This window comes from Pleurodeles waltl, chromosome 3_1 (genome assembly GCF_031143425.1).
Source record: "Pleurodeles waltl isolate 20211129_DDA chromosome 3_1, aPleWal1.hap1.20221129, whole genome shotgun sequence".
NCBI lineage: Eukaryota > Metazoa > Chordata > Amphibia > Caudata > Salamandridae > Pleurodeles > Pleurodeles waltl.
Window position 1 is genome coordinate 89787221 of NC_090440.1, and position 546151 is coordinate 90333371.

General features: G+C 44.9%; 3 protein-coding genes across 6 annotated transcripts; 2 read left to right on the forward strand and 1 right to left on the reverse strand.

Annotated features, from left to right (window-relative positions):
* Positions 1–14187: 14187 nt before the first annotated feature.
* On the forward strand, positions 14188–27512 carry FGF19 (fibroblast growth factor 19). Its single transcript, XM_069226472.1, has 3 exons — positions 14188–14506; positions 17839–17942; positions 24733–27512. Exons 1-3 carry the CDS (start codon positions 14269–14271, stop codon positions 25033–25035), a joined length of 645 nt encoding a protein of 214 aa, XP_069082573.1. The 5' UTR covers positions 14188–14268; the 3' UTR covers positions 25036–27512.
* A 169625-nt stretch (positions 27513–197137) lies between these two features.
* On the forward strand, positions 197138–447802 carry LTO1 (LTO1 maturation factor of ABCE1). 3 transcript variants are annotated; one of them, XM_069221906.1, is made up of 5 exons: positions 197138–197278; positions 202726–202831; positions 222332–222408; positions 233475–233592; positions 447165–447802. In XM_069221906.1, exons 1-5 carry the CDS (start codon positions 197223–197225, stop codon positions 447201–447203), a joined length of 396 nt encoding a protein of 131 aa, XP_069078007.1. In that variant the 5' UTR covers positions 197138–197222; the 3' UTR covers positions 447204–447802. The 3 variants fall into 3 exon arrangements, with proteins under 3 accessions (XP_069078007.1, XP_069078005.1, XP_069078004.1); XM_069221904.1 differs by lacking the exon at positions 447165–447802 and adding an exon at positions 240037–240656; XM_069221903.1 differs by lacking the exon at positions 447165–447802 and adding an exon at positions 240232–240656.
* Positions 447803–518267: 70465 nt separating this feature from the next.
* CCND1 (cyclin D1) lies at positions 518268–541063 on the reverse strand. 2 transcript variants are annotated; one of them, XR_011201305.1, is made up of 5 exons: positions 540490–540822; positions 539000–539215; positions 537212–537694; positions 529207–529355; positions 518268–522561 (listed from the first exon to the last, which is right to left on the reverse strand). XR_011201305.1 is itself a non-coding variant. In XM_069221907.1 (5 exons), the coding sequence occupies exons 1-5, from the start codon at positions 540685–540687 to the stop codon at positions 522409–522411; spliced, it is 876 nt and encodes a 291-aa protein (XP_069078008.1). In that variant the 5' UTR covers positions 540688–541063; the 3' UTR covers positions 518268–522408. The 2 variants fall into 2 exon arrangements, 1 of the variants encoding a protein (XP_069078008.1); XM_069221907.1 differs by having other exon boundaries at positions 537535–537694; positions 540490–541063.
* Between the last annotated feature and the right edge of the window lie 5088 nt (positions 541064–546151).

A 546151-nucleotide genomic window follows, 5' to 3' on the forward strand; every position in this document is an offset into this window, starting at 1 on the left:
TAAAGAGGTCCTCTTGCCCAATCAGACTCCTCTGTTATTTAAAGGTATGTACCCACCGGACTCCTACAGGAGTCCTGCATTCTAAACAACCAGATGCACATCCATACTGCACCTTAATTTCTCAAAAAATATTGAACAGATTTACACCAAATCACAAAAAGCATGCTTTCTCTGTAAAGATGTAGCTTTCCTCCAAATTTGGCGTAATGTCATTCAGCCATTTGGGCTGTAGCATTGTTCAAAAATCCCTATCGAACTTGCATGGGGAAATTGTGCCTTTTTGGACCCTCAAACTCAACTTTGATCTTGCCGAGGCAGGAGTAGTGGAAAAAGCTGTTGTTGCCTGCAAGAGCAATGTAACGGAGCTGGCTCCCACCAGCACCCAGTATGGTGCAGCAGGGACTGTAGGTGCATTGAGACTCCCCTTGTGGTCCCAAACAAAAGTGGCATTGTGGGTGCCTGCTTCACTTTAAAAAAAAAAGACAGCTCCTGCATTGGAGGTGGCTGGGGAACCAGACGGGGCTATGGGGTCCTGGGGTCTCCCTCTTTGGCCCCTAAGTTTAAAACAATAGGTGTGGGTGCGCACTGGAACTACCAGATATATAATATAAAAAACTGAATAATAAGTGAGTACCATAATACCCTGCAAGGGTGTTTTTGTTATTTTTTTTAATCCTGGTGGTGTCCGTAGAGGTGTATATCAGCACCACTAACCATTTTTTTTAATGTTGAAGGGGATACCAGGAAGTGCAGCTGTCCCCACAACATTAAAGAAACAGTAAGGCCCTTAATTATACTTTTTGGTACAAAACTGCACTAACGCAGTTTTGCACCAAAAAGTTTAGCACCCGCTTGTACCATTTCTGTGCACCAGCCAGACACCATATTTATGGAACGGTGCAAGCAGGTGCAAAGGGTGGGCTAGCAGTACAAAGAAATGATGTTAGTCGGGTGGGGCTGGCGGTATGGAAGAAGGGTAGTTTGCACCAAAAAATGACGGTAGGCAGGTTAGAGTAAAAACAAATTACTCTAACCTGCCTAGAGTCATTTTCTGACGCAAAACCATCCATACCACATGACTCCTGTCTTAGAAAAGACAAGAGTCATGCCCACCACCCCAATGGCCAGCACAGGGGACCAGGGACCTGCACATAAACAATCATTTGAAAATCACGCTTTGGCACTTCTGTGTGTGCTGCATCATGCAGCACACACAGAAGTGCCAAAGTGCCATTAGTGATTGTTTATGTGCGGGAAGGGACACCTTCCCACACATAAACAATCACACCCCTCAACACAGACATCCTTGCATGATGGTGCAAGGATGCCTGCGTTGGCCCAGGAAGCTAAATTTAGCGCCAGCACAGGCGGAAATGCAGGGGTGCACCGTATTCCCTTAAATATGGCGCATTCCTGCATTTCTAAAGTGACGCAGCATGGCGCTGCCAATTTTGGTGCAGCACCACACTGCGCCACTTTTCTTTAAATCTGGCCCCAAGTCTGCCTTACTTAACATAACTCCTTTGATATTGTAAATCACATAGCCAAAATAGGGTGATTGTTGGGGGCCATACATAATGTGGGGGTTGGGCACCAGTGAAGAATTGGGCTCTCGAGGGGGACTGGGTGCAGGGTGCAACCCCACACAACTCACATTAATCAACAACTTACTTTATCTTTAAAAAAATGAACTTAGAAACTCACTGAAGAAAACCAAAGGTTAAAGGGACATTATATTTAGGTGAAAATGTCAGTGAAAACATACCATTTTAAGTTAACAAAACCACCTAAATACTGAAATTCACCAGTTATTGTTATCTCAAGTAACTATAACTCATGCCGTAAAGTAACTATAGCTTTCCCCCTCGCCTTACATCAATTACCTCACATATTCAATCACTCATGACATGTTCTATAGCATCATTGATAACACCACTGCAACATCTGAAATTACATTGTTGATGTCAACACTGTGGATGGCGAAAGCACATTTATAGTTACTTGAGACAACTATCACTGGTGAATTTCAGTGGTTTTGTTTCTTTAATATGGTACGTTTTAATTGACAATTTCTCGTAACTATAATGTACTTTTAACCTTTGTTTTTTTCATTGAATATTTACAATGAATATGTTTTTGTGTGTATATTTTCTTGTATTTTCTTTGTATAACTTCTTGTTAGGGAAGTTTCTTTTTGCTTTTCCTCCGATAATCCTAATCTTGTTGGTCATCATCACCATGACATACTCCAGAGCGAGACTGAAACTTACAACGCTGGAGTGCCCATACCAGTAATGGTGCCTCAATCTTCTTCATTTGTCAGAATGACCAGACAGACGGCTTCTCTGGAGACCAGATCTATTTCACAAGTTTAAGGGACAGATCGTGATCTCCAGCATTTCATCCTTGGGTTTGACGACATGGCTCCCAAACTCATACAATATGGTCACCTGAACCTTCCACAAGAGTGTATGGACATCTTAAAGGATTCCAACCACGCTTCTACAAAGGGTTGCCATGCCTTGAAATGGAAGAAATTCTGCATAGTCTGGCTTGCACTTATTTTATGTAAAGGTACCATTACAGCTTATAGAAAGGGCTGCTGTTACAGCTTACAAAATATGTCCCTCACAAACCTCTTTCTTTAAAGTCTCTGTTATCAAAGATTATCTAGAAGACACTTTGAACGTGTTTCCTCCAGTTATGAGACCATGTCCTCCTCAAGCACATAACATGGCCCCTGCAAAACTCCCAGAACTCACTTTTTAACTTATACATAGTGCCCCCTTTCAGAATACTTCAAGGAAAACCTCTTTCTTAGTGGCTATCACATCTGCATGTAGAGTAAGCAAGATGTAAGTCTTATGTTCTCATGAACCCTCCACAGTGTTCCATAAGAATAAATTGGTCACAAGGACACATACACATCATCTATCCAATGCAGTCTCTGACTTCCATGCTAATAAGTCTCTTTTATGACCCACATTCTTTCAGAATTCTTCTAAAATTCTAAAGTTCTAAAATATTTTTACACACTCAGTGTGATGTGAGTTTTCCAATTCTGCTCAAAATAATACAATATATTTGTAAATCTAATTTGCTATTTGTTAACAGTAGGCCTGTTTGTGACGTTTTGGCCACTTTGAATCATTTATATAGCACGGCATTTCACCCATGAGGGCCTCTAAGCACTGGAGCTGTATGCTGCTGCATGGAGGTATGAACATTTGAACATTAAGGTCCCTAGTTCCCTTCTGAATCGCTGGAGTGATGGTGCTGTCCTGAGGTCCAGGGGAAGGTTGTTCCAAGCCTTGGCTGCCAGGTGGCTTGTTGGCTCGACAGATCTGTGGGGTGTCTGAAAGGGAGAGGGAAGCTGATCGGAGGTGTCTGGTCAGTTCATGGAAGGTCAGGTGTTTGTTGAGGTATGCTTGTCCTTCGTTTGTGCAGGTCCTTATAGGCGTGGGTCCAGATATTGAACTGGGATCACTTCTGAATTTGTAGACAGTGTAGTTTCTTGAGATGGGTTGTGATGTTGCTGCTGAGTTCTTTTTTGTCTGGAGTCTCTCCAGGAGGCATGCTGTGATTCCTACGTAGAGTGTGTTTCTGTTGTCCAGTCTGCTGGTGATGAGGGCTTGCATAACGGTCCTTCTGGTATTTGCTGGGAACCACTTGAAGATCTTGAGGCGCATGAACAGAGTGTGGAAGCAGGCGGATGAGACTGCGTCAGCTTGTTTATTCATGGATAGCTTGCTATCCAGGATGATGCAGAGGATGAGGTTACAGGCGTGGTCTGTTGGGGATGGAGCCGTGCCAAGCTCTGCAGGCCACCAGGAGTCGGACCATGACAAGGTGTTGTTTCCAAAGATGAGGATTTCCATTTTTTCGGTGTTGAGCTTGAGACAGTTGCCCTTCATCCTGTCCGCTACGTTCATCATGCATCTGTGGAAGTTAGCTTTTGTGGTGGAGGGATTTTCAGACACTGAGAGCATGAGCTGGATGCCGTTCGCGTAAGAGATGATATTGAGTCTGTGTGATATGACGTGATGGCCAGGGGGGTCATGTAGGTGTTGAAGAGCATTGGGCTGAGGGATAATCCTTGAAGGACTCCACAGATGATTTTCTTCGGCTCTTAGGTGAACGGTGGGAGACGGATCCTTTGGGTTCTGTCAGAGAGGTGCGAGGCGATCCATTTGAGGGCGTTTCCTTGAATCCCGATGTGGTAGAGTCTGTTGATCAGGATGTGATGGAAGACAGTCAAACGCAGCAGACAGGTCCAGGAGGAGGAGGTCTGCAGTTTCACCATGGTCCAGGAGGGCTCTGATGTCATCTGTGGCAGCATCAGTACTGTGGTTAGCTCGAAATCCAGATTGGGAGGGTCCAGGAGGTTGTGGTCTTCTAGGTTTTGGGTGAGTTTCTGGTGGATCACTTTCTCGAGGACTTTTGCTGGATAGGGGAGCAGAGAGATGGGCCAATAGTTCTTCAATTTGGCTGGGTTGGCAGATTTGTTTTTCAGAGCGGGCCTCGCTTCAGCATGTTTCCAGGCCTCCAGGAAGGAGGCTGCAATAATGGAGGTATACAGGACCTTTCTGAGCTTGTCGCCGATTGTCTTGTATTGCACTCCCTTATAAAAAAGCAAACACATCTTTGCAATTTAAACTTAAAGCACATCTCACTATCAGTAAAAAAAAATGTAATGCCCTATTATGGAGTATTCCCAATGTGGAGATCTATATGGCTGCTACATAACAGTCAATCCATATGCTCACAAGACACTACTGTTACTATCTTGATTCAGATTCTACAGCGGGTGCTCAGTTATTGCAAGCCTCTTTAAGGAATCTTTTCAGTTACGCCAGCATATTCAGTTTTTCCCTTTGCCTGCCTATTCTATTCTGTGTTTATGTTTCATTAATGAGGATCTAATGAAGGAAAATGAAAAGTTGCATACCTGTAATCATCGTTGTCCTGCAGAAGACTCTCCATGGAAATCATAAGCAAATCTTCCTCCTCCCCAGTGGTGGAAGCAAAAACAGAAAGGAGGCTATTCACAAATTGCAATTTGTTGCACATGAATTAGTACTGTAGTAGCACTACTTATGTACTACAAAGTGTTATTCACAAACCTACTGGCGGAGATCTATGAGCGGAATATTTGTATGCAGCATTTTTGACCTGGTAGTATTATTTCCATTCCATGACCATTGACCTCCTTCTTTCAGACCAATTTCAGAAGACACATGAAACTAAAACCCGCATGTACTATCAAAGGAGGGAACTTTGATCTATCTGGCCCCACTGTCAATCAACATATGTTTATTGGGGAAAACTCTTTGTTAGTTCAGAGGTATAAAAAATGCAGCTTGTTTCCAGCACAAGTTACAGTTGCTTTTGCACATCTTGAATTCCAGGGCACTCCAACAATCTGACGCGTCCCTCACGAAGACCAACCATGAGCTAACTAAAAAGTGAGTTGGCATCAGCATGCAAGAAGCATCTATTCTCTAACTATTCCTCAACACATCATGCTTATGTGTAGTGATGCATCTGAACAATATTTACAGCACCTTCCCAACCCTCACAGACCTCATCCATGCAACCAGAAGGGGAGGATATGTGGCTAAGTGCTACCGAGCCTCGGCCCAACATCTTGTTATTGTGGGAAAATCCCTTAATCTCCCTTTCACTAAAACTTTGTAACATCTGGTTCACTTTTAAAGCACCCAGCTGCCCTCAGGCCAAGTTTCTGGCACACAAAACTTCAAAAAACTTGTTTCAACCATACACTTCTGCAAGGGTGCACAGAATTCAATTGAAATGAGAATTGCTTTGCAGCAGTGTTAGGCGCACTGTATGAGTGCATACAGTACGATATACACAAGAGAATAGGAAGCAGGGGCACCATGTGAGACTTCATAAGGACCTTGAGATCGATTTAAGAGATGGTGACCAAGTTTGCTCTTTAGCAAAGAATCCTTGAGCTGGTCCTTTTGTGGCATCTTAGATGTTGACTGCAGGATGGCTGCTTTTCCTTAGGACAGAATGGTTGTTTTTAAAACTACCAAGGGTCACAGGGTCAATAAAGTGATGAAGTGATGTATTTTCCCATCTTCAGCCATGTCCTTCCAGATTTTTTAAAATGTAAGTTTCTCAGATACACATTTGATCACAAATGGTCTTCTACCTCCAGTTTTCTAAGTGCTGTTGAAGTTGAAAGGACGGGCACTTTTCTGAAATACTGAACCATAAATTGACGATGGGACACTAATTCAGACCAAATCTGAGTGATTTAGCAGTGGGAAGATTGGGTCAGCTGGCAGCACTTGAGATATAATTGATATAACATTATATACCAACAGAGCAGACAGACTCCCTCCGCTCCCAACATACCTGACTGGTCAGCAGGAGTCTGAAACTGACAAAAATATTTGTTCCACTAGAATAAGATCCGTCCTAGTTCCATCAAATGAGGACTGACTATCTGGTCATGCCGAAGGACCTATAGAGAAACAACCGGCAGACATCACGCTTTTCTATCATGACAGCTTCTATGTCGTAGAAGCGAAACGATCTCTAATAAATATCCATGATTCTAGTTTTATTGGACCAAAATGAAGGGGCATATTTACTAACATTTCACTCAATGCAGGCAGAAAGCAAACTTGCTGCACTGTGTTGCATGAAAGGGAGGTAGCAGAAAAACCCCATATCTACTAAGAAATGGGTCATTTCTGCTGTCTCCTAGCAATGGCACACTGTGTGCCAACACAGTCACCCCTTACACTATAATGCAAGGGAATCTATATTACAGAGAGGAATTTTGTGTGCAGGCAGGAGTATCTTGCTGCATAAAACAATCTTTAGAAGCAATTTCTTCTTAGAGGAAGTAATGAGGAGACATGAAGACATTTCTCCTCGTTGCGCCTGCTTCATGGAAGCGCAGCTTTTGGGCTGAATCCAAGGTAAATGTGGGATTGCATCACAATATATGGGTGGATGCATGGAAACGCTCATGGAATGCATCCCTGGTCCTAAATAATGAAAGGCTGCACATCTTTGGATTACTTTGGGCCAGATTTAAGAAAAGTGGCACTGCACCCAGCACAGAGCAACTTTTCTTGCACCCGTTAGTGCCCTCCTAACGCCACTATGTGTGTGTCGTATCTGCCATGGCTGTAGTTAGGGAACTAGCATCAGAATTTTTGAAGCTAGTCCGCAGCTGTGCAGGATTAGTGTAAAAAATGTTGATGCTAATTCTACGAAGCCCATTATGAATTATGGCGTGCCTTCTTTTAACGCCTGCTCTGAGCAGGTGTTAAAAGTGCAGAAATAAGTGATGCAGAGAAATTTAAGAGTTTTCCTTGTACCATTTTTCCGGTCCCCCAAAAGGGGTAATGCCCCCTTTGCATACATTATGCATGGCTCATGCATGATGTAGTGCAAAGTGTTACAAAGTGGCGCAGTGCATGCATTGTGCCACTTTGTAAATCTGGCGTGGCGTTTTTGGCCATCTAACGCCACATTAATGTCTAAAGACTGACGCTAATGTGTTGTTAGAGGGCGCAGGGGGCTCTTAAATCTGCCCTTTTGTATTTACTAAACCACACAAAGTGCCTTTGTGTGGCTTCATAAATGTCAAAAAGGATTTCGAGTAGGGTCTGCGCCATAAAAGTGTCACAACCTTGACCCAAAACCATAGTAAATCGGGACTTGGCCGTCGCTGAAATAGAATCGAGTACCTGAATGAAAACGTTCGAATTGAACTGCTTAGTAGACTCTTTATATGTCAGTCGTCTGGCGCCACTTACTGGCCAATCTTAGGACCGCAATTTTTGTGTGCAGAACTCCTAAAATAAATGAATGAACAAACAGCACAAGGTGGCAGATTGAATGAGATGAAATTAGCTTCTGCCATCTATTTTCTTTATCAGAACTGTATCAGCAATGTTTTTTAATAGGAATATCTATCGTTAGCGCGTTGACCTAAGCTTCACTCCGACGTTCCTTCCAGTATATTTCTCTGCAGAGTTCAGGTCACTGCCACCCGCTCTGAATTGCCCGGCTGAATTGGTATTGATTTTAGGGGCTTGTCTATTTACAAACCCCTAGGTGTCCTGGAGTTTGGAAATTATCCTCTGGGTCATTGGCCTGTAGTGGTCACGCACTCACTGTGGGGCTACCGAGAGCAGAGGGTGTGACTATGTCGCAACCCGGGTATTACACCTTTTTCACCTGTCATTGCGGCTGCATTAGTAACAGGAGGAGAATGCACAGCTAATGACTTAAACATGACCCAGTGTTCACCGGTTTAGTAGATGAAAGGTCAACTTCTTTCATAAGCAACACTCGCCCTTTTTTTCATTTTCTCGAATCTTTGAACTTTCTGGACCTGTTATTGAAGGTTGTGCCATTAGTGGTTTTACAAGCGGTCTAGAAATCCCACGCCTATCTTTGTGATGTTTTAAGAAAAATTATGGGGCCCATTCTCAAATGTATTTTGGAGTACCTGAAGTAGTACTCTATTACGTACTCCTGTACGCCTTTGTGACGTGGCTCCAACACAACTTACATTAGAATACAATGGCAATTTTCAGGGAATATTCATTTACAATTAGTACGAATAGGAAGGAGTGAGCCACTGTCACACTTTTACTAACGAGGCGTTGTGATGGAGGCAGCAAGAGCCAGCTTACCAAGACATTGAGGGAAAAGTGAGAATTCCCTCCAGCCCCCCTCTCCTTCCAGGCCATCCTCCAGTCTGGCCCTACCCTGCTGTTCTACAACTGTTTCAAGCCTCTCCCAGTTCTTTGGAGATGTGCAGAACACCCTAGGTATGTTGGTTTTTAGCCAGAGATGCTTGTGCACAGATTATTGCTGGTTTCTACCAGATCCCACAGGTTTTGAAAATGGTACAGGCTTGGATGGGTTGCCAATGCAGACCATTCATGGGGGAGTGATGTGGCCATGTTATTCAATCAATGATGAGTTGGGTGCTCTTATCAGGGGCCAGTAAAGAGGACCGGTTTGGAGGATGAGTTTTGACAATTATCTGGAAGGCTCCTTCAGGGCACAAGAGACTACTGGTGACAGACTGACTGGGTTTTCTTGGCAAAATGGAAGGCTGGTCTATATGTATGAAGGTTTGGAATTGTGAGTTCCTAATTGCGATGTCCTGTGAATCGCAATTAGGAAATCACAACTTTAAATGTATGCAACTCTTGAGTTTCATATGTGATTCCCAGTTGGTCGCAAATAGACCTACCTCCTGAATATTAATGAGATAAGTCTTGCTTTGCAACCCATTGGGAATCACACAAATCACAGGGATAGTACCTGCTGTGGTCAGTAGACCACCATTTCTGTGATTGCTTTATAAAGAAAGCAATCTTTTTTTTTAATGCACCCCATTTTCCTTAATGGAAACGTTTTCTTTTCATTTTTTAAAAGTAGGCAGTGGACTGTGGGACCACTGCCTGCTCTTAAAAAATGCTTTTAGGAACATTCGCAAAAGGGAAGAGGTCCCCTGGGTTATCGCCAATTTAAAGTTGGTGGTAAAATGCAAATGTTTTGCGACTGCATTTTGGTCTCAAAACATTCACAGATACCACTGAGATTTGGGGTATTAGGAACCCAACACGCCCCTTTTTAACACCAAATCGCAAACCCAAACTGCGATTCGGTAACAGGTTACCAATTCGATATTTGGGTTTGGTAAATGTCAGAAAGTCTTTTTGCGTTTCCAAGCAGGCCAATTCTGGGAATCGGCTCATTTGCAAAAAGTAAAAAGGTTAGTACATCTGGCCCTCAGTGTTTGTAGCAAGGTGAGATGTGCACCTATCCACATTATTATTATCATTATCGTATTTATTTAATACTCATAATGCTCATCGTCACTCAAGAGCATCGTAGTTCTACAAAATCTGTTGTATAACAAGGAAACAAAACGAAAGGAAAATAAGCAGAACAAATAGGTTTTAAGAGAGCTTCTGAAAATCAGTTAGTTACTTTTACTGCAGAAATCTAATAGGGAACTTTTTCACAATTTGTCACCAAGACACCAAAGATAATGTTTTAAAATATTTTATAGCAATCCTTGGGTCTGCTTTGAGTTGGTTTCTGAGATGCTATTCGGTTTTTGTTTGGTGCAGTTTTAGGGGAATTCTTGAGATCCATTTCCATATAAGAGAGGGGCAGGGTCCTCACAGATAATTGATCAATAGGAGACTTTCAGATACACTTGGCTTTTGCCAGTGCTCTAATGTATTGTGGTAGCTAAGAGGCTCCCTGTAGAATTCAAGATAAACCAACAAAGAATGGGTCCCTGGGTGCACCACCAGCATTTGGTAGGAACTGACATCATAAAGTGCACATATTGCTCAGTCACCTGGATAGGTAACGTAAGGTGAGCAAATTAAAAACTGTGTCAAAGAATCTCATTCTCATATGCTAGTCTTTCACCAATGACATTTGGGCATTGGAGACTGTTGTAACCCTGACGTTCAAAGAGCTAAGTCTCTGGGAATGAAACTCCATCTTTAGTGTGAATTTCTGGTGTCTGTTGGGGTCTTGGAGTCAATGGATTGGGGTTCTTATTCAAGTGTCTCCTTCTCGCTTTGAATCTAGCATTAGGTCAAGTGATGCACATCATATGGCCCTAGTTGAGAGAGATGGAGCCTACTCCACTCCTAACCTATAAGGTCTAAGTTTTTCTCTGACAAGGAGACTTTGGCCCATATTTATACTTTTTTAGTGCCGCATTTGCGTAATTTTTTATGCAAAAGTGGTGAAAACGTACAAAATACAATTGGATTTTGTAAGTTTGCGCCGCATTTGCGTTAAACAAATGACGCAAATGCAGAGCTAGAAAAGTATAAATATGGGCCTTTGTGTTTTTAGAATGAATTTCTGAGAATAGCCAAAGTTCACTATGGCACTATGGCACTTCAGTTGGGTTTTTAATTCAGCCTTTTTGATGTTAACGCTTTGAGGCATTGAAAAATGTCAGTGTTATACAATATCAGGTTCTTCATGAGTCTACAGAATACTATCCAATTAGTTATTATTCTTTCGAGTATAGAATCCTTCCTAAGGGACTTGTCTCCAAAAACGTGTTTAAAAGTGCCTGTCAGTTCACCATGTGCCAATAGATTGGCAGACGGCTGTCATTTTTTATACCAAAGCAGCTCCCTATTGGCATATCGATGTCCAACTTTAGATTGGCAGACTGGCCATCGGTGGGCTGGAAAAGAATGAAAATAAAAATAATTGTTTTTCGTAAAGATCCAGGCTATCATTTAGTGCTCAATACAAATACAAAGTATCACACTGATTGGGACTTATTAGGTAATGTTTAAAATTATTAACTACAGGCAAAAAGCAATGTTGACATAGCAAGAGAATTGACTCACATCCTGTTCCAGACTGCCTACGTACTATTACAGCTAAACTGGAAAGCTAGAGATGATTACAAAATGCTCAATTTAGTAATTTCACCAAAGGTTTGTTAATCTATAACTTTAAATTCAAATGTGTGAGACATAATTACAGATAAACACCCAAAGTACGTCTCTAAAGTTTACACTGATTGTAGATCAGAGGAGAGGAGATTTCTACTGCTTTGAACTCCACATACCCAAAGTACATCTGTAAAGTTCACACTGATTGTGCTGCGGAGGAGAAAAGAGTGCTAGTGCTTTGAACTTCTCCAGTCCACACCTGTAAAGCTCACACTGATTGTGCTTTAAAGTTTACACTTATTGTGATGCAGAGGAGGGTAGTTTGCTGGAGCTTTGAACTCCTACAATCTGCACCTGTAAAGGTCACACTGATTGTGCTGTAAAGTTTACACTGATTGTGATGCAGAGGAGAGTAGTTTGCTAGTGCTTTGAACTCCTCCAATCTGTACCTGTAAAGCTCACACTGATTGTGCTGTAAAGTTCACACTGATTGTGATGCAGAGGAGAGTAGTTTGCTAGTGCTTTGAACTTCTCCAATCTGCACATGTAAAGCTCACACCTATTGTGCTGTAAAGTTCACTGATTGTGATGCAGAGAATAGTAGTTTGCTAGTGCTCTGAACTCTAATCTACACCTGTAAAGCTCACACTTATTGTGATGCAGAGGAGAGAAGTCTGCTAGTGCTTTGAAGTTCTCCAGTCTCCATCTGTAAAGTTCACACTGTTTGTGCTGCAGAGAAGAGTACTAGTGGTTTCAGCTCCTCCAATCCACGCTTGTAAAGTTCACACTGATTGTACTGCGGTGAAGAAAAGAGTGCTAGTGCTTTGAACTCCTCCAATCTGCACCTGTAAAGTTCACAGTGATTGTGATGCAGAGGAGAGTAGTGTGCTAGTCCTTTGAACTCCTCCAATCTGCACATGCAAAGCCCACACTGATTGTGCTGTAAAGTTCACACTGATTTTGATGCAGAGAAGAGTAGCTTTGAACTCCTCCAATCTGCACCTGTAAAGCTCACACTGATTGTGCTGTAAAGTTCACACAGATTGCGATGCAGAGGAGAGTAGTTTGCTAGTGTTTTGAACTCCTCCAATCTACACCTGTAAAGTTGACACTGATTGTGATGCAGAGGAGAGTAGTTTGCTGGTGCTTTGAACTCCTCCAATCTTCAGCTGTAAAGCTCACACTGATTGTGCTGTAAAGTTCACACTGATTGTGATGCAGGGGAGGATTGTTTGCTAGTGCCTTGAACTCCTCCAATCTGCACCTGTAAAGTTCACACTGACTGTGATGCAGAAGAGAGTAGTTTGCTAGTGCTTTGAACTCCTCCAATCTGCACCTTTAAAGTTCACACTGATTGTACTTTAAAGTTCACACTGATTGTGATGTGGAGGAGTGTGGCTTGCTATTGCTTTGAAGTCCTCCAATCTGCACATGTAAAGCTGACACTTATTGTGCTGTACAATTCACACTTATTGTGATGCAGAGAATAGTAGTTTGCTAGTGCTCTGAACTCTAATCTACACCTGTTAAGCTCACACTTATTGTGATGCAGAGGAGAGAAGTCTGATAGGTCTTTGAAGTCCTCCAATCTCCACCTGTAAAGTTCACACTGGTTGTGCTGCAGAGAAGATGAGAGTACTAGTGCTTTCAGCTCCTCCAATCCACGCTTGTAAAGTTCACACTGATTGTACTGCGGAGGAGAAAAGAGTGCTAGTGCTTTGAACTCCTTCAATTTGCACATGTAAAGCTCACACTGATTGTGCTGTAAAGTTCACTCTGATTGTGATGCAGAGGAGAGAAGTGTGCTAGTGATTTGAACTCCTCCAATCTACACCTGTAAAGTTGACACTGATTGCGATGCAGAGGAGAGTAGTTTGCTAGTGCTTTGAACTCCTCCAATCTGCACCTGTAAAGCTCACACTGATTGTGCTCTAAAGTTCACGCTGATTGTGATGCCAAGGGGAGTAGTTTGCTAGTGCTTAGAACTCCTCCAATCTACACCTGTAAAGTTGACACTGATTGTGATGCAGAGGAGAGTAGTTTGCTAGTGCTTCGAACTCCTCCACTCTGCACCTGTAAAGCCCACGCTGATTGTGCTGTAAAGTTCACACTGATTGTGATGCAGAGGAGAGTAGTTTGCTGGTGCTTTGAGCTCTTCCAATCTGCACCTGTAAAGCCCACACTGATTGTGATGCAGAGGAGAGTAGTTTGCTAGTGCTTTGAATTGCTCCAATCTGCACCTGTAAAGTTCACACTGATTGTGCTGCAGAGGAGATGATAGTCCTAGTGCTTTCAGCTCCTCCAAATCACGTTTGTAAAGTTCACACTGATTTTGATGCCAGTGAGAGGAGATTGCTAATGCTTTGAACTCCTTAAAATGTACATTTCCCCACTTACAAAAAAACCCAGAAAATGTATCTTTTTCCACGTCATACAGATGAACTGTGGCCTCTGACCAATGTATCGACTATTTGAAGTAAAAAAAAAAAAAAGCCTGTCAGGAGAAGAACAAACACGTGCCTCGTACTGTTTTTGAGTTGAGAAATGCTGCATGCGAGCGATGTCTCCCTGGGTGATGTAACGGTGATTACAATCCCGCTGGGTTGGTTGCTCCTGAGGTAAGAAGTGTACAGAGCAGCCGGAATCAGCCTTATCAATGCTGCTGATAAGAGACCTATAAAAGCCCGGTGGGGACCGGCTTCTATTTACTACAGCCCTCGAGCTCAGACGGCTTATCCTCGCTTTCCACAGCAGACTTCTGAGAGAGTGCGTGCCTGTCAGAAAGGCAGCCTGACTACCACAGCGCCCCGGGAAGATGTGTTGGAGGCGACTGCTCGAGCGCAGCTCATCCCTGGCCCTGGCACAGCTCTGGCTGGTACTTCTGGCCCAGGCCCTGCCTCTCTTCGACGCCGGGCCGCACGTGAGCTATGAGTGGGACGAGACCATCCGGTTGCGCCACCTGCACACGTCCAGGAGGCACGGGCAGAACAGCTACTTCCTGCGCATCAGTGACGAAGGGGAAGTGGAGAGGGCCAGGAGCCGCAGCTCTCACAGTAAGTGGGCGGGGCCCAAGGATAGTGGGGGACTAGATCCACTTTATCAACACTTTGGGTAGGCGATATTTGTGGCTAGGTGGGCTGATTTTAGGTTAAAATGTCGGGATACTGGTGTTACCAAATTTTATGCAAATTAAACGTGCTTTGGTACCTATCATGAACCAGGTCATCCTTGTAAAAGGAATGAATGGGTGATGGGCTGAGATGATTATAGCAAAAAATGAGGGAAGAATTCAAGGGGCTGATTTAAGAGCCCCTAGCGCCTCCTTACGTCACATTAGCGTCATTTTTTTTACACTAATGTCACCCAAGGCCAAAATCGCAGCGCCAAATTTACAAAGTGCGCAATGCATGAATTGCACCACTTTGTAACCCTGGTGGTATATTATGCCTGTGCCAGGCATAATGTATGCAAGGGGGTGTTCCCTCATTAGAGGGGGGGGGCAAAAAAATGGCACAAAGAAATCTAAAAGATTTATTTGCGTCATTTTTTTAGGCACTTTTAACACCTGCTCAGCGCAGACGTTAAAAGGAGGCACACCATTGTTTTTAATGGGCCTCAATGGGCTTTGCAGAATTAGAGTCTAAATGTTAGAAGCTAATCCGGCAAAGCTTCGAACTAGCGTAAAAAAATTTCCCGCTAGTTCCCTTAACTACCGCCATGCTGCGCTCTATCTTAGATACGCCGCACACATGATGGCATTAGGTGGGTGCTAAGGGGCGCCAAAATAGTGGCGGTGCACTAGGTGCAACGCCACTTTTCTTAAATTAGGGCCTAAAATGGGCGCCAATATACTGGATCTCTGATAATGCGGTAGCAGTACCCCAAGACATTGCTGATGATCTTAACTAAGAAACATATTTATAGATCCATTTGAATAAGTCTCATAGAGGCTGAGGAATAATACAAAGAAATGTATTGATATTTTTATAAAAGCGAGGGAAAAAACATATGCCAACAATTGTTTTGCCAAAATTAAATAATTAAGTTGCTTCTTCAGAGCTAGCATGATTGTAAAAATCTGCACAATTGAAAGTTACTAAACCCTCTTTCAAAAACCATAAAATTATAGCAAGTCAGACAAGAAAAGGAAAAGCGCCTTGAGACCCGCACGGGTGAGTAGCGCGCTTTATAAATGTTAATGATTTGATTTTGATTTTAAAAGGGGAAAAGGAACCAAAGAAAAATCATAAATAATAATTCAGATTCTACCAATTTTTTGACATATAAGGATAACCCAGTGCTAATTTTATAGATAATAGTCATATTCTGATGTTACTCCCTGACCACTTCTAAAATTTAAAACGGTAATAAACTGCAACAAAACCTGAAAACAGACAAACTTCTAGAATATCACACCTACAAAATCAAAAGGATCCCTTTCCCTTTTCTCTTTTCCTTTTTTTTGCGAGATATAACTTTATTTTTTAATGTGGGATTGGTAACTTTCAGTTGTAGCACTTTCTTATAATCGTTCTTGCACTGATGAAGTAAATTTATGTATTTAATTGTTGCATAGCATCTGTTGGCGTGTGGTTGCTCCTTTCCTTTATAAAAATATCAACACTTATCAATAAATATCTTACAATTTTCCTTCAACCTCATTGCAATTATTTTAAATGCATCTCTAAATATGAATGTGATTATATTTATTAAAGGGGCTAGGGTGGGCCTAATAAGTATCACTTTCATACAGATGTGTGCTCAAATTCGCAATGAACCCATCATTATACACTATGGGCCAGATGTAGGAAGCACTTTGCGAGTCGCAAACGGCAAAATTTGCCGTTTGCGACTCGCAAATGCGTGTTTCCTATGCAGAAATGCATTTTGCGAGTCGTTACCGACTCGCAAAATGCATTTCCGAATCGCAAATAGGAAGGGGTGTTCCCTTCCTATTTGCGATTCGCAATGGTATGCAATTCCATTTGTGACCGCTTATGCGGTCGCAAATGGAGTCGCAGTTACCATCCACTTGAAGTGGATGGTAACCCATTCGCAAACGGGAAGGGGTCCCCATGGGACCCCTTCCCCTTTGTGAATGGACCCCAAAATATTTTTTCAGGGCAGGGAGTGGTCCAAGGGACCACTCCCTGCCCTGAAAAAACCGAAACAAAAGGTTTCGGATTTTTTGAAATGCAGCTCGTTTTCCCTTAGGGAAAACGGGCTACATTACAAAAAAAAAAAAACTGCTTTATTGAAAAGCAGGTCGCTAACATGGAGGCCTGCTGACTACAGCAGGCCTCCATGTTAGCGAGTGCCTATACTCGCTATGGGGCCGCAATTTGCGACCCACCTCATTAATATTAATGAGGTGGGTCATTGCGACCCCATAGCGAGTTGCAGTCGGTGTCTGAGACACCGTACTGCATAGCAATTTGCGAGTTGCAAATTGCGAGTCGGAAGGACTCGCAATTTGCAACTCGCAAATTGCCACCTACCTACATCTGGCCCTTCACTCCTTGGAAAATATGTATGTATATTGCACAGAAACAGCTTGAACTTGCAGGACAGAAGTAAAAAAAAAACATTTTGGCATGGACAGGGCTCAATGTATTGGTGCCTAACTCATATTAAACTTGTTGACTAGTAAAAGGGTACACTACAGCACTGCTAGAGGGGATGCTCAGAAGAAGGGTCCTTGGTTCACATACTAAGGGGATGTAGCAATTATAAGACTTCTGGGATGATCAAGTTTCATGTTTCAAGTCAAACTACCCAGGGATCCTGAAGTGATACTGCTGGGTGCCCCATATACTGGATGGAGATCTCTCAAGATGTTGAGGGGTAAGCAAGTAGTGATGTCCCTGGCAGCGGCACAATTGATGATTCTGTCACTGGGGGTGGCTAAAGGTGGGGGAGGGAGAGTGAAAAATTTGCAACTGGGCATGACTGTATTTACTTAATATGGAAACTGCTAGCTATAGGGAAAAGCACCCTTACCATAGAAACTGGAGAAAGTGCATGCAGCACATTTTGGAGTCTATTCCTGAGGTACTAGGCTAATGAATTCTGAGAATTCCTAAAGTGTTACACCTAAAGTAGGCTAACTTATCACCCATGTAATAGGCCTTGTTGTGCAAGAATCATTCAGAAGAATTAAAGACTAACCCTCCTGGAGACAACTTGAGCAGACCTATTTGGGGGGAGGGCTAGAGGTGAGGAAGGGCCTTCTGTTTATGGAGATTGTTAGACCATGACTCTGTTTCTGTAGTTTGCTCCTCACCAACAGTCAGATGCAGGCAATTGTATGTGTAAGCTGCAATATAAAACCAAATAAAGATTGTTACATCTATTTTGTGCTAAGACGTGCCTGATTTTTTTGCAGCTTTGCTAGAAATCAAAGCAGTGGCCGCAAACTCTGTTGTTCTGAAGAGTTACCACAACTCCCGGTACCTCTGCATGGACAGTGATGGGAAGCTTCGGGGGCAGGTGAGTTGCATTTCTCAGACTTCAACGCACTGCTGTATCTGTTGGGTTTAAGAGTTTATTAGAAGGAATAAGCCATGTTTCAGATAGGTAGCAAGCAACTGATTTTAATGGAAAAAAGCATGTGGGGCCAAATATCCGGACCTAATTATCCCGAAACAAAATATTGTGAAGGTAAATGCATTTAGGTGATAACAGATTTAGCGGCATATTCAAGAAAAGTGGTGCTGCACACAGTGCAGCGCCACTTTTCTTGCGCCCTCTAGCGCCCCCTAATGCCACCATGTGTACACCGTATGTAAAATATGGTGCACCATGGCAGTAGTTAGGGTACTAACGTCAGAATTTTTGACGCTAGTCCGACGCTTTGCAGGATTAGCATACAAAAATTCTGACGCTAATCCCGCAAAGCACCCAGAGGCTCACTGTAACCAATGGAAGCCTCCGATTAACGCCTGCTCTGAGCAGGCGTTAAAAGTGCCGAAAGAAATGGCGCAAGGAAATCTCTTAGATTTCCTTGTGCAATTTTTTTGCCCCCCTTCTAATGGGGGATCGCCCCTTTTGCATACATTATGCCTGGCACAGGCATAATGTAGTGCAAAGGGTTACAAAGTGGTTCTATGCATGCACTGCTCCACTTTGTAAATAAGGTGCCGCGTTTTTGGCCTTCTAACGGCACATTAGCGTAAAAACTGATACTAATGTGGAGTTCAAATAGCGCTAGCGGCTCTTAAATATGCCCCTTACGGTTCTAGCTCCACATCTACGTACCCTGAACATTATATATATATATATATATATATATATATATATATATATATTTGCCAAAAAAAAAAAAAAAAAAAAAAATGAAAAATAGCACGCTCAGGATTTAGGTAAAGTGAAAGCCGTATTTAATCAAAAGCACAACGCGTTTCGGCTGGCACTGCAGCCTTGGCGTGCTATTTTTCATTTTTTTTTTTTTTTTTTGGGCAAATTCATAATTACCGGCTTGCTCGTAGCCACATGAGTTCATTTCGAGCGTTTGGAGTTTCGTCTATATATATATATATATATAATTAATGGACATATATGTGAAGTATAGTAAACCGATATTTATCTGCGTATCTGTAACTTGATGAAATTTATGTTCTTGGAATGTAGGCCTCGATATTGTGGCCCCACAATATTTTTCCACTGGTATTCTGGTGGCTCAACTTAGGTACACTTTTATTTTGACAGAGGGTGGCAACATTGTTGAGTTGGGCTGCTTACTTTTAATGAGACGAGGGGAAATTTTAATAAGGAAAATGCGACTGCAGGAAATAATATGTATGGTTAGATTCTACCTCAAACCATAGTAACTACAATTGCTAGGGAACTCTAAGACATATTAATTGGGAAAGACAATGGTAGTGACCTTGCTACGAGTGAAAATCTGGAAACTAAACACATTTCTAATATTTTCCAATGAATGAATGGTTATCAATGAATGTCCCTTCAGGACATAAAAGTGAGCAAACATGTAGGCGTCTATTTTAAAATAGAGTGGTTTCCAAACTGAAAGAAAAAATAGCAGATCAATGTTTTTTTTTTTCAATTTCAGAATTTGAGGTTAACTATGGTAAATTTCATAATATGTTTTGGAAAAACATCAAATTTGAAATCAAAATCAGCCTTGCTGCTGGGCTCTTTGGCACCATAAATGCCCAATTTCATGTAGCGAAATGACTGAATGGTCATATCACGGTGGCTGCTGGGGCAGGTTTTATTCACATTCAGTGGCATAGCAAACGTGCCACGGGCCTTAATGTAAGCAAAGAAAATAGGCTTGCTTTCCCCTAGCATGGGTACCAAATGACAGACATAATAGGTGCAGTGGGCCCCTCACACCTCTGGGCATCGGTGACACTGCACCTGCTTCACCAGTGATGGCTGTGGCCCTGACTCTCCTGCTACTGCTGAGATAACTTCTAACATGTAGTTATCCTTGCAGCTGAAAAGTGTCAGGGAGTGTGGCCTGTATAAGCAGGTTTTGGTAGGATGGGTTATTTGGGGTGGGAACTCTGCACACCAACAACAAACCAGTGTTTCTGGCAGGTAAACACTTATTGCAGAGCGGCACTTGCTGTGGGGATTTCCTTTAACCGACTAAAGCTTTTCATAAAAGAAACCAGAGAGGGGCATATTCAAAGCCCCAGCCCCCTGTTTTACTTAAGTGGGGGGATTAAGGTTGCCCCTGATGTGAGGAGCTCCTTTTAACTTGCTCATGGCATGTGACACGGGCACTTTAAAAAAGACACGGCGAGCTGGACCTGTTGTTATCCAGAGGTGGAGTTTCCTGGGCAGGTTTTCCTTTTATCATCAAAGGCCCTCGCTAGACATAATCAGCATTTCGCCTGCACTAACCCGGAGTTCATTCACCTCCCGTGGCTGAGCCAAAAATAACACCGCAGCTGGAAGGGCGATTAAACAGCAGGTAAGGGGGTGTCACAAAGCAATTATGCGGCAGTCACAGTTCACTGCCTTGCACAGAGGACCGAAGAGGTGTGTGGTTATTTCTTTTTCTGATGGATGACTGCCTCGTGTTAGCGGTGCTGGGGAGACGGGTGAAAAGCAGGACAGACACTCATTCTCGGTCACATCCTAGCTCAGCCGCACACTGCACATGTGATTCTGGGCACCTGCTTCTGCTGACCCGTCCTTTAGACCTTCTATTTCTGTTCATATCTTATTTTTATAAGGGGACACGTTGGGGGAGGTTGCATGGACCTTTGGACTTTGACAGTGAGAAAGGGTATGTTCTCAGAAAAACTAATCAATAAACATTTCAATCAATAATATCACAAATTTTGATAGGAAGTCAGTAACTTGTCAGTAACCACACTAGTTTAATAAAGTTTAAACATTTAGGCTCTACTTTTTTAGCGCCGCATTTGCATCATTTTTTGACGCAAAAGTGGTGCCAACTTACAAAATATAATGTATTTTTTTACGCAAAGCAGTGCAAAATTACAAAATACATTATATTTTGCAAGTTTGCACCGCTTTTGCATCAAAAAATGACACAAAGGCAGCGCTAAAAAAGTATAAATATGGGCCTTATTTCTCTAGATTAACAATGCTAAAATCACGTAAATCCAGTGCACAACAATATGATAAAGATACCCAAATAACACTGGCTGTCCAAATCTCCTACAGAAATTCTGCTTCAGCAAAACATGTATTGTTAAACACCCAAGAATAATCCTACAGAATAGCAACAATATCAAATGCATAATTGAAACAGAATACATTGAGTTATGGCAGATGAATCAATAACAATCAGTTTCAAACAACAGTCAAATTTGGGAATGTTTGGCACCCTAATCTATTAATCTAATCAGACTGTGCACGTTTGGGCTTCATGCAAAAAGAAAAATCAGGCCAAAATATAATTTGGAAAACATCTACATATGGTGCTAACAAAAATCAGCAGTTTGCTTCTAGATGTGAAAACATAAAAACCTGCAAGAAAAACAGATACACAATTTTATACCTGTCCTTAATTGGGTTGAGCAGGAGGCAAGTATTTTCCTCAGCAGACCATCTTCAGCAGACCATCTTCACGGTCAGCTTCAGATGGGCAGTGACATAAGGGAAATGGTTCAGTAAAAGTGGGCTTAAAGTACCTGAAGCATCAATGGCAGTAAGCTAAAGAATAAACATCAGGTAAAGTAGGGAGAAAAAGATTTAAACACAGTCAAGGAAAGAAAAGCCACTGAACATCAGAAAGGCTGAAAAACAGCAGTAAGTAACTGCAGGGTTTTAAAAGATAGAAAGACAACTGGAACAACTGAAAAGCAATTGAACAGGAAGCTGAGCAGGAGCTAGAGAGACTGAGGCTGCGAGGGACTGAGAGTGGGGGAGACTGACCTGTCTCCTCATCACTCGAGGTTTATTATTAAAGTCTTAGAAAATATCTAAATTGTCTGCCATTGGACAATTACTAAGGTGACTAGGAAAGAACCAATAAAATCAAATAAGTTTCATAATGTAACAGATTTCTTCAGTGGCATCTTCTAAGGCTCTTGTTCTCAAGCAGAGGTTTTCACCAACTGCTTCTCACAGTGTTCACAGTGTGCTGACTGTATGCCACTGTGCTAACTGTACACCAATGTTCTCTACCAGCACACTATCAGCTAAGAAAGTTACAAATATGTTGCAGCTAAGGAACATTTCTCATGTGCTGTGTGATGCTCTGGGAACAAACGAGATATCATCTTCCCTTCACATCATAAATTCTAAACCTTTTCTACGTGTTGAGTTAAAGGTGGGTTTCAGCTGAAAGAAAACATGCATTTAAAATGAGCAACATAAACATTTCATAAACGCTAAAACATTTTGATTTCATAAATCATTAGTTATGATTATCATTGTGCAGAGTTAGTAAAAAATGAAATACATTTCATAGTGTGTTTGTTTCAGTAATACCGTCATGTAACAGTGCATTCATGAATAAAGTGTAGGTCACATTTAAACATGTGCTCATGTTATTTAATTTGTGCACCGTTTAAACATATGCAAACTATATAATTAGTCACACAAGTGGCTAACACTAAATTACGCTCTCTCACTTCCATTCATCTCCCGGAATTAAGACAATCACAAAGTAACCCAAAACCTATGGTGTAGTGTAGCTCATTTCATTGATCCAAGTGCCTCTAGGTGCTGGAAACAGGAACCAGTGTGCAGAGAGCTAGATAGGTGAAGGTGTTTTTAAAAGTATTCAGTACAGGTGCTGACCATCCTTTCCAAGGGTGAAATCTACACCAAAGTGATGCACCACAGCGCAGCACCAAAGTTACTGCTCTGGGTTGCATCAAAACTAGAGAGGAGAAGAGTGTCATATCTACTAAGATATAGCATTGTTTCTGTCTCCCCTGCACTGGTGCACTTTGGTCTGTCTTGAGCCACACATGCGTGCACCACAGTGCAAGCGTGTGCGGGTGAGGTCTAGCATATGTTTTGTACCCTTCCAGTACAGAAAGCTGTTATCAACCACAGAAAAGTACTTCTCTCTTAGGTAGTATGCGTGCTGTAGAATACAGCACACATGCAAATTTGGAAACGACTGGAGAAAAGAAAAATGTTGCCCAATGTTGCGCGCACCTCAATGTCGTATTTGTTTATTTTTATGCAAATCCCTGCCTACCAATATTAGTAGGTAGGCATTTGCATCAAGGTGAATGGTTTGTTCCACGGGAAAGCCCGTGATTCACCCATGATATACCCCCTTGAAGCAAAGTAAAGTCTAGTGCTACTTTTTGTTACTTTAGGGCTACTTTCGAGTGCTAAATAAGTTTTGTGCAGGAAAGTAAATCCCAATATAATACATTGCGCCTTTTGTTATGTAAACCTAGCACAAAGTGTTAGTAAACCTGGGCCAAAGTGTTTTAGAAAGGCACTTCAAAGACCCTTTATGCACCAACAACCATTTCCAGGGCCCATGGTATTTCTCATGAGCCCATCAGCACCACCGTGAATGTTGGTGGTCTCTACTACAGAAGTTTTCTTGTCTAGATTCCATCTCATATTACGTTTTCCACCACCATTCACTCACTGAACCGTTATCTCACCCTTGCATGTTCTTTCCCATCCTGGCCTTCTACTTATGCCATTGTTTTCTGTCTTCTTTTTCCCTCTTTCTGCCTTTCCCTCTCTAGTTCTGGGTCTAAGTCTGATGATGAAAAATAAGGCCCAGTCCTAAAAAAGAGTGCCAGTGGGCCCTGCCTGCAACCATCAGCTCAATTTAGGTACTGTCAACAACTTTATTTGGTTGAATCAATGTAGGCAACTACTGAACCTTAAATCGGGGTGAAAAAATAAAGTGAAGGATGAAATATTACAGAGTACAGTAAGTTTTGATATTCTCTCATCTGTATTACAGTTTCACAAAGGTTAAATGTTATATCTACTACTGATTGCATTTTGTAATGCCTGGTAGAATAATGGTAGGAAAGTAGGATATAATCAATAGTCAGTATTGGATGTCCTCCCGGTGCAAAGAAGGGTGAATACAGTTCAGGACTTTAGGTTGATAAACAATGACATTTACCTGATGTTCAAAGAAGAGAGTATAATCAAATCAACTGAACTCTAGAATTTTTACCTCCGTCCTTTTTAGGGCAGTTACTCATACTTGGGGTTCAGAATGTAGCATCCGATGCTCAACACCAGCCTCCACAACCACCATCTCAGTCTTCTCATAGTCAAGCTTAAATTAGTTCTGTCCCATCCTGTTCCACATGGCTGACATGCATTTTTTTGGGAAAACAATTCCATAGCCCCCAGGTCACTTCAAGGAGTCAGATGAATCTAGGTGGTACTAGGTGGCACCAGCAGACATGGTAAATTAGCAACCACTGCATATAATCAGATGGGCATAAAAGGCAAAGTGCCATTGAAGAGTCTGCTAAATTTGAAACATCCCTGGGTAATGCTGCATTCAATAGCTCAAAACCTGAAACAATACCAAAGAAAGAAGCCTTTCAACTTTAACCCGACAAATATCAACAGAACCTGCCCAAATAGTTACATTGCCGGAGGGTAGACGACTAAGATTTCAAGTTTGACATTGTTAAATGCTTTCCATTTGGACCAAGGTACTGAAATTGTAGCCCCGCAATGACTTAGTACTTTTATTTCACCCAGTATCTTAGGAATACACCTGAGTGATATACCAACTTTGCTCAAACTTAGAGATGAGTGTCTAAGTATACACCAGAGTGTTGAGGATGGTCTCATCTACAGTAACATTGTCTTCTTTTTTCAGGACAGCTACTCAGCAGATGACTGCTCCTTCGAAGAGAAGATACAGCCTGATGGATACAATGTCTACACGTCCAAAAAGCATGGCATGGCCGTGTCACTGGCCAAGGACAGAGAGAGGTGGTTCTGCGCAGGAAAGTGCTTCCTCCCACTGTCACACTTCCTACTTCTACCAAACAACGAGCCATTGGAAATGCTAGACTCCGTGGATGAAAAATACATTTCTCACATTTTTCCAGAAGAAAACCCCCTGAAAGATCTTCAAAGTATGGACATTGTGTTTGGATTTAGGCATCCCAGTTCCTGAAAGAAATACAAATTCTAACCTTTTACAGTTCAGTATCAACATTGAACAACAAAGGATTTACGTTCAGTTCTACTGAACACAGTGCTTTTTTTTTTTTTTTTTACCAAGAAAAGAAAACTTTGATTGATAGTCCATATTTGTGACTACTGCAGAAAACAAACACAATGTAGCAGATACTACTGCCAGAAAAAAAAATGTGTCGTAAAGAAGAATATGATCTTCCCACAGTGTTAACAAAAAACGCAAATGCTTAAAATTTAGGGAGCCTTTCAAAAAATGTCTTTGCTAGATTGAGACAATTCTTACTTTTGCTCAGAGAATTCAGTCCACCTGAGTTTTCATAGCATAAAACTTAATGAGGTCACCAGAAACGGGGCAGCTTTTATTTTTTCAGGATGACACCTGAATTTGTATTGCATATAGAAGGGTAGTGACTAAAGCGATATATAGATTCAAGTACACTCCAACGAAGATTGCGTCTTACTGCATCTTTATTAAGGCACATATTTGCAGATTTGTAAGGTCCTTTTAATTGATCCATTCAGAAATGTTAATTACACAGTTCTCTTGCTGGTTTACTTATCCTCTAGAAAGGTAGGTATGAAATCGAAGGGCCATCATTGTCAAAGCATCCCAAGATTTCCTTTTATCTTTGAAAATGTAAAAGGGGTATGGACAACTGACAAACTCATATCCCTTTGTCTCTTATTTGGAGTGATGTCAAGTGTTATGTCCCTACCGTCATCTTTCCTCCCAGAGTACTCAACACATCTCGGATGGGCTCATCTTATCTGTGGTATTCATAATCCTGAGGTATTCGGAAGTACTTGCATCTCTTTCCAAATACTTTGTTAGGCAAACTGTGCACCTTTGGGTAACACAGGCCTCTTTTCAAGTGTTTCTCATCTATCTGCATCCTTCTAGAGATGTGACCTACGAAACTGAACACAAGGCTCCGGGTGAGATGGCACTAGCACTGACTTGTTTCTTAATCCCATGGCCATTCTCACTGATTTTTTTGCAGTTTTTTGGAAACCTTGATCTAAAATAACTCAAGGTTCATCAGTGAGGAGCCCATTTATGAGAATCCATCCACCATAGGATGGCAACCTACATTTGGACAAGCATCTTGCAGAGACTCGTTTGCTTACGCAAGTAATTGAGCTGGAATCTCAACAAGACTTTAAAGAAATGAAACCATTAATGGTTCAAAAAATAGTCAATGTGTTGTTGGCACAAATCTGTGATGACACATGCCAGTCACTGCATTAACCTAAAGCGGTTTGGGGGACAACAAACAAACATACTACCTGTGAACTGCAATCAGAACAGTTGCTGTAAATGCCTTCCTTTGGGAGGCAACAAGTGATCTGCAATCCAATGGCTTCTTTTTCCCTCTTACAGCACTTTATGTGCAAAATCTTCCATCCCACACAGTGTGGCCGATCCTCACGTAAACAATGTGTTGATCCTTATTTGGTTAGGTCTAACCCTGAAAATGACATTGCCACGTACTCTGTGCAGACTCTGACCAAGAGAATCAATACTGTTATGAACTAGGTGATCTCTGACATGGAACACAGAGCGTTCACCCGAAGAAAGTGATCTTTCACCTACAAATCCTGTTGCTGAGCTCAAGCAGACTTACAGGAGTCAGCAACCTACTGCTTAACCGAGTGACTTATACAACCGTTGAGCACACAAAGAAGGAAAATAAAACACAACAGGTGTTATAACAGGAGCTACCATGGGCATTTAAATCACGCTGTTCATCAGCAAAGCTGACCCACGATCAGCAATGCAATCATAATAACCAAAATGAATCAATTTCAGATTACTTTCAATAGAGTTGAGAACTTTTTGTCTAGGTCTAACACTTGCTTGTGAATGCATTATATTTATGTTTAAATTATTGAATGTAAAATTTATTTTGATATGGTATTTATATGTGCATTTATATTTATATGTACTTGTATGAGTACTTGTTGCAAGGATTTATGGGAAAGACCTCCTGGCACAGGCCTCCTGACAAGCAAATACCGACTACGCACCGACATTAGATCAAATGCTCTCGTCGAAGAAGAGGGTCTCTTTGGTCAAAGTTTCACTGTGTAAAAGTGGAGGAAACTTATTTCTGTGCAAAGTAAAAGGACTTGGAGGAAACAAAGTCAATCTCATTTTTATCTGGAAAATGATTATGTTAAAATGAGACGACTGTTCAATCCTTATCTTGTGACGAAACAAATGCAATTTGCTTCATTTTTACTAAGTTCAGCGTTTTACAAAATATACCCTTTGAGAGGTTATATGAAAAATATCTGATTTAAGACAAGAACAGTAAAAGTTTTAACACATTTGTTTGTATGCTCTTTCTGGAGCAGATGAGGTGATGTTGGATGAGGTCCATTAAATGGGCCTTCTTGGGCCTCTAATTTGAGGTCAAAGGTAATGTAAGACTGAAAGACAATTTGTCAGTGGTATTATTTTGTGTGCAGTATTTTGATATAAGCATTTTGTACACAACTTTGTAAATAAACACTACAAAACAAAAAGCGCAGTGTAATCCACTTTTTGCCTGGTTAAGAAACCTATTTCAACATGGCCCTTGATTACAAGTAGGGCATTCATCAAGTCGGAAATGACTGATTCAATGAAGTCCAATATCTGCTCCATTGATGAAGAGTTTCAGTCCCAGGAAAGAGCAACAGACATGGATGTCACTTAGGGGTTGCCAGGGGTCACAGCTGCGACCCCTGGCTTGCCATTTGCGACCCCTGGCACTGCCTTTGTGACCGCTGACAGCAGTGGTAAATTCAGTGCCTGGAACACAGTTGCAGCTCGTCCTTATGGACGTCAGCTGAGATTCCACTCTTTGTTTTCTGTCAATTTTTTATTACACTAATAGCGAGTAGTAATACATTATACACTATTGGTGTAATAAAATGGAGTACAATTAGCTGGAGTATGCCTTTCCATGGCGGCAGATGTAAGTAAAAAATGGTTTAAAATGTATGGCGTGCTTGTGGGTGAGTGTTTATGTGAGAGTGAGTGCGTGTAAGTGTGAATATGTGTAAATATGTGTGTGTGAGGGAAGGTGGAGGTCAAAGGGATGTAATGTAACTTCCGCAACCCCTGGCATTTCGGTGAATTGACTCCCATGGCAACAGACTCAGAAATCAGTGTCTGTGCGGCATCTGCCACAGTTTTTCCGTCATCTAGATACTTTACTAGTTCGCACTTGGCCAGTGTCGCATATCTGTAGGGGGAACATATTAAGGGCTATATTTATCAAAACTTCATGCAACACAATGCAGCAAGCCACCTTGTTGTGCTGCATTAAAGGTCAGGAATGCACCAAATTTACCATTATGTGGTGCATTCCTGTCCTTTCCTATTGCTAGCACACCTTTGGCTCACCAATGCAGACACCCTTGTGTCATGTTGCAATGGTGCCTGGTTGCAGACAGGGTTGATATTGTGTAGTAAGGGGCACCTTCCTGCATAAAAACTATCCTCAGAGGTATTTTCTTCTTTCTAAGTGTGCTGCATAACACAGTACACTAAGAAAGAGAAAACAACAAGGAGAAATAAAGATATTTCCCCCCATTGCTCCTCTGGTGGTAAAGTGTGAAATCCTGATGCTTCCCCAGGTCTACCAATGTTGGTAAATCTGGGAATGTGTCAGAAATCATGGGTGGGAACACCCATGCTCCACCCATGGCACACCTCCCTGCTGCAGATTAACGCAAGGCAGCAATTTGCACTGCCTTGCATTACTCTAGCTATATCAAGCTACTCAGGGCCACCCTAAACGTGTGCGGTTCCGACTAATCTTTTAGTCTTGATTTGGCAGCAAACGCCATAGATGGAAATCTTCGTTCAACTTGTGAAGTGGTCTGTAGTGGCTAAAACCTTGTTGGTGCTTTGTTTCTCTATGTCGCTCCATTGCAGATAGATATGGTAATAAACTGTTGTATTTCCTAATAGGCTGGTTAGAATGCAAGGGGAAAATACTGTAACATAAAGTAGTCCAATGAATTCTCGTTAATTAAGGTCCTTATGTTACTTCATCAGTTTCCTTTGAACCAAGGAACAAAATCATATCAGAAAGAGGCAAGTGGAGCCTGAAGCATAAAGTGTGAGTCTCACACCTTGAAACACATTCTCACTGATTGAGGATGAATCTCACATCTTTTTGCAAAGTCCTATTGTACTTGTCACTTCTTGGGGTACAATCTGACTCATTTGGTGCAAGTCCCACACCTTAATGCACAGTCTAAAAACTAGAAATGAGTCTACCTTGTGTGTGAATTCGATGCCTCAGAGCATTTGCTCAGTAACTATATATTAACGTTTTATTCTTAAACTGCCCTCACTTACTTGGATTAAATCATCTTCCTCACTGGATGTGGGTATCATGTTTTGTGCATATTTTGTTTAATTGAGTTACATCTCATTCCTTGGAGGACAGTCTCACTCACTGAGATTAGGGGGCAGATTTACCAATATTTCACACAATGCAGTGCAGCAAAATACCTAGCGGTGCTGCATTGCGTTAAATGAAGAGAGCAAAAATATGCCAGATTTATTAAGACATGGTGCATTTCTGCTCCCACCTTACACTGGCTCACTGTTTTCTGCCAACACAGGCATCCTTTTGCCATGGGTCATTGGTGCCTGCATTACAAGTAGGATTGTCTTCATGAAGGAAGGGATGACTTCTTTTACAAAAATAATCTTATTTCTACGTGTGCTGCAGAATGCATTACGCATAGAAATGGGAAGCAATGAGAATAAAGACAGTCCTCCTTGTAACACCTGGGTCTAGAAGATGTAGCATGTTGACACATTCCCAGGTTTACAACACTTTGTAAATTTGGTAATGTGCCAAAATCTATATGTGGTTGCAAGGAAACATCCACTATTCACCCATAGAATGCCTACCTGCCACAAGGTAATGCACAGGAGTGAAATGTGCTGCCTTGCATTACTTTGGATTTACTGACCCACACAGAGCCAAGCAAGGTGGCTATGCGAGGCTTGGTAAATCCCATTAAAGCTTGTGTGACACAGTGGCAACGCAAGTTCTTTGTAAATCTGCCCCTGTTTGTCTCTTTTTGGAGAAAAATGTTGCTTGTTACACCTTGAAGCAAAATCTCAGTCATTGGGTGTGAATCTCAATCACTGGATGTGAATGTGTTGTATGCACCTGCTTGTGATCATCACATCTTGTGTGTTTCATTGTGCCCCCTGGCTGCCTCTTGTTTATCTGTGCCTTGTGTTTATGTGTCTCACGTGTGCCATTGCTTTGTTAGTACCTAACTTAAATTTTTTCGACAATCCCTGTACTCTTCCTTACTTAGTACCGAAAATGTTTTAAAATTTACTTAAAATTTGGTCAATGGAAGAGTTAATAGACAAACACAAAATGGGTTCATAACTTCCTTGTCTCAAGGTCATGCCCAAATAACCTTGATGCCTCTACCCTAACAAATGTTGAACTTGGCGTGCCACATAAATTTTTCCTAAACAACAGTTTTTTAATTAAATGAAATGTCAGCAACAAAAAATCTTAACATAGCTATGTTGCACCCACAATAAGACAGGCAATACCTAAAAAGCCATGTATGTTAATGACTGCGTTCCTTCCATCTGTGCTGCTGCCAGAAACAAGCACCATAAATTATCTAGTTATCTAAGACACTTTAATACCATTGCAGGGGCAGTTGTGTACCCCTAAAATTTCAAGCTCGGGTAGCTGGATATATAAACTAAGCGAAGCACTTTTTTTGTGAAAGTACACAACTTCTGTCCAATCAAAACATGTATTCCTGGCTCCCAACATGTGGACAGAACCAAAGCCCCTCCCCTGGTGATACTCACATAATTGTCTGGGAACAGATGTGCAGTTAAGCCAGACCATAGAAATGACTTAACAACAAGTTTGAGCACAGACAATTTTGCCCATTTTCCTATAAAAAACAAATCTGAGATCAGAGTATAAGGAGACCCCGAATCTGCCAACGTTGTGGTCTCTGTATCATTGGTCTTGCTCATTTAAGGTCTGATTTAGATATTAGTGGATGGTTACTCCGTCACAGCGTTGATGGATATCCCATTCCCCAAAATCTAAATCCCAATATTTCCTATGGGATTTAGAATTCTGTGGAAAGGATATCTGTCACCCTTGAGACGGAGTAACCCATCCACCAGCATCTAAATAAGGCCCGTAGGGCCAGATTTATGGAAAAATGGTGCAGCGTGGTGCTGCGCCAAAATTGGCAGCACCACACTGAGTCACTTTAGAAATGCAGGGATGCACCGCATACGGCGCCCCCCTGTGTTGGTCACTACGCTGGCACTAAATTTATCTGCAAACGCAGGTATCCTTGCACCATCGAGCAAGGATGTCTGTGTTAGGGAGGGTTTGATTATTTATATGCGGGAAGTTGTCCCTTCCCACACATAAACAATCACTAATGGCACTTTGGCACTTCTGTGTGTGCTGCACAATGCAGCACACACAGAAGTGCCAAAGCGTCATTTTCAAAAGATTGTTTATGTGCAGGAAGGAATACCTTCCTGCACATAAGCAATAATTTCTGGCATTTTGCTCTTTCTATGCATGCCGCAGAATGCAACATGCATAGAAAAGCATAAAACAAGTAGAAATAAAAGTATTTCTCATCGTTGCGCCCTGCTAACGCCACCCCTGGGGCTGGCGTTAGATGTTGATGCTGCCTCATGTTTCTGAAATTTCATACATGTGAGGCAGCGTCAAAATGCAATGCGTGTTGCTGTGGCATGCCCACAGCAACACCCATTGCATGCTCCTTCCACGTACAGTGCTGCGTGGGAAGGGGCCGTATTTATAAGGTGACGTTAAGCCACAAAATGTGGTGTAACGCCACCTTGTGAATACGGCACAGTGCTTAGCGCCACAGGAACGTCACAAAAAGTGACACTCCTGTGGTCCTAGGGGCCTATAAATATGCCCCTCAGTTTTCATATTATGGTGCCCAGTGTAAGTCATTGGAGGTGACCTCCATGTCCCAGAGTTCATCCTCACAGACTGGGTGTAAATCACACTCATTGACACATAATCTCATTCATTGTTTGTTAGTATCACTTCTTGGACCATTTCTTCCCTCGTTAGTTAAAAGTGTCATAAATTGGTGGACCATATCACTTATTTGCTGTGAGTCCCACTCCTTAGAGCACAGTCTTGCTCGTTGGGCAGGAGTAACACAGCTTCACACTTTGGGTGTCAGTTTCACTTCTTGAAGCGCAATATCAGTTACTAAATGTTATATCCCAGTTTTTTGGTTTGTGTCTCAAGCAGTGGTCTCAATTATTTGAGGTCTCAATTATTTGATGGAAGTACCACACCACAGGGTACATCCTCAATCAAATAGTGGGAAACTCATACCATGGAGTGCATTCTTACGCAATGGGTGTGAGCCATACTTCTTAGTTTATCATACTTAAATTTCAAAGAACTACTCTGCTTTAACAGTTTTGAGCAATAGGCATACTGGCCAAAAAACCCTTGTCTTTCTACTGTGGACACATGCCATGGGGCGGTGGCACTATTGTTGAAGTAGGTGCAGTGCACTGGAGTCCAGAGGGACCCGTTGAACCCTGACACTATTGCACATGGCCTTGAAATCTGTTAACCTCTTGGGTGCCTTGAACATAACGGTTACGTCCTGCACCCAGCCCACCACCCCCGGGCAGGGATGGCACGGTAAGCGCTCCGCCTGCCACCCCGACCCCCTCAGTGATGTTTGATGATGTCAGCTCGCAATCGCGCGCCGACCTCATCAGAGGTTGCCCCCATTGCACTGGAAGCACTGAAAAGTTTCTCCTCAGCCGGGGGAAGGGGGCAGGTCAGAGAGGCATCAGAGGAAAGGAAAGGATTTTCCTTTCCTTCAATGTCTTTCTGAGAATTCCTGCAGCACAATCGCAGCGCCAACGCAGAGCGATCGTGAATCAGGAATGCCCATTAGGCACCAGGGATTTTGTTTACCTTAGCTAAACAAATAAGGGGAGGGTCCCCTTGAGCAAGGGTCGATCACCAAGGGGGGCATTTTTTCTAGGCCATTTCTGCCCCGCTTGTGGGCAAATCACCCTATGTTAATTAGGCCCATCTGTTCCCAAGGAAGCAGAAACCACTAGACACCAGGGATATCTATTTATTTTTACAGGGGGAGCAGCCCCTTAGGGAAGGGTAGCTGTTCTGGGGACCAATATTATTTTAGGCCATTTCTGAGCCCCTTTGGGGCAGATTAGCCTATTTGTTTTAGGTAATCTGCCCCCAAGGGGGGCAGAAACCACTAGACACCAGGGATTTTTTTTTACATTTTACATAAGGGGAGTGACTCCTTAGGCAATGGTCACTCCCCAGGGGGGCATATCATATTAGGCCATTTTTGTACCCCTTGGGGGCAGATCGGCCTACTTTTATTAGGCAAATCTGCCCACAAGGGGGACAGAAACCACTAGACACCAGAGATTTTATTTTTAATTTATATAAGGGGAGCGACCTCTTAGCCAAGGGTCGCTCCCCAAGGGGGGCATATTATATTAAGCTATTTCTGGCCCCCTTGGGGGCAGTTCAGCTTATTTCTATTAGGCCCATCTTTCTCCAAGGGGGGCAAAAAGCACTTTGGCACTAGGGATTGTTGCGTGTGTGTGTTTTGTTTAGGGGTCCAGTCCCTTGGGCAAGGGTCACTCCCCCTGAGTGCACATTACTGTTGGCCATTTCTGCCCCCTTTTTTTTAAAAAAATATTTTTTTATTAGTTTTTACAATACAGATACATATTGCAAACCTTTAGCATGTTTGTTACAGAATAAACATTTTCTGATTAAATTACGTTTAAACTTCTAAACCCCCCCTAATTGCACACGTACGTTCCTACATATGTCCTTCAGTATTACTTCTTGCTGTATTGGCTAGTTACTTAAGAGTGTGTCGCCGCGCTGTGGGGCCCTTCTTGCACTTACTGGGGAGCTCCTGCTGTTGCTGTATCAAATCACCGCACCGGCTGGTCGTGCTCTACCATGGGTTTGGTGGTGTTTAGTTACCAATGTTTCCCAGGCGTCGCTCCCTGTGCGCTGTTGACCGTTACGTGCCAGTTTTTTCAGTACCTGATGTTCTGTGCGGGCCCAGCGCAGTGTAAGGGTGTGCCAGGTTTTCAGGTCGGGGGCGTTAGGAGCTTTCCAATGCATTGCTATCAATCTTTTGTACATCACGCAGGCTAGGTCCGCAAATTTATGTAAGTGCCTGTGATTTTTTTCTCTTGTCTTCAACCCCAGTAAGCAGGACCTGGGATCCACTGCCAAAGCGAGGCCCGTCAGCTCCGACACCTCCTCCACCACCCTGTTCCATACTATTTGTACCTGAGGGCATTCCCAAACCATATGATAAAAGTGTGCCAGTGGCGCTTTACATCTGGTGCATGTCTGCTCCGTTACAGGGAACATTCACTTTATCCTGGCTGGGGACAAGTACGTTTGGTGTATATAATTAAACTGGGTGTATCGAAATCTGGGGTTTCTCGACACTCCCCGGGCATGCTATAGAACTTTCGGCCAGTCCACTGGAGGGATCGGGTCAGGGAGCACAGTGTTCCACCTTTCCCTGGCCCTCTCCAAGTAAGGCTCTGGGGGCTTGCTAAGGATCTTATATAAGGATGAAGTTACTTTTGTTTGGGCGTCGTCCTGTAGTATGTGATGAATTATGGGAGAAATCTCTGGTTCTGATGCACCTGCCCCCCATGTTTGTTTGATTGTGTAGCATATAGCGTGATACGCCAAGAATTGTCCGGGGCTCACTGCGGTGAGAGCTTGCACGGCCTCAAACGACATTAGTTTTCCGTCTTTGAAACAATCACCTACCAACTGTTTGCCCGCCCCCGACCACACAGACGGCGGGTGCGACGCGGCCTCGTGCCACCCCGGGAGACGGTCCAGCGGTATGTGCGGGGAGTACGGGAGTGTCCTGCATCCCCTCTTAACATATTTCCCCCAGCAAGCATGTGCTACTGCGAGCAGTGGATTGGCGAATCCACTTTTGGGGTGCTTGTTTGACAGCCATGTTAACAGTGGGATTCCTTTTAGCCGGGAGTGTAGCCATATAGCCTCAGCCGACTCTGGCCTATGGAACCAGAGCTGTAGCCACTGCAGCTGTGCTGCCGTGTAGTACAGTTCAAGGTTGGGAGCTCCCAATCCTCCCGCGTCCACCGGTCGTTGTAGTGTAGCCAGTGCCACTCGCGCTCTTCCCCCGCCCCATATAAGCTGTATTAACATTGCATTCAGGTCCCTGAAAAAACTTCTGGGTATGTTAATTGGCAAGGCCGCAAAGTAATATAACAGTCTAGGCAATATCAGAATGTTTGCGATCGCCACCCTACCGGGCGGTGACAATAGCCATTTGGTCCAAAAGCGCAGTGAGCCCTTCATGGAGGCCAGCGCTCTCCCCAGATTGCCATCTCTGAGGTCCTCTGTGTTATGATATATGTGTACCCTGAGGTATTTAAATGTATTGAAGCACCATTTTAGGCGTCCCGGCGGAGCCGTTTCCTGTCTTCCCGCCGGCCACTTGACCAATGGGAACACGCACGACTTTTCCCAATTTACCACTAGGCCGGATATTCTTCCGTACTCAGCCAGTAGTGAAATTACTGAAGGTATCACCTCAATCCCTTTACGGGTGTATATTAAAGCTTCATGAGCGTACAGTGAAATTGCATGATGGACCCCGTTCCTAATTATTCCCCATCTGCTTTAGATGGAGCGTACTTTAGTTGCTAAGGGTTCCATTGCTATAGCAAATAATAATGGGGAGAGGGGGCAGCCCTGTCTTGTGCCCCTGGAGATTGGGAAGCTGTCAGATATGACTCCCCCGTTTTCACTCTAGCTTGTGGATTAGAGTATAGTGTCCCAACCCAACGCGTATATTTGGGGCCTATTCCCATCCGCCGCATTGTGGCCAGAAGGAAGTCCCACTCTAGCGTGTCGAACGCCTTTTCAATGTCAAGTGATAACACCATTTCATCATGTGCGTCCGGTGGGGTGTCTCCTATTATACTCAGGAGTCTACGGATGTTTAAGAAAGTGCTACGCTTCGGGATGAATCCATTTTGGTCCTGGTGTATTAGAGTATTCATAATGGGGGCTAGTCTGTTTGCCAATATTTTACCAAATATTTTGCAGTCTGAGTTTAAGAGCGAGAGAGGTCTGTAAGATTTGACATCTGTGGGGTCCCGGCCTTGTTTGGGAAGTACCACTATCATGGCCTCTCTCTGAGATGGGGGCAGCAGTTCGTTGGTCCACGCCTCCTCGAACACCTTTAGCAGTTGGGGCTTCAAGCGGGACGAGTAAGCGGTGTAATACTCTGTCGAGAGGCCGTCTATACCCGGCGCTTTATTCTTGGGTATCTGCGCTAGAGCTAAGTCTATTTCGCTAGCTGTGACAGGAGCTTCTAGGGTGTCCCTGTCTGCTTGAGATAATTGCGGTAAAGGTGAGCCCCCCAGGAAGGACCCAAGCTGTGCAAATGTACACGAGGTGCGTTTGGTATATAAATTCGCGTAGTATTCTCTAAACGTTTCGTTGATCTCGACTTGCGTAGAGACCGTAGTATGTATATCGACCCGGATAGTCCCAATGGGGGACCGTTGCCGATCTTCCCGCAGTAGCCATGCCAGCATTTTCCCCGACCTATCGCCTTCTGTTTGCAGTCTCATTAAGTGATAATTGTAGTCGTGGCGACGAAGTCTACTGTCTGCCTCATTATATTTTATGCGCACTGCCTTTAGTACTGTGTAGGGGCCATCCCCCGCGCGACTGTTGTTTCTGCTGCTCTTCTCTAGTTTAGTAATTTCCGTGTGCAGGGTGCTTCTCACTCCCCAGCTGGTGGAAATACACTGGCCTCGTATCACCGCTTTGTGAGCTCCCCACTCCACCGCTCGTGAGTTTGCGGTTAAGTCGTTTGTTTCCCAGTACTGTTGCAGTGTGGTGTTCAGTGTTTCTGCGAATGGCTGGTCTTGAAGAGCGTCTACCTGCAATCGCCAGGTGGGGATGCGCTGCCGTCTCCTGCCCCAAACCAATGTTACCCTCAGTGGTGAATGATCTTCGAGTGTTTTCTCTAGGTATTCTGTTCCATTGACCAGAGCCCCTATGTCCTGAGTTCCCCATATTATATCTATTCTAGTGTGTGTTTTGTGTGGGGCAGAGTAAAATGAGTATTCCCTCTGTTGCGGGTGTCTCATGCGCCATATATCGTGGAGTCTCATATCCCCTGCCCATTTCTGTAGTGGGCTTGTGGTGTGCCTTCTCGTCGACAAGCCCCCTTGAGCGTAAGACCTATCCAATATGACATTCCGTGTGCTGTTGAAATCGCCGCCCCAGATGGCCGGGGCTGATGGGTTCGACAGCAGTGTCGGCGTGAGTGTATCCAGGAACCCCGATATACCGCTGTTTGGGGCGTATATCCCAACTATAGAGAGTTGTCTACCGTCCAGCTGGCCTTCCACCACCACAAGTCTACCCCTGTGGTCTATTCTGTGTGCCGTTTGAAGGAATAGGACCCCGCCTGCGATCCATATCAGTACTCCCCTTGCAAATGCTGAGTATGTTGTACCTATCAACTGTCCTCCCCACTTCACTCGCAGCTCCCGCAGATCTGGCTCCAGCAGATGTGTCTCTTGCAGAATGGCAATGTGTATGCCCAGTCGCCTCAGGCGTGTATAAACACGAGATCTTTTACTCACTGCTACCATGCCCCTCACATTCCATGTCACTATGTCATATTGATCACTGTTATGCTTGATGTGGGGAGCCATGTGAGATCATTAAGTATGCCTGTACGTAGTCTTCCATCTTGCAGCATAACCTTCCAGCCTGCAGACCCCCCGCTGGTGGTTAATTATTATAAATGCCTGCTGCAGCGGTGTTCCATGTTTTAGGATTGGAACTGTAGTGTGAGTTTTAACTAATTTGCTACTCCCTCCCACCCCAACTAGTTCCCCTACCCAACTAATAACTTGTGTGAAACTACTTAACTTGTTAGTGTGTGCAAAAACCTGTATCTGTCTGGATATCCGTGGTGGTATTATCATGTCGATCAGATGTGGCTCTTTTACAGGGCTCACATCTGTCCGCAGACTTAGTCTGCAAATACTTTTTGGGTGCCTCCAGAGTGTGCAATCCCCCTCACCGGACCCCCCAACCCCGTCGGTTCCCAGTATGCACCCTCCACAGGCAAATGTGTGTTCGAATAAAAGATACTCGTTGTTGGGGGAGGGCGCCCTCTCCAGTGTACTCCGTTGCCCAGGGGGCCCCCCACGTCATCCGGCCACACTTTTGTAGATGCTGGTGTGGAGGAAGTGCGGCTGTGCGCTGTTAGAGTTCGTCTGTGGTTCTGGGGGTGACCCTCGGGCCCCTCAACTCTTCTGTTATGGCCGTGTCCGAGTCCAAGTTGATCTCAGGGGTCACCCTAATTACTTAAAAATTATTTTGTGTTAGTAGGGGGGTCTCTTTTAACACTTTAGCTCTTTCTTCTGCTACTTGTTGGGCCGACGGTAACCCCCTGGCGCGTCTCTTGGAGCGTTTCCTTGACGCGGAGGCTGACCATTCCTCTCCACCCTCCGTGCTCTAGCGGGGATGTGCCAGGCCCTTAGCGTGCAACCATGTCCAGGCGTCCTCCGGGGAAGTAAATATATGGGTTTGATCTTCCGATACCACTCTTAGTTTAGCTGGGAACAGTAAGGTGTATTTAATGTCATGTTCGCGCAGGCGCTGCTTGATTTTAAAATAAGAGTTGCGTTGTTTTTGCACCTCCTGTGTGAAGTCTGGGTATGCGTTAATAACTGATTCCTCAAAATTAAATGGGCCTTTGCTGCGGAACTGCTGTAAGATTGCATCTCGGTCCCTGTAATTCAGGAATCTAGCAATCAATGGTCTGGGTGGTTGTCCTGGGGGCAGAGGTCTGCCCGGTATTCTGTGCACCCTTTCCACCGAGAAGAACCTGGAAGGGTCCCCGTTTAATACTTCTTTAATTAGCCATTGTTCTAGAAATATTTCCATGCTGAGTTGCTGCATTTTTTCAGGGAACCCCAGAAAGCGGATGTTATTACGGCGCGATCTACTCTCCGCCTCTTCCGTCCGTCTCCATAGCATCTTCAGCTCCGCGTCCAGGCATTGGATTTGTTTTTGGGTATCCTGGGTCGTGGGGGTCAGATCGGCCAGCCCTTCCTCTGTCGTTTTCACTCTTTCCGACAACTTGCGATGGTCCACCCGTAGTAAGTTCAGGTCTTGCGAGACCGCATCTATTCTACTTTCCAGGGAGGTTTTAGTGTCCATAATCGGCTGCAGTACTTTCTCGAGTTGTGCGGATTGCGACGCAAGTGTGCACTCTAATGTTTGTAGGGACGGGTTTGCCTGTTGATCACTAGTTGCCGCGTTGTGCGTGTTTCGGTCTTGATTCTTGGTTGATTTGAGCCTGCCCGCCATTTTGCCAGTCTGGTAGGTGCCTTGTAGGGTGCAACGGAGTACTACTCGGCGCAGTCCTCTCAACCGATTACCCTTATGCCGCCATTTATTGGTTCAGTGTGTGCTCCTCTGCATTCCAGGTTCCGCTCAGGGGAGTGGGATCCGAACCAGGCCCGCACACTATCTTGGATGCCTACAGCGTGCCCCTGCTGGCACACAAGGTCATGCGGGGGGGCCGTCACCCGACTCAGTGACCCCGGCGTTGAGTTATCCGTAGGAATGTGTCACATGCCCCTTGGGGTGACAGAGTCTTTGTCTCTTAATGTGGTTGCAGCGCAGCCCGGAGACAACGGTGTTGGCGGGTGTTGTTGCCCAATGGTGGGGGGCAGCAGGTGTCAGATCAGGAAGGGCAGGGCAACTTGAGTGGGGCATTGGTGTCCACCCCCCAGTGGGAGCCACGTCCACCTCTTCAGCTATTTGCGCGTCTTCCAGGGGCTCACGGGGCGGGTGGGGAGCAGCCGGTTAATTCCGCCCAAGGGCAGCACATTTATCGCTGCGTTGTGTTCTCCGCACGCTCAACCCAGGTTCATTTCTTCACCCATTGGCCCCTGGAACCGGGGCCAGGGGGCTCACTTTTGGTACTCTGTTGGTGGCCAGCGCGGGGGGGCGAAGTCCCGTGTGTGGGGCGCAATTGTGCAAGCTTCCCCTTTATCGGCTGCAGGATGGAGGGGGGAGGGGGGGCAGTCCCGGCCGCCGCATATCTCCTGCAGCCGGGAGCTAAGCCTCCTGTTCGATTCCCCTCCTTACCTCGGAGTGGATTGCTTGCTGCCTCCGTCCACAATATTCAACAGCTCGGTCCTGGAGCCGCTATCTCCCAGGCGCCGTCCTCGCCTTCGTGCAGGGCCGCTCCGCTGTAATGCCGCAGGCGGGCGTCCCCTCTCGTCTGGGGACAGACCAGCCCCCGCCGCCGGGGGCCCAATGAGTAATCCGGCTCCCGCCGGAGGGTGTCACACGCACCAACCTCCGGCGCCGCCTCGCACCGCGGATACGCCGGGAGCGGTTCCGGCACTTCCTGTCACACCAAGGGGCTCCAGTCGGGGGTCCACGAGGAGGGGCCCCACTCGATCCGGGCAAGCCAGTCAATCCGCTCGTCCGCCGATGATTTCCGTTCCCGCGGTGGGGCTACATCCAACTCCCCCCAGGGGGGCTCCCGGTCGGGTCTGCCAGTCTCCCACCGCTCCTGTCCAGGCACCGCCGGGCCGAATGCCTCGTGTGTCGTCCCCCGGCCGCGGGTCGCGAGGCCGCGGCGCTGATTTCGCCGGCGCTGGGCTTCACCGGCTCGCTCTGGTTCTGCAGATACAGTTCACTTGATCTCGGGCGCCAATAAAGCTCCGGAGGCGCCCTACAGGATTGTTTAGCGAGTCCGGGACGGAGCTTACTCACTAGGCATCCATCCCGGTCGCCATCTTGGCTCCTCCTCCTTCTGCCCCCCTTGTAGCAATTATCCCTGAGCCACTGTCCGGGGGGGGGGGCAGAAAGCCTACTAGATGCCAGGGAATTAAAAAAAACGAAGGGTGGGGGCTGCCAACCAGTATGGGCATGGTTATGCCCCCCACCTCACCTGAAAGGGTAACAGGCTTTCAGCTCTCCCCCTGCAAGCTAAAAGATCTTAGCCCAACGGCAAGCAAAAGGACATTTGATTATTTTGGATTTTGATTTTACATTTGGGCCAAGAGAGCTTGGCTAACTCTCAATATCGTCCCACTTGGAATGGTGAGCAGCTGCACTTTTTGGACTTTGGGACGCTGCCACCTAGAAAAATCTACCAGACCTACACACATCTGAAAACTAAACATCTGGTTGAGTCCAGGGTGGTGTGCTTCACATGCACTCCACACCATTTTCTTACCCACAATGCCCTGCAAACCTCCAACTTTGCTTGAAATCACACCTTTGCCCTATATTTTTGTGATGGAACCTTCCGGAATCTGCAGGAATCCATAAAATTCCTACCACCCTGCATAGTCGCATATATACCAATAATAATTCTGCCACATTTGTCAGCCTAAAAACGTTTTTTTTGCAAACTGCCCTTTTGGACTCGCTCTGGTTCCCCCTCAATTTCGACATGTTTTTGGCCCTTCCCTGTCACAGGCACTTGGCCCACCTATTTAAGTGAGGTATCATTTTTATCTGGAGACTGAGGGGAACGTTGGGTAGTAGGAAATTTGTGCTAGTGCGGTGATCCCACACAGAAATGTGAGGAAAAGGTGATTATTTTTAGCTAAATTTGAGGTTTGCTGAGGAATTTGGGTAAGAAAACACTGGAAGATCCTCGCAAGTCACACCTCCCTGGATTCCCTTGTAGTTTCTAGTTTTCAGAAATGTCTGGGTTTGGTAGGTTTCCCTCGATGGCTGCTAAGCCCAGAACCAAAAACGCAGGTCCCCCCCTTGCAAAAACAGGTCATTTTGTAATAGATCATTTTGATGTGTCCATGTTGTGTTTTGGGGCATTTCCTGTTGCGGGCACTAGGCCTACCCATACAAGTAAGGTACCATTTTTATCGAGAGTCTTAGGGGAATGTTGGGTGGAAGGAAATTTGTGGCTCCTCTCAGATTCCAGAACTTTCCATCACCGAAATGTGAGGAAAAGGTGTTTTTTGCCAAATTTTCAGGTTACCAAAGGATTCTGGGTAACAAAAACTGGCGAGAGCCCCACAAGTCACCTCATCCTGGATTTTTCTAAGTATCTAGTTTTCAAAAATGCACAGGTTTGCTAGGTTTCCGTAGGTGCCAGCTGACCTACAGGCCAATATCCACAGCTAGGCACTTTCCAAAAAACCCATCAGATTTCAATGTAAAAATGTGAATTTTCCACGTTGCGTTTCCTGTCATGGGCACTAGGCCTACCCACACAAGTGAGATACCAATTTTTTTGGGAGACTTGGGGGAACACAGAATAGAAGAACAAGAGTTATTGCCCCTTGCCTTTTTCTGTATTTTTTCCTTCCAAATGTAAGACAGAATGTAAGAAAGAAGTCCATTTGAGAAACGCTCTGTAATTTACATGCTAGTATGGGGACCCCCATATTCAGAGATGTGAAAATAACCACTGTTTTTCAACACCTTATCTTGTTCCCATTTCGTAAATACAAAGGTTTCCTTGATGACTATTTTTCACTCTTTATATTTTACCAAATGAATTACTGTATATCCGGTATACAATGAAAATCCACTGCAAGTTGCAGCTCACTTTTTGGCTCTGGGTACCTAGGGTTCTTGATGATCCTACAAGCCCTACATATTCCGGCAACCAGAAGAGTCCAGCAGACATAACAGTATATTGTTTGCGAAAAGCTGCCATAGGTGGAAAAAGTGACAGAAGAAAACATGGACAGAAATGGCTGTTTTTTTCAACTCAATTTCATTTATTTTTTTTATTTCAGCTGTTACTTTCTGTAGGAAACCTTGAAGCATCTCCATAAATGACCCCTTGCTGAATTCAAAATTGTTTCTACTTTTCAGAAATGTTTAGCTGTCCACTATTGGTTTAGCATCCATTTCTGTCACTAAGTGGAAGGAGGCTGAAAGCACAAAAAATAGTAAAAACGTGCTAAAATTGTGTTGAAAAATGTCTGATTCAAGTCTGCCTGTTCCTAAAAGCTGGGAAGATTATGATTTTAGCACCACAAACCCTTTGTTGATGCCATTTGCAGGGAAAAAAACACATGCTTTCTTCTGCAGCACTTTTTTCCAATTTTTCCCTAAAAAAACACTTTTTAGCTGTATTTTGGCTAGTTTCTTGGTCTCCTCCAGGGGAACCCACTAACTCTGGGTACCTTTAGAATCCCAAGGGTGTTGGAAAAAAAGGATGAAAATGTGGTATGGATAGCTTATGTGGACAAGATGTTATGAGGGCATAAGTCCGAACTACCCAAAATAGCCAAAAAAGACACAGGAGTGGGGAAGGCTTGGCCGCGAAGGGGTTGAGGGTTGGACCCAAACCGGAAAGCTGTGTATTTACATTTTGAGTAGGAAGGAGGTAAGAAGCTGAAGAGAAAAGAGCAGGAACTTAACAGACACTTCTGCTTATAGTGATCAATGCAAAAGGTGGAGCTTCTGCTGCGAAAATGTGTGTAACCACATCTGTCTGTATCTTGTGTTAGTGGTGAGAAGTCTTGATCACAGTAAAAGAAATGGAGGAAGAATGAGGAGAGCCAGTGAGGGAATATAGGGGGCATATTTATACCCTGTTTGCGCTGAATTAGCATCATTTTTTTCCACTAATTCAGCGCAAACCTAACTTCATATTTATACTTTGGCGCTGGACCCATCTAGCACCAAATGTATGGAGTTAACGTCATTTTCTGCACGTGAAAACCTACCTTGCGTCAATGAGATTCAAGGTAGGTGTTCCCGTCCCAAAAAATAACGATATGGCCTTAACGCCATATTTATCCACTGTGCTAAATTCGAGCACATGGGGATGGGGGCCTTAAATATTGGCGCTAAGCTTGCTTGGAAATGGCGTTACACTGCTTAGAGGCATTTTTTTTGCCTCTAAACAGTGTAGCGCCATAATTCGGTGCACAAGCTCCGGTTTCCCCTACGCCTCCCCAACCTGGTTAGCGTCCTTTACAAAGATACTAACAGGGCTAACGCAGTTTTGTATGTAAAAGTATAAATATGGCCGATATAAAGGATAAAAGTGATTGTCGGGGGCTGGGGGGAATAGAAATTGATGATAGGGGCACACAGAAAGGAGAAGAATAAAATGAGACATTGGTGAAAAACTGGCAGGAGAAAATTAAAAGTGACAGAAAGGAAACAGAGAGATGGGAAAATGAAGAGACAGTCGGGGAATACAAAAGAAGGGAATCACCTTCATTATAATCATGTTACTGTTTCCAGAAAAAGCAGAAAGATTGGAGTCTGTTATCTAGGCAGCTGACAGACTGGATCATGGTCAGAAAATCAGCAGCGATCCAGACACCAGAAAAAAAGTACAAAAAATAAGGTAAGCATGAAGAGTGTGGTGTGGCAGAGAAGGAGAGACAGAGGGAAATATGAGTGCCCCTCTAAAAAAACAACCACAACAATAGAGACAGCATAGTAGCCACAGTTTATTAGGAAAGTGTAGGGCCAGTCTGTGCAAAGGATATCCTAAACCCATACACCAGAATGGCGAGAGTTATGAAATTGAGGGCACAGTGGGCCATGGAGATGGAAGACCAGCACCAGCCCCTTTGTTCTGGCCCACTACCATAGTTTCGGTACACGAGCCGCATTTTGGGTCTTGCAGGGGCAAGGAGGGCAGCTAGGGTGACCACCTGGCATGGAGGCACATTCAGGGTAGGACTGTAAAAATTCAGGACAAAAGGTCAAAATTCAAGACAAAAACTTAAGTCAAAAGGTCAATTTCATGGACATTTTTTTCATCCAAGAATATGCCATACCCCACTGCTTTATCAGCGCATTTCTTTTGACTCATTTTCATATTGCTCTAGTTATTCACTTTACTTTGTATGTGATTGCTTCTAGTTATGCTACATTCAGGTGGTTGGCGCATTATGTTCTTGCTCAAAGGCATATTAATGCGCTTAACCATGGTGTCAAGGGCAGCACCCCTACTCAAATGTACCAAATCTTGTGAGGGGTATCAACAGCAAAATGTTGATTATGTCTCTAAACATTTTAAAAACCACAGAACACAGTTTGGGAAACATTAAGGTAGATGACTTTTTCATCTTCTGCTAATTTAGACATATTGAACTAAAACTTCTGGCTCACTCGCTCTCCATTAAATGTCAAACCGACAAAAATTGATGAGGCAGAGTAGGTGTTGGGGCAACAGTTTCACACCTAATATCAGGATCTGAGGTACCTAGAGCTTGTCTGTAGTCTCACAGCACCAAGAAGGCCCGGCTACTGCATTTGATTGTGTGTCAGGGACTCTAAGTTTATCTCTGAACTGGGAGAGCTAACCACCAGACAAAGAGAATTAAAGAGTGGGATGAAGTTGAGATTGGGAGATCCGCAGCAATTGATTTAAATAGTTGTTGCTAAGAAATGGACAAATAAAGAAGAGAAGAACAAGGTGGGACAATTCCTAAAGTCACACAAGATGGGCCTGCCATGAATATGGAAATTATTGCACACGTGGAGTGTAGTCCCAGCAGAAAGGCCTAAAACAGAAGAGGCACTGTCAAGTGGTTGAACAAGCATCACCCCCTAAACCGAGCAAACTTTCCTGGTGCAATAATCCATTGGTCATGCTTGTTGAGGCCGGCAGTGGCTGTGCCCCTTGGAAGGTTGGGCCCCTGGCAATCAACAACTCTGTCCATGTCTCAAAATGGTTCTGCAGTCGACCCATGCCAACCAAGTAGTCAGCTTATCCATAAGTGTCAAAGAACATGAAGAATCTTCAAAGTATTTAGAATGAAAATTATACAACAAACAAAATGTAAGAACTTGATAAAGACCTTAAATTGTGGAAAGTGTTTCTTCAATATACGAAACGTTTCTGCGCTTCTGCGATCTCTATTGCGGGACTCAACCCAAGTACTGCCTGATGAGGAGCACTATCCCTTTAAAGTATTCAATATTTTGGATTTGGGAGAAGATGTATATTGAGGCAATACTTGTGGGTGCTACTATCTTTGGTTATCCCAATGGAGGAAACCCCTTGTGAAGTATTGCTGTGTGACACAGGAGTGGATGTCATCTCTATGCTTCCCGGTACCATAGAGCACTTATTAGTGACTGAATCCTCTCTTCTCCCTTTTAAGTGGATGTTCCATCAGAAGTGATGCTTTGGTTCCCTCACCTACTCCTACAAATACCTAGTGGGGCTTCTATTAGAGCTATATAGTATCTCTCTGGTGACACTATGTATGTGTCTGTTACGATACTCCAGTTTTCTTTTGCTGGCCCCCAGCCTTATGGCCATAACTATTCCCATTCTTCAAGTTTGTTACATACTGCCCTGAACAAAGTGGTTCCATATCTGGGTTTTCACCAAAACGCATGTCGGTGCCACTGGAAACGGAAGTTAAACCAGAAGACCATATTATGTTCATATTAGGAAAGGAGAATTTACCTCATGACTTCCAACTAAAAGAAACTCTTTTCTTTATGCAATGTATGTAGGTCTTAGAGGATGCTAGTGAGCTAGAGCTATGGTTACCAAACTGATTGTATTATTTAAAGCTATATTTGGCTCTGTTACGATGCATATATATAAGCACACAGTGTAAATAAATAGTTTGTCACATGGTTTGGTCCGGTTCACTGTGTCAAACTTTTTTAATAGTATTTAGTTTGAATGTGTTTGAACAAATAAAGTGCGATTGACGCATGGATGAGTGTGCATGTAGTGTTTTAGTATGAGTGGGTTGTAGTGTGGCTTTGCCAAAAGACAATTTGTTTGTTTTATATATATGATGTACTATATGCTTTCGGTTAAATTGAATGGATCTATGACCTTTTATTTGTTGTTTGTAGAATACTGGGGTACATCCAACAGTTTTTCAAATATTGTCTATCTAATAAACGTTGTAACTTTTATATGTTTGGGCTCAAGATTGTGATATGCATGTTATGTGAGGAGTCGGACCAATGTTAATGTGTTGAGTTGGCTGAATTGTGTACATTTGTAGTTGTTTTCCCCTGATCCTTCCACTCTTTTTCTTTTTTCAGGGGCCCTTTTTTGTTTAGTAGTGAATGTTTCCATGTAGTACATTACATCAAAACATTACATTGATATTTATTGGAAGTGAAAGTTTCTAAACATGAACTTTATAACATTTATTAACCTGCAAACACCATAAGTTAGAAAAGTGAACCAATTGTCTGGCATCTCTTGCATCACAGCTAATATTTTTTCTGGTCACACCCAATAGATTCTTTTTTAATCTCCTTTAACACCAGAGGGCAGTTTTATGTATAAGTATGTGAGATGAATAATACAGATCACAGCATAATCTGACACAATTTGAAAATAAAGGTATGTCGTAAAGGTAATGGAAGATAGGACACTATAGGCCTCATTATGAGGCTGGTGGTCTCCAGACTGCCAGAGTTCCGCCATCACTGCCGGGATTGGTGATCCTGATGGCCTGGCGGTGGCGTAGATCGTAATCCGCCAGGGTCTGGCAGTGCGGCGGTCCTAATCCCCCAGGGCAGCGCTGTCCTGGGGATTGCAACCTCATTCTCCAGCAGACTTTTCATGGAGGTATTTCCGCCATGAAAAGGTTGGCAGAGATCAGATGCAGTGGGCCACAGGGGGGCCCCTGCACTGCCCATGCACTTGGCCTTGGAAGTGCAGGGTTCCCCCTGCTCAGCACTATCGCAATGCCTTGCAGACAGTGAACACTGCGATGGTGTGGGTGCACCCTGTGGGCTACAGCACTGCCTCTGGTTCGATTGCCAGAGCCGGAGACAATGCTGTAGCCTGTTTCCCGCTAGGCCAATGGGCGGAAACTGAGGTTTCCGACTACTGACCTAGGGGGAAACTCTTAATATGTCCGGAGGGGTGGTCGCCATAAATGCAGTCTGCCAAACTCATAATGAGGCGCAAAATGTATGTTAATATCACTGGCTTTCTCAGACTTTACATAGCTATTCAATGCAGAAGTCTAAGTCCATTAAAAAAGTATGGATATTGTGATCCTGAGTGCAATGGGGATGGGGTCAGTGAGTGTGGAGGCAGAGTCAAAAGCATGGCTAAAAAGAACAAAATGTTCTGTAGCTGTTTTATTGCTTTTTTACAGTGAAGTAACTGCATATAAGATAACGCACACTTTAAAGGAAAAATAAATGCAAGTTAAACTCATCAGTGGAAAATGCACTACTTATGTTGCGAAACCACTGCACATAGAATTACATTTTCTCTGGTGTAACAGGTAATGATGACTTGTGTATTTTTAGTGCTAGGAGCTTCCTGCCTGTCACAGAAAGCACTTTGAATGTGTAAGACATTATTTTAATTTTGCATTACAAATAATGTAAGAAAGACTGCCACAAAATGGCAAATACATTTAGTTTAAAGAAAAAAGTGTTTTCCACAGCTCAGCTTGGAACACTCTTACAACACCTCTCAAAAACAATGCATCTTTTTTATCAGGAAGCTTAAAGTGACTCCATCAGTTAATGCCTACATGTGCTTTCAAGCAGCTTTTACATTTGCAAATTAACCAATTGTACGCATTTACATTTCTTTCAGGCAGCTGACACCCTAAATTCTTGTTCAGCTGTCTGCCCCTCCCTCTGCTTCAAGGACCAGGAGACTCCCTTCCATCAACTACAACTGAAACATCTCAACCGGTGGAACTTATCTTTATATTTTAGTTCAAAGGCTAAAATTAAGGACAAATGCTGTCTGTTGAAACTTTGACAACTGACATTAGGTTAATTTGTGGACAGCTGTGCAAATTATGGATGGATGGTCACCAGTCGCTGCTCACTGCGCTAACAAGGGGCAGGGTGTGTGCGACACGAGGAGGAGCAGAGGGTACATTTAATAAAAAAAATAAAAAACATACCTGATCCACCAACACGCAATGCCCAGCCCTCCTTTCCATCGTTGCTGCAGGCACAGGCTCACAGCCTGCCCTGCGGCCAATCTTGACGCTGCTCAGAGCAGCGTCAGGATTGCCTGGGAGCGCCCAGCCAGGGCACTCCCAAACAGACTGGGAGCCAGTGCATGCTCTCTCCAGCCCTGTAACTGTGTTGCTGGGCTGGAGAGAGCCTACTGCGCATGTGGGTTTGGCCAGCCCAAGACGGCCGGCCAAACACATGTGCTCTGAGAGGGAGTGCTGCTAGTCACCCCCATAGCCCCGCCCCTTTGATCACAAAAGGATAATAAACATAGTTTATTGTCCTTTCATTCTGAAAGGTTTATTAGCACCCGCTCATCGGACGAAGTATTAAACAGGGGTCAAATCTCGTGTGGCTGCCAACTGGATCTCAGGTTGCAACACCCAATGCCGTAGTTGTGTGTAGTGGTAGAATTCTGAGTGTGAAAGACTGAAATTTCAAGGTTTTAACTTGAGACTCTGAAATGGAAGTGGGGTGATGTTGCAGGCTGTTTCCAAGGACGTCCTCTCAAAGACCAATAGCTGTTGGACAAGATTTGGTGCAACCCTTTGATTTTGGCGGGGACAGCTTTGAGTGCGAAAAGTAAAACTTTGCACCAAGGGAAGTTCGCTTGTTGTCTGGTCACAATTTATTCATTGGGGCTTATGGCCTGATTTAGTTTGACAGAAAGGATTACCCTGTCACAAATTTGATGGATATCCCGTCTGCTTTATTAGAATTCAATTATATCTTGTGGAACTTGTTATAAGGGAGACGGGATATCCGTCACATTTGTGACGAAGTAACCCGACCGTCAAACTCCTCTAAATCAGGCCCTGAGTCTCTTTTTGGGAGGTAAGAATCCTTTAGTGGAATAAGGCTGCAACCAGTATCCTACCATGGGTTCCATGATGCCGGATACCTTCTGGTCGAGGGTCTGCTGAAATGGATTTCCTGCTGCGTTGACACTCTAAGAGGGAGAATCCTGTTTCTCTAACGCTGTGAAGTTGCACCGTGGCTGGATCAGCACAGGTGGCTGGCTCCAGTATTCCAGTGACAGAATTTTTCAAAGGGATCAAGGCTGATTCTAACAGATCAGAGGCCACCAGCAGGGTCCAGTCCAGGTCCAGTTGCAGCTTGTCAGGTATGGATTTCAGGGCAAAGGCCTCTCGCAGCCTGCTGTGTCCCAGAAGCCACACTGAAAGTCAGCCGTCTGACCCTTGGAATCTACGCCTGTCATGGTTCTCATGTGATTTGCCTCCACGGAGTATCATGGAAAAATGTAAATGGGAGGAGCCAAGATGGCCACCGAGTCGGACGCCTAATGAGGAGCTCCGACTCGGACCTGGGAAAAGAATCCTGCAGGGCTCCCACAGAGACAGTTCCCTGGTGGTGTGCGCCCGATCCCCGGGAGGCACACGAACCTGCTGGGCTGTTCGAGCCCGCGCGGAGAGACTGAGCAGGTGAAGGAGCCGGAATAGAGGCACGGCCACTGAGCCGCGAAATGGCGGCGCCCTGGAGCCCTGAACCTCCGACGGGAGGTACGAGCAATCGGGAGCGGCGGAGGTAGGGGTCCGGGGGCCTTTGGAGCAGGGGAGCATCTGGGGTCACGACCCAGACACCGGGGCGACCCCCCCCCCCTCACAGCTGCATCCCTTTTTCTTTCCCCCCCCTCGCCTCCCTCGGACCGGCTGCACGGAGCGGCGAGCACCGGCAGACCTCGCCGCAGGGGGCGAGCCGCCCCGTCACATCAAGCGGTGCGGGGGGCACAGCAGGAAAACGTAGTTGTGTCTGGGCAAGGCGGCCGCCCCGGACACGAAGAAATCTCAAGGGAGCTACATTCAGGGAGCAGTCAGAGCCTCATGGACGCTCACTTGACTTGAGGGTGAGGCGCCCAAGCGTAACGGGGGACTGGCCCCCCCTCCGTCATTTGGAAGCTGACAAACAGCTGCTCCTCCCCCTTCCCCCCTCCCTCCAGGGACGGGGAGACAACGTGGAGTAAAGAAGGCAAAGGGGGCAACACAGCAAGCAGACGAAAAACAGCAGAGAGGGGCAGCCCAACTAGAAGGCTCCCCCGCTCCCCTTTCCCCCCTTTTCCCCCCTGTGCCCTCGTCAGATTTTCCTGCGTCGCACGAGCTGGGGCCTGCGGACACGGGTGGAGGGGATATTGGTGGAAGAATATTGCGCTCACCAGGACTGCCCTACCTCCCCCCCCTCCGGGGGCTCAACACAGGGCTGACACTCTGCAGAGGCACCTGCGCTCACCCGGGAACCGGAGCGCCCAACTAGCAGCACCAAGATCCCCCGACAGCTGCACTCGACCCAGCATAATCCTTTACAGATAGAATAGAAAAGGAGGAACCAGGAACAGGGAACCGTTGCCTCAACAAGGTATACTACGCTGAAAGGTAGATTGGAGCTCCCGGGGCGCTTCGTCGCTCTAGAAACGCACAATTTAACTGACCCCTGGCAACGGGAAATATAGAAGAAGAATAACAATGGCTGGGAAATCCAAGTCAGCGAAAAACCAAGAACGAACCGCGCCCGGCCCGTCATCACCCACTGACCATCAGCAACTCCTAACACTGCAATCACTGGAAAGTACACTTCAATACCACTCTGTGCAGTTCAAAAAAGTGCTACAGGCAATCATGGACACTAAATCCACACTAGAACTAAAAATAGACACAGTGTCACAAGCTCTAAACCTACTCAGAGTGGACCATCGGAACTTGACAGAGAGGGTGAAAACTACTGAGGACACCCTGCACAAGACGAGCCCCATGGCCTCGGACAACCGGAAACAAATCCAGCGCCTGGACGCAGAGGTGAAGATCCTATGGAGGCGTGGAGAGGAAGCGGAAAGCAGATCCCGTCGCAACAACATTCGCTTTGTGGGGTTCCCTGAGCACCCACCAGAATAGAACTCGGAACTAACCATAGAGCAGTGGCTAATTAAAGAAGTACTGAGCGGGGCCCCTTCGAAGTTCTTCTCTGTCGAGCGAGCGTACAGAATCCCGGGCAGACCGCCTCTACCGGGTCAACCTCCCAGACCAATAATAGTGAGGCTACTAAATTACAGAGACCGTGATTAGATACTGCAGCAATTTCGCAGCAAAGGCCCATTTCGGCTGGAGGGCTCAGTGGTCCATGCTTATCCAGAGTTCACCCAAGAAGTACAGAAACAGCAAAACTCCTATATAAAAGTCAAACAATGGCTCCGGGAACACAATATCAAATATGCTCTTCTTTTCCCTGCCAAATTGAGGGTGATCTCTGAAGAACGCACCCATGTGTTCACATCTCCCGAAGATTCTTGGACCTGGATGCATGCTAAAGGCATAGCACTGCCCAGTGAAGGAGCGAATGAAGAGGAGGAATGGACGCCCTCCACATCGAGAAAACGCAATAAGAAGCGCCACAAGGGACAGCCCACGGAGAAGCAAGCAGCAGAGGAAAGACCAAAAGTACTAAAAGAAACTCCGTTATTAACGCAGAACTCCTTCGAGACACTCAGGGCACACCACCCGGCGGGCTCGGACTCGGAATTGGCCAGCTCGGACTCCATGATTACAGAGACGCTCCGGGGCCCGGAGGTTACCCCTAGAACAGCAGATGAACTGTAAACGGAAATAGCACACCGGATTCCTCGGCCCCGACAAGACAGCGAGCGACTGGGATACAGAAGAAACAGCAACAAGAACTGAATCGCCAGCCCGTTGGCTACAAAGAGTATCTTTTGAACAATTAAATCATCGACCGCTGTGTTTGCTGATAAATACCTGCGGGCAAGCAAAAGGGGGTGATCAACACTACACAACACAGTACAACGGGAGTGCCCACACTCATATATACACACGCCCTCAGACCAGGTCTGAGAAAGGATGCGTGCTCCACACAAGGGCCACATCTGATATTAAAACGGCTCCCCCACAGGTATCCGAACGGATACAGCTCTTACCACATAGTAGTACATGGGGTGTTTCACTAAGGGTTAGTAGTTGGTTCAGGGAAATAGTTAGAACGAGGGGAGGGATTTGGGGAGTTAAAGGGTTTGTTACAGGTCAACTCAGAGAGCAGAATACACCATGGTGGATGTCATTCTTAAATACGCACCCAGTGGAACGGGGGGGGGAGTGCAAGACGAAGCTGCACACTGGGATGTGCAGGATGCAGTCGCACCATACAGTGACACATGTCTGGGCACACGACTTCACACGCACACCAATACGAAATAATTAAGTGGAACATGAGGGGCATGGGCACACCGGGCAAAAGGGCGCAGGTGCACGCGCATCTCAGACACCAGAGAGTTCACGTAGCTATCCTACAAGAAACACACTTACTGGAACCTGAGCTGCAGGAAATCCGTGGGAAATGGGGCGGGCAGATAACAGGCACAGCCTACTCAGCGTTTGCTAGGGGGGGTTTAATTTGGATAGCAGGAGGCATCCTGTTTATACGAACCTCACATAAAGTAGACCCAGGTGGCAGATACGTAATAGTGGAAGGACAATTAGACGGGAGGCACTTGGCGCTCATAGGGATTTACGCCCCCAACAATGCACTGGCGGGTTTTCTGGAAACACTCACCCTGGCACTACTAGTAAACCCTGCGTCCCCGGTCATATGGGGAGGTGATTTTAATGGCTTACCGAATGCAGCGCTGGATAGATCAACCCCACCCAAGAAAGGTACAACAAATAGAAGCGCTAAGAGTCCCCTACAGACTTGGGCAGCAGATATGAGACTCTATGATGTATGGCGCATGCAACACCCCCAACAAAGAGAATACTCATTCTACTCAATACCCCATGGAGTGTATACTAGAATAGACATAATCTGGGGCTCCGCAGATATATGCACAATGTCGAGCGAGTCAGAGTACCTGGCTAAGACACTATCAGACCACTCGCCGCTCAAAACGATATTAAAATGGGGCGGAATTCGATCAGCGATCCCCACATGGCGGTTACAACCAGAGGCACTCCAAGATCAGGCATATGCAGAGGGACTGGGCACGACACTGAGGCAATATTGGGAAACCAACATAAACTCCGCGAGCAGAAGGGCAGCAGAGTGGGAGGCACATAAGGTGGTGGTCAGGGGTTACTGTATGTCATCCACTTGGGGAGTTAGGCGCACTCTACACACGGAGATCAGTAACCTAGAGAAGGAATTGAGAGCGCTGGAAACAGCGGTGGCAAGACAGGAAGCACCCTACACCGTATTGCAAGAGGCGCGCTCAAAATATAAAGAAGCAGATGCTCGCCTCCATAGGCATGACCACAAATATTACTTGATGCGACAGCAGTCGGAAGGAGACAGGTCAGGCAGGCTACTGGCATGGCTCCTGAAGGGAGACCGACAACAACCTCCAATAGGGGCCATACGACTAGACAACGGAGAGATGGCCTCCACACAACAGGAGATAAATGGGGCATTCAGGGAATACTATACTAACCTTTACACCAAGAGAACGGCATGTACTCCCACACAGCTCACCGCATTCCTGGCAGGATCCCAATTGGCACAATTGTCCCAGGGAGACGCTGAGAAACTTTTGCCCCATTGAGTTTCGCAGAGCTAAATGTAGCAATAGCACAGATGCCCAGGAATAAGGCACCGGGAATAGATGGCCTCCCATTAGAATACTACACAAAATACTCAAATTATTTAAAGCCTCACTTACTGAAAGTGTTCGAACAAGCCTGGAACCACAAGGCCCTGCCCCCCTCACAAAGAGAAGCAATGATAGCGGTCCTACCCAAACAGGGACGGGACCCTATGGACGATAAATCCTATAGACCACTATCATTATTAAACACTGACTGTAAAATCCTGGGTAAAGTATTGGCTAATAGGCTAGCGCCCGTTATTCACACCTCAATACATGACGATCAAAATGGCTTCATCCCCAGGTGCAACACCTTTCTAAATATCCGCAGACTATTGGGAGTGATGAGGGGCACTTCACCGGGGGCGCTTGAAGAAATGGTGCTCGCACTAGACATTGAGAAGGCATTTGACACGCTGGGGTGGGACTTTCTGTTCGACACCATGCGGAAAATGGGAATAGGCCCTAAATATATACAATGGGTGCAGACACTATACTCCAGACCACAAGCACATGTGAAGACGGGGAGAGTTGTATCTGACAGTATCCCGATCGCCAGAGGCACTAGACAGGGGTGCCCCCTGTCCCCTTTGCTGTTCGCAATAGCGATGGAACCACTGGCGACCCGCCTGCGGATGATGGAGGACAGCTGGGACATACTCAGGAATGGGGCAAAACATATAATATCCCTATATGCTGATGACATCTTAATATACCTGCAGAAGGGAACTGAGACGATTCCGCTGGTAATTTAACTTTTGACTGAATTCGGAGGGTTATCTGGCCTGGTGGTGAACTGGGGTAAATTGTGCGTGTTCCCCCTGCCTCCACGGCCGCTGATAAATAGAGCTACATCCCAGACCGGGCAATTGAAATGGTGTTTTGACTCATTCAAATACCTGGGGGTACAAATATATCACAGCTCAGAGGACCTCAGAGATGGAAACTTGGGGAGAGCTCTAGCTTCCATAAAAGGGTCGCTGCGTTTCTGGTGCAAACTTCCGCTATCACCGATGGGTAGAGTGGCGCTAGCAAACATGCTGATACTACCTAGGCTACTGTATTATTTTGCGGCACTGCCGCTTTTGATCCCTGGGAGTTTCTTCCGGGACCTGAATGGAGCCCTGTTGCAACTCATATGGGTGGGAGGCAGAGCGCGCGTTGCACTGACTACACTACAGCGCCCAGTGCCTGAGGGCAGCCTGGGCGCCCCTAACTTTGAACGCTACTACATGGCTGCGCAGCTGCAGTGGATACTGAGCTGGATACATAGGCCCACACTGGCTGAATCGGAACGGGTACTGATGCACTTGTGCGGCACAACCTTGGTGGCTTGGCTGGTTACCAGGACTCCGAGGGATGTGTCCGATAAACCACTCATGCTAGTGGCGCATGCGTGCTGGAAGAGATATGTTCAAAATGGCCGTAGCGCGCTCCCCTACTCACCCCTCATACAGCTGGGCGTAATTCCTGGCTGGGAAAGAGGAGAAAGAAAACGTTCACTATCGGTCTGGACGGAGGCGGGCATAGAGACGATAGGTGACTGCTTTGAAGAAGGGAAATTAATGTCCTTCCAACAGATACGGGATCTCTCTTCTGTAAATCCTGGTCAGTTCATGACATATTATGCTATATGCCACTCCATCAAGAAGTTGTGGCTAGCAGGGAACTAAGAACCTGCGACCTCCTCAGCATTACAACACATGCTACAATATGACAGCCAGTCGAAAGTCGTGTCTAACCTATACAAAACTCTGAACAAATACCCTGCACCCAACTTAGAAAATACTCGGAGAAGGTGGAACGCAGTCCTCCCAACCCCGATTTCGCAAGAGGAATGGCCGAATGCATTGCACCACACGCAATGGGTATTGAGAAACCCCAGGTTCCGCTATACGCAATTTAATTATGCACATCAAGCGTATCTCTCACCGGCCAGGGTTAAACATATGCTTCCCAGCTTGGACCCAACCTGCCCAAGATGCCAGGCTCCGCTGGCGCACTTCTATCATATGGTCTGGGAATGCGCACAGGTGCACAGGGAATGGAGTGGGATAGCGGAGAGGGTATCGGAGATAACGGGGTTGGTGTTAACAGCGGACCCTATATCTTGCTTGCTGGGACTGAGGCAGAGAGGCAAGAAGCATAAGCATTTACATAAATTTACAGACCTAGCATACGTAATGTATAAAAGTCTGATAGCAATGAACTGGAAATCTGCCTCTGCTCCAGACCTGAAAACTTGACACAACATGACAATGAAATGGGCTAGCGCAGAATTGATGGTGCTGCGGAAATCGGCCAAGGAGGGCCAACAGCACACAGGCAGTGAGGTCTGGGAAACCCTAATAAATAGATTGGAAGCCAAAAGCGATGAAAAACCACCATGAACCGGAACAACGGTGACCCTAAGACAAACACTCACTCACAAACTCGTTGACCAAGGGTCACCGCTTTGCCCACCTCCTACACCAGCAAATATCCGCAGCGATACCCAATGCGGGAATAGGGCCCCACACAGGAACACAAGATCTCGGAACGTACACACCACTGGTAGCCACTTAAATGGGCCTCCTCCCTCCCCCCCACAGTAATCCACTAGACACGACAACATCACTGATCCGGGACACATAAGCTCCTTACACACACATGGTAAGAATGAACATGCAGGAACTACACTTGAAATTCCTTAAAAGTAATATGATGAGACCTCAGTTAAGCTTCGATTGTTAATTTGTGTGATAATGGTGCAATAAGATTTATTATATCCTGGCATTGTACACGCTGGAAATGTACCTAAAGTTAAAATGCAATAAAAATATTTAAAAAAACAAATGGAAAAATTTAAATGCCCTCACTCTCCTACCTGAGTCTCCTGCAGTTCGCTCAGAATACACAAATGAACTAAAGGACAGCCCAGGGGGAAAAGGGTAGGGATAAAGAGAACTGTGCTGTCAGAGAAACAGATTCTGATCTGCTTCTTATTTGGCTCATACAGGGCACTTCACTGACTACTATCTTGGAAGCTGTAACATATACACAAAAGAATGTAGCTTTCTAATAAGAATCAGATTAAGTACTCAAATGAAAGTATATAGAACTTTAATCTTATTTGAATGTCTGTCAGAATATCTTATCAAGCTCAGCATAGGTTTCTCCGATATCAGATGTCTTTTAAATAATACTTCTAAAAGGTAAATAATAAATGTAAGTTTGGTTACTTTCAATTTAAAAAGCAGTTTGTAACATGACAAGCACAAACCTAGAAGACCAGGAGTGGAAGCAGGAACAAACCAAGGGCCAGATGTATCAAACTTTTTTGCATTCGCAAACAGTGCATATTGCAAAATTCGGCCGTTTGCGAATGCAAAAATGCCTTTCACAATGTATGAAAGGCATTTGCAGTGCACATATAAGGAATCGCTAAAATAGCGATTCCTTGCAACTGTGGCATGAATTTGCGTGTCGCAATCTGTGTATCGCCAATAGCGACATGATTTAGCGAATCGCAATGTGCGTAACTCAAATTGCGACCCAGATTTGCGAATCACAGATGGCGATCTGCAAAATCATGTCGCTATTTGCGATACGCAGATTGCGACACGCAGATTCCGCCTCGCAATGCTATGCATCAAAAATTCGCAGATAGCGATTATTCGCAAAATGACCTTTTGCACATGCAATGTACCACAAAGTAAAATCAGGTGGTAACCAGGTGCAACCTATATAAAGAGGCCCAGAATGACTCAGCCCCTTTTCCACAATGGCCGCACTCTATGTGATGGCGAGGAGGATAAGGATCCTGGCAGGTTTGAGCAGAGGGAGGAGGAGACAGGAGCACATTTTCAGAGTGCGCATAACCCTTTGACCAGACAGAGGAGGAGATTTATGAGAAGTACAGGTTACGCTCAGCCATGATACTTGACCTGATAGCTGATCTACAACCGATATTGCAGCGCATCACACACAGGACAAATAGTATACCCACCCATGTGCAGGTATTATGCAGCTGGAGGGGTCACACAGAGTGCCCTCTCACAATTGTTCAATGCATTTCTCAATGCCATGCTGAGCATAATTCGACAGCACATTAGATTCCCCAACACCCCACAGTAATTACTACAGAAAAATGTGATTTCTACCAGATTGCCTGATTCCCACATGTAATATGCGCCATCGATGGGACACATGTAGCTATCTGTCCATCATCAGCCACAGAGTATGTTTATCGGAACCGTAAAAATTCACAATCCATGAACATACAAGAGATTAGCAATGCCTCCAACATTATAACCGATCTCGTGGCCAGATATCCAGGTAGCACACATGACTCATACATCTTTCGGCACAGTGGAATTTACACAAGACTACTAGCTGGGGAGTTTGGCAAAGGATATCTACTGGATAATGTAATAGTTGACAATGTCGCATTGATGTAAATATGACGTAATGTATAAAAAGTACTCATTTTACTCTCCAGTCATTCCAGGAGACAGTGCCTACGCCGTGCGGTCATTCATACTGACGCCCTACCTGAGTCCTGCAACGGCAGCCAAAAGGAGGTATAATGCTGCTCACAGGACAACCCGCAGTGTTGTGGAGAGGACCTTTGGCCTGCTGAAGAGCCGCTTCAGATGCATCCACAAGAGTTGTGGTGCACTACAATACAGCCCTAAAACAACATGCAAAATCGTGGCTATATGTGCTATGTTGCACAACATTGCTACAACGAGGAGCATACCTGTGGAACCCACCGAGCCGGACTCAGATGAGGATGGTGATCCCTTGCCACCCCTTCACCCAATAGACAGAAGCAGTGCAGCAGAGGGCAGACAAAGACGTGCTGACATCACGTGCAACTATTTCTGATGTAAGTAATGACAATACCACATATATTATATGTATTGCTGTAGGTAGCATCTTTATTGCCTTGACTTTAGGTTATATATGTGTGATTAGGACATAGCTATGAACTATACACAAGCAAGTGCGAGTAACAGTGTCACACTATTAGCATGATAGTATAACTGTTTTGCTACATGTTAAACTAGTCCCCTACACCCCTCATACTCACTTCCTACATCCATGCACTCCACTTGAGTGCTCATTGGCCTCGGTGACACCTCTTGTACCGGGTTCAAAGACAGTACTGTGTCTGATACTGCAACGCCTAGGATCCATCACAGGGGCTGTGAGACTGCTGAGGCTAGAGAGCTCCTCACTATCCCCACCACCCAGTTTGCTATTTGTAGCACTCCGTGCTGTCTAAATTGTCTCAAAACATTGGTTATTTACACCAATCCTTCTCCAATGTCCCGACTGCAATGTGCCATCTCCACTTGTATGCCCACAGCACGTTGTGATATCAAGGCAGTGGAGGTAGCGAGCCGATTGACAGAACTGCAGAACCCATCCAACCTGCCCATCAATTGGTGATGGCACCTACGGTGGCTGACACGCTCCTGCTGAATCACAGTGCAGAGTTTGTCAGGGAGACCAGATCCTCGGGGCCTGCGCATGTTCCCAACATGTACACCACTAGACAGCTCCAAAACTCCAATAGATATACCACAGAGCCTGAGAGAGTCCAAGTGGGGGACAAGGGGATTAGGTAGGGAACAGCTGGGAAGGAGACCTATAGGAAGCAAGAGGTTAAACAACACAATGTCAAGATATAATCACATTGAATTTCAATAGACTATGATTCCAAGAATTCTTATACTGTAATCATGGATAACTTAGGACATGACTATAACTAGGCCTCAAGAAATCTAGGTACCTGGAAAAAACAAGAATGGGTTAATACAATGTTTCCTTTGAGATTTTTAGAAAATATCATATAGTATCTAAAATACAAGAACCTTCTTCAAAATTATTTCAGAATAAACATTGCATTTTTACAGGAGGACAAAGGCTATCTGAACATTCCATGAAAAAGCAACAGGAAATGTACTAGGAGCTTAATTAGCACAAAGAATGTTGCATTTTGAATTAAGCGTTTCGAGAAAACCAAAAGCTCAGGACAAATGTGTGAACCTCAACAAATATTGTACACCAAAGTATTCAATGCCATGAAAAGATCGCGTGCACAGCCGATCTGAAAATCAAGAGTTTTTATGTCAGGAAATGAATCGCGCACCTTGCCGATTTGAAATACACAATGCAAATATCATGAAATGATCGCGCACACTGTTGCCAATCTGAATGTCAAAGTTAAATGCCAGGGAATGAATTGCGCACCTTGCCGATTCGAAATACACAATGCAAATATTATGAAATGATCGCGCACACTGTTGCCAATCTGAATGTCAAAGTTAAATGCCAGGAAATGAATCGCGCACATTGCTGATTCAAACAAGAATATGTAAATGTCATGAAAACACAATCACTCACACAAGGAGTTTCACAACTAGGCCCAAAAACTCGAATGTCTTTGAAAATGGGGGTCAGGGGCCCAGCCCGACTTCAGCCTTACCGCCCTGCTAAAGGATCGTCAATATAATGAGGGCAGGCCTGGAAATATCATTGTAGGCCTCCGGGACCGGAGCTCAGGAAGTTGCTGCTGCTCTGCACCGGGACCTCTGAATAGTGAACACGTGGAGCTGGGCTGACTCCCTTATATAGAGTCAAGCCCAGCCCACAGACCACACCCAGTCATGGGGCAGGGAAAGCTTCTAGAAGGTCCTAGAACGGGATCACACCCTGACACACTTGGTAAGCCTGCAGCAATACCTTGCAAATGAAAAGTTATTACAAACATCATTAATAGTGGTTTTCAAGGTTAAAATCTGCAATGCAAATGGTTGACAAACTGCATATAAACATAATGCATGAATTAAGCCTTTGCATAAAGACTGGGTTTTTGCATTTTAGTTGCCCCTAGAGCGCGCACTGTCCTGATGTTGACAGAGTTCCCTAATGGCGTTTGTCATCTCCTTTGTGTTTTCGGCTGCTGTTTGCTGTCCCTCATGCAGCTTGCACATGTTTTCATTAAGAGACTCCAACTGCTTGTGCATTACTCCCATGTTGACATTGTGAGACACCAACTGCCTGTGCATTGACCTCATGTGTTTACATTGCAGGTGCTGCACTTTCAGAATGGAAGCTTCAAGGCCGCCAAAGAGTGATGGGCTCTCTCCTTCATCAGTGCACTGTCTGCCTGCATTATGACGCCTCCTGAGGGGAGTGGACTGACGCTGGGGCAGGGACTGCTGTCTTACTGTGATTCTAGCCTCTGCGGGTGGTATGGGTACTTCATCCGGCATTTCATCAGATTCCAGGTTATACTCTGGAGGAGGTAACACTCTTGCCCTGCGTCTAGTTGGCGCAATAATGAAGGATTCACTGGTGTATGAGTCCAACGATGGCTGTGTTTTGCTATCCCCCACATTTCCACCTTCTGCTGCGTCAAGGCCCAGAACATCTACATGAACAATGTGCAGCATGTCATTTTGGATTATTTAAAAAATAGTTGCATAATGGTATTAAATGTACACTGACAGAGTCTTTTGTGTTGTTTCTCTATTTGGCTGAACACTATCTTGCTAGTTATGTGGTAGTTTCACTTTAGGGGTGTGGACTACCACTCCCATAAGGCATTGTTGAGTTGTATGTAAGATGTGGAAATGGACTACTTTTCACACTGCATTGTGATAATAGCTATTTCATAGGGGGCATTTGTACATGCACATATGGGGAAACACATCATTACTGCCCTTACCTTTACTGGTGCTGGGTGTCCCTGAGGTGTCAATGTCAGCAACACCACTGACAGCTTCAGGAAGAAGTGTGGACTTCACCATGTCTTCCATTGGTGTGGACGGTGTCTGGGTGGGTGGTCTTCCTCCGGTGCTCCTTGCCTCCTTTAGCCTGCTGGCTACCCTCTCTTTGGCATGGGAATGCAAGTCGTACCATCGCTTGCATATCTCCTCAACGGAGCGCTGCACAACACCCACTGCGCATATTTTGGTCTGGATGTCTGACCACAGTGTCCTCTTCTCACTTTCAGGTACCTGGAGTGAGTTCTTCCCAAAAAGTTTGTTGTGGTACCTGACCACCTCCTCAGTGAGCACTTCCAATTCCTGCTCACTGAATTTGATCTTGTGCTTCCTGTCACCTTTCTCCTTCACATTCCCATCAGTCGCCATGTTGCTGTTTGGTCCTGGCTGCCTCCCTGGTGCTGGGCTGTGTCTCTCTGCCTGCTCCTGTGGGTGTGGCTCCTGGAAACAGCATGGGGTGACTCACTTCCTGGTTGTGATGTCATCAGGCTGTTCCGGTTTGCCGTTTTCGAGACCGATTTGCTATTTTTTTGCGATTCGGTATTTGCAACTCGCAAATTGCATTTGCGTATTTTAAGAAATCGCTATTACCGACTCACAACTTTGATACATCCCATTTTGCATTTCTGAAATAGCGATTTCTTAAAATTTGCTATTTAAGAAATGCAAACCGTGAGCTTGATACATCTGGCCCCAAATATAGTGTGAAGATTTGAACTCTGACTTCATTTAGCTGAACAAATTAAGGTTTGAAACTTAAATTATTATTTTGGATCATACCTTGTGCCACAATCTGTATGCTGGTGTGTATATGTGTTAAATGCTATAATGCCTCCTCTATTAATATACTTAACACTATTTTGCCATTTCTGCCTAATGCTCCTTTCTAACCTCTCCCAGTGTCTAACAGAGCAGTGGTGTAAATGAGTACTCTGTTCTTGGTATATGTGAGAGCAGGTCCCTTCACAGGTCTAAAACAGCAAGTGCACTCCCATCTTCTCTTGGACCATGCAAAAAGAGGATCATTCTTGCATGCTGCATTAACTATATATTAGACTGTAAACTATGATGCCTCCTGCATCAATGGAAGCATTGCTAAAATATATGGAGGCAGGTAGCAATTTGTCATGGGGCTGGCACTGAGTCTACATAAGTCAACACATATTCTGCATGTTCCCCTGGGCTTTCATGCAAGCCATCATGAGCTAACCATTCAAAACTTTCAATTTCCACAATTCCTCCCTTATACAATTTTGTAAGGTCCTCTCTAACTTCCTTTCTAAACCCACAGGACAACTAAACAACAAAGCAGGTCATAGTTACTCTGCTCTATAGAAGCCTACAGCATTTAAAAGTGGAGGCAGGTATTTGCCATGTGTCACCCATGACTTAACCCACACTGCATGAGAAGTCATACTTGCTCCTTTCTGTAACAAGGATGTTTGCTATGGGCTGGCTAAGGTAGTCTTTGACTTAATTTCCACTCAATTCAAAACAAAAGATGTGAGTACCAGTACATGAAGAAATCTGCTAGAATTATTAGAGCACCAGCATCTAAGTCCACTTGCTTTCCTAGTTTGAAAGCAATTGCCATCCATAGAACCTGCCCTTCACAGAATTCCAAACTTGATAAAGAATCCACCATAACCTTAACCTTAACAAAACCCAACAGAACAGTAGGGCACTGTAACCTTAACACAACCAAACAGAACAGTGGCGTTTAGAAAGAGCTCTGGTGGAGTGAGCCGAAGGAAGAAAGAAGGAAGATGAGCACATGGGGTTCCCTTGTACACAAAATAAATTCAAACTGTATTATGGAAGGAGGTAGAAGAGACTACTGGATGGACAAAGTAGAGTAAATTGCAGAGAAAGAGTAAAAGGGAGGGATCTCCCTGCTATGCAGTATCTTATAGTACCCAATACAATTCAGAGTGGATGAAGAGGCAGAACCGTCAGGTGCTCAAGATAGATGTAAAAGGAGGTGTCACACCCCAAAGATGGCAGGCAGGAAGAAGATGTGAGGTGCTCACTGAGGTAGAAGAACACCAGAGAGGATTTGTCATGGACACCAGAAAAGGGAGGATTGACATCATCAGGGAGAAGATTGGCAAGGACAGCGAACGGCAGAAAATGTAGGAGAAGGAAGCAAAGGAAAGCAAGCCCCCAATGAGGACTGGAAAAGCTTTGCCGATAGTGCTTTATCTTAGACCAATCAGGACCACAAGGCACCATCGAGCCCATCCCATCATCTGCGGGAGGCCCTTGGCTAGGCAAGTGGAAGAAGTAAAAGATTTGAGGAAAAAATAATATGTAACTGGGAAACTAAACAAAGCCAGCTTGGGGTAGCAGAAAAGAAAAGGAGTACTCGGATGAGGCCTCATATAAAACATATTAACTGTTCAGCTTTAGTTTTGTTGGGTGCAGCTCATAGTGGTTGAGACTGATAATAAGGTTAAATGAAGAACCACACAGGGTGACCAAGATGGCAGAGTGACCAGATGTGTTCTGCTGCAGCCCTCGGCCCAATGGGGATTTGATATCCAGTTCTGGGGGCGGGCGGCTCCTGAACAGTCATACTGTTCCTGTGGCAGTGCATCATCCTTGGGGAGTGCCTCGGGCTCAGGGGCAATGGCGGAAGGAAAGTGCAGGAGAGGTGGGTCTAGCCAGGATGGATTAATTTTATTTGCTGCAGCCTGGGGATAGATACTACTCGTGCCCAATGATGACCCTGTCTGCAGTTCATGGCACCTTGTGTGGAGCCTGTATGGTGGTGAGACTTGGAGGAGGATGCCCCAGAGCAGCAATGACATAGTCTGGGGGCTATGATAGTCCTGGTGTGCTTGTGAGGCATGCTGCCCAGAGGCCTCAGGCACAGGATGTCACAATGGTTCTCGAGGCCTGGTGGTGATTCCCAGAGGACATCCTGAGCCTGGAAGGGGGTCTCCCTCCTAACACCGAACACCTGCTGAGGGTATTTTTTAATACTAGAATTGCCAGGGCAGCACCTTCGGCAGCATTGGATCTGTCACATGGGGGAGTCCCCTGGTGGTGACAGTAGGGAAACACCCAGAAACAATGACTCTGAAACCACGAAGTTGTGAAAAACGAAAGCGAAACAACGCTTTCATCTTCCACGACTTCCTGGTTTTGGTACCTTAACCACACTTGTCTGAACAACGTACATGCGTGGTTAAGGTACAGAAGAAGGGAGTCGGAGTTGACGCGGTGAAGGAGGAGGTAAGTTGGGCTGGGACTGGGGCAGTTTTTTTGGGGGGTGGAGGGCTTGGGGTGAATAGGGTTTAGGGGGCAGGTGTTTAGGTTTAAGGGGTGGGTTGGGGTGTTTAGGTTTTAGGGTCGGGGTTGGGACTTAGTGTATTTTTTGTTTTTGGGGTGGGGGTGATTAGGGTTTAGGAGGGAGGAGGGGTCAGGGTTTAGGTTTAAGGGGTGGGTTGGGGGTTGGGGTGGTTTAGGTTTTAGGGGAGGGGTGTTGGGGTTCTGGTAATTTTGGGGGGGGGGTTGGGGTAGTTGTGGGGATGGGGGGGTTGTGGTCATTTTTGGGAGTGGTGGGGCTAGGGGGGAAGCATGCTGGAACCGTGAATGCTGATCGATAATGCCTTTACCAGGAATGCGTTTACAACGGTAAAATCATTGTAAACGCATTTGTGGTAAAGGCATTAGTGGTTAGAACAAGGTCATTGTTCCGACCCTGTTGTTGAGCCACAGGTGCTTGAAGCACCCGTGGTTCCGACATATAACTGTGACAGTAGCCTGGGTCTTTAAAGAGTTGGCACCTGACGGGGCACCAAGGTGGGACAGACTACGGGTATGCAGGAAATATCCTGTCCCCTTTTTTCTTTTGCTGAGAAGGAACCGAGCTGAGCCAATGGAAGAGATATTTAACCTCCTGTTGTGGACCCACCTTTTTGGGCTTCCAAGCCTTTAATGGCCATTCTAAGTTGGTGCTGTCTATGCTTTTGGATGGCCCCCTAAGACTGCAGATATCTAAATGTATTTTAAAGGGGTAGTGAGAGATTGAGCAACTGGATTTTGACCTGATTGAATAACCAGGGTGTCCTGTTGTGCTCCCCAAATGGCCTTAAGAAGAACATTTCCTGAAGCGACCTCCTGCCTGGCTGGATGAATCAAACCAAATCGTCAGAGGTGCATAGACACAAGGTTACTGTGTACAACTCAGTGACACAGTCTTCCGCTATATCCATGACAAAGTCCAAACTCCTGGAGGGTCTGCACGCTTTCAAAACGGAACTTAGAGATGACCTGAAGGGTGGCATCAAAAAGAACATGGCTAAAGTGGGAAAAGACCTTATCATCAGCCTTAGAACCTTTGATCTATCTGATGTGGATTCAGTGGGCCACAGGTCACTGGGCATGAAATCTAAAGTGGATTCATTAGAAAATGTGCAAGTAAAGTAAGTAGGGTGGCCATGAATCAACATCTACGGGAATCTTAGGCTGAACTAGGAGACGAGTGAAGCTCCTACAGTACCACTAGTGTCATATGCACAATATCATAAGAAAACACAATACACAGATATACTAAAAATAAAGGTACTTTAATTTTATGACAATATGCCAAAAGTATCTCAGTGAGTACCCTCAGTATGAGGATAGCAAATATACACAAGATATATGTACACAATACCAAAAATATGCAGTATAGTATTAGAAAACAGTGCAAACAATGTATAGTTACAATAGGATGCAAAGGGGTCACATAGGGATAGGGGCAACACAAACCATATACTCCAAAAGTGGAATGCGAACCACAAATGGACCCCAAACCTATGTGACCTTGTAGAGGGTCGCTGGGACTGTAAGAAAACAGTGAGGGTTTGAAAAATAGCCCACCCCAAGACCCTGAAAAGTGAGTGCAAAGTGCACTAAAGTTCCCCAAAGAGCACAGAAGTCGTGATAGGGGAATTCTGCAGGAAAGACACAAACCAGCAATACAACAACAATGGATTTCCAAACGAGGGTACCTGTGGAACAAGGGGACCAAGTCCAAAAGTCACAAGCAAGTCGGAGATGGGCAGACGCCCAGGAAATGCCAGCTGTGGGTGCAAAGCAGCTGCTACTGGACAGTAGAAGCTTGGGATTCTGCGGGAACGACAAGGGCTAGAAACTTCCCCTTTGGAGGATGGATGCCCCACGCCGTGGAAAGTCGTGCAAAAGTGTTTTCCTGAAAAAAGACCGCAAATAAGCCTTGCTAGCTGCAAGTCGTGTGGTTAGGGTTTTTGGATGCTGCTGTGGCCCAGGATGGACCAGGATGTCGCCAATTGTGTCAGGGGACAGAGGGGGCGCCCAGCAGGACGAGGAGCCCTTTCAGAAGCAGGCAGCACCCGCAGAAGTGCCGGAACAGGCACTACAAAGAGGAGTGAAACGGTGCTCACCCGAAGTTACACAAAGGAGTCCCACGTCGCCGGAGGACAACTCAGGAGGTCGTGCAATGCAGGTTAGAGTGCCGTGGACCCAGGCTTGGCTGTGCACAAAGGATTTCTGCCGGAAGTGCACAGAGGCCGGAGTAGCTGCAAAAGACGCGGTTCCCAGCAATGCAGTCTGGCGTGGGGAGGCAAGGACTTACCTCAACCAAACTTGGACTGAAGAGTCACTGGACTGTGGGAGTCACTTGGACAGAGTTGCTGGATTCAAGGGACCTCGCTTGTTATGCTGAGAGGAGACCCAGGGGACCGGTGATGCAGTTCTTTGGTGCCTGTGGTTGCAGGGGGAAGATTCCGTCGACCCACGGGAGATTTCTTCGGAGCTTCTAGTGCAGAGAGGAGGCAGACTACCCCCACAGCATGCACCACCAGGAAAACAGTCGAGAAGGCGGCAGGATCAGCGTTACAGAGTTGCAGTAGTCGTCTTCGCTACTTTGTTGCAGTTTTGCAGGCTTCCAGCGCGGTCAGCAGTCGATTCCTTGGAAGAAGGTGAAGAGAGAGATGCAGAGGAACTCTGATGAGCTCTTGCATTCGTTATCTAAGGAATTCCCCAAAGCAGAGACCCTAAATAGCCAGAAAAGAGGGTTTGGCTACTTAGGAGAGAAGATAGGCTAGCAACACCTGAAGGAGCCTATCAGAAAGAGTCTCTGACGTCACCTGCTGGCACTGGCCACTCAGAGCAGTCCAGTGTGCCAGCAGCACCTCTGTTTCCAAGATGGCAGAGGTCTGGAGCACACTGGAGGAGCTCTGGCACCTCCCAGGGGAGGAGCAGGTCAGGGGAGTGGTCACTCCCCTTTCCTTTGTCCAGTTTCGCGCCAGAGCAGGGCTGAGGGGTCCCTGAACCGGTGTATACTGGCTTATGCAGAAATGGGCACCATGTGTGCCCATGAAAGCATTTCCAGAGGCTGGGGGAGGCTACTCCTCCCCTGCCTTCACACCATTTTCCAAAGGGAGAGGGTGTAACACCCTCTCTCTGAGGAAGTCCTTTGTTCTGCCTTCCTGGGCCAAGCCTGGCTGGACCCCAGGAGGGCAGAAACCTGTCTGAGGGGTTGGCAGCAGCAGCAGCTGCAGTGAAACCCCTGAAAAGGCAGTTTGGCAGTACCCGGGTCTGTGCTACAGACCCGTGGGATCATGGGATTGTACCAACAATGCCAGAATGGCATAGAGGGGGCAATTCCATGATCTTAGACATGTTACATGGCCATATTAGGAGTTACCATTGTGAAGCTACACATAGGTAGTGACCTATATGTAGTGCACGCGTGTAATGGTGTCCCCGCATTCACAAAGTCGGGGGAATTGGCCCTGAACAATGTGGGGGCACCTTGGCTAGTGCCAGGGTGCCCACACACTAAGTAACTTAGCACCCAACCTTTGCCAGGTAAAGGTTAGACATATAGGTGACTTATAAGTTACTTAGGTGCAGTGTAAAATGGCTGTGAAATAACGTGGACGTTATTTCACTCAGGCTGCAGTGGCAGGCCTGTGTAAGAATTGTCAGAGCTCCCTATGGGTGGCAAAAGAAATGCTGCAGCCCATATGGATCTCCTGGAACCCCAATACCCTGGGTACCTCAGTACCATATACTAGGGAATTATAAGGGTGTTCCAGTATGCCAATGTAAATTGGTAAAATTGGTCACTAGCCTGTTAGTGACAATTTGAAAGAAATGAGAGAGCATAACCACTGAGGTTCTGATTAGCAGAGCCTCAGTGAGACAGTTAGTCATAACACAGGTAACACATACAGGGCACACTTATGAGCACTGGGGCCCTGGCTGGCAGGGTCCCAGTGACACATACAACTAAAACAACATATATACAGTGAAATATGGGGGTAACATGCCAGGCAAGATGGTACTTTCCTACAGGGATGTCCTGGCCAAGTTGCACTACTATACGGAGAAGGAGGCTGTATCGAAGAAGGTATGTGAAAGCGTGAAATTTGTTTCCAAGAATGCACCTGTGTTATTTATCTAGTTATATCTCAAATTGCTCACCTGTGTTCACTAGACTTCTCGGCCATCACCAAAAAGTTCAGGAGATGTTGAAAGAAGATACATCTGATATAGATGATTTATCCATTCAGCTCAACCTTTGAGAGAGAGAAAAGGTGATTTCAACTTATGAATAAGTTACAAGTGGCTTAGACTTTAGAACTTTCACCCTTCAAAGTGTAGTCCAATAATATAGAATGAAAAGGAAATTTGAGCTCACCAGACCAGAAGACAGCTGTGAGCAAACTGAGCCATATGATGAGATGTGCCACCTCCCAACATGGCTCAGGGAATCAAGAAGGAGCTGAACACTAATGGGCTTTTTTGGGAACATAGCTCCTGGTTCAGAGTTCTCTCAGAGCAGGAGAGAGGGAGGAACATGGGCGGAGGCTACAGATCTCAGGAGCTGTTGGAACAACATTAGCTGTTCTCAGTTGGATTTAGATCAGAGAGATGTTGAAGCATATTTTACTTAGAGTTATGCTTTACTACGAGGTCAATAAATCTTTTCACCCAGCATGAAGGAGTGGAGAAATAGTTAAATCAGGATCGATTCAAACAAGACAACTTAAAATGACAGTAAGCCCATGTGGCACACAAGGAAATTCCAGTCTAAAATAGAGTTAAGGAATTTTATTACAAGCTCCGACTCAAGGTCATGCAGACAATTCTTAAATCAAAGTTACAAAGATACAGAATCACCATGGGGTGACCAAGGTGATAGAAAATATTCAAACAAACTAACACCAATAAGACTAAGCATTCAACAAAAACAATACAAAACATCTGAAGGCCAATTTGATATACAGAAAACAAATGCTTCTGGCATCAAGGCAATTTAAGTCATCTGAGCTTAGCTAGCTAGGGTAAAGGAAAACTCTACAGATTAGCAAGTCAAAACTTAATATGTCTTGGGCTAAACACATGTGGACAAAAAGTCAAACGAAAAAGGACAAAAACAATTTAGAAAAGCAACATCTGGGGCAAAAGCTTACTAACCAAAAATGTCAAAAAGTAAGTAGAAAGGGAAGGCATCAGTATTTCAGAAGCTCAGTCAACAGTCTTCTTTTTGGTGTTGGGGAGAAATCTGTAAGTCTCAGCAAAGCATAGGAAAAATAAGACTGGAGAGATCTGTACCTCTCAGAGTCCAAGGGGATCCATCCAGAAGAGAAGAGCGGGGAAACAACTAATCAAAGTCAAACTGGGTAATGATATATTAAAGTCCATAGTGCAAGATGATTTGCTCATTTATCACTCAATACGACTAGCAAGGTGTAATTGTCCAATCATAGTCAATCAAGCAATATAGAACTGCAACATCAGTGAAGTTTACAAGTGCTGACATGAGAAAGGCATTCATCTTAGCTCATCCGTACGGGTTGAAACAAATGTAGACCTTTTACTTCCACACTTCCTCCATGTACTGAGCTCAAGGTTAGTTTCTCAGGCTCAATATGTGTAAAACAATAGAGCATCTGTAACCAAGCTGGCACTTGATGGGAAAGAAATCTGGAAAGAGTGTTGCGTTAGCAAGATGACTAAACATTTTTCTAGAAAGTCAGGAAACAGGAGTCAGGCCTCACTTCCGGTAAATAAAGTAAATTAAAACGGCACATTCATCTATGCAAACTAAGGCACATGTTACTTTCAAAATTATGAGTTCAACATTAATACGTTTTGTCAGTGCACATGTTACAGTAGTTTTAAAATGAAATAACTCTGTTAATATTTTGCTTTAATTATAGTGCAGAACTGCAAGCTTTGACGTTTGCATCTAACATTTAAAACATTACTTTTCTGAAAATCATTGTTGCTTTAGTGCAAACCATTCATTAACATCAGACTGAATTACATAGAGTTGTTTTAGAGCTATACCACCACGCGTTAGACCTCTATTCTACAGTAAGTGCACAATAATATAGGCTTTCAGTTCAACACTTTACATCAAATCTATTAGTACTTCCATTAACCAAATGCAAAGAAAATTCTCCCATAAATTTATCAATGTAATTTATGCTACATCAGAGGCATGTGATCTACTTTATTTGGCTTTGATGCCTGGCCTTGTCCAGAGATTGAGTCAGTTTAAGGAAAGGGAGAAACGTGCTCCAAATTCTCAATGACTACAGGCCATATTTTGCTTGGTGTTGCCTTTAGATCAGTAAGACTTACATCATTCCTAGTTAGTTCTAGGTGCTTTGCTTGTTTGACTACAAGGTAGTTAGTGGACACGACTGCCCAAGGACCTCATCACGAGTTTGGCGGTCCTACCACGAGACCGCCAAAATCACAGGGAGGACACCACTGCCATAGCAGTGACGTTCCCCCTGAGCGTATTACAATGTTCCCACTGGGCTGACCGGCAGTCACATTGTAATACATGTTCCCCGCCGGGCTAACCAGCGAGAACAGTGTTAAGATATTGGCCTCGGGCGCAAAGCAGACAGTGCGCATTCCGACGGTGCTGTGCAAGGTGCCCCTTCACTGACCACGACAAGAAAACTTATGTTACATTACGTGCAAGTTGATCAATGACAACTATCACTACTCTAAATGGTAAAGGCGCAATAAAGAGAGGGACAATGTGTAAAAGCCCCCAAAATAGCCTGCCTGAGGTCTTGTGCTTGCAGGAGGCTCATTTATTGATGAAAGACCCAGCCAAGCTGAGGCAACGAGCGTATTCAACCGCATATTTCTCCTCAGCTTATACTAAACAATAAGTAGAGGCCATCCTTATTAAGTACCGTTTTCCTTTGAACATTTCAGAAATCAGAACAGGAAGGAAAGTCGCTATCTAATCATAGTAGGCACCTTGCATACAGCCCAAACCAGCTCAAGATACTTTTTTACATACAACTTCTGGATGTGCTAGCTGTGATAGTGAGGGATAGCACTGTACTCACAGAATGTTCAGTCTGGATCCAGAAAGGGACGGAGAAGTTGGTAGGCTGGGTTGACGAGGAGCATTCTTGAAAAATCTGTATAAGGCTCTGAATGATTTAGGCATGAGTGATGCATTCCATGAGTTACATAAAAAAGTCATGGGATACATTTGCATGTTTACCATACACACTTCTGAATAGATTATATTATGGCTAAAATCCCATGCCTAGCATAGCCATTGGTGCTATTGCAGTGCCAGACCATGCCCTTTCTACAGCAGTATTACCTCTGGGCATCACGAAGGGGGGTACGGTGTGGTGCCTTCACTCCTGATTGCTGAGATCACATTGTAAAGGAAGAGGTTAGCCTACAGATATATGTCTACTTTACCTTGAATGAAGAGAGCTAGGTCCCATTAGAAGGAGTCTGGGCCAATTATCAATGTCTCTGTAATTTGGAGGTGTAAAAACTAGAGTAGAAAGTACAACAGCTAGAATGTGAAAGATTCCACTGTGCCTCCTAACAGATCAGAGCAGATCAGTACAGTACGCAGACTAATGACAACATCAGAGCAGTGATCCATCTGGTTATATAAAGCCTCACTCAAGAATGTTATTTAATAGGCTGCGTTGGAAAGGAGTTTGATTTGTTTTTTAATATCAATGGTAAATGCTATTTAGTGTGCAGTATATATTTCAAATATATTAATTTGATTGTTTTACTGTGAATTATTTTCTATGTATGTATATTTATTACAACATTTGTTTGTTTCAGTTTGAATTATGTCCATTTTCCAGTGTTTAATATTTTGGTTTTCCGATTGTTGTCATATTTACTTAGTTTTAAAGTATTAATGATATTTAGTACACATCTGTTAGACCTGGCAGCTTTTGGCGTGTCTCCCCTGTCATGTCGTTTCAGGGCCTTGTAGATATGGTGGAAGGCAACACTGTGCAAGTCACTGCATTGCCCTACACTGCATCAGGGTTGCAAACCATGGGCATTGCAGTGGGCGTTCCCACGCAACAGCCATGGGTTTTGACGCTTTCCCAGATTTATAAGAACTGTAAACATGGGAATGAGTCAAAATTGTACACCTCCCAGGGCAGGCACAACGAGAAGAGATATATTTATTTCTCCTCATTGTTTCCTCTTTCATTGTATGCTGCATAAAGAGGAAAATGCCTCTCTGGATTGTTTTCATGCAGGTAGGTGTGGTGTCCCTTACAGCACAAAATCAATTCTGCTGGCAGCACAGACACCCTTGAACCATGGTGCGAGGGTGCCATTGTTGGTGCTAGGCAGCAATTTGTGCACCAGTGCAAGGGAAGAGGACAGAAATGCACTAACTTGTGAATACGGTGCAGTTCTGTCCTGCACCATGGGGCTTGTACCTATGCCCCTCTGTCTTTTCTTTTCCTTTGCCATCTTGGCAATTCTTCTGTATATACGAACCAACCTTTTGATAAGGATACCGTACATTTTGGGCCTGATATAGAGTTTGGTGGAGGGGTTACTCTTTCACCTCGGTGTCGGATTTTCCGTCTGCCAAAATATAAATCCCATTATATCCTATGGGATTTATATTTCGGTAGACTGGATCTCCAAGGCCCTTGCAATGGAGTAACCCCTCTGTCAAACTCTAAATCAGGCCCTTTGTTGGATGCAGCTCCTCCTTTTTTCCTTAGTCCTGTAGCTCACAGCTGCTGTCCACCTGAGAGTCCAGGGGTGTGCTGAGACTTGCGTTGCAGCTGAGTAGCCTCCTGAGTGGATGTTGCCAGGGGCCTCTTCTTGGCCTGTGGCCAGGCTGATTTTCCCCATATGCCTGCTACCTTCTCCTTCTTATAGGTATGCCCCATCTTACAGAATGCAAGTGCATTTTTGCAGATGCAACCATATCGTGCCCTTCTCAAGGCTACAGTTTTAGCCATATCTTCTGCCATGTGAGTTAGGGAGAAAATCATACTTCATGCCAGGTCACATTTAGTACGTACATCACGTATTACAAAATCTAACTGACATTGTTATGAAATTATAAGCACCAGTCCATACATACACCTAATGTTGGTATACAGAATTATTCAATATACCTCTATTACATGACATGCCACTTACAATATGTCAATCTAACCAGATTATCAGTGTAACTGTACAAAATTCTCTTTAGTCACAATTTACAACCATGCATTTCACTCATACCAGTGATCTGCACACATACTGATGTTTCAATGGAAAAATAATACCAATAGGCCTGATATGTAACTTTTTGATGATGGGCCTGCATCATGCAAGGGGGATCAAGGTCAAGACATGCGATGCGCTAAGGTAAGCAAGGACAGTTTTTGTGGCTCTGCGTGTCCTGAGTAATCTGGAGTTATGCATAGCAGTGCAAATTGCTGACTTACCTTACTCTGCGGCAGGGGGCCATTCCACAGATGGAGTGTGGGTGTCTTACTGCATCAATACATTTATTTTGATGACTTCCCAAATGCACCATCAGTGCTAGACCTGGAAGCGTGTCAAAATGCATCAAGTCCACAGGTAAACCTAAACCAGGAGAAAGAATCTAACTTTGATATGTTATTACCTCATTCTCCCTGTGCTGCATTCTGCAGCATGCAAAGAGAGAGGAAAAAGGCTCTCAGGACTGTGTTTGTGCTGGCAGGTGTCCGTTCCTACCCAAACAATATCTTGCCTACAATGGAGGCCCCCTTGCACCATGATGCAAGGGTGCCTGCATCGGCGGTAGGCAGGCAAAAGTACACCACCACTAGGCGAAGACAGGAATGCACTGTATGTATAATGGAATTACTGTGCATTCCTGCTCATCCACGCAATGAGCAAAGTGGCTTACCGCATAGCACTGCATGAAAGATCGAGATAAATGCCCCTTAGGTTAGATAATTAGAAACTGCCCACGAGCCTGCATTGATTTGCCAATAAATGGGAAATCTAGTGAGTATGTCCTGCTGGCCAAAGTTAGGCAAATGCTGTGAGGCCTACTGGAGCTGCATACGTTTTTCAAAAATGATATTGCTACTCTGTGCTCTATCAGATACATGAATAACTGAGATTTGCACACTGCTATCCACAGTACATCCGCAAGGCCATTGCACAAGTTTCCTGCCATGTGGACATCTACCCTCACAATGTGCATAAGACTGTCTGAGAGCTATTGTTTTGAAGTAATCTTTGGATCAATACATTAGCTGCCCTACATTCACGCAGCCTCCAAGGCATCAGTGTAATGGGGCCACTGTCACTCTATTCTCCAAAAGTCTGACATGGACACTGATGGTGAGTCAGACACCTCTGAGACTGGATTACAACTGCTATACCTCAGGTAAGTGGTAACACTAAGGGAATATTTGGATGACATAGCAATGTCTCACACCCCTGTTGCAACACATGGTGAGATGTCAATTATACTTTTTATAGGTTGTAATCAAGGTACACCTAAAGCTGGGATGTTACTGGCACATTTCCAGCATCTATCTGTTGTGCAATGATGACAATGTGATGGCTAACCTGGTGACACTATAAGAAATGACTATGCAAAGTGTAGTTAGGTATGACACAGAGGTACTGCTACAGGTATAACATCCCCATATTTCAAGTGGAGTATATTAGAAATACTAACCAACACCTATACTAACACTGCATTCACATTGAGATGGCTCTGTGTTTGTTTGACATTATGTTGAAACGTGATGTTCTGTTTGCTCAATAAATCAGGTGAAGAGTACCTTGCTGTACATATTACACTGTTACTACTGTAATGGATCACACACACTTGTTACAACCATGTTGTCATGACACTTATTTTCCGCATCAGTATCCCTGAAGCTATCAATTTCACCTGGCGAAAAAAGGCAATGTCCACCTGCAAAACAAGTATGGTAAAATGTAATTAAAAATAGAGCAACTACACACAATTCTGAATCTAATCTAAGCACTTTGATATACCAGTGCAATGGCACATTTAGACACCCTTAGACACATATGTACACATTTTTAGATCATGGAATGCAGCAAGGCACCTTTCAAGGCAGATCTGTCTGAAGGTAAAGGCCAGAAATGTCTAACATCACATGCCAAAACCATACCCCATGCATGTGCATGTGCTGATGTAAGAACTGCTGCCCAGCTTCATCACAGACCCCCTTGCAACATGACGCAAAGATGGCAGCATTGGCACTAGGGAGACAAAAATTGTGTAAGTGCTAGGAAAGGACAGGAATGCACCGCATCACGTTAAATGCAGTACTTTCCTGTCCTTTCACTCAGCACAGCACTGCCACGGTGGCTTGCCACATTGTGCTGTGTGAAACATGAATACATCTGCCCCATATGTCCAATATTATCTACTTATGCACACATATTTCTATACACAGGAACCTATATGCCTTCTTGGATGTACAGTGAGTAGTATATAATAAAAATGTGTCATGCACCAGTGTCACGCAAGGTAACACAGTTAAATACTTGGTACAAAAATACTTGGCCTCGCCACACAGATATACCTTGTGCGGTGTGGATAATGTTATGTATTGTGAATCTAGCTATGAGCCACATCGGCCTCCCGTGTGATAACATCCACCCATCGATGTTTCAGCTCTGACACCAAGCACTCTTCATCTGCCACCTTTGACATGTGCCACCTCACATGCTCCCATCAGTCCTTCTGATCCTTAACTCGGTAGTCTTGGCTGAACCTTCTTCTAGCAGCAATTATCATTGCAAGCAGTGCACAATCAGCCAAATCAGCGCACCAACTTCCCCCTCTGTAAAGTTATGTCCTTTTCCCTTCCCGGACATGGCTACAATGGCACAAGCCCTATCAATACTTATCTACCAAAAAGCGCCCTTTAAACAGCTAACTATAACTAAGTAAATTCTACCCAAAAATAGATAATCACTCAACAATACTGAGACAATAACAACAAAGCACAACACTTAGGCACAAAAACTATACAAACAAAACCTTTACAGGGACAGAACAGACACAGACTCCACCAGAAACAGCTAAAACTACACTAAATACTATCAGAACTCCCGATATCAGCGGAACCAACCAACAGACACTAACAGAAAGTGAAAGTAAGATTTACACTTCCTGGTATGCAGCCACACCTATTGCATCATTTCCTGGGTGTGACAGGCACATTTTGGCATTTTGCATCCTGGTGTATTGCTACACAAATGTACATCGTATGACGCACTACTCTCTCTCTAACAACGCAAGAGTGACGCTATGTTATGGTATGTTACTCTAACTTATAGATCGCTCAGCCACCAAAAGCTAGGTAACTGTCTCATCACAGCTCAGGATATGAAATAATAAGCTTGCTAAAAGAGCCAAGTTTTCAATATCTGACTGAACTTTCCATAGTTCGAGGTGTTCCTGAATTCCAGAAACAATAAGTTCCAGACACTTGGAGCAGTAACTGAAAACCAGACTCCACCAGACCTACTCCTTCTAAATTGAGGAACCACTAGATAGTGTAGATGAGATGATCTGGGGTCACTAGTGGGGGAGTACTTGTAGATCTGAGATTTTATAAAAGGTGGACTATTAGTGTGCCAAGCTTTAAAAATAGTGCAACAAGCTTTGTACATGTATCTCAGTGCAATGGAAAGCCAGTGAAGCTCTCTTGTCACATAGGAGATATGGCAGTGTTTGATAAAACAACCGAGCAGCCTGATTTTGAACTAGTTGAAGCCCCCGTGTAAGATGTTTAGGAAGACTCAGATAAAGAGAGTTGGCAAAGGCTATTCTTGACATGACTAAGGCAATAACAACTTGAATGAAGACATCAGTGGTAAGGAATTTCTTTAACTTCTCAATTCTGCATTGTTGGAAAAAGCAGGAAGATGTCACTAAGCCGATCTGCTGTTTGAGAGAAAGTTCTGCATCAATAATGCTATACTGCTACACCGCTGTACCTATGCAGTGGGCTATATAGTGCGATGCAAATAGCCAAGCAATGCCTATGATTCCTATGCAGTGGCATATGTAGCACAATGCACATAACTATGCAGTAGCACTTATGAATCAAAGCAAAGAGCCACGCAATGCCATATATGGTGCTATCAAATAGCCACACAATGCAAATGTTCCCTATGCAGTGGCCCAAATAGCATAACACACGTAGCCTCTCAGTAGCACTTCTGCCACAACGCAAAGGGCCATGTAGTGGCCCTACTGCAGCAACACAAAGGATCACACAGCGGCTCGACTAAAGCAACGCAAAAGGCTATGCAGTGGCCCAACTGCAGCAATGCGAAGGGCCACTTAGTGGCCTAACTACAGCAATGCAAAGTGCCACACAGTGGCCCGACTACAGCAACACAGACACATATTGCAGATATACATGTGAGTCTGAACAGTAATGCACACAAAGAGCCATGGGCCCGATGTATAAAAAAAAACGATTTGTGTTTCTTAAATAGAGAATTTTAAGAAATCGCTATTTAAGAAATGCAAAATGGTATGTATGATTTTTGTGACTCGGTAATAGCAATTTCTTAAAATTTGCAAATGCTATTACCAAATCGCAAATAGAGAATCCGACCCCATTCGCACCTATGGGCCTGTTGTGAATGTTTTTGCATTTCCCAAATTGCAAATTCCAGTTAGGAATTCGCAAATTAGGAAATGCAAATCCCAGGGTGCTGGGGGCCTAAGGCCCCCTCTGCTACACCCCAAAAATATTTTTACAGACATGTGAAGCACACACATGCCTTAAGGGCATGTGTGCGCTACATGTAAATTTAAAAAATGCATTTATAATGCATTTTTTTAATTTGCACATGGTTACCACCAAACTTTAGTCTGTGTTAATTGCATTTCCAAAAATGCCCGATTCGCATTTAGGAAATGCTTGATACATGTGCTTTGGAAATCACAAATAGGAATTCTCTATTTGCGATTTCCAATTTAGAGAATCGCAATTTGCGATCCTCTAAATGAGGTCGCAATTTTAAGGAATCACTATTTCAGCAATTCCTTAAAATTGCACTGCCAATGCCTTTCATACATTGTGAAAGGCATTTCTGCATTCGCAAACGGCCAAATTTTGCAATTCGCAACGTTTGCGAATGCAAAAAGCTTGATACATCTGGCCCTGTATGTTTGATCCATACATGCAACACAAGACGGGAAAGCACCTTGCTAGCATGCGGTGTGTGAAAAGGAAGGAGCAGGAATGCTCCATAATCCTCCTTATAGGTAGCATTCCTGTCCTTTCCTAGGGCTGGTGCAGTTTTGATTATGTTGCACCAACACAGCCACCCTTCCATCATGTTGCAAGGATGCCTGCCTTGCAGGGAGGTTGTTTTTGGGGCAGGAAGGTATGCCTTCCAGCACATCCACAACCCTCTGAGGCATGATCCCGTTTGTGACCCAGGGGCTAAAGATATTTCAAAATGCGGGTTTACCTTTCACTATCCTTGTTCACTCACACATGGGTGTATTTGGTGGATGTTTCTTGATCACTGTAAGGTTAACATCAGCCTCCATCACCTCGTACAGCACGAGTGGACCTCAAAACATTCACAAAGACCAGCTTTTCGATGTTGAGGGCTCACAAATGAGTCCCTTGTATTATGTATATTGTTCAGGTATTACTTGAAACTGAACATCATAAATTGTGTGACATTAACGTGTTTCATTGGATAGTTCAAACAAGGCACATGGCATGACACAGCATAGACTGATGTGAACTTCTACAAGCCATTTAATAGGATAAGGATGTGTGAAGATTATCATAATTGATTTAGATAGCTACATCCATTAGACATCATACTACTTTATAATTCAGGACTGTTTGTGATTAGCGGTCATACTGCTGATGATGTACCTGTATGGTGGTATATGTAAGTACTACAAACATGACTTGTTGCGAGACCAAAGACCAAGGGTCTGATTTCGATCTTGGGGGGAGGGGAATACTCTGTCATAAATGTGACGGATATCCTGTCCGCCATATTTACGATCCCATTACATCTTATGGAGATCAAAATATGGTGGATGGGATATCCGTCACATTTGTGACAGAGTATTCCATCCACCGAGATATAAATCAGGCCCTAAGATATTTTTGGTTTGATCTTCTGAGTTCCCAAGCATTCTCATCACTCAGATTACATGCCCACTGCTTGTGTCTTAACTTTTTTAGTTCAGTGTGATTACCAGTATAAAAGTGCCATTGATAGTGTCAGGTGGTATGGACAAAATGGTATGTATATCTTTGTACATGTACCTGTTTGTCCACTTTTGACTTCACTGATTATTAGTGCCTTTGCATGATACAGCTTTAGTGGTACTTTGTGCCTTTAAGTAAATGTGATGAGTACTCCTCCACTAGTGTAAAATTTGCACTATACCTTGCCCTCATAACTTAGTGTGGTATCCACTACATTATGACCTTCAACATGGATTATATACACTTGGATGCACCCACACCTACACTACTCATTGGGTGATAAGCCTCATCTAGCATCTTTGTGACAGTTGCTACAGTGCACACCTAATTGTTGCATATCTCAATCTGAGTGAGGTATTATTTTCTATGAGTGGCATATGTTTGAAGGGCCATATGGGGGCTTATTTCAGAGACATGTCACCATTTCACAAAGTTTCAGTCATTTTACATTGTAAAGTTAAGTGATGTACATGGTACTTATATGTTGAAGCTTTGACAGCTGAGCAGTCATGGTGATGTGATGGGATTATATTTTTTAAAATCCATACATTGAGATTCATGTATTTATGTTGGCTCCTAAATATGGTCATTACAATCAGTATTTGTTGATAGTGTATCTAACGTCACACATACCTAATTTATTACTTCAAAATATTGGTTGTGCAAATTAACCTGTTATGTTACATTTCTGTCTGATACGTCTTAACACCTTTTTGATGACTGTGACAGTGAATAGGTCAACATGTATAAACACAATTAAATGGTGCAAACGTGAGGTTTTTTGATGTGGAAGAAATTATTTATTTTTACTACTCATAAATCATAGGGTGACTGGTGTTTTTACAAAGATTATGAAAACAAATTGACAACAATGTGGTACCATTTCACAAGACCTGCCATTGTGTGCTCTATGTCTATGTCTGCATCAGAGTCATCATCCTCTTCATGTTCAGGTGGGATGCTGTCTCATAGTCTCATTTTACATTTGTCTTAAAACATATGTTATGCAATATTCCAAAGTCTAATCTTGCAGACCACTGGAAGTGTGTACAGAAGTCTACAGTCTGATTTGTCGAGGCATCCGCTCCACAACATATTGAGTTTTTCTCCAAAACAAATGATATTTTTCTGCCCATCCTGCAAACCAAATCCTTGGTCTCCAAAAAAGAGGAAAAACCAACATTCAATGAATCGTTTCATTGTTACTTAGATATAACTAGCTATGTGTATTATGTATGCAGGCAAAATCATACACATTTCTTTTACTTTTAACTGATAGGTCTTAAGTCTTGTCGACCATTGCTTTACACATGTATGTTTAACATGCATGGGTCACTGCACATATTGTACATAGTATAAGACATACATCACGTCATCATGGTAACTTTCATGTTTAGCCAGAAGATTACTATGATCAGTTAGAATATTTGCACCAGCTATATGAGAATTTCACTTAATATATATGCAATATATCCAACTTAGGATCAGATAATTCTGCATACATTTTGAGCTATATAAGTAGTGGCAGTGGCAACAAGCTTCTCACAAACATTTGTCTTATTTTCATCTATGATGTCCTTGCTTGACCACATGCATGGCCTTAGAATAGTTTACATAATTGTGCATGGCTATTTGCTTAGTAAACATAACCATTATTCAACATGTAAATTGGGTTTATTCACACATCAGCTAATGATTTCTGCATGGCAAGTTGTCCTTTTTCGTATGAGACAAAATTATGTTCTAATAAGTGACTTTGTACTACAGACCTGTACACAGCACTTTCTGTATTAACATGAATGTATGTGATTTTGCCTTGTGTGTGAATCTGTACTTATATGCCTTGATTCTTACACCATTTCTTTACCATGAGATGGCTCAAATTTTGATTGTAAGTACACTGTGATACCTTATCTTGGTTACATCTTCACTTTAGTTATTTTCTAGTGTATAATATCTATCACAGTCTATGTATTCCATTGATGGACTGAGATGCAGGGAATGTAGCCAATTTGAAGCATTCAATTATTCATCTATCACATTAATGAAGTATGTCAATGTGGCTTATCATCTATGTGTATATTTGAACTTTGAATGTTATAATGCCTGGGAATTAACTGCACTTTGATATTTTGGTATCACAGATTTGATACTACGCTTTCAGTGCATGGCAAACAAAAAGTTATGATGTTCTTTTTCCATTTGTGCTCCTAATACTTTGATCAGTCTACAGATATACTGACATGTGTGACACATACTGTATGCTTAGGATCACTAGATTTGTTCAACGGTTATTTTAGCAGGAAATTTACAATTAATCCAGACTCGCCACACCATTGGACATAACACAGCTCATCATGTTTCAGGATTTATCCTTTGCTCTTAGACTGAATATAATTGTGGACCACGTGATTTGCCAGTTGATATCTTCGACATTACAGAAATTATGGTTCTGTCCACTCACACAGTGTAACATGGCACAATAATTAGCACTGTGGGATTTTTTCCTACTTCCTTTGCAGAATCAGTGAGGGAATCACACAATGGGATATCGTTGGCTACATGTTAGAGTAAGATACTACCACTTTGTGCACATGACACAAGACCCAGACACAAACACAGAAATTGCTATTATGTCTTGCCTTACAACTCATTGGTTGGAATATTTAATAGTTCTGATTTTCTTTTCAATGAGCAGGCCATTGCCATATCTGCCATTCTCAAACCCCTCATTGATGGTACTGTTGATGTATGCATCATTTGTGCTTCCTGGAAATTTTGCAAGAATATTGATGAACATTCCATGATGGTCCACTACTGTTTGGGCATTTATCGAATAATTGTGCTCGCGATTTCTGTACAAGCGTAATGTGGCTGCAGCTGGCCCAAATTGCACATGTGTGCAATCACTGACACCAAGCACATGAGGGAATCCAGCAATGTTGTCAAAGCCTTGCTTGGTATCCAATTGTTGCTGGGTAGTTTTTGGGAAGAGAAGGTACCGAGGTGTGAGTTTTATTATGGCATCCTATACAAATGGGAGAAAGGCAGAAATGATCCCTGTGAAATACCAGCCAATCTGGCGATGTGATTTGGAAGGATCCTGATATCAACATGTGTAGCACAGGCATCAATTTGACATGTGCTGGGATGACACTAGTCCTTGCGGTTGCATGGCTAGAGACTTGGCACTATCTTCTCCTACAATTCCTTGATAGAGTTCCTCTTTAGTCTGTAAAAATGTATGACCTCCTCCTTCCTGAACTCAATGAGAGACATGGGCTATTGAAAAACAGATTCCTTCCTCCCTCAACGCCTATGTGGTCTCCTACTTACTCCCTGTTGCAATATAACAACCTCCAAGGCATAGTTAAGCTTGCCACAGTCTACTGTGATACTGAGAATTTTAACTATAGCCACTGTATCATTTCCTGTGCCTGCGTTGCCGATGCTCAGCAATCTGATGCATGTCTATTGTTACGTTGCACTACACTTCAATGTGTGATGCAGATATATGATGTTGCATACCACTACATTATGTTTGCATTGGATTTTACAGGGGAATGCCTACATTGCTTAAATAAATTTCACGTGGCACCACTGGATTGAGTGCAGCAGTTGCACCACACAATTGTCAGAAGATGATGCATTTGTGCTTTTGCATCATTTTTTATATTTGACTTACTGCTTGTGTCACCCTTGAGTCACACTACCTGATCCAAGGCTGAGCAAGCCCTTGATAAATATGCCCGTAAATTTGGCTCAAAATCACCCTATAGACAGAGGATGTACTCCTTACAATAGGGTCTCACCTGGATTCCTCCCAGCAGCTATTGAACAAATGGAAACTTTTGAATCGGTCTCAAGCTATAAAATGAATTATGAAAAGTCAGAGGCTTTAATCCTCATCCTCCAAGAAGTGGAGGCTATAAATCTGGAGCAGTTGTTCCTATTTTGATGGGTCAAGATTATTTAGGGTTAAAGATCACTCCATTTTCTAAAGATGTCTCTGGTGGTAATTGCCCACTTTAATACTAGCCATCAAATAAGACCTGGAGCCATGTGAGAAATTGATGAATTCTTGATTAGGGAGGATGAACACTGTTAAAATGAATGCCATCCCAGTGATTTTATATCTGTTGCTGGACCTTCACGTTTGAGCTGATAGACTCTACTTAAAGCATTCTAGTGAAATTTGTGGAAAGGACAAGGAATCGTATACTCCTTTAAACGGTCCTCATTCAGGTGCAAGACAAAGGAGGCCAGTTTTTTCCATTACTATACAACGGCCCACTTGAGAAGAGCAATAGAGTGGTCTATGGCAGAATCAAGGAAGAACTGGATTCATATTGACCATGCAATAGTACATAGACCCCTCTGAGACTTGATTTGGATCAAAATGTACAGATCGCTTAATGCGTACTGTCATGGGACTTTCATTGTGGGCACAGAGCGTGGGGGACTGAGTTTGATCTCACACCGTGTAACAGCTGTCGGCCTAGCTAGGTGATTTGTGGCAGCCTACCGCATGACACTACAAGATTCCTTAGGAAAGTCATGGTAGAACGGATTTTACCCCTTTCTCTCAGTTAGACGCGTCTCATACATGCTAAGATAAACAAAAGCAGGATTTGGCTCAATACGTTTTATTGAAGCAACTGCATTGTATGTAAAAAGGTATATATTGCAATTATTAGGAAAATGAAACACGCCATTATTATTGCAGTGACTAGAAGAGTGAAACAGAGAAAAAGTCCCGCCATACTGTCACGATAGTAAATCTAAAATCCCTGCCTGCGCTACTAAGATTTTACTTGAGCAATAGCTGTGTTAGCCCTAAATCTGCCAGTCTAATCCCTGGAAGGAAACCCAATCCCAATACCTGTGCTATGGGTAGAGAAGAGGTCTGCTAGTCTGCTGGAAGTCCTCCCACGTAGGTGCAGAAACTACAATGACAATGTGCATCGTGAGATGGTGGGGGCAGTGTGGTGATTTGTAATAAAGCATCTGATTTTCTAAGAACTGCTCATAATTTCTCTAACCCAGTTCTGGGGGCAGCTCCTCTATCACTAGGATTGAAGCTTTCCTGACCAAGGGAAAAATGCAAAGGGTTTCCCAGGTATCAGCTAGCATTTTCCTGTGACATGAAAGGCCTCTTTCAAGTTAATCAAGTTCCTGTGTATGGGCACCTAACCATGCTGTCAAGGGAACAGCTCCTACATATACCCAAGGCCTTTGTTCGGCTCTGGGAGCAGTTTCCATACCGCATCACGGGGGCTACTCAGCTGGGAAGTGACAGTTGGAGCTCATGCAAATAGGCCTCCAGAGGCCTTAGGCAGGGAAAAAGTAATTTTCTATAAGTACCTTTTACTTCATAGTTATCAAGAGTTTGAATTTGCCAATAAATTGGATTCTGAATAACTAATAAAAAAGTCTTTGAATCATAATTCTAATTGTTGCCTTAAGAAAATTAACATTAAGAATTGTAATAATGTAACCAAGTGATTTTGCATGGAACAGCTAGGCTTGCTACAGTGAAAATAACTTTGTTTTTTTTTTCATTGTGAGGACATACTTAGCATGAAACTTTTACATGGCCTACTTTTACATGACATGCTCCCTGCCTTATGGGCAGAAAGGATTACTTCGGGGTGTTAAGTCCAGAAAGAGGTCCATTAACTCTTCCAAGGTGAACGCTGTCAAGCATCTGGCAGCATCATTCAACAATGGAGACAACAATCTTCTGGAAAAACATATGTCTCTGCAAATGCTTAATGGGGTGTTGGGCCCAAATCTTAGAGCTGGTATCGCATATCCATGATATAACATGCTTCAAACTGAGAAGAGAAGCATTCTCCAACATAAAGACTATACTACCCATGATGACCAGCGACTGTGTAGTCTTTGGAAATGCTGTTATGACGTCTGAAACAGGAAGCACTATAAAAGTCGCTTCACTGACGATGTCAACCAACTTCAACTGTGACAAAGAGTCACAGATCAATAAGCAAACAAAACAGCGATTTAACAAGTTCAAAATGTATGTGGAGTAATGAGGCTACCGCCTCGGTATCCAAAACACACCGGTGTCAGAAGGAATCTGACAGACAGAGAAAAAGAATACTGGTGCTGCGGGCCGATTATTCTCAGAGGTTCAGCATGTCCCACTGATCGAGTGAGCTTGATAGGAGTGGAGTTCATGCCAGTGTGGTAAAGGTGTGCATACACCACAAATCCCTGTTTGTAGATCCTGTTGGAGCCAGGTAGCAGAATATTTGTGTTCCGTCCCATACTGTTGCACGCTGCTGTGGGAAAAGGCCTCTTTTTGACATGGTTAGCCCCCCACTTTTTGCCTGATGTATGATGTAGCCTAGAAATTGTAGTGTCCAGGGCCCCTGCTAACCAGGTTCTCTGGGCCAGAGCTCTTTCCATAAAGCTGTTGTGATGCATTGGCACAATTAGATACACCTTTAGCTACCACTCTAAGTCCCTAGTAAAAGGAACTTAGGTACCTAGGGCATTTCCCTAGTAAAAGGTACTTAGGTACCTAGGGCATGGGGTACTAACGGTAGGCCCCTGAGGGCAGCAGCACTGATTGTGTAACCCTCTAGGGCCATGCACTGAGATGCACTCAGCGCTGCCATTGCAGGATGGGTGTCCTGGTGCAAACCTAAAACACCGACTCAACATGGCACACAGTCGGTGTGCCCTGTCCACCATATACTGCATATACTATGAGTAAGACACACCTCTGGCAGGCCTTCTAGCTCTGCGGAAGGGTTCACCATATCAATTGTGAGGGCATAGCTGCATGAGCAATATGCCCCCACTGTGTCCTTGCCAAGCCTGGGACATAGTGAGTGAACAGAGCAGCCATTTTAATACATGTGCTGGACACGGGTCAATAAGAGTTTCCCAGCTACTTGATGGCCACTCTGAACCCTGGGTTGTTTGGTATCAAACAACTGAAAATGATAAATCCAACCTAGTACCAGTATTGGATTTATCCCTAAATGTACACAGGGGTCACCTTAGAGGTGCCCCCTGCAAAAGCTAACTACCCTGGCATGGTTGCTGACTAGTTTTATTCAGCCTGCCACCTCCAGACACCCAATCTACAAACTTTGGGGGAGAGATCTGTCTCTCTGTTTTCTAGAACAAAACCCTTCTTGGGCAGAGGTGCCAACACTCCCTCCCTCTGGAATGTGCACTGTCCTGGCGGCGAGTTTCAAAGGGATAACCACCTTTGAAACTCGATCCCCCCAGGCTTGCTGCTAACAGCAGAAGGTAACCCCTGTGCAAACCCTCACTTGTGGCTGGAGCAATGGCAGGAAACTCAAAGAGTATGAGGAGTGGCCCCACCTGGCATGCACAACCCCTAAGGAGTTGCACGCGAGGTGGGCACGCCATTTCATTTTCCTCCATCTTGGTTGGAAGGAAAATAGCCAATCAGGGATAGGGAAGTTACCCTTCCCTCAGGAAGTGGCCACTGTAGTGGGTGTAGCCACCCTTAGTTGGGTGACCCATTGGTCACTACCAGGTTCCCCCTAGAACACCCACTAAGTACAGTATTTAGTGGGCATCCCTAGACCAGGAAATCAGATTCAAGTGACAAAAGAAAACCAGCACCAAGAAGATCCAAGGCACGAGAACTGTGGACCTGATGCAGCAAAGAAAAGGAACCAAACCCCGTCTGCTCCACCCAGGACCCGACATTCGCTGCAGAGGAGCTTCTGGACAACTGAAAAAACTCTAAAGAACCCCAGAGGATCTTCAGGCTTCAAAAATCGTCATAGAACTCCCTCCAGAGTTGAGGTACCACTCTACAACAGCAAGAAACCAGCAAGCCAGTGAGGGTCACTTCACTGACCAGTCACTAACTCCCAAACTGGAGGTTGCAGCTCAACTATACAAAACACTGAAAACCACAAGGAGAAACCCTTCAATTGTGCCAGGTTTGGTGGCACTGTGACCTCCAGTGGTCACACCGTACCAATACCCTGGGTATTGATCAGGTAACATTGGACACCAAGAAACCCAGCCCGCCTGGAGCTGAAAAAGGACCAGGAGGAATCCCCAGTTGAGAGACTTCAGGAACACCCTGGAGCTCCCACCAGAGTGCCCCTGTTGTCCTGCAAGTGACCCTTGAACCAACTCACCTCCTGCTCCAAAGGGTATCCTTTGCCACATCTCCTGTCTCACTGCTTCACTCTGCACCCGGCTACCCTGTGCCCTGCAACAAAGAACCTGCTGTGCCCTAAGGGTCCCCCACCCCTTGTGTCCTTGACACTCCGAGGGGACCCCAAGGAGCCATCTTTAAACTTACCTGTGCAGTACTCCTCCAAGTGGTCCCCACAGTGGCCCTGTGTCAGAGTCACCAGATTCTCGGGGTCTGCGCACATTCCCAACACGTCCACCACAAGACAGCTCCAATACTCTGATTAGAATGTCACAGAGTCTAAGAGAGTCCAAGTGGGGAAAAGGGGATTAGGTAGGGAACAGCTGGGAAGGAGACCTGTAGGAAGCAAAAGGTTAAAACATACAATATCAAGATTATATCATATTAATCATTACTAGACTATGATTCTAAGCATGGTTATACTGGAAACATGGATAACTTAAGCATGGACTAAATAACTAGGCCTCAAGATGTCTGGTTACCTGTGAAGGAATCAAGAAGGATTAATACAACTTTTCAATGAAATTCTCAATTAAATGTTACACATGGATTAGAAACATCTGAACCTTCTAGAATTACATTTTCAAATTCAAGCATAATCTTTTGCATGAGGACAAGAAAATAATTTGAATGAATTCTATAACACCATAGGAATTGTACTTAAGGGACTGATTATGCACATACAATATAACATCTAGAATACTATCACTTTAGTTTCTTAGAATGCAGGAACATGAATTGCGCACATTGCGGATTTCCACAAGAGTTTGTAAATGTCATGAAATGGCTGCGCACAATGAATAATATGAGTTAGGCACAAGAACTGAATTGCGCGTCTTACCGATTCGAAAGCCACCAAGTAAATGCCATGAAATGGTAACACACAATGAATATCATGATTTAAGCACAAGAAATGAATCAAGCGTTTTGCCGATTCAAATGCTACCTTGCGAATGCCATGAAATGGTAGCTCACACTGAATATTCATGAATTAAGCACAAGGAATGAATCGCACATTTTGCCGATTCGAAGGCCACCATGTGAATGCCATGAAACGGTAGCGCACAATGAATAACATGAATTAAGCACAAGAAATGAATTGCGCGTCTTGCCGATTCGAATGCCACCATGTGAATGCCAAGAAATGGTAGCACACCATGAACAATATGAATTAAGCACAAGAAATGAATCGTGCGTCTTGCCGATTCAAATGCCACCATGTGAATGCCATGAAATGGTAGCGCACCATGAACAACATGAATTAAGCACAATACATTTATCGCGCGTCTTGCCGATTCAAATGCTGCCTTGTAAATGCCATGAAAAGGTAGTGAACAATGAGTAACACGGATTAAGCACAAGAAATGAATCGCGCGACTTGCCGATTCGAATGCTACCTTGTAAATGCCATAAAATGGTAGCGCACAATGAATATCAAGAGTTGTACACGAGCAAAGAATTGCGCGTCTTGCCGATTCGAGTGTCAGCATGTAAATGCCATGAAACACCAAACACACATTCACACGCATAAGAGCAAAACTGATTTATCATGCAAATTAGGCCCAAGAACTCGAATGCTTTCGAGAACGGGATCGGGGGCCCAGCCCAACCTCCGTCTTACCGCCCTGATCAAGAATCACCAACAAAGTGAAAGGGCCTGGCCTGGAAGATCAAAGTAGTCCTCCGGAACAGGAGCTCAGGAAGTTGCTGCTGCTGTGCTGTGAGCACGTGGAGCTGGGCTGGCTCCCTTATATAGAGTCTTAGCCCAGCCCACAAACCACACCCAGCATGCTGCAGGGAAAGCTTCTAGAAGGCCCTGGAAAGGGACCGCACCCTGACACACTCTGACAGCCTGCAGCAATACATTGCAAATGAACAGTATTTATAAGCACCTTGAAAATAAGTCTTCAGGATTTAACTCTGTTATGCAAAAGGTTAAACAACAGCATATCAGCACAATGCATAAATTACGTTATCTTGAAAGTGCTGGGTTTTTGCATTCTAGTCGCCCGTAGAGCGCGCACTGCCCTGATGTTGACAGTACTCCCCTCTCCCAGATGCGCTCTAGGGCCTGGTTTGTCTGGATTGAGATGATTAAAGCGCCTCACAAGTACTGGAGCATGAATATCAGATGCGGAAACCCATGAGTTACTTTCAGGGCCATAACCTTTCCATGAGATTAAGTACCATAGGTTACGCCCTCTCAGTTTGGAATCCAACACCTTCTTGACTTCGTATTCTACTCCCCCTGTACTAGAACTGGAGCTGGATGAGGGTGGATGTACTGGACTGCCTTTTTCAAGAGGGAAGTGTGGAACACTGGATGAATCCGTAATGACCTTGGCAACTGCAGTTTGTAGGTCACAGGATTGATTTGCTGAAGGACAGTGTAGGGATCTATGAATTTGGGGTTAAACATGTGCTTCTTCTTGAAGTCTATATGTCTTGTAGAAAGCCACACTTTATCACCTGGTTGATACTGCGGTCCCTCACAATGTTTCTTGTCATAATGCTTTTTGTATTTTTGTTTGGCCTTTTCTAAATGTTGTTGAATCAATTTCTGGGTTTGATGAAGATGTTAAATGGTTTCTGACACAGCGGGTGTAAGTGAACTTTCATGAGGTATTGTGATGGGCAAGGTGTCAGGATAATAGCCAAACAAACCAAAAAAGGGTGTAACGCCAGTGGAAGTGTGGAATGAGTTATTGTAGGCTAACTCAGCTAACCAGAGCATTGATGTCCAACAATGAAGTGCTTTTTCAGCGTAAGCACGCAGGTATTGCCTCAAAGTTTGATTTAGTCTCTCAGTTTGACCATCTGTTTGAGGATGATGGCTAATAGATAGTGTGGATGTGACCTGAAGTGTTTTGCACCATGTCTTCCAGAAATTGGAGGCAAATTGCGACCCTCGATCGGAGAGAATCATTTTCGGCAGCCCTTGATAACGAACCACTCCATTCAGTAAAATAGTTGCCAGTTCACTGGAGGTGGGCAATTTCTTACAGGCATTGAAATGTCCATATTTCGTGAGACTATCTACTACCACAAGGATTACTGAATGTTGTTGAACCACTGGTAGTCCTGTAATAAAGTCTAAAGAAATGTGCTCCCAAGGACGACTTGGAGTTGGGAGTGGATGCAACAACCCTTTTGGTTTCGAATGACTTGTTTTAATGCGAGCACAGACTTTGCAGTTATTTACCATTGCTTTTACGTCTTTTGTCAGGGTAGGCCACCAAAAGTAGCGTTGGATTAATTCAAGAGTTTTAGGAGTACCTGGATGACCTGCCGTAGGTATAACATGCAACCAATGACATACTATCTTGCGAAGTTTGGTAGTGGGCACGAACAAACAAACGTCATGGAAAGGTAATCCTTGCTTGATTGACCTTTTGGGATCTGCTTGGACCCATGTCTGCCATTTCTCAATGGTGAAAGAATTACGGATGTCTTCAAAGAAATCTTCAGTTTTTATGATGCATAGGACTTTGTCTGGAGCAATGATAGCTCTGGAGGTTTGGACTGCAGGCAACGTGGTAGACTCTTGGCGGGACAAGGCATCAGCTTTGCGATTGTCTTTACCAGGATGAAAAGTTACCACAAAATCAAATTCGGCAAAAAACAGCATCCAGCGTAATTGCCGAGGAGTCAAAAGTCTGGCAGAACTCATGAACTGGAGATTGCGATGATCAGTATATACTGTGACAGTATATTTGGCAACCAACAAATGATGTCTCCATTCTTTAAAGGCGTCACGAATCGCCAGAAGCTCTTTTTCAGCAATGACATAGTTTTGTTCGGCTTCGTTCAGTTTCCGAGACATGTAAGCTACAGGATGAAGTTGGCCAGTGTCTTTACTTCATTGTGACAAGAATGCACCTATTGCCACATCTGAAGCATCAGCTTCCACTATGAAGGGACGGTCCGCATCAGGGTGAGTCAAGACTGGGGCAGTGGAAAAAGCTTCCTTCAAAGTTGAAAAGGCTTGGTCAGCTTCTGGGGACCATACACATTTTTCTTTCTTTCTTAGTAGCTTAGTGATTGGGGCCACTGTCTTGGAAAAATGATTTATGAACCTCCGGTAAAAATTTGCAAACTCCAGGAAACATTGTACATCACGAACAGTTTTTTTGGGTGGGCCAATCAGATACGTCTTTTACTTTCTTTTCCGCCATCACCATACCTTGAGGGGGTAAGGATAACCCCTAAAAACTCAACTGTAGTAACATGAAACTCACACTTGGTTAGTTTGCAATATAAATGGTGCTTTCGAAGGGCTGTAAGAATCTTCTTGACATGTTGTACATGTTCATTTTCATTGTCAGAGTAGATCAAAATGTCATCAATATAGACTATGGCAAGTATGTCGAGATACTCTCTAAGAACGTCATTCACGAAAAATTGAAATGCTGCTGGAGCATTACACAGACCAAAAGGCATTACGGTGTATTCAAAAAGGCCATATCTTGTCTTGAACGCTGTTTTCCATTCGTTGCCCTCTCTCATTCTGACCAAATGATAAGCACCTCGTAGATAGAGCTTAGTGTAGCTTTTAGCTTTCTTTACTTGTTCCAGTAAGATCGGAATCAGGGGAAAGGGATATTTATTCTTGATGGTGACCTTGTTCCAACCCCTATAGTCGATACAAGTTCGAATATCTCCATTCGCCTTTGGAACAAAAAACAAAGGAGAAGCTGCAGGAGACTTAGAAGGGTTGATGAAACCATTCTCCAAGAATTGATCTAGATACTTTCGTAAATGTTGATTTTCATGTTCTGACAGGGTGTATACACAACAGTTGGGGAGTATCGCACCTGGGATTAGATCAATTTGACAGTCATAAGGTCTATGAGGAGGCAAGTTTTCTGCTTCTTTTTCATCGAAAACATCTTCATAGGATGAATACTGTTTGGGCAATTTAACTTCTTTCTCCGCGGCAGTGGCTATGTAAGAGTTGCAAACTTTTGGTACTTGAGACTTTTGGAGGCATTGTTCTTTACATAGTGCTGATGAGAACGCGACCTTTCATTCTGCCCAATTAATCTCAGGATTGTGATGAGTTAACCAGGGTAAGCCAAGGATAATTCCATACTGGGGAGCATGGATCACGTCAAGGACGAGTTTCTCTTTATATTTATTTCTTTGGTTCTTACCCTCACAGATCACCGATAAGGGGACAGTCTGAAGAGTTACCGGACCTCCAGTCAAGAGTTTTCCATCTACTGCCTGTATTATTTCTGTAGTCTTCTTCTCAATACATGGGATCCCCATGCACGAACCAATTGGGCGTCAACAAAGTTCCCGGTAGCCCCAGAATCCAGTAGGGCCTTCTTTAAATAGGTCTTTTTCTTTACTTAAACTTTTATGCCCAGCTTGAGATGTCTAAATTGTGAAGCGTCCACTGTGACACCCAAGAGCAACCCTTCTTTACATCTTGGGTGTTTTAGTTTTCCGACTCGACTTGTGCATTGGCTGCAACTTTCTGGACAGGACCTCATTTGCTCTTTGGTTTGATTGGACATTCTTTGGCCAAATGACCCTTGCACCCACAATAAAGACATTGTCCATTCTTTCTACGTAGGTCCTTTTCGTCTTTGGTCAAAGGTCTCCTGATTGTTCCAATTTCCATAGGTTCTGGCGTTCTTTCTTTCTGAGTTCTTGATTCTCTATTATCGTGAACACACCAGGAATATTTTTCAGTCTTTTTGTGTGTTCCCCTTCGTTCTGCTAAACGATGATCCAATCTCAAAACGAGGTTTATCAGGTCTTGACAGTCTGTGGGCTGTGGGTCTATTTGAGCTAGAATATCTTTTAACTCCTCTTTGAGTCCCTTGTAAAACAAGACCGCTTGCTTTTCTTCAGGCCAGTATGTCTCGGCTACCAGCCGATTAAATTTGGCTAAATATGACACTAAATCCTGGTTACCTTGTCGTAAGTCTAATAATTCACGATCTGCTGACAATGTTACAGTTCTACGATCAAATACTTGTTCAAACTCACAAACAAAATTTCTCCAGTTGTAAAGCAGGGGACTGTCTTAACGCACAAGAGGCCAGGTAGCCGCATCCCCAGTCAGGTATGATAACAAGAAAGCCACTTTGGATTGGACATCAGGGAAAGTATGCGGTCGGCAGGTGAAGTGTAATTCCACTTGAACCAGGAATGATTGCGCTTTCAAGGGATCGCCTGAGAAACGTTCTGGAGGAGCTAAAGGAATGGCTGAAGGAACATTGAGGGAAATGTTTGTAGGATTACCTCCAGAAGTCTGAGAAGAAGGACCTGGCCAAGACACACCTGTGGGATTTTGTTCCTTCTTCTCTACCTTATCCTGTAACTGACTCACTCTCTCAGCTAGACTAGCTGCCAAATCTTTTGATGACACCACCTCTGCTTGGAGCTGCATGATAGCCTTGACTAGCTCGTCCAATGTCGCCATGCTGAGAACATACGCAAACCAGGAGGATTATTAATTCGTGGGCTCACTATTCTGTCAGAGTCACCAGATCCTCGGGGTCTGCGCACATTCCCAACACGTCCACCACAAGACAGCTCCAATACTCTGATTAGAATGTCACAGAGTCTAAGAGAGTCCAAGTGGGGAAAAGGGGATTAGGTAGGGAACAGCTGGGAAGGAGACCTGTAGGAAGCAAAAGGTTAAAACATACAATATCAAGATTATATCATATTAATCATTACTAGACTATGGCCCTCATTCTGACCTTGGCGGGCGGCGGAGGCCGCCCGCCAAAGTCCCGCCGTCAGATTACCGTTCCGCGGTCGAAAGACCGCGGCGGTAATTCTGACTTTCCCGCTGGGCTGGCGGGCGGTCGCCTTCAGACCGCCCGCCAGCCCAGCGGGAAAGAGGCTTCCACGATGAAGCCGGCTCGGAATCGAGCCGGCGGAGTGGAAGCTGTGCGACGGGTGCAGTTGCACCCGTCGCGAATTTCACTGTCTGCGCAGCAGACAGTGAAATACATGTAGGGGCCCTCTTACGGGGGCCCCTGCAATGCCCATGCCAGTGGCATGGGCACTGCAGGGGCCCCCAGGGGCCCCGCGACCCCCCCTACCGCCATCCGGATCTCGGCGGTCCGACCGCCGGGATCTGGATGGCGGTAGGGGGGGTCGGAATCCCCGCGGCGGTGCAGCAAGCTGCGCCGCCGCGGAGGATTCAATGGGGCCGCGGTACACTGGCGGGACCCCGCCAGTGGTGCCGGTCCGACCGCGGCTTTACCGCCGCGGTCGGAATCCCCATTGGAGCACCGCCGGCCTGTCGGCGGTGCTCCCGCGGTCCTCCGCCCTGGCGGTCAAAGACCGCCAGGGTCAGAATGACCCCCTATGATTCTAACATGGTTATACTGGAAACATGGATAACTTAAGCATGGACTAAATAACTAGGCCTCAAGATGTCTGGTTACCTGTGAAGGAATCAAGAAGGATTAATGCAACTTTTCAATGAAATTCTCAATTAAATGTTACACATGGATTAGAAACATCTGAACCTTCTAGAATTACATTTTCAAATTCAAGCATAATCTTTTGCATGAGGACAAGAAAATAATTTGAATGAATTCTATAACACCATAGGAATTGTACTTAAGGGACTGATTATGCACATACAATATAACATCTAGAATACAATCACTTTAGTTTCTTAGAATGCAGGAACATGAATTGCGCACATTGTGGATTTCCACAAGAGTTTGTAAATGTCATGAAATGGCTGCGCACAATGAATAACATGATTTAGGCACAAGAACTGAATCGCGCGTCTTGCCGATTCGAAAGCCACCAAGTAAATGCCATGAAATGATAGCGCACAATGAATGACTTGAGTTCAGCACAAGAAATGAATCGCGCGTCTTGCCGATTCGAATGTCACCACGTAAATGCCAGGAAATGGTAACACAAAATGAATATCATGATTTAAGCACAAGAAATGAATCGAGCGTTTTGCCGATTCGAATGCTACCTTGCGAATGCCATGAAATGGTAGCGCAGACTGAATATTCATGAATTAAGCACAAGGAATGAATCACACGTTTTGCCGATTCGATGGCCACCATGTGAATGCCATGAAACGGTAGCGCACCATGAACAACATGAATTAAGCACAAGAAATGAATTGCGCGCCTTGCCGATTCGAATGCCACCATGTGAATGCCAAGAAATGGTAGCGCACCATGAACAACATGAATTAAGCACAAGAAATGAATCGAGCGTCTTGCCGATTCGAATGCCACCATGTGAATGCCAAGAAATGGTAGCGCACCATGAACAACATGAATTAAGCACAAGAAATTAATCGAGTGTTTTACTGATTCGAATGCTACCTTGCAAATGCCATGAAATGGTAGCGCACACGGAATATTCATGAATTAAGCACAAGTAATGAATCGCACGTTTCGCCGATTCGAAGGCCACCATGTGAATGCCATGAAACGGTAGCGCACCATGAACAACATGAATTAAGCACAAGAAATGAATTGCGCGTCTTGCCGATTCGAATGCTGCCTTGTAAATGCCATGAAAAGGTAGCGAACAGTGAGTAACACGGATTAAGCACAAGAAATGAATCGCGCGACTTGCCGATAAGAATGCTACCTTGTAAATGCCATAAAATGGTAGCGCACAATGAATATCAAGAGTTGTACACGAGCAAAGAATCGCGCATCTTGCCAATTCGAGTGTCAGCATGTAAATGCCATGAAACACCAAACGCACATTCACACGCACAAGAGCAAAACTGTTTTATCATGCAAATTAGGCCCAAGAACTCGAATGCTTTCGAGAACGGGATCGGGGGCCCAGCCCAACCTCCGTCTTACCGCCCTGATCAAGAATCACCAACAAAGTGAAAGGGCCTGGCCTGGAAGATCAAAGTAGGCCTCCGGAACAGGAGCTCAGGAAGTTGCTGCTGCTCTGCACTGGGACCTCTGAATAGTGAGCACGTGGAGCTGGGCTGGCTCCCTTATATAGAGTCTTGGCCCAGCCCACAAACCACACCCAGGCATGCTGCAGGGAAAGCTTCTAGAAGGCCCTGGAAAGGGACCACACCCTGACACACTCTGACAGCCTGCAGCAATACATTGCAAATGAACAGTATTTATAAGCACCTTGAAAATAAGTCTTCAGGATTTAACTCTGTTATGCAAAAGGTTAAACAACAGCATATCAGCACAATGCATAAATTACGTTATCTTGAAAGTGCTGGGTTTTTGCATTCTAGTCGCACGTAGAGCACGCACTGCCCTGATATTGTCACCCTGCACCAGCGCTAGAGACCTTTCATCGCTTCTCCAACGGGAACCGGGAGCCACCCAAACTTCTCCAGCTGGCACAGTGTGACCACCAATGACCACGACCAACCTGCAAAAGAAGAATTCGATAAACCAACTGTACGATTTTATGTGTATTTCTAAAGGTGATCCTCCATTGATTTCTATGGTGCGCAATTACAAACAAAAATACTATTTTTATTAAACTTCAAAAATCCATATCTCAAAAAGTACATAACCAATTTTGATCGTCTTGGTCTTAGAAATTATATAAACAGCTGAAGTATTTTTATAAACTGGTCTCCAGGTATTCCTTTGAGTGTGTGAGTTGCAAGATTGATACTGTGAATACAACAAATGCTTTGCACTTCTCCAAGATTGGCCTAACTGCTCAACCAAGCTACCTTAAAATGTAGAACATTAGGTGATCTAGTTTTTACAACACAAAAGGATGATGGATGGAGTGCTGAACAATGCAAACACTCACCCCCAGTCACAGATCTGGGTTTAATCCATCGTTCATTTGCTCACCATGCCACCCCAGGTTGGACCCAGCCATATGCAAATCAGTCTTGACCCTGTTCCTCATGGGAACAGTCCAGCCCGAACTGCCAAGCCAGGTCCTCCCTGGACCGGAAACAAGCATCCTGGGACCGGTTTCAGGGTTTCATCCTTCATCAGCCAGGCTAGCTTGAATCCAGTGGCACAGTGAGCAAGGGACCCACGTCTGGGCATACCCTTCCCACTTAGGGCAACTTTAGCAACACAAAAGGATGATGGACGGAGTGCTGAACAATGCAAACACTCACCCCCAGTCACAGATCTGGGTTTAATCCATTGTTCTTTTGCTCACCATGCCACACCAGGTTAGACCCAGCCATATGCAAATCAGTCTTGACCCTGTTCCTCATGGGAACAGTCCAGCCCGAACTGCTAAGCCAGGTCCTCCCTGGATTGGAAACAAGCATCCTGGGACCGGTTTCAGGGTTTCACCCTTCATCAGCCAGGCTAGCTTGAATCCAGTGGCACAGTGAGCAAGGGACCCACGTCTGGGCATACCCTTCCTACTTAGGGCAACTTTAGCAACACGAAAGGATGATGGACGGAGTGCTGAACAATGCAAACACTCACCCCCAGTCACAGATCTGGGTTTATTCCATCGTTCTTTTGCTCACCATGCCACCCCAGGTTGGACCCAGCCATATGCAAATCAGTCTTGACTCTGTTCCTCATGGGAACAGTCCAGCCCAAACTGCCAAGCCAGGTCCTCCCTGGACCGGAAACAAGCATCCTGGGACCGGGTTCAGGGTTTCACCCTTCATCAGCCAGGCTAGCTTGAATCCAGTGGCACAGTGAGCAAGGGACCTACGTCTGGGCATACCCTTCCCACTAAGGGCAACTTTAGCAACACAAAAGGATGATGGACGGAGTGTTGAACAATGCAGACACTCACCCCCAGTCACAGATCTGGGTTTAATCCATCGTTCTTTTGCTCCCCATGCCACCCCAGGTAGGACCCAGCCATATGCAAATCAGTCTTGACCCTGTTCCTCATGGGAACAGTCCAGCCCGAACTGCCAAGCCAGGTCCTCCCTGGACCGGAAACAAGCATCCTGGGACCGGTTTCAGGGTTTCACCCTTTTATTCAGCTAGGCTAGCTTGAATCCAGTGGCACGGTGAGCAAGGGACCCTCGTCTGGGCATATCCCTTCCTACCTAGGGCAACTTTAGCAACACAAAAGGATGATGGACGGAGTGCAGAACAATGCAAACACTCACCCCCAGTCACAGATCTGGGTTCAATCCATCGTTCTTTTGCTCACCATGCCACCCCAGGTTGGAACCAGCCATATGCAAATCAGTCTTGACCCTGTTCCTCATGGGAACAGTCCAGCCCGAACTGCCAAGCCAGGTCCTCCCTGGACCCGAAACAAGCATCCTGGGACCAGTTTCAGGGTTTCACCCTTCATCAGCTAGGCTAGCTTGAATCCAGTGGCACAGTGAGCAAGGGACCCACGTCTGGGCATACCCTTACCACTTAGGGCAACTTTAGCAACACAAAAGGATGATGGATTTAGTGCTGAACAATGCAAACACTCACCCCCAGTCACAGATCTGGGTTTAGTCCATCGTTCTTTTGCTCACCATGCCACCCCAGGTTGGAACCAGCCATATGCAAATCAGTCTTGACCCTGTTCCTCATGGGAACAGTCCAGTCATCCTTTTGTGTTGCTAAAGTTGCCCTAAGTGGGAAGGGACCTTCATGGATCTTATAACATTTCAGCCGGTACAAAACTCCCTGGCACTCCTTGTCCAGTGTTTTTTCACCACATTCCCTTATCAAGTAGGCACTCCATGTGAGTTATTTCTCTCCTTTCTCTGAAGAAATCCTGCTTTATGCTGTCTCGGAAACAAAATCCTTAACATATTCTGAAGATACTGCCATTGCCAAAGATCTTGTTCAACATTTCCACCCTCATTAGTTGTCCTTCACCACTTTCTTCTGTTAAATATAAAACACAAGATGTAAGGAAGCCTAAAGTCCTACTGGTGTTTAACGCAAAATAACAAGCAGCACAGTAAAAGGTAAAAACAGTCATCATTTGAATAACTAGGGCTACTACTAGAAAATGATCAGAAGAACTAAAATTCATAGAAAATCAACCTAGTATATGTGTGTATCATTTATTCTCCCAAAATCTTGCTTCAAATTGCCAAGTTTGAAAGCGAGGTTATGCTTATAGGAAATGTGCAACGTACAACCCTGTGCCCCATGGCTTCTGGGCCCACTAGATTTATGAAAATTAGCATGCATGTTTAATGATACAGACAGCCTCAAACTAACATAAAACAACATCCATATTTAACTCAATAGTTGAGACATTCATGGCATAGGTGTGGTTATTAATAAAACAGTATTTTAAGAAAGTACATTAGCATAACACAGACAAGATTTTAATTTCTCACACTTCCTTCAAAATAGTGTTACACTGAACTGCCACAAACCTGCAAATGACAAGACCCTCCATAAAAACCTAAACCCAGCCCTTCTAATGTTGAGTTCTCTTGTCTCCCTTTCCTTGCTAAGGTAACTGAGAGATGTGTTTTGTCTCAACTAATTAACCATAGCCAGGAAACTGACTTTCTGTGACTATTCCAATTAGGTCTCAGGGAAGACAACAGTAGAGAATCTGTGACATTGATGGTGATCAATGATGTTCTCCGTATGTTTGAAAAAAGACCTCACAGATCTTTCTACCACACTGAATATTATCAAATTCTCAACACCCACACATGTGATGGGAGAGAATTTTCCTGGCATGGTTTCCTTCCTGCCTACCAAAGCTCTGCTAACTGGTGGAAATTGGTAACTTAATGCAATCAATCTTAGAATCCCCCACCCCTTTTCAATCTGTATGTATAACCATTAGAGGAAACTTTTTTAAGATCTTGACTTTTTTATTTCATCAATATACACATCTTGAAAATGCCCATAGAGAGTAGGGGCAGCCCCAGGAACTCAACCCTATTAGTTAGGGCGTCCCAAGGGTCATTTCCACCCACTGGCTTATGCCAGGTAAAAACGTGGCATCTCAAGGCACCCACTGCCGTCTGAGACCTGAGTAGTGCATAGAGGACTGGACTTTCTCTCCCTCTTGTACCCAGGATAAAGAGGTGGACTCTGAGCGTCATAAGACTGTTCAAGCTACAAGGATACAACAAGCTACAAAAGGCCTTTCCTTCAACTGCTCTGCTGATCGGTAGCAACTGAACCTGAACATGACTCTGCCTGACACACTGTGAATCTCTATATGCCTCCCCTGAAGTCCCGGGGGCTTTATTAGTGTACTTCTATGTTGGACTGGGACTTAGAAAAACTGAGGTCAGAACATAAAATCTTTGACCAGGACAAACCTGGTTAGTGTATCTGGCCCACGCTCCATCATGACCAGCTTCAAATTGTACCTAGGGCCCGGTCGACTGTGACCATTGACCATTAGTGAGGCTATTTTATCAGATAATGTAAAGATGAAGCGCCTATGCAGGACGGGAGGCAGTGTTGTCCTCAAGAATATATAAGGAAATGTGACCATAAATAGATTAGATTTTGGTCAGCAAAGCAAGTAACATAATCAATTGAATAAGCCTTCTTGAGACAAGATATAAGTTAGAAATCATGATGGTTTATTAAAATATTTAGTTCATTAAAGAAGGCAAAATATGATTAATCTCAAAACCAGGCAAAATACATAATAAATCATATATAGGAGGTTAGCATAAGGCTCAATTAAATTACAGAAATCAGTTGCCAGTACCAGATAAAGCCAGCATTTAAGCTAATCAATGCTGCATGTATCGGGTCTCTGTCAAGAAGAGTTTGCACATTATTCTAAGTCCAGAGTATGCAGCGGACCATTGTGAGTCTCTTTTCTGAGAATCAGGGAGGCTCACCTCCAAAATGAAGTCTCTTTTATAGGAAAACACACATTAAAAGATCACGCAGTCAGCATGAGGTCAGCAGAATGTTACATAGGCTCAGCAAATCACAATTCAACAATACTTATTACCATCCCCTAAATCAGTGGTTCCCAACCTTTTGACTTCTGTGGACCCCCATTTTATCAATACTGGAGCCCGGGGACCCCCACTGAATCATTATTGGAACACGGGGACCCCTGAGGAGTCATTACTGATAGCTGGGACCTAATATTATTAAATGTTTTAAGCAGTCGCGGACCCCCTGAGGAGGCTTCGCGGACCCCCAGGGGTCCCCGGCCCACAGGTTGGGAACCACTGCCCTAAATGAATAACAATTACCCTGACCTAACGTCAACAGATGTGTTAGAACAAATCTTGTTACATATAAAACAATGTCAGACTTATTAAATGAATGCGCTCACTGAGGTAAGACAGGGAGTGTCTTAAACAGTAACATTTGAGAAGAGAACTTCCTCTAGACCTCACAAAGGATTCATAGGAAGCAAGCATATTACATTTCAATAATATTTCAGTACTCATTATGCTCTGTGTGGAGGGAGAAGAAAAGAAAACATGGTTACGTTTAGGATTCAAGATGGAGTTTGGGCCTAGTTTGGACAAATTAAGCAAAACACAATTCTGAAGAATGGAGCAAATTTGCCACTAATTAGTCATTATTTATTAATTAGAAATATGCAGAAACACTGTCATTGACACTCTATGCTTCCTGGCGCCATTGCTACTTAAAACGTAAAAAATTCACATCCCCAGTTTCCCTTATTGGATTTTTGTCATTTTGGTTATTAAAATATGCTCAGTTTTCTTATTTATTGTGGGATTTGAATTGTTCTGCATTTCAACTTTATTACTGTTTGGCTACTGCCTTAATACTTTACACTTTGCTACTAAGTTAGGCCTGCCTGCTCTGTCTCATAGCTACCAGGGGATGACCTTGGGTTAAGTTAGTGACTTTAAGTATTTACCTTGGCAAGGACGGATTATTACTTGAGGTGGGCACTTATCCCCCTCAAATAATAACCCAATTTCTTAAACAGCATTTCTTGTGAAGTCAGATGGTCAGGTTTAAACCATAGTTACCTTAAGAGGAATCCAGATTACTGGGAAGGGGATCAAAATTCAAGAGAATATCCTATGAACAAAGTCTCCATACTCCAAGAACCCATCAGAAGTAATGGAAATGTGGGGTGTGATCTGTGAATCCTCTTTCTCTCTTTCCTTGATCCCTTTCTTCTTCTTTGGGGTCTGAGTCCCTCCATCTGTTAAGCTTCGATTTCTCTTTCTCTTCTTTTACCCTGCATATGCTGTCTGCCCTTCCCTCTAGTGGCTATGCCCAGAGACCATTCACAATCAACAATCATCAGTTCACTTTAAGCCTGCCACAAACAAGTTAAAAGTGAGTAATGCTCTGCAATCACTACTTTGTGATGTGTGATACCACTACCAATATGGGATAGCATTGTTCCTAGTAATTGAGGTAGTACATTGAATTCAGACATATAAGGGGAATACCATCTAAAGAAGGTTTTTCCGCATTTCTGTAGGCTTTTAAAGGGATGCAGTCATGACCATCCCTTTGCACTGCACTCAGGCACTTCTTTCCAGAGATGTAATGTAAGCAACATTGCTGAGAATTTCAGATAAAGAAGGTGTTAAGATGCAATTATAATTTTCATTGAAAAAATGCAATTTACACTCTACCTGAACAATAATTAGGCTCCATTATATTCTACACTTTCTGAATTTCAATTAAAATTACATTTTATGGCAATGGCTCATATTATGCTTTCTCTTCTTGCTTTATTTTCTATAGCAACAGTCAAGAAACAACAAGAACTACAAATCCCAGGAGGCTTGAGAAAAATAAGGCAATGGAAAACTACTAGTAGTATGAAGAACCATCAATGTGGGCCGGGGGTCCCTACTAATACCTAACTTGACCTCAAGCAGTCATCTTTTCTTGCTGCTCTCAGTCAAGATAAGTATTTCATATATCTTTGCACTTGTTTTGGCATATGCTTATTGCTTAGAATTATATTAATAGTCTTAAGCTTGTACTGTGTTATCTTTGTATTTTGCTGCCACTTGCATGTTTTGTCATTCTTCATGTGGGCAAGCGTGTCTCTCCCGCTATCCTTATTTGTTGGTTGCCTACGCCATTGTTTTCTGGTGCGTTGCAACATTCCTTCTGAGGCCGTTGACAACATGAGCTTTCCTCAGTTCAAGGAATTCATATTTCTTTCTTTCCTTCATTGTGGGACTCAATAGTTTTCCGCACCTCATTGCGATTGCGGACGGAGCCTCTTCTTCTCCTGACACACTGTTCTGCTCGAAGTCTCTGATGTCGGACCTCAGCCATGCCTGGAGGTACAGCTGATTCCACCCCCTTTCTCCTCATAGCCTCCCATGCAGCACGTCTCCACCCTCTCGGTGGAGCTGCCTCAGGATTTTCTCTGCTTTTTTTCCTTTAACCCTCAATCTCCTGCAGCCACGGGCTGTAGCTCAGAGGCAAGGGCAAAGGTCTGAATCCCATCACTGGTAGCAAATTGTTGGAAGGTCATGTTTTAAACAATATTTTTGTGTTTATTTTTCTTTCAAAACACAAATATTGTTTTCAAATGTTGTCATGAAACTGGGTAATACATTTAATTTGGATTTAAATACTGAGGATGAGGAAATGTTTTTAAAAAAATTCAATGGATTTACTCAGTCTTCTGTGGCTCAAGCTGTTTCAGTGTCCATGAATAAGGTCGCAATTTTTTTTTAAAAACACTGTCTTTACTCTCATATCTCAGAATATGTTGGGCCAATCTGCAGGGGAAAGAAGAAAGCACTTACCAGGGGGAGTTCTCCCTTCGATTCAGACAGATCAATCTACAAATGTAAAACGAACTATTGCACTTGTGACTGGTGAGGATTTTTCACAGAGGACTGAGGACAAAGCTCCACCAAGGCCCTTACTAAGGAGGAAATATGCCTTCTAAGCACACATGTAAAACAAAAAATATTTCAAAAATTATTATTTCAGATATACAGGATACTGATGATGACATGTCATATACAGATACTGATAATACCAGGATGGTGCAGACAACTCATATTTCTGGTCAGGGCCCCAGCCTAACCAAAGAAAACTGTCTCAAATTCGACCAACCTTTTTTGTTCCACAACAATTTTGTATTCTGAACTTTGGTCAACCCATGTTTGACCCTAAACTAATACCCCATCCTAATTCTACCGAGTGTCTTCCTTCGGAACACGTAGGTGAATATATTTCTGCTAAACTGCGATTACAAACCAGACAAACAAACCATAGCCAAACTCAAATCTGAATGTCCCAGACCTTCTCTTCTTTTGCAGATTATCCGCACTCCTACTGTTGATCCCTCTATGCTGACATTCTTTTCAAAATATGGTAAAGTTCCCCATAAGGGAGAGGATAAGGCATGGACTTTGTGCCAGGACAAAATGTTAGACATTGTTGGTCCCCTGTCTCGCATCTTTGGTATTGCTGAAACCACCAGACTGGATGGCTCTTCCAAGACGGCGAAGACCGGTCTCTATGTACACAAAGACCCTTTTGCCTTTAAGGGAATGCTAATTCTGCAATTACTCCTGGAAGACACAAAGGCTTACTATTGAAATTGGACTCCAAACTGGTCAGTATTGCTGCTATGGATCCCGGCATAAAAGCTGAAGGTTTATTATTTGGTGACTGCTTCATCAAGGAGTTTAGCAAGTAAGCTTTGCCTCCTTGGACTAGGCTTAGCAATCTTTTAAAAAAGTGTTTTCCAATCGTGTTTTTGCAATGGCCAGTAGAGGCAGGAGCCGCTTTAGGAACTTCAGGAAGCAAAGTTGCAGAGGCTCCTTCAACTCAAGCTACCAAGAATGTTGCCGTCAATTCTGCTCACAGACATCCAGAGGTCACCACAGATGCAGCCAAAGATCCAACATCAGCTCACAACCAGCAAGTAGGTATCCTTTCTGGCACTCCTTTCATAGGGGGGCGCTTCAGATTTTTGCTACACAAATGGCAGTCAATCGCTTCCAATCCCTTGGTGTTAAATTCAGTTCAGGGATATTCTATAACTTTACAAAACTCCTTCTCAAACTTCCTTTCCTCCTTCTCCCAGGTTTTCAACTGAAATGTCTGCCTTAATTTCCCAGGAAATTCTCTCTCTCCTACAAAAACAAGCCATCAAGCTTTCCTGCATTCATCCTTCAGGTTTCTTTAGCTCGCTCTTCTTAGTACAGCAAAAAAACAAAAAGAGGAAGCCAGTCATAAACCTCAGACTATACAACCAGTTTGTTTATTGCCGTTTCAAAATGGAAACCATCATTCATCTCTGAGATGCGTTACTCCAGAACGATTGGATGGTACGTTTGAATGTGCAGGATGCTTATCTCACCAAACCCAACCATCAAAACCACAGAAAGTGCCTCCAGTTGCAATGGCAAACATGTTTTATCAGTTTTCTTCTCTTTCTTTCAGTCTCTCTTCTGCACCATGGTGCTTTACAAATCTTATGAGGCCAGTCGTATTCCACCTCAGGTCTCAGGGCATCAGATTAATTATTTACCAGGACGACATTTTTCTAATGTGTCAAAACCTTCAAACTCTCCATTCTCAAATTCTCAAATTCTCATCACATGTTCTCTCTTTACAGATCTGGTATTCATCAAAAACAAAGCAAAATCAGTACTACCTCCTTCCAATCAGATGGAATTTCTGGGTTTTCTAATGAACTTATCAGATGCATCTCTTTATTTACCTCAATCCAAAGTCCAGGCCATCAACTCAGAAATCTTGCACACCCTGCGGATATCAACCATTTCTTTCCGATGCCTCACAAGGATCGTAGATCTACTATCCTCTTCAATCCAGGCCATTTTTCCGGGCCCTCTTCATTATCGGGCCCTTCAGAGATTATTTATTTGCCACCTCTGTAGAGGTCTTGCTTATTCTGACACTGTTCTTCTACATCAAGAATCTCAGTTGGAACTCCAGTGGTGGATAGACCATTTAAGTGCCTAGAATATTAAAACTATTTTTGCTTCAGCCCCACAGTTTGTGTTAGAATCCAATGTAAGCAGCACAGGTTGGGGCGCCTGATGTGATCAAACTTCGATTGGAGGTACATGGTCACCACAGGAGTCCGAATTGCACATAAAATGTTATGAGATGCTTGAGGGCTCCTTCGCGATTAAGTCTTAAAAAAACAGAGTACAATGTTCCATCCTTCTTCCCATGGACAAGCTCTCAGCAGTGAAATGCTCAACCACTTTCACTGCATGTGATCCACGCCCCTAGTGGAACTAGCAAAAAACTTTTGGGAATTTTGCCTACTTCACAAACTATCAGTTCACACAGAATATCTTCAAGGAAATCTGAATGCAATAGCAGACTGGCATTTATGTTTTCTCCATGATTAGTCACTGGAAACTTCATCCCTCTGTTTTCAACATACTTCACCACAAATGGGGCCCTTTCCACATAGACCACTTTGCGTCCCATCTCAACTCCCATCTACTTCTATTTTTCAGTTGGCGTCCTGCTCCTTTGGCGTTAGCGACAGATGCTTTTCTTCAGGACTGGTCTCAATCCACCAGCTATGCTTTTACCCCATTATCATGATCAACTGAGTCCTCTACCAAGTACGTGGTTAGAACACAATCCTAGTACTCATGGTCTTTTTATGGCAATCACCGGTATGGTATCCCCCTCTCTTAGAACAGGCAATAGACGTTCCCGTCCTCCTTCCGTTCTTTCCCGATCTCCTCTTGGACCCGCAAGTTCAGGCTGACAATCTTATTTCGAATAACACTTTGGGGCTTAATATGACTTCGGTGGACGGAAAAACCTGTCCGCTGAAGTCCCAACGGGTAGGTTACTGCGGGTGTGGCAGCCTTCTCGCCGGGCCCATTACAAGTTTACTGAAACTGTGTTTCCGCCCACTGGCCCATCTGGAAACGGCCTACACTATTGTCTCCAGCTCATAATAGAGCCGGCGGCAATGCTGTAGTGCGTAGTGTGCAGCAGCACCAGTCTCAATGTTCACTGTCTGCAAAGCAGACAGTGAACATTGCCACGGGGGCCCCTGCACTGCCCATGCCAAGTGCATGGGCAGTGCAAGGCCCCCGTGGAGCACCCTGCACCCCATCTCCGCCAGCCTTTTCACGGCGGGTTACTGCCATGAAACCGCTGGCGGAGAAGGGGGTAGTAATCCCCAGGATGGCGCTGTTTGCAGCGCTGCCCTGGCAGATTAGGACTGCCAGCACTGCCAGATCGTTGTGTGGACGAAAACTGGCGGTGCTGGAGTCAACAGACCGCCAGGTTTGTAATGAGGCCCTTTGTCCCTATCTGCCTGGAAGGTAGCGGGTCTTCCCAACCTTATCCAGGCATTTCGGCAGAAGCTTCTGAGTACTTCAACAAATCCTGGGCCCCAGGCACTACTAAAGCTTACAAATCAGCCTGGTCTATTTGGTTGAGCTGGTACTTGGGAAAATCTACCAATCCCTTTTGAGCAGATATCACTTTGATTGCCAATTTCTTAGCTTCCCAAGCTATTGCAGGAAAAACATATTGAACAGTAAACTTTATCGTTCAGCCATTTTGACGAAACACCCTCATTTCAATGGAAAGCCTTTTGGAGAACATACACTCATCTGTCGCCTTTTGAAGGGAGTAACATTTTGTAATCCCTAAGTACAGCACATTGTGGGATGTCAATGCAATTTTGCAAATGTTCATTTCTTGGCCTGACAGTGTATCTCTTCCATTAAAAATGCTTTTCAGCCAAATTGAAAATGTTATGTTTAATTTCCATTAAACGCCTATCCGATGTAAACATCCTGAATGTTTCTGCTCGTCATTTTACTCCTACAGGTTTTCTCTTCACCAACAGACAACAAAAACTGATTTAACTTCTGTTTTCTATTCTTATTTTCCCAATCAACCCAAATTATGTGTTGATAATTGTCTCAAAATCTATGAACAAAAGACCATGCATCACAGACCGTCCTCCAACTCCCGACTCCTTATTTCTTTTAGAAAACCCCACAAACCAGTTTCCTCTACGACTCTTGCCAGCTAGGTCAAATGGGTTATGTCACTTGCTGGTATTAAGGCCACAATGTTGGTGCCAATTCCTCTGGGAAGACATGGCTTTCAAAGTCTTCTGGGCGGAGTCCCATTCTGACTTCTGCAGACTGGTCTAAGGATGTTACCTTTGGCACTATTTATTGTAAACCTGCCACAACCTTTGCTTCTGTTGTAATTGATATGCTTTAAATAAGCATAATATGAGCCTCTGATCATGCCATAAAATGTTAATTTTCCTAGTAATTTATGAAGGAAAGTCTTAACTTTATTAAAGACATGGACGTGAGTATTATCCCACCGCAGCACTATACTAATTATGTGTTTTTCCCGTCCTAACAGTTTCATCAACGCCATCTACTGCATCTACATAGAAAGCTCTCGGATTCTTTCCCGTCTCCATCATTGGATTCTACAGAGAGATTTCCCCTAATCTACCCTACAGTTCTACGACATAACCTCCACTGCCGTTTGGCTTCAATGTAATAGACTTTATTCAGGACAAGTTTGCACTTATTTTAGTCTTTTCTATTATGTGCTGTATTCTTCCAGTGTTCAATACTTACCCATACTTTCTTGCAAAAGAAAAGAGAACTGCGTGCAGTCAAGTTAGGTATTAGTAGGGACCCCTTGGCCCTGACTGGTGGTTCTTCATACTACTGTTGGTTTTCCATTGGCTTATTTTTGTCAGGCCTTCTGGAATTTGTAGTTCTTGTTGTTTCTTGACTCTTTCTTGACTACAGAAAATAAAGCAAGAAGAGAAAGTATTGTATTGTATTGTATTGTATTGTCGTATTTGTAGAGCGCATTCAGGCCGTAGCATCGAAGCGCTGGGGAAAAAAAAATAGTAAGACAAGGGTGCCAAATCAAGGTAGAGAACCACAGAGAATAAGCGGGGAGACGTACTGCCTAGCACAAAAACAGCCAGGTTTTGAATTGTTTCCTAAAGCAGAAATAGGTCTCCTCCAGCCTACTGAAGGATGGAAGAGTATTCCATAGTTTTGCAGCCACTAGAGAAAAGGCTTTGTCCCCCCATCTAGCCCGGTGACAGCAAGGTACAGAGATCAGCTGCGAATTCGCAGATCTAAGCTGATGGCACGGCAGATAGGGCTGTAAAACAGAGCTCAGGTAGGAGCAGCCCTCCTGATGATAGGCTTTATATGTAAGGCACAGTTTTGAATTTGATCCGTTTTTCAACAGGTAGCCAGTGGAGCCGTTTAAGGCTCCCACTGGCATACGCAGCGCGAGGTAGGTCAAGAAGCAGGCGAGCCACAGCATTCTGAATGAGCGGAAGTCTATGAAGGGCAGCCTTGCTAATGTTCAACATAAGAGCGTTGCAATAGTCCAATTTAGAAATGACCAGGGCTAGAATAACAGCCGGGTTTAAGTTCCTCCTGAAGAAAAGGAAATATTTTCTTTAACATTTTCATAGACCAATAACATGATCTAACCGTCTGGTTGACTTGTTGCTCAAAAGAAAGAGTATTGTTGAATGTGATACCTAAATTCCTGACCGACCAACTCGGGGCTGGGCAAGCGTTGCAAGATGAAGGCTACCAACGTGAACTCCATGGGCTAGCGTCCATGCCAAGAAAAAGAATTTCAGTCTTGTCTCCGTTCATTTTGAGCCAATGATGGCACATCCAGCTATTGATCCTGCACATGCAGTCATGGAATCTGTCTGCCACCTCCTCCCAATTCTGATTCACAGGGATGATTAACTGAGTATCATCTGCGTAGGATACCACATGGAAGCCAAAAGAGCGAACTAGTTTGGCCAGAGAAGCGACATAGAGATTAAACAGAGTAGGGCTGAGCGACGACCCTTGTGGGACACCACAGGGAAGTTGAAAAGGTGTAGCCTTAAAATCGCCACTGCTCACCGTAATGGATCTGTCCATCAAAAAATATTTCAGGATATCGTGAGCCTTGCCTCTTACTCCCGCCTGATAAAGCCGCTGGAGCTGGGGCGATATGGTGTCAAACGCTGCGGAAAGATCCAATAAGACAAGGATGACTCCTTCTCCCATATCCACTTTTCTCCGGATAATGCCCGCGGTGGATAACAGAGCAGACTCTGTGCTGTGAGCTCGGCGAAACCCATGTTGAGATGGGTCAAGGGCGCCACCTGCCTGGAGAAAAGCGGACAGTTCAATATTAAGATGTTTTTCTAATATCTTGCCCGTGGTGGGTAACAGGGAAATAGGGCGTAAATTGGTCAAGTCATTGGGTTCCCCGGTAGGTTTCTTAATAAGAGGGATAACAATGGATTCATTCCAACTGGGAGGATAGAGCCCTTCCCTTAAAATGTCTAAATAGACCGTTTCCAAGGCAACAGAAACCAAATTAGATACTAATTTTAATATCCTAGGGGGACAAGGATCATTCGGGGAGCCAGACTTGATCCCTTCGAATAATTCTGAAATTCTGTTGGCAGATAAGGGTGAGAACTCAGACAATATTGCACTAGAAACAGAAGAAAACAAACCATCCACATCGCCTCCGTCGCTTTCCGAAGGGAGGCAGACGAAAGACGAGTGCAGCTGGAGAATTTTATTCTCCAAAAAATTTGCAACTCTTTGGCAAAAAGTGAGAGAGTTCTCAAGCCGGGAAGAGATTGGCGGGTGGGTCAAAGTGTGGACAACTTTGAAGAGTTCTTTAGCTCCATTTTGTGCTTCCCTGATTCTGCAGGAAATTTTTTCAGTTTTAGCCTTTTTAATAGCAGATTTATAGTTCTTAAGAGCAGTCCTGGGCTTAACTCTCTCCCCAGCTGTTTTATGGGCCTTCCATCTGCGGTCCTGCCATCGATAGAGTCTCTGAAGATTCTTACGTTCCTCTGAGTACCAAGGGGAGGAAAGGGACTGCCCTACCCTGGGGTTAAACTTCACCAGCGGGGCAAGCCTATCAATGGCCGCCCTGAGCCCAGCATCGAAGTTCTCCAAATTGGAGAGGCCCAGCCCTCTGGCGTGGCTCCATCCAGACTTCAGGGCTACGACTAAGCTGTGTTCCTCCACCTTATGCCATTTCCTGCCTAACCTAGAGTCTGCGGGCAATTTAGTACTAGGCGTAGGCCAGGCTGCCCTAAAGGTCAGCAAATGATGGCCTGTCCAAAGTATAATACTCGCCTCTGTGTCTTTAATAAACTTTTTTCCTTCATAACTTACTAGGAAAATCTGCAATCTATACTATATGAATTTTCCGGGCCACTGGAATTATTTGACTCTGAGCCACAGCATTTTCTGCATAATTATGGATTTCCACACTTGCCACATGATCACGTATATGCTGCATAGTTTCTCTGATTTTCACACAAAAATTGTGTCTATCTCAAACAGATCAAAAGTTACCAAAAAAGCAACCATGTGTGTTGCTGTGCAGTGTCAGGCCCTTTGCAAAGGTTAACTGGTTACTTTTCAGTAGCTGATTGCTGTACATAGGTGTTAAACCGAAAGACATTAAGTGACACCTTTGTCCTGACAGTGTTATCATATAGAAAACTAACAAAATAATGAAGTAATACAGTGACAAAATGTGTCACATAATTTGCCTTTTCTTGCCACATAATCTAATCAACCATGCCACACAATTCCTGTGTCCTTGCTCATACCTAATGTATAACACATCCCTTGTTCTGTAAATATTTAAAAAAAAAAACATAAGGACATAATTGTGTGCCAGCAGTTGCACAGGTCATTAAATGAGGCATTTATTCACGTTCAGACACAGCGCTTATCTCTCCTGCTGAATCAACAGAGGGCCCTTCTACCCTTATCAGAGACGTTGTCCTCCTGGAAAGAGCCACCTGAATTACTCAGCAGGCTGTTTACATCAAAGAAGTCGTGGTTCGTAACTTTCACAAGATGGTACTGGGCATAGACCAGGGAGATAATCCGTCTCTTTGGAGGGTATTTCGCTGTGCTTTTAATAATCGGAAATTGATTACAAGGCAGGCAGGACTTTGGCACTTTCAGATATGGGTTCAGCGCCACTTTCCTGCCTTCCCAGCCTCCCGTAAGCCTTGAGAGGTAGGTACCAGCATACTCATAACAAAATGTGATAAACACATATAAGGAACCCCCGGTGCCTGTTCTATTACACGCGACCGAAGAACCACTGCTCGACTCGATAATCTGTAAAAGTCCAAAGTTCAAAACAGCACAGGCACTTAATAGTGCTTTGATCAGCCAGTTCTTTTACTGAATGAGTCACAACGCTTCTGCATCATGCCTTGAACCATATATGCAGTCAATTTAAGTCCGATTTTTAGTCACAGGGGATTACTAATTCATTGGTATTTTAGGAATTTTCACATTTTTCACAATCTCCATCAAAATAAAAATACCAAATGGTATACAAGTTGCACGTGGCGTCTGCCACCAGAATATGGAGGGCATATGTAAAATATCAAGTCAAAGATACAGGATGTTCACGGATCGAACCTATTTAATCTTGATGTTCTGCAGAAGCATCGCTATAAAGTCATGCATGCTGGATGAAGGCCTTTCAAAGGCAATTAATAGTGTTCAACTTTATTTACAAGGTGCTCTTTAACTATTGGGTAAATACTCTACTGTGACCGATGTTTGTACTTCACAATCCACAGTGTACAACACATTGTGAATTATTATTGGATGTATGATGGAACCACGCATGTTTTTACCAGGCATGCCTTTACAACGCGGTCTCTACAGCGAACCTACCAGTACAACACATGTTTGTACCACGCATGTCACTACCACACTTACATAGAGGTACATTATAAGTACCCTTACCCAGGGCCGGCTTTAGGGCGGTGCGAGCAGTGCAGCCGCACTGGGTGTATTGGGGGGCGCTGACCTCAGGGGGCGCTGTGTTTAGCAATTACGTATGGAATTTGCGATTTAAAATCACCTGCTGAAAAGCCTTCAGGAAGCAATTAAAATCTCAAGATACCTCTTGTGATTAATGTGCCTGCTACGGAGAGAGATGGGAGTTTTGTCGCAGCTTGACTCTCCATAAGGTAGAGCAGGGGGTTAATATGAATGATGCAAAGAACAGATATATATTTTATGTGGATAGCTGAGTGGATTAGTAAAGCCAGCCTTTACAAGAGCTTTAAAAAAAATTAAATGTATGTGAAAGGGGAGCTATGGAGAGATGAGGGGCACATTTGCCGGATATTAGGTAGTGAGAGAATCCAAGGAGATGACCAAGGGGTGGGGTAGCCAAAAAACACTGTCGCACAGGGCCCCACCAGTGCTAAAGTAGGCCCTGCCCTTACCACACATACCATTACCACACATATCAATACCACGCCCACCATTCCAACACATTTTTTAAATATATGAAAATTAATGGATTCATGGTAAAAAAGAAATAAAATAACATTTATTTTAAGTAAAGTATGTGAAATGCTACTGCACTGCAATACTTTCTGAAAACATATTTCACATTAAAACATTATTTCAATTATATCGCTCTGCAACTAACACCAAAATGAGTGTGTTCATTTTATTTTGAACAGTACTGTTGCCCTTCCTCTATTTTAACTCTAGCTGTGCAGCTTGTCACCAATCAAAATAGCTGTTGTTTTATATAGGTACGAAAAAAAGTTCTTTTTTCTCCGTACACAATTAATATAGATTCAGGCAGATTCTAATTCACATTGAAAAAATCAATCCAGAACATATTTTCTTTTAAATTATCGAATACCTCTAAGAATCGTGCTCAGAGGTACATTGACTTCGCTCATGACCACACGGTTCACAAAGAGGAGGAGACCAGTGACATGACACAGTGCCATCTATCTCCTCAAGTAAGTACAACGGTTGCAAAAAGCACCTTTATGATTAACCAAATAAATCCCAATACCATATGTTAATTACATTTTGTTAATAAATTTCACAGATATTTGCAGATCATATGTAGACTTTATATTGAGTACATTGACTGGAGGCTGACCAATGTAAGTCAGTAATGACAGCATTTTTTTCTAAAATGAAATTGAGACCTAAACTGTACCTTTACCTCAGGGCAGGTGCTGTACAGTGGCTGGGGGCAAGACTACTATTCTAATTCCGCATGGTGCTTACCTCAGGGCAGGTGCTAGACAGTGGCTGGGGGGCAAAATTACTATACTAAGGCCCTCATTACAAGTTTGGCGGTCGGATGAGCCAACCGCCAAACTCGCAGGGATGAGATTGCCGTCAACCCAGCAGCCTCGCCCCCTGTTGTATTACGATGTTCCCACCAGGCTGACTGGTGGGAATATAACATTTCTGCTGGTCAGCCCAGTGGGAACAGTGCTACTGTATTGGTCTCAGGGAGCCGAGGCCAATACTGTAGCACAACAGCACCCTCAGAATGCACACTGTCTGGTCATGGGCAGTTCAGGCCCCCAGCACTTCCTTTCCACCAGAAATGGGACATGCGGAAAGGGGACTCGGGATCAGCACAGCAGTGCTGAACTCTGCACCGCTGTGGCTGGCCACAAGTACAACCGCCATCAGCCTGACGGGAACCATGTTCCTGGTGGAGACGGCGGTGTGACTGCCAAGGTCGTAATGTGATGGTCGGAGCGTCTGGAGTGCAGCAGTCTGACCGCCACCGCGAGGCGGGCAGTCTCAAGACCGCCAGCCTCCTAATAAGGCCCTAAGTCCACCAAGGGCATGCCTCATGGAAGGTGCTGGACAGTGGTTGTGGGGCAAAATTACTATTCTAACTCTGCTGGTGCTTTCCTCAGGGCAGGTGCTAGACAATGTCTGTGGGGGCAAAATTATTATTCTAAGTCCGCCAGGTGCACACCTCAGGGAAGGTGCTGGACAGTGGCTGGGGGAAGAAATTACTAATTTTACAGTTTGATATGCTTACATTTTTTTCTGTTCTACAGACCTTATAATCTGTCCATTAATTTGGAAATTTAAAGACATATTTAGAAAGTTAATCGACCAACACAACCAGTGCATGAAAAGACAAAGACCAAGACCTTGTGAGGTAAATGTTCTTTAAAATAAACAAAAAAAACTAATTTAACAAATATCTTTCAATAGGCAACAAGCAATAAAAGTGAAACATCTCTCATTTTTCACAGTAATACTGAAAATTGTTTCTCACAATCAACACAGAGTTGGAAATAACCATACAAAACCTTTTTCCCTTAGCATGTGTATTGCTGACAAAAATATACACCACAGTTCAAAACTTTACCATTCTCAGACCTTCTCTTTTGTCAAAATATTTTACAGAGTATGGTACAAAACAACTTAAAGCAACAATACAAGTGCAAGAAACACCAAAGAAAATGTTTCCTGACAACCACAACCAGATTAGAAAATGATAAAAAAAAACATCTCAGTTAAATAATCTGAACAAAGCAATGCTTATCAAAAGCTCTCAACTTTCTTTCCACAGGCATCAAAGATGAACAATTATTTCTATTGCATATTTTTTTACAGAAATAAGAACATGTTTTCTAAAAACAACAGTCTCTAAAATAAGCATGGAAAAAGTATTCTCCTTTGCAGGTGCCTTGTAAACAAACAAACTAAAACACAATTTTAAAACATAACATTTTCAAAAATTATCTTTTTAGTTGTTTTTCTACACATAAATATACAATGACTTAAAACAAATCAAGCAAGCTATAGTCAGTCAAGAAGGCTGCACAAGTATGGTGCCTATATTTATTGTGAGGATAGGTTAACTGATCTCAGGAGTCATTGGAGGTGTGTGGAGTATTTTTCATCTCATTGCGGAGGCAGCCTGCTTACTCTGGGTTACACAAAGGACCACAGAGCATAACCACTCTGCTTCTGCAATGGATAGTGAAGTTAGAGAGAACATTCAGCAAACCCGCTGCTTGCATCCATCTCCAGGGAACCCCATGGATCAGTTTTGAGGGAGGTATACCAGAACATTCCCATGCATGTTGTATACCCACAATACTCAACCTTAGGAGAATGATAAAGAGGCAAAAGCAGGCAACTAATCCTCAACAAGTAATCCCACAGATCTATTGAGACATTAATATTCCCCCTGAACTAACTGTTACTTTCGCTAATGAACCTTTCCTTTTGATTGACAACTACAACCCTCAAATAAGAATACTAATATTTTGCACAATTCATGACCTAGTAACCCTTGAAAATAATGACTTTTGGATGATGGATAGGACTTTTAAGTCCATGCCCCTACCCACATTTACACTATTCATGCTATCATACATAACACTACAGTCCCATTAGTTTACAGCTTACTCCCAGACAAGCAATCTTCAACGTATACTGAATTTTAACAGTGATAAAATCAAAAACAATAAAAATTAGAAGTCCTAGAAAAGTAACAATTGACTTTGAATTGACCATGATTAATACATTACTAAAATTTACACTGACACCCAAACTGAAGGATTTTTCTTTCACTTTTCTCATGCATATTGGCAAAAAAATAAAAAAACATCCTTAGTTGATGATTACATATCAAACAGTAAACTGCAATATGAGTTAAAAAAACTGACAGCCTCATTACGAGTTTGGCAGTCCATGAACCACACTGGCGGTGGTGGGGATGGGACCACTATCGGGTTGGCGGTTGGAGGGCCAGATTACGAGTCATGCTGGCCTATTGAGTAAAGATCGCAGTGTGCCCGCAGGCACCGCCAGGCAGCACAGACCACCACGGTCACAAGGCTACACAAACAGGCCGGCGGAGCCATTATGAGGTTGCACACCACCAATGTGACCATGGCAGTCCAACCACCAGATCACAGCAGGCGGAAACGGGGACAATAAAGAGAGGCTGACCTGCAGGCAGCCTTACATGTACAGTGCTGCCACAGAGCCCATCACACATATCCTGCCACTGCTGATGATCGTCAAAGGTGTATGAAATCCATGCCACCATCTGCACAACCAACCATAAGTACACACACCAACCAATGTTATTAACTGTACCAACCGAAAGTTGCACCAATGACCACATGATATGGGGGTCACGCTACGGGCACCAAGTACATGTGTCATTGTGTTGTGGCTCAGAATTATACACAAAGAAGGACACATGCATAGTCACAATATGCCTCGTTTGGGCAGGTCACTCACACTGCACCCCAATGCTACACAGAAATGCACATCTATCTCATGCACAGGAACAGTGAAGTGAACAAAACATTGTCTCACACAACACCAACAACACCAACATCACATCTACAAATACAACTCACACACATTGCACACATTCCATGAACTGTCATCACATTTAACACACATATTTATGGGTGTGGCATGGAACACAAACAACACTCCCAGTAAGCAGCCCTGCAAGTGACACACACATCACCCACATTGCAACACAATGGAAGGACAATGGAATGCACAAGAGACAGAGAGACAAACATACAAGGCTCACAATGCATACAATACCTGTACAATAGGGATGGGGCCAGCAGGAACACCCAGGGAAGGAGGGTGCACTGGGACACGCATCACCTTGCAAATGCCCATGAAATAACTATTGCCCATGAACTGGCCTTTAAGGTATCTCTGGGACAAAAAATACTAGACCCAAATGACATGCCTATCTGCACAATGTGGAAGTGCAAGTCAACAAAGCAAATACAACTCCAACTGCAAGGGACATACTGCTTTATGAAGTTGCTGCAAGGTCCACACAGCTAAATGGACAAATGCACAGTCAAATGCAAAGGAAGCTAGCTCCATGTCTGCAGAAACAGAACTCAAGCTGACAAACATCAGAGGAATGCATAATCCATATCATATACATGCTCACATTGGACAACACAAGATTTCAATTTAAATTTCAATTTAATTTCAATTTCAATGTATTTTTTAAAGTGCATAGTTAGTCAAAACTGTTACATCATCGAAATAAAAAGTGATACTCATTAATACAAATTTAGTGTAAGCCCATAAAATCACTTTAAAAAAGTCAATACAGTGCATAAAGCTAAATCCAAAAAAGTTAAATGGCAACAAGAAACATTCTTCTTAAACCATATATACTATAACAATAAGGTTGGTAATTTTAAGGTGCTCCAGTGCTTAGATTATAAGTCATGTGTACTTTGATTTCAGGAGTTTTAAAAGGCAATAAAAAGTATAACTTTCAAGCATTATTATATATATATATATATATATTTTTTTTTTTTAAATACAATTACATACTATAAAAAGACTAATTTGACTCCTCATTTAAATTCATCTTGCTTCGAGTTTTTTTATGTACGACGTAAAAATTTTGTTAATATTGCATCCAGTGTTGTCACTGCTGGACTCATTCGCACTAGCCTCCGGATTGCGCATAAACTGGTCAAAATCAAGCATCTTCCCACTTACTCCCGTGACGAGCAAATCCCACTTGACATTGCCCCAATATCAACTACCATGGTTGCTTACAACTTTCAAATACTTAGGCATACAAACTCCATTGCTGACCTAAAAGAGGGCAATCTCGACAAAGCACTGAGATCCACCCAAAGCTCGCTGTTGTTTTGGTGCTCACTCCCACTATCCCCCATGGGCCGGGTAGCTATTGCCAAAATGCTCATCCTACCTCGGTTCCTATACTATTTCACTGCCCTACCGTTATCCCTGCCACGTGCGTTCTTCCACAAACTGCACTCCCTACTGACGGACCTGCTCTGGGGCAAAGACAGGTGCAGAGTAGCACTATCAATAACACAATACCCACAGGAAGCAGGAGGATTGGGTATGCCAAACTTCGAATTATATTACGCTGCGGCTCAGCTGCTCTGGCTCACCACATGGCTTAGGGTACCTCCACCCACAGAAAGTATAGGGCTGCGCGCATACACTGCACCACAAACGATCTTAACTTCACTGCTGATTGGCCCCCGCCGCCCGCCGTTCAAGTCCATCCTGCTAGAAACAGCAAGATTTTGCTGGCGCAGATACGTCCAAGGCAAGACCCCCACACCTCCTTACTCCCCTTTATTGCCACTGTCCCAGCTACCGGAAATCCATGCACTCTCACTACACCATGATATGCGGGTCATAAGTACATTAAACGTGGGGGATTATTACTCAAACTCCACAATGCGCACCTTCGCAGAACTTGTGACCGCAGGGGTCATGCACTCAGGAGCCTTCCTGACATACAGTGCTATTAAAAGCCTACTTACCAATCTATGGGGCCCCGGTAATGCAGAACCATGTGAATCCCATCTGCTCACTGCAATCCTCACTATAGGAGATGCAAAAAGCATCATAACTAAACTATACAAAGGGCTCCTAACAGAGGCCTACCCGGAACTGACGCACGCAAAAGCTCGGTGGGACGCCGTTCTCCCGACACCATTATCACAAAAAGCCTGGGTCGTAGCCCTCACACTGATCAAGACTGTGTCCCACAATACTAGACTCCGATACACCCAATTTAATTATATTCACCACTCATGTTTATCACCGGCCCGCATTCAAAAGATGTACTCGAACACAAATCCAGTGTGCCCTAGATGTGCCACCCCAGCGGCTGACTTTTATTATATGGTCTGGAGCTGCCACTCAATTAACATGGCTTGGCAACAAATTACTGATACCACAGCAGACACAGCGGGCCATACTCTCACACCCACACCTGAATCCTGTTTGCTCGGCATACGTCCTCGAACTAAGGATAGCAAATACCTACACAGATTCATAGATTTAGCATTCGCTGTCTTCAGGCGCCTGATTGCTATGCACTGGAAAGCCCTGCACGTTCCTCCACATACCGCCAGGCTCCGCGACCTGCATAGCCGCTCGCTAGCTGAGGCGCAGACATTACACCAACTACAACACAAAGGCCTGATACAGGGCGGGGCCGAAATTCCGGGATATTTTTGTTGTGAGCATAGAAACCAGGGATGATACGTACCCCCCGAGGTATCCAACACCCCCGAAATTGCCTCCCCGCTCTACGTCATACACCCCTCCACGGCCCTCCAATTAATTAGTTCTGACACCTTTATATTTTATATCAGTGCAACAATTGTGATGCTTAAGGGTGCCTATCCCCTGTCAGTGACCCTTCGGAACCGGTATCTTGTCTCGCTCACTGCGCCTTGGACGCAGGTCGCCCCATCATTCCCTCCAAACTTCGTCAACAGCTCCACAGCTTATTTACACACATAACCGATGTGCCCCCCCTACACCCCATCACATCCGACAGGTGTGGCCCATCTTTCCTCTTGAAATTAAAACGTGCATGTTGGTACTTAGATGTGTTCATAGCTATCAGTTACACAGTTTCAAGTTGTATTCCTGTACAAAACAACGCAATTGCACCGTACTAGATTATAAATATATGCAGACGAACTGTAAAATCCTGAATAGTGTATTGTAAGAATGTTTATGTACAATGTTTAATAAACAGAATTAAAAAAAAAAAAAAAAAAAAAAAATTACATCCAGTGTAATATCGGATGATTTAAAACTACCAATCACCGCTTGCCTGCAAGTTAGACAAATCAGGTGGCTAAGGTTCTCCGCACGACACCACACAGGATACCAGGGGAATTTGAACCAGAGCATTCCCAAGGCACTGTGTTAAGGCAGCCTGGATGATGGCCGAGTCGATATTTAATGAATAAATCTTTATATTTTTTTGACCAGCCCGACTCCAGGTATAACTGTTATTTCAGGGTTTTATACTCATTTATCATCATCAATGAGTGGAATCTGCCCGCAAGAAGACTCTTATCCATAGTTAAAGATTTAGGTGGTCATTATGAACATGGCAGTAAACACAGCACCGCCAGCGGTGAGGGTAACTACAGCCTGGCGGTCCGGACCGCCAAATAATGAAGCACATGAGAAACAAGTAGTGGTCCATCCACACACCGCCATTTTTGTAGTCCCGACGACCACGGAGGAGGCTGCCTTCAGGCCAGTGGAAAGGCCCTACGCACCCACAAATAATGAAACACCACACCGCCATTAGTTCCGAGGCGGTAACCACTGCCAGGCAAAGTGTGGCAGAAACGAACAATATAAAAGGAAACACTCACCGGAGGTACACAGAACACGCTGACGCGGACATGGAGCGAGAGTTGGAAATAATGGCAGTGCTTCTCCTTGCCATATTCCTCCAGGACCGTGACTGCTGATGAAGACGAGGACGGTAAGTATCGCAGCCGAGTACACATGGGAAGTAAGGGCACAGTTACGCACCCACCCACCTCGCAATGCACTCCCAACACCTACCACCATCCCAACCCATACATACCATAACAAAATGTACTTACCAGACACAAGCCAACAAATACCTGCATCAGTGTTCAAACCTGTGCACACCACACCACCATAGTGAAACACTGAACAACGTTCAGGCCAACAGCACTGATGGGCACTCGATTTTTATTACAATGAAGAAAAGGACTGTCCAAATAAGGCCATTGGCCAGTCCATTGTAAAGTTCCAGAAGGGCAAATATAGCCCAAACTTGACCCCCATGTGTGCAAAGGAAACCACTGGAAAAGGGCATCAATAGGGCAGCCAGGCATCTCAGGGAACATGGGCAGGGAGTGGCAGGGGTGGGGACTCGGGTCTGGAAGGGGGGTCTTGGGGTTAGGTTTGGGAGGCGGCAGGGGTTTGGGCTTGCCGATGGAAGGAGGGGGAGTGGGCCTGGACCGGGGGGTGGCAGAGGGACCTGGGGCAACACAGGGCTTCTTCTTCCCTGGGGAAGGGGCACAGGAATGGAAAGGGCGGACTGGGCGGACTTAGACGATGCAGGAGTGGACTGGGCAATGGCATGGGAACGTTTAGGGACAAGGCGGGGTGGGCCAGTGGGTTCAAACAGGTCAACACGGGATAGGAAAAGCTTCTTAGGTGCAGTTGGAGTAGATCTGGATCCAGGTCTGGGAGTGGAGGTTGAGGGAGTGCTCGTACCAGGTGTAGGTGTGCCGGAGGTGGATACAGGAGCCTGTTTAGGATGCTTATGTGTGGTGGATGTGTGTGGTGTTGATGTGTGTGGACGTTTCAGTGTTTTGGGAGGAGGGGTGGACACAGTGGGAGAAGACAGGCTGCCAGTTTAGATGGATGTTGTGTGGGTGTCTGCAGGTCTGGTGAGTGTGCTGCAAGTGTCTGTGAATGTAGTCGTGGTGAGTGCAGGCGTGGTTTCTGGGGTGCATGTCTGGATGTTAGATGTTGTGGTGACCACATGAATGAGGGCAGCAGCAGTGACTGAGGGTGCAGTGTGTGTGGGTGTGTATGGTGAGGTGACAGACAAGGTGGTGGGGAAGGTTGACACACTGGGGGAGATGGATGTTGTGTGTGCTTTGGTATGTTGGGTGTGTGCCGCCTGCCTGTGGTGAGAAGTGCGGTGCTTGTGTTTGTCTGTGTGTTGATCTGTGTGCATGGCTGTCTGTATGTGTTCTTGGAATGAGTGAAGGGAGTGGGGTGCTGGAGGGGGGATGGAAAAACCAGGGACACTGGCTGCCATCAAAGAGGAGGCCAGAGCCTGAAAAGAACTCTGCAGGCCAGACATGGCACCGTGAATGCCTTCCAGGTATGCATTGCATTGCTACATCTGGGATGCTAGCCCCTGGATGGCATTCAAGATGGCTGTCGGTGATGGAATGGCGGGTGGCGGAAGATGATAAAGAATGGGTGGGCCCAGTAGGGTCTGCCACCACCAGGGAGCTGCCATCGGAGGAGGTAATCAGAGTCACTACCTCCAGTGGTAGTTGCCTCCCGCCTGGTACTCCCCTCGCCCTCCAACCCACTGGTCCCCTTGGTGTCAGTAGGTTCTGCCTCCTTGGAACCGTGGGCTGCCGCATCCCCACTTGCTGGTGCCTCAGCTCCCTCGCCAGATGATGCTAATGTACACAGGGACACAAGACCACAGGGGAGGGGAAACAAAACAAGAAAGAAGTATGTCAAATCCTGAAAATATGTACATTTTGGGTCACAGACACTCCCACCCAGGTCAGGCACGAACCCTCAGCAAACACAACATACGTTATGAATGTGCCCCTGACTAGTAGGCATGACCCCAGCATACGCCATATAACCTTCATGAAACACAACTCTGATACACTGTGTGAAGTGGACCCATGAGAGACAATGCCAAGCCAATACATCTACAAGTTCATTAGGCCACAGTGAATACCAAATGACAAAAAGGGGACCCCTCATAGGCCTACATACCCGGCCAAAACTAGCTATGGACGTGGAGGGGGGCAGGTCTGCAGGGACACACCTGTCTAAGTGCCTGGCACTACAATGCATGCATCCCATAGCCCCCAAATACACCCATCAAAGTGGTATCACAACAGTGTTGGTACTCACCCCGTTGTGGCTGCTGTGCTGCCTTAAAGCACCCATCTAAATCCGGATAGGCCACCAACAGATTGTGGGCCATTACGGGGGCCTGGTTCCGACGGGCACCCCTTCCTCGTTGGGAGGCCCTCCCCAGCTAGGCCTCTCCAGTCTTCCTGGCCCAGCGCCTCAGGTCCTCCCACCACTTCCTGCAGTGGGTGCTCTGCCGGTTGTAGACCCCCAGTGTCCGCACTTCCTTGACAACGGCTTGCCACAGGCCTTTCTTTTGATGGGCCCGGACCTGCATGGGACACACAGAGCAAAGAAACAGACGTCTGTGTGTGTGCCTTGTACACAAATGCCATGCCCTTTCATACTGACATGGCCCATGGAGACATGCATATGAACCAATTACAAGCAGAAAGTGCCAGACAAACTACGGCTGGGCAGTCATACATCGAACACAGATGCATACAAGCATCCGCCAGAATCACACACATCTAAGGATGACAGGTGTCAACTCACCTGCTCCTCTGGTGGCCCATACAACTTCGCATACAGGGGTAGGACCCCATCCACCAGCTTTTCCAGCTCCTCCGAGGTGAAGGCCAGGGCCTGTTCCCCTGTGACACGCACCATCTCAGGGACCAGAGTCAGGACACAGCAGCACACGCAGTGGAGTACTACCCTTCACGTGATGCATGAGTCAAGTGTCTGTCAAAATGGCGGTAGATACCGCGGCGGTGTGCACAGTCACTGCCGGCGGCGATCATGATTGGCCCAGGTTCCCCATTGACAACCATGTAATTCAATGATCAGGTGCACGGTGGTGAACACTGCCTACCGCCATGACGACTAACGCCAGCAGAATGAAGTCACTTCCACACTACCATACCTGGATGGCAGGAGGCTGCCATTTGGCTTTCACCACATCTCCATAACCTTGCCGGGGGCCTCATCCATTGCCCCATTCTCTCTCCCCTTCGTCAATTACTGGCATGATTATTTGATCCACACATGTAGTCATGGTTTGAAGTGTCTATACAATGTGATGCCGTTCTGACAGAGAAACCTCAGCACACAATAGCCTGGCAGTGTACCTCATTCTTTTTGAGCCTTACTTATGTGTTGCATTTTGAGAAGTACAGTGACATTATGTGATGAAAGTGTATGTTGACACTCAATGTGTTCTTTCCTCCCCCATAGGTACCGAACCATGTGGAGAGGCAGTGCCCTATCTCTTTACAGACCCCTAGTAGATCTGGCCACTATGGAGGAATGTCACATCATTATTACCTACCGACTTAAGAGAGCTACAATCCATGACCTCTGTGCATTAATGGATCCTGTTCTGAAGCCGGCCAATCGGAATCAGTATGCCTTTCCTAAACTGTGCAAGTGCTATCTGTGCTACATGTTTGGGCCACAGGCTCATTTTGGGAGACAGTGGGCATGGCTGCAGGGGTATCACAGCCAATACTCAGCCACATCCTGTCTACTTTCCTGGATGCATTCATTCAACACTTGCAAACTTATGCCCAGTTTCCCCAAAGGGCTGAACTCACCGCCATCAAATCTGGATTCTATGCCTTTGCTAATATCCCCCATGTGATAGGTGCCATTTATGGAACCCACATAGCCCTCATACCCCCAAGAGTGAATGAACAGGTGTATAGGGATTGTAAGAAATATCATTCCATGAATGTACAGTTGGTGTGTACTGCTGATCAATACATTTCACATGTCAATGCCAGGTTCCTAGGATACTGCCATGATTCATTTGTCCTGAGAAACAGCAGTGTGCCACACATGATGGGACAATTACAGGGGAACAGAGCTTGGCTCATAGGTGAGTGTGTATGACACTGGATCATTTACATAACTGACAGCCTGGCTGTATGCAAGTAAAATCTGTTTGTTCAAGTCCTCTTTCGCCCACTTTTGCAGGTGATTCTGGCTACCCCAACTTGCAATGGCTCCTGAAACTTGTGAGGAATCCCAGGACAGATGCAGAGAGGAATTTTACTGAGGCCCATGGTCGTACTAGGAGGGTGATAGAGCGCACTATAGGACTCCTAAAGGCAAACGTTTGTTGCCTCCATCTCTCTGGAGGATCCCTGTGCTATGTCCCTTACAAGGTGTGTAAGATAGTGGTGGCCTGCTGCATGCTGCACAACTTGGCTCTGAGGAAAGCTATCACACTTCTGAAAGAGGAAAGTGCTGTCCAACCAGCCCTGCAACCTCAGAGGAGGGATGAGAGTGATGGTGAGGAAGAAGAGGGGGAAGATCTCAACTCCAGGACCCAGCTAATCTGGCTATACTTCCAGTGACTCTAAGGTACTGTTCAATAATGCTGATGTCTACACTGCATAGTTTCAGTCTGAATCATGTAATAAGTGCTCTGGTGTCTTTTGTCAGCGACAATACTAAATCATGACTGAAGTGGCATGTGCCAGGGAACGCAAATGTAGGTACAGTGTGACATAGTGCAGACACTACAGTATGTTTGATCCCCTCGTGCAATAAAAGTGGGATTATGATAGTAACTGGCTAATGCATTCACATTCACAATTGATCTCTCATATTGATTAAGGACATATAATGCGAGTGCACAGGTGCATTTATTCAATGGCAATATATACATAAGTGTTGGGATAGTGAAAGGGAGTGGGCACATGGTGAAAAACATACTCAGGTACATATGCTCAGCTGTTGGTTGCGCTGGGGTATAGTCCATGTGGCCATTGGAAGATGGTGTGATGGCAGTGGCATGTCAACAAGGTAGCTCAGTGGCACACAAGGGAGACAGTTCAGGGCAGAGTCACTTCCTGGCACTGGGCTTGGTCTTTGCTGGTATTTCAGTGGCATATCTGGATCTGAGGGCATGTTTGCGAAGGTGAAGCTATGCTGCAGGGTTAGGGGTGCTGGTGCCCTGTGAGTCCTCTGGCAGTGCCACCAGTCCAGTGGATGCTGCAGATGTAGATGGCAGGGCAGTGTCCTGGCTAGTGGTAGGGGCCTGCAGGTGGGTGGAGGACTCAGGCTGGCTGTGGTACTGGTGCTGCAGCACCCCTGCAATGGAGTACATGGTGGCATTGAGCTGATTCCATTGCTCCATGGCCTCCTGATGGTGTGTTATCTGCAGCCTCTGATTATGCTCCAGGGTGGTCAGGATCTGGCTCATCCTGTCCTGGGAATGGTGGTATGCTCCCAGGACCTCTGAAATCCCCTCCTGGGCTGCTGCAGCTATCCTTTGGCCACCCCCCTGGGCCACTGATGCCCTCCCATTGGCCCTAGCCCCCTGTGCCTGTGTCCCCTGCACAGGTCTGGCAGCCCCACTTGTACTGGGTCCTTCAACATCCTGCCTGTTGGTGGGTGGAGACTCTGGCCTCTGTACATGTGGGCAGCCAGTCTGTGGCCGGGAGACACTGGTGTGGGGTCGTTTGGTCAGATCTGATGATGGTGGCTGAGTGATAGGGGGGTCAGTGGTGTCCTGGGAGGGGCTTCTAGAGGTTGACAGTCCAGAACTGTGGGATGGGCCAGGGATTTGCTCTGTGTCCAGACATCCCTCTGCACCCTCCTGAGTGGGGCCTCCATCTTCAGGTGGCGGACTGGCACTCCTTGACGTCTCCGTCCCGGTGGCATGGGTGGTGGTGCCTGTGTGTGAGAGAATAGACATGTGGGTGTCCTGTACTTTTTTGGCAATTGCTGCACTGGTCTGCAGTATTTGATGCTTATATTCCCATGTAGTGGCATGCAAGGTACCTTCGTGTACATTTTGGTGCATTTTTTGTGGGGGTGGAGGTGCATTGTGGGTGCAGTAGTGCCACTGGGATAAAATGCAAGGGTAGGTGACTGTGCACAGGGGGCTGGATGGTGATTTGTTTATGGGATTGTGGGCATGCAGGGCACTTGGATGTGGGTGTTGTGGACTGTGTATGGGATGGGGCCCTGGTGGTAATGAGGGGATGGGGTGATACATGCATTACAGGTGTGGTGACTGTTAAGGTATTATAGTTGACTTACCCGAGTCCAGTTCTCCTGTGAGTCCGGTGAGGCCCTCCGTGTGCAGGATAGCCAGGACCTTCTCCTCCCACTCGGTGTATTCGGGAGGAGGGAAGTGGGGGACCACCAGCAGTCTTCTGTACGGCGATGTTGTGCCTGGATGCCCTGGACCGCACCTTCCCGCGCAGATCGTTCCATCTCTTCCTGATGTCCTCCCTTGTGCTTGGATGGTTTCCCAAGGCGTTTACCTTGTTGACTATCCTCTGCCATAGCTCCAGCTTCCTGACCATGGGTGTCTGCTGCACCTGTGCCCCGAATGGTTGTGGCTCGACCCTGAGTATTTCGTTCACCATGGTCCTTAGCTCCCTGCCTGTGAAGTGGGGGTGCTTAGGGGGTGCCATAGTGTGTGGTGTGGGTGGTGTGTTTTAGGTGTATTGGTGAGGGTGCTGTTGTGTGGTTGGGTGTGTGGCTTGTGATGGTGTTTGGGGAATGCATGGGTTTTGGTGGTGTATTTGTGTGTGCGACTTGTGTGATGTTGAGTTCAGTGTATGCGTGTTGTGTTGTCAATATCTGTCGTGCTATTGGCGTTGCAAAGGATTGTGGGGTGTGTATGTGTGTGTTTTACAGTGTTGTGGATGTATGTCAGGTGTATACGTTTCAAACTTGCCAATGTGTGCATTTGTTGTTGGTGGGTCCCATTGCTGGCCGTGGTGGTCTGTACCGCCAATGGTCGTTCGACATTTACTGTCCGCCAAGCTGATTTGTGCATCGTTATTTGGTGGGTGGAGGATTTGTGTGCATGGCGGTGGCGGGGTGCGGTGTACTGCCTTTTCACCTTCGTTGGCCCTGGCGGTGGGTGGAGGTTGCAGTATTTTTTGAGGTTTGTCTTTTTGCCATCATTATTCGGCAGTGTGCAGTTCACCGCCACTGGCGGTCTTTTGTTCACCATCAGCCCAGCAGTCGGCGGTGATTATTGCCAAGTTCATAATGAGGGCCTTAATCTCCATTATGCGGTTTATGATTTTTTTAAATATATCGTATGGTAGACTTTTATCCCACAGTGGCTGAGCTCCCAAATCATCCAGGGCTTAATCGAAATATTGCTGGGATGGAGCCACAGAATTCAGACTCATCTCCTTCCAGAGTGCCTGACACAATTGATTCCCCTTTGCTTGTTGTACATGTTTCCAAATCTTAATATAACTACCCTTCTTTGCTATAGTTTGATCCAATTATCCAAACTCTAGCCCAATCTGGACCTGAGAGGAATTCCCTGGAAGATGGAACAGGGACCTAAACACCTTTCCGATTATCTCGTTCAGAATGGCAGCACTTCATCCTTGCAGAGCTTCACTACCATAAGTAATGCTAGGTATTAGTTTATCAGCAATTACTTGTTGCAGAGGTCGATAACTGGGGCCGTCTAGCGATCTCTGCAAAGTGTGGAAAGCAAGCAGCAACGAATTTCCTTTCCGCTGTAAATCCAATTCTTGGGGAATAAAAGATTCCCTCTCGTCAAATAATACACCCGAATATCTGTACGATTTTAATTGTTCTAATTCTAGCCCTTGAAGATGCCACTTGTACATTTTATGTATTTGTTTGTTTACTTCCATAACTTTGGTTTTCCTCTCATTTATAATCATTCCATCGGCAAATTCAACTAGTTTAGCAATTAATCAACGTAATCCAACTTTGGTTTGGTTTAAGAAGATTACGTCGTCTGCATAAAGCAGGTTCGAGATAAGTAAGTCTCCAATCTTTGTAGGAGGAGCATTACCTCGTTTAGCTTAGTGGACAGATTTGATTAAAAAAAAGATTAAAAAGATATGGCGCAAGCACGCAGCCCTGTTTGAGGCCTAGTTTTGTTTAATTTTTCCTTGATAAAAAGGAGCCATCCCCTACATTCACTCTAACCCATGTATCGGTATATAACATCTGTATGGCTTATAGTAACCGGATGGGTATACTCAAGGAGACTAACTTTGCCCATAAGAGACTGCGCAGTACCAGATCGAAAGCAGATTTAAAACCCACAAAGCATAAATACAGGGGCTGATTTATTTGCTTACATTTATCTATTATAATCGAAAGAGATAGAGGCCCATATTTATACTTTTTGACGCAAAACTGCTCTAACGCAGTTTTGCGTCAAAAAAATTAGCGCCGGCTAACGCCATTCTGAAGCGCCATGCGGGTGCCGTATTTATTGAATGACGTTAGCCGGCGTTAGCCGGCGGCTCCGTCTGGTGTGCGTTAAAAAAAACGACGTACACCAGGCAGCGCCGGCGTAGGGGGATATGGGGCTTGGGCGTCAAGAAATGGGGCAAGTCAGGTTGAGGCAATTTTTTCGCCTCAACCCGATTTGCGCCATTTTTTTTTCACTCCCAACCCCCATAGAAATTACTCCTGTCTTAGCAAAGACAGGAGTCATGCCCCCTTGCCCAATGGCCATGCCCAGGGGACTTCTGTCCCCTGGGCATGGTCATTGGGCATAGTGGCATGTAGGGGGGCACAAATCAGGCCCCCCTATGCCACAATTTCTTTTTTTTTAAAAACTTACCTGAACTTACCTTAATGTCCCTGGGATGGGTCCCTCCAGCCTTGGGTGTCCTCCTGGGGTGGGCAAGGGTGACAGGGGGTGTCCCTGGGGGCATGGGAGGGCACCTCTGGGCTCCTTCAGAGCCCACAGGTCCCTGAAAGCCTGCCTTTTGCAGGCGCTAAAAAACGGCGCAAAAGCGGCTGGACGTCATTTTTTTTTACCCGCCCACTCCCGGGCGTGAATTTTGCCCCGGAGTATAAATCCGACACACATGCCTCGGAGTCGATTTTTTAGACGGGAACGCCTACCTTGCATATAATTAACGCAAAGTAGGTGTCCACGCTAAAAAATGACGCTAACTCCATGGACTTTGGCGCTAGACGCGTCTAACGCCAAAGTATAAATATGGAGTTAGTTTTGCGTCGGAATTGCGTCAAAAAAAACTACGCAATTCCGGCGCAAACGGAGTATACATATGCCCCAGAATATTTACTGCTGTTCCTGGCCCTTTAATAAAACCTGATTGGTTTGCCGGGATAATATTATTTTCAGTAGCCCAGCTCTGAAGGTCCTCTAAAAGTGACCTGCATTATATTTTGCTTCAGAGTCTGTCAGAGTAATTAGGCAAAATTCTCTGGGCTAGAATGGTTTCCTCCTTTAAATATCGGGTGAATTATCGCGCCCTTCCAAGAACTTGGGATGGTTTTGAGTTCTAAGGATTTATTAAACACCGCAACCAGCCTCTCTGCCCAGAAACCCGGGTTTGTTTTATATAAGGCATTTGGGATCCCATTTGGGCCTGAAGCCCCTGCCTGTCTGGTCTTATTAATCAATCTAGTAACCTGAGCCATGGGGATTGTTAGTTCTGTAGTTCCCTCTTGGCATAAGAGGGCTGTATTGATACCCACTCCTGGGCACTGATCCCCCTTGAGCCTCCCGTATTGAACACCTCTTTTTTGGATTCTTTAATTTGGTTAAAATGCTGAGTTAAAAAAGCGGTCCAAGATGATTCTGAAATGTCCGAGCTTGCCAGAATCGTGGGGGCTTTATTTAAATTGTTTACCATTTTCCAAAACCCCTGTTACTTTTTTTACTTAGGAATAAGGCCTTTACCCAAAAGTCATGCCTTATCTGTGCCTTATGTTCCCAAATTTGCTTCCGATAGGTGTTATGAATAATTTTTAGGTAATTTTCAGTTTGACAATCTGTTAGGTTCTTCTTGGCAAGTCTTAACAGTCTATTCCGCTTCCTTCTTAATAAAGGAATGGAAGCTGAGATTTTTATTTTAGATTTATTTTTTGCTTTTTCGAGTACATGGCTATGGTGGGTTTTTTGAGGTTTTCCAGTAAAAAATCTGGGTATAAATTTATCTAAAAAGGATGACCAAATGATTATTGGATCGATTGCGTTGCTCCTACATTGGTTATGCAGCCCAATTGCGTTTGCTCCTATAATATCAATTGACTCTTCACGCCAGCGGAGTTTCTTATAATTAATGGTAGTAATGTCCCCAGGAGGTGTAGCTGCAAGTTTGTGCCCAGGGAAGTGTTATTTGATCTCCATTCTCTGTTCACCATAATCACTCTTGTCTGTCTTTGCTATGTGATAGTTAATTACTAAGTTTAATAGTGACTATGAAGCTACTGTATAATCAGTTGTGGGTTGGGTTCAAGAAGCATAGCAGGTTACTGAAGGGGGGATAGCTTGTTGAAATCTCCAATTCAGGAATCTAAGTTCAAGGGCCTTCACGTTTTGAACAATGGAGACCGCCTTAGCATAATTTATACCAGTCCCTATAGGCCACATTGATTATTGTGGGACTGCCCGCATCAGAAAAGGGCCCTACGCATCCACATCTTCCCTGAATCTTTGCCACAGCGGTATCCATTTGTTTGATAACAGGACTGTTTACCTTACTCTTGAGAGCCTCTACTGTGAGTACTGCTTGCACGGAAACATTTTCTGCTAATGTCTGACTAAATTACATTCCCTGACCCTCGGCATATGTAAACTCATTTCCGACCCCTTGATTGTTACTTTTCATAGCGTTCACTTTAATTTGTTGAGTCTTAAATTCCAGAAATTCCTTAACTTTTCTAGGACATGGGTATTCCCTGACTGACGATTCCCCTAAACATTGAATAGATTCCTGGGAACCTAAAGAACCATGACTTTTCTTTTGAGTATTAAATAACGGGAACAAATTGATAGTCAAAAGGCTGTTCTTATAATTAATATTTATCCCTGAGATACTTCCATTCCCATTCCCTGTAACAGAGATGTTTGCGATACTTGTCCCAGTGTCAAGGTCCGCAACTGGGGCACCCCTTATCTTTTTACTAGCTTTTTGTTGTTTTTTCTTTTGCCTTTTAGTAACATGCTCGACTGGTTGTTTAGCTTGATCATTCAATTGATTAAATGGGGACGATGGTAATGATGGTGGGGATGGATTTAACTAGCGTTCCAGTACTATAAACCGTCTCTTTTACTGGTAGCTCTGTATGACAAACATTATCGTGACAACTGACATCCACATTAGCATTTACAGCTATAGTACCCCCTTTTTCCCCAATACTGTCAACATCATCAGTCAGGCATCCCATATTCGAACAAGCGCTAGCCCCTTGCTGGGGATTTAAGTGAGTCACATTATCATCATTTTTTAGGCTGGTATGGTTTGCCTTATAGTCATCCATCAATGTATTTATGATCTCTGGAAATGTAGCAAGATTATTAATTATAGGACCACAAGTACAGTCCAGCTCCATTGTTTCTGCATAATTCTGTGCTCGTTTGGTCAAAGAATTTAAATCAGCCAACCTCTGGTCGATCCTTGATACAGATTGAGCCACAGCATTTAATAAGTCTACCTGCACGGCCATTTTTGTAGACTGATAGGATAGAGCATCAAGAGTTAATTGTGAGGTCTTAAAGAGAATATCCCACACAGAGCTTTGATCTAATTTCCCAGATGGATTTTGTGAAAAATGGGAACTCTCGCTACCCCCCATCTGACTGGGGCAGTCAAGTGATTGGGCTTGTGGTGGACTGCAGCTTTTGAGAGCCCTTTGACCATGAGATATTGCATCCACCTGATTAACCGAAATGGTTGACTGCACTGCTTGTGTTGTAATCTCCAGATCAAATGAGTCAGTAATTTTGGGCAAACATTTGTTAATGCATGAGTGGGGGAGATTCTGATGTTGGTTAAAGGGTCCCACACTATCGGTGGCACAAAGGTTATTTGAAGATCTTTTATTGCTACAAATCTGCCACCCTCCAAGAGAATTTGGCTTGGTAACATTGTTACGGAATCCATAACCTTCTTTATGATAATGTTCACCTCTAGGGGGATCAAGTCTCCTTTTTACGAGAGACCTCTAAGCGTATTTCCGGATGAGAATGAGGTGGCAACTGGGGATGGAGATGACAACCATAAAATAAGTAACTCTAAGTCACTGATAGAACCCCAGGCATTTTCTTTATCTTCCAATAAATAAATAGCATTACCAGGAGCGCTTGTCGCCTCCCCTCCTTCCACTTCCAACCCATTTTATCCCTTCCCATGAACAAAACTGCTTTCACTTTTTATTGGGGAAATAGGGTGAGGAGGAGCGGATTGGTTTTGAGAATTAGAAAAAAATTACTTCGACTGGGTCCTTCAAAAAATCAAATGTGTATGGAGTTTGTATTGATTTTTCAAACATTCGTGTAATGGGAGAAATTAAAGTTTGATGCTCCGCATTCTTTTTTAGTCTTCTGATCTTAGCAGGTAGCAGGGGTGGCGAAATCTGTTTCCTTTTATTTCTCTTAATCGACGGTTGGCTTGACCTTTCTTTCCCTGAGCGCATCTTCTCAGGCAGGAGGTATTTGTTCCAAAGAGCTTTTATACACAGTCCACAACTCCTAGAACTTTGAAATGCGCCACCGCACTTTCCAATTAGAGCTCCCGGGCCAGAAGTCGCCCCCATTTTAAGATGAGCTACTTCTGCAGCCGCAAGCACTCAACACTAAGGATCAAGAAAGTCAGAAGGATCACCAAGGTTCAATAACATTTTAAATCCGAATTCCAGTCTTTGGAGGTTGCTGATTTCCAGTAACAAAAACACGGTGATCACAAGGGTTTAACTGTGTGTGAACACTATCTGTAAAATGCACCTGAAAAATCACAGCACCGCAACACCACAGCTATGCCCACTGCAGCCCCACAACCTGCTCACGATACACTCAACAGTCATAAACATCCGCAGAAATCCACAGAGGACCACAAAGGTCCACGAAGGAACACAACTGCCCATCAGGCCAGAAGGAGCTGGTGGTGGAAGTTAATGGCAGTTGGTGGCAGATTAGAGGCAGTAGGCTAGTAGGCAATTTATTACAGTCTATCGCCAGAGCCGAAGCTAGGCTGATATCCGGCAACCAGCGATAATTAGTGACTAATGAAAAAAGTCTCAGCGACTCTCCGCAGCCCTCTTGGTGGCACTTCCTGGTGATTCATCTCTATGCCGCAGCCTCATGCTAAGCCTCAGAACTCACCCCTGCATCCCCCCCAGACTCATACACTACTCACGCTGCCCTCAGATCTCGAGGAGCTGCCCCCCGAGGAGACCTCACTGCGCTGGGCTGGGTCGAGCAGGGTGGGGCGGGCAGCGAGGGGTGGCACGAGGCAGCAGTGTTGGCATTGTTGGTGTCAGAAAAAGCCAGGGGGAAGTCAAAAGCCCTCCGCTCCTCCGCCGCACCTCCGCTCCTCTGCTCAGAGCGAATCCGTCCTTGGGCAGTCCTTGGGGGTCCTCATGGGCCTCACAAGCCATGCAGCAGTGGCAGCTACAGCTGGGCAGCATACCATCACGTATGCGTTTCGTCCCGCTCACACGTCACATGTCCAAGCTTTTGATCCGACACAAGATTAAATACTTACAATACCAAACAGTACACGATGCCATGACACCACCAATGCATTTACACCCACATATCCATACAGTCAACATATAACCTTCTCTTGGGACACCAGCACTGCCCACAAACTAGGATACTGCAAACACCAGCAAATGGATCAGCAAGCAGACTGAAACACACACAACTGTAGGCAGACAACACAAGTTACTCGAGAACAACCTAAAGGCAGAAAAGGAATTGCAGGGCAAATGTAAACACATAAAAACAACTGTTTGAGTTTATTAAATTATAAATATGAAAAGCCCAAGGCCATTGGCCAGTCCATGCGTGTTGGCACAGGCACATCATGGTGCCATCACTTGATTGCCAGGGAACCTTTACAGGAAGAGGCATCAGGTGGGCAGGGTGGCACCTCAGGGATCATCTTTGGGGGGGCAGATTTGGGAGGGGTGTTTTGGTCTTGGGTTCTGGAGGGGTGGTCTGCTTTTAGGGAGAGGTGGGCTTCTTTTTTGGGGGGGTATGGGTGCCTGCAGGGGGCAGGGCAGGCCTTGGAGGTGGAAGGGAGGGGCTGGGAGGTAGGTGGGTGCCTCTTGGTTTTGGGACAGGCGGCGCAGGAAACAGGAGAAAGGTCAAGGTCATACAAACAAACTTTCTTAGGGAGATGGGGACGGTCAGCAGAAGGGGGTAGGGATTTTGAGGTTGAGGGAGTGGTTGTCTGCTGTGTTGGTATGGATGTGTGCTTCTGGGAGGTATGCTTGTGTTTGGTTGGAGTCTGTTGGGTGGGTGAGTGAGTGTGTATCTTGGTGGTCTGGGAGGTGGAGGTGCTGGGGGATGGAGTGTTGGATGTGTATGTGTCTGTTGGGGTGGTGACTGCGGGTATGCTGGATGTGGTAGATATCTGTGTGTCTTTTTGAGTGCTGTCTGAGGGTATGGCGCTTGTGGTGAATATCTGGGTGTCTGTTGGTGTGGTGTCTGTGGGTATGCTGGTTGTGTCACTGACTGTTGTGGTAGTGCCTGTGGGTATGTTTGATGTTGTGTGTGTAATACTGGGGGTGGAGGGGAGTCAAGGGAAGTGGTGACTGTTGTTGTGTCTGTTAGGGTCTGTTGTATGCTTCTGTGCCAGTAGGTTTTGTGGAGCTTGTGTCTGTGTTTGCTGCTCCTGTGTGCTGAGGTAGATGCATGCAGATCAGCCTGTGTGCTTTTGGTAGGCAGGGGAAGAGGAGATTTGGGTTGGACAGAGGGGGGTGGAGGGATGACTGAAGGTGAGGAGTGACTGGCTGGCATCAGTGAGGATGCCAGAGCCTTAAATGTTCTCTGTAGGCCATCCATTGCACCACAAATGCCTTCCTGTCTGACCCACAGAGATACGTTTGAGGAGGTCAATAGCCTCCTCACTGAGGGCAGCAGGTATAACAGGGGCTGGGGTGGAGGTGCCGGTGGCAAAAGAGACACCCAACCTCTTGGTTGAGCAGACAGCGCCAAATGGGTGGGGAGCAACAGGGAGGGCAGTGATAGAACTGGGGGGGCCGACAAAGATGGTATAGGGGGATGTCCGGATCGGTCTTCCACCACTAGGGAGTGTCCACTGGAGGAAGAATACAATGATGAAGAGGATATTCAGGTCTCCCCCGTGGCACTCCCCTCACCCACTTGGTCCCTCTGTGTTGGTAGTATCTTGACCCGAGGTCCTGTGGCCAGACACAGTTGTGCCCCGTCTCATTTGCTTGCCGTTGTTGATGCTGCAAATACAAAGAGAAATAGGGTCATCACATGTCCATGATCACACTTGAGTAATAGCTCTGATTAGCAAACATTACCATGATATCAAGTAGGCCCCAGCAACAACCAAACCCTAAGTGCTCCATACATCTGCCATACCATATGCATGACATCTGAACAGTCGCCCACAGGAAAATCAGGATCTCAGACAACTACAATTGCGTGGCTGAAGTTATGCAATCATAATAACCATTCAACAAGTAGGAGACTTGATCACCCTCAAAGCTTTACCCCATGGAGCAGACCTCAGTTACCTGTTGTCATACAGTAGTAGGCCAATGCAAATGCATTCCAACAGATCCCACACAAGGTCATGCACAAATCTATTTGTCACATACATAATGACCTAACAATAAGAAATGATGCTCCTAAATCCTGCCATGTTACTAACAAAAGTACAATAGCCAGGAGAAGGTGACATAGAAATACTCATGTCACACTGGAAGCGGTTCCACTATGCACACTACAGTAAGTGATATTTGTCCCAGTAGAGTCATGGAGGTAGTATTAATGTTGCTCAGATGGGCCAAACATGTGGCATGGAAATGGACACTGTAGACATCATGTGCAATATGTCAGGGAGAGATGTTCCCAAAATCTAAAACACAATGAATCAGCAAGCCCCAGGGTAATCACCACTAGTGTCTGGCACCCCTTACAATCACATACTCTTAGTGCATCAGTAGATGCCATTAGTCCTGTGGATGTTAGAAAGGCCCAGTGATTTGATAGTACTTGTTGAAGGCCCTCAACATGTTGCCCATTTGGATGACACATCATCGTCTCCATTATAGTCATGCAGACCCAGATGTCTGTCTGTGGTTGAATGCTTGTACTCAAAAACATGTGATTCCAACCTACCTGCAAGTCACTTCATGATGTCGACCAACAGTAAGCCATTACACATGTGCAGTGCACTTTTCCACATAATGCCACATCAACAGCATTGATTTTCACATTGTGGCACAAAACTCTAAGCCTACCTGTCATGTCCCTCATTGCTACTTCATTTATACATGCCAAATTACATGCTATGACACATGGGGGAATGTGTCAGCCAATAAACAAGGGTGACACATTGCTGTCTGTGGCACAATATGAAATGTACCCCCATTGTAAATGTTCTATTCCACACACAGTTTGCCATGCACATATATGTGAGGGAATACAGACATCAGCCCTTCATCATGGGTAGACCATGCATGAAACACAGCTTACTTTTTTTTTTAAAAGAGAAAGGTTCACATGCTGACATGTAGGCACAAGGAATGTTGGATGATGAATCAGTGATAAATCATGTCAATGGACATTCCCCACTTACCCAGGGAAAGTATTGATTTATAGCTTACCTAAAGAACAATGTAGTCTCTGTCACATGTATGCTGACCATCTTCAAATTACAGGCTGCAATGAGGCACCAGCACCCATCATACGCTGAAGCCAAGTGGCCTCTGGGTCATAGATGCCTATATACTCTTTTAGCCAGACACATGACTGAGGACAGTGATTCATTACTTACTTACCTTTGGCTTGTAACATTGAGGAGTAGTGGTCAGTTGCGTAGAAATTGCACACACTACAACAACAAGCAGTAGTTGGTTGACCAATGTACCCAGCCATATCTCGTCCATGGAGAGCAAGTGGTTTGTGGATTCTACCCAGTTGTGTCCTAGGTCCCTGTGCCAGTAGGCAAGGCACATCAGTATGCACCACATGACATGTCTACACAATCGCTCATCTACTGTGTGACCCATGGCTCATCCCTAATTGTCTTGTCATACATAGGTACCCAGGGAGAGGGAGGATGTGACAACCTCCTGTCTACCGTCCACTGGCAGGCATTCATACCATGGAAGAATGCCAAATTGTCCTTCTTTACTGTCTGAAGAGGCAAACAACAGTGGATTTATGTTGTCAGTTGGAGCTAGGTCTGATGCCAGCTATTAATTATCCAACCAGCATACCACCCATTGTACAAGTCATGTCAGTATTGCATTTCCTAGCCACAGGATCCTTCCAGCATACAGTGGCCCTATCAACTGGCATGTCCCAACCTATGTTCAGCCTGGTGTAGAAGGATGTACTCTCAGCAATGTTGACAAATCTGGAGCGCTACATCCATCTTCCCCGACATCAGGATTTAGGCCGTGTGAAGGTTGACTTTTATGGTTTTGCATGCATCCCACATGTGGTGGGGGCCACTGATGGCACACATTTTGGCTTGCTCCAAATGCAGGCCAATGAACAAGTATACTGCAACAGAAAGAACTTCCATTCCATCAATGTGCAAGTTGTCTGTTTGGCAGATCTCTACATTTCGCAGGTCTGTGCCCATTATCCAGGTTCAGCCTATGATTCCTTCATATTGTGGAACAGCACCATATTTCAGCTGATGTCTCAGCTGTACCCAGAGAGGGCCGGGCTGGTTGGTAAGTCACATCTGTCCTGTTTGTGTGTGTGCAATGTTTGGTGCTACAAACATGAACTGAGTGACTGATTGATGCACACATGTCACATTACGTAACAGGAGACTCCTCATATCCAAACTGTCCTTGGTTGTTGACACCAATAAGGAATCCAACTATGCCAGGGGAACTTTGCTTCAATGAAGCCCATGGAAGAACAAGGTGGGTCGCGGAGTGGACTTTTAGGCTCCTGAAGGCCAGATTTAGTTGTCTGGGCTGGTCGGGTGAAGCCCTCGTCTACTCGCCCAGAAAAGTGTATCAGATCATGCTGCAAGCTCCACAACATCGCCCTGAAGAGGAATATCCTGTACATCCCAGAGGAGGGGGGAGGCTGCAGAGCACCCGGGTGAGACTCCTGAAAAGCCAAGTGAGGATGACAGTGGTGAAAGAGAAGGAGCTAACTTGCGGGAAGATCTCCACAACAGTTACTTTTCATGAGTGTAAGTATTTCATTTGATGTAATGACTGTGACTGTACGAAGAACTGTAGTTGTGAGAATGTGAGGAGTTGTGTTTTGACAACAACTAGGAAGCTAATACTATGCAATATACAGCCAAAAGGTGCTTAAAGAGTTAGCCTTTGCCATAGCTCCACCTTGATGAAGCTTTGTTTGTGTCAGTCTCATTGCAATCTAATTTCCTTTACAGATGCTTGCTATGTGATGTGTGTAATACATATGTTTTCAAGCCTAAACTCCTTGTTTTGTCTTGTACAAGTATCTTCACTATGACATCCTCATGTGGGCATTTGAGAGTTTTGACACTGGCATGTATCTGGTGCTGTTCTGACATACGAAGTGGACATGAATTTTTCAGGAAATGTGGGTCACAGATTTGGGGTGTAGGAAACCTGTGCCAAGGCAGCTTGAACAGTGTTTGGGTGGAAGGTCAGAAGTGTACATTGAACTTGTTTTGTTTAGTGTGCTGTGTTGGGCTGATTGCATCACATGTGTGAGCATATGGCCATGAAATATGTTATCATCAATTGTAAGCAAGTCATTCACCCTTTACATTGGTTAAACACTATTCTTGTATGACCTGTATGTAGCTGTAGATATGTTTCATCATTGCAGACCACCGTACCTGCACCACAACACTGATATAGGCTTGTGTTATACCACCAGATGCATGCTCATTGGATTATGATGGGCCTGTGATCAGGGACTATTGTACTGCCCTCTGTCTGTACTTTGGTTTATGTGATGGTGGATTACTCTGTTGTGGTATGTGATAAGGCTTAAGCTTGTGACACCATCCACTTTTCTATTTGCCTATTCTACAGGACATTGTCTGATAAGGCCCTTCTTTCCGTGGTCCGGGGGGCTGTACCTTGGCATGTGTGCCCTGACACAATGGGGCAAATTTAAGAGCCCCTAGCGCCATCTGAACGTCACTTTTTGTGATGCTCCGGTGGCGCTACGCCCTGCACCGTATTTATAAGGTGGTGTTATGCCACTTTTTGTGGGTTCACGCCACCTTGTAAACACAGCCCCTTCACACGCAGCACTTTGGGTGGAAGTGGCGTGCAATGGGTGTTGCTGTGGGTGCACCACAGCAACACCCATTGCATTTTGACGCTGCCCCAGATATGAGAGTTTTCGTAAACATGAGGCAGCTCCAAAATCTAACGCCACCCCAGGTGTGGTGTTAGAAGGGCGCAACGAGTAGAAATACTTTTATTTCTCCTAATTTGTTGCTCTTTCTATGTGTGCTGCAATTCTGCAGCACGCATAGAAAAAGCAAATTGACTTTGAAAATTGTTTTTGAGTGGGAAGGTATCCCTTCCTGCAGAAGAACAATCTCCCCCTCAACGCAGATATCCTTGCACCATGGCGCAAGGGTACTTTTGTTGGCACTTGGCTGCAAATTTAGCGCCGGCACAGGAGGTAACACAGGGATGCGCTGTATTCAATTAAATATGGAACATCCCTGCGTTGTGAAAATGACAGAGCGCAACGCTGCCAATTTTGGCGCAGCATTGCGCTCCATCATTTTTCCTTAAATATGGGCCAATATGAGTCAGCCATTCTTAGCTATGACAGTCCAGACATCTCAACAGCCTATGTGCTGTACAGTGCTATAAAATGTTTGGTATGAACCAGACACTTGTAGCAATGTGTTTGTGTGTGTTGGTAGTAATCCTTAGCAGGACACTGTACCTGTAACATATCCCTCCTTGCATTGGTATCTTGTGTCTTCCTCATTTGCTTCACATGGTCTTACATCTCTACATAGCAAAATATGGGACTGAAGCAAGCAGATAATGAATTTGTGATATATTGAAATATTGAAATTTTGTGCAGAAAATAACATTGGGCCATGATGCAACAGAAACGTGAAGGGTTCAGTCATGGTGGATGAAATTATTGGAGTAGATGTCACACCAAGTACAAAGTCTAGTGTACTCCTCCTTTTGGAAATGGAAGGTGGTTGAAGAACAATCAACAGATTGAATATGTGGCACGCAAAGGAGGTCATTTTGGAAGAGGTCACTTACTGCCAGTGGTGGGTTTCTTGCCACCTGCACCTCCTAGATTTCTAGCTGGAAGTCCCCGCTTGCATGGTGGTGGGGGTGATCTGCTGCTACATAGGCAGGGGTTTGTTCTTCCCAGGACCTCCCTTCCAGTGGCTGGCACTGGTGTAGATGAACCAAAGGAAGAGGAAGAGTGTTGTTGTCGATCGCTGCTTAAGGTGGTGTTAATGTCACTCAGCACCCCTGTTAAGGGAGGCCATGTTGGTATTGTGAGCCTCCAACTGTTCACAAATTTCCCAATGGAAGTTCCTCTGCAGCTGCTTTGTTTTCCAGAGGTCAGCCAGTACCTGTCCCATCACACCTTGGGACTCCTGATAGACCACAAGACGTGGCTGATGGTGTCCTTGCCAGGAGAAGCCCTAGTGGCCTCACCTGCTGGCCCACAGCATCCCTCCCATGCACTCTACACCCACAGCTCTGTCCCCTTGCCACAGGGTGTCCCCTCCCACTGGTTCCTGGACCATCACTGTCAGAGGTGTTGTGCTATGACTCAGGATCCTGGACTGGGGGCACAAGGTGGTTGACACTGTCCTAGGGACACAGGTTTGGGGGGGTGCATGGTTGCCTGTGATGTGGAGGCAACCAGGCTGGAAGGTGAAGTAGTGGCTACAGTGAGACTCACTATTGGTGTCTGACCAGGTTGTTCAGATGGGCCAGAACTGTCTTTCACATCCAGATGTCCAGAAGTATCTTAATTACTGAGGGCTTCATCCATGGGGGTAGTGGCAGTCTCTTCTGTGGGTTCTGTGTGGCCAGTGGCAGCTCGACCTGTTGATGTGAAACATACAATGTTACTGGTTGTATTGTGACATTTACCTCCAAATGTTTACAGTGACATTTCGCAAAGACCTGGTACATATTTGATTTGCAGGTAATCCTATTGCGACAGGTACACATGGTATTGGCTGTATTGGCATGACATGTGTGGAGCATGCCAGATCTCCTTGCCTGAAAAAGCTGCTGAGATGTGCAAAAATTGTTACTTGAGGGTATGGCCTGACAATGTCATCTTGCCACCCATACAGGCTAAACAGTGGCTACGCAAGCTAGGTTTTTGGCCCATTTTGAGGTCTAGCAGAATGTGATGCAGGCAGACCTAGGAGTTAGTAGTACATGTGTGGTTACTGCAGTGCTAATGTGTCTGCTGCCAACACCGATCTGGTGATGCAGCTTGAGGCCTTCGGAATACTTGTTGTATACATTGGGTAAGCTGTCATTCCTGTCCTCAATATTTTCATTCTTGGGTTAGCAGGTCAAGATGGAGCTAGGTAGCCAGACACATCTCAGAGGTGAACATGATCAGAATCCTTGTCACTCCAAAATGAGTAAACCTCAAATGTGACTTAGCAGGCAAGGGTATTTGATCAAGTGACCACTGGTGTGGTGTTTTGAGTAGGGGAAACAGACAGTGCCTCCTGGGAGTTCAAGTCATGTCACTGTCTCTACTGCACACTCTTGACAATTTTCATCCTCCCGGTGTGTAAAGAGTTTATTTGAGAGTTCTCTAGTAGAGGGATTTGGGCAAGTAAAACTGGTTTTGTTGCTGAAGTTAGGGAAAGAGGTCCAATTGGGATTTGCATTCTGGTCACTCCCTCTACTTCCCACCATTTTCCATATGATATCCTTCCAGGTGAGTGTACTTCAATTGGAATTTCACAGACATGGCTATTGGTGCATATGGACCCTAGGCTTGTGTCTGCTTTGTGTCTGGAGTGAGAGATACAGAGCCTCTTGGCATTAGGAGTCATGTCACTCCCTCTACTACACATACTTTACAAATGTTATCCTCACATCTGAGTAAACTTGCATTGTGATTTGCCAAACTGGGCTCTTTGATCAAATATACACTGTTCTGGTGTTTGGCATCAGAGAAACAGTGCCTCCTTTAAGTTGCAGTCATGTTATTCCCTCTACTTCACACACTTGACAAATAGTATCCTCCCAGGAGAGTAAACGTCATTTGTGAGTTGACATATAGGGGTCTTTGGACAAGTGAACACTGGAGTTATTGAAAAAGTGCCTCTTGTGTGAAGTAGAGAGTCCTGTCACTCTCTCTGTTACACACAATATACACATGTTATGCCCCCAGGTGAGTAAACTTCATTTGTGAGTTAACACACCAGGGTATTTGGAGAGGAGGAGGACACTGTGCTGATGTTTGGGGTAACAGTATCAGAGCATCCTGGTATTTGCATTCATGTCAGTCCCTTTCATACACACACCATCCATATGGTGTCCCCCCAGGTGAATACACATCATTTCTGAGTTGCCAAACAAGGGTATGTGGACAAATGAACACTGTGCTGGTGTTTGGCATTACAAAAACAGTGCCTATTGGGCTTTGCAGTCATGCCACTCTCACTACTACACACACTTGACAAATTGTATACTTCCAGGTGAGTAAACTTCATTTGAGGGTTCACTAACAGGTGTATTTAGGCATGTGAACACTAAGCTGGTCTTTGGTTTTTGGATAAACAGGGGCTATTGGGCTTTACATTCATGTCACTCCCTCTGCTTCCCAACAGTTAGCCCATGGTACCCTCCCAGGAGGGTACACTTCAATTGTGAGTTCACAAACAGGAATATTTGGAGAAGAGGACACTGTGCTGGTGGATAGAGTCATTATAACAGTGCCTTCTGGAAGTTGTAGCGATGTTAGTCCCTGTACTTCACACAGTTGACAAATGTTATCCTCTCAGGTGAGTACACTTCAATTAGGAGTTAACCCAAGGATATTTGGAGAATGAAACTCTGGGCTGGTGGTTTCAATAACAGTAACAGTGCCTCTTGGGAGTTGTAGGCATGTAATTCCCTGTACCACTCACACTATACAAATGTTACCCCCCTCCCCAAGTGAGTACACTTCAATTGTGAGTTGCCAAACAGGGGTCTTTGCACAATTGAACACTGGGCTGGTGAGTGGAGTGACAGTAAATGTGGCAAAAGGTGAGCATGCATGCCTGCATTTTTGTGACATTTTTTGTGTTGTGACTTACCAGACTCCACTCCCCCAGGTATTCCTGTCAAGCCTTCAGGATGCAGGATGGCCAAGAACCTCTCCTCCCAGGGGAAGAGATGTAATGGGGCACTGGGAAGGCCACTGCCAGTCTACTTGGCCTGCAACTGGTGTCTGGAGATCAGGGAACAGACCTTGCCCCTGAGGTCATTTCACCTCTTCCTGATCTCCTCCTTTGAGCACAGGGTTTCCTACTGAGAGGGGTATGCTGGGTTTGTGCTCCAAACAATTGTGGCTCTACTCTTATGATGTCATCCACCATGACTCTCAACTCATCCTCAGAAAAACGTGGATTTTTAGAATGTGACATAGTGGAAAAAAATACTTTTACTTACTAAAAAGGAGAGATGAAAAGGAGTATGACTGGACAAAAGTATGTGCTGGGTGGGAAAAGAGATTGTGAGAAAAAAGTGTTGCCTTGTATCTGTGCTGTGTGATAAATAATTTGCTCTGACTTGTGTGTGTTGCAGTGTAAATGCAAAGGATTGTGGTTTGGAAAGGGGTATGTTTTATAGCGTCCTTTGCAGGTGTGTCCAGTGTGACAGTGTGTGTCAGCTGTGTTGTTTTCAAATCCATCCAATATGCCATTGTGTATTACTGTGGTTCAGACTGCCATTGGCTGACCACCATGTGTGTCCGCCATTGCGACTTTGGGCTTGTAATACGGTCAGTGGTTGGTCGTGGTGCTGTTGGCGCTAAAGGTCGGACAACCTATTTCTGGGCCTCCGCTCCACTGCTGGTCTGCCTTTTTTGGCTGGTGGTCAGTGGTCCTGCCTGTTTGATTCATAATAGGGAAGTCTGGAAGACAGACAACATGGCAGTCATTTTAGAACCGCCAACATGGCAGTCTGGCGGTCTGACCACCAAACTCATAATGAGGCCCTTACTGCATAATCATTTGTGCCTCCTGATTGTGTGGATGGGTTCTAAACATCAATTATTGTTCTAATAACATGACTGTTTTTATAGTTGATGTGAATCATGTGGTGGTCCAGCGCTGAGATACACATTCAGGTGTGGGTCATTGTGCTCTATCAAATTAAATAAATAGAAATGACTGAATCAGACTACTTTACCCAAAATGAGGACACATTGGCCCCACTACTATATTAGTTTGAAGACACTTGGGACATATTTAAAAGCCCCTAGCGCCATTCGAAAGCCACATTAGCATACTTTTTTTCCACTAATGTGGAGTTAAAAGTGCAAAAATGCCACCCCATATTTACAAAGTGGCGCAATGCATGTGCATTGCGCCACTTGGTAACCCTTTGCTCAACATTATGCCTGTGCCAGGCATAATGTATGCAAAGGGGGTGTTCCTCTGTTATGGGGGGGCCCAAAAAATGGCGCAAGGAAATCTAAGAGTAATTTTTTCAGCACTTTTAAAGCCTGCTGAGAGCACCACTAAAAGGAGGCTTCCATTGGTTACAGAATTTTTTACGCTAATCCTGCAAAGAGGTGAGCTAGCATAAAAAATTCTGATGCTAATCCCCTAAAATACCGCCAGGGTGTGCCGTATTTTAAATATGGCGTACACATGGTGGAGTGAGGGGGGCCACAAAGGGGTGCAAGAAAAATGGTGAGCATTGTGTGCGACGCTACTTTTCTTAAATATGCCCCTTGGATTGGCCATCTAAGCAGGTCGGGTCACAGACGGAAACCAAGGTTTCCCATTAAGTTGTGGAACTGTTATGTGACCAACGTAGAGGGAAGCGCAAAAACTATCAATGATATTGAGGTATGGTGCAATTCCTTCAATAAATAAAATATGTCAGACCTCACACAAACGTTTAACATTTTTTGAAATTATGAAGAAGGAACAAATGGCCTGATTTAGAGTTTGGTGGAGGGGTTACCCCATCTCAAACATGACAGATATCCCGTCCGCTGTACTACAAGTTCCATAGGCTATAATGGATTTGTAATCTGTCAGACAAGATATCCTTCACGTTTGTGACAGAGTAACCCTCTCTTCTAAACTCTAAATCAGGCCCAAGGTTTCCAAGAAATGAGAATAGAGCAATCATTGATAGGTAATCTGAACCCATGTGTTTCTAAAAAAAAGTAAAGAGATGTTCAAGCAACTATTGGCAAAAATGTAACAATTTCTACCTGAACAATCTTGCATACATAGTGTATTTCTAAGAAATGCTAACACATGTTTTAACTTACTTGCCTGTTTTGATAAAACTGTCTAAATTGTTATTTTTGAAATTATTTTTTGGGGGCCCTACCTGTATTTATTTCTTCAACTCTTGATGACTTTTTCAACCCACCCATCACCAGGGGTCTCCAGTACTCCAAGAATCCATACAGGTAAACCAACATCCAAAGACAAGCCCAACTCCAGAGAAAATATTATCTTTACAATTAAATCATCCACTTATAAGAAATTAAAATATTTTGATTTGAAAAGAATGCAAATCCAAAAAGGCAAATCATGAAAAAGAAGGAAGTTTTTGAAGAAAAGCCACAAAAAATCCATTCTCCAAATTGAAATTGGAGGGAAAAAAATCATAGCGATTCACGTACGTCACAATCAACAAACCCCAAATTTAAATTTCACAAGGAAAAGAGTGTTTGTAAATAAATAGCCAAAAGAAAAAAACAATATCCAATTCAAATTTTCCAACAAACAATCCTGTAGTAAACGATTCAGTAATTCCAATGTTCTATAGTTTTCTATATCTGCCACATGGTTTCTGTCCCGAGTAATCATGAAAGAGCTAAAAAAGCATGACACATAAAAAGTAAAATGTTGCTTTTGATTCATATACAGAGTCACATTTTTTTTGTAAACTCTTTTAAACCAAGTTTGAAAAAAACACAACCGTCCCAACATGAGCATGCAAACACAACCAGCATAGGAATATAAAACTGGTTTAAACATCAAAAAAATGACTTTCCTATGCCATCTAAGATCTAACCACCACCCCCTCTATCCTTTCAATAAACGTAGCCACCTATTTACTTAAAAATGTAAAGTAACTTGATCTTACCGGACCACAGCTCTTCCTTGCTTCAGATCTTGACTGAAACACTCCACCAACTGTAGAAACAGACGCACAACCGTGAACTTCAAACCTGAAAGTAAAAATTAAAAAAGGACCATTTTCTCCATTAAAGTCAATAGAAAAGCGTGGGAAAATATGTTACAAATTTTAACAAATGTATGTAATACATTGTAAAGGAAATGTAATATATATTTTTTTAAAGTTTGATATATTTCTTAGCATTTAATAAAATATTTTTCCTGCTTTTTAAATATTTATTAACAGATAATTCAAATATTACACATGGTCTGATTATTTATCTTTTGCATATTAATTTTTTTCAAATTACTTTTAATGTGTACATTTTTTAAGTGCACCTTAATTATGTTTTATCCATATCTATTAATATTTACAATGATTTAAATTTTGTTTGGTAATTAATACGTAGGTATTAAAATTAATACCTGAGTATTAATATACTTCCCCACCCAATACCCCTATATTCCTTATATCTCATCCGTAAAGGTGAGTGGTACACCCTTAGAAATATTTTTATTAATTATTTTAATTAAATTAATCCATTAAATTCAAACTGATGTTATATTATTTATAAAGTACTACTCAGGTATTAAAATTAATACCTGAGTAATAATACACTTCCCCACCCAATACTCCAATATTCCTTTCAATCCCATCCCTAAAAATGAATATAACAGCCGGAAAAAATGTAAACAAATAATGCTATAACTATCATTAGTTACTAACATAAAAATATACCAGATACTTACCCACTCCTGCGTGGTAAAAGCATGCATGGAGGGTATATATACCGATAATGCGTGGTAATGGCATGCATGGCAAAGACTTGCTTAGTGAAGACATATGCGTGGTTATGCCTTGCATGGTAATGGTTTATGCATTTTAATGACTGTTGTTCAGGTATTGCGTGGTTCTGACTGCATTGTAATGGTTGTTCCCCAATATTCTTTGTTTCAAGTTACTAAGACTGGACCCTTTAGCAGTCGTAGGAACCAAAGCTTCTTTACTATGGCCCGATTATGAGTTTGGTGGTCCAGCCACCGGACCGCAAATACAGCGGTAGGGAGCACGCTGACAAACCATCGGTCCCCCCATCGCCGTATTATGACATTATCACTGGGCTGCGGTCGTGTTGCAGCAGTGTCACTGCAGCAGCATGCCTGAAGCACATGCCACGACAATACAGCACCAGTATGCATCTCAAGTGTCACTTTTGCCATGCACAATGTTGTGCATGACAGCAGTGTGCACTGATAGTCTAAACTATGGGCTTGATTATGAATTGCAGCCCGCCAAAGCTGTGGAGGAGAGGCTGCCTTCAGGCTTCTGGCCTCTCCTTCCCCCATATTAGGATGTTCCCGCCATGCAGGCAGCTGGAACATCCACGGCTGCATTGGTCTCGGCTTCTCATAGAGCCAAGGCCACTGCAGCTGTTCATGATGGCTGTGCAGCACCCACAGAATGCAGAATGTCTGCTCATGCAGACAGTCCACATTTCGTAGGTCCGGCATGGGGGTCCCCTACACTGTCCAGTACATGGTCATGGACAGTGCAGGGGTCCTCAAGTGGCCCCCTTTTTGCTCTTCTGCCAGCCTTTCCATGACAGGAAACAAGCCATGGGAATTCTGACAGAAAGGCAACTCCTGAATTCAGCATCACTGTGGGTGATTGGGAAAATGGTCTGCTGGCAATCTGTCGGGACATCTGTTCCTGGAGGTTGTGGTGGACCGCTGACAGTCTAACTGTCAGCATCCTAATCCAACAGTCAGACCATTAGCCCTGTGGCAGTACGGCCTCCGCCGTGGCCGAAATCAGTCTCTATATCAAAAACTATGAAAAAAATATGGAAGTAATTTCCGTTTGCCTTTTTTAAAAAGTCTTAATGACTTCCTTCAGAACACATAAGAAAGGCAAAAGTTAAGTGAGGTGACAATCGGAGCAGAAAGCACCCCGAAGCACCCTGTATCCCTCCCAAAGTGCAGCCCTTCCACCTCCAAGTCCTCCCCTGCCCCCCTGGTGTTATCCATGCCCCTCCCCTGCCAAAATGTCAAACCCCCCACACCCCAGGTCCCTCCTCCCAAAGCCAAACCTAAGGACCCTCTACCCAAACCCATACCGAAACCCAAGGCCCCCGCCCAAACCCAAACCCAAGGACCCCTCTCCCAAGCCCAACCCGCCCCCCTTTGCCCCTGAGGTGCCTTCCTACCCCCTTGATGCCCCTACGCTATGGAGGTCATTTTGCAGTCAGGAGTCAAGTAGGAGCACAGTGAAGTGCCATTTGTGACATGGGCACCAGACACTATGGACTGGCAAATGGCCTTATATTTTCACATAGTTGTTTTCTTTAATTTATTAATTTAATACAGCTGGGTCAACCTGCTATTGGTATAGATAGCGACATACTTGTCCTGCCTTTCCTTTGACATGGGTGTTTTGTGTTTGTGGGCATTGGTTTGTGTGAGCTGTGTGTGTTGGTTGTGCTAGCTTTGGCTGCATGTGTGTGTTGGCCTGCCATTGGTCCTGTTGCTATTGGTGTGTTTTGTGTCTGTGATATGATTGCATAGTTCCATTCATGTGTGTAGCTAAGCTGTGCATTGTATGTGGTGTGATATGTTGTGGTGGTGTTGTGTGCCATTGTGTGGTTTTTGTGTGTGTGTCCATTTGTGTGGTGATGGATATGTCGTTTGTGTTGTATGTTGTGTGGGTGTGACATTTGGTACGATGTATGGGTATGTGATGGTGTTGAGTAGTTGTGAGTTGTCTTTGCATGTTGTTATCAGTATGTGTTGTCATGTGTGTGTGTGCAGCGCAATAGGTTGGCAACACGTTTGTGTAGTTGCAAGTATGATGTTGTGTGACTTGTTGGTGTTGTGTATATGTGTGTTAGCCTTTGGCGATGGTGTGTGTGTGCGGGGTGGTGTGTGTATAGCACGTGTGTGTTGGGTGTGGTGTGTGTATTGTTTGTGTGCATGTGTGTGCTTTGTGTATGCGTGTGTGTGTTTAGATGTGTGTATGTTGGTATGGGTGTATGGGTGTATGATTGCGTGTATGTGTGGCCATCGCTAGCCATCCCAGATGTGTGTGTTGTGTGCGCATGTGTTCTAATACCTTTCCCTCCAGTGTGTGCTAGGTGGGTGTACTAACGGTTGTTGTCCTCATCGTCGTCCCAGTCGCTGGTTCCAGGGCAGGGCAAGCAGAAGCAGTGGGAAGACTTCAAGTTCTGGTTCCATGGCAGCTCCGACCATGTCTGAGTTCCTGAAGATGAGTGTCTCGTTTTATCGTGTTAGTTTCCGCCAGGGGTTTGGTGGCGGTGCAACTGCGGCAGAAATCATGGCGGTGTGCAACCTTGTCCCCATTGGCCTGAAGATCCCTACCCCCATCCGCGGCGGTCCGTCTGCACTGGTGGTACTAACGGTGAATTGGCTGTGTTACGTTGGGAAGACCGCCATGGTCATAATATGCCAGTTTTCTCCATCGGGTTGACGGTGGTGCGACCACCACCGCCGACATGGTGGTCCTCGGACCGCCAAACTTGTAATGAGGGCCCTAATTTGTTTTTAGTTAGGTATGTGTTTATATATGTATGCCTGAGTTATTTCTAAAGAACAAGCCTAGCCAAAAGTAGCGGAGCAATATATAAGTGGTCATTACGACTTCAGTGGTCTTTTTCCAAGACCGCCGAAGCTGCTGCTGCCAACAGACTGCCAGTGCTGGTGGTCCGAAGACTGCCATATTTTGAGTTAGGTATGAAGCTCGACCCCGTCAGCCTGGCCAGCACCACCAAGCCAACAAGACTCTGCCCTCCGTATTACAAATATGGCATGGTGGAGTCCTGTCAGGGTTCCGTTGCTGGCGGTGGAAAACGTCAAGACCCATCCCCTCCTGTACGACCACCTTGCCGGAAAAGGTAAGTTGATCGTGTCAGAGTCACCAGATCCTCGGGGTCTGTGCACGTATTTTAAATGAAAATTTTCTTATTCAAGTACTTTCCTTTACATGAGAATCAGAAAAAACATTCTGACTGAATTTTAAACTAGTCATATAAATCCTGTTTTGAGAATGTATACTAGGACCATACAATATTGCATCTAGAAACTCTGGCCTTCTGTGTACTCTTAAAATGTTTCAACACAAATTGCGCATATTGCAGATATATATATATATAGTAAACACCATAAAAGGATTGTGCACCATGAATAACACAATATGGATTCAGGAAACAAATCACATAACTTGTCAACTCGAATATTACATAATAAATATCTTAGAATAGTAGCATACAATAAACAACATGAATTAAACTCGAGGAGAGAATCGTGCGTCTTGCCAATTCGAGTGTTACCATGTAAAATACCAAGAAATGGTAGCACGCAATGAATATCAAAGTCAAATCATCATTAATCGAATCGCGCATCTTGCCGATTCGTAAAACACAATGTAAATGTCAAGGAATAACAGCTCACAATAAATAACAAGATCAAAGTACAATGAAACGAATCGCGCTTCTTTTGCCGATTCTTAAGCCGCCATGTAAAATGTCAAGAAATGGTAGCGCGCAATGAACAACAAAGTTAAATGCTCATGAAACGAGTTGTGCGTCTTGCCAATTCGTAAAACATCATGTAAAGGTCAAGAAATAGTAGCGCGCAATGGACAACAATTTTAAAACACCATAAAACGAATTGCGCGTCTTGTCGATTCTTAAGCCACCGTGTAAATGTCAAGAAATGGTAGCGCGCAATGAATAACAAAGTCAAACCTTTATGAAATAAATCGCGCGTCTTGCCTATTTGTAAACTACCATATAAATGTCAAGAAATGGTAGCGCGCAAGTAATCTGTTACTCATTTAAGAATTTAAACCAAGAATATGAAAATTCTAAATAACGGTGTCGGGACAGTCCAACCACCGTCTTACCGCCTGGAACAATGATCACCAATGAAGGATTAGGGCAGAAGACTGGAAGATCCAAATAGGCCGCCGGGACAGGAGCTCAGGAAGAAGCTGCTGCTCTGCACCGGGACCTCTGAATAGTGAGCACTGGGAGTTGGGCTGGCTCTCTTTTATAGAGTCTTGGCCCAGCCCAGAACCATGCCCAGGCATGTTGCAGGGAAAGTCTCTGGAAGGCCCTGGAAAGGGGCCACACCCTAACACACTCTACATTGCAAAGGAACAGTATTTGTAAGCATATTAAAAATAAGTTTTCAGGATTGAACTCTGCAATGCAAAAGGGTGCATGCATGTGCGTGGAAGTGGGTGGAGGGTGCGTGCATGTGCGTGGAAGTGGGGGGAGGGTGTTTGCATGTGTGTGGATGTGTGGGGAAGGGTGTGTGCATGTGCGTGGAAGTGGGGGGTAGGGTGCCGGCAACATGAATGGAGATTCCTGTCGCTGGGTGCGTTACTGACAGGGTTTTTGTGGCGGTGCGACCACTACGGAAAGCCTGGCAGTCTGCCGGGTCATTATAACGCTGGCGGTCTCATGGCTGGTGAGCACCTCTGGCCCGGCAGTCTGACTGCACTGGCGGTGATGTGGCTGTGTTTGGGTCGGTTCACTGCTGCTGTCGTAATATGGCGGTCTTCACCACTGGCCTGGTGGCAGACCAACCACCACTGCCGCCATGGCGGTCAGGTGACCTCCAAAAGCATAATGACCACCATAGTGTCAAAAACAAGCATAAAGTTAAAAAGCCATAGGAGAGGAAGCTGGTTTGTGGACTGTTAATGCATAGTGTAGTATTCTTTAAAAAGTTGTGTCTTCACTTAATTGGAGCAGTGTTGGGGTGGTCCTGATGGATACGAGTATGTTATTCAAGTTCATGAATGTATATATGGAAAAGGCCTGCTGCCTTGTTTTTTTCTTTTTTACGCTTCTTAGTCTGAAGTTGTTTGTGTTCTGGCTATGGATGTGCTGAGAAACAACTGAGATGGTGAGCTTGTCATGATGACTTTGTAAATGATGCAGCTGGGTTTGAAGATGGTGTGGCCAAAAAAGGGAGATCGTGGACTTTTATCAGTATAGGGGTGATGTGATCACCTTTCTTCAGGCCCTGAAAAAGATGTTCTGTGGCATGTAGGATGCCCCTCACATGTGTCAGTGTGGAGTCTTGGAGACCATGGAGCTGCCCTTTCCCACCATTAAGATGTGAGGCAATACTAGAGAAATGATGGAAGATGCAGAGAGTTTACCTAAATGGTGGAGTAATCAGTACAGAGGTTAGACAGCGAATCAGTGCTAACATGCCTAGCCAGGGTAGAAGTAATTAGGGCTTCTATTTTTTAAATCTAAGGATTAAATTAATGATTTTCACAATTTTATAAAGAGAAAAGTGTAACACATTTCTCATTATGGTAACCTAAGACAGTAAGCTGTTTTCTCTCAAGGGATTTCTATGTTCTTTGAGACTAAGAAGAATAAGCATAGTGTATTGGTCAGGGAAGATATGTGTTTGTTAAAAAAATCACAACACAAAATAAGAAGATGTATGAAGTGTTGAAACTTCAAACACTCACCCCCAGTCACAGATCTGAGTTTACTCCAGCATTATTTTGCTCACCATGTCACCCCAGTTTAGACCCAGCCATGTGCAAATCAGTCTTGACCCTGTTCCCAAAGGGAAAAGTCCAGCTCAAACTGGCAGGCCAGGTCCTCCCTGGAAAGGAAACAAGCACCCTGGGACCGGCTTCAGGGTATCACTCTTCATCAGCCAGGCTAGCTTGAATCCAGTGGCACAGTGAGCAAAGGACCCACATCTGGGCATACCCTAGCTACTTTGGTCGTACAAGGCAACATCACAACACAAAATAAAATGATGGACGAAGTGTTGAAACTTTTCAAACACTCACCCCCAGTCACAGATCTGGGTTTAATCCATTGTTATTTTGCTCACCTCACCACCCCAGTTTGGATCCAGCCATATGCAAATCAGTCTTGACCCTGCTCCCCATGGGAAGAGTCCAGCCCAAACTGCAAGGTCAGATCCCCCCTGGAAAGGAAACAAGCATCCTAGGACCAGTTTCAGAGTATCACCTTTCATCAGTCAGACCAGCCTGAATATAGTGGCGCAGCAAGCAAGGGAGCCACGTCTAGGTATGCCATTGGTAAAAAAGGGGATAGCAATGTGGTTTCACAACTATCTGGAGTAGATAAAAATTGCTTGATTATATAGGATACTGACAGACAGGTTAAGTTAAATAGAAACCTTCTCTTTGTTTTTACTTAGGTTTCTTGCTGTTGCTGTTAATTGTGATTTTTGGTACTACAGCAAAGCTTTTTTAGCCTCTGCTTTTAATGAAATCCCTTGCACGTGCACTTTTGAATCAGTTCCTAAATACATCCCCTGCATTTGCACTTTATCAGTAGAAAAAATGTTTTAGACTAGTATGGGAGAGTTAGCATTGATTTCTCACCCGAGTGGAAGTGGCGTGTCAATACTTGTGAGGAAGTGAGTTATTAGTTGGGGTTAATTGGTGTCCACTGTAAGAAATAGAATTATTATTTAGGGTGGGTGGTCCCTCATTGTCACTAAATTAACCTGTGCTACACCTCTGGTAGCTATGACACAGAGCAGACAAGCTTAACTTAGGGTAATATATAAACGCACTTATGCAGCACCAAAACAGCAATAAAATCAAAATGCAAATCAAAAAAATCCCAAACCGAATAAGAAACATAGAGGCTCATTATGAGTTTGGCGGGCCTGCCAAACTTGCAGAGAGGATGCCACCACCATGGCGGTGGTGTGCACCCCCATCCTATTACAAAGTTGCTGCCAGCCTACCTGGTTGACCGGCGGAAACCTTGAACTGGAGGTTTCCCGCTAGGCAGACCAGCAGGAACAATGCTACCTTGCACTATCCTTGCACTTGTTCTCTGACAGCCTTTTCATGGTGAGTAAACCACCATGAAAAGGCTGGCGGCAAACAAGGTTGTAATCAGCAGGGTGGAGCTGAGTTCAACCCTGCCCTGGCTGATTACAACCAGTACTGCTGTTACCCTGCCGGATCTTGGATCCTGGCGGAGACGGTGGTTGGTTGGAGGTCTGACCACCAAACTTGTAATGTGGTGGTCGGACCGCCACAGCTGCATCGATCCAACTGCCGCTGCAAGGCTGTCGGTCTTCTGAACACCCACCTCGTAATGAGGCCCATTGAGGAAAGCTTAATTAATAAAATGACACTAAAATGACAAAGATCCAATAAGGATAAACCTAGATACAATATTTTAAAAGTTTTAAGTAGAAATAACACCAAAAAGCACAAAAACCCAGTGATTGGTAGCGGTCGTGGTTGGACACACAAACTAGGCTTGTTGTGGTCAAAGATTTAGCTTTCTAGCTTAGGGCTTGATTTAGAGTTCGGAGGACAGGTTGCTCATCACAAATGTGACAGATATCCTGTGTGCCATATTACAATCTCTAAATTAGGCCCTTAGTCTATTAAGTCCCTATTCACCATAGGGATAAACTTCTAAAGCCCCACAGGGCCTCTGCCTGACTCACAGGTGTCAGGCAGAGGCCAACAGCAGGGTCCATCCAGTCCAGTTCCAGTTGCCATTGGTGAGGTGGGTACTTCGTGGAAAAGTCCTCTTGCAGCTCGTTGTACCTGCATATCTTAAACAGGTGGTCAAACCTATGACACTGGCAGTCCACTCCTTTCTCCTGGTTACAAGAGGGAGCAGATCCAGTCCTTCAAGACTCTTCTCAGGTCACAGACAACATGTCCAGTACTCTTCTGATTTTCCATAGGTCCAGGAAGTGTTCTGAAGTGGGCGCCTGGGGTGGCTAAATTTATGCCTGATATTTACTAGTGGGTGGGCATAATTCCTGGGCATGCCCTAACCAATGAGGTAAAAGTTCCCGGGGCCAACACTACCTAATTAAGGCATTTTCAAGATGGCATAACTTTCTTGGTCACACCCAACTCTAAAATCAAGTTTGAAGCAGCCACATTTCCCACAATTAACCTAAAGAGTCATTTAGTAACTAGACAGTGGATCCACAAGAATTGTCCTGGCATCCTGTTCTCCCCTCATTAAAGTGTATCCCAATGGTTTTCTGTAAACCAAGAGACAGACGTCTGGTATGACAAAGAAAGAGCCCTTTAGCAACCAGATAGTGGATCCAAAGCACTGTGTTTTCATCTTATTCTCTCTCCAATCAAGTGTGACCCAATGGTTATATGCATACCCAGCATGTCTGCTAGACAGAATTTAACACTCAAGCAGCATATGACACTTTAGTGTCAGAAAGGATGCCCACAGACCCTACCTTGCATATTCTGTGGATTCCAGAGGATTCATCCGTACCTATTCAGGCGTGCCTTTTACCACACCTATTCAAGAGTAATTGGGCTGGTAGAGACTTATGCTAATTAGCCTTAAGGGAAGTAAAAGATAATTTTCTAAAAGTTACTTTTCTTTAATATTTATTCAAAATCTGACTTAGTCATGGAATTGAATTTTTAATAACTATTATAGATAGTTGTTCCATTATTTTTCTGAGCTGGTCCCTTTCTGGACATACAGTATTCGTATTTTATTCTGTGCGCTTGTTTTCTGCTTAGGACAGTTAAGCCTGCCACAGAGAAAATGCTTTTTGGATGCTAGTCACTGTAAAGACATTTCAACATTCAATTTGAACAAGTCCTAATTTGAATTACCGTGCATTCTGCCTTCTGGGTTACAATGCCTATGTATAAATGGCATATTAGTATTTAAAGCAAAGGTTTTATGTGTCAAAAATGGGTTATTCTGACAAGTCACAGTGCATGTTTCATCAAGCCACAGTCATAGGCCTGAAATAATGTTTACAATTCCACTTCAGTGGCTGGTACAAAAGGTGCAGCAGTCTGAATAAGGTGACATGGACAGAAAATATGCACATTGTTTCTTTTCCCGAGAACATGCAAAAGACTGAAGAAATATTGCTGCAATTTTTAGCACAACCTGGTAATATGAGCCGTAGAATTTAACCCACTCCCAGGTGGCAAAATATGAACCAGAGGCTTATGGTCAGTTTACAAATTGAATTTGGTACCCCATATAAAATGAGGGAAGTGGTTCATTACACTGGCACGGGCTAACAGTTATTTTTCAATTACAGCATACTGTTTTTCAGTAGGGTAAAGAGCCCTTGAGGCATAACCAACTACCCACTTGTCATGACCATGTTGTTGTGACAGCACTTGCATCAGCTGTGATGGTGCACTCCTTGCCAATAGTGAATGGTCCCACTTTGGGATTATTTGTTATTCTTTTCTTTATCAACTTGAAGGCCTCTTCCTGTTGATCACCCCATTTGTATTTCTGGTCTTTGTGTACAAGTCTAACGGGTTCCATGACAATTGCAAAGTTTTTGATAAACCTTGAATACTACTCACACAGACCACAAAACAACAGTAATTGATCATAGTTGCCAGGCTGTGGGGCCATGTTGATCGCATTGAACGTAGACTCTTTAGAAATCATGCCATACGCTGTTAACCTGTGACCAAGATACTCAACTTGCTTCGGAAATACTTTGCACTTCTTTGGAGAAAGATTGAAACCTGTAGCTTCCAACCTAGAACATACTTTGCCTAATACCTCATACTGTTGTTAAGTATCTTTTGAAAAGACAACTATGTTGTCCTGGAAATGTTTTACATGTTACTCCATGTCTCTAAAAATGTAATACATGGCTCCCTGGAAGACAAAAGACACAGACGCAAACCCAAATAGCATTTGTTTGTATTCTAAAAGACCAACTGGAGTAATGAAAGAGGTTAATGGTCTTGAATCTGTCCTCAGTTCAACCTGGTGGTATGCCATAAATTCAATTTTGAAAACACCCCAGCTCCCTCAAGAATAGATATGAGTTCATTCACTTTTGATAGTGAATGTTCGTCAATAATGTTTTTCATGTTAAGTGCCTCGATGTCAACACACAAGTGAAGATCGCTTTGGCTTTTCCTTGTCAAAACAATGGGCAACACCCACTGTAATGTTTCATCTTCTTTAATGATGTCTTCTGAAAGAAATTCCTGAAATAGTTTTTGCAAATCTATTCTCACACTTAAGGGTTCACCACTTATCCTCTGCTTGACTATGACATATTTGTCTTTTGATCTGATATAATTTGTAAACTCAATAGTTCCCTAAGCCTTCCCTTAAGGGAAATTCTCGTATCAACTTGTTACACAATTAACCTTCTTATATCACTAAAACTGGATCCAGAGCATTAGGATTCAGCATATTTTGTAAAAATCTTTGGGCTTTCCACGAAGAACACACACACACCTCTCATGTCACATACATTTTGATGTACGCCCTTCTTCCTTTGAACTCAACATTGGCATAAAAAGCCAAAAAAGTTAACTGAGCTTCCATCAAAGGCTATGGCCTTAACATCAGGGTTTATAAGTGAACCAACTAACGGGGCTTCAGTAATTTGGTAGATGGTGATCCCGAATCAGCCATAACCTCCAGTCCATTATTCATTGGGGGTTTGTCTTTAGATTCTTCAATGAATGATTTGACATCTCTGACCATGAGTATCACTTTTTAACTAGGTTTTGCTTCGCTTCACATTCTGTTGGCTCCAGATCACTGTAATGCACTTCAATAGAGCCACATTTGGGGCCTTGTTACGAGTTTGGCGGTCCTAAAAAAAAAGCCATGTCAGCAGTCCTACAGACCGCCTTATTACAAGTTACACAGGCAAAACCGCCGACCGCCAGACAAAAAAGGCAGACCGGTGTGGTGTTGCATGTTGCTAAGATAAACGTCACTATATTGTTCCAGGAATGGTTGGAATGATGTGTTAAACTGTTGAGGACGATCTCAGTGTGAGTGGATGTACTTTCCTGCTCTTCCCCACTTTACAATAAATACTTGAGAAAATACTTACACTGTGTGTCCGTTCACTACAATTTGGCGATGAGTTGGTAACGCTTACACATCGGAGATAGTACGTTGTGGGACTTCGAGTATGGCAAGTTCTAAATCTGTGGCGGGGGAAAGAGGACCATCGGACCTTTGTTTGCAGTTGTAGGTGAAAGACACTGAGCAAACTGATCCGTAAGTACGCAACTAGCACCGGCGAGGTACTGTAATTTCAATTTGTGTGCCAAATACTTGTTCTGTGGAGCGTGTGCCCTGGCAGACAATGGTAGATTCCTCGCGCCTGTGTTGAGCGCGATTCCCAGCAAGTGACTGTGGATTCCTCGCATGTGCGTGACGTCATACCCAGCAGCCATCTTAAGTGTTGGGAACATTAGACCGAAGCCGCTAGATACCGTGAAACGTCCGGAAGTTGTGAACGCTTGCGTGTGGCAAGTATGGGAGATATTACATGGAGCTAGCAGCTTAATTTACATAAAGGACCACAAGATTGTTCAGACTTAGCTTGTACTGGTGGCATTTTACTTCTTGGTGTATCATAGTAACTAACAGTGATACACACACTACGAGTACTGTTTAACGCCATTGGATTTATCTGTTTCTTGCAATAGAGTTAATTCATTATTGCATATCACCTTTATGTACTACTTCAGCAGTGGTATGCACACTTTCTATTAACATTTTACTATTATTGAATCCTTAGTGACTAAGTACAACTTCTTAACCTGTTGATGTTTATATTGTGTTAGTGTTTAGCACGTGGTCTGAGTTTAGGAACTCCAACCATGTGTGCACAAACATTTTCACTTACTCCTCCCTTAACATTTCTTCCATGTCCTGGAGAACCCCAAATGAAATGGGGAGAGTGGAAAGAATATTTTTTAAATTACATTTCAGCCATGCAAAGAAGAAGGTTTAGAGGAATTTTCTTCAACAGGGAGGAAGAGAATTCTTCTCCATAGCTTAGGTCCTGAAGGTTTGAGAATGTTTAACCAAATGAAAAATAAACTTTATTCTGGTGAGGAACAGGATGTATTAAAAAATGCATGAGAAGTACTAGATGGGGATTTTTAACCAACTGTTTGTGTAGCTATCGATAGATTTAATGTTTTTCAGAGGAAACAAGGTAAATCTGAGCCTGTAGAAGATTATGTTTCAGCCTTGAAGAAATTAGCAATTTCTTGTAAATTTGGAACATTGCATGATGATTTGATACGGGATCAAATTATCATGCATACTAATGATTCCTATCTGCAGGATAGATTATGGGTGAGCACTGATTTCTCACTTAAGAATAGTTGCATTAGTAAAGAAAAGTGAGTTATCGAAAAGATGTGCTATGGCAACAATGTCTAGTGCGACAACCTCATCTGAGAGTAAGGGAAGTGAAACCATTTGCAATGTAGCTACTGTACGTAAGAATACATTTAAAGAGATTGAGAGTACTAAAAAGAAGTACAAAGGTCCTTTTAACAATACAAATTTAAGTTGTTTTAGGTGTGGAAGTAGGAACCACCTTGCTAGAGATAAAGGTTATCCCACACTTAAGGTAAAATATTTGTTCTGTGGAATTATGGGACACTATGCAAAGGTGTGCATAAAAAAAGACAAACGGAACCAGAGTGTGAAACTGATTTCTGAGAAGTCAGATTCCGATCATTCGGATGACAAATGGGATGATGACACCGAAGTATTGTGTGTAGAGTGCCCAGTACTTAATGTAGAATAAACCAATGTGTGAGATGACCATGGGGGTGGAGGGTAAGTATCAACATAATTGTTGATTCAGGCTCACCGAACACTATTGTCAATAAGAAAATGTGGGAGGAACGTTTCATCCAAGTAATTAGTGAACACTTGAAAATTCCGACATTCATCTAGTCACCTTCACTGGGGAAAAAATTCCTATGTTAGGTTATTGTGAACTACCATTTGAATTTAGAGGCAGGAAAATCGCGAGCAAGTTATATGTAGCTGAGGTTGGTCCTTCTGTTTTAGGGTGGAAAGGCCAAAAAGCTCTGAAAATAGTATTGAACCCTAATGGAGTAGCTCAAGTTCTTTTGTTGGAAGATTCAGAACAAGCCCTGGTAAACAAAATCAAATTTGACTTTCCCGAAGTGTTTTTTAGCCAAAATTGGTACATTGAAAAAGTTTGTGCATAAAATAATATTAAAGGATAAAACAAATCCGGTCATTCATAAGGTAAGGACTCTTCCGTTGAGTGTCAGGGATGAGGCTGAGGTTGAACACAGACTGGTTGAGAATGGGATTACTGAGCCTACAGAATGTGTAGAGTGGTTGGCACTTTCGTTGTCACCATGAAATCTAATGGCAAATTGAGGTTACGCATTGACCTTAGCGACCTTAATAAGAACATCGTTGTTGACAAATTTCCTTTACCCAACATTTCTGAATTATTGTCAAGGACCAAGGGTATTTCTTGGTTTTCTACAATTGATTTGACGTCAGCTTATTACCAAATAACATTACAGAAGAAAGGAAGAAATTGACTGCCTTTATAATGCCGATGGGGAGTTTCCACTTCCTATGCATGCCTTTTGGTTTGACATCGGCTGCTGCGGTATTCCAAAGGTTAATGCATAAGCTTTTGAAAGACATTCCTAATCTAGTATACTTCCAGGATGATATTTTGATAATGGGAAGAGATTAAACAGATCATGACAATAACTTGTACAGAATATTAAGGAAATTTAAGGAATCTGGGTTAATAGCAGAATTAGAGAAGTGAAGAATGACATTTGTAATGCTACTCCTTCACAAGGTTTTGACCCCAAACCTAGCTCCTGATGACAGTGGCAAAGGTTTGGGTTCTGTTTTGACTCAGGTTTTAGGTAATGGGAAAGAGAGCACTATATATTTTGCATCCCGATCTTTGACGTCTCCAGAGAAAAGGTATTCTGTTATCGAGAGGGAAATGCTAGCTTTTATATGGGCTGTGAAGAAGTTCAGACAATTTTTATGAGGAAATAAATGTACCTTACGCACAGATCACAGTCCTTTGCGAAAAGTGCTAACTACTGAAGGTTCAGTCAATGTTACTCCACATATAGTCAGAATATTCTTCCAACTATTAGATTACACATATGAAGCAGAATATATACCCGGAAGGAAAAACAAAACAGCTGATCATTTGAGTAGGTCACCAGTGAAGTGTGGAACGCACAGTATTAATGATTGGGATGACTATGGTGTTGCGGTGGTTGATGGGGAAACAGAAGCTATTTCGGAAAATTAATGGGAGACAGGATATGAGGAGGATGTAGTTTTAAACACTGTTTCAGGATATGTGTTGCAAGGTTGGGCATAGAAAAATAATATTCCAGAAGAGTGTAGGAAGTTTTGGTAATTGGGAGACGAATTGTCCATTTCAGGTTCTAGGTTCCTTTTTAGATGGAATAGAGTGATTACCCCCCTCAAGTTACGTCCAAATATTTTGGAATTAATGCATGAACGACATCTGGGAATAGTTAAATCTAAACAAAGAGTTAAGAGTTCTTATTGGTGGCTGGAAAAGTATGTAAGGAACTGAGCACAATGTGAAGAGGCTGAAAAAAACTTGTGTAATCTTAAGACTACCTTTGGGTCTCAATGAAATACCTTCAGGTCCTTGGGAAGTGATAGCTGTTGACATTTTAGGTACTATATTAGCTAAAAATGGGAATCCTAAAAATATTATTGTGTTATTAGATACCTATTCTAAATGGCCTGAAGTTGAGATATGTGAGAAGATAGATGCAACGTGCGTTGTTGCATTTATGGAAAGAACATTCCAGAGAGAAGGAATACCCAAATCATTTTTGAACAATAATGGTCCACAATTTGTGGCAGAAAAGTTCACCAATTTTCTCATAGAGAATGGTATTACAGAGAACAAAACACCAGTGTATCATCCTGCCTGTAATGGAGCTGTGGAGAGATTTAACAAAGTGATAATGGGTTTTATTCAATCTGCCATCAACGCAGGAAGGAATTGGGAACCTGATTTAAACAAATTGATATGGGCATACCGCACAACTCCTACAGTTATTGGGTACATCCCATTTAAACTACTGAAGGGGCGATAGCCATTTACTAAGGATAACTCAGTGTGGATGTCATACAATACTCAAAGTAAAAGGTCACCGGATATTGTTAGTAATAATTTAGAGAATGTGCATTACAAATACAAAAGTTGTTATGATAAAATGCATAATGTGAAGGAGGTTACCTTGAATGAAGGTGATTGGGTACGCATCAAACTGAACAAAAATGTACAGACGGGTAGAAGTCAATTTTCTAATCCGGTTCAAGTGAACAAAGTGTTTTAGTGCTCAGCTAAGCTAAGCAATGGGGCAATTCGGAATTTTAGCAAATTATCTAAATGTAAAAAACCTATATGTGAAATCAACAGACAAACATAAGTTGCTAGAGCAATACTGTGGGAAGAAGAAGACAAGTTGGAATCCAGTCCTAACATCACTTCAGCAGATCCTACGAACTTGCCAGTAGGAAGAATAGATGAGATTCCATCTAATGATGTGAGCTCGTACGGTGAAAGAATGGGTGGGTTTGCAACTAGTGGTGTCAATGACTCGTCTAATGAAAGAATAGATGGAATTGCATCTAGGGGTGTCAACAAGAAGATGAAGCTGGTTTATTATGCCAAAAGGGTGAGGAGTTCCACCAGAATCTCATCGCTACAGATTAAATTTCAAGATTTTGTAATTGGGGGAAGGTGGAATTTTTAGGATTGTATTGTTGTTTTAGTTTGTTTAGACTACAATGTAAATCTTGTAGTTAAGATTTAACATTTCTGCGTGTGTATGAGAAGTACTGTTGGTTAAAAAGGGGGAAGATGTGTAGTGTTGCATGTTGCTAAGGTACACGTCACTATATTGTTCTAGAGATTCGGGGTTGGAATGATGCGTGCCACAGTTGAGGACGATCTCAGTGTGAATGGAGGCGCTTTCCTGCTCTTCCCCACTTTACAATAAATACTTGAGAAAATAGTTACACTGTATGTCCATTCACTACAACCACCAGCGGCAAGGAGGCCTAAAAATAGGCGGTGCATCCACCAATGCTAACAGCACAGCGATGAACCAGTGACCATATTACAAGCACACAATTGCTGTGGTGGACACCCATGGTGGTCAGCCAGTGGTGGTCCGAACCATGGCAGTCCGCAGTCACCAAAGTAATGCACAATGGCACTTGAGACACATTGCCACCTTGGACCCACCTGCAAAGGACACTATAAAACACACCCCTGCACACACCACAATCCTTTGCATTTTCACAGCATGACCAAGCAAGACAGAGCCAATCACTAATCCACACACCATAAATTAGGCACTCATTTTTTCATTCTCCCATACAACACCCTGCAAACTCTTCACTCCCTTCGCACACTATTGCACAACCACTGTTTAGTAAGTCACTTTAAAACATTTTAATTTTATATAATGTTTTTCCACCATGTCATGTTAAAAAATCCCCGTTTTTTTAGAAGATGAGTTGAGAGTCATGGTGGATGAAATCATAAGAGTAGAGCCACAATTGTTTGGAGCCCAAGTCCAGCACACTCCTCTCCTTAGGAAAATGGAAATGTGGGACAGGACAGTTGACAGAGTAAATGCTGTAGGCTCCACCCTGTGCCCAATGGAGGACATTAGGAAAAGGTGGAACAGCCTCAGAGGCAAGGTAGGTTCCCTGGTCTCTGGACACCACCTGCTGGCCAAGAAGACTGGCATTGGCCCTCCCACTGCCCCATCACAGCACTATCCCTGGGAGGAGAAGGTTTTGGCCATCCTGCATCCTCAGGGCTTAATAGAAAAACCTGCGGGAGTGGAGTCTGGTAAGTTACCACACCACAAATGTCACAAAAATGCTATGTCATGCATTCCCATAGCTCAATTTTGTCACATCTACTATCACTTCACTCACCAGCCCGGTGTTCACCTGTCCTAAGACCCCTGTTTGTGAACTCCAAATTGAAGTGTACTCAACTGGGAGGAGAGCATTTGTCAAGTGTGTTTAATACAGGGACTGACATGACTACAACTCCCAACAGGCACTGTTACTCCACCAGTATATGTTCCCCCTCTCAAAATACCCTTGTCAACTCACAAATTAAGTTTACTCACCTGGGAGGATACCACGGGCTAACTGTTGGGAAGTAGAGGGAGTGAATGACTACAACTCCCAGGAGGATCTGTTACTGTTACTGAGACCACCAGCCCAGTGTTTCCTTCTCCAAATACCCTTGTTTGTCAACTCACAAATGAAGTGTACTCCCCTGAGAGAATACCATGAGCTATCTGCTGGGTAGTAGGGGGAATGACATGACTGTAAAACCCAGTAGCCCCTGTTTTTGCAAAATAAAACACCAACCCAGTGTACACTTTCCCATATACTCCTGTTTGTCATCTCTCTAATGCACTTCAGCCACCTGGGAGAATAACATTTCTCAAATGTTGGGAAGTAGAGGGAGAGACCTGACTGCAAAACCCAATAGGCGCTGCCACTCCAAGTCCAAACCCCAGCCTAGTGTTTCCTACTACAAACACCTTTGTTTGTTAACTACCAAATGAAGTGTACTCACCTGGAGGTTTAACATTTGTATAGGGTGCGTAGCACAGGGACTAACATGACTGTAACTCTCAGGAGACACTGTTTTAATAACTCCAACCACCAGCACAATGTCCTCTTCTCCAATTACTCCTGTTTGTCAACTCACAAATGGCGTGTACTCGCCTGATGGGGACAACATATGGATGGTGTGTGTAGTAAAGGGACTGACATGAATTCAACTCCCAGGAGGCTCTGATACTGTTACCACAACCACCAGCACAGTGTCCTTCTCTCAAAATACCCTTGTTTGGTGACGCAAAAATTAAGTTTACTCACCTGGGGGGATGACATATGTATAGTGTGTGTAGTAGAGAGAGTGACCAGAATGAAGAGCACAATAGACCCTGTTCCGGCATCTCCAAACATCAGCACAGTGTTCCCTTGTCCAAAGACCCCTGTTTGGCAACTCACAAATGAAGTGTACTCACCTGGAAGGACAACATATGGATGGTGTGTGTAGTAAAAGGACTAACATGAATGCAACTCCCAGCAGGCTCTGATACTGTTACCACAACCACCAGCACCGTGTCCTCCTCTCAAAATACCCTTGTTTGGTAACTAACAAATGAAGTTTACTGGGGGATGACATTGGTCAAGTGTGTGAAGTAGATAGAACAGGAGATAGGTGTAGTATTCTCTATCCTTAGCATGCAAACTACATGCTTGTATATTTAAACTCTTTGCAAGGCATGGTACCAGGGAGCCATCCTTGGTCCTGATGAGAAGTCTAGGGTTAGGCTTTGAAACATTTGGACCAGGAAGGCAGGTACATATTATACCATACTTCTACATACCCCCCTGTTTTTAATCATACTACCAGTAGGGCATCCAATGAAGTATTTAAACTGCTAGGAGGCAGGTCTTTTTAACCACTGTAAGACCCCCTTTCGTCTGAGTCATATTGAAAAAATACTCCCAAAAAATTGCTCCGCGTATCACGCAGGTCGTAGCACGCACAGTTCCACAGCAGAACGTGAAGGAACCCAATGATGAAGCATTTCACCAAGGGATAACCCTGGAGGGTGAGGGTTTTCAAAGGAAAAAAATCCTTTCTTTTCCTTTGTGGAGACTCCACTCCTGCTGGGTCTTTTGTGAAGTTATGTTGTTTAGTAGATAGAATAACCTGACTGCAACTAACAGGAGGCACTGTTTCTCTGACTAAAAACACCAGAACAGTGTACATTCAAAGAGCCCAGTTTCACGAATCACAATGTAAGATTACTCAGATGTAAGGATACCATTTGTAAAGTGTGTGTAGTAGAGGGAGTGACCTGACTGCTAAGTCCAGGACGCTCTGTATCTCTCACTCCAGACACAAGCCAATGCTCCATATGCCCAAATAGCCATGTCTGTGAAATCCCAATTGACGTTCACTCACCTGGGAGGATCCCATATGAAAAATGGTGCAAAGTAGAGGGAGTGACCAGAATGCAAAGCCAATTGGCTCTGTTTCCCTAACTCCAACAACAAAACCAGTTACACTTGCCCAGATCCATCTAGTAGAGAAATTCCAAATGAACTCTACACACCATGGTGGATGACATTTTCAAGTGTGTGCAGTAGAGACAGTGACATCACTTTAACTACAGGAGACACTGTTTCCCAAACTCGAAACACCACACCAGTGGTCACTTGATCTAATACCCTTGCCTGCTAAGTCAGATTTGAGGTTTACTTGTCTGGGAGTGACCAGGATACAGATCATGTCCAACTCTGATGTGTCTGGCTACCTCAATCAATCTTGACCTGCTAACCCAAGATGAAACTGTTGAGGACAGGAAAGACAGCTTACCCAGTGTGCAAAACAATGATCCTAAAGGCCTCAAGATACATCATCAGAATGGTATTGGTAGCAGAAACATTCACAATGCATTGACCACATGGTGACTCCTGTCACATATGCTATAAACACCTGGGTCTGCCTGTATCACATTAGACTAAGCCTCAAAAGGGCCAAAAACCTACCTTGCCTAGCCACTGTTTAGCCTGCACTGGGGGCAAGATGACATTCTCAGGACATCCCTCCAAGAAAAAATGGGGTAGATTTAAGAGCCCCTAGCTCTTCCTTGCACCACATTAGTGTCATTTGTTTACACTAATGTGGGCTAACGAGGCCAAAATCGCCACATCAAATTTACAAAGTGGTGCAATGCATGCATTGTGCCACTTTGTAACCCTTTGCGCTACATTATGCCTGTGCCAGGCATAATGTATCCAAAGAGAACGTTGCCCGGTTAGAGGGGCCGAAAAAATGGTGCAAAGAAATCAAAGAGATTTTTTTGCGTAATTTTTTCACCACTTTTAAGGCCGGGGTTGAAAGGAGGCACACCATTGTTTACTATGGCCTTCAATGGGCTCTGCAGGATTAGCGTAAAAAAAAATTACGCTAATCTTTCAAAGCTCCGAACTAGCATAAAACATTTTGACGCTAGTTCCCTAACTACTACCCTGGTGCACCACATCTAAGATATGGCGCACACATGATGGCTTTAGTGGGGGGCGGTAAGGGGTGCAAAAAAACTTTTCTTAAATCTGGTTCAATGTCTTGCACATCTCAGTGGCTGTGTCAAGTAAGGAGATCTGGCATGCCCCACAAATCTCATGTCAATGCAACCAATACCATGTGTACATGTCACAACAGGATTACCTGTAAAACAACTATGTACAAGGTCTTTGCAAAATGTCACTGAAAACCTTTGGAGTAGATATCACAATACAACCAGTAACATTGTATCTTTCAAATCACCAGGTCAAGATTCCATTGGCCACAAAGGGGCCACTGACGAGACTGCCACTACCCCTGTGGATGAAGCCCTCAGTGATGAAGATACTCCTGGACATCAGGACGTGGAGGACGGTTCTGGCCCATCTGGGCAACCTAGTCAGACACTAACAGTGAGGCCCTCATTACGAGTGTGGCGGTCTCAAGACTGCCACACTCGCAATGGCGGTCAGACCGCTGCAGACAGGGCCGTCCAACCACCCTATTGTGACTGTGGCAGATGAACCACAGTCCGACCACCGTTACCGCCAGGTTGCCGCCTGTCAACAGCCTGGCGGTCTCAGCGCTTGCAATCCGCCAGGACAGTGCGGCAAGCAGCGTTGCCCTTGGGATTACAAGTCCCCTTTATGCCAGCGGTGTCACTGCCATGCAAAGGTTGGCAGAAAGGGGGCATTGGGGGCCCCATGGGGACCCCTGCACTTGGCATAGGAAGTGCAGGGGCCCCCATGGACTTCCCTGTAGCACATTTCACTGCCCCAATTATGGGCAGTGAAATGCCCGACAGGTGCTATTGCACCCGACGCACCACAACATTGCTGCCGGCTCGATTACGAGCCGCTGTCAATGTTGTGGTGAGTTTTCCGCTGGGCCAGCGGGCGGAAACGCTATTTTCATCCGCTGGCCCAGCGGAAAACTCCTAGTAGTGCGGGCAAAATAGCTCCATTACTGGTGATCTTTTGCCTGCAGTGGCTTCGGCGGACCTGTGAAAGCTCTGCTGAAATCATAATGAGGCCCTGAGTCTCACTGTGGCCACTACATCACGTCCCAGCCTGGTTCCCTCCATATCATTGGCCACCATGAGCCCCCCAACCTGTGTCCCTAACATAGTGTCAACCATCGTGTGCCCTCCAGTCCAGGATCCTGAGTCGCAGCACAACACCTCTGACAATGATGGTCCAGAACCGGTGGAAGAGGGCACCATATGGCAAGGGGACAGGCTTGTGGGAGTTGGGTGCGTGAGAGGGATGCTGTGGCCCAGCGGAGTGAGGCTACTAGGGCTGATCTTGGCCAGGGCACCATCAGCCATGTTTTAGGGGTCTATCAGGAGTCCCAAGGCATGATGAGCCAGGTACTTTTAGAACACCAGGAAATGAAGCAGCTGCAGAGGGACTTCCAGCAGGAAATGCGTGAACAGTGGGAGTCACACATTACCAACATGGCCTCCCTAATAGGGACATTAACACAAACCTGATCAGGAATCAACAACAACACTCTACCCCTTCCTTTGGCGCATCTATACCAGGCCCTTCATCTGTGCCAGTCACTGGAAGGGAGGCCCTGTCAGGGGAAGAACCTGCCAGACACACCCCTGCCTCTGTAGCAGCAGACCTCTGCCTCCCTTCCCCCCCCACACAAGAGGGGACCTCCAGCAAAGAATCCAGGAGGTGCAGATGGCAAGACACCCACCACTGCCAGCAAGTGATCTCTTCCAAAATAACCTCCTTTGTGTGCCACAATTTCACTTGGTTGACTGTGCATAACCACCTTTCATTTCCAATGGGATGAGTACACTGGACTTTAGACTACCAATGGAGTGGCATCTACTCCAATGTTTTCATCCACCATGACTGAACCCTTCACTTTTCTGTCCCATCAAGCCACAATTTTTGTTTCTGCTCAAAGTTTCAATATATCCACCTATCACAAAGTCATTGTCTGCTTGCCTCTGTTCCACCTTTTGTCTTGTAGAGATGTAAGACCATGTGAAGCAAATGAGGAAGACACAAAGGGGGTCATTACAACATTGGCGGTAAAAGCGCTTACCGCCGTGCAGAAGACCGCCAACACACCGCCGCGGCTGCGGAATTCTGCCACGGTCATTATGACCCACAGGTCGGAATCCGCCAAAATTTGGACACCCACACAAGTCCGCCACACCAAGGGTCAGTGATAAACTGGCAAAAACAAAACCTCCACCGTCATGCCAACAGGAATACGACCACACTATCACGAACCACGAATCCACGTGGCGGTCTTTCAACCGCGGTATTCCATTGGCGCGCGCCAATTCCATTCCATTCCACACCGCCACGCTCAAAATACACACACACTTACAAAACACATCCACATCGGACAATTCGGAATACACACACCTGATACACATACACACACCACTCCCACACACCCAATACAATATAAAACACAAACCCACATCACCCACAAACCCCTACGACAACAACTGTGACTGAAGGCCAGAGAGAGACACCACCATCTACAAAACGAGCATTTACAGGCACTCAACACCATCACCCACATAACATCTAAACACCTCACACAACACACCACTAAATATCACCCCACACATCACAACACACACCAACCCACACATCACCCACACCACCCCATGGCACGGCAAAGACACCCCAGGTTTTCTGAGGAGGAGCTCAGGGTCATGGTGGAGGAAATCATCAAGGTAGAGCCACAGCTATTCAGATCACAGGTGCAGCACACCTCCATAGCTAGGAAGATGGAGCTATGGCGAAGAATAGTGGACAGGGTCAACGCAGTGGGACAGCACCCAAGAAATAGGGATGACATCAGGAAGAGGTGGAACGACCCACGGGGGAAGGTGCGTTCCGTGGTCTCAAGACACCACCTTGCGGTTCAGAGGACTGGCGGCTGAGCCCCACCTCCTCCCCCACTACTAACAACATGGGAGGAGCAAGTCTTGGCTATTCTGCATCCTGAGGGCCTCGCAGGAGTAGCTGGAGGAATGGACTCTGGTAAGTCAAATCTTTGCTACTATATACCCCACCCTACCTGCATGCCATCACATACCCCCACCCTCGCCCGCACCCCCATCACTCCAACTCCTCACAAATGTCCCAATATCACAAACCACCCGTCCCAACACCAAGCCCTGCATGCAACAACAAAGCATGGCCACCCATCACCGAAGCATGGCCACTGCACATACCCATACACCCCCCTAAACCATCATCACACAAGGTCCCACACAGGAATGCAAGCACTGGGGTACACGGTTACCCTCCCATTGCACACCACGGCACACACAGATGCAATAATCATGCTTTTACACCCCTGCAGGACCCCTACCCAACGTCACCGGGCAGGAGGGTCCAGACATGTCCACACCACCAACAGAAGAGGCCTACAGTGATGACTGCAGCTCTGTCCAACTGGATCTCGACGACAAGCCCGGCCCATCTGGGACCTTGGTACAGTCGGTTCCCCTGACACAGTCACAGGCCACCACAGAGCTTCCCCCCTCTGGAAACACCAGCACAGCACCCACCCAGCGGGCCCATACCTCTGTCCCCAGGACACGTCAATCAGCAGTGTGTCCACCACTACAGGGAACCCAGGCTAACCCACCACCCCAACAACAACAGGGACCTGGGGGCAGTGGCAGTGGGCACACGGTTCAGGGGACAGAGGCCCAGGGAAACAGGGGAACAGGGAGGGCTGCTGTGCGACAGGGGGAGGACAGGCCCAGGGAACCCACTCTCCACAAGGCCCTCTCCAACATCATGGGAGCCTACCACCATTCCCAGGAGACGATGGCAACGGTACTGGCCAAGTTTCAGGAGACCCAGCGGCTGCAGGAGGAACAGTATTTGGGCTTCAGGGAGGAACTCAAATCCATCAATTCCACCCTGGGCACCATCGTAGGGGTGCTGAAGGAAGTCCTCAACACCAGGAGGAACACTGTGGCACAGCAAGGGGCCCCCTGACACTAGCCTGGACGATGAACTGCCCACCACCTCCGCCGGCGCTAGAGGACAGGAGGCACCGCCACAGGACCACCACACCAGCACCCCACCCCCTGCAGATGGAGAACCACACCGCAAATGGTCCCTGAGATCCAGGACAAAGACAGAGAACGATGCCAAGACCCCGCCAAGAAATAAGACCACCCTGATTGTCATCCTTTTGTCCCACCTTGTCACCCTGTCCATCCTCAAACTGCCCCTACACCCCTTTGGACAATGCACCTGTGAGACTAATAGCTTGGACTCTGCCATGGACATTCCTCCACCATCACTCCTCGCCATTTTACAACCCCCTCCAATATTGAGCACTTAAATAAACACCCTTAAAGCACAAAACAATCTGGAGTCTGTCTGTGATTTCGAATTAGTGTATTAGCAATTACAGTGACAAAATGCTCTTTCAAATGTAATGTCAACATACCTATGTCACACAGCTCTAGTCCATGAGGGAACAAAGCAGATGTCACACAGTGGGACCCACATCTGTGAAATCGTAAGGGAAAGTGAAAACTCAGTGACCATACACTGGGTGAAAAGGACAGACAGTAGAGAGGTAGTAGTGTTAAAGTACATGTAGCAGGCAGGTTTGTCTTCTTACCTGTGTCTCACTGGAAGTATTGCAGGATCACCGAGTTCCTGTTGTCAATGTCCTCTTCTTCTGCTTCCTCGTCTTCACTGTCCACAGGCTCCACAGCTGCCACAACACCTCCATCAGGACCATCCTCCTGCAGAAAAGGCACCTGTCGTACCAAAGCCAAGTTGTGAAGCATACAGCAGGCCACGATGATCTAGCACACCTTCTTTGGTGAGTAGAATAGGGAACCACTTGTCATATGGAGGCACCGGAACCTGGCCTTCAGGAGGTCGAAGGTCCTCTCTATAATCCTCCTAGTTCACCCATGGGCCTCATTGTAGCGTTACTCTGCCCTTGTCCTGGGATTCCTCACTAGGGTCAGTAGCCATGACAGGTTGGGGTAACCAGAGTCACCTGCAAATGGCGAGGGACAACTGTTAGACACACACTAGCTCTTAGGGATATCCCAAGACCCAGACAACTATTCCCACGGATTTGGTTCCAGGTGCTCACCTAATAGCCACACACGGTGCCTCTGGAGTTGCCCCATCATATAAGGGATGCTGCTATTCCGCAGGATGTAAGCATCATGCACTGAGCCAGGGAATTTGGCATTCACATGGGAGATGTACTGGTCTGCCAAACACACCATCTGCACATTAATCGAATGGTAACTCTTCCGGTTTCTGTACACCTGTTCACTCCTGCAGGGGGGACCAAGGCCACATGTTTCCCATCAATGGCACCTATGATGTTGGGGATATGTCCCAGGGCATAGAAATCACCTTTCACTGTAGTCAAATCCTCCACCTGAGCGACAACGATGTAGCTCCGCATGTGTTTCAGCAGGGCAGACAACACTCTGGACAACACGTTGGAAAACATAGGCTGGGACATCCCTGATGCTATGGCCACTGTTGTTTGAAATGACCCACTTGCAAGGAAATGGAGTACTGACAGCACCTGCACTTGAGGAGGGATTCCTGTGGGATGGTGGATGGCTGACATCAGGTCTGGCTCCAACTGGGCACACAGTTCCAGGATTGTGGCACGATCAAGCCTGTAGGTGATGATCACATGTCTTTCCTCCATTGTCGACAGTTCCACCAGCGGTCTGTACACCAGAGGATGCCACCATCTCCTCACATGCCCCAGCGGACGGTGCCTATGGAGGAGAACAGCGAGCACAGAGTCAACCAACTCTGAGGTACGTAAACACAGCTTACTCAGAAAACTATTCATAAACCGAAATTTGCCTGTATGAGTGTTGAGCCAAGGCCTAGGTATGTGTGACGCAGTAAAAAATAAAGCCATGTGGGCCCCTGAAATGGCGGCTGCCTGACCTGTAAAGTGGGACAATGGGATATGAGGTAACTGCGCTGGCGTTGTACACCGTCGCGGTAGGCAGTCGAAGACCGCGGCGCAATTCTGCATTGGTTAACATTGGACCCTATGGGTCCCAGGAGCCAATGACGATGTACGCCAGCAGTGACGGTACGCACCGCCGCGGACGTGACTGCCATTTTCTATCTGTTCAATCACTCGATACCTGATCTTCGACAGGAGAGGACCTACACTGCAAGTGCTGCTGTGACCTCAGTCTGGAAGAGACAATGGCTTGTGCGTCTGGGGAAAGGGCCCCTGCCTTCAGCACGGAGGAGTTGGAGAAACTCGTGGATGGGGTCCTCCCCAGTACACGCTACTCTACGGTCCTCCAGACAAGCAGGTAAGTACACTGGGAGCATGCTGTATGGTCAATGCCTGTGTTGGGTGGGGTGGATGAAAGATAGGGGGGGGAATGAGGCGTGCATGAAACGACGGTGAGTGCATGTGCCACATGGCAAGGGTAGGGATGCGGGCCAATGACTGTGACGGTGCAGTTGGTAATAACTTTTCTTTTTCCCCTGTACAATTCCTGTAGGTCAGCGCCCACCAGAAGGATATTTGGCGTGCCATCGCCAAGGACGTCCGGACCCTGGGGGTCTACCACAGACGGAGCACCGACTGCCGTAAAAGATGTGAGGACATTTGCCGCTGGAGCAAGAAGACGGCAGAGGCCCAGCTGGGGATGGCCTCCCAACGTGGGAGGGGTGCTCGTCGCACCATGACCCCCCTGATGTTCAGGATCCTGGCAGTGGCGTACCCAGAGTTGGATAGGCGCTTGAGGGCATCACAGCAGCAACAAGGGCGTGAGTACACTCTCATTCAGCTGATTCAGCGCGCATTGTAGGTGTCTGGGTGGGGGAGGTGGGCTGTGGGTTCCCCTAGGTCAGGGCGAGTTTGTTAGTTAAGTCCCCTTTTTCAGGCAGACCCTTTGTTACCCCACCCCACCTGGGTACAGTGCCAACTACACCTAGTCAGGCTCCTGTGACATCTATGTGTGCAGAAATCGGCCATAGCCTTGTAAGCCATGTCCCAGGGATTGAATAGTGGACCCCAAGTGCACGGCGTAGTGCAGGGGGCTTCTGTGTCTGTCGTGTCCGCCAACGGTAGCAGTATTGTATGCACTCAACATGTCTTTCTTCTGTCTTCCCCACCCCCTTTTTGTGGTCTCCCTGTACTTGTGTGCATTAGCATCATCAGGCGGAGGAGCAGTGGCACCGGAGCAGGTGGGAGCTGCATCCAACATGGCCCTGGAGGGCCAGACTACGGACTCGGAATTCACCAGTGGGACGGAGGGCGCGGGGATCTCCATGGCAGGGACAGGAGCTGACACCAGCGATACGGACTCCTCCTCTGATGGGAGCTCCCTTGCGGTAGCGGGCCCATCTGTGCCCCCCGAATCTACAGGTACAGCCGCCACCCCCCCCCCTCCAGCACCGCCCTCCCAGCAGCCCCTCAGCCTTTGCCCCGTGCCCGCTCACCCAGGAGGGTGGGCATCACCTTCGCCCCAGGCACCTCAGGCCCTGCCCCAGTCACCCCTGCTGCCTTCAGTGAGTAGGCCATTGACCTCCTCAGGTCCCTCACTGTTGGGCAGTCTACCATTCTGAATGCCATCCAGGGTGTAGAGAGGCAGTTGCAACAAACCAATGATTCCTGGAGGGCATTCATTGTGGTCAGGCAGCCCTTCAGCGAGCTTTTCAGACTCTGGCCTCAGCACTGATGGCAGCCATTGTCCCTGTCTCTAGCCTCCCCCTCCAACTTTCTCCACCCAGACCCACACCCCCGTACCTCTGCCTATCCCAAGCACACCATCAGACCAGCATGCACACACCTCAACACACAAAGGAAGCACAGGCAAACAGAAGCATCACACATCCCAGAGGCACTCACTCAAGCATCACACACATGCAGACATACCAACATCCACTGCCTCCACTGTGTCCCCCTCCTCCTCGTCTCCCTCCTCCCTCCCAGTCTCGTCTCCACTCACACCTGCATGCACTACATCTTCAGCCACTACGTCCATCACCAGCACACCCACCACCACACCCCGCTCATGTGCAGTCACCACCCCTACTACCATTCACACATCCCCTGTGTCCTCTCCCAGTGTGTCTGTGAGCCCACCTCCCAAGGTACAAAAACGCAGCCACACACCCACCCAACAGCCATCCACCTCACGACAGCCTCCAGCCCATGCACCTTCACCGAAAGTCAGCAAACTTACACTTCCTACGACCACTACCTCTTCCTCCACTCCCAAACCCCCTCCATCTACCCGTCCCAGTGTTCCTAAGAAACTTTTCCTGGCCACCCTTGACCTCTTTCCCTCACCTCCCCCACCCCGTCAGTCTCCTAGGGCCCGACTCTCCAGGTCCCAACCTAGCACCTCAGCCACAACATCGGCGGGACCAGTGGTGCCAGTGTGGCAAGGAGCCACACCACGGACAGTCCCCCACCTGTCGAGCATCAAAACTTGGCCAGTGCCCGGCAGGAGAGGGGGAAGACACCATCCAACAAAGCCGCTCCCAGCGGTACAGTTGGGATTGTGGAGTCAGCTGCAACGCCTTCCAAGGTGGGGAAGGGCCACAAGAAAACCGGCAAGTCTGGGAAGATCAGCACGGTGGAGAAGATCTCCATCAGCCCCGCTGCCCAGGAGGCGACCGCCAGCAGCCACACTGCCCCAGACAGGACCGCCAGCAGCAGCCCCGCTGCCCAGGAGGCGACCGCCAGCAGCCCCACTGCCACAGACAGGACCACCAGCAGCAGCGCCGCTGCCCAGAAGGCAACCGCCAGCAGCCACACTGCCCCAGACAGGACCGCCAGCAGCAGCCCCGTTGCCCAGGAGGCGACCGCCAGCAGCCCCACTGCCACAGACAGGACCACCAGCAGCTGAACCGCTGCCAAGGACAACGCCGCCACAAACACTGCTGCCAAGGACACCGCCGCCACAATCACCGTTGCCAAGGACACCGCCGTCACAAGCACCGCTGCCAAGGACACCGCTGCCACAAGTACCGCTGCCAAAGACACCACCGCCACAAGCACCGCAGGCCCATGAGCGCCAAAAGCTCTGACACTACTGAGGCCGCCACAAGCAGGATGAAGCACTCTGGGCACAAAGCCCCCTCCAGAACCAGTGGAGGAAGACATCCACTACCTCAGTCCTTGGCAGGATAAAGCACTCTGGGCACAAAGCCCCCTCCAGAACCAGTGGAGATTGACATCCACTACCTCAGTCCTTGGCAGGATGAAGCACTCTGGGCACAAAGCCCCCTCCAGAACCAGTGGAGATTGACATCCACTACCTCAGTCCTTGGCAGGATTAAGCACTCTGGGCACAAAGCTCCCTCCAGAACCAGTGGAGACTGACATCGACTTGAGAGACTGTGGCTTTGCACTCCCCAGGATTGAACAGTGGGCAACCCACCCACTGTAGAGACTTGAGAGACTGTGGCTTGGCACTCCCCAGGATATAACAGTGGGCAAACCACCCACTGTAGAGACTTGAGAGACTGTGGCTTTGCACTCTCCAGGATTGAACAGTGGGTATGGGGCCCCCTCGTGGATTTGGCGTTGTGCACTCAACCGGCTGAGGTGCCCCCCGGTCCCCTTCCCCCTGAGGTGCCTGTTTTATTTCTATCTGATGCCCCTGCAGTGTTCTCTCCGTCTTGTTCGGGTATCTTGTGTGAGCCTCGCCCATGCCTTTTGGGCCCAGTGATCCACGGACTATGATGGTGGACTCCCTTGGACTTGTGTTCTTGGTGTATTTAATTGTATAGAGTATAAATGTATATATTTGTAAATAATTTTGATGTATGTAATTGAATATATCACAATAATTCGACTCATTTCCTTTTGTCCTTGCATTCTTCCAGGGGGGGTTGGGGTGTAACTGTGATGTATCATGATGTATTAGCATGTGTGTTGTAGTGGGTGAGGGTGGGGGTGTTGCGTATTGCATGTGTGTGTCACTCTTTTTTCCCTCCCCCCTCACCTGTGTCGTAGGTGCAGTACTCACCGTGGTCTTCGCCGCCGGCGTTCGTGTTCCTGGTAGAGGAGCAGGAAGATAAAGGCTGGAAAAATCTGGAGCTCTGGTTCCATGGCGTCCTGGTTCCTCGTGGGTTGTGTAGAGGTGAGCGTTTTCCCTTCGAAGTCCTGTTTCCGCCGTGTTTTTGTTCACGGTGAATCCGCCCCGGAAAAGGTGGCGGATTGGTGGGTTGTAATTCTGTGGGCAGTACATTGTCCTCCACCTGTCTGTTGGCGGTGACCGCCGCTGTGTTTGTTTGTACCGCCGTGGCGGTCAGAGTGTTAAAGTGGCTGTCTAGGTTGGCGGTTTCCGCCACGGTCGTAATTCCATTTTTTTTACCGCCGGCCTGTTGGGGGTCTTACCGCCGCTTTAACACCGACCGCCAGGGTTGTAATGACCACCAAAATACTAATGCAAGGAAGGATATGTTACAGGTACAGTGTCCTTCTAAGGATTACTACCAACACACACAAACACATTGCTACAAGTGTCTGGTCACACCAAACATTTTATTGCACTTTACAGCACATAGGCTGTTGAAATGTCCATACTGTCATAGCCAAGAACGGCTGACACATATTGAGTCAAGGTACACATACCAAGGTACATCCCCCCCCGTACCACGTAAGGAAGGGCCTTGTCAGACATTGTCCTGTGTAATAGGCAAATAGAAAAGTGTATGGTGTCACCAGCTTGAGCATTATCACATACCACACCAGAGTAATTAACCATCACATAAACCAAGGTACAGAAAGAGGGCAGTAAAACAGTCCCTAATCACAGGCCCAGTATCATCCAATGATCGCGCACCTGGTGGTATAACATAAACATACGTCAGTGTTGTGGCACAGCCACTGTGGCCTGCAATGATGAAACACTTCTACAGCTACATACAGGTCATACAAGAATAGCGTTTAGCCAATGTGAAGGGTGAATGACTAGCTCACAATTGATGACTACATATTTCATGGCCACATGATGACACACATGATGCAATTGCCCAACCCAGCACACACAACAAGTCCAACCTGTACTTCAGACTTTCCACCCATACATCCCAAATCTGTAACATACATTACCTGGAACAATCCATGTCTACCTTTCAATGTCATAACTTTGAAATGCCCACATGAGGATGACATGGCAAATGTACTTGTACAAGACAAAACAAGGAGTATAGGCTTGAAAACATACCTATTGCACAAATCACATAGGAAAGAAAGAAAAGTACATTGTAATGAGATCGACACAAACAAAGCAGCTTCATCAAGGTGCAGATATGTTAAAGGCTAACTCTTCAAGCAGCATTTGGCTGAATATTGCAAAGTATCATCTCCCTTCTATTTGCCAAAACACTCAACTTCACACATTTTTAGTCCTACAGTACATTTTACAGTCACAGTCATTACAGATGAGATCTTCCCGCAAGTCAGCTCCTTCCTCTTCACTACTGTCATCCTCACTTGGCATTTCAGGAGTATCACCCGGTGGCACTGCAGGCTCCACCTCCTCTGGGGTGTATGGGATATTCCTCCTCAGGGCGAGGTTGTGGAGCATGCAGCATTCCACAATGATTTGACATACTTTGCTCGGGTGATTGAAGGAGGGCTCCACCAGTCCAGTCCAGAGAACAAAATCTGGTATTCAGGAGCCCAAAAGCCCGCTCCACTACCCACCCTGTTCTTCCATGGGCCTCAATGAAGCAGACTTCTCCTGGCATAGTTGGATTCCTTATTGTTGTCAACAACCAAGGACGGTTTGGATATGCGGAGTCTCCTTATAAGTAATAGGACATCTGTGCAACAAGGGTCACTTAATGATTGTAGCAACCGACATTGCACACACACAATCTGGACGGATGTGACTTTCCAACCAGCCAGGCCCTCTATAGGTACAGTTGTGACATCTGCTGGTGTATGGTGCTATTCTGCATTGTGAAGGAATCATGGACTGAACCTAGATATTAGGCACAAACCTGTGAAATGTATAGATCGGCCAACCAGACGACTTGCACGTTGATGTAATGGAAGTTGTTTCTGTTGCTGTGTACTTGTTCATTTGCCTGCAGTGGGACCAAGCCATCATGTGTTCTTCCATGGTCTCAAGGTCTGGCAGTGGACGGTAGGCAGGAGGTTGTTACATTCTCCCTCTCCCTGGGTACAGAAGTATGACAAGATATGATTTCTAACATTAGTCATGGTGTCCACAGCAACATACATGATGCATGTCAATGATATCATGTGACAAGGCATTTCTGAATGGATAGACATGTCAACCAGTATACATCACAGCTGCACGGGGGTCACATGTGACCCCCATGGTTTTCCACACGTGTCCACAACATGTATATGGGCCAAACTCAAAGATATGCAACACAATTGCCCCTCGAAATGTGAATGGATATCCCTATCGCCAAATTGCCCGCCAGTAGAGGTGGATTGTGACCCACTGTTAAATGCCATCTGTGCCCTGCAACATACTGCAATGGTGTTTGAGTAGAAGGACCTACATGACAAGGCTGGATAAGCAAGTTTGTGAGGTCAAAAATACATTATCGGAGGTGTGGTGCAGTTTCTAAAGCCCAATACAGCATTTCAAGCCACCAAAAAGGCGGCTGTCTGACCTACTCCACTTGACATTAGGAACCACCCTTCGACCACCAGCGGAAGTCATCATGGCAATAGCCGGTTACAACCGCAGCAGACACAGCCATAGGCTAACATTGTTGGCAGTTGCAGTCGCGGGCCAATGTCTCTGCCACTAGTGGTGATGACCACGACCCTAGCGGATGTGACCACCATGTTCTGCAGATTCATTCACTTGACTTCTGACACTGCTGCCAGCAAGACCTCTACAACCTGAGCTGCTGTGTATAATGCCCCATCCAGGAGGTGATAGGGCCACTGCCTTTCCACCAGAGGAGCTGGGGAGGCTGGTGACTGAGGTCCTACCTCTGTATGGACAGATATATGGCTCACCAGGGGAGCAGGTAAGTACCTCATGTGCACAATTTTCTCTGTACTTCACCATCCTTTCCTTCCTCATAGACTAGAATGTGGCCATGTGTGTCAGTTTGACTATTCATGTGCCTGTTGCTGCAGCCTGCGTGGCATCAATGGAAGGGACTATGTGCAGGTATTGGTGGCCAGTGCCATATGTTAAGTTCAGTCACATTGTGTTGTGTGAGGTTTTTGGGGTCCTAGATCCTCCTTGTGTTGGATGCACATAACTAGGTGAGGAGACATTACTGCCATCCACTGACATCTCTTTCCTCATTATTTTGTTGTAAATGTCAGACAACATGCATGTACATGTAAGCATGAGCTGAGTATGCCTGTTGTATGAGTCAGTTGAGAGTAATGTGATCAATGTGTATGGTGCCAAGGAGATTACTAAACACATCTGCCCTTGCTAAACTGTTGTTTGGAAGGCAAATCATGACTCATTGGGCCCTTCAGCTTGCCACACACACCACATGCCAAATTGCTGTTGGCTACATGATATACTGTCATGCATGGAAGTGATGGAAATGGAGGGTAATGTAGGTTCTGTCAGCTCAGCTTCCAGAGACAAGGGTCTGTCCCATGTAGCTCCCAATATGGGACTTGGTCTAGGCTGGGGTAGAGTCACTGTGGCTATGCAACTGTGGCACTGTACCCCAGCAGATCCTGTTGTGGCCAATATGAGGCTCTGGTGGCAAATCCTGCCCAGAATGCCTAATTCCTTTGAATAGATTAGGAATGGGCACAGAGGTAAATCAATAATCTTAGCCATATGTGCACTTAGCATCATTGTCAATGTGTGTGTTTGACTCATGACAGGTCCCTTACACCCACAGCTCTGTTGTCATCTTCCCCCAGGTCATATTTTTCCTGTACAATCGTATTGCACAAATGACAGTCCCACCATGCATACAGTATGCTGATTCCTGTGAGGCCATGATATGTGATTCAGTAGCTGGGTCACATAGCAGAAACTGTACAACACATGCCTTTTTTTGTTGGATGCTATCTCTGTAGGATGGACGCACATGTCCAAAGGAGTGGTCTGTGGTACAGGTACATACAACAGAACCCCACCCCCTAAAGAGGCATGAATCTGAATTTGTTATGGCACATGTCCACACATGGACAGGGAAGACACTTTTTGCACCCATCATGCATGTCCCTTCATTGTTACTCATGTGTATTGTTTGGAACTGGCAGTTGCTGTAGGGACTGTATGCAGTGAGTCATTCTCACAGTGTGAATGTGTTGGTCCATTCATGCCTAAGGAGTTTACTCTTCAGAAGCCACATACGTGTTATGTGTTTCATAGTGGCTCACATCACAGTACATGTTGCTAAAGCATGGGCTTCCTGATGTCATTAAGCTTGCTTTGTCATTGTTGGGCCTGAGCAGGGTACTGGGTTAGTCTGCAGATTTAAAAATATATGTCTGCAGTCATTTTCCTGTACTTCTTGACTTCTATGGGTCTCACTGGGGGAGTACTGACAAATAGGAAAGTCTTAGCTTCAGGTTACTGACATGTATGTGACTCAACCATTTGTGTGAAACTTGTGATCATGATCTCTTGATTTGTCTTTTGCATCCATGCAGGTCAATGCCCATCAAAAGAAGGGATTATGGGGAGCCATCCATTACCCGGAAGGTGCGGATCCTGGGGTCCACAGCCAACGGAGCACCCACTGAAGGAAAAGGTGGGAGGACCTGAGACGCTGAGCCCTGAAGATCACTAAGGTCCAGCTGGGGATGTCCTCCCAATGTGGGCGGGGTGCCTGTTGTACCATGCCCCCTCCAACGGCCCGCATTCTGGTGGTGACATATCCAGAGCCTGATGGGTGTTTGAGGGCAGCACAGCAGCCACAATGGGGTGAGTACAAGGCATATTCTTGCCTGTCACATTGCCAAGTGAATGAGTTAGGTCAGTGGTTCCCAATCTGTGCGCCGTGGCACCCAGGTGCGCCATCTAAACTAGCCAGGGGCGCCATGCACCAAGCACACAGTTTGGGAACGAAAGGAGGAATAGCTATAAATATCTGCTGTCACTACTTGCCCTGGCCTCCTGCTAACTGCAGTGTTAATGGATGACACTGAAACATAAAACCATCTCTCAACTCAGAGTTATTTAACAGGTCCTGACCCTGAGCTAAACAGTTCAGAAGTGTTGCTGGAGTGAATTTTAGAAATCCCTTCATGCAATGTAACAAAACCTTTTGTGCAGTATAATTGAAATATACATGCTAATTCTTATAACCTCGACTTAGGTAAGGAGACAAGGAAGACTGCTTATGAAGGTCATTAAGAGTGAACATTAATTTAATACACAAGCTCCAAAAATAAAATAAACGGTAAAGAAATATGCAGTAAAGCACTGTAAAGGGCATTTCTTCTGCTCAGCAAATAATGCATCCTCAGGCCTTCATGGAAGACCTGCTGTCACAGACAACTAATGATGTCCCTTCAAGGATAGGTCACAAACACTTCACTCGGAATAAGCCACCCTAAGACAAACACTTTTGAAAAATGTGTGCATTGTAGATGCATTGTCTGTATGTAGGTACCTTTATTGTCTTGTGCACTTTGTTTTTCTTGTCAGCAGGGCCCTACAGATAGGCAGTTTATTACACAGCTAACATTTGTCTATAAGACGAAGATCATAGGATACTCAGCCTAGTGACTGCAGTCAGACCTTGGCTGGATGCCTGCTAATGCACCACAGCCCACCTTCCACTGCACTCTTCTTCCATACAAGGTATGTTACAGAGAGGGTAGAGCTGTAAACTATTGTACCGGTAGACATTGTACCTTAGTGAGCCAGTGAAACAGCAATAACGTGCTTATAAATGCCAGGTAGTGCATGTCAGCAGTGTCTGATCACCTTAAAACATGTAAATATTACCTATTTCAGCTGCGTACATGTGATATTTAACCAACTGAAGCAAGCTGCAATAGTGCTTAATTAAAGTCCCTTACTTCAATGTGATCTGTGCATGAAACAGAAAGCACATCCAGCTTTACTAGCACAGATTCTTTGTTAGAAGTAAATGAAAGGATGCGTTCTCTTATCATCTTAATCTCATTCTGTCATTCTTACTTTCATCACTTTACTAGCAAGAAAGCTTCTGCTTACTCCAAATAATATTCCTTCTTACTCTTGCAGCTATTCGCTGTCTGTAACTCTGCTAAATATTCCTACTCTTAACTCTACTTCCTCCTTCTTACTCTGAATATTCCTATTCTTACTCCTACTGAGTCCCTCCCACCTGCAGCAGTGGTTCCTGCTCTAACCTGCATTTCAGCAAAGAGAGAGATGGGTGCCTCAACTGCTACAGTTCTGCATGTGTGAGAAATGCAGGGATGGGTGCAGGGCTTGGATAGCCATCTTAAAGGGTGCTCAGAGGTTTGCGCTGCCCTTCTTTTCCTTTAAGGAAAACAGTGACCTGCCTGCTGCTGGAGGAAGGTTGGCTTCCTCAGCATCAGGTTCATGTCTGAGGGGATATCACCTTCTTAGTGTACTGGCACTGAGACAGTTTGAATAGGAAGTTACTCCCATTGCATTTCAGTTATAGCTCAGCTATATATGGTATTCGGATGCCATCTGCAACAGACTTTTCTATTGAAGGTCCTTCTGCGAATGTAGCCAACACTGCCCTTTTCAGATTGCTGATGTTAATGCCAGAATTCCCAAGAAAATAAATGTTTAAATTGGCTGCTTAGTGGTTGTGTCATATTTGTTGCTAAGGATTGTCAGAGATATGTATTCTATTTAGTTCTGTGACATGCAGAATATGATGCAAGCTGCTGCCACTGAAGAAGATGCTTTCATGGCAGAAACGTGTGGTTTAAGGCTTCAAGGCCTGGAGTAAAAAGGAGAGGTGGTAAAGTGAGTATTTGTTGCTGATAAAGTGCTTTATTACAGCATCAGTTCAGTGACAAAGTAGATCACAACTATGATTATAATACCTTCACAGCAATTAATTTCAGGGAGGAAAATGGAAGTACCCCCGATGCCGGGCTTACATCCTCCCACCTGCCAAAAAAAGTAACGTAATGGCCAGCCACGGCCAACTGCCAATAGGTCAAGGGAGCCGCGGGTCGAAAAAGTTCGGGAACCACTGAGTTAGGTTCTGGCAGCTCCCCCTGATAATTAAGGATAAGCCATGTGCCAGACAGTAGATGAGTGATTGTTGAGTGATAAGTGATATTTCAGCACGCCATTCATGAATTTTGGACCTGGCCCATTTTTGCAAGGTTATCCCCAAACTTTTTGTCTTCTTCCTCATATTTTTTTACCTACTTTTACTGGTTTAGGACTCTGGGCACTCTACCACTGCTGGCCAGTGCTAGAGTGCAAGCGCTCTCGGTTTAAATTATATTGGTGACTGGTGTATCCATGATTGGAATATTTGATTTACTAGTAAGTCCCTAGTATAGTGAACCAGGGCCTGTAAATCAAATGCCACTGGTGTGCCTGCTGCAATGACTATGCCACCCAAATGAGTAGCCCTGCAAAGATGTCTCAGGAGTGCCATTGTAGTGACTGTGTGTGCAGTTTGAAACTACCATTTCGACATGGCAAGTGAACTCACTTGCCAGTCCCAAACCTTCTCTTTTATGATCTGAAAGTTACTCCTAAGGTAGGCCCAAGATAGCCCCACTGGCAGGGTACAGGGTATTTAAAAGGTAGGACACGTACTGGTGTATTTGGCATGTCCTCATAGCGAAATACTGCTAAATTCAGTTTTTACTATTGCAAGTCCTATCTCTTCCCTAGGGTAACACGGGGATTGCCTTGAAATATCTTATAGATATAATTTCTCATTGGGAGCAGATGTAGTTTTGGAGTTTGGGGTCTCTGAACTCTCAATTTCAAAAATACATCTTTTGGTGAAGTTTGTTTTTGAATTGTGAGTTTGAAAATGCCACTTTTAGAAAGTGGACATTTTCTTGCTTAACCATTCTGTGCATCTGCCTGTCTGCTGAATACACATCTGAGTCAGGATGACAGTTGGGCTGTTTGTGCATTCACTCTAGACAGTCACACAAAGGGAGCTAAGATGTGCCCTGCATATCCTGATGGCCCATCACCAGGCTGATGGGTCTTCCTGAGCTAGAGTTGTGGGAGGAGCTGACACTTGCACCTGAACAGGGCTGTGCCTGTCCTCACGCATACCAGTGTCCAACCCCCTGGAGTGTGTCTAGGGCCAGGGCAGGGAAAGGCAGGGTCTTGTGCAATACAAAGATGTCGCTTTGAAGTTAGCCTACTTAAAAGACAGAAATTGGTATAAGTACTCGACCTCTGACACCACATAGTTAGAATTCTTCTGGATTGAGGACATTCTGCCAGGAAGAAAGGCTGGATGCGGTAGGAGGAACTGCCATTCTGCCTGTTGCTTTGTTGTGCTGCCCTGCTGCTTGCTGCTTCTGTCCTGAGAGTAAAAGGACTGGACTTGGCTTTCTACATCCTGTTTCCAAAGGTTCTCCAAGGGCTGGGACTGAGCTTGCCTCCTGTTAAGAAGTCTCAGGGACATCAAAGACTTCATCTGCCAGTACCTGGAATCTCCTGCTGAGAGTCCTGACTAGCCAAGTGGTGCCAACTCCAGTCCCTGGACCATTGGAGAAAGGGGAAAATCCATGCATCAACGCACCGAAACAGAAGAATCAATGCAGTACCTGTCTTGCGGCTGAAAACTTGACGCTGTGCCTGCAGAATTGGCGCAGCACTCTGTTTCATCATGGCTCCATCATCACAGCACATCTGGATTTTCCACGCATTGTCCCTGGGCATCAACTTGTCATCAACCCCACACTGCAGTAAAGACCCAAGGCTGCATGTCCAGAAAAAACATCACATCACCTCCCCTGCCAGTAAGGAACTGACGCATCATCTCAGCTGTGAGGAAAGAATCGATGCATCATCTTACCTGTGAGGAAAGAATTGATGCATCACCTCCCCTGCGCAGTAAGGAACCAACGCATCTCTTTGCTTTTCTGGCACATCATCTTTCCTGTGGCCCGCATCGTCATTGTTTTTGATCTGCCCCAGGTACTTTCTGCTAAAGAGATACACCCATTGATTCCTATGGATTATGACTTGACTTGATATCTTGACTTGTGTATGTTGGATTTTTGTTGTTTTGGTCTTGTATTCCTCAGATAAATATATGTGTGTGAGAAAATGTTGGGTCTTGGAGAATGTGCCCAATTGAGTGGCCACCATTTTGCGAGTGACAATTAATAATGAATTCACACTTATATTTTCATTAATGTGCACATGTAGAAAGAAAGGTATTAGTGGATATTATTAATGATTTAATGTTATGTATTTGCTTGAATAATATTAGGCATTGATTAATTATGAGGTTTGGGCCCAGTCGACAAAGCCTCATGGTAAGTTTCATGGCATAAATAAATGTTTGTAAATGTTTTGTGAAAGCAGAGAATTAATATTGTTCACATGGAGCTGACCAAGCGATCTGTACATGTCTTAAACTTTTCTCATAAGAACTGCTTTTTGAAATATCTTGCACTATAAGTGGATACTTTGAGGATTTGATCCGTATGATGAAGACGTTCCCTTGCTTGGACAATAGCCGTACTGCCTGAAGTTATGATTGTAACAAAAGAGTTACCTGATGAACCTTGACGATAGGAACGGGAGAAGAGGAGCCAATCATCAACATGTGAAAGACTGTCTAGTTATATTTTAGATTTAGAATTAAGAGACTATTGGTCCTACTGTAAATCAGTTACCAATTACGGTGTGAGAAAATGCTTTATGGATATTTAGTATCTTCAGACTACACTTTGCAGAAGAGTCGCATTTGCTTTTTCATTCTAGTCCTGTTAGAGCTCATTTTTCCCTGTCCTTTGTTCAGTCATTCATTCATTCTAGTCTTGTTCAATTCTCGTCCAAGCAGCTGAGCAGTTCCTGATGTCTTTCCTTCCTAACTTTAGCTTAATTGATTAGTCTGTTAATGATAGATGCTGTTTCTTAGTTTAATGTTTCCTAAGTTGGTTCAGTTAACTTAAAGCCAAACCGTGGCTGTTCCACTGCCCCATTGCTGACACTGACCAGATAGATGTCCAACTGATAAAGAGAAATCGCAGCTTGCTGATCCATTGAGTAGAGGTATAACAACATGCTATTATTTCTGTTATAGATTTTTGTTCTTTTCTTTTAAGTACCAAACGCTACTTTGATCGAGCCCTAGTTCGATGTTTTCCACATTAACTTTTGACTAAAATGCTTTTGTATGAAGTCCAAACATGCTATTCGAATTGGAGGGTTAGTTAGTATAGCCAAAGTGTTGACAAATGTTATTAACCAAGAACTGATTTTGTTCACCTGTTGAATCCAGATGTATGCTATCTCTGTTGTTCCCCCCGCACTACCTTTCACCATTACACCGCCGACGAACTCCACGCCTTAAACCCAGGTCGTTCCTCCACCTGCTGCCAGTCCACACCAACGCGCACCATTGGACCCTTCTCTTGCAATGCCTGCAACTTCACCTGCAAGCCAACCCCCGAACACCATACCAAAACAACAGACTGCCACCTAAAATGCATCCTGCTGAACACCCGCTCTGTCCACAAACACGCAATTGAACTCTGGGACTTCTGACCACTCACTCGCCGGACATCGCATTCCTCACCGAAACATGGATGAACCCTGCCTCGGAACCAGACATAGCAATAGCTATACCAGATAATTACAAAATCACCAGAAGAGACCGCAACAACAAACCAGGAGGAGGAATCGCCATAGTCCATAAAAACACCATAAGAATCTCCACCAACTCCGACGACATCATCAAGTCCGCCGCGCACCTCCACTTCACAATCTACGTAAACACCAGCAACACACTCAGAGGAACACTGGTCTACAGACCCCCCGGCCCGAGACCACAGTTCTGTGACGATATCGCCGACACCATCAGCTCCCAAGCTTTTGCCTCACGGACTACATCCTCCTAGGCGACCTGAACTTCCACCTGGAAAATAACAACGATACCAACACCACCAACCTAATCGACAACCTCGCCAATCTCGGCCTCAATCAACTTGTCACCTCACCAACCCACTACGCAGGCCACACACTCGATCCCATCTTCTCAACCAGCAACCATGTCACCTTCAGCCACACCACCGAACTCTACTGGACAGACCACTGATGCATCCATTTCTCCTACCAGAAACCAGTCACTCACCACCACCACACAGAGCCGCCCCGACGCAACTGAAGCAAAATATGCATGGACCAACTGATCTCCACCCTCGCCCAGACTGCCCCCCCCCCGGAACCTCAGACCCCAACACAGCCGCCACCAACCTGCACCACTGGATAGAAGACTGCGCCAACACCCTTGCACCGCTCATAAAACACCCAAACACCCCGCACAGAATCAAGGCCAGCTGGTTCACCCCAGATTTACAGGAATCCTAACGACGATGCCGCAGAATGGAAAAAAACTGGCGCTGTGACCCTACCACCTCCAATCGCTTCGCCTTCAAGGAGGCCCTACGCAGACATCACCAATTGATACGCACCGCCAAAAGGACCCACTTCAAAAACAACATCGACACCAACGCTCACAACATCAAAGAACTCTTCGGCATCATCCAAGAGCTATTCACCCCGGAGGCATGCTCCAACGAACCCCCGCCATCACAGAAGCTCTGCAACTCACTTGCATCCCACTTCTGTCGAAAGATAGAAGAAATCCACAACAGCTTCAACTCCCAGTCCCGCCAGCTAACTACAAACACCCTTGAACCCTACGCTCCAAGAAACACCCACCTCCTCCACACCTGGACCCCAGTCAACACAGAAGACACCGCGAACACCATGGCCACCATCCACTCCGGATCTCCATCGGACCCCTGTCCACACCACATCTTCAACAAAGCCAACACCATCATCGCCCCCCATCTCTGCCACACCATCAACAGTTCCTTTGAATCAGCCACCTCCCCAGAGAGATGGAAGCACGCAGAAATCAACGCCTTGCTAAAGAAACCTAAGGCAGACCCTGACGACCCCAAGAACTACAGACCGATCTCCCTCCTCCCCTTCCCAGCCAAGGTCATCGAAAAAATCGTGAACAATCAACTTTCCCGGTTCCTGGAAGACAACAAGGCACTCGACCCATCCCTATCCGGATTCCGCAAAAACCACAGCACCGAGACCGCACTCGTTGCTGCAACTGACGACATCAGGACCATGCTAGACAAAGGAGAAACAGCAGCACTCATCCTCCTGGACCTCTCCGCAGCTTTCGACACGGTGTGCCATCACACTCTCCGCACACGCCTCCACAACGCTGGAATCCGCGACAAAGCCCTGGACTGGATCTCGTAATTTCTCACGGACAGGACCCAAAGAGTCCGCCTCCCGCCGTTCCTATCAGAAGCCTCCAATATCACCTATGTCGTCCCTCAAGGATCCTCACTCAGCCCCACACTTTTCAACGTGTACATGGCCCCCCTCAGCAACATTGCACGAACACACCACATCAACATAGTCTCCTACGCCGACGACACTCAGCTCATCATCTCCATCACAAAAGATCCCACTACTGCAAAGGACAACCTCCACAACGGACTCCACGCCATAGCCAGCTGGATGGAATCAAGCCACCTCAGGATAAACACAGACAAGACAGAAAAACTCATCTTCGGCACCAACCACTCAGCCTGGAACGACTCCTGGTGGCCCACCTCCCTAAGATCCGCACCCACCACCCACGCACGCAACTTGGGCTTCATCTTGGATTCCACACTCAGCATGACTCAGCAGGTCAATGCCATCTCCTCTTCCTGCTACAACACCCTCCGCCTGCTCCGCAGAATCTTCAAATGGATTCCCATCGAAACCAGGAAAACCGTCACCCACGCCTTGGTCAGTAGCCGATTGGATTACGGAAACGCCCTATATGCAGGAATAACAAACAAACCCCAAGCAAAACTGCAAAGAATCCAGAACGCATCCGCCCGCCTCATTCTGGACATCCCACGCTGCGACCACATCTCACCCCACCTCAGAAACCTACACTGGCTACCAGTATCAAAGAGGATCACCTTCAAAATCCTCATCCACGCACACAAGGCCCTTCACAACACAGGTCCCACCTACCTCAACGACATACTCACCTTTCACACCCCCACCCGCAACCTTCGCTCCGCCAACCACACCCTCGCTTACGTTCCTCGCATCCGCTGCACGACCGCCGGAGGAAGATCATTCTCCCACCTTGCCGCATAGACCTGGAACTCCCTACCACTCCACCTCCGCCTGACCGATGACCTTCTATCTTTCAGGAAACACCTCAAGACGTGGCTTTTCGACCAGTAGTTCCCCCCACCCCCAGCGCCTTGAGACCTACCGGGTGAGTAGTGCGCTTTAGAAATCCCTGATTGATTGATTGATTTATTGATATTATTAATTTGTACTGTAACTCTTGGATGTTTAATCATCATTGCATTAGTTAAATTGAGATTCTTTCAACACTTTGGTCAGCCTGTGTTATTTGTATATGTTTACCATTTGGTTTTGAGACAATTTACGTGATATTGGCATTGTTAATATAGGGAAACAAACTTTCTAATTTTACTAAAAGGTGTGGTTATTCATGGCCACATGGGTCATGGTGCATAACGATTACTGACTCAAAGTTTCTGATAATTGATTTTGTTGAACCTGTTAAGTGGCTGCTGGTTAGTTGATGTAAAAAGATTGTACATGTGGTGGAGTCACTCTAAGCATAGTTAAAAGGTCCATAGTCCCCTTATAAATAAATTCTAAAACACCAAATAAGGCCAGACACGCTCACATGTGTGTGTTTATACAAATACTTTACACATTGTCTCTGAGAAAAGCCAGACTGCTCATGCCAAGCTACCAAGGAGATAAGCAGGGGTTATTTTAGCTGTGTGACTCCCTTACTCTGACTGGAGTGAGGGGTCCTACTTGGACAGGATGCAAACCACTGCCAACTAGAGACCCAATTTCTAACATGGATGGACGGTTGAATGGATAGTGTCTGCAAGAGTAGATGAGGTATGTGTGCATGAATGCATCAATGAATGAAATGGTGGCTGAGTGCATGGATAAATGTGTAAATATAAACAAGTGCTACATGGGTAGATTAGTGGATGAATGAATAGAAGAATGCATGGATCATGGAATAGTGAATGAATGGCATGATTTCTAAGTGCATGAGCAGATCAATGGATGAATAAGATAATGAGAGTGCATGGCTGGACGAATGAGTGAGCAAGAAGATGAGACAACTGGTACTTACATATGAGTTAGTGCATGAAGAGATAAGTAAGTGCACGGTTGAATGAGTGGGTGAGTGAATGAATGGATGACGGGGTTGTCACACATTGTGGCAGAGGAACCTGAAAGGTTGGTAGGACATGCAAAAAGCTGCAATCCAGAACATACAGTAAAAGAACAGAGTAGACATTCAGAGGCTGAGGATCTGACCCCAACTCACTTTGGACCCACCTACATCTCTCTGTCACATGAACTGTTGCCCTACCAGTTACCACTCATCAGCGGTTAGACTAATGCATTAGTGCTGTTGTCCACATAACTGCATTAAAATGCTAATGTCATTATATAATGTTATTATGTAATTATAGCTCCTCTATGTGCAACCAGGCAAAGTAGCTCCGTGAGGTTACGAAAACTCAGAAGCCAGCGCTTGAGTCCCAAGCAGTTGTTACGAGCCTGACCTTGTTTGGGGAGAGGTGTCTCACTGCTAAGGATAGCAGCCTGGGCCCAGCTAAGTAGTTTATGTTACTTTCTCTAAAGTCAGTTATAGTTTTTCATATTGCCTATAGCTGAGTCATAAATTATTTGACTACATGGTCATCCGAACTGAAGCCTTTTACCAAATGGTACACATGTACAGCTATAATTACCATATTTTGGAAATGCTAACAGAACCCAATTCAAGAAAAAGAAATTCACATTTGCAAGACGAGAGAACAGGGAAGGGGTGATGCAAAGAAGTGCATGCAGAAAGAGAGAATTAAAAGGGAGAGTTAATGCGTAAGGACGCATGAGATCTGCATACAGAGGATTTCCGAACGATGCTGGGATACAAGTGTCAGAGGGAGAAATTACAGGTGAAAAGGGTGTTAAGAGGAGAACACAAGTATTTTAGGCACCCTGAAGGCAACTACCGCTCCCACAGACTTGCCAATGTTTAATATAGTCAGAATTGAAACATCTTCAATTGTACTTAGTCACAAAAAATCATAGTTTTTAGTCATGGATCTGATGCTGCTAACAAGCACTGGCAACGCGAGAAGTTCTGGCTTGTTTTAACCGTATGTTCATCGTGTGGTATGTCTGGATGCAGTATCAGGTAATTCAAAGAGAGGGACTCAAATATTCATCGGTTTTTCATTTATTTGTGGGAAAGTGTCACTCGCAGTGTCACACATTTTAAATGGCGCTCACGCTAACTGAAACCACAGAAATGTCACACATAAACCGTATTTATACTTTTTTAGCGCCGCATTTGCGCCGCTTTTTGACGCAAAACGGCGCAAACCTACAGAATACAATGGTATTTTGCAAGTTTGCGCCGTTTTTCCGTCAAAAAACGACGCAAATGTGGCGCAAAAAAAGTATAAATACGGGCCCAACTGTCTGTAAACTTCGCAGCTATGTTGAGGTGTATAATATAATGCATCTGGGTTAAAGGGGTCGAGTATAGTGGCCAGGTGGATAACTACACTTTAAAATACAGACCATAAAATCCGACTTCACGGAGTCAGAATTTATCAGGCATGATAAGTATTATTCAATTACAAGATTCTAGTCGATTATGTAATAAATCATATGTAGGAGTCGGTGAATATTGCACCAAAGGCCCCATATTCCAGTATTTACCAGGCCACTACAAATAAGCAAGAAACCTACCTACATTTATTTATCCAGGAGATGCTTTGTTGCTAACAGACGTTATGGGAATTGTAAGCCCAATTAGTAACGATTTTCTAAAATAAGATACACACGTGGACTAGACGCCCTTCAATATGCCTATAGTGCCATCAAGTGGACATTTTATCAACTTCAAAAAAAATAATTCTGCGTGTTTTTAAACCCATTACAGCGTGACGTCTTTCCGAAGGGAATAGCCTGCTCGTCAGACGTAAACAAAGGCGCCATGCTTCAAATGTTCAATAGTAGTTAACTTCTAGGCGACCATTACCAAATCAGAAGGTTCGACTTTTTAGGAAGCAAACTAAAGTACGATAATATTTAAAAATGCAAATACCACAATTATTATGGGACTTGAATTTCCAACCAGATTACATATTTCACTCACTTGAGTTTTACAAATAAAATAAAAAAAATTTGAGGAAGCTTGAAAATTACTAAGATTTATTGCTAAATACGCTGACGTAGTTTGGTTTCAGTCCGGCATGTGTCTAACAGGGCCACTCCAACATGGCCGCTGCCGTTACCGGAAGTGTGCCTGGCGGTAGGCTGGCCAAGGCTCCCGTGTGTTGCTGTAGCTGAGCCTGCCCCAGAGAGCTCGCAGTCTACCTGGCCCTTGGTGCCATGGCGGCCGCCCAGGAGGACGACATGTTCGACTCGATTGTGATGGCTGAGGAGAGGTGAGAGCCGTCTGGCACAGGAGAACATAATTGTGTTGCTGTCAGTCTTCGGTGTGGTAGGCGCTGTGTGCTGTCCTATGCCACAGCTTCAGAACTCCCACTGCCAGAGTAAAGAAGCGGGCTTGTACATTCCTGGCAGAACAAGCGTTGGGAAAGCCAAAAGGTTTTGCCTATGCACGAGCTAGTGACTTTGCTAAGGTGTTTTAGCCATGTTGTACACCAGCGTGACAGCTGTTAGTGTGGCTAAAAGTGATACATAGTGGCGTGGAAGGGTCATAGAATGTCACAGAGAGGCATAGAGTGGGGTGGAGTAGAGTGTCATAACTTGAAGAAGCGTACAGTGGCGTGAAGTAGAGTGGTGTAGAATGGAGTTGCACAGAGTGGAGTGGAGTGGTGTGGAGTGTTGTAGTGTTGAGCGGCATAGTATGGAGTAGAATGGAGTGGAGTGGCACAGAGTGGTGAAAAGTGAAGTGGTGTAGAGAGAATCGCGGAGTAGATGTAGAGGGGAGTGAAGTAGAGTGTCTTAGAGTGGAGAGGAATAAAGTGGAATGGAGTAAAGGGGTGTAGAGTAGAGTAGAGTGAAGTGTTATGGAATGGACTAGCATAGTGTGGAGTGAAGTGGTGAGTGTAGAAAAGTGGAATGGCGTAAACTGGAGTATGCATGGTGTGGTAGTGCAGTGCCATTACAAACAGTACATTGTCAATTGAAATGACCACTGCACATACAGTTTTACTGACAATACTTTACAGCACACAAACAATGTGTGGAAAAGGCATCGCCTAGTGTATAGATTTGTTTAGATTGTGTTAAAATATTTGTTTCCACCACACTTCAGGATTACAGCTTTATTTGTGCTTTCCTAATTCTGATATAGCCTGAAACATTTGCACAGGTAGTTTACAGACATTTATATTTTGTTGTGTGCTAGAAAAATACTTTCCTTTCCCACCCGAGTATCTAGCAAGATTGTCACATAAATCCTCTCACTGGTAGGCTTCGACCTAAAATCAGTATTACCTTTCGTAAAGGTTAAATTTTGCGTAAACTCTCTGCTCTAGGCATAGGAGTTGGTAATCTATAATTGTCACAACCACCTTTATTTTATTTATTTATTTTTTTAACTGAAAAAAGGAACCTGGGGCAGGCAACCTCAACAGACGTACACTGATTGCAGTCTCAGTTACTTAGTTCAGATTAATTGTCAGCTGAAGGCCAACAATATTAGTGTATACGTATGCTTATAATAAAACTAAACAACAATAAAAAGCAGTCAGTATAGTAATATGTTCCTCAACCCATTGAGACTCTTCGATAAAGAAGTTAAACAATGGAAATTAATTCACTGGTCTGTTCTAAAGCCACATCCTGTATTATAGCACATATATAATTCAATATACATTGGTATTGAGTAGGATTGTAGTAACAGTTGGTTATACAGAATTTTGCAGTTAAAGATCTTTTGATGGGGCAAGAAATGTACCACAGTTTTCATAGTTAACCTTGCATAGTTTGAGTAATGTTCAACATTTCATGTTTTTAATCTTTTAATGAGAAATGATGGCATACACCACATGGGTAATTGGGGGTGGCTCGGGTAAAATAATTTCAAAGGAGCACCAAAAAAACGCAAAAGGACAGACCAAGAGCAGCTCTTGTTCGCAGCACTTAGTTTTTTGCACTGGGGAAAGGAGAAAAAAAGAAATTGTATGAATTTTTACACAGCTATATTTATTAGGGAAAGTGTTTTCCATTGAACTTGGCAAACTGGCCCAAAGCTGCAGGTATTCATTCTTTGAAGAGAAGTGAATTGCTTCAGTAAAAAAAACAAATACCAGTCGTGTGTTTTTTTCTTACTCATGTTCTTATCATTTCTGAGTATGACTTTCTGCAGGATCCCTCCCAGATTTAGTTTTTACCTTCCTTATGCTGAACCTGTTTTTCCTGGCTTTAGGACTCTATGTGCTTTACTTCTGCTAATCAGTAGTAAAGTGTTTGTGCTCACCCTCCCAAACATGAGAAAATCGGCATATACTAATTGGCACGTTAAATTTGCTTACAGTAGCACTGTAAAACCTGTCCCCAGGCCTGCCCCTGCACCTTGTATAGGTGGTTTTAAAATGCCATTTCGACCTGGCAAACAAAAACCTTTTGACAGACCTAGGCCTTCTTTTTTTAATACTTATGACAACCCCCCTTCATTCCCCTAAGGTAGGCCCTTAGTGCCCATAGGGTAGGGTGCCCAGTGCTTAAAAAGTATGTTCCATTTTTTTACCTTCTGTGGGAGTGATATGCTTCCAAATGCTTGGCATGTTGTGTCAAGGCTAGTCCTCCCATCGGAAAACAGTGGGTTACATTATAACATGTAATGATTCATTTTTAGAGTCGCGCATGCGTATCGCAGCGAGACACCTTAGTGTTTAGAAAAGGGCTCGGAGCCCTGTCAACATCACGTCAGTGTTTTTTATTGGTTCGTGGGCTTACCTAATAAAATCTGCTTGCTTTCATTAGTCGGAGGCACGCATAGGTCATGCCTTTTCCGGTGGCTAGCCCTCCTCGAGCGCAGTGACCAAGTACAGAAAACATGCGAGGCTCGCTGTTTTCCATCGGGCTCGTGGACTTCTTTTTCTCTAATTTACGAGCGCGATCTCGCTGGGCAGAAGTCGAGCGCTTTACATACTTGATATCACTTTTTCGGGTTATGTACATAAATGCACTTTTGCCCGATAGGTGAAAAGTCGGGTTAGGAGTTTACAACGCGATCAGCTCTAACATGAGCAAACGCGAGACCCGTTGCATTGTAAATGCTTGTTGGGTTTATGAGCAGCAAGAAAAATTATTCAGGGACCTATTTTAATAGTTATGTAATTCCAACCTAATGGTGAAGCCAGATTTTATATTATTATTTTGAAAATGCCCTTTTTAGAAATTTTGCATTTTCCTGTCTGAGGCAGCCATGCCTTTCTGACAGTGTTTAGTATCCACCTGTATGTTCATTGCTTTCCTTTGGTGAGGTGTGTTTTGCTTCCGGACAGTGGCCAAAGGGAATGGGTGTGGGGAGATGCTTTTCCCTTTGACAGGATAGTTATCTGGGCTATGCCTAGGAACTTAATTACACTTCAGAAGGTGCCTATCCTGTCACAAGCAGATGTAACTCACACCTAGGCCTGCCTTGTTCATTGTCCTAATAGCCAGCCAGGCATCACTCCCTTTGGAGAGGGGCTGTCTCCAAAACCACTTTTGAGTGAACCAAAAGGGAGGCCATACCTCCGATTGGGCACAAGGAGCTTCTGCTAGGGGAGATAAAGGTTCTGCCATGCTGGATTTAGGCTGAGATGGACAGTAAGGGATAGTTTACAGTAAAACACATAGAAATGTCTGCAAAAGATGGTAATTTTTGCCCCATTGGCTGGCGAGCGACCAAGAGTTTCCCCTACCCACATAAATGTGTCATTCCCAGTACCCTCCTTAGGTCACTTCTGAACCTGTGGAAGAGCCTTGAAGACTTTTCCTGCTATCCCTCTTGTACCCAGGACAAAGAAGTAGACTGTATTAATCTGCTAGTACCATTCCCTAAACAGTGGCAAAGCCCCCCATATAAGCATTGTAGGTTGAAAACTGCTAAATGTAGGGTGTAGGGGTTTCTTTACTACTTATGGAGGATACAGAATGCTTTAGTTCACAGAAAAGATTTTTAAGGATGGACTTCTAGCTCCCATAAGTAGTTGGGAACCCAACCCCCCCACCACCATTTTTGGAGGTCACAGATAGATTTTCCTAAACCCCAAATGCTGCATCCATTGAGAACATTAAATCAGACATCTAACAGCTTTGAAAAATCTGCTCGCTAGGGCAATTCAGATTTTATTAGGAGAGTTACTTTTAGCACCTATTGGCTCTGTATGCAGAGAGAGCTTGAGCTGCCAAAGAACAGGTGTTCTGTTCATTCTGAAAGTGAATGAGCATTAAAAATGCATTGCAATCTTGTTTTAATCTAGTCCCCTTTGCTGTGCATTCAAAGACAGGTCAAATGTCAGTTTATGTGTTCTGACAAATTGCTGCTTATTTTATTCTAGAGATTGAGAAGTTAACTGTGCAAATATTTCAGAATGTATTTCAGTAGTGAGAAAATCACTTTTTCTGTAATTCTGAAGTGAGAGGGAAACATAGATTTTAATAATAGGATAAAAACAAATCAGGATACTTTACTGGGTAATGTGCAAATGACATATATTTGTTGAAATCCAATTTCCAGCCATTCTTTTGTACACTATATCATTTTCTAGGTAAAACTGAGTGTGAGTGGGAAAGATTGTGGCCATTTCGTTGGAAAATGTCTGTCAGTAATGACAGTGTGCAATCATATCAAGTTTTAGAAATATATTTATTAAAAGTGAGAGTTTTTAAATATGAACTGAGAAGCATTCCTTGCTCCATCTTGATGACAAATGCTGTTAGTGAACTAAGAGGCAAATCAGAGATCTTGGGTACCCTAAATGTGTACTAGATTTTTATTGCACGCGGAGCAAATGTTCTGTGCATTAAATGAAACAAAAGTGTTTTTGTACAACAGACATGCTGAATTCATATATTAAAAGGTGCTCTCGTATGTGATAATGAAGCAAATAGTGACTCTGTGAATAAATATTTGCCTAGGTCTACACCTAGGTCGAGTAGATTATTCACATCACTAGACCTGCAGTTCTGGTAACACTTTTCAGATTTTTCGAGGCCGGATGTATTTTCCATTCCCTCACCTTCTCCCTCTTGTACTAACAAGAGCATGGATGTGTTTAGAATATAATAGACTACCCATGAAAGCTTACCCTTGTAGAGTATTGATAAGTAACACTGCATGAAACCCCCACAATCATTACTCTCACAAATCCTGTTATACTAATCATAGTTTATTGTATTGTAGTCTAATATAAATCATGTGAATAAGGATTATGATCATAATAATAGATAGCTAAGCAGTTATGAATAGTATGAAAGTAAATAAAATATAGCCCCCAAGCGTTATTAATCACACATCCCTAATCAATTATTCAAGACCCCCTGAATTTGCCTTCAAGCATCCTATTATGCTGTTTGTTGTTCAGTCACATGTCCCTCGCATATCTTCTGTATTATGTTTCTCATTTTAGCAGTGCTTTTCCATATTTATATGGTTTTCTATGAAGGAATTTTAAACCTAGTATAATTTCGATTGTATTTAATCAGTAAACAAGGACTTACGCTTGAATAGTTTTTTCTAATTTAAAAAAATAAGAAACACAAAAAAACGTTATTCCTGTCTGTTTATAGGTGTGAATTAATAAAAATAATTATGGGGTTAGCAGTTGGTTTTTGCCTCATAAGGTTGTGTTCTGAAGAGTATGTACAAGTAATTTGCCGTTCTGTTGCCATGCAGCACTTTTTAAAATAACATTTAACCCTTTACCTGAAGGTTCCATGGTGAAGGCTATGATGAAGGTTATTCTGAAGGAGTACATGCTGGATTAATTGAGGGACATGAATACGGTGCAATGAATGGCGCTAAAATTGGATCAGAGGTAAAATATAAATCATGGATTTATTTATTTTAATTCGTGAAAATCCGGTGTTGGTATCATGAGTGGTATAAAATATTTAGGTCGAAATGATGAACAAAGCACAAAGTTTATTCTACAAGAAAAGTATTTTATTCTTATTTATACAAATATATGGCATAGTAGTCAATAGTGGTTGTGGGTAAGACTGAATCCTGATTGAAAAATATATTGTTTTTTTTATAACTTTGAAACATTTTGACAAATCTGCACAAAGGTTCCATCAAATAGCCAGGCTTCGTTGACATATCAGGTCCCATCAAGGAGGAGGGAGGGAATGGGGCGAAATAGTAGGGGGTGAATATAAATGATTTCCATTTTAGCTCCCATAGGTAATGAGCATTAGCAAAGCCAATATGTCTCACCTATGCAGGAGCTATTGGCTTTTACCATGTTGTGCACCAGCGTGGCTGCTGTTTAGCATGGCTAAAAGTTAGTGTTGTGGCATAAAGTGTTGCGTTACAGCATAGAGTGTTGTGGCATAGAGCTGTGGCATATTGTTGTACAGTGGAGTGGCAAAGAGTGGAGTAGTGTTGTGGAGTGGCATAGAGTGGTGTGTCATGTAGTGGTGTAAAGTGTTCTATAGTGGAGTACAGTGGTGTGGTGTAGAGGAATTGCGTACAGTGTCAGTGGCGTAGCATAGAGAAGAGTAGTGGCATGGAGTGTCCTAGAGTGGCAGAATGTCATGGAGTGGCATACAGTGGAGTAGTGTGTGGGGGAATAGAGTATTGTGGAGTGGTATAGAGTAGACTGTTGTGGAATGAAGTGGATTGGCATTGAGTGCTGTAGAGTAGCGGAGTGGAGTATCGTGGAGGGGCATGTAGTGTAGTAGAGTGGAGTAAGGTGGTGTAGAGGGAATTGTGTAGAGAAGAGTAGCGTGTCATCGAATGGAGTGACAGAGAGGAGGGTCACAGTGGAGTGGAGATGAGGAACGTAGAGTAGAGTAAAATGGTGTAGAGTGGAGATTCGTACACTGTAGTGCCTTAGAGCAGTGCTTCCAACCTTTTGACTTCTGTGGACCCCCCACTTTATCATTACTGCAACCCGGGGACCCCCAATGAATCATTATTGGAATTTGGGGACCCCCACTGTGTCATTACTGAAAGCTGGGGACCTAATCTGGTAATATTATTTAATTTTCTAAGCAGTCGCGAACCACCTGGTGTCCCCGGACCACAGGTTGGGAACCAGTGGCTTAGTGTCGCAGGGGTGTGGAATTTATTAAAATATCTACTTGTCCAGTGGACAGGTTACTTCTCAAATCTACTTGTCCTGTAAAAAGATCTACTTGTCCCTTTGGTGCCATGTAGTGTGGCGACAAATTATGGCAGCAATCTCATTATGTAAGTGCTCTGATAATAGCCTCTCTGATTATGCCAGGGCTACTACCATAGTAGGGCTTAAATACTTGCAGTTTCAATCCCTACTGTAACAATTTCCTTATTTTGCCACCTTTCTGCAGATCTGCATACTGGGGCTGGAGGAAGCAGTAAGCAATAGTTCTAGGGCTGGAATGCCTTTGAGTCTGCAAACCTACTAACCTGCATGTTTTAAAGATTTTTACCAGCTTCTCTCTAATATTTTCCCATAATAAGAAAGGTTGGACATTTACTCCTGACAATGGCAGAATTAGAACTTCTTCCAGGGTTGGGAAGAAAGTAGCTGGAGGGAAAATGAACTTGCAAATGCTCAATAGATTTTTACATGAGCAAATCTACACATCGTATTTACCCATGCTAAAATACAGTTCACAAATATTTTATAGGGTACAACATATACCATGGGTGCACTTTTGTGACTTTCTTTAAGAATTTGGGGCCACATGTAGGTAGGTTCAGATTTGCGAACTGCAAATTGCGAGTCGCAAATCCGAATGTAGGATGGTGTCCCTGACACCATCTGTGATTCGCAAGGGCTTCGCAAATGCCCACCTCATGAATAATCATGAGGTGGGTCGCAATTTGCGACCCCCTCACGAATGGCGGCCCTCACAGGGATGGTGGCCTGCTGGAGACAGCAGACCACCATGTCTGTGACTGCTTTTCAATAAAGCAGTTTTTTTTTTTGTAATGCAGCCCGTTTTCCTTAAAGGAAAACGAGATGCATAACAAAAATGAAAAATGAAACGTTTTCGTTTCATTTTTTCAGAGCAGACAGTGGTCCACAGGACCACTGCCTGCTCTGAAAAAATGTTTACAGTGACATTCACAATGGGGAAGGGGTCCCATGTGGATCCCTTCCCTTTTGCGAAAGTGTTAGCCCCCATTTGAAATGGATGCAAACTGCGATTGGTTTGCACCCGCGTTCGCGGTCACAAAACAATCCTACATTGCACTGCGAGTCGCAATTAGGAAGGGAACACCCCTTACTAATTGCGAGTCGCAAACCCGTTTTGCGATTCGGTAACCAGGTTACCGAATCGCAAAACTGGGTTTGTGCATCGCAGTGTGCTTTTTGCATGTCGCAAACAGCGAAAGTCGCTGTTTGCGACATGCAAAAAGCTACCTACATGTGGGACTTGGTCCCTAATTAGGTCTGGTGTTAACAAAGACATTTTGTTTTTATTAAACTTCTATTTCTCTCTCTTTCGGCCGGCTTTACTGTGAGTGATCGCATTCTGCTCTTCCACAAGGAGTATATTGCCACACAAAGTAGTTTTGTTCAGTGTCAGGAACTACAGTGGCAATCAGTGACGTAACTAAACTGGAGGGTGCCCCTTTGTAAAGAACATGGAGGAGCCCCCTCTCCAGACTCACTCAGGGCAGGTGCTGTGCTGAAGGGGCCCCCTGGAGGGCGGCTGCGGGGCCTTTGTTATGCCGCTGGTGTGCTTTTAGAGAGTTCAAAAACTTTTTGGGGGGGGTTTGCCAGTGTTTGTTACAATGTTGAGGGCCTGGTAGCTCCCACAACAATAAAGTGTTACAAAAGCCATGTCAAAACAAGACACGCATTGATGAAACTAAAAGACTTATAAAAATATGTCAGATCAGTTGGCTTTGTCAGTGTTTGTTTATTTTCATGCTTCCCATAATCGTGTTGAAAATGGTTACACTGATTTTCCATTCGAAATATTTTTGGGAAATACTAGCATGCATAAACACATTTTACTAAATGACACTTCATTTGCATATAATCAGAGAGCATTCTGGGAGCATTAAACTTAGCCTCATAGCCTAAACTTTTCAAACATGTGTATACACGTTTTTTTTTTTTTTTTGTAATGGAACCAACGTCAGTAGTGAAGTGTGACCTTAAAACATTTATTTACAGCACTCACCCTAATAATGAAGACTTTCAAATAATGAACCATAAATACAAGTTCGAACAGCATTATCTTTTGGAAACACATTAACTCAACTGCAGAGAGTTCCACTCTCTGTAATCAGGCAGCCAAAGGGTTTGTGCTGCAGGGGGTTGGGCCTACTTGTCCCAAGGACAAAGTAAACATAAAAACTTGTAGCCCTTGACCCCAAACAGGATGTCCCGCAGAGTAGCGGCGTAGAGTAAAGTGGCATGAAGTTGGATAGAGTGGAGTGGTGTATGCATGGTGTAGTAGTTTACTGCCATAACAGACAGCACATTTTCAATTGAAATTACTATTACATTTGCACATACAGTTTTAATGTTACAGGTATACAGCGCACAAACGATATGTGTGGAAATGGAATCGCCTAGTGTATTAATTTGTTTTGATCATATTAAAATATGTTTCCACCACACTTCAGAATTACAAAAAAAGTGCTTCATTTGTTCCTTACTAATTCTAATATATCCTGAAATATTTGCACAGTTAATTTACAGGCATTTAAATTTCGTTGTGTGCGAGAAAAAAACCCTTTCCTTTCCCACCCCAGTATTCAGCAAAATTGTCACATAAATCCTCTCACTTTGAAGTCTGCGAAAGAAAGGTAGACATGAAACTCTTGGAAGACCGAGCCTGACACTTGACCTCGGTCTTCAAATGCACAGCAAATTTGACAAGATAAGAATAAAATGTAATAGCCTGTTTACAGAAAGCGAGCACTCATGCAAGAATACAAGTAGGTATGGTAAATAGGTTACACTCCACAGAAGGGACAAAGACTTGCCTGACACACTAAAACAAATAAAGCCAGTAAATAGCAAGATAAAGGGCCTGAATACAACTTTGGCGAAGGGGGTTAATCCGTCCCAAATGTGACGGATATCCCGCCCGCTGTATTACGAGTCCATTATATCCTATGGAACTCGTAATACGGTGGGCGGGATATCCGTCACATTTGGGAAGGATTAACTCACTTCGCCAAAATTTTAATCAGGCCCAAAGTGTGTTACAAACCACAATTCAGTGGTAAGCAGTGGGCGGAATACATTTCCAGGGAAACTTTCAGAATGATCCCAAGAAGCCTTTTTGCAACAGGACAGCTCTTCTAATTGGTGGGGGATGACCTAAAAAGTGTTTTCAATTTTAGCCCCAGTAAGAAGCTTTGCTCTTGCAACAGAAACCAGTGAACGGAATTACACCAAGCATGGTACAAAAGAAACTTGACTTAGCACCATGCTTTGTTTTTGAGATGCTTGTGTATCAAAAAAGATTTCAGGTATGCTTGAAAAGATATATTCAACAAATATTTTTGTGTATCTTGACAATTTATCCTCAGATTATCAATCAGATAGTTTATAGAGTACATGGCAACCCCAATGGGGATTTCCAGCACTGACGGGGAAGAGAAGAATCCAAACCTCAGTGTCTTAGAAAAGGCTGGTCTTAAGCATCCGCCCTGTTTTAGACAGTCTGACTTTAGGAATGAAGGCAAGATTCAGTTTACTAGATCAAAGCTTCTGCTTAGGAATATAAAGGTAAATCGGAGAGCGAGAGAATTGGAGAACGACAAAAATCCAACATACACCAGTAGAGATACATATCTCTGTCTGCTCCCAATGTGAAATTACACTTAAAAGATATTTCAAGACAATCCCCACATTGCCCTATGGGAGAGATAGGCCTTGCAATAGTGAAAAACAAAACTAGTAGTATTTCACTATCAGAACATGTAAAACACACCAGTACATGTCCTACCTTTTAAGTACACTGTACCCTGCCCATGGCGCTCCCTTGGACCTACCTTAGCGGTGACTTACAGGTATTAAATGGGAAGGTTCGGGCCTGGCAAATGGGTGCAGGTCGACATGGCTGTTTAAAACTGCATACACAGGCACTGCAGTGGCAGCCTGAGCCATCTTTACAGGGCTACTCCAGGGTGGCACATTCAGTTCTGCAGGCCCATTAGTAGCATTTGATTTACAGGCCCTGGGCACACACTGTGACCTGTACTAGGGACTTGCTAGTAAATCAAATATGCCAATCATAGCGATCAATCACCAATATATTTTAGACTGATTGCATATGCATCTTAGCACTATTTAGCAGTGGTAAAGTGCCCAGAGTCCTAAAGACAACAAAAACAGGTCAGAAAAAATAGGAGGAAGAAGGCAAAATGTTTGGGGATAGCCCTGCAAAAAAGGCCAGGTCCAACACAGGGTAAGAGCCATAATATCTTTCTGAGGCATCTTAGCAGGTCAAAGCAGCAGGCTGCAACCTTAATATTGCTTGAAGCTGTTCCATAGTTAATTTACTATCCAGCCAAATTCTAAGGTCTTAACCACCTGCTCAGGGGTGGGGCCGTTAACTAATTCATAAGGCCAACAATGGGAACCCCATAGTAGGGGTTGATTAACCGGAACTAACACTTCTGTCTTGCTACCATTAAGCTTCAAGCAATTAAGCCTCGTCCAGTCTGACACATTCTTAAGACAGTTTGTCAAATTATAGGTAGTACTGGAATCTGATATAGAAAAAGATATAACAGTTTGTGTGTCCTCGGCGTAGTAGGAGTAGATCGACAGTCCATGGCTGGCCACTATCTCCGATGCACACAAATATTGAACAATGTAGGGCTCAGTGAGAAGTCCTGAGGAACTCCTTTCCACACCGAAGATTTATAGGATTGAGCAGTAACCTGGAAGGAGCGTTCTTTCAGGAAAGATTGAAACCAGGCAAAAGACATATCATGAATACCAGCAGATGCTAGTTGCATGAGAAGAACATGATGGGAAACAGTATCAAACACAATCAAAATCAAGAAAAATAAGGGCTGTGATACCTCCCCTGTCTACATCCTGCATCTAGTGCTCCATAACTCCTAGCAGAGCAGACTCTGTACTGTTTTCAGGTCTAAATCCAAATTGAGAAGGTGCTGAATGCAAAAGGCTTCCAAATAAGCCAACGGCTGGGTGTTCTTGTCTCTCTCCACAATCTTCGCAAGAAGAGCTAGCAAAGAGATGGGTCGTTAGTTGGCCCAATTGGATGAAATTAGTTTTTTAGTAGTGGCAGAAAGAAAACATGTTTCCAGGCTTTAGGAACTGTGCACCACAGTAAGGAATTTTTCAAAAGCTTATTTAAAATAGGAGCCAGAATGTCACTCACAGATTTGAGCTGGTCAGGTGGAGCACCCAATTAATCATTTTTACTTGAACTAAAAATGATGTGGTCTTCAATGGCAGAAACAAAGTCAGCTTAATTTGGGAATCAGTAGTTGTCAATGTCAAATCCAGACGGGCCTCTGACGGCTGGAAAGAATATATAGGCCCTCATTAGGATATTGGCTGGTGGTAAAAACCACCTACCGCCGCGGCGACGGCCGCCAAAAGGCTGTCGCTGCGGCTACCAGCCGTCTGTCGTATTATGACCACAGATGGATTTCTGCCATAAGGATGGCGGAAATCCATCTGTGGCCATGCCGGCTGAAGGCGGTAAGGTGGTGCTGCTGCCACCAGCAGCACCATGCCAGTAGACCGCCACCAGCCGTATTATGAGAAATAATACGGCCCGCCCCATCCCGTCTCCTGCCGGGGGACCGCCTGGATCCAGGTAAGTCGGGTCTCCGACAGGGGAGGAGGGTTGGTGGGTGTTGTGTGTGTTGCATGTTGAATGCGTGTGTGCATGCATGGAGGTGTGAGTGCGTGTATGTTGTGTTATGTGAATGCGTGTATGTATGAAAGTGTGTGCAGATGTGTGTGCGAATGGATGTATGCATGTGTGGATGCAAGTGGGAATGGGTGTGTGTACGTGTGTGTGTGTGTGTGTGTGTGTGTGTGTGTGTGAAGGGGGCGTGACTGTAAGGGTGGTGGGTGGGCTAACTGAAGGAGGGGGGGAGTCCCCTATCAGTTACAGGGAAAGAATTCCCTGTCACTGATAGTGCCTACTGCCATGGTTTTCGTGGCGGTAAAAAAGCCATGAAAACCATGGCGGTAGGTGTGGTCATAATCCCACAGGCGGAACAGTGACGGCCGCCGGGCTGGAGATAGATATCTCCAGCCCGGCGGCAGTCACCGTCGTAGCGGTCAGAGTGGTACATTGGCGGGTTGACTTCAGCCAACCCGCCAACGTCATAATATGGCGGTAAGTACCGCCAGCCTGTTGGCAGTACTTACCGCCATATTATCACCGACCGCCTGAGTCGTAATGACCCCCATAGTGTTAACCTTATTGCAGAATTAGTCTGCCTAGCCATTGCAGTCTTCTTGTGAAAGAGAAGGATGAGGTGCAACATTGGCCGGACCTAATAGTAATTACACATTCCGTAAAATGTCCTTGGTAGCATTGTTGGAAGTAGAGATTTTAGCTGAGTAAAGCATAGCTTGTGCAGATCTACATACTCTCTGATTAATTCTAGAGGCCTCCTTTCACCTCTCTTAATCTTCTTCTGTGTAATGTTTGCAACAGCTCTGTTCCAATCTTTAACATATTTTCTTTAAATCTAATCCCTCGTTAGTAAACCAAGGAGCAGGAGGTCGTAGACTAACTGTTTTCTTGGGCTGAAGTGGAAGCACAGAATCCAAGTTGGAGGGAATCCAGTGATTCAAAATTGAATTACGTGAATCCAGAGATTCTTCCAGCATAGGTATAGAATTTTGAAGCTGAAAACGGAATTCCATGACATTATATTTATCCCAGCATCGGAAGACACCAGGAGCAGCTTGATCACCTTTATTTGGCTCTAAGCCAGTAATTAAGAGAGAGGGGTGACATAGTGACCTGACCATGTCAAAGAGAACAGAGCTTGAGCAGACAGATCAGGAAAGTTGGAAAATACCGGATCTAATAAATGGCCTGCTGAGTGAGTTGAATGTTTTACAAGAAGTTGAAGGTCCAAAGTTTTCAAATCTCCATTAATAGTGTTAGCAGTTTACAGTCAGCATTGCCAAAATGATGCTAAAATCCCCCAAGACCATGAAATTGGCACATTTAAGAATGTAGGCATATAATGCCTCAGCCAACCGTGAGTTCCAGCTACCTGCTGGGCCAGGAGTGCGTTAGAGTAAGGAGCCCAAAAGCGTGAGGGTTGTTGGTGACACTTAAAGGGAAAAAAAGCACTTTCACAATCATCGATGAATAGATTAACAAGCTGACAAGAGAAATTTGTACTTATAAACAATAGCAAGCTCCCCCACCTCTTTTGTCAGTACAGTCCTTCTAATTATGCAGTATCCTGGTGGGAGGCCTAAAATAATGTCAGGCGTAGAGAGCTCATGGAACCAGGTTTCAGTGATAAAAAATGCATCTGGCATATAGTCTTGTAGTAGATCCTATATCATTAAGTAGTGATGAGCTACAGAGTGACAGTTGATGCTGAGAAAGCGATAGAGTGCTTTCTCCTAACCTGGCGACCCACATGTGTCAGACTTCTCAGGTATGTTCAAACAAAAGTTGCAATGTCTGCATCCCTCAGCTGTCAAATAAGGGCCCAAACTAGACCTGCAATTAGGTGCAGCTTGCTGTTAAATAGACCAGAGTTGTTCCCTAAAATAAACAATCTTACCTAAAAGAGGTAGACCAGGATTCATGGCTCTTGGGCCCATTCGGGCACAGACGGGCTTGCCTTTGGCGCATCCGCTGCTTGTCCGTGCTAACCCCTCATTTAAATAGGTCTAAAACAACCAGACCACTCAAAATGGATGCCCCAACACGGTCTGTCCAAGATGTGTGCGAACATACCCACTGCCTGAAAGCACATTGTGATGAGAATCGATAAACTTAATACACAGCAAACCCCTCGCAAACAGTTCCCCTACACAGCAAATCTTTTTAATAACACACGCAGCTAGTTTAGGTTGCAGTAGTAGCTCCGCTGCACATCCACGTTAAGCCTTCCTTTAAATAGGGCATGTGCCACAGGTGGATCTAGCCTAAAAACAACGTAACTATTGCTCAGGATCCATAAATCTTCCACATATAATAAATTTGAAAAATAAACAGCTCCTTTCATTCAATTTGAGATTTACAGATCCTTGTTGGAATTGAATGTCTGGGCAATCTGCAGTAACTGAACATTTGTTATTGTAGGAGCCATTACAGGATGTCAGGCACAATGGTCTAAAAAAAAGTGACAAGGGCAAATCGGGGGCTAGAAGAGAATCCTTTGACTGTAGTGAGGATATTGGGAGCAGCTACTATCCTCAAACAGCAATGCTTTTTCGCAGGGTTCACACCTTCAAATGTGGTTCAACTGAGCTGTGTATTCTATAATAGACCTGCAGATTTTTGGGGACAATTCCCAAAATATTTCTCCAAAAACTTGTAAACAGGTTTAAAAAAAAAGAAAATCAAAGCCCGTACTCAGTGAGCATTGTAGATACGTGAGCCCAAGAACATAGACAGTTGGAGTTGGGTTAGTCACCCATGAAGGGTTGGGCTCATGGTCCGTTCATAAGCGATACCCCTCAGCCAGCCTCCACTGAGCACAGCAAAAGCTCACTCACAATGGGATGGGTTTAGGGCTTTCCTAGCCAGGCCATTCAAGTAAGTCCTGCTGCTCTCAGCTAAAGGTTGTACCCATCAGGGATTCTTCACTCACCAGGGTTGGTTGACCTCTTTGGGTTCGCAGAAGGACCGGGGTGATGGCCAGTCCATGCGATCAGTTCAAGCTGGGCCTAACAGTTACAGATTTTGGATATAGTTTAAAAATTTTAAAATATTTGCTGAAGAAACTGCCAATATAAAATGATCCCAGAAACCAAGTCTCTGGTCTAACTCCCATGTTGGAAGCTGTCAGTACCTGGATTAATCAAAACCACGTCAAATGAAATCCATCCAACTCAGAAATTTGTCTTGTTGATAACAAAGTCAACCACTTGGACTCCTCACTATTTCCACTCCCCTAGCGCACACACTCAAGTGGACGAGTAGCCAAAACAGGTCGCTACAGTTAAGGACCTAAGCATAAATTTGCATTCTGCACTAAATTTTTATAAACAAATGGCCACTGTCACTAAGTTGTGTCTGCATCATATAGGTGCTGTTAAACGAATCTGCCCGTTTCTGTCTCAGACACACAATCCAGAGATGCACAGTAAAGGCTGTACCTACTTAAAGGTGAAATATTTAAAAATTAATGGAGTTCGTTTTTTGAAAATACTACATCTACCATGATGCAATGGGGCAGATTAATTGCTGGGATATCAGGCAGGTGCGCTCCTAACTGTTTGTGACTTTAAAGGCTCCCTTGAGCTACTGGGCTGACGAGCTCTGGAGCAGGCACCAGCATGCCAGGGAAGAGGTACTGAAACCGGGGGATTTATGGCAGCATTCCCAGCACCCCGCAAATATGTTCTCTGCTGAAGAAGGGACTAACCCAGAAACACATGTGTCCAGAGATGCACAGTAAAGGCTGTACCTACTTAAAGGTGAAATATTTAAAAATTAATGGAGTTCGTTTTTTGAAAATACTACATCTACCATGATGCAATGGGGCAGATTAATTGCTGGGATGTCAGGCAGGTGCGCTCCTAACTGTTTGTGTTTGACACAATAATAAAGGCAAATTCCTTCATAATTTCAAAATTGATTACCGGAACTAAGCCTATCTCAGCCTACCATAGAAAATCATCTTTTGTCTACCAAAATTACAAAATGTGTTGGTCCGATGTGTTTTCAGTTTGAAAGAGTTGACTCCGTCCCTAACCATTTAAGACAATTACATTTTTTATTTTTTGCAGTTTTATATAGTGCACGCTCGACCCGAAGATACTGGAGCACTTTACATAGCATCAGTTATACAAGGTCACATCATTATTTAATTTTTTCTGTTTAGGTATGGAGAGATTAAATAATTTACGCTGAAACTTAATAGTAGTTCCAAAGTCAGCAGGTCTCGCTGTAACACCCAATCATCTCCTACATTGTTTACCTGTTGAGAAGCATATTGTTTTGAAGTCTGCATGCGTTGTGTCTTTTGTGAGTAGCTCAGGTATGCAACTAACAAATTCAGATATCTCCACTCACAACCTAAGATAAGTTAACAAAACACCCTTGAAATCCCCTTTACCAAATATGTTAAATGGCGTGCCAGAGAATTTTGAGTCAAGGGAGGGCAATTGTGGTTTTTGAGATCCGCAGTGAACCATCCTTAATTAAATTCAGGAAATCTTTGGAAAAGTTGGCTATATTCCAGCTAGGGTTTGCCTTTGAATCCACATTTGTCCTTGCCTCTATCTACAGCATCAAGAAACTCCTTCCTGAGTGTACATTGAGCTAGAAATGTACCCATAAATAAATAAAATAAAGAAGGACAAGCAATTCTGGTCAAAACACCCTAACATAATGGACTTCAAACTGTGGGGCATGCACCCAGTGGGGAGACTTATGGTTTCTGAAGAGGTTGGCAAATCTATGTCCCACCACAGGGAAGTTTCCATAGTCATTCATATGTTTTTCCAACCTTTTCCTATCATATGTTTGGCTTATGTGTTTTTTTTTTTTTTTAAGGCAGTTGGGCTCATTCTCAGTGTAGAGAAAAAGGCCCTGCTGCCAACCCCACCGCGCACGGCTGAAGGCTGTTCACGTCATGTGAATTACTTAACGTTAAAACAAAAAGAAAAATTGAAATTCACTTAAAACACTAGAGATTACAGGGATGTTACAGTTAGGCTCACATTTCAAACATACAAAACCATTGAAATTCAGCAGTTATAGTTATTTATTTCAAGTAACTGTAACTCGCTCCCTCGTTTGAAATGTGAGCCTAACCATAACATCCCTGTAACGTTTGGTTTTCAAGTGGAAAAAAAAATACATATACACACACACACACACACACATACAACAAAAAAAATGCTACTTCTGGGCTTCACTGGCCCATGAGAGGTGGTGCGTCAACCAGCGGAGCGGCCGGTTAAATCCAAGTACCCAACAATCAAAGAAGTATAACGCACACTCAGAACATCAGATTTTATATGTGAGCAGAGAGTTTAATCACACCAAAAAACACAACGCCTACTGGCTGAAACACACAGCCTTGATCACATGCACATATCTGCAGATCAATTACTATGTATATAAGATGTCTCGATTGGAAGATATGTGCACGTGATCAAGGCTGTGTGGTTCAGCCGAAATGCGTTGTGTTTTTTGGTGCGATTAAACTCTCCGCTCACATATATATCCTGATGTTCTGAGTGTGCGTTATACTTCTTTGATTGTTGTGGACTTGGATATATATCTATATCTATATATATCAAAGTGGTTAGGGACGGACCTTCTCTCATTAAATGTCCAAACAAACCAATATTAATAATTTGCACTCCAGGAGAGTATAAAATGTTATTTCAATGTATATAACACCTAAACCACCACCGACGCGTTTCAACCAACAAGTCTTGCTCACAGCTCATCAGTGCATTTTCTATGTCTCATATTTATACTATTTCAATCACATCCTTAATGATGCATTATGGGATATGTATTAGTACCTATAAAATAACTTATTAAATCTAATAGTTTGGTTTACGAATTGCATGCACAGGCAGTAAATGACACTTTTAAAATTGATTGGTACACAAATCTAATGTATAATGCATTGTGGAATATATAAAGCTGTCTGTAAAATAACTTAATAAATCAAAATACTTTGTGCATCATATGTAAAAAAATAAATGTTAAGCACGGTTTTTCAAGCTAATTGTTATACCAATCTCATATACAACCATATCCGAATCATGTCTTGTTAACCTTAACGCATTTATATGGAGTTTTAAACATACAGCATCACAATTATTAATTTATATGGTCTAAGTGACCCTAATATTGTATCCAGCTATGTTCTGTGTGTGTTGCTTCAACTTCATCTATGCTGCCTCAAGTTTGGGATAACACATACTTTCATTAATTACACTAGAGATAGCCATTATCATGTCATGTATACCATTATTGCTAATCCGACTCGATGCCCAATTTTTCAACACGCATCCAACATTTTTAAATATTTTTGTATGGCTATTTGTTCACCATTATCTTTAAGTTTGACTCCTAACTCAACACTATTATTTTTCATATGTTGGTGACTTAGATAAATACCCTAGTCTATTGTTGGATTGTTCTAACTAATTAAACAATGTTTTTACAGATGACTGTATAGTTCTTCGTCCCCATTTAATCCTCTCGGAGTCTTGGTTCTTAATTGTATGATTAGACGTGATTCCAAACGCCTAAGTTTCAGCTCCCGATCTCTGCCTCTTTCATCCTTGTCAGTGCTTGCAATACCAAAGTATCTCATGTTTGTCCAATCCTTTCCACTGTGTGTTAGTAAATGCTTTGACATAGCATAATTGACATCTTTATTCTGTACATCTCTAATATGCTCCAGAATTCATATTTTTAGGGGACATATGGTACTTCCCACATACTGTAGTCCACAATCACATTCAGTCATATAGACTACATGCGTAGTATTGCATGTGATCCTTTTGTTGATGGTTATCTTACTTCCTTTCGAGTCTTTATTTTTTCTTCTGTTGACTCTTGTACGACATGCCTTGCATTTACCACAACATATGAAACCATTCCCTTGAGTCTTTAACCAATTTGATGTTTTGTTCATTCGGAAGTGACTCCTTACCAGGAGATCTTGTAATGATGGTACTTTTCTATATGTGATCTTGGGCCTTACTCTCAATAACTTTCCAATATCTGGATCTTTCTTTATTATATCCCAATATTTATTGAGAGTGTTAAGAATTAAATGATTTTCTTTACTATATGTCATCACCATTCTTGTGCTGGATTCTTCATTCTTTTTTATATCCTTTGTCTTAGATTTATTTAAAATTTGAGTTGTTGTTAAGGACCTTACTTTTTCTTCACCACGTTTGATGTCTCTGTATCTACATCTCCTCTGAATAAATCTTTGTTTGGTTTCAGCAAATTGCACCTCCATTTCCTATTCTGTTGAACAGTTTTGTTTCATCCTAACAAACTCACCATATGGGATGATTCTCTTTAGAGATTTTGCATGGAAACTAGACCCATGCAGTATACTGTTCGTTGATGTTGCTTTACGGTGTAGCGTGGTCTGGATCGTATTGTCTTCTATGTATACTAGTACATCCAAAAATTGAATATGGCTAGTACTAATAGTGTATGTAAATTGTAGACCCACCTCATAATTGTTCAGTTTTTCAAAATATTGCATGAATTAGATTTCTGTTCCATTCCAAATGATGCATAAATCAATGTATCATAGCAAAATTACAGCTTTCTCTGCATATTCCTCATTGTTCTAAAATCAGTATGTTTATGTTCGATCTCAGCTCGTACCTAGGTATCCAGACCTGCCCCCAAATGATCACCATTTTCACAGCGTTTGAGAACCATCAGAGTTCTATTTTTGCATTTAAGTTTATTGTGCTGTGCAAAGGTTTTATGTATTATCAAACCCAAATCATCTATAATTAGTAAATTAATTTAAAGAAATATGGAAAATAAGAGTAAAACAATTAATAGGGAAATATTTTACAAATGAACATTTCAAACCAGTGATTCAAATTAGTCCATTTCTTTCGGTACAATACATGACGTATTAATGAGGGCTTTTTTTAATCAATAATTAATTCCAATGGCCATGTAAATTACGCAGCAGAATTCTCTGTTAGTATTGAATAGCAGTTCCAAAAATCCTTATTTCATAATTTTTTGTTTTACTTAATCTTTCAGTTAATTAGTGAATCTTCAACTGCACAGCTCGTATTCCCATAATTTGCAGAATCCTTTAAATACACGAAGAGTAAAATAGATGAGATATTGCAACCCATGCAGTTCTGTGCCATAGTTCACCTTTACAAGCAATTCAGATTTTACAACCATCTTCCAATTTGTGTGGTTTTTTTTTTAAACATTTTTTTTTGGGTTATGATGTCCGCTTGATCATCTTTTTTTTCCATTTGTGGTCACTAACAAGTCATCCCTTTTCCTGCTGTGACACCCTTGTTAAGTATTTTCAAAACCCTGTATTGGATAGCCCCGTTGTTAGAATCTATCAATCATCTCCGTGTCTTGATACAGTTTTATTCCTCAAAGCAATTTTGTCAGGCTTATAATAGTGCCCCATATGGGATATTCCATTTACCAATCGTTGGGTGTCCACTGTTTATATGGAATATTCTGTTTCTTGCTGTGGCTTTTCTGTGGATTTTTGTGCAAATCTTGTCTCTTTTTCAAAGATTTCCACATCCAAGAAATCAGTTCTGTCAGCATATTACTGTAGATAAATGTTAGATTGCAATCGCTATTATTCAGTGATGCTTTTTAATGTCCTCTCATTTTGTCTCCAGATAATAACAAGATGGTCTATAAATCTGGTTGAAAGTTTCACGTGATCCAACATTTCTTTGTTCTTTTCCCACTGCCATTTCCCTCAAACCAATTAGTAGTTTGGTGTACATGGGGGCAAAGAATGCACCCATATTGGTTCCTTGTTTTTGCAAAAAAACTATGAACCATTGAAGATAAAGGCTTTGTGATTCTAGCGAAATTGCAACATATCTAACAGTATTTGAGTTTTCCAAAAAAGCACACAGACCTAAATATTAAAAAGTGTTTGCAGTCATTTATATCATGCCCTCCTTGTTTTCATATCTTTTGTTTTGAGTTTCTAGGCTGTATTATCACGGTTATTGGATTAGCCCCTTATCTTTCATACAGACTGCTTTGATTGTTGTATCCCTTCAATTATTTTAATCATGGAATTCATAGTGCAGCAAATTTATATGCTTCAAAAGATCCAAGAGTTCTCAAAGGAGGAAGATTCCTTCCCATAAATACCCAAACAGTGTTTTTAAAAGAGACTGTTTTATTTTCAATTTGCACTCAAATATCTCCACATATGCCAAAATATTTCCCTCCAGATTTCCCAATTCCTTAGTTGCTCTTTAGGGTATGAAGAAAATAGTGGTGGCAATATTATTTGATATTATGTGACACAATCCATTAACAAGCGAAACAATAAAAGTGGTCACTGTTATCGAAGATGAATAATAAAGTAATTAATGCAATCACCCAAGTCCCTCCATGCATACATATCAGAGCATTTATAAAAATGAAAAAAAGGGCCGAGATCGGCCCACATTTCTCTTGCTAGATCAGAGTAAACGTATGTCACGTATATAATTCAGTAAAGCGGCATAACCATAATGAAATGAAAAAAAAGGTACCTCGAATACAGGTGAAAATGCAACTCATAGCAAACTGTACCAACAGTAACAGCAAAAATGCTTACTCTTTCTGGTTCATTTTGAGAATCCCTTCCAGGTCGGTAAGCACAGTCGAGGTACTAGTGTTGTCTAATGGAAACTGCCATTGGATAGCTCAGTAGAACACACTTAATAACTTGGAGATGTCAGGCGTTTCCATCTAGAGATTGCTGTAAAGATGCCTTGTGCAATCCAGTTATGGTTGTGGTCTCCCGTAACATGGAAAGTATGATATCACTTTTACGTCAGGGTAACACTGTATGACATCTGAATATGGCCTGGATGCCAGAAATTGTAGCAGGTCCAGAGTCTGGCACTTGAAAATGTTAACAGTGGAGGGACAAATCTGTCCAGTTACCTCAGTAGTGTGCACGGAACATGAGGTGAAAGACTGAACATCGTGGCAAGGTCTTCAAAGAACAGGATTTTGGAGCGTCCCTGTTTACTGAGATTGATGATGCAAACTCCCCAATCCTTTGATCTTGAAGAAATGGATTGATGTGCTGGAACCCCATTGTCTGTTTGGCCCTCAGAGTTGGCTGTCTGTCTACCACAGGCCCTGGACCCAAAACCCAGTGGAATAGACTTAGTAGGCCTGGGAATCCATTTCAAAGAGGCCATAATAAACACTGCAGCTAAGTGGAGAGAGATGATTTTTAAGAGTTTCATGGACTGCATAAAATTTAGAAGGTGATACTTGCGTCAAGACTGGCAAATTATCTTTAATTACCAAAAGGCAGTGGTTTGAGGTACCCAATATCAGAGGCTATTAAGGCAATAGGTGTTCCTTCATAAAATAGACGTATTTGGGAAGAAAGGTGTATGCAAAGACAAGTATTTTTAAGCCTGAGTGTTCTTCCACTTTCCTGCATCTCTTTCTTCTACCTTATTATTGTCCTCTATTAGTGGAGGGTCGCCAGTGATGTATATTTTATTTGGATAAATTATTGTAAGTGTGCTTAATTGTAAATTGGATGCCCTATATTTCCTTTATGGGGCTTTTTGCTTCTTGCATGATGTGAAATGTTCAATAAAACAATAATTTGAAAAAGTCTTTATCACTGAACTGAAACTTCCGGAAGTCAGGAAGTTGATGTCTAGCTGAACACAATCTAAGGAGACGCCTGTTGATACTCCAATTCAGAGGCTTGTATCTCAGAAAAATGCAACCATGTACAAGGTTTTATGTTGGACGATACACCCACACGGCCCAGGGTAACCAGTGCACTACAGACCTAACCAGTAAAGTGGGATTTAGGAGTTTGGTACAAATGGAAATAAGAGTGTGTTATGGTTACAGGAATGGTAAAACAGTAATTTGATCAAGGAGATCAATTGCAGCCTACTGGGCACAATAAGAAGAAATGTTGTGAGGAGGAAAAACATCAATATCCCTTTAGGTTGGGATGGCTGCAGGTTCTGAGTCTTTAGGTGGCACTGATAGGCATCAGTCAGCTCAGCCTTGTACTTCTCTTCATGGAGGGTCTGTATCTCTCCCCCTTCATTTCAAAGGCCAGAAAAATCCAAAGCCTTTGGCCAAGAGAGACAGTATTTGTTCTTCTGGAGGGTTAGGGTGGAATGTCCGAGCAAGCCACTGTTGGCTTTTTTTCAAATTCAGTTTTTCCTCTAAACCTAAGTAAGTGCACCTTGGTTTTTGTTTTTATTCTTCTTGGGCTTTTCCATGCACTAAAGTGTAGGTCTTACTGCTCAGAATCAGAGATGTTGAAAGGAAGACATTTTTTAGGGACAGTTATGATGTTTGGAGGGCATTCTTGGAAAGAACATTTGCTGGAGGTCTAAGCATTCCACACCACTCTGGGATCCCTTAGGTCATTAGTCTTCCGACTGAGACATTATTACAGGGGTGGGTAGTGATGGTGAGGGTCTTGGGGGACCTGCGCTACTCCTGGACATATAGTAGTACTATCATCCGATCTGGTGAGGAGCATTCCTGCCTCTCTCTGGGTGACATCTAAGCAGAGAGCATGAACTAGAGTACAGGCCCCCCATATGTCCTTTCATACAGGAAGTGGGAGCAGGAGTACTCATGTTCACTATGTGCATCAGAGCAACAAGTCATAGGGACAGATAGCAGTGGATTGAAAGAGAAATTAGGTGGGAGAAGGAAGCAGTGGCGTAACGAAACTTGAGGGGGCCTCCCGTACACAGAAAATGGAGGGCCCCCCCTCCAGATTCACTCAGGTGCTGTCAGGCCAGAGTGCTGTGCTGAGGGTGTCCCTTGGAGCATGGGGGCTGCAGGAGCATTTGTTACGCCACTGGAAGGAAGAGGACAAGGGAGGTGAGCAAAAGTTGGGACGGGACAAAAAATCAAAGGGGAGGCGTGAGAGACCCCAGAGACCAACCTTTAGGAAGAAAAGGGGTAAAGTGAGCAGAAAAGAGCGACACAAGCAAGGAATGGAAAAAGAGAGTGACCAAGGGAAGAAGAGAAAGTAGTAAGCAGATAGAGATGGGAACAGAGGATAATAGAATTGAGAGAGGTGAAAAGAGAAAGATAGCATCTTGTAATATCATCTGGGGCAGAAATCGTACAGAAATTTACTCCGATCTATGACTTGGAATGTGGGTGTCTAAGATGCCATCTCCAAAGGAGAGAGGTTGATTGATGTCCTAATGAGTGGTGATGTCATTTTGCTAGTGAATTGGATTAGTGCTTGAAAATTCAGGTATGTGCTTGCTCTTTTATGGGTTGCTGCTCTGTAGGAAGAGAATGGACCCTTTCTACAGTACTGTATTTTTTACTTCTTGCCTTTACCTGAATGTTTTGTGTCTTTGTTCCTTGGTTTATTGATATAACATGTGGACATATAACTGAATCCTAGTTGATTTCTGGGAACATTGGTTTTGCTGTTATCCTAAATTTCTCTGTCTGTTTTAATTACATAGATTGGATTTTATCTTGGTTTTGCCCTAACCTGGAGGAGTATTCTCCACTCGCAAAACAATGAGGATGACAAGCTCAGGTGAGAACAATAATGTGAGTCCCATGGTCTTCATTTTGTGTACCTTCTGAATTAGTAACATTTTAAAGTCATTTTACTAAATATAACTACAGCAAGTGAACAGTCCTTTCAGCCATAAAATCTGAATAGCAAAGTGACTATCTATACACAAATAAGGAATTCCTACTATACTTGCTTACATCAGTCTAAGCACTTAGAAATCTGTGCAGAAAATATACATAAAAACAAACAAATACAATAAGGTACGGGGCATGGCCGAATCTCAATGGAGTAGGACTGGGAACCTACAGCTCCTGGTCAGCTGATTCCATCCAGCGACATCCTGAATGTTAACATGGCCAAGGGGACAGCTGGCCAGTGAAGAAGGTATCCCCCTTTGCCCCATGGAAGTGGTGGAGGTGATCCAGTTTTTCCCAGCTGAAAGATGCCGAGATCTCTGCGGTGAAAGCCGGTGGCCTTGCTGACAAAATGGCAGTGGCACCTCTTTGACAAGTCTCGAGGGAACATGACAGGCTGGTGAAGAAAAGGTCCCAGTGTCGCAGGACTGCTTGCAATGGAGCCCCCACACATCCCATTCAGGACAGTTACGAGTGCTGGGGGGGTCTGTCTCGAGCAAACGGCTCTCCTGCCACACATCCCTGGGGCAGACTGGAGTGAATGGCAGCCAGAGCTGCGGAAGTGAACTGGGGCCGCGGTGATCGAGTGTGGGCGGCCCCTGTTGCAGCAAGCACCCAAGTAAAACCACAGAGCCTTGTGGCCTCGTGAGGCAGTGGAGTGACCAGGCTCAGACCTTAAGGTCCCCATACTTTTCCCAACTGGGGTGAACGAGGGGCACAGATCGCAGTCTGGGATGGTGTCCATACAGACACCCCCTGAGTGATTGGCTGAACAGTTTTTGCAGCAAGGTGCTACCCTGCAAGTGGTGGAGATCGGCCGGAGGAGGTGGGGGGGGGGCAGATTCACACTACATGCCATACGCCAAACAATTAAGGACTACCGCGAATCCCTCGAATTAAAAATGGACACTGTTGTGGCAGATATGGGTATTCTTTGGGACGATCAGAGGCGCCTGGCAGACTGGGTTATTACAGTAGAACATACCATGTTGGAGATACCTCTGGAAATAGACTGCCTGAAAGAAAGGCTTAGGACAATGGAAATCAGAGTCAAGACCTGGAGTGCAGGGCTAAAGATGGCGAAAATAGAGAACAGCGTAATAAAATTTGTCTAATAGGTCTATCGGAACGTTCTGAATGGCCTAACAAGTTGGTATTCCTTGAACGATAGCTGAGGGAAGAAGTGGCACCGGAGGGGTTCTCCTCGTTCTTTGACTTAGAGAGGGCACATCAGGTCGCAGTGAAGCCACCACCGCCCAGGTCGCCCCCTCGCTCTCTGGTGGCCAAATTTCTCCATTATAAAGACAGAGACCATATCTTACAACAAGCCAGGTTGAAAGGGGACCTGAGGGTGGAAAACAGCAGGGTCATGATTTTTCCAGACTTTATTAGTGAGGTCCAAAAGCAACGGACCACCTTCTTGCATGCTAAGTGACGCAGGCGTTAGTAGGGAGTACAGTGTTCAATGTCATATCCTGCCAGACTGAAGATGCTCAGTTTTTTCACTCTCCACAAGAAGTGTGGGACTAGATTGACCAACGACCTGTCCCAGCCGATGCCCCGGCAGCGCGTAAGCCCCCACGAAATTGATTGTGGTGGTGTGCGCGGGAGTGCTGTGGCCCCTTCCAGGTTGAAGACCCAGCAAGAGCAACTAAATGCAGTTGAGTTGGCAGCACCATTGGGTGGGGGAGGAACACGCATCCCATCCTCAGCAGGATGAGATGACTTCACCGATTCAAACTCCGATCAAGTTCGTTCAACGGTGTGCTCTGACACTGCGCTCCACAGGGTGACACTGTAGTCAGCGGATGATTTGATTTAACAGTTGGGCTATCACCCATGGACTTTGACTGGATTAGCTGAAGATCACTTGGATCCTTAAGTACTTATGGTGACCTGGATGGTGATGGCTCCCTTTGCTGCCTAAACAGTTGCTTATCATTGTGCTGGGTGGTGGTATGGCTAGCCGGGTAGCGCATACACCAGTGAGAGGTTCACGCATGACTGGCATGCGTGTGATTGTTTTTGTGTTGATTGTTTGGATGGGGGGATGTTGCCTTCTTGCCCTGGGATCAAGGAGTTGGGGTTCTTATTGTATGAACTGGGTCAGTGGAGTGTTTACTTACTGGTTTTGGGAACAGGAGCAGGATGTTCTGAGTGACAGTGTGCCTGTCCTATGACTGATGGTGAGAGAAATGCTCACCTTGATATGGCCACCACCATGAACTACAGATTTCTGTCTTCGAATGTCTGGGAACTGAAAAGTATGTCCAAGAGGTATAAGGTATATTTTTACCTTAAATGCTGGGGATCCATTTCATCCTTTTACAGAAGACACACCTCACAGATAAAGGGGTGGCACTCCATAAGTGTTGGCATGGCAGACCTATTACACCACACATTCCTCATTTGCAGGGGGAGTTCTCATATGGGTGCACCCCAGGGTCCCCCTCTAGATGCCAGGAGAATAGGTAGACCCGGCAGGCCGATATGTAGTGGTGAAGGGGAGATTAGCGAGCCAGGACTTAGCAAGCATAAACATATATGCCCAAACATAGACCAGTTGAGCTTTTTGGAGGGGTTGTCCAGGGTTCTGTCACCCTACTTGATGTACTCTGTCCTAATGGGATGAAATTTTAATTGTGTGGCCAACCCCACAATGGACAGGTCCCACCCGCCATTACGAAATTTACCAGTTGCTAGAGTGGCTCAGGGTTTAAAGGGTGGCAGACCCATTAGGAGCTAGTGGACTCTTGGCGGTGCCCATACCCAACAACTAGAGACTATTCATTTTTCTTGAGCCTTCACACCAGCTTCATGTGTGCCTTGATACATTCCTGTGATCATTTGAAAATCCATTGAATGGTATGGGACGTTGAATACCTAACGCGAACACTCTCCGATCATAACCCAGTGCTACTACACTTGAACCAGGAGATGGTGCGCCACAGTACCCCTACTTGGGGGCTGAAAGTTGAGGCACTGGTGTTCCAGCACTCAATCGGGGACAGCATTCAGGAATATTTTGCGAATAATCAGAGAAGAGCATCCGCACCACAGTTCAAATGGGATGCTTTCAAGAAGTGTATAGTGGAGACGGTGGGTGTGCATCGCACACTGATGCAAGAGGTAGACACCCAAGAAGAGGTGTTGCAAGACGAAGAGAAGGCCTGCCAACCCAGTCTTGCAGCAAACATTATTGCATGCAAAAAAAACTCCTAGCAAGCAAGGTAGAGAAAATGTAGCAGTATTTGACTACTAAGTCTACATGACTCGTGCACATGCTGACAGGGATAAGGCAGGCACCCTCTTAGCTTGGGTGGCCAACCCCGTAATTAGAGGCTGTATGATACTGGAAGTAGAATCAGACCAGGGAGGGAGACTATATGGAAAGGATGCCATTAACAACGGTTTCAAAGACTATTATGCATTCTTATATGCGGGTGCACAACCCCACCCCTACATGAGGTATTTGTTAGTTTGTGGAGCGATACAACACTGTCTGAAATGAGGACAGCCCTGAAAAGTATGACCAGAGTACGCATCGCTGGCACGGACGGTCTCCCAGTTTAATTTGACACAACGTACAGGGAGTCACTGGCACCAAAATTAGTGGAGATGTACAACTCAGCGCAGGAACATTGTCAACTACTGAACAACTCATGAACATCACTAGTGATGCCACTGTAAAAACCTGGAATCACGCCTCATTGCTTTTATCTTGGGATGAGGCTGCCATAGAGTAGCATTCGCAAAACAGAAGCGACCAGTAACAGATGGGGGCTAATCAGTCCTGGAGGCCAATATTTATCAGCGAAAATGTGGTAGTTCACACATTGGCTGAAGAGTAGGCGAGACCAGCCATCTCTCGGGTGGGTGATTTATTCCAAGCTGAGCTATTGATTTAATTTGCAGACCTACAGGAATAGTTCAGTACTCCTCTGGGGCATTTCTTGTTGGCCAGAGCAGTGGTGTCAAGCCGTGATGAAGCACTGGGGGTGAGTCTGACAGAACCAGCTATGAGGCAGTGCTGCTACCTGATCTGTACGTCCTCTAGAGCATTTAAGGCTATCTCCTGCTTCTACAGGGCCCATAGAAATGACATGATGTAGATTAAATTGCCTCAGAGAGCAGTGGGAAGTGGACTTGGGGATACCAAAGGGAGATTGGGTGAAGATCCTGGGTGTCGAGAAACGACAGCTTTAAATTAATAAACTTCTGCGTCCTTCATAGGGCATATCTTCGCCCGAGGTAGAATTAACAATTTCTTTCCTGCAGCTCAAGCGTCTTGCCCTAGATGTGTCAAAATTGGAGCAGATGTCCACCACTTGTTATGGTCTTTCCACTATTTGCCTGAATACTGGAAAGGGTTTACAACCTACGTGGCTCATGTCACTCAGAGAGAGGTCTAGGGCTCGCCTGAGCCATATCTGCCACATTGGTTCCTACACCCGTCCAAAATAAAAGTTACTAACAGGTTTATTGACCTAACCATGGCCCTGGCGAAGTGAGAGCTCACCCAAAATTGGAAAGCTTGTCGGGGGCCCCGGGTAGTCGCCTGCCAGAGAGCTGGAGGGGCTGGCTAGTTACGAAAGCGAGGTACTATTCCAGGACGCTAGACGGGGCCCGGGCTCAATAGAGGTAGCTCGTTCATGGGAGAGTTTGGTGGAATACATGAAGGAACTGGACTCTGCCAAGACAGTAACATCTTCGGGAGGGGGGTTAAAGCACAGAGGACCAAGTACCCCAAATGGACAAAACTGCCCTTTCCCAGGGTTCATATGTGATTGCGGATATGATAGTTATGAGGGTGGCCTGCAGATAAACCAGCCCTTGGTCTCTGGACCAACTGAATAATATCAGCACACTAACAATGGTCCACGACACAGCTCAGGAGAGGGTTGGATGGGGGAGCATTTGTTTGAAGTTGTTATGGTTGCCTATAGTAATGTACTGACTTGGTCTGTAATCTGTTAATGTTAAGCATCAGCCTTTGTGATTAAAACCAATAAAAGTCTGTTAAAAAAATACAGTAAGATACATAATGGGAAATAGAACATTAAAATGCACAACCTAATCAGTTGCAATATATAGCTCATTGATCATCAACCATATCTCCTAATGTTTCTGTAAATTCTTTCATATGTCATCCTCCTTTCACATATATTTTGTTAACAACGCCATATCACCTATAAATCTTAGGAATCGTTCTTGGTTGACAAACTTTGAGAATCTGCTTCTTCGTTCCCTCCACAACTCATAGAACCATTATTTCAGTTTTTAGTTACACTTTCAGCAGTTGGCTTTTCATGATAGGAGATTCAAACATTAGTATTAACATTTTTTTTGTAAAATAAGAGAATAAGGAGGGTGTGATGCAGAGGTGGCCAGAACAGAAATAAGGCTGAAGGGAGAAATCCATTAGAGGAGATGAGGCAGTTTGGAAAAACTAGAGAGGGGAGAGACAGCTCAGCTTGTTGGTTGGTTGACAGTAGGTAGTCCTTATTGATTTTCAATTTGCTTCCTTAGCTTCTTTGAAGAGAGTGTTTTTTGCCTTTCAGTTTGATTCTGCTTTTACTTTGTTTCCCACTGAGTCTCCAGGTTTCACCTAGGAAGTGGCCCATTTGTGTGATGGTTTCCTAAGTGTCCTGGGTCAGGATGAGAATCAATTTTGGTTTGGTTTATCTCAGTCCTGCCTCATAATTACAGGCTGTTATTTTCATTTGAAAATGCGGTGGTAAGTTCTGTAAAGGAGCAAGAAATGTGTTAGCGATTCTTGTCCATAACCCCAGTTTTGGCATTCTGGTGATTTTACTGGGACTCTTTGGCCAAGAGTTCGTTGATCGAAAGTTTGTGGTTGTGTCATGAAAAGTTGTCTTTTTTGAGACAGACTAACATTTGTGTCAATGGGTAGTTTGACAGTACTGACGATTTGCCACCATAGAATGCTTTTCTGTGATTCAATGATGGTGCAGCTTTTTACAGAAGTCTTTTCTTGTATTCTTTGCTTCAACATGGCTTTGGCATTGTTTTTTCTAAGCTATGTGCAAAGTAAAACAATTCTTCTAGGTTTAGCGTTGCATAGATAGCTCTTGGAGGAATGTTTGGATTTTAGGGCCTCATGCCTTGGGGTGTCAACAAGATAATTGGGCATGCTAAATCTTCTTTTGGAAGCATACTATGAAGGCATTGGCTACTCTGTCCTGAAAAGGTGCGTACCCTCATGCTGCTTCTAATGTTGCAGGTGTTGATGATTGTCGAAGGCCCATGCACTTTTCCACGTTGTGCCTCTCTAGGCAGTGTGACTCTGACAGGTCAGAGTCAAAAATTCAAATTTCAGCTCCATAATATGGTACCTCCTCCTTTTGCTTGCACCACTGGTTTCAGGATTTATGAGTGCATGTTGCAGTTTTTTTTTTTTTTTAAATTTGAATAATTTCCTTCATAGCCTCTTCAGTCCTCACTAGTGCGTTATTGAGTAGTTATTGTGGTAGTTCTTCAAGGTTAGTGAGTTGGAAATGGTCATGCCCAGGTACTCAAAGATTTTTACTGAGGCGATGGGCTGCTTTCCCAGGGTCAGTAGTATACAGAGACCTTTTATCGAGCAGTGTCCAGATCATAACCTTTGGCTTTGTCAAATTAACCTAAGGTGGTGGTTATCAGAGTATCTTTCAGTCGCATTCAATTGGGTTTGAAAGGCATTTTGTGTCCTCCACAGTGGAACGGAGTCATCACTTTAGAGTACCAAAGAAATCGATGTTTGATGATTCCAGGTATATATTAGTATTACAATGGAGATGTCATTTGTAAATATATTAAGCAGCAGGAGGCCAAGATGCACCTTCAATTCACTCCTTTTTATTTGTGATCAGTTTGCTTCTAGCTCTAGTGATGCATGTCCTGAGATGTGCCTTTGAGGTTAGAATTGGGTCTTTTTACTATTCTCAAAAGTTCTGCACCATGGCCGTTGTTCCTAGTTGCGACTATAGCAGATCTCTTTAGGCATGGATGAATACCTGAGAAAAGTCCAAGAAAGGGCTAAAGAGTGGCATCTACCTCTAGCGAGAGAACTCATGAATGATGTGATATTGGTTGAAGGTTTCATCTATTGTATATAGACAGCCCTCACCTGAATCCACCCTGGATATGATTCACAGTGTGAAAGTAGTCCTGTACACTTGACTTTATGTGCTCTATGATGATTTTCGTGAATATTGTTCCTTGATGTTACTAATGGGTGTCGCCATTGTTTCCTACTGAAGTCTAGGATCAAGTTATCAAATCCATTATTTAATATTGTAGTAGCTGGTGATAGATGAATAGAGAACCCGTCTCACCAAAACAGAAATATCTTTCCAAAAGAATTCAGTTTCAACGCATACCCATACCAAATGTAGAATTGAAAAATCTGTCTTTCCTTTAATATGAACCGTTTTACCCAGGATGAATTCATCCAGCCTGTATTGTTTCTGGCAACAACAAGGTGGTCAGTAGAATGCTTGAATTAATTTCAGCAACTGGCAATCACTCGTGTCTGCAATCCACTATGCCACTTCACTTTGGACCCAGCCATATGCAAATCAGTCTTTACCCTGCTGCAATGGGAACAGTCTAACCTGAACTGTAATGCCAGGCCTTCCCTGAACCAGAACGCAAACAACCCAGGATCAATTTTAACCTGATTACGGTTCATCAGCCAGGTATAGCTTGCTTCCAGTGGCACAGTAAGCATGGGACCTACGTCTGGGGTACTCAGTCATACACATTTTATATATTGCACATGACTGGAAATACCCAGAGCATGTGGTTGGGGTTTAATGGTGTTTGAAATGATTCTGAGTTATGAATCCATGCTTTTTGCAAAACTAATTATCTAATAAAACAAAGGAAGAAATGGTAATCTAGCAGTTGCATGTTGAACATTCATTTCCTTACAGAAAGAATGAACCTGTATGTCGTTTGCAGACATTTAGTTTTATTTTAAACCATTCAGGTGCACTGTACGAAAGTGCTGCATTTTGATCAGCTATTAGCCATTAAATATCGAACTGATGGAATCCTGGCCTGAAGATTAGAGAAGCCTTAACAAAGACAATGCACACATATTGTATCACTGTGATTTCAGAACATCTGTCTATGCCTGTTTAACACTGTAATCGAAATTAACTTGTTTTAGATTGCGTTTCACACAGTTTTAGAGTCTCGAATGCAGTTCATAATAATACGTTTTACTGTCAGCCTGTTTAATATTATTATGTTCGTTTACCTCGTTAGGGTGAAAGATTGAGTTTGCCTTTCCAGTATTCAATCTTATGACCTGCTGGTCACACTATATGCCCAGCTAACCAACTGGGCTATGTTGCAGGCATACTCCTATTTGCTAACTGAACACAGGAATATTGTAATGAATTACGATTGAGATTTAATTGGAGCAGACTGCTTTGGCACAAGAAAGGGTATTTTATTATTCAGTTACTCAATTTTGTCCTGAAAATGTATTTTTTTCTTTACGAGTTCATGTTTACACAATGAAAACCATGAAAACTGTTGCAAAACAATGAACGTATAGAGATTAAGCACATAGACGGAGACCCTATTGGATTGTAACCCACACACACACAGGGCATTACACGAGGACGGTGCATATTCTGAATAATCAGTCTTGTGAGACGCTCAGTAGTATTTATTATTATTGCACTCCAAGCCTCTGTTCACAATGAGTAGACACGCCCATGATTTTATGCGAGGGATATACTTTTATGATTTCATTAAAATCAAAAAACCTTTCCTACTGCACACAATATGTGTAGGGGTCCTGTAGCCACTGCACGAAAGCACGATCACACTAACCTTTCAAGTGCATCAAGGCACGGCCAAAAGAGAATCCCGTCTAAGGGAAAAGGTGTGCTTTCCCAAACTGGACTAATGAGTAGGGACTCCGATAACAAATCCAAGCCACCAATACTCAGAACACCACCGCCCCAACCATGTAACGCTCCTGCACTCAACTGTTGACCAAGAGCAGAGCAGATTCATGCAGTGTGTCAGACGGACAACAGCTTCCTATAATGGATACATGTTCAACTTGTCATGTAGTCCACGCTAAAATAATTCACAGCTTTTGATCAAATCAAGATTTAGGGCCTTATTTAGATATTGGTGGATGGGTTGCTTCGTCACAACGGTGACAAATATCCCATCTGTCAAAACCATTCAAAGAAATCATGACTGAATGGATGCTACACCATTTACTGTGAGCGTACTTAAGTACTCCACCTAGCATCACAATCTGCCCAGCAGCCATAGTCCTGTTTGGTAGACCTTTATGAGATACCATACAGACCACTGCAGGATGGCACCATTAAGATATTGACAATGAGAGCTGTCTGATGAAGCGAAAATCAATAACGACAATTAATTCAGAAAGAGGACAGAGAGCAGTACACATGAGAGAGTCACATAAGTGACTGAGTATTTGTAAGAGATCAACAGCCTTAAAGTAAGTTCGGGATGACATAGAAGATATACGAGAAAAGGGAAATATCTGCCAAGCAAATAGTTAAAGTTGTAATTAAAAAATATATAAATGTTTAAGATACTGAAAAGTGACAGCAACGACGTCTCGAGAGACAAAGAAAGTAGAAGAGGCATCCTGTGAACTGGAGGTTCCAGAAGCAGCTGAGAGCCCTAGCGTCTCCCCGGGAATGGTGGTGGGAATGCCCAAAAATCCTGAAAAATGAATGAGTGGGACCTCACTGAACCTCTCACATACTGTAGCCAAAGGACACTGCATTGGCCTCGAACATCTGAAACAATCATCAAAAGAAAGGAGGGTGGTGGAGGCTTTGAATATTTATAAAAGAATCTCCCAAAAGTTAATGTTTCTTCATTATAAAGTTGGCATGAGATGTAGAGTGCCACCCAGAATGATAGAACGATAGATACGCACAGTGACGCTCTGGCATGAAGTCGCAGAAATACCGGGTATTGAGCGTGCTCTGGCATCAGTACTAATGATGAAAGATGAAGGTGACAAGTCAGAAGAACGAGGTAAGAAGGAGCCTTGTTTGTGGGTCTGCACAGGATGTCAAAAGTGACCAAACAGTCCAAAATAGAACGTTCCCCAACTCGGCGTACTAAAGGGAGTAGGGGGGTGAAAATGTATGGGTTTTGATGCCACCTTAAGGAGTTTCCTTTTTAGAGTAATAAAGGCTTTCATTCTTTGGTACACAAGACAAGAGCAATGTAACATATGGGATAAAGCCACTAAAATCGTCTCAAAACTAGCAAACTTAAAATAGACCATATGTTGTGTTTTGTGTTTACACCTCCCATGTTTTAGTCTCTGGTGGCTTATTTGCACCAAGCACGTTGCAACACATGGGAGATTAGTTACAATGTGTATATTGCAGCTTGGAAGTTTAGTTAAACCATTCAAGCCACAGTACATAGAAATGTAGCATGTGACCTTTATTGCACAATGAACTTCACAAGATGCACAGGTTTATTCACACAACGTAAAGAGTACATATGAGATTGCTTAACACCATGCACATTACAGCATGTGAAATCTGTTGGCACTATGCACATCAATAAGCCAGTGGAAATATAGATGTTTATGTACATCTTGGACAGTACCAGGTAGATGTTAATTTAGGCTGCAGGTCTTAAAGCACACGCCTTGAGTAGCAGGTGAAGCTTGTTTAACTCTTTTATGCCACTGCGCGTGGACATATATGCACATTATTTGCATTACAGTGTTCAGAAATTTTACACCTTGCACATTGATAGCATCACAGGTGGAACGTAATTTGAACCATACATTTCGAAATGTGCATATAGTTAGTTACTTTAGATACATAGATTGACAGATATCAAGACACGTGGAGCTAATTACTCTATACATCTTAGAAATTACTTTTTCTTTTTTTTTTTTTTTACCTCCTGTAGCAAAAAGTTGAAGGTTCTGGATTCTTTGGAAGGAATAATTAAAGAATGTCCTTGGGAGGACGCCACCAATGATAAACTCCAAGAGAACCTGGATAAAGCTAGAGGAAAATTTAAGCAGGTGCGTATTCTAGGTTTCAAACTCTGCTGCTAGAACCACAAATCTTAAAATAACGCATGTTCTTGGAAATTATTTGAATTTTATTAATTACTGTACGTGCTACATTTATGACTCTTTGTAACAATTTATAGTATAGTCATGCATACTGGTGTTGATAATTCTGGGGCGATATTCAGTGTCAAAGTAGTTTAATCTAACTTAGTAGGACTACAGGGAGGTGTGAGGCTTGATTTTCTTTTTTTTTTTATTCATTATGATTTTTTTTTAAAGCAGGGGTGCAAACCAGTTGATACGCACTATGTTTTCTTGGTTCCTCTTCAGTGACACCACCTCTTTACTAATGGCTGTATTAGACAGATCTCTAGGCCACAACTCTTCTTGTCACCCTGATTTTACACACTGAGCCAAAGAACTGCAGGCTGTAGGCACATAGCTGACAAAGTCTTGCCGAAGTGCTTTGTAAGTGAAGTACACACATCCCAAAGAGAATCCTGCTTGCCCTACCCCCTTCAGCTCAACAGAATAAACTCTTCCACTGCGTTCACTGTATGTTTATTCCTGAAAATTGTTCTCCCTCCAACCATAATTGATTGCCAAGCTTCACCCAGCACACACACAGCAACAGTCCCTGAATCAACACATTCTCACAGCAGCCACACTAAACATTCTACACTCAGCTCAGTCCATACATACAGACACATCATGTTGCCACATCATCCCATTTCCTTACACAGAGGGCAAACCAGATATGCCATGTTACTACATCATCCTATTTGCTTAAGCACAGGAAAAACCTCAAACTAATACAACACTGACTAAGAAACAACAGGACAAACTCTCACACCTATTCTACAAACCAAGGTGCAGTGTCCCGAAATCCAGGGCTCCTCACAACCAATTAGGATGGGAGTCTGAGGTCCCCACACGAAGTAGCTTATTAGGAACAATATCCCTCATGCACCATTAGGTGACATGCTTCATCATCGGGCCGTGCTCCTCGTCAGGTCAGTGCCTGATGGGCCCTTCAGGAGGGCTCTTGCCCGAGATCTTTTCTGAAGAAATTGCTGGTGATGAGTGGGTGAGTGAGGTGGAAAAAAGCCAATCTCTGCTGCTTCCTGACAATGATGTCAAGATTAGAAACAGGAAAAGGGTAAACACCAGATTATAATGGGCTGGTTCCCTAAGAAGTGTATGTGGGTATTACCTACACTACAGAACCAATAAGCCATTGTTTCTGTGGTGTAGGTAGTACCCGCACACAGTCTCTCATACATACACCTAGAGTTGAGGTGATAGGTATACACATTTTAAATTCTTAAGGAACCAGACCATTATAATCTATTGTTTTCTCTTTTCCTGTTTTTAATCTTGACATCGGTCAAGTTGCAGTAAAGACGGTCTTTTTGACACCTGTAGTCACCTACAGTCAATTTAGCACACTTTTTCTAATTCCTCACACACCCGTTCATCATTGGCAATTTCTTCAGAAAAGATCTCCTGCAAAGAACCCTCCAAAGTGCTCGTCAGGCATTGCAGTGCCACAATACACTGGGTACTAAACTTTCTCTTGCAGCAGTACTAATCTTCCCAAATTTTGCACACCATGGGGTACTTCCTCATGAGAAAGAATACCACTCTTCCCAAATTTCCATATCATCCTACACCAGTGTACTGCAGTTTTGGCTCATGCAACTGAGGGTATTCCCTGCCCCAACTTTACAACACCAAAACTGGAGTACTGCTCTTCCACCTTTTGAGACGGATACCCCTGACTCATAACAACCGGGCCTCTTGAATCGTACACATAATCGTGCCTCTGCATTCATGTAAAAAATACTCTCACAACCCATAGTATTACAGCATTTATATATCTGCACATCTTGCCATCCAGCTTAAGGACAACCCAGAAAAAAACATAAGGTTCCGAACGATGCCGGGTGCAGCAAAACTATTTTGCAATTAAGGAAATAAAATCATAAACACCATCTCGCCATTCCACGCATTTTTTCTAAACCACAGTCAAATAAAGTACTCAAATATTTTTTTATCATCGATAGCAAATCAAAGCAATAAACACATTTTCTCTTATGTTCAGAGGTGTCCCATATTCTTTTTGTATTCAACCATCTCACAATTAAAAAGTGTTTCTTACTTGGAAAACCTCCAGGTTCAACTCATCGCATAACAGTATACACTTAAATTATCATTGTGGACAGATGCACACCTACCAGTTTCTTACTAAGTAAATTGTTGTTCCAAAAACTGCAAAACGGTTTCTATCATAAGCAAGGCTTGTGAAGCAAGATGTTTGTCTTCTCTTTTGCCTGTCTTGCTAAAGAAGACTGTGTCAGCCGAAGTCCCTTTTGTCTTGCTGTTAATTGCTATTAATAGTCAGGCACTGGAACAGTAATGTAGGAATTATTGTTCTCCGGCCTTTCTCCTTATCACACAACAATTCCAAGACCTGCTCTGAGCAGCTTCCCTCGGAGTTCTACATGGCACTTGCTCTAAAAACATGCTCTTGTGCACTACATATATATGCTGAGAAGTATGGCACTCCATTCTGCAGCCGCTGCAGTGTGACTGGTCAAAAGCCAACAGCAGTTGGTAAATGTGCTTGCACTGCCTTGTTTGTATTCCTTTAAATAATTACTTGCCCAAAAACACACTGTTGACTTTAACTCCCTAACACCTCCCATACTTCAATGTGCAATGCAATCAGAGTGCAACCATTTAATCAAAAAGCCTTGTCTTCGCCAAAATGCAGTGTTCGACTCACAAGTATGCCGAATTAAATTCAAACTCACTAGTCTTAATACAGATGCACAATTTAATATATTTGTAAACTCTGTTTGATGGTTAGCTTTCATAGGTTCTGCACCAGATGTAGAAATATTAAAAGTGAAGTAGGTCAGAGCCTAAAAAGTCAGCACAAAGGGAAATAAGTATTTCAAATGCCATCCACTTCTGTGCATGTGCTAAAACTAGTAATTCTCACAGATTGAAATATCCACTTTCTAATTTAGATTGATTTGATAATTAATAAATATGTGTTTGTTCTTGTTTCAAATGGATAGTGATGGCAACTGGTAAAAACAAGTAATGTGAATACTGTACACTATTCTCAGTCATGAATGTTCCCACAGAAAGGTAAAACTTAACAGAATTTCAGTTTTTGAATGCATACACCTTCCCCTCCATTCTTTCATGCTGTATGCTGCCTTGGGCAGAGGAAGGCAGATCATAATTGAATGGACCAATGGCCGAAGAGGGCTTGCCCAAAACCCCTCAATATATGTATGTCTTTTTGTATGAATTAGATTGATTTACAAGGTTACAAAAGCTATGAGGCCATATCCAAAACGTATATAAATACAATAACATTGCTACATACCACGCATAAATTAATATACATGCTCGTCCATGAGAGAGTGTAGATCTCCTACACCCGTGGTTTGTCAGAGAGGGTAACAAACACCAAAACCTTTACCTAATACTTTAATCTGTGAGATAGCATTACAAAATACCGTTCTGCAGGCCTTGACCTACTGTAATAACAATCTACCTTCAAAGGCCTATTCGTACAGAATTACAGATGGCAAAAATATCTTCACAGCCCTCCTAAGAGGACCTAACCAGGATTATTGCAGTGTGAATTCTCTGTGCCAGGGTTTGTCAGAAGGGGTTACCAACACCAAAATCCTTGCATATTGTGCTAATCTGTGGGTGGGTGATTCCATGTAACAAAATACCTGTCAGCGGGTTTTAACACTTTGTAATAAAAATCCATCTTTAAAATGCAGTGTGCTTTAACATATGCATTTTCCAGTAAATAAGTCTGGCCTTCTGCTGTGTCATAACGTATCACAATAAACAGATGAAACCTATGGCATCTGACATAATCTTTTCCTATGCTCCAGTCTCTATCATTGGTGTCACTGTAACAAACACACTGTCATAAAATGTACAAATATGTGCATAAATACAATTGGCAAAAGATTGTCAACCCATCCATAAAGCGCATTAAGAATATTATCACCGTGCATATATTCTGCCATGTCTGGTATCAGTTAATGTCTTTGACAAGCAGTCTTCTTGTCTACCGTGAAAGCTTTGTGAGATTCCATTGAACAAAATACCTGTGTATCAACTTTAATTTATCCTTAAAGTCTATTGGCTTTAACATATGATTTTTTACAATGTCAGGCCTACTTCCTTTCTCATAACGTTTCATAATAGATATATCAGAGTTTTGGCATTTAACAAAACTTTTGTTACAGTAGACAGTCAGGCCTGTAGTCGTTATTGTTGTTGACTTGTCACCATAACCAAATCAGGCCTTGTGTATGGAGCAGAAACTCTCCCACAATACAGCCGTGAGAGAGACAGCCCTAAAATCAGAATTACGTACAAAATGTGTTGTCTAAACGAAATAGAACCCCCTCATTCGAGGGTCTAAAAAGTAGAGGTTAAGGATTATCACACTGCAGGTTTCCTACCACTAGGGCTTGTCAGAGGGGGTAACTGAAATCAACAGTATTCTGTGAGATTCCATGTAAACAAATGAGTGTTTCCAGGCTTTCATACAGTGTAATAGAAACTTCTCCCTTAAATATCTATACCTTTAGCATGTTTTTCACAGTAAATACATTCAGCCATCTGCCTTTGCTATAAACCTTTAGAATAAGCACGCCTCTGGCATGTTAAATAACTTTGCCCAGTGAATGAAGGAGGCCTGTAGCCTTGCTCATTGGTTTGTCGCTATGAATAACTCCTGTAGTGAACCTTTTCCACATGGCAAAATCAAAACCCCTCTTTCTTCAGTAGACACACTTTCCTTCTGCCCAGTTAAAAGCATAAAAAAATATGAATATGTTAGCAGAGCATAAACCTTTTTAGTGGTACTTATTAAAGCTGGTTATGTGGTAATCACATAAGGTCTGGCCATAGCTGTGTTGTCAAGGTAGATTTAAAAAAGGGCACATTTGTACCTGTGAATTAAGGTTTGTGTTGTAGAGGTGGTCTGAGGTCCCTGCAAGTGGATTGGAGTATGGTAAGTACGAGTTCAATGAAGTTACCTACAATCCAGAATAAGGATTGCAAGTAAGTTATCTTTCTCACAAGTTTCAAGAATAAATGTTTATTTAGCTAACAAAGATGTTGAAGCGAAATGAAGTATTTATTCTGTTGTACAGAGCGGGTCTGGAACACTAAGGCCACATGTACAAAGCTTTTTTTTCTTTTCGCAAATGGCCCGATTTGCAGAATAGGGCTGTTAGTGACAAGAAAAAAGCATTTTGTGAAGCACAAACCCAACTTTGCATTTCGGTAATCTCTTTCCCTTTACTGATTGCGAGTCACAGTGCGATGTATGATTGTTTTGTGACTGTGAATGCGGTCACAAAACAATCGCAGTTAGCACCAGTTTCAATTGGTGCTAACCCACTCGCAAACGGGAAGGGGTCCCCATGAAGGTGGTACTTATAATCTACATTTCTACTGCCCTCTATTTCTCACTGTGATTTGAAGAGGTAGCAGATTGGAAGTTTGCTTATAACAATTGTCAGTGGTTGTATCTTGCATTTCTGGTCTTGAAGTCTGTGGTGTATGCCTGACTGATGCCATATTTCCCTTGGATGACAGAACGCATGGAATCACTGCACTCTACAAGCATAATAGGAGATCCTGTTAACCTGTTAACACTTTCCCTTCGTTTCTGTTATTACTGGTGAATACTTATATGGGTGTAAAACAAGGGTAATTGCTTTGTCACACCATAAGATAATGAGGGGTAGAGATGTGCAGTGAGATCGCAGTCTAAGACGAAAGTTTAAAAGTGGGAAAGGACCTTGCCCATTGCTCTTCCTAGGATGACTTCCGATGGTTAGGTTTGGGGTCCCTTTCAATAAGCTTATTAATTCCCAAATAGACACTGAGTTCGGGTTTTAGGAGCCTATAATACCGAAGTGAAAAGTGGGACTTAGAAGTGGACAAACGGTATTCGGGGCAGATGTCACTGAAGTGAGATCGAATCAGGCTTGGTGAGTATCTGATCGAATGCAGTCTTAAGTACGAGAAGGGCTTGAGAATTTCTTACTTGCAACCTATCCTCTCTGCATGGCAGTTACTCAGATGCACTTTGAGAGTGTTTAGATGCATCCTTTAGGATGGTATTAGACTTTGTATAGGTTAGTTCATTCATCTACCATTTCAGTGGCAAGAGCCATATGTGAAGCATTGCATGGATGGTCTTGTTGCCGGTCCAATATGTATATTCCATGAAAACCAGAAACCAGGTGGAAACTGCACCAAAGTGAATAATTAATATTCAACTAATGTACTGCTACTCATTTGTGATTAGACTGGGGTCCTTCTGGCTGATTTCTGCAAATAATAAACTTCATAAATTACAGATCTTTCCTCTTTTTACATGTCCTTTTACAGTTGTGTTCATTGCTAAATATTCAGCCGGACATCATGGTGGCAAAGGAAGGCTCTGGACTTTCATTTTGATGGAAATTACTGTAAATTAGTTATGATGCAAGGTTAAGGATGATGATCTCGGAAAGAAGCATTGACAAGGTGCTTGAAATTCCAGTATCTTCTTAACCTGCTGCAGTGTTGTGTTGTTAATCGTAGCCACAGTGGACATCCCAAAAAGAAGCAGCAGCAAGTAGGAGATGCCTGGAGTTGAAGCATGCAGTTTGGAAGAATTGCTTTGAGATGTAACTTCCCTGTATTCTATACCTGCCTAAAAGAAGCCACCAGCAGCAATCCTTGAAGTAATGTGATACAGCAGGAAATGACCTTGGAGAACATAACCACCTACAGAGGTCCGTTCTAAGCGATGCTTTGAATGAATGCCGCATGGAACAAATCAGGAAGGGAAGTCAGTGCCTTTGCCTGCTTTCAAAAGGTTGTCCTTAAACAATATATCCAACAAACATAGCTTGTGATTGAAGCTATTTCTTAAGCATGTTTTTGTAATACTGAGTTTTGTAAATAGTTCTCACTCTGGGGTTTGTATATTTGGAATTAACTATTAAAATATTTTTTATATAATATCTGGTTTGTTCTATATCCATTGCTGCCAGAACTGTCAATTTGTACTGCCATTGTTGAGCAGTGTAGTGTGTTTTTCAACATCCAAATCCGTGGTTATCATCTTATCAACCACAGATTAATGTTCGGTTTCCTGCAACTAGGAAATAATTTCATTGAAATACCCGTCACGTGTAGTAAGAAAAAAGAAATGTGGAAAAAATACTTGTTGCACGAACATATGTGACACCAATGAAGCTGTAACCATGCAGTTTGTTGAGGCATATTTTTGAAGTAAATTCAGGAAACATTGGAACCCCTGCTGAAGTTTAGGACGATCCAGAGAACAGTTGTTGTAATATTCTATTCTGGGCAAAACCATACTGGCTGTGGTCTGAATCCTGTATAGAAAGGGAGAATTTGTCTTTGCATTCATGAGTTAGAGAAAGTGGTCCTAGTTTTATTTGATGCTTGAGATGCCATTAGTAACTCAGTATCCATTATCACACCAGTAGCAGTGCCGCAACGACTGGCGTGTCTCCTAATATCACAGGCCATAGGTTCTGCAACTGATTCTTCTACTCCCATGATTTTGGTCATGATGTTCATCTTTTGGTGTATATGTGTGTATATATCTATCTATAGATCTATAATAATTACCTAGCGGCATTCACCACTAGGTTGTTATTGTCCGACCATGTTTCCACAGAAAAAGCGTTTTTTGACATGCTTATATCTTTGGCACCTTTTGACAAATCTTCCCAAACTTTTCCCAAAAAATGGCCTCGTGATTTTCTGTGCGCATGGAAAATTTAAAGGGGATCCGTCAAGGCGGGACCAATAAAAAGGGGGCTAAAAAATCGTTACGTTTCCCATGTTAATTCCCATAGGATCTGGCAACACATCTGTAGCCCGAACCACTTGACCAAATTACACCAAATTTTGCAGAAAGTTAAATGTCGGTCAGCAGATTGTGCTTTTTGTTAATTGGTGTAAATCCGTGCAATAGATTTTGAGAAATGTTTGGGAAATTAAAATTTGTATATCTCTGGCCACAAAGTATTTGCAAACAAAGATGAGCTTGTGCAGTCAAATGCACAACTCTGATTGGCTGCCAACCCTTCAAACCAGGAAGTGTTGGCAGCCATCTTGGGACTCGGCTTGATCCGAGTCCCAGAAAAAAAGTGAAAAAAAGGGCCAGGGAAGAGACACCCTGACCCCTTAGCACTTTCTTTTTAATTATTTTTTTGCTGCTTGTCATGGTAAATAAATTACGAAAATCACAAGCGCGCTTGTGTTTTTTATGGCCCCTCCCCCAGGTAGACCTGGTCCCAAGGGCATTAATAATTTTATGGGGGGGGCTCCCGATCCCACCTTCCCACAGCCCTGGGGACCACCACCTCCCCAGGGCTTCCATTATAACGTACAAAACCATAGAAATTCAGTAGCTATAGTTACAGTTCTTTTAAGTAACTATAACTTGCGCCTTCGCCATGCACCGCAAATTACTCCACTTATTATACCATTGATGACATTCTATGCCATCTTTGATATTCTCACTGCAACATGTGCAATAAAATTATTGATGAGACAACTGTTCATGGTGAAGGCGCGAGTTATAGTTACTTTAACCCCTTCGCTGCCAGGCCTTTTCCCCCTCCTGTGCCAGGCCTTTTTTTGGCTATTTGGGGCAGTTCGGGCTTAGGCCCTCATAACTTTTTGTCCACATAAGCTAGCCAAGCCAAATTTGCGTCCTTTTTTTCCAACATCCTAGGGATTCTAGAGGTACCCAGACTTTGTGGGTTCCCCTGAAGGAGGCCAAGAAATTAGCCAAAATACAGTGAAAATTTCGTTTCTTTTTCAAAAAAATGGGAAAAAGTGGCTGCAGAAGAAGGCTTGTGGTTTTTCCCTGAAAATTTCATCAACAAAGGGTTTGTGGTGCTAAAATCACCAGCTTCCCAGCTTTCAGGAACAGGCAGACTTGAATCAGAAAACCCAATTTTTCAACCCAAAGATGGCATTTTACTGGAACATACCCCATTTTTAAGATTTTTTGTGCTATCAGCCTCCTTCCAGTCAGTGACAGAAATGGGCGTGAAACCAATGCTGGATCCCAGAAACCTAAACATTTCTGAAAAGTAGACAAAATTCTGAATTCAGCAAGGGGTCATTTGTGTAGATCCTACAAGGGTTTGCAGAAAATAACAACTGAAATAAAAAAATATTGAAATTGAAGTTAAAAAAGCCATTATTCTCCACGTTTTACTAAGTAACTTTTTTCTGCGATGTCAGATTTTCAAAATTAATATACCGTATTGAAATTGAGGTGAAAAAAAACAGCAATTTTTCTCTACGTTTTACTCTGTAACTTTTTCCTGCAATGTCAGATTTTTGAAAGCAATATACTGTTACGTCTGCTGGACTCTTCTGGTTGCGGGGATATATAGGGCTTGTAGGTTCATCAAGAACCCTAGGTACCCAGAGCCTATAAATGAGCTGCACCCTGCAGTGCGTTTTCATTCTATACCGGGTATACAGCAATTCATTTGCTGAAATATAAAGAGTGAAAAATAGCTATTGAGAAAGCCTTTGTATTTCCAAAATGGGCACAAGATAAGGTGTTGAGGAGCAGTGGTTATTTGCACATCTCTGAATTCCGGGGTGACCATACTAGCATGTGAATTACAGGGCATTTCTCAAATAGACGTATTTTTCACACACTGTCTTACATTTGGAAGGAAAAAATGTAGGGAAAGACAAGGTGCAATAACACTTGTTGTTTTGCTATTCTATGTTCCCCAAGTCTCCCGATAAAAATGATACCTCACTTGTGTGGGTAGGCCTGGCGCCCGTGACAGGAAATGCCCCAAAACACAACGTGGACACATCACATTTTTTAAAAGAAAACAGAGGTGTTTTTTGCAAAGTGCCTACCTGTAGATTTTGGCCTCTAGCTCAGCCGGCACCTAGGGAAACCCACCAAACCTGTGCATTTTTTAAAACTAGAGACCTAGGGGAATCCAAGATGGGGTGACTTGTGGGGCTCTGACCAGGTTCAGTTACCCAGAATCCTTTGCAAACCTCAAAATTTGGCTAAAAAAACACGTTTTCCTCACATTTCGGTGACAGAAAGTTCTGGAATCTGAGAGGAGCCACAAATTTCCTTCCACCCAGCGTTCCCCCAAGTCTCCCGATAAAAATGATACCTCACTTGTGTGGGTAGGCCTAGCGCCCACGAAAGGAAATGGCCCAAAACACAACGTGGAGACATCACATTTTTTCATAGAAAACAGTGCCTACCTGTGGATTTTGGCCTCTAGCTCAGCCGGCACCTGGGGAAACCTAGCAAACCAGCGCATTTTTGAAAACTAGAAACCCATGGGAATCCAAGATGGGGTGACTTGTGGGGCTCTGACCAGGTTCTGTTACCGAGAATCCTTTGCAAACATCAAAATTTGGCCAAAAAAACACTTTTTCCTCTCATTTCGGTGACAGAAAATTCTGGAATCTGAGAGGAGCCACAAATTTCCTTCCACCTAGCATTCCCCCAAGTCTCCCGATAAAAATGGTACCTCACTTGTGTGGGTAGGCCTAGCGCCCACGAAAGGAAATGGCCCAAAACACAACATGGACACATCACATTTTTTCACAGAAAACAGAGGTGTTTTTTGCAAAGTGCCTACCTGTGAATTTTGGCCTCTAGCTCAGCCGGCCCCGGGGGGGGCAGAAATGGCCTAAAATAAATGCCCCCCACCCCCCTAAACCCTCCCCAGGAGTGATCCTTGCCTACGGGGTCGCTCCCCTTGCGTGACATTGGCGAAAAAAATCCCCGGTGCCTAGTGGTTTCTGCCCCCTAGGCAGGCAGAAATGGTCTAAATACAATTTGCCCACAAGGGGAGCGACCCTTGCCTAATAGGTCGCTCCCCATCTGTAAAAAAACAAACAAACAAAAAAAAAAAAAAAAATAACATTTGCCCTGGCGCCTAGAGGTTTCTGCCCCCCCTGGGGGCAGATCGGCCTAATAACAATAGGCCGATCTGCCCTTGGGGGCAGATTGGCGTAGCAAAAATCGGCTGATCTGCCCCCAAAGGGGGCAGAAATGGCCTAAATACAATTTTTTCCTCCAAGGGAGCGACCCTTGTCCAAGGGGTCGCTCCCCATCTGTAAAACAAAAAAAACAAAAAAGAATTCCCCGGTGCCTAGTGATTTCTGCCCCCCTTGGGGGCAGATCGGCCTAATCAAAATAGGCTGATCTGCCCCCCAGGGGGGCAGAAATGGCCTAAAATAAATTTCCCCCCATGGAAGCGACCCTTGCCTAAGGGGTCGCTCCCCTCATGCCAGTTTCACAAAAAAAAAGATAATCCCTGGTGTCTAGTGGGCGTTTCAAAAGCCGGATTGCAAGCAATCCGGCTTTTGAAACGCTCAGAGAGACTTCAAAGGGAAGGAAATACATTTCCTTCCCTTTGAAGCCTCTCTGGGCCTCCCCACGTGATAGAGAAATGCAAAGCTGAGCTTCCAGCGCGATGGGAGGAGGCCCTGTGACAAATCAGTGCGCGATCGCGCGCTGACATCACGGGGGTGGGGGAGGTCGGGGGTGGAAGGGGAAGGGTTTCCCCTTCCATCCCTGCCTTGGGGGGGTGGGTGGGGAGCGCTCCCCCCAGTTCCCGGATGCAGGACGAGGTGATCTCGTCCAAGGCACCCGGGAACCGGTGTCCTAGACGAGATCACCTCGTCCAGGGCACCGTAGGGGTTAAGGCTCGAGTTTTTGTTAATTGAAAGAACTGCAACTATAAACATCTGAATGTCTATGGTTTTGTATGAGTAAATTCAGAACTTAACTATAACGTCCCTGTAACCTTATATACATATATATGCCAGCTGTAAGTTTTTTTTTTTTTTCTTTTTTTTTTTTTTCTTTTTTTTTTTTTAAATCATTTTTACAGAAATATCAATTTATGTAACACAGTTTTCCAAAGGTACCAAAAAATGACGGGAAGGGAAGATAGAGGAAATTATCTCCTGGATAAGGCAATAGGATTACAGGAAAGAATGTACTACAGTAAATATTATGCATACATTTTCCAACTAGGTTTGTAAATCATTATACAGCGTACATCACATTAGTGACTTTATGGGGATTGTTGCTCTGTGCAACATTTTCTATATGTAGTTAATTTTTAGCCCGACATGGCACATATGCTTTTAAGGTTATAGAGATCTGAGGTAGCTTCTGAAGAATACAGGTTTACGTAAAATCTGCACCACAGAATTTCGAAAGCTGTTGTATTATGGAAGAACAGAGGTATCCAACCTTTTCTGTAGCAAGAGCTACTTATGTTCAATGAAAGTTATCAGGAGCTACTAATAATATTAGTGTTGTAATAGTGGCAGCATCAAAAAGTATTACCTTAGTAGCCACTCTATGCAACACTACCAACACTGATCCCCTCAGTGCTTCATGCAAGGCTGTGAGCAGTAATTTAAAAAAGGTGTCAATTTGGAAGGCCTTTACATTGGTAACGCATACAGCCATAGCTGCAACACTCAAGGCGCCAAATTAATGTTTGTAATTAATCTACTCAACGCCAAATGATGTATCACTCAATTATCAGGTTTAAAAGGTTCAACCATTTTTCCCTAAACACATTCTTATGAGTATTAAGAATATGCACATTTTTATTCTGAAGACGTACGTTTCAATTTTGGTATAAATAGTTCAGTTCAGTCAAGCAAAAGCTTCTGCTTAGGTGGCTGGGCCGCACACAGGAGAGTTACTCAAAATTAGTTAAAGTACTACCAGTAGCTCACGAACTACTTGTTGGAGAAGCCTCTGGTAGATAGAACATTCACATGTAATTGTAGTCTTAGCAACATGCTGCTACGCAATGAAATAAAATTCTGTGCCATGATTGGATATAGCACTGCCATTTGCTGACTGTGTCTTTCAAGGGTTGGTTGCATATCTGAAATAAAGGTATGAAGGGGAAAAAAAAAAAAATTTGGTGGCTGTGTGCTTCTTCAAAGGCAACGAGGATGGGATGTCACATTACCAGGACCTTCGCTAATTGATGTAATGGTAAACTGGGCAAGCAGCAGTAGCTGGTGTTTCCTCAACAACATCTTCGTGAGAAGTGACTAAATCCAAATAGTGGGCATTGAAGCATCACGGTGGAAGTAGTAGCTGTTTTGAGCAGTTGTGTACACAGAGGTGATATTTTGAGGAAGATCTGAACATTAAAAATGTTTATGGTAAGAGCGTACGCTGAGGAATGAGTGAGTGAGTGAGTGCGAGTTACCACACTATTCTGGAGGGGGTTCCCAGCATGTACAGCCACATTCAGACTAAAGCATAGAATACACAGAATGGGCGTATGAGGTGGAGTTCAGTGTGCTGAGACAGCGCACGTAGCCGAAGGTTGAATCAGTGCTTGTAGCTGAAGGTTACTGAAATATAGAACGCGCTGAAACCGGTGGGTGAAATTTGAGATCTATCAAGTTTGTCAGACTTGAAATTGGACAATTACGCGTAGTCAACGCTCTAGATAAGAATGCGGCTGACAGGTGAAAGTGAAGCGTGTCTATTCCATACAATTGTAAAGTAAGCGCTGTTACTAGTACAACCAGTGGATGTCTGGTTCCTTAAAGTCAGGATCATGAGGGATCAGCTGAATTAAAAAAAAAAATTATAAAGCACTTACAGTACCAAATCCTAGAGCAGATTGTGGGTGTGCAACTTAGTGGCCAATCAGAAAACACTTCAGTGAAAACACGCTAGTCTGTTAGCCTGGAATTGGAAGAGGAGTAAGTATGTAATGTAAAACATCCATGTTTCATAACCAACGTATAATAAAACATTTTACCAATTTAATCAAAGGAACATCCAGACAAAATTAATTGTTTGTTTTATACATTTATGTTTTCTTGAGACAAGTGAATACTTTTATTGTGTACGTTTGTTGTGTTTTCCAAGAAAATTGTGACTACTTAGGTTGTTTTTAGAGTGCGCAATCATGCAGTCCATAATGTCTCCACCAATTTTCCTAGATGTGCCTGGTGATCCAGTTAAGCCATAGGGAGATTGACATGAAGCTTTCGAAACATATCTAGAGGCCTTAGGAGGAGACATTTTTGTTGCCAAAAGAAAATTGGCTATGTTGAAGCACAGTCTATGGGTGTTCGGGAGAAAAGTATTGAGACGCTGCCAGGTGGGAGTAGAAATGTAGAAAATGAAGTTGGATCTGAGGAAGAAAATGTGGGAGATGAGGAAAATGTTATGGAGATAAAAGCACTAGAGATGCATTACGATAAAAAGGCTAGTGTGGTGGTAGAGCGCCATAGGTTTTTCTTGTGGGACCAGTTATCTGATAAATTCATAAAGAAATATGTAAGTGCATTATGAACATGTAATTATAAAGAACTACATGAAGAAATTATAAGGGATTAATTAATAAATCACTGTGTAAAAATGAAAGTACAAGAAAAATTAAACATGAAAGACCCTTTATTAGAAAAAGCTATCGTAGTGACCAAACCATAAAGGATACCTCTCGCTATGTAAAGAAACTAGGAGAAAAAAAGATTAGCGGAAGCACCTATGCTAGTAGTCAATAAAATGGATTGAAAAGTAGAAAATAAATCTAATGAGATGACTGATCGGATAAAGATGTTGAATTGTTGATGTTATATGACATGTCGGAAGGATCACAAAGTGTGGAACACAAGTTGAGCAAGCTTGTGAAATCAGAATCCGCATTCCAGAGTATGAGCAATATTGTCTGCCTAAGTGTTTAGTGTTGATTAACAAGACAAATGTTGAAATGTGGGCAGTTTCATGTTCACCGTATACGCAGATCAGCCTGGACATTTGGTGTAGGATGGGTGAGAAAGAATTGCCAGGAAGTAAGGTAGTTTTGATTGGGTACTGTGGAACAAAATTGCTCATCATGTGATGATTTCAAACTAATCTATGCTTTCAAGAAAGTGACACTACATGTTGCATATATGTGGTGGAGAAAGAAAGATGTTCACTTGGTTGAAGGGAACAGAAAGCATTAAACATCTTATTGAACCCAAATGCAAAGCAACTGGTACATGCTGGTGCATGAAGATGTAGAGGCACGAAAAAAGCATTTCCAGAGTTATTTGGAGAACACATGGGGTGCCTGAGAAAGTTTGTACACAAAATAGTCTTAAAAAAAGGAAGCAGTTGCAAAAGCTCATAAGGTGCGGAATGTGCCTGTGATATTGAGAGATGCATTGAAGGTAGAATTGGCCATTTTACTGGAAAGGGTGTGATAAAGCATATAGAATCGTCAGAATGGTTAGTCCAGTAGTAATTGTCTGTAAACCAGAGGGCATTATCAGAATGTGCATAGATTTAAGAGATCTTAACAACAATATATGGGTAGTTCGCCATGCCATACCCAACATAAATGAATTTTTGACAGGTGTTAAAGGAGGTCGTTTTTACTTTATGCTTAGCCTCTCAAGTGCATACCATCAAATATTACTGCATCCAGATTTGAGACATTTAACTTCGTCATAATGCTTGAAGTGGTGTACTGGTTTGTGTTCATGCCATTTGGCCTTAAATCCAGTTTAGCAGTATTTCTACAGGTCATCAATTAATTGCTAGGAGTGGTGGAGAATGTTATATTCTTTAAGGGCGACATTTTAATCTGGGCAGAAAACAAGAAGTGATATTATGAAAATAATGTATGTAAAATTGGAGAACAGTGGAGGTGAGCAAGTGAAAATTTACATGTCACAGTGTTAAATATTTGGGCCATACCTTATGATACGAAGGGATAAAACCAAACAAACAAGTTAATGGAAGCTATTGAGAAGGCTCTGCGTCCAATTGATAAAGATCAATAGAGCTCATTTTTTAGGCCTGGGGGAGTATGATGCCAAAGTCATTAGAAATCTTTCTGATAAAACTCAACCTCTTCGGCACATAATGAAAAAAGGACAGTAAAAGTATGTGTGGACAAATGAATGCCAGCTAGCTTTTGATGAGATTAATAAAAATATAGTGAATTCAGTGGAGTTGAAACCGTTTGAGATATATGATCATTCCATAGTTTCCCCAGATGCAAGTAGGCATGGATTGGGGACTGTGTTTTTGTAAATGTGCAGTGGAAAAGAAAGAGTGGTGGTATTTGCCCCAAAAACACTGAAGGGTTTTAAGCATGTTATCCAACAATTGAAAAGGAAGCGCTCTCCTGTTAGTGGAGAGGCCAACATTTTCTAAATTTTGTGTGGGGCAGAGAGTGACTACAAACTTATCATAAACTGCTTGTGGATATTTTCACTACAAAGGGTGCAGGGCAAGCTTCTCGAAGGATTGCAAAGTGGATTTATGGTTGCAAGAATATACATTTAAAGTGAAGTATGTGGCAGGTTTAGGCAATGTCAATACAGATAGCTTAAGTATATTACCATTACAAAAGGCTACCGAAGAGGAAGATTGGATGGTTGCAGATATTGTATGAAAGAAAGCTAATGATATTTCTGAGAATGAATGGAGGGTTATTGTGGCAAATTGTGGCAAATGTCATAGAAATGCAAAGTTTTGTAAGAAATGTACCAAAAGAATGGCCAGTGATGGAAGAAAGTGTGAGTGATTTGTCAAATGAAAAGAATGTGTGGTTGGAATTGTTATTTAAGGACGGAGTTATGAGGCGAGAAGACAAGTTAGCGGTGCCAGTTGAATTGAGAGATAGATTATTAGAGATTTTGCATGATGGTCATGGAGGAATCTCTGGCATGAAGAGGAAGGTGAGAGAAGATTTGTGGTGGCCGTGGGTATACCGAGACGGGAAAGGCATGTAAGGAATTGTATGAGTTGTGCGTGTAGTGACAAAACACAAGTAGTACAAGAAACACCAGTTGTTCCAATTGGTTTTCCATGTAAAGGGTGGCAGAAAGTAGCCATGGACATATGTGTTCCATTTGTGTTGAAGATCAGTGGAAAAAAATTGCCATGGTTATGGTGGACTCTCACTCAAAATGATGTGAGGTGAGTTTGATAAGTTAAGCCCTGAGAAGTAATTGAATTCTGTGAAGAGGTGTGTGCGAAGAGAAAGTTATCACAATACTAGTGGTTGTTGGTCCTTAATTCATTTTGGAAAAATTTGGTGTATATCTGGAATGGTGTGGGGTGAAGCATGCGAGGACAGCTATTGGGCATCCATGGGAAAACGGCCTGCTAGAGATATTCATTGGAGTTCTTAGTGAAAATGTACAATTGTCTGTGCAAAGTGGTTTAGAATGGAAAGAGGAAGTTAAGAAATTACTGTGGAGGCACCTTTTGTGTTATTAAAGGGAAGAAAGCTGTGTATTAAAGCTGTACCGGGATGAATGGGAAGAACAGGAAGAATTGCAAATGAGAAGAAAAAACAAACAAAGTACATGAAGGTTGGTAAATGAGTGGAAATGAGTATGAATGTGGAGATTTTGTGCACACACGGGTGTTGGGTGGCACAAGAAAGGGATTATCCAAATAGTTAACTCTAAAATGGATTGTGAATGTGAGAAAGTACAATGTGGAACTGGAGGACAGAAAAGGGTAGAATACAAGAAGCTTAGTAAGGTGTGGTATGGCAGAAGTGTTAAGGTGGATGAGTAGTGAGGATAAGAGTGATGAGGTAAAAGAGAATACTTTGAGAAAAGCGATGGAGGAAAAGTCTGAATTAAAGAGAAGCAATAAGACAAGGGAGGTACCTGAGCATTTAAACGTAGAGTCCAGATTGAGGAGGAGTAATTGAACAAGAAATGTTCCTGAACATTTAAAAGAATCTGTTTTGAGTGAGGAGTGAATTTAGTATATATTTAATTGAAGTGCATATAGTTATATGTGTAGTTTATAAGGCGAGTGTAGCATCATATAAATGTAACGTATTGTTATATAAGCGAGTTACAGGATTTGATTAGCATATATTTTTTGGTGAATTAAGGGGCTTTTTTGCTATATTTGTCATAGAAGTCTTGGGAAGGCAGACATGGTGTATTGTGGTAGAACATACATATGTAATTGTAGGGTTGCAACATGCTGCTAAGCCATGAAGTAGAATATAGAACTTCTGAGCCATGACTGAATATAACACTGGCAGTTGCTGCCTGTCTTGCCAGGGTTGGTTGTATTTCTTTACTTAAGGAATAAAGGAAAAAACCTTATAATTGCTGGATGTGCGCTTCTTCAGAAACTATAGGCAGTTTCCCTCAGACTTGACGCTGGGTTATCTTGATTCCTATTCTTCATTCTTGGTATTGAATTTAGTGCTTTTAGAGTTTATTCAGGATAGTAAGCATTTTCCCTGCCCTCTTGCCTTGCTCCTAGTAGCATGTTCGCATACAGCTGGTTCTTCTTGATTATCTGTGGACTGCAGTGATTCCCTAGCTTTTGCTCATTTCTGATGCTTTGGTTCTCACGTCTGTGCTTGTTGCCATTCAGGATGCCTTATTCAGGTAGGATCTCTTTCTCTCTTGTGCATCCCATTTCTGTAAGAGGCCAGAGGAATCCGAATCCCACTCAGGATTATTTTAAGGGCATCCGATAGAAGTGTAGACCCAGTTTTTTCTGTGCTGTTGATTCCATTAAACCCATGGGCCTAGACAATCATTTGGGAGGAGGTTACACTTTAAGCTTCTGTTAAAGCTCTATGTGTTGCCCTTTTTGTTACATAAACCACTACAATGCCAGACATTACTGTCTCTCCTGCCCAGACATCATTGCAGTCACCTGCAACATCAATGTCAATTCTTACATACAATAGCTCATGGGACAATAGTCCTATACTCCAATGTGATGGTCCAACCAAGCATCAGTTAAACTTATCTCAGCTATAATAGCATTCTGTAATTGATATACTATTTTTGTGAGCCAGACACAAGTTTCAAAAACAGTTGTAATTGATTAATCAGTCTGATTAGTGGCATCAGGTACGTTGAAGAAGAGGTGGTTGTATTCTGACGGCAAAGGACTGGAATGCAGGTTGACTAATGTACATTTTTTTAGATGGGAATTGTCTGACCTATTCCAGCTCCTTACTGTGTCTTCTTTCTATTTGATTCCATAAAACAATCAGGATTTTACCTTATATACTGTTAAAACCTACTTAGTGCCAGACCAAGATCAAGACCCAACACCATTTATATTGATCCTACATCTGAGAAAGACTAAAATAGTTGTGAATACTGATTCAGAGTTTCTTTTTGGCCGAAAGCTGGGTTGACCTAGGTCTAAGGCTTGAATGTCCTCAGTTAATATCTATATCTGCTTCTCATTATATGCTCCAGCAGATTGTACAGGGAGGCAGATTTGAAAGAGGCATGGAGTTGGATAAGTCTACCCGATTATAACAGTTGCCCTTTAAAAAAAGGGTGAGTGTAGTTTGGGCACTCAATAATTGAATACTACAGTTGGCCGGATGTTTTACTATGGTAAATCCATCTCTTCATGTGTTACTGATCAGTGACTGTAAATTTGTTTTTCCTAGAAGATATTTCCTGAGGTTTTCTTTTTAATAAATAGCATTACTAAGTCTTGTTGCATGTTAACTTATTTAGCCTGCATTTCTTGATTGATCTTCGATTGAATTGAATACATTGATCGATCTGATTAATTATGTTCATTATATAACTAATTCAGCACTAAAAGAATAAGACACTGGAAAATTGCAATCAATTAAACCCATAAAATTACATTTTTGATTTTTAAATATACACCAAGGCCATTATAAGGGATACGCCTTCAAGTTCTGTGTGACATGGTCATTGACCTTAAGTAGGACACATCTGTTGACGCTCAAGCAGTTTAATCAAACTATGCTTGTTTTCGCTTTGATTTATCAGGGATTTCATTTTATTCAGTAGTATGTTCATGTATTTACTGAACCTGGCAAAGTCGTTTATATCACTCGTATTAAAACATAAAACGCACTGCAAGAGTGTCCTTGCAGGTAGAAATTCCATGCTTTAGGAACATCGGTTTGAGTAAACTGTGATATGCAAGTACAAAATCAGGGCAGCAACATAAAAGGTGTATATTAGAATCTTCTGTAATTACAGAACCTGCAATGCATTCTTCAAAGTTGCTATAAACTAAGGAATGGGCAAGACCATAAATATTGCACTACACAATATGTTTTTTACAAGATTGGTTCAGTGCCCTTTTCACGTAAGTCTACATGCAGTTAGTTTCATAAGGGTTGCAGATTGGCTCGAAATATGCCGCTGATTTTAACTTTTCCAAATCAGCCATCTTTGATAGCAACAAAACTTTGAGCCTCATTAAGATTGCGGTGGTCCGAGGACTGCCACGCTCGCGCTGATGGTCAGACCACTGCACTACAGGCGGTCTACTGCCCAATTACAACTTTGTCAGGCAGACCCACCTGAAGACCTCCGTCCATGCCAGGGTCATAGATCCAGATGGTGGGACGGTGGTCGGGCTTGTAACCAGCCATGGTGGCACTGATTTCAGCACCGCCTGGTTGATTACAACTCCACTTTCTGCCTGCCTTTTCATGGTGGGAAACCTGCCATGAAAAGGCTGGCGGAAAGCTGGTGACGGGAACCACAGGGGGGGGGCCTGCACTGTCCCTGCCTATGGTAAGGGCAGTGCAGGGGCACCCCTGCCCAGCACCGTCAGGATGCGCACTGTCTGCTCTGCAGCGAGCCGAGGCCAATATCCTAGCACTGTTCCCGCCGGTCAGCCCGGTGGGAACGTGTATTACAATGTTCCTGCAGGTCAGCCCAGCAGGAACATTGTAATACGCCCCGGGGTGGGGGCGGAGACATCACCTACATGGCAGAGGCGTCCTCCCCGTGAGTTTGGCCGTCCTGTGGTGGGACCACCAAACTCATCATGAGCTCCTTTCTTTTTTAAGGTGGTTTTCAAAGCTGCATATGTCAGGGACTTGTTAGGTTTTTCTTACAAAAATTTAGGTTTTGAATGGCTATGTTGTCCATGGCTTGTTCTCTGATTTGAATATTTCTTAGATCACCTACCTCGGTTTATTTTAGCGTTTCTTAGTAGGTGATAATATTTAATAAATGATGATTTACGTGCCAGGTCATGCCAATGAAGACCAAATTCTAGACGGATCTGTGTTTGCTGAGCGTAATGTGGCAACTGGAATAACAGTCTATGGCCCTCATTCTGAGTTTGGCTGGCGGCGGTAGCCGGCAGCCAAACGGGAACCGCCACTTGGCCGCTCCGCGGTCAAAAGACCGCGGAGGCCATTCTGGCTTTCCCGCTGGGCCGGCGGGCGCCCGCCAAAGGAGCGCCCGCTGGCCCAGCGGGAAAGGCCCTGTAACAATGAAGCCGGCTCCGAATGGAGCCGGCGGAGTTGCAGGGGTGCGACGGGTGCGGTTGCACCCGTCGCGATTTTCACTGTCTGCAATGCAGACAGTGAAAATCTTTCTGGGGCCCTGTTAGGGGGCCCCTGCACTGCCCATGCCAATGGCATGGGCAGTGCAGGGGCCCCCAGGGGCCCCACGACACCCGTTCCCGCCATCCTGGTTCTGGCGGTGAAAACCGCCAGAAACATGCTGGCGGGAAGGGGGTCGGAATCCCCATGGCGGCGCTGCTTGCTCCCAGCCGGGGGTAATCCGGCGGGAAACCGCCGGACCCAGCTGGGCAACTGCGGCTTCACAGCCGCGGTCGGAATACAAAAGGAAGCACCGCCAGCCTGTTGGCGGTGCTTCCGTGGTCGTCGATCGACCGCCAGGGTCAGAATGACCCCCTATATGTTATACATTGTATTGCAGCAAAAACCTATGAATACCAAAGCAATAAGTGTTGGTGACCATAAGATATAGTCGACATCAACTTAGTTTTAGTAACTCTCATAATTACTTCTGCTGATAGGCTGTGCAAGAGGGAGTGCAGTGTACACTAGGTGAATATTAACCCCTTCTGTGCCGCAGACGTAGTGGTTACGTCCTGCGGCACAGTGCTGCTGTGCCGAGGACGTAACCACTACGTCCTCGGCACACAGCCCAGAGGGAGCGCTCTCGCTCCCTCTGTGTGCTTCTCCCCACCCCCCCAAAGTCAGGGATGGAAGGGGAAGCCCTTCCTCTTCCACCCCCGACCCCCCCATAATGACGTCAGCGCGCGATCACGCGCTGACTTCATTATGGGGATTTCGCCGCACAGGAAGCCATTTGCTTCCTGTGCGGCGAACGGAGAAGAGGTGAGTTCCTCTTCCGGGTGGGTGGGGGGTTTGGGCTAAAGAGGCACCGGGGGAAAGGAAAGGCTTTTCCTTTCCCCCGGTGTCTCTTTGAGCATTCCTGCTGCCCGATCGCATTGCGATCGGGCAGCAGGAATGCCCACTAGACACCAGGGATTTTTTGTTGTTGTTGTTCTTCACTGTTTCTTGTTTGCGGGGAGCGGCCCCTTGGGCAAGGGTCGCTCCCCTTGTGGGGGCAATTAGTTACGGCCATTTCTGCCCCCCTTGGGGGCAGATTGGCCTACTTTTTAGGCGGATCTGCCCCCAAGGGGGGCAGAAACCACTGGATCACCAGGGATTTGTATTTTCTGTGCATTTATGTTGGGGGGGGGTGCCCCCTTGGGCAAGGGGCGCCCCCCCCAAGGGGGCAGAGAACTGTTGGCCTTTTCTGCCCCCCTTGGGGGCAGATCGGCCTATTTTTTTTAGGTCCATCTGCCCCCAAGGGGGGCAGAAGCCACTTAGGCACCAGGGATTGTGTGTGTAGTGAATGGGGGGGCGCCCCCTTGGGCAAGGGTCGCTCCCCTGTGGGGGGCATGTCCTTTAGGGCCATTTCTGCCCCCCTTGAGGGCAGATTGGCTACTTTTTAGCCAGATCTGCCCCCAAGGGGGGCAGAAAACACTAGATCACCAGGGTTTTTTATTTTTATGTGTATTTATGTGGGGGGGGGGTGCCCCCTTGGGCAAGGGGCGCCCCCCCCCAAGGGGGCAGAGAACTGTTGGCCTTTTCTGCCCCCCTTGGGGGCAAATCGGCCTATTTTTTTTAGGTCCATCTGCCCCCAAGGGGGGCAGAAGCCACTTAGGCACCAGGGATTGTGTGTGTAGTGGATGGGGGGGCGCCCCCTTGGGCAAGGGCCGCTCCCCCTTGGGGGGCATGTCTTTTAGGGCCATTTCTGCCCCCCTTGAGGGCAGATCAGCCAATTATTTTTAGGCTGATCTGCCCCCAAGGGGGGCAGAAACCACTAGAACGCCAGGGATGTTTTTTTATGTGTTTATTTTTGTGGGGGGGCGTCCCCTTGGGCACGGGGCGCCCCCCCAAGGGGGACATTGACCTGTTGGCCATTTCTGCCCCCCCTGGGGGCAGATGGGCCTATTTTTGCTACACACACCTGCCCCCAAGGGGGGCAGAAGCCACGTAGACACCAGGGATAGTGTGTGTGTGTGTGTGTGTGTGTGTGTGTTAGTGGATGGGGGGGGGCTTGGGCAAGGGTCGCCCCCCACTTTGGGGGCACATGTACCCAGGCCATTTCTGCACCCCTTGGAGACAGATCAGCCTATTATTTTTAGGCTGATCTGCCCCCAAGGGGGGCAGAAACCACTAGAACGCCAAGGATTTTTTTTATGTGTTTATTTTTGTGGGGGAGCGTCCCCTTGGGCACGGGGCGCCCTCCCAAGGGGGGCATTGACCTGTTGGCTATTTCTGCCCCCCCTGGGGGCAGATGGGCCTATTTTTCTAGACCCACCTGCCCCCAAGGGGGGCAGAAGCCACGTAGACACCAGGGATAGTGTGTGTGTGTGTTAGTGGATGGGGGGGGGCTTGGGCAAGGGTCGCCCCCAACTTTGGGGGCACATGTACCCAGGCCATTTCTGCACCCCTTGGAGACAGATCAGCCTATTATTTTTAGGCTGATCTGCCCCCAAGGGGGGCAGAAACCACTAGAACGCCAGGGATTTTTTTTTATGTGTTTATTTTTGTGGGGGGGCGTCCCCTTGGGCACGGGGCGCCCCCCCAAGGGGGGCATTGACCTGTTGGCCATTTCTGCCCCCCCCCGGGGGGCAGATGGGCCTATTTTTCTAGACCCACCTGCCCCCAAGGGGGGCAGAAGCCACGTAGACACCAGGGATAGTGTGTGTGTGTGTTAGTGGATGGGGGGGGGGCTTGGGCAAGGGTCGCCCCCCACTTTGGGGGCACATGTATCCAGGCCATTTCTGCACCCCTTGGAGACAGATCAGCCTATTATTTTTAGGCTGATCTGCCCCCAAGGGGGGCAGAAACCACTAGAACGCCAGGGATTTTTTTTTATTTGTTTATTTTTGTGGGGGGGCGTCCCCTTGGTCACGGGGCGCCCCCCCAAGGGGGGCATTGACCTGTTGGCCATTTCTACACCCCCTGGGGGCAGATGGGCCTATTTTCTTAGGCCCACCTGCCCCCAAGGGGGCAGAAGCCACTTAGGCACCAGGGATAGTGTTGTGTGTGTTTTTTTTTGTTTGAGGGCTGTCCCCTTTGGCAAGGGTCGCTCTCCATGGGGACACAGTACTAAAGGTATTTTTTGGCTTCCTTGGGGCAGACAGGCCTATTTTTTTAGTAGGCCCATCTGCCCCTATGGCAGAATCCACTTAGGCACCAATTTCTAAAATGTTTGATGGTGGGGTGTTTGTCAACTGAAGAAGTCTTTGCATTTGTGATAAAAAATGTTTTCCTCCTTTTTGTTCTAGTTCAAAGCTTTTGCTTTATTTGCTGTGGCTCCTTGCGGTTTTGGCGGTGGTTGACCTGCAGTTTGCACAGTTGCATGTTTTAGGTAAGTAAAAACAATTTACTCCAAAGGAGTATTGTTGCCATGCATGAATGACATGTTTGTAGGGGGTGTACTAAATGCAGGATTGTGTGTGAAATTGTCCTTAGGTTTGTGCACAATGATATTTGTTTTGTCTTATTTCTAATTTGCCTTTCTTTCTTTCTTTTTAGTGGGATATCATTGGTGATTGCTGTGTAGTTGCTGGTGAATCAAGCTTTTTCAGGCAAGTGAGCGGTATAGTTTTTGAGTTTGTAACTCTTACTAACAAAGCACACTTTGTTACTTGTCTTACACAGTGCTGGTTGTTGGTGGTGAATTTGTCCAGTTAATTTTAGCAGGAGAGATCATGGCTAGCCGCAGGATGACCGCTCAGCAGGTGGTTGGTATGCTTTTTGAGTCACAGTCTAATCATGACTATGAGACGGACTCTGCATCTGAGGCAGAGGAGGAAGTCAGAGATTCTGGCAGTGATGTTTCTGTTGGAGGGGAATCTTCTGATGATGAAGCCACACTCAGTGCAGATGAAGGTTCTGTTTTAGAGGAGGACATTGATGTGCCAATAGTGCAGCAACCTGGGGCTGAAAGGTTTCCTGTTAGAAGACCTGATGTCTGGGTTGCCCCAAACATGGAGCAGCCAGAGTTGCCTGCCTTTACTGGTCTCCCGGGGTGTAACGCCAATACAGAGAACTTTATGCCTATCAATTTCTTTGAGTTATTCATGGATGATGTGTTTTTGGAAGAGATTGTTGAGCAGACTAATTTGTATGCGGAGCAGCATTTGAGGGACAACGCTGCTAGACTTAGGCCACACTCTAGAGCTGCCCAGTGGATTCCCACAAATTTGGAGGAGATAAAAAAGTTTTTGGGTTTGACTTTTTTGATGGGGTTGATAAGGAAGCCGTCACTGGCTTCTTATTGGTCTACTAGTCCCTTGATGGCAACAGCTATATTTCCAGCTACCATGAGTCGTAATCGGTATTTGCTTCTTCTTAGGATGCTGCATTTTGTTGACAATGCATTAGCCTTGCCACGAGATCACCCAGATTCTGACCGTCTTTTTAAGATTAGGCCTGTCCTTGATCATTTTGTAGATTGGTTTTCGGAGGTCTATGTTCCAGGCAAAGAGATAAGTGTGGACGAGTCTTTGGTCCTCTTCAAGGGTCGTTTGGTTTTTAGGCAGTTCATTCCTAGCAAAAGGGCACGATATGGAATTAAATTGTATATGCTGTCTGAAAGTAGGACAGGATATGTGTATAGTTTCCGTGTGTACACTGGTAGGGATTCCAATATTGACCCCCCTGGTTGTCCACCCACTTTTGGAGTTACTGAGAAAATTGTGTGGGATCTTGGTAGACGACTGTTCAACAAAGGTCACCATTTGTATGTAGATAACTTCTACACTGGTGTGCAGTTGTTCAAGGAATTGTTTAGAGTGGACACAGTTGCTTGTGGCACAATCCGTTCTAACCGGAAAGGCTATCCAAGGGAGCTTGTCTGTAAAAAACTTGAGAGGGGATAGTGCTGTGCCTTGCGGAACGAGGAGCTGCTAGCTTTGAAATTTTCAGACAAGAGGGATGTCTACATGCTAAGTACCATCCATGATGAGAGTACTTCCCCTGTGACTGTTTGGGGCCAGGTTGCTGAAGTGCGCAAACCTGTGTGCATTTTAGATTATAATAAGCACATGGGAGGTGTAGATAGAGTTGACCAGAGGTTGGAACCTTATACTGCTATTCGTAAGTCTTATGTTTGGTATAAGAAGTTAGCACTTCACCTCTTCCACTTAGCAACCTTCAATGCTTTTATTGTGTTTAGGGATAGGTCTCCAGACTCACAGATGACATTTGTGAAATTTCAGGAGTCAGTGATAGAGAGCCTTATTGTGGTGGAACAGGCCAGAGTTCCTAGAGAAGCAGTGGTGGAGGATGTGGCTAGATTGAAAGATCGCCACTTTGCTGAGCACATTCCTCCCACACCCAAAAAAGACTTTCCAGCTAAGAAATGTAGAGTGTGTTTTCGAAGAGGTATCCGGAGGGAGTCTCGAATGTACTGCCCAGATTGTCCTTCAAAGCCTGGGCTGTGTGTCGGTGCTTGTTTTAAGAATTACCACACCCAGAAGAATTTCTGGGAACAACCATGAGTGTAAACTCATGTCTGTTTTGTATTTTCATGTGTTTAGTTTCATGGTTAGCATTTCTGTCATGTTCTTAGTTAGAGCTTTTGTGTTTGTTGTTTTGTAATTCTTTCTACTTAGTTAGGGGTTCCTCTGTTTAAAAAAAAAAAAAAAAATATGATGCCATTGTGTGTGGAGTGGGGCTTGGCTGAGACTGTACATATTGACTTGATGTTGGCTACTGCAACACACTGCCAGCCAAACACCAGTCCACACACTCCCATCAGCTGGTGTGATTGTTGTATCAGGCATGTGGGCGTATGTAAGTGATGGGCCCTTGAGTGGCGCTGTCTGTCGATGTGAGTGTTGTAATGTGCTGGGCCCGTGGCTGGCGGTGTGAATGGCCTTGTGTGTGTCATGTATGAAAGTTGTGTGAATGGACTGTAAAGCGGTTGGTGCCTTGTCGCGGCTTTACAGCTCACGAGCTGTGAGTCATTGGTTCAGTTTTTTGCCTTTCAGTTACTAACAGTGCTTTTCATTTTTGTGAAAGCTCTTGTTAGTAAAATTTGATCCACTGAACCATCACTCACCCTCGTGCCAAATCCAACCAGTATGTGTGGTAAAAATGACCAAACCTGCTCCGCTGTAATCAGGCGTCGCAGCACACCTATGACACGCTAGGTGCCTCAGGTGGGACCCCGATGATGAAGCATGCCACCAACTTGGTTGGTGGGTGAGGGGTCTTTTTCACATAACCTAAGTGTGTTTCTTTTCAAAATTTTAGTGTTTGGCACATCACGGACGTATGTGGGCACATCAAAACGATATATTACAAAACTACCTGTGTTTGGGGGGGGAGAGGGCACCTATGTTTTTGGTCCTGTGTGCGGCCTTCATCTAGGGAAACCTACCAAACCCAGACATTTTTTAAAACTAGACACCCCAAGGAGTCCTGGGAGGAGTGGCTTGCGTGGATCCCCCAACATTTTCTTACCCAGACTCCTCTGTAAACCTCAAAATGTGCTTAAAAAAAGCATATTTTCCTGACTTTTCTTCGTACGATCACCACTCCAGCACAAAATTCCTACACCCCAGTGTTCCCCTCAGTCTCCCACATAAAATGACACCTCACGTATGTGGGTCCCCAAAGCAGAGTCAGTCTAAAGATGTATAAAAGAATATTTCCTTATAAACTCGCAGTACTATCCCCTGTATCTCTACAAGTTTTGGGCCTTATTCTGTTGGAGGCACCTGGCCCACCCACACAAGTGAGGTATCATTTTTATCGGGAGACTTGGGGGAACGCTGGGTGGAAGGAAATTTGTGGCTCCACTCAGATTCCAGAACTTTCTGTCACCGAAATGTGTGAAAAATGCGTTTTGTTTAGCCAAAATTTGAGGTTTGGAAAGGATTCTGGGTAACAGAACCTGGTCAGAGCCCCTCAAGTCACCCCATCTTGGATTCCCCTAGGTCTCTAGTTTTCAGAAATGCACAGGTTTGGTAGGTTTCCCTAGGTGCTGGCTGAGCTACAGGCCAAAAACTACAGGTAGGCACTGTTTTCAATGAAAAAATGTGATGTGTCCACGCTGCGCTTTGGGGCGTTTCCTGTCGCGGGCGCTAGGCCTACCCACACAAGTGAGGTATCATTTTTATCGGGAGACGTGGGGGAACGCTGGGTGGAAGGAAATTTGTGGCCCCTCTCAGATTCCAGAACTTTCTGCCACAGAAATGTGAGGAACATGTGTTTTTTTAGCCAAATTTTGAGGTTTGCAAAGGATTCTGGGTAACAACCTGGTCCGAGCCACACAAATCACCCCATCTTGGATTCCCCTAGGTCTCTAGTTTTCAGAAATGCACAGGTTTGGTAGGTTTCCCTAGGTGGCGGCTGAGCTAGAGGCCAAAATCTACAGGTAGGCACTTTGCTAAAAACAGGTCTATTTTCTGTGATGTGTCCACGTTGCGCTTTGGGGCGTTTCCTGTCGCGGGCGCTAGGCCTACCCACACAAGTGAGGTATCATTTTTATCGGGAGACGTGGGGGAACGCTGGGTGGAAGGAAATTTGTGGCTCCTCTCAGATTCCAGAACTTTCTGCCACAGAAATGTGAGGAACATGTGTTTTTTTTAGCCAAATTTTGAGCTTTGCAAAGGATTCTGGGTAACAGAACCTGGTCCGAGCCCCGCCAGTCACCCCTCCTTGGATTCCCCTAGGTCTCTAGTTTTCAGAAATGTACAGGTTTGGTAGGTTTCCCTAGGTGCCGGCTGAGCTAGAGGCCAAAATCTACAGGTAGTCACTTCGCAAAAAACACCTCTGTTTTCTTCCAAAATTTTGGTGGTCTCCACGTTGCGCTTTGGGGCGTTTCCTGTCGCGGGCGCTAGGCCTACCCACGCAAGTGAGGTATCATTTCTATCGGGAGACTTGGGGGAACGCTGGGTGGAAGGAAATTTGTGGCTCCTCCCAGATTCCAGAACTTTCTGCCACAGACATGTGAGGAACATGTGTTTTTTTTAGCCAATTTTTGAGCTTTGCAAAGGATTCTGGGTAACAGAACCTGGTCCGAGCCCCGCCAGTCACCCCTCCTTGGATTCCCCTAGGTCTCTAGTTTTCAGAAATGTACAGGTTTGGTAGGTTTCCCTAGGTGCCGGCTGAGCTAGAGGCCAAAATCTACAGGTAGTCACTTCGCAAAAAACACCTCTGTTTTCTTCCAAAATTTTGGTGGTGTCCACGTTGCGCTTTGGGGCGTTTCCTGTCGCGGGCGCTAGGCCTACCCACGCAAGTGAGGTATCATTTTTATCGGGAGACTTGGGGGAACGCTGGGTGCAAGGAAATTTGTGGCTCCTCTCAGATTCCAGAACTTTCTGCCACAGAAATGTGAGGAACATGTGTTTTTTTAGCCAAATTTTGAGGTTTGCAAAGGATTCTGGGTAACAGAACCTGGTCCGAGCCACACAAATCACCCCATCTTGGATTCCCCTAGGTCTCTAGTTTTCAGAAATGCACAGGTTTGGTAGGTTTCCCTAGGTGGCGGCTGAGCTAGAGGCCAAAATCTACAGGTAGGCACTTTGCTAAAAACAGGTCTGTTTTCTGTGATGTGTCCACGTTGCGCTTTGGGGCGTTTCCTGTCGCGGGCGCTAGGCCTACCCACACAAGTGAGGTATCATTTTTATCGGGAGACGTGGGGGAACGCTGGGTGGAAGGAAATTTGTGGCTCCTCTCAGATTCCAGAACTTTCTGCCACAGAAATGTGAGGAACATGTGTTTTTTTAGCCAAATTTTGAGGTTTGCAAAGGATTCTGGGTAACGGTCCGAGCCACACAAATCACCCCATCTTGGATTCCCCTAGGTCTCTAGTTTTCAGAAATGCACAGGTTTGGTAGGTTTCCCCAGGTGGCGGCTGAGCTAGAGGCCAAAATCTACAGGTAGGCACTTTGCTAAAAACAGGTCTGTTTTCTGTGATGTGTCCACGTTGCGCTTTGGGGCGTTTCCTGTCGCGGGCGCTAGGCCTACCCACACAAGTGAGGTATCATTTTTATCGGGAGACGTGGGGGAACGCTGGGTGGAAGGAAATTTGTGGCTCCTCTCAGATTCCAGAACTTTCTGCCACAGAAATGTGAGGAACATGTGTTTTTTTAGCCAATTTTTAGGTTTGCAAAGGATTCTGGGTAACAGAACCTGGTCCGAGCCACACAAATCACCCCATCTTGGATTCCCCTAGGTCTCTAGTTTTCAGAAATGCACAGGTTTGGTAGGTTTCCCTAGGTGGCGGCTGAGCTAGAGGCCAAAATCTACAGGTAGGCACTTTGCTAAAAACAGGTCTGTTTTCTGTGATGTGTCCACGTTGCGCTTTGGGGCGTTTCCTGTCGCGGGCGCTAGGCCTACCCACACAAGTGAGGTATCATTTTTATCGGGAGACGTGGGGGAACGCTGGGTGGAAGGAAATTTGTGGCTCCTCTCAGATTCCAGAACTTTCTGCCACAGAAATGTGAGGAACATGTGTTTTTTTAGCCAAATTTTGAGGTTTGCAAAGGATTCTGGGTAACCGAACCTGGTCTGAGCCACACAAATCACCCCATCTTGGATTCCCCTAGGTCTCTAGTTTTCAGAAATGCACAGGTTTGGTAGGTTTCCCTAGGTGGCGGCTGAGCTAGAGGCCAAAATCTACAGGTAGGCACTTTGCTAAAAACAGGTCGGTTTTCTGTGATGTGTCCACGCTGCGCTTTGGGGCGTTTTCTGTCGCGGGCGCTAGGCCTACCCACACAAGTGAGGTATCATTTTTATCGGGAGACGTGGGGGAACGCTGGGTGGAAGGAAATTTGTGGCTCCTCTCAGATTCCAGAACTTTCTGCCACAGAAATGTGAGGAACATGTGTTTTTTTAGCCAAATTTTGAGGTTTGCAAAGGATTCTGGGTAACAGAACCTGGTCCGAGCCACACAAATCACCCCATCTTGGATTCCCCTAGGTCTCTAGTTTTCAGAAATGCACAGGTTTGGTAGGTTTCCCTAGGTGGCGGCTGAGCTAGAGGCCAAAATCTACAGGTAGGCACTTTTCTAAAAACAGGTCTGTTTTCTGTGATGTGTCCACGTTGCGCTTTGGGGCGTTTCCTGTCGCGGGCGCTAGGCCTACCCACACAAGTGAGGTATCATTTTTATCGGGAGACGTGGGGGAACGCTGGGTGGAAGGAAATTTGTGGCTCCTCTCAGATTCCAGAACTTTCTGCCACAGAAATGTGAGGAACATGTGTTTTTTTAGCCAAATTTTGAGGTTTGCAAAGGATTCTGGGTAACCGAACCTGGTCTGAGCCACACAAATCACCCCATCATGGATTCCCCTAGGTCTCTAGTTTTCAGAAATGCACAGGTTTGGTAGGTTTCCCTAGGTGGCGGCTGAGCTAGAGGCCAAAATCTACAGGTAGGCACTTTGCTAAAAACAGGTCTGTTTTCTGTGATGTGTCCACATTGCGCTTTGGGGCGTTTCCTGTCACGGGCGCTAGGCCTACCCACACAAGTGAGGTATCATTTTTATCGGGAGACGTGGGGGAACGCTGGGTGGAAGGAAATTTGTGGCTCCTCTCAGATTCCAGAACTTTCTGCCACAGAAATGTGAGGAACATGTGTTTTTTTAGCCAAATTTTGAGGTTTGCAAAGGATTCTGGGTAACAGAACCTGGTCTGAGCCACACAAATCACCCCATCTTGGATTCCCCTAGGTCTCTAGTTTTCAGAAATGCACAGGTTTGGTAGGTTTCCCTAGGTGGCGGCTGAGCTAGAGGCCAAAATCTACAGGTAGGCACTTTGCTAAAAACAGGTCTGTTTTCTGTGATGTGTCCACATTGCGCTTTGGGGCGTTTCCTGTCACGGGCGCTAGGCCTACCCACACAAGTGAGGTATCATTTTTATCGGGAGACGTGGGGGAACGCTGGGTGGAAGGAAATTTGTGGCTCCTCTCAGATTCCAGAACTTTCTGCCACAGAAATGTGAGGAACATGTGTTTTTTTAGCCAAATTTTGAGGTTTGCAAAGGATTCTGGGTAACAGAACCTGGTCCGAGCCACACAAATCACCCCATCTTGGATTCCCCTAGGTCTCTAGTTTTCAGAAATGCACAGGTTTGGTAGGTTTCCCTAGGTGGCGGCTGAGCTAGAGGCCAAAATCTACAGGTAGGCACTTTGCTAAAAACAGGTCTATTTTCTGTGATGTGTCCACGTTGCGCTTTGGGGCGTTTCCTGTCGCGGGCGCTAGGCCTACCCACACAAGTGAGGTATCATTTTTATCGGGAGACTTGGGGGAACATAGAATAGCAAAACAAGTGTTATTGCCCCTTGTCTTTCTCTACATTTTTCCCTTCCAAATGTAAGACAGTGTGTAAAAAAGACGTCTATTTGAGAAATGCCCTGTAATTCACATGCTAGTATGGGCACCCCGGAATTCAGAGATGTGCAAATAACCACTGCTTCTCAACACCTTATCTTGTGCCCATTTTGGAAATACAAAGGTTTTCTTGATAGCTATTTTTTACTCTTTATATTTCAGCAAATGAATTGCTGTATACCCGGCATAGAATGAAAACCCACTGCAGGGTGCAGGTCATTTATTGGCTCTGGGTACCTAGAGTTCTTGATGAACCTACAAGCCCTATATATCCCCGCAACCAGAAGAGTCCAGCAGACGTAACGGTATATTGCTTTCGAAAATCTGACATTGCAGGAAAAAGTTACAGAGTAAAACTTAAAGAAAAATTTATGTTTTTTTCACCTCAATTTCAATATTTTTCTTTTTCAGTTGTTATTTTCTGTAGGAAACCCTTGTAGGATCTACACAAATTACCCCTTGCTGAATTCAGAATTTTGTCTACTTTTCAGAAATGTTGCGGTGTATGGGATCCAGCGTTGGTTTCATGCCCATTTCTGTCACTGACTGGAAGGAGGCTGAAAGCACAAAAAATCGTAAAAATGGTGTATGTCCTAGTAAAATGCCAAAATTGGGTTGAAAAATTGGGTTTTCTGATTCAAGTCTGCCTGTTCCTGAAAGCTGGGAAGCTGGTGATTTTATCACCGCAAACCCTTTGTTGATGCCCTTTTCAGGGAAAAAACCACAAGCCTTCTTCTGCAGCCCATTTTTCCAATTTTTTAAAAAAAAATGAAATTTTCACTGTTTTTTGGCTAATTTCTTGGCCTCCTTCTGGGGAACCCACAAAGTCTGGGTACCTCTAGAATCCCTAGGATGTTGGAAAAAAAGGACGCAAATTTGGCGTGGGTAGCTTACGTGAACAAAAAGTTATGAGGGCCTAAGCGCGAACTGCTCCAAATAGCCAAAAAAAGGCTCGGCACAGGAGGGGGAAAAGGCCTGGCAGCGAAGGGGTTAATTTACTGGCTCTTTTCCCTAATGTGAGTTAGGTGAATATTGGGCTGACCAGTAACCAAACATACATTGGGGTAAATGCAGTCTCTAACTGGCCCAGGCACCAAGACTGGCTGGTCTTATTTTTATATTTCCCAAGCATCATTACTTTGCTTTAGGCCTTGTGAACTATCAGCTTGTTGGGTAGATGTTAGGTGTCCATAGAATGCCGATTTTATTTATTTTTTGGTCTAATATGACCACTTTGTCTGTGTATTGGATTATCTGAATCTTATATGCGCCAAGCATGGGAAGAAAGGGCTTTGCTCTGGAGCATAACTCTCGCATTAAATAATGTTTGTGGAATTCCCCATTTGGTTAGCTAGCCCCATAATAGTCGTTGATCCACTCCGTCACATGATTCGGAGCAGTCAACAAAACGTGCAAACAAGGGTGCTCCTCCTTAATACGATCTTGGTGTATTCTTTTGTATCAACATCTTGTAGACCAATACAATTCTTAAATTAATTTTTCTAGTGAATGAATGCACTGAGCTGCATATTTATTGTGAAAGAGTAGTTGCTCGCTTTATGCTTCTCAGTGTGTAGTAAAATAAAGACATGATTCCTATTTGCAAACATTTTATGGCATAGCAGTAGGTTCAAGTATTTAATTTTTCAAATGGCTCATCTTTCTAGTGTAAGCCATTGTTTACCCTTTTTTTGTGTTTCATATTTTTGGTTTTAATGAGATTTGCTTGACAAGTCCCGCTATAAGTTAATGAGAACAAGCATTGGCACAGCCAAAAAAATCTCACTAATGGTATTAGCAATATGTTACTGTATATACATTGCATATTTTATATAAGTAAATACTTTTAATTTGTTAATATTTATAAACTCTCTGCCAGGAGACCTAGATTCTAAAAGGCTAAGTTATTGAGTTTTCCAATTTGCTTGCATGGTATATGTGAGCTGAATCGTATGTAAGTGTCTGTCAAGTTGTGGAAGAATGTTCATAATGGGGTAAAATGGAGAGCTGAAGGCTGTGAGTCAGTGGACCATAATTATGTTCAGATTTCATGCTCATCCAATCTTTGGCCTATTTCCAAGGCTCACAGAAAGACTGTGAGGTATGGAGCATTTATAATAATAAATTCTAAACATTTGCAACAAAATAATCGTGTTACTCATTTAAATCAAACTGCTAACAAGCACCTACAAAGCCAATATGTCGGGCATGGTTTAGGAATATGCTTCTTGTTGTGTAATATGTCTGAAAGCATTAGCAGAAAAGTCAAAAAGAGCCATCTAAATAGAGGTTAAGCAGCATGCTGTGTAAAGCACAGGATTGTAGTTCACATGTTTTAAGCCACACCCCTTAATTATTTAGGATACACCCCATTTAGACCCACAGACCCCCACCAAATCTTTCATACCAATTAAAGCACTGTTGTATTGTGTTCTACGGGCCTCTGCCTGCAGCTAAAAGCTGTCTTATAGGCGAGAACCAAAACAGTAATGTTGTAACACTGGAGTCCTTGGAGTTAAATCTTCTAAAACTAGTGGAGCAGAAAGGAAGAGCGACAGCACTCATTTTGCAGCATCTCTGGACGATACTAGCACCACTGATCTTACGTGTCAGAGAGGAGAGTCATACATCTCAGTGCAACAAAGATGAGGGCTGTCCATCCACTGGACACCCCAGGCCATGATTGAATGTCCCAGGGTTCTTGATGCGAAAAGTGGAGCTGCAGTATTTGAAACAGCAGGAAAATACATACACTTGACTGGAGTGCATAAGTAAAAAGACAAAGAACCTGAAAAATGAGCAGCATACTCCAGGCACAAGAAGAGGAAGAAAAGCCAAAAAACTAACGAAGAAGTCAGTAAATGAGAATGACCGTAAAGCGAAACAATAGCAAGCAATGATCAGAGTCTTAGCCCACTGTAAGTTAACAATATGCTGTGCAATAGACATCACAGATGCTGTCTAGTAAGCAAAGTCTTAAAAGGGGTAATACAGTTCGTACTGTCATTATTGTGAATAGGTTTACAGCTTCCGAAATTTTGCATCCAGAATAACAGATCCTGTGGTCATTGGTATTTGAGGATCCAAACGTACAGGGCCATTATGATGGGTTACCTGGGAAATGTAGAATAAGTGGTGTTCTCACACACATTCTCATAGGTTACCTGCCAATACTGTGCGCTTCCTCTAATTTTCCTAGAACGGTTCCACTAGAGCACAGGGGCATATTTACAAGAAAGTGGAGCATCGGGCCTGGTGAACCACTTTTCTTGTGTCGACCCTGCCACACTTAACAACATCATGGTTGCGCCATATTCAATAAGGTGCACCATGGCGGTCGTTAAGACAATAGCGTCAACATTTTGATGCTATTGTGGCGCTATGCTGCACTAGTGTCAAAAATTTTAACACTAGCGCAGCAAAGCACAGAGTCTCACTGATTAAAATGGGTGCATGATTTTAACGCCTGCTCTGAGCAGGCGTTAACAATGATGGTAAAAATAGTGCAATGAAATGTTGTAAATTTCACTGCTAATATAATACAATACACTGTTCCAGGTAAGGAAAAGGGAAAGAATACTAGGGAGTCCTAATCAATAGGAGCAAGAGTCCTCACACACCGGATTTGGTGTCATGCTTCATCATCGGACAGCTCCTCGTCAGACCGGCACTGCAATGTCTGACGGGCTCCCCCTGAAGGGGGGCTCTTTGCCGGAGATCTTTTTTGTCGATGATGCCACGGAACCAACTCTGGGTCCGGGGGAAAAAAGGAGAAAAACCAAGATCAAGAATAAAATTGGCTCAGGACCCTCACTAATTATTTATTTATTCTTTGATATTGGGTGATGGCCAAGATTAAAAAAAAACAAGGGAGTGGAATAGAGTTAATGCTCAAAACACTCACTGAAAATGATAGAATGTAGAGGAAGTCCGTAATTGTCAGACGTTCCTCACTATACGGTCGACATGTTTCGCGGCTCTTGTGGTCCACATGAATCCAATGACGCTTCTTTAGGACCTACTATTTCATTAGACTTCTCCAATAGAAAAAACAGCAAATATAGACTCCTGTAATCTAATGCTCACCTACCCCCTTGCTGCATTCCCCGAAAGACTTTCGGGAACGCAGCCAGGGGGTAGGTGTCATATCAGACACCGGTTATACACAAATCTGTTGTTAACCTGGCAACAGGCCTGCGTAGTCCCATGAAGCCCTTTCTCTAGTTGAGATGGGTGACTGATAGGAACAGCCAGTTCGGGTTAAAGTGAACTCTAGTAAGTGACTGATGACGTCTTGACAGTGAGCATTAGATTACAGGAGTCTATATTTGCTGTTTTTTTCTATTGGAGAAAATAATTTCTAGAGTAATTATGATAGTATGATCTTACTGTGAAAGCGTACAAATGCATGTTTGGGTATGAAGAAATTACGTACTCAGTCAATAGAGTGAGTGCTTTAGAAACAGAACCCAAATAAGAGTTTGTCAACAATTCTAACTGATTGCACCTCAAAGTAAAGATGAATCGATGTTTTGGGGGTATTATTGAATTGTGTAGCAAATGTGTCAATAATCTGATCAGCTGAACATTTCATATGAGCATGTTCATGGAGGGCAAAGTGGCTGCTTGAGTAGAGTAAGGTATGTGAAGATTAATTTAATAACATAAAATCTGTTTAATGTATACTGTTAAGTTAGGGTTATATGTACCTGGAAAAACAATAAATGTCACCTTGGATGCCAGCTCAAAGGGAGTAGGAGCTGTGTTAACTCAAGAAACTCATAGTGGAGAAACAAATATTGCTTTTGTTTCAAGATCACTAAGGGGGCTATAATCTCAATATTCTGTTATTGAGAAAGAGGTACTGGCAGTGTTCTGGGCATTACAAAAGTTCAAAAGGTTTCTATGGGAAAGTACATTCAAAGTATGCACTGACCACAATCCACTTAGAGATTGGATTCTACATCTAGCCGAATCAGAAGGCGCGTTCTAAATCTAAAAAAGTTTACATTAGGTGTAGAATGCCTATGAGGTTTCAAAAAAGAGCAGCAGACTGTCTGTCTAGATTAGTAGATATTCAATAACTAAACAAAAATGGAAGGTAAAGAAGAAAATTTCTCTATGAGAATGTCTGTGTTATAACTGGTGGCATAATGTCAGAAGATGATTGGAGGAGAGAAATGAAGGATGTTGAAATACTAAATAAAGCAAAAGTTATGCTAGAGACCAAATGTAAACAGGGAGGTGACAATTGGGAAAGGATTAGACTCTATTGGACGATTGAGCCTGAATTAGCATTTGTGGATGATTGTCTATTTTGTGGGCGCAAATTGATTCCACCTGTAACTTTACAAAATAAATTCATCAAGATTTCACATGAAGAGCATTTCTGTGTCTGTAAAATGAAAGAAAGATTTGGGCCCAGATTTGAGAGGGCCTAGCTCCATTCCAACGCCATATTAGTGTCATTTTGTTTTACGCTAATGTGGCATTGGAAGGCCAAAAACGCTGCACCATATTTACCAAGTGGCGCAATGCTTACATTGTGCCACTTTGTAACCCCTTGCGCCACATCATGCCTGCGCTAAGCATAAAGTATACAAGGGGGGTGTTCAAGCGATAGAGGGGTCAAAAAAATGGCGCAAAGAAATTTAAGAGATTTCATTGCATCATTTTTATCTGCATTTTTAATGCCTGTTAAGAGCAGGCGTTAAAGGGAGACTCCCATTGTTTTCAAAGGGCCTCTGGGTGCTTTGCAGGATTAGCGCCAATTTTTTTTATGCTAATACTGCAAAGTGCCGTACTAGCGTAAGAAATGATGATGCCTGTACCCCTGACTACCGCCATGATGCGCCGTATTTTAAATACAGCGCACAATTGGTGGCGTTAAGGAGGATGCAAAAAAAATCAGCCCCAAAGATTCATGAATCAGCCCCGAAGATTGGACATTTGGTAGCCAGGAATGGATTTACAAGTAGAAAGAATTGTAAAAGAATGTTCCTCATGCTGCAACAGTGAAAAACTCCTAGTCACTAGAAACCTACAATGTCATCGACAACCTTCATGAAGGACCATGGAGAGACCTGGTTATAGACATCATTGAACCTTTGAGTGGTGAATTTCTGTCACCTTTCATGATGGTCTTCATTGATTTGCACTGCAGGTGGCCAAAAATGAAATGTCTCACATGTCAGCTCAAAGAGCATTATACAATTATTGGAAGAGAAGGTTTATCAATCTCTATTCCATCGGATAACTGAGTACAATTTTGTTCTAAAAAGGTGCCGGAATACTTAGTGAAAAATGACATCAAACACCACCTTTGCACCTTATATCACCCAGAGGCCAATGGGGTAGTAAAAGGACTTAACAGAAAACTAAAGGAGGGCATACAACTAGCCAACGTTAATGGAAAGAGGAAATAATCAAAAGATATAGTATTTCGAATCACACCACACCAAACAACTGAACAAACTCCCTTTGAGTTGTTTGAGAGGAACGACACCCAATACCAAGTTAGTTCAGTTTGGATGGGTGCGTCGACATAAACACTGGCCAATCCTAGAGACAGAAAGAAATAAAACAAGAAGAACACAAAAAAATGACATTGATTAACACACTAACAGAGAGAAGTGAAAATAGTGACTGGGTGAAGGTCAAAGCACACACTGGATGTGAAAAATGGTCCAAATGGACCAAACCAATGAAGGTAATAGTGTTATTCAGCAATGCAGTAAAGAACCAGGACGGAAGAATTTGGAATCTTTGTAGGGTAGTCCGGCACATTGATGACAGAAAAAGTCACAAAACTCAAGGCAATATGAAGGATGATTTGAAACCAATCATCAAAATAAAGATAACCTAAGACGATCAGAGGAGTGAACAAGTAAAATAATATTTGATCAAATATTTAGTAGGGCAAGTATCCATCCCACTAGACCCCTGATATATTTGAAAGACTACATTTAAACATAACTGTAAAAATACTCACTGTTGTGTAAATGTATAACCCAGAATTCTTCATCTTTTATTCTGCCCTTAATGTGTTAGTGGTCTCCAAGTATATTCTTCTTCTAGATTATCTAACATGTTCTTGCCCACCCTTGCAACAGTTTCATATCCCTGCACTACCTTAGTATCCCTCATTGTTACAGCTACATACTTGAATTGGTCTTACAGTTTTAGTATAAATCATTGAATGATACATAACTCCTCAACTTACAATTGTACCCTTATTCGTTATGAAATGTATAGGTATATAGGGGGTCATTCTGACCTCGGCGGTAAATGTCGCTTACCACCGGCCAGAAGGCCGCCATAACACCGCCGCGGTAAACCGCCACGGTCATTCTGACCCGCAAATGCCAAACCGCCGAAAACCCGACATCCTCAATAATCCGCCACACCAAAGGTCAGCGAAAAAATGGCGCTGACCAAACCTCCACCGTCACGCCAACAGAAATACACCCATACCATTCCGACCCACAAATCCACACAGCGGTCTTTCAAACGCGGTATTCCATTGGCGGTACACACCGCCGCGGTCAAAATACACACACCCATAGAAAACTCAGCCACATTGGTCAGTTCGAAATACACACACCTGATACACATACTAACACCACTCCCACACACCCAACACAATATAAAACACACACCCACATCACCTACAAGCCCCTACGACCCAAAATCATTGACGAAGGCTAGAGACAGAGCACAGAATCGAGAATCCCACAACACAGAGGCACACAACACCATCACCCACACAGAATCCACGCACCAAACACCACACACCACCACACGCACCACACATCACCACAAACGCCACCCCACACATCAACCACACCACCCCATGGCACCCCAAAGACACCCCAGGTTCAGTGACGCCGAACTCAGGGTCATGGTGGAGGAAATAGTTCGGGTAGAGCCCCAGCTGTTCGGGGCACAGGTGCAGCACACCACAATTGCCAGGAAGATGGAGCTATGGCAAAGGATAGTGGACAGGGTTAACGCGGTGGGACAGCATCCACGCAATCGGTAGGACATCAGGAAGAGATGGAACGACCTACGGGGGAAGGTGCGTTCCATGGTATCAAGGCACAACATAGCGGTGCAGAAGACTGGCGGCGGACCCCCACCTACTCCCCCAGAATTTCCTGCATGGGTGGAGGAAATCTTGCACATCCTGCATCCTGAGGGCCTCGCAGGAGTAGGCGGAGGAATGGACTCTGGTAAGGCAAATCTTCACTACTGCTTCCCACCCCCACCCCACCTGAATGCCAAATCATACCCCCACCCTCACCCCCTCCCCCATCACACCAACCCCTAGCAAAAGCCTCACCATCACAACCCACCCATCCCAACACCAAGCCCTGCATGCGACCCCAAAGCATGGACACCCATCACCAAAGCATGCCCACTGTACACACACATCACCCCCACAAGCCACCCTCACAAAAGCCCCCACAAGGAAATGCCTGCACATGGGTACACGGACACCCACCCATCACTCGAAATCCCACACACAGAAGCAATAACCATACCTTTATACCCCTGCAGGACCCGAACGCCACCACACCGCCACGGAGGGTCCAGAGATGTCCATCCCACCCCCAGAAGAGGCCCCCAGCGATGACAGCAGCTCTGTCTCCCTGGAGCCAGACGACCAGCCCGGCCCATCGGGGACCTCTGGACAGTCGGTTCCCCACAGACAGCCACAGGCTACACCAGACCCAACCCCCTCTGGGAACACCAGCACAGCTACCACCCAGCGGGCCCATGCCTCTGTCTCCAGGGCACGTAAATCAGCGGTGTGTCCACCACTACAGGGCACGCAGGTTGACCCACCACCCCAACAACAACAGGGACCTGGGGGCAGTGGTAGTGGGCACCCCGGCCAGGGGACAGAGGCCCAGGAACACAGGGGAACTGGGAGGGCTGCTGTGCGACAGGGGGGGGGACAGGCCCGGGGAACCGACTCTCCAAGAGGCCCTCTCCTCCATCATGGGAGCATACCACCGCTCCCAGGAGACGATGGCGACGGTACTGGCCCGGTTCCAGGAGATCCAGGAACTGCAGGAGGAACGGTACATGGGGTTCAGGGAGGAACTGAGGAACTTCAGTTCCGCAATGGGGACCATCGTCCTGGCCCTTACCCAGATTGTCACCACATTGCAGGACCATGTGGCACCCCAAAGGGCCCCTGTCACAAGCCCAGGCCAGGAACAGCCTACCACCTCCGCCGGCGCCAGTGGACAGGAGGCCCCCACACAACGACAGGCCACCAGAACCCCACCTCCTGCAGAAGAAGAACCACCCCGCAAGCGGAACCTGAGATCTCACAAGAAGACAGAGTAGGATTGCAAGACCCCGCCAGCCTAAGATACCCCCTGATGTCATCCCACTATCCCACATTGTCACCCTGTCCAACCTTGAACTGCCCCTGCTCCATCCTTCCACAGGCATATGGACAATGCACCTGTGCGACTGAGAACTGGACTCTGCCATGGACATTACTCCACCCCCACCCATCCCCGCTTCCCAATCATCTACCTATATCTCGCACTTAAAATAAATCACTTATTCCACTTAAATAAACAGGAGTCTGCTTGTATTCTTAACAAATGTATTACACATAACGGTTCAGTAATGTCCAGTTACTTTGTGATGACAACATACCAATTTCAATAAGCTTTAGTCCATGGGCAAACAAAGCTGAAGTCAGGCAGTGGGTCATACAGCTCTGAAAAGGGAAGGGAAAGTCACAAATCAGTTAACAGGAACTGGGGGGAAACACAGACCGTGGAGACGCATGAGGCCTGAAGTAAATGTAAATTGGGGTGGCTGTTTCTTACCTGTGTGCTACTGAAAGTATTGTTGTATGACTGTATCCCTGTTGTCCGTGTCGTCCCCGTCGTCTTCCTCCTCTTCACTCTCCACAGGCTCCACAGCTGCTACAACACCACCATCTGGACCATCCTCCTGCAGAAAAGGCTCCTGGCGTCGCAATGCAAGATTGTGAAGCATACAGCAGGCCACGATGATCAGGCACACCTTCTTTGGTGAGTACATGAGGGATCCCCCTGTCATATGCAGGCACCTAAACCTGGCCTTCAGGACCCCGAAGGTCCTTTCTATGATCCTCCTAGTTCGCCCATGGGCCTCATTGTACCGTTCGTCTGCCCTGGTCCGGGGATTCCTCACTGGGGTCAGTAGCCACGACAGGTTGGGGTAACCAGAGTCACCAATTAGCCACACACGGTGTCTCTGTAGCTGTTCCATCACATAAGGGATGCTGCTATTTCGCATGACATACGCGTCATACACTGACCCAGGGAACTTGGCATTTACATGGGAGATGTACTGGTCAGCCAAACAGACCACCTGGACATTCATTGAATGATAACTTTTTCTGTTTCGGTACACCTGCTCACTGTCTTTGGGGGGAACCAAAGCCACATGGGTCCCATCAATGGCCCCAATGATGTTGGGGATATGTCCAAGGGCATAGAAATCACCCTTCACTGTAGCCAATTCGCCCACCTCAGGGAAAATAATGTAGCTCCGCATGTATTTCATCAGGGCAGACAACACCCTGGATAAAACCTTAGAAAACATAGGCTGAGACATCCCAGATGATATGGCCACTGTTGTCTGAAACGACCCACTTGCCAAAAAATTGAGTACTGACAGAACCTGCACCAGAGGGGGAATCCCTGTGGGTTGGCGGATGGGGGACATCAGGTCTGGCTCCAGCTGGGCACATAGTTCATGTATAGTTGCTCTGTCAAGCCGGTATGTAAGTATGATATGTCGTTCTTCCATTGTCGACAGGTCCACCAGTGGTCGGTACACGAGAGGATGCATCCTTCTCCTCGCAAGTCCCAGCGGACGGTGCCTAGGAAGGACAACATGGAGCACAGAGTCAAGCAACCCACAGGTTCGTTCACACAGCTTGCACAGTACACGAATCGCTATGCATGGAACGGCTTGTATGAGTGGCAATGCAAGGCCTAAGCCTGTGTGACGCAGTAGAAATCATGCCATGTGGGCCCTTGAAATGGCGGCTGCCTGACCTGTGAAGTGTGACAGTGGGATGTGAGGTCACTGCGCTGGCGTGGCACACCGTGGCGGTAGGCGGTCGAAGACCGCGGTGCGAAGCCGCATTGGTTAACATTGCACCCTATGGGTTTCATGAGCCAATGACGATGTGCGCCGGCGGTCCCGGTACGCACCGCCGCGGGCGTGACCGCCATTTTCTATCTGATTAATCACTCGAGACCTGATCATCCACAGGAGAGGACCTATACTGCAAGTGCTGCTGTTACCTCGGTCTGGGAGATACAATGGCTGCTGCGACTGGGGAAAGGGCCCCTACCTTCACTTCCGAAGAATTGGAGAAACTTGTTGATGGGGTCCTCCCCCAGTATGCGCTACTCTACGGTCCTCCAGACCAACAGGTTAGTACACAGGGTGCACGCTGAATGGGCCATGCCTGTGTTGAGTGGGGTGTATGTAAGATGGTGGGGAGGGGAGCGAATGAGGAGTGCAACGCACGACAGATGGGAACATGTGCCACATGGCAAGGTTGGGGAGGGGGGGGCCACTCACATCTACCATGCAGAAAAGTGATGATATTTCCTTTCCCACCCTGTACATGTCAAATAGGTCAGCGCCCATCAGAAGATCGACATTTGGCGTGCCATCGCCAAGGACGTCCGGGCCCTGGGGGTCCACAACAGACGGGGCACCCACTGCCGAAAGAGGTGGAAGGACATCCGCCGCGGGACCAGAAAGACCGCTGAGTCTCTGCTGGGGATGGCCTCCCAACGTAGGAGGGGTGCCAGCCGCCAATTGACCCCCCTGATGTCCCGGATCCTGGCGGTGGCCTACCCCGATTTGGATGGGCGCGTGAGGACATCACAGCAGACACAAGGGGGTGAGTATCAGCACATTCTGCTATCTTTGCGTGCAGTGGAGGTGTCTGGGTTGGGGAGGAGGGCTGTGGGTAACTCAAGTCCAGGGCGCTTTCTGTAGACTAGTCCCCTCCGTTAGGCATGGCCCTGTGCCCCCGCCCCCCACCTCTGTAGGGTGCCAAGTACAGCTATCCATGGTCCTGCATCACCCATGTGTGCATTTGTCGTCCATAGACCTGTAGGCCTAGTCACAAGAACTGAGTAGTGTACCCCGATTGCGCAGCGTAGTGCAGGGGGCTTCTGTGTCTGTCCTCTCCGCCAACGGTGTTGCCAATGCATGCACTCAACCTGTCTTCATTTCTCCCCCCCACCCATTTTATTTTTCTTCCTGTGCATGTGTGCATTAGCATCATCAGGCGGAGGAGAAGTGGCATCGGCGCACGAGGGAGCTGCATCTCACATGGCCCCGGAGGGCCATGCAACCGACTCCGAGTTCACCAGTGAGACGGAAGGCGAGTGGAGCTCCACAACGGGGACCAGTGGAGACGTCAGCGACACCGATACGTCCTCGGAAGGGAGCTCCCTTGCGGTGGCGGCAACATCCGTGCCCACCGCCACAACAGGTACAGCCGCTACCCAGCGCACCAGCCCCGCTCTCCCAGCAGCCCCTCAGCCTTCGCTCCGTGCCCGCTCACCCAGGAAGGTGGGCATCTCCTTCGCCCCAGGCACCTCAGGCCCTGCCCCAGTTACCCCTGCTGCCCTCAGTGAGGAGGTCATTGACCTCCTCCAGACCATCATTGTTGGGCAGTCTACCCTTTTGAATGCCATCCAGGGTGTAGAAAGGGAGGTGCATCGGAGCAATGCATACCTGGAGGGCATTCATTCGGGTCAGGCTGCCCATCAGCGATCGTTCAACGCTCTGGCCTCAGCACTGACGGCAGCCATTGTCCCTGTCTCCAGCCTCCCTCTTCTTACTCCCTCCACCCAGTCGAAGTCTCCTGTTCCTCAGCCTATCCCATCCACACCATCAGACCAGCCTGCACACACCTCAACACCCAAGGGCAGCTCATCCAGACATAAGCACCACAGATCCCACAAGCATTCACACAAACAACATCCAGATGCAGACATGCCAACAGTCACTACCACCTCTGTGTCTCCCTCCTCCCTCCCTGTGACGTCTCCACTCACACCTGCATGCACACCACCATCAACCAGTACTTCCATCACCAGCACACCCTCCATTACAGTCAGCACACGTGCAGTCACCACCCCCACTGCCATTTACACGTCCCCTGTGTCCTCTCCCACTGTGTCTGTCACCCCCTCTTCCAAACCACACAAACGCAGGCAGCCACCCACCCAACAGCCATCCACCTCACGACAGCCTCCAGCCCAAGCACCTGCACCCAAAGACAGCACACTTGACTCTCCTACAACCACATCCTCTTCCTCCACTCCCATACCCACTGCACCTACCCTTCCCATTGCTCCTAAAAAACTTTTCCTCTCCAAAATTAACCTCTTTGCATCACCTGACCCACCCCCTCCATCTGGTAAGAGTCCAAAGAGCACCAAAGCCACCACCAGCCCTGCATCTAGTATCACCATAGTGCAGGGCTATTGGAGTCCACCAGCTCCTAGGGAAGGAACATCGGCCAGCAGCAAGGGGACAGCCAGCCCACCCCCTAGGAAGAGGACAAGAAAAATTAAGGGCCGGCGCGAAAAGCCTGAGACGGCTGCCACCAAGGAGAGTGGCCTTGCCACGTCACCTGCCACATCATCTAAGGGAGGCAAGGGCCAGAGAGCTGCAGCGAAGGAGGGCAAGGGCAGCATGGCGAAGAAGACATGCAGCAGCCGAGCGCACCAGTAGGGCCCCACCAGCCCCATACCGGGTGTGACGGGCGACACCCATGGGCCCAAGACTCCATCACAGGAGGGCCCCGCTACCGCAAGGTCGGAGGGCGACTAAGCGGGGAGTCTTGGCCAGGTCTGGCTCCCTTGAAAGACAGGACAAGCACTGCTGAACAGGGCCCCGCCGTGAAGAGCACCGCTGAAGAGGGCCCCGCCGTGAAGAGCACCGCTGAAGAGGGCCCCGCCGTGAAGAGCACCGCTGAAGAGGGCCCCGCCGTGAAGAGCACCGCTGAAGAGGGCCCCGCCGTGAAGAGCACCGCTGAAGAAGGCCCCGCCGTGAAGAGCACCGCTGAAGAGGGCCCCGCCAAGACAGGCACTGCTGAAGAGGGCCCCGCCAAGACAGGCACTGCTGAAGAGGGCCCCGCCGTGAAGAGCACCGCTGAAGAGGGCCCCGCCGTGAAGAGCACCGCTGAAGAGGGCCCCGCCGTGAAGAGCACCGCTGAAGAGGGCCCCGCCGTGAAGAGCACCGCTGAAGAGGGCCCCGCCGTGAAGAGCACCGCTGAAGAGGGCCCCGCCAAGACAGGCACCGCTGAAGAGGGCCCCGCCGTGAAGAGCACTGCTGAAGAGGGCCCCGCCGTGAAGAGCACTGCTGAAGAGGGCCCGCCGTGAAGAGCACTGCTGAAGAGGGCCCAGCCGTGAAGAGCACCGCTGAAGAGGGCCCAGCCGTGAAGAGCACCGCTGAAGAGGGCCCAGCCGTGAAGAGCACCGCTGAAGAGGGCCCCGCTGTGAAGAGCACCGCTGAAGAGGGCCCCGCTGTGAAGAGCACCGCTGAAGAAGGCCCCGCTGTGAAGAGCACCGCTGAAGAGGGCCCTGCCAAGATAGGCACCGCTGAAGAGGGCCCCGCCGTGAAGAGCACCGCTGAAGAGGGCCCCGCCGTGAAGAGCACCGCTGAAGAGGGCCCCGCCAAGACAAGCACCGCTGAAGAGGGCCCCGCCGTGAAGAGCACCGCTGAACAGGGCCCCGCCGTCTCAAGCACCGCTCTGCTGGGCCCTTCATCTCAAGCACTGCTCCGCTGGGCCCTTCATCTCAAGCACTGCTCCCCTGGGCCCTTCATCTCAAGCACTGCTCCGCTGGGCCCTTCATCTCAAGCACCGCTCCGCTGGGGCCTTCATCTCAAGCACCGCTCCGCTGGGGCCTTCATCTCAAGCACCGCTCCGCTGGGCCCTTCCTGTCAAGCACCGCTCCGCTGGGGCCTTCATCTCAAGCACCGCTCCGCTGGGCCCTTCCTGTCAAGCACCGCTCCGCTGGGCCCTTCCTGTCAAGCACCGCTCCGCTGGGCCCTTCATCTCAAGCACCGCTCCGCTGGGCCCTTCATCTCAAGCACCGCTCCGCTGGGCCCTTCATCTCAAGCACCGCTCCGCTGGGCCCTTCATCTCAAGCACCGCTCCGCTGGGCCCTTCATCTCAAGCACCGCTCCGCTGGGCCCTTCATCTCAAGCACCGCTCCGCTGGGCCCTTCATCTCAAGCACCGCTCCGCTGGGCCCTTCCTGTCAAGCACCGCTCCGCTGGGCCCTTCCTGTCAAGCACCGCTCCGCTGGGCCCTTCCTGTCAAGCACCGCTCCGCTGGGCCCTTCCTGTCAAGCACCGCTCCGCTGGGCCCTTCATCTCAAGCACCGCTCCGCTGGGCCCTTCATCTCAAGCACCGCTCCGCTGGGCCCTTCATCTCAAGCACCGCTCCGCTGGGCCCTTCATCTCAAGCACCGCTCCGCTGGGCCCTTCATCTCAAGCACCGCTCCGCTGGGCCCTTCCTGTCAACCACCGCTCCGCTGGGCCCTTCCTGTCAACCACCGCTCCGCTGGGGCCTTCATCTCAACCACCGCTCCGCTGGGGCCTTCATCTCAAGCACCGCTCCGCTGGGGCCTTCATCTCAAGCACCGCTCCGCTGGGGCCTTCATCTCAAGCACCGCTCCGCTGGGGCCTTCATCTCAAGCACCGCTCCGCTGGGGCCTTCATCTCAAGCACCGCTCCGCTGGGGCCTTCATCTCAAGCACCGCTCCGCTGGGCCCTTCCTCTCAAGCACCGCTCCGCTGGGCACCGCCGTCTCAGGCACCGCTCCGCTGGGCACCGCCGTCTCAGGCACCGCTCCGCTGGGCACCGCCGTCTCAGGCACCGCTCCGCTGGGCCCTTCATCTCGAGCACCGCTCCGCTGGGCCCTTCATCTCAAGCACCGCTCCGCTGGGCCCTTCATCTCAAGCACCGCTCCGCTGGGCCCTTCATCTCAAGCACCGCTCCGCTGGGGCCTTCCTGTCAACCACCGCTCCGCTGGGGCCTTCATCTCAAGCACCGCTCCGCTGGGGCCTTCATCTCAAGCACCGCTCCGCTGGGGCCTTCATCTCAAGCACCGCTCCGCTGGGGCCTTCATCTCAAGCACCGCTCCGCTGGGCCCTTCATCTCAAGCACCGCTCCGCTGGGCCCTTCATCTCAAGCACCGCTCCGCTGGGCCCTTCATCTCAAGCACCGCTCCGCTGGGCCCTTCATCTCAAGCACCGCTCCGCTGGGGCCTTCCTCTCAAGCACCGCTCCGCTGGGCACCGCCGTCTCAGGCACCGCTCCGCTGGGCACCGCCGTCTCAGGCACCGCTCCGCTGGGCCCTTCATCTCAAGCACCGCTCCGCTGGGCCCTTCATCTCAAGCACCGCTCCGCTGGGCCCTTCATCTCAAGCACCGCTCCGCTGGGGCCTTCCTCTCAAGCACCGCTCCGCTGGGGCCTTCCTCTCAAGCACCGCTCTGCTGGGCACCGCCGTCTCAAGCACCGCTCCGCTGGGCACCGCCGTCTCAAGCACCGCTCCGCTGGGCACCGCCGTCTCAAGCACCGCTGGTCCATTGACAGTGCCGGTTCTGTGTCGAGCAGGTGTTCACGAAGCACTCTGGGCACCATGCCTCCTCCAATACCAGTGGAGTCGGTTATCCATCTGATGGACTGTGGCTTTGCACTCCCCAGGATGGTACAGTGGGCATGGAGGCCCCTCGTGGATCTGGCGTCGTGGACTCATGTGGCTGAGGTGCCCCCCTTTCCCTTCCCCCTGAGGTGCCTGTTGTTTTATCATCTGATGCCCCTGCAGTGTTCTCTCCAATGGTATCCGGTCTCCTGTGTGGGCTTTGCCCATGTGTTTGTACACATTGGCCCACGGACTATGGATATTTAACGGACTGTGCAGGACTTATTGACTATGTTTATACTTTGCACTATGTTCATTATTTCTTTTGTATATTTCATATGGCATATTTACCATGACTTCAATGAACCTATTTTATACATACATTTTAAACTTCATTTTAATTATGTCTTTGCATTCTTCCGGGGGCTTTGGGGGGTGTCACTCTGACTTGTTGCTCTGCATTGGTGTGTAGGTATTGGGGGGGGGTGGGTTGGGGGGGTGGGTGTTTCGCATATGTGTGTGCACGTAAGCTTTCCTCCTCCCCCCTCCCCTGTGTCGTAGGTGCAGTACTCACCATTGTTGTCTGCGCCGGCGTTCGTACTCCTGGTAGATGAGCAGGTAGACAATAGCCGGTAGGATGTGTAATTCGGGCTCCATGCTGTCCTCCTTCCTCGTGGAGTGTGTCTAGGTGAGCGTTTTCCCGTTCGTAGTCTGTTTCCGCCGTGTTTTTATCGGCGGGGCTCCCGCCCCGGAAAAGGTGGCGGATTGGTGAGTTGTGATAGGGTGGGCGGTACATTGTCTGCCGCCTGCCTGTTGGCGGTGACCGCCGCGCTGTTTGTCGGTCCCGCCGTGGCGGTCGGAGTGTTAAAGTGGCGGGCTGTGTTGGCGGTTCCCGCCAGGGTCAGAATTGCATTTTTTGGACCGCCTGCCTGTTGGCGGGTTGGCCGCCGCTTTATCACCGACCGCCAGGGTTAGAATGACCCCCATAGTCTCTTAGTTTGTTTACAAAAAAGGGAAGATGTGCAGTGTCTTAAATCACAATTGGTATTTCCCATCCACCTCTCTTGTTTGTAGTATGCTGAGAACCACTCTACACCAAGGTTCTAGAATGGATGTGTGAGAAGGCTGGGCTCCTGTAGAGGAGTGGAAAATCATGAACAGTGGTTGAGGTGTTTATTTAATAAACCAATTAACTCATCTGAACTACTTGTGATGATTTAATCCCATTTCACACCTCGCATTTCCATTCATGCATTTTCACCCAATTCATACTGGATAAAAAGTTGGCAATCACTTTCCTTTTTCCTGGCACATATTGAACAATATTCATATTCCTGCAGACAACTGCCATTTGGCAATGCTAGGAGTGGCTTGTCCAGCCCCTGTAGCACCAAAAAGACCAATTAAAGGTTTATGGTCAGTGCGATGGATAAAGGGTACTCCTCACACATATATTCACAAGTATTGTGTACCCCCACCACAAAGCTTCCTTCTAAATTGTTGAGTACATATGTACAACGCACCTTTTTATAACAAATTTCTCAATAGATTGGTAATATTTGCAAAATGAGGAAGACCTTTTGAATACAGTTCAGCTGTTCTCTGTTAATAGGATCAGGAGCATCACTGATAGCTTTAATAAGTTTCATTTTGGTCTCTATACCTTTAGTGGAAATATGATGATACACATAATCCACAAAAGGAACAGTAAATTTGCACTTGGTTCTGTGAAGAGTTGCAAAATCCACGATACTCTTGAAAGCCTGAAATCATGTTGCTCTTTATTACATCCATATACTAATATGTCGTCTTCGAAGAATAAGACATTATCACAACTGTTGAAAATCTTCATCAATGTTTGAAACACTGAAGAGGCAGTCCCTAATCTGAAGGGCATGCATTTGAATCAGTCTGCCCCCTCCCAAGTAACAAAGAAAGTGAGATGTCTAGAACAGTGGTTCCCAACCTTCTGACTTCTGTGGACCCCCACTTTACCATTACTGGAACTCGGGGATCCCCATTGAAACATTATTGGAAACCGAGGACCCCCACACTGAGTCATTACTGAAAGATGGGGAGCTAATCTCTTAATATTATTCAATTTTCCAAGCCGTCGCGGACCCCCTGAAGAGGTTTTGCGGACCCTCAGGGGTCCCCAGACCACAGGTCAGGAACCACTGGTCTAGAATACTCAGATAATACGACTTGATGATATGCAGCAGACATATCCAAAGTGGTAAAAAAAAGAAGCACCCTCAATGGTGGACAGCACTTTTGGGATATTTGGTAATGATTCTGTGTCCTCCTGGATTTTCTGATTGAGGTTGTGTAAATCTACACAAAGCCTGTCCAATATTATTCTCTTTGCATACTAGTACAGTTGGAGCAAGCTGTTCAGATCCCTCATCTAATTCAATTACATCAAGTTTGGTCAATGTATCCAATTCTTTGCATATGTCGCCTCTCAAGGATAAAGACAGTCTCTGAACCTCTTGTACGGCAGGTGTGGCTCTTCTCTTGAAAATGATCCTGTGTTGAAATCCTCTTGACTGACCTAGACAATTGGAGAACACTGAAGGAAATGTGTCTTAGTTGGTTATAAGGCATTGAAGCCTTGATAAGTTTCACTTTTAGTCTCTATACCTTTAATGGAAATATGATGATCCAAATAATCCACACCAGGAACAGTAAATTTGCACTTGTTGCTGTGAAGAGTTAATCCATATTTTGCAGAATCCATGATACTCTCAAAAGTCTGAAATCATGTTGCTCTTTATTACATCCATATACTAATATTTTGTCTTGGAAGTTTAAGACATTATCACAACTGTTGAAAATCTCCTTCATCAATGTTTGAAACACTGAAGGGGCAGGCACTAAGCCAAAGGGCATGCATTTGAACCAATATGCCCCCTCCCAGGTAACAACGAAAGTGAGATGTCTAGAATCCTCAGATAATAGGACATGATGATATGCAGCAGACCTATCCAAATTGGTCAAAAAAGAAGCACCCTCAATGGTGGAAAGCACTTCTGGGATATTTGGTAATGGTTCTGTATCCACCTAGATATTCTGATCGAGGTTATGTAAATCTATACAAAACCTGATCGATGTTCTCCTTTTTGCATACTAGTTCAGTTGGAGCAAGCCATTCACATACCTCATTTGGTTCAATTACATGGAGTTTGGTTAATTTATCCAATTCTTTGCATAAGTCGCCTCTCTAGGATAAAGGCAATCTCTTCACTTCGTGCACGGCAGGTGTGGCTCTTCTCTATAAATTATCTTGTGTTGAAATCCTTTTGACTTACCTAGAAAATTGGAGATTGTCAGTTGGTTCCCAGGCATTGTATTCATGCACACCAATGTAGATTTAGGTATTACACAATCAGGGTGGCTTGGGTCTAAAGATATATCTAGATCCCCTTGATCATCCCATCCCAATAAAGTAGCGTCTTCTTTTGAAACATAAACAATACACATAGCACTCTGGCCTTTAAATTCAAGGACAGCATAAAAATCACCTTGGTCCTCAATCCTTTTCCCATTATAAGCAAAGATTTTGATGCTCAGTGGCTTTAACTCTTGTGGACAGTTTTTTTTTTTTTTTATAGTTCCAGGCCAATCAATGTAAAGAGTAAACCTGAATCAACTACGAGTTGCATATTCACCTCATTCTTAAGAATATTGCAAAATGGAGGTTTTATCTGAAGGATTTAAATATGGATACACATGTATCACTAAACCTGCTATCTTCCCCACTGGGTTGAACCTCATTTATGGTTAAAACGACATCACAACTATTATCATATATGTTTGATTTACAATTCTCAAGTTGAACTAGACAATTTATGCATGTTGCGATACAACCTATAAAAATTACCTTTGCGATTAAATTTTGAAACAGGTTTGAGCCATAGCTGGACACTGCTTAGAGGAAGTCAAGTCTGACCTGTTGCCACATCTGAAGCAAATTGAATTAAAAAGTCCTTTCTAATATCAAATGTGCATGCTAGTTTATATCCTTGATTTTGTTTTTGTCTTTCCATTCTTCTTTGTACCAAACAGCATTTATTTTCTTGGCTGATGATCTTTTTGTGGAAGTTGATAGTTCTTTAAAATAAGCATTGGAATTATTTATTGCTCTGGCAGTGGTTATCTGTCCTCCTGTTATTAGCTTTCTCAATCAACTGACCACGTATGATCTCCTCTGTGAAGTCACAATAGTTACAAGTTGCAGACAGTTTTCTCAAAGCTAACACAACATCTCCCATGTTGATTTCTTTGTAGGAACTTGTGTTCTCGCTAGAACTACATTCTTATGAGGCTTAAATCTCTTATCAGAGTTTGATGACAGAGGCAGTCTCATCAACCATTTCATTGGATACTCCATTACCCAAAGCAGCCTCTTGATGTATTTGAAATGTAACTTCTGTTAGGGGTAGGCTCACAAGGAGGCCTGCTAGTTCTGTTAAAAACAGGTCAGGGACAGGAATTCCTGCCGTTATAAATACCGAAATGCTGGACTCACAATAAGGTTCAAGAACTGACAATGCTGATCAGACAAAAGAAACCTGTACCCAGAACATTGGAAGAGAAATGTTGGTCAACCTTTTGTATGGAGATTAATGCGCAAAATATTTATACTGCCTGATCCAAAATGGAACTGACAGTACCTGTGAAGGTTTAATGGGTGGTTGAAGATGAGTCCAATCCAAGATGTGCCTGTTGGTTCCCAACCTTTTGACTTCTGTGGACCCCCACTTTATAATTAATGGACCCCAGGGACCCCCACTGAATCATCATTCGAATCTGGGGACCCCCACTGAGTCATTACTGGAAGCTTGGGACCTAATTTGTCAATATTTATTAATATCTTTTAATTTTCTACGCAGTCGCGGACCCCCTGAGAAGGCTTCGCAGACCCCCCAGGGGTCCCCGGACCACAGGTTGGGAACCACTGCTGTAGAAGAAAACAAGCCCAATCCAAAATGATGCCCTCCGCATTCCCTGTCACAGAAAAGGGAGGGTACTTTTTTGGTGACAGGAAGCTACTTTGGTGAAAGGGCGGTGATGCCCACTTCACAGCCTTCATGAACCCTGTAATAAAGCCACACCTTTACAAAGAAAAATAACAAGTGGTAGCAGCAGAGAACGGCACGGTTGACACCAAATTTAGTGGTAAGTAGAAAGCACATCTAATCAATGGCACAACATTCAGCAACTTCCAGTTAGAATCCCAGAGCAGCGTACATGAGGGTGGTGCACGAGCTGCAATTATACACGAGACAAACCCCTGATTCTGCTTTCATGCAGTAATTTATTCCTGTAACCCTGTCATTCAGAGTGGGAGCTGTATCACTCCTCCAATAGCACTTTGACCCTTCCCTGCCAGGTCACGCTTTCCCAGCTTTCTGTTATTCCTAATATTGCAATTTTAGGATCCATGGTTATAGCTTTTAGTGTGACCATCACAATGGAATAATGTGTTTGTCTCCAATAAACTTGTATGCGTAGACACTCCCAAATTATGTGATAGAATGAGCTAGCAGATTCTCCACAAGTGCAAGCAGGACTCTCGGTATGGTGCATTTTCCATATCTTTTCTGGACAATACTATGCCCTAAGAAAGTAATTGAATTGGATCATTCTGAGTTTAGACCAATCAGGTCCCAAACCTTAAAGCCTGCAACCATTATGACCTGTGCCAGCCATGCCCCACACAACAGGGGGTCTTGGTTGTAAAACTACCTAGCCACTTAATGTACTTTAGTGGCATCCCGCCAACAGAGGATTGTCATGTGTTGTGATTTGGGTGAGCATTCTTAGGAGAGTCCCTCTGTACAATAGGTGCTGGCTCATCCACAGTGTCTTATCTTAGTCTTATAGTTTGATCCTGCCTTTCCCCAAACAGACAGTCATTTATAAGATGAGTTCTGAGGCCCAGTATTGGAGAGTGATATCACAACGCCTAAATCTCTGTCATGCGGGATGCATTTCTGGAATAAAATCCTAGGAAGCTTGCTTGCTCAGAGGAATTTTGTGACCAGTGCTTGTATTTCTGAGGAAAATGTAGGTGGGATATTGTAGGGTAAGTTCTCTAGCATCTAGAAGAAGCACAGTAGGGTAATCATCTTAAAGAGGGCTGGGCTGCCCATTATTTAATTTGACAATGAAGACCACATTTCCAGGTAACGTTTTGTCTGCTGCATTAATGGAGCAATATTTACATTCCAAGACCTCTGCTCATCCAATGGTAGCATAATACCCAGAGAGTTTAAGTGGTCCCCAGCCACTTGCAGTTGTGTATCTGCAAGGCACCTTAGCGGGGTGCCATGCACCTTCACATATGGGGTGTCAAACTGAAAGCATTTCCATACTCCTTCAGCATGTGTTAGGCTCTTTAGTGTGCTCTGCACTTGCTGAATGAAGAGCAGCATAAAGTCCATATATGGGCACACCCTATTTCCCGCCTTCCACCATCAGTGAAACCCCTCAATCGGAGTGTCTCTCCTGACCTATAAGCCATGATCAGAACGAGAAGAAGGGAGAGTGGACAAACCTGGCAGATTCCCCATGTCCAGAGGGAACACAAGCTACAACACACCATTTACTCTCACATGTGCCCATGGCTCTTCACAGAGGGTTGCAATGTAAGTAAAAAACCGGGGGCTTAGATCATTTCTTAGGAGCATCTGACATAGGAAGGGCCAGTTGACTGTGTCAAATGCTTTTTTATTGTCAACTAGTGTATCAGGCTTGCTAATCTCCCATCCTAACTAAGGCTACCTGTAAGTGATGTAAAAAGTGCCTTATGCTCCTAGCTGCATTCTTGTTCCATACAAAAGCAAGCACATCAAGTTAACAAATTGTGTGGTGAGAATCTTTGCCAAGTTTGCCTTCTACTTGATTAAAGATATAGGCTGGTAGGAAACACCCTTGTCTGCTGGTTTATTGGCTTTAAGACAGTAACTATTGTTAAGCCACACAGGCCATCCAGGAGAAAGGCTCGCTGCCTAGCATCCTCAGATAGGGCCAGTAGGTGTTGCACCAATAGTGAGTATTTCTTGCACATTTCTTTCTGCTGAATACTTCTGTCTGCAGATTCCTCGCATTTTGAATAACCCCAAGCACCAGACTGAATCTTGAAACTTTTTTAGATCTCTGTACCGATAGGGAGTGTTAGCACCATCTTGGCATGAGGAACAACTCCACAATGATGTCTGTGAAGCCATAAAAGTGCCCTCATTGCCACCCTGATGTCTTCTCATTCTGCTCCATCATTGTGGATCCACAGCTTGCTCTCCTCAGACTTCAGCCAGTGTTTGTCAGAACCCTTTTCAGAGGGGTCACATGGCTAAGGATTTTACTCCTGATGTCCTGAGGTCTGGCTTACTATGGATCCTGAGCAACTGGGCCAAGTACCTCTTCTGCACTTGACTCTCAGTGGTAGCAAATGCCGAGCTGTTCAAGGCTGACTTAAGGGAAAATGAGAATACAGGTAAATGAACACAACTCATAATTCAAAGAGAGCACAGCGTGTAAATAAATGAATGTTCAGTCAAATACTTACTTTTATAATAAAAAGAAAAAAAATGTTTCTAACTGCACATTCAGAGCGATGATACAACACATATAAACAACACATTTCCCCTAGATGTCAAGCACTCACCGCAGGAGTTTTCTATAATTGTAGTGTGCCCTTCCCAGGCACAAATACATCCTGCACAGTCACCACTCCAGCACTGTACAACACTCTACATCCATCTGATGTGGCTAAGGGTGAGATATGCACACAACAGCAGAACATCTGAAAGCTGAGTAGGCCTCACTCAAGTGACAGAGGTTAAAAAGGACCTGTTCACTACTACTGATCACTACACAGTATGCCATAACCTCTGTACTCTTGGTGAAAGCAGTAGCCTTACACCACTATGAGGGTAGCATTTTGAGTGCCCCTCCCGGTCAAACAAGACAATCTGTGAGACAGGCATATGCCATGGTTCACACACATTATCCATGTTTGCCTACGACAACAAAAAGTAGTAGGGATCCAGGCAATGGTACAGTTGGGCACTGAGGACAACAGTGTTTCTTTGTATGATTTCCATCAAATTTTCTTTGAATATTTTAGTTCAGTGCTGGGATGTCACTCTCCCAATAGGTTAGGTTTTAAGCCCTGCAGGAACTTTGATGGACCAGTGTTCATCCTGGAGCTGCTCAACATATGTCGCTGCTGCTTTGGGCCTGACAATGGCACAAGGTTGTGCAAGTCATGCAGGAGGATGCAGCTTAGAGCCACTAATAAAGGAATGCCAAACTTTAAATGGCCTTGGATGATTGATGGACCAGGAGGAAGTCTCACTTGATGATGAAGTAACCATCACCAAGACTTCTCAATGGAAATACAAATGAAGAATGACTCTGAGCAGAGCTCAGCTTCCAATGGTAAGTCAATGAGGTGCTCCCCTATGGCTCAGGGCTCCTTGTCAGAGCCAGAAGTGGTCCATGGTCTCTGTATGCCAAGAGGAGCTGGTGCTTGCATTTCCTCCAGGCACAACATTGGTCGTCAGACAATCAACACCTACAATTCCCACACCCAGGCTGCAGCCCTGTCAACCCTCCTCCCTAGGACAAACCTTTGTGTTGATCATTCATGTATTTCTCAGGACAATAGCGCCCTTTGGAGCACCTTTGGGTCCCATAGGTCATATGGGCTTACCCTTGATGCTGCTGGCAGCCTTTTCTATGGATCTTTTCAGTCCCTTCCTGCCTTTGATGCCTATTTCCCTGCTTCTGCCACCAACACTGTCTCCAATGATGTTTCAATGGTGTCTTTCTCTTCTCCACCAGCGCCAGGTCAGTTTGCATTGATTCCAACACCATTGACACTGGCACCAGCCCCTCTTCCCTTTATGGAGCACTCAGGCCCTCCAGGCCCATTTTAGATTTAGATATCACACTATTTGGGTCTAAAATTATATATAGATCCCCATAATCATTCCATCCCAATAAATTAGAGCCTTGATTCTGCACCGAGGCTTGATAAAGAAGATATATAAAACAGATGGGCAAGATAAATAACCTTTCAAGAACCTCACTAAGTTAGAAACACAAGCTATACAGGAATTAAGGCAGAACCCCAATATTGTTATACAGCCAGAAAATAAGGGAGGAGACATAGTGATCCAAGTCGAGGAGCCCTATGAACTGGAATGCCTACGTCTGTTGCTGACAGGTGTAATTTCAAGATACTTACCGGAGGCCCCACTTCAGTGTCACAAAAAAAGATGATGACCACAGTTGAGGAGCCCACAAGTTATGTCTGGATCTCATGGAATGAAGTGGCGTTTCTCTGCTTTTTCTGCCATTCTCTAAAGAAAATGCATAAATCCACCAGACCCCCTCTGGAACGACCAGTAGTATCAGGCATTGGGCTGGGTTTAGAACCATTATCACAATTTTGTGATTACTTTCTCAGACCTTTGGCAGCGGAAATGCCTTCCTATCTGAAAGACACGAGGGATGTCCTTAACCTCATCAGTGATCTAACATTTCATCCCCAGACAAAGCTTCTCGTGGCGCTCAATACTGAGTCCCTATAAAATAACATCCCTCAAAATGAGACCCTATGGCTCATTGAAGACATCCTATATCTACAACAATGGGACTATTAAACCCCTAGGTTCTTTATCCTGAATTTTGCACAGATAGCTATTACTAAGAATTATTTTGAGTATAATACAGTATACCTCCAGTCACGTGAGACGTCCATTGAGAGTACATTTGCGCCAAGTCTGGCATGTCTGTTCATGTCAGAGTTTGAGAGGGAATTTATTTATTCTCCCAATAAACCCTTTGGCAACTGAATCAGGTTGTGGTGTCACTTCATTGACAATGTCCTCTTGATATCACATGGTGATTTGCAATCAGCACAGAACTTCCTGGACTGGCTCAACAGTAGAAATCTGCTTTAACACTTTACCTCTACCATCGCAACTGTGTCACTTCCCTTCCTTGACCTGGAAATCAAAGCCAGTGAAGGGAAATTGACAGATGTATACTATAAACTTACAGACAGAAACAATCTTCTGTCATTTAAAAGCTTCCACCCCAGATACTTAAGAGAAATCTGCCCTATGGCCAATTTCTGCACCCCCAGAGAAACTGCTTGGACATCAAAGACTTTATTAATAGAGGTAAGCAGACTCAGTAACAAACTACAAGAGAGACACTACCCAAACCAGGTAGTAGCTTTAGCATGCAAGAGAGCAAGGAATCACAACAGAGAAGCTCTGTTAGAGACTAATGTGAAACCCCACACAGGCAGAATTATCTGTGTGATAACATTCAGCACAGCCTCTAACCACATCAAGAGAATTGTCATGAAAAACTGGCACATCTTAAATTCGAATGGTTTGGTCCTACAACCTGCCCATGTTTTGATTTAAGAAAAGTGCAAGTATCAAGAAAATGTTGATCCACACTAGAGCACAGGATTATGAGCCCAGGGTGAAAATAAGAGTGTGAGATCTCCCCCTGTGGTGGGACATAATGTCTGTTGCTCATGTACAGCATGCACCCTCACTGTGACTACAAAAACCGTGGATGTGGGCTTGAAGTATCCTTGGATCTTGATGAGACACACAAATTGTATCTCTGAAAATGTTATATATCTAATTCGCTGCCCCTGTAACCCACTATATGTAGGTATGACAACAAGGAAATTCAAAATAAGGATCATGGAAACTAAGAGCAATACCAAATGCAAGAATACCTTGACAAAACTAACAACACACCTTATAGAGAGTAACCACACGGTGGACAAACTCAGACGAATGGTCTAAGATAAAACCAACATCCCCAGAAATGTGAGAGATATTAAAAACGTCCTCTTGAAACAAGAAGAGACATAAATATATAGAATATGGAGTCATGAAAGGGGATTGAATGAAGATATCCCCTGGCACTATCTGAATTGCCTCTACAAGGCACACACGGGAGGCAGCCTTTTTATCTAGCTTTTTCATCAGCCAGATGGTATCTTGCAGTTAGGGCTAGAACCCCCCAGGCTGCGCTATCCCAGAGAGTGTTGATAAGCACCAGTCAGTATCAGCTGATTCCCCCACTAGTAGTGGATACATCACGTAAAAACCATTGAGTTACATATATACAGACATGTTCCTTGCCCAATATGGAAGCAAGAGCACCATGATTTGATTCTGAGCATGAATATTACAGCGCTAAAACCATAGTCAGTTGGTCATGTGAACAAATATTTTCACTAACACAAATTCCACTGATTTTATATTCTCATGCGCAGGACACATGACTGATTGTGGGTATAAAAGGAGGATTTGTATACACTGTAGTTCTAATAAGCACATTGATTTTGAATTCACTGTTTCTTGTTGGAAGACTGTGAGGGCCCAACTCTACATGGCAGCGAAGTTCAGTATATTTACTTGCCGCGCGACCTGCCTAGCACCAATTGGAGGGACGTGGTCATTCAGTGCTTCTAATGGAGTCCGATAAGGCTACTAGGGTAGCAAGCGGCCAAATCAGGTGGCGTTGGTCCCTTGAAGACACAAGTGCAGTTGGGCTGAGATAAATATTGTGGTACCAGGGGGCTGAGATATCTGCATAGTGCAACTGATAATCTTGAGGAGGATTTGGACACTCTGGTCCTCGGTACTTTAACGTTAAGCACTGCTCAGTGTTCTAGGGAGTGGGGACTGAGAAGAAGTTCTGTGGCAATGCTGAGTTTCATAAAGAACTCATAATATTGAGGTCCATTGGTTTCTTTTTAAAACAAGCATTTGCAATGCAATGGGTCTCGCATTTGCTTGAGTTAGAGCTATTGGCGTTCTAAATTTATAACTGGACTTTTCTTGCCACATAAATTGGTGAACCCTGCCTCATAATTTGGTCTTTTCCTGCAACATCATTTCAGTGGCCCTGCATATAACAAAAACAATCCATTTACCTTCTTCCTCTATCTACAGCCAAAAATAAAAATGTTGCCATTGAGCATCCTAATTTAAATCTGCCATGCTGATTCCAATAGAATACCACTTTCACCACCCCACCATCAGAGTTGCTGGCTGACTAACACAATTCCCAAAATAAGACAGCCACAGAGGAGTAGCGAGAGAAATAAACTAGAAGGGTCACCCAAACATATCAAAAATGTTCCAACAATCACAGCGTAATAAGGATGTTAAGTTGGCCTGAATCATAGTCATAATTGGAATAAGGAGAGACTAATAAAACATATACAATTATCATATAAACCGCAAAAAAAAACTTACAACATTTATCAATTATAAGTGTTTTTGGGAAAGCTATGGAGTGTGAATGGGAAAGCCAAAAGAAACGGCTCTAATTAGGTTACAGTGTGAACAAAGTGACCAGCGCTGCAATACTGCTGATGGAGTTGGCGCTGTTCATGCTGTGACGGTCATGGCTGCCAAGGAGTACGAAAGGGAGAGACAAAAGAAAAAATATTTCACCCACGCTGAAGTATATTGGCAATCGTGCAATTATCGATGTAACAGGGTCAGTCTGCAAGCCGGTAACAAAATCGCCCCAAGGCGGGACAAACGTACAGCAATTACCAATGACATCAAGGGATTTTTGGAAGGCAAGCCCACGAACGAGTGTAAGTGATGGGCATGATGAGGGCATGGGTAAAAGCCCATAATACTTGCTCGCCCGACCTAAAAACAAATAGTGCCTCACAATGCATGTGAGCTAGGTGGGAGTTGAATGACGTGTACAATCAGTATGATTGGTAGGCATGTTAGCCGTCTAACACGTGTGTTGTTGTACCATATGTATAGTGATACAGGAGCTGCTAAAACAGTGTGCTGATCAGTAGACACTGACCACCCAACATGACACGATGCGCCTCAGAAACTGCTATGGGCAGGGGGGCTGATAGAGATATACACATATGTATTTGCTTTTATCAGCACAAGGGATTGACATAGTAGCTGATTCATGTACCTCCCATGAGACTATGCCATATTAATCCTGCCTCAACAGGGAGCAGCGTGCATGGTGCTATCTCGCCATTGGTGATACAGAAGGCCTATTATGGACAATGCATTTGGATACCAGACACCACAGCTCATATTGGGTTGTTTGGGGCTCATGGCACATGACATTCCGACCACTGCATATGGAGGGATGCACACATTTTTGACTCATGTGAATGTAGAAACCATCTGTTTCATTAGTACATCACCATGCAGGAGTTGAGCAATCCTTTGACATATGCAAACAACATAAACACCGTGACCTAGATGTTTTGTTCCCATCTAGTGAGCGACTACAGGGAGACGCTCCTGCTTCCACCCCAGTTTCAGAACAAATTTAGATTAACCAGGGTAAGATTATTGAGTTCTTTTCCATTAACTGTTGTTTTAAGCCCACCTTCTTGTAGTGCACTTGTCGTGATTGGTGTTTGACAATATTGGTATTCTGGCATTACACATGGGAGTGACTTTGCGCATCCCGGGATATGGTCACTTGACCATGATTGAAATGGTTTGGTCACTCGGCTCATATACTCTCAGCCTTATGTTGAAATAAATTCATGTTAATATTTGTCTTACAGGTAATCTGTGGGTTTTGTACAAGAAGTGGCAAGTATGGTCACTGCACCAGACTCTACCACCACATACTGCACATATTTCTGAGAATAAGGTGTGGTGAGTGTAAGTCTTGGGATCGAATTCCTGAAGAAGGCCAATGACCCGAGAGGCGATAAATATGCAGAAAAATGTTAGCCGATGAGATGATGGGCACTAATCTCCACAGTTAAACACAGGAGATGTTTTAACCCTGCCTAGGTGCTAGGAATAAAATAGAACAGGGACACTCCTAAAGTAGGTTTAACTGTATAGTATGCATGGTGGATCCCTTTGAGTGCTGCTTTTCAAACTACACCAAAAAAAACAATGCTCCACCCCTAGCATTTGTCTGCGTAGGGGTGTTGTAGCATGCTGTGAGAAAGTAGCCTCTTTCTAGCCTTGTTACCCCCACTTTTGGCCTGTTTGTGAGTGTATGTCAGGGTGTTTTCACTGTCTCACTGGGATCCTGCCAGCCAGGGCCCAGTGCTCATAGTGAAAACCCTATGTTTTCAGTAAGTTTGTTATGTGTCACTGGGACCCTGCTAGCCAGGACCCCAGTGCTCATAAGTTTGTGACCTATATGTATGTGTTCCCTGTGTGATGCCTAACTGTCTCACTGAGGCTCTGCTAACCAGAACCTCAGTGGTTATGCTCTCTCTTTACAAATTGTCACTAACAGGCTAGTGACCAATTTCACCAATTCACATTGGCATACTGGAACACCCTTATAATTCCCTAGTATATGGTACTGAGGTACCCAGGGTATTGGGGTTCCAGGAGATCCCTATGGGCTGCAGCATTTCTTTTGCCACCCATAGGGAGCTCTGACAATTCTTACACAGGCCTGCCACTGCAGCCTGAGTGAAATAACGTCCACGTTATTTCACAGCCATTTACCACTGCACTTAAGTAACTTATAAGTCACCTATATGTCTAACCTTTACCTGGTAAAGGTTGGGTGCTAAGTTACTTAATGTGTGGGCACCCTGGCACTAGCCAAGGTGCCCCCACATCGTTCAGGGCAAATTCTCCAGACTTTGTGAGTGCGGGGACACCATTACACATGTGCACTATACATAGGTCACTACCTATGTATAGCGTCACAATGGTAACTCCGAACATGGCCATGTAACATGTCTAAGATCATGGAACTGTCACCCCAATGCCATTCTGGCATTGGGGAGACAATTCCATGATCCCCCGAGTCTCTAGCACAGACCTGGGTACTGCCAAACTGCCTTTCCCTGGGTTTCACTGCAGCTGCTGCTGCTGCCAACCCCTCAGACAGGTTTCTGCCCTCCTGGGGTCCAGCCAGGCTTGGCCCAGGAAGACAGAACAAAGGACTTCCTCAGAGAGAGGGTGTTACACCCTCTCCCTTTGGAAAAAGATGTCAGGGCTGGGGAGGAGTAGCCTCCCCCAGCCTCTGGAAATGCTTTGATGGGCACAGATGGTGCCCATCTCTGCATAAGCCAGTCTACACCGGTTCAGGGATCCCCCAGCCCTGCTCTGGCGCGAAACTGGACAAAGGAAAGGGGAGTGACCACTCCCCTGATCTGCACCTCCCAGGGAAGGTGCCCAGAGCTCCTCCAGTGTGCTCCAGACCTCTGCCATCTTGGAAACAGAGGTGCTGCTGGCACACTGGACTGCTCTGAGTGGCCAGTGCCAGCAGGTGACGTCATAGACTCCTTCTGATAGGCTCTTACCTGTGTTGCTAGCCTATCCTCCTTCCTAGGTAGCCAAACCTCCTTTTCTGGCTATTTAGGGTCTCTGCTTTGGGGAATTCTTTAGATAACGAATGCAAGAGCTCATCAGAGTTCCTCTGCATCTCTCTCTTCACCTTCTGCCAAGGAATCGACCGCTGACTGTGCTGGAAGCCTGCAAAACCGCAACAAAGTAGCAAAGACGACTACTGCAACCTTGTATCGCTGATCCTGCCGCCTTCTCAACTGTTTTCCTGGTGGTGCATGCTGTGGGGGTAGTCTGCCTCCTCTCTGCACTAGAAGCTCCGAAGAAATCTCCCGTGGGTCGACGGAATCTTCCCCCTGCAACCGCAGGCACCAAAAGACTGCATCACCGGTCCTCTGGGTCCCCTCTCAGCACGACGAGCGTGGTCCCTGGAACTCAGCAACTCTGTCCAAGTGACTCCCACAGTCCAGTGACTCTTTAGTCCAGGTTTGGTGGAGGTAAGTCCTTGCCTCCCCACGCCAGACTGCATTGCTGGGTTCCGCGTGATTTGCAGCTGCTCCGGCTCCTGTGCACTCTTCCAGGATTTCCTTTGTGCACAGCCAAGCCTCGGTCCCCGACACTCTAACCTGCAGTGCACGACCTCTTGAGTTGTCCTCCGGCGTCGTGGGACCTTCTTTTGTGACTTCGGGTGAGCTCCGGTTCACTCTTCTTCGTAGTGCCTGTTCCGGCACTTCTGCGGGTGCTGCCTGCTTCTGAGTGAGCTCCTTGTCTTGCTGGACGCCCCCTCTGTCTCCTCACGCAATTGGCGACATCCTGGTCCCTCCTGGGCCACAGCAGCATCCAAAAAGCCTAACCGCGACCCTTGCAGCTAGCAAGGCTTGTTTGCGGTCTTTCTGCATGGGAACACCTCTGCAAGCTTCTTCACGACGTGGGACATCCATCCTCCAAAGGGGAAGTTCCTAGTCCTCTCTGTTCTTGCAGAATCCACAGCTTCTACCATCCAGTGGCAGCTTCTTTGCATCCACAGCTGGCATTTCCTGGGCATCTGCCCACTCCCGACTTGATCGTGACTCTTGGACTTGGTCCCCTTGTTCCACAGGTACTCTCGTCTGGAAATCCATTGTTGTTGCATTGCTGGTGTTGGTCTTCCTTGCAGAATTCCCCTATCACGATTTCTGTGCTCTCTGGGGAACTTAGGTGCACTTTGCACCCACTTTTCAGGGTCTTGGGGTGGGCTATTTTTCTAACCCTCACTGTTTTCTTACAGTCCCAGCGACCCTCTACAAGCTCACATAGGTTTGGGGTCCATTTGTGGTTCGCATTCCACTTCTAGAGTATATGGTTTGTGTTGCCCCTATGCCTATGTGCTCTCATTGCAATCTATTGTGACTGTACATTGCTTGCATTGCTTTCTATTGCTATTACTGCATAGTTTTGGTATTGTGTACATATATCTTGTGTATATTTGCTATCCTCATACTGAGGGTACTCACTGAGATACTTTTGGCATATTGTCATAAAAATAAAGTACCTTTATTTTTAGTATATCTGTGTATTGTGTTTTCTTATGATATTGTGCATATGACACTAGTGGTATAGTGGGAGCATTGCATGTCTCCTAGTTCAGCCTAAGCTGCTTTGCTAAGCTACCCTTTTCTATCAGCCTAAGCTGCTAGACACCTCTTCTACACTAATAAGGGATAACTGGATCTGGTACAAAGTGTAAGTACCCCTTGGTACCCACTACAAGCCAGGCCAGCCTCCTACACATGCCCAATGAGGGCAGTTTTAAAACCTTTTTGGTTTCCCACAGAGGATGACATCCTTTTAACATTACCTCCTTTTCCATTTTGTGTGTGATAGGTTATTGGTTAGGGAGGACGGTAGAGGAGTGGTACCTCTCACCCTTTTTTCTTGTGTTTATGGAGTATCCTTCAATGATGCCTATGTAGAGCCAGTTCATTGCAGAAAAGTTCTTTTTGGCAGGGAGTATGACCCTAAAGTCTCCTAATGCCACATGTCTAATAGGCCGTTACTCCCATGCCATGTGGAACATGGCCCAAATCTCTCAGACTGCATGCAGGGACATATTACTGAACTAGTGTAAGATGATCAGAGCACGGCCGGATAGGTCTTCCAATCAGGCCTAGTAATGGCTGACTCTGTAGCATGTGCAATGGATAATTTGTGACATCAAGGCATAGTGCCTGATTGCGAAATCCAGGTAACCCTAGTGGACCTCCCCTTTGTTGGCTTCTGACTGTTTGGGGACAAGACACATTCTGTCAGTGAGAGGTTTAAGGACAGCAGGGCCACTGCTAGAGCTCTAGATCTCCTAACCTAGCTGGAGGATTACAGTCTATTCACTAAGTTTTGTGGATTTATTAGACGCTTCTCCTTTTGTGGCAGATAGCAAATCCAGCAGCAACAGCAACAAAACCCCTTGCTCAAACAATATGTGGGTTGCAGCAAAGGGATAGAGGCTGAGCCTTACCTCTCCTTCCTCCTCTTCTTCCTCCCCAGCCACTGCAGGGAAACACCCCTTGTTCCGTCACGTCAGAGAATATAGTTCCTGTGGAGGGTGGGTATCCTTCTTTTCACACACATGGAAGACCATATCTTTAGACCAGTGGGTCTTGCAGATTGTGAAAAGAGGGCATGCTCTTACCTTTCAAAAAGTCCTGCCACACATTTCTCACTTATCATTACTCCCATCCGCAGACCACCTATACATCCTTCAGCACGAGGTAGATCTTTCACCAGAAGAGGGCAGTGGAATTGGTTCCAAATCAGGACCAAGGCCAAAGGTGTTTCTCCTGGCTCTGAAGGGCAGTGGTCTTTGCCAATCCTAGACCGACAGACCTTAAACTTATTCCTGCACACAGAAAAGTCCAAGATGCTGCTCCTGGGTCAGGAATTACATACTGTGAGAAAACGGGGCAGATTGCAGAGGCCACCTAACTTTTTGCTCCCAATGTTCCCTTTTTGCTGGTGTTTTCCTGACTCTGATGGTGCCCTGGGTACTGCTACCCAGTCCCAGGGCCTGTGCTCTGTATAAAATGAGTATGCAAATTAGGCTAATTATAATTGGCTAAGACAACCTACCTATAAGTGCCTAGCATATGGTAGGGCATGTAGGTTTAGGGACCCCAGCATAGATGGTGCACCCATAGCTACCCACTGTTGCCTAGCGCCTCAATTCCACGGCCGGAATGCGCTTTACAGATACAAAAATACTAATACAAATAGGTGCACTGCTGAGGTGCCCAGTGTCATTGTAAAGGCAGGCCTGCCTTGCAGGCTGCCTTTAAATTAAAGTTACATGCAAATTCGAATTTGGAATTAAAAGTAGTTCCAATGTCTTAAACTACCTTCTTTTTACATATAAGTAACCCCCAGATGTGCCCTATGTGCCCTTAGGGCTGGGTGCCATGTAACTATAAGCAGGGACCTTATAAAAATAGTTTTGTAAGCCCTGGTGACGTAAAACAGCCACATTGGTTTTTCCCTCATTGTAGTGAATGGCCTCCATAGGCTAGAATGGGGAGACTTTATTTTAATTTATAAAGTCCCCTTAAGTGTTAGACACCTTAAGTGTGCTATCAAATTAATTGTTATAATAAATCCCACAACTTACAATTGTTGGATTTAATATAACTTGTGCAGCTAAAGAATTTTAAACTCTACCTAAAAAGTTGCCAACTTCAGCCCTGTAGTGCTCTGCTCTGATTGGCCAGCATCTGGCAGCCCGGCCAGGCTGCCTTGATGAGGTGTGAAGTAGCCTGGGCTGAGCACAAAGAAATGTGCATGGGGGAGGAGAACTTCCCTCAGCAGATGGAGAGGCAGGAAGGGGGGAGGGCTGCCAAACTGGTCTTCAAAGGCAGGGAAGGACATTTGGAGCAACCCGGCGCCTCCCTCGCATCCTGCAAACCCAAACAATTAGGTGCTGACCGGATTAGATTAGGAGAGGGCTGGAGAAGGGTGTGTTTAAGATTTGTAGCCACACCAGTGGGTGAGCTCAGCCAGATGTAACTTCCAAAAATCAGTTTCAGCCATGATGGATTTTTGAGGAATTTTGCTCCCTGGGGTTGATTTTTGCCACACTTCCCAGGAAGTGGTCATCATAGGGGAAAGGACCCCGCACTTGATTGGAGAACCAGGATCCCCCATATTTTTCACCCAGGAGCAAGGATAAATATGGCAGGGCTGCACCCACACCTGAGATCCCTACCAAATTCCAACAAGGAAGAACTAAATGAGAAGAAGGACTTCCCTGCTGGACCCCTTACCTGCACCTGGACAAAGCACTCTGGAGGACTACACCAGCTGCACACTTGGGCTCCACCACAAGAAGGACTTTGCCTGGATTCAACTGGTTCAAGGAGGGACTCCCTGTTTGCTACAGGTGAAAAATTGCTAACCAGAGTCCCCTGCACCAACTCCTGAAGAAACTGACCAGCTGACCACTGTCCAGTGGCCGTTTTGGAGTTTGTGTCAGGTGCATTATGGGAGTTGTAGTTCGCACCCTCAAGAAGTATCTCAGAGCTTCTGGAACCTTGGGGTGAGCTGTGGACCTCAAAAGAACCTTAAAAGAACATCTGGGAGAAAATCCAGATGTTTGGAGAATTTTTGGAAAAAAGTTACAAAAAGGGACAGACCCGCCACGGCAACTCTAGCCGGTTTGCCTCAACCACGACCTGGCCTGACTTGCAGGTTCGTCCCAGTGAAGAAAATCTCCAAAAAAGTTACTAAATCCGAATGTAGAAGGTTGACCGGGACCTCCCAGGCAGTCTAATCGAAGAGGGCTCCAGGGACATCAGATCAAGATTCAGGTTTTCCACGGTTTAAGGATTTTCACCTCCAAAAAACGACTACGTCCGAAGGTAAAAATCTCCACCAAGGGCTCCCGCGGTATCCGAGGAAGAGTTCCAGGAGGTCCAATTGGACTGGTAACTTGGTCCCGCTGAAGAAAATCTTCAAGAAAACGACTAGGAGATTGAGCAGGGATGCCTGAATGCTCTTTACCTCTCAACGTGGTAGATGTTATTTTAAGTGCCTGCAGACACTCCATCAAAATTATGTACTCTAGAAGATGGAATAAGTTCATCAAGTGGTGCTTAGAAAACTCTGCAGACCCTCTCAAAGCCCACTTTGCGGATATCGGTCGATGGATCAGCTGGTTGTGCTGTGGGTACGGTTAAGGACTACACATCTGTGTTCCTAGACTTTGTATTTCCTAGACCAGCCGTCAATGTTCATGTCTCCCATATGTATGAGGTTTCAGAAGGGTTTCACCAATATTTTCGCCCAGCCCTATTTCTTATGCCTCAAAAGTCCCTTATTCTAGCCCTTATGTTTTGAATGTGTTCTCCCTTTGAACCTTTACACAGTTGCCAGTTGTGACCTTTTTTCCTGACAAGCTGGTTCTTAGAATCAGAGCTGCTTTTTTGCCAAAGGTGGTTACACTCTTTAACTTGGGGACAATCTGTTTCCTTATATGCTTTTTGTTTCACCTCCAGGCCAAACTATAATGGAGGAGAGACCTCATAGGGTGGACCCTAAGAGGATGGTCAGTTTTTATATTGATCTACCAATGTTTTCCTGCTTGACAACTAACTTTTCATCAGCTGAACTGGCAAGATGAGGGGCAAAGCCATCCGGAAGAGGACATTGTCTTGGTGCTTAATCTTGTGCATCAAGAACTGTTATGTGTTGGCACACAAGCCTTCTCCGAAGGACATCAGAACTCATTGCACTAGGGTGAAGGCCTCAAATTCAGGTCTAGGGAGAAACTTCATGGCAGAGATCTGCAAAGCAGTGACTTTGGATTCCTTTCACACCTTCATAAAACACTACTATTTGGATTCAGTGCCTCGTAGTGAAGAACACTTTGCGGGCTCAGTCCTCCGTGACTTTTTGGTTTAAGCAGTTCAAGCCTCACTACCCATTTGGGTACTGCTTGGGGAATCTATTCGAAAGGTGAGGAATCTGCAGGTGAGAGCATCCACCAGAAGAAAAAGTTGCTTTCTTCTGTGATTTTTGCTGATAGGTACAGCATCTACCTGCAGATTCCTCACCAACACTACCCACCTCCCATTCATGAAGACTGGTTTAATCTTTGATCACAATAATAAGATTCCATATTTACATTGTGCACTGCACCTTGATGTTGATCTTATCTTGCTCGACTCAAAGGCACAAACAAAACGGATGTGAAACTGAGGTCAGAGTACCAGTTGGGGTCCTTTATGCCTGCAGTGATGTAATGGTGACACTGTTTCTGGCACAGGGATGGAGCCATCACCCCCTTCCAGCATGGAGATGTATTGAAAAGTTGCTAAATTCAGTCTGACATCTAGGATATTCAAATGATGAGGAATCTGCAGGTAGAGTATCCGCCAGAAAGATCGTTACTGAATGTAAGTAACTTTTTTATTGAAAAGCTGTATTGATCAAGAGCCTACTGATGTTCCAAGACTGTTTGAGATCACTGGTGGTATAGCTTCCAGTAGTTATCTGCAAATTGCGCTGCAATCGCTAAGGATTCTGCAATCATTTCCTCTCACAATTTTGTATAGAAGGAATAATTCTGGTTTCAGTATCCCTGTTTGCGCGCCAGTAGATGATTTTGCCTGCTTTAGTACCCAGTTGATAGATTTTATACTGAGACATTGTCTGCCCCAGCTTGGCTGTGTCTATTAATTTTCTGCTTTACTGACAGGCAGATCTGCTCAAGCTACATGAGTATTCCATCTGTGTGTTTAGAGAGTTTGACATAATCCTCTATTATGTCATATAAAAGTCTCTAAGCCACCATGCTTTGACGGGCGCTATACCCCTTCATCAGCATCTCCACTGGGAAAGTCCCATGCGCCATATTTGCACTCCCAGGCTAGTGTTAAGATCTGCGACCAGAACAAATAAATAGTTTAAATGTAAAAAGCAGTGCTGGGGGACCAAGTAGTGTATGAACTGCTTCTCACCTGGGTGCCACCCTGAGCAGACATTTCCTAGGCTAATGCTCTAGTAGCAGGTGAGGGGCTGTCTACATCAAGCGCAGTGCACATAATTGCATTACAGTCTCAACCCATCTCCGTCATTCCCAGGGGAATGTCTAGTAATCGATTGGAAACTGCCTGGAACCGGTAATTAACAAACCTAGCAGGGACATATACACTGCAAACTGCCTAGGACAACCTTAAGTGCCCCATTATAATTAAAAATTTACCTAGGTCATTGACATGTATCAAAGTGACCCCTCCTAGTGCCCAGGAGGTGGGTCTCCCACAGTAAAAAAGACATATCAGGTTTGCACCCCTTTTAATTTTGTTCTGGAGCCCTTTTACATTCAACATAATAACCCTGTACTGTCTTTTTTTAGTACCTGCTGTCAACATGAGGTCCTAAGTAGAAGCATCTGGTGCCCTAACACTAAACAATAAACACTGATGCAAAAAGATGAGGCACAGTTCCAGCCCTCCCATCTGACTTGCCTTGAAACTAGACAAGAAGCACCACCATAACAGGTATGTGTTGCTGCACAATAAGTAGTCACCTATCAACCAATACTGAAGATTAGTCTCTTGGTCAAGTTAAAGCCAGCTTCCTTAGCTGATTCATTGCTGGACCTTTCACTGATTCCCTCTGGCATCCATGCGGAGTCTGTGTGCTGTTACTTCGATCTTCAACCATGTCAGCATCTTTGCTTCTACAGCTCCGGGGTCACCTTCTCAGGCCATTCAAACAATTGTACTCCCAAATACTGCTTCACAGCCCAAAGGGCTGATCTAGGTGTTCAGAAAAATGCGTGTCATCCCTTGGTGGATTCCTATTCCTTTGTCAGGATGAATATTAGCCATAGCACCAAGTTTCAGTTTCACCTACTGGTTGGATTTCCTCTGATTCTTCACAAGTCTTGCATGGTTTGGAAAAATAGTATTTTGTAAGAGGTGTCTGTTACCTTGCCCATTCCCATTGTCATTTGAAGGATCAACCCTCTGTCACTGTAATTAAGAAAATGGACACACATGCGTCTTGGTGGGGCTCTAGGCAGTAGCTTTTGTGCAAGGGCACAGTGGACCCACTCAATCAAGAGGCAGACTGAGACCTGAGTTTCTGGCAGGAAAGTTTGGAGAACATTTCCCTCTGAAAATCCCACAAAGCAAACGTTATTGCAGCATAAGCATCACTCTGTGTCTTTCACCCTCACTGCCAGCTCACTTGTGGAGCTCCAAAGCTTCTGGACAACTTTATTGACTTCTTTGACTATGTCTGCCAATGCTGCTAGCATAAGCAGCTTAGGTTTTCAGCTTAGGTGATGTGGATAACGATGTTGTGCAGGTCCTGTCTCAGAAGGGCCACATCATTATCATCTTGTTAGTTTTGAATTAGAGCGCTTGCCAAGAGAACTGGCTGGTCTGCAGTGGAATCTCTGAATTGGAGTGGGCACCAGGCAGGAGGTCTCTGACCCCAGCAGCCACAGTGTTGATTTTGGTCAGCGGACGTGCTGTAGGGGAGAGGATGTTGGCACATTTGTCAAGTTTTCCCTGTTTAGGAAGAGTCTTGTCCTTTACCTTTGCCGTGTAGGGCACACACGGGTCTGCTTTATCACATGCAGCACCAGAACTCATGGGTCATGGTTAGAAGGCCAAAGGGGAATCGCCTAGGGGGGAAATTCTATTGCCCCCACCAGACCAGACCCCAATTTATCCTAATCAGTCCCAGCATGCCGTCCAAAGACGGTGATCCTACTTGACACCTCATCAGGCTCTTCCCTGCTATACCCAGAGGGAGAGAGGGCCACCCAATGCACCTTCAGGGCCAAAAGAGGCATCTCTGACCTGCAGCACCCCTAACACCGAGGCTAGAGACCTTTGGACTCCAGGGAAGGTCAGCTCTAGTGTTTCTTCATTTCTAGTGAGTACCAGGGGATAGGCACTGAGCAGATCAGACAGCCCCAGTCTGGTGGGAGGCCTCCGGTCACCATGTTTCCCACCCCCCTTGGGAGGCAGGCCTACCACCCCCAGTCTGCAGTGTTGAGCATCGCATGTGCCTCATTTAACCTGTTCATACAAATAAGCATTTTTTTCGATCCACGTCAGCTAAATGAAATGGTGGGGCCCTCATTCCATTTATACATGTTCCTCCCTCCAGGGCCCACCACCTCCTCTTCACAATGGCTAGCACTAAAGAAGGCCTCTGTTGCTGGGAAACTTCTTTGGACCTGCACAAAGACCAACAGACAGCCTGCTTCAACTGCACAGGTTGGGCCCTTGTTCCATAGATTTCTCTTTGCCTCCCCTGCCGTGGCCTTCAGTGGACTCGGCATTGTCTCCAGGTGGTGCAATAGCAATAGCATGGTCCCACTCCCTTAGCGTCCCTCTGCAGCTTATTCTTTCAGAAATGTGGCTGGGAACAGCTCTACACTCCATTGTCATATGGATGGGTAACTACCAGCGGAGAGTGGGTTGTCGGGGGAGTCAAGAAGAGCCAATGGGGATGTGAATTTTCAGGAATTTACCATCCAACCATTCCAAGTAGTTTATGGGACAAAAATTAGAACAATGTGCATGGTATCTGTAACTAAATAATGGGGGTATAGTAAGCAACTCTTCATTATTCATTGACATGACTGCAGATTCATTGACCCCGTGAGCCAAAAGATGTTCCTGGTCACTTGTGTGGCAGTCCTTTCAGTTTTAACTTCAAGTGATAAACAAAGCTAAATGCCTCAAATCATGATGTAATGCGATCTGATAAGACGCGGAAGTCATATCTGAGGTGGTAAAAACGTTTGTGTCCTGAGGAGTGGCTAACATTTCAGTTATATATGGATGTCGGTGTCTATCAACCCAGATTCTGGACTTCAAATCTCTCAAATCGACGTGCATTCTCCGAGTCATTAGCCTTTTGGGTCAATGCACCTGGAGACAACCACTCAGAACATTTAATTGGTTCAATTATACCTTGCTTACATTGATTGTTCAACTCCTTAGTCAACTCATCTCTGATAGCGATTTGCACCCCGGTACTTTGTTTTGCACCTGCTGAGTATCACTCTTTTTTTGTATTCGATTAGCTTACCCATCTTATATGAAAAACGTAAGGAAATAGATGTTCCTAACTAAGAACCTCTAGAGAACACACACATACCCTTCTTCAATAGAAAGTGTTCCGGAATAGAAATTGCTCCGGATTATTTAGAGCAAACAAAATGCTCAAACTGCTATGCTCTAGCCCTCCCAAACAAATACGACCCATCAGTTGCTGCATATGCAGTGCCCACATCAGAATTCCCTTTAAACACTAATGTGGCATCCAACTCTCACAAATCGTCAATAGTCTTCCCTCAAGGTTATGTTGGTGGATTTTTCTCATTCATTCACACCTATTAAAAAATTAGTCTGCATATGCCATCATTTATACTTTATCTGCAGATACAGGAACATGAAAAAATTGCCTCTTTACAGCCATCACATTCACTTCCATTGTTTTACTGTTTTAAAATAAATAAATCAATCAATCAAAGAAATTTGTAGAGCGTGCTACTCACCCGTGAGGGTCTCAAGGCGCTGGGGGGGGGGGGACCTGGAGCAGGGGTGGGACATGGGGCAGGATGGGGGGTGGGGGGCAGGGAGGGTCACTGGTCGAACAGCCAAGTCTTGAGGTTCTTTCTGAAGACCAGTAGGTCTTTGGTTTTGCGAAGGTCAGTGGGGAGGGAGTTCCAGGTTTTGGGTGCGAGGTAGGAGAAAGACCTACCTCCTGTGGTGGTGTGCTGGATGCGGGGGACTGTGGCTAGGGCGAGGTCGGCTGATCGGAGGTTGCGTGTGGGAGTGTGGAAGTTCACTCTTTCGTTGAGGTAGGTTGGGCCGGTGTTGTGGAGGGATTTGTGAGCGTGGATGAGGATCTTGAATGTGATTCTCTTGTCTATGGGGAGCCTGTGTAGGGATTTGAGGTGTGGTGAGATTCGTTCGTGCCGGGGGAGGCCAAGGACGAGGCGCGCAGCTGTGTTCTGGATTCTTTGGAGTTTGCTTTGAGTTTGAGTGTGGTGCCGGCGTAGAGGGCGTTGCCGTAGTCCAGTCTGCTGCTGATGAGTGCGTGGGCGACTGTCTTTCTGGTTTCTGGGGGGATCCATTTGAAGGATTTTTTTAGGGTGCAGAGTGTGTGGAAGCAGGAGGAGTTAGAGCATTGATCTGCTGTGTCATGGAGAGGGAGGGGTCGAGGATGATGCTGAGGTTGTGTGCGTGGGTTACAGGGATGGGTGCGGGGCCTATGGCGGTGGGCCACCAGGAGTTGTCCCATGTGGTTTTGTTGGGGCTGAAGATGATGACTTCGGTTTTGTTTGAGTTGAGCTTGAGGTGGTTAGTGGTCATGAGTTGGCGGTGTCTAGGAGAGCGGCGTGTAGGTTGGTTTTGGCGGTGGTGGGGTTGCAGGTGAGGGAGAGGATGAGTTGGATGTCATCTGCATATGAGAGGATGGTGATTACGTGTGCTCGGAGAATGTTCGCTAGGGGGATCAGAATGAGGAAATATATCTGCGCATAAGACTATATTCTTCTTGCCCGCATCAGAGTCCATCTTTGATTTAAAGGAGGTTCCCACTGAATTGATAGCTTTGCTCTTGCATACAGCCAGTGGTTTACATACTCTGGCAAATTACCCTCAGTTTTACATTTAATACATGTGTTGTCTAATACAGGAGAAAACAGATCATTGCCCAAATGAGTCTTCCTACCTTATCTATAAAATTCTGCATTTCCTAGTTTTGACCTTCCTATCAGACTTAACCAAGTTCCCTGCATTTTATCCATATTTTTCACACCATGTACTGTCAAAGACTGAACACAGGGACAGGTAATTCCAGAGGTAACACTTAGCAAGGTGACGGACAAGGTAAATCCCAGGCCTCTTAAAGAATAACTGTGGTCACAGAACTACAGAGCATGGTAGATAGATGGGCAAGAACGATGTTTGAACAAGGTAAGTGATGTGCTGATCTATAACAAGATTTCTCTTAGAAACTTAGGAAAGCTGTTTTATGGTCAACACCAGCAGATTGCTCTTAATAACAGTCATACACAGAAGTCATAGATTGGGCCTGCTTAGAAATACAGTTGTACTCAGTGCAAGATGGACAGTGATTGACAACAGCACTGTGACAGAGAAGGCTTCAAAGGGCCTGGGTGAAACAACAGAAGTCTTCCCCTTTCCTGAACAGAACAGAGACCAAGCCAGAGGTCACACAATAAATGAATATGGACTGCAACAGACAGTGGACCGAATTTGGAATGGAACAGAAAAGAGTGGAAAGAATAATAAAAATGCAAGGCAGACAAGACAGAAAAGAGACATGGAGAAAACCGAGACAAGTAATTATGAGCAGAGGTTCAAAAATCAAGAACAGGAATACTGGGATAAAGAGCAAACTACCCAGCAGGCACTGGGAAAAGTAAAGCCCTGTTGGCATAAGGAAACTTGAACTAGGATTCAGAACAAGACATCACCTTCTCTTAGTGCTGTAATAAAATGTAGATCCTTCAAAATATTTCTTCTTTCTGGCCCCAAACAATGTTGTAGCATTGCAATGTTCTTTTTCTGGGTAATCATGTCCCCTTCAATAACATCCAGATATACCTCAAACCCCTCCTGCCACTGCTCCCAGTGCACATCTGGAACATCAGGGTTAACCAGGAAAGCAGGAAGAGGAACTTCGTTCTGCTGCATATTTATGTCAGAAAAGATAGACAGGCTATGATGTGGTCATTTAAATTATCATATACGATGTGAAACTATTTATCATCACCACAATTTGCAGTACTAATAACATGAAGGGATTGGCAGCTGAGCACTTGCTGGATGTTCTGTTAAAAGAAGAGTGCGGATCACTGGATAATGCCACACATTTGCAGAAAGTAGTGTGCATATCACTGGAATTAAGTTGAAAGATAGAGGGTACAGTCAGAACCATCACATCACCATTTTTCTGGTGATTATACCTGTGATTGGAAATAGCTGATAAATGCACATATTACACGTGGCGTGTGCATCACCGAAGTTCGCCAGATAGGCCTGTGTTAGCCCAGTTCAAAATCATGGCACACACAGAAAGTGAAATCACCACAGAATGTCAGACAAGACTTTGTCTACTCTGTGTAATATGTTTCGGTTAGAATTTACCCAATCCAAGATAGCGGAACTGCACATGTAATGCAGAATGACATACATCACTATGCTACATAATAATCACTTTGGTAAGTCTCTCTGTGGATATCCCACTGTCACTGTTGGGCCTTCAACACTCACATGAAGGAAAAACACCAGACAGTAGGTCTTCTGGACACATCGCCGATACTACGGTACCAACCAAGACAATTCTTTGAGGTCCTTCTACTCAAGTCCTTCATCTTAATCCTCCTGCATGGAAGCCAGGTGATGGTATCCGGACTGGGGAATTGGTCGGTGGCGAGACGTTCAAAATGTTCAGGTCCACAATGTATTTATTGAGATATGACTATGCGACTGGCAGGGTGAGGCGCCTGAAGCAACTGCCACAGAAGATGCCAGGTTTTACTTGACATGGACAACAGTCCACTCAGGATTCAATTTTGACACATTGTCTACCATTTAGCCTTCTTCAATTCAGACTTCTGTTTTCTACTGCTCCCTGTTAACCCACTTGTGCGATATGAAGAACCCGCCTGGTGAGGCAAGGGATCATCTGTTGGCTGCCACCCTGTTACAGCCATTTAATTTCTCACACTGTTTAAAGATGCTAGAGTCTGGAAAGTCTGTAGGGTGCAATGAGATTAGTCATGCTTGCATTTTTATTTGGAGGCAGTCATCAAATGTGGCAGCTCTTTGTATGTTTATCAGCAGTAGAACCTGCAAGCCTTGCATCATATTCTTCACCAGTTGCTGCCTGTACGTTGGTTAACACGGTGGCATAATTATCTGACGGTTTGTTACATCTCAGCCAGTAGATAACTGTGAAACACTACTCCTGAAGTTGCAGAACTTCTTTTCGATTGCATGGTGAGGGTCTGGGTGATAATCCTTGAAAAAGAGGTATGTTGACACTTTGAAAGAGGTGTGTCCATGTGGACAAACATGAAAATGTCTTCATCCTCAGTGGGTGGTGATGGCTTACTTCAATTTGAGAATGTGTTGAGTAGGTATAAAAGCTCAAATGGTATAGCCTATTGAGGCCAATGACTTCAAGTCCTGTAGGATTGGCATTACTTACAATTCAGTCTCTTGATCTTACAATTTCTGTCAGCCGTTCTGTGAAAGATGTGGGGATCAGAATGAACCAATGGCATCAGGTAACCAGAAGGTGCACACTTCAGATATAGAGGTTAATGGTCGACTTTGCCCTCTTTATTAGTTGGGGAATTTCCCCCACAAATTCCTCAAATCAAAATTAAAAGTCTCTTCAGGCCTAGTATTATTGGGTCCAAACTCCAGATCTGGTAATCTGGGCCCATAGAGACCAGGCCTATTTATGCTGCTGAAGGTATCTATACAATCTGCTCACACCTAAACCCTACAGCTGACGAAATTAAGGTCTTGTACTTTGGAAAGGTGAGGTGCCACCCCTACTACTAAGAAGATGTCACTAAAAAATTAAGGCCGGGTCTAAGAAACTCATGCCTCGTCACGTTGAGGATGATACTGCAGTGTTGCAGCTACTTCAGCACAGCTTTCAGACTGGAATAGTCTTCCTTTAAGGTTCTTGCATGAACCAGGCTGTCATCTCTAACTCCACTCAAGTCTGAGAGGATTTCTCAGATGCAATTCTGGAACCCCTCAACAACCCTGGGACTCCAAGATGTCTTATAAGCCCTACATGCAACAAAAAGGTGGTGAGTGAAGTGTCTCGACTTGGTGTCAAGCAGGAGCTGATGGTATGCTGAATAAAGAGCTTTTTTGAGACCCAGTAAGTTCCCATAACTTCAGCCATAAGCCCATCCATAGCATGTGTGAGGTGACATTAAAGCCTCATGGTGGTGTTTGAACGACATATGTCCATGCAGAGGAAGGCTCAATCTGATTGCTAGTGTTTTCTGGCTGCTACCATTGGGGAGATCCACATATTTGCACCTTTAATCTTTTCATTGATACCTGCTTCTTCAAATCTTTCGAGTTGTGCCTACACTTTGGGCTACATGTGGAATGTGACACAACTACATTGCAGGGTTACAGGATATAATGTGTGGCCAATCTGGAGCTGCATTATTTTATCTTTGTGTTGTGCTGAAAGGTCCTTGAGAGTGTTATTCAGTGTGCAGATGCTGACAAACTGAAAAAAGAGAAGTTTGTCAGTGGTTCAACTGTCCATGGGAGTTCCATACTCTGATTTTATAACAACGATTTTGGTGCATACTAGGTGGTATTTGCGTGCCATATGGGCAAGAAGCACTCCCCAGTGTGGAGGGGATGCAGCATTTTTGCATGTAGGTATGGAGATGTTGAATGGAGAGCTGGTGGTGGTTTAATTTGTAGATATTGCGGCTTTGACATCACATTTATAGACTCTCTTATGTCGATGGGGACAGGTACAGGTTGACCACATGTGAGTGCTTAACACTGGCTGGTTTCTTTTGTGGGCCTCACACATGCTGATTTTATGTACTACTTGTATTTTCCTTATTTTACCACCATCTTCTGGGTCTTCTAGCTCTGGCATTGAGGTTGTAGGGGCAGACGTTGTGGGATTTGTAGATTGAAGAGGTCTATTGGAAATATGTGAACTTCCTTAGAATTTCACATAATGGTCCATCTTCCCACAAACTGGCAGTCTTTCTATTTTCTAGGCACCCTGCGAACAAGAGTAGGTACCATCACAGTGACAGCATGTGGATCTTTTGGTAGAGAGTTTAGACTGCTGGGTGGTCTATTTTGTATTTGATTGATTGGCTCAATCCTGGTATCAATCTTTGCTGGCATTGATTTATTGCAAGAGAGCCTAGTATTCTAAAGCAGCCTAATGCTAGAAAGTTAGGGAGTGACATCTATAGTTCTCCTGGGACGACATTTTTAAGGTTACAAGGTGCATATACTTGGATGACTAGTGCCTAAATTTCCTCTGGCATATCATGTACCAAGCATAAGGTCTTTTTGGCATTTATGAAAGTCATTGATTATTTTTGCAGCCTTACCTGAAGTGGTAGGAAGCATTTGTAGCCTAGGTTGGACATTGGTACAAAACAGTCATTTAAAGCAGGTATCATGGTGTCATAAGTGTTGGGTGGGCTACCCTCTAGTTAGGCGAGTGATAACTTCATTTTGTTTTTGCCTTCCAGGTGAAGATGCTGTGATCTGTTTAATGCATATTCAGACTTTTTGGTCACAAAATACATTTCTAGGTGTGTGATTTATAAGTACTATTTTGAGCTTGCAAGGATGGTGTGCTAATAATTTGTCTGAGCCAATGCCAGGGATTTCTGGCTTGCTGCTGGGGCTAAATTTGGAGGTCGGCTTATTGAACTGGGGCATGAGATTTCATTACTATGGCTGGAATTGGTCAATTTCCACCAGTTGCATGGCTGATGGGCTCGCCATCCAAGAACTATACCCTGTCAGAGACCTTTGTGGTGGCATGGTGGTACCTTTCTTCCCCTCCTTCAGCAAAGATCGTCAGGGGTTCCTCAGAGGCTTAACAGATAGCCACAGACCAGAAGGTCACCTACTAAGCTAGAGCAGTGAGTATGGGTCTCGGAGTAGACACCTGAGGGATCCATCAGAAGATAGGCCAAGTGCCTGCCAGCTCTGAAACAGATTTCTGATCAACATGAGCAGCACTGGGCCTCTCACACCTTGATAGAAGTGTCCCTGGATCTACGTTTGCAAGCCCAAAAGGCATCTTTAAGACTAACATTCTCCTCAAGGTCCTGTGAAATGTAACCACATCACCCCTACACTGAAGGATGTAATTGAAACCCCTTCCAGCTTCACAACACATTCAAGACAAGTAACATCACAAACAAGGCCCTCAGAAATCTCACAGCAGCATTTTTGGTTGAGAAGCAAGCCAATTGAGCCAACACTTCACAGGACTGGAAGCTAAGAAGTTCAGGAAAAAAGTAGAAGGCAAACCTTCTCAGTTCACACACCTGGAATCCGGCAAAATCTTGCCATCCACATCAGAACTGCACCTGCCCTCCTGCAATGTTGCAGTCACACAACTGGAATCAAGTAAAACCTTAACATTCACATAGGAACTGCCGGCCTACGATTTTTAAAGAAACTAAAGTCATATCCTTTCAGAGAAAGTGATTGTGTTTATATTGATAAAACGATGTCAGTGTACGCTATGATATGTGTACGCATAACAGAAAAGTTGCATCACTGTTGTCAAATCCACCCGATGTGACCGCCTCATCAACCCAGAGTTAGAAATAAGTGGTCAGGCAAGCCCTCAAACTAGGCCTGAAGCAACTGATTGACAGATCACAGGTGGGGTGACACATAGCCTTTAGACAAGCACACAAACAGGAAAACCTCTGATCGATCCTTCAGATAGACAGTGACACCACTATGGTACTAGGAGATAGGCCGCCAATAAAAACACATTTGGCAAGAGGGATATGCGTTCCCAAAACATCATAAAAGTTAAATGTCACGTGAAGTTAGGAGCACTGAGCCACTCAAAACACAACATGCAGAGATCGCAAGCTCCCCATGCCGGACATCTGGACATGCACCTACTTGCCCACGTTATGGCACCTACTTGCCCACGTTATGGCACCTACTTGCCCACGTTATGGCCACATAAGCTCAAAACCCACCTGCACACTTTTTGAGATGGTCAGATTTATGACTCCATGACTAGGCCCGTATTGCTTTCACAAAAAATTGCACAGAATTTTTTTATGAAACTTTGAGAAATTTACATAACGGCGCTCAGAACCCATGTACTTTAAGACAGTCATCAGACCCCAGCTCTACACTGCTCTCCCAGCTGCTGCGTTTAATTAAACCAACTGTTCATGTTTTGCCCAATGCCTCTTGACTTTTTTTTTTTTAAGGTAAATCCACATTTGAGCAACAATTGTTCTCTTGTGTTGAGTAGCCCTGCCTCTATATACATTCTTTATTGACTCTTGCCCGTCTGTTCAATGTTTGTTGACTCCCAGCTAAGTATACCCTATCCCTACAGGCATACATAGGCACCAAACAATCTAGGGCCAGGGATACGTAGGTGATGGTTTGTGATTACCACATAGGGAATTTTTGCAATTTACTATTTGGTAATCGCAAAGACCTATGTACAAATGCATGTTTTACACATTTTGCAATTCCCAGTGGGTCGCAAAATAGACCAACCCCCATGAGGCAGGTCTCGGTTTGCGGCCATTGGGAATCACAAAAATCACAGGGATGGTGGCCTGCTGGGTTGGGCAGGCCACCATGTCTTTGACCACATTTTAAGAAATCAATCTTTTTTTTAAAATGCAGACCATTTTCCTTGAAGGGAAACAGGATGCATTTTAAAGAGAAAAATGAAAAGGTTTCTTTTCATTTTTTAAGAGTAGACAGTGGTCCGTGGGACCACTGCCTGCTCTTAATAATATTTTTGCAATCATTCTCAAAGGAGAAGGCGTCCCTTAGGGGTCCCTTCCTATTTGTGAATGGATTACTACCAACTTGAAATTGTTGGTAAAATGCGAAGATTTTGCGACCACATTTTGGTTGCAAAACATTCATACATACCACTGTGATTTAACATCTTTGTTACAACCTTGGCTGATCTCATCAGATTGTTTGGTTTCTCGCTCATGTCTTATGCCGACGATACACAGATCGTGGTTTCCCTGTCCAAGAGTGAGCAGAACACAGGCACCAGATTTCACGAGTGCATGTGAGCAGTCAGTGACTGACTGGATGGCCAAGAGTTGCCTGAAGCTAAACTCTGGGAAAACAGGGGTCGTTCTTTTCGGAAACCAAGTTTCCCTCTGGGGCCACTCAGGGTGGCCTCAGGAGCTGGGCACCCTCCCGACCCCCAGTTAGGAAAGTCTGTAAACTGGGAGTATTTATTGACCATAAACTTACATTCGGTGCTCAGCCAAATGCGGTCCCATCCGCTTCCTTTCACACCCTCAGGACTTTAATGAAGATTCGTCCCTACATCCCTTCAGATCTACAGAAAACAGTAATCACATCCATAGTCCTTTCAAAAGTCGACTACTGTAATGGCCTCTAAATAAGCATGCAACAGCAGCATTTGAATAAACTGCAAACCCTGCAAAACACAGCAGCACAACTGCTGTTAGGAATCCCTAAGTTTAAATCTGCTTCTAAGGCATTAAAAAAGTTGCATTGACTGCCAGTCAGACAGGTAATTGTCTTCAAGGCCCTCTACATCACTTTCAAAACCCTGCATGGAATAGGGCCTGACTATTTGAAAAGGAAATTCAAATGATATTTAACACAAAGGACGTTACGTTCCTTCGTAGCCAAAGAGGCTACCATTTCAAAATTCAGACACGCCTCCGGGGGACAAAAAAGATTTGTGATCTGTGCAGCCAAAAATTGGAACTCTTTACCCCTTCATCGCAAATCCATGAATAATCTGCTCCTTTTTAGGAAAGCTTTAAATGCACGGCTTTTTGTGTCCCGGTGAGCTTCTTGTATTAGGTTTCAGTTGAGCTAGCGCCAAGAGGCCTCCGGGTATATGTGCACTCTAGAAATAAATGTTAACATAAGGTAGCATTCCATATTAGGAAGGGATGCCCTAAACACGCCCCTTCCTAATACCGAATTGTAAACCTAATTTGATTTTCAGTAATAGGTTACCGAATCGCAAATAGGATGTGGTACATACCAAAAAGTATTTTTCTGGTCGCAAATGGCCCGATTACATAAAATCCTTTGTACATCTGGCCCCTAGTCCCTATGCATCAAGTTCACAAAGTTTTTTCTGGTAGAAGGTGAAAGTTACTTACCGATTTCCTGATTTTCTGGAGGAAAGTCACAATTACCCATGGTAAAAAAAAACTTTGTGACTCAAACCCTGCAATTCTTGTACTTGTGTCAAACTGCCACATATTAATGAAACTGGTAATATTCATATCACACAGGCTGATATTAAAACATTAGAATCTTAACAGACAGATACTGTAATAAAGAAACAGAACCCCAGGATTTACCCAATCCCTCACTTATAAAGAATATAATGAAATGCAAGAGAATGCATTTGTGCTTATATGTGTTCCAGTTTCGAGGTTTGCTACAATTCCCGTTTAGTGCTGAACAGCTGAAAGGATTTATCGTGGTTTCACTCAATTCCAAACAAACATTAATTATGTGATGCCATCTGCTGGAGAAGTGAACAGATGCAGTTCAAATCTTTGATTTTTTGAAACTATAAAGGTAATTAGGGTTGTGAAGCTTTGTCAACATTAAATGGGGAAAGGTGTAAATAGCTTTTAATTGAAATAATATGCTTATTTATTTTATTTAGATAGCTTGGACCTAGGCTCTACAGACGAACAACACAGCTGAAAGGTTTTAACACGGTTTGGTTTTATTCCAAAGAACATGAATTGTTTGCTGCCATCTAGTGGAAAAATAATAGATACAGTTTACATTTTTAGCCAACGTCCTTTCAGAATATGAAGGTATTTTGAATGGAGGCAAAAAATTGATTATTAGGAGAACTACAGAAAAACGTTTTCATCGAATAATGTGTTTCCTTATCATATTTATATGGCGTGGACCTCAATTTAAGAGCAGTTAATTATTTTTCAAGATCGACAAGTGGGTAATATTACTAGATACGACAATCTGCAAAGAGCTGTACATTGTGGGCGAGGGTGATTAAAAAAAAATAGAAAAGGCTAATAGTCGTGTGGAATTGGAACGGAAGAGATTTGCAGACTCTTGAAGCAATGTAGGAGTAACGTGTTTGTTGTTGGGGGTCCGAGCAGGAATGAGTATTGGGGATCGTCCAGTAGGGCGTAGGTCCAGTGGAGTGACAGACTACACTCCTGTCTGCTCTTAAGCTTTTTTTGCCTCAAAAGCGGTGTTTTTTCCTCAAAACGGATAGACTGAATTGATGGACCAGCTTTAGGTGAAACATGTCCATGACGGCATGCCCACTATGTCATGGTTGGTGGAATTGCTGTAAAAAATGTAGGTACTGGAAATATACCCCCCAGGAGTGGGGGCGTTGTTATAATTTAAATACCCACATTAACAAATCCCCGTCAGTCTATGCACCACGTTTTTTTTGTATCAGTGCCAGATTACTATGGTTACGCAGTACCTTTCGACAGCAGGGATGCCACTGGGAGGAGCAGGACCGGCTACTAATGTTTACAGTTTGTCTGATGGCATTCCTAGCATCATCCCTAAAACACCCTATATAGTCTTCACTCAAGAGATGGGAATATGGTAGTGTTGGACCTGGCTTTTTGACAGGGACATCCCCAAACTTTTTGCCTCCTTCCTCCTATTTTTTCTGACCTGCTGTTGTTGGCTTTTGACCTCTGAGCACTTTACCACTGCTAACCAGTGCTAAAGTGCATATGCTCTCTGTGTAAATTGTACTATTGATTGGTTTATCCATGATTGACTATTTAATCTACCTGTAAGTCCCTATTAGAGTGCACTACATGTGCCTAGGGCCTGTAGATTAAATGCTACTAGTGGGCCTGCAGCACTGGTTGTGCCACCCACCTCAGTAGCCCCTTAACCTTGTCTCAGGCCTGCCATTGCAAGGCCTGTGTGTGCAGTTTCACTGCCACTTCGACTTGGCATTTAAAAGTACTTGCCAAGCCTAGAACTCCCCTTTTTCTACATATAAGTCATCCCTAATGTGTGCCCTAGGTATCCCCTAGAGCAGGGTGCTGTGTAGGTAAAAGGCAGGACATGTACCTGTGTAGTTATGTGTCCTGGTAGTGTAAAACTCCTAAATTCGTTTTTACACTACTGTGAGGCCTGCTCCCTTCATAGGCTAACATTGGGGCTGCCCTCATACACTGTTGAAGTGGCAGCTGCTGATCTGAAAGGAGCAGGAAGGTCATATTTAGTATGGGCAGAATGGTAATACAAAATCCTGCTGACTGGTGAAGTCGGATTTAATATTACTATTCTAGAAATGCCACTTTTAGAAAGTGAGCATTTCTTTGCACTAAAATCTTGTTGTGCCCTTCAATCCACGTCTGGCTAGGTTTAGTTGACAGCTCCTTGTGCATTCACTCAGACACACCCCAAACACAGGGTACTCAGCCTCACTTGCATACATCTGCATTTTGAATGGGTCTTCCTGGGCTGGGAGGGTGGAGGGCCTGCCCTCACACAAAGGACTGCCACACCCCCTACTGGGACTCTGGCAGACAGGATTGAGCTGAAAGGGAACTTGGTGCATTTCTTAGAGACTCTTTGAAGTCACCCCCACTTCAAAGGCACAACTTAGTATAAAACAGGGCCTCTGCCCTACCTCATCAGACACTTGCTGGAGAAGAAACCGGAACCAGAAACTACATCCTGCCAAGAAGAACTGCCTGGCTGCTCAAAGGACTCACCTGTCTGCTTTCTACAAAGGACTGCTGTCTTGCTGTTGCCCTGCTGCCTTGCTGAACTCTTGTCTGGCTGTGAAAGTGCTCTCCAAGGGCTTGGATAGAGCTTGCCTCCTGTTCCTTGAAGTCTCAGGACCAAAAAGACTTCTTCCTTTCACGTGGACGCTCCGTGCGCCGAAAATTTCGACGCACAGCTTGTTTCGCGGCGAGAAAAACGCCGCACACCGACGCTGATCAACGCGACGCCCTCGGGACGATCGAGACTTCGACGCACAACCTCGCAAGGACAAAGCCGCCTGACTTCCAAGGAGAAATCGACGCGACGCCTACCGTGAGTGCGAAACTTTGACGCACGGCCTCGCAAGGACAACGCCGCCCGACTTCCAAGGAGAAATCGACGCGACGCCTGCCGTGAGACCAAAATTTCGACGCACGGCCTCGCAAGGACAACGCCGCCCGACTTCCAAGGAGAAATCGACGCGACGCCTACCGTGAGATCGAACCTTCGACGCGCAGCCCTGCAGAACGACGCGCAGCCGGAAAATAAGCAGGAGAATCCACGCACAGACCCGGGACATCTGGTAATCCTCGCGATCCACAAAAAGAGACTGTCTGCGCGCCGGAAAACGACGCCCGACTTCCCCGCGTGGAAAAGAACGACGCAAGTCTGTGTATGCTGAGCGGAAATCGACGCACACACCCCTTTTTCCACGCATCTCTTCTCCTGTGGCCCTCGGAGGAGATTTCCCACCAGAAACCAGGTACTCTGTGCTTGAAAGACACTTTATCGCTTTTTAAAGACTTAAAGACTCTTAATATCACTTTTCAGTGATATCTTTACAAATTCGTATTGCAACTTTGATCGTTTTGACCTACAATTACCCAGATAAATATTCTATATTTTTCTAAACACTGTGTGGTGTATTTTTGTGGTGTTATACTATGGTGTTGTATGATTTATTGCACAAATGCTTTACACATTGCCTTCTAAGTTAAGCCTGACTGCTCGTGCCAAGCTACCGGAGGGTGAGCACAGGCTGATTTTGGATTGTGTGTGACTTACCCTGACTAGAGTGAGGGTTCTTGCTTGGACAGAGGGCAACCTGACTGCCAACCAAAAACCCCATTTCTAACATTGGTGATCAGCGGTGAGGATAGGACTTGTGTTTGTGCAGTGACATACAGTAGCTAAGTATTTCACTACCTACCCACAGTTGAAGGTCAACTTGATTTTTCATCTCTTTTGACTTTTGGTCTCTGATGTCCTCCTGGATATACTATTGATATTTTGGACTTTGGATTTTGGTTTTTGCTGGTAAGATCCTATCAGAATGGGATCGCTTACCTACTTATTCTTTTTGCCTACTGACCACCTCACTAAGGCTGACCTAAGGAAGCTTTGCAGAGAATGTGGCCTTCCTGTAGCAAAGAGATCTACTAAAGCAGAGATGCTACATGCCTACATAGTCTGGGAGGAAGACAGATGGGCAGAGAGAGAGGCAGCAAGAAACCAAATGACTAAGTACCCCTCAGAGGAGGAGGAGGACTACTCACATGAGGAGGAAGACGACTCAGATGAGGAAAGAGACCCAGTGAAAAAAGAATGGCTCATGGCTCAAGCACGGTGGATGGAAGAGCTAGATGAGTTTCTTGAAAAGGCTGAGGCAGCAAGTCTCTTAGCCCTGGAAGAAGAAAAGATTGCAGCTCAAGAGCTGAGCTGTAAAGAGCTGAAACTGGAGGCCGGAAGGGCTGAGTCCAGTTCAGATGGTGGCAGCAAAAATCTTGCATCTAGTACTGCTGAAGAAGGGCACAAGCCCAGAGATGTGGTGCCCAACTTGAAGAAGGGAGTTGACACACCCCAGGCAGTTCAAGGGTATGAGGTAGTTCCCGTTATGCACAGGGTCCCTGAGAAGAATTGGGGAACTGGCACAGGGAGTCATATTCCTACTGGGGGGAGGGACACTTTACTGACTCTAGCAGAGAGTGACAGAGAAAAGGGTTCCCCCCTGGTGGACGTCCTGGATATAGAGTGTAGAGACATCCCAGAAGAGTTTGGGTTGAGTGTCAGGGACAGACAGAAACTGTCTCACCAGTCTCAAGAGGGTGATGTAGAGTGCTTTTCCAAGGCTGAGTTACTAGGTGGTTGGGTGAAGGGTACTGTGGTTAATACATGTGAAGGGCAGAGTGATGTAATTGCTGGAGAGCATATGTCTGGTCCTTATTTTCCAGAGCTACGCCAACACCAGGTGGAGTGTGAGTTCTCTGACCCCAGGGAACTTACAGTGGAGGCAGACTTTTGGGTGAGTACCAGAGAGTCTGAAGAGGCATTTGGGGGTGCTCCTGAAGGGAGTGGTCTAGGTGGTTCCCGACCAAGTGAGGTGGGAGAGGATTGTAGTGTCCCAGGTAGGTCTCAGAGCCTAACCTGTACCGTAGGGCCACCTTTTGAGGGAAGCCCCGCAGTGTCAGAAGAACTTGGGGGGATGACTGTAGACAGCATCCCAACAGTTCTGGTGTCTGGCAGTACCACTCCTAGTGAGGGGGTGCAGAAGTCCAGACATAGGGTTGAGAGGGGGTGGCAGACCCCAGTGGAGGATCTTGAAAGTCAGGGGTCAGCTCTGAGAGCAGAGCCCCCCAGGAATGACCCAGGTGAGACCGTTTCTGGTTTGGGGGAAACCCAGACTCTGCCGGATGGGCAGAGGTCGGGAGACCTGCGCCAACCAGACTCTTGTGTGGCCCTTGGGGACGGCGTGTCCCTTGTGGGGGGTGAGAGTGCCCCCCAGGAAGTCCTGGCATGCCAGGCAAAGATTCAACCTCAGGGTGGTGACTCTGGGTTGGATAACCGGGTTCAGAGGTTAAACTTTGACCTGGTGGGGGGTAGATGTGCCCCCCAGAAAGTCCTGGAATGCCAGGCAATGGCTCAACCTCAGGGTGGTGACTCTGGGTTGGCTTACCAGGTGAAGAGGTCAAACTCTGACCTGGTGGGAGGTAGGTGTGCCTCCCTGAAAGTCCTGGCCTGCCAGGCAATGGTTCAACCTCAGGGTGGTGACTCTGGGTTGGATATCCAGGTTCAGAGGTTAACCTCTGACCTGGTGGGGGGTAGGTGTGCCCCCCAGAAAGCCCTGGTGTACCAGGCAGTTGTCCAACCTCAGGATGGTGACCCTAGGTTGGAGAACCAGGTTCAGAGGTTAAACTCTGACCTGGTGGAGGGTCAGTGTGCCCTCCAGGAAGTCCTGGCGTGCCAGGCGATTGTTCTACTTCAGGGTGGTAACTCTGAGTTGAATGGCCCAGTTCAGAGGTTAAACTCTGACCTGGTGGAGGGTCAGTGTGCCCTCCAGAAAGTCCTGGCGTGCCAGGCAATTGTTCAACCTCAGAGTGCTGACTCTGGGTTGGATACCCAGGTTCAGAGGTTAAACTCTGACCTGGTGGGAGGTAGGTGTGCCTCCCAAGAAGCCCTGCTGTGCCAGGCAATTGTCCAACCTCAGGGTGGTGACCCTGGGTTGGATGACCAGGTTCAGAGGTTAAACTCTGACCTGGTGGGAGGTAGGTGTGCCTCCCAGAAAGTCCTGGTGCGCCAGGCAATTGTTCAACTTCAGGGTGGTGACTCTGAGTTGAATGGTCAGGTGCAGAGGTTAAACTCTGACCTGGTGGAGGGTCAGTGTGCCCTCCAGGAAGTCCTGGTGTGCCAGGCAATTGTTCAACTTCAGGGTGGTGACTCTGAGTTGAATGGTCAGGTGCAGAGGTTAAACTCTGACCTGGTGGAGGGTCAGTGTGCCCTCCAGGAAGTCCTGGCGTGCCAGGCAATTGTTCAACTTCAGGGTGGTGACTCTGAGTTGAATGGGCAGGTGCAGAGGTTAAACTCTGACCTGGTGGGGGGTAGGTGTGCCTCCCAGGAAGTCCTGGTTTGCCAGGCGGTGATCCAGTCTGAGGGTACAGACCCTGGGCTGGAAGACCAGGTTCAGGGTGTCCCCCCGGACCTGGAGGGAGGGGCTACTGATAACAGTGCCCCTACCATGTTGTCTTCTGAGGAGGCCACTCCTAGTTGGAGGGTGCTGGACCCCAGAAGGGAGGGCAGGGGGAGGGAAGCCTCACCCCGGGCCCTAGTCCAACCTGAAGGTACAGACCCCAGGTTGGAGGGCCAGTGGCAGGTTAACAGCCCTGCACTGGTGGAGGAATGGTACAGGGCGACTTCTGTAAGCCCCCTGGCCATGTTGGACTCTGGGGGTACCGCTCCAGGAGGGAGGGTACAAAGCCCCAGAGGGGAGGACCAGGTTCAGGCTGTCATCCCTGACCTGGTGGAAGGGAGAGTGGTTAAAGGGTGCCCAGCACCTGGGGCTACCGCCCCCCACTCTCCACAGCCACAGTGGTTGGAGAGCTTTGAGAGGCCTGGGGCCTGGCTCTCATCCCTGGCAGCTGTCAGTAATCACTGTGGCTTGCTGTCCGGGTGGACAGAGTTATCCCTGGGGAGGGGACAAGTGTCACACCCCAGGGGTAGAGTGGGCAACACCACTATGTTGGTCATGGGGGTACTATCCTGCTCCTGGGATACATCTGTGAGCAAAGTAAGGTTAGGTGCTGCACAGATGGGATCCGCAGGAAAGGAGAAAGGTTCCCCATGGATGGGCTTAGTGGGCCCTGAGAGTATGGACAGAGGGATCCAATGGGAGTCAGGAAGGCGAAGAACTGGAGCATGCCCCTGCTGTTGTGGGCCTGGGTCCTTGTTCTGTCGCCTCAAACAGGGAAGTACATCAGGATAGTGATTGTTCTCCCCTGGCTTTAGGCTGGTGGGGGGTCATGTTGGACCTGGCTTTTTGACAGGGACATCCCCAAACTTTTTGCCTCCTTCCTCCTATTTTTTCTGACCTGCTGTTGTTGGCTTTTGACCTCTGAGCACTTTACCACTGCTAACCAGTGCTAAAGTGCATATGTTCTCTGTGTAAATTGTACTATTGATTGGTTTATCCATGATTGACTATTTAATCTACCTGTAAGTCCCTATTAGAGTGCACTACATGTGCCTAGGGCCTGTAGATTAAATGCTACTAGTGGGCCTGCAGCACTGGTTGTGCCACCCACCTCAGTAGCCCCTTAACCTTGTCTCAGGCCTGCCATTGCAAGGCCTGTGTGTGCAGTTTCACTGCCACTTCGACTTGGCATTTAAAAGTACTTGCCAAGCCTAGAACTCCCCTTTTTCTACATATAAGTCATCCCTAATGTGTGCCCTAGGTATCCCCTAGAGCAGGGTGCTGTGTAGGTAAAAGGCAGGACATGTACCTGTGTAGTTATGTGTCCTGGTAGTGTAAAACTCCTAAATTCGTTTTTACACTACTGTGAGGCCTGCTCCCTTCATAGGCTAACATTGGGGCTGCCCTCATACACTGTTGAAGTGGCAGCTGCTGATCTGAAAGGAGCAGGAAGGTCATATTTAGTATGGCCAGAATGGTAATACAAAATCCTGCTGACTGGTGAAGTCGGATTTAATATTACTATTCTAGAAATGCCACTTTTAGAAAGTGAGCATTTCTTTGCACTAAAATCTTGTTGTGCCCTTCAATCCACGTCTGGCTAGGTTTAGTTGACAGCTCCTTGTGCATTCACTCAGACACACCCCAAACACAGGGTACTCAGCCTCACTTGCATACATCTGCATTTTGAATGGGTCTTCCTGGGCTGGGAGGGTGGAGGGCCTGCCCTCACACAAAGGACTGCCACACCCCCTACTGGGACTCTGGCAGACAGGATTGAGCTGAAAGGGAACTTGGTGCATTTCTTAGAGACTCTTTGAAGTCACCCCCACTTCAAAGGCACAACTTAGTATAAAACAGGGCCTCTGCCCTACCTCATCAGACACTTGCTGGAGAAGAAACCGGAACCAGAAACTACATCCTGCCAAGAAGAACTGCCTGGCTGCTCAAAGGACTCACCTGTCTGCTTTCTACAAAGGACTGCTGTCTTGCTGTTGCCCTGCTGCCTTGCTGAACTCTTGTCTGGCTGTGAAAGTGCTCTCCAAGGGCTTGGATAGAGCTTGCCTCCTGTTCCTTGAAGTCTCAGGACCAAAAAGACTTCTTCCTTTCACGTGGACGCTCCGTGCGCCGAAAATTTCGACGCACAGCTTGTTTCGCGGCGAGAAAAACGCCGCACACCGACGCTGATCAACGCGACGCCCTCGGGACGATCGAGACTTCGACGCACAACCTCGCAAGGACAAAGCCGCCTGACTTCCAAGGAGAAATCGACGCGACGCCTACCGTGAGTGCGAAACTTTGACGCACGGCCTTGCAAGGACAACGCCGCCCGACTTCCAAGGAGAAATCGACGCGACGCCTGCCGTGAGACCAAAATTTCGACGCACGGCCTCGCAAGGACAACGCCGCCCGACTTCCAAGGAGAAATCGACGCGACGCCTACCGTGAGATCGAACCTTCGACGCGCAGCCCCGCAGAACGACGCGCAGCCGGAAAATAAGCAGGAGAATCCACGCACAGACCCGGGACATCTGGTAATCCTCGCGATCCACAAAAAGAGACTGTCTGCGCGCCGGAAAACGACGCCCGACTTCCCCGCGTGGAAAAGAACGACGCAAGTCTGTGTATGCTGAGCGGAAATCGACGCACACACCCCTTTTTCCACGCATCTCTTCTCCTGTGGCCCTCGGAGGAGATTTCCCACCAGAAACCAGGTACTCTGTGCTTGAAAGACACTTTATCGCTTTTTAAAGACTTAAAGACTCTTAATATCACTTTTCAGTGATATCTTTACAAATTCGTATTGCAACTTTGATCGTTTTGACCTACAATTACCCAGATAAATATTCTATATTTTTCTAAACACTGTGTGGTGTATTTTTGTGGTGTTATACTATGGTGTTGTATGATTTATTGCACAAATGCTTTACACATTGCCTTCTAAGTTAAGCCTGACTGCTCGTGCCAAGCTACCGGAGGGTGAGCACAGGCTGATTTTGGATTGTGTGTGACTTACCCTGACTAGAGTGAGGGTTCTTGCTTGGACAGAGGGCAACCTGACTGCCAACCAAAAACCCCATTTCTAACAGGTAGCAACACTTGGGATGTTATTATCAATGGCAGGGCCAGGGGCTCTGTATGTGGACTTCTGCACTGTGGGGTTCTGAGTGATGGATGCTAGTTCCACAGTATGGAAAAGACTATGCCTTGAGTGGGATGCAGTGAGTGTTTTTTCACTCGCAACGAGCAATGTGTCAGCGAACACCTCCATCTTCAGGACCCCACTGGCGAGCTGTCATGTTGTGATAAGAGGACAATGGATGCTTTAGAAAAGTGAAGTGCGAAGGAGGAGTGTATTGGTAGCACTTTGGGACACTTTTTAGGTACTCTATATGCATCAAGCCTGTGTGACAGAATCAATCACTTGGCTGTTGGTGCGACATATGTAGGGATTGTGGGCCTCATTTACAAGAATCTGACGCATCCTCTTCAATTTCTTGTGCTACCCTACGACCCCACTAATGACACTATGGATGTGTTGAATTAACAATACAGAGCTCCATGGTGCACATTTTCACAGATGCTTCAGAAATTCTGATGCATCTGTGGCACTAAACTCACTCATTGCTGGACTAGCGTAAAAAAATTTGACGCCCCCATTGAGAAAAGCTATGTGTAAGTTTTACACCTGCTCTGAGCAGGTGGTGAAATTCTGATGCAGTGAAGTCACAGAATGACGCACTGGAATGTTGCAAATTTCACTGCATCAGTTCTGCATGGCTTTTTCCGTGGGGATGCCTACCTTGCATACATTATAACTGGTGCAGGTATAATGTGACTCAAGGCTCTACAAACTGATGCATTGGGCCCAATGCATTAGTTTGTAATTGTGGAGCAGTGTAGAGCACTATTTGCCACACCATTCCGTTAAAAAAAAAAAGGACACAACAGTGGCGCAATGGCCTTGTAAATGAGATCCTGTTTTTTCTGCCTACTGGCACAGTGTGTGATTACAGTCAGTTTGAACAGTTTATTTATTTATTTTGAGAGATTTCTAGAGTGCGAACATGACCAGGGGGAATCAGAACGCTGTACAGTGAAATCATTTCACCACTCCATTACTACAAATGTCAACACATAGAACGTTTTTACATACCCTTGTTTCATTACTTGTTTCATGGTTATAGCAGTCTGGAATGTATCTGTAACCTGTCCTGGTGATCGTTTGGCTATCCTGAGTCGACCCTCAACTCCTTGGCATGTATGTGCCAGGTCTGGTTTCATAATTGCAGAGTGGCTCGGCCTAAACTGAAGTGGCATGGTGTGAAAAGTAACAATGGTTTGGGATGGGGCCCAAGTGATTACCAGTGGGTGAGAATAATTCAAGCATTCCATTCATCACTTTTTTGTATACTTTACTGTGATGCCCTGTGTGGGGTGAGTATGCCCAGACATGGGACCAGTGCACAACAGGTCACTTGAACAAGCTACTCCTGGCAGATGAGCCTTAATTAGGGTTAAACTGGTCCTGGGTTGCTTGTGTTCCAGTTAAGGGAGAACTTGGTCTGTTAGCTCGGGCTGGACTGTTCCCACTGGAGCAGGGTCAAGACTGATTTGCATATGACTGGTTCCAACCTGAGGTCAGCTCCTTCTGGAATGAAGGAGAGATAGTGTTAGTTTGGTCTATTCCAGAATTGTATTCCACATCCTAGGTGCATAACTTGATCAGACATCTATCTGATCTTTACCTTTCAGCACCTCCTAATTTCCAGCCTTGGGAAGGCATATGCTTTGTGTGCTACTGGAATGGACACGTAGTGTGTCCTGTTGGTTGTTATTACCCTGTATATGAAGTAGCAGATCAAATACATTTGTTTTTCTCATTTCCTGGTTCATTCTTCCAAACTAGAGCCAGAACCAATGGCTAATGGTTCTGCAAACCTGGAATGATTGAGCCTTAAAAGTAGGGAAATTAACTTAAAAGAGCACACCTGTAAAACATAATTCTTACACCTGTAAGCACAGCTATTTGCAAAGCATTATGTTCTCAATACGTTTGAGGCAGAAAGGTTCCCTGTATGGTGACAGACATGCATCCCTGCCCTGAGTGCCCCAGATACCTGGATCCCTGGTACTGATTGTTGATCATGGGTGAACACGGATCATGCATGTGTGCCGTGCCCTAGGCCTGTCTCACATTAATCCAGTGTGTTTAGACTGGGAGGGACATACCAAGTGAAGGTAGAGGGTTCCTGCCCCTGCCTAGAGTTAAGAGACATGAGCATGGTGGTGGCAACATATCCTTTTTTGTATTTAGAAGAAACAGTAATGTGAATATACCTTTTTACATGTGTTGCTGGTGTGGGACCTATTGCCCACTCATGTAAAGTCTGTGGCTGTGTACTTAACTCACCCTTGGTCTGTATAGTTTGGTTGCAGAGCTGGACAGCATGTGATACTCGTGTGCGGTCTGGAATAGCATGTGATAGTTTCGTTTGTGTGCAGGGTTGCATGTGTATGCCTATGAATGGTACATAACATGGAGGCCTGCGGATTCTGTTTGGGAGGCACAGGGCCTGCAGAGGCTGGAGACGTGAGGACTGCAACCCCCAGACAGGAAATGTACATTGCTGACATTCCAGAAGGCTGGGATGGGTCACACACACTGAAGGGTGAGGCGCATCCTCTGTGCACAACAAAGATCTCTTTGATTGCACAAAGAGTTACTGGTCACTAGGGCGTAGGCTCAGTGTCAGAAAGATAGTGGCACTGATAAGGTTCGCACTACAATGGAATCTGATAGAAGGCGGCTTTGTCCCTTGAACCTTTATGGGTCATATTTCAGTGGAGGCTGACAGCCCCGGTTCCTCACTTGAAACGTTTTGTGGATCACTCAGAATTGGAGACACTCTTGCTGTGGCAGACTACCCCTTGGACAAAGATCAGCACAGAGAAGAGACCATTTCAAAAGAGATGACAATGTCGACACACATTTGAAAGGCCGAACACTAAATCACAGAAGTGTGTGGATTTGGACTATAATGGTGGGAATATGTGCCCCATAATTAGTTGAATAGAAGGAGAGAATACATTGAGGCTTCTTTGCTGCTGGAACCAGGATTGAGGACAAAGGCCTGGCAGTCTCCCCCCTGGGTGAGGGGACATTACACAGGAAGTCAAGACAACTTGCCCTGAGCCTCGAGCACCATCCCTCTGCTTGCCTGCCAGGACCACATCACCAGTGAGGGGAAGAGTTCCTAGAGTTAGTCTGCCTGCCAAGACCTGCAAGCCCTGTGAGAAGGAGGAAGGCACCTAGAGGCTGCCTGTCTGCCAAGAATAGTACTCCCTGTGAAAGGAGAGCACCTAGCATCTGTCTGACTGCCAAGGCCAACAAGGCCCTCTGAGGAGGAGGAGAGTGCTTGGAGGGAGTGAAGCTCAGGTGGGATCCTGGTGATTGGATCCCAGTGAGAGAAGTGTGAGACTGGTCCTCCAGTCAGACTGAGGCAGGAGTGTGGGCCGTCTGCACCGATCCTGCAAAAGCAGTGCAAAAGCCACCTTGGAGTTCAGGCTGTCACCCATTTGTGTGCCAAAGTCAGTGACCCAGTGTGAGCAGGAAGGGGTCTACCCTGAAGTATGGGCATCAAAGTCAGAGACCCTCATTTGACATTTAGAAGAAAACTTAAATAGAAAAGTTTAATCTTAAAGAGAACAAAAAGAGGGTCACCATACAAATGTATTCAAATATAGGTCCTGGAATTATTACCAATCTGGATACAAGTCAGAATGGTTTCATCAACTCAAGCCCTCCCTTCTCATCTTCAGATACACTGTGATAGATTAGTAGTGCTTGCAATCCATGCAATGACAGGCTTTACCAGCCAATATGTGCATCTGTGCCTCTTGGTCACAACTCATTTCAGATTTAGAAGCCGTGCACAACTCCACCTGCATTGGTCCATATCACTGTACAAATTCCCTTTCTGCAGTAAAAAACGCTCATTCCTGACAGATTGGGTGGCTGCACTGTCTTGGCAAATTTTCTTCGCTATCAGGTGCCTTCAGGGACCCAGTAGACTTGAGTCTTAGCCTTCCCCTAACAATTATTTCGAACTCTGTAACGCTGTCTCTGGCTTCAAGTCAGAGACAAAGGCTAGCGTTTCCAGTTACTATATCAGTGTAGCACCTCACAACACCTCACCAGTAGCCTTGGCAGTAATGCACCTCACCAGTAGCCTTGGCAGTAATGAACCTCACCAGTAGCCTTGGCAGTAATGCACCTCACCAGTAGCCTTGGCAGTAATGCACCTCACCAGTAGCCTTGGCAGTAATGCACCTCACCAGTAGCCTTGGCAGTAATGCACCTCACCAGTAGTCTTGGCAGTAATTGACCAATGCATGTAAACACATGCATACCCAAAGGTACACAGACTGTGGTGTGTGTCGGTACAACCCAGCCTCTTTCTGTGCCTTCAATGCTGCATGATATCAGTACCCCAAGTTTACAGAATAAAAAGGTGTTTGTTATGATTGGATCAATACTTAATTTTTCTCGCCAGGTGGGCAGCACATGATGATTAAAGTCAGTGGTGTAGATGTATTTCTAATCTATACAGTGAGGCACTGGGTGGGGGAGTTAATCAGTTTACCTTTAAGGGACTGTTAGACCTCTCAGCTCTTGGTGTGGTTTTCCCTTTCTTTTTGGCTTCTGGCCTCATGTTTTTATCCTGTGCTGAATTTGGTTTTAGCTGGCTTTAGGTCTCTGGGCACTCTACCACTGCTGACCAGTGCTAAAGCACAAGTACTCTCTGTCCAAATTGGATTGCTAATTGGTTTATCCATGATTGCCATAATTTATTTACTATTAGAACATTGGAAGTTGGCAGCTCCATTGAAAACAATGGAGTGCTGCGGGCTTTTACTGGCCGGTAAAAGCCCGCAGTGCCAACATTCCAATGGGCTTTGTTCACAGCAGCAGCTGTGAAAAAAGCCTCATGGAGCCCGAGGGGATTCTAATCCCCTCTGGCTCCGTGAGCAATTTGTTTTTTTTAAGAGAACATTCTGCCCTGAGTGGCAGAATGTTCTAATAGCCTTAGAACCCGCCATAGCGGGCTCTACCGGCTACTAAAGGCCCTTTCGCTTTTTAAATGCCCTCGCCTTCGGCTCGGGCATTTAACTCGGGAGCGGGCCTTTAATAGCCGGTAGAGCCCGCTACGGCGGGTTCTAAGGCTATAGTATATCCGTAGTAAAGTTTACTAGAGGTGCCCAGGGCCTGTAAATCAAATGCTACTAGGGGCCTGCAGCACTGATTGTGCCATCCACATGAGTAGCCCTGTAAACATGTCTCAGACCTGCAACTGCAGTGTCTGTGTGGGCACTGTGGAACTGCCAGTTCGACCTGGCAAGTGCACCCACTTGCCAGACTCAAACCTTTCCTTTTACTACATGTAAAAGATCCCTGAGGAAGGCCCAAGGAAGCCCCATGGGCAGGGTGCAGTGTAGGTAAAAGGTAAGACATGTACTACTGTATTTTACGTGTCCTGATAGTGAAATACTGCTAAATTCGGTTTTCAATATTGCAAGGCCTATCTCTCACATAGGCTAAAAGGGAGGTTGCCTTGAAATATATTTTAAGTGTAATTTCCCATTGGGAGAAAATGTTTGGGGTCTCTGAAAGCACAATTTCAAAATACATCTTTTGGTGTAGTTGGTTTTTAAAGTGTTTTAAAGTGGTTTTTAAAAGTGTAAGTTTGAAAATGCCACATTTAGAAAGTGGGCATTTTCTTGCTTAACCATTCTGTGCCTCTGCCTTGTTGATTGTGGATTGCACCTCTGGGTCAGGATGACAGTTGGGCTGTTTGTGAATTCAATCTAGACAATCACACAAAGGGAGCTGAGGTGTGCCCTGCATATCCTAATAGGTCTTCCTGGGCTAGAATGGTGGGAGGATCTGACACTTATACCTAAATATGGCTGTACCTGCCCTCACACAAAGCAGTTTCCAACCCCCTGGAGAGTGTCTGGGGCCAGGGCAGGAAAGGCAGGCTCTTGTGTACTACAAAGACTTTCCTTTGAAGTTTGCCTACTTCAGAGGCAGAAATGAGTATAAGTAATGGGCCTGTGAGACCACAACTTCAGAACACTACTTGACTGAGAACATTCTGCCAGGAATCAGAGCTAGACACCGTAGAAGGGACTGCTACTCTGCCTTCTGCTTTGCTCTGCTGGCCCGCTGCTTGCTGCTTCTCTTCTGGGAGTGAAAGGACTGGACTTTGCTTTCTACATCCTCCTTTCCAAGGTTCTCCAAGGGCTTGAACTGAACCTGCCTCCTCAAGTCTCAAGGACATCAAAGACTTGGGGGGTCATTCTGACCTCGGTGGTAAAAGGCGCTTACCGCCGGCCAGAAGACCGCCATAACACTGCCGCGGCCGGTTAAACCGCCACGGTCATTCTGATCCGCAACTGCCAAACCGCCGAAAACCCGACATCCTCAATAATCCGCCACACCAAAGGTCAGCGAAAAAATGGCGCTGACCAAACCTCCACCGTCACGCCAACAGAAATACGCCCATACCATTCCGACCCACAAATCCACGCGGCGGTCTTTCAAACGCGGTATTCCATTGGCGGTACACACCGCCGCGGTCAAAATACACACACCCATAGAAAACTCAGCCACATTGGTCAGTTCGAAATACACACACCTGATACACATACTAACACCACTCCCACACACCCACCACAATATAAAACACACACCCACATCACCCACAAGCCCCTACCACCTGAAATCATTGACGAAGGCTAGAGACAGAGCACAGAATATAGAATCCCACAACAAAGAGGCACACAACACCATCACCCACACAGAATCCACGCACCAAACACCACACACCACCACACGCACCACACTCATCACCACAAACGCCACCCCACACCTCAACCACACCACCCCATGGCACCCCAAAGACACCCCAGGTTCAGTGACGCCGAACTCAGGGTCATGGTGGAGGAAATAGTCCGTGTAGAGCCCCAGCTCTTCGGGGCACAGGTGCAGCACACCACAATTGCAAGGAAGATGGAGCTATGGCAAAGGATAGTGGACAGGGTTAACGCGGTGGGACAGCATCCACGCAATCGGGAGGACATCAGGAAGAGATGGAACGACCTACGGGGGAAGGTGCGTTCCATGGTATCAAGGCACAACATAGCGGTGCAGAAGACTGGCGGCGGACCCCCACCTACTCCCCCAGAATTTACCACGTGGGAGGGCTGCTGTGCGACGGGGGGGGACAGGCCCGGGGAACCGACTCTCCAAGAGGCCCTCTCCACCATCATGGGAGCATACCACCGCTCCCAGGAGACGATGGCGACGGTACTGGCCCGGTTCCAGGAGATCCAGGAACTGCAGGAGGAACGGTACATGGGGTTCAGGGAGGAACTGAGGAACATCGGTTCCGCAATGGGGACCATCGTCCTGGCCCTTACCCAGATCGTCACCACATTGCGGGACCATGTGGCACCCCAAAGGGCCCCTGTCACTAGCCCAGGCCAGGAACAGCCTACCACCTCCGCCGGTGCCAGTGGACAGGAGGCCCCCACACAACGACAGGCCACCAGAACCCCACCTCCTGCAGAAGAAGAACCACCCCGCAAGCGGAACCTGAGATCTCACAAGAAGACGGAGTAGGATTGCAAGACCCCCGCCAGCCTAAGATACCCCCTGATGTCATCCCACTGTCCCACATTGTCACCCTGTCCAACCTTGAACTGCCCCTGCTCCATCCTTCCACAGGCATATGGACAATGCACCTGTGCGACTGAGAACTGGACTCTGCCATGGACATTACTCCACCCCCACCCATCCCCGCTTCCCAATCATTTACCTATATCTAGCACTTTAAATAAATCACTTATTCCACTTAAATAAACAGGAGTCTGCTTGTATTCTTAACAAATGTATTACACATAACGGTTCAATAATGTCCAGTTACTTTGTGTTGACAACATACCAATTTCAATAAGCTTTAGTCCATGGGCAAACAAACCTGAAGTCAGGCAGTGGGTCATACAGCTCTGAAAAGGGAAGGGAAAGTCACAAATCAGTTAACAGGAACTGGGGGGAAACACAGACAGTGGAGACGCATGAGGCCTCAAGTAAATGTAAATTGGGGTGGCTGTTTCTTACCTGTGTGCTACTGAAAGTATTGTTGTATGACTGTATCCCTGTTGTCCGTGTCGTCCCCGTCGTCTTCCTCTTCTTCACTCTCCACAGGCTCCACAGCTGCAACAACACCACCATCTGGACCATCCTCCTGCAGAAAAGGCACCTGGCGTCGCAATGCAAGATTGTGAAGCATACAGCAGGCCACGATGATCTGGCACACCTTCTTTGGTGAGTACATGAGGGATCCCCCTGTCATATGCAGGCACCTAAACCTGGCCTTCAGGACCCCGAAGGTCCTTTCTATGATCCTCCTAGTTCGCCCATGGGCCTCATTGTAGCGTTCCTCTGCCCTTGTCCTGGGATTCCTCACTGGGGTCAGTAGCCACGACAGGTTGGGGTAACCAGAGTCACCAATTAGCCACACACGGTGTCTCTGTAGCTGTTCCATCACATAAGGGATTCTGCTATTTCGCATGACATACGCGTCATGCACTGACCCAGGGAACTTGGCATTTACATGGGAGATGTACTGGTCAGCCAAACAGACCACCTGGACATAACTTTTTCTGTTTCGGTACACCTGCTCACTGTCTTTGGGGGGAACCAAAGCCACATGGGTCCCATCAATGGCCCCAATGATGTTAGGGATATGTCCAAGGGCATAGAAATCACCCTTCAATGTAGCCAATTCGCCCACCTCAGGGAAAATAATGTAGCTCCTCATGTATTTCATCAGGGCAGACAACACTCTGGACAAAACCTTTGAAAACATAGGCTGAGACATCCCAGATGATATGGCCACTGTTGTCTGAAACGACCCACTTGCCAAGAAATGGAGTACTGACAGAACCTGCACCAGAGGGGGAATCCCTGTGGGTTGGCGGATGGGGGACATCAGGTCTGGCTCCAGCTGGGCACATAGTTCATGTATAGTTGCTCTGTCAAGCCGGTATGTAAGTATGATATGTCGTTCTTCCATTGTCGACAGGTCCACCAGCGGTCGGTACACGGGAGGATTCATCCTTCTCCTCGCAAATCCCAGCGGACGGTGCCTAGGAAGGACAACATGGAGCACAGAGTCAAGCAACTCACAGGTTTGTTCACACAGCTTGCACAGTACACGAATCGCTATGCATGGAACGGCTTGTATGAGTGACAATGCAAGGCCTAGGCCTGTGTGACGCAGTAGAAATCATGCCATGTGGGCCCTTGAAATGGCGGCTGCCTGACCTGTGAAGTGTGACAGTGGGATGTGAGGTCACTGCGCTGGCGTGGCACACCGTGGCGGTAGGCGGTCAATGACCGCAGCGCAAAGCAGCATTGGTTAACATTGAACCCTATGGGTCTCAGGAGCCAATGACGATGTGCGCCGGCGGTCGCGGTACGCACCGCCGCGGGCATGACCGCCATTTTCTATCTGATTAATCACTCGAGACCTGATCATCCACAGGAGAGAACCTATACTGCAAGTGCTGCTGTGACCTCGGTCTGGGAGATACAATGGCTGCTGCGACTGGGGAAAGGGCCCCTACCTTCACTTCCAAAGAATTGGAGAAACTTGTTGATGGGGTCCTCCCCCAGTATGCGCTACTCTATGGTCCTCCAGACCAACAGGTTTGTACACAGGGTGCACGCTGAATGGGCTATGCCTGTGTTGAGTGGGGTGTATGTAAGATGGTGGGGAGGGGAGCGAATGAGGAGTGCAACGCACAACAGATGGGAACATGTGCCACATGGCAAGGTTGGGGAGGGGGGGCCACTCACATCTACCATGCTGATAAGTGATGATATTTCCTTTCCCACCCTGTACATGTCAAATAGGTCAGCGCCCATCAGAAGCTCGACATTTGGCGTGCCATCGCCAAGGACGTCCGGGCCCTGGGAGTCCACAACAGACGGGGCACCCACTGCCGAAAGAGGTGGGAGGACATCCGCCGCGGGACCAGAAAGACCGGCGAGTCTCTGCTGGGGATGGCCTCCCAACGTAGGAGGGGTGCCAGCCGCCAATTGACCCCCCTGATGTCCCGGATGCTGGCGGTGGCCTACCCCGATTTGGATGGGCACGTGAGGACATCACAGCAGACACAAGGGGGTGAGATCAGCACATTCTGCTATCTTTGCGCGCAGTGGAGGTGTCTGGGTGGGGGAGGAGGGCTGTGGGTAACTCAAGGCCAGGGCGCTTTCTGTAGGCTAGTCCCCTCCGTTAGCCATGGCCCTGTGCCCCCGCCCCCCACCTCTGTAGGGTGCCAAGTACAGCTATCCATGGTCCTGCATCACCCATGTGTGCATTTGTCGTCCATAGACCTGTAGGCCTAGTCACAAGAACTGAGTAGTGTACCCCGATTGCGCAGCGTAGTTCAGGGGGCTTCTGTGTCTGTCCTCTCCGCCAACGGTGTTGCCAATGCATGCACTCAACCTGTCTTCATTTTTCCCCCCCACCCATTTTCTTTTTCTTCCTCTGCATGTGTGCATTAGCATCATCAGGCGGAGGAGAAGTGGCATCAGCGCACGAGGGAGCTGCATCTCACATGGCCCCGGAGGGCCATGCAACGGACTCCGAGTTCAGCAGTGAGACGGAGGGCGAGGGGAGCTCCACAACGGGGACCCGTGGAGACGTCAGCGACACCGACACGTCCTCGAAAGGGAGCTCCCTTGCGGTGGCGGCAACATCCGTGCCCACCGCAACTACAGGTACAGCCGCCACCCAGCGCACCAGCTCCGCCCTCCAAACAGCCCCTCAGCGTTCGCCCCGTGCCCGCTCGCACACCAAGGCGGGCATCTCCTTGGCCCCAGGCACCTCAGGCCCTGCCCCAGTTACCCCTGCTGCCCTCAGTGAGGAGGTCATTGACCTCCTCCGGACGCTCATTGTTGGGCAGTCTACCCTTTTGAATGCCATCCAGGGGGTGGAAAGGGAGGTGCATCTGAGCAATGCATACCTGGAGGGCGTTCATTCGGGTCAGGCTGCCCATCAGCGATCGTTCAACGCTCTGGCCTCAGCACTGACGGCAGCCATTGTCCCTGTCTCCAGCCTCCCTCTTCTAACTCCCTCCACCCAGTCCCAGTCTCCTGTTCCTCAGCCTTTCCCATCCACACCATCAGACCAGCCTGCACACACCTCAACACCCAAAGGCAGCTCATCCAGACATAAGCGCCACAGATCCCACAAGCATTCACACAAACAACATCCAGATGCAGACATGCCAACAGTCACTACCACCTCTGTGTCCCCCTCCTCCTCGTCTCCCTCCTCCCTCCCTGTGACGTCTCCACTCACACCTGCATGCACACCACCATCAGCCAGTACTTCCATCACCAGCACACCCTCCATTACAGTCAGCACACGTGCAGTCACCACCCCCACTGCCATTTACACGTCCCCTGTGTCCTCTCCCACTGTGTCTGTCACCCTCTCTTCCAAACCACACAAACGCAGGCAGCCACCCACCCAACAGCCATCCACCTCACAACAGCCTCCAGCCCAAGCACCTGCACCCAAAGACAGCACACTTGACTCTCCTACAACCACATCCTCTTCCTCCACTCCCATACCCACTGCACCTACTGTTCCCATTGCTCCTAAAAAACTTTTCCTCTCCAAAATTTACCTCTTTGCATCACCTGACCCACCCCCTCCATCTGGTAAGAGTCCAAAGACCACCAAAGCCACCACCAGCCCTGCATCTAGTATCACCATAGTGCAGGGCTATTGGAGTCCACCAGCTCCTAGGGAAGGAACATCGGCCAGTAGCAAGGGGACAGCCAGCCCACCCCCTGGGAAGAGGACAAGAAAACTTAAGGGCCGGCGCGAAAAGCCTGAGACGGCTGCCACCACGGAGAGTGGCCTTGCCACGTCACCTGCCACATCATCTAAGGGAGGCAAGGGCCCGAGAGCTGCAGCGAAGGAGGGCAAGGGCAGCAGGGCGGAGAAGACATGCAGCAGCCGAGCGCACCAGGAGGGCCCCACCAGCCCCATACCGGGTGTGACGGACGACACCCACGGGCACAAGACTCCATCACAGGAGGGCCCCGCTACCGCAAGGTCGGAGGGCGACTAAGCGGGGAGTCTTGGCCAGGTCTGGCTCCCTTGAAAGACAGGACAAGCACCGCTGAAGAGGGCCCCGCCAAGACAGGCACCGCTGAACAGGGCCCCGCCCTGAAGAGCACCGCTGAACAGGGCCCCGCCGTGGAGAGCACCGCTGAACAGGGCCCCGCCGTGAGGAGCACCGCTGAACAGGGCCCCGCCAAGACAGGCACCGCTGAACAGGGCCCCGCCGTGAAGAGCACTGCTGAACAGGGCCCCGCCGTGAGGAGCACCGCGGAAGAGGGCCCCGCCAAGACAGGCACCGCTGAACAGGGCCCCGCCGTGAAGAGCACCGCTGAACAGGGCCCCGCCGTGAGGAGCACCGCTGAAGAGGGCCCCGCCAAGACAGGCACCGCTGAACAGGGCCCCGCCGTGAGGAGCACCGCTGAAGAGGGCCCCGCCAAGACAGGCACCCCTGAACAGGGCCCCGCCGTGAAGAGCACCGCTGAAGAGGGCCCCGCCAAGACAGGCACCGCTGAACAGGGCCCCGCCGTGAGGAGCACCGCTGAAGAGGGCCCCGCCATGAAGAGCACCGCTGAACAGGGCCCCGCCATGAAGAGCACCGCTGAACAGGGCCCCGCCAAGACAGGCACCGCTGAACAGGGCCCCGCCGTGAAGAGCACCGCTGAACAGGGCCCGCCGTCTCAAGCACCGCTCCGCTGGGCCCTTCATCTCAAGCACCGCTCCGCTGGGCACCGCCGTCTCAAGCACCGCTCCGCTGGGGCCTTCCTCTCAAGCACCGCTCCGCTGGGCACCGCCGTCTCAAGCACCGCTGGTCCATTGACCGTGCCGGTTCTGTGTCGAGCAGGTGTTCACGAAGCACTCTGGGCACCATGCCTCCTCCAATACCAGTGGAGTCGGTTATCCATCTGATGGACTGTGGCTTTGCACTCCCCAGGATGGTACAGTGGGCATGGAGGCCCCTCGTGGATCTGGCGTCGTGGACTCATGTGGCTGAGGTGCCCCCCTTTCCCTTCCCCCTGAGGTGCCTGTTGTTTTCTCATCTGATGCCCCAGCAGTGTTCTCTCCAATGGTTTCCTGTCTCCTGTGTGGGCTTTGCCCATGTGTTTGTACACATTGGCCCACGGACTATGGATATTGAACGGACTGTGCAGGACTTATTGACTATGTTTATACTTTGCACTATGTTCATTATTTCTTTTGTATATTTCATATGGCATATTTACCATGACTTAAATGAACCTATTTTATACATAAATTTTAAACTTCATTTGAATTATGTCTTTGCATTCTTCCGGGGGGTTTGGGGGGTGTCACTCTGACTTGTTGCTCTGCATTGGTGTGTAGGTATTGGGGGGGTGGGTTGGGGGGGTGGGTGTATCGCGTATGTGTGTGCCCGTAAGCTTTCCTCCTCCCCCCTCGCCTGTGTCGTAGGTGCAGTACTCACCGTTGTCGTCTGCGCCGGCGTTCGTACTCCTGGTAGATGAGCAGGTAGACAATAGCCGGTAGGATGTGTAATTCGGGCTCCATGCTGTCCTCCTTCCTCGTGGAGTGTGTATAGGTGAGCGTTTTCCCATTCGTAGTCTGTTTCCGCCGTGTTTTTATCGGCGGGGCTCCCGCCCCGGAAAAGGTGGCGGATTGGTGAGTTGTGATAGGGTGGGCGGTACATTGTCTGCCGCCTGCCTGTTGGCGGTGACCGCCGCGCTGTTTGTCGGTCCCGCCGTGGCGGTCGGAGTGTTAATGTGGCGGGCTGTGTTGGCGGTTCCCGCCAGGGTCAGAATTCAATTTTTTGGACCGCCTGCCTGTTGGCGGGTTGGCCGCCGCTTTATCACCGACCGCCAGAGTTAGAATGACCCCCTTGATCTGCCAGAACCTGGGCTCTCTTGCTGAGAGTCCTGACTTGCTAAGTGGTGCCAAATCCAGTCCCTGGGCCCTTTGGAATGAGTTCTGGACCAACCAAGAAGAAACCAAGTGCATCGACTCCAGAGCAACTTCGGAACCAGCAAGGCTGTTTGACTCTAATACCTGCACCAGGAGCCATGGTCCCCGCTGAGTGCAACAACCCCGACTGACGCTGCAGGTCTGACACTGCTGCAGCGCCCCCAAAATACCACCACAGCGTGGGTCCTGAGTGCGGTGTCCCCAACGTCCGGGACACCGACTCCGCCGCTGCACCAGAGGCCCCGTGGTGTGATCGCGACACCCCAAAGTCGACACCTTGCATCTTGACCTGCTTTAATTATCAACCCCGCCGGATCATAAGGAATCAACACCTGGCCACCAACACCGCATCACCTCCCCTGCAACTGTAAGGAACCAACACCTCATCTCCCCTACCTGGCAATAAGGACACCTCACGTCCTCGGTAGCAGGAAGGAACCGATGCTGCTCCATTGACGCCTCATCTCCCTGACCACGTGCAATGTCTTTGTTTCATCGTTTACAAAGGTACTGTTCATGGGGTCCGAGCGACACTCCATTGCGAGTAGCCCACACTCCATTGCGAGTAGTGCTGGACTGTTGGGAACTACTCTGTCAATGACGTAATTATAGCCCCAGTTGGAGCTATTGTGTTTCTAAGCGCTTTTATTGAGATTTAACCTTTAAAAATGTGTATCTTTGTTTGTGTATGTTGGATTTTTTTGTCGTTTTGGTCTTGTTTTATTCAGATAAATATGGACTATTTTTCTAAACTGTTGTTGAGTGCTTTTGTGATGTTTTCACTGTGTTATTGAGTATGTGTACTTAAATACTTTACACATTGCCTCTGAGATAAGCCTGACTGCTCGTGCCAAGCTACAAAGGGGGTGGGCAGGGGTTATCATAGCTGTGTGGCTCCCTTTCCCTGACTAGAGTGAGAGTCCCTACTTGGGCAGGGTTCACACCACTACCAGCATGAGTTCCCATTTCTAACAGGGACTCTGAAAGAAACTGGATTGTTATTTGGGGTGAGAGGCTATTCACCTCAAAGAACAATCATAACCCTTGTTAGGGTGAACCCTCACAGTTACAAAAATTAACATGAGCTCAGCCACCCTGGTAGCTATGGCACAGAGCAGACAGGCTTAACCTAGGGCAATGTATAAAGTATTTATGCAGTACCAAAACTATAATAAAGTCAAAATGCAAAACAAAAAACAAATCACAACTTGAATTAGAAAAGCAAGTAAAGTTTAATAAACAGAATGACACCAAAATAACAATAATCTCATAATGGAAACTAGAGAAATTATTTTTTTAAAGTTGTAAGTAGAAATAGTTTAAAAAAGCACAAAATGCCAATGACAGTCAACAGTCGCATTAGACTGGGCCCTGGGTGCAATTAGAGGCTGACCATGATGGAGCACCACTTGAATAGAGCAACCAGGTTCACACTGGTCAAAAATCCTAACTTCTGCCTTAGTCTTCTAATCTCAGTTCTTCACAGAGTACACTTATAAAGCCCCATAGGATCTCAGAGAAGGTGACTAAAGACTTAAAGGGTGTTAGGCAGAGGCCAACAACAGGTCCAGTTACCACCAGTCAGCTGGGTACTTCCAGGAAAGGCCTCTTATAGCTTATTGTATCCCTGTAGCTTGAAGAGGTCAGCCTTACATTGCTTGGAGTCAACTTCTTTGTCCTGGGTGAAGAGGGAGCAGGTCCAGTCATTCAGTCCTTATCTAGGTTATATGCAGTAGGTCCAGTCTGCTTCTGATCTTCTGCAAGTCTAGAAAGTGTTCTGAAGTGGATGCCTGCAGGAGCCACGTTAATGCCTGGCACTAGTTTGTGAGTGGGAATGACTCCTTGGCGTGCCCTAACCAACAGAGTAAAATCGCCCAGGGCCAGCTTTGTCACACAGTTTCAGTATTTGCAAGATGAAAGTCCTTCTCCATACTAATCCTGGACTCTGAGGGCTGGGGATGTGTGTGGAGATTGCACTTTAGTAATCCTTCCACATCCAACACTAAAGTCCAGTTTGGAGCAGGTTCTGTATCCACAACAAAATAAGGAGTTTGGTAGGACAAAAGCAGAGCATTGTCTTGGCATCCTGTTCTTTCCCCCCCCTCCCACCTACCCCAACCTACCTCTCCCCCTCCGAACAGCACCCTTATTGTCAGACTTCAGGAAGAGACTCAAGACCTAGCTCTTCAACAGACATCGCAGCCCAGCGCCCAGATAATCCCAGGGGTGACAGCCACGCGCTCTATAAATTACTGATTGATTGATTGATCTAATAAAGTACGCCCCAAGAGTTATTTGTGAACCCAGCAGACCTGTCAATCTTTTGCCACTCAAGCAGGATTTAACATTGTAGTATCAAAAAGGATACCCAAAGCCCCCACCTACATATTAGGGGTGCCATGGCTAACCATTCAGCCCAGCCTATTATTTGGTCGTCTGAGGTATTTCATACCTATTTAAAGCTAATTTCTGACTGCCTGGGAGAAGAAACAATGCACAATAGGTCCCAGGAACTTTTAGGCAGGGAAAAGGTAAGTTTGCAAAAGTAATGTTTTCTTAATAGTTAGTAAAAATCCAACTTCACCATTGAATTGCATTTTTAATAATTATTAAAAATAGTTATTTAACTATTTTCTAGCTCAGTGGTTCTTAATATTTTTCCTTCTGTGGACCTCCAGTGAATCACAAATGGAAACGGGGGGGACCATCTAAGCAATATCTATGATTTGAACCTCAAAGCAATTCAATCAATGATTTCTAAAGCACGGCTAATCACCCGTAGGGTCTCTAGGCGCTGTTTGTGGGTGTGCTGCTCAATCGAAGAGCACAGGTCTTGAGGTCCTTCCTTAACTGCTTTAGTGATGCTGCATAGTGATACACAAACCAACATAAACAAGTATACATAAAACAAATACACAAATCATGAAATATTGTATTCAATTCACAAACATAAAGTATGCAAAAATGTAAATCTTAATTGGAAGGTTTGAGTGTTTAAAAAATGTAGCATCATTTCTAAAAGATGGAGCAATATATTTTTGCATATTATTTTGTCAGTTTTGCTCCAGTGTATGATTTCTGTCTGACGGCATACACCAGTGCTTCATTTGAGGTCACAATTATCCATACTAGATTACCTTTGCTGTACTTGCTCTGCTTAACAAATAAAGATAAGTATACAAACATATTTTTGTTCATCCAATTTCAAATTCATCCCCTTTTACAGAGTGTTTTAACATTTTTTAATTTTGCTTTTTTATGTATGTATATTTTACTAATCTGCTATTATTTATTTGACTAAACAGCAATTGTCTAAACAGCCACGGACGCACTGAGCAATGTCACAGATCCCCATTGGTCCGCAGACCACAGGTTAGGAATCACTGTTGTAGCTGGTCCCATTCTCTAGATAGAGTATCAGTATTTCAATCTGTACTCTGGCATTCTACATTGGACAGCTAGGCCTGACACTGTGAAAATAGTTTTTTGGGTGCTAGTTTCTGTAAGGTTAATATTAACACGTACATGTCCTACATTTAAAAACCATGCATCCAGCCTTGTGGGCTACTAGGCTTACATAGCAGTGACTTATTAATGTGTAATATTTAAAAGGCAGCTTTTTATTTGACAATAGGGTCTACTTTGACAGGACAAATTACTAGGAGGACCCTAGTGGTAAGATACTGATATGAATGATGAGCAGGACTGGGTTTCAACAATTGCAATAGCATTAAGGTTACACTACTAGAAGACAGCAGATATGGAAATTGCATTGGAGACTATCTTTCGGCGATGGTTAAACCTTATGTCCCATCCAGAAATCTGAGATCGGCTGAAGCAAAACATGCCATCATCCCAAGATGTTAAAAATCAGAATTGGAGGCAGCTTGTTTTGCTATCTCGCACCTAAAATCTGGAACTCTCTTCCTCTTGCGATTAGGCAGGCTTCAGCTCTTTTTAGGAAAAAACTGAAAACCTGGCTCTTTGGCTCTAGTTGGGAACCTATCAGAAGTTGGGCAATTTTATCCCAGGGAGTGAGAATCCTATCACTGGGACATTTCAAAAGAAGTAGCTGTCTGGTTTATAAGTCCTAAAAATTAAGAAGTATGAGGTAAGTAACTGCACCTCTCTGGTAGTCATATTTATGGATATGCTTGTCCTTCTTTGTAAAGTTACTTTGTGTGTTTTTGCTTGGTAAAGTGCATGAGTGGTTAGTTAATCGTCTGATCACTTTGACTTATGCTGGCTTTGTGGGACATGGTTTCTTTCCTTCGGGGGGGGGGGTTGATAACAGGGTGGGGAGAGTGGAGCAGGGCAAGTTGTGCTGCCATAGCTAATATAGATAATTTACCTTTATTAGATGTAAAATCCATATTCATGATATAAAATAAGAGGGCCTTCAGGGTATCAAACAAATACATGAAGAAAAGGAGGTTGCTTTGTGAAGATGAGATTATGACCTTCCCATTTTCATACATTGTGATGCGTAGTTTACATTTCTGGTTTTTATAAAAAATAAACAAGGACAGCACTTTTTTTATTGCCGTGTTAGTAAGAAGTAACAAAATAGTGTATTGTCAGGGAGAGTATGTGCTTAGTAAAAAAGAAAAACGAAAGGTAGGTCAGTTTTAATAGAGTCTCATCTGAGATTTGGTATTTGTCTCTGATTAAAGTTCCCCATTTGGCTGTCAGTGCTCCGTCAATGTGGTATTTGAGAGTAGTGTAGAGTATGGACATAATAAGATTAAAAATATAGAGGCTATTGATCTTGGGAAGTGCATTCACTATGGTACAGATGTTACATGCAGTCGAGGATGGTCTCTTAGTATAGAAAGTAAGAGGCATATTTAAGAGCCCTGAGCTCCATTCTAATGCCACATTAGCGTCATTGTTTTACACCAATGTGGCATTAGAAGGCCAAAAACGTGGTGCGGTATTTACAAAGTGGCGCATTGCATGCATTGCTCCTCTTTGTAACCCTTTGTGCTACACTGTGCCTGCTCCAGGCATAATGCATGCTAATGGGGCATTCCCCTGTTGGGGGGGGGGGGCAAAAAAATAGCACAAAGAAATCTAACAGATTTCTTTGCGTCATTTTTTTTCCAGCACTTTTAACGCCTGCTCAGAGCGGTTTTAAAAGGAGGCTTCCATTGCTTAAAATGGGCCTCTGGGTGCTTTGCAGGATTAGTGTCCACAAAGTGCTGGAATAGCATAAAAAAGTCTGACACTAGTCCCCTAGCTACCGTCATGGTGCAGAGTATTTTAAATATGGCGCACACATAGTGGCGTTAGGAGGGCGCTAAGGGGTTCAAGAAAAGTGGCGCTGCACTGTGTGCAGTGCCACTTTTTTAAAATATGCCCCTAAATGTGTTGGCAAGATGCCACCTTAAGGTGTACAAGGTGTGCATTAGTATGACCTTATATTTCATTAACAGCACACTGGTGCACCATCAAAAAGAGTGCACAAAACATTTAGGAGCACCAGTCAGGTGTAAGTCCAACATTGCAAAACCTCCCTTGGTGCATTGTAAGGAGGATTGTGGTACCACATTTAGGTGCCGAACACAATTAAGAGCAAAAATTTGAAATTTAGGTGCAAACATATTGAGGACCGAAAATCACATTTAAGTGAACAAAGAACAAGATGTAAAAAGTCCTTAGGTGCAAAGTCAGTTAGAGTGTTGTATCACAGGTAGATGCTAAATCACTAGCACAGAGATAAAATACAACACATGTCACATTAAGTGTGAAATTAATGCATCAGTACGAAGCCACATTTGTTTGATAGCATCTGAAGGCGGGAAACTAATAATGAATTACCCCTGGTACATTATCAGCATGAGTGTTCAAAACGTTTTGGTGGACCTGGCCCTTTTACAGGGTCATTCCCCAGACTTTTTGCTTTTTGCCTCCTTATTTTTCTGACCTTTGTTGGCTGACGTTTTGACTCTGAGCACTTTTTCACTGCTAACCAGTGCTAAAGTGCATGTGCTCTCCCTTACAAATTTGGTATGATTAGATTATACCTAATTGACATATTTGATTTACCTATAAGTCCCTTGTAAAGTAGTATCCCTATACCCAGGGCCTGTAAATTAAATGCTACTAGTGGGCCTGCAGTGCTGCGTGCGCCACCCACTGAAGTAGCCTGTCAAACCTAACTTAGGCCTGCTAGCGCAGAGCCTGTGTGCGCAGTTTCCTGCCACAGGGACCTGGCATCTAAATTTACTTGCCAGGCCCAGAACTCCCCTTTTACTACATGTAAGTCACCCCTAAGGTACGCCCTAGCTAGCCCTTTGGGCAGGGTGCCATGTATGTAGAAGGAAGGACATGTGTCAGGTTGCGTGGCCTGTCCGGGTAGTGACAAACAGCCTAACTTGGTGCCTCACTGCTGTGAGTGCTGCCTTCTCATAGGATTGCATTAGAAATGCCCGGCCTTATGTGTAAGGGGTATTGTCTGATTTATGAGAGGTAGCGTAGGCATGTTTGGTATAGTTGTGATGGTAATAATAAATGCTGCTTACTGGTGTAGGTGTATTTTTTATTACTATCACAGAAATGCCACTTCTAGAAAGTGCGCATTTATCTGTGCTTATGACTCTGGTGTTTTGCAGCTTGACTCCAATCCACGTCTGGGCAGAGTGACAGTTGGGGCTTTGTGCATACTTTTCAGACAGCCTGTACACAGGGAGGGTGGAGGTTCACAGAGGTGCATCTGCATACTGAATAGTCTTCCTGGGCTGAGAGAAGGGAGAGGCAGGGTGCACCTACATTTGTAAAGGCTGTGGCCTGGCCACGCACAATAGGGTCGTTTACCCCCCATTGATGTTTCGAGCCTGTGCTGAATGAGAAGAGGGGGCACTCCCAGAACCAGTTATAACTGGTTGGAACCTCCTCTCCCTACCATTGTAAAACACTGTAAGAACTGACTATAAGTACAGGGGAATTTTCCCCACAATTTGGAGACTTTTTGAACTTACCTGGAACTGGACACAGACTACTGGAAGGACTCACCAGGAACCGCCATGGAGTGCTGCTGCTGTGCTGACCTGTGACCTGCTTGATCACTGAGATGGACTTGCCACACGCTGCACCCCCTTTGTGCTGGCCTGTTGTTGGGCCCTCCATCTGTGGGCCTTTTCTATGGACTCTGTCCCCCAGGAGCAGGGTGCTGTGGCACCTGACCCCTGTTGCGTTGTGAAGAAAGAAGGAGTGCTTCAACACTGCCAAAATTTGTGCTTGGGGATAGTGCTGCACCTTTAAATTCTTAAAAGCGCTGTGAGCGCGCGTTTTTTTTAATGCCAGAAGTCACCGCCGCAACCCGGGCTGTGCATCGGGCCGAAGCGCTTTAAAAAGCACCCTTTAATTGCTGCCCGAATCACCGCCGCAGCCCGGGAGGCTGCATTCCTGGAGCGCGAGTGCTCCGCACCTTCTAGTGCCCCCAGGGCACGAGGAAACCGAAGCTGGAGAATCCGGAGAAAGCGTGCTCCCAGCGGTGCCCCCGGGGTAGGGATCGCTCCGAAGAGCGCCCCGGGGCACCGGCAGGCCCGGCCTTGGGCCAGAGCGTCATCGGAGTAGGAGAGAGAGGAGGACGCCTCTCCCTCGCCTGCTCAAGCCCCGTAGGGCTCTCCTGGAGCGTGCAGGCGGGGCGGCAGCCTCATCGGAGGCTCGCCCGTGCCATGTGCTCTCTTGTGGGCCCCCATTGAGGGCCAGTAGCATTTTTTGGGGGTCTCCCACCTGGTAAGGGTCAGTGGAGGCCTGGGGAGACCCCAAGAGTTAGCGGGTCCCTGGAGGGGCCCATTTTCAACTCAGAGGGGGTGCGTGGCACCCCCCCTCCTCCCTGGAAGCATTTTTCCTGGCTTTGGCCCCCCCTTTTTGAGGCACAGTTGAGGCCCAGGGGGGCCCACAGTAATCACGGTCCCGGAGGGGCCGTCAGGAATTCAGATAGGGTGCATGCTACCCCTCCCGGTCCCCAATGCTCACAGGAGGCCCCGGTTTTGCACAGAGGAGTGCCGGGAGCCCCATTGTTCGTCTTTTAGGCACTGGAGGTGCCTTCATCAACTCAGGTACTGTTCACAGGGACAATATATCTCAGGAGTTCCTTGTAGAGACTTTAGTGGATTGATATATTGCCTACCTGTTTTTAATGTGTGATGATGCTTTTACATATATGGGCAAATGTTCTTTTTATGGGGATGACTTGCTAATATGTTTTCCTAACTTGCCACATGTTTTCTAATGTTCCTACTATGGGTGTTTTATGATATTCTTATGACAAGTGCTTTTGTGTAATAATGTGTTTCCTGACTACTGCTTATGTTGCAGAATATTGAGTAACCTGTGTGTTATTTGTGACTACTGCTAGTTTGCAGAGTAACTAATGTGTAACGTTCTGACAACTGCTAAGGTAGCAGGATACTACTGTTATGTAATGTTGGTCTAATTATGTTTTGTGCAATACAGATTATTTTTACATAGCTCAGTGTTGTGTTTACTATGTGGTGTACATTTTGCATCATGTGTGTTGTGTGTGTTGTGCAAACGCTTAACACATTGCCTCTGGGATAGGCCTGACTGCTTGTGCCAAGCTACCAAGGGGGTGAGCAGGGGTTATCTTGGACGTGTAACTCCCTTGCCCTGACGAGTGGGTAGGTTCTGCCTGGCTGAGGTGCATACTCAGCCAACCAGAAACCCCCTTTCTAACACGTTACAAGCACAAATCACACTTATGTGCAAATATCATTTTTAGGTGCAAATGCTACCATTGATGCATACTACACAGGGTTGTGGTCTCACATTTAGGTGCAAAAACTCCTTGGTACAAAGTAAGCAGCATTGTAGCATCACTTTTACAATCTTTTAAAATCTCAGTAATGTTCAAAATCACTCTTAATGAGGCATCAGCAGCACGGTTTAGGTTTACGTGTTGTTGTCAACCCCTCTATAGAGACAGCCACCCAATCAGCTGCTCAGAACTTAATGATAAATGACTTGAACGTAATTGTTTTCTGTGATATAAAGGCTTGATTTGCCACCAATGTCAGGCTGTTCCGAGTCTGTGTTACTCAGCGGTAGGACTTGGGACACATATTGCTGCTAGCCTTGGAAATACAAGAACCAGACTCTGTTACGAGTGCGTTGAATTGCCTCCCCTTTAGGCGCTGAATTCAAGGGTAGCAAGGTCGACGAGTCGAGGCTTATTCTAAGAGGATGGTATTGGATAGAACATCGAGTATGAGTAGGATAGTTATCACTCACATTAAATATCATGTCCCAACTATTTTTTTGAGTGGGCAGAGCCACCAACAAACATTTCCCACAAACCCCGAATTCCCACCTCTCACACTGGGCCACCTTCATACAGAAGAAAACATGTGTAAGTCATCGGTCTTCCAAGGCCGCAGATGAGCCAAATTGTGGGACCAACAAGAAATCAGTTAATCCCAGGGCTAGCAGTGCTTGGGGGAAGTCCTGCCTCTAAAATCCTTGTTTAGGTAGGAGATAGCCATGCTCCACAGTTAAACAAAGATTTTAAATTTGTCGCATGAGTCATAGGCCAGTTTCTCGTGTCCCAGGAGATGCCATAGTTTAAGTAGCCAAAGATTATAAATTGAGTTAAAGTTCTTCACCAAGAGGGAGAGGGTATGTGTTTAGCAGCCAATAGGAGGTGAGATAGCCTCTGCCCAGCAGTGGAGTGAACTGGATGAAAGCCCTCGGATGGTCTACCTAGTAGGGCAAGCTCAAGGAGCTTATCAACATCTAGACTCTGTATCTGGGAGATGCCGAGGAAAATATTATCCCAAAAGTCCTCCAGGAGGCCACATAATATGTAGAAGGGAGCCTGCTCCTCCGCAACTTCGCCAGCAGGTTTCAGGACACGTGGCATCATTGGCATGAACTCAAGTGATAGTGAGGTGCCAGCGGAACAATATTTGTACAAGACCTCTCTGCCCTGGGCATGGTGCCGCAAAGTTATTAGCATAAAGAAAGATCTTGTTCCATTGCTTGGAATTAAGTGTGATATTAAAGTCCTTCTCCCATTGCATTTGTAAACGCATTTTGCATGTAGTTGTTGGTGAGTTAAGGATGTTCTAGACTTGTGCTTTCAGGTATGTAGTCTATGTATGGCACTAGAGAAATTTTTCAAAAGGTGTGAGAGTTCTAGTGGTGTCGTTTTTTTTACTGGCTTGTACGATCCAATGTCTAATTTGAAAGTAGTGGAAGTACTCAGATTAAGGAATTCCATATATATATGTTTGATGTCCTCAAACAACTTCAGAGCACCATCTGATTCAACAGACGGCTTTCTTTCCACACCCCGACCCGGCATCTTCGCTCCGTCGACTCGCCCTCGCAACCATCCCACGCGTCCGCAGAACTACAACCGGCAGCAGATCATTCTCGCACCTCGCTGTCAAGACGTGGAACACTCTTCCCACCCACCTGCGTCAGAATATAGACCTCCTTACCTTCAGGAAACTTCTCAAGACCCGGCTATTCGAGCAATAGCAGCGCCTCCCCCCACCTCAGCGCCTTGAGACCCTAATGGGTGAGTAGTGCGCTTTACAAATTCCTGATTGATTGATTGATATAGAATTCTCAAAGGCAAAAGTAATCCTTAAACCTCCAGATCTGGAAGTTGCAAGTAAACATGCCTGGTGCAAAATCTGTGTCGTCAACAATGGGTGGTAGATGGGAGGGGAAAAAGTAAGGCCTTTTTTGAGTGCAATAGAGGCCCACACATCAAGTATGGCCCTGGTAATGGGAGAGATATGTACCAACTGACCTCTCATGTTTTGGGAACCCTTGGCATTTCATCTATAGGTCAGGTCAGCAGATTTTGATCAATATAACACCACTGCTTGTCTGTTTCTTCTTGCAGCCATCCGATCATGTGGCATAGCTGAGATCCTTGACAGTAGAAAATGAAGTTCGGGACCCCCAGCCAACCATTTTTGGGATGCTTTTTGCATGTCTTTATGGCAAGTCGTGATCAGCCTCTTGGCCATATGTAGTACATGCAAATCACCTGAAGGTGTGAGGCGTCTTCTTTCTGGATAGGGAAAGGCATGGCTTGAAATCAATACAGAATGCAAGGTAGTAAAGACATTTTGAATACAGAAATTTGTCCCACTCAGCAAAGAGAGTGTTTTTTCCATGCTGCTAGAGAAGATTTGGCCTCACGCATAAGAAGGACAATGTTAGTTCTCATGCATGTTTGGAGGTTGGATGTCAGCGAATGCCTAGCTACATAATAGAGTCAGTGGACTAGTGAAATGGTGTAGGGCAGTGGTTCCCAATCTGTGCGCCGCGGCTCGCTGGTGCGCCATCAAAACTAGCCAGGGGCGCCGCACACAGTTTGGGAACCACTGAGCTATTTATAGCCCTTGGGCCAGTTCGTACAAAATAAAACTACTCAGTTGTAGCAGCTCTTTTTTAATTTTGTCCTTGAGCGCCCTCTGGTGGTTAAACACAACTAAAGGGATTCTACATTTCACAATATTTAAACAGTTATGTTATAACTACATAAAAATGAGACCTGCCCATTTTACTAGGGTTACCGTCAACCAATATTTTCCCCTTATTAAAAAACCCTATGCATGCTGTAATTAAACAACTGTTACATTTTTATTTTTTACAGTTATATATAGAATTACAATACCTTCATTGGCGTCATCCCAATTCTTTTCAGGGAGAAAAATGGATGTACTCCCTAGGCCAGGCTTACATCCCCCACCCGCCAACAAAAAGTAACATAATGGGGAGCCGCAGCCAGTGGCCAATAGATCAAGGGAGCCGTGGGTCGAAAATGTTTGGGAACCACTGGTGTAGGGTGTTCAGTGAGTCTACAAGAGTGTTTTCTCTGACAAGGACCAAGCCTTCAGCTTGAAGTGATTGTCTTTTTTCAGTAAGCGTAGAAGTTCATCTCCAAAGACAGACACCTTTAGAGTACCACAGCAGAATGAGATGCCATGTGTTTGTGGTCTCTGATTTTCTGAAGGAGGGGGTACCAAAAAAGTCAAAAAGAAGTGGAGACAGCACACCCCTGTTGGGTGCCTATATGAATAAAGACAGGACCAAAACCTGGCCCTTAACCTTGATCTTGGTCTTTGCAGGTGGAATAAAAAACAGAAGTTCAGCCAGGAATTAGGGCATCCAAGCCGAATTTCTGCAAGACGTCCAACAACATACCCCAGTCCATCGTATGAAACATATTTTCAAGGCCTAGGGATAGGAGGAACACCACTCTACCCTTCTTCCTATCTATATTGATAAGATGCAGGACATGCTTGGTTTTGTCGCCATTGGTATGGTTGAGAACAAAGCCACCTTGATTAGGATAGATCAAGTCAGGAAGCAGCCTGCCCATCCTATTGGCCGGTACTTTGGCAAGTAGTATGAAATCTAGATTAAGCAGAGGAATTGGCCAATAGGAAGGCAAATCCACTGGTCCCAGCCTAGTGCATGGATTAATGTAATAGATGCTTCAATCATGGCATGGGTTGCCTCTGTGTTGGTAGTTAAATCATTGAACATGGTTGTGAGGATGGGGAGACGTTGAGCAGAAAATCTCATATAGAATAATGCAGTAAACCCATCCGGAGTTGGGCCTTAAAAAGGGTTGAGTTGGCCAGTGGCCTCTAGCATCTCAGCAGCAGCAGTGATATGTTTATCTAGTTCAGTTGCAGGCATGACCAAAAGGCAAGGGAGAGTAATAGACTCTAAATAGGCATGTTGCGAGCCTTGGGAAGTGTGTTGCACCATGTACATTGATTGATAAAAAGATTGAAAGACTTGCAGTTTACCGTCAGTGGTGCTGTATATAGTGCCATTGCTTTCCCTTTATTTCCCTTAATCTTTTGGTCTGACATGCCTGCAGAATATAAGCTAACAAGAAGCCTGGTTTGTTGCCCCCTACATGGAAGTGGGCCCCCAATCTGGTGAGAATAGAGATAGCTTTATCTAGCTTTACTCATGTGTGCATAGCTGACCCCTGATTGGAAGGACTTTCTGCCAGATCCTATATTAAGGGGTGCACATATTCTGTTGTTCAAGGTGCTCTAGACCTGCAGCCAGGTAAGTCCTAGTGAGTTCTCACATGCTTTTAAGACATGCACCTTCTTTAATTAAGGTTTCTGGGATGCCTGCCTTTGCAACATCCCAAACTACTGGTATCATTCAAAGTTAAACATTATGTGAATTTCTTCTGGACCTTAGCCAGGATTGTGGATGCTGGAGGAGAGAATCATTCAGCCGCCAGGAGTTCCCAGACCACTTGGGCAGGGGTCAGTCCAATCTTATGTCAACAACTACGGGGCTATGATCTAAAAGTGTCCAGGGGAGTTGGTCAGCATTTAAAAGAGAGTGTTCAAGTCTTTTGTCTAGAAAAATTAGGTAAATCCGAGGAATATGTGCATTGTGCCACTGAGTTGTGAGAATAATCAGTCGTGAGGTGATGTGATGTACAGCATGTATTAACCAAACCTAAGTCCGTCAACTAAGTGTGGCCATCCAAAGGTAGTATGTGCTAAGAAACCAAGTTAAATTCTCCCCCACCTCTCGGGGACCCTGTCCTCTATGACCTCCCCAGGCATACCCATGATTTGCCTTTCCTCATGATCAAAACCATGCAGTGCTTTTGGACATTCTGTGATACGATGATGCAAAATGGTTTGGCCCAGCATTACTTGGTAAACTGAGAGATAAGAAAGACTGTAATTGGCTTGAAGTTGCATTGCATAGCAAGTGTGGCCGCAGAATAGTCTTGAAAGAGAAGAAGGTGAGCACTTTTAAAGGAGATGGGGCCAGCCTGTCTCTCCCTAGCCATAATTGTTCCTTGGTCTGTGAAGCAGTGTATACGGGTAAGAACATCTAGTGTGCATTTTCCAGCTCTGAGGAGGGGAACAACTCTGATTGAAGTGGGGCTGGGAGCCGATCATGGAGATCAGATGCATCAGAAGGTTTATGGTCACCAGGAGATGCTGAGTAAACATACTGGATTTGCCAGAATGACAAAATGTGGAGGAGGGTGAGACATAGACACTGCTCTAGAAACTTTCAACCCTACAGCTACGGTTAACTCTCAATTGTGGCAGACAAAGGAACATAGTTGTCAAGTTGTGAAACAGGTTTAGCTCTAATATCTTCCGACTCTACAATGGACTTCTCAGCCAACTGACAATATCTCACATCTTGAAAAGTTCCTGTAGCTTACAATGGAATTGTAGACCTTCTTGAATGAATGTTTGAGCATGTGAAGATTAGGATTTTTAAGAGTAGGGTCCTCATTGATGTACATCCCTCCTTGGTGTGTTGTATATAAATGTCCAGCCTATTCATCATTTTCTAAAGTGGATACTGTTTCTTTTGGATAAGGGAGTATTTGTAGTGTGTTGCTGTTATCCTATGGCAGCGTAAAACTGCAGTCAATAAGCATTTTTATTTATAAAAAGGAACTCGCTTGTGCATGGGGTAGCTTCTTTTTTGACCCCATATTGAGGATACTTCATCTTCACCTAAGTCATAGATGGATATGCTGTGCTGTTTCATAATAGACACACTTTAGATTCTGAATATTTTATATGTATGAAAATGTATCCTGACACCCTAATTCAAATGCCAAGAGTGTGAATCTAGCCTGCTTGGGTTTGTAAGCAGAGTAGTATGACCCTAGCCCTTTGGGCATTTATTTAACCCCCCCCCCCAACCCCACCCCACCAACAATAGAAAATCACAGAAATAGCTTAAGCCTGGCTTCGATGTGTGCACGGTGTGTGGTGACTTTTGAGTATGCCACTGAATACCCAAGAAGCAGAGAGGTAGAGTAGAGGCAGCTGCCCAGCTCTGTCCTTCTGTTCATGTGAGTATTTTATTGAGAGTGTGACATAAGAAGAGGAAACTGCATTTCATGGATTAAGAAACATAAGAGAGTGCCTCACTGTCTTCTATCCCTTTTACCAGACAATTGAGTGCAGTGGATCCCATGTGCTCAAAGCCAAGGCATATTTGGCTGTCCTTCATCCCCTCTGCAAAGTTTTAAAGGATAATTAAACAGAAAATAAAGGACACAGGGGCAGATTTACAAGGAACTGATGCACCAGTTTTCTTGCATCGTCCCTGCCCCACCCAATGACACCATGGGTGCATCATATTTACAATACGACGCACCATTGCATACGTTAGGCCAACTGGGTCAAAACGTTTCACGCTATTGTGGTGCTTTGCTGTACATTTTGATGCTAGTGCAGCAAAGTGCAGAGAGGTCCATTAATTTCATTGGGTGCATCATTTTAACGCCTGCTCTTAGCAGGTGTTAAAAATAACAGAAAAAATTACGCAGTGAAACCTTGTAGATTTCACTGTGTCATTTTTTCAGGTCTCCCTGCGCCGCAATGCCCCCTTTGCATACATTATGCTGTCTGCAGGCATAATGTGGCGCAACAGGGTGCAAAGTGGTGCAATACATGCATTACAATACTTTGTAAATCTGGTGCAGCACAAAATGCCTTCCTAATTTCACATTAGTGTAAAACAAAATTACCCTAATGTGGTGCAAGGAGGGGCCAGGGACTTGTAAATATGCCCCATATTGTTTGTGGAGAGATGCACGAGTTCCGAGCGGAAGACATAGCAAAAATATTAAGAAAGTAGCATAGAGTTTGTTGAAGATGAATGCAGTGTATTTCAGGTACAGTTACACAGATGTATTTTTACATTTTTGCTGAACTAGAGCAAAACCCTGGAACATCTCGGGGTGACCGAGAAAGAAAGCTACTGTTGGCACCACCAAAGAATAACTGAGTGGTAGCCTCGTCAGCTCAGAACTGTTTGGTTTCCGGATTATCTAGACTCCTCAAGAATTTGTTGCTATCAGGGATTTTGAGGGATGAGGGAAGGTAGTCCAGATGTTGATGAGGATGAAGGTGATGATGATAATGATGAACTTTAAAAGGCGATGCATATCAAACCTTCTTTTTATTATGACTTTTAGGGCAAGGCAATGAAGATCCTTTAGAACTGGAAATTTGTGATCGAATGTTATAGTTCAGAAAATCAGTCTAGCAGCTAAATATAGAATGGCTTTGGAAGGAATTAAAGAGGATGAAGGAATGCTGGTTAGGACTGCTTTCCCATAGTCGATACAGGTTAGTACTGGGGCCTGCCAGGGTTACAGGAAAGGTGTAAGCTTCTTCAGGGCGCTAAGAGTAGCTCTTGCAGTTCTGGCTGTGTACTCAGTTAGTAAGGAGATGGAAAGGTGAGGATGAGGCTACAAGTCCAGAAAATTGTTTTACGCTAATGTGGCCTAAAGAGGCCAAAATCGCCACGCCAAATTTACATAGTGGCGCAGTGCATGCATTGCGCCACTTTGTAACCCTTTGCGCTAGATTATACCTGTGCCAGGTATAATCTATGCAGAGGGGGCGATCCCCCGTTAAGGGGGGCAAAAAAATGGCACAAAGAAATCTAATACATTTCTTTGCATCATTTATTTTAGCACTTTTAACGATTGCTCAGATCAGGCCTTAAAAGGAGGCATGCCATTGTTTTCAATGGGCCTAAATGGGCTTTGCAGGAAATTTTGATTACACTTTCCGTAACTATATTGTGCACACCTTGTGGCGTTAGAGGGGGCACTAAAGGGTGCCACAAAAGTGCTTAAATCTGGGCCTATATTTATGGTGGGGGTTAGGGGAGGGCTGTAGAGTGCTTACAACCACTTTGCAGCATGAGGAAGGGCTAACAGCCGTAGTTTGGAGTGGTGTCCAACAAGAAAGAACAAATACAGTGAAAGGATAAACGGCAAGCCACCTAGGAGTGTTGAAATAGTATGATACCTAACCGCATCCATCAAGATGTACTCGGGCTGAATGTATTAAGGAACAAGTAGAAATCCAAGCCTTTTCTAAACTTCAGGAAATCCTTTACATACCTGCGGTGGTGGAGAAAAAAGTTCCCTGGGATGGAATCTCGAGGAGTTAGAGATCTCCCACCACACTGTTTGAATGTGGTGGACCGGAAGCAGAGTCAAGATGTTCAACATTCAGGATCAGTTCTTTGTCACACACCCATGGCTTCCATCGTTCATGTAGCCGTGATGACGCTGCTCGACAAATATGCATCAGAAGACCAGACAGACACTTTGTGACCAACAATGAAACAAACTTGTACTCCCATGTAACAGAAAATTGCCACTTGGCACCATTCCAAAGTGCCCCACGTCAATTCTCTTGCCCCATGTGGCCATGTTTTGACCCACGCTGTATTGGTGGAATGCACAGGTGCAGGTGGCATTAGCTATAGAAGTGACCAGGATAGCAATGAACGAGGCAGAAAAGCCAGAGAACTGCACTGTGGAGTAATGGAGGGTGAGTGTGGAATACACTGAGGCACGAGGGTGACCAGAAATAGTAGTGCTGTTAGGCCTAGAGTGATAACTGATGAAGTATGGGTGGAACTGTGCCCGGTGATTCAGCATCCAGGAGTTCTGTGCTGTACCATCGACCTTCAGGCTTGCTATCTGAGATGATACAGAACCCCTTGATGTCTCTATCAGGCTTATTAAAAACACCCACAATACCTAATCTCTGGTGTTGTAAGAGATACACGTAGCTGGAAATAGCCGTCTCCGACCTTCAGAGCCAAAGCATGGAGCAGTCTGTTTGCAGAGTGCGTGGAAGAGGAAACACATACACTTCAAAGTCTAGTGAGGGGAGGACCTGTGCCAGCTTTCCATTGAGAACTGAGAGCCATGTGCCGTTGTGTTATTGTAGCACGAGCTTATATATCACTTAATACCTCAAGTTGTATTATTCCAATGCACTGTAAATAACAGATGTTACTATTGCCCTATTTAATGGGACTGTTTATCAAGTTTGGAAAGGTAGAGTTGACTTTGTGGAGCTTGGGCCAAATGTCAGCAAGAATGTTGTAGCTGACCAGGCCGACAAAAAACGTGTGTTTGAGTTTAATCGTGAAGGGTAGTCCAAGTCACTCATCAAATGTATATCTACCTAAAACTTGAGTGCCACATGCACCTGTCAAAGGTTTATGCACTGCTTCTTCTGCAGCTTTGTCTGGGGTCTCTTAAGTGGCCAAACACAGTAGGGGGGAATGTAGGCCTATAGGGATTCAAGATGCACCACAGTGATGAGGACTCATGAGGCTGGACTATCTCTACTCAGGAGGAGCCAGGGCTGATTTGCATGTGTCCTCGTTGGTAATGGCACAGAGACCAACAAAATGATGGAGTGGAATACTTCCCAGAGCAATTACCAGTCCGTAAGATGGATCGCCTTCTTGTTTCTCTTAGTGAGACACTTTAAGTAGAATGAATCCGCCAAGACTTTGTTTCTGTAGTGCTCTGTACCACAAAGAATCAAGCCTCATTGACCAATAAGCAAGAGTGGTGGGGAAACATCCTTTATGCCGACTTTTTTATAACGAAGTCCTGGTTAACGAAAGTGGAACAACGCTTTCTTTAACCACGACTTCGTTATTTTGTGCCTTAACCACACATGTCCTGAACAACGAACATGCATGGTTAAGGTACAAACAAGGGAGTCGGCTTAGGAGGACGACGCAGATGACGAGGCAACGACTCAGGTAAGTGGGGGTTTTAGGTTTTGGGGATGGGGTGGGGGGTCAGGGGTTTTAGGTTTTGGGGTGGGGTTGGGGGGGTGGGGTCGGGTGAGGCATGCAGGATCAATGGGTGCCTGTTGACTAATGACTTTACCAGGAATGCCTTTAAAACGAAATATCGTTGTTAAGGCATTCGTGGTAAAGGCATTAGTAGTAACAACGAGGTCGGTGTTCCGACCTCGTTGTTTAGGCACCCGTTGTTTTGTCAGTCGGCGTTCCGTCGTACAACCAGAGTGGTGTGAGGATTTAGTGGTGTCTAGGCAAAAGAAGCCTTCTGGACACACCTGGCCGGCCAATATTGCCAAGAGGGCTCAAAAAAATCTCTGTTGCTTGATTTTCCAATTCAGTGGACAGTTACTTTTAGGACACAGGAAATATTTGCAAAAGTTTTGTTTTGTATGGCACAGAGACAAAGAGTAATGAATTAGAATGCTACAAAAGCAATGATCAGTGGTTCAGATGAATTGTATGGTAAAGAAGTATTTATATGGTGCTACTGTCTCTACGTGGAGCACTGAAATGCTTGTCTACATGAGCAGCAAGCTAAACTGTGTAAGGTGTGTGGCTGGAAGTACATTATTCCTGCTTTTTGATCCTAGGTGGAAAGTGTTTCCATGTTGTGCATGATGACCACCGAGGAGTGGGTATTGTGTTATGGGACGCAGCTTTAGCAGTGTGGTCAATGAAGAGGTGTGGCAGAAAACCCCACAGTTAATGGTTTTCATTAGCTCGAGCATCTCTGCAGGTACTTTTTTGGTATTTCTTATGATCATAGCCCGCTTAGCTAGTTACTGCGTTGGATTGTCCTACCTAATATTGTGATCAAAGTTTATGGTCCCCAGTAGGCAATGACTGGAGATAGAAATCGTGTGGAGATCTGCTGGGATGGGCTTTGTTACTATCACCCCATGCTTGAATGTCGTTGTGAGATGTAAAGAAGTGGTCATAGTGTGCATCTATTTGAGTAGATAAGAGTCCACGGATTGGCCTGCAGTATGTGACAGATCTATTCAGTTATTCTATGCCTGCTCAGTTGTTGATGCCTGGTTTGTTGGCCTATACAGCACTGGGTGATGTAGCATATATGTCTTATGAGTGGAAGAGGACTAAGCTATAGATGACTCTAGTGCGCTCAGTGTGGGCCAGAAGTGTTATATACAAATTGACATTATTATTATACAATATCCAGGCTAATAATAAGTCAGCCCTTCTTAGCTTACCTGGATACTGAATGTATGTGTGGTTTTTGGGTTGTTCCTTATCTGTTGGTTGTAAACTGTAGACTTACCTAGAATGTGAGATTATTTTTCCGGGTTCAATTCTAGGGTTTGCAAAAATTCCCTCCACCACCTTTTCTTTTTCCACCCTTAGGACCCACATCTGCCTTCCTTGTGCCTCCCAACCACTCCCGGGCTCTTGCTACTTTTATTAGACTAGCTAATAATAAAAATTATAAGATGGTAGCATGCATGAGCTTCCAAGAGATGCTTCTTCAGCTTTGGTTGTATTCTACAATGTTCTTCTGACAGGTGGTTCAGTAAACCAGGGAGGCTCCTCTATAGACCACGATTATGGGCGCATTATAAAATTGCAGCACTCGTGCAAATCCTTATTTGCACGAATGGTGCTACCATGAGTGGGTCAAATTTTTCTGACCCCTCTGAGTTTTCTGTAAATAAATATAATGTGGTAAAATCTGATGATATTTACAATGGGGAAAAAATATCAGGACCAGCGGATTTTAGTGCAGTAAAAAACAAATTGTGCATTTTTCCCCATTTTAATAGGGAGGTTGTTTATCACATCCGATAAAAAATGCTCTCCAGGGTATTCTAATTTATTAAGTTTGATAAATAAAAACTTGAATACGGACTCATTCCTAATCAAGGCCTCGGCACTGTGCTTTTCACACTCAGGACATGATTTGGCTTTGTGTGCTACATCGGGTGGTTAAACCCAGTGGTAAAGTTACAGTTTGCAAGGGGTTTTTGCACAGATTTACCGTACAAATGAGCATTTTTCCACGTTATTGGCAATAACAGGCGCAACTATTTCTGCGCTTCTCCTTGCACTCGTTTTGGGTTAACATTTACTGATACCTTATAGCTGGTGCTAAATCAGAGCACAAATGAGCACAATGTAAACTTAACTTACAATTGTAGCAAATTGTAAACATGGGGGTACAAAATGCACATGCCGTCTTCCCTTTTTGTACTGGAGGGTTTATTTACAAACACCTGCGTGCCGCCAAAACATTACTTTTAGTGGTGGTCCAGCGGCACATACTGTAGGGACATATCTACAAGGCCACATAAAGCCACCCAGAGTGACTTTTCATTGCCCTGTAGATATGGACTGAGGCAACGCAGCGCAAGCCGCTGCGTTGCCTCGACCTTCAGTAGGGAGGTGTACGATGGGCGTTACAGTGGGTATTTCCATGTAACAACCATGGCATTTGATACATTCTCAGATTTGCAAGATTTCGTGAAACTGGGAATGCGTCAAAAGCCTACGCCTCCCCAGGGGCAACAAGGAGAAATACCTTTATTTTTCCTCATTTTTCCTTTTTCTGCATGAAGGCACCTCTCATGATTCTTTTTGTGCAGGAAGGTGTGCCTTCCTGCACAAAAACAATCATTCCTGCACAAAAACAATCATTACTGCACCATGGCGAAAGGGCGGATGCGTTGGCGCATGGAAGCCCATTGTGCACCAGCGAGGAGGAAAAGGAAAGAAATGCACCATGTCTCATAGATACGGCGCATTCCTGCACATTTCTTTTAACACAGTGCAGCACAGCAAGAATCCTTAGGGAGCTGCCCTGCGCCAAAACCTCCTAAATGAGGCCCTGAGTCTACAGGCCTGGTGCAGGCCGCACTGGTCTATTGACGTTATTATGTTAAAAGGAGAACGCTTCTTGTTCCCCTATTAAATATATGTTGACCTCCTGCCAAGAGCAATCAATCAGACCTCTTGTGTTTGTGGTAAAAATATCTTACAATGTTCTATTTTAATTCGGCATATAAATATTCCACATGCTCTGACGGCCAGTGAGAGAGGAGCGTCGCGAGGCATCTCTCCTCATTGTGAGGCAGCAGGCCTTTTAATTTTTGGGCCCTGCCATTGTCCCAGCAAGCAAGCTTTGCCTCCATTGTCCACTGTTTGTCCAGACCACGTTCAGTGGGCTGTGGGAACGGATTAGGGCTTAATGTTTTTTTTTTTCATTCTTGCATAAACTCCACATCAAAGGCATTCCTGGGATAACAAAGCACTGTATACTGTGTCACACGGTCCTGACCAGACTGCACGGACAGAACTTTAAAAACACATGCCCACTCTGTTCTCCCATTGGTATATTTTACAAAATAATTGCGAGGATACACCGAATATTTGGGTATCTAGTTCACCTTGCACAGGAAAACGTGTGCATGGCTAAATAAACAATTGCCACTTTCTTTAGAAGGAAGAAGAAGAATTGGGGCGAATTCCTGGTCGTGAAATGTGGATAAAAGGCCCCATAGAGAGAGACAGAAGTGTGCAATTTCTGAAAAGGAATGCCCCCTTCTCGTTTTCCCATGCAGCAGACTCTATTGTGGTCGCAACCTGCAGAATTTTCGTTTTGTGCCACGCTCCTCACCCTCTCTCTCGCCTGACCCCTGGCTCCAAGACTGACAATGAACTGCAGATGTATCGACTACAATCAGCTATGAAATACATTTGTTGTTTATTTTATCGCTCCAAACCTCTGCATGCTATTACCAGAAAATGGGCAAGATTTAATGTGATACTTTTTGGCTACCTTATTACAAATTCCATTTTCTGATGCATTTTGGACACAGGACAGCTGGGCGCCTTGAAATATAGAAGATAAAATCATACATTTTGAGCGGTCTAGGAGAAAAAATTGAAAATTTGCTACCTAAATTTGCAGAACTGATATTCGAAATGTTAGAAAAGTGCTCACATTATCAATGGGGGGTATGAACCATGTCAACACAAATGCTTCTGTCTTTTTGAGATGGTGGGCCTAATTTATGGAAAGTTAGCGCTGCCTTTGCGTCATTTTTTGACACAAAAGCAGCTTAAACTTACAAAATAGAATCATAGTATGTAAGTTTATGCTGCTTTCGCGTCAAAAAGTGACGCAAAGGTGGCGCTAACTTTCCATAAATCAGGTGCGGTGTATTTAAAAGACCAGATGTACAAACTCTGAATAATCTCAGACCCAGCCTCGTGGCACATTATTTCACCAGAATATTTGAGCAGTAACGGATGCAAAGAGAAAAGCTAAGTAAATTAACCATGAATCTTATTCATTTAGGGAGGCGACATCAGGGCCATGATGCACCTTGTACAATTTTGGGAATGAAGACCAGCTTGGGACAACAGGCTTCCACCTCAGGAACATGTAGTGCAGTTCCATATGCCTGGCACTGCCACCATTGATCCTAGGTCTGATATAACATTTGACACCCTGTAACTACCCTGCACGATTGGAGTGTAAATGAATCCAAACGGAGGAATTCACGCGTGACTTTGTCACATAACTTCCAACTAAGATATGGATGAATACTAGGCAAACCCATATCTCCATCATATTAAGTGAAAAGTTTCCAGACAATGTCTACCATATTGATTTCACAAGAAGTGACTCTTATTTTGCTTTTTAGAAAATTGTGGTTTTGGCATTTCAACCAAATCCCTATGAATTCCCATATCATAGTGTTCATGCACGCTACAACAGTAGTGCGAGGGAGAAAACTGTTACCCCACCATATATAATAACAAAATCTCTTTCTTTATATTTTTTCCAATGACTCAGGGCCTGATTTATAGTTTGGCAAACTGCACTCTGTCCGTCAGGGTACAAGAGAACATTCCGTCCTCAAATTACCATCCATTAAATTTAGATATGACTGCCGCCCCAGTTATCCTCTATGTATATTGAAAGGAGTTCCTTTTATAAGAAATTGGAAGATTGATTGGAGAAGGGGGGACCACCCACTTCACAACCCTTGTCAGAGTGAACCCTCAAATTCACTGAATTAACATGAGCTCAATATCCTGTTAGCTATGGCACCGAGCATAACCGGTCTATCTAAAGGCAGTGTTTATGCAGTAATTACACTGTAATAAAGTCAAAATGCATAAGAATAAGAATCCAATACACAATTAGAAAAATAGAGCAACATTTAATAAACAAAATGAAACCAAAATAACAAAGATCTAATAAGGGGAACCATATATATGAATTTTTACAGTTTTAGGTAGGAATAGTGCCAAGAAGCATTAATGGCCTGATTTAGATCTCAGTGGGCGGGTTACTTTGTCACAACGATGACGGATATCCCATGCACCCAAATATGAATCCCATTTAATCCTATGGATTAATATTTTGACAGATGGGATATCCTTCACCGTTGTGATGGAGTAACCCGTCCGCCCAGATCTAAATCAGGCCCTAAGTGTGCTTGATAGTCGTAGGTTGCAGTAGACTGGGATCTCGGTGGAATTTGAGACTGACGGCAATCTTGTGCAGGTTGGATACACTAACCGGGTTCGTCCTTGTCAAAGATTTTACCTTCTGACTTTACTTTTTTAAACCCTAATCCACCACATGAGTACATTTCTAAAGCTCCCCGGGACCTCAGGTGAGGCACTTTGAGACTCACACTGTGTCAGGCAGAGGCCAACAGCAGAGTCCAGTCCAAGTCCAGTTACCAATGAGCAGTTGCAGGAAAGGCCTCTTGTAGCTTGTTGTATCTCTGCAGTTTGAAGAGTCTTATAACCTCTGGAGTCCAGTTCTTTGCCCTGGGTACAAGAGAGAGAGGTCCTAGTCCTTCGGTGCTCTTCTCAGGTTGCAGACAGCAGGTTCAGGCCTCTTCTTATCTTCCTCGGGTCCAGGAATGTTCTGAAGTGGGTTCCTGTAGGTGCTACATTTATGCTTAGCAGTAGCTGGTGATTCAGAATGACTCATGGGAGTTACCTAACCAATAGCGTAAATGTTTCCAGGACCAACCTTACCTACTTTCAGCATTTTCAAGATGGTGAAAGTCTTTGGTCTTTGGCACAGTAAACTCAGGCTCTGAGAGCTGGGTATGTTGGGAGTGTGCTACAGTAATCCTGGTGTCCTCCAACATCTAATATTAAAATCCAATTTGAAGCAACCACTGCATTCCCAATAAACACAGAGACAGACATCTGGTAGAACAAAAGTAAAGTTTTCCAGCAACCAGACAAATGGATACCTTCCTTTCAAATGCACCCACTGAATTAAATGTAAGACCCTGAGACAGAAGTCTGGTGGAACAAATCAGGTCCTTCAGCAACCAGACAGCAGATCCACAAACAATTATCTTGGCATACTGTTCTCTGCCTTTCAAATGTGCCCCAAAGTGTTATATGTAACTCAACAGACCGGTGAAGCAGACTTTGGCCCAGTGGAAAAGTCGTAATAGGGCGCCAGAATTACCGCCAGCTCTGGCGGTATTCTGGCGCCGGCAGCCTCGGCAGTCTTTGGAAAAGACCGCCGAGGTTGTAATGAGGGCCTCAGTTAGTATTTGTAACCCAAGCCCATGTGAAAGGACATTTAGCAGGTGACCACTGCCTTTAACCCATCATGGCTGGCTAAATTGCTCAGGTAGGACATACCTCTGAAATGCAGGATTTGACACTGTAATGTTAAAAATTATGCTCACAGCCTCCATCCTGCACATTCAGTGAGTTTCAGAGGCGTCATCTCTGCCCGTCCAGGTTAGTGTATTATGTAGCTCTTGGGAAGCATTTCACACCCTTTTCACATCTTTTAAAATGCTAATTACTAACTGGCAGAAGAGGGACAGCAATTGGAAATATAGCTGAGAGGAAATTCAGAACAAGAAAATGTATCTTTATAAAAGTTACCTTTCCTTAATATGTATTAGAAATTCAACTTAAATTTTAAAAATGGTTGTTTTATTATTTATCTAACTAGTCCCATTCCTGAGATACCTTTGTATTTTAGTCTGTTATCTGGTTTTCTACATAGGCCCTCTCGGCCTGGCACAATAAAAAACAGCTTTTAGCAATGCATGCATTGCGTGACTTTGTAACCCCTTGCTCAACATTATGCCTGCGCCAGGCATAATGTATGCAAGGAGGCGTTCCCTCGTTAGGGGGCATGCAAAAATGGAGCAATGAAATCTAAAAGATTTCTTTGCACCATTTCTAGCAGCATTTTTAATGCCTGCACAGAGCAGGTGTTAAAAGGAGGCACATCATTGTTTTCAGTGGGCCTCAATGTGCTTTGCAGGATTAGCGCCAAAATGTTGGGCACTAATCCTGCAAAGCACCAAACTAGCGTCAAAAAGTTTGACGCTAGTTCCCTAACAACCACTAAAGTGCACCGTATGTTAATTACGGCGCACACATGGTGGTACTAGGGGTGGGCGCTGAGGGGCGCAAAAAACTGGTGCTGCATTGGATGCAGCACCACTTTTCTTAAATTTGCCCCTTCGTTTTCACCTTTTTACAGTTCTCTAAATATTGACCAGATTATTTGTCAACTTGTGCTGCTACTGAGATTAGAACAAGCTCAAGACATGTAAACGACTGAGGGGTAATTTGACATAGCTTCAGTAATTGCCATATTAAGTGCAAGGTTGTTGCTTGTAACATTAAGTTAGCTTGCCAACCAAGCCATGGCCTATATAGTACCATCAATTTTTGCTTTGAAAGCAACAAGGACCTTATTAATGCCTCTCTCACAACATTGTTGCATAAATCTCCGAGCACTATTTGTTTTTTGTAAAAAGAAGTTTTGAAAGCTTTCCAGGTGTGATTTCCACCTCATTGTTGCACCAAAATGTACATCGAAATAGTTATAGACGTTCTCTTGGTGCACTATTGCATGAGTGTTGTGAAATTGGTGAGTGCCTCTAGTAAATCGGCTATTTACAGGGGAACTAAGAGGGGTGCAAATATGAACTGCTGCATATGCCATTTTCTGCAGGGATCTTAGGTGGTAAGTTTAACCTTAACTCAGGTTTCAGTAAGTATTTTCTGTGGTGAGATATAAGATGGTTGAATCGAGACCCAGGCTTGTAGTTTATCCACAATCACATCCTGCTCAACTTATCAAATGCACATGTGTGATCCACAAAACAAGCTATGAGATTATTTTTATATACCCAGCTTTCCTGGACCATCAGGCAAGGGCCATTTTATTGTCTAAGGTTGAACAGTTCCTTCTAAACCCCATTTGCGGAAAAGGTATGACATTTTTCTCATATGCCCGAGACTCCAGTTTATCTGGAAGAATCCTGGCCAACAATTTGCATTCAGCATCTAATGATGCAATGAAATTAAAACTGCTGGGCAAATCCTATGGGCCACATTTTCAAACTGATTGAACAAGTAACCCTTTTCAAAACTGAGGGATTACACCAAATTTCAACATTGTGCAGGTGGGTCAGTACTGAGGGCCACTAATCCAGAGATTGTTTAATAGTATCAAGGGGTATTCCACGAGGCCCAGGAGCACAAGAAGGGTCGGTTCACCGTGGCAATACCTAAGTGTACCACTTAGTAACTTTAAAGAAGATTTGTAATTTATCTGAAAACACTTCTGAATCTTTTGCTCTCACATATAGAGTGAATGAATATAGAAAGTCCAAGAAGAGGCCAAGATATAATGGTCAGTACCTCTCTGGTAGATGCTGAAAGCTGTATCAACATGAAACAAGAGCTGCATGGAGTGCATCCTTTTGACTGTCGCGGTAACTTCAAGCCAGGCCTTCTTATAACTCTTTTTAGTGTAGGGTTTGTATTTAACCTTGTACTCCTTTATCAATAATCTAATGGTTATAGCTATAAGATCAGACTTTTTAGGATATTTCTGCCTGATGCTCTATATAGTTTTTTTTAAGTGCCTGTAGTCCAGCTATGTGACATGGTAAATCACATAATGAATTTCCTCGTAAATTGCCTACATGTTTAGTGTATGCTGAGGGAGCTTCCATTACGCTAGTTAGAGCTGTTGCCCTAAAGACTGGTCAGAGGTTTAATCAACTCTGCCCAAGGACAGCAAGAAAATCCATTTTTGAGCATAGTACAGCGATACATGTAAGAGTCCACATTTCTTGCATTTTGCTACTTAAATATGCATAATATTGTATGCACCAATTTCATATATTTCTACTGAGTTCATTTGATTGCTAAACTGAGGCAATAAATTAAATACAGGCCATAATTTTGTTAGTTTAGGAGTGACCACTTTCTGTCCGAGGAGGTATATGAAAATGTAAGATTTAATAAAATCACAAACCTTTAAGGAAGTGTAACATAATGCTGTGAATGTTGTGCCATGTATCCAGTTTAAAACACTCAGTTAGAATTGTAACCCAAGCCCATGTGAAAGGACATCTAGCAGGTGACCACTGCCTTTAACCCATTATGGCTGGCTAAATTGCTCAGGTAGGACATAGGTCTGATATTTGCCCTTGCCCAGTACCTTTTTGTCCTCCTTTGACTTGCTGCCAGCACCCCTTGGAGATTCCTGTGACGCCAATGTTATTTTGGTCTAAAAGGATGCCTTACATAGACCTGGACAGTCCCACCAATCATGACCTCACCTGCCACAGGCCAGAATAGTTTACCTACTATCACCCTCTCATCCCACGCCCCTCCCACCATGGCATGGGCGATGGAGTAGCCAGGCCAGCAAATTTTCAAGAAACATTTTATTACCCGTCTTAGACAAATGCACCCCATCCTGCAAGAAAAAACGCTCACCATAGATGCAACCATGAGCTATAGATGACAACCTAGCCGACCTTCACAACTTACCAATCTTATTGTTCACAGTTTCATAGAGTAATCAAGGGCCTTTATCGATTTACCACCTCTCCTCTTTGACCTGGGAACTATGTTGGACCACGCTAGTACAGATTCCGAGAACATCTTTGTGAGCCAGCCCACCTCTGAAAAAAACAGCATAAATAAGTCTTTCCGTCCAATCTCTGTTAAGTAATTGCCACCAAGGTGCACAATTATAATCCCTGGGCGCATTACTGCCTGGGGTAACAGATTGTCCAAAGCAGCTCTCAGATTAGCCAGGCACATACCTCTTTGACCATAGAACGCCAGCCTCCTTGGCCCTGACCGCACAGCCACCTGCAGAATAAAAAATCTTTGCCTGCCTCACATATGAGTGGCCCAATACCAACACTTCTGTAACCTCCTCAACTCTCATGTGGACAGGAGATGCCAAGGTATCCAGCTGCTGTCTCAAATTCTCACGCCGTCTACCTGTGTCAACAGGAGAAACAGAAGAAAGTAGGGGTGGGAGAAAGGAGAAAGGCAATAGAGAAGTGTCTACAACAAGTTCAATTTCACTTTGCACTTGTAACACTCCGACCTTTACCTGCCGATCCTTTGCACTGCTGGCCCGGCTAGTCCCATCCCCACTGCAGCAGTGGTAGCCCCAATTCGAAATGAATGTGAGCCATACTCCATGGGATATAAACTTACCGCCCTCAGGGCACTGGCCAACACCCTACAGAACTGAAACCTAGTGAGTAGTGTGCCATCTGCATGTACCAATATGGAACCCATGCACTCCTGAGTGGTGGGCCAAAAAAGCCTCCACATTCCCTAGATGGTATTATTCATTACTTGGGGCCCTATGCAGCAGAATGTGTTATCTCTTTCTCATCTGGTCGGTCTATGAACTGTAGATTGTTATTGCAGGGGGCCCTTTGGTCAATAAATGTCAGAATACTGTAAGTCCCCCATCATATCCCTCTTGTTTTTGGCTACCAATTCACCTACTCACAGTGCTCCATAATATGCTAGTGCAAATGCCACCCGAAGAGACAGGCCTTATTCTGCGAAGAGCAAATTTTCCCTAGGTGGGACAAAATAGCTGCTAGCCGAACTATGTCAATGGGGCTCCTTAAGTCCCACTTAGACCCTTCTAAACACTGCCATCTCTTCAATGCCCTCTGAACCAGGAAAGCCTTTGTCCCATCGGTGTGCCCGAGCATCTTCAAAAATAAAGATATTTCAGCAATAGAGCGCTTGGCATATGAAACTGCTCGCTCCTCCTGTCTCAGGGACCCAGAAAATGCTATCACTGACTTGAGAGCAAACCAATACCCCACCATTGTGTGCCTTAGAATCTTGCCGTATGTGCTAAAAGCCCCCTTCATAAGAACGCCTCGTTCTGAGTGCTAAATTTGCTGCCATGAGGTCTGATAAGCTGGGGCACTAAGCTGCCACAGTTGATCTGGAAATGGTGTAGGGAACTCCGTTGCTCCTGGGTAGCGGTAGTGAAAGCTTGCATCTTCAAATGAGACAAAGCATCTGCTGCATTGTTCCTATGTTTGAACTGAAAAATTACATTCAGTTTTAAGCACAACACAATCTCTATCATGAGTCTAAGTAGCATCTTGTACCTGGATTCCTGCTGACTGATGCAGTCGACCACAGTGATGTTGCCCGAGCAGAATACCGCAGATTGGTTGCAAAACTGTTAGGTCCAGACAGTGAGAGCCACTCGAATGAGGAAGAGTTAAAGAACGCCAATATTTGTAACTAAACCCAACTCAAACCACTCCCTTGGCCACCTCTGAGGACGCCACTCAGAACCCTGAATAGCGCCAAAACCTTCACTGCCTGCTGCATCCGTAAACAGACATATCTCCTTATTAGTCCTAGCCAGGCTGGGCCACACTATACTCCCATTGAAATCACTCAGAAAGCCCCCCAGATCCTCATATCCTGGTGAACTTCTGATGACAACCTGGCATGGTGGTGCTTAGCTTTCAAGCCAGACGTGGCTTGCGCAATAAACGTGAAAACGGGTGGCCCATGGAAATGATGCGAGGAGCAAAATTCAGCTGTCCAACCACCAACCGCAACTGATGGAAATTCACCTTCCTCATCCCCAGGTACTCCTTCAGGGCCTATGAAAAAGCATTAACTTTCTCCTGGGAGAGCCTAGATCCACACACCACTGACACTTGCTTAGTTAGTAACCATATCAGGCTGGCTATCACTTCCCACCGGTGCCATGTTTTTGGGCCCTTCCAGTATGTGTGCAAGAGCTTTACAGTTCTCCTTATTAACTGCCAACTCAAATGGTGCCACAGTGTGATGCACATTATGGCTCCCCTCACACAGTCTCCCGGTGAAGAGCCAATATCACATTGTGGCAGGGAAACAAGCTGAAAACCATTGTAAACCTTGGTTTTCAGCTCATTTTTTGTGGCTTTTACCTGACAATGTCCATTAATGGGTGTGAAAACACCCAAGAACATTGGCAGCAGCCATCAGCAAGCTTGTTTTTATTTATTTTTTAGGAGTGGGTTTGGGGCTAGGGTGGAGGCAAAAGTGCCTCTTAGGTGTTTTGTGGCACAAGACCACGTCCCCTCCAAGGCCCCACCACCTCCTCACAATGTGAGGTTTTTGGTGAAGTTGGCAGGTCTGCATATGCAGAACCAGATTAGGAGGATGGGTATTCTCTTACATCACTCTAAAGAGTAGAAAAGCCTCCTACTCCACATCAAAGACTCCTTTTCTCTTTTTGATTTTTGCAAGAACCTGAAGACCCAGCTTTTCAATTAACCAACCTACCATAGGCAGGGCTAGGCACACACACCTGCTCAGCGCCGGGACACCCTCAAGAGTGATAGTTTGCTTTACCAATAAACATAACAAAACATCACACATGAATTTACTGCTACTTTGACATCATCCATTTTCCACACATAAACTCTGGGCCTTCTATTGTTAAGTTATACTTTTTGAACATTGTCACGCATTGACTGCCTTCTTGACAGTTGAGAGAGTATTTTGATGTTGCAAAATGCTTTTTAGTCTCACATGGCATTCAGTGGCAGTGGATTCAGTGAAAAGTGCAATTCACCTCAAAATTCTGCAAGGTCATGCTATATAGAACGCACAGACCTGAAACGATTCTCTTCAAACTTGAAGACTCACCATTAACAAATAAACACCTTGGCCCTCATTTTGACTTTGGCAGTCAATTTCCCTGACCGCCAAAGCCAAGCCCGCCACCAGACCACCAGTGCTGGTGATCTGCACACTGCCATACTACGAGTGCTGGCAGCCATCCGCCATCTTTGTGATGGAAAGTCGCCAGCATTTGTGCTGGCGGTCTGTGGCTTGGCGGAATCCTGCTGGCGTGGTGGTGCTGGCGATGCAAGACCGCCAGGACCCATCCCCCTCCTGGATGTCCTCCTTGACGGAGAAGGTAAGTGGGCATCTGAAAGGGGAGGGGAGGGTGCCTGTGTTTGTGGTTGTGTGTGTGTCTGCAGAGAGGGGTGGTGAATGCCTGCATGGATGCGAGTGAACGTGAATGTGTTTGTGCGTGTGTGTGCCCGTGTATGGGGGTGTCTGTGTGGATAAATGTGAGTGAGTGGGGGGGCGTGTGTTGATGAATGTGAGTGAGTGGGGGTGTCTGAGTGCATGTATGCGTATGCTGAATGGGTGTGTATGTGAATGCATGCATGCATGAAGGGGTCAGGGGAATGTGTGCATGTGGAGGGGTGTTTGTGAGTGTGTGTACGGGTGGGGGGAATGTGTGCATGTGTGGGGACGTGTGCATATGTGTGCCGGTGACAGGAATGGATATTCCTGTTGCTGGGTGCATAACCACCAGGGATTTCATGGCGGGGTGACCGCCAGGTAATGCCTGGCATTTGCAGCCTCGTAATCCGGCACGGCAGGCTGAGGCCTGCTGCCGGGTTGGAGGTGCTCACTTGCCACCCGCGGTGGTGTGACCTCACCGGCGGGCCAGGCGAGGTTGTGGAGGCTTGGCATCTGCCAAGCCCCACAACTCTTAATGTCGCGGTCCTTACCACCGGCTCCACGGTGGTAGGACTGCCACAGCGAGGCTGGCAGTCTCATGACCGCCAGCCTCGTAATGAGGCCCCTTATCTAATCCTTAATATGTGAAACCAAGGATATCCCAGGATTTAAAGATGCTAGTCGAATTCCCCATAAGGTATATAGCTGATAATCCAAATAGTCTGTCTGTTCCAACCAAGGTAATGGATAATAATATATTGGTTAGGAACCATTGTAAAATGGAAGGAAAGGAAAAGACAGAACCACTAATCAAATATCTTTGAGAGAGAGAGAGAGAGAAAAAGGAAGAGCCAAACACTAAATATATCTCACCGGGGGCAATAATAGCTAGCATCTTACTCTGCAAGGACATACTATTACTAGCCCCACTCCTACTAGCAATCAGGCCTGGAGCAGAATGGCAGAATAGAGGATTTAGGACTTCTGGAATTGAGGAAGATGTTTTCAATAGTACAACCATCATTATAAGAAAGAGATGGAGATGCATAGGTCACACCATCAGAACAGAACAAGACTCCATCACAAGAACAGCTATTGACTGGTCTCCAGAAGGCAAACAGAGGAGAGGCAGGCCAAAGAACCCCCATAGGTGAACTATGGAAACAAAGATGAAGGCCCTAAACCACAGCTGGGGCACCATACAGAAACGTACAAGACAGACAGAAGTAGAGGTCATTCGTCAATGTCCTACATTTCATCAGCATTAGGGGCATGTTAGAAATGGGGTTTCTAGTTGGCTAAGGTAAGCACCTAAGCCAGGCAGAACCCACCACTCTATTTAGGGGAAGTACATTACAGACCAAAGATAACCTGTGTTCACTCCTTGGTACCTTAGCGCTGAGCAGTCAGGCTTATCCCCAGAGGCAATGTGTAAAGCATTTGCACAACACCCTCGCAACAGTGACACAATGACTACACCACAAAAGAGACTCCACGCGGTGTATATAAATATGTAGTGAATATTGTATATGACATAGACCAAAATTACATTATTCATAAAAACTGTGTCAATGCTCATTAGCAAGGCACATTCGATATACCCCAACAAAATGTTTTTAAAAGTAATGCAGATGAATCACCCAGATTGTCTTGAGTTAGAGACACCTTGCGAGATGTGCTATCCACAAGAATCCCAGTAAATGCAGGTCAGTTTATGGCGCAGGAAAATTATTTCTATCACCATAATATATGAAACACCATGGGGCATATTTATGAAAAATTACGCACAACAACACTAGCGCACTTGTACGTCACTTTTTTTAACAAGAGCTAGCGTCATTCCTTAGCGCCATCCATGCGCCATATTTAAAAAATGAAATGGTTAGCGTAAAAAAAAAATTATGTTAACCATTGCGACATGCCGTAAGGAAAAATTACAATAATACTGCAAAAGTGGCGATAGACCGTTTTGTGGCACGTAAATATGTTACAAAAGAGTTAGTGCCATTTTATTACCACATTAGAGTTAAAACAAAACACACATGCTGGAAAAAGTACAATATCAAGAGAAGATGAATTTTTCAGGCCAGGACAGACCTCAGGGAGACCCCAATCACCCAAGTACCTGGCAGGAGGGTTCAGAAATGTCCCAGGAGAAGGAGAAGAGAAAGCGCTAGTGTCGCTTTAGCGAGGAGGAGCATGGCATCCTGGTCAGAGAGGTGACGGAGCACCAGCACCAACTCTTCATCACCTCAGTGGTGGGAGAGACACAATATGGCAGCAAATAGTAGACAAAGTCAACAGTGTCACAGAGATGAAGAGGACTGTCACCGAGTGCAAGAAGCACTGGCACGTTTGCAAGCTCAGGACTAAGGAGAAACTCACCAGGAACCGAAAGGCAGCACTGCAGACTGGAGGTAGAAGTCCCACATCACAGGAGGACCTGGATGAGCTGGAAGAGAAGGTCACCACAGTCATCCCGGAGGAGCTGGTCACTGGAAACGCAGGGAAGGACAGCGCAGACTACCAAGAACCACCACAAATGCAGGGTAAGTTGCGGGGGTTCTGGAATTCCACAAATGGCAGAAGGGGAGGCACATAGGACACACTCAATGCATGCTAAAGGGTTGCATCGAGACATAGGCCTTGAATCAAGATGAGCCATCCCCACCCAAGCCACACATGTACTGATGCTTTGGTTGTGCTATGCACTCCAACATATACACAGCGTAAACCTGGGCCACTCACCATGGCTATATTCCATCATGTAAATATGCAGCACATTGCCTGGAAGGCATATGCAAATAGTGTGGCTGTGCCATTACACCACCCATTGCATATTGTCAAAGCCCCTGTATCAACACAACTTAGACATCAGAGACTAAGACGGAAGTCAATATCACCCCAGGGGGTGTGTCAGGGTGGTGTCTCTGGCCAAAATGCTTCCCTTCCTCCTTGTTGCATTCCCTTTATTCACATGTGCTGCATCTTGCAGCACACATTGAAATGCCATCTTAGCAAAAATAGCTTGTACATGTGCAGGAAGGGACATCTTCCTACACATGGACAAATCATCCCTTCAAGGCAGGCACCCCTTCATCATGCTGCAACAATGCCTGTGTTGGTGCGGGGAGAACAGATCTTTGCAGGGGGAATTGCAGGGCTGTACCATATACAAGTAAACATGGCACATCCCTACTTATCTAAACTGGTGCAGTGTAGTGCAGCACATATTGCAGCTGCCCTGAGCCATGCCACATGAGAAAAATCCACCCTAAAGCTTGCAGCCTATGGAACACAACCCGTACAGGGGGAACCCACAACACCTCAGGCACAACCAATATGCACTATAAAGGGAATGGCCACAAAACAAAACACATACAACACATATCGCATGTCTGTGAACATCATGTGTGCAGCTGTACAAGTAGCTGCAATCTCACCATCTGACAAGATAGAGGGCCAGATCAAACTGAAAATGATGGTCGTGCTGCTGTGGCAAATTAGGCAGCATCACACACCCTCATTTTCAAAACACAGGGATGCATCATATACATAAGAATACTGCGCACCCCTGTGTACCACCCTGCGCGAGCAGTAAATTAGCTGTCATGCGCCAACGCAGCCACCCTTGCACCATGGTGTAAGGATGGCTACATTGAGGAGGAGATTGTATGTGTGCAGGAAGGAGCACCTTCCTGCACAACAAACTTAAAGGGTGATTTGCTCTTACTATGTGTGCTGCAGAAAAAGCAAAACATCCAGTAGAAATGTAAGCATTACTCCTAGATTTTGCCATGCTAACCCCACTCCTGGGCTAAATCTGAAGGGTGTTGCTGTGGGCGGCCATTGCACACACCTTTCGCGCAAAGTGCTGCGTGTGAAGGGACCATATACACAAGGTGGCGTTGAGGCACAAAAAATTGCTTCATGCCAACTTGTAAATACAGCACAGGGCATTGCGCCACCTGAGCCTCACCAAAAGTGACACTCAGGTGGTGTTCGGGGCACCTACATATGCCCCAAAATACCAAATGAGCTTGACCGATGTGTGATGCATAATGCTACACATAAGTACAACTACAACTTTGGGTCAGTAACATATCACTGAGACTCCAGTGGCAAAAAAATTATGTCCCAGGTCAACAGCCAAAACAACCGAATATTGATTTTACACTGTCTCATTGCAGAGGATGATGGTTTACCTCCTGCCGACCTGCCTGTCCTGGGTTTTACCGATGACATGGATGACCAGCTGCCAACCATCAATGAGCAGACTCTCCAGTATGTCCTAGGATCACTCCAGACACCACCTCCAGTCGTGGGGAGGACACACAGCGTTGCAGGGTCTCCACATGAACCACCCAGAAATCAAGCATCAGATTCAACAATGGGTGGAGGTTGAACAGACATGTTATTTACACTACAACTACAGATAACCCATACAGCCCACCACACATTGCTCAACAATGACTTACTCCTCATCTATGACTATTTGCTACCAGTCGTCTATGGTATCATGTACATGTCATCGGGATGACCGCTATCCATTGTTAACCATCAGGGCCCAGAGGTGAGTGGACCGAATTGTCCATGATCAACCTTTGAGTCATCAAACTTGTGAGGATCAGGTGTCCCAACCAGTCTGGATTTCCTGTGTCCCTGTGCATAAGGGGGACTGTGCATGCAACCCATCACTTCGACACCCCTGGATAAACATCAAGGCTTGCCCAGCCATCGTGGATGCAAGGTGGGGGCCATATGATAGGTCTGGAAACTTCCCACTAGCTATTCTAAAGTTTAGTAAATCATCATTCATGTGTCCTGGTGTAAGACCTGGGATGAGCATACGTTACAAGGGGGCACACCATTGCCCATGATGTGCCCACATGTACAACTGATGCAATGTCCCCAGAATGTTTGGCCAAAGCCTGACCTGCACTTCAAAGTTGTCTACACAGTACAGAACTAAAGCCCCCTACCCTGTGCTATGTTGTGCTACATGTATTAAACGGCACACGCAAGGTGCCTGTATGGGTGCCCTTAGGCTGACCGTGAGTTTGGCACCCCACTGGGTGCTGCAACAGAATCCTGATATATTGTACTGTCGCGTAGGCTCTCATTATCCTAATGAGACTACTGGATTTTTGAGTGTCAGGATCGTTCACAGTGTGGGGGACTAAGTCTAGCCCACGGCGAAGGACCCTTGTCACCCCAAATCCGGGTTGTGCTCCGGCTAACTAGCAGTGTCTCATCTCTCCCAAAGGGAAAAGACAATTGGGCAGCCGAGCGCATGACATCTCAGTGCTTCCCAGGGAAGTCGTGGTCACTCAGATCCCAACCAGTTCTCTCATACACAGTGTGGTCCCATATATAAATGACAAAGGCAGTTTGAGTTTTATAGATTGGTTTTATAAAACAACTGCATTTTAGATAACAAGGCGTGAGCCGCAATAACCAGAACCAAACAACACAGTAGGATTGAAATAGTAACGAGGAGAGTGAAACATAAGAATAACGCTATCATAGTGCTACTAGATTACGTTCTCTCTTCTAAGTTCTATTTTGAGCACAGCATGTTAAGCTCTAAGCCTGCCGGGAGGACATCAACCCTCATACCTGAGCAAAGGCCTGTGATCGGGATCAGCATCTGCAACAGGGCAGTCAGCTTCTAGTTGTGGTTCCCTGGTCGGAATCTCCCTCTTACGTGTACCAGGACTAGGAAGTGTTTTTATAACTAACACGCCGGTGTTCTAAGAAATGTCCCTACGTAAGAGTGTGTACTTTCTACGAACCCTAAAGACTAAACTTCTACCACGTCTATTGGCAATGTACCAGACTGTATCCTTGACTGAAGCACAGAGCGAGCAAGAATGTATTGTTTGAGAACTTCAGTGCTGAAGTAAGCTAAACAGTGTGATAGAAGAAAATAAAACAAGACCGTGAATCTGGTTATTGTAAAATAACAGTACGAGGCTAAATAAAATGCATCTAGGGCAAAGTGCACAGAGGCCTAATCCTTTAAGCAAACGTGCAAAAAGCTACATTAAAAATGGCTACACTACACCCTCCCCTTGTCGGTAAAAAGTGGTTTAAGCCAAAGCTAAAAATGCCCTAAGCAAAAAAAAGTAATTAAAACCGTATATAATTTCAACAAGTCAAGAAGACACCAAAGCACAATAATCCTAAATTTAAAAATAAGCATGCGGCTAAGAGCCAAATTCAGGTAACAGTGTCAATTTAGACCAAATCCAATTCAAGCAGTGGTCATGGAAAGCAGGAGGTTCTCCACTTCGGCAGATGACAAGACCAGAAAATCCACGCCAAAGACCATTAAGGAGCAGGTGTGTTCCAAAGCCCCAATATCAACCAAGGCAGCATCCCGTGCAGTGCCTGTGAACGAGTTAATATCAACTTTCTCCAGGAAGGGTATCTCGTAATCAGCCTCACAAAGCAAACGCAGCGCGCATGTCTGGGAATGAGCCCTCATCGGGAACATCAACAGATCAGCATCAACTACTGGGGGCCGTTGCTGTGAGAGACAGACGTCTAGTGCACGTTCAAAAGAGCACCAACGGCACCGCAACACGGGCTGCACACAATCCAAAACCGGTCTGAATGACAGAGACCAGTCACACTCCAAATGTCCCAGGAGTGTTGCTCCAAAGTGCTGCATCACGTGTTCACGACACAGCTGCGCTGATGGGAGCGCCCACATTCGCCCTTGTTGCGGCGGGACAGCCATTGCGGAAAAACAACAGCAACAGCAAAATGCAAGCTAATAAAGCCAAAGTGATCGGAAATCCCCCAAAAATGCTTCCGAAAATTGAATGAATAGCCGAAGGTATTAAACTGAATATGGAAGAGAAGGTGTGAATGAACCAACACCTACGGCTTTGAAAAAATGCGCCAATCCACGAGTTCACCCAAGTGGCTCGGAAAGTTAGTATTTAACAGGGACTGTATTTCTGCTGATGACCTTGCCACCTGAAGTGCGTAGGTCTCGCGTGCAGATGTAAGGGCCACATGCTTCTGAAACAATAGAGCCTTTAGTCTACTTAACTTGTCGAAATTCACCTTGGAAGTAGCAATGTGAGGCCAGATGTCTGCTACCTCCCTTAATTTAGTGGGGGGAAACAACACATTCCCGCAGCAAGTAACGACCTTGGTGACCGAAACAACGTAAACTATTCCGGCCCGCATGCCACAACAGTCTCCACTATTGAGGAGGACGTGGCTGCCGTTTGAAAGCACCTGGAATGTGCATTTAATCAAGGGGACCGGAACTCCCTTCAGATAGCAAGCTAAGTTCGCAACCGAGGCATTACATGCCCCATGCAAGGACAGCTGCTTACAAATCATCGAATGGCTGACTGAATTCTCGCATTCACTACCGCTAAGAAAAACCTCTCTCATGCCATTGAGACATTTGTACAAGAAGGGAAGCTCCCACATCTCATGTATATAACTATCTCCCAGCTTTTCATATCTGCCCACCGGAACATGTTTTAAACAAGATGTGAATTGTAGTGTAGAAATAGGCAGATTAATAACCCCGTGTATTAACCACTCAGCTGAGGGAATCTCGGTCACGGTAAAAGGCAATTTTTCCAATTTTTCAATGTTAAGCATTACATAAGTCGCCTCCTTCTTAGCCATCAGTTGTTGTTGTCGTGTCAAATTAAAGGAAGAAAATATCTCCCTGGCACTGATGTGCTGCCATGGAACGCGACCCGCCTTCAATGTCTGACGTGTCCAACCCAACTGCATAATGGACCTTGTTTGACTTTGTCCATGATATAAAGAAGATATATCAGATCGTATAATGTCTATAGCAGAAGAAACAATGTTGTCAATGGTATATATTCGGTGGGACAAGGTGTGAATTCCATTATCCACAACAGCTAATGCCTTTTTCAAATTTTCCTGATCTATTTGCCTTAACCAGGCTGCAGCCTCTTGTTGGGAAAGTTTTCATATTTCATTGTACACTTTGTTCAAGAAACGCTTCCTACGTGGTGTCCTCGGGCCTCACAAAAAACCTTGCAAGTCAGTGTTATTAGACAGGAGAGTGAGATGTGTCTTGACCGCATCTAGTGAGGATGATCTTAACCATTGTTGACACAATTTTCCCACACTATATGTAGTAATAATCTCAGCATGTTCAGGTGATATGTAGCGAGGGTCTGCCCGACTCGTCCTGAAACCCCCCGAGGAGGTGACAAAACATTGATGACACCTATTGGTGTCTATAGGCCACAATAACCACCCGCCCGGACGTGACAATGAAGTGTTAAACGTACCATTCTGGACCCAGTCTGTAAGTTCACTAAAAGTGGCGTTAATATATTTCTGCCAATCCTTAATTTTTGCAGGGACAGGTATACTAGGCATATTCAATTCTCTAATCGTTGCTAAGCCCAGACAACTAGTCTGTTGCACTGTTTCATTTAAAAAAATCATTTGGACGGGAATGAGACATGCTCTAAACAATGTTTCTCTACCGTGTGTCTGCCAATGTTTTGTTCCCCAAACACTTTTCAAATCAATATTATTTGACCAATATTCATAACCTTCTATCGACAGTCGGGAAACAAAAGAATCTGAGTATATGAATTTCGTATTAGTCAACAACATTTGCTTATCTTTAGGCGGAGTTAACTTAAAATAATATGACTTAGCATTCATTTGATGATGCCCAGAAAAATACGCAAATTTGTCAGAATACGTTTTAGAACTCCCTTGCGGGGGAGTCGGGCTATGCTCCCATTGCGTATAATCAAATATTGTTTTCGGACTACTTGCTTTATGTATAAAGTGGTGCCCATAATAATTATAGCAAAACATGTCACCATAATTGTCTTTGAACTGGTAAGCATCTTCATTCTCATAGACAGTATAATATTGTAATTCAGTCATCATGGAATCAACTGTCTTCACATCCCAATCATCAGATACAATGCCTGGTATTACGATATCATTCATAGATAACTTTAGAACATACGGTATTTGAATTATCTCAGTGGGACCGTATATATCAAACATTACTTTATCCCACACAATCCCATCCGGAATTGGTACTGCAGAAATGTTCACAAAGGACAAGTCTCTTCGAACCTTATGTGACGAAAAATGTGGCTTAACACCTCCTCCACCTGCTCAACCGCTGATCTCTCAGGAAGAAAATGACCATGTGTCAACAGAAAAAAGGTAACGACAAACCCCATCCAGAGAAAAAATGCTGACATAGTCAATAAAAGCCACAGATAGTTCCAAGGAAAAACAAAATACGTATCTTTAAGCCAACAAATCAGCTTACGTGGACCTGGGTCAGATGTTGAAGAGGCAAACGAGTCGGTAGACTATCGTTGTTGTTAGCAAAGTACCAAGAGGCAGTTTGTGTAAAAGGTGCCGCCGTATTCAATGGAGGAGTCGGTGTTTCTCGCGGTTGCACACTGTAGATAGCACCACCCGCAACATCAGTAGTCATGGTGACTCGATCAAATGTTTCCAAGTTATTTGTCGTCAGTGGAACCAATGCAAGATCATCTTCCTCCCTCCCCAAGCTCGGAGAGGCAACAGTGTTGGTATAAATAACTTGGAGCGGAACATCTTCCCCAGTAGTGAGAGGGATTCGGGAACTACTGGACGTTCCTCTTGGTCTACTGTGCAGAATCGGCCACATGTTGTAACTTGACATTGTCAATAGAAACAAAGCAATTTTCTTTGGCACCTGGCAACGGTGGTAAAATAACAGTTCTTGTTCCGTGTATCCCCAACACAGGGACTGGTGCTCGATAAGAAGGGCCAAATTCTTTTTTCACTGCGACCTTTTCACGCACAAGATCCCCAACTCTGGGAATCCAACCAGTAGGTGTTACTGGCACATCCTTAATTCCTGTGGAGGCAGCACTTTTAGAAGAGTTATCTTCACGGAACTGTTGTAATTCCTGCAAAACAGTGACACGATCATTTATGTCAAAAGGCGTTTCCGCCGCCTCCACACCAAGACCATCTAGATCCGGAACAAACATTTGTGTTCCGAACAGGCACTCATATGAAGTACGACCCCCCCAGGGACCTTCTAGGCAAGTTATTCAGTGCTCTCTGTACTCCATACAGGTGGGTTAGCCAACTACGACCCGTACCTAAGACTCTTGCTGTTAAGGATTGCTTTAATTTGCGATTTAAACGCTCCACGACAGAATTTCCCTCGGGATGAAATGGAGACGAGAACTGGAGCTGGACCCCCCAATGAAGCCCTGGTGTCCCTGAATGCCCTTGAGGCAAAAGCAGGGCCCTGGTCCGAATGGAATGCCGCAACTGCATATGTACCGACAAAGACACGCAAATCTTTAATAACAGTTCGAGCGTCAGCCGAGCGCTGTGGCCATACCCACACAAATCTGGAGCAAGAATCTACAGCCACCAGTATATATTTGTATGCACTATCCGGTGTGAGTGGACCGCAATGATCCAAGTACACACATTGTAATGGTTTGGTTGATATTAAGAGGGGGGTCTGCGGCGGGCGCTTAGCTGTTGAGACTTTAATTTGTTCACAGATGTCACAACAAAGGACATACTGCTTAGTCTCTTTATAGAGACCAGGCCACCAGTAACGGGCCTGTAATAGTGAAATTGTGGCGGCCACACCAGCATGTGCAGATGCCACCCCTTCATGTGCTGCAATAATCAATTGAGGTCTTACACCTTTATTGGGGATCTCGCGTACGCCTACGCCTGGAATTTTAGCCTCAGCATTCAGCATACTTCCCATAAAGTATTGGTATTTATTAGGAAATCCTTTAGGATATGGCGTGCCATCAACCGTAGCTTTTATGGCAGCCAGAATCTCTGTGTCCGGTTTGGAACTTGAACGAGTTACTGCGGCTACAGTGGCAACAGCCACTGCTGATTTTGCGGCTTCATCAGCCAGAGAATTCCCAGCAACGTGTATTCCAGCGCGCTGGTGTCCAAGAGTATGTACAACATGGACTTTGGGTAGCGTCTCCTTCAGGTCCGCTACCTTCCCCCACACTAGTCTGTGTTTTATGGTGTTGCCCTTTGAATCTCTGAACCCATTCAAACGCCAGTAATGCAAGTATTCATTAAAAGACTGGACGCAATAATATGAATCACAAACAATCAGTGTAAACTGCGTCGGATCCGTATGTTCTAATGCTAGCAATAGAGCTTTCAGCTCAGCCAATTGTGCCGTACAATCCCCTAAGGTTTGTGTATAAGTATGTTGGGGGCAGAATTTCTCCCCCTCCATATGGCCGCTCACTACTGCACATGCAGCAGAAAATAGGTGTTTTGTGCCCACCGCCGGTTGCGCAGAGCCATCGGTGTACATGACCACTTGATAGCGATCAATAGGCAACGTGTCAGCAGGAACTGGATATTCAATTTCATATTGCAGAAATTCCTGAGTCTGTAATTTTGGGTCAAAAATGTAATCTACATCAGTGGCTGTCAAAGACGTAGCCCATTGTATCCATCGCGGGTGCAGTGCTTTCGCATTAGGAACACTCGATTTTGTAACAGCCTCTAGGGCCGGAATAGGGGAAACGACTATAATGCGTTTACCCTGGGCAAGAGGTCTTTCTTTAATAACAGCCATCTGTACAGCAGTGAGAATTTTCTCTGTTGGTGCGAATCGTTGTTCAGCAGCCGAATACAAGTGGGACTTGTATCCAATCGGGACTGTCTCACCTTCATTAAATGTGACATACGTAAACCCAATGGCCCCAGCTATTACCCTGATGACCAAATGCGTCTTATTGTCCTGTGTATGTAAATGTTTCGCAGCTAGCAGATCTGCTTGTAACTCCCGAAGAGTATGTGTATGTTCAATTGTCCAGAATTTGCTTGAAAAATCAGGACGTATTAATTCATATAAAGGTTTTATGCGTGTAGCATAATCAGGAATGTATGTTCTGCCAAAATTTAAAAAGCCCAACAATGATTGGAGTTTCTTAATCATATTAGGTGGTTGCAATTGTGCACATTTTTCTAAAAATTGTGGCGCTAGGCTCTTACCTTCATTCGACAGCTCATATCCCAGAAATTTGACGCTGAGGAAGGCAATTTTTGATTTTTTAAAGTTAAATTTGTAGCCAATTTTGGCAAACCCAACAACAATGCGGGCTACCCATTTCAAATGTTGTAGTAACTCGTCATCCGTGACATATATATCATCTACATATGACAACGCTTCAGGGTCCAACCCGTGTAAAATTTCAGTCACACGAGCCGCAAGCAGTCCCGGGCTATTCTTATACCCCTGAGGCAAACAACATAATTTTTGCTGGGAGCCTAACGCACTAAAGCTTGTAAGGTCCCTACTTTCGGGTGCTATATTCTGGCAGAAGAAACCATTCGAGATGTCTAAAGTCGTTTTGTGCTTTTTCCGCACAATGTTGTTCATCAGTGCGGCGCTATGTGAATTTTGTATAGCATATGTATGTGTATGTCCGTTCAAATGTCTGTAGTCTAACACTATCCTATATGAATGGTCCGGTTTAGCTACAGAGAATAAGGGATTATTCATCGGCGAGACACAGGGTTCAATTACTCCCTGGTATTCTAATTGCGTAAGTATTTCTCTCACCGGTGCCCTTGCTTCATGTTTTATTGGATATTGTGGTTGTGGCTGAGGTTCACTTTTAATCGGAATTACATGATATGGAGAATCCCTATCCCACCCTGCATGATTTCTATATAAGGCAGGTGCTTGTGCTAGAGCCCATTTGATGCTATAGGACTCTGCGAGTTCCCCTGGAACAAGTGTTGAGAACAAAGGTTTAATAACCTCCTCCCCAACTGGGCAGGTGCGAACAAAGTCAGGCGGCCAATCCTGTTCAGCCAGCAAAATGTCATATATCTTAACTACACGATCCCAAAAGATTGCGTTTATAGTGCATTCAATGTCTCCTTACAATTGTAAAGTCATTGTATATACCCTATCTGGTTCAGAGACACGCATATCTGCCGTTTCAACTTGTATGAAGTCATCAGTTGCTTTCACCTCCAGATGCTCTAGAAGATTCCGGCGAACTATTGTGACCTCTGCTGCGCTGTCTAGCAGTGCTAAGGCCCATGTCTTGTTCTTCAAGAGAACTCTCTTCCTGTGTGGCATGTCTAACTGAGACTGCCCCCACCTTTTTCTTTTTAAACTGTTGTTTTTGTTGTATCGGTTTCTCTCCTTCTTGACAGAAACCTCTGAAGAGCGTTGTGATTCCTGTCTTGGTTTCACGTACTCTGTTCTCCGCTCTGACCGCCCACCTCTCTCATTTCTCTTTTCCGATGAGTCCTGAAAGGAACGAGATTGGCGTGTATCAGTATATTGATATCTATCAGGCGTTTTCAAGTTATCCCTGTTTCTGAGATTATACCTAGTCTGCGGGGTCTCCGGTCGCGGAGATTCTCCCCTTTCTTTTTTAGGTGTCTGTTGTTTTTTCTCCCAGCGCTTTTTATTACCCTCAGGTTGCTGTTTAGTATTATCTTTACTAATTTTTCCTTGAAACTGTGGTTTCTGTGGTCTAGCCCCTAGGCTATCTTGACCGATACTGGAATATGTTTCCGCTATTATTTTAGGCAGTTCACGCTTCTGATCGAGTTGCAGGACGTCACGAAGATGCATACGCACCGCTAGTGCAACAGCCTCCCCTTTAAGATTACTTAATATTATTGAAGAAACCGTGGCAAAATTGCCCATCAGTTGCATTCCCAAATCTAAGGCTGGGGCAGCCCCGTATTCATCCTGAATCTGTTTAAGCACTTCCGGTAGGTTTGCCAATGTCTGTGTACCGTGTGCTGTTGTGTAGAGCGCGGCAAACACCGTGCCCCATGTATTACAATGTTCCACTGTGGGAACCATGCCAAATGTTAAACACATAGTTAATATTCTATGTTTGTCCTGAGGTCCCGTATGGGAAATACCGCCTCCAGCGTATAAATTTTCTGTGCCAGCCAAAATGGAGTCTCCTCCCGTTTTGCTGGAACTTAACCCATGATAGAGTGAACAGTCGCCGGGTTTATACCTCGAGCTACTGCATGTGGTTGTGCTGGAGCAGCACGCGCTGGGTTTGTATTGAGTGTCTGCATCACAAATTGTACTAAGCGTCTATATGTAGCCGTTAAGTCTGTATATAAACGACGAACTTCAGCCACCGGCATGTTTGCAACCGCAGGATGTGGTGTATATATATGTGACCAATAAAGGCCAGGTCGGACCATCATTACTCAGTGGACCTAACCTTACTGGCAATATTGTATGGGGTAGGGCGCCATCAAGCCAATTATTATGTTCTTGATAAGGTAGAGGTATCTCTAGGTATGCTTACGCCCTGTACTGGCCAGGCGCGTTCGCAATGGTGTATGTGTGAAATGTATTTGTATTCCCATCAACTGCCTGAAATGTGACCCAAGAGTAAAAAAGTTCTGTTCTATAGGCTGCATGGGCGGCCACCACAAACGTGACTGGACCCCCCTGGATCGTAAGACCATGTGCAAGCAAATGTGCTGTGAGCGGCTGTCTCATATTAAGAGCTATTTGTATAACCTGGGGATTCGCCATTAGAAAAACTGCGATGGTTCAGAGAAGGCACACCAAAAACGGAGTCTTTCCTTTTAAGGTTCAAGCTTGAACAACCATCCGCGATATCTAGGATTACCTATATTGCGGCGGTGGAAGTCCTCAGGGCCACGGACGTCTCCGTTAAAGGAACCGAGGGATCATTAGAATATATGAGACCAAGAGAGACTGGTGGACCCGAAAATTAGAGCCAGACCAATCGTTGGCGGCGCCATGTCGCGTAGGCTCTCATTACCCTAATGAGACTATTGGATTTTTGGGTGGCAGGATCGTTCACAGTGTGGGGGACTAAGTCTAACCCACGGCGAAGTACCCTTGTCACCCCAAATCTGGGTTGTGCTCCGGCTAACTAGCAGTGCCTCATCTCTCCCAAAGGGAAGAGACAATTGGGCAGCCGAGCGCATGACATCTCAGTGCTTCCCAGGGAAGTCGTGGTCACTCAGATCCCAACCAGTTCTCTCATACACAGTGTGGTCTCATATATAAATGACAAAGGCAGTTTGAGTTTTATAGATTGGTTTAATAAAATGACTGCATTTTAGATAACAAGGAGAGAGCCGCAATAACCAGAACAATACAACACAGTAGGATTGAAATAGTAACGAGGAGAGTGAAACATAAGAATAACGCTAACATAGTGCTACTAGATTACGTTCTCTCTTCTAAGTTCTAATTTGAGCACAGCATGTTAAGCTCTAAGCCTGCCTATCAGGTTCCCCGGGAGGACATCAACCCTCATACCTGAGCAAAGGCCTGTGATCGGGATCAGCATCTGCAACAGGGCAGTCAGCGTCTAGTTGTGGTTCCCTGGTCGGAATCTCCCTCTTACGTGTACCAGGACTAGGAAGTGTTTTTATAACTAACACGCCGGTGTTCTAAGAAACGTCCCTACGTAAGAGTGTGTACTTTCTACGAACCCTAAAGACTAAACTTCTACCACGTCTATTGGCAATGTACCAGACTGTATCCTTGACTGAAGCACATAGCGAGCAAGAATGTATTGTTTGAGAACTTCAGTGCTGAAGTAAGCTAAACAGTGTGATAGAAGAAAATAAAACAAGACCGTGAATCTGGTTATTGTAAAATAACAGTACGAGGCTAAATAAAATGCATCTAGGGCAAAGTGCACAGAGGCCTAATCCTTTAAGCAAACGTGCAAAAAGCTACATTAAAAATGGCTACGATACAGTACATCATTTGCACATGCATGTCAAACTTCATAAAAGTACCAGGTACGCACACAGCATTCACATCATATGCATATGTGATGTGACCCACATCATTCACAAGTATCATGGTGGCAGTACCATGTTGTGGAAAATGCTGAGATCTTGTGTGGGAAAAATCATAGACTTTTCCCACAATCATCTGGAGCTCAGTTGTCTACTAATTGTATACACTACTGACTGTTGTCCAGGACATTATGGGTTCTTGCACTACTACAGCCTCAATACATATATCTGAAGGGTAGTGAGGCACCTGTGGTACATGTGTCTCCTACATAAGCCCCTAGAGACCTCTGAAGATATAACCAACATCTGTAATTTCTTGTGAGTAAGTGTAAGCTATGTGTAGCACACAGTGATGTCAATAGTGCTGTGACAATGTGGTTGTCAGCAGGTATGCTGTGTACATAAACAGCTGCCCTGACACCTCATGGCAGACATCAATGAATATGTGGCCATCCATTCCAATTCCTAATACACACAGCTCCAAGCCAGCACACGTTGCCCCTTGTGCTACATGATGTCATCAGCCATACTCCAATTATATCATATCATTGGTCAGGCAAAACCATTATTCATAGCATTGCACACTTCAGACTGACTCACACCAAACCCTGGATTGGCACACATGACGCACAAGATGACACTCACTGGCTGCATCTGGGTCTTCATATTGGGCCACTTCACAAACAGTGTAGGGCAGAATGTCCACCTGCAAGACATGAATGGAAAACATTGCTTAGTGTAATTTGTACATATCAGTTAATGGACATCTTTGTTCACTATTAACTTGTTAGGCTGAGTGAGCAAGTAATCCTACTCGCATTCTTTATGCTGCTTGCACTTGATACACATCTTCTACAGCAACATTGTCTGGTCATTCATGGACAGGATGCAACCTGTGACTTGTGTAATTTGTAGATGTACACATCTTCTACTACTGGCTACATGATAGTTACCGTCCCATTGACGATATTTGTGAGATATAATGAGTGCCACGCACATATGATATTACACCTGCTATAGCACTTGTGTTGACTCCAAGTGACCTCCATGTTATATTTGCAAGTATATGTGGGTATCTCTCAGCTGTCCATCCACATCTCCTGTTGAACATGGGCATGCATTTCTTCCAGCATGCCACAACCTAGGTAACTCTTACCATGACTGAATGATGTTGAGGTGTGAAATCATCTCAGTGCTGTTTTTTTCATTAACCAAATGCAACATATATGGCTATTTCTGCTCCCATTTAGTTTCATGATGGGTCGCTGACATTTTTTTAACAATGCTGGACATAGTTGCACATCCCTCACCTGAGTGCGATGTTGGAGCCCAAAACATGTATGGGATAATTTGTTATTGTTGATATCTTGCACTTGTTCCATCATGTGAGTGATGATTGGTGTGTATTGCTATGTGCTGTCTGATGTTATTATACAGAGCATATTAGGTAAACATGCTGACACGTCAAGCATTGTTGGTACTAGCAAACCCGTTGCTACCTAGGACATACACCCGTATATCAGTCTTCACATGTTTATCTGGATTTGCTGTAGGCATGTGTCAAGACAGCAGAGTTTTGTGAAAAGTCGGCATCTTATGTGCATAGGGAGTGTTAACACACTCTGCCTACATTCCACCCAGACAATTATTTGGTGATGCATTGTCCCATTTAATTCTTAGATCCTGACAATGGGTGTGTGTTTGGATAGTGATTCTGCAACCATAGCTGCTTAATTTGTCTGGCATCCCTTTGCGCACTTCACAGCCAACGTGTGTGTGCCATAAGTGAGGTACAGTCCACCATGTGTCAGGGTTGTGCCCAATGGCAGTGCCAGGACATAATCCCATGGATACACTGTGCAGGCTCTGCATCTAATATTGGTTACAAACCCTGTACAATTACTGAAGGTCCATAGTTACAAATGATGTCCCCCCCCCCCCTTGTCACACATGCACTGTGCAGGCAAAGTATTCAGTTCTGACATTACTTAAACACCATTTGATCACAGCCCCTACCTTATGTGTGCCCCTGTTGCATACATCCTGGTAAGCATGGTGTTGTTGTGGGGAATGGGCTAGGAATTAGCACCTTGCCCACTTGACGGCACAATATATGTAGTGATGTATGGATCTAGGCCTTCAGGAGTCACATGCCCGTGAATTGTGTGTCACTGATATGTGAGATGGAGGCAGTAGACCCTCTTACATCACAAATGATGTTGCTACTAAACTTGTAACTATTGTGTTTCTTACCTCCCCCCTGATGTTTGAGTCACATTCAAAAAGTGACTAGACCAACGAGAATCAGGTGAAAATTATTTTATTTGTGCTATTTACAATGAGATGTTGTTAGTTTAGTCATTATGTATAGAAGTTCTCTGCTATGTGGAGCCTCCTGCGAACTCCTGCAACAGAGTTCTGTTGTTCTCCCTCCAAATTAGCTGCTCCATCATCATCCTCCTCCTCCTCATTGGGGACATCAAACTGTTCATCCTAGGGGACATTTGTTCTGACACATATGTTGTAGAGGATTGGACATGCCAGTATGAGTTTACATACCAGTGATGGAGCATACAAGAGGCTTCCTCCTGTCAGGGCCAGGCACCTGAACTTTGACTTCAGAAGCCCATATGTCCGTTCCACCACATTGCGTCTTCTTCTGTGCCCTTTGCTGTATGCATGCTCTTCCACCGTTGTGGGATTGGCAGATGGAGTCATTACCCACGGCTGTATGCCATAACCTTGATCAGCTGCAAAGGAATGAGAGAAGATGTGTTCGTAAAGCTTGATAGTGGTTTGGAATATACCAAGGCAGTTGTTCGATGTAGGTGGAGTGGTGACTCAGACTTGCTTGTGGTACAGTGTGTGTTCCTGTTCTTGTGAAATGGTTTCATTGGACTGTGTTGATGAACATGAGAATCTTGAGTAGTGGCTCAAGGACATGGGAATTTTCATATTGATTCTAAAATGATGGATATACTTTTGCAAAAATGTGTTGTGTAGTCCATATTTGAAGCAGTGTCCCACTGTTGGATGGAACCTACCACCTCCTTGCACCACAATGCTGTCAGATGTAGAGACACCATGGTAGCCCTACAAAGCCAAACTGGGCCGTCCATTTTGCCATGTGGCACTACGCATGCAGTGCAACACTTAGTTACCCTTTGTGGCAGATGATGGTCGCGCCAGCAGCTATCAAGTGTACTAGGGTGTCTATCACACATTTGTAGGATGATTTAATTTGGTGCAGTACTATCTCCTAGCTTCCAATACATGATTTATCACAGACACTTTCAACACACGCGCAGTGCAGGCCTTGGGAGGGGCACACCTATTTTTCACATGGGTCCCTTAGGTCGGTGCATGTAAGGTCAGGTATGCCCTCTACTCCTGCTGAGTCCTACTATAGCATCTATGATCTTTACAGTTTTGCACAAACTCTGGTGGACCATTTCTAGTATACGGAACAGACATTGGCCCTCATTATGACATTGCCGTCACAGAGGTGAACATCCGTTCGTCATATTATGACATACAAACTAAATCGTAAAAATACTGCCACAAACACATATCCGCCAGACCAAAGGTTGGTGTTAAAGTGTCAGTACGAACACCCATACCATTATGCCAACAAAACACCGCCCCCCACACGAAGCACCACAGCGGACATTGAACGGCGGTAAACCATTGGCGGTATACACTGGCCCGGTCAGAATGGCCACCCAAATATAAAACAACACATTGGCCAATACTAAAAACACACACCCGACACTGATACACACACCACAACCACCCGCAGCACTATAAGACACCCACCCACATTACCCAAAACTCTTTCCTAACATGAAAAAATAACCAAGAGATTGACACGCAAATCATAGACATAACTACACACACACCACAAACACCCATTCATCCGTCACACACACCACACCCCACCACATTACTCACCACCCACTGCGTAATGCACACCACACAACACCCATGTCCCCACAAAGGCACCCCTGTTTCACTGATTAGGAGTTATGGGTAATGGTGGAGGAAATAGGATAGAGCTACAGCTGTTTGCAGCACAGGTACAGGAAATCTCCATTGCAAGGAAGATGGAGCTATGGCGGAGAATTGTGGACCGGGTGAACGCCGTGGGACATCATCCACGAATAGTGGACAACATCAGGAAGAGGTGGAGCGGCCTACGGGGGAAGGTACGTTCCATGGTAGCAAGGCACCAGCTCGCTATCCAGAGGACTGGTGGTGGACCCCCACCTCCTCCCCCACAGTTGACATCATGGGAGGAGCAAGTCTTGGCAATCCTGCATCCTGAGGGACTCACGGGAGCTGCCAGAGGACTCGACACTGGTGAGTCAATATTTACTACCCATCCCCCCATACCTGCATGCCACCACCACCACCACCCCTCACCCTGACACCCATCACTCCACTCCATCCCACACAGTGCACCACCACAATTAACTAACCTAAATGCCAAGCCCTGAATGCCATAGCCACTGCATGCACATCCCTCCTAGCCCTGCATGTACACCCACCACCAATGTATGCACAGCATGGAAAACTAACAATCTCACAATACATCACCATACACAAACAAAGGTGGCAGGGCAACAACAATATAGGGGAAGCTAGGGATGCAGAATATGTCACAGACAGTTAGCATAATACACCACTTACATCCCCACAGGTGCCCCAGCCAATCTCAGCGGCGAGGAGGTGCCACGGCTACCCTGTCCCTCACCAGAAGATGCCTAAGTGATGACAGCAACTCTGGACTACTGGATCTGGCTCAACTCCCTGGCCCGTCAGGGACCAATGGTCAGTCAGATACCCTAGCCCACACCCACTCCACCACTGAGCCTCCCCTATCAGTATCCAACACCACAGCAGTCACCCAACGTCCCCACTCCTCTGTCCCCAGGACACGTCAATCAGCAGAGTGCCCACCTGTACAGGGACCCCAGTCCACACCTCACAGCTAAGACAATCAGGGTCCTGGGGTCAGTGGCAGTGGGCACACCGTTCAGGGGACAGAGACACAGGGGGCCAGGGACACACGGAGGCCAGCTGTGCACCAGGGGGAGGACAGGCCCAGGGAACCGACTGCCCAGGAGGCACTCACCAATGTCCTGGGGCATACCAACAATCCCAGGAAAAGATGGGTCAGATCATGCAGGAGAACCAGTGGCTGCAGGAGATACACCACCCGGAGAACAGGAAAGATTTGCAGGCCCTCAACACCACCATGGTCTCCATAGCAGGGGTGCTGTATGATATGGCCTACATCATGAGGGACTACACAGCACACCAGCGGGCCCCTACCACTAGCCAGTCAACTGAACAGCCCTCCACATCTGCTGCAGCCAGTGGACAGGAGGCCGTGCCACAGGACCCACAGGATACCAACACCCCTCCCCCTGCAGAAGGTGAACCACCCCGCAAACATTCCCTGCTACCCAGGCAGACACCAGAGACACTTGCCAAGATTAAGACCACCGCCAGGCAATGAGACCCTTCTGAATGTCCCCCTTGTTTTCCACTCTGTCACCTTGTCCACTTTGAACTACCATTGCTCCCCTTCCTATGGCCCCTTGGACATTGGACCTGTGCTACAAATAGACTTGACAACAATCCTAGACTTTCCTCTACCATCACCCAATTCCATTGCACTATTCCTTCATAATTTTCACTTCAAAAAACACCCTTGAACACAATTTGAGTGATAGTGCTTTATCTGACAAAAATGTGCAATGTTTTGAACTGTTTCATCTTGTGCATTTGTCCTGAACTTTGTGATTCCATCCAAAAAATGGCCTGTAGTAGTTTGTAGTCATCACATCAGTACACAGTTGTAACCACACCAACATCTGCAAAATGGGAAGGTATAGGTGACATCAGTTGGGATGCTAAGGAATTGACTGCCATCATGCCGCAGCCACACAGAAAAATAATTAATCAGAGGAATGTTCAGTTCTACTGTCTTACCCGTGTGTCATTGGAAGTACTGTTGTATAACTGATGTCCTGTTGTCCACATTCTCATCCTCTGCCTCCTCATCCTCACTGTCCTCAGAGTCCAATGTTGCCACAGGAGCATTTTCACCCTCCTCCTTCTGCAGATAGGGCACATGTCGTCTGATGGCCAGGTTGTGCAACATGCAGCATACAACAACTATCTGGCAGCCCTTCTCAGGGGATTAGCAGAGGGATCCACCTGTCAGATGGAGGCATCTGAACCTGGCCTTAAGGAGACTGAAGGTCCTCTCAATTATTCTGCTAGTTCACCCCTGAACATAATTATACCTATTCTCAGCCCCTGTACTCGGATTCCTTACAGGGGTCAAGAGCCAGGACAGGTTTGGGTAGCCAGAGTCACCTGCAAGAAGTGAGGGACAAACATTAGTCTTGCACCATGGCATGGGGGATGACTCCTGAAGGCATACACTTTCATGCATTGGGTGGGGACTCAGGCTCACCTATAAGTCACACCCTGTGCCTCTGAGTTGTGCCATTACATGTGGGATGCTGCTATTCCTCAACACAAAGGCGTCACCAACCCAGGATTCTTGACAGTGACGTGGGAGATGTACTTGTCAGCCAAGCACTCCATTTGCACATTGAGTGAGTGGAAACTCTTCCGATTCCTGAACACCTGTTCATTGGCCCGGGGGGGAGACAAATGCTATATGTGTTTCATCAATGGCCCTGATAACATTTGGAATATGTCCCATTGCATAGAAATCATCCACTTGGGGGAAAGCGATGTAGCTGCACATGTGTTTGAGCAAGGCAGACAAAACCCTTGCCAGCACTATTGAGAACATTGGCTGCGACATTCCTGCAGCCAAGCCCACTGTCACTTGGAAAGAGGCAGTTGCCCGGAAATTAAGTACTGGCAGGACCTACACAAGAGGGGGAATCCCAGTGGGTTGACGGATATCAGATATCAGATCAGGCTCCAATTGTGCACACAGCTCTGTGATTGTGGTCCTGCCCAGTCTATAGGTTAGTATTATGTGCCTGTCCTCCAGGGTAGCCAAGTCCACAAGGGGTCTGTACACGTGGACTTGCCTCCTCCTTCTATTCCTCTGCAGTGGTAGGTACCTAAGGGACATAAGAGTGAGAAGGGAATGACAAACTGAACAATGGAACCACTACTTCAGTGTACATTAACCATGTATGTTACTGGACTATGTAAATGGCAATGTATGTACAATTGACAGCAATGACACAGTTTTCTTTTACAGAATGTGTACCAGCATCATAAAATGGCGACCAACTGTGCGGTATGTAGGGACAGGTGGAAGTGATGTAATTCCGCCAGCGTTGGGCGTCATGGTGGAAGGTGGTCTTGCACCGCTGTGCTATTCCTCATTGGCCATAATGGGGCTCTATGGTATACAGTGTCCAATGAGGATCACCGGTGGCGGTGACGGTGTACACTGCTGCAGACATTGTCGTGTAGGCTCTCATTCTTCTAATGAGACTTCTGGATTTGAGCGGCAGAATCGCCTCCAGTGTGGGGGACTGAGTCTCACCCACTAGAGGTAACACCTGTAGGCCTAATCCGGGTTTTGCTCCAGCTAACTAGCAGTGCCTCATCTCCACCCAGGAGCAGGGATGATTGGGCAGCCGAGCGAGTGACACAATTGACTCCTCAGGGAAATCGGGTTCACTCAGATCACATCCATTTCTCTCAGTTACGTTATTCTCACATATACAAGGACAATCAGAGGCAGTATGTGTTTCAATAAAGCTTTAATGAAGCAACTGCATCTTAGGTAATAAAGCATGTACTGCAATTACCAGGACGATGAAGCATGACAGGATTAAAATTGTGACAAGGAGAGTAAAGCATAAAAATAACGCTACCATGTTGTCACTAGAGTCATTAAATAATTCCTACCTAGGCTATGTTAGAGCACAGCATGTTGAGGCCTAGTTCTGCCCTTCAGGTTCCCCTGGGAAGACATCATCCCTCATACCTAAGCAAGAGGCCTGTAGTCTACAGAAGCAGCTGTAGCGAAGCTTCAGCAATCAGCAGACAGTCGTGGTCATCTGGCTGGAATCTCCCTCTAACATCTATGGGACAGAGAAGTGTTTTTTTTAAATAAAACAGCTGATGTTCAAAGAAAATGTCCCTACGTAAGGATGTGTGTGTTTCTATGAACACTAGAGACAAAGTGTTACCTCGTTTACTGGCAACCTATCTTACTGGAGCCTTCAGAAAAGCACAGAGTGAAAGAAATGTCTTGTTTAAGAACGCAGTGCTGACCTAGGCAAAGAACAGCTAGAGTGAAAAAAAACAAGACCGCAAATATGGCTATTGTTAAAATAATAAACAAAGCTGAATAAAATATATCTAGGTTAAAGTGTACAGCGGCAGGCCTAGTTGGCTAAAATAATGTATACGGAGCTTTAAATAAAATGGCTACACAACAACATGACCGCCATTTTCTGACTATAACCTCTCTTGATTCCTGACTTTCCACAGGACAACACCTCTACTGCGTGTGCTGCTGTGACCTGTGTCTGGAACCTGCCATGGCCTGTGTGACAGGGAAAAGGGCCCCTGCCTTCACTTCAGAGGAGATGGAGCGCCTGGTGGATGGGGTCCTACCCCTGTATGGACAGCTGTATGGGTTTCCAGACCAAGAGGTAAGTACACCATGGGGACGATGCATGCAACAAGGTTGCATGGAGATGTGTGTGTGTGCTGGCAGTGTGTCTTTTGGTTGGGGGTATGGCTGATGGTAGTGTACATGCAGGGCTCCGGGAGATGTGTGTGCCTGATGAGAGGAAATGCTTGTTGTGTACTATATGTGTGATAGGCTGGATTGTATGGTTAATGGTGTCTTCCTGTCTGTGTTTCCTCTGCAGGTCAGCGCCCATCAGAAGAAGGGATTGTGGTGTGCCATCGACCAGGGACGTGCGGAACCTGTGGGTCTATAGCAGACAGAACACCCACTGCAGCAAACGGTGGGAAGACCTGAGACGCTGGGCCTGGAAGACCGCTGAGGCCCAGCTGGGGATGGCCTCCCAACGAGGGAGGGGTGCCCATTGGAACCTGACCCCCTGATGTCCCGCATACTGGCCATCATGGGTGGCCTATCCAGAGGTGGATGGGCGCTTGAGGGCATCACAGCAGCCACAAGGGGGTGAGTACAGTGTGTGTAACACTCATCTTTGTTTGTCTGGCGTAGGATCTTGGTGGTGGGTTTCAGGCAATGGATGCCCCTTAATGCCAGCTCATACATTGCTGTGTAGTCCAGCTCAGGGTAAATGGGTGTATAGCAAAATCATGTTAGCTAGCTAGGTGGCATTCCATGTCAGACAGAGCTTAGTAGGTTCCAGAAGGGGTGCAGTTGGAGGTGGTTGGTTCTCATCCTGCTGTGGTGCCTAGCCAATGGAATGCCAGTGTGGTGCATACTGGTCAATCTTGGTCCCTGTGTGTGATGGTGATGTATATGTCATCTGTGGTGTTGGTGCTGTAATTGACCCAGTGCTCCCTTTCTCTCTCTCTCCTTTTTTCTTCTGTCATCCTGTCCATGTGTGCATTAGCGTCATCTGGCGGAGGAGCAGGGGCACCGGCGAGTGAGGGACCTGCAGCCCACAGGACCCAGGAGGCAGAGTCACTCACGCCGACGGGACCAGTGGGACAGAGGACGAGATGAATACCACACCAGGGATGGGAGGTGACAACCTTGACTCAGAATCCTCCTCCAATGGGAGCTCCCTGGTGGTGGCGGACACCACTGGAACCACCCCAGCTACAGGTACAGCCGCTACCCCCATACCAGCACTGCTCTCCCAGTAGCCCCTCACTGAGTTGCCCGTGCCCGCTCACCCAGGAGGGTGAGCATCTCCTTCGCCCTAGGCACCTCAGGCCCTGCCCCAGTGCGCCCTGCTGCCCTGATTCTCCTCCACCATCTGAGGGCAAGGAGCCCCCTCCACCACCAAAGGAACCCAAGGATCCCCTCCACCATCTGAGGGCAAGGAGCCCCCTCCACCATCTGAGGGCAAGGAGCCCCCTCCACCACCAAAGGCACCCAAGGATCCCCCTCCACCTCCTGAGGGTAAGGAGCCCCTCCACCATCTGAGGGCATGTAGCCCACCCTCCAGAGACTGTGGCCTTTCACTCCACTATAGAGACTATTGGGCAAGGAGCCCCCTCCAGAACCAGTGGGCATGATACCCACTCCAGAGACGGTGGCCTACAACTCCCCTCCAGAGACTATTGGGCAAGAAGCCGCCTCCAGAACAAGTGGGCATGATACCCACTCCAGAGCCTGTGGCCCACAACTCCCCTCCAGAGACTATTCGGCAAGGAGCCCCCTCCAGAACCAGTGGGCATGATTCCCACTGTAGCTGAGGTGCCCACCAACCCCCATTCCCACTGAGGTGCCTGGCCATTTCCAACATGATGCTTCTGAACAGTGGAGTCCGGATGTTGTCAGGAGTCAAGTTGGGGCTTGGACTATGCCCTGTGGCCATGTTGCCCTTTGGTACTTTGGACTGGCCATTGGCCCAATCTGTACATTGACATCTGCATTTTGATTTCATGATTCATTATGGTGGCTGTTGGCAGCAAATTACACTGTTCGCTCTTCTGAATTTTTGTCCTTGCATTATTTGCTTGTGGGTCCTGTGACAGTCAATTTACTCTGCAGCTGGTTCTGTTTATGTGGTGTGTATTGTGCGTGTGTGTGTTACTCTCCTTTTCCTCCCTCCCCTGTGTGCTAGGTGGCTGTACTCACTGTTGTTGTCTTCGTCGGCGTTGGTGCTCCAGGATGGCCATGGCGTGGTAGAGCATCGGGAAGACTTGGAGTTCCGGTTCCATGGTGACCACGGAATCCTCTGTGTCCCTGATGGTGAGTCTTTTGTTTTCTGTGAAGTGTTTCCGCCAGGCTTTTGATGGTGTTGGTACCGCTCCGGAAATCCTGGTGTTTACTATGTCATAATATGGTGGGCGGTACCTTGACTTCCGCCTGGCTGTAGGTGGCTACCGCTGTGGCCAGTGGTGTTAACGCCCTGGCAGTTGGTTTGGTACATTGGCTGTCTATGGGAGGTATCACTGCCATGGTCATAATTTGGCGATAATTACCGCCAGGATGTTGGCGGTATTACCAACACTTTAACAGTGGCGGTCAGTACACCGCCAATGTCATAATGACCACCATAGTGTTGTCTTAGGTGGCACTAAGCGCTGGTGGTGTGAGGTGGCACTGGAGTAGGTGCTGCCCTATTTCTCATGATTCTGCCTCATGGTCTTCAATGGCAGGTTAGTTTGTACTTGTATGTGTGTGACACAATGCAGCAGACACGGGTATGTGCACACTACAGGTATGTCAGGTATGTGTAGATGATATGTAGTTGGTAATAGCAGCACTTAGGTGGCATATGATATAGGTGCTGCCAGAGGCTTGCACACCATGATTTACATGGGACTGTGCCTATGTGTGACTTTCTTCAGATGGCCAGAGCCTATGCCATTGACATGGTTCAGCTATTATTTGTTTGGTGTAATGTGTGTGGGATCTGTATTTATTTGTCAACTAGTGGACACTTGTAGTGGTTTGTGAGCAGCTTCTGTATGCAAAGGGGACATTGTTCCACCTTTCCACACGTGGTGTGCTAGTCAGGGTGAGGCTGTGTTATGTACATGTGGGTCTATGTGTTTGTGATGTGCAATGATTGCGGTGTAGTGTGGCATGTTGCATATGGTTGTTGCCTGTACATCTGTGTTCCCCTGCACATGTATATTTCATGTGGTGTATGTCTTGTTTGTCCTTGGTGTGTTGTGTGTGTAAAGATTGTTATGGTGTCTTAACTATGAGTAGACCATTGCCATATTGCCCATCCTAGAACCACTTGTTGATGGTGGAATGGCGGGAATATGTAGGCATCATGGACGCTTCTGGGTTATGTCTGCTGTCTGTAGATCCTCTTCCGCCTTCTGCACTGCCTTTGTGGCTGCTGTGGTGGTGTTTGCTGCGGTGGTGGTGAAGGGACCTGCTGTCTTTGCTGACGTCTGCAGCGTGTGCCAAGCTGGAGCAGTACCACTTCCATGTTATCCTGGAGGTTGAAAATGCACCTTCTGTATTTTTTCCTTGAGTGGTGGTGTGTGGGCCTCTTTTTAATGCTTGGTCTGACCAGGTGTTAAATTTTGATGCTAATTGGACTTACTGCCATTTTTGAGGCATTGTTTTGGATCAGGAGGTTAATATTGCACTAGAGGGCTAGGGTCATTTTTAGGAAGGGAACACCTACCTTGCATCTCATTGTCACAATGAGACACAAGGTGGGTTGGTACTTCCTTAAAATGGTGCGAACTCCAATATTTTGACGCTAGACGGATCTAGCATCAAAATATAAATATGGAATTATGTTAGCACTGCTATTGCATCATAACAAAATGACGCAAAGGCAGCGTAATCTTTTCATACATGTATCTTACAGTAGTGAGTGTAATGTCAAAACAGTTAGAGAGAAGAACATGAATCACCCATTGCCTAGGCCCTAGAAGAATACCGTGAATATATAACTTACCACATCGCCCTGATGCAATATGTTAGGGGTACTCATGCATAGTATAGTTACTCTAACACTGATAGTAAGCTCCATGCGGGTGGCGTAGGTGCTTCAGAATAAAAGGTGATCTTAGACTGTGCAATAATTGTGGCAATGATATCATGAAACACTATGGGCTGCGAGAGCAGCAGTGCTTCAATTAGTGGATATACAGTAATATTTGCACTCCTCATGGAGTCTACCCCATGCCTCTCTCCGTGTCTGCTGCAGAGGTTCTCATCTCCCCAACAAACTATGCCCCCAGGAACTGTCAAGGGTACTCCATGGGATCTAAACCTACCAAGGAAAGGAGAGGGGGTACCCACACATGGTGGAAACCTCCATGGGACCCCTCTACGTGTGATATTACCAAGGGCAGTTGCCCACAAGCATCCGGCAAAGCTGCTGCAGGCACAAGGCAAAATCCCTTGTGGTAGTCGCCGTCCTTGTAAAGGGATTCCCTTTCTGCCTCAGAAGGAGGAAGCCTCGCTGAGACGTGACTCCAGAAGGGAGTGCTTGTTTGTGCGAAGTCGGTGGTTCTCTGCAGCGGGACCACAACGTCTGAGTACAGGTGGTCCCTGAGAGGCAGGACATCAATGGGGAACCTCCACGATGCTGGGCTGGAACTTCCTCCCTCTCCTGTTGGAGAACATGACACTGGGCTGTCGTATCCTCCAGTGAAACGCTCAGCCTGTGGTGGTCCCTTTCAGTTGGCACGTCGCTCAGTATGCCCCTATTTTTATAATGAAGCACCCACAGCTGGCCTCCTAGCACTACCCCCTCTAAGTGATAATCAAGCGCTCACCACACGCTAGTGGAAACAAATGACTTGGTTGACTGGATTCAAGGGTCCCACAGCGAATTACGGGGTTACCGTCAGCCCAGGAGAACACCTTGGCACAAAGCAGGGCTGTTATGAAGCAGACCAGCACATGGATTTCCTTGGGTAGGGTGGCAGTTTCTCCAGCAGACAAGCAGGTTGGCACCACAAAGCACGTAGCCCCAATGGAGGGTTCCTCCTGAAAGCACTAGCAGTGCCTAGGGAAACCAATGTCAGGGAGCAGCTGGCAGTAGGGAAACAAGCAGAAAAGCAATCCAGTGAATCCTTTATGCCATCCAGCTGATAGTAAGCAGCAGGACAACAGCAGAAGAGCAGTCCAGATGAGTCCTTTGTGCAGCGCAGCAGTCCTTCTAACAGAGGTTCATTCACAGTTCTAAAAGTGCTCTAAAAACATGGGGTCAAAGCCCCTGTACTTATACTGAACAATTCCTTCAAAGGAACCCTTTCAAGTGTAACACAACCTCTTTCAACCCAGCCCTGGCTCCAGACATCAGTAGAGGGTAAATCAGCCAATTGTGTGAGGCAGGGGCACAACCTATTGACATGCAAGTGTGTCTCGCATTCCTCTCTCCCAGCCCAGGCAGACTATCAGTATACAGATGGATGCAGATGCCTCTCCTGTCACACCCAGCCCTTCCTGTGTTGTGGCTGTCTAGAAAGTATGCACAAAGTATAGCTTTTACTCTGCCCTAGACATGGATTGGAATCAGGCTGCAAAACACTAGAGTTATAACCACAGAGAAATGCCCACTTTCTAAAAGTGTAATTTCTAAAATAGTAATGTAAAATCCTACCTCACCAGTAAGCAGGATTTTTCACTACCATTCCAAACATATCAAACATGTCCATGCTACTCCTTTCAGAAAAGACATTACCACTTAAGGGACTTCCTAATGCTAACCTAAGAGAGAAGCAACCCTCAAAGTACAGAAACACGAAATATAATGTTTGTCACTACTAGGACATGCAAAACATAAAAGTGCATGTCCTACCTTTAACATTTAACACCCTGCCCATAGGGCATTCCTTAGTGGTGATTAGGTGTAGTAAAAGCGAAGTTTAGGCCTTGGCAAGTAGTTTGAAATACCAAGTCATTGTGGCAGTGAACTGTGCATGCAGACACTGCAGTGGCAGGCCTGAGACTGTTTGGAAATGCCACATCTGTGGGTGGCACAGTCTGCACTGCAAGCCCACTAGTAGCATTTAATTTACTGGCCCTGGGTATACCACTTTACAAGGGACTTACAGATAAATTAAATATGCCACACAGGGGTAAATCAGTCATACAAGGTTTTAGGGGAGAGAACACATGCACTTTACCACTGGTTAGCAGTGCCCAGAGTCCAAACGTCAACAAAATGAGGGTCAGAAATGTAGGAGGAGAAAAACTAAAAGTTTGCCGAAAAGGATATTTTCCAAGAGGACAGTAACTAAGTAACTCATATCATCTGTGCTTGCCTCTGGAGCTTGACCCTTTGAATTGTGTTTACTTGCTGCTACTGCTTTTGACAAACTTCTGTTTCTGGGTGTATGATTTCAGAGCATCAGAAACAGATTCAGTATCATAAGATACTTACTGTAGTAGATAAAAAGTGGTATGTGATGCTTATCATGTGTTTGAATTACTCCTTGGCTCATTCACCAGGACATGACACAAATGATCAGCAGCCTAATGTCATTAATCTTCTTACACCTCTGTTAAAAATAAAACGCAACGCTTTGGGAACTCTGAAGTCAGAGTGGTGTTTAATGCAAAATAGCAAGTACCAAAGGAAAAAAGATCAAGAGAATTGTTATTTCATCTGATCAGTGCACTCACTAGAAAATGGTCAGTAGAAGCTAAGGGCTAAAATTCATATGTAATCAACCCAATACATTTTCTCTCAATAAATGTCGATACAGCATGGTCACATGACAGAAATGTGTTACTCTCAGAGAAAATGTATCCAATGTGCAGGTGTTAGAGTCTTCTACTAAAGGGGGTGCAAAACGGCCTTTAGGAGAAGGTATTTGAAATGATCCGGAGCACACAAAGGCACGCAAGTAGGTTTTTTTACATTCGACCGGGAGGGAGGTTACAACAACTCCAGTCTATACCGAAGTCTAAACAACTGCCATCCACCCCGTTCTTTAATGGAATTTCTCCTCGTGGGTGAGCGTGAGACTCACCCATGAGGGGAAGAAATTACACATCCCACTCCTTCATAATTTTTTTTTTAAAACAAACAAATGAACAAAGTACAGTACAAGCACAAAAACATTCCATACCAATGAGTAAGCCTGACAAACTATACATTATTTTGCATGGCAAACTCACTAAACCTCCTTGGCAACATTAAATTTCTTTTGTCTCGCAGAAAAGGCCCTCTGTTCAGCAGGGAAGAAGGTTCAGAAGGAACATCTGCGGTTGACTCATGAACAAAACGCTTTGCATCAATGCACCTCAAAACTTTCATCACTTTGTTTCTATTCCACATGTTACCATCACTTAACAACAACTACTCATACACTTTGACAACTTTCAAAGGCTCAGAAAACTTGGAATCACACTTATGAACTATGCCTCCCTTAAGAACGCGAACCCAATCACCAACCGCAAACATATCATCTACCCCTTCCCACTCAACCTTCTTCTTTTCAACACCCTTTGACACCAGATCTCTATGCTTCCTTCCCCTCGTTGCTTCAAATGGGGATAACCCTTTTACAGAATGCGTGGTGGTGCGGTATGACCAAAACAGATCCTTCACTGCTTTACGACAGTTTACTCTGTTACTCAAAGTTAAATGCAAATTATCTTTCAAAGTTCTGTTCCACCTCTCAACTAAACCATTGCTCTGGGGATAATAAACAGATGTTCTAATGTGTTCAATGTCACATCTTTCTAAGAAATCAGTCATGACGTTTGACACAAATTGCACCCCATTATCAGACACAATAGTTTCTGGTACACCTTCTGATTCAAACAAATCAATCAAAAACTCTACTACAACATCAGTCGTGACATTATCCACACATTTTATTACAGGCCATCTTAAAAAGTAGTCAACCACTACCAGAGCATACTTGGGTATTTTGCCTAAGGCATGCAACGGCCCCACAATATCAATTGCAACTTTCTTCCAGGATCCATCTGATTTGTCTGTATCAATAGAAGGTTTCTTCACAACTCTCTGGGACTTGTCACTCCACTCACACAAAACACAATCTCTGATGTGGTGTTCTACATCCCTGTCTACACCGGGCCACCAATATTCTAACCTGATACTCCTTTTAGTTGCACTCATGCCCAAATGTCCTGTGTGGGCAAGATTTAACACACGCCTTCGCAACCCAACAGGAACCACAAGTTGTTCCCCTCTTATCACTAAGTCATTTACAACCGATAACTCAACACTCACTTGGTGGAAATGTTCCACATCTGCAGAAGCACTTCCCCTTGCTGGCCAGCCTTCAAGTACATATTGCACAACTTCCTGCAAAACTATATCCTCCTATATAACCTTCAACCACTCAACATGTGAAATTCTGGCATCTGTAACACAACAAATATTCACACTAACAGTTGCAACCATTTCCTCATATTCCTCATCCACTCTTACCTCCTCATTTGAAGGCCACCGGGATAAACAATCTGCTACTAGATTTTGTTTGCCTGGCATGTACTGCATAATATAGTTATACTCCAACATCCTCATTACCCACCGGGCTATCCTGGGAGTAGCTTTGCCTGCACCCTTTGTGGAAAAAACATCAATTAAAGGTTGATGGTCAGTCCTAATCACAAAACTTGTACCTCATACATATTTTCTGAAATAATTAACACCCCACCAACAAGCAAGAGCTTCTCTTTCAATGGTGGAGTAATTCTTCTCAGCATCTTTCAAAGGTCTGAAAGCATAAGCAATGGTTACATCCTTGCCCTCTCTCACTTGTAGCAACACAGCGCCTAGACCAACAGAACTGGCACTCGTGTTGATAATGGTCTGATCTTTCGTGTCAAATGGTTTAAGTGCAGGTGCAACAACGATCAACCTTTTCACTTCCACAAATTCTGATTCACACTCCTCACTCCAGACAAATCGCTCCTTCTTGCACATCAACTTCCTCAAACACTTTGTTTTATCAGCAAACATATCAATAAATCTCGAATAATACTCAGCCAAACCTAAAACTGATCTAAGCTGATCCTTGTTACCAGTAGAAGGTGCATTCTCAATGGCTGACACCAACTTCCATTTAGGGATATGCCCTTCTGGTCTATCCAATGACCTAAATACTCCACCCCGGGAACACCAATTTTACACATCTCCGGTTGGATAGTTAGTCTGCCATCTCTCAAAATATCAAGCACTCTCTTTATGGTACAATCATGTTCATTACAATCCCATCCAAAGACTAATATATTGTCCTGGAAATACGTCACCGATGGAACATCTTTGAACAGATGATGGCCCTCTCCAAGACGGCTGCCGCAGAGGCTAAACCAAAAGGCATGTGCTTGAACCTAAACACACCATCAGAAGTAATAAAGGATGTTAGTGCACGAGAATCAGGATGCAGTACTATCTGATGGCAGGCAGATGACAAGTCTAGAGTGGAAAACACCTTAGCCCCCTTTAACATGGTCAGCATTTCACTGATATTAGGCAAAGGGTGCCTATCAACCCAGATGGCTGCGTTAAGATCTTTGAGGTCCACGCATAAATGCAAATCCTCATTAGCCTTCCTTGCAATAACCACTGGGGCCAACCACTCAGATGCTTCAATCTCTTCAGTAACATCCGGATCACACAACTTAGCCAGTTCTTGACGCAATGGTTCTCTCATGACAATAGGGACAGGACAAGGTTTATGAGCTTTGGGAATAGCTTTTTGTTTCAATAAAATCCTATGCAGGAATCCCTTTAGTCTGCCCAACCCCTTCCTAAAGACCTGTGGGTACTCCTCCACAAAATTGTTATCCTGAACCACGACATTCTGAACTTTTGTGTATGCACCAAGAACTTGTTCACGGTGGGTGGGATCCAAACAAATTCCCAGATCCTTTTGTTACAGCCAACCCAACAGACTAGCTCCCTCTTCAGCAAAATATACTTTGGATGTAGCATTCACACCCTGAAACTCCAGATTAGCCTCCATGAATCCTACCAATTCAATAGGCTTATTTCCATAGGCTACTAAGCTCACATCAGGAGGTTTGATTTCTCGATCTGGAAATTTTGAGATGTGCTCCTTCCCAATTAAGGTATAACGTGCACCTGAATCAGCCATCACTCCTATACCCACACCATCAATACTAAGGACACAATGAGGACCATTCTTCCTCACACAACCAACATCCACAATTTGCAAAATATATTCTTGACCAACATCTTGAACATCATTACCCTCCACAGAATACACCACCCCCTTAAGTTTTCTATCACCAAATTGTTTTCCTTTGCATACACGTGCAAAATGGCCCTTGGCTTTGCACCTCCAACAAGTTTGGCCGACTGCAGGACAACGTTGGTCAGAAGCTAAATGTCCCTTTAAGCCACACTTGAAACATGTTAGGTCAGTCTTTTCAATTGATTTTGTAAATAAATGGGGCTGATCCATTCTTTGAGATTTGGCTCCATCCAGATAAATGGAGTTCACTGTTCCTGATGGAGTTGACAATTCCTTTAAACCTTCATCAGTTATTTCCGCCCCGTTCTTTAATGGAATTCCTCCTCGTGGGAGAGCACTAGACTCACCCACGAGAGGAAGACATTACAGTATTGTTCATTTACGCAGTAATGGCCCCATTATTCTCACAAGATCCCGCTTCTTTTGGCAGATTTAGAAACAGTGTTATTCCATTTGGAAAATTTACAAAGTACAACACTGAGCACTATGACTTCAGGGTTTACTAGAGGCATGCAAGTTTGCAAGCATATTCAATGTCATATGAAGCTTCAAGCTAATATAAAATGACATACATATTTCATTAAATGGTTGATACATTCAGGGTTACACAGGTGGTTTCTTACACAGCACATCAACAGGAATATATAATGTGATGCAGACAGATCTCACATTTGTTTTCACACCACCTTCCTTTAAAATATGTCCTAGTGATCACGCGCTCAATTCTCGGTAAAACATACAGAACCACATTACACTGCCGCGCACATACCTACCTCCAAGTCCCTGCTACAATGAGAGCGGCATGATTACACAGGCAGTGATAAATGTGTCATGTTGCCAATGCTAAAAATACATTTCCTCACATTTACACTGCTAATTGAGTAATCAGATGATGTCAACCACCCAGATTTCCTGCACACATACCAGTAGATGAGATGCAGTACATAATATACCTGAACAAAACAGATAATAGAATGTATATTCAGAATAATAAAAATTTGACTTGGACATCTTCACAGCATAGGCAGATCACTGCTCCCAACATTAGACATAAGGGTAAAGGTATGAGTGAAATAGACACCAACCATATCTTTAGGAGAGGGAGTCCATCCTTCAGACCCAGCTGTTCAATAATATTTGCCAGCCAGCTTCCTTTCTAAAATTGTGACTTGCCAGGCAGATTAAAGAGTTGATCTTTTTCACTCATAGATCTGAATAAAGCTACTCTGTTCATTATAGTGTAATTCCATGGACCATTTCCAGGTTAGTTTATTAAGTTCAGAAGTTTTATTTAATTTCACAGGATTTATAAAGAAAATAAAGCAAAAGCAAAGGTAAAATGTAGTAATATCAAACCATCAAAAATAGAATTGCTGTGATTTTATACTACAGTGATAGTTGTAAAGCATTACTTCATGTGGTTTCTTGGAAAATGCTCTGCTGAAGAAGGCAGTTATTGTAGAATGAATGAAGATTTATAGGAGACTTTATTAGAAGGCACTTCTTATGTCTGTTAGAAGTGAAATTTAAAAAAGGAAGGAGAAGAAGTGGTATTGGGACATAAGCATCAAGGCGTCTTTGAACCGAAAGCTCAAGAGTGTAGATATTTATATGAATGTATAGTAAATTATTTGTGTAAATTCTGGCAATGGGCATCTCTATGAATTTTATTTTTGCTCTTGGAATGTCCTCTTCTTTAATTGATTGCTGGTATTTTTCCCACATTGAGTTTGAGGAGAATATAATATCTTTAGTGTCCAATACAATATCCTCACAATTTACAATGTCATGGACCCAACCTTGCCATTTGACTACAGATAACATTTTTTAGGGATTCCAATTAGCGATTATTTTAGACTAATCATACTTATTCAGCATAGCCTGTAAAATATTTGCCTGTTAAAGCAACTTTGCAACTGAAACCATGATGACTATGTTTTAGTAATGTGAGGTCATCCACTTTTATTAGCCGATTTCCATGTAAGGAGTGCTTCTGAGTCTGTCACACTGGGCTAAAATGAAGGACAGAATGAGAGAGGGTTAACTGTTTTTTTAAAGGAAGCATTGGCAAAGCCCAGAGGTCAGGAGTTGACTGCCAGCCTTTTGGCTTTGCCAGTGCTTGTTTTTTGTCATGGTTTTTTAAAAACATTATTATTGGAGAAGCTCCTGGGCTCTCATCAATCTTAAAAAGCAGTGACTAAAATCAAAATTATTTTTTTGATCTCAACACGCATTGCCATGGTAGTCTTCAGTACTCAGGGGCACTACCTTGTGGGTGTATATGCTCCTTTTGGAAGGGCCTAATGCTCTGACTCAAATCGAAGTTAGCCAATGGCTGAAGTGGGCCCACCTTTACCCCATGCTTTATGCTGTGGTGGGTGAAAGAAAAATATGAATTACATAGTAACAGAACAACAGATAAATGGTCCTGGCTGAAATCCCCTACAAGAAAGTATTTTAGCAATATAGGTTATTAAAATCAAAACAACTTGAACTTTTGAGTCCATGTTCATTGATGAATCTCTTGAGGAAATGAATTATAGACTGAGCAACACATGCATGTGTGTAGAATGCTGTGCACTGTGAGTCACATTTCATGATTCTTCTCCCCAATGCCCCCAGAATCTGGAACACCTGCCTTCTCCATATTAAAGGTATCCTCACTTACCAGAGTGTCAGATCTCTTTTTAAGAACATGCACCTGACAGTGTAATGCTACAACTGGTGCAATTACTGAATGCGCCCTGGGGGAAATTTTAGAAAAGTGGCACATCATGTCATGATATGCCACTTTTCTAGTGCCCCATCACAACCCCCCCACCCCCCGAACGGCACCATATGTGCACCGTATTTATGATACAGTGCATCATGGTGTACGTTAGGGAACCTGTGTCATAAATTTTTATACTAGTTTATCACTTGGCAGGATTAGAGCCAAACACATTGATGCTAATCCTGCAAAGTGACAGGAGGCCCACTGAAAAAAATGGGAGCCTCATTTTAACACCTTCCTTAGGCAGATGTTAAAAATGACGCTGTAAATGGCACAGTGGAATCGTATAAACTCCACTGCGTCATTTTTCTGGGCCGCCTACCACCGAAACGCCCCCCCTTGCATACAATATGCCTGGCAGAGGCATAATGTGGCGCAAGGGTTTACAAAGTTGTACAATGGGCATAATGCGTGCATTGCACCACTTTGTAAATACAGTGCAGTGTTTTTGCCAACCAAATGCCACATTAGCGTAAACAAATATGCTAATGTAGCGCAAGGTGGCAGTAAGGGCTTCTTGAATCTGGCCCTCTGTTGTCTAACTCCTCAGCTGTTTCTTGACTCTCATCTCTTACTCTCACCGTTTTATACCGCCTACTTATTGTCTGGACCTCAGAACTGTTATTGCCTTTCTCCTTTCGTGCTCCCAACCCTTGATCTATTTACCCAACCCTAACAGACTCTCCATACATTATCTCAGCACAGCATTCATGGCTAAACCGTACATTGATAATATGTGTTTATCCATGCCATCTCTTAATTATGTCATGCACCTTCTTGCCCTCGTGGTCCATCTCATCTCTTGCTTTTTACTCCTTTTTTCTGCTACCGGGTATATGATTTTTTGATGCTCCCCTAATCTATCAAATTTGTTTCCTTCTCCATGCGCTTACTGTTTGAGACCCTGTCTCATTACATTAAGGTATGTTTATTTGTGAAGCGCACTATCACTTGTGAAGGAACCCTGGCGCTGATTATCAAGTGCTACGTTTACAGATGTGACCTTTGCAGGTAAGTCTCTAAATTTTTGACTCATCTGTTTTCTCCCTTTCTTGTCTGTTTTTAGTAGATCACCCAGATGTGCAGCAAGCTGTACGTGTTTTATTATGCTTATGTCAACTCTTGCCTACACCCGGATACCGTTACTGTAGTCTCTCATCTGAGTTGCTGATGTTAGCTCCAATTTCCTCCCCTTACTATTCATAATACCTATAACCTTTCTCCTTCTTTCTTTTCTGACCAAATATGTGATCTTTGGTGATGCTGCCTGAACCAATTAGATTAATTTTCTTCCTTTGGTAACTTCTTCTTGCCAACCAGCCTACTCACACTCCCAAGTGCTGTGTAGTTACCTAAAGTGAAATGGATTTATTCATTTATATTGTTGGTTCGCAATACCAAAGTACTAATACTCATAGTTGCTATATCTTGTGTTTCTATATTAATAACTCGTGGACACTCTCCTGAGTTAAAGAAGAAAGTGTTTTCAGCCTTATGTTTGTTGACTATCATGCCTTAAGCAATAATCCTCAGTGAGCACCTCCTAAGAAGTATATGATGCCACTGTTTTCCCACCTGGAACAGAAGACTAATTAGTATATCAGCTTTTCCAAACGGGGAGCTTAAGTAGGTGCCCACACCTCACCTTGAACAGGGCATGGTTATTTTGCTTTTCTCCAGGGATTTTCGATAAATGACTGCACAAGCATCTCCTAATGGCTGCGGCTTGGTGCACATCACTCGCATTCCTTCTGTTCCAAGGTTCTTGTGAATGGATAGTGGTGCCCTCCTTTGTGCTGTTGCTCCAGTTCCTTGGTCCAGAATACAAATTTTGGTGCACTAAGATTGTCTTAAAGGATCCATTGATTTCGCTGTTCTTCAATTCTGTGATAATTTGAGCTGGTTCTTTTCCTATGCCCACTCCTCATGCATCCATGTACACGTGGCATAATACAAGAGCATCCATGCAGCAAAACCTGCCCCTTCTTCACATGTTTTCAATAACCTAGTAAGTAGCCAGAGGTGGAAATCAGATTGCAATCCAGCACTCACTTTTATAGAAAACTTTCTCACATATTGTTTATGTGAAAAGCTATTTCTAAAGTGATTGTAGAACATTTCGGAGAGGCTCCTCCATAGGCCTCTGGCTGATAACAGAAGTTGCACAGGGATGCCAGAATTTGCTCTAATCCATCTACTCTCACATACATAAATATATATTTCGCACCAGGAGCAGGCTGACCTCTGAGGCCAACCCCTATATCTCTACTATTCCGAATACCTATTCTAACTACCATTACAAGCCATTACGGCTTCACAGTAGTACACACATTTTTTGTTGGAGCAGGGATACTCACAGGCCTATACAAACTACACACACAAACATGCAACAAAAATGCTGTACAGGACACAATACCCCCCCTTAGTAGGAAAAACATTTTAATAGAACAAACTTCGCAACATAATCGCATGGCTGGCATGATGTCATTTCATATAGAGCAGAGGCCACATAAACTAGAACTGAAATGCAACCCCTTACCCCATACCTCAGTTGTTGCTACACCAAGAGACTATAAGTAGCTAATCAGTGCCTACAGAAAGCTGCATAAATAGTAAATATGACCAAGCAAATAATGCATGCACCACAAGCTGAACACTCTTCTCAAGAACCCCGGAAGGAACCACTGGCACAGTACCTACTATTCAGAAAATATTATGCATCACAGAAAAATAAACTGGACATCCTCGATGCACACACAGTGGATCAAACATATAACTATTCCCCCACACAGGATGTGTTTCTTGCACATTGCACTGGAAAAGGGGTGAAACTCCCACCACTCAACGCGCAATTCACACATATAGCGCAAACCTGCACTCAAGTGGCAGAACTACATATACATAGGATACAATTATACCCATACAACACTACCACCCACAATGGGTACAATTCACCACTCACAAGAGGCACAACTTCACAAGCCAGTCCACAATTCCACGATAGCAGCAGAGCACAGCTGAAGTCACTCAGGGTACAACTTCTAAGAACATGACAAGCATAATGCACTTGACACTGGAGCAGGGAGACCTGCATGCTTGCACAAACCACATCACATATATGCAGCATGAGGCAACACAAAGCACAACACTTTCTTTTGTAATATTGAACATGTACATGTGTAAGGTTCTCACTAATTCCCTCACTCAATCATCAACCTCAAGTTCTATTTTAAAATAGTTAACGTGATAATCATAGCCCCGATATAAGAAGGTGGGATCGCAAAACAATCAGTGCTTTTGCGCACCCAGTGGATTGCGACCCCACTTTATCTTGACATGCAACTGATATAAAAATCATTTGCATCTCAAAATGTCTATTCGCGGAGAGTCGCAGAAACCCTTACCTCTTAAATATTTATGAGGCAAGTGGTCCTTTTGAAATTCCGTGTGAATGACTGCAGATCCAAAGATTGAGACCTGTGATGAACAGCAGACCTTTTTTGAAAGCATCCTCTGATAGGGGCTGCTTATTAAATAAAACGTTAAAAGCAGCGAATGACATCGGAAACAGCAGGCAGTGGTCCAGTGGACCATTGTCTCCTTCCTTAGGATGGGGATAGCCATCATTCACAAGATGGAAGATGGCCCTTGGTGACATCTTTCACTTTGCAAATGTGTTGAAACTTAGGGGCTTTATTTACAACATTTCGGAGCAAGGCTTCTTGCAGCACTGCCCTGCGTCAAAAGAAACGGGCAGGAATACGCTGTATCTATGAGATATGGCGTATTCCTGTCCTCTTCCACTACGCTGGTGCACAACTAGCTGCCTTGCGCCAACACAGTCACCTTTGCACTGTGGTGCAAGGATGACTGCATTGGAAGAATTATTGTTTTTGTGCAGGAAGGAACATCTTCCTCCACAAAAACAATCAATGGAGGCGTTATCCTCCTATGTGTGTACATAGAAAGAGGAAAAATGAGGAGAAATAAAGTTATTCTTTTTCATTACGCCTTCCTTGTTAATATAGGAATGCGTCAAAATCCATGGGTGTGGCGTGTACTGCAATGCCCATAGAACGTCTCTTTAACTTGCACTGCGTTGCCTTACGCCATATCTACATGACTATGAAAAGCCACACAAAGTGGTTTTGCGTGGCTTTGTAGATATAGGTTTGCAGGCTGCGCCGCCGGTGCATCACAACAAGTGATGCACGGTGGTGCAAGTCGCTTGTAAATATGTGCCCTTCCTTTCGGCTTCAGTAACGCTTCAGTGTTTGCAACCACAGTTGTAGTCGAACACTTTTAATGCATTTCTGAGTGAAGAGCATAGGAGAGGGGGTGCCCATTACACATGCCCTTTCTTTTGCAAATCGGCCTTGGTTGCAAAATGCACCCTGCAAGTCTAAAAGTTTTTTCCGACTAGCAGTGTCTTTAGTATATTGCAACACACTGTTTTGCAGCAGTAAAGCCTGAGATTTTGAGAATCGCACAATTTGTGGCTACAAGACATTTTAGTACATCAGCACCTTTCAGTTTTTTCACCATGATGTGAAACTAATTTAGATGCCGTCGTTCATTTAAACTTGGCCATGGCAGCCCCCCCTTTGGGTGATTCATGGTTTTGCTCTGTGATTCAAAAAAATATGTAATCATTTCCCCCAACTTTTGCATTAACAATCTTTGAATAAAGCTAGGCTCTATAAGTTCGCTCTCACACTGCTGCTAAGGAGAGTGCTTTTCGGAGTGATTACTTTGACTTGAAGGATTATGGAAGGCCTGGAGTTTTAAAAAAATGAGAAATATTTGGCTGGGTTCCACAAAAATGCCTGGCTTACAGAGCTGGCGATAATGGCACTTGTCGCCCTTAGGTGGCACGAGATTCTTCAGAGCCCTACGAGGTCAGGGTGAAACACAAACGAGGTGTTACACCATCCCTTGGAAAGGAACAGCGCCTATACTCCCCTCCTGTGCTAGCCAACCAACCACGTTAACAAGAAGCATAACATACATTCTTCTGGAAAAAAATATTTATGGTATTAAAAGGCCTGTGCAGATGACACCATATATTATCATGACTAGTTTCAAAGCGTTTTGTAACAAACCTTGACAGCTATCTGCTTGCTGTATGCCATGCTGAGACTGTGCAGGCTCAGGGAAGAAATCTAGACAGGGACTTTCCTGTGTGAGCACAAGCCCAGCACTGGTCCTTCGTAGAAAATACTTGGAAAGTAAAGTAACAACTTTCCACTCCTTGCCAAGTGCTTCCATTTCTATAGAGGTGCAGGCTTGGGTAGAAATGGAAGGAAAGTATTGTCTATTTTATGGTTTCCATGTAACTGACTGTAAAAATAGTTTCTGTAAATTAGAAGCTATTCTCCTGAGCTAAGGCCTTTTGGAAGCTAGAACTTGTAAGGAAAATCCTAGGGCCGGAGATGTCATTGTGCTGGTCGTAGTCGCAAACCGGTTTATGTAGAACTAGGTCGGTTCATAAAATGCTGAATCAGAGTAGGTTGCAATTACACCTACCTATTCAGTGTTTGCAAATTAGAACTCTATCAGAGTGGCTAGTCAAAGCATTTAAATTAGATAAATAATTTTTTTAAGTGGCCCGATTTTCCTAGAGGAAACGAGGCAACTTTTGAAAACAACAAGTTTTTTTTAAAGTTTTCTCTTGGAGCTGGCAGTGGTTCCATACATGACTGGCTACTCCCTGAGAAACCTTTCCCTCAATTCATAAAGGGGTTCAAAAGGGAGTCCCTCCTTTTTTGCAAATGAGCTACCACCCCAACTTTGGGGCGCTAACTTGTTCAATGGTTTGCGACCAGAATTATTGTTGCACACCATTGACACATAGGGTACAGATTCTGTATTTCGAAAAGATGCCCAAAATGGTGCCACTTCCAAATACCAAATTGGTATCAACTTGCAATTCTATTTTCGGAGTCGGTAAAACTTTACTGATTCAACATGGGGTTGCTACACAAGAATATCGCTTTTTGCAGACGCAAACTCTGATTTATAGTGTTTACAACTATAATAAAGTTCAGTACATCTAGCACCTGTTGGTGATTCAGGGTCCCTTATTCTCTGAATCGGATATCATCTTTCCAATTAATAGGGTGTTGCAACTCCTCGCCTTATGCCATAAGCAGAAATATATTTTCCAGCTCAAACTTCAATATGTACGTGGACCCTGTAGCATACTCAGGTTTATGTTATGTTACCTGGTGTTTGTGTAGAGCACATCAGCCATTGCTGTGGACAGCATAGAGCTGGGCACTGTCTCGAAGGTGCATTTCTGCACAGCTCTCAGATAATGTGGCAACTAGAGTATGATTTCTGGGTGGATATTGTGACTTCTAATTTGGGACAATTGTTTCAGGGGACAAACTGAGCAGTACAATAAAGCATTTCAGTTTGTTTTTACCTTCTTAATTGCTCATTGCCCATTATACAAAATGTGAAACAGTAGGAAAGAGGAAAAGGGAGAAACTCTGTCGACTGGCTTAACAATTATAACATTAAAAATGAGAGAAACTTTAACCGTTTGAAAAATATTTTGGGGCGTATTTAGAAGAAAGTGGAGCATCAGCTCTGATGCGCCACTTTTCTTGTGTTGCCCTGTGCCCACCTAATGTCAACATGGTAGAGCTGTATTTGCAATACAGCGCACCATAGCACACGTTAGCACAACTGCATCATAATTTATGACGCTATTGTGGCGATTTGCTGGATTATTGCCGTAAATTATGGCGCTAGTCCACCAAAGCACAGGGATGCCCATAGGTGGTTATGGGAGCGTATTTTTAACGCCTACCCTGAGCAGGCGTTAAAAATGATGGAAAAAACGAATCTTGTTAATTTCACTGCACCATTTTTTGGGCCTCTCTGCGTGGGAACACCTCCCTTGCATACATTATACCTGGTGCAGGTATAATGTGGCGTAAGGAGTTACAAAGTGGCACAATGCAAGCATTGCACCACATTGTAAATATGGCACATGTTGGGGGCCTCCTTAATGCCTCCTTAGCGTAAAAAACACACGCCGCTAGGGCACCACACGGAGTTGCACGGGGCTTGTAAATATGCCCCCTTGTTTTGTACTTCATTGTTTGGGCTACATTGTGGTTTGGGTAACTTTGGTTGGTTTGTTGTGGAATTGAAGCACAATATTTTTTGCTGTATAGAGTGTTTATATGCTAGTCTTGAAGGGCAACACGCTGCCTACTTTAGGCCTTTGATGCTGTCTTGATTTCTTGAAAGTGTGATGCCAGTGGGTTCTGTGGGTTCTTTTGTGCAATTGGCGTTTAAATACAATAGTCAGATTTCTGAAATGAGTCATACGTTTCTATTCTGCTCTTCATTTCCATCCTATATAAACTCCAGATGTGCATTGTGTACAACAAACATACAACAAAATGCTATTTACAGACCTACATGTGGAGTTTACTCCCCTGCCTCTCCTATACCTGTATGTTTGGAGGTCTCTGCACCTACTACGCTTTAGTACCATATGTGGGAGGGGCACAGGGAAGAGGCTGGAAAATGGGGAACGCTTATGAATATTAGAGAGATATAAAGAGGGGTTTAGGGAAGGTGAAAGAGTGTAAGGTATGGGTTTACGGAAGGACTTCACCCCACCCACAAAAGAGTAGACCAATAGCTCTTCTCAAACCGCATTTCTATCGTTATTACAGCCAAATATGGACCCAAAATAATAGCAAAACACTCCACCTGAGAATTGAAGTAAGTCTAGCTCCAGCACCACACACCACCAACCACTGGTATTGCAATCTCTTCCCATAGAAAAATATTGTGTTGGGGAATTAAAATAAACCCCCATAGGAAATAATGTTAAACAATTTTTTTAAATAGTAAAACCAATAAATTAATATAAATTAATTAAATAATTTATGACAATAGTACATATTTGTAATGTAATTATAAAAAGCTTTAATAAAGCAAAGGCCATTGAGAAGATAGTAAACATACAACTGTGTCATTTCCTAGAAGAGAACAACATACTCAACGTCTCCCAGTCTAGATTCCGCAAGAACCACAGCACTGAGACCGCCCTCATCGCCTGCACAGACGGCATCAGGACCAGAGTGGATAAGGGCGAGACCGTCGCCCTCAGCCTCCTAAACCTCTCTTCAGCTTTTGACACTGTATGCCACCAAACCCTCCGCGCACGTCTTTTCGATGCCAGGATTCGCCCCAAAGCCCTGGACTGGCTCACTTCCTTCTTCTCCGAAAGAACCTAAAGAGTTTGTCTCCCTCCTTTCTGGTCTACAGCCACCAAGATCATCTGTGAGGTCCCCCAAGGATCCTCCCTCAGCCTCACCCTCATCAACATCTACATGGCTCCTCTCGCCAACATCCTCCACCCCCACAGCATCACCATCATTTCATATGCTGACAACAGCCTGCTCATCATCTCCCTCACTAGGAACCCAGCCACCGCCAAGAATAACCTGCACGCCGGACTCCTCGACATCGCCAAATGAATAGCAGCAAGCCACCTCAAATTGAACTCAGACAAAACAGAGATCATCATCATGGGCCCCAACAAGACAGCATGGAATGACTCCTGGTGGCCCACCACCCTCGGACAACCCTCGGACCACCCCCAACACCCACCACCCATGCACGCAACCTTGGCATCATACTGGACTCGTCTCTCTCCATGACCCGGCAAATCAATGCCTTATCATCCTCCTGCTTCAACACTCTTCCCATGCTACGCAAGACTTTCAAATGGATCCCTTTAGAAACAAGAAAAACAGTCACCCATGCCCTCATAAGCAGCAGGCTGGACTACAGCAACGCCCTCTATGCAGGGACCACAACCAAGCTTCAAATAAAACTCCAGTGAATCCAGAACGCAGCCGCACGTCTCATCCTAAACCTCTCTCGCCACAAACACATATCTATCCACCTCAGATCCCTACACTGGCTGCCCATCAACAAAAGGGTCATTTTCAAAATCCTTGTCCACGCTCACAAAGCCCTACACGACACTGGACCGGCCTACCTCAACTTCCACATACCAACTCAGCAGCTTCGCTCCACCGGCCTCGCTTTCGCTACAGTCCCCCCCATCCAACGCACCACGTCCGGCGTCAGATCCTTCTCCCACCTCGCCACCAAAGACCTGAAACTCCCTCCCCACCAACCTACGCAAGACCCAGGACCTCCTAACCTTCAGAAAGCACCTAAAAAAGTTGCTTTTCGAGCAGTAACCGGCCCCACCTCCCCTGCCTCCCCCACCACCACCCCCCCAGCACCTTGAGACCCTACCGGGTGAGTAGTGCGCTTAAGAAATTATTTGATTGATTGATTGATTGATTAAAGCAATAAAGTCTGAAATAAAGTAATTAGAAAAGAAGGTACTTAAAAAACCTGACAAATAATCCACCAAATATGTCACCAGAAGGCATATACATTTAGATCTCATCTGTAGCCTAAATGTAGAAGAATAATGATTGCTCACACAGACCAGGTAGTAGCAAAAACTTGTATGATGGCAAAAACATTAGAAACACATAAACCCAAAAATTCTCACTGCCTAAGTCCTCTGGCCTAAGTCCAAAATGCACTGACAGAATTCGAAACGTTTTCTCACCAATCTGGAGCATAGTAAAGATGCAACAAAGGCCACCGACTCGGCTAAATATCACGAGTCCAGTGAATCCTTTAAGCAAATGTGCGCTTCATTGTATTTGAAACCCGCCAAGCAGGAACAATCAAACACCTGATTGTTCTTTAAGGAGACGCTAAATACGTAAACTCCAGTAGGAAGCATAAAAAACTGACTAATGCGTTCTTTCCACTAAAGATGTTCAATGCGGCCGCCATCTTAGAGAGGGACTCTCAAAAATTATATATATGAAATGAATATAGAGAAAGCAAAATACAGTGGTGCCACACACCACTTGAAGATAAATAATACAAACTCAGGAAAATAAAGCACAATAGGCAGATATATAAACCCTAAAGAACTAAAATATATATATATATATATATATATAAAGAAACAGTGCACAATACAAATACAGAGTATACACCAACTATAAAGCACTCAGAAATATACTAACACTAAATATGAAAAAGTGGGAACAACAATGAAGGCTGGAAGAAAATATAGTTGGAATTAATATTACTTCATCAAAATTCTGGGGTAAAAAAAACTATCATTGTCCTCCTCCTGTATATATAGGCAAAATCATATTTTAAAGCCAAGATCTACCAGATGGCATAAAAAAGACACAAACTATGTCAATAAGCAAAGACTTTTCAGGGAGTAACAAGTAAGGAGAATTCAAAACATAACATAATAGTCCGATAGACTAAAATGCATTCTCCTATGGATTTCTGTCATTCAAACCTTTTTCCACTGTATTCAAATGGAAAATCCAAAAAAACTCTAATTTTTTTCTATATCTATCTGAATCAACGTTCTTAAAGGGATACATTTTCTTCCAAAATAGTCCATTGTATGTCATTTTCAGTATGTTGATATGCATTACAACGAAAAGCAAGTGGTGCTTGGAATTTCAGGTTTCTAATGGCTGCTCCTTGCTTGCAGACTTCATTGGGAGGTGACCTGGCATTGCAGTATCATGAGTATAGTCCACAGGGCGCTCCGTCATATTTCAGAACAGTCGTAGCTGACAGCAAGTGCACAAACTTTTTAAGAATTGTGCATGTTTACAGTGATACCAGCCTTTCTATTACAGGTTATTTGAACATAGTACGTTCCAGATTGCAAGACTTGGCTTGTGCTCACTAAAAACATTTAGCACATCCGCTATTGCAAGACTAAAACATTTAGCACATCCCCTGTTGCAAGACTTTTCAGATGCTTATTTAATATTTGGTACATTCCCTATTGCGAGACCTTGATCTTATGACAGTTTAGCACTACGATCTTAAAGCGCAATGTTTAAGAGTGTCATGGTGAAAAGCCTATGATGAACCATTCTGACTTCGTGAACACCTCCATTAGTGAGTTGTGACAAGAGTGTGTGAGTGCTTGTGTGAGTTCTTTTATTACAGTGCTTAATCTCTTTGGAGTGACTTCAGCAGATTATTGCTAACCCTATATGACTAATATTAACTGTGACTCCTAACAGGGACTTTCTCATCTAAAGGCTGGTTCCTATCAGGTGAGGACTCTGTGCCTTGGGTTACCAGGTGCCCTCGTCCTGGAACAGGTAACAGAGGAATTCAGGCACAACAGTAGGGCATTCCTGACACTACAGGTAAGGTCAGGTAACCGGGCTGTGTCTTTCCATTAAGGTTGCTGTGTTGATAAGTGAGATGCCCATACTGCTATGCATTATACCCCCACCCCCTCACCACCAGAGGCATCCTATATATATTGCTCCAAGGCAAATTACTCTCCTGGTATCATATGGTGAACCTATAAATCAGGTTGTTATTGTAGTTTGTTTTGATAGTTTATTGTTTGTTCCCAAACCCTCATTCCCTTGAGAGTAACGTTTGACACCCGGTTTATCCTATCCGCTGGCCATTTGATGCTGTCAGGGGATTGTGGGACCATGCTGCCTCTGCGACAGAATACAGGAAGAATAACGTATTCCACATAAACTGGTTCGGACAGAGTGCAAAGACAATGTTAGTACTATCGACCAGGCAGCATAGCGTGAGGACCCTTTTATGTATCCACTCTCACTACCACCATATGGGACCTTCAAAGAAAGGTAGAACTGACACGGGTCCCTTAGGTCACACATGGTTGGCATGTTCCAATGTTTGGAATGTTGGGGCATGCCTACCATGCATGTACAAACACAATTAAGGGGGCCCCACCCTCACTGCAGCAATCTCCAGTGTAGGTTTATCCACCATGCAAACCATCAGGCGTTACCTTTGGCTCCTCCAAGTGGTTTGGGGGCGATCCCCAGAAACTCCATGTATTATTGACCCAGTGCAAACCACATTTCCTCTGCCGACCCATAATACTTTCTTCCCCTCAATCCTGGGTAGCCTTAGTCCTATCATATCTGACAAGGGATACAGCAGCTTGGTCCACTACACTTGTAGCCAACAATGACCCCATGTTTTATTCCTTGGATCACTTCGAGGGGGGACTACATCGGATCTTTGACAGTTGATCCACCACTCAAACTATGGATAACAAACTGCTCAAATTAAGAGAAACCGCAATATGATAGGCTATTTTGCCCATTTCAATCGTCTTGTGGTTGAGACAAACTAGCCAGAGGTGAAAAGGGCCATTTTGTTTTGTTGTGGACTATGGGATGACTTGAGGGATATGTTGGCCCAGTTGGTTGATTGTCCCACGGATTGTGATGTGCTCATCACATTGGTTTCTGCAACTGGACAGCAGACTATCTGAAAGATGAAGAGAACGAAAACAATCTGAGGTACGCTTCCCTTTTCAAACACCACATACTGAGATCAAGACAACTAAAGACCTTCCAGAGCCCATGCAGATTGGCACCATTCATTCACCCCTTACCAAGCCGAAAAAGAAAAGAGGCAGTGAGATAATCTGTGCCTGTATTGTGTTTAAGGTAAGCATTTTGTTCGGTACGGTTCCAAGAAGCAGCAAATATTCAATAAAGGTCTAACTCTTAAGCCCATATCACCATGGATGTATCCTTTTGCAGTCCCACTCTTATGGTACAAATAGCTCTGAGATGTTAGATTCAGGGGCCATGGGTAACTTCTGTGGTCTTTTGCATGCTTACACCACATACCCACCATTCAAAAAGCATGTATCGAACAGGTTTGGGCCATAGATAAGTCTCCACTCACCTCAAGGGCTATCATCCACTAACCACTACCCTGCTCATGACTGGACTCAACAAACACTCGTTTGTCAGTTTGACTTAATAGATGCTCCAGAGTATGGGGTAATCCTGGGTCTCCGTTAGTAAATTGAACATAACCCCGTGACAGACTGGCACCACAGGACAGTAATATTTTCCTCTGAGTATTGTCAGACCTTTTGAACATCCCCTAAGGGTTAGCAGTGCTCCCACAGAATAACCAGGGTACAATGTAGCCACCAGTACTTACACCATCTTCCCCAGCAATACAAGGATTTTCGGACGTTTCTGCAGACAAATGGCCGAAACACTGCCTCCTCAAAGGGATATTGATTTTCAGATCGGCCTGGAACCGATAGCTAAAATCCCATGCAGCCGCATTTACACCCTGATGAAGACCGAAAACCAACACCTTAAGGAGTATTTAGATAAATTCTTAGCTAATGGTTTCATTAGGCACTTTAGGTCACCAGCCTCATCTCCCTTGTTTTTGTGCCTAAAAAGTCAGGTGAGTTGAGAGCATACATCGACTATAGGGCACTGAATCAGGTCGCCATCAAGAACCATTGTCCTCTTCCATTGATCTCCACCATGTTAAACCGATTGGGGTCTGTAGAATACTGCCCGTTGTTTTCAGTACTGCCCCCCCAACTTTTTGCCTGATATCTGATGCTAACTTGACTGAGTGTGTGCTGGGATCCTGCTAACCAGCACCTCTGTTCTTTCCCTAAAACTATACCATTATTTCCCCAATGGGATCACCTGTGGCACACAGATAAGTTTCTTGTAAATTGTACCAGTGGTACCAGGGGCCCTGCGGCCAGAGAGAGTCCCTAAGGGCTGCAGCATATATTGTACCACCCTAAGGGACGCCCCAACAAACACATGCACACTGCCATTGGTATGTTGGTGGGGAGAGGAAGTTAATGTCGGCCTGGCAAAGCTCTCAGGGTGCCATGCCCACAAACCACTACCTGTGGCATAGCTATATCACCCCTCTAGCAGGCCTTATGGCCCTAAGGCCGGGTGCACTATACCACAGGTTAGGGCATAGCTGCATGTGTCTAAGACCAATCTTAGACATAAGATTAGACTTAGTGCAGTGTGCCCATATTAAGTACATGGGCTGAGAGTTTGTCATTACGAACTCCACAGCTCCATGATGGCTTCTCTGAAGGCTGGGAAGTTTGGTAACAAGCGTCTCAGTACAATAAACCCACACTGATGCCAGTGTTGGATTTATCATAACATGCACACAGAGGACATCTTAGAGATAACCCCAGTATTTTACCCAACTCCTTAGTGCAGGGCTGACCAGTCTGTGCCAGCCTGCCACTAACAAACTAGTTTCTGACCCCATATGTGAAAGCCTTTGTGCTCTCCGGAGTCAGGAATAAAGCCTGCTGTTGATGGAGGTGCTTCACACCTCCTCCCCGCAGGAACTGCAACACTTGGCGGTGAGCCTCAAGGGCTCATGCCTCCTGTTACAGTGCACCAGGGCACTCTGACTAGTGGAGATGCCCGTCCCCGGATCAAGCCCCACTTTTGGCAGCAGGTCCGGCAGGGAAGATTAGGTAAAACAAGGAGTGACCACTACAGCTAGGACCACACCTAAGCTGTCCAGAACTGAAGTGCCCTTCTCCTTGCAGAATCCTTGTTTTGAAGGAGAGGGACCAATAGGGATAGGAATGTGCCCCCTCAAAGGGAGTGGGCACACATTGGTTACTACCCCTTAACTCCTGTAAAGCCCCTAAATCTAGTATTTATGGGCACCCCTGAACCTTGCTCACCAGATTCCTGGTATCCTCAGGAAGAAAGAAGAACTGCAAAGCTGACGCCAGCAGTGAACTGACTTGGTCCCAACCCTACCGGCCTGTCTGCAGCTTCAAGACTCCTGCTCCAAACAGGCAACTCATCCTGAAGGTCCAGCAATGACTACAAATCCACAGAAGACTGGGTGCCCAGCAGAGGACCAAGAATTCCTGAGGACAGTGGCCCTGTCCTGAAGAAATTTCTTAAAAGGACTCCATATCTGCACCAGATCCTCAAGCCCTGCCCACTCTGCCCCCAACAGCCACGGTCAAGTCCAGGTGGCCCACTTGTCCAGAGAAGGTTCCCAGCAGATTCCAACCTCAAGTCCACCCTGGGTTGACACCTTTCGGCCAACACAACAATGCCTGCACCCTGAATCCAGAGGATCTCCCTGATCGCGACTGGATCCGAAGTAGATTCCCAATGCCCAAGGAGCCCCCTCCACCCACAGCCGCCTGGCTTTGGAGAATCTGACTGAGGGTCCAGCAACATCCAGCAGGCACCTCTCTTGCCTGTTCAGTCCTTGGTTTCACGGAACCGACTCCCTGGACCCAGCCTGCAGCATCTTTTGTGACCCCGGGGTTCCCCCATTAAAAAGCATCTGTGTTTGCACCCTGTGCCGCTGAGGGTGTGTGTGCCCCCCCCCCCAGTGATGACCTAAACCCTCCAGGCCTGTGTCCTGGACTCATCGGTACTTACCTGCAATCTCTATTCTACTGAGCACCACCAATCCTCAAAGGATTCTATTAACCACCAGACGCCAACTTTGACCTCTGCACACAGCCAGCCCCGTGTTGCTGGTGGTGCACTTTTGAGATCAACATAAACTTTGACCTGTGGACATCCTAACCCCTGAAGACTGGAATCGTAAGTCGTGCACTTACCTGTTAAATGTGCTAACACTTTTCCTCCTTAGGACGCTATTGACTTCTATAAAAAATTGCAATGTGTCAACTTTTGAAATAGAAAAGTGTTACTTACTTGTTACTTACTTGTAAACTGCTTCATCTGCAAAAAACAAACAAAGTACATTTGATACATATGCTTGGTACCTATTTACAACTGTACTCACCTACAACAAAGATCTTCTGGTTCTAGTATTAAAGTAACAAAATAGATTTTTGCTATATAAAAACAATTGGCCTTGATTTAGTCATTGTGTGTGTGGCTCATTTCTTGACTGTGTGTGTACAACAAATGCTTGGCACTACCCTCTGATAAGCCTAACTGCTCGACCACACTATCACAAAAGAGAGCATTAATATTATCTACTTTAGCCTCTTTTAAGCCTCTGGGTAACCCCTGTGCACACTATACCTCATTCTGGTATAGTATATACAGAGCCAGTTTCCTACAGGATCTGCCACCATTTTGACTAAACTAGACCTCTGTGGAGCCCACCGTTTGGTAATTTGGGCTCTATGAGTATCAAGTAATGCCCTTTGGGCTTTGTAATTCCCTGGCCGCCTTCCAACACTTTGTTAATAGTATCCTTAGGGAACAGATTGATGTTTTCATCCTGGTTTACATCAACAACATTTCGATTTTCTTCACCTCCGTGTCAGAGGACAGCCAACAGGCTATTTGCCAGACTTGAAAAATGCAAGTTTCAAAGAACAACGGTGCAATTCCTTCGGTTCGTGGTGTCCCCAAATGGCTTGAGTATGGACCCCACAAAGGTGCAAGCTGTACTACAGTGGCCTACCACCACCTGTGTCCGAGCAGTTCAAAGATTCCTCAACTTCGCAAATTTTTACCAGAGGTTCATCCTTGGCTTTTCACAAATGGTCACCCCGTTGCCTGTCTTTTGCGTAAAGGGAAAGTCTTCCTTTGGACCCTTGAGGCCGAGAGCGCCTTTCTCTCTCTCAAACACCTTTTCACATCTGCCCCTATCAGACAACACCCAGACATCACCCAACCTTTTTATGTGGAAGCAGATGCTTCAAACCTTGCCTTGGGGGGTGCTAATGGCCCACTGAACTCCGCTGTTCCAGCAGCGAAGGGCTGGTAGAAATTAAATGGCTAATGAGTACAGCAGTAGGGAGCTGTTCAGTGCTATGCACCGAGTTCTGCTGCATAGTGGTCCTCTTTTAAGGAGCATATTCTGCAGATAGAGGGGCCCTAGCATGCATCTGGGGGACAAGTGAGTGAGGGGTAACAATAGTGCTGCTACCCCATGTCACTTCATGCACCACCCACTGAACACATGCATCAGCCCCATGTCCCCCAGCATAGTGTGTGTGCTGTAGAATAGTGGATGTGATAACACCATGCATTGGACTAGTGTATCTGAGCTTTAGAAAGTGTGGGGGAATGGGTGATAAAATTCACTGTGCGGCCATGTGTCTGTTTCCTGCCAGTACCCTCCCCCATAAAGTCTGGGCTCTGGACCTAGTTTATGGGGATGTTGGGCTTGGAACAAACGGAGTAACCAGGGGGCATGAATGTGCACAACTGACTCCCAGGTATGTTCATGGGGGCCATACCCTTTTCAGTCAGTAAGGTAGAATAACTTTCTGCCTATCCTGTGGGAATCAATGATAGCACGTACTTTGTGTTCCAATTCCCCACGAACCAGGAGTGGAGCTGGTGAAGCCATGAACCGTGTGGCCGGGTGGGTGAGTTTTAGAAGGGAAATGAAATGTAGGTTGGATCTTCATTTTTTCAGGAAAGGCGAGATGAACAGCAGTTTGACCATATATTTTAGTGATGGGAAAAGGGCTGATGAAATATGACAATAGTTTGGGGGGACCCTGTAGGTGCATGTTGCATGTGGAGAGCCAGACTTTCTGGCCCACACCAGAAGCAGGCGAAGGCTACTGTTTGACATAGTCAAAACATTTGTAAGTAGCCTGGGCTTGGGACAAATGTGCATGCACCATAGCTAAAGTGGCATAGAGTTGATTGTGTTGTTCATTGGCAGACAGATTCTTGGAAAGGATAGGGTTGTCCACTGGCATAAAACTGGGATGAAATCTGTATAGCCTGTAAAAGGGCAAGAAGCCAGTGGCTGAGTGGATTGAGTTATTAAGGCAGAATTCTGCTAGTCAGGCTAGATCCATCAATTCTTCCTGTGTTGTGATCAAGCAATGCCAGAACTGATCAGTCAGTTGTGGAGTTTGGAGGGGCCCAAGAAAGGCCCTCGCCAAGGACATTCTAAGGGTACACCAAGACTCTTTTCAGAAAATCGCAAATAAAAGCAAGCCTTGTAAGATCCTGGTGAATTTTCTTACATACGCCATCAAGGAGAAAATCCTAAATAAGTCTCTATAAATGGGTTCTCTGAAATGGAAAGACCTCTCCCAAGAGATCAGATCAGATATCTCTCAGGCCACTTCTAATAGACAGTGGGAGTTGGGGAACAAGATGGAGGAATTCAGGATATTGAGGGGGTCAGCCCAAATGAAATTCCTGGCAACCCTAAAAGTAATGTATAACAACAAGATGTATAATTTGAAGGACTATGAGGAAGCGGATAATCTGTTGGAAAAATTAAGGGTTTAGCAAAATGGAGATTGAGCAGTGGGGACCCCTCACACACTAAATGTTCTCTTTGCTCTTCTGCTTTTTTCCCTGTGTGTGCCTGGTTAAGGCATGTTCTATCTTTTAGGATAGCACTATTCCTTTTTAGATTTCTCGCTTTACCTTAGCCCTTTGATAGCACCCTGGTAGATCTGGCAGGCACCAAATGGCTGTAGCAACCAGCCAGAAGATGGGGAGGGTTATCCAGGGAGGGAGGTTGGGTCTGTGATGGTGGGTTGCACAAGGTGGAGAACATTGAGGGGAAAAAATGTCTTCTGGGTACAGGGAGCTCCCACTGGGTGTAATAGGCTGTGTGAGAATTAGAGGCATATTTAGTAATGGGGATGAACACCAAGAAGGTACAAGTTTTATCATGGAATGTTAACGGCCTCTGAGTGAGGTCTAGGGGAGAAAAGATTTTTCAATATTTAAGGGACGCACCAGACCAAATAATTATTCTACGGGAGTCATATCTCACAAGAAAGGAAATTTTAAATATCTTTAAGACACAGGGATGGGTGCAGCAATTTGTTTGTACAGACCAGGCAGGCCCTACAAAAGGAGTGGCCATTCTCATTAAAAAGAAAGTTGAAGTGTCTATATTAGACTACAAGGCTGACAGAAAAGGAAGATGAGTTGTTGCCAAGGCTCAAATCTTTAATAGTCTACTTGGCTACTATGGCCCTAATATAGATTATATCAATCCCTCGTAGAAACTATGCCTTGAGTTGTTAGATGCACCTCATCCAATAATAATGTCAGTCGATTTTAACGTAGTATTGAATAATCTATTAGACAGAACATGCAATAGATCATGTCACGCCCCCAAATATCAGGTATATATTAGATCCTTAATGAGACAGCTGAGGCTGGTCGGTATTTGGAGTGAGAGGTGGGGTGGGGAGTGGGGATATACATTTCACAATAAGAAATATTGTCATGTGTCAAGGATTGACCTTTTTATGGTGGATCAAACCTTAATGGCTGATATGCAGAAGGTTCAACATCTTGCTGCCCACCTGTTGGACTATGCAGCAGTGGTCTTAGAGTTGAGGGTTAAAACTACAAAAAGTCCCCGAAGATGAACAGTCAGTTAGGGCAGCAGAGTTTTTGAGAACAACATCAACTCTACAAATCTACATATAGTGGGGGACTCCTTCAAGGCCTTTATAAGAGGGAAATTGATTAGTACTGCAGCTCAGAAAAATAGAGAAAGAATGAGGACAGTTATGGAGGCAGAGCAAGAATTGGTACTCTTAGAAAGAAGACTTGGGAAACAACAGGTCCATGGAGATAGTAACAAGGTTTTGTTAAAGGAGGTCCAGGAGCGGGAGACTGTTATTGCAGCGGTAGTGAGAGCTGGGGTAAGGGTTAGATGGGAGGAAAGCAAGCTGGCACATTTTGAGTATGGCGAAAGTGCTGGGTAGTTACTAGCCTGGAAGATTAAGACAGAATTAGTAAGGAATGAGGTGAGAGAGAGGTTAGATATAAGACTACTGGGAAAAGATTGGAGGAAATGGGGGAAAAGGGTTCCTGAAAGGGAGCTTTATGCATAAATTAACATATGCGTTAATTGGAACTATAGACTTGGCAGTTGCAAACAAGGCCCCTGTGGCTGTAATAACCCTAGATGCTACTAAGGCATTTGATAGGGTGAACTGGCAATATTTGGAGGCCTTCATAGCTTATTTTAATCTGAGAGTCAAATTTTGTAGGGTAATACAGTAAATATACAATTCTCCATCAGCTAGAATCCTGCTGAATGGAAACGTAACGGCAAGCTTTAAGATAGCAAGAGGGACCAGGCAGGTGTTCCCCCTCTCCCCGCTACTATTCAATTTGTACAAAGAACCATTGGCAGAAAAGATTAGGAAAGAACAAATGAACAAACCTTTTGTTTGTGCGAGCTGGGTGAAGAATATTGCATTGTATGCTGATGATCTGATGGTTTATAAAAGTGATGTAATTTGTACCTTAGAAAGCTTGGACTAAGTAATAACAGCATTTGGGCTGGTGTCAGGTTATGAGGTGAATATGTCTAAGACGGAAATCATGGCATGGAATATGGAGGAAGGACATGACCTGATAAAAGGGGACTTTAAATACGTGGGTATTAAGATCTGCAGTTCCTTAGGGAGAATTCATTAATTCAATTTTAGTAGGGCCATGAAAGAGACAAATCGTCTGTTCTCAAGTTGGTCCCATTTACCTTTAACTTTGTTTGGAAGAGCTAACCTGATCAAATGTCTATCTTCCCGAAATTCACTTTTTTATTTAATATGATCCCGCTGCATTTCATGAAGACCTGGTTTCAAAAATTGCATGGTAAATTGGATTTGTTCATTTGGGCATCTAAGGGGATTAGAATAGCAAGGAAGAAGCTGAGGAGGAAACGTGATAAGAGGGGTATAGCACTCCTGGATTTTCAACTATATGCTTCGGCTTGCCAACTAAAAAATGCAAAGGCTCTATTGGCTGACAGGGTAGACACTGGGCTGTCCTAGGTTTGGGAGGCCATGTTAAAGGAGGAGGAAGGTGGGGGTCTGAAATTTATGTACAAGTTTGGTGACACAAAATTCTTTAAAACAGTGAGATTGAAGGCCCTAAAGGCAGCGGCTCAGTCATGGGCACAGATTAGGCGAGAGACGAGGCTAATATGCCCCGGTGTGGGATTCTCCCGGCATGCCTGAATGTCTCAAGGATAGATTGGTGATACCTCTCTGAGAGGTGGACACTACAGAATGGGAACAGATTCTCGAGAAGGGGAAACTGTATTTTTGGGAAGATTTTCAATGGAGAATATTAGGTGAGGTACCTTAAATTTAAATTTTATCAGCTACAAAGCTGGGTCCACCCGTGGGGGGGTAAAGAAACCGAAACAAACGAGCTGGAAGAGTAGTTGATCAATGGACCCCACCGGAGGAAGGAAGTGGCAGTCTGGTATGGGCTAATTTTGGATATTGTAGATGGAGGTTTCAACCTCCCGGTGGGTTTATGGGGAGACACCATTTCAAACACGAAGATAGGGCAAATATTGCAAGTATCTTTTTGGACCTGTACAGTGTGGTAAAACCGACATATCTTGGGAGGAATCACCTTTTTTTCCCTTCACATGGCTTTTTGGTCACCAAAGAAGCTGACGATATTCTGGGGAGCAGAGGACATAAACTGCAAGAAATATGGCTTACCGAAGGCAGACAACCTCCATATGTTCGTGCTCTGCCCCAGTATACAGGAGTTCTGGGGAGAGGTTGGGAAAGTGTTAAATGATGATTTACATACTCATATAGAGGTAGGCCCAGAATTAATTATTTTTGGGAGGTCTCCAGAGGTGGGAGTCTGTCATGAGAGCCATAAGAACTTGCTGTTTTACCTGGCTTTATTGGCTAGAAGAGAAATATGCGAACAGTGGTTAACATTGGTTAGTCCTTAAAAGGCGGCCTGGCTTAATTCAGTGATTTACATGCGAAAGATGGATTTAAGGCGATCACGTACTAAAAAAGCGGAGAAATTATGGGCTCCCATACAAGTTGGTCAGAAAGGAAAGGTGGGACAATTCCAACAAGGTCCAATGATTAGAGCCGCTTGGGAGCATGACAAGGTGACAGGCAAATGGTACTATAAAGTCGCCCCCCCCCCTTTCTTTCCCAGCTGTGATTTCATTGATCTCCTCTGGTCATGGGTAACGTAGTAGAGGAAGAACTTGGAGTACAGCTTGCAGGTGTATAAGGCAAATGAATTTTAAAAAAATCTGCTTCAGAAAAAAATCTACAGGTGATTTAAAGCAAACGTGGGCACAATGGCAAGGACTCCATCTTTTGTTGCTGGTGCAAGCCGCAATGTATAAACTGGCGCCATTCTGCTGCAATTCAAATCAGTTAATATATGGCTCAAATCAATCAACTGTATCCTGCAACCAAATTGTAAAGCTATTTTTTTTACTTTTAACAAAAAATTAATAAATCTCTTTTAGCAATAAAACCTGAGCACATTGCACAATAGTCAAAAATACAGTAAATGCAAGATGTGTATCCCCAAAAACTGCACTGTGACCACTCTTGTTGGAACCTCTACATTACAGTTATTTCTTATTGCAAGTAGTACTGTTCCTTGTATTATGATTGTTGTGGCCTAGCTCCTGTTCCCCTTTATATGGGCTCAACCATATTCCTATTTTCAGTAAAATGATGAACTTGCTACAGTTCCTTTACGCACTCCTGAACATTCCACATGTACTGTTAAGTGAATTCTTCACACTAAACAAGGGACTTTTGCAGATGCTTCTATGGGATGGGAAATGCCCCAAATCCCACATGTTAAACTATACACGTGGGTGATGGAGGTTATAGAGCTTAAACTTTAGAGATGTACCTCATGTCACAAAATTCATAAGAATGTGACAGTTTATGTAATCAAAGTATTAAAAGCTAAATGTAGAAGTACCACTGATATGCATTTTAAATATGCACTTGCCTGTATTTCAGAGTCTGTCTCGTTTGGTATTTGAATTAAATTGAATGCTCCCAGGATTAAAGTGGTAAAAATATGTCATGTAGATTTTCGACTAACAGAAACTTTTGAAACAATATTGAATATTAAGTGATTATTGTTTTAAATATGAGTGCAAAATAGAGGAAAAATGTAGTACTCTGACATACCTATTGACATATTAACTGACTGTTTCATTTAGATTAAATATAAAATACATATTATTTCATATATTAATAATGTTGAAGTTATAATGTTCGTATATTAACTGTGATTGCTAAAATGAATTAGCTGAATATAACATTATGATTTTTTGATAGCATAAGTAAGGCCTGCAGAGTTTGTATTTTGCAGTCACATGAAAGTGTTGAATTATTATTTTTTCATAACGTAAAGTCTTTCAGATTTTGTTCCCATGAGAAGATAAGCCTCTTGTAATAGACCCCATTGTTTAAACATGGAAAGGTGCATTCATTTGTCGTTGAACGTAGGACATTGCAGGAACATGGACTGATTTTGTATTAATTTGTTTCAAACCTGCTTGGATTCACACGGAAGGAAGATATTCTCATGTTGGACCTGGGAAAGAATGTAAAAGCTGCAGTTTGGAATTGTGTGTTAAAGTATCATTGGACAATGCCCCCCCATGCAGAAAACAACGTTATGGCCCTTGCGCCATATTTATCCTCCTGCGCTGAATTCATGCATGGGGGGATGGGGGCCTTAAATAATTGGCTCAGCTTGCTTAGCGCCATTATTTAACACCTGGGTTATTAGGGACATTAGGGGCAGGGATTAGGGGACATATGGGCCTATTTTCATGGTCACAGACCATGGAAAGAGCCCACAGGTGCCCTTCCCTGGCTCCTGGGTCAACCCACCCACCCCCACCCACACCAGGAAGACACCTAAGGGACCCCATCCCAGGTAAGTAGAGGTGAGTATTTTGTTTTATTTTTGGTAGTGCCATAGGGGAGGCTAATTTGGGCCCCCTACATGGCACTGGGTCCAGACATAAGTCCCCTGGGCATGGCCATTGGGCTGGGAGGCATGACTCCTGTATTTACTTGAACAGGAGTCATGTCCATGGGTGTTGTGCGCAGAAATATTGCCCTAATCAGGATAGAGTAATTTTCTTGACTCTTACCTGACTAGCACCATTCTTTGTTGCACAACCTCCAGTTTTTCCTACGCCTCCCCACCCGGTTAGCCTCAACTATTTTGACGTTAACCGAGCTTTACCACCGGCTAACGTCATCCCTTAAATACGACGCCCGGCCGACGTCTTTGGGATGGCGGTAGCGGGCGGTATACTTTTTGACCCTAAACTGAGTTAGCGCAGTTTAGCGTCAAAAAGTATAAATCAGGGCATTGATTCCTTTTGACTTGAACCTTTGCTGAAGAAGAATCATTGTAAGCTGTACCCTTGGAGAGGAATTCCTCTTTACTTACCCTTGCCCTTTAGGACATCCCCTTGAGATTTACAATTTCCTTGAGCCCTTCTGAAGACTCTCAATTGGTTTCCTGACATGCCAACACTTTTCACTTTTTGCCCCTCGTAGTTAGAATCTAATGACTCAGAGTTTCCCTTTTTCCATATACCTCATTTTCTCCTTTTTGATTAGTTTTTGCCTGCATATGTTCATCCCCACACATGCTAACCCCAGCTTCAGTCATTATAGGGTTGCTCCTTGTCCCGAAATCCATCTTGAGCTTCTGTTAAATTTGATTGATGTATGCCCAAGCTGAGCAACGACTATTGACTTTGTTATCTTTGATGCTATTTGCGTTTTGTATTTTAGCTGAATTTTCCTTGTATGGCTAAAGGGGTCATGCTGTTTAAACGTATTTGCCTTTAAATTTGATTTGTTTGAAGGTTAAACCACACTCTATTGGAGGGTCAAAAAGGTCTGCCGACCTCAGTGAGCACGGGATTCCTGCGAAGGATGAAAATGCTAAAGCAGAAGTTTGGGACTCACAGTCATGTGCAAATATTATTGGGTTACACAGCTTGCAACACTGAATGAGTAGATCTTCACACCACTTTAGACCACACCACGTTTGGCCTGGGTAATGTAATGGAATACCTACCATTGGTATACAGAACCCCTTCAGTCTACCCCACACCCTCCCCACCAATACGACATGACTGGAACCCATTCTTAGCCACAGGTTGGCATTAAAAGCAGGCACACATTTGGTAGGATGGTGAAAGGTGATTAGCAAGGAACTGTCCCAGTGCACCCACACAGAAGACTACGAGCAACCAAGTACCACTCTAGTGCATCCTGCTGAACGCCCGCTCCTTATGCAAACACGCCGCGGAAATCTGGGACACCATCACCACCCATGACACGGACATCTCCTTCATCACAGCAACATGGCTAACACCCTCCTCAAACCCCAGCTTAGTCACAGCCACCCCTGATGACTACAAGATGATACACTAAGATCGCACCAACAAACATGGCGGGGGCATCGCCATCATCTTCAAGGAAGCCATCCAATGCACCATCACTGACAACCCAAGGACCCTCATGGAGCACCTCAACTTCCGACTCCAGACTGATGCCAACACCACAATGCGAGGCACCCTGGGCCACGCCCAGCCTTCTGCGATGCCCTCGCCAACCTCATCGTCCCACACCGTCCATCGACTCCCTCCACTACATCCTACTCGGCGATCACAACTTCCACCTTAATAACCCCAACAATGCCAAATCCACTTCCCTCATTGAGAACCTCAGCAACTTCAAGCTTACCCAACTGGTCACCAAACCCACGCACAAAGCCAGACACACACTGGATGCCATCTTCACTTCTAGCAAATCAATTTCACCCACATGACTGAGCTCACCTGGACCGACCATGTCCTCATCTACTTTACCATCTCCATCTTTACCATTTCCTCATGGGATTGTTATGAGTTAAAAGAGGTGGGATCACTCCCTGGCTTTAAGGAGTGAGATACAATAAGAATCTCTAAAGTTGGTATTATATGGGGTGCTGACATAATGAAATCCTTTGAAGAACTGAAGAAGAGATACAGCCTACCCATCTCACCACAATCATCTATGCAATTGAGGTCTGCCATCAGGAGGTACACCACCTAGCTTAAGTAGTTACAAGACATCTCCCAGGGGGAATACATGGTTCTGACAGATCCATTAATGCAAAAAGCCAGATCACATATACATAAAAGTCTGATGTGAAAAGCATTTTGGTCAGATGGAAGATCAGGAATAGGAGGTGGGTAAGTTGGCCCCCGAGAAAGTAACTATCAAAGCCAGATTTCACCAAGTACAATTTAAAATGCTGCATCGTGCATATTATTAGCACAGTGTTTTAAACTAATGTGGGTCATCTAGCAACAGTGATCCATACACTCTTGGCACAAATTCATCATCATTTGACAGGACATTAGTCTTTTATTTGAGCAGTAAACATCTACAGCTTTTTATGTGTGAGATACAATAGGAATCTCCAACGTTGGTAATATTTGGGGTGATGACCTAATAAACACCTTTGAAGAACTGGAGGAGGAATACACTTTACATACACGATATAACTGATATATGCAATTATTTTTTTAACTCAATAAACCTGTTTTTGACACAGTTACGTTGAACGGTGTAATACTATCACCATTTTTCCTACAAGAACCTAGCAAACCCCTCATCAAATGGCATACTTAGTTAAGAACTTTACTTTCAAAGCCTTATCGGGGCAATAAATGAACACAGACACAGCGCAGAAAGGAAAAAAACAATACATATTGATTTTTGGATATTGAAGGTCAAAATGTGTACTATAATTCCCCCTTTCATTCCATAAGGAAAGGAAGATTTAGACATAGTTGAAATGGCCACTCCGCAACTGGAAAAGTATTGTGCAGCACAGAAAAACCTAGTTGTTCATTATTTCAATGTTTTACTGGTACCTGATGAATAATTGAGTCATTTACTACTGCATTTAAAGGTTTAGCCAAAGACTGTGAATTTAAGAATCTCAGATCACAACTCATCCAATACCAATTAGTAGCTAAAAATGTAATTTGAAGATGCAAGAATGATCACTAATTTGTAAAAATGCTACACTTACTAAGGAATTAGATATTTCTCAGGGTATAGAAAAATCACACATAGATGTTAAATTACTCAAGACCTCTTTCACTAACTAGCTTCTTTAGGAATTATTGCAAGCAATAAGACATTTATGCAGCAAACAGCTCGGAGAAACTATTGCCACACTGCCATAATTCATTAGGATCCACTATAATGAAGGGATTTAACAAAATTCAAACAAACCTGCAAACAGTATCCCACTAACCAATTCACCTTCTTCAAATGTGGATCATCGTGGCACAGTGCAAACTTCTGAAATTGTACAGCAAATAGCCAGACGTATCACAAGCATAGTAAATATGATCACTTTAGTAAAGGTTGTGGGGGGAGAAGAGTTGAAGTACTTTATGTTGTAGACAATTATTCTGATAACAATTCATTCAATGTTGTTCAGAAATCTGATGACATTGTTTTAGTTGTTGAGGTAGCAATCTAGAGCTTGATTGGAGCAGTAAATGGATGTGAAGATCCCCACAAACAAATAGTAGAGAACAAACCCATTGATCTTCTATTGGATTCTGGGGGAAGAATTAGCATAATGTTCATGGAAAACTATAAGAAGTCCTGGAACTACAAAATTATTCTGCTCCCTCCTGATGTCACAACTGTGGTGTTTGAAGAAAGCAGAATTGATCTGTTGGGATTGATCTAGGCAGATTATCATTTAAAGATCGCAAGATACCAATTAGAAAAGGCGAAGCTTAGAAAGAGCTTAATGTCCTTGGCTGGTGGCATCAAACAGATTTTAAAATGATTCTAAGAAGAGGTGAACAAATTCAGGTTTCCTTGGTCTATCTTGAATAGATTTGAAAGGGTTTTTTCAGACAAGCTAGGTATCAAAAGATATTAACATATAATCAAAATTAGGACAGCTCACCCACTAGTGTAGCACAACCTTAGTAATGCATTTTTTTTAGTATCAGCTATGATTTACAAAAACATATTAACTAAATGTTGAAGCACGAAGTGATTGAACCCGTTGACGCTACTTGATGGCTTTCCCTTTTGGACTTGTCCCCCATACAGCAGGTGACCTGAGAGTTTGTCCAGACCTCAGGAACCTTTATTAGGCCATTTGGGTGGAGTGTTTACCCCTACATTGCATTAAAGATTGATTAAACCTAGGCAGACAATCTTAATGGTATACTAAGCTTGATATGAAGGCAGCATATCTTCAGATTATGATACACCCTGATTCGAGACTGTTAGAAATTGGGTCTCTAGTTGGCTGGGGCATGTGCCCGTCCAAATAGGGACCACAGTCCTAGTCAGGGTAAGTCAGAAACACTGTAAATTAACCTGTGCTCATCCCCTGGTAACTTGGCTCAGAGCAGGCAGGCTTAATTTAAGAGGCAAAATGTCAAGTATTTGTGCACACACCCACACAGCAAGCCAATGAGAACACCAACAGGATTGAAAAAATAGAGGATATTTATTTGAATTAAATGTGACCAAAAATGACAAAAATCCAATCTGTACACTAAGAGTTATTCATTTTTCAAGATATTAAGAGCAATGTTTTTGCTGGAACTTGTTTTAGATTCTATACGGTAATTTGGCTTAAGGGTTAAATATAGCCACAGTGGAAATTGATGCAAGGAAGTCAATTCTAGCCCTCCCAAGACCGTCTTGCAGATGTGAGTAATGTGTAAGTATCCCCCGTGGCAAGGTGCACCGTGTCACAACGTTGGGACGTCTTGGGTCCAAGTTAAAATAATGAATTAGATGGCCGTGGGCTGGGACAAATGAATTACCTGGTTAAATCAGCATTGCTGCTGCGAGTCAGGATGAGGCATGGCAGGTGACGTGCAGGGGCATACAGCGCATCAAAGTTGCCTGAGCAACTGGGCCAGGCACCTATGGCAGCAGTGTCTGTGCAGATCAGTGAAGGAGCGCCCAGTGCATTTGACGAGCTCCCAGTGAACGAGCAGTCACATTGGGTGCAGGTTGCAGTGAAGCATCACACTCACAAGAGAATCACAACGATAAGAATGGTCCACTTCTCCCAAAGTGAAGGGGAAAGCATGATTATGCGCCACATTCCGGTTCTGGACGAAGAGTAAGGAATTGTTGTAAAGTGCCCTTTTTGGTTGGTCACCCCCCACCTTTTGCTGCTTGATGCTGTCATTTTTTTATCTGAAAGTGCACTGAAGACTGATAATCAGACCCCAGGTCTCATTTCCTTAAATTGTACTGTGGTTGGTAAACCAAATTAACAAGGACTTCACCACCCCTGTAAAGCCCTACTAAACGGTATGAGTGGTATCCAGAGCAAGGATGATAAAGCAAAGCCTGCAGAGCTGCCATGTCAGCCTGCAAGAGCAGCTTGCCTGCTCGAGTTCGACCCTCCCCACACCTGGAGCATGCAGAGTCCCTTCACTGCCCATAGAACAGGTCAGTCACTCCTAAGACAGCCCTCCCATAGCACAGGAGGCAGGGTGCATTGTGTTATGTGAGTACATATATGTGTAAGCATATATGGCCGTGTGATAACATTTAAAGCTTAATGCTACTGCAAGTGACCAGCGATCTATAGGATAACAAGGGTTGGCAACCAGGCAAACCCCAGATGTCCAGCTCCATGATGGACCCGTGTGAATTTCCCCATGTTTGGTGTCAAATACCGTGCTTTTTAACCCTGAACATGAGTCTCATGCCCAGGTTTACATAGCATGTATCCAGGTGGTGTCCTTAGAGGATGCCCACTGAGTTGACAGCTTTCTTCTGAGTAGGAAGGCTCCCCCGAGCCGTTTTCCCCCAAGACAAAGTCTGCAAGAGTGCCAAAGACAAGCCCGTCAGTGCCTAGGCTGCACCCAGATCGCCAGGTGCCCTGGTCTTCCCACCCCCCACCACTGCACCACCAAGGAGCTCCAGGCCCTGAACGTCAGACACTCCATCAACAGCTGCTTTACAGCCTCCCCATGTTCAACTAAAGGACCCTGCACCTGCCTACACTGCAGTTTCTCCTGCAACACGGGTTCACCTGCGCACACTCATGCCTGCAGTGCACCCACACAGAAGACTACGAGCAACCAAGTACCACTCTAGTGCATCCTGCTGAACGCCCGCTCCTTATGCAAACACGCCGCGGAAATCTGGGACACCATCACCACCCATGACACGGACATCTCCTTCATCACAGCAACATGGCTAACACCCTCCTCAAACCCCAGCTTAGTCACAGCCACCCCTGATGACTACAAGATGATACACTAAGATCGCACCAACAAACATGGCGGGGGCATCGCCATCATCTTCAAGGAAGCCATCCAATGCACCATCACTGACAACCCAAGGACCCTCATGGAGCACCTCAACTTCCGACTCCAGACTGATGCCAACACCACAATGCGAGGCACCCTGGGCCACGCCCAGCCTTCTGCGATGCCCTCGCCAACCTCATCGTCCCACACCGTCCATCGACTCCCTCCACTACATCCTACTCGGCGATCACAACTTCCACCTTAATAACCCCAACAATGCCAAATCCACTTCCCTCATTGAGAACCTCAGCAACTTCAAGCTCACCCAACTGGTCACCAAACCCACGCACAAAGCCAGACACACACTGGATGCCATCTTCACTTCTAGCAAATCAATTTCACCCACATGACTGAGCTCACCTGGACCGACCATGTCCTCATCTACTTTACCATCTCCAATTCCTAGCACACCACCTCCAAGCACCTTAGCACCTGCCACTGAAGCTGGGGCAAAGTGAACAAGACCATTTGGGCACAGTCCCTAGGCACCGCACAACCCTAGCCCACAACAGACCTCAACGTCAACCAGGCCACCCAAAACTTCACCACCTGGATCACCAAATCGGCTGACAGAGTCACCCCGCTGAAACTAGCTAAAACTAACATCTCTAAGCCAGCAATATCGTGCATTCCAGAGCTCAGAAACTCCAAAGTCGACTGCCACCCACTCGAGAAACAATCACACATGACCAAAGCTCCCTCTGACAGAGCCACCTACAAGGCAGCCCTCAACATCTACCACCACAATATCAAGCAAAAATAGCAGCAGTCACTGCAAGAATAGACACCACAGCCAACCACGTGAAATACCTCTTCAGAATCATCAAGGAATTCTCTAACCCGATAGCCACAGAGACCACCATCCACTCATATCAGGAACTCTGCAACACCCTCTCAGACTACCTCCATAGCGAGATCACCACCATATACAACAATTTTGACCCCCAACCCTCTACTTCCAGCCAAGACAAAATTTCTGAAGCACCGAACACCAGCCGCACAGTAACCTCCTGGCCACCGATTACCACACAGACCTCTGCAACCATCATGTTATTCATCCACTCCGGGGCACCTATTGACCCCTGCCCCCAATGGCTTTTCAACCTCAGAGCCAACACTATTAACACAGAACTTATCCGCCTCCTCAACACCTCCATCTCCACGGCAACCTTCCCAGACGAATGGAAGCATACAGATGTCACACCCCTCCTAAAGAAACCCTCCACCTACCCCAGTGACCTCAAAAACTACAGACTGATTGCCCCGCTCCCCTTCCCAGCCAAAGTGTTTTAGAAAACCATCAACCAACAGCTCACCGACTACCTCGAATGAAACCACCTTCTTGACACCTCACAATCAGGATTCCAGGCACCCAGAGGACAGAGACTGCACTGATCGTTGCCACGGACATCATCAGAACCATTCTCGACCGAGGTGAGTTGGCTGCTCTGATCCTTCTGGACCTGTCCGCAGTGTTCGATACACTCTCCCACCACACTCTCCTCAACAGACTCTACAACATAGGCACCCTTAAGTTGGTCACCTTTTTCCTCTTAGGCTGCATGCAGAGCATCCACCTTCTTGCCTTTACTTCTAAACCAAACATCACATGCAGCGTACCCCAAGGATCCTTCTTCAGCCCAATCCTGTTCAACATCTACATGACCAGATCCTAATGACTCAATATAGTCTCCTACGCCAATGACACTCAACCAGTCCTGACACCCACCGAAGATCCCCACAATGCCAAAGCCAACTTCTGCAACGTCATGACCAACATAGCAACATGGATGAAAAACAGCTGCATCAAACTAAACACCGTCAAAATGGAAGTCCTGATCTTTGAGAACACTTCTGTATGGGACCACAGCTGGTGGACAGCAGAACTCTGGCCAAAGCCCTCTCCATCACAGTTGCTGTAAAGGCCACTCATTCTCTTACACTGCGGCCAAGTCCTAGAACAGCCTGACCCTCTACCTCTGAACAGCTCCCTCTCTCCCTGGCGGACTTCAGAAGGAGGCTAAAGACGTGGTGTTTGGAAGGAGACACAGCACCGTCAGCACCGAGAAACCCTTAGGGGTGATAGTGCTGCACTTTACAAATGGTGTGCTTGATTGATTGATTGATTGTGAAATGCTTAACACATGTTCCTCTAAGTAGCCTGACTGCTCTTTGCCACTCTACCAGGACAGAACTAAGGTGTACTAGTGTGAATCTGAGGTCCACTTCTGGGTAACATATTACATGGTAAGACCAGTCATACCACATATTACAGTCACATTGCTACAGGAATACTCTCTTGAAGCAGAGAGCGGGTATTTGTTAAACAGTATTGCAAGTTGGGGTTAAGCCACTCACGAGGTCTTTGATGTCCTTGAGACCTCGGGAAAGAACAGGGGGCAAGCCAACAAGCCCTTGGAGTCACTCTGGGGTAGTCCTTAGTTCCTTTTGGCAGGGGAGAGGTCAGCAGGCCTCAGGGCAGCTCAGCAAAGCAGGGCAGCAGTTCCTGGGAACAGTCAGGCACAGCAAGGTGGCAATCCTTTCAGCCCAGCAGCCTTTACCCCAGGAGGGTTTCTTTCAGGTCCAGAAGCGTACTGAATTTTAGGGGGTCAGGGACTAAAAGTGACCAAAAAGTGTATTTTATGTGGAGGATGACTTCAAAGGATCTCTCTGATGTGCACAGGTCCCCCTGTCATCCCAGCCCAGGCTGCAGGCTACCAGTAGGGGATAATCAGACCTTTGTGGGGACATAAACATCTCTATTGAAGTGTATGTGTCAGCTCCCCTCCACCCTTCCAGCCTAGGAAGACCCATCAGTCTGCAGATGAATGCAGATGCAGTTGAGTGTTGTGTGTCTGGAGAGAATGCATAACTGTAGCTGTCACCCAGCCCAAATCAGAAGTACATTGGAGACAGGATGTTAGGCACAGAGGGCGGCGAGAGCAGAGAAATGTCCACTTTCCAAAAGTGGCATTTCTAAAATAGTAATAATAAATCCGAGTTCACCATTAAAGAGGATTTTTCATTACTATTCAAATGATATAAAACATGATGCAGCTACTCCTTCCTGATCAGGAATTACAACTTAAAAGTATATTAAGGAATGGCCATTGTGGGCCTTTGAGAGGAGGAGGCCTCACAGTAATAAAAAACGCCTTTGGGATTCTTTCATTACCAGAGCATGTAAAATTTACAAGTACATGCCCTGCCTTTGATTTACTTTATACCCTGCCCTATGGGCTACTTAAGGGTTACCTTAGAGGTGACTTATATGTAAGAAAAGAAGATTTTAGGGCTTGGCAAGAGGTTTTAAATCCCAAGTCGAAGTGACAGAGCAGTTGATGACCGTGCAACATGGTTGGAAGTGTGAGGAGGATAGCCTGTTTGCATTAGCCAACCAAGACCACATGTCCTTCATTGGCCAAGTTGTGCACCCTTTTATTTCTTGAAAAAGTCAAATTCATCAATAGCTAGTTCTGCCCCTCCAATGCCAATTTTGTTTTTTTACTTGACTACCTGGCTTTTAAAAAGTTGCCAACCAACAAAATGCCCACCTGATAAATTCACACAAGAGAAGTCTATAACTGAAATATAGGGATGTATTGCGGTTGTATTTTGCTATTACAAGAAAACAATAGGGGGAGGCATGTGTGGAGTCTAAAATATGTCATGTTTTTTTTCAAGCCACACCGACCACTAGTGCCAGGCCCAGCAGCGCCAGCGCAAACACAGCTGCAGGAGCGGATGAGGGGTGAGTCTCTGCAGCAGCAGTGGCGGGCGGTAGTAAGTCGTATTGCTTGCTGATTGACAATTAGTAATATAGGGCCAGATGTAGCAAAGGTTTTTCCCCATTCTGTGTCTATGGGAAAAAGTGTTCGTACATATGGCCCATAGTCACTACAAGGGGTTACTAGTGTTGTTGTTGAGTCACTCGTCAACACTCTGCTTTAGCAGATGCAGCAACTCTGCAGACTAAAGTTCATTAAATAAACTTGAACTATGATGTGTTTTGGAAAATCAAAAGAAGGATGGAAGTAGTATGGATGGGTGAAATATAATATGAATGAAAGGATGTGTATGTAGATGAAAGTGTGCATAATAATCATGTAGGTGGGTGATGAGCAGGATGATAGGATACATGGGTGGGTGAAGGATAGATGCACGGGTATATGGGTGAAAGGATGCCAGCCCAGGTGGATGAAAGGGTAAGGGTGATAGGATTCCATGCGTGGATGGATGAACAGACTACTCGGTAGGTTAGGTCTCCTGGATGGGTGAATGGGTGAAAGGATGCATGGGTGGTTATTGGGTAAATGGATGTTAGTGAAAAGTTAGTAGAGAGCCATGTTTGGAACCTGGATGGTTTTCAATGGCGAAGAACTGGATTAGAGAATGTAAAGCTTAGCTTAAATGGTGTGTATCAAAGCCAAGCTAAGAGTACTAGAAGAAAAAATTTGCAATGATGAATAGATAAATGCTTCAAATGAAGAAACAAGGGAGCTCTTCTGGATAGGGGCGTTCTCACCTACTTTACTTGGTTGGAATGGGTTTATCAAAGGTTTGATGCAAAGATTTGGATGATATTTCAGAATATTCCCTTGACTCACAGTATTTTTCAAGCGAAGCAGGTAATATATATCACAGGACGGCATCCATTTACCATCTCCTCCCTCGCTATGGCCTTTCACCAGTGCCACCCATGGTAACAGCTGCATAGTTCAATTCAGCAGAATTGTCACTGCAATGTTGGCAGTGAAATGTGTGTCTGTCAGTTTAAGTTACGTTACTGTGTCAAACACGTTTCAATGCATGGCAATACAAAAAACAAGGTGTGTTTCCCTTTCCTCCCACTACCCACTGTGTCAGTCATTTCCTAGTACTTCACTCCTTTAATCTTTCTTAAATTCTGTCCCAGACTTCTGAATAATTTGAAAAATCAAATCTTTGCTTGTGGCACATTTTCCAAGCCAAGTGATAAATATAATTCAGTATGGCTTTCATAACGGACTTACTTCTAATCTAGCTTTTCACTTTCAACATTTGCCAACCAGAGTGAGTGACACTACTAGCCAAACTTAAGAACATGATGATGAGGAATTGATTGAGCAGTAAAGTGTGTACTCTACCCACCCATCCTAATCCCATCTACCTTACCCCGCAGTTGACTATGTTAAGAAGATTCCTTTCCTTACTGCAAAGCAAGTGTGTTGTTTTGGAAAAAAGTAGTTATTTGAAAGTGTGGTGGAGGAGGGGCATGAAGACAGTGTGTAAAGTGTTCCATAAGTAAGTGCCATGATTTTCCGGAATGGAATAATCTGTGACCATGCGAATGCACCAAATATAATCTATATCCCATCCCTTAGTTCTCTCCCTGTACTGCAGTACATCGCCTTCCTACTGCCTGCTTAAGGCATACAAGATGTCTGGATGATTAATTATATTATACTACATGGCATGTTTCATTCTTAGTATTTATTGGCTGCCCCAGCTGCAGACAGGTACGAGTATGACTAAGGTGCCAGCTGAGCTAGCAATGCCACCACTAATTTAGCAGAACAGGAGAGAGAAGAATGCTGCTTGTACTCCATAGTGCATATTACGGCTGTGACAGTTATCACCTTAAAACTGAATGGCCTGAGGTGACCACCAAATGTACTGCTGCTGTGCCACTATATTACATGATTTTAAACAAGTGTTTTGGTAAGTGCATTGCTTCCAATTTTTCTTTTTTCTTTCTTGATATAGCTATTCCTGCTGGTCCACAATCACCGCAGTAAATATTAGCCCGGCTGCAGCGGATGAAGCTGAAGGCCATACTGGCTGAGTACCAGTGGCTCGTGATCCTTGAGGAAGAGGAGAAGGAGGTGGCAGCAGTTGCTGGCAGTACTCAGGGTCCCAGCAGGCCCTGGTGCCTCCAGCCCATCAACAGCTATGCCGCAGTGCCAGGGCAGCTGTCCACCGTCACATCATCCATGCAGCACCCCTCGGACACTGTGTTCTAATGCCATGTACTTTGGAGGCTGGCACTGATCAAGGCCCCTCCGGCACGTATGGAGGGATTCTCACCATTAGCCAAGTACCCTCCTCTGCCTCTTTTTTAACCTTTTATTTTGGTGCGTGGGACTTGTGTGTGGAGAGGGTGGGAATGGGTTTTTGCCTGACCTTTTTTTTTTATTCACCATGAGCAAGTGGACAGTTTTCTTTTTTTGGAATATTGGTTAGGGAAAGGACATTTGTTTGGGGGAGGGGTGGACGAGTTGTGGGTGAAAGGGGTGGGTATATATATTCATTTTGTAAGGGACAGGGGAAAATAAATTGTTATTTACAGTTCTTTATGCCTAAAATCTTTTTTGGGGGTGTTTAACTTCTCACTGCAGCCTTTACGCAGCATGTTTTCCAAATCTGCTGATAGTGTATTCCTTTTAGCGCAGCATGTTTTACAAATCTGCTGAGAGTGTATAACAATTATTTAACCAGTTAGGTATGGATAACCTTGACTTAATACTCCTCTAGTCTCTGCAGTGCATTCTGCAGAACTTGACCCATAGGATTGGGGTGGAGAAATTTGCCATTGCCAATTATATTGCCTAAACTAAAAGTACAACAATGCTCCATTATTCGCTTACCAAAATGGATGAAGCAAGGGCTGCATGGTTTCTTAAGGTACCATGGTTGTGTAGTAATAGCATGCTAGCGTACTAACAGTGAAGGCACAGGAAGCGAGGTCACACTCCACATAGGTGAACTCAAATGAAGATCCTCCACACTGAGTTGAGGTTGCTTCTACCACATCCGCCTCACCAAGTGTGTGATTAAACAATGGTGTAAATGATTAATTAACACCTCATTAAATCACACAGCCTGGGGGAAGAGGGTTAGGGATTTCATGAATGGACAGGAAAGGGATTTTGGGGAAGGTGGACAAAAAGACAAACAATACACAAACACAATATTTATCTGGGAAATTTGAATATGTATGACACAGAAATATCTTTTACATTCTGTCAGCCCCAGTGAGACCCACTCTGTATATATCTAAAAATATTCGGGCACCTACGTTTGCAACATAGGGCCATATTTATACTCCGTTTGCGCCGAAATTGCGTCGTTTTTTTTGACGCAATTTCGACGCAAAACTAACGCCAACTAACGCCATATTTATACTATGGCGTTAGAGGCGAATAGCGCCAAAGTTCCCGGAATGTGCGTCATTTTTTAGCGTGAACCCCTTCCTTGCGTTAATGATATGCAAGGGAGGCGTTCCCGTCTAAAAAATGACTCCCAGGCCTTTACGTGGTATTTATACTCCCGGGCAAAAGAGACGCCCGGGAGTTGGCGTGGCTAAAAACGGCGCATTTGCGCCGCTTTTTAACGCCTGGGTCAGGGATGGCGTTAAGGGACAAGTGGGCTCAAAATGAGCCCAGAGTGCCCTCCCCTGCCCCCAGGGACCCCCCCTGCCACCCTTGCCCACCCCAGGAGGACACCCAAGGCTGGAGGGACCCACCCCAGGGACATTCAGGTAAGTTCAGGTAAGTATTTTTTTATTTTTTTTTAATAATATTTTGTGGCATAGGGGGGCCTGATTTGTGCCCCCCTACATGCCACTATGCCCAATGACCATGCCCAGGGGACAGAAGTCCCCTGGGCATGGCCATTGGGCAAGGGGGCATGACTCCTATCTTTACAATGATAGGAGTCATGTTGATGGGGGATGGGCGTCGTTAAAAAATGGCGCAAGTCGGGTTAAGACGATTTTTTCGACGTAACCTGACTTGCCCCATTTTAAGACGCCCATGCGCCATTTTCCCCCTACGCCGGCGCTGTCTGGTCTACGTGGTTTTTTCCCACGCAAACCAGGCAGCGCCGGTCTGATTGCGCCGTCTAACGCCATTCCATAAATACGGCGCCCGCATGGCGCTTCAGAATGGCGTTAGACGGCGCAAAACTTTTTGACGCTAAACTGCGTTAGCGCAGTTTAGCGTCAAAAAGTATAAATATGGGACATAGTACGTATAATTAATCTTGGGGTGAAGCTAACACACACAATTCTAAAAAAAAAGAATATGGAAAGAAAAATTATACCAATTTGACTTGCCATATTGGGTGGTGCATCTGCAATCTTCTTGGATTGGCCTGTCAATCTTCTTGGGTGCCTGCTTGAAGCAGTCCGATAAGGTAAGCATCAGTGTTATGGTGCAGGAGAAAGGAAGGCCTTGCAGATTGTAAAACAGAAATGATTATGATGGTATTGTAGATTCAAGAAGGATTCAAATGGAAGGTAAGCTTCATGAGGAGTAGTGTACCAAGAAGACTCAGAGGTGGCAGAGCAAGAGCAAAGAACTTTGCAATCATTCATTTTATGACTGATGTGCGATCAATTAAGTGAGAGCAATTACAACAACCAACAATCACTGACAAGTGGCAGCATATGTCGGGATGATCAAACTCGCAACTGTCATGATCATCATAAATACCATTTAGCCTAGAGCATGTGCATAATGTGACATTATTATCCATCACATGTCTGTCTCAACAGTTTCCTGTAAGAGGCCCCCACCCAACAACCACATAGTTTCAAGTTTGACCCAGCCAGCAGACACACACAGCAGCATTGCATTTCCCAAATCAAGTAATCAACGCACCTCTCACCACCAGTCCACAGATTGGAGTACGATCTCAGACTCATCCTCACATCCTCCATGGCATGTTGATTTCCAGGAAGTTCCTAACTTCCTTCTTCTGGCAGTTGTTTAAGTTGTCAAATCACACTCTGATTACATCCATCATCCTCCAGACTCTGATTAAAGTTTACTATGTCCAACTCTATACCAACTGCTCCCGAGAGTCACAGTCTCCTGACCCAATTGAGATACAGTGACCTGTAGTGCATAGCTGTTTTTAACAACAAGAGAAACATTGGGTAATTCATTTCTGGACTATAATTTGTTTGTTTTCTAAATGGACTAATCAGGTCTTTTTGACAAATGTGAACCAGAAAACAAAGGAGTATGAAAACGCTGGCAAGCAAATTTCGCTAAGTCTCAAAGGGGAAGGGAAAAAACACTTTCAGGAAATTATCACACATTATTATTATGCCACCAACATGGTACATCGATCTCGACACAAACACAATCCAGTGTAATAATAAAGATAAGCAATATAAATTAAACACCCACTCTCACTATCTGCCAACTTACCTGTTCCAATCAAGCATAGTGGCACATTGCTGATCCTTTTTAATCCAGGAAATGAAACATACATTGGCCAGTAAGTTGTAAATCAAATATCTGGGACAGTCCTGCTAGGGGACAAAAGAAAGGATAGGCACAGAATGGAGGCAGGCATTGTCTCTCAAATCTCCTTGAAGTGGTTTTAGGGGGCTTAAGGGTTTCTTCAATGCACACTGGTCCAACTACAATTCGGCCATACATGTGCCTAAAACAGTTGCAGTCAATTAGTAATTTAGACAGAAACAAACACTATAAAATAATAAGGTTCCCACCAGCTAGCTTTTTTTTCTCAAAGCAGTTCATTGTAGAAAGTAGAAAGTTGTATGGTGCCCCAGGTCTAGTCAGGGAAGTAGAGTGTGTCCTCAAACTCAGATGGTTCACCCAGAAGTTGGTCAGTTAACGCACTACCATGATCTGAGTCCGACCAATCCTCACCCTCATCCACCTCCTGTTGTACTTCAGGTATACTGTAATTTTGTGATATAAAGTGCGGATTCATTTTGATCATGTTCAATCTCTCTTTTGGTGCGAGAGACTGGTCCTTCTCACTGTCACAACTGCACCGGCTGTGCTGAACACATGCTCAGCAGCCACACTGGTTACAGGGCAAGTCAGATACTTTATTGCCAGCCTGCTGAGCACTGGTGTTTGGTACCTCTTCCCATACCAATATACCAATGGGTTTTGATCTAGATAGACCTCTGTTGGATCATTCAGGTAGGTCTGGACCATTCTCTCAATACTCATTGGTGCTCCACCTTGGTCGAGCTCTTTTGCATTTGCCTCTGCAGTGGACTTAAGCCCTGCCTTTAAAAAACAATCAAATGCAGATTTTGGAACTGCTGCTCCTGTTCCTGTTGCTGTTGCTGGTGTTGATTGTGGCTGCTGTGAGCCAACAGCACTGTACGCAGGCACTATAGAAGTTGTAAGCTACACCCCAGAACTTCTGCCCATGAGTGGGCCTCTAATTTCCAGTCATTCTTTTTCTAGGTCTCTGGCTTGCTCAGCAATTCATGTCTTGTAGGTTGAAACATCCCCATCTGAAAAAGGTATGAAAGTGGCCAGTAATTGTTTGTACGGTGGGTCAAGAACTGTGGCACAGGTGTAATGTTTTGGTGTCAAAAAGTCTCTTTGAAATCTTGTATTAATGGATAATCGAAGGATTAAGCTCTTCACCAGCTCCTGCACATCTGTTTTTTCATCCACATCTGCATATCTTTCAGACACCTCCTTCAGCTGTTTCTGCAGGATATGCACCAATGGGATAGCTTGGCCCATGGTACAGTTCTCCTTGCTGACTTCCCATGTGAAAATTTCAAAAGGAAGCAGCATCTCTGACAGGCATTTGACCAGGCCCCATTGATCTATCTCAATGATCTTGCCTTTCACAGTTGCATCCCGTCTTTGCATGACAATATTCATTGATCGGCTGTACTGCTCAAATGGACGTTGTATCATGTAATAAGTAGAATTCCAATGTGTTGGCACCTCCTGTGTGAGGGCCTTAAGTGGCATTCTATTATCACGCTGGATAATCCTCAACAGCTTGCGGGCTTTAAAAGAATGGCTAAAATTAGGGCAGGTTCTTCTGCATGTGGACAGTAAGTTACTGACTCTGGGTTATTTTTGGAGGAAGTCCTGTACAATGATTTTTATGCAGTGCCCTGATATAGCCACTTTCTGACATGGCCTTCACTGTATTACTGCCATGGTCCATGGCAACAAATCCAATGTTAAGCCCTCTGGGGCACAGTCATTCAAAGACCTTGTTGTTAAACTCATCCAAGATGTTTGCAGCTGTATGGGATCTCTCCTAGGCGAACATAGCTACTGTTGCATGCTTCAGAGCACCATTAAAAATTTCAGCTGTGTCAACACCTGCAGATATGATTTCTCTAACCCCCACAAAAGAGATCCAGTGTGTAGTGATGCACATGTAGTGAGTGGCTGGGCAACTGGCCCACATGTCTGTCGTCAACTGGATTGTGTGGACAGCACTCTGCTACAAAGCTTGTGCAATCAATTCCAGCACATTGTGATGTAGCACTGGAATAGCAACTCTGGTGAAATAGGTCTGGCTGGGAACCTTCCATTTCGGGTAGATAGCCGTCACAAATTCTACAAAACCCACTCCACAAAAGAAAAATGGCTACAGTAAGCTCTTTTGGTCTTCTTACAAGTTAGTTTTGCCTGCCTAAGAGGTACCTTAAACTACAGGCAAGAGGGGTTGACACGACCAATTGGGCATCTAGGGAGTGGGGCACTGAGGACGGAACCCAATTATTAAATATCTAAATGTTTGACCCAAGTGGCTCAGAGAAGGTTGGTGCCTTGGTATCCAAGGTGTTTAGCAAACTGTCCTTAGAAATACTGGAAAAAGGAGGTAGTTTATCTGTAATGGAGGAGGTTTTCAGACTTCCATGTGACATTACCTGCCAAATAAAGAGGATTAGATAGTGATAAATCAATGGAAGAGGGAGGGGGTCAGACATTCTTAGGTTCTTGTTTGAAAAAATAATTTCAATGATATGTTTCCTGGTATGCATGGGGTTGAAGACCAATTGAGAGAGATCTAAAGGAGCCATGACATCTATAAGACTGAGAGTTTCTTTGTCAGAGTGAGAACCTCAAGTGGATATTAAAATCGCCAAGTCTGAGGCAATGTGAGAAACATAGTAAGACCTGTGAAACAGCTTCAGTGTGGGAATTGAGAAAAGACTCGGCTGGACCTGTAGGTCGATAAATCAGAAAGCCCGACCAAATGTTGGGCATTCAGGGCTAGGCAGAAACCAAGGGCTTAAGCCTCTACTAAGTCATTGCACATGAAACTCGTTAACAAATAATTGTCCATGAAAATGATGGCTATACCTCCTCAGCTCTCATTGACGCAAGAATCTGAATCTTGTATCCGACGGGAATGGCAGCTTCCAGGAAAGATTTGAAGGAAGCTGACAGCCAGGTTTCAATGATAAAAAGGACGTTAGGCTGATCGTCACAGAGAAGGTCACGAACACAAAGTGTGTGTTTTTGGCAGGGACCGTGCATTGACAAGAAGAACTTTGATGGGAAGTCTATTATGATTAGTAGTGGGACTGCAGCATATAACTCTTGAAGGGAGTAACTTAAGCTCCCAAACACATAGGGCCTGATTACGAGTGTGGTGGTCTATAGACGGTGGGAACAGCCAGCTCCACTAAGATCTCAGATTCCTGCGTTCTGCAGGAGGGTGGCGGTCCTAATCCGCCAGGGCAACACTGCAACCCCTTTCTCTCCGAGTGGTTTCATGGCAGTAGCACTGCTATGAAAAGGCTGGCAGGAAACAGGTGCAGGGGGCCCAAGGGGGCCGCCTGCACTGCCCATGCACTTGACATGGGCAGTGCAGAGCTACCCCAGCCAGCACAGTGCTGGTACACCTTGCAGGCGATAGCATTGACTGAAGACAATGCTGTAGCCTGTTTCCCGCTAGGCCAGTGGACGGAAATTCAGGTTTTTGTCTGCCAACCTAGCAAGAATCTCTTAATAACTCCTGCAGGGAGGTCACCGCGTAGGTATCGGCCAACCTGTTGGGAGATTGGCGGATGGGCTTTCTCGTCTGCCAAACTCAAAATAGCGCTCATAGTGTGCAGACAGAGGTAGTATCTGCCTTTAAAGGGAGTAGTAAGTTAGGACAGGAAGTCAATTTTTTTAGGCCAAGAAGCTCCTATTTTGAGTACTTCAAACTTACAATGAAGGAAGAAGAGAAGAGTTTTGAATCTATGGCATTTATCATTTACCCCAGCACGGAATTGAAGCTAATGTGGTTTTAAATTTTTTTTTGTTAGCACAGTTCTGCCTTTGCTTCTTTTCTCATTATCTTCATAAGCCATAGTTAATACCACATCCGTTCTCTGAGTCGCAGCCATGATGTAGTCTAGTTAACATTCCACAACAGCAGCACCTGGTTACGCAAGTTAACTCTAATTACTTTCTGTGTTACTCATGTAGGTAAGCCAGGGATATGGATTTGAAGGACACTCCCAATGTTTTTTTTTGGTGCAGTATGTAATGTAGTGAAAATGCATTGCCTATTTTATATTCTTTCCAATGGAAATGCCAAATTTAACACGTAATTTATAAATGTGGTCCGTGTATTCCTTGGAAAGTCTGAGCTTTAGTAGTAATTCCAGTGATCTATGAAAACGTGCTGTTGGGTGTTTGCGTTTGTACTGCTCCTCCTGCCTAAACATGGCAGTAGTAGTAGTCTGGATTTTTTTTTTGCTGGTGAACTAAGGCAACTAAAAAGATGGTGGTAGGCTCAATGTGTGTCTCGGGGGGGGGAGCACCTGTAGTTTCTTGCCTTGGTGTTTTGCCCTGACTCTGAGTCTTCCTTTGCCATTGCGATGTTGCTGATGCGGGCAACAATACTTTTGCAGTGCTAGGGACATGGCTGATTTGTGTAACAAAAATGTTACCCTCTTCTTCACCTTCACATTTTACCATGATCGGATCAGATTCCCTGATTTCAACACCTTCACTAACACCACTTGCAGGATTTTCCTTTTGGCCTCTAAGGTGTGCCTCCCAGCGGATTGTGTGGTGTTTTCTCAAATGGGTTGTTTGGCCTCCGGTTCCATAGTTTGTACCAAGCTTACCCCCACTAATGCTTGCTCTGCAAATTGAGCATATGGCAATGTTTGGCTCCTTTTCACTAACCGTAAAGAAGTTCCAAACTGGGGAGGTCAACTTTCTAACACTGGTGCCACTGCCAATGTCTGAAGAAGTTGCAGTAGGTGTATGTTGTTTTGATGATGTTTACCTCTCTGAAGGGCCTTCTTCTACTGAGGTGGCTGTGGATGTGGGTCGCACCCTGGGCCTTGTAAGTATGGAAGCTGGTGGAGGTGGTGGTATTGGTGCCACATCTCTCGGAGCAGGTTGAGAAGATGGAGTAATGTTTTACTGCACATCCAAGATGACTTTATCCTCATCATCCTCCTCTTCTTCATCCATAACTCTAAGGCTTTCAGGAACCTTCTCTTTCACTCCTTGACTCTCCTGGCGTATTTGAGACTGAGGTGGAATCCAAGTGGAGCCTTGATCATCAGAAGGGGGGCTTGAGGAAGAAGATGGAAGAGATCTGGAAGACAATGGATCTTGTGAAAGAGGGGCTTCTTTGGCTTCCTCTGCATGAAGCTCAACATCCTGATGTGCCCCTACTTCAGGTGAAACTGCTATTGCTGGCTGAGGCTGTTGTTGTTTACTGGCCTGAGTTTCTGGCAACAACTGGGTACTACTTTGAGAAACAGATAAGTCCAAATCAACGTCACTGCTCGTTGATGTTCCTGTGATTAGCGAGGCTGCCTCTGTGCCAGACATGGGCTTGGGCCTAGTTTGGAATGGGGCTGCTGATGCAGGAGTGGTGCTCCCAGCTTGCGTCCCAAGGGCTGGTGCCTCAGGGTCACTCCTTTACCCAATAAAAAAGTCTGGAGCTCCTTCTTATCACTGGCCACTTTCTTGGTATCAGCTTTCTTTGGGGCCATCTTGAAGCTGTCATTTGCCAGTAGTACTTAGCTTCACAAGCTGAAGAGATGTCCCTGTGGTCATGCACAGGCATTCTGTCTGGCAGTACTGTGGGTGATGTCTCATTCTCTTCGTGCACCTAAAATTAAACATGCAAGAATGATTAGTGAACGTGGCATTGTTGTTGCAACTGCATTATTGGTAAGAACAAACAATATCATTTAATGGTTACTTAAATAAACTTATAAATAATTATGAAATACAGTGTATCCATTCATAAAAACAAACACCAACATTGACTCTCATTATTATGTACATTCATGAAGGATAAGAAAGAGCAACAAATACACCATAAAGAAAACATACAGAATGTAACTGTTAGCTTTATCTGTCTGCATCAAGTTGGCATGTGGCACTCAGGGAGGTGCTGGTTGCAAATGGAATAATAATCCTTGAATAATGTAATTTTATGTAATGTAGTGCAACTGTATGCCTATAGCAGACATGGGGCTAATGGGGACAATAGGAAAAACATTTTTTTTAAATGTAGGTTAGTTAAAAAAATTGAAAAACAAGAATTTTAATTTGTTTTACAAAAAATATATGTATGTTTTTGTTATTATTAGTCTGATATTAAACATTTAAATTAAAAAAGGATACATTTTTAAAAATAGATTTCAATTGCTGATGTACTATAGGAAGGGGAGTAGCATGCAAATCCACAAAGATTTGGGAGGCAAAGACTGGTTGAGATAAAAAAAGAAAAAATAAACATATAATTAAATTTAAAAAACGCTCATACAGTACATTTAGTAATAAGCATTGACATACTAGGCCTGAATAACACACAAAATGGCTGTCAGCCACATGGTCAAACAACAACTAGCAAGGAGTCATGACCGCCACAACAAAGAAGAAAACATGCAGCCCTAAAGCACAATGTCTGCCTACACAAAATGGCCACCTGCCACATGGTCAAACCAAAACCAGCAAGGAGGCATGGCCACCACAACAAAGAAGAACATACGCAGCCCTAAAACACACTGGCTGCGTACACAAAATGGCCGTCAGCCACACTGTCAAACAACAACCAGAAAGGAGGCATGGCCACCACAACAAAGAAGAACATATGCAGCCCTAAAGCACACTGGCTGCCCATACAAAATAGCCACCAGCCACACAGTCAAAAACAACCAGCAAGGAGGCATGGCTACCAACACATGCAGGAATAAGGACCACTAGCTGCCTACACAAAATGACCGCCAGCCACATGGCCAGACAACAACCAGCAAGGAGGCATGGCCACCAAAACAAAGAAGAACACATGCAGGACTAAAGCACACTGACTGCCTGCACATAATGGCCGCCAGCCACGTGGTCAAACAACCAGCAAGGAGGCAGGGCCACCACAACAACGGAGATTACATGCAGGCATAAAGTACACTGGCTTCCTACCCATAATGGCCGCCAGCCACATGGTCAAACAACCAACAAGGAGGCATGGCCACCACAACAAAGGAGAGCACATGCAGCCCTAAAGCACACTAGCTGCCTACACATAATGGCCGCCAGCCACATGGTCAAACAACAACCAGCAAGGAGGCATGGCTACCACAACAAAGAAGAACACATGCAGGACTACTATCTGCCTAAACAAAATGGCCACCAGCAACATGGTCAAACAATAAGTAGGATGAATAGAAAACAAAAAACACATATAGGTATAGGACTATAATTGACTATACAAAAAGGTCCCCTGGTCACATAGCATGGGGAACAAAGACAAATGGTGGCCTATGACAAACACTCTCTCGCACTGGCCAGACAAAGAAGGCATTGGTACAGGAGAAAAAACAGCATTGTCTGTATTAGTAATTCCAAACAGTAAAATTAAAGGAGCTAAACATTTTACAACAACAACACACATCATACAAAGGCATCAAGTACTATAACCCCAGCATACACCGTTTGCAGAAAAAAATGTGAAATACTGCCAAGCAACATTTTGTTATCTTTAATCCAATGCCATCCATGGTGTTTCAGTTCCACAGACACCACAAACAGTTGTTATTTCACCCTGCACCCATTGACTAGTACTGGACCTACAGCTGGAAGGCTTATTCCATTAGCAGGGTTGGTCACTTAACATTAACATTCAATTTAATGAATATTGCAAATTTACAAAACAAAACCTGGAGAAATTGTGGTGAACTGTAAAACATTTTTCTTTGTAGAACAAAAATTACAAGTAAAACTATAACTAGGCCCGTAATGCAGGCCACCCACCACAATAAATTAAAAAAAATGAATAAAAGTACAGATATGTCCTGGAGCATGCCCCCTATCAAACAAGTTGTACAACATCCTTATACAAATGTTTTTTAACTTGTGAAATATCAAATACAACAACGTCCTTAAATCCAATGATATATCCAGGAGACAAAAAAGTGATCCTTCCAGCTTGAAATCCAAGTGGAAAAGTGACCAGGAGATGGAGAATGCAGTGGGAGGAGCATGCTGGACAGGAACAAGAAGTTGGAGTCTCTGGGCAACATCCTGTTGCTGGAAAACAAAATAATAAAAAAGTACTCCCTGCACAACAACATCAATGTGAATGGTGAATTTGAGAAGATTTTTCACTCAAAGATGTAGATTGTAGCTCCTGTGCTTCGCCTGGTTGCAGCAGCGGTCGATCATGCCCACTCGCGCTCACCTACATCAAAAAAGATGTGCCGGAAGTCTCTGGCGCAGGGCTAACTCCTGCAAGCAGGTAAAGAAACTCAATTGTGCTTGTCAGAGACTGGACGTCTCTCGTCTCACTTCTCGCGCATGCCAAATGACAGAAAGCGCATGCCAACAGGGGGGAAAACGAAAAAACTCTGCTACGTTGTGGAACGCAGAGTTGCAGAATTCTGCAAACTCTGCCAGCAGAGCGGAGTTTTTTGCCTTGGACTAATAATTTCATGACAGACATATCCAGAACTTCATTCTCAACAGAGTTCTCATACTACAAATAAATAGAGAAGTAGTAGAAAGTTTTGGCTCTAGAATATTGTGGTACAAAAAATGTCATGGGACAAAATATCAAAAGGTAACTGCATATAAGGAAGTACAGATTTACTATTCCTTGCTCCACATCTATGTACCATGAAGATATATGTACAGAGTTGGTACATAAATGTGAAGTTAACTATGGAAAATCTAGACTTACTTCCCTGCACATAAAATGCATATAAACAAAGATTAATGGTGTTTTGCTCTTTCTGTATGTGCTGCAGAATGCAGCACACATAGAAAAAGTAAAAACAAGGAGAAATAAAAGTATTTCTCCTTGTTGCACCACTCTAACGCTACCCCTGGGGTGGCATTCGTTTTTGGTGCTGCCTCGGGTTTACGATTTCTCATAAATCTAGGGCAGTGTCAAAAGCAATGAGTGTTGCATGGAAACTCGCACAGCAACACCCATTGCATACCCCTCACCTGCAGAAAACTGCACTGGGGGTCCACATTTACAAGGTGGCGTTAAGGCATGCAAAGTGGCTTAGCAGCGCCTTGTAAATATGGAAAAGAGCACAGTGCCACCGGAGCATCACTGAAACTGACACTCTGATGGCGCTAGGGGCTTGTAAATAAGCCTCTTTGTATTTAGGTGGACACCTGACACCAGAAACTCAGATTTGTCTGCCTGAAAGAAGAAGAACAAAGAATAGCCAAAGGTGTGAGGACTGTGCACCAGCATCAAACTTGGTGCAAAAGCCTGCTTGGCTGCTCCTGTCCTGACAAACACAAATAGTGACTCGTCCAGAAGCAGACCGGCCTCCCCAAACCCTGGGAGGTCTGTCCAGCACTTCATTGATCCAGCAACATCTCCTTTGGAGTGGAGGAGCCACTTCCCGGCACCAGGAGACACCACTCACAACTGCTCCGTCTCCCGTTTTGTTAACCTTCAGGCCCACTAGGAGAACAACTCACTGAGTAGAGAATATTGAGTGTCCAGGAGGTCCGCCTGGTTGACCCATTCTGTCTTCAAGACACTGAACCTGCCTGCAGTCTCTCTGCACCGGGTTAGCACAGCTAGTTGCAAGCACCAAGGCCTGTTTGTGTTCAGCGGGAATACCACTCCCGCCAGCACTTATTGCACATCAAGGAACTTCGAGAAAGGACAGCTCCACATCAAGAGTGACTGTGCTGTGTTTCTTTTCCCCACTGCTGGAAGTACCCCCAAGAACTGTGAGGGCCTCTAACTTACCTCTCCCCCCAAGACAAAACACCTCTGAACCCGAGCTCCTAGCCCAGGCTCAAGTAAAGTAACAGTGTCTTTGTGGTCCTGAACCCCCCCACAGCCAAGCCCCCCTCCCTTGGGTTCTGACAGACTGGTTCCCCAGCCCACCATTGCAGCCCTTTTTCCTACGGGTACCTTTTCCATTGCCTTTAGCATGTAGAGACAAGGCTATCATCTCTTAGAACACATCTGCACCCGGACACCCCAAGAAAGGTACACTGGAACTGTTGGTGCTTTCTTGGACCTTGGCCCCTACTCGCCTTAAGTCCACAAGAACAGTGCTGTAAGTGGGTAAGTGTACCTATGCAGTAAATGTTTCTCCCGTAGGCTAACATTACCACGTTCGAGGCCCATGTCTCAAATCTGAATGTTCTGTATTTTCTTGGCATGTACTTGAAAATGTAATAAGGCTCAAAGTAATTAACTTGTAACGTTGAGCTTTAGGTAAATATATATATATAAAAACCTGTGATATTTTTCTAAACTGGTCTTGGATCTATCATTGAGTATGTGTCTCATTTATTGACTCTGGTGTACAACAAATGCTCAACACTGCCCTCTAATAAGTCTAAGCTGTTCGACAACACTACCACAAATACAGCACTTGAGATTATTAGAGTAAGCATGTGAAAACCAGTAAGGGTCGCCAGGACTATTTGCATAGTGTACCCCTACACCGGTACACTGCATAAATAGCCAGCTTCCTACATGGAGCAACTATTGCAATTACACATTCATATCAAATGTGACCTCTAATTCACCTCAATCATTATACTCAACAAATAGTCCTTGATCAATGTGTGATTTTACAGCACATATATGTGTAGAAATCCTTCCCAGTGTCAAAAGGACATGAATTAATGTGCGCTCAGTTTTTATTAGCTGCATGCTTGGCCAACTAATAAAATATAATTGAAGATTGAAGATTTTAAGAGTGAAATGGGACATTTTTAGAAGGTTTGACCTATAAATGTGTATACAAATGTGTACAACTGGAAGAGTGAATCAAAAGAATTCCATTTATCAGAGAGAAATTTCTCTCATGCTTTAAAAAACATTGAAGATAAGTGAAGAGATAACTGAGACACATGCAACACAAGTTAAAATAAGCATGGAGGGTGAAAATTTGATTTCATGTCATTTCAAGTTCTGGGCTTTTGTTTCAAAACTTAGGCCCTCATTATGATCTTGACCGTCAAGCGCCACTCCGGCGGTGGCGGCATGACCGCCGACGGCATGGCGGTCCTCGACCGCCATATAATGATGCAAGTAGTGAACCACCCACCGCTAGGGCTGAGTCGACTGCCAGGCTGAAGGTAGCCACCTTCGACCCAGCGGTCGACTATAGACCGCCGATGGGATTATGATCCCATTTCTACCAGGGATTTCCTGGCAGGATACACCGCCAGGTAATCCCTGATGGAAAGCAAATTGGTGACAGGAATTCTCATTCCTGTCACCAGTGTGTGACATGCCAGCCCCCCCCCCTACAGCCACAACCCCCACCCATGCCCTCAAACCCCTAGATCCCACCACCCCGAACCTTGAAAATCGAACCCCCACCCCTACTCTCCCTGATCTCCCTGTAGACCCTCCCCAACCCCCCCTCAGCATCCCCAGCCCCCCACCTCTGTTCAGGACCCCCCCTTCCCTCTTGCACAGCACTTACCTTTTCCATGACGTTGCTCCAGGAGGTAACGGGCTCCTTGGATGCTGCTCCGCCAGCAGCGCTTCGGACCATACACCCCCACGCCTATTATTGCATCATAATAGGTGTGGCGTTGTCTGGCTGATGTGGCGGTGAGGGTGGAGCAGCATCCACCTCCGCCACTGACCACCAGTATGGTGTCTGGCGGTTCACACCACCATCAATGTCATTATTTGGCGGCCATGGGACCGCCAGCCCTAACGGTCATGCCGTGGTTGTGAACTCGGCGGTCCACTGTTTGGACCGCCTAGATCATAATGAGGGCCTTAATACACTTTAGGTGTGCAATACTGATTTGCATAATTTGGGAAACGGCCTTTACTACGCGGCCGTAACCACACGGGTTGTAACTACGCAAGCGTTACCACGTTTGCCTGAACCACGCATGTGCCTGAGCCACACCAATGCATGGTTAAGGCACCATATATATACTTGGTTCAGGCACACAGGGCAGGGTAGGTTTTGGGGGTTGAGGGCGGAGTTGCGGTGTTGGGGTAGTTTTTAGAACAGGATGGGGTAGATTTTAGGGTTCAGGGTAGTTTTTAGGGCAGGGAAGGGTACGTTTTAGGGTTTAGGGATGGCGCTCGGGTAGTTTTTTAGGAAAGGGCAGGTAGGTTTTAGGGTTCAGGGCTGGGGTCGGGGTAGTTTTTAGGACAGGGCGGGGTAGATTTTAGGGTTCAGGGTGAGGGGCCAGGGTAGTTTTTAGGACAGGGTAGGGTAGGTTTTAGGATTTAGGGTGGGGATCAGTGTAGTTTTAAGGGCAGGGTAGGGTTACTTTAAGGGCTCAAGGAGGGGGGCGTAGGGCTCAGAGGAGTGGAAGGGGCAGTTTTAAGGTCTGGGATGGGGTTGATTGCAGAGTATGGTATCAAGTGTAAGGGGACACGGCGAGGGACAATTTACTACACATGTTTCTTTCCCAAACATGGTTTTGCAACAAAATGCGTTGTAAAGGCATGCAAGGTAAAGATGTGGGTGTTGTTGTAACCGCGTTCCTAAGGCATGCGTAGTTCAGGCATGCGTGAATCCATCATACAACTACTTCATTCTACCCCATGTAATTAAACCATCAGATTATTTGTTTTCTGTAGTGCTTCGTAAGGCACTATTAGGCCACACCGGGGCACTGATAATGCATAGTGAAGGAACAGCTCAGGCCTGAGAAAGATATACAAGTCACATGCAACCATATGGTCTCCCTATTTGTCTACAAACATGGTATTTCTGCCATGTAAGTGTTATATAGATTTCCAAAAAGATCACAAGGCACTCAACCACCGGTAACTGATGTGAACCCCAGATTGTAGACTGAGTACAGTTGTAGCTGTCCATTCAGTTTTTCCCATAAGAAAACGATTCCCGTGAAATAAAGGCTCCATGAGTAATTGACAAAAAGGACCACTAGAGATGCTGCACAGCAGCCAAACGTAGAAGCAATCCTTCCAGTCAGAGGCTGACTGCACACCAAAGAACAAACTTATCTTACAGGTGCATCAATACAGGTAGATGCAGCAGCTCTCCAAATTCCATAGCAATTATTTAACCCCAGATTTAATGTTATTGTATTTACATTCTCCTTATGTTGTTATACAATGATAACTTCAATTGCCAAAGCACACATACTGCGTGAAGCTTCATGGTGCTAGCCTAAGGAAAAACATAGTTTAAATGCCAAAAATACCATGTGTGCTGATATTGCCCGTGGCTCAACGTTTTCTAGAGTCTGTGACAAACCTCTAAATGGACAAAAAGTGCATGTTTGATTCATTATCATTGCCTGGATAAGAGTACATACTTTTAACATCGCTTCAGTTTCTTAATCATACATTCGAAAATATTAATTAACAAACAATCAACTTTGTCTCGAATGCATTTCAGAATCAATCAATATTTTATCAGTCAGGTTGCAATATGAAAAAAATCAAAAACAAAAAAAGTACTTGCGATTGTAACAATTTAGCACCTGAGAATATTGCAACACAGTTAAAGATAATGAAATACCCAAATGCCCTATCCATTGTCTCGTGCTACCTTCGTTAATCTCTCCTTCAATTTAAGTTTTTATTATCATTTTCATAACCAGTCATGATACTATTTTTACCAACTGGACTATGCACTATAGCACAATATCTTTTTAATGAAGTATAAAATGAGAGTGGATAAAAAAATAATAATAAAGAAAAACATGTTCCTGAACTGGACATCTTTTTGTTTGCACTTATTAAGCGCAGATCCCAAGCACAGTCACAGTGCACCACAATAACAATATGCATTGCAGATCCAGGCAGCTCACTGCTTCTGCAAGTGGAGGCGGGCCTTGTGTCACAAAGTCATTGTGAAATCCTTAACTTATTTTTGGAGTCCCAACACTGCTGGTTCAATGCTAGAAATGTTCGTATGAGTATTTTATGCGTATTAAAATAGTCCAAATATTTTAAAGATGAGGATGCTGGTCTGGTGTTCCTCCAGTCCCTATAAGGCAATCTAATTTCAGGAGGCCAGGGATACCATTGCTTAATGTCCAGCATTCGCCTCCCCACCTCCCATCGGTGATATTTATTGACATCTAAGATTTGGCATTAACAAGGTTTTTCACTTCCTTCTCAGTGGAGGAATTCATGAGGTTCCACCCAATATAGGAGTGAAGACCTACCGCTTGCATGGGCCTTCCTTAGGCTTAATCCACATAGGAATGGAAAGGATTTATTTAACCTCTAAATATTCAAGGAGTTGAACAGCCAATCATTGTCCTTCTTGCCAAAAAACATAAACTTTACTATACAAGAGTCCACAAGAAGGTGATGGTTTCTCCCGGGACACGAGCAACCATTGTGAATACATAAATGTCTGAATTTGGAAATAGCTATGCACTTTGACGTATACACATAATGGAACCCAGTATCTTTTGTTGATGAATACAAGCAGTCTCCCATCCTCAGCTCCTTCTTTTGAGGAATTCTTGCCGTCCAGTCAAGTATCAGACACATGATCTAGTATCTATTCTTTCAGATGCCCCCAGTCACTGCCTAGTGCTGCCACGTGTTTGATTTATACACATTCGTTTTATCTGGGGGCAGAGACTGGTGACATATTTCACTTCTTGAGAGAAAGCACACACTGATTTGGTTTCTGTGAGTGGTAACATTATCTTTAAGGAGAACAAAATAACTTATAAACCAATTTTTAAACACACTATCCTCTGCCTAACTCACTCTTGTGTAACCATCTTTGCTTATTATTGTAAATTGAGTTCTAGTTGTGCTTTGAGTACAGGGCACACAGAGTAATTCCTTCCTCTGGTCAGCAAACTCTAACACTTCACTCCAGCAGCTTCAGAGTTCAATGGCCAAGATCCAGGAATTGTCCTATCATTACACAGCTGTACATTTCGGGTATTCTCAGCATCCTCACTAAACGTTTGAAGCTGGTGGTAGGCTACCTGCTCTCTTTGAGTTTTCAACTTCTAGTTTACTCCTCCAAACTCTAAGTCAGGCCCAGAGTCTCTTGCTGAGTGTCTGTATTTTGTTCAGATTGTTCAATGCATCCTTGCTATATGTTTTTGCAGATTTGACCATTGCTTGTGGATTTAACTTTTTATTTTGATTAGTGTAACTTTGCTATTTTTGCTGTTATGTCTTTCTAAGATGTTTGGATCAATTTGTTTGTGGATCAACTGACTCTGAACTTACCATCTTCCTTGTTTCTTTTTATTTTCCTTATGTCAGTCGAAGTTTTGTGCCTTGCTGATTATCACCAACGCAATCAACATCACCAACCAAGATCTACATAGATTGTCAAAGGAGGTTTATTCCCCTGTGGGTTTTTCATCCTGTTGTGGATCCTCAAAAAGTCACCTTTCTCGTAAATCAGTGTTTCCCAAACTGTAATGACCTTCTTCTTCTTTCACAAAACAGGATGACCCTGCTGGAACAAGCTGATTTTTATGCATGTTCTGCACAAGTACAATAGCCCTACTATCTGATTCCACTCCTTATGTAGAATTTCACAATAGCTGCATATAATAATAGCATCTAGCAACATAAAATATTTCTATACTCTTGACCAAAACAAATCTGCACTTATATATGTGGTATATAAAATGTGTATGTGTATGTTGCTAAAATAAACACCATATTAAATTGGGTTTACTCATAAAAGCTTTCTCTAGATTTGGATTTATATGTTTTCAAAATGAATACTATGCACCAGAGCCCAAGTAAAATACGTTAGGCCTCAACCCATACTGTCACTTTCTAAATTACTATTTATTTATCTAAGTTAGCTGTAAGATTCCGTTCATTTGTACATGTGGTGCAGGTTTTCATCAATACTGAGCTTTGCATTATTGAACATAATCACTGCATGCACAGGGATATGTAGGATCCACTCGGCTTCAATTGGTTTTACTAAATTAGTAGCTACTTTCCTTTATAGATTCCCCTCTTTGCCTGAGGAGCCTGAGATTAGGTTGACAAGGGGGAAGTCAGTTAACTGATTCAAACACTCTGATATTCATTTGATCTAAGGTTGTGCATGCAAAAGAACTGTGACTGTATGACATGGTTTTGTTTGACAATAATACCTATTTAAACCTTCAATTCCTCTACTTGCTTTTCTGAGGACAAGTGCCGCTGTTACGAGACCATTCCAAGAAGGAAGAAACTTTCCAATTATTTACATGACTTTGGCTGCGTGTGATGTTTGAATTGCTTTGATTCTCAAGCCAACAGTACTTTGGGGAGTGCATTTAGATGTATTGTTTCCAAACATTTGGAAGTGTGGATGGGGATGTTTAATAATCTACGTTGGGCGACATACAGAGATATTGATTATAATGGAAGTGGCATTTAAACCTACAGAAGTATTCTCCTCATCAAAAAGTGGGCTGATACTAACACTAACATCTAGCTGTAATTTGCAAGGAAAGTCGTTCCAATCCAGGGAAGTTCCTGATGTCGCTGAATATTCATTCAAGCAATTAAGTTGATTCTTAAGGTCTAACCTATCATAGGCTTCCAAGACGTCAAGGATGATGAGCGCTTCCAGAATCCTTCCCAATTTTTAGAAGGTCATAAGCTTCCAAATGTTAAAGCTATTACTCTGAATCTTCACAAGATCTTGCCTAGAAAAGTCAGGTGTAGATGTGTAGATCAGTGAGTACCTTGCCAAGAGGTTGTAAAAAGTTTCTTCTCTGACTATACTATTGTGCAGTGATTGAGTAGTTCAGGAAGTAATATCTCCTGCTTCTCTATGACATTGTCAAAATCAAACTTACTCAAGTGTGTGCATCTTTCAGTGGAGAAGAAGTTTTGGACACGCTCCTGTTCTGCACATTGCATGTTCAGAGCAGGTGCTTCTGCTTGCCTCAGTCGCTCTGGCACCTCTGTGCCTGCACAGCAGCAGACAACTGCAGTGGGCCTTCAGATTACTGCATGAGGCATGAGATTACTGTAGCTTGGCTATTTTTTCTGTTATGTCCTTCTAAGACGTTTTGGATTAATTTCTTTGTGGATCAACCGACTCTGAATTTATTATCTTGCTTGTTTCTTTTTACTTTCCTGATGTCAGTCGAAGTTTTGTGCCTTGCTGATTATCACCAAAACAATCAAGATCTACAAAGATTGTCAAAGGAGATGTGTTACCTTGTGGGGTTTTCCTCCTGTTGTGGATCCTCAAAAGTTCACCTTTCCCGTATATTAGTGTTTCCCAAACTGTGTCAGAAGTTGATTTTTGGTTGGTGATGTAAATCTAAGAAATAAATTAGGATGCCTTTAAACTCATTATTTAATTTATTATATTTGCAGTGCTTCAAAGACAGAGGTCCAGTGTCAGGCTACTACCTGTAAATCATTCTGGGATACAGAGTGTGTGAATGGAAAGGCTGTAGGATGTCATTTTTGTAACACACAACAAAATGTCAATACCTGTGAATCAACTGTACAGATTCAGCAGTTAGGAAAGAAAAAAGTGCATTTTTGTAATCCTGAAGTGTGATGGAACCAAAGATTTTAATAATAGGATCAAAACAAATCAAGACATTTTGGTGATACACAATGTTAAATATACACTGAAACCTGATTTGAACACTATCATTTGTATGCAATATAGTTTTATAACTAGAACTATGCATCTGTGGGCACTTAGAGGCCATTTCGAAAGAAAATGTACTGTCTATAAATGACAGTGTGCTGCCACACAATACTTTAGTCACTTTTAAAACTCACTCACCTCTTGGCCAATAAAAATAGGTGGGATGTGAAAGTTTGTCATTCTAAAATGCTGGTAATGGTTTCCCAGTAGGGGACAAATCCAAATTCCTTTCTAATATCAGTAGATTTCTCACTGCCTTCTGTAACATAAGAGTTATAGTTGGAGGGGATGGGAATTTAACCATTGACTCCATTCTCTGCATATCGGGCAAACATGATCTACATCTCTACAGGTATGCCCTACTAGATGTTATCCAAGTTAAGGCACTACAAGAACCCTGGAGATTGTTCTACCTACCCTGAAAGGGATTACACCTTCATCTGGACGCGGACGCGCTGTGAGTAAGTTTTAGGTGTTGCTGATATTGTATTTTATATATTGTTTTACGCTTTTTGAGCCTTTTGAGCTTTTTTAAGTAGTTCAAAGTTTCTCTGCTGGCTCTAGTCAAATTTTAATTGCTCCCCTCTCTCTCCCACCCCCCGGCCCGTGTTCAGAGGCTTCAGGGGATAGAGATTTGTTCCTCAGTCTTCCCTTTCTCATTGTTTGGATAATTAATTGGCTGCGTTGGTTACGGCGGCAGCCATTTTCCGCTCTCTCCTTAGGCACATTTTTTAGCCGCCATCTTGTAAGGTTAGCGGTTCAGTTGTTGCGCTGTTGCCTCTCGACCCCATTTAAAGGGCGCGATGCAGAGGACTTGCAGCGGACGTGCACAGCAAGGGCGCCACTGGCGCGCCTAAGGCAAGCCATCTGCACCCATCCACACCCATCCACACCTGGATGCGCCCAAGGCCCAGGACCCCTGGTCCTACTAGGAATAATGGATTTAAGTATTCCCCGGATTTTCTGCGGTTTCTTAGACCCTTCCCGATGGGAATATGTCTACATGGGCTAGACCCCGCTAGCAGTATGAGCCCCTGTATTACATGTGGTTGGTCTCCCCGGCCTGAGCCAGTGGTTAGACCAATAACTCAGGAAACCCCAACTGGTGCCTTTCTTTTAGCTAACTCTTGATCTTTGGCACCTCATAATTTAGAAATACATGTACTTCTGAGTGATCTTGCACCTATTGCCATGTTTCTCATCGAGACCTGGCTCCTTGAGGGGTCATCCCTGGATGTGGATCTGGCACTACCCCAGGGTTATTTGATAAGCAGGCTTGATAGCGAGACCTCCAGAGGTGGGGGCATTGCTATCTTCTATAGAGACACAGTAAAACTTTCCTCATTTACTCTGGGTCTACCCGGCTGCAAAAGTATGTACTTTTCTATGATTTGAAACCCTTAGTACTCCTTTTCAGGAACCTTGGATTATCGTCCCCCCAGCCCTTCTGAAACTTTTCTACACTCGCTCCCAGAACATATTTCTGTGAAGGGTCACACTATTGATTTAGTTTTCACAAATATCAATGGTCTGACTTTGATGCCCCCCCCTACCTCTATCTTGGTCTGGCCATTTTTTAATAGAGCTGAACCTAGCTATACCCACCACTGGAAGATCCCCACAGACTGTAATTCAATCTTTTTGATGCTGGCATAAACTTAAGGCGAATTAATGGATTAATGCCTTGTAAAGGTTGAAACCTTCCTTTAGGGACAATAAGAGTGGCCCACTGGATATGTTTAATAACTGGATTACTAATAGCTTAGATTTACTTCTTCCTTACTCAACTAAAACTGGAGGTGGTCGCACAAAAGGTGCTCCTTTATTTTCTTCCCATCTTCATCATCTTAAAAGAGAATGTAGGCGGCTGGAAAGGAGATGTTGAAAAACCTATGATGACTCTTTAAAACAGGACTATAGGAAATCCGTTAGATTCTTCCACCTGGAAATTAAATCAGCCCAATCCATTTATTATGCCACTAGATTTGAACAGTCATCTAACTCCCCTAAGGAGATCTTTCATGTACTTAAAAAAATTGTACAGCCACATTTGCATATGGACCTTATGAAGGCTTCCCTAGAACACAGCAATCAACTTGCATTATTTTTTCAACAAAGAAGATTAAATAGCTATTCAACCTTTCAGATAACCACTCCTCAGGTTTCTGAGTTGATAGGTCAGCAGAAACCACATCCTATTTCCCTTTTGCAATTTTCCCCTCTCTTTGAGGATATGGTAGTGAATTCACTTGCCATGCTTAAGTCAGGTTCTCCCCTTGACCCAACTCCTCCTCATGTGCTGTGTCTAGGTGCCCCTGTTATCGCACCTATTATTACTAATCTACTGAACTCCTCACTTTCTAGGAGCTTTGTTCCGGATCAGTGAAATATGCCATTGTTAGACTTTTCTTGAAAAATCATAATCTAGACACCAGCTTGCTTAGCAATTATAGGCCCATTTCTCTATTGCCTGATCTATCTAAAATAATTGAAATGCATGTTAATGTCCAACTTTCACGCTTTCTGGAAGATAAGAACATCCTGCATCCCACTCAGATGGGGTTCAGACCTCTTCATAGCACAGAATCAGCTCTGGTTGCAGTCACAGAAGAGGCTAGAAGGTGGCTTGATCAGGGCATGGTGACAGCTATTATCCTGTTGGACCTAAGTGCCGCCTTTGACACCGTTGATTATGACATATTACTTCTAAGAATGAGAGAGGTCGAAATCGTGGGCGGTGCCCTGAAATGGCTCTCCTCCTTTTTGGAGGGGAGATCGTTTCAGGTCCTCAAAGATCTTTTTTCTCTGGTTCTTACAAGAGCAGTTGCAGAGTGCCACAGGGCTCCTCACTTAGTCCTACGTTATTTAACACCTATATGTCTCCTTTAGCAGAGATTGTCAAGCCTTATCGTCTTTTGCTGGTGTCGTATGCAGATGACACACAGTTGGAAGTCTCACTATCTACAAACATCAGCACAAACTCATCGTCACTTACTTCTTGCCTTCCAGCGGTGGCCGGATGGATGTCTCAATGTAGGCTTAAGCTTAATGATGATAAGACTGAGGTAATGATATTAGGACACCATTCCTTTCTGGACTATAATCCTTCTACTCTGAATCCCTTGGGAAATCTCCCTCCACCAGAGGATTTTATTAAGAGTTTTGGAGTATGGTTGGACCCTCAGCTTACTATGGCTCATCATGCCAAGAAGGTTTCTGCCACATCTTTTGGTTTGTTTATGAAGGCATCCTTGGGTCACTTACCCTTCAAATGGCTATGTAGTAAAGTGAGGTATTTACACATCAATAAAAATCAGGAACTACAAAACAGAATACCAGTAATCATCTCCCCAGTCATGATAAAATGAAATAGGATTTTCTGAAATGGACACAACTGAACTTATCTTTTTGGTGTAGAGTCTACATCATGAAAATGAATATGCTACCCAAGTTAGGTTCATTTGTTGCTATCTCTTAGGAGTTTGCTGTCAAAGATTTGATGAATGTGACAATTTTCTGATTGTTTATTCATTGATACCTCTACCCTAGTGGAGATGGAGGTAAATAGGGATTAACAGTGATGAGGCATCTCACTGTTACCTGGGACACTGGACTGGTTCATAATGTATCCCTGTCGCCTGGGGGACGGGTGGTTGTTCCTTTCGTTTCTTTTTGTTCTATGACCACAGTTGGGACATTTCACCATTATGTGAAGGCCTTTTGTAAAAACGACTGTAGTATTATTACATTTCATGCTCTGTTGATTGCAATACATTACTTTGATTCATCATGGGTTAAGAGAAGTAACAAAAGGAGAACTAGGTTGATCACAGCGTCATATTGAGAACTTATTGAATACGATTCATGATTAAACATGAAATATAAGAAAGGAGAATGGAAAAGAGGATGTTATGAGTGGCTTACTTGAATTTCCAAGCTTTGTCATCTGGAAAAGCTAAAAACTTCTCAAAGGTACTGTCTCGTGAGGAGGGAGGCTGCAGCATTGTGCCATCAGTTAGCCAGGCCAAACTATTAGTGCTTAAGACTTTTGATCTACTTTGCATTCTACAGTGGGTTTTGGCATATAGCATCTAGCCTGGCAGTTGCAGTTGCAGGCTGGTCCTCGTAATGAAAGCATCTATCTATTTCATGTAATGTAATAAACAGTTGGCTACATTTTAACCCTGTGTGGTATTTCTCCAGTGGCAATGAGTGATGTGCGATTACACTAATGGACATATAGGGACTCATTCACAAAGGTAAACTTACATCTTCATGCAAGTTTACGATTGTTTGCTATTCACGAAGGGAATTTCGAGTAGTATATTTATGAGTGCTGCATTTCTGCACATAAAAGGACTCCACACTCGTAAAGATACTACTTTACTCGTAAATCATTTTGTGAATAGCAAACAATTGTAAACTTACATGAAAGTGTAAGTTTACCTTTGTGAATCAGGCCCTCAATGTGCTAGAAGACATTGAAGGTACAACTGAGCTAACAAGAGCCAAACCAGAAGTGGTCTTGTGGTCAAAAGGCCTCACCAAGATTATGGTAGAACACGACAAACCAAAAGGTGGAATTAGGAATGTAAAACTTCACTTACTGTAGTACATTGCCACAGGCATGGGTCATCAGTGGAGTCTATGCACGGTGAGAAGAGTGAGCCAGGCTACAGCAGGGCAGGAGACAACTTGTCAACTGGAATGCAGAAAACTCATGCTGAGAGCCGGAGGAAAGCACAAGGATGGCAGACACCTTGACAAAATAAATGGAAAAAGGCAGCTACATGTAGCAATGTCGCAGTATTGCGGACCACCAGAAAGTCCCAGAGCTGTCAACACGTTGCAGAATGGAAAGAAGAATAAAGGAGAACAGCTGCATATTCGCCAACATTGAAGTGCGCATCATACAGAGGTAGCAGGCAGCGCGCCTTTCAGAGCTGTGATGAGCATACCTTAAAAAGAAGGAAAAACTATGGGGCATATTTATACTCTGTTTGCGCCGAATGTGGGTCACAAATTTAGATGGTGCCCCATATTTATACTTTGGCGCCCGACCCCGTGGACGTCAAAATTCCATCATGTGTGTCATTTTTTGGAAGCGGGAAACTGCCTTGCGTTAATGATATGCAAGGTAGGGGTTCCCTTCCAAAAAATGACTTTAAGGCCTGTGCGCCTTATTTGTCCCCCAGCGTCATTTTGACACACAGGAGGGGGTGGGCCTTAAAAAACGGCGCACAGCCTGATGTGCGCCGTTTTTTAACGCCTGGGTCAGGGCAGGCGTTAAGGTATCTGTGGACTCGGAAGGAGTCCAGAGGTGCCCTCCCCTGCCCCCAGGGACACCCCCTGCCACCCTCACCCACCCCTGGAGGACACCCATGGATGGGAGGACCCATCCCAGGTAAGTACAAGTAAGTTGAGTTAAGGATTTTTTAATTTTTTTTTAAGGTGGCATAGGGGGGGCCTAATTTGGGCCCCCTTACATGCCACTATGCCCAATGGCCATGCCCAGGGGACATAAGTCCCCTGGGCATGGCCATTGGGCAAGGTGGCATGACTCCTGTCTTTGCTAAGACAGGAGTCATGTCAATGGGGATTGTGCGTCAAAATAAATGGCGCAAGTCCGGTTTAAGGCCTGATTTTAGCCTCAGACCTGACTTGCACCATTTTTTGACTCACAACCCCCATTTTCCCATACGCCTGAGCTGCCTGGTGTGAGTCTTTTTTTTTTACTCAGACCAGTCCACAGCGCCTTCTAACGCCATTCCATAAATAAGGCGCCTGCATGGTGCGTTGGACTGGCGTTAGCCGGCGGTGATATTTTTGACGCACAACTGCGTTGGCGCAGTTGTGCGTCAAAAAGTATAAATATGGCCCTATATGTTAACCAGTAGATGCACTACCTATAGCATGCATTTGAACATTTAAACATGTTTTCCTTCTTCTTTTCCTTTCACAACAGCTGTAGAATAAGCACAACCAAGACAATGACTACTGAGAAGAACTGAATGAAACATGAATGGAATGATATGTTTGCCAAAGTTTTGGTTGCGTAATATTGACTGGAGAGTAAGGGAGCTCTCCCAACATTTCTGCGATCACCTGGACAATTGATTTTCGAATGGAGCAAATTGGAAGCTTATGTTAAAGCTATGGGGTCATATTTACAGCTAGGAGGAAACTGTCCATGCTCAAACACTGTCTGATGGTTTAGAGCAGGAGCTTCTATGACATCTCCCTCCTAAATTAATTGAAGAAGTAGAGGAAGAAGGTGACATAGATGAATACTAGGCATCAGTAAGGAACTTGAATTTTGAATAGAGAAGGAAGAAAATGAGGTGGTAAAAAGAAACCTTTTTTTGGTAGGGTTCAATTGCCAGGAGAGTCTGTAGATGACTACATAGCAGCAGCATGAAGAGCATTAGCTGTGTCCTGTAATTATAAGTAATTCCAAGATGAGATGTGCCAGGATCTGTGAGTAGAATGACACAAGACACACCACTGATAGCAAATGATTTAGCATTAAAAAGGCTGTGGGTATAGGAAAACGCCTTTGGTCATATGTTGCAAGACATGAAACAAGTGGTGCAGAACAAATAAATGTCTAAGAATGCTCAATTCACAGTAAATTAAAGGGAAAACATGTAGGAGTAACAATGTAAGAGAAATGAAGGCAGACCTACAGCAGACTATGCAACAAAGGAAAGGGAATGTAACAGTACGGATATCTTGTGAATCTGATATGAAATAAAGGGACATGTAGCTGTGGACAAGTTTTGTCCAGCGACAAATCAAGTTTACAAATAATATAGTTTGAAAGGTCACTATGTTCATAGTGCAGAGTGAGTAAGTACAATTACAATATGACTATAAAGGCTGAAGCTATAGAAGATGAAGGTGGTAGAGATAAATGTTCTGATGAGAAGTTTATGCTACAGATTTGCAAGGCTGGAGAAGAGCATGATGACTGTTTTTCACAAGATCATTTGGCAGGGCAAAGCAGTGAAGGCCACTGCGATTTTGTAGCACATGGTACACACTGATTTGGGATGACAAGGTACATGTGAATCGAGGAGAAGAATTTTAAAGATTTGATATATAATATTAATGGCATGTAGCAAGAAAGGCATTGGCTGGTGAGGTATTTTGATACTCAAACCTAATTCAAAGGGGGGTGTTTTTCCTCCATGGTATATGTATATTGTATGTCTATGTAGACTAAGGATGCTTATTGGGTTGGCGAGAGCAACAGGAGGTAGGATTAATTCTTGACCATGTTCTGTGTATGAGGCAGGCCAAAGAGCTTTTTATGTATGAGGATTAGAAAATGAAATATCAGGAGGCATTTAGTGACAAGCTGAAGTTGCTAAAAAGGTTTTTAAACACAGGATTATTTTGTGGAAAGTAGTCGTGCAGAGAATGCATAAGGTGAGGCCACCTTAGCATTAATAGCCAAGTTGAAACAATAGTTGGGAAGGCTATCTAAAGGGGGAATAACAGAAGCAATTAAGGCATCATAGTTTTAGCAAGGAAGAAAGAGGGAACAATCAGGATGTGTGTAGATGTGAGAGACTTGAATAGGGGCTTTTGAGTGGCTCGACACCCATTAACAATTATTAGTGAGATGTTGTGAGTGGACAAAGTAGTGACTGTTTTATCAAATCTCAGCCTTTCCTAAAGTTACGGTCAGATACCTCTTGGGGAGAGCTCTAAGGCCGTGACATCCTTTATCACACCCGAAGAAGCCTCCAGATTATCCTGCATGCCCTTTGGCATAGCATCAGCTTCTGAGGTGTTCAAGAGGGACATGCATGAAACTATTTAATGGTATCAGGAATGTGACATACTTCCAGAATGGCATCTTGACCTCGGGGAAGAACTCCCAAGAGCCCGATCATACTTTAGAACAGATCTTGGATGTATTGAAGGAAGAGAAGTCCAAGTTGGGTGCAACTGGAGGGGACTACTTAGGTCATCATATTGATTGCATAGTTATAAAATGGAAGCTGTGTTTGGTTGAAGAAATACAAGGAAAAGTTGTGTTTGTTCATTCCAAAAAACTAGCAGAGTTGTAAGCCAAGGTCATTGTGAATTTTCCCAACAAAAATCGATATATGAGAAAATGATTGAAAAACAATGTGAAGCATGTATTATGTGGAATGTTTGAAACTGAGTTTAGTGAGTTGAAAGAAGAAGTATGCAAATCAACATACCGGCACCATTTTGATACAAGTTCAGTAATTGTGATGGATGCAAGTAATTATGGACTGGCTGCTGCACTCGTGCAGAATAGGGACGGCAGGCAGGTCACTGTTGCTTCTGCATCCAGAGCACTAAGACCAGAAAATACCAAACACTCAGTAAAAGAGATAGAAGTATTGGTGTGGTGGTGGAGCATTATGTACTTTAGACAAGATATATAGTGGGCCAGCTTTTTGGCAAGTACAAATAGTTTCAGGGCCGGCTTTTGGGCGGTGCGACCGCACCGGGTGCTGACCTCAGGGGGCACTGTGTTTAGCAATTACTTACGAAACTTGTGATTTAAAAACACCTGCTGAAAAGTTCCTGGTGCGTTTATCCTTCAAGAAACAATTAAAATGTTCCTGCTAAAGAGAGAGATCGGAGTTTTGCCTAGTGGCTGCTGCGACTCAACATACAGTAGCATAGAGGGTTAATATGCCTGCTGCAAAAAAACAGAACTATGGGGCATACTTAAGAAAGGTGGTGTTGCATACAGTGCAGCGCCACTTTTCTTGCACCTCTTAGTGCCCCCTAACGCCACCACGTGTGCGGCATATTTAAAATATGGCGCACCATGGCGGTAGTTAGAGGACTAGTGTCAGACTTTTTTACGCTAGTCTGGCACTTTGCAGGATTAGCGTAAAAAATGTTGACGCTAATCTTGCAAAGCAGGCAGAGGCCCATTTTAACCAATGGAAGCCTCCTTTTAATGCCTGTTCTAAGCAGGCGTTAAAAGTGCCGGAAACAAATGACGCAAAGAAATCTGACAGATTTCTTTGCGTCATTTTTTTGAGCCCCCCTAACGGGGGGATGCCCCCTTTGCATACATTATGCCTGGCGCAGGCATAATATAGCTTAAAGGGTTACAAAGTGGCGCAATGCACGCATTGCGCCTCTTTGTAAATATGGTGCAGAGTTTTTGGCCTTCTAATGCCACATTAGTGTAAAAATAAAATGACAATAATGTGGCGTTAGAATAGCACTAGGTGCTCTTAAATAGTCCCCTATGGCAGTGCTTAATTTGTGCTTGTTGTTTCCGGTGTGGAGCACCAGCACTTATTTTTGAGGGCCTGCGCTTATTTTTCTGCCTCAAGCATTTACTGTGAGAAAACAACACATATAGGAAAGACGGAAGAAGAGAAAAATGAAAAAGCGTCACAATGGGGAAAAAGCAGAAATCCGCAAGAGTGAGCTGAAGGGGCAGGGAGTGCCTGTAAATGGAATGAAGAGACCCAAGATGGTTTCAGAATTATGCTGCCTCTGTATGACGTGTTCACACATTTAATAGCAGCAGCCGCGTGTTTAGTAGGAGGGCTTTGGGCACCGGCACCTTTTTATTTACAAATTAAGCACCGCACTAAGGGGCATATTGGAAAAAAGTGGTGCTGCACACAGTGCTCCGCCACTTTTCTTGCGCCCCTTAGTGACCCCCTAACACCACCATGTGTGCGTCATATTTAAAATACGACGCATCATGGCGGTAGTTAGGGGACTAGTGGCAGAATTTTTTATGCTGGCGCTTTGTAGTATTAGCGTAAAAAAAAATTATGCTAATCCTGCAAAGCACCCAGAGGCCCATTATAACCAACAGACACCTCCTTTTAACGCCTGCTGTGAGCAGGCGTTAAAAGTGCCAGAAAGAAATGACAAAAAGAAATCTGTCAGATTTCTTTGCACCATTTTCTTTGCCCCCCCTAATGAGGGAATGCCACCTTTCCACACATTATGCCTGGTGCAGGCATGATGTAGCGCAAAGGGATACAAAGTGACGCAATGCATGCATTGCGCCACTTTGAAAATATGGCACAGCGCTTTTGACCTAATAACTCCACAGTAGAGTACAAAAAATGACGTTAATGTGGTGTTAGAATGGCGCTAGGGACTCTTAAATATACCTCTATATTTTATGTGGCGAGCTGAGTGCATTAGTAAAGCCAATCTTTATAAGTGCCTTAAAAACAGATGAATGTATGTAAAAGGGAAGCGGTGGCAAGATGAGGGGCACACTTGCCTGTGGTGGTGAGTGAAACTGAGGAGGAGGTCCTGGAGGGGGGCGCCACAATAAACTGTCGCACAGGGCGCCACCAGTCCTAAAGCCAGCCCTGAATAGTTTCCTGCCTAGTTGACATTTTTACCACCAGAAGGGTGGGGGAAGCAATGTCCAGCATCGCTAAGTTGCTTCCAGCAGGAGTGTAACTTTGATATGGAGTATATGCCTGGGGGCAAAAATATTACAACTCTTGTCTTGTTTAACCTCCATTGAGAATTTCTGGGATAAATCAGTGGAGGAATGAGTGGTTGCATATGTGAGTGAAGCAACCATGATGTGGTGTCCTGAGGGCAGCAGGTAGAACATATTTTGGTTGAGATGCTGGGTAAGGTTGTTGAATATTTAGAGACAGGACGGCCAAGGAAGTAAGCACTTAGTGAGGAAAATAGAAGGTACTTAAATGTTGGGATTGAGCTGTCATGGCAAGACAACATTTTGCAGGGCAGAGATCTGGTGGTGCCAAAAGGGCTGAACAAAAGAATCCTGGACATGGTGCATGAGAGCCACAGAGGAATAAGGGAAATGGTCAGGATTAGGGCTGACATTTGGTGGCCATACCTATGCAAAGATGTTGACACCGTGAATTCTATCTAATTGAAGTGACAAGTCTCAAACCAACACAACCTATCTTTCTAAGCAGTGGTCCTTGGAAAACAAACTCCTGGATGTTATAGGGCCTTCCCACATCGTATAGGCAGAAGCAATGCATGCATTATTTCTAACTGATTATTTTTCACTTTGGCCAGAAGTTAAATATGTGATGCACATAGAGGCCATAGGGTTCATGGAGAAACTGTTCATAGTTATTGATAATGGGGTAAATCAAGTATGAGGGAAGGAGAAGGTAATTGAGTAGATTAACTCATCTTCCCAAGAATCATAAACAGTTTACAAATATTAAGGTTACCTACTAGTAGAGAGGGCATAAAGGACTCTCACCCACATTAATCATCTGGCATCCTTCGTGACTGAGTGCTCGCCGGGGACGTCTAATACCCTCTGGCACGCTCAACTCACTCTTGAAGGGAGGACTTTGATACTTATATTCAGGGATCCTGGAAAGAGATTAGAATTGAGTAACAGTTATTCTCGTATCTGCTTCTTTATTTCAAGGGGACCTATTGCAGGTTAAAAACAAGGCTAGCTGTTCATAGAGACAATTATTTCTCCAATATCCACTTAACTTCTACATTCAGTCTTTACTTTCCCTGGGGGTCACCTGGCTTTCTTCAGGACCATCAAGGTCGCTAGTCGGTTCTACTAAACTGGCTTGCTCTTCCTGACGTAATCACCTTTTATGATCAGACTAAGACATACTTTTGTGCATTCATAACTATTTTTCTAGACTGAAGTGACACTTACACAACCAGTGTGTGGCACACCTACGCATGAATAGCCATGTGTGCAATGCATCATAAATTACCACTATGGGCTGAAGACTATAAATGCTTCAAAACTTGTTGTCTTTTGATTTCACTATATTCAACACTAATGTGGGTGAGTGTCCTTTAAGGTAAATAGTATATTTTCCCAGAGGTGGGCATGAGGACCGTAAGCCCTTTGGACTAGTAGGTGACCTCGGTGTTTGTAAACTGTTACTGATAAAGGGGTACAGTTAGGATCCGAAGACATGAAAACATTTATTTTTGAAGATAATGGGGGTGCGTCATTAGAGAATTTCTATTACCCGGAAACAATTCTCAAATTGAGCATTGGAACAGTGTTGAAGGAGGGATTTGAATTGGCATTGTGTGGGGGACAGCACTGGTCCACTTAAGGAAAGTAATTATTTATTTAATCGTATGTAATAAATAGTTGGCTAAAATTGACTCAGAATTGCCTTTTGTTCAGGTATCCTTGTCTGAAAACGAAATGGTGATGCAGGACATTTGTGAGCAGCCTGCCCCCAAAAAAGTCTTTGGAAGAGCCCAGAGAATTAAAATCTCACCTATGATGAAGTTAAGAGTGTGTTGCCTCCCTTACGTTGGGTCCTCCATGAATAATACTGATAAACGTCTGTTCATTTTGCCAATTGCAATAAGAACTGAAAAAGGGGGAAATTGTTAATGCCTCTATCTTGCTAGATAGTTGGACTTGTAGAAAGTTTATTGACCTGGATTAATCCCAAAGGTATGACACTCCAAGGAAGTTAAAAAAGATGATTGAAGCAGTTGATGGATCGCGTTTGACTTTTGGTCCAATACGTGAAATTTCTCCCCCATTGCAAGTGTCCTTTGTTGATCATGAAAGCTGTTACCTTTCAATCTGATTACCTCTCCAGATTATACTGTATATATGGTATTTCTTAGGCGAAGAGGTATAATCCTTAGATACATTGATAAACTCATACAATGTCTTTGTCTTTCTAGTTCTGTCATGGTCCTTGTCAGGCCGTAATAAGTTATTGGTCACCGTCAGCTAAAATGTGAGATGTTGCTTCTAAAAATGTAGTGGCTAATTTGTCTTCTGTACCATTACAGCACAGGGCTTTTCTCCAATGTACTCTAAAACTGAAAGTGCAATTCAACCTCTATAAGGAGTATGATTTTGCTATCTCCGTTAAACCTGGGTCCTCTTCTGTCCCTTCTACATGCATTTACTTTCTGACTTGACCTGTCGGAAGAAACCCCTAGGGTTGATATCTCAAAGACTGCTCCAGAGGGTATGAGCTTAGTGATCGCCCATCTTAGGAGCAAGCTCGAGGCCATGAAATCAACTGTGCAGTCACTAATCGCAAAGTGGTAGAGCTCTTAGAATGTAATAAAAACTCATCTAATAAATTAAAGGCTCATCTGGTTGAATGTCACAAGGAACAAACAAGATGCCACCCTTGTAAACAAAGCACTGAACGCAGAGTAAGCATGGGCATTACAAACTCAGATATTGCCACCTCCCTCACAGAGAACAAGGCTCATGGCAATTCTAAGGATGAGAGAGATTGGCATTCAATCAATCAATCAATCAAGGATTTATAGAGCGCACTAATCACCCGTTAGTGTCTCAAGGCGCTGGTGGGGGGGAGCTATTGGTCCTAGAGCCATGTCTTGAGGCATTTCCTGAATCTCAAGAGGTCTTGGGTCTGGCGAAGGTGGAGGGATAGGGAGTTACAGGTCTTGGCAACTAGGTGAGAGAAGGATCTTCCTCCGGCGGTGGTGCAGCGGATGCGGGGGATGGAGACAAGGGTGAGGAAGGTGAGTCTGTCGTTGAGGTAGGCTGGGCCTGTGTCGTGGAGGGCCTTGTGTGAGTGAATGAGGAGTTTGAAGGTGATCCTCTTTGAAACTGGTAGCCAGTGAAGGTCTCTGAGGTGGGGGAAAATGTGGTCGCAGCGTGGGATGTCCAGAATGAGGCGGGCGGATGCGTTCTGGATTCTTTGTAGCTTTGTTAGGAGTTTGGTTGTTATTCCTGCATATAGGGCGTTTCCGTAGTCCAATCGGCTGCTGACCAGGGCTGACACTTTTCCTGGTTTTGGCGGGAATCCACTTGAAGATTTTGCGGAGCATGCAGAGAGTGGTGTAGCCGGAAGAGGAGATGGCATTGACCTGCTGAGTCATGCTGAGTGTGGAGTCCAAGATGAAGCCTAGGTTGCGTGCGTGGGTGGTGGGTGAGGGCGCGGTTCCTAGGAAGGTGGGGGTTGGTGCCAAAGATGAGGATTTCTGTCTTGTCTGTGTTTAACTTGAGGTGGCTTGATTCCATCCAGCTGGTGATGGCGTGAAGTCCGTTGTGGAGGTTGTTCTTTGCAGTTGTAGGGTCTTTCGTGAGGGAGAGGATGAGCTGAGTGTCATCTGCGTAGAAAACTATGTTGATGTGGTGGGTTCGTGCGATGTTGGCGAGGGGGGCCATGTAAATGTTGAAGAGTGTGGGGCTGAGCAAAGATCTTTGGGGGATGCCACAGATGATTCTGGAGGCTTCTGACAGGAACGGTGGGAGGCGGACTCTCTGGGTTCTGGCTGAGAGAAATGACGAGATCCAGTCGAGTGCCTTGTCGTGGATTCCAGCGTTGTGGAGGCGTGTGCAGAGAGTGTGATGACATACCGTGTCGAAAGCTGCGGAGAGGTCCAGGAGGATGAGTGCTGCTGTTTCTCCTTCGTCGAGCATGGTCCTAATGTCATCTGTGGCAGCAATGAGTGCAGTCTCGGTGCTGTGGTTTCTGCGGAATCCGGATTGGGAGGTGTTGAGTACCTTGCTGTCTTCCAGGAACCGGTATAGTTGGTTGCTTAAGATTTTTTCGATAACCTTGGCTGGGAAGGGAAGGAGGGAGATCGTCCGGTAGTTCTTGGGGTCGTCTGGGTCTGCCTTTGGTTTCTTCAGCAGGGCGTTGATTTCTGCGTGCTTCCATCTTTCTGGGAAGGTGGCTGACTCGAAGGAGCTGTTGATGGTCTTGCAGAGGTGGGGGGCGATGATGATGTTTGCCTTTTTGAAGATATGGAGTGGGCAGGGGTCCGATGGTAATCCGGAGTGGATGGAGGCCATGGTGGTGGCGGTGTCCTCTATGTTGACGGGGGTCCAGGTGTGGAGGAGGTGGATGTTGCTTGGAGCGTTGGGTTCTTGGGTGTTTGTAGTCAGCTGGTGGGTCTGGGGTTTGAAGCTATTGTGGATTTCTTCTATCTTTCGACAGAAATGGGTTGCCAGTGAGTTGCAGAACTCCTGTGATGGCGGAGGTTCGTTGGAGCAGGTCCTGGGGGTGGAGAGCTCATTGATGATGCCGAAGAGCTCTTTACTGTTGTGAGCGTTGGCGTCAATGCGGTTTTTGAAGTGGGTCCTTTTGGTGGTGTGGATCAGTTGGTGATGTTTGCGTAGGGCATCCTTGAGAGCGATGTGGTTGGAGTTGGTAGGGCCAAGGTGGCAGGTTTTTTCCATTCTTCGACATAGACGTTTGGATTCCTGTAGTTCTGGGGTGAACCAGCTGGACTTGATTCTGTGGGAGGTGTTTGGGTTTTTTTGGAGTGGTTCGAGGGTGTTGGCGCAATCTTCTATCCAGCGATGCAGGTTGGTGGTGGCTGTGTTGGGGCCCAGGGTCCCAGGGGGTGGGGCCCGGGCGAGAGTGGAGATCAGTTGATCCGTTGATATTTTGCTCCAGTTGCGTCGGGGGGTTGTGTGCGGTGGTGGTGAGTGACTGGTTTCTGGTAGGAGAAGTGGATGCAGCGGTGGTCTGTCCAGCTGAGTTCGGTGGTGTGGCTGAAAGAGACGTGGTTGCTGGCTGAGAAGATGGGGTCGATTGTGTGGCCTGCGGAGTGGGTGGGTGAAGTGACGAGTTGCTTGAGGCCGAAGTTGGAGAGGTTGGAGATTAGGTTGGTGGTGTTAATATCGTTATTTTCTAGGTGGAAGTTTAGGTCACCGAGGAGGACGTAGTCTGTTGAGGCGAGGGCTTGGGAGCTGATGGCGTCGGCGATGTCGTCGCAGAACTGCGGTCTGGGTCCAGGGGGTCTGTAGACCAGTGTTCCTCGGAGGGTGCTGTTGGCGTTGATGTGGATTTTGAAGTGGAGGTACTCGGCGGAGTTGATGGTGTCGGTGGCATTGGTGGAGACTCTTATGGTGTTCTTGTGGATTATGGCGATTCCTCCTCCTGGTCTGTTGATTTGGTCTCTTCTGGTGATCTTGTTTTCTTTTGTGGCTACGTCTGGTTCCGAGGCTGAATTCATCCAGGTTTCCGTGAGGAATGCGACATACAGGCGAGGGAAGCACCACCAGTATAAAGATTGTATTGCAATCGAATAGTGCAAACTTTAAAGATCCCAGTATAACAAAGCAGTTTACCTGTCGCCACTTCCCCCACCCTCCCATAAAAAAGTCGCCCACCCCTCTTATACAAGTAGCGAATGGCCGCTTACAATATCAACCAAGGCCTGATCCCCTGATCGGATAACGAATAGGACCATTACATCACCTTCTTGGGCATCCAAGGACCACACAGTATCTATGACTGGTGTCCCCATATTGTTGGCAGGCCAAAGGGATTTAACTAAGTCACTGGTCAACAAGGTGTCATGTTGGATCCATAAGCGTAGGTTTCTCTCACTGATACATTCTGACATTATTACTACACAATGATTGTCTAACACTTCTAGCACTTTCAGTACCGCTAAATTGACTTTGAAAAACCGAGTCATTGTTTATGGTTTACTGACTTTAGAAGCCAAAACATTCCCATCCCGGGACTTCAATATCCAACTGAAAAGCGAACCAGTCTTATACACCAATAATATAACCAACTCATCGGGGGTGCAAATGCCACAGAACCCAAGTCTGCTTGCCTCCTCAAACTCATCAAAGGTAAGGACTGACCTGTTACATTTAAAGCTGTAGAATCTGAAATTGCTGAGTGTCCATTCTCTCTCCATTTATAGATGATGACTGATTGCAAAGCCTACTAACTTCACCAACAGACCATTTGCCCAGCATCTATGCCCAGAACCTGGAGGTGCATCATCGTTCTTTCCAGACCGTCCTGATCCGCCATCATGGTCTTCAATGCTGCCAAAATCTATAGCAATGGAAGCACAACGTCAGTGCCCTTCTATTCTATTTCCACCCAATACACGCAATGATTCTCTTGGCCAACACCATGCACTTTTCCAGACTCAAAATTTAACTGGTTGGCCTAGTTGTAACCTAAATACTGATACTGCTTTGCAAATAACTTATTCTATCGGCAGAGGCACAAGTCTTTATGGCGGAAAACAAGATTTAAAAAACAGTTGAACCCCTTTTTCTTTATTGTCCTGGAACGTAGCTGGCCTCCGCGGAAAACTAACTGAACAAGAATTGGGGTGTTTCATCAAACAAATTGACATTATTTTGTTACTAGAGAACTGGGCAGTAGAACAAGTTTTAAGACAAAGCTACTCTAACTTTAGCATAGAAGCTTTTCCATCTAAAGCTGGTGTTGTAATCAATGATGAATGCTCGTAGGTTATAAAAGAAGAAGGTGTATAGCTTAGTAGTAGGGTACAGATAAAGCCCCACCAGAAGCAGCATCCTGCCTCTTAGCTCTTCTAACTCTAACTGCCCACTCATCCAAGCACAAACTCTGTCAACATTCCAACCATACAATGACATCACTCACTGGCTGAGCAGCAGGGAACATTAAGGTAGTGGGGAGAATGCATAAGATAGAAAGAGGCCACAACACATCTCCCCCCTTATAAAAACAATGAAATATTAAACAGAATGGAAAATGGCAAAACACCCCCATCAGCCGTCCTCCAAAATTGGGTACCACCTCATCGAAATAAACAGAACAGGTTAACAACACTCTCTGCAATAAACAGAAAAGGTTAACAAACACTCACTCTGCATAACTTCAATACTCCAATGGGATGTAAGATAGTAAAACACAGTTAATCAATACAAGTTTACAAATAACACAAAACTTGCCTGCTCACCCAACAGAGAACACTAACTAACTACCTGTTCCCCTCCACATCATGCACACTATAAGAAGACCAGCCTGTTGCCTTTCACAACTCAACACTCAACAGGACTAGAGTTTTTTCCACCTCTACTGCATTGGGGTGTAACCACGTACCCCCATCACTGTTCACTTAAACAGAACCAGGGTTTCACCTACCCTCTACTGCATTGGGGTGTAATCACGTACTCCCATTACCCTATAGTCAAACAGGACCAGGGTTTCACCTATCCTCTACTGGATTGGGATGTAACCACCTACCCCCTTCACATTGGGCCTAAAACACTGCCCCACAACCTTAACCCCATAGGAAGGATTGACACATATCACTGGGGTGTACCTCCCTTATCACTGGGCTTACACACTGCCCCTACATCCTTAACCCGATAGGAAGGATTGACACATCACTGGGGCGTATCCCCCTTAACATTGGAATTAACACGCTGACCCCCCCACATCCTTAACCCCATAGGAAGGATTGGCACATATCACTGGGACGTATCCCCCTTCACATTGGGCTTAACACGCTGACCCCCCCACATCTTTATCCCCCTCGGAAGGATGGTCAAAAACCCGGTCCCAAATATGAACCAAGATACTAATATCATAACATTATAATGTCACTTTGCACATGTGACTCTAGCATTCAACCTCAAATTATACTTCTCTAAAAACAAGCATAGCTTTGAAACTTCAGCCCAATATACACAAAAAAATAAGATAAGCAACATTTCATATTACAATAACCTTAGGGCGCACCTCCAATGCTTAACATACATGCCACGACTCAACAACTTTAAAACACGTCAGTAACGGCATAACCATTCTCAATTCAATGCAGCATTAAAAATTAATTTCAGCAGCAGCAAGCATTAATAGCATAAACATAACATTACTCAATTCAACCCAATGCATCTTTAAAATAGAGGATAGCAGTATTGAAAAATACACTCAAGCAACATCTGGTATTGAGTAAAATGCACATGACAGTATATCTAAAGTTAAATTATTCCCTGGAAAATATTCAAATACTCCACACCGGCGAGCGACTTCTCACCCGAATACATTGCCACTGTACATTTTATTCCAATTAAGTGCACAACAGTTCTATATCTTCGTACGAAAAATTGGCACACACGTTCTCCACTGTACATGAGCTGTTCCCATGTGCCAGGTCGGCGCTGTAGCCTTCCTCTCAAAAAGCTTCCTGGAAAAAGATCAGGTATCCAATGATTCCTCTTGTAGAATAGGGGAGGGGGAAACTCAGCAACCCAGTCAACAGGAAGACTGTAACTGTTACTCACAATGTGTGCCCTTAAGCACAGCGCTTCAAGTGGCTGCTGAGTAAGTTCACTGATCACTCTTCAGATAGTGTTTAAATGCTGACACCAGTTGTTCCTCCAACTGACTTTCCACTAGGTTGGCAAATGCTTAGTGCCACACATTTTTAACTCTGTACACACGCAGTTCAGCAGACCATTTCTTCAATACACCCAGTCCATACAAGCAGGTAAAACAGGTCTGGCTCCTTGCACTGCTGTGCAGACCACCTTCTTAATCTGCGGGCCACTGCACTTCCTGTTTACTTCGCACCTAGTAGATTTAACAGCTTGCCTTGAAGTTAAACAGGTCACACACCCTCTAACTTCTGTTGAGTACAGGCTGTCTGGTAGAAAAGACACTGGTGGGGCTCCCAGGAGTTCTTCATCACTTCAATTTTCAGTTTCTTTATCTTCATATTTTTCTCTTAGATTTTCAATCTCTTTTCTCTTAGTTTTCTTCTGTAATCTGGTTCCTCCTTAGATTTTCTGTAGGTTCAGTTTCTTTCTTTTTTCATGCATTGGTTCTTCCTTAAATCGTCGCCAGTGTAGTAATCAATGATGGATGCTCATAGGTTATGAAAGAAGTAGGTTTATTAGCTTAGTTGTAGGTTACAGATAAAGCCCCACCAGGAGCAGCATCCTGCCTCTCAGCCCTTCTCACTCTAACTGCCCACTCATCCAAGCACAAACTCTGTCAACATTCCAACCATACAATGACATCACTCACTGGCTGAGCAGCAGGGAATATTAAGGTAGTGGGAGAATGCATAAGATAGAAAGAGGCCACAACAGCTGGTCAGCCCTCTGGAGGGTTATTGATATGGGTAAGTAACTCGTAAAACGTACATAAAAAAGGTAGAGATAAACAGCAAAGATATTTTGTGTCTGGCCTTTGGGGGAAATAATAGATGTAAGCTACCTATTTTCAAAATATATAATTGAACAGTATAAAGAAACCAGGAATCCCCTATATTACAACAGCTCACCCAATATCTAACCAAAGGGAACGACAATTACCCTCTTTTGATCACTGACAATTTCAATACTACCTTCAAACCAATAGATGGTCTTTTGTTGGTTATTGAAATGGAGGATGAGGCTAGGGGTATCCAGAAACTAGCTGCCAAGCCCAGTCAATGTTGTGCCACTTCGACAGTGTAGTTTACAGATACTACCCTGACCGATGGCCTTCAAGCCTGTAATGGAAGATTCAATTCCGATAGATCCCTTGGTCACACATTTAAAAGGGGCAACCACCAGAGTTGAGCTGATTACATCATCTTAGACGTAGACCTCTGGCAGATTGCTGTAGATTTTTAAATTCGGACCAGATTAGGTAGTGAGCATAACGCTCATCAATTAATACTAAAGGAAGAACTGTTAACAAAGAAGATGGGGCAGGGTGATTACTCTGAGACAAAGCTGTTCTAAGAGAATACCAGGAAAACTTTAAAATGGCCAAAATTGATTCTTGATGGTGATACTTTGTTTGAAATGTATACCCGCTTTATTAATATTATTGATTCTATACATACAGTTTATTTGACTCTTTTATGGATTTGAACAATGAATTGTTTATAGCTCTATACTTACTTTGCACAAACGACATTCAACAAGGCAAAAGAACAACCCCCATGGCACCAGCTTGGTACACATTCAAGTGCTATGAGCCTAAGGGAAACTTAATTAAAGCAGTTAAACAGGGAAAAAGGGAATTCATCAGGGAAGCCCATACCCAATGTAAGTCAGTCACTTCCCTTTCAATGTATCTTCAGGCTCCGTGTAGCCCCAGCCCCCAGCACTCTTCCCTGCCATGCACAGCACTCTGCGTGCTTCTCCTGCGACGTGGGACTACTTTCTGGGTGTGCTGTGTGGGCCTCACCTCAACTCCTGTGCTTGCTGCCTGTGGGTCACCTATTGGGGCTGCCTCCTCTTCCTGTGACTCTCCTCACTGCTGAGGGTCACCCGGGACTTCCCTCTGTGGGTTGAGTTCCCCTGGACCTTGCTGGTCCCCGGCAGCTCCACTTTTCTTCTCCAATGACATTTGTCTTTGCCAAGGCTTGTTGGTGGTTTTTCCACACCACTCACCAACTGGAAACCTTCTTCCGGCGAGGGACGTCAACTGCATCACTCCAGGAACTCTTCAGATGCTCCAGTGCTGCACTACAGACTGTCTTCGTCCACTGTCGACCTGGTCCTGCATCCACAGACGAGTGGGTAGTGGCTCCAGCCACCACCGGACACTCCAACGTGAACTGGACTTGGTCCCCTTCTTTTCCAGGTCTTCCTCTTCCAGGATACACCTTTTTTTCTTGCAGTCTTGCCTGGGTCTTGCAATATCCTTCTCTGAAGTCCTTTTGGAGGGTTTGGAGAGAACCAGATACTGGCCTCTTTTCTCCTGGTTGCTGGGGGCACTTTGGTACTTACTTTGTGGGTTTCCTAGTTCCTCCAGCTACCCTCTACTGATTCCACTTCCTTGGGTGAGGGCCTGACTTTCGCATTCCTCTTTCTTAGTATATGGTTTCACCCCCTCCCCCGCCCCCAGCCTTCAGTATTGTTTTCACTGTTTTCTATTGCATTCTATGCTAATTCCTGACTTCTACTGTACATATGATAGTGTGTTTTACTTACCTCTAGTTGGGGTATGTCCTATATAGTATTTTAGTATTTGTGTCATTAAAATAAAGTACCTTCATTTTTGTAACACTGTGTGGTTCTTTCATGTGAGTAAGTGCTGTGTGACTACACTGGTACTGCATATGCTTTGTATATCTCCTAGATAAATCTTGGCTGCTCATCCACAGCTACCTCTAGAGAGCCTAGCTTCCTAGACACTGACTACACCTCACTAATAAGGGGATACCTGGTATAGGGTGATAACACAATAGTTGCTCGCCACACACCAGGCCAGCTTCCTACAGAGAACTCCAAAAGCGGAGACTCCCAATCATTTTGGCATATGTTCGCACATGGCAGTCCAAAATCTAGCACTCCAATTGAATTCTTTGTGCAGCCCCACCAATGGGTCGAACATTTCAGGGAAATGTACGCTCCCATTGGAACAGAGCCTGGCCCTTATGCAACACCTATTACTGCCACGTACAGTCATGAAGTCACTAGTAACTGCACCCCCATATGATTCTCCCTAATAGAAACCATTAGTGCCATTAAGTCTCTAAAACTTGGGAAAGTACCAAGCTCAGAAAAGGTCCCAGAAGACCTGTTTCTATCAGAATTAACTGTGTGGGGACAATATATAAATATATTATCCAACATGATTATAGCAGGGGATAGCATACCAGAGTCCTGGCATGGTGCCAAAATAATCCCCTCTTATAAAAAAAAAGGTGATGGAACGATCCCTAGTAATTACAATCCGATCATTCGGATCGACAACTACAAAAGGCGTTTTGTTGCCAGGTTCTTGACAGACTTTTCGAGTGGATGGATGGAGCTAAGCTGCAATCCCCATCAAAAGCAGGGTTTCATAAAAGGGTAAGAACACTAGACCAGATTTTCAGACTGAATCTTATTGAATGGAAATATCTAAAGTTTTCAAAAGATGATCTGTACATGGTTTGTATGGACTTGAGGGCAGCCTTCGATCTGGTCCCAAGAGAGCAAATCTGGCCCACCATGGCCTCTATGGGCCTGACCCTAGAGTTGCCAACTATCTTGAAGAGATTACATGAGAAGAACTTTGCTCAAGTCAGATGGGAGCCAGGGGTGAGCTCACAGATCATATACCCATAGAAAGTGGGGTACAACGGGTGTGTTCTCGCCTCAACATTGTTCTGGCAGTACATAAATGATGTGATCGAACTTTGGGGTACTTGTGTTCATGAGTCACACAAATTGAGGGGTGCTTCTATTCCAGCATTGTTGTTTGCAGACAACACTTTATTGCAATCGAGTCCCACAGCAGGGCTCCAAAGCTTGCTAAACAAATTCATAGAATTTTGTGATTCCCATGGTCTGGATATAAGCACCTCTAGAAGATCATGATGATCAGTCTCCACAAATTGTTTAAAGGGGCTTTTTTAATGAAAAGGGAGACGTTGCAATCAGCTGGAAAATGTGACTATCTGGGAGTCAGGCTAGATAATTCTGGTGCTTGTAAATCCCATACACAAAAAGTGAACTCACATTATTACACAGTGCATCCGCAGTATCCAAGAAATATAAAACTACTACCTCCAGATTAGTTACTCCTGCGATCGACGTCTATAAGGCTAAAGCCCAGGCTGCAGCACTTTACGGGGCATATATCCGGGGGTCAGGAAACATCAGTGGCCTAACAGTCAAAGAAAATGATTTTATGAGATATTTATTCAACCTGCTCAAAAGCACCCGATCGTTTCCCTGTTCTTTGACACAGAGTTAAACAAGCATTTGCAATGCAATGGGCCTCGCGATTGCTTGATTTAGAGCCATTAGAGTTATAAATTCCTAACTGGACTTTTCTTGCCACTTAAATTGAAAATGAAAAGTAAAACAGTTGACACAAGCGAACCAATTCAAAGCGTCACCGCCGCCATGAGCACAAGAGTTATGTGCTCCCTGCGTGAATGTCTAGAAAGGATCGCGGCTGGGATGAAAGGTTAACGGAACTCAACAAAAATGTTCAAGATCACTGCACTGCACACTTTGCAACTATGCTTCTGCGGATGTACACTTAGGGGCATATTTATACTCCGTCTGCGCCGAATGTGCGTCAAAAATTTTGACGCACATTCAGCGCAAACGTTGCCCCGTATTTAAACTTTGACGCCCGAGCCCGCGGACGTAACAATTCCGCCGTGTGCATCATTTTTTGGATGCAGTAACCCGCCTTGCGTTAATGATATACAAGGTAGGCGTTCCCGTGCAAAAAATGACTTAAACGGCCGTGCGTCGTATTTATGCTTTTGGGCAAAAATGACGCAAGGCCGGGAGGCGGAGCCAGAAAATGACGCACAGCCCGATTTCCGTCAAAATTTAACACCTGGGTCAGGGCAGGCGTTAAAATGGGGCAAACACACCTGTATTTAATCAGAACACACAGAAGCAACAGCAGAGCAGCAGAGCAGCAAAAGGGAGACACGGAGGTGATTCTTATCCAGTGTGCACGCAGACGCAGAGCCCAGCAGCTACAACAACACCAGCAGGGACCCCAAAGGCAGCGCAGAAGGCAGGAGAGGATATTCCGCCCCAGAACAACCCTTCATGGCCTCAGGGAACACAACATCATCCAGAGGTACAGGTTGAACTGGCAGGCCATTCAGCAGCTGCTGCGAAACATTGAGCCGCAGTTGGCACCCACTTTGCTGACACCCCGCACCATCCCAACAGAAACCAAGCTGCTTGCCGTACTTCACATGCTGGCAAGTGGCTCTTTTCAAACAACTGGTGCCCTGGTTGCCGGAATATCACAGCTGTCATTCTCTGCCTTTTTTCCCAAAGTACTGGATGCCATCATTGGACTTACACCACAAGCCACATCTGCTTTTCTAACACACTGCAGAAGCAGCAGGAAACAAAACAGGGGTTCTACCTCATTAGTGGCTTCCCACACGTCCCTGGTGCAATCGACTGCACACATGTACGCCTTGTGCCACCTGCTGCAACTGAACACCTCTACCGCAACAGGAAGCACACACATTCCATCAATGTGCAGGCCATAGTCGATCACCAAGGATTGATCACCAACATCGTGGCTAAATATCCTGGAAGTGTCCATGACTCCTTCATCTTCCGTCACTGCACCATCAATGAACACTGCAGGATGGACGGTATGGCAATGGACTACTTGTTGGTAAGTACAAAAACCTACTTATATACACACTGCACAGCAACCCTCTAGGACACACAACACACACACCACAACAGCAACATGTGGACAGGAACACACTGAGGTTGTCACACCACTAGCTATGTTTCTTAGGTCACCATTGAATCTGTCACACATCTGAAATTACTGTACAACCTAATGTTAAGACGTCAATGATCACAGCGTATGGAGTGGGTTGCCTAAATGTCACCTTGCAAATTGTAAGTGTCCCAATGACGTTTACATTAATCCATTGCATAAGTCTAAAGGTATGGGATGTCCAGGGTACATTGATATGAACGTGTTCACAACACTGTTCACAACACTGTCAAAATGATTCTGTGTATGAAACTCATCTCACCCCCGTGTGTCTTCCAGTGAAGACACACGGACACCGGTATCACAAGTCACAATGCTAGGGAGGGCACACTGTACTGCAAATCCCAAAACATACTGCTGACAAACGGTCAGCAGCCAAACACTCGTTCAGCCAAGGAAACAACACGATGCAGATGGTACATCCTACAAGCCTAGGATGCGACATTATAACACAAAAGAGTCACAGACAACACAAGACAACTACTGACATGAAAGGTCATTTCAATGGGGCTAGCTACATCAACATGATCCCATTCATTTTCTCTTGCAGCTGATCAGGGGTATGGCATCCAGCCATGGATAATGACACCTATTGGCAACCCGAGTACTGCAGCAGAGCGTGCCTACAATGACGCACATAGGAGGACACGCACCAGTCGAGAGGACCTTCGGCATCCTCAAGTCAAGGTTCCGGTGCCTCAACATCACTGGTGGTAGCCTCCTATATTCCCCGGAGATGGTCTGTAAGATCATCCTAACATGTGCAATATTGCAGAACATTTGCATCAAAAGGAACATTCCCCTCCTGGAACCAGAGCCACACATGCCTGAAGAGGAGGATGCTGGCCTGCAGCATGAGGGGGAACTACAGAACACGGCCGCTGGTATATGCAGGCGGCAACATATCGTGAACAATTTCTTTTAAATATAATCACCATCACCACTTTAATGAACTAATTTAAATAAACACCTATAATAATCACCTTATCATGGTCTGGCTAATCATTTTTGCACACCTTCATCTCTAACTATCAGCATAAGAGTGTTGCCTCATGGAGCATTGCTGATATACTGATTAGGACACTGAAATTCCCAGAGCTAATGTGATGCGTAACATACAATGGTCACATGCACATACATTGTAAATGACATATATCATGTACATTTATCCTTTGAAGGCCAATAGCAGAGGACCACACCTATTTCACACATACATGTTGAAATCAAGGTCCAACGCAGTATAATGGTGTATGGTTTCTCACTTCATCAGATATGTCCCTCAGGATGGGCAGAGTATGATGCAATCATGGGCACTGTGCAGATTTCTCTGACTACATAATATCAGGACAGTTGTATTGACAGGCTACATAATTTGACAGTAGGCACATTTCAGTTATCTACTGCACAGTTGATATGTCACATTACCCAGAGACAGATTTGTTGTGTAATTGCTATTTATTGAAAAGTGCTGTAGTGCTATCTGTACATTGTCCATGATTGTGAGTCCATTAGAGTGACATCTTACATTGTGATCCTACACAAGGGGTTACGGAAATGCTTTTGACATGATGGGGTGATGTTTCAGACAGTGCAGAGGGACAGGATTTGCCAATGAGTAGGAGAGAGACAATCACTGGGCAGGCTGACAAGATATACAGTGGTAAGCAGAACAGTCATTAAGTAGAGTTGTTGCGAGACTGGCATGTTACAAAGCGCAGGACCTTGGTAATAGTTGGCCATGTGGCAGGGACTATTGCTTCTGGGTACTTTTCCTTGTGACTGTGATCTGTTCCATGTCTTCTTCTTCTGATGTGTGTGTTGCCTCCTCTGTTATTGGTGGTGGTGGTTGTGAAGGGGCAACACACACCTCAGTGTTAGAAGACGTGGAGTCAGACATCCCGGTCGCTGCTCCCTGTGAAGGTCTTAAGGGCAGTACTGCAGCAAGAAGGATCTGCTGGTTCTTGAGAATAGCAGCCACATCACGATGGTAGGCAGCCAGGTCGGCCCGAGGGGTTCAATGTTGCATTTGTGCATGCGTTGACAGGATTGTTGTTGTAGGTGTTGGGTCAACTGTATTACAGCTGTGCTGATTTCCTTCTGGGTTTTTTGCTGTTCCTGCAAGATAGATGTTAGGGCTTGCATAGCTGCTGCCTGATCTGCAGATGACATCATGCACGAACGCACCCCCTCAAGGCTGGCTGCCATAGTTTGCATCCCCACCCGCACCTCCTTGGCCAGCTCCCGCTGTACCCCAACTACAGTTCTCTCAAAGCTGGTGCCTGTGTCGTCTGAGTCCTCAGCTGTATTGGAGCTGGCAGGTCTTACAATTGGCGCTGAGGGTGGATCCTCTGCGATGGCTGCTTGTTCTGTGCTCCTCCTTGTGACTGAAGGTGGGGTCTGGAGGGTTTCAAGGACCTTTTGGATAGTCTCCTGGGGAATGTTTATCAGTTCGTCATCCATGTCATCAGGGTAATCTGGGACAGGCATATCCGCAGGAGATCCATCTTCCTCCGCAATGAAACAGGGTACAATTAGTGTGTCTGTGTGGTGTCATGAGTGATGTGACATGCCTGCCTTGTGATGAATTCACATTGTGATCTTGTTTCGTATTCATTGCTCCAGTCCTTCAGATGGGCATTCTCCCAGGCCTATGGCCCACCTGCATGTCACATGTATGCTATTAAGTTATTAGACTTGTCAGCATCATCTCTTCTAGGTGTTGGTTTTGGCCAAATAGAGAATTGCCACCTTCTTGTCCTACTCAACCCTCCGTCTACATCCATTCTCATGGTGAGACCTTTCACTGGCTGTGGGTGTTCTGATGGCACTGGCAGCACACTTAACAATCTGGACCTGCCCCAATCTCTGATCTTTCACATCCATTTAAATGTATTTGACATGTGGCATATCCTATGCATAGCAATGTTATGACACGATATGGATGTTGGCATTGGTAATGTGTACTGCTGATGTTCGGGAATGTGTGGTACATTGGGTTGCCCTGATTGTCGTAGCAGTGTCCTATTTCCTCCTCTGACTGTGAAGGTGTATGTCAGTGACCAGTTACATGTGCCCCCCCCCAATGCTGTTGTCTGAGCAGTATGACATTTGGGATGTGACATTGTGACCCAGGCACAGGATGGACCCTGACATTTGCAGCATGGGTATGTCCTTAGTGCTGTGTAGCTCCTATTGTTGTTGAAATTGGCTGCTGTTTGCAACAACTATGGGCATTGACATTTGACAGTACTGGGGCCTTTGTCTTTTTTCAGGGGATTGTTGAAGTTGTCATCCTCAACCCCCTAATTTAGGTGTGTATGATCCATGAGGATGTTACTGCCATTGGCTACTTGAGCTGCACACGGAGCGGAAGTGGTAGTGGCAACTGTTGTCGCAGTTACATTCCAGTTGTCGGTATGGCTAGAGGTTGTTAAGAGGGCCCTAGTTAATGTGGGGGGTATGGTGGCTGACGTGTGCCGGGATGTCAGTTTGACGTTGTGGCCTTCCCTCCTGCCGTGGATTTCCCTTTGCTCCATCGTTGGCATGACAGCATGCCCCCATGGGACTGTTGATGGTGTAGTGTAATGGTGTGCCCCAGCTTCTGTCTGTGCAGGCCATGCCCCCATGCCATGCCCCTTTACCCATGCCACTCCATGTATATGATGACTTCCATGCATTTTGTGGTCAGTATCCCCCCTGCTTACGGTTAACATTAGTGCATTTTAATTCCCCATGCAACTTACCCTGCATGTGCGTTGTCTCCTGGTAGTCTGCGCTGTCCTGTCCTTGAATCCCTGTGACGATCTCCTCAGGGATGACGGCTGCGACCATCTCCTCCATGTGGTCCAGGGCCTCCTGGTGTGCTGGACTCCCACCTCCAGTCTGCAGTGCTGCCTTCCTGTTCCTGACCATCTTTTCCTTGGTCCTGCGCTTGCAGTCATGCTAGTGTTTCTTGCACTCGATGACTGTTCTGCGTACTTCTGCCACACTGTTAATCTTGTCAACAATTTGTTGCCATATAGCCTCTCTCCTACTGATTGGCAACTTTGAGGTGACAAACAGTTGGTGCTGGTGTTCCGTCACCTCTTTAGCCAGAATTTCCTGCTCCTCTGCACTGAAGCGATACTTTCTTTTCTTCTTATAAGTGTCCTGGTTCTTGTGTGGGTCCTCCTGGCTGGTTCCTGGTCTGTTGTCATCTTCCTGGGGTCTGTAGTGGCATCTGGGATCCATTTTGGCTCTCCTCTGGTGAAATGGCAGTGTTCGCGTTTTTTTTTTACGCTATTGCGTAAAAAAACTTTGCATATCCGGTTTGCGGGTCGTAAATCGACCTACAGTAATTTCTGCTGCGTTAACGTCGTTTTGCTTTACAACTTGACGCTGCGGTGTGCGTCAAAAAAATGACTCCCAGTTGTGGTTTGCGCCGCTGTCATCAAAGTATAAATTTGACACCCGCACGGCGCACCAAAATGGCGTTAGCCAGCGGTAATATTTCTGCCCTAAAACTGCGCCGGCGCAGTTTTGCGTCAAAAAGTATAAATATGGCCCTTACTGTTTTTCTATTAAGCATACGTTAGAACCAGGACGGTCGCTGAGCAGATGACTCTGTAATGCTCTGGGTGTAAGATATTCTAAAATGGCTTAACGTATACTTCGGACTAATAGTAACCCCTCTTTGTCATAAGCCTCAGTAGCTACCTGCATTCTGTTTGGATAAAACGGAAATCAAAGGGTATTCCCTTGTAAACTATCAAACTTACAATCCACTCATTTTTGTAAACATCAAAATGTTCATGAACTACCTACCATGTGATCTCAAATGTCATTTATGTATCTCCAAATGGAATGTCATGAAATGCAGCTTTTCTTATGTTTTTATGAATGACTATTATTTTACAATTTTTATCTCGTTTTAGATGTAATTATCAGATTTTTATCTGATTCCTGTTGTTGGAAGTCGTCTATTTTATTATATCTGTGATGTTTTATTATATGATGTTTTATGGGCTTAGTCCCGAAATAAACATAAATTACAAATGAATGGAGACTGAATAGGGCTGATGGGGTCTGAAGACTACTTCCAGATTCACAATGACCATCAACATTTGCAATGCTTGGGAAACTTCCAATGTAGAAGCAGATGTCAATCTTGATGGGTATTCTCTTTGTACAGTATGATTTTGTTGTGACTTACATAGCAGGATCAATGAATATGCTAGTGGATGCTTAGTCACACCGGTATCAAGAATTTGCACTGACACATGTTCAGTCTGTAATTGCTCAACAACGATTATGTTTTTTGGCAAAAAGAGTAAAGATGAAGCTATAAGAGTTGAATCCAAGAGACTTGAAAAATCTTGATTTGACCACTTCTTTAGTTTGACTAAAAACTATGGCTCTCATTATGACATTGGCGATAAATGCCACCTACCGCCACGCTGACGGCCAGCAACATACCACTGGGGTGGCGAATATCCGTTCGCTATATTATGACACACACACCAATCTGACAGAATACAGCCACATACAGAAATCCGCCAGACCGAAGGTCAGTGATTAAGTGGCGGTCCCACAACCCATACCGTTACGCCAACAAAACAATGCCAACCACATTATGACCCACGAATCACCACTGCGGACATTCAATGGCAGTAAACCATTGGCAGTATGTACCGCCGCGTTCAGAATGGACACCCACATACAAAATAACACCACATTGGCCAATACCAAAAACACACACCTGACACCCATACACACACCACACTCACACACCCACACCACTATAAAACACACCCACAACCCTTTACGAATACAAATCATAGTCATCAAACTGATACCAAGACCACTGCGATAACTAGACACTCACACCACATACACGCATACATCCCTCACGCATTACACACTCCACCAAATTACTTAACACACTCACCAACACACACCACACAACACCCATGGTACCACAAAGGCACCCCCGTTTCACTGAGGAGGAGTTAAGGGTCATGGTGGAGGAAATTATCAGGGTAGACCCACAGCTTCTTTGGAGCACAGGTACAGCAGATATCCATTGCAAGGAAGATGGAGCTATGGCAGAGAATCGTGGACAGGGTGAACGCCGGGGGACAGCATCCAAGAACAAGGGACGACATCAGGAAGAGGTGTAATGACCTACGGGGGAAGGTACATTCCATTGCAGCAAGGCACCGGCTCGCCATACAGAGGACTGGTGGTGGACCCCCAACTCCTCCCCCACAGCTGACAGCATGGGCGGAGCAAGTACTGGCAATACTGCATCCTGAGGGACTCCCTGGAGTAGCTGGAGGACTGGACACGGGTAAGTCAATATTTACTACTTATCACCCCCATACCTGCATGCCATCTCACACCCTCACCCTCACTCCCACCATCACTCTACTCCATCCCACACACTACACCTACACATATGACTAACCCTAATGCCAAGCCCGGCATGCTATAACCATGCATGGACACCCCTCCCAGCCCTGCATGGACACCCATCACTAAACCATGCTCAGCATAGGGAAACTGACACTCCCACAATACATCACCATGCACAAGCAAAAGGCGGCAGGGCAATACCAACAATAGAGGGGAAGCAAATGTCATACACATGAAGCATAATACATTACTTACATCCCCACAGGTACCCCAGCCAATGTCAGTGGAGAGGAGGTGCCACAACAATCCAGTCCCCCAACAGTAGAAGCCCCCAGTGATGACAGTACCTCTGGACTTCCTGATCTGGGTGACCTACCTGGCCCATCAGGGACCACTGGACAGCCGGTTACCCAATCCCACTCACAGACAACCACAGAGCCTCCCCCATCAGGATCCAACACCACAGAACCCACCCAGCATACCCACACCTCTGTCCCCAGGACACGTCAATCAGCAGTGTGCCCACCTGTACAGGGACCCTAGGCCACACCTCGCCCCCAAGACAACATGGGACCTGGGGTCAGTGGCAGTGGGCACACCGTTCAGGGGACAGAGGCACAGGCCAACAGGGACACTGGGAGGACTGCTGTGCGCCAGGGGGAGGACAGGACCCTGAAATCAACCCTCCTGGAGGCACCCTCCAAGATCTTGGGAGCCTACCAACATTCCCAAGCCACGATGGGCCAGATCCATGACAACGTGCAGGAGAACAGTCGGCTTCAGGAGAAACAGTATCAGGGGATCAGGGAGGACTTGCAGGCCATTAACACCACCTTGATCTCCATAGTAGGAGTGCTGCCAGATATGGTCAACATCATGAGGGAGGCAACAGCACACCAGCAGGCCACTACCACTAGCCAGTACATTGACCAGCCCTCCACTTCCGTTGCCACTAGTGGGCAGGAGGCCCTGCCACAGGACCCACAGGCCACCAGCATCCCTCCCCTTGCAGAAGGTGAACCACCCTGCAAACGTTCCCTGCGACCCAGACAAAAGCCAGAGACACTTGCCAAGACAACCGCCAGGAAATGAGACTCTCCTGATTGTCGCCCTTCTGTCCTACTCAGTCACCTTGTCTACCTTGAACTGCAGTTGCTTCCCTTCCTATGGCCACTTGGACACTGCACCTGTGCTACAACCAGACTGGAACAATACCCTGGACTTTCCTCCATCATCAACCCATTCCATTGCACTTTTCCCTCAATTTGTTAGCACTAAAATAAACACCCTTGAACATAACTCGACTACTTGTATGTCATGTGTTGAAAAAGTGTATTTATGGAAATAGTTACATCCATTGCAAATTAACTGTACACTGTGAGAGCATAGAAATGACCTGCAGCTGACTGTAGTCAGCATATCAGCACACAGTTATCATAGCACCAACATCTGTAAAATGATAAACCATAGGTGACAGTAAGTAGAGGTAAAAGGTAGTTAATGCCCTCATGCCACAGCCACACAGAATACACCAATAGTCATATAAATGTGAAGTTGCACTCTCTCACCTTTGTGTCATTGGAAGTACTGATGGATAACTGATGTTCTGTTGTCCTCATCCTCATCTTCAGCCTCTTCATCCTCACTGTCATCAGGGTCTACTGCAGCCACAGGGGCATCTCCTGTCTCCTCCTCCTGTAGAAAAGGTATATGGCGCCTGAGGGCCAGGTTGTGCAACATGCAGCATGCCACGACTATCTGGCAGACCTTCTCGGTGAGTAGCACAGGGATCCAACTGACCCAGGATACTTAGCATTGACGTGGGAGATCTACTAGTCCGCTAGGCACACCATCTGCACATTCATGGTATGGAAACTCTTAACGATTTCTGTATACCTGTTCATTCTGGCGGGGTACAAATGCAATGTGTCCCATCAATCGCCCCAATAATGTTGGGGATATGTCCCATTGTATAGAATCCGGCCTTCACAGTGGCCAAATCTTCCACCTGGGAGAAATCAATGTAGTTGCACATGTGTTTTACCAGGGCAGACAACACTCTTGCCAGCACGATTGAGAACATTGGCTGTGACATTCCTGCTGCCAAGCCCACTGTCACTTGGAAAGGACCTGACGCCAGGAAATGGAGCATTGATAGTATTTGCACAAGAGGGGGGATCCCAGTCGGATGACGGATAGATGGGATCAGGTCTGGCTCCAACTGGGCACACAGCTCTGTGATTGTGGCTCTGTCCAGTCTATAGGTGAGTATAATGTGCCTGTCCTCCAGTGTAGCTACCACCAGGGGTCTGTACACTGGGGTATGTCTCCACCTCCTATTCATCCGCAGCGGTAGGTATCTGAGGGACACAAGAGTGAGTAGGCTGCCACAATTTGAACAACAAAACCACAACAGCAGTCCACATGGTGCACTTATATATTGGGACAGTGTTAATGGCGAAGTATGTGCCAATCTAATCTGTGACACAGCAATTGTCGATACGTTTGACCCCCCTCCTGAAATGGCGACCGCCTGTCCTGTATGTAGGGACAGGTGGAAGTGAGGTAACTCCGCCGACGTTAGTGGCCAATGGGGATCTACGCCGGTAGTGACAGTGTACACCACGGCGGACGTGACCACCACTTTCTCTTTCAATCCTCACTTCTTTCCTGACCTTCAACAGGAGAAGTCCTACACTGCGTGTCCTGCTGTGACATTGTGTCTGGAACCTACCATGGCCCATGTGACCGGGGAAAGGGCCCCTGCCTTCACTTCGGAGGAGTTGGAGTGACTAGTGGTTGGGGTCCTACCCCAGTACGGACAGCTGTATGGGCCTCCAGACCAACAGGTGAGTACACTTTGGCCACGATGCATGTTGCAAGGATGCATGGAGATGTGTGTGCAAGCATTGTGTACAGGTGGGTGGGGGGATTGTCTGTTGGCGGTGTACATGTTGTGCGCTGGCCTATGTGTGTGCCAATGGTGATAGAAATGGGTATGGTGGGCCATTTGTGTGACAGGCTGAACTGTTTATTTAATGGGGTTCTATAGGAGGCTGGGCTGGCTTGTAGTGAGTACCTAGGGGTACTTACACCTTGCACCAGGCCCAGTTATCCCTTATTAGTGTATAGGGTGTCTAGCAGCATAGGCTGATAGATAATGGTAGCTTAGCAGAGCAGCTTAGGCTGAACTAGGAGACGAGTGAAGCTCCTACAGTACCACTAGTGTCATATGCACAATATCATAAGAAAACACAATACACAGATATACTAAAAATAAAGGTACTTTATTTTTATGACAATATGCCAAAAGTATCTCAGTGAGTACCCTCAGTATGAGGATAGCAAATATACACAAGATATATGTACACAATACCAAAATATGCAGTAATAGTATTAGAAAACAGTGCAAACAATGTATAGTTACAATAGGATGCAATGGGGACACATAGGGATAGGGGCAACACAAACCATATACTCCAGAAGTGGAATGCGAACCACGAATGGACCCCAAACCTATGTGACCTTGTAGAGGGTCGCTAGGACTATTAGAAAATAGTAAGGGTTATAAAAATAGCCCACCCCAAGACCCTGAAAAGTGAGTGCAAAGTGCACTAAAGTTCCCCAAAGGACATAGAAGTCGTGATAGGGGAATTCTGCAGGAAAGACACAAATCAGCAATGCAACAACGATGGATTTCCAGTCGAGGGTACCTGTGGAACAAGGGGACCAAGTCCAAAAGTCACAAGCAAGTCGGAGATGGGCAGATGCCCAGGAAATGCCAGCTGTGGGTGCAAAGAAGCTGCTACTGGACAGTAGAAGCTGGAGATTCTGCAGGAACAACAAGGGCTAGGAACTTCCCCTTTGGAGGACGGATTCCCCACGCCGTGGAGAGTCGTGCAGAAGTGTTTTCCTGAAGAAAGACCGCCAACAAGTCTTGCTAGCTGCAAATCGTGCGGTTAGGGTTTTTGGATGCTGCTGTGGCCCAGGAGGGACCAGGATGTCGCCAATTGCTTCTGGGGAAAAAGGGGGTGTCGAGCAAGACAAAGAGCCCTCTCAGCAGCAGGCAGCACCCGCAGAAGTGCCAGAAACAGGCACTACGAGGATGTGTGAAACGGCGCTCACCCGAAGTCGCACAAAGGAGTCCCACGTCGCCAGAGAACAACTTAGGAGGTCGTGCAATGCAGGTTAGAGTGCTGTGGACCCTGGCTGGACTGTGCACAAAGGATTTCCGCCGGAACTGCACAGAGGCCTGAGTAGCTGCAAAAGTCGCGGTTCCCAGCAATGCAGTCTGGCGTGGGGAGGCAAGGACTTACCTCCACCAAACTTGGACTGAAGAGTCACTGGACTGTGGGAGTCACTTGGACAGAGTTGCTGGATTCAAGAGACCTTGCTCGTCGTGCTGAGAGGAGACCAAGGGTACCGGTGATGCAGTTCTTTGGTGCCTGCGGTTGCAGGGGGACGATTCCGTCGACCCACGGGAGATTTCTTCTGAGCTTCTAGTGCAGAGAGGAGGCAGACTACCCCCACAGCATGCACCACCAGGAAAACAGTCGAGAAGGCAGCAGGATCAGCGTTACAAGGTCGCAGTAGTTGTCTTTGCTACTTTGTTGCAGTTTTGCAGGCTTCCAGCGCGGTCAGCAGTCGATTCCTTGGCAGAAGGTGAAGAGAGAGATGCAGAGGAACTCGGATGAGCTCTTGCATTCGTTATCTAAGGAATCCCAAGGGACAGAGACCCTAAATAGCCAGAAAAGAGGGTTTGGCTACCTAGGAGAGAGGATAGGCTAGCAACACCTGAAGGAGCCTATCAGAAGGAGTCTCTGACGTCACCTGATGGCACTGGCCACTCAGAGCAGTCCAGTGTGCCAGCAGCACCTCTGTTTCCAAGATGGCAGAGGTCTGGAGCACACTGGAGGAGCTCTGGGCACCTCCCAGTGGAGGTACAGGTCAGGGGAGTGGTCACTCCCCTTTCCTTTGTCCAGTTTCGCGCCAGAGCAGGGCTAAGGGGTCCCTGAACCGGTGTAGACTGGCTTATGCAGAAATGGGCACCATGTGTGCCCATGAAAGCATTTCCAGAGGCTGGGGGAGGCTACTCCTCCCCTGCCTTCACACCATTTTCCAAAGGGAGAGGGTGTAACACCCTCTCTCAGAGGAAGTCCTTTGTTCTGCCATCCTGGGCCAGGCCTGGCTGGACCCCAGGAGGGCAGAAGCCTGTCTGAGGGGTTGGCAGCAGCTGCAGTGAAACCCCAGGAAAGGCAGTTTGGCAGTACCAGGGTCTGTGCTACAGACCACTGGGATCATGGGATTTTGCCAACTATGCCAGGATGGTATAGAGGGGGCAATTCCATGATCATAGACATGTTACATGGCCATATTCAGAGTTACCATTGTGAAGCTACATATAGGTAGTGACCTATATGTAGTGCACGCGTGTAATGGTGTCCCCGCACTCACAAAGTCCGGGGAATTGGCCCTGAACAATGTGGGGGCACCTTGGCTAGTGCCAGGGTGCCCACACACTAAGTAACTTAGCACCCAACCTTTACCAGGTAAAGGTTAGACATATAGGTGACTTATAAGTTACTTAAGTGCAGTGTAAAATGGCTGTGAAATAACGTGGACGTTATTTCACTCAGGCTGCAGTGGCAGGCCTGTGTAAGAATTGTCAGAGCTCCCTATGGGTGGCAAAAGAAATGCTGCATCCCATAGGGATCTCCTGGAACCCCAATACCCTGGGTACCTCAGTACCATATACTAGGGGATTATAAGGGTGTTCCAGTAAGCCAATGTAAATTGGTAAAATTGGTCACTAGCCTGTTAGTGACATTTTGAAAGAAATGAGACAGCATAACCACTGAGGTTCTGATTAGCAGAGCCTCAGTGAGACAGTTAGTCATAACACAGGTAACACATTCAGGCACACTTATGAGCACTGGGGCCGTGGCTGGCAGGGTCCCAGTGACACATACAACTAAAACAACATATATACAGTGAAAAATGGGGGTAACATGCCAGGCAAGATGGTACTTTCCTACAGGTTCTCCTGTCTGTATTGCCTCTGCAGGTCAGCGCCCATCAAAAGAAGGAATTATGGCATGCCATCGCCAAGGATGTGTGGACCATGGTGGTCTATGGCAGGCAGAGCACCCACTGTTGGAAACAGTGGGAGGACCTGAGACACTGGGCACGGAAGACCGCAGAGGCCCAACTGGGGATGGCCTCCCAATGAGGAAGGGGTGCCCGTCGGACCCTGACCCCCCTGATGGCCCGCATACTGGCGGTGGCTGACCCTGAGCTTGATGGGAGCTTGAGAGCATCACAGCAGCCACAAGGGGGTGAGTACAGTGGCTATCAATCCATATTTTGGCTGGTGGGGTGGTATCTGGGTGGTGGATGTGTGTTAGTGGGTGCCCCTAAAGCCAGGCCAGACATTGCAGCGTGGGTCATCTGAAGGGTAATGGGTGTATGGTAAATACAGGTGACCTAGCTTGTTAGCAGTCCACTTCAGCCAGGGCATTGTGGGTCCCAGGAGTGCTGCAGTTGGCGGGGTGTGGTCCTCATCTTGCCTTAGCGACTAGCCATATCCCTGGTAGTGCAATGCATAGTGCTTAAGCCAGTCCCTGTGTGTGATGGTTATGTGTATGTCAACTGTGGTGTTGATGCAGACATTGACCCAGTGTATCCTTTCTCTCTCTCTCCACATTTCTTGTTTTGTCATTCTGTCCTTGTGTGCATTAACAGCATCTGTCGGAGAAGCAAGGGCACTGGCGACAGAGGGAGCTGCATCCCACATGACCCAAGAGGCAGAGTCCACCGACGCCGAGGAAACCAGTAGGACGGAAGGTAAAGGGAGCACCACGGCGGAGACTGGAGGAGACAACACGGACTCAGACACCTCTTCCGATGGAAGCTCCCTGGAGGTGGTTGACACCTCTGTGACCACCCCAGCAGCAGGTACATCCGACACCCCCGTACCAGCACCGCCCTCCCCAGCAGCCCCTCAGCGAGTTTCTCGTGCCTGCTCACTCAGGAGGGTGGGCATCTCCTTCACCCCAGGCACCTCAGGCCCTGCCACAGTGAGCCCTGCTGCCCTGAGTGAGGAGGCTATTGACCTCCTGAGATCCATCTCTGTAGGGCAGTCAACCATTATGAATGCCATCCAGGGGCTGGCATCCCAGATGCAGCAATGCATTCCTGGATGGCATTCACAGTGGATTGGTGGCCCAACAGAGATTAATTCAAGTTCTGGCCTCCTCTCTGTTGCAGCCATTGTCCCTGTTTCTACCACCCCCCCTCCAACTACCACTTCCCAGTCCCATTCTCCTCAACCCCAACCCAACCCAGGCACAAATACAGATGAGCATGCACACAAGACAACACCAAAGAGTGGCACAGGCAAACACAGGCACCACGCTTCATCCCACAAGCACTAATGCAAACACCATACAGTTGCGGGCACGACAACATTTACTGCCGCCACTGTTTCCCCTTCCTCCTCCTCCACCACCTCCCTCCTAGTCACGTTCACACTCACACCTGCATGCACTACATCAACCTCCACTACCAGCGTCACCACATCAAGCAGAACACACACCTCCCTGGCAGACACCTCCACAACAGCCATGCATGCAGCCCCTCTGTCCTCTCCCACCCTGTCTGTCCCCCCACAAAGGACACAAACCCAAGCACTCACACACCCAACAGCCATCCACCTCACATCAGCATACAGCCCATGCACCTGCACACAACTCCAGCAGACATACACCTCCAACAACCACTCCCTCAACCTCCACTCCTGTTACTCCTCCCTCCTCCCTCCTCCCGCCCAACATCGCTAAAAAGCTTTTCCCTTCCCATCTTGACCTCTTCCCTCCCTCATCCTCCCCCCGTCCTGCCCCTATGAGCAGGGTACCAAGGACACAGCCCAGCACCTCAGCCAAACAGTCCACGGGGACAGTGGTAGCACCGCCTACTCGTGGTGGTAAGGATAGCACACCTCCATCGAAGAAGGGGAAGGAGCTAGCACCACCAGGCAAGAAGGAAAAGGAGCCTGCACCACCAGGCAAGAGGGGGAAGGAGCCTGCACGACCAGGCAGGAAGGGGAAGAGCCCATCCAACCCTGCCAGGAAGGGTAAGGGATCCACACCCCATGTACTGGAGGAGACATAGCCCTCTACTCCAGCGGAGGCTGTCAGGGTGACACCTCCACCACCATCAGCTGTCACGGGCCCCCACCGTCAGCTGATGAATTGCAGCCATCAGAAAGTGCAGAGGTTGCCCAAGAGGCTCCTCCATCCACCACCACACTGCAGCTATCAGATAGTGCAGAGGCGGCCCAGGAGGTTCCTCCATCCACCACCACACTGGAGCTGTCACCGCCAGCGGATGCCATGTAGGCCACACTCCAGGGGCTGCTGTGTGAGTTGTCCCCTGCAGAACCAGTGGGAAAGTCACCCACTCCAGAGACTGTGGCCTTGCACTCCCCAGGACAGAGCAATGGGCATGGAGCCGCCTCCAGAGCCAGTGGGCTTGTTTCCCACATCCGGCAGAGGTGCATCCCACTTCCCTTGAGGTGCCTACCTATTTGCAAACTGATGCCCCTGCAGTGTACTATCCGGATGTGGTCAGGATTCGAGTTGGGCCTTAGACTGTGCCCTGTGGCCATGTGGGCCCTTTGAACATTGGACTGGGCAGTATCCCTTTGTGTAAATGTGTACATATCTGTTTCCTTGACAAATCGAATTAGTAATTTTGATGTTGATCTGATTACAATCACTTTCGTTCATTCCTGTTGTCCTTGCATTACTCTGCCATTTTTCAGGGACAAATTGTTTTTCGTGTGCAGCTGGTTGTGTGTATGGTGTGTGTGTGTGTGTCGGGTGTGTGTTGTGCATTTGTGTGTCACTCTCGTTTTCCTCCCTCCCTCCCTTGTGTGCTAGGCGGCTGTACTCAACATCGTCATCGGCGCTGGTGTTCCAAGTGGAGTATTACATAGAAGATCATCAGAAAGACTTGCAGTTCGGGTTCCCTGGCAGCGTTGGTCTTCCTGTGTCTCTGATGGTGAGTCCTTTCTCTTTAGTGATGCGTTTCCGCCAGGCTTTTGATGGAGTTGGTACCGCCCCGGAAAAGGTGGCGGAATGATGTGTCTTAATATGGTAGGCGGTACTTTGTTTTACGCCTGGCTGTTGGCGGCTACCGCCATGGTGAGTGTTGTTTCCGCCCTGGCTGTTGGTGTGGTACATTGGCTGTCTATGGGAGTTATCTCCGCCATGGTCATAATTTGGCTGTACTTACCGCCAGCCTGTTGGCGGTATTGCCACCACTTTATCACTCACCGCCAGGGTCATAATGAGGGCCTATATTTTAGTAAACAATCCATTTTATTCCTACTAAGGAAATATAGGTTGATGTAATGAAGATGTGTCAGGACTGGTGCTAGGAGACGTAAGACTACTTTGCATGTGGTTTTATGATCCTTTTGAAGGGGCAGCTTCATACTGATGTCAAAGTATATGTTCTCGACCATCCCATTTGTGCTCACCTTAATCCCTACACTCTAGGGGGCTGATTTAGAGTTAGGCAAACAAGATACTACGTAACAAAGAAGACTTCTATCCTATCCGTCTTATTACAAGTCATCATATGATGCCTATGAATGCTGGGAAAAAATTGGATAGTTCAAGCACTAGATTAACATATTAATCTAAGCAAGAAAACATGTAAAACACACTCTAAATCTGCTCCTTGTTTTAATGAGCATCTTTCCTCTGTGAGAAAAAACTGTAAACGACTTGAGAGGAAGTGGAGTGAAACCTATGACCCTCAATTAAAAGAAAAAAATAACATTAGAAATTATCACAGTGAAATCAAAAAGACTCAGGCTAGTTCTTATGAGGAGAAAATAACACAGGCCTCAAATTCCTCAAAGGAATTAGTTAAGATTGATAAATGCCTCATTAATTCCGACCAGGATAGATTCCTCCCTCCGCCTTCTGTCAGGCGCTGTAATAAGATAGCAGTTTTTTTTCAGAAAAAAAGTAATGGATATCTATGAAGCCTTTTCAGGCGATCAAACTCAACCCTCTGTGCAAAATTATAATTTGCCCAGGATGGGGCTTTCAGCAACTCCTACATCCTTCTCAAGGGTCAATGAAGAGAAGTTATTGGCATATATGAATAAGGTCAAGTTAGGCTCACCCCTTGACCCAGCCCCACTACAGACTCTGGTCAAGGGGCAGGAGGTGCTGCTCCAGACTATTATTGAACTATTAAATCGTTCCCTTGATTTAGGGGTAGTTCCGAAGAAATTGAAGCATGCAGTGATTGGACCCTTTTTGAAGAAACCCCATCTAGATCCTGATATCCTGGGAAACTTTAGACCGATCTCTCTCCTGCCTGTTATGGGAAAGCTGCTTCAGAAACATGTGAACCAAGCACTGTTGAACTTCCTTTAAGATAATCAAATGGGCTTCTGAGCTCAACACAGCACAGAGTCAGCCCTGCCAGCGGTGACAGAGGAACCCAAACACCGACTTAACCAGGGAAGTGTTGCCACTCTTATATTACTAGATTTCCGTGCCGCCTTTGACACTGTTGACCACTCAATACTAATTGAGAGACTAGAAGAGGTTGGAATGAATGGTAAGGCATTTGATTGGTTGGTTGACGTCCTATCTAGCGGACAGAACCTTCCAAATTATGGAGGATTCTTGCTTATCCAACACTATGCCCATAATATGCGGGGTACCACATGGCTCAGCTACCAGTCCCACACTTTTCAATATTTACCAACATCCCCTGGCAGACAGCGTTCAGGAGTTTGGGTTATCTATAATATTCTATGTGGATGATACACAACTGGTAGTCTCCCTCACTGACAGCCAGAAGCCAGATCTGCACAAACTCGCCCCATGTCTAGAAAAAGTGGCCAGCTGGATGGTGAACTGTCACCTAAAATTACATTTTATGACGTTAAAACCTCATGGACATGACTCCTGTCTCAGTTAAGACAGGAGTCATGCCCCCCAGCTCCATAAGGGGAGACCAACTGACTTTGCCAATGCTAGTTCTGATTACATTATAGTCTCTGTTCTGGTGGGCCATCTGAATGTTCTGAATCCTCCTTATGCCTATGGGGTCCTGGATCTGCTTGCAACTGGTTTAACTCCTACCCATATATTCATGCTTTCTCAGTTAACTGAACGGGTTTCATGTCTGCAACTTCTGATTCCTACTTTAGATTTCCTCTTGTCCTGGACCCTCTATTTTTCCCCCTGCATAATGTTCTTTTATTGTTAACAGCTCATTTGGACTCAAGTCATACTTGTATTCATATGTCTGACATATTTGCTTTATTATTTCTTCCTTCTCTATTGAATTTCAATTTCAAGTCTCTGGCTGTTATTCTGCAGTTGAGAGCTGGATGCATATGTACTTTCTTAAATGTATTCCTAAAAATGTTAAGTTGATTTATTACCTGCTTTATCATGTTATCGCTCCCTGTCTCCTATTTTCTTAAACCCTCACATCTGTCTTATTCTCTTTCAGCTTGTAATTTTTGGTGTGAGTTTTATTTTTCACTAAACTATCTTCCAAAACTGCCTGTTTCTGAAATTGTCGTATTCACCTTTTCGATATCTATAAAATCTGGTTGATTCTTCCCTCACTTCTTTGTAACTTATCCACCAAACTGTGTTCTATCTCAACTACTGTTGTTCTCTACATTGAGCTCCATATATATATATGACTGCTCTTCTCCCGATTATCCAAAACTCTAGTGTTTTTCATTATTCTCTCTCCTGTATTATACACACATCTCTCCTTACCTTGTTTAACTTTACTGGCTTCCTGTGCTTCTTCAAGTTCAGTTTCACTTCCATTGTCTTATGTTTAAATTTTATCATGATCTGTCTCATATATGTTCTCTAGTTCCTTGTGTAAACCCTCTCAAGCTCTTTGCTCCACACTTTAGTTGTTATATGCGTTCCAAGACCTTCACATGTTTATTACCACTTTAGTTCAACCTTTGAAGCTACATACAGTGTGGATCAACGTAAACCACGTTTTAGAAAAGACTACTGAAGGCACATGTTCTTGAGGTATTCAACGCAGTGTGGTGCCAGGGCAGCGTAAATTAGGCCCTTGGTATATAAGAACCACCACTTGACCACTTGGCAGGAGAGGTTTTTCGCCCCGATTATTCCCTGAGATTATGCCACAGACGGTCTCACCTACTTCCAGCACACTTCACAGATGCTACATCTCACCTGAAGCCTGACACTGACAAAGCTGAGTCCCAGAGGAGGAACAAACAACTGCTACCACACCATGTGTTTGCCCTTCTCAGTAACCAGAGGGGGAAACAGTGTCTTCACGTCTGCTGATAAAGACCTCCTATGCTGTCAACAAGGTATGCAGTGTGTCTCTTCTCCCAAAGAAACTATAGACAGCAAGTAGCTCTGCCTTCCATGCTCTCTTAGTGTAGCGCATGAATATAGGCATTAGGATATTAGATTACATTTTAAAACGTTTGCTAGAAATGTACCTTATTCTTGTTATTTATAATGTGCCTTCTTTCTGTTTTCATAATATTCTGTGTAGTTGTTTTAGATGTACTGAGAAACAAATTGTTCCTGTAGTAATAAATACTTGTACTCAAAAGTGTTTAGTCATCTTAGTACAGTGTGTGTGTGATACTGCGAATAACGAAATAAGTTCTGTTACTGTTACCATGGTGCCCCTGATCATTTTATGGGATTGTTAGTAACCCCAAATCAATGCCTTTATATCAATTGCACATTTAATAGTGTTTTCTACAAGGCTACCAAAACCTATCATTCACATCGATTGGTAGTGCATTGAACCAAGTTCACTTGTGTCAACTGTGGGTGGGAAAGCACACATGGTAGAGTTATGCCAAAGTCGTAACTTATGCAATAGTCCACACATTTACTCACTTTTATACCAGAACTCTCTGGTCTAGCATTGCTTCATCTTTCTCCCAGAAACGTATGCATATTTTGCATTAACAAGCCAAAGTTGTTACACTGTATTGAAGGGAATTGCCAATAAATGGTTTATATATTTCACTATCCTACATGCCCCACCTACTATGTCTTGTCAGGTGCAACAGGAAGTCACTCGCTTCCCAGTCTGACCTGTGACCAGGGATTGATCACAGTTAACCTGCTGCTTCACCAACCATCCACTCACAACTAAATACTTGAGAATCCTTATTTTGTGCTGTGGTTGTTCTACATCCATACTACTAGGTCCCAAGTAGTGCTTTCTGTATGACCTTGAGTGTGCACTGGGAACAAGTAGCTGAGCTAAATTCATAAAGGCTGTGGGTGGGGAGAGAGAGTGGTGTGATTCAGGAATGCTCTGGAGTCTAGCTATGGCATATGGTGCCTGAGTGATGAAGGCCGGTGGACCCAACCCTAACTGCATGTTTGCACTGCTCCTGCAGTGTTGTCTAGGTTCTCTCCACTTGTGCAATGTTGTGCCATGTGGGCCAGATCAGAACCTATAAATGTTATTCCCCAGTGGTGCACTGGTGTGCATGACAAGGTCTGCACTGGGGACATGATACCTTGGGAGGACTTGGTGCTCCCCCTGCCATTGCCCTTTTTAGGAAATGAGCAAAACATTGTGCATCTTACTACAGACCTTTGAAACTATAAAGAATTATATCATAGATGACACAACATAAGTCATTTGAGAGTGTAGCCATATGTGTGTTTATGGGGGATGCAAGCATGGGGGGTTTGCTTCAGCGTTCTTTTCAACTTTTGGGTGTTGTGGAGAACACAAGAATATGTTCATCTAGAAAGATAAGAGATGAAGGAATGTGAATGAAGGGTAGAATAGAAGTGAATTTATTCATGTATTTTGAAAAATCTGTTACCTTAAAATTGCATACCCAGATTATTTGAACTGCCTGCCTCCCTTGTTTTCTGAGTTGTGGGAAAGCTTATTCCTGTCCCTCATGTGGTCTAAAGGTACAGTCTGGCTTGATTGGTATACCAGAAAAGCATCCAAATATTTCAAGAATGCCCATAATTACCTGTCTGTCAAACCTGACTTTTAGCCAATAATTTAAATATACTTATTCAAACCTTTCTTGTACTTGAAGAGGTTTTGCTTGCTTCACTTTTTTGCATTGCGCAATGATGTATGCCCCACAACTTTGTCAGTCACCACTGGACGAGGGGAAGTGTGTGGGGAGACTAATTTCACATGCTGGCATTAATTTCATGGTCGATATTGAAGTGTCACTGAATGTGGTGACATAAATCACTTTTCCAGGGCTCAATGTAATGCTGGTGAGAAGGATATTGCAATAACTGAATTTGCTCTATGAGTGTTGGTTTGGGATCTTGGCTGAGTCACAAGGTAAGTGCTGTCATTTTCTACAAGGTGGAAGCTCGCATTCTTCACCGTTGCCAGTTTCATGCAACTATGAATTTCCTGGTTGAAGGCATCTGGATAAAAATGTCTGCGAAACAGAGTTTGTTTGCAATAGGTTAAGCATAGCATAAAACTTCCATGTTTGCACAGTTTGACATGAGACGGCACCTTACGTAATAAAGGGCTCATTTATAAGTTGCCAGTTAAGATACTTCATTGCAACAGCGAAGGAGTATTCTTACCACCAACATCATGGTCCACCTGCCTAATTTAAATACTGGTGGACCTTTGCTGTAACCATGGCAGTCTACTCCAACTCTGCCATGGTTACAATCCTCAATAGCCCGATGGAGTAAAGGACGTTGGAGACTGACTTCTTTGCCTGCCCACCTAATTCAGATGGATTGACATTTGTGTAAATTTTCACTGTCATCGTCAAGGAAACCTTGGTGGGAAGGGGTAGGGTAGTGAAAAGTATCTAATGCCCCCCCAAACATGGGAGATAGCACCCACAGTGAGTGCACTGTTTTATTGAAATCCTGCTTTTAACCACCATGGTGGTGGTTCCTGCCAGTGCTTTAGAAATTACTGCCGGCTCGGCTGTCATTTCTAAATTTCGTGGGCGGGGACTCCATCAGGGCAAAGTAGTAATTACTCAGTGGCTCTGACAGACTTACCCTCTGCCCACCTACATATAAATAGGGTTGTAAGTATTAACTTCTCTGCATGGCTCACCATGATGGAAAATAAGGATCAACATTATTTTATGGTAGAAATGAGGCAATACAAACATTCTATTACCCTCAGATCAAGCAACATAACTTGACTGATAATCTCCAAAATTAGACAAGTGTTTATTGAAAGATTAAGCAAGGCTTGCCAGGGCGCAAAATATCGGAACGGTCTCCCCAGTGCACTCCAACTAACAGCAGCCTCACTATTTGTTAGCAAGTCTAGCCTAGGCTTTTCTGATATTTTTTTTTATTTAGCACAACTTTTACAGATAACTTTAGTTTCCTGGCGCATTAAGGGGAGGTTAAAAGCGATAAGAAAAGGTAAAATAGCGATGAAGTCTATCTCAATAGAAACCTGAAAAACAGACATAGGCTAAAGAATTGCTGAACGCGGGATATTTGATGAACCAAATCCTGAGCAATAATACAGTATAACCGAATAGAGAATGCTAATAATCGTAAACCATGTTATTCATTATGTGAGATTTGAGCTACGGTCTGAAAATGCTTAACTCTAAATGTCTTGTTTCTCGAAGCAGCTTCAAACTCGGGGGGTGGCCCCACCTAGGGGGTCTCAAGTGATCCCCGGGGGTCGCCAGACACTGGCCAAAAGAAGCATTATACAGATAACATACCTTTGTTTTAAGAAGAAGCTTGTTATTGCATTTTTTAAAAGGTAACACTACTTAACTGCAATGTTTAAATAGGTCTAGACATATTTAAACATTGCCATTTTTATAAAACAATTGTGAAAAATTCTGAGGGGGGTCACAATTATTTTTATTTTTCAACTGGGGGGTTTGGCATTATAAAGTTTGGATACCACTGCCATAGAGTGTTCAGCATGTTATGTAATGCTTATAATGCAACACAAAACAATGTTGCAGGAAGCAGAAGAATTTAGTGATGGTGAGCTGTGATGTAGCTTACAATTGTGGCCTTGAGGAAAGGGTTTGAAGGCAGAAAAAGATAAAACACACGCAGGGACTGCCTACAATTAAGTGGTATGAAAATCCAAAGAGGAAATGACATGATTTAGAGGACACTTTGTCAAAAAGAAGTGGCCAGAGTTAAGGGGTAAACCAGATGAAAACTGCAGAAGTTTTTTTTTAAGTGAAAGGCTACTTAGATGTAAGGTGACTCACTCAAATGCAGTACATACGTCAAAGGGAAGGAGAACTGAGGAGATGCAGGTGTGTAGGCAGCTGTGATTAAGGGCACACTTAGCAGAGGCTTGTAGGTGGTGTGACTGAATATAGTCATACGAATACCAGTGTAGTTGAGAATGGGAGGTGGTGGCAGTTGTTGCCAATGCACTTGTGACTGGTGCCAATGCAGCCACCCTTGCATCATTTCGCAAGGGCACCTGCGGTGCGGTCACCATGATTTTTGTGTAGGAAGGCAAACCTTCCTCAGCAAATCAGTAAAATCAGCTAAATCAGTAAACGAGTGTTTCAATAAGGGATAAAATCAGCAAAACAGAAAATGGCAAGCCCTGGTCATGGCTGTCCACTGGTGTTCTCACAGGTAAACATTACAATAAATTGTTATTCTATAAATTCCCATGTACATCTATGAACTTTATTTCTCAATGACTTATCAAACAATATATCATTGGTAATTTGATGTTTTTATATGATGAGGTATTAAAGACTCTTTTTTGCAAATAAAATATTTGCAAATATTTGTCAAATGCTTTTAAGGGCAGCAGGTCGTCTGGCAGAGTGAGGCTAACCTAATGAATTTGGGCCATTTGCCACAGTCCTGGAGAAGGCTAAAAGGAAATCACGGCACAAGAGCTGAAACATCAACAGTGGCAAGGCTATGATCCATAACCAAGCAGATGCTTTTTAATCTACTGCTGAGTACACCCCCTGTTGTATCTGGTGAAATCACTGATACTTTTTTATTTCTGAAAAAGCATTTAAACTAGGTACATAACAGACAACTGTTACATCGATTCTTTCACAATTTATTTTTCACTGTCCACCTCAAAGATGAAAACAAATTTACTTTTTTTATTATGCTTAACCTTAGCACGGGTAACATTATAAACTATTGTTACTGAAATTGTTTTCAAATATTTCTATCTCAGCATCAGTGAAGGCTTAATTTTCTATAATCCTCTGCACATCAATTTGACTGATGAACATTAAACTATAAAATACAGGAATTTCAAAAGGTAACAATTAAGTATTTTCCAAGGGTCTTACTACTTACATTTGTGTCTCACAGATGACATTGTGTTCTCCACAACACCAGAGATGATTTTTGTAAACTGTGGATCTACAGCCCTCCTTAACTACCCAAGGCTGCAAACAATATGGATTTCGTAGATTGGTCTGGGAGCTAAACTAAGGGCAAACTGCATTTTGTCACCATACCGATGAAATGCTGTTCTGAATGCTCAGTGAACTCTTTGATAGGATGTAAGCAGCTGTGTCTGGCAATATATAAAGCTTCTGCATACACTAAGGGGCATATTTATACTTTGTTTGCAAATTCGGCGCAAACCTAACACCAGATTTATACTTTGACCCGACCTTAAGAACGTCAAAATTCAGCAGTATATGTCATTTTCTGGATGCGGGAAACCACCTTGCGTTACATGCAAGGTAGGCGTTCCCGTCCAAAAAATGACGGCATGTGCGCCTTATTTATACTCCTGCGTCATTTTGACGCACAGGAGGGGGTGGGCCGTAAAAAATGGCGCACAGCCTGATTTGCGTCGCTTTTTAACACCTGGGTGAGGGCAGGCGTTAAGGGACCTATGGGCTCATTTCCATGGTCTCTGACCATGGAAGCAGTCCACAGGTGCCCTTCCCTGCCCCCAGGGACACCCCCTGTCACCCTCGCCCACCCCTGGAGGACACCCATGGATGGGGGTCCCATCCCAGGTAAGTTATTTTTCTATTTTTTTTTTTAAGTGGCATAGGGGGGGCCAACTTGGGCCCCTCCACATGCCACTGTGCCCAATGACAGAAGTCCCCTGGGCATGGCTTTGGGCAGGGGGGCATGACTCCAGTCTTTCCTGGGGTTGTGCGTCAAAAAATGGCGCAAGTCCGGTTAGAGCCATGATTTTTTACTCTAACCTGACTTGCACCATTTTTTGACGCACAACCTCCATTCTTCCCTACGCCTGCGCTGCCCGGTTAGAGCCATTTAATTTTACTCTAACCAGCCCGCATCGCCGGCTAACGTCAATCCATAAATGAGGCGCCCGTCTGGCCTGTTGGAATGACGTTAGCTGGCGGTAATTCTTTTGACGCAAACCAGCCCAAAAGTATAAAGATGGCGTGCCTAGTAGAGTGCTTTCAGAGTCTAACATGGGTAAAAAAACACAGGCACGTAGTGGTGCAACTAATACCACTTGAAGAGGTGCCAAAAAATGATACTGCTTCAGTCCAACAAGTGATCCTCCCATGAATTTATTTACTACAGAAGCTGACCCACTCGATTAAATCCTTCGTGGTTTGGTAAAAGGGAATCAATTTTTATTTTGGATGGAGAAGAACACTTGAAATTAAAATGAATAATGTAATTGCAACAAATAATTCAAAACTTGGAAGGCACTGTCTGGGTTTTCACAAATTTTATTTCTAGACTTTTGTTTTTTGTTTTGTTTTTGCTGGAAACTTGTCTGTTACAGGTCTGCGTGTGACAATGTGCATTTCAGACCAATGGTGACAATACAAAACAGGTACATATTCTGAATTGCTCCTTTGCGACAGACTGTTAATACATTGCGAATAATGTAGACACATAAAGCCTCTCGGTTGGCACGTGAACCCACAATCAGCCTTTGGCAGTACATACATTATTTCGAAGCTTCTTGGGGTATCCACCACCATGTGAGTCACGCCAGGCGTGCAGACCCTCTGAACGCAAAAATCTCAGTGAAATGGGGTCACAAGGACAGAGGTGCCGCAAACAGAACTGTTTTTGAGGTAAGCAGTAAGTGTTCCTGAAATTTGGACAGAAATTGTTCGGTCCTCCTGGGTCCTGTGATACTGGTGGCTTTGCTTTGTCTTTTTTCCATGAATTTTCTCTGTAGGACCTTCACTGCGTGCACCTTTGACATATATTCTAATTCTGTTTTGGTTTAGCAGCATACAGGAAAGAGCTAGATTATTCTTCAGCATACAACTCTGTTAGCTGGCTTCATTACACGCCTTTAAATAAGCATTATGCTATAGTTAACAGAAAAATCTAGTGTATCAAAACAGAGCACACAACATACTGAATTTCAGAATGCATCCTATCATGCCATGTGATAATTCATAGTTGGCCATGTGGCATACAGGATAGTTACAATAATACATGAGTGACTGCAATAACTATATAAAAACCTGTACATAATGTCCTTGTTACAGGCTAGTTGTTCCATCACAATCGATCTGTAATAAGATTATGACATCACAACTGTGCTGCAAAAGGAAAATGACATCATAACTACTCTGCAATAAGGAAATGGCATCGCATCTGTCCAGAAATAAGTTATTATCATACAGTTCAGATCGTTACCATCGTCCAGAGCAACTGGTGCCACACATCTATTTACAAATTTAAACCAAACTTTTTACGCACACCTGTTAAATGTGGTATGCGACACCGGTGCATTCCATTACCTAGTATGCTCTGGACCATGGGGAACAGAACACCTTGTATTATGGGGAGTGCAGTACCCTAAATTCTACATTTCATCAGGACAGGTCAAGAGCAGAAAACATGTTGAACTGCTCTGTGGCTTTGCCAGGTCCTCATTTAATAGAAAGGAGGGTACTTCACCCCATATGTAATGCACCTTTCATAAATCATTGTGACTAACAACTTCTCAAAACTACTATGTTAATGAACCCCAGAGCAGACAAAACAAATCCAGCTTTATGAACACAACAAAAATGACATCTGATTGAGTATTTCTGAAATGCCTGCAGTCATTCTAACTTAATATTAATGAGAATATAAACCTCGTCAGGTAATACTTGCCCAATGTGCTGAAAGGTTCTTTTTAAAATGTTTTCTTGTATCAGCTTATGTGACATGCCTGATATTTGGACGTGTCCAAAGCGGAGCAAAGGGCTTTTGATGTGCTAAGCTAGGCAAGCTGTGACATATGCTGGAATCTTACCTTATTAACTGATTTGGTGTGTGATGGCTCACGCAGGAGGAGAGCCTGTGTCTCGACTGGGGTGGCCCTCCAATCAATGAAAGAGAGCTCACAACTCGCAGGATGCCTGCTATGTCACGGCTTGCTAAGCATTCCTGTAAATCGCTTGCTGATTTAAGGCTCTAAATTCTTAGTTACTGATATTTCATATGTTCTTTTTTTTTGCTGCTGGATTTTTTAAAAGATGAGGCTGGTAATGGAGAACAGGAGGTCAGCACTTGAGGACAGGTGGTCTGACTGGTTTACATTCACTTTAATACAACCAACAGTCTTTGCAAATAGAGACCCATTCAGAATTCCGTCCAATTGCATTTCAGTTTGCAGCAGAACTAGGAGACACTGTGTAAAACATAAAAACCTGGTCCAAACACGGTTAACTGAAGTATGAGGTATTGTGAAACAGGAACCTTTTTTGGAATAGAGCAGTAATCACATTAAGTAAAAATTGATCACATAAAAAAATCTACAAAAAATGATGTCAATAATATAATTTTCTAAAAGAAAATTAAAAACCTATAACATGGCAGTATATGACATTGTATAACACAAAAAACTGATCCACAAAATAGCAGCAAACACAATGACAAGGATACAGGAAAGCATTGTTAATTTTTTTCCAAACCATGCTGGGAACCTAACCATAGCAGCTCAATAAAATCGGAGACTCACTCCGTATTCTCTTTTTTGTAATTTTACAATCAACACCTTTAAACGGCAGTTTCTCACATACAATTTCCCCATCACATTCTCCTCGAGCATCTTTCTCAACAGCTAAACCCACCTGCCTTCCGACTACTTTCTACAAAATAAAAAAGTACATAGCCAAGATGTGCAAATGTTCTAGTTGTAGCTAAATTACGAAACACAAATAAAAAAAAATGGGGAACATGGACTTCTATTAAGTACACCAATTTTAAGTGTTTAACTATGGTGTTTTTATCTCGTTCTGGAGTTTTGATTCCTCTTGAAATTGTCCGAATATGAGCCGCACAGGCAAGTGCCTGACTCGTATCGTTCAAGAAGCTCTGTTAAAACTGCACCATCAGGGAAAGAAAGGTGTATAAAAACGCCCCATTGAGAGATTTTGCATCGTTTGTTGCAATGTCTTTTTTTACACAAATTATACTGGCCTTGCAAAAATCCTCTTTAATAAATATTCTTATTTTAGCCTCAGCTATAAATTATATATTTTAGTGTTTAAAAAAAAAAGCTTCACTTGAGTCACAACTAGAGATAGAGCCTTGAAGGGTGTGTCCTATTTGAGCACCTTAAGACCCTGCTTGCACACTTATCTGGAGGAGCAAAAGGATGTCTTAAATCCCACCTTTCAGAAGAAAAGTATAGGAATACACCCAGACAATATGTGAATGCAATTACTTTATCACTGGAACGCAACCTTCTCAAAATCACCTTTCGTCTAACACCATAGTTAAACGCACGTGCTTCGCAATTTTTGTTTGCACACAAGCATTTATATATATATCTAAACCATTCCATTCGAGTCATAGAATTTCCCACAATAATAATAAAAAGGACGCATTTTCTCTATCTAATGGACTGAAAGTGCTTTGAACTGGAATGGTACTAGAATATAAAAAACAAAACTAAACTGTGGACTTCACCTGGACATGTTTCGGCATTGAATTTGTTGGGTCAAGCCAGCTTTTTCTTCTTTATACACAGGCAACTACAAAAATATGAAGATTACAAAAATATAATATATTATGTTCACTATGTCGGAATCTCTTACAATAGAGTATCTTGTGGGTACTACTTGAAGCCTCCTCTCGGCAATGCTAAGCTGGCTTCCCCGACAAGCCCGGTGCGCAGGTAATCCACAGGCACTAAGAGTTATCCCATATTAATGCTGTATGCTGGAATACACGAGCGTGTGGGAATACTAACCATTTCTAACGTGAAGAGGATGCTAAAAAAATTCTAGGAAATAAAATAAAACTTTACAGACGAATTATAAAGTGACTAAATGCATAAGCAAGCAGGATACAGGAAAGCCTAGACAGCGATAAAGCTATGCTTTTTAAAAGAAAAAAAATAAGAGAATATGTTTTGCCTATCTAAAAATAACCCTCTTCTACTTTAAAAATGGTTGCAAACAAGTAAGGAATCAAACATAATGGCTCCCCTGGAGACAGTCTTGATGTGTTAATGTCTACAACATACAGACATGAACACTTTAATATAAAAACTAGCTGATTAAGGTCTCATACAATCCTTGCTTATTTTTGTAGCATAAGTCCCTGAACCGAGACTAGCAAATACTATTTTTTCACTTTTTTTAAGACAGTTTATATTTTTTCGGGGGTACTTTTTTTTCCTTTTAAGGTGTAAAGGAGAAAGAGCGAGAAAAAACAAACACGACAGAGTGATGATTTCCCTTCTGGTTTTGAAAAAACTTCAACTGTCCAGGTGAAAAAAAGGGTTTTCTTTGAGTGAACAGGACGTGGCGTGTGGGGCCATTGGTCTGGCACCTCCCCAACGTTCTTGCTCCACTACTGTGTAGGCCAGCAAATGACTTCCACAAGTCCCTTCAAATGTTCACGTCTCGCACATCAGTGGGAGTGCAGGACAGGCCTTCCTCTTCATCAGCGTTTTTGCGCTCTGACACGTTGTGTTGCTGTGCCTGACGTAGACTGGATTCTAGCAGCGATTCGATTTGCTCTTGGCAGGCCCGTAAACAATCCTGTCGCAAGAGAAAAAAATCAGATGACATCTTTAAAAAGGCTAGAAACCCATGAACACTGCAGAAAGAGATTATATTTTAAAAAGTCCAACATCTTTGTGGCCAATACAGGAACTTATAAGCATGGTGCGTAGCTTAAACAAAACAAGAAGCTACATAGTAAATTGATTCTATTTTTTTTTAGCTTTTAGGGTGCTCATCTTGAAAACATTTTCAATGTAAAGCTTTACTGTTTTCCATGGCCACAACAAACTATCAAAGACCATGACCCCATATTCTGTAGCTGTTTTGCACCAAAGTCATAGTGAACCGTGCCCGGCCACTAAAATGTTTTTTTGCAAGTACTTAGAAACACATGTATTCCCAATTATAATATGCAGAAACAAAATCACAAATATTTTGCATTGTTTATTTCATGTTTCAGAAGTTTCAGCAGAGCATATTCCAGCCTTGACCACAGCCTAAAGACAGTAGAACAAGAACTCATTTCCTCCCACGTATTTTACTGTAGCCACCATTTTGGCTATGTCCCCTAGATGTAACGACTGGCGCAGGAAGACATAATGTAAGCAAGAATGATCGTAACACTAACATTACAGAATTCCGATACTGGATTAAAATTAATTATTTGCAATCGTTATTGACTGTTTATGGAATACGTAGTCTGGTGTACCAAAATGGGCAAATTTGGGAAAATAAGTGGAAGGCTAACTTGTTTACCCTAAAATGTCTGAAAGACAATAATCGACTATCCTGTACTGGATATGAAGTTAGCAAAATAGTAAATTCCCTCACAATTTATCTCCTTTCGTAATTATTAATTTAAATAGAACTATAATGAACATTTGGCTTACAAAAAAGATCATTCTATTAAGGTGCAATATATGCTTGAAAAAAGGGGGCTTGTGATTTACCATTGCTAAAATGTCCTTGTTTATATTTTTACATCTTAATTCCCAAAACAAAACTGTACTTCAGCATACTGCAGGCAGTATGTGTTGCTAAAAGGGAAATGAGGCCTTTCTGACTCAGCCACTTGTAACTATGAAAAATATATACAGCACAAAAACGTTACTGCCATTCATCGAGCACATTATCGCTTCTATTTCACAAGTTTTTCTCGCTGTAGTTTGCTCTTTTTTGCATCAGGGCTTTGAAGTCCCTTTCAGGCCCGCCTCTCGTCTGAATTAGCCTATGACATGCATGGCCCTGCCAGTGAACCCGGTCTTCCATGATAAATTGTTGTCAAACGTGTTAGGCTGTGAATGACTGGGAGTGAATGTTGTTTCCACCGCCAGGGTGACCTGCCTGCTGTTCCCGATCTGTAAGTCTTTCCTATCGAGCTGCCCCTTCCAGGAGCATCCTGAGAGACCCATTTGAGTTTCTACTGAAGGCGCCACTGCAGGAGACTTGCACCCTGCCAAACAACAAGGGCATGAGGGATCGTATGAGAAATTAGGAAGAAACTGATCCCTCCCCATACATACACACTCCCTTCAGGGAGTCCGAGCTTAGTCCCAGCTTCACAAAATCCTACCAAGGGTTGCAGCTGACTTATAAAGGGGAACCGCCCCCCTTTTGCCTCACCTCATGACCTTCCCCGCCCCACGACCTTCACTGTTATGAACGCAAGTGTAGTACTTTCAGTCTCGGACGCACACTGGGTTTTTCTTCCTGGGGTCAAGGGGTGGGATGAGAAGTGATACGCACGTTTCTCCAGATTTTGTTGCCCTCTACCGGACCATGAATACTGCATTCAGTGCTCCGCCACCCATAGTGGATCAATACTGAATACAGTTTCACAATAGACCAAGTCTTAAGAGAGCTAATGGGGCGCAAGCTCTCCAAAACCGAGATGTTACTCCATCACAGCCATAGTAGATGCGAAGAGACATGGGTCATCATTATAGCAGATGATGAGGCATCCCCGAAACTGGTGGTTTTCACTGCCTTGGGTTTAGTTAACCCCCCGGGTTACCTGGGCTGCAGTTAGTTATTTTCCTTGGACAACCCGGCGGAATCTCGATACACTAACGCCTTACAAAGGAAAATCGAAATATTCAATACGCCCATTAGAACTGTGCTAGGTAAAAGTAAATAGCACGAGAGAACATTCCGTGATGAGCACATGTTAAAGATAAAGCCCTTCTTGTAAACTACCTCCAGACTTAGACAGGCAGCTGTATCCCTGCCGTAGGGCCAGGAAGTCGCCTTTGTCGCACTGGACCCAGCCCACCACCCGTTGCCCCCTCCAGCCGGCAAAACACCCCCGTACGCAAAGGATGCAGATAAGACCCTTGATCATGTTCTTTGGGTGAGGGGTGGAAAGACACCGGGAAGTATTTATTTACAATTATGTACAAAACACATTGCAATTATTTTTATGCTCAGTAACCTAGCACTGGTGGGCAGCGAGGAGCGACCCGCAAAAAGGCCTGCTTCCTGCTGCCTAGCTCTGTCTTTTACAGAACGGGGCCATGCCTCGCTTCGCCACCCCGGAAACGCTACTCTGCTTCCGGGGCGCTTCCCACTGGCCAATCCCCTGTGACCTCACCCCAGGGCCGCCACGTCTTGACGTCATAGCCATTGACCCTGCATTAGGTATAGGAAGAAACAACCGTGTGTGCGTGGTTACTTTTGGCCATCATTGAAACCACTGGCCACTGGTCCTCTCAGCTTTACCAAAAGAGGGCACGAAATTCGAAAACTAAAGAATTGCATTCAATCACAAAAAGTTCTTCATTGTGCTACGGCAGCAGAACTATTTTATGCCCTTTCAAATCTTTAGTGTGGTACTCGCACACATCTTCAGCACAACCTATTAGGACAGTGCGTTTCTCTTTTTCCTGTAACGCCTACACGTGTGGCCACGCCTCTAAAAGGACGTCACGTGAATCACCATGGCACAGCAGATGGCAACCATGCTTAAAATCGTGACTGTGCAGAGCGGGCATTGACCATGAGTGACTCAGCAGGTCCTACAGTTTTACCATTGGTCCTCGCACTACCACGTGGGGTTGCGGGATTAGCTACCACATTGACTGTATTTAGCACCTGTGAGCAGGGAATCGCATTTTAGACCAGGTGAGCGACAGTTAGTTTGTCCCCTGAACCTCAGTTAGTTGCCTCCCTTCCCGCTGCTCTCTATGGAAGGAGCACTGAAAGTTTGGACTTTTGAGGGGGATACTAATGTTCAGCTATCAATAACTGTTGATCATCCATGGATGCATACAGACGTTGTATTCATTTAAGACTATGCTCCACGGTTTTTATTTATTTGTTTTTAACATTTCTCAGCTGTCCAACTTTAAAGGTGGACACGAGGTTGCTTTTGTTTCTGCCATCCTTTGTATAAAAATTCTAATAGAGGGAGGACGTATTGTTGCTAATAAAGTATCTCAAACTCTGCACCTGATACCAAAAGAACTGAACCCCCGTCACCAGTCCTAGCAAAGTAGCTGCTTGTCAGCACACGGGGAGGTGGAGCCTGAAAACAAATTGAATTCTTCCTGCTATTTGGAAAGCTTCCCCCAGCATTTCTGCTCCACTGCCCAAAGTTTGTTCAGAGGTCATAAGCTCTTCCTGGCTTCATTAAGCCTGTGAGCACAACAGCCGGCCTGGGAGCCCAGTCATGTGGTCAGATACATCACTCAGTATACACAGTAGCCCAGATAAGATTGTCATTCAGGTCTGCATACAATGTAAAGGGGAGGGGGCAGGAAGTTAAAAGTGACTTGGAGTACTTGTGTAAGACAGTCTGCCTGACATTGCTGGATCTCAACAGCAGTATGCTAGATTCGGCCTAGCCTTCGGGTTGTGCAGAACAACATCGGAACTGAAGTGGTGTGCCCCTGCCTGCTGTACTTGGTTTCTATCGACCAGTGTTTAAATGCTCAGACGGAGACTACAAACCCTGAAGACCACGGACCCTAGAAGGTTGCACTGTTTTATCAAAATGTTGTACGAATGATGCAGGAACTCCCGTCCAGTGATCATCAACACAGCACCCTTGGCATGCCTGGAGACAGGCACTGCCTTCTTAAATATAGTATTTTATAGCAATGAAGGCTAGACTGAATATTGGTATTTCATAAAATTATTTTTACTCATGACTTGAATATTAACTTGAAAATAATACTTTCCCATGCGGGTTGCAATATACCCGAATTAGAAAACACATCACTAAACAGACAGGGGGTGTTGCTATAAAGCAACAAAGTCACTTGGAAAGCAGAACCTCACCACGCCCCCTAGGGATCTGAGTGGTTAGAAAAGCCAGAGGCTAAATCGAGCATCATGGGCGTTTTTGGTGCGTTCAAGGGTCTCAGAGGAAGATGGGAATAGATATAAGGCGGACTCTCCTCCGACTTGGCAAATTGTGGGCAGACTGAAACATATTTTAAATTATCTGCAGCTTTCTCCATACTTATCAAGTACTGTTACAGATTTCTTGTTTTATTTACTAGCAGTTACTGGTCTGTGAGGATCTATTTAGTGTGCGTTCCCTACCTTTCCAGCAAACCAATATATTTCAATGTCTCGAGGTAGCTGCCTTTACAAGATAAGACTGCAGCGGAGGGAATCCTACATTTTTAAAACCCATCCCCCTTCAAATGAGACTGATCACTGACAAGTTTGTGTTTTGGTCATTTCTTCGCCTTTTGGAGTTTCGGATGGTGACCACCTCTGTACTCATACACATAATGAAGGAATGCTATTAATAACCTGACATCCTACTAAAATATGCTGCCTAGCTTGACTGTCCTTCCATATGGGGGAGAAAGGCACTTACCTACACAAGCATTTCCTTCTGCCCTAAATGCCTTTTAATAAGGTCACAACAGCGACCACACAAGGTGAAAAACCACACCAGCAGGCTGCACTTAAGTGTTTCAGTACAACTCCTTGTTTATAACCAGGGCCCCTCGAATTATGCCGCTCTGCGGCTGCTCATTTTCCCCTAATTATGGATTTGACGCATTTGCCACCTAATAGATTATCTTCTGAATAATCCGCAGATTTAAACTAAAAACAAATTCTAGCTCAAATGGATTAGAATTTACTAAAAACGGGGGGGCATGATGTGCTTGCGCACAGTGGAAGGCCCTTCGTAAAAGTTAACTGGTCATCTTTCAGTTGCTTATTTTTGCATTTGGTGGAGAAATTGGTACTTAAGAAGGTGAAATATTTGCCCGAAGGCATTATCATGTGTGAAAATGACAAAATAATGAAGTAATACTACTAAAAAATTTGTTTCATAATTTCCCTTTCCTTGTTGCATAATGTTGTCAACGTTGCTGCAAAATTTGGTGCTCCCCTGCCGCATAATTACGGTGGCCATGTTCATAAAAAACAGTTCAAATGTCAATCAAAGCACAACAGCAGATATTGTTGTCCTGCTATAAACGAAGCACGCCCTCCTTCTCCTCCCAGGTTTTTTTATGATCTCGTCCAGTCCCCAGGCCAGGTTTAGTCACTTTCCACTATGTCTTGACAATTGTCTACTTAATTGTCCTGCAACTTCTAGTCTGCGTGCTAGTGACACCACAAAACATTTAAAGGCAGAAATGTGCGGAATCTCTGCGGGAACTGTAAAGGGCAGGGCTGTCTTCAGTGAAAGGACCTCCCACTAACCCTGTCTTAGAAACAGAATCTTTTTATTCCCTATCGGCGTTGTTCAGTGGACAAAGCCAAACGATGCCCCGACTTCAAACTATTATGACATGGATCATTGACTCCGCGGCCTCCTTGTAGGCTGCCTTGCTGGCCCATTGACTGATGAAAGGTTTATTGCTTTCAAGCTAGCCATGCGCATCTCCTGAAGCCCCTCGGGGAAAGTGGGACCCCCGAAATGGTCGTTCACCTCCACAGGGAGGGCGTTTGTTCCATTAGAAGCCGCAGTACCAGCTACTGTGCGGGGCTGTCACATAATAAACCAAATTAGATCATTATAAGGCCTTTAAGGAAGATCATTCACATCGCTCGAGCAGAAGTCGGAGGCCCCATGGGGTGTCTGCACAGGCGAGGCATATTTGACCAAAGTTTCTTGCCTTCCAACTCAGCCTCTTCACCTGCGCATATACTAGGTACAACGGCTGCAAATGTGTAGTAGTATTTCAAAATGTTCCCCGGAACTTTTTTCTTCTACTATATCCCTTAGTAATCTGAGCAGCAAAATATGTAATGCACGGAGTAAATCGAACTCTCGGCCAGTGTTTAATTTGTCAATAAAAACGTGCGGGTGCCCAAAGCTTTCATATGAAACACACTGCTACTACAATTAAATGTGCTAACATAGAATACAGAGGCAGTGTAATCCTAAAGCCATCATGATCTCAGGCCTCTTTAGTCCAATTACAGCCATTCCCTGCTCCTTCAGCTCACTCCTGCAGCTTTCTCCGTTTACCTTTGTGACGCTTCTTAGTTTTTCTCTACCTCCGCCTTTCTCATACGTGTTTTTTGCTCGCAGCAAATGTCTGATGCAGAAAAATAAGTAGCGGCCCTCAATAAATAAGTGCCGGTGCCCTGCACCGGAAACCACCGGCTCAAATCAAGCACTGCTCTGGGCGGGGCGATGTCCCAAGAGACGCTTTAAGGCAGGCCCTGGATGCGCCATCCCCACCCGTTTACCACTTGAGGACTTACCGGGTCGCACTTGATGACTTGGGATAGGAAATGCGTGAGGCCCTGGTAGGAAAGGAAACTGTTGGTGTTGCCGAGGTGAAGACCTTGGACGGCTGCTGCCACGCTGCCTGCCGCGATCATGGAGGGAGGGTTTGAAATGAACTTTATGTCTGTTGAGAGAAAATAAAGAGGACTTAGAGTTGTGGCCATTCCACTTTCGTGCCACAAAACAGCCAACATTTGCACCTCACCAGACAGACACAGCCTACTTTTATCATTCTCGCTGGCATTAGCAGGCGCAAATATTTCTCAAAATGTAGCATGGTAGACCTGCGTGGTTCTTTAAAACAAATTCCTGTAGTCATTTTCCCTTAGAAAAACATTTTATTGTCCACACTGTCGCTCTGAAATGTTTTTTTTAAAAAGCGATTACATCGGCCACCGTTTGGTATAAAACATATGCAAATGAGCACACCCTTTCCAAAATACCTTGGGCAGGCCGTTGCTCTCGCCAACCCTGGCAACAGGGCTGTAATGCACTGTGGCCTAGTTAAGTGAGCAGGGTCCCAAGGAGTTGGCAGACAGTCGCATTCTGAACTGACACCATGCTGGCAAGAGGCTGGGCCCCCGTCCAGACACACGCTGCTGTAGGTCTCCCCAAACCTAACCTTCTCGCGTGACTTCGAGAGGGCCGGCTCTAGGATGCAAACCCCGGATTCCTTTTTTTGAAAGGGGCATAGTCTGCATTTTAACACCCCTGGGGACTGCCTGGTGAATCTTCAGAGCGCGTGCCCCCAGAAAAGATCGCAAAAGACAACACAATGTGTTTTTACACCATGATATTTGTCAGCTGAATTGAACAGCTTCAGGAAATGCACCACCAGATCAGTTTGTTGTATTACTTACGAAACAGAAACTATTGCAAAACATTAATCTTGAAGTTTATTCACACTTTATGACGGGCCAACCCAAGTTTGCAAGAAGTTCTTGTGAAAGGATGGTAAAAACACACAATGCCTAAAGTCCCAATCCGCAATGCATTCTAAACAAGCATGGAATCGAACAGATACTAAGAGCAAAGAAACACATTTTCGCGTGAATAGTGATTGGTTGATGCTGTTGGGTAACCTGCATCCCCTTCAATGTGCAATTCTGTTTCTTTTAAAATATGGCCACTCTCTGGTTGATGAAGTGTGGGAGCCAATCCGATTCGGGCAGCACATGGTTCAATATGGCGGACAGCCAATCAGGTAGCACGCTACAACACAAGGTCAAGGAGCACCAGGCTCACGGAATTCACCTTGCAGCCATGGAATCCGCTCATGGGAGTCTTTAGGGTTAAGCCACGAGAGTTAGTTTATAGTGAAGCCGCACAAGATGAAGTGGAATACATCACATGAGGGGAAGTCTTGAAAAGCAACATCTCACTGAACGGAAGCCCTCAGATGTAGCACCGCTTCCTGTTCCTTTCTTATCTTGGCCTGCAGCAAGCACACGACTACAACAGTGCATTTCTTACTAAGTGTCTTGTGCCCTACATATATCACTAAAATCATGTTCACACAAACATTGAGCTGGGTTGTCAGCGCCAGATCACCAATGCTGTAACGTCATGTGAAGGGGGTGCCATTGGTACATACACGACAGAACACCGGAAGGTGTCCAATCAGTGTCGTCGCTCGCTTGAATCGCGATCCCTATGTTCATTTCTGACAACCAGCAGCAATTGCGCCTGGCAATACCAGCTATGGCAGCCCCCACCCCTTTCCTGGTGTGAACACTGAGATTACCCTTTCTAATATCTAAACTCGTCATACTTGCCCCACTATCCACTTCTATGAAAAAACTTTTCATACACTTTCCGGGAGATGGTCACGCCAACGAATAACATCAATACAATGTTTATATTTCATAGGTATGCACAGGTACGTTGCATAAGGTAACAACTAAAATATGACATCTACAATAAATACATGCAGGCACATACGCTAGTGACATCGCAAAAGCGTCAATGGGTGAAAAAAAACCTACACATAATGAAAAGTAGCCAGTCACGTGGCCTGATGCATTTTAACATAAAATGAATTTGTAACACATTCTTGCCCAGGAGCCCGATTGCTTTCCAGATGTTGTAGGTTTGTTTTTATGTTTGTTTTTGTTTACTCTCATTCTACCACAAAATGGTGTGCTGCCCTTAAGTTAAAGGGTGATGGTGAGAATGTGGAAATATATGCCTGGCCCAGGTAAGAATTGGGGGCCAGACAATACCACAAAATGGACGCGTTTGGGCCCCCTCATCTGCGCATGCCACTCGCCAACAGAAGAATTTGGGATTGCTGTCAGCCCCCATCGCCTCACCCCACTGCTCATCGAGCGTACGGGCGCAAGAGGTCTTGGGTCAGATAAATTAAACCTGACAGGACCACAATGGCCGAGGTTGCGAGTGTGTGGCTCCCAAGGGGGTCAGCATCCACAGTGGCCTAACCAAGACTTCATCCTAAACAACTTAACCATTGTTGGGGAAAAAAACAGCAGCGAGAGGAGAATGCCTGCCACCCTGAAGGGAAGACAAAGGGGGCTGTCCGAGTCGCTGCAAGGCGCAGAAAAACCAAAACGAGGAGCAGTCACCTCCACCCCACCCCCGCATCCCAGTGGACCTCTTCTATCCGGACTATGGATGGCCATCCTTCCATGGGAGCAAATGAAAGTTCGGAGATGATAAACCGCTCACGGAGGGTGTAACAGATCTGACCCAATGCACTTAAGGGTGCTGCAAGGTGCACCAATGGTAGAGCCGCGACAGGTCCGCCTTTCCGGGAGGTAGGGGGAGGATGCGCCGAGAAATAGGCCTTTCGTGTTTGGATAATGAGCGCTACACAATGAGCGGGCGAAGCTCCAATATTTTTTCCGACTCCTTTGTATGCAGAGGGGCAGTTTCCCCTCCACATTGTTCCTTGTGAGCGTTCGCCCAGCAGAGAGGTCCCTTTCACTGCGCTCTCTCTCCTCTTTGCATTGCTGGCGGACGCCAGGGCCCATCCAAGGATGCATTACGTGTCCACTTCAAACAGCACGGGTGCATTTTTCCGAACCTACCGCAGCACAATGGCCGCCGTCGGAAGATGAGCGATGCCTCTAAGAGCAGCCAATCTAGAGCGGGCACAAAGGACTTTCCATGGCACTACATCATCGTCGCTTGGCATCTTCGGCTGCCTCGAGGGCATGCTCTGCACAAAGAAGTACGCTGCCAAAGCAACCTCCACACTCTGTGGGGCCACAATGGTGTTTAATGGCCCCGAACTGCAGAGTCAGACAGGAGGTCATGACCCCTGAGCCCATTTATCTAGCCACTGATTCCTCTTACACAGCAGACTCTCCGTTGGGGCGGGGCCAGATGAGCGCTGTCCAATGATACTGGCCCCTTCAAAGCAGACTCGATTACCCACTATGGAAGGGATCGCCCAGCATCCAGGGCTTCAGGAATCTGCCGTCCATGTCGTTTATTTAAGGTCTCACCCCTAGTCTTCCGCAAAGTCTCTCCCTAGGGTTTTCTTAATAGTTTAACAGACCCTTCCCAAATCGAATTTAACAATCCGGATGGGATGCCCACACCCCCTAAGTGGCTGTGAGAATTTAGTGGTGGGCCCGCACGGGGGAGCAGCCATCCTAACTGCCGCAGGTGCAGTGGCACCCGGGCCCTGTATGAAGGGCATACTGCCACCAGCCCCCAAACATGACTGTCTTTTGCAACCTACACAATGGGGAGATGGGCCTATTTTCCTTTCTCGCATTAAAACTTGAGCAAACATGAGATGGGTACCACACTACTGGATTGCTATATCCTCAGATTTAATGTTATTTACAAGTAACTTAAATTCTTCCTAACATATCGCCCCTATAGCATAGGGTCGAACAGATACTGGGAGATAAGAGGTTTAGCATATATCCCTTCGACAGAAATCATTACAGGATTTGCATCACAAGCTCGGATCCAGATGGTATAACTGGATGGTTTGCACCATTTACTGTGTATAAATCAGAGAATTTGCACAATTCGGACTTCCTACTATAAGGGTAGGAGGGTGTGCCTACAATTTGCACCATTTATCCATAACTGTTGCTGGAATGTTAATAGGATTTGCACCATTTTCATTTCTCTCCTTCACACAGGACAGAATGGAGCACTGCACTTTGCCCTTCTCTGCTGAACACGGTGCAGACTATATATTTGCTTGTCCTCACTGTACAGATTGGGTGGTTTGCATTATACAGATTGGAACATTTGCACCACACTGTCTTTCTCAGCTTCAAAATAATAGATTGAGGATGTGGGGCACATTTTATAAGGTGCATTTAAAATTTTAAACTAGCTTGTAGGCAGGGGGTGGGCAAAAAATGTGGCTCGCTGGCAGAGTTTTGTCAGCTCTGCTAGGATTGTGGAGTTCCGGCAAAATTTTCCAACTGCCGTGTGGCGGATTTTTTCCTCACATGTGGCTCACTGATGCAGCCGGTTGCGAACGCGTTGAGAAAACTGCTGCTTGACTGGAAAATCTTCTTCAATGGCAAAAAGAAGCAGCGCCCCCTGGCGCAATAATTTTACAGCTCTTAAGAAGCTCCCAGTGGGGAAAAAAAATCAGCGTGAGGTGCTCGATTCCACGTGCTCGTGGAACTTTGCGTAAACTCATAGTTTTCTGTAACTCACCCGAGTGAAAGTCCGCAAGTTACGCTCGGGTCTGCTTGTAGGGCATCAGCACACTACTGGGACCTTTTAGGGCGACGTGTGTGACTGCACTTGGCTGACTGAACATTAGTTGACACCTTACCGATCAGCCTTTATTTTCTAAAATTGACCACCTTTGTGGTGCTAACCCAGTCATGCCAAATAAAAAGCACACCTCCATGTCAACCATGGGCACAATGTTTCCAGGATGGACTAATGTATGTGCCACCACATATTTACCAATAGCACTCGCCATCCCTCTCACTGAATGCAGGTAAATCACCGGCCACAGTAGCCAATTGGAACATACCGGACTATGCTCCATGCTTTCAATGTGCCAATCTCAGCTAGTCTCACCCGTGAGTTCTTTAAACCCTTCAGGGCTACCACAGATCAACAGATGTAGCCAGCTCCACAAATGAGATGTCGAGACCTTGCTGGCAACCATAGGTCTCAGCGCTTGCCCACAAGGTAGAACTATTAGTATGTGTTGATGATGCTTTACTGCAAGTGTCTCGTGCTGTGTGTGGGTCCATTGGGGGAGCCCTATGGGCAGAGCAGGTTTACATGTTTTAACTCTGGGCTGCAGAGTCAGGTCAGAACAGAGATGTCTGGGATCTACGTGACTGTTTCAGATTCTTGGGCATTGTTCCGTGCAGAAGACTCCTAGGCAGCCTTAGTAAAGTCCAGTTCCGCGACAAAGGGTACAGGTGAATGCAAACTACATTTTAAACAAGCGGTTGCATTCCCTTGCATGCTGCTGGTTGGTTAACGAATTGTGCCCACCTGGGTTTTTGAACCAGGTCCCCCTAAACAATGCTCTACCAGTGACCATGTTCAAAGATACTTTGACTGTAGGGCAAGTTTTGCTACGTTCATGTGAACATTGTTAGGTCAGTTACAATGAACAGTTCTGTAATTATTATTTTTACGAATATCCCATAATTTAAAACCGTTAGGGTTAAAACTTCGGGGAGTGAAAACAACGCCTGTACTTGGGCGCTGGCGCCCTGATCAGCTTTAGGGTAAAGCAACACTAGCTGGAGCCCTAGGAAGTCACCATCAGCGAGTACCCTCACAAACATATAATGTGACCCCACTGCGAAGGAAGATTAAGTCCCTTTCCCGACGTGCAAGTCTGCAGCGCCCCGCCTGGCACGTGTTTGTTTCCCCTTGGGATAGGTGCCCTATCCTGTTAAACAGAAGCTCTGGGCGGGATTCTGGAAAAGAGGAATTACAAAAAAAAAAAAAAAAAACCCACACCGGCGTGGATCAAAGTGCTGGAATGTAATGCAGACTCCCAACCTTTGAACCCCTTCTGTGAAACTCCCCGGTGCCAGCGCGGCGGCGCGGGCGACTGATGCCAGTTTGCAGAAATAACCAGTAAATAAATACGCACAAGGAGACCTGGGCTCAGGGGTTGAAAAGCAGAACCTGCCAACAAGTTTACTAGGGAACAAAGCAAGTCAACAGCGGCGTTTCGTAATCCCTAAGGGTTCAAAAACATGGCCTGTCTCCGCATTATCGCTTTTTAGTCGCTAGGTCGTCATGCCCCAAACTTAAATCACTTCATAGATAACCGAAATGCCGACCAAATAAATATTCCCCGACCAATCAGTACACCAGGAGCCAGCCTAAGCCTTAAAAATTCCATCCATGTAGGGTAAACATGACACAGTGTAGGAAGCCTTAACAGTTGACAGGCATGCCTATGTATTAATGCAAGGTAGCATATGTCAAAACCAATTGTAACTCTCTATATCTGAGTAAAACTTGTCCATAATGATAATAATTTGGTCTCTTTGAGGCTCAGCCACTGACTGAGTGCGAGCCATGCCTCGTGCGCCGAGCTCACCAGCAAGACTGTATCCGCACAGACACCCGGAAGTTCCTCCTGCCACCAGCAGGGGTCAGAAGCGCACACGCTCAACAATGGTTCTCTCCAGTTACAGCGGCACGTGCCCAGCTCCCTCCAAGCCAGACAAAAACCCAGAACATGTGGCCTGCGATACTCGAGGAACCTTTGCAGAAAATGCTTATGTGGAACCTAGAACCACATGTACTTCCGGCTACTTTTACATTTCCTGGGGGCGTGGCTCTGGCGAGAAATGCAGAAAGAAGGCTCTGCAAGTCCATCCCTTTCCCCGTATATAGACACGTAGTAACTGAAACCTCGAAAATAGATAAGTTTTGTCTTTTTCTACTATTTACGAGGCAAACAGCGGTCCGAGGCCAAAGACCCAACATTTCAAACGTTAAAGAAAGCAATATTTCTTAATGCGTAACACAAAATGCTTGCTATAAATGACCACTGGGGGCAAAAACGAACAACCTTATGCCCCCTCAACCGCCAGGAGTTCTAACCTACTTTTAACCCCCAGAAAATCTGACTGGAGTGAAAATCTAGATCTCATGACAAAACGTTTGGTAGCACACACACACACACACACACACACACACACACACACACACAAAGGCACATACATTTAACTGTATCTCTCAAAAATCGATCTCACCCATTCATTTTCAGCAAGTTTTGCACTTTGGAACCGCGAACTCTCTGATCACATGTATTTGTTTGTAGCCTACTATTTACTGCAATGTAACTGTTTTCATCCTCCCAGTTAATGCTAAAATGGTGGTAAACAATCGCAATATACGCCCGTCTATTGGTAAACAATCGCAATATACGCCCCGTCTATTATTCATTTATGCATAGCGCTCAACACCACTTTGCAGTGTTTGAAGCCAGAAAAGAGCATGCAAATTAAGAAAGATACCCATGCATGAAAACCAGCAACCAGAGATGGGAATGCAGCTGGGGGGCTTCGCCATCCCGACAGGCTATGCTGGTGGCAAAAGCATTTGAGGAACAAATACACCTCAACGTTCTTTTGAATTTCAGAAACTACTGTTGGAGGTGGCGGGGGTGACAGTGGATGATGGCACTCCTAGGACATGCAGCTTTCACCCACACCTACTACTCGTGCACGCTCCACCCACACCTCAAAATATTCATTCATGCATTGCCCTTTCTGAATGTTAGCACATCCATTTGCTAATGACTTGACCTCTAGTCTTAAAAGTGTCCTTTCATCTTGAATGAAAAACTTGCAATACAAAGATTTTGGCAAAACGTGTCTTCTCACTGAAAGATGCCCTTCTAGCTCAAAGCGCCTTTTGATCATCCGTTCCAAAAGCTGCCGCTTACGTGAAACTAGTCACAATATTCCCAAAAACATAAAAGTAAATTGGCTTCCACCTGTGTGAACAGCAGCCACAGTAGGGCTGTTCTTTCCACAAACTTACCTCTGGGGTGGAATCCAGACTCCCCAAACCATGGCTGCAAAGCTCAAAGAGTTCAAACGTGAGGCACTGCGAATCCATAGGAGGGACAGGCCCAGTGGTCCCGTTGGGCATGCACTATCAGAGGGACATTCTCTGACTGTCCCATCTGATGGAGGGCGGTGGGCAGCTCGGTCAGCGCGCCACGAGAGCCTCGTGGCACGCAGTGAGCCTAACCAACGTGGATCTAAAAGGGGGCGGGCCTTGGGGAGGGAGCACAGAGGACGCCATTTCCCACAGTGAACACATCACCATCATCATCGCCATGTCTGGCTGCGTGCCCATACCTGTCGCGCAGAGTGCCACAAAAGTTTGAGCGTGCTTTCGGATAATCTGCCTCGTGTCCTCGCCGAGGGGCATTTTGGAAAGGAAATGTTCAATGAAATCGTGAGGGGTGACAGAGGCCAAGTCCCATTTGAGTTTGTTCAGCGTCAACAGTTCCATTTGCTGTGCAGGGGGGAAAGGAAAAGGTCACGTTAGTCATGAAAATAGGTATTGTTAGCAAACAAAAAAAACTGTATGTTAAAACGTAGAAAATATATTTCCAAAAGTCACTTCACCCTTAAAGTACAGTGTGTAAAGTGTGACAACATTTTAGGTAAACACGGGTGCTCGTGCTACGAATGTTAACGACACTGGAGGGAGTACCTGTGGTCTACAGTGGTGCACATAACCAACTACTTTTACATGATACAAACGACAGATTTATTCTTTATTATTTATTTTGTCTAATCTCAAACGAGTATCAACGAGGGGCACTGAATTGCTCATAATAAATTGTGATGTAAGATCAATGAAAATGATGATTGGATGTTGCTCAGCAAGTTAACGTGCCTGCTGCAACGTGTTCAACATTTTCACGCCACAAAATGTATTATTACGGCCCCTTTGTGTTTACTTTCTACACCCATGAAAGCCATAAAGAGCGGAGCGAAGCAGCATTTGAGTCAAGCTGGTTATACAGAATTTAACAGTCTATGCCACATTTAAAGGCAACTTGCAGTTAGGATGAACTCAAACCTGCACTGGAGACATAATGACATGAAATCCAGTTAAACCATGTGATTTTAACACAACCCGCAGGGGCAACTTTGCCAGAGCGCTCTATCTGGGCCACATTTATTAGCTGGTGAGAACAGAGGTAATATAGTGAAAGGTGAAGGAAACGCGGCCATGGAAGGATGCAGGCACCTTTTTTGGTTAACAAGCGAGCGAACATCTGTGTGCAAACTTTTTTTATTGTATAAAAAAATGATTTCTCTGCAATAACCTGGCCGGCCGCTAGAGGGTAGGAGTGGCTTACTTATCAGCCAGCGCTAGGCATTTCATGTCAACGAGGTGTATTGTTCCAGCAGAGGGGGTTCATTGTATGACTTAATGCTTTGTGAGGAACCCGGGAGCAGGATGTGAAGGGGGAAAGGGCTTGTTAATCGTCACGTGCGCGGTTCCACTTTCACATTTCTATTTCGAGAATAAAAATGACGACTGGATCTGGGGGCACAGAACCAAATCACCCCAAAGGCACACGATGGCACCAATTTAACAGCTAATGGACCATTCTTGTCTTTGTAGGGAGACCCCAGCCTTCAGCGCAATTCCTTAATATTAAATTGCCGTATAATAAGATTCCACGTGCAATAAACTCGCTGGGAGGGCTGCTTCCGACAGTACTTTTTTAGACTTCGATTAATTAAGCCACATTAACACTTTAACAAGTTTCTCCAGTATATGGTTAATCGAGCCGCTAATTACCACTAATTCGTCGGGTCCGATGGAGTTATCAGTATAAATACAAAGTTTTTCCGCCGTTAGAGGAATGGTTTCTTTCATTTTTGAGGCCACGAACATGCAGGTAGCCCCCAGCAGCTGCAATCTGTTTTTCTTCAGCGGTTCCACCGACAAAAATCTGTCCAAGTAATTCATGGCTAGTGGGAACACCTCTTCTTCGCATTTCTGTTCTTCACAAACCTGGAAATTAAATAAAAAAGACCATATGTATGCTTGTCTAAGGTAATGACACGTAATGAGTATAGAAATGAAAAAAGATCAAGAAAATGTTGAAAAATATGGTAGGGCAATTGTATATATGTATTATTACAAAGGGGAAAGCACATGTAAAAAAGTTCTAAAAAGTTGTACGTTTTCACTCTATTGGTAAATGAATAGTTCGACATGCAAGAATGCAAATAAGGGAAAAAATCTATTAAAGGTAATTTCTTCCTGTGCAGTTTGGGTGCAGTGTGCAGTGCTCTCTATACAAAGGTGGCGTCTAATCCAGCTCTTCTCAAGCCACATTTTCCAACGTCATCTTTTCAAAAAATATTTAAAAATGTAAAAAAAATATGCCCGTACCCCAAAATCACATGAAAATGTACTACAGGCGATGCTCTACCGAGCTGTGGTGTTTATGAAGGGGTGAGGGCAAGGGATCCCCCCAATCTGAAAGGCCCTTGGGTGCCCCCCGGGTCCCTGCCGAAAGCATGCGACATTTGCAAGGCAGGAGCTCGCCGAAGTTTCAAAAATTAATAAAAAATATTTTAAAGTAAGAAACAACCATATCCGACCCATCGAAATGTACCCCTGAGTGTGGAGCTCAAACTGAGCCGGGTCCAAGGGTCGGATCCTCAAAGGGGGTCTTCATTTTTAACTTATTTGGACTTGCGACCTTGCAAAGTTTAGTCCTAACAGGCATGTTCTGGCTGGAAGGAAGACTGAGTATGCAGCCTTCAACAACGGAAAGTCCCCCTGAAATGGGGCACAGACTTGTCTAACCCAGGGCCACAGTGGGAGGACCCTCGCCCCCCCATACAACTTCTCCCTAACATTTATTCACTTTTACAGAATTGAGAACAAACTTTTGCTTGAAACAAGAACTCATCAAAGATGGCGTGTAATACTGGCACGGGGAACGCTGCATACGTGTACATGGTATTACATTAAAAATAAATTCATGGTATTTCCAGCCCCGGATTCACAAGGGCGAGGCTGTGCAGGGCACGAGGTGCAGTCCCTGCTTCCAAAGCATGTATGACCAACACGCCTAATAAGGGGGTGCGGGGGCAGGCTCAAAGGAGAAGGGCACGGGGGCTGCCCCACATGTCTGAAAGTTAGGTGGCGGCTCTTAGGATTAAAGTGTTTGTTCATACTGTCCCTCTGCTGGGGTGTGAGGGTCGGGGGGGGTGGAGGGGGGCAGGGGTGATTCGACCTGGGTGGCAGTCATGTGCACTTCTTGTTCCACAAACCTCCAGCATCCAGGTGGCCACGATCTTCCGCATGTAGGGCTGCACTTCGCGCTGCACGCACTTAAAGTACGAGGCGGAGGGGGGGCAGTTCTCCTCCGCCTTCAGCATGGTGTGCAGCACCCTGTCGTTCAGGAGGTGCTGGTCCAGGTAAGCCCTCCGGATGGTTTCCACCTCGCAGCACAGCAGCTGATGCTCCATGTCTGCCCCGGCGCGCGCTGCCTGCCTGCCTGCTCTGGAGAGGGGTGTCTGGTGAGGTGTGGGGGTGCCCGTGCTGTCCTGTGGGTGAGAGAGCTCCGTCTTGGTGCGTGCTGCTGCTTCCGCTGCTGGAGCCCTCTGGAGGCTCCGGCTCTACCCAGCTCTCAGCTCAAGTCTCCTCCTGCGCCAGGCCCACACGGCCCTCCAGTGCACACATCAAAGCCGGCGCGGGGTGGAGGGGACGGAGGGCGTCCCTGCCTAGGCCCTCCCCCTCCAACAGAAGCTCAGAGGCCTCATGCAAATGTCTTACAGGAGGGAGGGAGCTGGGCTCGCCTCCTCCTGCCCTTGTGCAGGCCACATTATCAGTGTGCGGCTTGCTGCATTACATGTGTGTCCCATGCATGCCTCGTGTGCGCATGCTGGAGCGAGCCAACGCTGTCCGCAAGAAACTTCGTGCAATGTAATTTTACACTTAGTGCACATCTGTGGGTTGTACAGAACCCCTTTATTAAACCTTTAAATAAAAGTGATATTCCACACACTACTGGTGCAAGTGGGTTTTGTTTCCTGTTTTAGTCATATCTATCTATTTATCTATCTATCCATCTAACACACAGCTGACATCAACACAGTAACTTCCGTTTCCTGAGCTAAAACTGCCAGAGTTAACAGGAAACGATCATGCAAAAGCCCCCATGTATCATAGCTATAAACTACATATGGTGACCTGCGGGGAGCAAACGTTTGCAGGAATATACATTTTCAGTGTGTTTCAATGTTGTGTCGTTTTTACTGTTGTTTGCAAAGCTGTGGCTTTATCACGAAGCAGGGGCCGTGCCAAGGCCTTGTGTGTTAAGTCTGCCATGTGCCTGTGTCCTACAAGCAGTTCACCCCACGGTATCTCCTGGAGGGGGAGGGGGCTCCTCTGCCAATAAAAAACTTTTCTAGTCTGTTTCTGTGGGCAGCGATATAGCGCTATGTGGTGTGCGGTGATGATTCCACCCTCCTAACACAACCAATGCAATTAAATAAAAAAGGGGCAAAGGGTTTGCACACTTACCCAAGAGGGATTTTATGTGTGGGGGAGACATTAGAATCCCGGAGGTTGCCATTTCTTCACCGGGTTGATTTGCCTCATTTTGAACCCAGTACAAAACTTTATTGGAAAAGTACACCTTGTATACGTGTATATTTATAAATACATATATAGCTATATATGTACATGCATAATATCTATGCTAAATATAATGTATCTGTAAACTAGCATGGGCACCCGTGCAGGCGGTCGCATACATGCGTGCATGAGACCAAGGCGAACCACGTGTCACGTATATAATATACAACTTTTGTCATGGCGACTGAATTCCGTATTCCGCCTAATATTTTTTTTGTTAATGTAGAATGTTAAAGTAGAATGCATATTTCCATTCAGGATATATATAACAGTGTTTTGGGTGGACACGCGTGCATGGACTGGCTGAAACAATAAACCCGCAGCCTCCATTCATAAAGTTCCCTCTGTGGCTCAGGGGCCGCCTGCTGTCCTAGAGAGGGGAGCAGCGGCCTGCCCACCGGGTCTCCTCAGCTTGTGTGTGGCACTAAGCACTGATCGCCCACACCCCCTGAAAATGTGCCTCATATTCAAGGAGGTCTCTCCCTGCCCCGCTGCCCACGGCAAGCGCTGGGCGGGGCAACTCGAAGAAACATTTGCATAGGCCTATGAGGGAGCAGATCTGTTACTAGGCGGATCAAGGCAGAATTGGTCTTGGAACTCATTCATTGCGCTCCGTGACAGTTTGGGACTCTCTCAAAACTCCACCGCGCAGGAGGAAACGCACAAGGGTCCGGCGCGTGCAGCATGCTTAACTTTTCCAACTTTTCTTTGAGCAGGAAGTGCGCGTTGCCTCCACGCTACACAGTATCTATCTTCGTGTTACAGTGTTTATTACGTTGTACCGAACTCTTAAATTGCTTATAGCATTGACACAGATTAACCACTCTTCAAAACCCCCCAACACCCACTATACTTCACATATCAAATTGCAAACTCTGCGGAAGTGACTTTCAGTTAGCAAAAATTAGTCACTGGGGAAATAGAGAGTGGTTGAGAGTGTGGTTTAGACTCACTGAGTAAGAGAGTGAGTGCACCACTTACGGGAGATAGCATGAAAGTGCCCACGTGGATAAAAGTGAGTGGGCGAGGCTGTAAATTGGTGTGTAATTAATTAGTTTTTTGCAGCGCTGTTTATGGAATATATTGCTTCTAGGATCCCAGTGTCAATCTCATTTAAGCATAGCCGTGTTTTTCGTAAATAAACGTGGTAATGTATTATTGTAACCTGAGAACGAAGCCATGTGATGTTATTAATTACGCCACCATAAATGACATCACATTAAAGGGATGTAGGGTGTTTTAAGGGTCGTTACTGAAGTACACATGTGGGTATGTCTGGGTGCTAACCTTATTATATTAACTACATATATGTTCAAATATAGAGCAATATTATATAGGACGTTATAGACCCACTTCCGTAAGACTGCACAAAGCAGAATTGAACATACACTGAAGTAATCCCTCTACTTGCCACAAGGGGGCGCTGTTCACGCGAGTTAGAACAGAAGCTCCTTTCCTAATGATTTCTTTTCTGCTAAAAAAAAGAAAGTAGGGCGAAAGGGCATAACAAGCACTGGTAACGCCAATAAATTTGGGCTTTTTTTAGCGGAAGTATGTGGTAAAATGGTTGAGCAACTTTGAGTGCGTTGCTTTCAACTGTGCAAAAAGGAACAAAAACGATAATTAAGCAACATCTTGGGTTATAAGGAAAAAGAAGCTGGAAACAGTGCCCCTTTGCTGAACACAATACTTTAGCTGTACCCACAAAGCACAAAGCTACGATTCAACTTAAAAGATGGCATTTGCATTTTAAGTGGTTAATTTAAAAGACATACACAGCCAAATACTGCATAATAGATACTATAGCAAAAAGGCAGAATTTTGTTGCCTCTTTCAGAAGTTTATGGGTACATACATCTGTACGTTGTGAACACAAAACTGCACATTTCAAGTGATATCATGCCAGCAAAGTAAAACAAATAGCATATAAGAGTGATCACTGAATACCACCGTGTCTTTATGATAGTATGTGACACAAACTTCATAGATATAAAATGCAATAAATCAGCAATTAAAATATTTTTGTGTCAGCAAATACATTAAACAATACATACTGGATCGCAGTTACAAGCTATATTTCAAGTTGCACCTGCTGTCTAACCAAGCACTGACAATTCCAATAGGTCTGGCTTATGAATGAAAGTGCCTTTTGTGTCATTGATGGCTTTACCTACACAATAAGTCATCATACATGCACTTTGTTACTGATGTTTGCATTTATGCATTCATTCATTCATTCATCCGTTGTCTCATTCTTACACTCCGTCTCTGACAAAACCGAAATAAAACACACACAGCTCAGCAACATATGCAAGATAAATAAAAAGAATAAACGCAGAAAAGAAAACATGCTGCCATCTAAACACAGACAGCAAATGCTTGCAATAACACAACTAAACATAGCAGTAGGTGTCCATCTTACCTAGGTATTGTACAGAGTCAATCATTGTTTCAAGGATCCAGTATGGCTGCCACATTTACAACCAAAGTTAACAAATACCTTTTACAATCAATATATCAGGCCTACTCAGTTTATCATAATTTTTCCAAATAAACAGATCAGACCTCCGGCATCAGATTTTTTTTTTTTTGTGAATCAGTTGAGCCTCTAGCTCATCGGTACTGAAAACATTTTCCCAGGGGCCAAAAAGTTTGGTCTGTGATGTGCCCGAGGGCCGCATTGATGCCAGCGGAATGTCAGATGGGCAAGGGGGGTTTGGAGGATTGGCGGTTAGGTATGGGTAGGCGAAGCAAAGGATATCCATCTAGTGGCTGAATTGAGCAGTATGAAACAAGAAAACCTGAGATTAATCTTGGCTTCCACACTTTTCCAAATTTTTTGATCCTAGGCAATTGCTTAATTTCACCTTTCCTTCTTTTTCTTCATTATCTCATAGGAGGACAGCGAAGTTTCACAGTCTGCGCTGTACAAATCTGCTCCTGTGTTTGAGCTAATAAACTATAATGTTGTTCATGTATGATAGGAACCCAGGCTATTCAAAAACTGTACAAAACATCTGACTTGCCTCTTTAATCCATTATTTTCATATTTGACAGAGTAGGGGTAAGAATTTATGTTTCTAAATTCATGTTTGAAAATTATCACTTTTAAATGAATACTTCTTAAAGCACTGATATAATAAATTATACTTAGGTGAAAAGGTTTTGCATGTTAACAATACATTTTTTTTCAATTCTGAAGCAACTGTTATATTTTTACACTTTTGCTGCAAGATGTTTTTAAAAATGAACAGTAAAGCTCATGACTCCCTAGGTACTTCCTCTCCTTAACACCAGTTAACATTGAAATAAACGATTGCCTCTTTATTTAAGATGTTTTTACTGTTAGAGCTGAATCGATTGAACAGCAGCCCTGTACTACTGTTGCCCAGGGGGGGCCGCATGTGGAGGTCGGGGGCCACATGTACTTTCAGTATCCATGCTCTAGTTGTTGTCATTGGCTTATCACGATAACCAGCTCCGGCCTCCTGTTTGGAGCTTAAGCTTTCTCAGAAAGCAAACACCAGGGACACAGTTGTAAAATTACAGAGTACACAAAATTACTGTTGGTAAAGCAAAATACTATCTCTCCTAGAAGGCCTAACAAGTATCCTAACAGTACAAATCACCTACATCCAAGGTTTGTGAGATGTGGTAACCAGCACCAAAACCTGTGCTTATTAAGGTAATCTGTGAAATTTCATGCAAATTGGAGTAACAACAATCCGCCATTAGATGCCTATTGACTTTAACATAGCCTTTAATTGGTTTGTCACCACAACCAACTCTGGCCTACAGTACTGAGTGTAGGCTTTCCAAAAGGCACCATCACGTATAGAGCTATAATAGTTCAAATTCAAACAAAAATACAGCAGGCAAAGCAAAACGCCCTCTCTCATAAGGGAGTCTCAAAAGAATTATTGTAGGCTGTATGCATATTTTCAATCCCCAGAGTTTTTTTTTCGGATTGGTCACCAACAGTATAACCCTTGCCTACTACTATAATCTTTGAGATTCCATGTAACTAAGTACCTGCCTACAGTCTTTATCACAGTGTACTAGCAAGCCATCCTTAAGGCCTATTGCCTTTAACACATGCTTTTCACAATAACTCACTGCTGACAATTACATTCAACTGGGTCGTTAACATGCCCCATTTGTAGCTCCAGTTTATTGAGTTCTGAAACTCATTTTTTAAGGGCACCCTCTGCCCTGCAAAACCACGATGGTGGAACCAGTAGGGTGGCAATTGTGCGTTCGAACCTTATGAAATGGCCAAAGCACAGTGATTGG

Coding starts and splice junctions, on each gene's coding strand:
- LTO1 (XM_069221903.1), top strand. CDS start 197,223: ATGGCGGCCGCCCAGGAGGACGACATGTTCGACTCGATTGTGATGGCT. Junction 197,279..202,725: donor ATTGTGATGGCTGAGGAGAG/GTGAGAGCCGTC, acceptor CTTTACCTGAAG/GTTCCATGGTGAAGGCTATG. Junction 222,409..233,474: donor AATGAGGATGACAAGCTCAG/GTGAGAACAATA, acceptor TACCTCCTGTAG/CAAAAAGTTGAAGGTTCTGG.
- FGF19 (XM_069226472.1), top strand. CDS start 14,269: ATGTGTTGGAGGCGACTGCTCGAGCGCAGCTCATCCCTGGCCCTGGCA. Junction 14,507..17,838: donor CAGGAGCCGCAGCTCTCACA/GTAAGTGGGCGG, acceptor ATTTTTTTGCAG/CTTTGCTAGAAATCAAAGCA. Junction 17,943..24,732: donor ATGGGAAGCTTCGGGGGCAG/GTGAGTTGCATT, acceptor TTCTTTTTTCAG/GACAGCTACTCAGCAGATGA.
- CCND1 (XM_069221907.1), bottom strand. CDS start 540,687: ATGGAGCATCAGCTGCTGTGCTGCGAGGTGGAAACCATCCGGAGGGCT. Junction 539,216..540,489: donor TGGCCACCTGGATGCTGGAG/GTTTGTGGAACA, acceptor TTTAATTTCCAG/GTTTGTGAAGAACAGAAATG. Junction 529,356..537,534: donor TGTGGCACTCTGCGCGACAG/GTATGGGCACGC, acceptor TTCTCTCAACAG/ACATAAAGTTCATTTCAAAC.